The following is a 576,716-nucleotide window of genomic DNA, read 5'->3' as shown; positions in this document are numbered from 1 at the left end:
GCCAGATACTTTCCCTCCGAATGTGGCTGGTGGATGAGAAGCTCAGCCCAGATGTGGCAGGACCTCTCCACACACAGATTCCTGTGCAGTCCCAGCACCCAGGTCAGGTAGGGCTGGGAGAGAGCAGCTCAGGAGGGCCTGCAGGGAACAACTGGAGAAAAACCGCAATGAGGGGGCTTCCTGACACCGCACACCCAGCTGGTATGCCCATGGGTTTGGAGTGCACCAGGAAGAGGCTGGTAGAAAAGTGAACCTCTCTCAGGCATGGCGGTGTCCATTGTGAGACAGTGCTATATCTGGCCTAGCACCAGGAAGAACCCCGTGCAAGAAGAGCTACCCACCAGGAGGCATAGGGGCTTGAAGGTGGGTGAGTGAGGGGTGCACCAGGCACCGGATCAACCCATGCCCAAGAAAGCGATCACTCAGTGTGGAGGCATCATTGCCTTTCCTGGCTTCCCAGGGTGAGCTGTTTAAGTTATATTATTTGTTTAGTTGTGATTTTAGAGATAGAAGGCAGCAGCAGGACCCCCATAGTCTCAGTTCTCACCAGGTATCTCACACAGAAGGAAAGGCTCTGTCATCACTCCAGGATGTCACCAGAGCTGATTACAACACCCAAATGAAAAGGGTGGGGTGTAGGGGAGGAGAAGTCCCACAGAAGTCACGCTAATGCAATCATAGTTTCATAACTGGTAGGGTGGGAAGGGACCTGAGCAGATCATCAAATCCAACCCCTTGCCATGGCAGGAAAGAGTACTGGGGTCAAATGACCCTGGTGAGGTGTTCATCCAGCCTCCTCTTAAAGACTTCTAGAGTAGGAGCCAGCTTCTCTTGGAAGTTGGTTCCAGATCCTAGCCGCCCTGACAGTGAAATAGCACCTCCTGATATCCAGCCTAAATCTACCCTCTGCCAGCTTGTGACCGTTATTTCTTGTCACTCCTGGGAGTGCTCGGGGGAACAGGGACTCCCCCAATGCCTGCTGGTCCCCCCTGACTAGTTTGTAAATGGCCACTAGATCCCCCCTTCTCTTGTGGAGGCTGAACAGGTTCAAGTCCCTCAACCTCTCTTCGTAGGGCCTGCCCTGCTGACTCCTGATCGTGTGGGTGGCCCTGCTCTGGACCCTGTCCATGTTGTCCCTCCTGAAGTGCGGCGCCCAGAACTGGATGCAGTACTCCAGCTGCGGCCTGACCAGTGCTGCATAGAGGGGGAGGATCACCTCCTTGGATCTGTTTGAGATGCATCTCTGGATGCATGACAAGGTACAGTTGGCCTTCCTGACTGCTTCCCCACACTGTTGGCCCATATTCATTTTGGCATCAATAATGACTCCAAGATCCTTTTCTGCCTCTGCACTGACGAGAAGGGAGTTCCCCAGCCTGTAGGTATAGTGCTGGTTCTTCCTCCACAAGTGCATCAGCTTGTACTTGTCAGTGTTGAAACCCATCCTGTTCTCATCCGCCCACCCCTGTAACCTGTCTAGATCTGATTGCAGCCTATTCCTCCCTTCTAGTATGCCCACTTCTCCCCACATCTTAGTGTCATCTGTGAATTTGAAGAGGGTGCTTTTTTACACTCCCGTCCAAGTCACTGATGAAGATGTTGAAAAGCGTGGGCCCGAGGACGAAGCCCTGCAGAACCCCACTGCCCACATCCCTCCAGGTCGAAAATGACCCATCCACCACCACTCTGTGGGTGTGGCCCTCCAGCCAACTAGTGACCCATTTGACTGTGTAGGTGTTGATGCTACAGTCCCCTAGTTTTTTAATGAGAATGGGGTGAGAGACAGTGTCGAAGGCCTTCCTAAAGTCCAAAAAGACCACATCCACTGCTACCCCTGCATCTAAGGATTTTGTGACCTGGTCATAGAAGGCCACCAGGTTGGTCTGACAGGACCTGCCTCTAATGAACCCATGTTGGTTGCCCCTAAGTGTAATCTCCCCTGCTGGCCCCTCGTAGACATGCGCCAGGATAATTCTCTCAAAAAGCTTACCCAGGACTGAGGTAAGACTGACTGGCTTATAGTTTCCTGGGTCCTCCTTCCTCCCTTTTTTGAAAATGGGAACCACATTGGCCCTTTTCCAGTCCTCTGGCACCATGCCAGAGCACCATGAGTGCTCTTAAGCTGTGCCAGGGGTCCCACAATGACCTCTGCCAATTCCCTCAGCACTCTGGGGTGGAGATTGTCAGGACCTGCTCATTTAAATACGTTCAGTCCCTCCGGAAGTTTCCTGACTAGGTCCTCAATGACCCTAGGCCTGGGTGCGCCTCCCCTGGGGCCTATGAAGGTCCCAGTGTGGGGGGGTGACTCGGTCCCTGCTCAGAAAAATGGAGGCAAAGAAATTGTTAGATAGGTTAGCTTTGCTGTCTGGTGTAACCACCAGATTTCCTAGTGTGTCCTGCAGAGGCCCCATGTTACCCGGTACCTTCTTATTACCCCTTATGGGTCACACCTGGACCCTCAGGAAACCACTTTTCAGCACCTCCAGGCAAGTGAAGGCACACCTTGTGTAAACAGCAAGTCATGGTGGGCAAATAGGCCCAGGTGCGATGTGGCCCAAGGGGATGGGACAGGCCTGCAGCCTGTTGGCAACTGTGTCACATGTTAGCCACGTGTTATTTATAGTGGTAAATAAGCCAGAAACTGTGGACTGAATGATGGGAAGAAAACAAACTGTTGAATAGCTGCTCATTAACTGTGCACTGTCCATCCTGTGTCCTGAATGAGGCAGGGGGCCTGTGCAGAATAATGGGTGACCAGGTCATCAGAGATGACTTCATGATGCATATAAAAAAGGAAGCTAATTTCAAGTTGCACATGCAAACTTAATTCTGGCACTTTCCCACTTCTGAGTTTTTGCTATCGCAACTGTAATGTTTAATGTGGCTTTTTACGTCATACCGATGAAGTGTCATTAATTCAGACTTTGGTGGTATGTGGTCTGACTAGTTCTTGTGCTTTCATAGTGAGTCATATTTAAATCCCACCTCCTGGCAGCATTGATTATGAGAGACAGTCAGCTTTCATCTAATAAAGGAAGTTTCTAGCCTTCAGGAACATGGAGGGAAGTTAAGAAATGTGAAATTCTGAAGTTCAGAAACTGAGGTCAAATAAAAAGATACCTAAGTATTTTTATTTATTTAAATCTTGTGATTTATAAGCCAACCTAATGCTATTAGGAGACTCATGATTTTTTGAACGCTTGGGATTGTCAATGTTGAGTTTGGAAATCCATTTTAACACATTATGAACCAGTTTCCTGTCAGATTTAACACTTCATTTGAGATACTGTGGTCGCATCTACACAAGATACTGATTGCACAGTTGTTACAGTGCAGTCCTATAGTACTTGTAAACACAAGTACTAAATGACTGCACAGTAACCAGCATTACTGCGGAGTAGTCTCCCCACATGGCTTTTGGTGATGCCCACTGCACAGTAGCTCATTTCTATTGTGCAGTAGTGTCGCATCATGGTTCTGGCCACATGACACTACTGTGCAGTAGTAATGAGTTACTGTGCAGTAGTAGCGAGTTACTGCGCAGTCAGTTTCTCGTGCAGATGTAACCAGTGGGTGCATCTACACATGCAAATAATCTGGGAGCAGTTTACTGTAGAGCAAATTACTTTTGAGTAAACACTCCAAGGCACACATCTACACATACAGGGATGTGAGAGCAGTTTTGCTGCTCATGGCACCAAATCTGCTCCCACCCCCACTGGCCCTGCACCAGCCCCCTGCAGCAGGCTTCCCCTGGGTGCTAGCCCAGCGGCTGGCAGGGAGCATGGGGCCAGGAGACTTGTCTCTTGGCAGGGGTTGGGATGTTGCTTCCTGTCCCTAGGAGCTGCCTGCTGCTGGGGCAGGCTCTGCCACCAGAGTCCCAGTGGGTACAATGTCCCGACAGCAGGGAGCTCTCAGCCCCTGCTCAGCAATTGTGATTGTGGAGCCTGGGGTGGGAGAAACTTATCTCCCAGCCCAAGGTCTGTACTTATGGGGCCTGCGCTCACAGATCCTTCTCTCCCAGCACCAGCTCTGTAGTCGTAGGGCCCAGGCTGGGAGATCCTTCTTTCCCAGGGCCAGTTCCACAGTCACTGGGCCAGTGCTGAGACATCCTTGTCTCCTAGCCCAAGGTCCACAATCACAGGGCCTGGGCTAGGAGATCCCAGCACTGGCCCCATGACTGTGGAGCAGATGCTGGGAGAGAAGGATCTCCTAGCCTGGGCCCTGCAACTGTGGATCTTGGGCTGGGAGATAAGGATCTCCCAGTACCAACCCCATGACTGCAGAGCGGGCACTGGGAGAAAAGGATCTCTGAGTGCTAGCCCTGTGACCATGGAGCTGAGGCTGGGAGATAAGGATCTCCCAGCCCTGGCCCTGTGATTGTGATCATAGAACAGGGACTGTGAGCTCCCTGCTGCTAGGGAAGGTGGACATTGTCCTTACCTGGGCTCTGGTGGTGGAGCTTGCCCCAGCAGCAGGCAACTCCCGGGGACAGGAAGCAATCTCTTGCTTCCTGCTGCCCAGGTGATTGGGAGCAAATGTGTTCCCCATCAGGTGTGTACATATGCTCTACTGCACAGTAAGTAATCAAGGGTTCATTTACTACTTGCATTTGCAGGTAGCAAATTTACTCATGATTAGGGCTAATTACTGTGCAGTAAACACCTGCATGTGTAGATGGTGATGCTTACTGTGCAGTAATTAGCTCTAATCTCGAGTAAAGTGTCTTTTGTAGATGCACTCTGTAAGTACCTCATGTTAAGGTTTCTGTAAGTACCTCAGGTTAAGGTTTTGTTGCTTTTTTTTGGGTAGAAAACACAAAAAATCCCTGTAATATCTACTTTCTCTTTGACATTTCTCATGGCTGAGAATTCATCTGAAGTGTATTTTGATTTCAGGAAGCTTAGCATCAGTTGGGTGAGGTGTGTGGAGAACTGTAAAATAGTAATAATCTTACTGACCTCCTTTCTCAAGCCATTTGAGACTTAGCTCTTATAGGGCACATCTACATGTTTATTAATGCGCTTTTGCTAATGCTTATTAAATTTAGTGCCTCCAGGCACTTTTACACATGCTCTGGGGATGGCACTTTAATTAGAGTGGCTTTGAGAGCTGCTTTATTTAAATCCCCGCTGCATTTCCTGTATCAGCATCCTCATGCTTATAAATGGTGGCTAGCGGACTTGAACTAAAGCTCGTTTGATGAGCTCTGGTTCAAGCGCACCCACCACCATTTTGAACTGCAGGGACGCTGATGCCTGAGACACAGGGGGCTGCTGGAGTGCAGCAGGGGCGATGCGTAGGGGGGTACATGGGGGTGCTGGTGCACCCTGTTGGGCCATGCTCCCTGTTTAGCCAGCAGGCAGAGGCGCAGGCAGGAGCACCAGTGCCCCCCCTGTGAGTGCCGGCCGGGGAGCAGGGCCTCCAGCAAAAGTGGAAGTGGCCATGAGACTTTCAGAAGTGGCGCAGCCACTTTCATGGTGAGTGAGGCTGGCCATGGGGACCCCCCTGACTCAAGAAGCACCATGTGCCCACCCTGACTCAAGAGGCACCAGACACGTATGGAGTGCGGCAATCGTCACGCTCCAGCAGTCTCAATTAATTGAGTCTACTCCAATGCACTGGAATTCCAGCATATTGGAGCAGCCTCCACACTTATGTATAGGTACCCTCCACTGTAAGATACTAGAAAAAGGCACATTAGCTTATTTTAATGCATTTTAGCAAAAGTGCATGGGGTTTTTTTCTGACAGTAATGCACATTAAAATATGCTAATCCGCATTAAAACACATGTGTAGACGTGCCCGTAGAATGCTTTTCATTGGTAGATCTCATACTGCTTCCCAAGGGTCATCAGCATCTCTATTCCAATTTTACAGATAGAGAAACTGAAATATGCAAATTAAGAACCTTATCCAAGTCAACAAGTCAGTGGTAGAGCTGGGAATAAAGTCCAGGTCTTCTTAGTCCCGTCCAGAGCTCTAGTGTCTACTGAGACTCACTGCCCCTTTCCCCTAAATACTAATAGCTGTTCCTTCCTTTCTTTTTAAATGGTGGGATCTACACAGTTCCTATTTGTTCTAAATTAGTCCTTAATGAGTGCATAGGACTAGTTTTAAAAAGGTTGAATTAGACATTATGATTTATTACTGGACAAATTTTGAACCTTTGAAAAATTCATGAAGGCTTTTCTGGACCAATACTTTTAACAGCAGGGAAATGAGTATAATGTCTGGCAGAGTTCCCAACACATCTTAGTTTGGTTTCCAAACTCCTTTTCTCTAGAACTTGTTAGAGAAGAATTGAGTTGCAGAGAATTAGAATTGGTTGCAGCCAAACCACAGGCAGGGCTATTGGATTCAATCCGTGTCTTCCAAATGTACTTACTAGCAAGCTTGTCCTGGAGCTCAAGGGTTTGTGAGGTTGAATCGGAAATAAACTTTTACTACTTAAAACATACCACAGTAAAGTGCATAAATGTATATCAATGTGGTCTGAACAGAAGAAATCCCAACCACTCCCTAACAGAACACTGTCCAGTTCACAAAAAGCATTATTAGACTGTACACTTTTGCTGAGAATTGCAGTACTGAGTGAGCTTGAAGACTTTACTACCATTGAGCTTGGATGAGTTGTATTGGGGCAGTTTGCAGCTGTTTGTTGAAGTTTTTGAAATAAGATTAGCTGCTCAGCTGTTTGTTGCAAGTTTTGCTTCAAAAGGTGCCACTTCTCTATTCAGTTGGAGCACAGGGCAGTTCCCTGAACCTGAACAGAGAAGTAGTGCCCTGTAAAAGCTGCAGTATTCAGCTGGAGCATCAGAGGAGCTCCACATTTACTGTGACTACTCTCTGGCTAGGTTGCAATGCCTTCTCCTTTGCAGGAGGGTAAACACCCTAATTCTGAGAAGAAATCAGAGTTCTCCTGTAATAACCTTCCAGGTCCAGGTTAATGCGTGTATATGAGATCCTGGGGTTGCCTGTAAATGAGTACGTGCCTTCAGTCACTACTAGTCAGAGTGCCAGCTTTTGCTGGATCACATGATCACAAGAAAAAAATTGAAATACCTTTTTGATACAGTACCTTTTTGATAAATACCTTTATGAAGCCTGATAAAACCTAACCTGTAAAATTACAGTATGGAATTTTTATTGCTGGTAATTTTTAGCTCAAGAAGTTCATGCAAAAGGTACGCCCTATTGCAAATGGGAATGAAGCCAGGAAAGTTAAGTGGCCTGTGTTGTACAGGAGGTCAGACTAGATGATCACAGTGGTCTGTGAATCTTTAGTGCAAAGTGCTCTGTACTCAAGTAGATGTTTCCTTTCAGTCAGTTTACCCTACAACTTTTGAAAGGATGGTGATTTCTCCAAGTCAATGAATGTTAAAAAAATTGCAATCTAGAGTTACAGTGTCAGCAAGAGAAGTTGTAATTCATGGTGCTGATGATGTCACAGCACTATTATATTTTAAATCTGACCCCATAAAGAATATTGCAGCATTTTACAATAATGGCCCAAAGTATAGTAATTCTAAACTCTAGTGCTCGAAGCAGAGAAATCTAGCTTTTTTACCCATGAATGGCATAAGTACATTTTCAAGTTAGAATAACAAAATGAACAACATAAATTTTACAGCAGTGCTTCAAAGGACAGTCGCTTGAAGAATGGAGCAATTTAGCTCAAACTATAATCCAATGCAGAAATCCTGATCCTGCAGATTTTACCCTGGCAAATACTAGTATCTGGCAAACTTTTGAACCATGTCCTATCTGTTTATGCAATGCATGAAAAGTCTGCAAGTCTATGTATTGCCCCCTAGTGGCAAAAAAAGATTTAAGTAAATACTACGACCCTGCTTCTGCTTCTGCAATAAACTTTAACCAAGCTCTAAGAAAATCAGATATGTATAAATTATATATATAGAATGGATCTCCTGGCTGACAGATTTGCTTTGAGATTAGAATTTTCAAATGGTAAATATTAAATATTAATTTCCCAAGAGTTAAGGTTCTCTGTCTTTGAGTTATTGGTGTTCTTTACAATTCAGTCCAGCTGAACTTGTACCAAGGAACTTCAGATTGCATCAGACCTGGCTGTTTCAAACTCTGGTCTGCTAGAGGCTGGCTTATCTTCTCAAGCAGTGGGGCCTATAACCAAACGTCATCTTAATTTAAGTTCTGGTTTCTTGTTACCCCAGAAGGATCTTACTTTCCATACAAATATCTAAATCCTGTTAAGATCTTGATAACTCATGACAAGAAGTTCCATTTAGATTAGACATCACAAAGAACTTTTTTATAGTGAAGGTTGCCAGAATCTGGAACGGGCTTCCAAGGGAGGTGGTGCTCTCCCCTACCCTGGGGGTCTTCAAGAGGAGGCTACACAGGCACCTGGCTGGGGTCATCTAACCCCAGTGCTCTTTCCTGCCCAGGGCATGGGGTTGGACTTGATGATCTGCTGAGGTCCCATCCATCCCAGACATCTATGAAGCTAAATGTAGATTGTGAGAAAAAGTCTTTCCTTCTGTTGGGTTCCCATCTGGTGCATTTTGGTTTCACCTACCAGCCCTTTGTTGTCATGTTAGGACATGATCTATTATTTTGCACTGGTTTGTGCATCTCTGTCAAGTCTCTTCCTAATCTCCTCTCTTTAAGCAACAGTGCTAAGGTTTCTTTCTGTCTTTCCATATGGATGGTTTTTCATTTCTTCAGCTATTCCTTTACCACAGCCACCCTCCAGAGTGGAGAATGTGAGAAAGAACAAGGGGGTACTGTGCAACTAACATTTGGGGACAAAAATGGGACTCTGGGAAAGTTTCAGGGGCAGAACTCACCTCAGTAGAAAAATCTGATAGAAAGTCTGTTCTCTGGGGGAAGAGGGGATGAATACAGTGGCTTGAATTATTTACTTTTCAAAGAAAATCACTAACAAAATCAATTACACAGTATAAGCAATATTCAGTAACTCAGTTACCTAGGATCTAACATACATGATTAAAGATTATTATTTTGACTCAGACAAAACAAGTCCTGCTACTACATTTAAGCATCTTGGGGCAGATCCTCACCTGGTGAAAACTCTCATAAGTCCATTGACTGCTGAAGTCCATTAACTGTAATGAGTTCTTTGGAGTCAATGGAAACATGACAGGTTATCCCAGCAGGGGGTAATCCCCCTTCTATCCCTGCTGCTCCAGCTTACTAACCTTGAGGAACAATATTTTGGTGCACAGAGCAGAGAAGCACTGAGAAACTTTGATAACATTTGTCTGGATTATGCTTGGTGTTAACCAATGCAATTTAAACTGTTATCTCCATAACGCCTTAATTAATTCCCATGCTTTTAGGGAAATGAAACAATACAGTGATATGCCACTAGTAATCACATTATGCAATACTGATGTCACCAGTTAATGTTTCAAGAAATAATGTCACACTTAGGATGCTGAATGCTTTCTCCCTTAAATGAATTTGTCAGTATACAATAAAATGATAATATTATCCTACTCAGGAGTTACTAAATTAACGTTCAGACAATGGCCAGAGTGGAATAAAAGAAAGAAGCAGGAAGTCTTTCTTCTTTTGTTTTCATTGTGCATCATAGCAGATAGTATATATCCGAGTAAGCATTATAACTTTGCAATTCCATCTCAGGATTCTGGTGACTTCAGCTCAGAGATTGTACCAGAAAGTGTCTTTGACAAAATAAAAGGTTTAGGTAATGTATATGCTCTCTGCACCCCTAAAGTCTGAGTGGAGTAAGTCACTAACCAAAGAGTAGACTGGGCTAGAAAATGAAAATTCCCTCCCACTAATTCTTTTCTTTTGGATATGTTATGGGGGGGAAAACCATCCTGAACTGAGCCAAAAAAAAAATCAACATTTATCAAAGCAGGAAAGGTTCTCCATTTGGGGAAAAAGGAATGGAGATTTCCAGCTAGGTCCTGGCTGCCTGACTCCTCAGCAGCCAACTCCTGGAGACTTGAGCAACATCGGACAGAGCAGGAAATGACCTACCTGGGAGTCATGGAGCCAGAGGGAGGAGGGCAGAAACCCAGCCTGCTTAGTTTCTATCAACACTTTGGAAAGAATCAATATAGTCCCAGCAAACATTCTGAATTGATGTTTTCTGGCAGGAAGCTGTTCTGATGGAAAGTTCATAGTCAGCTCTACAAGGGGGTGATGTCCGGCCAGGTGATTCTGAAGGACTTTCTGGTTGTGTTATTTTAGTCATGGCAAGTCACATAGTCGTTGATACCACCTTTTATCTCAGAGGTTCTGCATGAAGCCTTCAGACCAGGGACAGAGTCTCCACCAAGCCCTAGAAAGGTCTGCTTGTGTCTCACAGGTGGAGTTTACCCAAAGTCAGGAACAGCCTACTGAACAGGTGATCATAAAGCTATGTTGCACTACACCCCTGCAGTGCTTCTCTGCTACAGGCAGCTTTTAATTATTAAACATAGTAGAACTCATTTTAAATCAACTCTGCACCCTCCATTGTATGCTGCTGAAATACTGGTACGAAGTGGAGTGAAGCGCTGTCTTTCCCGTGGGGTATCATTTCACCCTCACTATCTACTTGCGTGACTAGGCTGCAGGGTGGAGCATGTTTCCCATTGCCTCTAATGATCATATAGAGAGATTTTTCCAGGGTTTTTTCCTTATTCTCCCCAACCTGTGGTTTCTCTCTTGGCTGCTTCTACTTCTGCTCTGCTGAGTTTGAGCGTCTTATTTTCTCACCTGCAATCCTTCACTGCTCTGCCTGTCCCTACAACCTGTTCTTGTCTCTTGCCACATCAGCCCCATTGCTCCTCTCTGCCAAGAACTCTGGTCACTCCTTTGTGCTCCTTTTTCCCTGCAGACACTCCTGCCCCTTCCACAGTGCTGCTTCTTATGCCAAGAACATCATTGCTGAACCAGTTCCTAAGGCCAGTACCCCATTTGCCTCCTTCTAATCCCCCATGTCCTATGTTGCTGTGATACTGACAGATAAGCAAACATCCCACCATGGGTGGCTAGGCAGCTGAGAGACACTTGGGGTGTACTGATCCATCAAAAGTGTGCTGTACATGATGCAAGCATTTCTGTTTCATTGGATCCCATCCGTATGTGCATTATATGTCATCTTAGTTGGTAAGCTCTTTGGGGCAGGGACTGGGTCTATATCAATACGACCTTGATCCTGCTCAGCAGCTAGAGGGGTCTATAATAATATAAATAAATAACAACACACATCTGAACAACTATAACAACTCACACTGCACTAGAATTCTAGCATTTCAAAGCTGACAGCAGATCAGCCTTGGATCAGCTCTTTTAACAGGAGTCATTGCTGACAGACCCTTTGAAATAGATGTGGCGCGGCCCGAAGCAACTCTTTAAAGAAGAAAGAAACAGGATCCTTAAAGAGAGTTTTCAGTTCAGAGTCAAGCTGAGAATTCAAATTAATCTCTCTTTCCTGGGAAGCAATGCTTCTTGTAGCATGTGTGCTAGTGCTACTTGAATCTTTGCTTTGCTGCTACCCACCCTGCCACCTCATATTGCTTATAGCCAGGCAAATATATAATGCAGTATTTTCCCAGAACTAGGAAACATTGAGGTCTTAGGAATCCCTGGGGTGAGCAGTTGCTCTTAGTTTGTGCTATGATTACCTCTTTGCCAGGGTGATGGACGTTCTGCAGCGTGTTCCCAGGCAGGTAAACCTGTGAGAAAGGCTTTGGGGATCCTAGTTCGCCGTGAAACCATTGGGACTTCACTTTCTTGTTGCTAAATGCTGTGACTTATCAGCACAAGGAAGTAAAATCAAGTGTAGTTTCCCTTGGAGTCACTGAGCTTTGTACCTGTAACTCAAATTACACTGGGTATTACATGGATATTTCTACAGGGTGAAGTCAGTCAGTCTCACCTGGTGTATCACAAATGCACAAGGGGATGAATTGCTTTTTATGAAAGGTGCTTACTACCCTGGTTAAATCCTTGAGCTCACATGTGAAGGTGAAACAGGAAAGGAGCAAAATACTAATATATGCAAAGTGCAGCATGACATCAAGGAGGTGCTGTAAAGATAAGCAGTGTAATGAGTTGCCTTGGCCCTTCTAGCTGGGCACAAGGAAGTTGGGGGGGGAAAAGAAAATGAAATGGAAAATGATCTTGCATGTGATGACATCTATGGAAACTGGGGGCTCTGGCTGCTTCTAAGCAGTGCGGGCCAACATTTTTGGCAGGCACAGCACAAATTAGCTCTGTACCCTTCCTGGGTGCCACTCCAATCCCTTTCTCCGTCTAATCTGCTGCTCTACTTTCCGCTTTCTACCCTGTGCCTGATCTGCTGCTCTGCTTTCTGTTCCCTGCCCTATCTGCTACTGTGCTGTCTGTCCCCTCCCCAGTCTGCCACATGCCACACAGAGGCTACCTGTGCCACTTGTGGCACCCATACTTTAGGCTGGCCACCCCTGCTTTAAATCATCCTTGACTTCAAGTTAGCACAGTCTTGCCTTATTCATTTATACTCTCTGGAAGCGACGCTAAGATTATAAATGCAGATAGAATCAAAGCACAAATTAATCTTTCTTCTGTCAGAAAACATAAGCAAGAGGCAACACAAGTTTAACAAGCCTGGTATGCAAACAATAACTTATCTCACTGGGTGAGAACATGCCTGATAATAGCAGGGTTACACCTAGAGCCTTTCAAAGCTACTTATACCAAGGAAAATGCAATATATGGAAAAAATTTTTGCTTTCCCAGTAAAGCAGGGCAGCTATGAGCAAGCTCAGGCTATAGCAAGGCCTTGTTAGTGTGCAAGTAGCTCAATGAACTTTGCCATCATCCTTGTTGGGCAACCGCATGTTGTCTCCAGTGTATGAAACCATTTCATTCTTCAAGGGCAGAGGAGACCTATCAGAAATTTGGTGTCACACAGTGAAGTGCTAACAGAGCTCTCTGGATAAAATGAGACTTTACCAGGTACAACAGGGAGTGATAGTTCACTGGGACCAACCCGTTTCAGGTGGAAACTTTGGTAGAAGAGAAGCAGCAGCAATGTGATAAACTGAATAGCCCACAGCTCTTACCTGGGAGCTCTGAAGGTACAAGTGATGTGGCTGAGCTGCTAACATAATATCACAGTCTTTTTAAAATCCTCTACCATACTAGAGGGCAGCAATTGTCATTTCTTTTCAAAAAGGTGTTTGAAGTAGGGCTAAGAATTGGACTATTCATGCACTGCTGTGCTCTGCATGCCTTCCTCAGTCCCTGCCAGTGCAAAAGTCTGTCCATCACGTCCTCCCATCTGTTCTCAGACCATGGAGCAGGACAGCCAGTTGATTTTCTGTTGTCCCCTCCCTCAACATAGTGTACCCTCTGTTTCCTGTCATTGGCCAGATATAACCCAAGTCTTTTCCAGGGGTTGTTAATCAGCTACCTCCATGCTGCTCATTGCTTGGCTCTGTGAGTATTAGAGTGCAACGACAAATACTTACCTTGTTGGCCTCAGGTACCCTATAGAGTTCCCAAGAGGCCACCAGTGTGCAGGCAGAGCTGCAATGCCCCTCTCCTATTTCCTCAGCAGTGACAAGGCAGCAAACAGGCAAAGGTGCTGCTGACTGTGCAGGGCAGGGGAATCCAGAAGTCATTTCCAGAGCACAAAACAGTGACTTGGTTTACCTTGCAAGCTTATGAATGATGTGGTATATCTTCTTGTGCCTGGAAATTGTGCTAGCCTCACATACATGCAGGTATATCTCTTGGAGAGCATCACTCAGCACCTGCAGCCAAGTGTGCTTTTCACTGATGCAAAGTGCTGCGCTGAAGGGGAAGTTGGGGAGGAAGAAGCTGTAAGGTGGCGTCTCCTACTTTAGCCACCCCCAGCTGTGGGAGCAGGTAGAAGATCACATCACAAAGCAGGGGTGTTACAGGCTTGGATATTCGCTCTCCTCAGAGTCTGGCACCCTTAGGGGCCGGACAGCCTGTCTGTGTTCCCCGACCTCCTCCCCCTCCCCTCTCACTTGCCATAGCTTGCTGTTAAATATGTGAAGGGAAAGCTAATGAAGCTGGCATGGCATACGCGTCCTTGGTGACTTTTACCTCTGTTTCTCACTCCATAGGGGTCCTTCCTTTATAAGAGAGCTTTAATCAACTTGGGGGCTACAGTCGTGACCTTCAGCTGCCCCTAGTCACATGTGTGTCTTGCAGATGGCTCTCAGTGGTCCCTGTGGCAGACCTCTATATCCAAATCAGTGCTTGGCTCTCAGGCCCCAAAACTCCTATCCAGGTTTCAGCCTACCTGGCCCTGCAGGTACAATCCAGTCCTCTGGTTTTAAGTTTTGTGAAGACAAACACAAGCAAACCACTTCCCAACTAAAAGTCACCTGACTTTGGCTCCTTGCCTCACTGCATGTTTTGCTTCCCTTAGCTTTCTCCTTGCAAGCCTAGGGGACCACTTAGGCATCAGCCAGTAGTATATCTACAGCCCTCTCCTTCAGGAGATCCTCTCCCTGCTACCTCCAGTGTCAGATCACCCTCCTAGCTCCCAGGCTCAGGTTTATATACCCTGGAGCTCCACCCCTTCCTGTCAGCTGGCTCTCCAGCCACACATGGGGGTTTTTGCTTTGCTTGATAATCAGCTGCCCACCCCCTTCTGTCTGCTGCAGCTTAGCTCAGCTGCTTCTGCTTGGTCTAACAAGATTTGGCTGCTTTTGTTCTGCACATTCCCGCAGTCCTTAACAGGCTCCAGGCTCAGGGTCTGTGTTTTTGTTGGGGCTGGCTGTTGTAGCCGTCGGGTCCCTCGGGTTGAAGTTCCCTGTTGCAGGGGTATATAAGGAGATGGGTGTCATGATGTTTATGTGAGAATGACTATGTGATTACCATATTTTCTTGCATTCAACACATTTCTCCAAATCAGCTGCTGGAAATTGAGGTGTGCATTATAAGTGGGGAAATGTGGTAATAGGAGGCTCTATATCATAAGCCTCTGTCGAGGAAATTATACACAATGAGCAGGCTGAGCTCCCTAGCTGCTGCAGCTCAGTTACTTATTGCTACTCACCAGTATTTTCAAGGTGAGATCTTATTATTTTCATTTTGCCTTTCAGACACAAAGGGCATTTTTACATGTGTTGCAGGGATGGGGAGGTGCTTTAATTAGATCAGCTGTGAGAACCACTCTAATTAAAGTGCTGCAGAGTCTTGTGTATCAGCATTCCTGCACTTCAAAATGGTGGTGGGGGTGCTTTAAAGCTCATTTGACAAATCACCACTGCCATTTCGAAGCACGGGGACACTGCATACACAAGATGCAGAGGCTGGCTGGAGCATGCTAATTAGCACACTCCGGCAGACTCGATTCATCAAGTCTGCTCTGATGCTCTGTAATTACATTGCATTGGAGCAGTCTTATAGCTCTACAGACACCCAAAGTGTGTAGCTTCTTGTGGGGTGTGTTATATGTGAGATAATACGGTATATGTAAAGCCTGTGTGCATGCCCAGTGTGAATGGGATGTTTTTGGCATTTGGGGACAGATTGAGTGGAATGTTTGTCTGGTCTGTAAAAGCTAGCTTGACAAACCCTGTTGTTCAAATACCAAGAGCCAGATTCCCCAGAATCATGAGAGTGACCTAAGCACCACTAGATTTTAATATAACGCATTTTGGCTTCTTTTTATGTGGATCCTGGTTTCTGTGCTTGTAGAGTCTATTTGCCACTTTCAAGTTTTTCTCCCACCATGAGGGCAGAAAGCTAGAATTTTAAAATATGAAATGGGATCGGCTTCCATCTTTAAACATGTCCATTTGAGAGTTATGTGGATTTTTCATTTACATTTGAAATAGCAAATAACCAGGTCATATCTTGAGGGTGTTGCCAAAGTGACTGACCTCTAGTACAGCTTGAAATCTGAAAATCCAGTAGTTAGATAATCTGATATAGGATCAGCTCAACTGTTTTTTAAATTTTCCTTTCATTTTGAGATGCCCAGGCACCCCAGATTACGAGCTGTTTTGGAAGATTTGGTACAGGTAGAATGTGGACAAATCTTGTGATACTTTACCTCTTCTTTATTTCTTGAAACATCAGTTGCTGATTCAAGTTATTTCCTGAAAAATTTAGCCTTTTCTTTTTCAAAGTATCATTCTAACCTGTTTCTGAAGAGCTTGAAATTATAAATACAAAATAATCACATAAATCAAATATCACAAGTCATAGTTTCATAGTCAAGTAATAAGGAGTCACAAACTGCAGCAGCATTTAAATCTCATGATTTCTGAGTCAATCTCATGATGCTTGAGGTCATGAGTTTAGGGTTGCTGGGGTTGGCTATACTTGTAGTATTAACAACCAGTGTACAAGTAGTGATACTTGGTGCTTAGGATTTCATCAGGTTGAGAACCAAGAGACATGCTTGAGTCAGGAATAGTTCAGGAGTTGAGAGCCATAGTCAGGGTCAAACCAAGCGTTACACAGAATGACTGGCTGCCAGAAGGACTTTTCCCCAGCTGATGGGCCTATTGTAGACCTACAGTTAAGTAGATTTTGGGTCTGCCAAATAATGAAGGCCTTCCCCATTGCAGGAGATGGGTCACTGCTTTGGGCTACAATGTTTGCATCCCTGAGTTAGGACAGGAGGGGGATTCTAGGCCCTCTTCCAAAGCTAAACGCCCTCCTTGATATTTACCTCTAGCTGGAGTGGTGATTCATCAGTACATGTGATACTCTTTTAAAAATGAGAAAGCTAGAAATTAAGGAAACCAAACCAGCAATCCAACTCAGAATAAAAGGTTTTCTAAAGAACAAAAAACCCTGTGGAGAAGTGCTGGAGTATTTGAACTTGTTCATAGCATGGGCCCCTCTGAATAGCAGGATCATCTGCTCTCCCATTCACAATTGCAAGGACCTTTCAGTGCCTTCTGTTTGTGACTGCGTAACACCCCAGTGGTAACTCTGGCAGTCAGATACATGGCAAACAAACATGAAGGATGTATTTAATATATTTGTAAGCAAGTACCAGATTGAGGGGTGATGGGGGAAGGGGAGATATGCTCTTTCAAGCTCCATCCACAAAAAGCTCCATCCATGTGAGATACCAAAATAAAATGTGGCTTGTAGTATAGAGAAGTACCTCCAGAGGTCATCTAGTCCAACACACTGACTGAGGCAGGATCTGCCCTATTCAAACCATCATATCCAAATACATACTCTAACTTCTTTGTAAATCTACAGTCAACCCTAACAACACAACACAACACAACACACCGCCTGAACCTGTCACAGGTAAAGCCAAGGCACCATGGCAGCCAGTGTCCTTCTTCTGTAAAAGGTTGTTAATATATATTCAAGAGACCCCAGGTACAGGACCATGGTCCCACTACAGAGGAAGGCAAAACCCTTCAATCCAACCATGGGGTAAAATATCCTTCTGACACCAAATATAGTGATTGGTCTGATCCTGAGCAGAGGAGCAAGACCCTCTAGCTGGGAACTTCTGGCTTTAATTCCCAGCAAAAGCAATGGCACCACCCAGTCACAATCCCCAGCTTTGGCTGCAGCCAGCACCCAGTGCCTCTGAGGAAGGATTAAAAACACCCTGACACATATTGCAGGAAGGGGCTGGGGAAGGGGGATGATCAGCAAAGCCCAGAAGCATGGGATATAACTACAGTGGAACATAGGCATAGCTCTGCCTAGATCACCTCCAACCAGTGGCTGTCCAACCTCTTCTTGAACACCCCCAGTGATGGAGAGCCCACAGCTCCCCTAGGCATTTATTCCACTGCCTCCCTGTTCTAACAGTGAAGAAATGTTCCCAGTATCCAATGTAAACCTACTTCGCATCGTAGAATGTATAGATGTTCAAAATGCAACTCTTTGGGCTTCCTAGGCTTGTCTCTTGCCAGGAGGACGGTAGGGAGGACTAGGTGGCAATATGTCTCAAATGCCAGTCATATGGTATCAAGGTAAGGGTGCCTTCAGAGTCAGTTGTACAGGTCTAAGACCTGCTGTCACAGGGTCACCGATCTTTTTAGAGGAATTGGGCCCAGTCTGACCTTTTGCATGAGCCACTGCCTCCCAGTTAATGCTGTGAGGCCAATCACCTGATGATATTTGAAGAACTCCATAGAAGGCAATGGTTGTATGGTGTTTTTTGCAGGAGTGGGGGCAGGTTTATATGCAGGCTGAGAACTTTTAGTGCAATGGCAAGTAGTGTTGTAACTTGTTTTAAAAGCTACTATCATATGGTAACTTTCCAAGTGTCCCAATTTATGCATGGCTGTCAGACAATGGCTTGTAGAAATAGATCCCAGCAGAAAACCCTGGGCCAAGCAAAGAGCATGATGGATGCACTGAGCCTCGATTAAACAGTTTTATTTTGAAGAAATAAAGCAGAGTCCCCACTGGCTTTCTCCCTCTCTTGCCTTGCATATACAAGGGATGAAATAGTTATCAATGCTGACATCTGAACTACGCTCCTTGGTCATCTGAATTCAAACCACCACTGAGATGAATTGAGCAAGTTACACTTGCTAGAGTTCTCTGGAGCCTTATCTGCCAATGGGTTCAGTTCCTGCCCATTTTTGAGGTTTCCTGTGCAACCTTATAACATAGAAAATGTATTTCTAAATCAGATTGTGTGCGACAGGACAGCAGCTTTGCAGGATTGCTGCAGTGTTATATGGGAATACCCCAGCTGTTTCTACACCCTATTATTGGGCTTTTAGTGTAATCTAACACCTGAAACTATGGAAGGGAACCAGCTCTCTGCAAGCTACTAGGAGACTGCAGTTTGGAAACCAACTAAGGTGCTCCCAGAAACAAGTGTGGCAGGAGAGGCAGCTTGAAAAGCAGCTTGTAGGTGGTGAGGGGGGCTAATGAGAGCCTCACCTGCCTTAGGAGAACTTGTAGCTTAGATGGGATAGAAGCCCAGGCCCTGAGCTGAGCAGGCAGTAAGACAAGTGGGATGGTCGCAGCTCCAGAATGCCAGTGTGGAGACTACAGCCAGCAGCAATCTGGAGGTTTGGGAGGGGACTAAGGGGCTAATGGAGGTCCCTAGAGGTCCAGCAGGGAATGTGGGAGCCCAGAAAATGAGGGACCCAGAAGGGCATACAAGAGCCCAGAGAGTGCGGGACCAGGGAGTCCAAGAGTCAGAGAGTGGCTGAGCGTGAGACTAGGAGGTCCAGGAGCCAGTGTCTGAGAGTGGGACCAGAGAGTCCTTGAGCCCAGAGGGGGGCTGAGTGTGCGGAGTGAACAGCACCTGTGCACTGAGTGATGACACCTGTGAGGCATGGGGTGTGGTGTAGGTAGGATGGAGCCACACAATTAGCCCTCAAGGCAATGACTGCAGACATCTGGCAGTCACGTGGATGATCTAGATTGGGAAGCCCTGGGGCAGCCTGCTTTATATAAAAGCAACTCAAAGTATGGCAGGAGAGTGAAAGGGTGACTGCCCAAAGAAAGCAGAGAGGGTAGGGACTGAAGGGACTCCAGGGATTCACAGTCACCTCTGGCGGGCACCTTGCTACAAGAAGCCATGGAATTAGCCAGCGTTTGATCAAACATGTGAAGAACAAAGACACTTTAGTTATGACACATGGATAAAACAGTGAAGTGGCCCTCCCCGCAATTATATTGACTCTCATATAAGCTACATCCTTTTGGAAACTTGATTGTATGCAATGTACAAACTCTCTCTTTTTGAACATGATTACTAGGACACAAGGTAGGATTCCAAAATATGTAATGGCATAACTGAAAGAATGTAAAAGAACGTCCATTTCATACCTGGTGAATAAACTATTTGTACAAAGGCAAGCGCTATTATAGGTTGTTTTAAAAACCAGTATCACATAATAACTCTAAGTAGTAAATGCCAGCCTACCACCTGAGTTAGTGCTGAAGGCCCATCTACACATGGAGTTAGTTAAAGAGAGAGATTTTTAATACCACAGAATCATATCCAGAGAGCCCAGCTGTCACAGAGGAGAATTCTCAGGGGTGTTTCCAGGACTACAGTATCTGCAAGAAGAACACCTCAAAGAAATATTTCATCTGCCCCAGTGAGTAATGAGAAGTGAGGTTGATAATATGGAAAAGCTGGGAGTTCTTGAAAAATTAATCGAGTCTACTGTCACCAAACCAGATAATTCAGTGGTTATAGTTGGTAAAACTAATAAAGGACAGATCTGTATCCACCAGTGTGATTTAAATGAAGCCATAAAACATGAATATTATTCACAGAAAGTGGTTGGCTAAGGCCCACGTCACAACTGACTTGTGCACCAGATACCAAGGCTTAGTACACCTAGCTTCCAGGCACCTGAGCTCCATACAGAATCCAAACCCTGAGTTGGGTTCCTCGCCTAATGCAGCGTGAATGTTTAACACTATAAAATGGGGTCCACAAACTGCCACGTAGTGTGTGGAGTCTCCTAAACTCAGCATGGTGAGCAGGAAGCTCCAGAAAATGCAGAGAATAGGTGTGTGCCTTAAATCCCACCCCTCCCTTAGGCACTTCTCTCTAATTAAGATTAATAGCTTGGAGCTCTCTATTGAAAAGACAGTTCATAGGCACCTTACATATGAATTTTCTTTTAATAATCAAGGTCACAAGGTGTTCCCCCCCAGTCAGCATGGGGGGAAAAAATGCCCCTTATATTTGCATACCAAAAATCATCCCATTAAATACATTGTCTGTCATTAAACTGCTGCTAGGTGTACCATGCATGCAATGATGGAAACCCAACTGTGAAGCTGACTTAGTACAGCCTATTCTGAACATGCTTATAAGGCACCTGGCCCCGACGGGGCAAACACACTGATGGGAACCTAACACAAGGCTAAGTTATTACACTCAATCTAAAGAAGACATGATACCCATTGAGATTTGCCCCCACTCAGTACTGACTCTTTTTCAAGTGAACCACTACACCAAATATGTTTTGTCTTTCTTGTCACTCCCATAGCTGAGCAATACCTTTGTTTTGTTCCTGTTTCCAGTGATTCCTGTTTCTTCACAAGCTGTAAACACCTGCCAGACATCACCAAACTCCTAGGTGGATGAGAGGCTGTCTCACCTCCTCTCTTGGTCCGTCACATATAATCAATGTGACCCCACTGTCTAGGAGGTGGAGCTGGACCAGGCAGCCCAATGCATCATCAGCGTATAAATTTGTGGAGGGTTCTGGGACTCGTGACAAGAACACCCGTGAGTAGGAGGCTAATTAGTAACTGGATCTTTTGGGGGTGGTACCAGGTATACACACATACTGAGTAGTGCTGGGCTCTGGGGTCACCATGGCTTGAAGCACTGTTGACTCTGCTGGGGCCCACCCTAATGAGCTAGATAATAAAATGTGAGCCTTTTGGTTTTGGCTTATGTCACAGGATGGGACCAGAGCATGCTCCATCCACTCCATGCATTGACCTGGTATTGCAGTGCTTCCAGGACCGGTGCAAAAAAACAGAAAAAAAAAAGGGGTCCTTGAAGTTGGCTGTGATCTTCCAAGGCCCCTTGACCATGCCAATTAGGCCTGATGGGCACCCTTGGTTCTCATCTGCCATGTTTTTGATGGAAATATAAAATAGAGAGGCTGCCTTTATGTCCTCTTGGATATGGTTTGTTGGACTTTCTGAACCCCGTGGGTTCCCAGACCCCTTGTGGAGCCTGTTTGGCTATGGGTGTTTTGGGGGGCACCCTAGCCTTATGGGCTATGTGCATGGCTCCAACCACCCCTTTACCATGCTCCAAACCTTGCAGATAGTACTGGCATTGTATTGCCTAGGCCTCATTATAATTTGGCCCCTTGTCCACACTGGGCTTTCTGCAGGCCCTGTCGCTGCGCCTTTCAGTGCTGGGCTCTCTGCAGCCCTTGTCACTGTACCCTCTTTGGCGCCAGGGTCTGTGCCCCCAAATGCTGTGCCTTCTCTGGCAGCAGGGTCCCCACACTGCAGTGGGCCCCCAATGAGACCTCCTCCTTCCCCAAATAGCTTCACAGAAAATACCGGTGTTATGGAACAACAAACAAAACACAGGCCCCTGGGCTATAACATAATACAAAAGACAAGGGTGTGCTCTGCCCCTTTAAAAGCATTGAACTACATCCCCCTTTTGAATGATTCAAAGGATTCGGAACTGACCTGGCTAATTTGACCTGAGACATGACAAATTTTCCTTAAATTTTCAAAGACTCATAGAATCAGTGAATCAGAAGGGACCTAGACAGATCATCGAGTCTGACCCCCTGCCATGTGCAGGAAAGAGCACTGGGGGTGGCAGGGGTCATAAGACCCCAGCCAGGTGCCTACCTAGTCTTCTCTTGAAGATTTCCAGGGAAGGTGAGAGCACCACCTCTCTGGGAAGCCCATTCCAGGCTCTGGCCACCCTTACCGTGAAGTAGTTCTTCTTAATATCTAACCTAAACCTATCCTCCCTCAGCTTGTGGCCATTGTTCCTAGTGACTCCAAGGGGGGTCCTGGTGAACAGACTTTCCCCGAGTCCCTGCTGCTGGCCCCTGATAAGGTTGCAGGCAGTCACAAGATCCCCGCCTCAGTCTCCTCTTGCGGAGACTGAAGAGATTCAGGTCCCTCAGCCTCTCCTCATAGGGCTGGCCATGGAGGTCCTCAGCCATACGAGTGGCCTTCCTCTGGACCCTCTCCAGGTTCTCCACGCCTTCTTGAAGTGCGGCGCCCAGAACTGGACACAGTACTCCAGCTGCGGCCTGACCAGTGCCGCATAGAGGGGGAGCAAGACCTCTCTGGGCCTGTTAGTGATGCCCCTGTTGATGCATGACAGGGTGCGGTTGGCTCTGCCTATTGCTTCATCACATTGGTGACTCATATTCATCCTGGAGTCGATCCTGACTCCAAGATCCCTCTCTGCCTCTGTGCTGCTGAGAGGATCAGCCCCTAACCTATAACCATAACGCTGGTTCCCCCTCCCCAGGTGCAGCACCCTGCACTTGTCCCTGTTGAACCGCATCCTGTTCAGATCCGCCCACTTCTCCAACCTATCCAGGTCTGCCTGGATGCGGTCCCTGCCTGCTGGTGTATTCACTTTACCCCACAGCTTGGTGTCATCAGTGAACTTGAACAGGGGGCACTCCACACCCTCGTCCAGGTCGCTAATGAAGATTTTGAACAGCACCAGCCCAAGGACTGAGCCCTGGGGGACTCTGCTGCCTACACCCTCCCAGGTCGACATCAACCCGTCCACCACCATCCTCTGGGTGTGCCCCTGGAGCCAGTTTGCCACCCATGTGACCATGCATTCGTCAATGCCGCAGTCCCTCAGGTTGCCCACCAGAATTGGGTGGGACATTGTGTCGAAGGCCTTCTGGAAGTCCAAGAAGATGACATTGACTTCCTCCTTCACATCTAAGCTCTTTGTTACTTGGTCATAGAAAGAGACCAGGTTACGGCCTCCCCCAGCTGCCTGGAGAATTCCAGATCTGGCTCTTCCTCCTGATGTGGTGGCCTGGAGTAAACTCCTACCACCAGATCCCTTTCCCCCCGCCCTCCTTGAAGTTTGACCTTAACCCCTTCCTTAAAAATTTAAAATAATGCCCCCCAACCTCCTCCAAACGGTTTGTACTGTATATAAGCATGCTCAAAAGTGTGTCTCTAGAGTACTTTTGCTGAGACTTTCAGCAATTTGCAGTAAATTAGAGTGCCTCAATTCTGGATGAGCTAACTCTGTAAGTACCCACAGTAATTTGTATGTAACCAAATTCCTGTGGAGGTGTTCATTTTAAAGTCAGTGTGTTTTTGTTCCTTGTGTTTCTAATTAGCATGGCTTTCCTGTGAAAAGTGGAGGTTGGTAGGGGGACAGGGGGGAACAGGTAACTGTTGCAGTTCTGAGTCAGACCCCAGCAGTCTCCTCTCCTTTCTCTGCTTGCTCTCTGCAGCTTTTTTCCCCCTTTCCCTGCCTTATTGTCACTCACTTTCATGTGTTGTGCTTGGGGCGGAACAGAGCCCGGGCAGGGTCTGACTGTAAAGTGGAGAAGGGGGAAGAGGCAGAGACTGCAGGAGTGAGAAGACTGCAAGGGAAAGAAGTAGTGGGACAGAGGACAATGGAGCCCCCTGTCTCCCCCCGGCAACCATTTCCCTTGCAACAGGAGGGGTATGAATTGTTCCCAGTGTAGCAACGGGAGGGATATGAATTGTTCCCAGTGTAGCAACGGGAGGGGTATGAATTTAAGACAGTCCTCCAATAATTACATTCTATACCTGGAAAATTATAACAAAATTACAAATTTTCAATATATAGTATCTAATTATTGAGGGGGTTATCATATATTCAGCTTTACTTTATATTCAAGTAAATGCAGTATAGTGAAAGTAGGAGGCAATGCCCCTCTTTAATTCAGAAACTCAGTGGTTAGAGCATAAATGAAGGATGTGGGAGTAGCAGGTTCAGTTCCTTTGTATACCGGAGGAGATTCAAACCAGCAGGTCCCACCTCTTTGAAATGTGCCCTACCCACTCTACTGTGGGTTGGGGAGGGCAGGGAAGTATGCACACTCCCAGTTTTGATCCTGTTCCTTTTGCATGGGATTCTTAATGATTGGTAGGGCCAAAAGAAGAGAAACCAACTCTCTAGTGCCTAGCAGTTAGGGCACATACCTGGGAGGGAAGAATCCTGTTTTTCAGTCTGTTCTCTAAACAGCTCATAAGTTTTACACATACACAGGTGTCAGAAAATAGACTGGAACACAGGGCTTTCCCCTTGCAAATTTTGGTTTACTTTGGCACTCTCCCTCTTTCTCTCTGGCTGAGTAATCTTAAAGTGTTCCCTACATAGTGGAACAGTTTCTGTAGGAAGGACTGAAAGTGCTCTCTCTCTCTCCCGCTTCCTCCATCCTGCCTCCACAGAATAGCCTATAGCATGCTCCTGGGAGATAGGAATGTGGATCTTAATCCCTGCTCGCTGAGAAAGAAATTGAACTAGGTCTCCCACATTTTGGGGGAATGTTTCAACTCTGAGTTATTAGCTCAAGGAGGAGAATTGCCTACCCTTGTCATCTGTGGCCAGATTTTGTCCAGAATCTTATGGGGTAGCTGTGTCCATTGTATGCCCACCAACTTGAGTCCCTCAGGTAAGGTAGCTTAAGGAGGGATGTCTAGTTTGTGGATCCTGATGTAGTCCCCTGGTCCCCATAACACAACCTATGGGCAAGACTTCAAGCTCTTCAGTTTTGAAAAAAATGAGGTCCTCTTAGGCATGTCTAGAAGAAGGGCTTTAGGCATGCAGAAGAGTTTAATGTAAAAAGCTGAGGTATCCACAAAGTTCAGGAACCTCTTGGTTTAGACAGAATCTGATCATAGAATCATAGAAGTTGGGTCAGAAGGGACCTTGTATATCTTCAAGTCCGACCTCCTGCCTGAACAGGAGAAAAACTGGGCTCAAATGACTCCAGGCAGGTAGACATCAAGCCTCTTCTTAAAGACCCCCTGGATAGGAGCCAGCACCACTTCCCTAGGAAGTTGGTTCCAGATCCTAGATGCCCTGACAGTGAAGTAGTTCTTATGGATGTCTAAGATAAACCTACTCTCCAACAACTTGTGGCCGTTATTCCTTGTTATGCCAGGGGGCATGAAGGGAAACAAGATCTCTCCCAAACCCTTCTGGTCCCCCCTAGTGAGTTTATAGATGGTCACCAGGTCCCCCCTGAGCCTTCTCTTGTGAAGGCTGAATAGGTTTAGGTCCCGCAGTCTCTCATTGTAGGGTCTGCCCTGTTGTCCCCAGATCATGCGGGTGGCCCTCCTCTGGACCCTCTCAATGTTGTCCACATCCCTCCTGAAGTGGGGTGCGCAGAACTGAACACAGTATTCCAGCTGTGGCCTGACCAGTGTCACGTAGAGGGGGAGGATCACCTCCTTGGCCCTACTTGAGATGCATCTGTGGATGCACAACAAGGTCCGGTTAGCCCTGCCAACCGTGACCTCACATTGTCGGCCCATGTTCATCTTGGAGTCAGTAATGACTCCAAGATCTCTTTCTGCCTCCGTGGTCTCAAGAAGGGAGTTTCCCATCCTATAAGTGTGCTGCTGTTTACTACTGCCCAAGTGCAGCACCCTGCACTTGTCAGTATTGAAACCCATCCTGTTTTTGTTAGCCCACCCCTGTAACCTATTCAGGTCTTGCTGCAGTTTTTCCCTCCCTACTAGTGTGCTCACCTCACCCCAAATTTTGGTATCATCAGCAAATGTAAACAGGTTGCTTTTCACCCCGTCGTTCAGATCTCTGATAAAGAAATTGAACAGTGCGGGCCCAAGGACCGAGCCCTGGGACTCTGCTGCCCGCTTCTCCCCAGATCAAATATGACCTGTCCACCACCACCCTCTGAGTACGACCCTTGAGCCAATCTACAATCCATCTGACTGTGTAGGCATCAATGCTATAGTCACCTAGGATGGTGTGGGCAACGGTGTCAAAGGCCTTGCTGAAGTCCAGAAAGACTACGTCCACCACAACACCTGCATCTGATGCTTTTGTGACCTGGTCATAAAAGGCAATCAGATTGGTCTGACATGACCTGCCCCTAATGAAACTGTGCTGGTTGCCCTTGAGCATTATCCCCGAAGCCAGCCCATTGCAGATGTGCTCTTTGATCTTCTCAAAGAGTTTCCCTAGGATTGAGGTAAGACTGACGGGCCTATAGTTGCCTGGGTCCTCCCTCCTCCCTTTTTTAAAGATGGGGACCACATTGGCTATCTCCCAATCATCTGGCACCTGGCCCGAGCACCACGAGTGCTCTTAAAGCCATGCCAAGGGCTCTGCAATAACCCCAGCTAGCTCCCTCAACACCCTGGGGTGGAGAACATCTGGACCCACTGATTTGAACACATCCAGCTCCTCCAGAAGCTCTCTAACCCGGTCCTCCTCAGCCTGAGGCCTGGAGGCGTCCCTGCATAAGAAAACGGAGGTAAAGAATTGATTAAAGAGGTCTGCTTTGTCCTCTGGCGCAGCCACCAGATTGCCCAGAGGATCTTGCAGGGGCCCCACATTTCCCAGTTGTCACAGGGTCATGCAGGTGCCCTGTTCCTAGGAAGGAATAAGGGCAGCTGCCCATCACAAGGGCAGCTCAGGTGATGGTTGCTGGGGCAACCGTTCTGGTCAGGTGACCAGAAGGGGGCAGTGCCGGGCCTTTATAAACAGCCCAGGCCAGAGCCTAGTTAGCAATTCCCGTCTGGCAGCCTGAGGTGCAGGAGCTCTGCAGCAGGGCGGGGCAGGGCAGAGCAGAGACGAGCGGTGCGGCACGGCACGGCGCGGGGCGGCCTTAGCACACAAGGAGCTGCACCATGGTAAGGGTGGAGAGAACCCTGACTGGAAGGCCATTGCTAGAGAGCCAAGTGAGCTTGGATCCCATGTTATAGCCAGGAGGCTTGTTGTTGTGTTACAGCCATTTGGCTTATGGTTCTGTTTCATTACTGTTAGCCCAGAGGACCGGGTGAGGCTATAAGGGGACAGAGGAGGCCTCATTTAGGAGCGCCCCAGTAGAGTGGGGGTGCTCCCAGCGCCGGAGCGTGGTGCTACATTGTGGGGTGTACTACCCGAGCCCTGGGGAGGGGCACAATGCTGATGAGGGCACCGTAGTTGGGGTATAAGACCCCAGCCCTGAGAAAGGCAAAGAGGATTTTGGGGCCAGGCACGGCTGAGGCCACCTGAGCCCCACTGGCAAGGAGCACCAGTGAGAAGCCCGCAGGGGCTCGTGTTAGGCTCCAAGGGGAGAGGCACACGAAGAGAAGCCCAGGGTGAGTGCTACTAGAGAGATGAGCCCGGAGAGGGCAAGTCCGTGATTACAGAGAGCCAGGAGCAGGCGCGTACTTGAGGGAAGCCCCACAAGAGGGCGGGTACAGAGAGAAGCCCCAGGAGGGGGCGTATACTATTGATAGAAACCCCAGGAGGGGTGCGGACTGAGAAGGATCCCAGAGGGGCTCCACAGTGGTGGGGACCCCGAAGGGTCAAAGGGGCCAGGTAAGGCTCAGGCTGCCTGAGCCCAACTGGGAATTGATAGAAACCCCAGTAGGGGTGTGGACTGGAAAGGGTCCCAGAGGGGCTCCACAGTGGTGGGGACTCCGAAGGGTCAAAGGGGCCAGGTAAGGCTCAGGATGCCTGAGCCCAACTGGGAAGAATACTGTCAGTAAGCCCAAGTGGGGTAATGGATAGAGGGGCGCCGGGTGCGTGACGAGCCCAGGGGCGCCAGAGAAGGGGTGCCGGGTGCGTGACGAGCCCAGGGGCGCCAGAGAAGGGGCGCCGGGTGCGTGACGAGCCCAGGGGCGCTGGGCAGGGAGCAGAAAAGAAAAGGACCTGATAATGTCTGGAAGAGCTGCGAGGCTTGGCGCGTGCTAAAGGGGAGGTAGGAGGCACGCATAGCCCATAAGGCTGGGGTGCACCAGGTCACACCATACGGAACGGGGGACAGTGTAAGCATAGCACGGTGTCCAGGGCGACAAGAGGCAGCCTCCCTTCTAGAACCATATACCAACAAGACGTGGCAGGCGAGAAAAGAGGGTGCTGGATCACCTACTTGACATGGTAGGGGGCGCTAGAGGGATCACGGCCACCCCTAGGCCCCACTCCGTGATACCAGTGCTTTCTTCATCCTCCCTATATATTTGAAAAAGGACTTTTTATTATCTTTGATCTTGGATGCTAGTCCTAGCTCTATGTCTGCCTTAGCTTTCCTGACAGCCCCCCTACAGGCCCGAGCTTAGGAGGTATACTCCTCTTTGGAGCTAGCTCCCACCCTTCCATCTGTTGTACACCGCCTTTTTGGCAATCAGGCATTCCCGGATGCCCGTGGTGAGCCAGGGGGGCTTTTGGGCACTCCTGCCCCCCTTGCTTCTTGTTGAGATGGTCACCCCTTGGGCCTTGAGTATCGTCTCCTTTAGAAACGACCACTCATCTTGGGCACTGAGATTCCCTGCTCTTGGGAACCTCAGCACCTCTCCCACTAATCTCCTCAACTCATTGAAGTTGGCCCTCTTGAAGTCTAGGGCTACCGCCTTGCTGCAGGCCCTTGACACCCTGCGCTGGATGGTAAATTCCAGCAAGCGATGATTGCTATCGCCCAGGTGATTGAGGACCTAGAGGCCCCTTACCAGGTTGTCGCCTGTGGCCAGGACCAGGTCCAACAGGGCATTTCCTCTGGTGGGACTGTGCACCTCCTGAATTAAGTGGAGGTCCTGTATCTCAGCCAGGAACCTCCTGGAACGGTCTGACCTGGCTGACTGTTCCTCCCAGCAGATGTCCGGGTAATTTAAATCACCCACGACAACTACATCCCTTGCCTTAAGCGCCTCTGCAAGCTGGCCTGAAAATTCCCGGTCCAGCTCCTCCCCTTGGTTGGGGGGTCTGTGGTAGACCCCTACTGTGAGATCCCTCTCCCCATGGCCCCCTTGTATCTTGACCCAGAGTTCTTCAGCATGCCCCTCTGACCCCATTTTGCTGGCAGAGGATGTGTATTGCTCCTTGACATAAAGCGCCACACCCCCGCCTTTCCTTCCTTCTCTATCCCACCTGTAAAGCCTATAGCCCCTAATGCTAACTGCCCAGTCGTGGGATGAATCCCACCACGTTTCCGTAAGCCCTATTATGTCTGGGTCTGAACTGGCTATTCTGAGGGTGAGTTCCTCCTGTTTATTCCCCATACTACGAGCATTGCTATATAGTCATTTAAGGCCTTGCCTAGCTGCGTTTGCCACTCCCCGATTTGGGAGAATATCTAGATCCCTGTTTCTTACCTGGGCACTCCTTGCATTTGTCACCCATCTTGCTCGGGTGGTGTCTCCTCGTGTTCCTGTGGCCCCCTCCCTGGGAGAGGCTAGTTTTAAAGCTAGCCGTACGAGATCAGCCAACCTGGAAGAGAAGACACGCTTGCCTTTAGGAAAGAGGTGAAGCCCATCCCTCCCCAGCAAGTCCCCCACCCTGAAAGCATAAGTCATTATCTAGGAACTCAAGGCCTGCCTGGCGGCACCAAATGCATAAGCACCAGTTGACTTCACCGATGCAGGCCTCATGTCGCTATCCCTGTCTACTCACTGGAAGAAGAGAGGAGAATACCACCTGCGCCCTTCTCCTTAAGCTTGTCCCCCAGAACCTTGAAATCCTTCATAATGTGGTCAGGGCTGCCCCTGGCTGCATCACTCGTTCCCACGAGGATGACAACCATGGGGATGATCAGGAGATTTGAGAATTGCAGTTTTGCATTCAGCTGCCTAAATGCCACCTTAGGGGTCTTTTAGTGGGTCTTGGCTTAAATTTGAAGTGGTAAAGATATTCTGAGTAATGTATTTTTGAAAGCAAAGTTAGATGAGTTGTACTCATAACTGTAAGTCAAGGAGTAATTTTACATACGGTGTTGAAGTTATAGTAGATGAGGTTTTATTTTGGGTGTGTAATAAGCAAGGTCAGTTTTGCAGAAAGCGAGAGAAAGGCACCTAACAGTAAATTTAAATGAGTTAAAACTGGTTTAAGTTAAGTAATCTATATTGGATGCAAATATAAAACAACGATGGCTTCATTATTAACTTAGAATAAATAGAAGTATAGCGGAAATCCTCACTTTATAATGTAACGGGTATCTACACAGATGGATAGAGATGTTAAACTATTTGGCAAAAACCCATTTTAAAGTGATCTGTGATCAATAAACATTCAAGACAATTGGAAAATGAACTTATCATTTATGTGAAGAGACACCCAGGGAGGCATCTGAAGAAAGCTTTTAGCCCTTATTTTGGTGAAGACTTTTACTTTGAGATTTCAAGAATATTCCAATGCTTATCCTTCTATATTTATGATAAAAGCATTTTACAAAAAGATCTCTGTATAGGTAAGCATTAGTATAATCTATAAGCATTACTACAAATGAATTTGACTGTTGTAATTAAATAAAATACTTGTGTCAAAGGATAAGTATCTCTTATATAGACTACTCTTAATTTGTTACCTTGTTTCAAATAGTTAAACTGTAGTACTGTTACCTCAACATCTGCAAAATAAATAAATGTAAATATATAAAAAAAAAGAAAGTACCAAAGATAATGCTGGTCTCCAGTGCCCCATCCACCAGATATGACATACAGTAATACGATTTGTAGTGATATTTTCAGTGATGCATAGTTTGGCGAACAGGTTCTACAGTTTCAAACTTAAGTATATTAATATATGCAGGAGTCAATAGATTCTCAGCTGATGTAAATTGTCATAGCTGCAAATCTTAAATAAAGTTTTATTACTTAATATCAACTGCAGATCTGCCCCATGGATGAAGATTTTCAAATTTGGCTAGGGGATTTTGCCATGCAACATTCCCTGATGTGGCTAAAAAGTTACCGTAGACAATTTTAGCTCAAGATCTTTTAATTTTAGCCTACACACATGGTTTATTAAATGAGAGGCAGGCAGTTACAATTGCAATAGGACTCCTATAGGGAGCATAAATACTACTTTTAGTTAGAGCAGCCCCATAGCTACTTTTACTTGTGCCTATAGCAAATTTGAGCTTTAGATTATGAGAAAAAGAAAGGTAGCTCAAAGCCAGCTTTGGCTGCTGTAAATATAAGTCAGTAGGTGAAATTACTGTCTGAGTTCTCAGAAAGGGAGGACTCTGTTATTGTTTAAAAACACAGCATTTCCTAAGAAATTTTCCATATGCTCCTGTGTGTGATGGTCTGCACTTAAATCAGCCAACCAGTAGAAGCCTGTTTGGTAGAGTTTCCTAATGAATGGCTAGTGATTTAGCTCACTCTTATCAGTGTCTCAGCAAATCGTGTTCATGGGCCCAACTCTACTGAAATCAATAGCCAGCGCCCTTCAATGGGCTATACATCAGGCATCAAATGTACATATCTCATTTACTAATGCATGTGACAGTATATACCCTCTGCTTTTTGCAGGGCAAGTTGTTCTGTTTTTCTTCTCTCTGGTTAGGTCAGGAAAACATGTGAAACATAAATAGCAAGGTCAATTTCGTCACTAATTAATTATTTTAAAATACTGTCCTGCACAAGAGTAAGACAAATTACTATTGAGCTTCCAACTCCTAACTTGCTTATTTTTTAAAAGGAAACATTACAGCCCTCCTTAATCCTCTTGCTGCTCCTCATCTCAACTAAATGTACTTAGTTGAAATGCTAGGTATCGATACCAATGTGATGACAATCAAGGCTAACCTGGATGTGTACCCCTAAAATAAAGTGAGCTGAAGCCAAACATTTTGCAGGTTCAAAAGAAGTGAATGGCAAACTGCAAAGCCCATGGCTGGCTTCATGCTTCATTATGTATTAAACATGGTACATATGAGCTGTTACCTGTGTTCCCTCCTCCAAGTGCTTATGAATGCTCTTGAAGGTGCAGTGGGGAATGAAAGGAGCTGACAACTCCCATCGGTAGAATTAGACTGCACTCATGCAGGAAACCTGGCCTAGTGTGTTCCAGGGACATGGCTAGCAACTGCTGAGCTCTGGTAACTCCAGCTAGCATAGCTGTCCCTAAAGGGTTGTTGCAAGCCCATGCAACTCTGAGCAGCCCTGAGGTTTTGGCTGTCACCTATGTAAGCACGTGTCAAACTGAAGTCAATATTTAGTTCCTAAAATTAGGTGCTTGCCTAAATACTTTCCTGAGTCATAATTTTGGGGTTGTTACTTTGGGTAGCTTACTCTTGTTTGTCTGGGTAGAAGATATTTTGAGGTATGTTGGCAGTTTAAGCCATATAGGACTAGGTCTACACATGCAAATGATCTGGGAGCAGTTTACTCTCAAATAAGCTACTCGAGAGTAAACTCTCCCAGGCATGAGTCTATGTATGGACGTGGGAGCAGATTTGCTGCTCCTAGCAGCAGTCTGCTTCCACTCCCTGCAGCCCTGCAATGGTCCCCTGCCTATTGGAAAGCCCCTGCCAGGAGAAGCTCTAGGCTCCCTCTAGGTGCTAGCCCAGGAGCAGTAGACAGCTATTTCCTGGCAGGGATTGGGACATTGATCCCTGCCCCTGGGAACTGCCTGCTGCCAGGGTGGGCTTTGCCACCAGACCCTGTGCGGGGACAATGTTCCCCTTCCCTGGCAGCAGGGGGCTTCTAGCTTCTGCTCCATGATTGTGGGGCTCGGGCTGGGAGATCCATATCTCTGAGCCCAAGCCCCATGGTACCAGGCCAGGAGATCCCCCTCTCCCAGCACTAGCTCCTTGACTGCAATCTGGTGCTTGGAGATAATGATCTCCGTGCCCTGGCCCTGCAAATGTGGAGTGAGGCTGGGAGCTTCCTGCTACCGGATCAGGGGGACATTATTCCTGCCTGGGCTTCGGTGGCAGAGCCTGCCTCGGCAGCAGGCAGTTCCTGGGGCCAGGGAGCAATCTCCTGCCCCCTGCTGACTGGCAGTATATTTGCTCCCTGTCAGGCATCTACATGCGTGCTACTATGTAGTAAATAATCTTGAGTAAATTTGCCACTTGCATTTGTGGGTAGTAAACTTACTTGTGATTAGAGCCAATTACTATGCAGTAAGCACCTGCACATGAAGACATGGATGCACACTGTGTAGGAATTAGCTCTACTGCACAGTAAAGCATCTTGCCCAATATCAACTTTTTCTCAGTTTAATAACATTTGCAGTAGGTGCAGAGTCTGTCAGGGGCTGTTTTGCCCAAGCTCCTTTCAGACGCATGTAAGGTATTTTAAATGGTGTCTGGGTGAACAGTGCAAACAATTTCTATTTGTGTACATTTATATTTGTAAATTCATTAGCATTGCCTATAGCCATTCCCTATTGCATTTTCGAGTACAGGAGCAACTGACTTCTGTGAGCATGGGTGTTCATGAAATGCAAAGGTCAGTGTTCTGTGCACAAGACATTGGGGGAAGGTGAATTTTTCATTTGCTTGCAGAAGTATTTGTGGGCTCACCCAGTCAAGAAACAGAAGCAGTGCCATGTGACTTATTTGCCAGCATGGCTCATGTAGATCCATCCTTGGAACATCAGCGAACTCTCAGCCATCCCAGGAGTGCTCTCAGCACTTCACAGGACTGATCTCAGGGAGACAACCATATAGTTAGAGGTGAAATTTGTTTTAGTCTATGGAGTTAAAAAATATTTTTGTTTATGAATGAATATGAGAAAATGTATCCTCTGACAATTATTTCATAAGCACAAAAAGACTCTACATTCATCCAATCAATGATTTATAATTAATTATCCCCTCAGCTCTATTTAATGGCTAAGACCCTTTTTAAAACTAGACAGCTTAAACGTGCACAGTAACGAAATACTCCAACTAACACATTCTCCAACACTCAGAGCATGCCAAGACTGGCATTTGGGGCATTGTTCATTAGCATATGAGGAGCAATGCAGCATGCCTAGCTCTAGTTGAAAGTTTTCCATCAACAACTGTTTTTTCAATAACAGATTTTTTTTTCATGCAGTCAGACTATTTCCATGGGAAATCCGGGTACTTCATCAACTATTGCTTTCAAAATGGCAAGCTGTGTTTTATGTAGCATGGGAGCCCTAGGCTTTCAGTCTTTTCTGTGGAGTGGGCTCTCTACTTACTGTTTTCTAATGTCTTCTTGGTCACTGTTCTGCCTGATTATACTATTTCCTTTTTTCAAGTGATTTCAAAAGAGTGACTCCTCATTTACACTGGTTGTGAGCGAGAAGAGGATCAGGGCCAGTATTTGTTCATTTCTGTTTGTTGCACTTCTTTAATATGAAGCCCATCATCTGAAATGAAAAATACAAGCTTTGCTTTTTGTGCATGAGGAATACGTTTCCCCATGTGGCATCAATTAAAATGTAACGTGAACTGTTCAAAGTTATGTTGTCAGCACCTCCAAGGGCTTATTTAACTTAGTGTGCTGTATCCACATCCAGCCAAAGGCTTGGTACCGCCTTCCTGTCTCCTCTGTGCCACCAGCCATACTAGCTCTATGCTAGCTCTTTCCTAGAGGCCTTTGTGCCTTTTCCCATGACGCCCCTACACATGTATGAGTGGGGTTTTTTAAAAGTGTATAAAGGAGTTAGCCACTCAACTTCAGTTGGCTTTCAGTGGGAGCTAGGTATCTAATTCCATTTGGTGTTTTACAATATCCCTCTAGAATACCCTTTCATTTCCTTTCTGCCATCATCCCCTCTTTGCTCTATTCTTTCCTTCAGATTAATTTCTGTGATGCCCTGAAGAGATGCCATTAATTGTTATATTTTAAGTCCCAGAGCTACTGATTGAGCCAATAAAATATACCCACACCTCCATCCACTGAGTTTAAAGAGCCTCTTATGCACAAGTGTTAGCAGAACCCAGGCCTGAGGCTGTAATCTCTTTGGCGCAGGGTTCTGCTTCTTCTTGGTGCAGTAATAATAAAAGAGAATAGTAACAATAACATTGCTACACTACAAAATGAAGCAGGAATTATTTTCAAGATCCAAGGCAGTCTTACTTTTTATATCATGTGGTTTATAGACAGTAAACAACCCATGTCATGCTTTGAAAGTCCACAGCCCAGGGTACATGTTTTCCTTCATCTGTCTCTCCCTGCCAAATGCTGAAGTCAGACAACTGGCTCAAATTCATCCCAGCTACAGTTGCTTACACTGGGATTAGCACATAAACTGGTTCAATCATTCTGTAGAGGGTTAGCATGGCCTTCTCTTTTACCACTCTGGCTGCAGCTGCTGCTGTGAGCGATGCCTTTTTAATATAGCTTTTCCTTTGCAGGAAGAGTCTGCTCTCATAAACAAGGTTCTCTCGGTTTTACTGAGGTCTTTTCACCCCAGTGCAAAATAGAACAATCTTTTCCCATCCCTTGGCCAGCCTCAGTCTTAATCGTACCTCATTCAGGACCTTGGAACTAAGCAATCATTGAAATGAGATTACACGAACGTATTTAAACGTGACTTGCGTCTCCTCATGAGACTCAAGACTAATATCCAAAGATTAAGAAGAGATGTAAAGAAAGCAAAATGTCTCCTGGAAAATAAGAGCAAGTGAGCTTCTAAAACAAAAAAGATGGCATGGCTAAAAACGTTCCAGTTAGTCCATTTGCTCAAAATGGTAGCCCTTCTTTCAAGGACTTTGTGAAGAAGGTTTAATGAAGGTGAATTAAAATGTAGAAGTATCAAACATCTTTGCATTTGATGAAAGGAGAGTGGCAGATCAGGCAGGGGCAAGGCACTGTGGTGGCACTTGGGGAAGGTGTGGCATGCCTGCTAAAAACATTGACCCCCCATGGTGTGGCAGTGGTGCTCAGTCTTTTAGTTCCATGGGCTGGATGAGTGGTATAAGGTTGGTCTGTGGGCTGGATATAGCCAGTAGGTCCAATCTGGCTGGTGCTTGAGGTTCGCCTAGCATGCCCCAAGCCCCAGCCCGGCATGCCAGATCAGACTCCAGCCCTGGCCTTGTGCGTTGGATCAGGCTCTGTAACAGATTGCACCCACAGCCCTGACCTCATGCTCAGGGCCATGTCATATGGCCCTCATAGCTTGGAAATGTGGCAGTAAAGGAATGGCCTGCCAAATTTCTGGACCCATGAGGATCCCTGTGGGCCAGATGACATGGCTGCGTGGGCTGGAGGTTGAGCACTTCTGGTCTAGGCAAAACACTGCACCTGTGTAACCTACAGAGGAAGCTACGCAGCTTGGTTTGGGCCTGTTTCTCTATTGCCCTGTCATGCCTGATTGTCTGGTAGGGTGTCTCTGGATGGACAGAGAACTACTAAAGAATAGACTGAGACTACTACATTATTTTCACTTGTGTCTAAACAACATTGAACTTAAGTCTCAAAACTAAAAGGCTAGTGCATTAACCTGTTGTGGCACCTATCCACTGCCTTTTCCCAAGATAGCTATTTATATACATTTTATTATTAAATGTGTCTTCATTGATTTTCTTTATGAAGACAAATTTCAAATAAAATACTCAAAGCAGAAAGCGTGCAAGTGATGATACTAGACAGCAAATCCAATTCAGAGACTCTGGACCAGATCTGTAGGTACTGTAAATTGGTGTAACTGTATTGTTTCAGTGGAGCAACAGAGATTTACACTCACTAGAGTTTTGAATAATTCATCATAATATAGATAATTCATCGTAATAAAGATACCCCAAAGACTGGACCATTTCCAGCAATCTTCTCTCTCTTCAGGACAGCTCTCAGTATATTTACATTAATAACATGATGGACTGTAAATTCAGGATTTTCAAGAAGCCGCTTAATTTAATTTAAACTATGCCAACTGCCTTCCTGTTTTTTCTGCCAGGCTAGGTTGATTCCCCCTGCAAGAGCAAAAGCTACCTTTATTTTCTAGCTCTGAGAAGAACACGTAATTCGTGTTGCCTCTCTCTGACACTAGCCTCTGGTGTACTACCTGAAGCCTCAGGCACCTGGATGCACACTTTTTAACTAAAGTCTGTCAGATCATTTTAGACAACATGACATTTTGGTGAAATGTGCTGCTTTGCTGAAACCTGACTGTTTCACAGAGATGCTTTCGTTTGCACCAAAACTTTGTTGATAAGGTCTTAAACGCATCTCCTGCTTCCTAGGCCAGTGCCCAAACCACCCCACTATGTATTTCTCTTTCTGTTGGTCCATTTTTCACGAAGTTTGAAACCGCTAAAAACAGAATCTTCTCACTATCCCCTCGAGAAACTCAGTGCTCATGGTGAGATATGGGGAGACAACATGACATAATTGTCATAATTTCATAGATTTGCATAATTTTCTGGTGTATTGTGATGACCTTTGATTCTTGTCCGAGCAGCAGGCTGCCCGCTGCAATTTCAGGGATATCTTGAGAAATAAATTAGGTTTTACTGCTACAAAAGTAAACCTTTCTTTAAGTCTCTGCATTTCTCAGAATGTTTAGTAGGGTTCCTTGGTTGCAGTCAGGTTACAATGCTTTTGTCTTCTTATAATGTTACTACTGACATTATGATCCCCCCCCACTCCAGCCAAAAGCCCCATTTGTAATTCAATAGGACTTAAGCACATGCTTGCATGTTTTGCTGATTTAGGGCTTAAATCATTAGCTTAGAGTTAATTACACAAGTAGAATTTCCTTGGGAATGGGAAAGCTAACAAGTGCTGAAATAAATTGCAGTAACTTTTGGTCTTAAATCAATACTAGTCTCAAAGTATTAGCCTACTTCTGTCACAACACTCAACCACACGAACACTCCAGTGCTCTCTTTCCATTCAGCCATCTGTCGCCCTCAGTGCATACATCCAAGACTTAAGGGTCCACTGCAGAGTGCACCCATAATACGGACCTTCCAATGCTACTTTTAATAAGTTAATGACATCTATAATCTTAAAAATTACAATCTTAGCATCTTCACACACAACAGAGAAAAGAACGATGTAAAGTTGATTACATGCTCTGCAAACGTTGATTAAATGCTTAACATTTCACATAATCAGAAATGCAAAAAAGTTTCTACTATATACTTATAGGGACTTTCCAAAAATCAGATCATTAGTGCATGCATGCTGTTAAGCAAACTCCAGTGCAATTATTGAAATTGGCATATACCAGTCATTTAACTGGTATATTCACAATATATTATATAAAAAATAATAGCTCAGAATTAAGGTTATCTGTTTCATTATGGTTTTCAGTTCCTTAAGTTTTTAATAAGTAGAGCATTCTATCTATCTATTGATCTATCTATCGATATATGATGTTTTGGTTGCAGAATTGTTGGTATGACACATATACACTTGCATACATCTAAAACTGATGACCCTCCTCTCTCCCTCTCCCCATCCTTTCATATAATCTCTTTATGTGAGTTGTTTCCTGCTACCTCGTCACCTCCTGAATCAGCTCCCCTTTTTTGTTCCTTCACCTATGACAAGTATCTGCCACTTACCACTACTTGAGCTGATTGTAAGGAGATGCACGGGTAAAGCCCAGGTCACTAGGGGCCAGATCCAATCAAGGACACGAACGCCAAAAATTTAGACACACCATGCCCATGTATTACGTGCTTGGCACCCAGAGTGGAATCCATTCTGCCTAAGCTCCTTGTATGGGCATGTGAATAGTTTGGTGCCTCAGAACAGGATCCAAACTGTCACCATGTTGAGCAGGTGTCCACCTCAAGGTAGCATGTTCAGCTGCAGCAGCCTAGAGTTATCCAACAGGGAAGTATTGAGCACAGCAGAGAGTCTGGAATTCATGTTCATCTGCTCAGGATTCAGCGCCCTTTCTGAAGGCTGCTGCTTATACTATTTCTTTCAAATATCTGAGCAGGGCAGATTCTTTTCTGTCAAAAGAAGGCTGTATGAAGAGGCCTTCTCATATATAGCATGGTCTAGTAGTGGCTAGACCAGACACCTGGAACACCTAGGCTTAATCTTCTCCTCACTGGGCATGTCTACAAGTACACATTTAATGTGCATTAGCCCAATTTAAGGCACATTAAGGGTGCGTGTCTAGATGTGCGTACCCTTAATGTGCCTTGAAAACGGTGATTTAAGGCTATGTGAGCCTAAATTTGATACCTGCATGAAGTAAGTGTGGCAGAGCACCGTTGATGCCTCTCTGGGATTGGAGGAGGGGGCTGAGGAGCCTCCATTTTAGATCCAGGTCCTCTGGGCTGAGCCAGATGTTTGCTGTTGGCAGCTGGAGGAATACCATCCAGCTGAGCTGCTGCTCAGAACATCTTGGAGGTAAAGGCAGGAGCTATGGGGATGGCAGGAGGCTCCTGGTCCTGGATAAAATCTAAAACTGCACTGTGCTGAGAAAGGATGGCTTGGTGGGACTGCCCATGGTGGGGTGGTTTACAAACTGGTTAGGGGGGACCAGCAGGCATTGGGGGAGTCCCTGTTCCCCCGAGCACTAACAGGAGTGACAAGAAATAATGGTCACAAGCTGGCAGAGTGTAAATTTAGGCTGGATATCGGGAGGTGCTACTTCACTGTCAGGGCGGCTAGGATCAGGAACCAACTTCCAAGAGAAGTGGCACTGGCTCCTACCCTGAGTGTCTTTAGGAGGAGGCTGGATGAACACCTCACCAGGGACATTTGACCCCAGTACTCTTTCCTGCCATGGCAGGAGGTCGGACTTGGTGATCTGCTCAGGTCTCTTCTGACCCTAGAAACTATGGAACTATGCCAAGCCATTTGCCTCCCCAGCGAAAGATGAGGAGAGCCTCATAACCCCAGCTCCCACTACCTGGTGGGTAATTTAGAGAGCAGATATGGGAGGAGGTGGGGAATGCAGGCACATCTCCAGTCACCTGAGCCTCATAGGCCAAGTGCCTGTAGCCTTCAGAGAAGAGGGCTCAGGACAAGCCAAACGAGGAGCCCTGGTATAAGACCCTGGTGGCTCAGGTGAGGAGGAAGAGAAAGAAACCCCAAAGAGGGGACAGAGAGCAACCCGGAGAGGGGCCAGTGGCTGAGTTCAGCCCAGTGTGGGGCAGAAGGCTGGTGGCCATGAAGAGTAGGGTTGCGTGTGTACCAGCTACGGTGTGTGAGCAAAGAAGCCTGAAGTGCCATGTAGAGTAGGGCTCAAGGGGGACCCAAAGGGCTGTGCGGAGCAGAGCGGGATGTGGCAGGCCTAGTGAGGGGATGTATGAAAGAGGCCCTATGAAAGGGGGTGATATGTATGAGGCCTGAGAAGGGCAGAATGTTAGAGGCCCAGCAAGGGGCAGAATTTGGCTTGGCCTTAGGCTGGAGCAGATATCAACTCAGGATGCCATCTGCAAGGCATGGGACATGGTGTAGGGACAGTACGGTGTTGTGTATATCACCCTCAGCATCAGGGCATTAAAATGGGCAGCCTCCCATATTTTACATCAGTCTATTAAACATCAAGTTATGGCAGACGAGACTGGGAGGACTGCCCCACATACAGGAGGGTGGGCTGATGTTGGACCCAGCCCTGGGCTGGCCTCCTGTCACAGCAAGTATCAAATTTAGGTGCGAATAGCTAAGTTGCATTAGCACACGTGTAGATGCAGTAATGCACATTAAAGCTATGTGCATCAGTGGATGCACACTACATTAATGCGCATTAGCACATCTGTTTGGCAAAGTGGGGCTCCCTGCTTAGCCACAGTGCTAGGTTCCCCACTTGCCTTTGGGCATGCCACCTGCCTGACTCACCTGCCACTTCTTGTTCTTAATTAATTAAAATGTTCATTAAGGCAGGAGGCTGCCTATTTGTGTCCCGATGCCAGGGGCTAGGACCAGGAGCCTCCTAGCCATCCCTTCAGCTCCTCCCTTACCTCCACGCTGATACATGAAGCCTTGCAGCCAGGCAATGTTGCTGCCTGCTTTGTCATCATTGAACTGCCCTGTTTATATAGGCAGCCCTGAATCTAAAATGGTTGCTGCAATCAGGCACCTGTTGGCTGCTTGGTGTAGGTCTTAAAGTGGCAGGCAACACCAGTGCCCTGTCACAATCTGCATGTGCACTAATGCAACTTAGCTATTCACACCTAAATTTAATGAGCCTTAATGTACATTAGCATGTCCACCTGTAGACATGCACCTAAATCACCTTAAGCAAAGGTGCATTAAGTTGAGGTGCGCATAAATACACGTGTAGACACGCCCACTCTTAGGGGATAAAACCCCACATCTCCCCATCCCAGAAGATTGTCCTAACCACCACACTAACAACAGGAACAGTGAAACAATCATTGATAAGTGAGGACTGAAACACAGACCTCATGCCATGACTATGGAGTCATGCCCACTCTTCTAATCTTTTTTTTTTTTCTGAATACAGTGCTGATGGGGCCAAGCTGCTAGTTAGGCTTGAAATTGCTATGCATGGAACTGGAACAGCTCATGTTGGTTCTTTGTGCATAGCAGGGTTGGTTTGAAGGCTCATGCAGATGCGGAATTAGTTGTCAGGTCTTGTGCAGGGTAGGGGGAAGTGAAGATAGCAATATAAGATAGTGTTGGCTGGACTGCTTAATATGGTAGGTTCTTAGATGCCCCAGTTATAAGTGGCATGCATCAACCTACATCGAACAGAAGGACCGCATCTACACAAGATGCTGACTATGCAGTAGCTCGTTACTATTGCACAGTAGCATTGTGTGGCACGAAGTGTGATGCAATGCTACCGTATAGTAGTAATGAGCTACTGTACAGTGGTAATGAGTTACTGTGCAGTCCGCATCACCAAAAAGACATGCAGGGATGCTACTGTGCAGTAATCCCAGTTACTGCACAGTCATTTAGTACTTGCATGCAAGTACTAAATGACTGCGCAGTAACAACTGTATAGTCAGCATCTCATGTAGACGTGGTCAAGGTGTTCATGTCCTCAGAGGGAAGGGTAATCTGTTTCAAATGCTGATGAAAGATTATTGAGGGAAGTTTTTTGAGTATATACTTTTGTATGATTCCCCCTCTCACTTTATAACCAAATCTAAAGCCTGTTGAAATTTTGAATTCTAATTCTAATTTTGAATTTGAATTGCAGAATTCAGTTGAAAGGAGGGGATCATTTCTTTAATTCATATCCTCCTCTTTTTCTTTAATTTTTTACTAGAATGAGAGCTCAGGCACTCTGCTGCTGATTTCATTTTCTCATTAGGCTGGTGACTTGTTCAGATGAACAGTCTGCCACTTATTAAAAACAGGGCAAAGCCCTGTTCTTTACAGTACTAACAGCATCTCTGAACATGCCCCGAAAATCGGGTAATTTGCACACCCTGATCACAATCAAAATATGTTAAAAATATTAGCTGAATCTGAGACAAATCTAGAGGTGTTTGAGTCTGTATAGCTACTCCTCTCACCCTGTTCTCCTATGGGTTAAATATCAAATTCAACTCCAAGCCAAGCAACCCTCCTGCAATTTTCCTTTCATTCAATTATAAGATTTTGGGGGGAAAGGGCTATGACTACCTTTGCATCTCTACAGCTCCATGGAGTCCCTGTACTGGGCATTTCAGTAATATAAAAACTGATACCTTTACTATAATACATTACTTACATAAGGAAAGATGGATTATGAAACCAAGGTTGGTCCTAGAGCCATTTTTTGACTTACAGGCTATTGCAAAAATAAGAGAAAATCAGATATTTTAAAGAGTAATTCCAGGTCAAATTTAATGTTTCATTTTCAATCTGAGTATTTTATGAGCTTTAATATATATTAAAGGGATATTAAGGAAATCTCTCAATGAAATGTTTACAATTGAAAAGGTCAGAACATTTACTTTTAAATATGTCTGGACAAAATGTTTTGACTTCTCCTTTTTTATGGTTTTGACACTGTGCCCGCCTGACTTTGTGGAGCCTCTCCTGTGTGGCACATAGTTTCATAGTTAGTAGGGTTGGTAAGGACATGAGCAGATCATCAAGTCTGACCCCCTGCCATGAGCAGGAAAGCATGCTGGGGTCAAATGACCCCGGCTAGGTGATTATCTAGCCTCCTTTTGAAGACCCCCAGGGTAGGAGCAAGCACCACTTCCCTTGGAAGTTGGTTCCAGCTCCTAGCCATCCTGACAGTGAAGTAGCACTTCCTGGTATCTAGCCTGAATCTATTCTCTGTCAACTTATGGCTGTTATTCCTTGTTACTCCCAGTAGTGCTCGGTGGAAAAGGGACTCTCCCAACGTCTGCTGGTCCCCCTTTGCCAGTTTGTAGACAGACACCAGATCCCCTCTCAGCCTTCTTTTGTGGAGGTTGAACAGGTTCAGGTCCTGTAGCCTCTGCTCATAGGGCCTGCCCTGCTGCCCCCTGATCATGTGAGTGGCCCTCCTCTGGACCCTCTCCATGCTGTCCACTACCCTCCTGAAGTGCGGCGCCCAGAACTGGATGCAGTACTCCAGCTGTGGACTGACCAGTGTTGCATGAAGGGGGAGGATCACCTCCTTGGACCTGCTCGTAATGCATCTGTGGATGCATGACAAGGTGCGGTTAGTCTTCTTGACCACGTCCCCACATTGGCGGCCCGTGTTCATCTTGGAATCAATAATGACTCCAAGGTCCTTTTCTGCCTCTGTGCTGACAAGAAGGGAGTTCCCCAGACTGTAGGTATTCTGCTGGCTTTTCCTTCCCAGGTGCAGTACCTTGCACTTGTCAGTATTGAAACCCATTCTGTTCTCATCCGCCCACCCCTGTAACCTGTCTAGATCTAGTTGCAGTCTCCCTCTCTCCTCCAGCATGCCCACTGTTCCTCACATCTTAATGTCATCTGCGAATTTGAACAAGGTGCTTTTCATCCTCTCATCCGGGGCACTGATGAAAATGTTGAACAGTGCAGGCCTGAGGACTGAGCCCTGGGGGACTCCTCTGCCCACATCCCTCCAGGTCAAAAAAGACCCATCTACCACCACTCTTTGGGTGTGGCCCTCCAGCCAATTTGTGACCCATCTGACTGTGTAGGCATCGACATCACAGTTGCCTAATTTTTTAATGAAAATGGGGTAAGAGACAGTGTTGAAGGCCTTCCTAAAGTCCAGAAAGATTATGTCCACCGTGACACCTGTGTCCAAGGATTTTGTGAGCTGGTCATAGAAGACCACCAGGTTGGTCTGACAGGACCTGCCTCGAATGAACCCATGTTGGTTGCTCCTAAGCCTGATCTCCCCTGCTGGTCCCTCATAGATGTGCTCCTGGATAATTTTCTCAAAGAGCTTCCCCAGGACCGAGGTAAGACTAATGGGCCTGTAATTTCCTGGGTCCTCCTTCCTCCCTTTTTTGAAAATGGGGACCACATTGGCTTTTTCCAGTCCTCCGGCACCTCGACAAAGCACCATATGAGTGCTTGCAAAGCTGAGCCAGGGGTCCTGCTATGACCTCTGTGAATTCCCTCAGCACTCTGGGGTGGAGATCATCAGAACCTGCTGATTTGAACACAGCACTGCAGTGCGTGCTGGGGTCCATCACAAGAACGGCTCCTGCTGTTGTGACACAGGGTCACCTTCTCCACAGGGGATACCCTGGTACTCGCCTGCCATACCTTGGGTGTTACATTTAGTAGAAGGGTTCCCTTCAGCCGTGGGGAACCCACTGGGCGTTGTCACTAGCGGGCGTTCCTGGGGCTCCACCTCCCCTACACCCCAGCCATGCACCAGTCTACTGGGACCAATAAACGATGGACGATTTGGCTTGGCCTTGATGTGGTGTTCTACTCTCTCCCTGCCACTCGGGACCCCTAGTGTTGACAACAGTCTTTACTCCTGCCACTCAGGTTTGCTTGGAGCAGTGCAATGGCTTTAAGCATGGGCCTAGCTTCTCTATGTTGGGGGTCTCCTGAGTGGCCCTGGCCCATGCAGCCCTCGGTGTCTGCCCCATGGTCCCTCTTGGGCCCTGGGGCTTCAAAGTGAAAAAAAAAAGGAAAAAAGAAACCAAAATTCCAGGGAGGGGCCTCAGCCGACTCCCCACTCATGTGTCCCGTGTTTGTTGAGTTTTCCATCTCTCAGCACCATCCTCCTGGCCAACTCCCTTGTCACCCAGGGTGGTGTGGTCCTTTAACTTAGGCCTTGGGTCCTCCTGTGGAGTCCTGCTCTGGTTCCTCCTTGAGGGTGTCTGGGGTCTCTGGTCGGCCTGGGTGGGGGGCAATCCTGCAGCTGCCTCCCTGCTATGTGCCCCCTGCTGCTTTCCTGCTGCCACCTTTTATTCCTGCCAGCCGGCACTCTAGGGTAATGTCATCGGGGCACACCGGCTCCAGCCACAGAGAAAAGTGGCTGATGAAGCACACGGGTGCTCCACCCCATTGTGGTTTGTCTGGCTTGGCTGTGACTGAAGGGGATCAATTTTCCCTGTCTTCAGGACTTTTCTTTTTGTCACCATGGCGGGTTGTCTCTAACGCGATCCACACCGAGGAAGGGGTCTCCTTCCCCTTTCTTACTGTCCCCTTGGGACAGACACAAGCGGTTTGGTCAACTGAGCTGACTTTGCAATTTTGTGTTGCTGAACCTCCTTGCTTCACTAGAATTATTGTTCAGATGAAAACTTTTACCAAGCTCTTGTTGGGTTTCCTTTGGTCTCTTTGGGTCTCTGTTCCATACTGCACCACACTGGTTCTTAACTGATTGAGGAATATATTTCTAATTCCTAGTTACCTTCATCCCATTTTCTAGGCAAGGGACACACTTCTATTTCTGGAATGATTTATACTCCACAGTGGGACTGGCCATTGTCTAACAAAACCCACCAGCCTTCTCTGTTCTAGATAGATAGATAGATAGATAGATATTTTTGGAGGTAACTTTCTTCCTGAACAATAGTGTAATGAATGAGGGCCAGTTAAGTTGGGAAAGTGCAAAAATAGTAGCAGCTTTACTGTTGGCTCAGCCATTGTTGCTATTGCCACTAGCAGTGCAGGCACTGACTCTGTCCCACGAGCCACTGCCATTCAGAGTGATCAAGCATCCACTTATGCATCTGCTTCTGGATACAAAAAAAAATTATAGTATTTTGTAGCATTATCATAAACCTTGAATTGCATAATTACAGCATTTTTATGATGGCTGTGCTGATTGCATTTGGGTGAGCTCCACTATGAGTTCAGGTTGCAATCTCTACCAGTGAAAGTCTGAAAGGACAGATTTGACAACATTTACCTGGGATGGGATAAGCAGAGATGATTGTGCCCTGAGTAGGAGATTGGACTAGATGGCCTCCTGAGGTCCCTCCCAGCCCTATTTTCTGTGCTACCATGAGTTCAGTGGTCTCAGCTCAGGGGTGAATATAGACAGGATGTGAACCTCATGTGAAACAGAAATTGTTTCCTCTATGAGTTCTTGGGATTTGGGGTGTTTTTTGGAGAATGCCCTCTGGTTTATTGTTTATTGTAAGCCACTCTGAGCCTTTTGGATTGAGAGGCATATCAAATAAATTAAATCATAAATTTTGTTTTTTGTACAGCACCTAGTACCACATAGCCCTTATTTGTTTGGTGTCTCCAGGTGCTACAGAAATACAAGTAACAAGTAGATATACTGCGAGGGAGTGGGATAAAAAGAAAGCATTCAGGCATAACGAAGAAAGGGAGAGGCCAGTACAAACAGAGAGGGGAGAGGAAAATAACAAAATGCAAAAGTCGAAAACTACTTAGAAGACAGTGGGAACTGAGCAGAACTGTAGTTAGGTTAAAGTTGCAGCGTGTTAAAGAGACAGTGATGGATTGGAGCAGTTACTGTGATCAGTGACAGCTCCATTGCTGGTTAATCAAAGCACCCTGCCGTCAGCACCAGGCGGTGTTCAAGGCTTGTAGCTGTTAGGGTTGCAATTGTAAGCAGGTGCATTTCACACCCTATCAACCCTTTTCAATTACACAGTTTTTCTTCAAACCATTTGCCTACAACTGGGGGAGCTGGGGGCTGAGCAATGTGAAAGTCTTCCACAGTTAACAGTTCCCTCTGGGGATGGAGCAGGTAGGAGGTCCCTCCCTCCTTGTTGGGAAAGGCTTATGAGGGGCAGGATTTTTCTAGTGATGCCAAATATTCATGGCACAGACACAGAACAGGAAGCACTATGTTAGCTGCCCTCTTACATGATGGCCAATGCATAGTACTATTGACCTGCACAGCTCCTGTCACTTTGATCCCTTGACCTTCTCTGAGCAGTGCAAGATAAGCCAACATACAATCAGGGTTTCAGCTGAGATCCCCTGACTCCAACCTTGCATGTAAAAAACAGGAGAACTTCAGATGTGAACAAACCAGGCCACAGGGTCTGCCAGGAAAACAATTTATCCCAGTCATAAGAGGGGAGGGGGGTAATAGTCTTTAAATAGTATTTTTTTTTTTATCCTTCAGTGAGAAAAAGCTGGAGAGAGCCAGGGTTGTGATGTCACATGAACAGAAGGCTTCAGTATGAAGAATACCTTTTAAAGAGAGAAAATTGCACAGGGCCTCATTAGTGCTATTAAATTGCAGTCTCCAGTACAGAGGATTTTTAAGTCGTTGCCTGTGGACTGTACTCTTGGTTTTCTCCTTTGAAGCTTCTTTCTTGAAGCTAGTGTCGTTCCCACACGACTCTCTCTCTGACCCGTTCTCTCCATTTGCAGCTTCACACAATGATCCACCGTTAAGAGACTCTCTGTAGTGGCAGCACAGAAAGCAAAGGGAAGGAAGTTGCATCTGTGTAGCACGGATAAGGGGCAGGGAGTCAGGAAAGCAGTGGCCAATGGTGTTAAAAAAACAAACAGCACTGAAAGGCCCTGTTTTAATTGAGGCAGGAATTGCCAGTTTACATCAGGTCTATGGTCCTGCACCAGTCTGGATGGTACCAGATGCTCAATCTGACCACATGCAGTTTCTTTAAAAGGGAAGTCCTGTGACCAGAGAATGTGGTGCTCCCTGGTATCACCTCTTCATTAACAGGGGGTGCATCTATATGAGATGCTTACTTTGCATTCACCTAATAACACTTCACCGTAGTGTGGCATTTAAAAACTGCTAATAGCCTACTGCACAGTGTTATTAAGTTAATGCACAATAAGCATCACAAAATAACTGTGCGCCTGCACTACTTCATAGTAACTCTAGTTACTGCACATTTAGTTAGTACTTTATTAAGCAAGTACTAAACTAAATGCACAGTATCTAAGGGGCATTAATGAACATGTAGAGTGTAGACGCACCCAGGGAGAAGAACAGCCCAGGCTGCTTGACAAATCCAGAGGCTCAGAGGCCCCATAAGGAAGAAACTCTCTGCTGTCATTTGTTGGTGAGCAACAAACAAGGACCACAGAAGTCCAGTCAGATAGGTGACAGTTTGGGGCATTTTGATTTAATTTGAATTTTTTTAGTTTAGAATATTGCTTCCAGACTCTCCACCTGATGGCTGATGATGCCATGGCAGAAATAAAGAGCCGCCATGAAGTGCAGCTAGGGGTCACCTGAACGACGGTACTCTCTGGCTCAGAGAGGCACTGCACCAGGGTGACCACTCCCTTGGAGCTGCACAACCATTTTGAACCCCTCATATCAGCAGAGTCAGCTGAGTCGCTGGCTCCAACGTGAGGATGGAGGAGCACCAACAACTGTGCCTAGAAGAAGACTCAGAGTAATTGTGGTGGGCAACTTCCTCCTGGAGGGGACTAAGGGAGAGATCTGTCACCCTGACCCCTTAGCCCATGAGGTCTTCTGCCTCCATGGGGCTTGTGTTCGGGATGTGACTGAGAGGATTCCCAAACTCATCTGGCCCTCCAACTACTGTCCCAAGCTACTCATCCACATGGCCATGAATGGTACGGCACAGAATAATTCTGGCCAGGTCATGCATGACTACAGGGCTGTGGGGGATGGACTCAGAGGTCTGGGGGCACAGATAGTTTTTATCTTGATCCTTCTGGTCACAGGTCACAAGCCCCAGAGGGAAAGGTGCATCGGTGAGGTGAACTGATGACTCCAGCGATAGTGCCATTGTGAGGGGTTCAACTTCTTTGACCATGGTCCACAGTTCAATAAGGGAGGTAGCAGATTGTTGGGAAGGAATGGCCTCCACATCACCCATAAGGGAAGAAGCTCTTCTTAGCCAGAATGGCTGACCTACTGGACAGGGGTTTGAACTAAGATTGCCAGGGGACAGGGAGTCAATTAACAGTTCTAGCCCAGGTCATGTCAACCACAGTAGAAATAACATAGGTACCCCAAGGGAACCCACTCCTATGACAGTCCAAGGAAAGGTCATGTCCTATCACATAAGGAAGCCTAGAGGTTCCCATGGCAGACTCAACTGCCTGTACACAAACACTAGGAGCTTCAGAAACAAGCAAGAGGGACTTGACCTTCTCTTGTGTGATAAACGTTATGATCTTCTAGGGATAACAGAGACCTGGTGGGACTCCACCTGCAACTGGTCTGTAGGTATAGAAGGCTATATCTTGTACAGGAGGGACCATGTTGGAAAGAGGTTTGGGGGCGTAGCTCTCTCTGTCAAGGAGCAGTACACTTCTCTTCAAACTGAATTCACTAACTATGAGACCCTCTGGTTTAAAATACAGGGAAAGCATGGGGGAAAAGATATACTCATAGGACTCTATTATAGACCTCCCCACCAAGAAGAGCTGGACTTGTGAATTCAATAGGCAAGTGGCTGAGGTTGCACGCTCCCAATGCATGATTGTCATGGGGGCCTTCAACCTCCCTGACATCTTGTGGGAAGAGCACACGGCCAAAGATGACCAGTTGTGTAGCTTTCTTGCTTGCATTGATGACCTCTGCCTAATGCAAGAGGTCTACAGGCCAGCTAGGGGAGAGGCACTGCTGGGTCTGGTTCTGGGCAAAGGGGATGATCTGGTGAGTGATCTGAGGATGAAGGGGAAGCTTGGTGACAGTGACCATGAACTGATCACTTTCTCTGTCCAATGCAGGGTGGGCAGAGAAGTGCAGTCAGTGGGCAGGGAAGCCCTCTTGGCTAAACAGGGAAGTGTTGGACCTCCTGAAACTTAAAAGAGAAGCCTATGCCACATGGAAAATGGGAAGCATCACCAAGGAGGACTACTCAGCACTAGCCCGCACATGTAGACAGCGGTCCAAAAAAAGCAAAGACAGAAACTGAACTCAGGCTAGCCATGGGAATCAAGGACAACAAAAAGTCCTTCTTCAGATATGTGGGAAGTCAGAGAAAAAACAAAAGCAACATGGGGCAGCTGACATCTGACGCCCAAGTAAAGGCCAGACTCCTAAATGATTACTTTGCATCAGTCTTTCACCCACCTATGGGGGTCACACTGTCAGACTGGACGCAAATCGCCCAGGGAGTCGGAGATGGGCCCACAATCGATGTAGATTAGGTGAGGGAACACCTCAAAAAACCAGGAAAGCCAAGGCTGCAACTGAACTCCAAGTAGCTTTGAGCATCAAGGACAATAAAAAGTCCTTTTTCAGATATGTGGGGAGCCGGAGAAAAAGCAAGGGAAACATTGGACCCCTGCTGAACCAGATGGGACAGCTGACAACTGACACCCAGGAAAAAGCAAACATATTAAATGGGTATTTTGTGTCAGTCTTTCATCAGTCCCATGGGACGCCCATGCCAACCACGGGACAGGGAGGTCTGGGTGAGGGAGATCCCCTGCCTTCCATTAATGCTGACCTCATGAAGGAACACCTCGTGAGGCTGGTTACCTTCAAGTCAGCTGATCCTGACAATCTACACCCCAGGGTACTCAAGGAGCTGGCTAGTATCATAGCCCAGCCTCTGGCAGGGATCTTTGAAAACTCCTGGCACTCTGGTGTAGTGCCCGAAGACTGGAAGAAGACCAATGTGGTGCCAATCTTCAAGAAAGGGAGGAAAGTGGATCCGGCTAACTATAGGCCTATCAGCCTGACTTCTATCCCGGAGAAGATCTTAGAAAAGTTTATTAAAGAAGCCATCCTTAATGGACTGGCTGATGCCAACATCCTGAGGGACAGCCAGCATGGGTTTGTTGTGGGTAGGTCTTGCTTGACCAATCGCATTTCCTTCCACGATCAGGTGACCTATCACCTGGACAAGGGAGAAAAGATTGATGTCATATATCTTGACTTCAAAAAAGCCTTTGATCTGGTATCCCATGATCACCTCTTGGCAAAACTGGCCAATTGTGGCCTTGGGTCCACCACGATCTGCTGGCTGGAGAACTGGCTCTGTGGTCGGACCCAGAGGGTGGTAACTGGTGGAAGTCAATCATCATGGTGCCCTGTGACCACTGGGGTCCCCCAAGGCTCTGTCCTTGGACCCATATTGTTTAAATTTTCATTAACGATGTGGACATTGGAGTCAGGAGTGGACTGGCCAAGTTCACCGATGACACCAAACTTTGGGGCAAAGCATCCACACCAGAAGACAGGAGGCGATCCAGGCTGACCTGGACAGGCTCAGAAAATGGGTGGACAAAAACCCAATGGTGTTTAACGCTGAAAAATACAAGGTTCTCCACCTTCGGAGGAAAAACCTGCAGCATCCTTATAGGCTCAGCAGTGCTACACTGGCTAGCACTATGGAAGAAAGAGACTTGGGGGTCATCACTGACCACAAGATAAACATGACCCTGCAATGCAATGCTGCGGCTACTAATGCGACCAAAACGTTGGCTTGCATCCACAGATGCTTCTCAAGCAAATCCTGGGACGTCATTCTCCCCTTGTACTCAGCCTTGGTGAGGCCGCAGCTGGAGTACTGCATCCAGTTTTGGGCTCCACAATTCAATATTAATGTGGAGAAGCTTGAGAGAGTCCAGAGAAGAGCCACACACATGATCAGAGGTCAGGAAAACATACCTTATGACGACAGGCTGAGAGCCATGGGGCTCTTTAGCCTTGAAAAGTGCAGGCTCAGGGGTGATCTGATGGCCACCTGTAAGTTTTTCAGGGGTGACCACCAGTATCTGGGGGAACATTTGTTCACCAGAGCACCCCAAGGGATGACGAGGTCGAACAGTCATAAACTCCTGCAAGACCATTTCAGGCTGGACATAAGGAAGAATTTCTTTACTGTCCGAGCCCCCAAGGTCTGGAATAGCCTGCCATCAGAGGTGGTTCAAGTACCTACACTGAACACCTTCAAGAGCAAATTGGATGCTTATCTTGCTGGGATCCTATGACCCCAGCTGACTTCCTGCCCTTTGGGCGGGGGGCTAGATTTGATGATCTTCCGAGGTCCCTTCCAGCCCTAATGTTTATGAAATCTATGAGATCTGTGAAGAGGCTAGATATCCATAAGTCTGTGGGCCCAGACGGGATGCACCCAAGAGTCTTGAAGGAGCTGGCAGACATCAGAGTGCACCCTATGGTGAAGATATTTGAAAATTCATGGCATTCGGGTGAGCTTCCAGAAGACTGGAAAAGAGCCAATGTGGTCCCAATCTTCAAGAAAGGAAGGAAGGAGGATTCATGGAATTACAGGCCAATCAGTCTGATGTCAATCAGTTGGAAAGATCTTGGAGAAAATCGTCAAGGGATGCAGAAGCAACAGGCTAATGGAAGGCAACCTTATGAATGCCAGCCAACATGGCTTTGTTACTGGTAGGTCTTGCCTGACCAACCTCATCTTCTATGGCCAGGTGATACATTGCCTGGGGAAGGGAGACTAGGTTGATGTCATATATTTGGATTTCAGGAAAGCCTTTGACTTAGTTTTTCATGATGTCCTCATAGTTAAGTTGGGGAGCTGCAGCCTCGACCATCACGCAGTCCAATGACTGGGGAACTGGCTCCAAAGAGCTGATGGGAGCAAATCAACATGGTGCAAGGTGATCAGTGGCATCCCTCAGGGCTCAGTACTTGGGCCAGTACTCTTCCACATCATTAATTATCTGGATTTGGGCATCAGATGGGGGCTGGCAAAGTTCGCAGATGACATTAAATTATGGGGCAAAGCGGTCTCACTGGAAGACAGGCTGAGTACAGGCCAACCTGTACACACTCACAAGGTGGGCAGACCAAAACATGATGGCTTTCAATGTAGAGAAGTGCAGGCTGCTGCACCTTGGGGGGAAGAACCAGCAACATACTTATAGGCTTGGCAGTGCTATGCTCATTAGCACCTCCTTAGCACCTTGACCAAAAGAGACTTGGGGGTCCTGATTGACCACAAGATGAATTTGAACCACAAATGTGATGCCATAGCTGGCAAAGCAAAGCAAATGTTGGCATGCATCCAGCACTGTATCTTGAGCATCGTAGTCCATATAGTATGCCATTATAGGCCTGGGTCCTGCATTTTTTATCTCAGTCAGTGGTTACATAAGGAGCTCCACTGACTTCCAGGACTTTAAAACCTAGCCCTTCTTATCTAATATTATGATCTGGTTGAAAGACAACCAAAGTAAAGAGCATAGGCAAAGCATGTCATACACATACTAGTGAGTAATCTTACTGCTGGATTCTGCAAATGCAAGCAGCAGAGATGCCCTGCTAAAAGGAAATGAGTCACTCTTGAGATGTGGATACAGCATAAACAATGGCTTGAGTTCTAATATTGCAATAATTGCAAGTGCTTACTTGTTCTGTGTTGTGAACTGTTCCAATGGCATCAGTGAAATTACTGGTAGGATCAAAGCATGTGTCTGGTAACAACTGTTAGCATGATACTGCCTCATAGTGGGCACATGTACGTGTGTGGTTTAATGCTCAGTAGCCTATTTTACTGTGCATTAAAGCATCATGTGAAAAACCATGCAAATACACTAATGTGTGGTATAATAGGCTACTGCCTATTAAGCATCACTAAAAGTGTGCACTTTCACTACTGTACATTAGGGCAGCCTAATGCAGTGGCGATGTGTAGGGGGTATATGGGGATGCATCTGCATCCCCTGAGAGTACCAGTGCACTCCCTGACCGGCTGCACTTGCCACTTAGGCGATGGGCAGGTGGGAGTGCCAGTGGCCCCCTGCAAGCACCAGCTGAGGTGCGGAGTGCCGGAGCCTAGCTACTACATAACAGCTTAACAAGCATCAGTTAGCACCTACAAAACCAGGCTAAGGAGAGGAAAGAATCAATACAGACAATCAACTGGCCCAAGACAGACACAGTCTCGGCACAAGTTTTACCTGTCAGCAGCTAGGAGGTGAAGGACCCCAGAACCCCCCTGCACTGATCTCCTCGACAGCTGGCAGGCTTCATGGCCACAGCAGGGGCTACCATCCCTGCAGCTGTCACCCCGCTGCGCCTTAACACACGCAATGTCACCCATGGCACGAGTTTTGCTTGTCCGCAGCTTGAGGTGCAGTTTCCCCCAAACCCCTGCATCTATCTCTTTGAAACTTGGCAGGCTTTGTGGCTTCAGTAAGAGCTACCAGCCCTACAGTTTTGACCCCTCCCCCGTGTTGTAACACACAGCTGTGACATGAGTTTGGCTTTCAATCATTTGGGGTACAGCTCCCCCACAACCTCTGCACTGATCAACTTGAAACTCAGCAGGTTTCATGTTCTCAGCAGAGGCTACCATTTCTGTAAGTTTTGTCCAAATTAGAGAAAAAACAACATAGTTATTTCATTGATTCCCTATTAAACCCTATGGCCGGATCTCCAAGGCAGCTTTAGAGCTGCTTTGGCTAGATTGAGGTGGAAACCTGGTCCAGAGCTCTGGATTGGATCACGGCCATCCAAAGCAGCTGGATCCAAAGCCGGATCGGATCGCTGCCAACTCGCACAAGCCTAGGAGATTGTGCTTTAATGTGTCTACACATTCATTTATGCGCTTTAACTACTTGGCCCTAAGTTTGATACCCATTAAATTTAGGCATGATTAGCCCCAAATCGCCATTTTAAAAGCACATTAAGGGCATGCATATGTAGATGTGTGCCCTAACGCGCCTTAAATTTAGGCTAATGCTCCTTCAAGTGTCTCATGCAGATGTGCCCACTGAGGAGGAGAGGGCTAGGGAGCAAGGGCCTGGCCCCAGGATTCTGTAAGAACTGCTGGGAGTTAAGGGGTCCTGAGAAAAGCGGGTCCTGGACCCAGGTGCAGGAAGCACAATCAGAGCCTGAAAGACAGAGGCTGCAAGACCCCAGGCCATGACTGACAGCCCTGAGGGGGAAGTGGCTGATCAGGTGACCCAAGGGAGGTGTGGCAGTGGGCTTTATAAGGCCTGATTTCAACCTGCCATGGGAAAGGAGCTGTTGAGCTCAGGGGTGGGAGGCAACTCAACAACACCATGCACTAAAGTTAAATCATTTATGTTATATGTTTATTCTTTATTCCCATGTAAGACTGGAGGATAAGGAGCAGCTCTGAGGGGAGATCTGGAGGCTTCAGGGAGCACCTGGGGAGGTGCCGCCACTGTGTCTTGGGGGTAGAGACAGGTGCAGGACTGCAAACTGGGGATTAGGGCCTGCAGCCCAGAGGATATGAAGAAAGGGCCTACATCTCAAAAGGACTGTGTGAGAAGGCCTGAGACCCAAAGGTCTGTGTAGGAGGGCCCAGAGCCCCAGAGGCTGAAGAGAAAAAGAGGGCCTGAAGGCCAAAGGACTGTGTAGAAGGCCAAAAAGGGAGCGAGGGCCTGTAGCCCTAAGAACTGTATAGGCAGGCCTAGACCCCAGGAGAGCAAGGGGTGTGAGAGGGCCTGAAGCCTGAGGGGCTGTGTGAAAGGACCCAATACGCAGGAGGACAAAGAGTGAGGGCCTGAAACCCCAAAGGGCTGGGACCTGATACCTGGAGAGCACTGGGGGTCATAGAAAAATAGCACAAAGTCTGAATGAGAGGGCCTGGACCCCACCTAAGGGAGGACAGAAGACCAGGGAAGACTGATGATAAGGGAGGAGCAGGTATCCAAGGCCTAACTCTGATTTCTGAAGGCACCTTCTAAAATGCAAAGAAAATGGAACACCAGAGATGTGGCAGGTGAGGAACTGAAGCCAATTTCAGCAAACTGGAGTGGAGTACAGGACTAGTGTGGGTGGTAGGGGACACACAGGCACCCTGGCAAGAGCTAGGTAGTAAGATGGAGAAATGCTGCATCCTCTTTGCTTGAGTCTTAGCCAGTATTGCTCCTTGAATTTATAGGGACCCTGGGACAGCTTCCTGCCATAGTGTGGAAATGGGACCCCCGGTCTTTCTTGGTAGAAGAAGGCTAGTGTAGAATTGCTGGATCTATTGTTGGTTAAGATTGTCATTATCCCCTTGCACAGGTGGGGACTGTATTCCATGTGGTGTGAAAAAACTATTGTAAAGCTTGTGCCCCATTTTCCACTCCTCTTTCCCTCCTTCTGTTAAGGCTGTAGTGGAGAATGTGGGCTGAGATGGAAGACCTTTTCTTTCCACTTGTATTGTCATCTTTAATATATGAGATAGTTGCCCAGAGAACTGGGAAGGCACCTCCAAATGTATTTGAAAAATTGAGGCTAAAGAGCTTCTCCAGAACAAAGACTTCTGCTTTCCTGCACAAGATGAAGGAGTGTGAAAACATCCAACAAGCAGCAGTCTCTCTGTTGTGTCTCTCCAGATGAGTTTGACAAGAACACAGAATATACAAGATATATAGTTGTGTAATATAACATTACTCTGTTAGTGGCACTCTACTTCTTACTTAAAAATTATTACACAAGGATTCTTGTGTTAAATGGGAAGCAGTCTATAGTAAGCTGTTTTTGAGCTGTAAAAGCATTTGATGTTTTCTTCCCTTTTTCATTTTTGCCTCTCTCCCCCTTCCTTGAATCTTGTCAGAAACAAAGGTATTGAAATACTGGAAGAAAGATTTCTGTGACAAATCCAATCCAAAAAGAAATGCAAGACATTTCTGAGAAAATCTTCTCTTGCCGCATTTCCTAACAGAGCTCATTGGCCTAAGCATGGCTTCTGGAGTTTGGGATGATAAGATGTAATTGCCTGTTGCTTCACTTGGATGCTGCTAATGTCCTGGCAAAGTCATATGGTTTTCTGTTTGTTTGTGTTTGTATTTTGGAATGTGGAGGGCTGACAATCAACTTTCTCCAATTAAGGATGTCATTAGATGAAAAAGTTGGAGCCCTGTGTACATCAAAACCAACCTCCTCCCCCCCAAAAAAGCAAATCAAAACCAAAACAAAACAAAACAAAGCACCCTAAGGCATTCACATGGTTAGAGTTGATTAGACAAATCTCATTGGCTATTTGAACCTGGAACAGAATAAACAAATTTGGCAAAAATGTCTTAATGGATCCTTTAATTTTATTTTATTCTATTTTATTTTATATGACAACATACACATTGATTACTTTTTTTTTCAATCTCCCCTTCTCTTCCCAATAATATTGCAAACCACAACTTCATGGACAGATAAGTTTTTATCTCGGCTACTGTAAGAGGCAGCTTCCCCAAAGAGGATGGCAAACTGCTTAAGAAATTAGCATTTTCTTGAAAATTCTGCATGATTCACTGGTAATGAAGGCAGTAGGCCAGGAAATATGATTGATTACAACCCCAGACCAGAGCTCAGCCCACCTGCCCCTGGGCTCCACTCCCTTGCCAGGTTCACTTCCAGGCAGAGGAAGACTCAGCTGGATCAATTTTCTCCATTTGTGCAAATATTTGGTTTTCTCTGGACACCGTATAACAAAGTTGTGACACTCAGGGAGATGGTAAGAGGCTAAGCTCTTTCTCTCTGGTTGTGGTACTATTACAAGTATCACAGTTCAATGAAAGTGTTATATTCTGTCACACAGCAAAGGACAAGATCCAGAGTGGCTCTTTGTGCAAGTATATTCTTTCCTGCACCCAAACCCAGAATAGAGAACAGTGTCTTAGGGACTCCAGTGAATGCTTCCTTCTTCTTGGCTCAGTTGTTGACAATGGTGCAGTCTGACCTGGGATCTTCAGGTGGTGACCTCTGAAATACAGGGTGTCTCAAAAAATGTATACACATGTCAGTCATCAGGAATGCAGAGGCATGCTGATGGCCAGTGCTGATTCTTCTTTCCTTAGACAACTGTCTCTAGTGGGTTATGGAATAGAGAAAGATCCCACACAATTTACTGATTCGTTTGATGTGCCTGGCTGGGGGAGTATTTGGTTGATTGCACGATTTCACAATGATTGCACACTTACTTCATACAACACAATTTTATTTTAAAATTCCTTGCTACGCATATAACACTGCTTAGCTTTAAGAAATCCTTCCCGAACAATGCTATAAGAATTAGTATTACAAAAACAACTACAATTACAAGCAAAGGTTAAATTGGAATCACTACTATTATTTCTCATAGTATAGTTTCATAGTTTCTAGGGTCGGAAGGGACCTGAGCAGATCATCTAATCCGACCCCCTGCCATGGCAGGAAAGAGTACTGGGGTCAAATGACCCCAGCAAGATGTTCATCTAACCTCCTCTTAAACACCCCCAGGGCAGAAGCCTGCACCACTTCTCTTGGAAGCTGGTTCCAGATCCTAGCTGCCCTGACCATGAAGTAGCGCCTCCTGATATCTAACCTAAACCTACCCTCTGCCAGCTTGTGACTGTTATTCCTGGTCACTCCTGGCGGTGCTCAGGGGAACAGGGACTCCCCCAGTGCCTGATCATCCCCCCTCGACTAGTTTGTAACAGGCCAGTAGATCCCCCCTCAGCCTTCTCTTGTGGAGGCTGAACAGGTTCAGGTCCCGTAGCCTCTCCTTGTAGGGCCTGCCCTGCTGCCCCCTGATCGTGCGAGTGGCCCTCAATCCTAGAATTCCAAGAAACCAAATCCCCAGATATACTTTCATTCTTTAGTTATGGTTTTAGGGTTGGTCTCAGTAGTGATAGGAACAAGTCCCCTTCCTTCAGTCCCACTTGGGCGCTCCTAGGCTTCAGCGTGAACGGGAGTTCTTGTCCACGGAGAGGGTGGTTCAGGTGATCAGTCTGATTCGGCCTACACTTGCGATTCTTCCTTCGGTGTTCTGCAAGTGAGGGTACCTCCATATTGGGACTGTAGGTTACTGTTTTTATTGGGCGAGTTGCCGTCTTGGGCCCCTCCTATCCAAACCTGTCACTACTCCCAAATTTGGGCTCAGATCTTTTAACAGATTTCTGCTGGGTGATCAGTTTGTATTCTTGGTTTTTGGAGATTTTCCACAACACCGCTGTGACCTCTCTTGCCAACCCCCTTTCACAAGTCCCTAGGTTTCGATCTCTCGGAACATTTGCCCAAGGGTTGCTTTTAAGTTAACTTTGTTAAAGGCCTCTAGAGATAAAATTCAAAAACCACAACAGTCAGTATGTTCGCTGCAAGGCCTCTAAAGATAAAATTCAGAATCAAGATATTCAACACGTAGGCAAAAACAAGCAATGGCCTAGATAACAAGATGAACCTTGCCTTTTTTCTAAACTGGCTAATGGGTATTTATTACAAAAATTCAAACTATTACATTCAATATCACAACAAGAAGAAGCATAACTCCCACTACTGTTGGTGTTCAACATGTCCATCACTGATATTCAGGCACTGCTAATAGTGGTGAACAGCAGTGATGCATATGTGCATATATTCTTTTCAAACACCCTGCATAATAGCCAGGCATTATCAAACAACCATGATATAAACCATAGTAGGGAACCCATTGTGCTAGGACTTGTGAACAGAGAGTATATTGAACAACCATAGAACCATAGAGAAGTAAGGCTAGAAGGGGACTCCATAGGTCATATAGTCCAACCCCCTGCCTGATAAACCTGAGCCTAAAAAAGTGTAGGAAGGGATTTACAAAAGCACTAGGGAGTTAGGTGTGCAGGCCCCATTAACTATTGGTGGGCAGTGTGCTCCTAAATCTCTTAGGTGTGTTTGCCCTGTGTTATGCAGATCAGATTAGATGTTCATAATGGGCCTATCTGTTTTTAAAATCTATTAAACCTTTCCCTGAGACAAAGAGGGGTGTGGAGTTGGGGTTAGGACAGGCTGTTCACAGCCTGCTTGTGTGCATAGTTGCCAGTCAACCCACAACTTGTGCCTTGGCCCTGGCTCTTAACATCTGACAGTTTTCTGTAGGCATCATAGCACTGATTGGTGTTACGGAGGGACCTGGAGAAGGAAAAAATGGAGATTTTTCCAGATTCTGGCTGAAAGTTTTACCTTGCGCAATGGGCAGCAAGTAAGTTGGTGTAAATGTCTCTCCATCAATTTTTGAAGAGATGGGAATGGGACTTTTCCTGCAGGGCTGCTTCAGGCAAGGCAGATTTACGATCAGGCCCACGCACTGATTGACAAGGTTTGTTTTTCACCTCCCACATGCCAGGCTATCTTAAGCCATCCCTACTTTGTCCCAAAGCTGTTTAGTGACAGGTACTCAGAGGCTTGGTCTTGCCTTCCCTTGCCTTGGGGGTTTGGTTAGGGCTGGTGATGGATTGGACTTACAGTTACTCAATTTCCTACTCACTGTCCCTCTTGCAGAAGGCGGCCGTTCAGTGCTTTCAGTTTTGGATTTAGCTTCCAATCTGGAAACTTTTTTAGTTTCTTCTCCATACAAGATAGACTTCCTGGTTTCTCTTCCCTACAACACAGCTGTGCCTTTCACTTACTGGAAATTTTTGTATTTACCAGGAAGATCAAGATTTATGCAGCCCAGTGTCACATCCCTCAGAATAAATTTGCAGTGGACTTTTTTTTCCTTTTTACATTACTAACTATGCTGAACCTACCGTAAATTTAGCAGTGATTTAGCTCTATAGGGTACAGCCCCATGTCCCTCAGATACTAAACAAGAATATGGCACTGTAGGTTGTAGATATATTCATATTACCAGAAATGGATGTTTTAGTTTGGGATAAATTAGAATGAGTCCCTTAGGTTTTGAACGGTCAAAGTAGGCTTTGAAATTAATCACTTATTAAGAGTTTGCATTTGCCTTTTTGCTAGATGGGAGCACATCTGTCTGCAGATGAAGATACTGGTACTGTGCAATAGAGGAGAATCCATGGGCCTGGCTCTTTTCAGTATTTGGGAATGCTTGTTGTATGAGAGAAGACATCTGTAGAACCAGATGGGTTAGAAATTGTATTTCTTTATTTTTAATATATGAATACTGAAAACAGCAAATTGTTGACCTCTACAGGTTGATCATCCAAACATGCTCCATCTCATCTGGTTACAGAACAATGTTCACATAACCTGGTCCTCTTTGGACTGTCCTTCCTCCTAAATGAGGATTAAAATGCTGATGTAAATGAAACGGGATTTATAAAAACCCAGGGATTTATAAAAACCCTGGTGGTACAGGCTGGTCTCCTTAGTTCTGCTTAGGCAAGTGATTTAGGAATAGAAAAGACCAGATCCAGACAAAATACAAGTCCAAAAAGCCTAGCAGTTTTCATTTACAATGAAAACATTATCTTCTCATAAATTTCTGTGAACTATGTGATAGGTACTTAGTTCAGGATTCAGGCTCCAAGGCAAAGATTTAATGAGTCTCAGAATTTAAGGCTTGCAGGGTTTCTCTATCCTATTAAATATCTATGTCAAGCCACAGGAGAAGTGTATAAGGCTCAGAGTCCTCTGTCACCAGCAGTGCTCAGAGGACATTCCTGTATGCTCTTCAGTATAGATCAGTTGCCAACAGCACCATTCCCTTGCTGCCTCAAGACTAAAAGACATCCACTCCTGGATGAAAAGATGCTGGTTGAAGCTATAGGCATACAGGGCAGACTTGCTGCCAGTGGGAAAATGGAGTAGTTCTGAGAAACTAGTAAGCACTTTGATGTAGAGCCCCATTAAAGTTTCTTACTCTTGCTCCCTTTCTGATGCTGTAGAAATGCTGTGAAGACCTCAGAGTCATTTAACTGCACAACGTACCTTCCTCTCCCTATTGCTCCCCAGTTGACTTCACTTCCTCTGCTACAGAGGTGAATCTGCCTCTCTGATCCAGTGCACCTCATCTGGAAATGAAGCTACAGACCCAGAAAGGGGTACATGAGGCATGTCTATATGAGACGGTTCCTGTGCAGTTGACAAATTAGCTGTACAGTAAATGTCTCGCATCTACACATGTGCCCCTTTTAGGCTGAAGTAAATTAATTTATTCCACACCAGGATAGTACTTGTAAATACAAGTACAACCCTGCTGAAGCATTTTTTACTCCACAGTGTAAAGAACTGTAGGATACTTACGTGGGGTGGCCCCCTGCCCACGAGCATGGGTCCAGCAGGAATAACACAGCCACGCTACAGCGGGAGCTCCTGGTCCACCCAAGCTCTACTTTACCACCTCACTAGGTGAGGCAGATTGGGGGGAATCAGAGGCTGAGTCAATATCTGGGACTGAGCAGGGACCTGAGAGAGAGGTGAGTGAACTTGCAAGACAATGGGCATGTAGGGCAATTGCCATACCCAGCTCGAGACTGAAGTCCCCGGGAATGGGGCAAGAGACCAATCTGGTCTTGTGAGCTCAGAGAAGCCCTCATAAAAAAAGCAGAAAGAGAGAGAGGAAAAGGACGCGCTCGCTCTCTGCATTTTTTTTTTCTGTGCTGATTAACTGCCGCGGGCAGCCATTTAAATGTGGTGGCAATTAGGAGTGGAAGCAGGAAAACTGCCCCCTTTTGCTCCCAACCCTGGCAGCCTTGTTCCAAGGGGAGCGGAGTCTGGGAGAAGAACTTCCCTGAGCCTGTTTTGGAAGCGGGGAGCTCAACGTGGAGAAGGGGGGGAAGGGGAACATTTTCCCTGACTAATCTGTGGTCCTGACCAATTGTTGCAGGCGATCAATTGAGCCAGAGTGGTGGCAATTAGAAGATGTTGCCCCACCTGGCTGGGCCACGAGTGTGCTTCAGTGTAGGGACTACCTGTCAGCTAGTCCTGCACGCTAGTACTCTAGTGCCTCAGCCAGCCCCTCCACAGCATGTTGATCTTGGGAGAGCCCCCCAGGCTGGCATGCTGACCCTCCAAGCGCCCTACCAGCCAGGACTGCTCCAACTGAGCTCAACAGGCTGTGGTCCCAGGAGTACATGAAGATGTGTGCCTGGGAACAGTAAACTCCAGAGCGATTAGCTCTAGAGTTTATTCAACCATATTGATATGCACATGTAGACACACCCATGGAGAGGCAACATGAAACATCTTTCCAGCTGAACTCCTTAAGGATTATTGACTAAGGCTGGGCAAAGTGGTAATGTTTTCATGGGAAATTTAGAGGAAAAATGGTATAAAATCACATGGAAAAACTAACTTTTTCATATGAAAACTAACTTTTTCATATGAAAAGATGAAAACTAACATTCCTGGTAATGTTGAGATTTAAAAGCTGGAAAACTTCATTCTATTTTGGTTTTGAAAACTGGAGCCAGAAAAATTTGTGTTTGAAGTTTCTCCTTTTTTCTACTAAAATTTCCTACCATATATAGGTAGGGTTGGAGTGTTGTTGTAGGCTTCATCGTTCAGGAAATGTCTGAGAGGCAAGGTTTTTTATTATCTTTTATTGTACCAGCTGCTTAATTTGGAGAGCTGGAGAAGGGCACTTGGTGCCAAAAACCTTGCCCAATAACTGTTCTAACTCTACAGTTGGTCTAACAAAAGATATCACAAAAAAATCCCTGCCTCTCTACCCTATATAGATATGAATATATTTTCCAGTGATCTGGTCCCCTATTGAATGATGGATTAATTTAATATTCAGAGGCTTAATTTTCTTCTGATATAAAGTAGTACAACTCAATTGAAGTTGAAGGAGTTTCTGCCAATTTATATTAGGAGAGAATCTAACCCCTGCAAGAACAACAATAAAGAAATAGTATGGAAAAGAGAATGCAGGTGTCCACTAAAAGAATATAATTCTGTAAGATATCTAGATAGTCTGGACATATACATTATATAAATGCCCACAGGGAGAGAGCATCTGTTCAGAATTTGTGAGGATCATTCTTGCTTTCTCAAGTCTCAGTTCATATCATGAGGAATCAACTTGATCTCCTTCTTTGACAAAGTAACAAGTTGGATGGATGACGGGAACACAGTGGACAGAGCTGTCCCCTTGGGGAGGGTGAATTCAGGCAACCTCCTTGGGCCCCACAATTTGGGGGGCCCCTCGGACAGTGCTGGTACAGGCACATGATGAGGGTGCCACCACTCAGCACGGCCATTGTGCACTGCCAGCTTTGCACTACGGCCGCTCATCACCTCCCCCTTTCCCCCCTGCTCCACACTCTGGTCACTTGCCACTCTCCCCTCCCCTGCACAGGCCCCTGTCACAGGCTAGTTGGGCAGTGTGAGTGTATTAATTCAGTTGCAGGCTGACTGGGTGCTGCAACTGTATCAGCCACTGGGCTGTTTGGTTTGGGATCGAGGAGGCAGAGTTGGGAGTAAAGCAATGGTGAATTTATTATAGCTTACACATACACAACAGTTAACAGAAAGATAAATGTGTTAAGCAGATAATGCAGTATTGAAGAGCTAATAGTAAATAATAACAAATAATAACAACAGATAGATAGATCAATCTGTCGCAGGCCAGCTGGGCACTGCGAGGGTATCAGCCACTGGGCTGTTCAAAATAACAGATAGACAGACATGGGTTGGCAACTTATCGATAGTCCCTCAATGCCTAGGTACGTGTCAAGTGATTCCAGCGAAGCCAGGCATCCCCGATTGATGCTGTTGGAGGGATTATTGGGGAAGGTCCCTTGATCAGGATCTGATCCTCACTCACACTGGGAGTCCGGGGTCCAGGCGTGGAACATCAATAGCTGTTCTGTTCCCTCCTTCCTGCTGGTCACCTGATGCACGTGCTTTTTATACCCAGTCTTATGCTAATCTGTTTGCTTTAGAGCCACTCACAATCTTGCTCTATAGCTGTTACCCTATGGGATTGAAAGTTGTTAAAAATTAACATAAAAGGTTACTACCCAGACCCGGGTTTATCCAATAAGCAAATTACAATGCAGCACCTTTAGGTTTGAAATTGACATCACTCTGCCTAAGCCTGACCCCTTTTAGGTTTCTCTGAATATGTTTTCTTGGAACATGCTTTCCTGGAATGTGTTGGGTGTGCTAGGCAGTTCGATCCAGTTTTATTGTCAAGGCTGAACCCTGAGCAAAAAACTGTTAGGTCAGCTAATCTTGCAGCTATTGCTTTGCCTATGGGGCCCAGTCAGTTCCATGAACAGTTAATTTATCATTTTGGTTAAACTTATGACAGACAAGTTACATTTGCGGGTTACAAACTTACAAGCTTTATATTAGCTAATATTACCTGTTTAGACAAAATACCAAATGCCTCCAAGAAGCACATATTTACCACTTATTAATCCCTCTGGTTCTGGCCATCACAGGCCCTGCACAAGATGATATGCCCCGGGCCCCAGACATGCCTAGGGTTGGCTCTGGCAGTGGACATAGTTCACTTGTACTTTAGGAAGACTTTTGATGGAGATTCACATGACCTTCTCATAAGCCAAACTGGAGAAAAGTGGACTAAATAAAATTGCTACATGTTGGGAAGATAACTGTTTGAGGAACCACAGGCAAAGGGTAATTTTATTAGTTATTCTGTCCTCTTATTGTAAACCACCCTAAGCCTTTGTTGGGAAGGGTGGCATATACATGGAATAAATAAATCACTAAATTATAAAAGGATCAATGTCGGAATGGCAGGAGGTTTGGAGCTGGGTTCCACAGTATCTCTCTTGGGTCCTGTGCTGTTTAATATATTTATTCATTCTTTGGATGCTGGAATAGAGCTTCCTGAGTGAAACTGGAAAAGACTGCATACCCATTGGAATAGGATTCAGAAGGATCTTGATGAGTTGGAAGGCTGGGCTAGAGGCAACATGGTGAAGCTCACTGTGGACAAATGCACAGTGCTGCACCTTGGGAAGAATTATTGGAAGCACAGAGACAGAATGGGAGTTAACTGGCTGGGTGGAAGTGTTGCTAAGAAGGACCTTGCCGTTATGGAGGATCACACTCTACATAAATCAGCAAGCTGATGCAGTTGTTAAAAAGACAAATTCAATTTGGGCACATAAACAGGTGTAATCTGTGTAAAACATGAGAATTGACAGTACCACTTTATTTGGTGCTGGTTAGAGCTCATCAAGAGCACAGGGATCCAACTACTTTTGGCCAACATGTCACAGATTAACCCCACACCCTGGCCAAGTGCCATTCTGATATGGTTCCCCTGCCTGATCTGCTGCTCTGCTTTCAGCTTCCTTCCCTATGCTCCCTGCCTGATTTGCTGCTTTGCTTTCTGCTTCCTGCTCTATCTGCCACTGTACTGTCTGCCCCCTTCCTGATTTGTGGGGTGCCACATAGAGGCTGTCCATGCCGCCTTAGGCACTCATGCCAGTGGCTGGCCAGTCCTCATCTAGAAAATTTTGTGTAGTTCTGGACTCCATATTTTAAGATATGGAAAAGTTAGAGAGTGTGTAGAGGCAGGTATAAAAAAGGACTGGAAGGCAAGATGTACAAGGAATCGCTGCGTGAACTAAGTATGTTTAGCTTGTGTAGATGGCAATTAAAGGTGGACTTGAAAGGTTGCCATAAAAAAGGGGGGGTACAACTTTTATCCATTACTGAAGAGAGCAGGACACAAAAATAGCTTAAAATGTAGCAAAGGAGATTTAGACTAGATCTCAGGAAAAATTTCCTTATTGTTAGAACAGTGATGCAGTGGAATAGACTGCCTAGGGAAGTTGTGGACTCTCCTGGAGGTTTTTAAGAACAGCTTAGATAAACGGGGTGATTTAGGAGTAGCCTTCATGCATTTGTGCAGGGGGTTGGACCAGATGACCCCTGAGGTCCCTCCCAACACTGTTCCTCTCCTCTCCTCTACTCTACCATCTCAAATCCTGGCTTTAATCCATCTTAAGTTCATACAAAGTTAAAACATCTCAGTGACCATTTCTGAAAGCTATGCCAAGAGTATGATGTGTATAAAATAAAGATCATGGGTTGATAACTAAAAGTGATTGAAAAATTACATTTTTATGCAAGAAAATTATGAGATACTTCCATTTTTTTTTTCAGACTCCCCTGAAAATGCTTCAGTAGTTGATTAAAAGAGAAACATGTTTGGCTTTAAAAAATGCTTTTGGCAGAAGGAAGGAAGCAAAAATCCAAATATTTTTACCAAAAAAATGTGTTGTTTTCAGTGTCACTTTCATTGACAACCTGGAATCTTTTTTTCTTTATCAAAGTGGCAATTTTCTATGAGGTGTTTTTTTTTTTTTTTGCTAAACCCCATTTTTTATTAACTACCCCCTGAATTAAAAGGAGACAGAATAAAATCATGCAGTCCTTATGTTGATTGTTGTGGAGGAATTTCATCAACTTCTGGTTGCTGCTTCACTGGCAGTTTTCCCAGATCTCATCTCCCATGAGGATGGAGGCAGAATTATCTTCAAACTTTGCAGCTGTTAGCTGTTAACTGATGAAAGAAAGACTCATTTCTCCCCTTCTCTTTTCACTCCATCTGAACCTCTGCCTCCCCTCACTGTTTGAACTGCAAAACTTTACAGACTCTCCTCTTCAAGGTTCTGGAAGTCTTCTCCCAGTCAGATCTGACCGGGGGTAAGGACGTTGCTACAATCCAGCCCCTAGCTTTCAGCTCATTATCCTTTTAAATTCCACTATAGTGTGGTGTTTCAGAGTTGCCAGTGCCATGTTCCTGGACTAGTAAGTATATGGCAGGACAGCGGTGATTAGGGGTGGGATCATGGAACAGTGGCTGCAACAGCTTATTCCTCTCAATGCATCGTAGTTTCTGCTAAAAAAAAGTGACCTCCCACTCCTATTCTGCCATCCCATCTCATGTCCATCTGTCAATGAAATGCTCCAGGGGAGGCTTTTCTTACAATACATTTCCCAAGAAGTAGAAATGGGAGCTTTATTCTAGCATATAGCTGCAATATTTGGCTTCCTTTTGAAGCTCACTTCATTTCAAACTTTGATGGATGGTGTTGTCCCACTTCCAGACTAAATGCACATTGCAAACCTTCATCAGCTTTTACCAGCACTTATGCAGGATTGCCTTAGAAACACCTGACCTTTTATACTCCTTTTGACTGCGCAGTGTGGAAAGAGCAAAAAGTGCTTTATTTCTGCCAAGACAGCAGTAGCCATCTACCTGAAAAGGCATTGCGGGATATTCCCTTCCTCCATCCACCTTGCAAAATTTCTGAAGGGTGGCCAAAGGGGGAAAGGCAAATGAGTGCTGCCTTGCTGTGGGAGAAATGTGGGGCAGCCAATCTGGCAGCAAAAGGAAGTCAACATCTCCACCTGCAGTGTTTTGCCTGGAGAACAGATATGGAGCGCTAGCAACAGAGGAGGAAGAGCGCATTTCATTGGTGAAAGAGGACAGGCCAGACATCCCCAAGGTGGGGAGGATAGAGACCACTGCCACAAAGAGGAAGCAACAATGGGTGATGGTTGGAGATTCCCTTCTGTGGGGGATGGAGGGATCCATCTGCCTGCCTGACCTGTTGTTCGAGGAGGACTGCTGTTTGCCTGGATCCCAGTTCTGAAATGTCATGGAGGGATTAGTGAGACTCATCCAGGCCTCTAACTACTACCCCATACTGCTCATCTGTGTGGGCACCAGTGATACTGCTGCACAGATTAAGAGTAACTACAGGGCTCTGGTGCATGGGTGAAGGGGGACAAGGGCTCAGGTGGTATCCTTCCAGTTAAGGGGAAGGGGCTCTGGCAGGAATAGGTGCATCCTGCAGTGTTTGGCTTCACAGATGGGGTAGCCAGCAGGGATTTGGCTTCTTTGATCATGGGATATTCTAAGATGAAATATTGCTGGGAAGAGATGGGAACCATCTGACAAAAAAAGGGGAAGAGCATTTTTGCAGACAGGCTTGCTAACCGAGTGAGGAGGGCTTTAAATTAGGTTTGCTGGGGGATGGAGACCAAAGCTCTGAGGTAAGTAAGGAAGTGGGTGACCTGGAGGAAGAGGAGTGGGCAATGAGAGGTGCTGTCATACTTCCTGAGAAATCAGAGCAATTGACTAGTTACCTCAGGTGCCTGTACACAAATGCATGGAGCCTGGGAAACAAGCAGGAAGAACTGGAGGTCCTTGCACAGTCATGGCACTATGATGTGATTGGAATAACAAAGACGTGGTGGGAGCTCACATGACTGGAGCATTGTCATGGATGGGTACAAACTGTTCAGGAAGGACTCTTTCCTGCCATGGCAGGGGGTTGGACTCGATGATCTGCTCAGGTCCCTTCCGACCCTACGAACTATGAAACTATGTCAGGCACGGGAGAAGAAGAGGAGGAGTTGTGCTGTATATAAAAGAGCTGCATGATTGCTCAGAGCTCTAGTATGGAGCTGGTGATAGGCCTGGTGAGAGTCTCTGTGTTAGGGTCAGAGGGGAGAGCAACAAGGGTGATGTTGCAGTGGGGGGTCTGCTATGGACCACCAGATCAGGGGGAAGTGGTGGATGAGGTTTTCTTCAGACAACTAGTGGAAGTTTCCTGATCACAGGCCCTGGTTGTCATGGGGGACTTCAATCCTCCTGACATCTGCTGGGAGAGCAATACAGTAGTGCGCAGGTGATCCAGGAAGTTTTTGAAGAGCATTGGAGACAACTTCTTGGTGCAAGTGTTGGAGCAGCGAGCTAGGGGCCATGCTCTTCTTGACCTGCTGCTCACAAGAGGGAAAAATTGGTGGGGCACGTAGAGGTGGAAAGCAATTTGGGCAGCAGCAACTGCAAGATGATTGATTTCAAGATCCTGAAGAAAAGAAGGATGGAGAGCCACAGAGTAAGGACCCTGGACTTCAGAAAAGCAGACTCTGCCTCCTTCAGGGAACTGATGGGCCAGTCTAAGGGGGAAAGGAGTCCAGCAGAACTGGTTGTATTTTAAAGAAACCTTACTGAGAGTGCAGGAGCAAACCATCCTGGTATGCAGGAAGAATAGCAAATATGGCAGGCAACCAGCTTGGCTTAGCTGCCAACTCTTTGGTGAACTAAAACACAAAAATGAAGCTTACAAGTGGAAGCTTGGACAGATGACTAGGGAGGACTATAAGAGCATTCCTCGGGCCTGCAGGGATGAATTCAGGAAGGCCAAAGTGCAACTGAAGTTGCAGCTAGCAAGGGATGTGAAAGGTAACAAGCAAGGTTTCTACATGTATGTCAATAACAAGAGGAAGACCAGGGAAAGTGTGGGCCCCTTACTGAATGGGGGAGGCAACCCTGTGACAGAGGATGCAGAAAAGGCTGAAGTACTCAATGACTTTTTCACCTGAGTCTTCACAGGCAAGGTCAGCTCCCAGATTACTACACTGGCAGCACAGTTTGGGGAGGAGATAAGCAGCCAACAGTGCTGAAACAACAGTTTAGGGATTATTTAGAAAAGCTGGACATACATAAGTTCATGGGGCCAGATGCAATGTATCTGAGGGTGCTGAGGGAGTTGGCTGATGTGATTGCAGAGCTGCTGGCCATTATCTCTGAAAACTCATGGCAGTCAGGGAAGGTCCCAGGTGACTGGAAAACAGCAAATATAGTGCCTATCTTTAAGAAAGGGAAGGAGGATCCAGGGGAATACAGACCGGTTAGCCTCATGTCAGTCCCCAGAAAAATCATGAAGCAGGTCCTCAAGGAATCCATTTCTAAGCACTTGGAGGAGAAGGAGGTGATTAAGAACAGTCTGCATGGATTCACCAAGGGCAAGTCATGCCTGACCAACCTGATTGCCTTCTATTAGGTAACTAGCTCTGTGGATACGGAGAAAGCAGAGGACATGATATATCTTGTCTTTAGCAAGGATTTTGATATGGTCTCCCACAGCATTCTTGCAAACAAGCTGAGGGAGTATGGGTTGGATGAATGCACTGTAAGGAGGATAGAAAGTTGTTTGGATTGTCAGGCTCAGTGGGTAGTGATCAATAGGGCTGTGTGAAACAGCACTGTTTCATTTCGACATCCATTTTGCCATTTTGAAGGGACAGTGTTTAGTTTCATTACGTTTTGAAGCACTGTTCCATTTCATTTCATTGAAACTGTTTCGCTGTTTCAACGCATTTCGACATTTCACCCATAGGCTATAATGGGGAATCATAAAAATGCCTAGAACTTTGTCATTTCCTGCCTGATTCAGATGCAAATTTCAGGGATGGTAGCCCCTTCTGAGGACATGAAACCTGCCACGTGTCAAGGAGATACGTGCAGAAGTTTCTGGGAAACTGCACCTCAAACAGGTCAGAGCAAGAGTCCTGACACTTGCTGGCAGCACAGATCCAGGGGCACAGATCCTGTTCTGGCGCACAGATCCAGGGGCTTGCACTCCCAGGAGGAGTCCAGCACAGCCCCACAGCCATCCAGGTGGTGCGGACCCCTGGATCTATGTGTTAGATGACAGGAAGCTGCCTCTGCCACCTGGGGCCAGCAGCAGCATCAATCTTCCCCACCCCGAGGTCCCTTCCAGCCCTCATTTTCTATGATTCTATTTGCTGTGTTCCCCTTTTCATGAGAATGAGCCTTCCCGTAAAAAAAACACTTAACTAATACATGACTCCATCTTCATGAGAGAAACATCATTGCTAATAATTACTGTTAAGTCTGGTGTCCTCCAGCTAGTAGTGAAAGAAGCTTAACTGCTAGTGTAGACAGAGTGGGACTAAAATATTCTCAATGCCATTACAGAAATCATGCAGGGAGAGGTGTTATGGTATCCGATAGAGACGAGACTTCACGTCCTGCTCTAGATTTGTTGACCCAACTGTAAATGGGTACCTGGTCATTTGGGTTGGGAAGTCAAAGATGGGTAAATGTGACACTGACCATATTGTTCCCTTGTGTGCTGTTAGTTATAGAAAAATGTGTGCCTTAACCCCATTAGTCTCAATGGGTTGTTAGGCTTGGGTAGTCCCTTAACTTGACTACAGAAATGATGTGCTGAAAGAAGGCTTAGCCCAAGAGCTAAGGACTGTCATTTTCTATGCATCTGCACCATATCTGGCCTGGTCGAGGCCTCCAGATATTACAGAAATGTACTTGTGATATAATAGTAACTGTAATTATTTGCATTGGAGGTTAGATTATCTTCCATATCACTCAAGGGATGACAGGTGGGAATGAACCACAATGGAGCAATTCAACATTCATCCTCCTTTATTATTGCATTAAAGCATCACAGATTTATTGCTTTCAAAGTTAGAAAGGACCACAACAATAGTCTGGTTTCTCCTTCCATCTCATGTGGGCCAGAATGTTCCACCCAGTGACTCAGATCAACATGATGTGGTGAGACTGGGTTTATAGTGCTTCAGCCACATGAACTCGAGGGCTGTGTGAAATTTCACCGTCTGTTTCATTTTGACACTGTTTTGATGTGTTTTGAGCTTGAAACAGCGAAATCAAAACAAAATGAACGGCTTTGAAACAGCCTTGAAATGAAACTAGGGCAGTTGAAATGTTTTGAAAGTTTTGAAACATTTCAAGTTTTGAAGCTGAAGCTGGGCTTGCCTGCAGGGAAATAAAAGTAAGCAGAAGGAGAGGGAAGAAGGGGGAAGGACACAGTGAGGGTACGCCATAATACACGTGCTAGAGAGGAAGCTCCTGCAAGAGAGGAAAGAAAGGCTCTGTCACAGTGTGGCTGCCTGAGATGCTGCGGGTGCTACTGTTCTGCTGCTCACTGCATTATTACTTTACCTATTGTCATTTAAAGTGGTGGACTGGGCTGAGGCTGTAGGAGAGGAGGAAGCCTCACTGGAGCACACTACCGTGTCATGTAGAGGCCCCAGTGCCAGTGAGGGTGCGCCTTAACCCACACACAGTGTCACCCATGTCACAAGTTTTTCTTGTCAGCAGCTTGAGGTGCAGTTTCCCAGAAACCCCTGCACCTATCATGCCTTCAGAAGGGGCTATCTTCCCTACTTATTCTATCTAAATCTGCCAAAAAATGACAAAGTTATAGGCAGTTTTGTGCTTCCCAAATATAGCCCATGGGTGAAATGTTGAAACAGTGTCGAAACAGTGAAACAGTTTTGACAAAATGAAATGGAACAGTGCTTTTGAAAATAAATGAAACTCAAAACAAAACACTGTCCTGTTGAAATGGTGAAACAGAAGTTGAAACAAAATGGTGCTGTTTTGCACAGCCCTGATGAACTCCTCATATGCTGCCCATGTCTTCTGTTGAAAGGGCTGGCTGCAGCTCTGGCTACACAAACAATGCCAACATGGCAGCTGAATTGACTGGTACTAGGAGAATGCCATGTTACCTATATACATTTGGGTATTAAGATAACACGGCTTCTTTAGTTGGAATGGATACAAGCTCTTCTTGCCTTAGTTCAGTGACTAGTTATTGTGCGTAGTGAGGGATCACACAATGAGGTTCCATGCTCTGCGTAGTACAGTAGGTGAGACTGGATGACCACTAGTCCCTTCTTGACCTAAAATGCATGAATCCATTCAACTCTCATGCAATAATATATCGTGACAGGAAAGTGCAATGCCATTTCTTAAGTATTGCTCCAGCCTGTGCCTGTTGTGTTTGTGTGTGCATTTGGAAGTGTGGCTTTATTGTTTTAGAGTATACTGTAATATGCAGGACAGATCTTGCTATCCTTGTGCAGGCCAGACTCCCATTGTTCTGCCTTTGTAAAGCCTGTGGGTTGGGCCTTGTGTTTATGCGCAGATTCTGACAGCGTATGTTACGTGTAAGCGTAGGAGACATGCTTTTGTCCTTGAATGCAACTGTGCCCATGTGGTCTCGAACATCTGGTCACACGCTGCGCGGACCCGGATGTTCGGGGGTGTTCATCTGTCTGTCCCCGCTGTCCCGCCGAGTGGATGTCTCTCTCCCATATAGTCTTTCCTCAATCTCACCTCCCACGACTTTGAATCTTGTTCCAGTGGTGGGTGTCTGACTATCGGAGGCTCTCGACTATGGGATGGCTGTATGGTGATCTTCTGTGAGGCTCCACCTCCCCTCTACCTTGCCCTTACACCCCACTCTGCCTTGATGGGTTCACGATGTCCTTCGGCCGGTTTCCCTGACTGTTGGGGTTCTGCATATGCTCGCTGGGATGGTTTTATTGGCCTGCCGGGCCTAACCCTACCTCCACCCACAGCACCTAACCACTACCTTGCCTCCCAGGGGATAGTAACCCCTTTTTAGGCCCAGGTAATACTTGGACTCTAGACACCTTGCACTGCACCCCCACCAAAACTGGGAAACAAAAGAAAAGTTATCAACAACAAAGAAATATGAAGATATACAAAGGGGGAAGGGCCCTTTGCCCTCTTGCCATCTATACTCACAGCCTGCCCACCAACACCAGGCCCTAGATCCCCAAGGTCCCTAGTTGGCCATAAACTGGGTCTGGGCTAGACTGCGGGCTACTGTACCCTCCTCTTCACTCTTCGCCCAGCCTGTGGGTTCGCTGGACCCACGGTGGCCCTTCTCTGTACACCTCCCCCACATCCCTCATTGGGGCAGCTCTATGCCCCTGGGGCCCATCTTCTGCAGCCCCTCGCGCTGCTTATGCCCTTCGTCCCCCACCTGGGGTGCCTCCTCAAGCCCTCCAGAGCCCACAGTGGTCCCACCTGGTCTGACGTCTTGGTGGCTGCTGCTCCCTCTGGCTCCTCAGTAGTAGCCCCTAGCGTCACACTCCTTCCACTCTTCCCGGTCCTCAGAGCTGGGTCCTCAGTCTGAGTGAGGTGCTACAGCTTCCTTGCTCCCTGTGGTGCCGCTGGCAGCGCTATTCCCACGGCAGTCTTTGCTGCGTTCACCCATGCTGGGAAAGGCTGCTTCCCACCCTTTTTTCCCTTGTAGGGGCTCCAGGAGAAGCCTCCCTGCTGAGGTCCCTGCGGGTCTCCTCCTTGCTTCCTTGCCAGTGGCTCCTTTTATATCCGCTGACCCGCTCCTGCTGCCGACGTTACCTGCTGGCCGCAGCTGTATAAAGACATGGCTAATGAGCTGCTCGGGTCCCGCCTCCATTTTCGGCTTCGCTGCAGATCCTGCTGCAGGTAAGAAGTTTTTTGTTTCTTTTCTTTTACTTTTGTTTTCCTTGGCGGGTTCCTGGCCCTGGGGTTCCTCCCTGGCTCCTCGGGGTCCTCCCCTCTGTCTGTCCCCATGACAGCAACCATCCATATAATTATCCCATGAGCAATAGGAAGGAGAAAACATCATATTAGTCTTATGATAGCCTGCATGGGACCATTGATAAAGGTGATGATTGGAAATTAATTGCAATGTAGTAGGAAAGACAGAAACTTTCTTTTGATTTGAGGGAAGGAATTGTTTCAAAATTGGCAAATGATAGTTAGCTTTCCTGTTCACTAATAGGCAACCTACATAGAAGAATCTCTGAAAGGATCACTAAGTAGTAGAACTGTGCGAAATTTCACTGGTTGTTTTGATTCGACACTTTCGACTAATTTTGAGATCAAAACAGTGAGATCGAATCGAAATGAAGGGCTTCGAAACAGCTTCGAAACAAAATGAGGCTAGTTGAAATGTTTCAAAAGTTTTGAAACATTTCGAGTTTCAAAGCCACCAGTGAGACACAGGAGAACCAGGGCTGCTCTCGCAGCACCAGCCAGGAGTGCAGTCCTGGCTCGCCCCATCTCCCACTGCTGGAAGCCAATAACAGATCAGGGGAAGTGAACTGAGCCTGGGCTCAGTTCCCCACCCCAGTGCTGCAATCTGGCGGGGGGGTGGAGAGTCAGCCCAGATGGGCTTACTCCCCACCACACTGTGATTGGGTGTGGGGCGGAGAGTCAGCCCAGATGGGCTCACTCCCACCCCCCACTGTGATCAAGTGCAGGGCGGAGTGTCAATCCATCTGGGCTTGCTTTCCACCCCTGTGCTGCAATCGGGTGTGGGGGCAGAGAGTCAGCCCAGCTGGGCTTACTGCCACCCCACCATGCTGTGATTGGGTGCGGGGCACAGAGTCAGCCTAGATGGGCTCACTCCCTGCTCCATGCTGCGATCAGGAGGCCAGTTGGGCCGACTCTCCGACCCGGCACCCGATTGCAGTGCAGGGGGTGGAGTGAGCCCAGTTGGGCTGACTCTGCCCCGCACCCAATTGCAGCGTGGAGGGGGGGAAGTGAGCCCAGTTGGGCTGACACTCTACCTCACACCCGATTGCAGCATGGAGGGGGCGAGTGAGTCAACTCAGCTAGGCTGAGTCCCCACCCCCTGTGCGATCTAGCACTGGGGGTGGGAAGTCAGCTTAGCTGGGCTGACTTCCCACCCCCAGCAAAACATCGAAACAGCATCAAAACAGCTTTTCAATTTCAATGAAACGAAACAGAACAGCTGTTTTGAATTTAAATGAAATTCAAAACAGAATGCTGTTTCTTCGAACCAGCGAAACTGAAGGCAAAATGGAACGGTGTCATTTCGCACAGCCCTACTAAGTAGGAAGCAGATGGATCTCTGCATATGCTGCACAGTAGACTCCCTTCCCTACTTTCTTCCTTGGATTTGCATCTTAAGAAATTATCTCTCCTTTGAAAGGATTCTTCTCAAACTAGAAGCAAAACACAACTGAACCAAACTGAATGGTTCATGTGATAAGCAAACTTCTTGTTTGATTTTTTTTTCCCAGGCTCCCAAAGATAAATTGCATTTTGCTCCTAGATATGAAATTTCCTTGGAGGAAAACATATTTTGCTGTGGCCTCTGCACCGAGAACATGAGAAAAGGTTTTATTTTAAATCTTCATTGATAGTGTTCCTCTGTCTATCTCTTACTTTCCTCATTTTGGATACTCTGACTTCACAGAGCCAACAGAGTCCCTGCAACTGAATGCGCCTGTCACTTGTTATTTCTAGCCCTGCCATAAAATTTAATCTTAAGATTTTTTTTTTCTTTATGCTAAGGAAATGAAAGTTGAAGCCCGATTAGAAAAAAAGCCATCTGTCTTCAAACAAAGTGATTTTTTTACACCTGCCTTTGTTAATCCTTTATCTTCAAAGGGAACAAAGAGATCTTTTTACCTTAAGGGAGAAAGAAAGGCAGAGTGTGCAGTGAATGACACACCTGCACAATGCTGGGATTGTCATGTGACCAACATCCATTTGGAGCTTTTAATCATTCTTAAAAAAGTGAACAAAAATAAAAGAAACCAAAACAAAAAAACCCTCAGACACTAATAACCAGTTGAAGGGGAAAACTACCAAACTGAACTGGTTGCAGGTTCTGAAATTATGCTGAATGTCTTTCCCTTTAACTGCAGGACTGCTTGGTCCTTATCTTTTTTCTGAGCAGATAGGTCTGTCTACACTCTATTGGTAGAGCAACAGACAGGGACTTCAAAGAATAGTATATGGGTAGGTATATGAAGTATGCAAAACTTTAGGTCCATTACCTAAATACTGTGGTGACTGGTGTTGAACCAGAGTACATCTACACTCATCTTTTGTGCAATCACGTATAGTAATGGATATGTTCTCAAGCACTGAGAGAAGCTCAAGGCTCTTGGCACTGGACTGTTTTCTATTTCTGTACTTAATAAACAGAATATTACACAGAAGGACCTGCCATTTATCTTCTTTTAATATGAAAGGAGTTAAATTCCTGAGTCCTTGTTCTAACTGAGTTTCCCTCTTCCCAGGGAATTAAAAGACTCTTCCACATTTTAGTTCCCTCTCCTCCCAGCCTAGTTACCAAATTAGCCATCATCTTGCCTGGTTTTCCTTCACATCTTGTTGTAATTTAGTCTTTCACATCTTTCACATGACAAAGGAATCATCCTCTCTACAGTTGCTGTGAAAAAAATACCTGCATTCTCTCAAAACCACTCAGGAAGAAAGTAATACATATATATTTAGCTCTAACCTGTTATTCTGAGTTCATAAGTCACTTTGAGGCTTTCTCTCGGGTTTGTTGTGAGCCATTCAGACAGCAGCTTGTAAAATGTCAGAGCTATGTCAGAACTGCATTGCATTCTACGCTAGTCCGAATTAATAGTATTACATTATCCTGGTTCAGCTCTTATATTGTCTTGCAGGAAGTTATTGTGTACTCAGCATGAGACAGCTCAGAGCACATGGCATGGAGAGGGAAATGTAGATAGGGGGTTGTTATCTAGTAAGGTGCTGGGTTAGCTCAGAATCTTAATGCAGTCCTCTGGGATGAACCTAGTTTACCCAGTATCTCCTCTGCAGCATGCTGGGGAATTTTCCAGTTCTGGGTGTTTGTAGAAGGCTTTCCTCACTGTTTGGGGGAAGGATTCCCACCCTTCCTTTCTCATATCCTCCCCTCTCTTAGGGTCCAAATGTCGCCCTGGATTATATAAATGCACACTTTTGCTTTGTAACTGAACGGCATATGAGCAAGCTCTTGGGAACAGCACACCTTGCCCTAGCGATGCTGCTGACGCAAGTCTGATGCTGTGGATGGCTTTTGTGACCTGAGCTGTTCTGCTCCGCACAGAAATCTTACTGCTTTCTCCTAGGCCTAGCCCCAGCTTAGAAAACCAAACAATAATATCATTCTTGCTTTATAGTGTGTGCTTATTACAACTAGGTGAAACTGCATTGCTGTCCGCTACTCCTAGGACAATTGAGGGCGGATATAGTGAAAGACTCTATTGATCTTTCATGTCTGCTCTGAATTGCTCTTGTGTCACTGAGCAAAAGCAGACTGGCCATATACCCTAATGGAACCTCTGTTCCCCTCCCTGAACTATATATGGCAAACCTACCTTAGGTAGAGACGTCCCTTGATAGTCCTCAATGCATTATACTTCCAACATCCCTCTGAATTATGGCAGTGCTATTCTTTCCATTTTACAGATGGGGAACTGAGGCCTTGTGAAGGGCTTAACTCTTTCCCCATAATTGCCCAGAAAGTCTGTGGTGGAGCAGAGAATTGAACCCAAGGTCCACGTTAGAGTTGGTCACACCAATTTTTTTTTTAACAGTCAGCAAAAGATACCATAATTGAAAATGAAAGGTACAGGAGGTGATCTAGGTGACAGCTACTGTGGAATGTCCACTGACCCTCTGGTAACTTCTCTTATAAGCACCATTCACATTAACTCTGAGGGGAAAAAAAATGCTAGTAAGAGAGTTAGTACAGCCTAATCTTAACTTGTGGTCAGATTGCAAGGGTGCCTTGTTTCTATCTGTTCTCACTGGCCCAGTTCAGTGGTTTTGTCCTGTTTATACTATTGTAAGCCACTATCCACTGACTTGGACTTGGACTTGACTTGGGAGTCCTACCATGCCCCCCAAAATGACAAGGTTGGGCTTAGCAGCCTTGGGGTACGGAGTCAGCATGAGGTGAGGATCACTATCAGGAGGTGGTATTAGGCTGAGGAAAAGGGAAGCCCTTGGTCTGTTTTTGTGTGGCCTGCCTAGTCACTGGGACTAGGTTTGCCCCCTCATGGACTATAGTTGTGTCCAGTTCAGGGTCTTGGAGGTCTCAGGCGAGAACCCTGAATAGAGGGGGCCCATGTACTCCCCATGCCAGTAAGGGATGTCCACATCCTAGGCCTCCTGGACTCTGGCCCAGGCCACACAGGTAGGTTATGGACCCTGCCCAGCTCACAACTGCAGAGTGCATATCTGTAATCTGTATACATGAGGACACGCACCCCTATCCCATTACAAAGGTGTGACTCTTGATTGGGGCCAGGTCACCAAGCTAATTGTGGCAGTGACCAGTCACCTTTCCCACCCCATAGTGGTGTATTGGGATAGTGGCCCACTTACTGATATGTGTGACAGAAGGGAAATAGTGAGTGACTGGAGCAGCATAGGGAACAACTATGGAAGATATTGCCTTTTGTCTCTGAGGTCATGGACCCCCAAGTTATGCCATGCCAGAAGCAATGATGCATTAGGAAGGCAGTGTTGGTGGCAGAGAACAGACTGGGTAAGAGGCAAAAGAAAGAGGTTGGAGTCCAGCATGAGCTGGATGGACCCATGGAGGATTCACCAGAACCAAGGTCCATGGGCAGTTCTCTTGTTGAAGTGGAGCCCCCAGCAGAAGGGCCTGATTTCATACAACAGCAAAGAGAAGACCCAGTCTCTGCACACTGTGGCCATCTGGCACAGGTGAGTAACAAGACAATAGATCCTCCCTGAGTTCGCAGGATTCCCCCTTTGAATTTCAAGGGGGGCGTCCTGATGTGGCTCGCATGGGACTGAATGACCAGAACCTGGAGAGCTGAGCTGCTGGTGCCAAGATTGCATTATAACCAGGTCTCACAGCTGGCACATGACATCCTATGGGCAGGCCATCTGGAAGTTGAGACAACCCAGGAAAGAGTCCTCAACAGATTCTTCTGTCTCGGGGCTTACCAGGATATTAAAGACATTTGTGCAAAGGTTTCATGCCCAGAGTGCCAGCTGGTCACCTCATGCCCACAGCATTGGGTGCCATTGGTTCCATTGCTGTTGGTGGGTACCCCATTTGAGCTGGTTGGGATAGGTATCTTCAGGCCAGCGGCCAGTAGAACCCAGTGCCAGTGGATGGTCCTTGTGGATTATGCTTCTTAGTACCCAGCAGTGGTAATGACTCATATGCCGTGGCCCAAACAGTGGCCATGGAACTATTAAAGATTTTCTCAAAGGTGGGGCTCCCAAAGACATATGAACTGATCAAGGCACTGTGTTCATGTTCCAGCTCCTGCAATGTGTGGGTGCTTCTGCAATTTCATGTGGTTAGACTCGTCAATGGATGGTCTGGTGGGGAGATTCTGTCAGACTCTGAGAGGGATCTAAGGAAATTTGTGACCAGGAGCCCCAGAAGTGGGAAATGCCTCTGCCCTATTTGCTTTTCTCAATCTGGGAGGTTCCCCAATCATCTATGGGGTTACCTCCCTTTGAACTTCTCTGTGGGAGGCAGCCTCAAGGGATGTTAGAGTTACTGAACAAGACCAGACCTGGAAAGTGCAGAGGCCTACTGAAGAGTTTCTGGATGTGTTTACAACCAACCCAGGGAACCACCTTAATTAATACTCAATTATCTTAACACCCGGTTGTCTGGTTCTCCCAGATACTAGAGTGACTTGGAAACAGTAAAAGGGAAGTTCAAAATAGGCTGGTTATGGGTGTGATTGAAAAATCATCAAGTGAATGATGCAACCTGATTGTATTACTGCCTGAACCAGTCAAAATGGTCTGGTTTTGAACTGACATCTGCAAACTAACTTCTGTATATAAAATGTAATGCATATCCGATGCCTTGGGTTGACAAACTGATACAACAGCTGGGAAGGCCAAGTACTTATCCGCACTCAATCTGATGACGGAGTATTAGTAAATGCTGCTTACTCCAGAATTTTGCAAGCTAACCGCATTTACAGCACAGTGGAGGCCCTATCAATTTAAGACCCAACCCTTCATTCTCCACAGTGCCCTGGCCACCTTCCAGTGGCTGATGGACAGGATTCTGTGGCCCCATCGTGAGTATGCAACAGCCTACCTTGATGACATGCTGATGTTCACCAGCACTTGGAAGAAACATCTGTACTGGGTTAGGATCGTATTGCAGGCCCTCCAGGCTGCAGGTTTGATGGCGAATCCATCAGAGTGCCAGTTCAGAGGTCAGGAAACTAAGTATTTGGGGTATGCCCTTGGAAAGGAGGAAATTAGACCCCCCATTGATAAGATAAAAGCATTGGTGGAGTCTCCCATGCCCAAAACCAAGAAGGCAGCTAAAGTTTTTTTCTGGGGCTAGGCACTTCAGCCTTCGGCGAATCAAAGCACCTTTTGTGTATCACCCCAGTATTACGCATTCCAGACTTTAGCCAGAGGTTCACCCTAAAAATGGATGCCTTAGTGAGGCCGAGGAGCTGTGCTTTGGCAGAACTTTAAAGATGGAGAACACCTGATCTTGTATCTAAGCTAGAAACTTTCCTAAAGAACAAAAATGTTTGGTGATTGAAAAGAAGTGTCTGGTAATAAAATGCACAGTCAAGGGCCTATGCTACTGCTTTCTAAGAGTCCCCTTTACTTTAGTCACAGACCAGTCCTCCTGATATGGCTACATGAGATGAAGGAAGTCAATCCCCAGCTCATGCATCAGTATCTGGTGTTGCAGCTCTATTCATTTAACACTCACCGTTAACCCAGAGCAGCTCACACTAATGCAGATTTCTTCTTGTGGGGAGGGGGCGGGGGTGGTAATGAATGTGGAAGAGTGAGTCTCTGTGAGAGGAGAGATATGTAGCAAAGCAGTCTGTCCCATAAATGAGGCAGTCAGTCTGGGGGTAGAAGCTTAGCTGTGACTGATTAGCAGGCAGTTTAAAGCCCAAGCAGGGAGCTTGAGCTGGGGGAAGAAGCAGACTGGCGGCAGGTACCAGACTGAAGCTCACAGGACCTTACCTCTAGAAAGGTGCCACAGGTAAAGGGCCCTCTCTTACTACCTGGAGAACAGCTGAGGGTTTGCTTTACTCATTTGTTTGGACCAAGGATTTTTGTTTTTTGTGTTATGCAGACTGGATGAGGGTCTCCCAAGGGAGCAAAGCCAGACAACAAGGCTGCAGGCACCCAAGCCTTCTTGTGGACTGTTGTTTAGACTGCCTCAAGGACTCCTAAGGGGGTGGCAAAGCCCACCAGCATGTTAACAGCATCAACCCACTTACACATATGAGCCCTGGGAAAAGCTCAGAACAGACCTGTTCACTTGTAATGGCGGGAACTACACAGTCCCAGTAGATTAGTACCCTGGTTTCAGAGAGGCACTATCTGAAGGACACTTGGGTGAGAACTGTGTTTAGGAAGCTGAGGGTTACTTTAGGCTTACTTGAAACATTATGTCACAGTACGTGGCAGCAGAATTCAAATGATTCGGCATCACATGTGAATGTGAGCACAAGACCTCTTCCCCTACATGAGGCAACAGGCAAGCAGAGTTGCCAGTGAAGACAGCCAGGAGATGGATGGCAAAGCAGAGAGGAGGGAATCTACCTGGACAGGCTAGACCATGTCATTATAACCCCTCAAGGATGAGGCATAAACCCAGTCAAGGGACTGATGGGCCACAAAACACAGACTCTGCTTTCCATGAGGTGCTTTCTGTCACAGCCCAGCAGAGGAAAAACACAAATCAAATCACAAATATGAAACTGGTGACACCTGACTGGATGGCAGCTCTGTGGACAAGGACTTGGGAGTCTTGGTAGACCACAGACTCAGTATGAGTTGCAGCTGCACAAAAGGGGAATGTGGTTTTGGGAAGCATCAATACAAGAAACATTAGGTGCCAGAACATGGGAGGTGAGAGTGTCTTTCTGCTCGGCACTGGTTAGATCTCATCTGGACACTGTGTGCAGTTCTGGGCTCCACATTTTTTAAATGATGTGGAGAAGTGAGAGAGGTCCAGAGCTAGGTGACAAAGATGATCAAGGCTTGGAAGGCAAAGCATCTTAGGAAAGGCTGAAGGAGCTGCGTATGTTCAGCTTATAGAAAAGGTGCTTAAGAGGCCACATGATAGCAGTCTTCAAATACTTCGAACAGGTGCCCAGGGAAGTTGTGGACTGGAGGTGTTCAGGAAGAGGTTGGAAAGCCACTGGTTGGGGATGATCCAGGTGTAACCTATGTTCTACTATGGGGATTTTCCATGCTTCTGGGCTTTGTTAGTTGTCTTCACCCCTTCTCTGTTACATGTGTCAGGGTGAGACCAAAGCTGTAGGTTCATAGCTAGAGGTTCCTCTGCCCAGGGTCAGACAGATCACTATATTTGGGATCAGGAAGGAATTGTACCCCATCGTTGGGTTGGTATGGACTGTGGGGGGAGGGGTTACCTTCCTCTGTAGTGGGGCTCATGGTCTTCTACCCAGGATCTCTTGCGCATATATTGGCAACATTTCATAGAAGCAGGACATTGGCTACTGTGGTTCCCCAGCTTTACTTGTGGCAGGTTAGGGTATTATGTCTGTGTTGCATCAGGGTTGACAATAGTCTCATGGAGAGTTTAGATTATGGTTTGGATGGATTGGTTTGGGTAGGGCTGATTCTGCCTCAGGCAGGGGGTTGGACTACATGACCTCTGGAGGTCTCTTCCAACCCCACTTCTCTATGACTTGCAAGGGAAGTGGTGCTGGCTCCTACCTTGGGACTCTTTAAGAGGAGGCTTGACAGTTACCTAGCTGGGGTCATATGAACCCAGTATTCTTTCCTGCCCAGGGGAAGGGATCCGACTTGATGATCTACTTAGGTCCCTTCTGACCCTACATCTATGAATCTATGAATAATGGACTAGAGAAAGAAGAGGGTAAGAAGACACAGAGCTCAGGTCAATCCTCGGGCTAGGACTTAGAGCAAGCTGTCACCTTGAAGGCAACTTACACCTTGAAGGCCACCATTGAGGCAACTTAATGGTGGCCTTACCAGGAGTAAGCTTTCACACAGATCCCTGTGTGCACAGCCTCAGCAAATGGCTGCTTAGACATGACACTTTATATCAGGGAAGATGCAAAAACCCACATGAAGCATGGAGATACAAGCTCAGTTTGCTGGAAGGTCACTGCAGGTACAGCATCTCTGCAAATAGTTCACTTGATAAAGGGCTAATTAACTTCTGGAAGCACGGAGATCAGTCTTGGTGACATGGGGGATGACACTGAGCATTGTTGCAAGTGAACTGTTTTTCATCAGTATTGAATAATGTGAGAATAGGTTACTCTTCCCTCTATCGTTTAAATGCAAGTGAGGACACAAACTAGACCAGTAGTCCTTGGCCTTTTCCACACTGTGACTCCATGTTGCAGCAGATAAATAGTTTCAAGACATTAGCCCAATCTAGCCACAAAGAAAGAGAAGGTGACCCCAACTGTTTGGACCCATTTGTTGCCTCCTCAGGATGGGAATTTATTAGGGCTGTGTGGAATGGCACTGTTCCGTTTCGACTTGCGGTTTGACATTTCGATGGAACAGCGCTTTGTTTCGAATGTCATTTTGATTTGAAACTGCTGTTCCATTTTGTTTCATCGAAACAGTTTGACTGTTTCAACGTTTCAACCATAGGCTATAATGGGAAAGCTTGAAACAGCCTATCACTTTGTCATTTCTAGCCTGATTTGGATGAAACTTGCAGGAATGGTATCCCCTTCTGAGGGCACAAAGCCCGCCAAGTTTCAAAGAGATAGGTGTCGGGGTTTCAGGGAAACTGCACCTCAGTGTCTTGAAAGCAAAAAACTCATGTCACATGTACATGTTAAGCCACAGTGGGGTCAAAACTGAAGGCCTGCTAGCTCCTGCTGTGGCCACAAAGCCTGCCAGCTGTCAAGGAAATAAGTACAGGGGGAGTCTGGGTTCTGGGGCCCTGCACCTCTGACTGCTGACAGGCAACACTCGTGATATGGGTGGGTGACACTGTGAGTGTGTTAAGGTGTGCCCTCACTCAACTGACACTAAGGCAGGAAGCAGGGCAGTTCAAACAATGCTGCCTTCTTTGCAGTTTTTCCATCCCTCCCCCAGAGCACTGGGATTGGAAGGGACCTCAGGGAAGGGTGACAGTCCCTGGCCAGCTACACAGTCAATAGTGAGAGTAGTCCTTCCCCCCACTTCCCCCTCCCACTCCTTACTTTAGTTTCTGTTTCCCTGAAGGCAAGCCCAGCTTGAGCTTCGAAACTCAAAAAAGTTTAGAAAATTTAGAAATGCTTCAACTTGCCTCGTTGCATTACAAGGCTGTTTCGAAGTTCTCTGTTTTGTTTCGATTTTGCTGTTTTGATCTCTAAACCAGGGGTAGGCAACGTTTTTTGGTTGGAGTGCCGAAAAACACCGCAATGCCTACCTTGGAAAGTGCCGGAGTGCCGGCATGGCAGAAAAACAAAAGGAGGGCAAGGGGTACATGGCAGGATGCCCTGCTTGTGCCCCTTGCCCCCCACCCAAAGCCCCTGCCCCCCAGCCCTACTGCCCCGTGTCCCCCACCCAAAGCCCCTGCCCCCCAGCCCTACTGCCCCTTGCCTCCCACCCAAAGCCCCTACCCCAGAGCCTGGGCTCTGTGGCTGCCACCAGCTACTCCAGCTCTGGGTAGGTGTTGGAGCCCGGGCTGCTCCCAGCAGGGCTTGCAGCATCCCGGCTGCCTGCTGGGAGCAGCCTGGGATCCTGGCTGGCAGCAGCTGCCCAGGGCCAGGGCGGCTGTAGCCGGGAGGCTCCAAACAGCTGTGCCGTGGCGTGCCAAGCAAAATGGCCTTGCGTGCCACGCCCGGCACGCGTGTCAGGGGTTGTCGACCACCTACTCTAAATGAATCGAAACAACGTCAAAATGAAACTGCTGGCAAATTTTTGCACAGCCCTAGAATCTATGGATTAGATGCGATTCAACTAATTCTCCCACTGTTATTCCATCATGTGCCAAGGGGTGGGGGAAATCTCCCAGAATCTGTGGAGTCTGTGAATTGAGGTGGAAAGTGGAAGAGAGCTACTAAGGGGTCATAGCAACTAAAGGTTTATTGCAGCACTAAGGTGAGCCCAGAGCAAACCTGCATGTGTTTTTAATACAATTCAGCACTTTCTTTTTGGATGCCTTGAACTGTTTGTGTTCTTTTACAACCAGTTCAATTCCCTGGCGTAGACAAGAAAGCAAAGTGGCAGGTGGAGGCAGAGGAGTGTTCGCCAGTGTTGCAGACAGTGACATCTTTTGTCTTGTGAGTAATTTCAAAGGATTTTGCAGAGAAAATTCATGCTGCAGTGTGTGATAACACTTAACATTTTCTTTCATCGGGTTTTCGTATCTTAATCCTTGAGAAATGGCTTGGCATTGCTTAAAGAATCATCAGAGAACAAAGGCAAAGCTGTTAATTAAGATGGTGCTGATTCTGGCAAGAAATGGCTGCTGGCTCACTGTTGCATTGTAAGGGAACTGAAGAGACTGTATCAACAAAATGGGATGGTACTGCTGAAAATAACTCCTGGAGGAAGTTTTCCTTGTTTCTAGTGCAGTTCTGTGCTCTGCTAAATGTCTTTTCCAGCATGGTTTCCTGTGTAACCCACATACATCATGGATGTGTCCTCCAGCCCCAACTGAAAGGGAGTGGTGGCAGGTAGAGTGCTGCGAGAGGGATGCCGATACTAGCAAGCGGATCTCTCTCTTCTCTGTAGAGATGGGCTCAGGCACATATGACTTAACTATATACAGTTTATTGACTTACACAGTACATAATGATTAATAAAGGATACATACAATATTACTTAGGACTAAATGAGAAAGGTAAACAAAACAGCCAAACAATATACCATGCCCATGGGGGAAGATCCCTCCTCTAGGGGTTATTTCCCAACCACAATACCCATCCACAAAGGCCCCGGGACAGAGACAGGTAAGTCCCCTGTAGTTCAGGCCCCTGGATAGTACCAGGTGGATGGAATGGCCCTTGCCTTGTGGGGGGGATCCCGGAAGTTGGGTGCCTCAGCAAAGGTGGAGTTACCACTCGTATATACAACTTGCTATCAATTACAAAATACAAAGCGCAATACAACATACCCTACAAAATATAAGACACGGCCTTCGGGGTGATGTATCAAATTATCCCCTATAGGGTCAATTTCCCAGCAGGAGAGCCAGGGTCCCTTTCCCAAATCCTTAAGTGCCCCATGACCTGCCCAAAACAATAAGAGGGACTCTTCTCCCTTCTAGTCAGCTGTGCAGGAGTAGCTTCCACTTTCAACCCTCCTGTGGGACCCTGCCCCTGAGGCATCCCTCTTAGGGACCCAGAGCCCCAGCAACTTACAGTCCCTTCCACAGGTCATCTGGCCAGTCCCAAAGAGAGGCTCCCTGGGCCTTCCTTCCTTGTCACCTCTGGATGTGCCTCCCCGGCCTGGTGCCCTGAGCACCCAGGCCCTGCAGCGTCTCTCGCTCTGGCCTCCTGGCCTTCTATCGGGCTCTCCCATTGCCCTGTGCCCTGCTCTGGCCACCAAGGGGTCACTCCTCCACCGAGCTGCGATGTTGCGGGCTCCAGCCGTCCGGCGCAGCTTCCCTGAGCAGCCCTCAGTTGCTCTCTGGCCTCTCTCCATGCACCAGTCCATGCACCGTGATGCCTGGCAGCCTGCCGGGGCTGCAGGTTTGAGCCGCCACTAGCCGTTCGCAGAGCCTGAGCTCCATGCGCCGGTCCACGCACCATGATGCCCGGCAGCCTGCTGGGGTTGCAGGCTTGAGCCACTTTGCTGCGGCTCTCAAAGCCCCAGCTCCATGCGCCATGGAGTGACTCCCAGGGCCGCTCCTCCAGCAGCGTCTTCTGGAACCTGGGGCCTATTGCCCGCTGATGTTGCTTTTCCCAGCTCCTCTCCTTTTGATTCCCTCGCCGAGTCTGCTCTCAGCATGCCCAGCACGCTCTTTTTTTAGTGGACCATGCTGCAGTCCACAATCTGGTTGCGGCTCTCCTCTCCCCATCCCTTCAGGAAATGGGCAGTGATCGCTTTCCCAAGCTTGGTGCTGAGGGGTGGATTAGCTCCACCAATCAGAATTGAGGATTCTTGAGCTCCTGGATGCATTGGAGCTCCATCAGGTATGTCTGCCACACCTGTCTCCCAGCTTGTGACACTGCCTAAAGCCAAAAGGTTTTTTTTTAATGGAAAATTATCTTGAAAGTGACCAGGAGAAACTCTGCCATTGGAGAAACTTGATGGGGCTGTTGCAGTATGTTTGCAAGTTCTTTCTCCTGGTGGGTGAGAAGTCTTGGAGGGTCTTTGAAGGGACTGTGAGTTGTTAGCTTTGTGATATAGCTTCTTTGGTGGGGTAGCGGTGGCAAATGAAAGTGCAGTTTGTTGTTCTCGGCCTTAATCTCTGTAAGTGGTGTCATTTTGGTGCTAGAGGTGAAAACAGGATGCTCTGTCTCTGGACTGAGAGTTTTGAATAAGGAGCTTATCTGCATGCAGTGTGATCACCTCTGTTCAAAGACTAGTTTTTATTGAGCAAAACAGTTTGCATTAAGAACTATCCATATTGCATGTCTCTGATTTCTCCTCCAATAGGAAGCAGTTTTGCTAAGCCCTGATGTGTTCATTCTATGGCAGAGGGGTGATGATATAACCTGGGCATTGAGAGAGGGAATTAAGTCAATTTAGGCCTTGTTTGCATAAAAGGTTATGCCACATTAACTGAGAGAGTGTAAGCAGCCACATTTCAATTTGTTTTTTGTTAAATGGAGGCAAATCCTGGTGTGTTCATTCTTACATAATTTACAAATGGTCTACGTTTATTTCTTTAAGGACTTCATAACTGAATAGAGCTAAATTGATATAAGCCAGATGTAAACTAATTTAAAGATGTCCACACATAGCTTTGGACTGGTTTAATTAAATGTTTTAAAAATACAGTGTAAACTAGTGGTTGGTTTCGTATGTAGATTGGTCCTAAGTATGACAAGTAATTGGAGGAGCTTCTCTTTTAAATTGACCAGCTGAGTGTTGCTCCAGAAAAGTGGTTATATGGGTATATCAGGAAAACTCCCTGTCCCTGAGACTGAAGATTTCGTATGAACATTACTAGATTCACATTTGTTTAGGCTCAACACTACAACATAATTAAATGTTTCTGAGCCTTGTCGCCACCCACTCCAGCATCCTTGCAAGCTGATTTGAAAATTATAGGGTTTAGGAACAGATAATAGGTTAATATTTGCAAAGCATTTTGTTATATAGTTGGATGGAGGCTCCCTGGGCTTGGTTGAGAGGAGCCCACGTCCTTACCCATATACCTGGGAAACCCTTTTTCCCATCATCAGCACCAGTCCCCTTTAGGAAACATAGGAAGTGACCTCAAAACCCAGCGGTATTTTTATCTAAGCAGTGCAAGCCCTCAGCCTGTGTCAAGGAGACAGCACCCAGCGGTAAGTTAGACCACACGTGCATTTCCTTGTAGTAATACAGGATTCCCAAGGCCCAGCACCTGCATACATTGACTTTCTTACCTGGAGTCAGTAGCCCCAGCCTGGCCTCTCTATCCCCTTTGCTCAGTCAGTGATACCCACACACACTAAAATCCTTTTAGGGCAGAGCTCTGATTCCATTTACCTGGAATATCATCTTTATTACTGCTGGGTTGGATTGGACTTTCTGGTTCATTCCAGCAGATTTCTAGATTAAATCTTTTGGTTGGGGTTTCTGGCTCAGGTTGCTATCTCTGTCTCTCTCTCTTTGCAAACAAACTAAACTTCACACATAGTGGTAGTGTCTTTTTTTATCCCTGCTTCACGGGCAGAGGACTAGCCTCACATCACCCAGGTCATCTGCAGGCAATCTCTCCTCTTGGTTTTGGAGTGACAACTGTTCTCAGTGAAATTCAGGTCCCCAGCAGATACTCAGTTTTGACTGGGAGTGATGCTCTTCCTCTTAGATGAAAGCCCGTAGGTCACATCCCACAATAGGTGGGCAGTCCAGCTGGAACTTAAAGAGTTTGGGTCCTCCTGTTTCCAATCAAACACAGATTTTGGGGAAAGGCCTGTGCCACATCATACTGCCTGTACAAATATATATGTATATATGTATAACATGCATGTTGTCATGATAGTTATTCACGGAAAACAAAGAATTTTCCATTTTTTTAACAAAGATTTTGATGATTTTTCAATTTTTGTTCCTCGGAAAAGTTCCCTGAATCAAACAGGTCATAATTACAGCCATATAATAGCAAAAAGTAATATTAAACCATTTTCTTTTTACACTAAACAAGAAACTTTATTAAAATAAAAAACGCAATATTATTCCTGATGCCAGTCTGTCTGCCAGCTTTGCTTTTCCAAGCCTTCATGCCTTGCTTCCTTCTGCAGATTTGAGGAGACTGTACTCACAGCCTCAATATTAGCATTAATAACACGTGCATATATTTTTAATAAAGAGTATTAGGTTTTAGAAATTTCAGACGATACTATAGATGTTGGAAAAATGTCCAGTGGAAGTTTTTGACAAAACTCTTTAGGTTTTTTTGGTCAAAATTAATTTTTTTGAAGAAAACATTGTTGAAAAATATTAAATTGATGTGCTCACAACTTACATATTTCCATATTTACCCTTTTATCAGTACACTTCATATTTTCAAATCATTGGCATTTCTGAGGATAATCATAGATGTTCTAAATTTGAACTGTGTTGCAATGTTAAGATTTGGTAAGATAAGAAACATATTATCTCTGGGGCAGATTGGATAGTGGGGCAACCACCTCTGGCGCAAATACTGACACTCGCTTCACAATTTTCTTTCTGTGAACATTTGAGTGTGTAAACTGGATTGTTGAAATATTCCTGGAAGGCGAAGTAGAAGGTATCAACACATACAAAGCAAATTCCCATAAAAATCAGACTGAGAATCCTCTGCAAATTATTTGTATTATTTGTTTAGCTGTTTTGGAGTTGTTTGAAATATGGGGAATACATTTTTGCAAAGAATATATAAACAATGTCTCAAGATGTCTTGTGCACATTTTTAAATGTTTAGATTGTTTTGACATACAAAACAAAACCTGACAACTTTTCAGTGCTTTTTTATTTTGGGGGGGGGGTTGTTTTTCCATTATCATTATTTTAATACTACAACAGTACAGCTACCTAGAAGCCAAAATCAAAATCCTGGATGGGGAACCTATTGTGTGTGGCACCATACAAAAACAGAACAAAAGAACCCTAATGATTCCTGCTCCAAGAAATGGCTTTTTCTCTGCCCCTGCTCCTCTTTCCCATCAATATTTCCTCCTCTTATCAAAAAGAGCAAAAATCCACCCAAGCTTTGCTGCCCACTAAGCCAACATAGCTAAGGCACACCAGTTTCTGCAGTCATAGTCACATAAGGGAGTGATGTAACTAATGTCAAATCCAGCTGCCTTTGTCTTGCTAGTCTGAGTGACCAAGTAGCTATTTACAGCTAGATGAACTGGGGGAGCTTTCATCATACATACACAGCAGGGCTCAAGAATCAAAGCCAGGCACTGTACCTATGCTGCTGTGGCATGTCTTCTTTATAGTGGGGATTACAAGAGCTAAGTGAATCAGGAAAGAGTTAATAAGCTGCAGGGAGTCTAATCAGGCCTGACCCAGGAGAGCTGTGCAAACTGGCCCTCAGGTGGGGTGTGACTGACTGGGAGGGAGATTGGCTCTAGGTGAGCCTGGCAGGAAGGGCTTGTTACTGGTGTGGCTGCTACAGCTTGTCTGAGCTCAGATAGGACGGGAATGTTTGAATGGTTTGGTGCTCTGCAGATCCTGGGAAGGCAGAGGTATTGTGTGTGCTGACTAAGCTCAGAAGAGGTGGAAAATATGATTTTTTTGGTGTTTGTTTCAGACTACAGGTATCCTGTTAGTTGTGTGGCTGTTATGTGACCTGTCTAGTGAGTTAAGCCATTTCAACCTAGAAAGGGTCAGAGCCTGGGGAGCCTGGCTGAAAAACTTAGTGGGAAATGGTGGTAGTGGGAAAACGCTGTCTTCTAGCAAGGGGGAGTCCATTACTCCTAATTCTTCCCCCTCTCTACTGTACTTTGTCACTGAAAAAGTGGGAAAACCCCAAAATCAAAAAATCCTTTTGGAGTTTGTTTTTAAATTGCACAATTTTGAAGATATGCAAAAAAAATGGTGACTAGTTTTAAAATGTATCTGTTGGTTAAGATATTCTCCCTCCGCCTCTTGCAGGTGGAATGAAGTCAAAAGATCCCACCCAACCCAGGAGAAGCTGTGTGAGAGCACATGGACAGGTCAGCCCTCCAGGCTGTAAGGTAACCTCTGCTCACATATGGAGCATAATCATACTGGGAGTCTTGCTGTCACTCTTGCTCTGTCTTTCTGGGGTTGACTGGTGTAGAAGCTTTTAGCAGTCACAACTGGAGCAGGGTCCTTGTATGCCTTCAGATCCTAGAGAATTGTACCTGGCAGGCTGAGTGAGGGGGCTTTGCCAGGGTCAAGGGGATAACCAAGCTCACAGCAAAGCTACCATGGCCTACACCTGAGCTTTTTATCCTGTTTCTCCCTCTTTACATATGGATTGAGATAAGAACTCCATGCCCTGTGTCTTGTTTCTCCATAGCCTCGGATTTCTCTCTCGTACTGTAATTATATCCCCACTGCATGTGAGTTCCTATAGATATTGTAGCTTAAAGTATTATATAGGAGGAAGAGAATGTGGCTGAACTTCATTATGAGGCAGTTCTTCCAGTAACCTCAAATGATAAATTGCTTTCTTTTTGCACAGACCCTGATTTGCATAGCTACCTGATTACTTCGGGGCTTACAGCCATTTTCAGGCTTGTTGATTTCCACCCCCCTTTTCTAAATGCCATAAGCATGGTTAATACTAAAGGATAAGAGCATTATCAAACGCCACATCTGACCACATCTTTAAAAAAAAAAAATCCTATCAGCAGTAAAGGAGAAAAAAAAAGCCAAGAAATGTTGTGAGGAAAACTTTCCTGGCTTTACAAACCACGAGTAGTCATTCTGAGAGGTCAATGGTCCTGTTAGGGGTAGGAGTAGTCATGCTGCAGAGGTGAATCTATGAAAGGTAGTAGAAAGATGTGTACAGCTGTATCTGCATGGCTTTGCTGATTTATCTCGTGCCTGACTTTTTAATAACCACTGTACAGTAGGGAGCTTTAAGAGTCTGTAATAGAGACTCCTCATGGCTGTATTTAGTCAGGCTGGTGTGACAGAGATTGAAATATGGTGAGTCCGAGGGTCAGAGTTTCTCCATCTCCTGGGTGAAGCCTAACAAACTAAAGAATCAACAGTGAGCAAAAACATGTGTAAAGTCTTTACATCTGTTGGGCCAAATGATGTGAGAATAAAATGGAGACCTGCATTGCAGAGGTGACACCATCTATCTACCCCAAACTGCAGAACAGGTAATGGGTTTGTGGCTGTCTTGCTAAAAGAGCAAGGGATTAATTTGCTCTGCAACTCTGACTGACAGCCTTCTTACCACTATATTCATTAGTTTGCCTGAAACACCTCTTACTGCTTTGCTCGTGAACTCCCACACATTCTGCAAGAGCATCTCCATCCTCATCCATAACTAGGAATGACTGAACTTTTTAAAAGGTTGGAAAACATTTAAAAGTTGGTTTCTTATCAAAGCTGTCTGTAACACTTGCCCTCTCCCTCCCTCCCTGCACTGCACAGCTTTCCAGAACCTGCTGCAATAGCTGTTCCTATGCTCCTGCATTGGAGAGCAGAAACAGCCTGCTTCCTTCAGGGCAGAGGATGGGAGAGAAATAATTTACACCTTCCTCATCTAGGCTTAAGAAGCTACGCCGGGCTTGGTTGACGGCATCATTTGTAATAACCAGAGGACACGGAAGACGGAAGTGCCGCATGCAATTTCTGCTTGCATTGCCCCAAATCTTGTGCGAATCTGTGAAACAGGGAAGATTGCTCCTTTACAAATTGCTTGCTATCCAGCTTGTATTTTTTAACTGACCTATTGTACAACACATCAAGGAGTAATGATACTTCATTGTAAATCTCAGTATGTTTGCCAAAGGATTCTAGAGCAGTTAATAATAGATAATATCTCACAATTCAGGATTGGCTCAATACGGCAATTCTTATTCATGCGTTCAGGCATGCCATGTCAAGCCCTTACGCACAGACAAATGTGCTAACAGAAGAGTCAATACTAAGAGCAAAGATATTAAGGAACACCAAGCAGATTCAAGGGATCCATATTTGCCATTGTTAATATATCCCACAATACACCAGAGTTTAGAAATACAGGCGCAAGGACGAAAGTGTAGGGTCAACGCTACCCAATTTATTGAAGTAAAAATAATTAGCAGGGTGTAGTTTTTAAAAGGGACAGATGCCAGGGGATTAGAAAGAAGGAATAGTGTCTCTGGATGACAGCTTTATTGTCCATCTCAAGGCCAATGCATTGCAAATGTCAGTGCTATGGGGAAAATAGAATACCTCTAAAGAAAAGCAAGGGAGAATCCAGGATGCTACTGAGTGCTGCTGCTGGGCTGATAAAAGTAAAGGACAACTGAAGACCATGAAAAACATGAAGGGCAGCAAATACAGGCTCTAAGACGTAGCTCCCTGTCACTTTATACAGACCAGTGCAGTAGATATTTAAGAGCAAGAAATGCCTGTGATATCAGAAAGGGGGTTGCTATCTCATCAAGGGGTTTGGTTTGTTCACCCTGATCTGTGCCCTAGAGTTTTGTGTGCATGCAAGAGAGAGAGAGACTAGCTGCCAGTATTAGCTTGTGCTGCTTGTTTTGAGTAGAAGTTACTGCATAGTTTGCACTTGATTAAATAAAAAGTGAGATTGGTTATTGACCCCTGGCATGTGAGAGAGGTGTCACTTTAACATCTTGCCCTGAGGCAGGGATGCAAGGATCAGATTTTCTTATTGCTGCCTTCATGTCTCACTTTTTGTAACAGAAGGATGTGCCCCCTCTCCTTAAGCTTTGGATTTCTTTGTATTTAGGCTGCCCTGGGGGTGTATGCAGGAAGCAAAGGGCATCTGTTTATTATGTAGCCATTTGTCTTGGAAGTTTTCAAGAGCAGATTGGACAGGTGCTTGGCTGGGATGATCCTGCCTTGATTTTGTGGAGTCCCTTCCAGCCCTATTTTCCTATGATTCTATTCCTATGGGGGACTTAAGGGATCCCCCTTCATGGACCGGCCCTCTTGTGCCAGGTGCAGTATAAACACGGATCACCACCAAGGCAATGCCAGCTCTGCAGCATTTGTCTCCTCTCTGTCCTGAGGCTTTGGTGGGTTTGTCTGTACCATGGCAATAGTGGGTCCTGGAGAAGATGAGGCTGAGTACAGTCTGCCCGAGTGCATTGCCATGCTCCACAGCTAAAGTGTACCTGCTCCAGGCATACTCTGGTACACTTTCAATCCCTCTTCTCTAAGGCCTGCTGGAGACACTGTCTGGGGACAAGCTTGGAGCAGCTTCACTGCAAGACTTAGAGGTGTGGAGCACAACAGCAAATTCAGGTGGGCAGGGAAAACTTAGCCCTGTCCTTGCTAAGCTGATGGCTTCTGGGTGACATAGCTGTCCTAAGAACCATCCCTAGGATCTGCAAGGCAGGCAGCACGTGTACTGGTCTCTGGCTGCTGATCTGCCCAAAGTGTCTGTGCAGGGAGGAAAGTGAAGGAGTCCAGTCAGGCTCCTTGTCCTACCCCTCAGCTTTGCAGAGAGCGCTTTCGCAAAGAGCAGGGTAAGGGCAGCCTGCTACTGAGCTGGGGCTCCTTGCTGGACAGCATTAGAAATTTATGTTCAAAATACCATTTTGGTTTATATCATTAGTAACTGATACTAAGAAGCAGAGGTGTCAGTGCCCTGGTGGCTGCATCAGTAGCTGCACTGCCTCTGATGTAGTGGTGGTCAAGCTAGCGGTGCAACTAGTGTGATTCTTTTTTTCTCCTCCCATCCCCTAGGGTTGGGGCTGGTGGCCTGATCATCCCCCCCCACCAGTTCGTTTTGCTACTGCTAGAAAGCCCCTCTTCACCCCCCCACTTTTTTTTTTTTAAAAGAAATTTTTCATGTTCCAAGCCAAATCAAGTCCAAATCCATGAGTCAATCCAGAACCATAAGTGGTCCTACAACTGGCAGACATCCTCCTCCCCCACCAGGGGCTTCAGATATTTCCAAAGTTTTTTGGCAGGCATCCTACATGCAGGCCCAAGCCTGGAGGTTGGGGGTTCAGATGCCCCCAAGTTTTGCCTGCCCTCAGCCGTATGGCCATAGGAGCAAGCTAGGGAAGAGTCTTTCATTTCCATAAAGTGGGCTTTAAGGCCCAACGCCTCGGTGGGTACTAAACCACGCCAAAAGAACAGTTATCCCTGGGAATGCTTAAGGAGAACTGCCTTCATGGACACAGCTACGTGGTGTTTCCCCAGCCAGGTAGGTATCACACATCAGAACCAAGGAAGTGATTCTTTTGCTATGCTCAGCATTGGCATGGACCCAGCTGGAGTACTGTGTCCAGTTCTGGGCACTGCGCTTTTACAAGGACATGGTAAAGCTTGAGAGAGTCCAGAGAAGAGCCATCTGTATAATGAGAGATTAGCATGGCAAGCCATATGAGGAAAAGTTGAGGGACCTGGGACTCTTCAACCTGAAAAACAGAAGGCTGAGAGGGGACTTGGTAGCAGCTTACCGTTACATGAGGGGAGTACATCAAGGGCTTGGTGAGCAACTGTTCACCAGGGCACCCTTGGGTAAAACCAGGAGTAATGGCCACAAACTCTTGGAAGACCATTTTAGGCTCAACATTAAGGAAAAACTTCTTTGCAATCAGGGTGCCCAGACTGTGAAATAGGCTCCCTCCAGAGGTGGTGCAATCACCTACCCTGGAAATCTTCAAGAGGAGACTAGACAGGCACCTTGCTGGGGTCACCTGACCCAGTTCTCTTTCCTGCCTGGTGCAGGGGGCTGGACACGATGATCTTCCAAGGTTCCTTCCAGCCCCTAACAATCTATTAATCTAGGAACCAACGTCATTATAGGATTTTTTTTTTTCTTCCATGTGTGCCTCAGTTCCGTTTTGCAGGCTATGAATTCTGCTTTCATTCCATCCTATTTATGTTCTTATGATTATTTATCACTGGGAGATCGTGAGACGAGCTCTGCAGCCCAGAGCAGGTGGCTATTGGAGAAGTCCATGGTCAGCTACAGGAGAATGATGCAGAGCTCCACAACCATCTTGTTTATGAAAGAAGTTAAAGCAGCTGGGATAAGTTTCTGGAAGGTATACAGAAAGGGGACTTCTGGCTCTCCAGTTAGAAGATGTGTTGTGTGAAGCTAGGCTTCCTGTCCCCAGCTGCAGAGCAGAATGGACAGTATTTATTTCCCCCCCCCCCCCCCATGCTTCTGGACTTTGGATGCCATATGGGCCTGGGAAGGAGTTTCCTATCCTCCCTCATTGCTACAGGTGTTGCATTTTATTTTTTTCCTTCTTCCTCAGAACTGTTGGGTGTGGACTGGAGCTGAGGATGGGGTTTTTGATTGGGGTGTGCCAGTGCTCTTGCTGGGACTTTAAGCAGGAGCCTCCAGGCTTGAGAGCCTTTTGGCTGCTTGAATGGTCTTGACCCTCTGGCTCAGGGCCAGCTTGATTGCTACTTTTGGGATCAGGAAGGCATTTTACCCCATGGTCAGATTGCTATGGACTGTGAGGGTTTTTTACTTCCTCTGTAGCAGGGGTATTGCCCTCTTGGATTTCTCAAGTGCATTTTTACAACCTGTCCAGTGTCAGGACACTGGCAGCTCTGGTTCCTTGCTTTATTTGTGTCAGATTAGGGTGCTTTGGTGTCTTTGGATAATATGCCTTCTAGTTATGCTATAGGCTTGATTGTGTCATTTTAAGATTTTGTTAGAAAAGGACTTTTATGAAATGGTTTAGATAGGGATGATTTTGCCTGTAGCAGGGGGTTGGATTAGATGTCCTTTCCAGCCCTGCTTTTATGATTTTATGAAAAGAGCATTTTGATAGACCTCTTATGAAATGGTTTTGGATGGTCAGTTCTTGAAGAAACTTACAGCATGGCATTTTCTGACTCTTCATCCTGATTTGGGAGGGAAAATAATTGTGGGTTTGTTTTTGTTTGATTTGATTTTATTTTATTTTTGGCAGAATTAAAAAACAGTTTCCTGGTTCTCAATGGGACAAGTTGTCTTTTAGAAAAGATACGAGGGGGCTTTGAGGCATTCTATCTACAACTCTCAAGTGTCTGTCCAGACTGATTTTTGCAGTGCTGTTAAGAACATGGCCAAGAAGCATAACTCTGCTTGCCCACTCCCGCTCATACTTAGCAACGCTGGGGGACCTCTCATGTCCTTCTCAAACTCCTTGTCTTTGGCGTCCTTGAAGGTAGTGGTGGGGCAGATGGAGTGGCTTCATCACCTCATTTTCTGGTCTGGCATGCACTGCACAGTAATGTGAAAGTTGGGCCTGCTTTTCAGCAATTTAGAGAGACCCTAAATAGTCATGCCAGCTCAGCCAGCTGCCATTAGGATTGTTAAGAAAAACTGCAGTGGCTCCTAGAGACTCCAGTCATGTGTTTTGGTCCTTACTGTGCTAGGTGTTGCATGTACCTGGAATAGAGGCTATTCACGCCTCAAAGAGCCCATGGAACCGATGCACGAAAGTTAGGATCATCTTTTGTATTTCTCAGCAGCCGTCAGCACTGGGAAGACCTGGGCATTCCCAGCATCTCTGCATTGAGAAACAGATCTTGCACGTAAAGCTGGGAGAGACATTTGAATGGTTAATGCTCTCAGTGCGATAATCCTCAGCGTTGGCTCACTCCCACTCTCTGAAGTCACATAAAGGCAGGAGCGTTGAAACATGTAATTTAGTGATTTTTTAAAATTATTATTATTATTTTTCTTGGTGGCCTGGAGGAGGGTTTTATCACTTTCATGTTGGCGGAAGAGAACACAGCTCCTCTTCTGCAGCAGCAGTTGCAACATAAAAATAATAAAAACCTGAAACCGGTGTGTCCCCCCACTGGGATTGATAAGGCAGTATCTCCACTGTTCTTGTGCCAGTTCCTGATGAGCCTTACAGGGCTTCTCGAGGACAATCCTACTGAGAAGGTGCAAAATCAATCTCCAGAGACAGCAAGCTGGCTGGTGCAGCTAAGCTGCTCACGCTGTGTGTGAAAGAAGCTTCTATTTCAAATGCAAATCTTTGATCCTATATTGGCAAGCCACCTTGATGCTGATTTGTGTGTCTTGCTCTTTGTTTGGGAGGAAAATGGGTGATGCCCCTGTGCACGTGAGACAACATCCTTTGATGTTGGACGGATGTCACTTATGGTGGAGTCAGATGCACTGGTTTGGAAATTGCTCCAGCAGCTTTAGAGGGTACAGATGACGGATTGCCATTTGATTGCAGCAATAGGATGCAGTAATTGCATGTTGTGGGGGTTATATTTCTACGTGTGTTGTAGGGAAAAGGCCTGCTACCTAGGCAAAGCAAGATTTCTTTTGATTCATCAGTGTTAGTGAAAACTGACCCTCCTGGTGAGGGCTGAGAGATTTGTGTGCTAACAGGAGCCCATCACAGCAAGTTCTGGACTATGCTGCCAGTGATGCACACAACTGAGATGATGCCAACAGGGCTAATGATCAAAAGGAAAAGAACAACAACAAATGCACAACAGAGTGATGTGATGCATACTTGGTAAGTACATTCACTGAATGTCTCATGCCTGGTTCTTGCTTTGGAAATTTGAAGATTTGGGTTTATTTATGAAGGGAACATATGCAATTTTTATGAGGGGTAATGGATAGAACCCTTCTAGCCACACCTGCCTTCTGACCAGGAAGTAGGCACAACACAAGGCATAAAGCTCCAGGGCTAGGCTGCCTCTTTGAAATGAAGGGAACCCCTTACATTTGTCTCTGGATAACTTTCTCCCTGCCTATTGTGCCACTAGCCTGTGATGAGGCTGCTCACAATGTGGTTGGTGTTTTGGGTCATCTTGGCCTTCGTCAGTTAGAAGTCAGGTCCGGGGTCCCCACCTTATTTTAATGTACAGGCAGATACAGTGATGCTTGTGTCACTGAGGACCTTAGCTGAGACTGAGAGTTCACAGGCCATTGCAAATCCATTCTCAGCTGTAGACCCCACTAGTAGATGCTGTCATAGGGTTGTCAGAGGCAGAGCTGGATGGGAGCTCCATCCAGAGCTGTGTTCCCCAAACCATCTAGCTCCCTGCAGTCCATCTTAAACACAAGGACAGGACTCCTCTTTGAGTGTCAAACAGGTTAAATGGAAAAATAAGTAACTCCTCCATGGTGCCCAGGCACTGAGAAGTATGAAGCCCTGTGTACCAGAGACACACCCCCTTACATACTCATAACATGGCTTCTCTGTCAGAGGCTGGGAGAGAACTGAAAAGATGGTAGCTTGTAGGAGACTATGGGGTAGAGAAAGGAGTCCCTTCTGTTTCTGGACAGCTGTGTGAGACTAGAATACCTCCTATCCTGTTATGTGAGGGCCCTTGTGTTTCCTTGGGAGAGCTCAAGACAGACAACCCAACTGGAAGAATATTGCTCTGCTTAGGGATCTAGCCTGTGCCTTGTGCAACCTGGGTCTGGCTCCCTGCTCTGTGATAAGCTTCCTGGTGGACCTCGGGCCAGCTGCTGTGACTCAGTCTACCTACACAGAGCAGGGACAGCAGCTCATTCTGGTCTTGCAGGATAAATAGGTTAAGAAGTATGCAGTGCTCAGAGGCTGCAGTAACGGGGGTCGCATTAACACTTAAAACCAGTCTCTGGAAGCTATAGGAAGCAGCCGTTTTCTGCACCCTTTACTGTATTTATTTATTCTGACTGCATAAAAAAATGCATCTTGATTCCAGGTGCTATATATTGTTCTATAAAGCAAATGCAAACCCTGTGACAGAAATAGCACTGCACCATGCAGCTATTGCCCATCCCTTCCCTTCTTTTCCTAGGAGCTGTGGGAGTTCATAAGAATAATAAAGGTGCATGCTTTGGCTATTTGCCACTGAACAGTTTCTGGTGTACCACTGAACTGTATAGTGGTATCAGTCACCATGTTTATCCAGCCCTGGTTGTAGACTAACCGCATCTTCTGTGGAATTTAATTCTGCCCTGTGGAGTGACAGTGAATCATTCAGCTGGGCCTGTACCAAATGTTTCTCCCAATGGGGCTTAGCCCTAACTTGAGAAACTTGAGGGCAGAGTGGAATCAAGCCTCCCATTCCCATTTTCCTCAGCAATGCTGGAGCTTGTTTCTTCATGGTGCTGACAGGGCACATACAACAGCATTACCCCAAGATCTCCTTTCAAGTTCATCTCAGGTGCCAAGAGGAAACTTGAAAGGTGTGATATTTGCTGGGTAACCAGAGGGCACCTTGTGCCCTCATAAGGGGTCTGGCAGCAGGTACATGCTCCTTGGATCGTGCATCAACTATACATGTAAGGTCCCGGCACTCATCACAGAAGGGAGAGGACAAGTCTAACAGGGACATAATGAAGTAGAAACACGACTAGTTCTGAGCATAGGAGGCCATTTCTTTGCATCAGACACTTTTTAAAATGGATTGAACAGATAGCCAGAGCTGTAACAGTTTGAAGTGTTGCAGCTATTTCTATATGCTGCTGTGCAATTAAAGCACAGGGCACATATTTGGTCCAACCGGTGTGAAACGAGAGGAGAAAAATAGAGAGCTCTTCTGCTTGCAAGCACTAGTTCAAACCAAAACATAAAGCAGTTATTCTCAACTGGAGTACTGCAGCACCCCAGGGTTCATAGATTCTAGGGTTGGAAGGGACCTCAGTCGGCCATCTAGTCTGAAACCTTGCCTCTGGCAGGCAAGAAAAGGGTCACTAAGCCTGGGGTCATGTGATCCCTGCTAGGTGCCTGTCCAGTCTCCTTTTGAAGACCCTCAAGGGTGGGGTGAACACAACCTCCCTTGGAAGCCCATTCCAGATCCTGGCAACCCTGACAGTGAAGAACTTTTTTCTAATGTCCAGTCTAAACCTACTCTCTAGTAGCTTATGGCCATTGTTTCTTGTTGTTCCAGGGGTGCCCTGGTAAACAGATCGTCATCTAGTTCATGTTGCTCTCCCCTTATGAATTTGTATACCTCCACAAGTTTTCCCCTCAGCCTTCTCTTGGAGATACTGATGAGGTTAAGGTCCCTTATCCTTTCCTCACAGGGCCTTCCCTGCAGGCCTCCAATCAGATGAGTGGCTCTTCCTTGGACCTCTCTAGGTTCTCTGCATCCCGCTTGAACTGCGGCATCCAGAATTGGACATGGTACTCCAGCTGTGGCCTGACTAGTGCCATGTAGAGAGGGACGATCACTTCCCTGGACCTGTTTGTGGAGCACGTATGGATGCATGACAAGGTGCGGTTGGGTCTGCTGACTACTTCGTCACATTGGCAACTCATGTTCATCCTGGAGTCAGCAGTGACTCCGAGATCTTTCTGCCTCAGTGGTGCTGAGAAGGTTGCCTCCATCCTGTAGGTATGATGGCAGTTCTTTCTCCCTAGATGCAGCACCTTGCACTTGTCCCTATTGAATTGCATCTTGTTGCTCTCTGCCCACTTCCCCAGCCTGTTGGTCAGCCTGGATCTAGTTCCTCCTTTCCAGGGTGTTAGCTTCACCCCATATTTTTGTGTCATCTGTGAATTTGGACAGAGTGCTTCCCACCCCTTCATTCAGATCACTGATGAAGATGTTGAACAGCACTGGCCCCAGAACTCAGCCCTGAGGGGGTTGCTGGCCCCAACCTCCTCTATCCCACCCGGGGTAAGCTGTGCACCAGAGAGGACACATGGCATGGGCTTTCCCTGGGGGACAAGTAGCAGCAGCACAAGGTGTGCCACTGCTTCTTGTCCCTGGGCAATGAGATGCCTGTGCTTGTCTGGATGCAGCCCTTGAGTTTAAAAAGGTTGAGAACCACTGGTGCAGAAGGTGCTTATAATCACTGATGGATGAAGGAAATCGGGGGGGGAGGGGGGATGTCCAGGAGCCTGTTTGAAATAGCAGCCCCACTTATGGACATACTTAGCTTTTATGGGACTCGTGTGTGTGCAGGGGTGAGGGGCACAACAGCACTGTAAATGTTATAAGGAACAGGACCATCAGATTTGAACAAAGCCAGGCAATATTATTCCATACGTTACAAATAACTTTTCTGTTTTAGAAAGAAAACAAGATACAAATAATACCCTACCTTTTCTCCATCCTTTCGTCTCCCCCAAAATGAGACCTGCCTCATTATAGCTTTCTTATTATCCAGGTTGAAATAACAGAGATGAGAAGAAAAGTAGCTCCTCCAGTGGCAGCATCATACGGGTCTGATTCATAGATGGTAGTGACCTGCTGGGTGGCTTTGTTGCTTTATGTATACTCAGAAGACAATAAAAAGCAACAGCACTCATTATAAAACCATGTTGCTGGTCACATGTGAATGAAAGAAGGGCAGGATTCTTGAGGCGAGGGAGGGTAAACGTGCTTTGCTATTTCATCCGGTAGGGAGACCCAGCATGTGGCCCAGATACCATTTAAGTCCTGCATTAACCCTGTTTTGAAGACTCAAATGAGTTTTAGATGATGCGTGGTCACTGACTGACTGACTCTGCATGGGGCTGATGTCCTTCCATGACATCAAAAACCCTGGCTTAGTGACATCACCTTTCAGGATGACAAGGCAAAAAACCCAACTGTTAATCTAATACACTGGAGAAAATGGAGAAGAAAATGTTAACGCTAAAGAAAATGTTAACTTAAAGAGCAAATGAGGCAAAATGAATGGTAAATCTAAACTTAAGCAACAAAGAAATTCAGTGTAGCAAGGGCTGATTTCCTTTGTCATTTAGGTATCCTAACCCACAGTCGCTTGGCAATCAGTGCATGGCTCAGCTAAATTAAAAGTTAAATTGTTCCAGGAGGAATAAAAAATCATTCTCACAGGTTATTAATGGCATGAACAAATATCCAAACCCAAGGATTTCTGTGTTAGCACACTCAGTGCAAAAATCTTTGGCCCTGTGCTCAATGCCAGGGGACAAGTATGAGACAGGATTTTTAGACTGGCTTCCAAGGTGTTGGCGAGTGTAAAGGGCCAGGCCTAACAGTGGAGACTGGTGGAGGGGACACGAATTTGCAAACCAATGATTTCAGCCTGGCTTTCAAAGCCATTTTGGGCACAGTAGAAATGATTTTGGGCTGCTCCTATTGTTTCTCTCTCCCACAGCATCTTACCCCTCCAAACGCAGGTTAATTATGGGCAGTAATTCCTGACTGGGAGAGGCCCAGGACAAGCCAGGTAGGTGGGAGCCATGCAGGGGATAATCTTTCTTTTGAAATCGAGGAGTATTGCCAGCAAGATGGAGGGAAGTGATTCTTTCCCTGTATTCGGCACTAGTGAGGCCGCATCTAGAGTTGTGTGTTCAGTTTTGGGCTCCCCCCCTCCCCAACTACAGGAAGGATGGGAACAAATTGGAGAGTACGAACCATTTTCGTTGCTTTCTGCTGGAGACTGGCATTTCCCTAGTGCTTGACTTCTCTTAATAACCACTGTACAGTAGGGAGCTTTGAGTCAGTAACAGACTCCTCATGCCAGCGTTTTGTACATGACTGTTGTGAAATCACTCCTCAGTCTTCTCTTCTCCAGACTAAATAAGCCCCGTCCCCTCAGCAGTACTAACCCCAGCTATGGCTGCAACAGTCCCAGGAATGGCTGGTACCAGCTGCTTGGAGTCACTGGGCTGCATGGTGCTCTGCCTGTCCCCACTCGCCTCTGCTCCTGGGCTGCGCCCTGCCCTGGTGCAGGCAGCTGGTGTTGGCTGGGGCTGGGGTGAGTGGGACCTTGGCCCTTTCTCCTCCCCCCACAGACTGACTTGCTTGCTTGGGCAGGGGGAGTGGGGTGTCTATGCTGATCCCGTAAGAGGGAATTTACCTCGCATATAGCGAATTATGGGTCTAAATATGCTCATTACATAAGGGCGAATTTGTATATAAAGAACCCGCATACATCGAGGGAAACCTGTACGTGACTTGTGAAGAGAGGCTGAGGGAAATGGGCTTGTTCAGTCTGGAGAAGAGAAGACTGAGGGGGGAACTGAACAGCAGCCTGAGGTGGGGTCCGGACAGCACGAGCACTGCGTGCCCCTGGTGGCGGTGAGCGGGCCGCTCCCGCAGACGCTGCCGGCACTGTCGGCGATGGGGGGGGGGGGGGGGGTGCTGACCCTGGGTTAGCGACCACCTCCAGGCGGCGGCCAGGGGCAGCCGGGGCTGCCCGCAGACCGCCGGCGTGTTGGCGGTGCACCCCCTGCAAAAAGGCACCGCCCGCGCGCAAGGGTGCAGGTGCACCTTTGTGCCGCCCCTGCCACAGAGGATGGAGCTGGCCTGTTTTGGGGGCAGACGACAGAACAAGGAGCAAGGGGCTCCTTGGGAAGGTGGAGGGGGAAACTCCGTGCGGGCGAGGGTGGGAAGGCAGCGGGCGGGTGATGCGGCGGCGGCGGCGGCGGCGGCGGCGGCCTGCGCCGGTGCCACGAGGCTCCGTGCCGGGGCCCGTCCGTGCAGCTGCAGCGCCGCGCCGTCGGCGCCAGGGGGCGCGCGCCGCCCGCCTTGGCGGCTGCGCCGCGCCCCCGCCCCGCCCCGCCCGGCCTGCCCCGCCCCTGCCGCCTGCCAAAGTTTGGCTGGAAGTAGCAAGGAGGCGCTGCTGCTCGCCGCTGATTGGCCCGCGGATTTTTGTGGGCTTGATTCCTTGATTGGACAGGAGGGGCTGGGGGTGGGCAAGAGCCGGGGGGGGGGGCTCTGCCTCCCCCCTCCCGCAGCTTCGGTGCCTGCCGCACACTTTACTACTGCTTGCAATGTGACACGAGCACCCCTCCTCGCCCGCACACACACACGCACACGCACACCCGCATGCACGCACGCACACCCCCCCGCACACCCGCACGCACTGGCAGTGCGGAGTGGATTACTGCAGGATCCGGGGAGCCCCCCACGCCCCCCTGCCCAAAGCCTCGCGGCTCCCGGACCTGCCATGGCTCTGGATTGTGTCGTGCTCCTCTGCTTGGCCTCTGCCATCGCGGCGGTAGAAGGTAACCGGAGGCGACCCCCAAACTTTCTGCAAGTGCATGCCCCCCCGGCCGGCCCCGGGAGGATGCTGCGCTGCATTGCGGTGCCACCGTCCCTAGCCGCGCGCGGGCAGCTCGGGGGAGCGGGCTCGCACGCCGCCTTGCCTTGGGACTCGCCGCTGCAGTGACCCCCCACCCTTGCACCCGGCTCGCCCCCTCCAGCGCAGAGCGCGGTGTCCGCACCTTGGCACCCGCTGGGAGCCCCAGCCCAGGAGCCGGGGTCTTGCTTTGCACTTTGGGGCAGGGAGGGGGGCACGCCTGGCACACAGGCTGTCCTGGGAGCCGGGGAGCAATGCCATCCCTGGCGGATTCCCCGCAGCCTCCCAGGTGTCCTTTTTTTTAATTTGTCGTGGCTGCTTATTTGAAACACCGGATCCAGACAAAGACCCTTTGTGTGGCCGGCGCTCTGTGTTGGGGAGCCTGAGACAGGACCCACGTGTGTGGGCATTGGATTGAGCCTTAGCTGTCCCCATCTCCACTGTCTTCAGCCTTCAACTCCCTGCAGGGGGGTGCCAGAGAGGATGGAGCTGGACTGTGCTCGGTGGTGGCAGATGACAGAACAAGGAGCCGCGGTTTCAAGTTGCAGCAAGGGAGGTTGAAGTTAGGTATTAAGAAGAATTTTTTCACTAGGAGGTAGTAGGGCACTGGAACAGGTTACCCGGATCGGTGGTGGAATCCCCGTCCTTGGAGGTTTTTAAGACCGGGCTTGACAAAGCCCTGGCTGGGATGATCTAGCTGGGGCTGGTCCTGCTCTGAGCAGGGGTTGGACTAGATGTGACCTGAGGTTCCTTCCAGCCCCCTTTTTCTGTTATTCTGTGGACCTAGCATCTAATCCCTGCGCAGTTGCTCCATTGTGTAGCCCCCATAACCTTCTATGCCATAGCCACATATGTACCTGTATGGCACCATATACTGTAGCTTTGCCATTCACAGTATGGGCTATATCACACAGAGCTTAGTCCCTGTATCTTCTGCTTTGCTCCTCCTCCCCACTGTCTCAAGGAAGAAAAAAAACAGCCTCCGCTTTTTCCAATGAATGAAACGGGGTTTAAATCAAATCCTGGCTCTCTGTTTCCTACTTTTGAGAGGGGCCTGAGTTTATTTTGCAAAGCAGGGAGGCTCAGGGGAATTCAGTGCAAGGAAAGAAACTTTTTCCACTTGCACCCAAAGAGATTGTTCACTTCACCGGGCAAAAATGACATGGGAGAAAGGAGCTTCCTCTGTAACTTTCTGGGCACAGTCCCTTTTTTTAGAACCATATGCAGCCTCATGGGTTTGTTCATTTGCAAAAGAACCGGGAATTGGAAATGGGACAGTTGCCTCGGTGTTCTTGTCTATTCTGATTTTAAAATAGGCACATTTTGAGCTGCCAGGAAAATTTGCAGTTGTGTTTGGTTGGGTGATAAATGAGAAATCAAATTCTTTGCTTCTTGAATACGAAACCAAATCCAAACCTGTTTATCTGCCTTGTGTATGCAACAGGGTAAAGAAACTTTTAAAAAATGTAAATGTAACCCATTCTCCCCCCCACACACACACTTTGCTTAAAAAATGCTGTCACTCTTGCTTATAGTAATGTTTTATTTAGGTGATGTCATAATAGTCAAAATCCCTCTTCTTTTTGGTGAGGACTGCAGGAATCTTCCTTTCAGTCTCTGCTTTATCCAGACAGTGGCTCAGGGATGAGACAAGATTAGTGCAGAGATGCTTTTATTTCTTTTCTTTTCTTTTTTTTCCAAAGGTGATTTTTTTTTTCCTTTCTGTTGTTGTTGTTCCACTGTTCCCACAGCTGGTGGTCTTTGCAGGGGTTCTTTATTAAAATTTGCTAGATGCTGGTGAGGCATATGTTGTCTTCCGAAAGCAGAGGGGGAGCTGGCTGGGAAGTGCTCAGATCTTCTGGCTGGAAACCAGGCAGTTGCTGAAATATGCTGTCTTAAAATAAATAAATAAGGCAAACCCTCTGTTAGTCTCCCAGACATTAACAAAACTGATCCCGAGATGGGCAGAATTTGGGGGCCATCCTCTTCAATGCTGCTATCAGGGGAAAGCAAAGCAGGTTGATTGGGGATTTTTATGGCCCCCAAACTGTTTGTCGGCGGGCTTGCCCTGTCTATAGTGCTCCTTTGCATTCTGCATGTGCTTTGGTGAGAAAAGGTGTGTCCAGAACATGGCACTTCTTGCTGTGAAATGTGCCTTATTTATTATACCAGGAGGACATTATTTTTGGCTTCAACCCTAGGGGGAAAACACATTTTCTTGCTCGTGAAAATGGTTCTGTTAAAATAGCTCTGGAGTGCTTGTTTAGGAAAGTAAGATAGAAAAGGGAGAGGAAATGGGTGAAAGAGAAGCATTCTGCATTTGATTCAATAGTGCAGTGAAATATTTCCCCTCCCAGCTTGTGACTTTATCTTGCTTGCAAGTTCCTCTTATTTCCTCTTTGTGTAAAATATCCCCTAACAAGGGATAGTTTGTGCTTTTCTAATGCACATACCTGCAGGGTTAGTTTCTAAAATTGTGTTTTGAATCGCAGCAAAATGAGGTAATGAATGCCACTAGGAAACCTCAGGGAAGTCAGCAGTTGCACAGCATTTCCCAGGAAAGCTGACTGCCAAGAGTTAAAAAAAATACATCTTATTCAGCAGAATATTAAAGCAACCCGCTCTCCAGGCAGTGCAATCAGTCACTTACTCTCATATTCCTCGGTATGATTCTTTCCCCTTTGCATTCTGCATATGAGCATCTAACCACAGGTAAAACTGACCCAGGCCTTGTGGCTTGGTTATTTGATTTGTTATGAGTATGTAATGATCAGAAAAGTGAATCAATAAGACCTCAAAACATGAGCTTCTCAGTGAAGTGTTTGTGCCTGTGGCCTACGGTGGTTATTTGCCGCACCCCCCCCCCCGCCTCTCTGACTGCCCTTTGCTTTTACTCTGGAAGTTCTCAGGAGTGTAGCAGATAACCCCTGGGCAAACAGCTCTGCTTACCAACCTAATTCCTCAGTAACCACAGAGAAAGCAATCCAAAGCGAGGGCAAAGCAGAAATGATAATTGCTGGGCCATGTGCTGTGGAATGACTGCACAGGTACTTGAGAAGTGGCTGTGAAAGGATTGTGGTATTGCTTTGACTGTTACTGTTAAAAATACAAAAAAGCTGAGAGTGAGTGAGTGGGGATGCTCTTGCCATATATTGCACTGGCAGGACTCTGATTTCTGCAGAAGAGTGTCTGCTGTTGCATGTCATGGAGAAAATATTGTCATGAAGGATACGCAAGTGAGGCATGCTGTTGTGCGTTTCTGGTAACCTACTCTCTTGCAGTTTCCCTTGTCTTCCAAATCCAGATTCATTTGATCTGGGAGATCTTTTTCAATTGGAATGAATTAGTTTTCATTCCTGCAGCCTTTCCTTAGTGTTGTTTGCATTTACTAAGGTGACAAGGTGGAGCTGGCCAACTATCTGCCACCTTTCTTCAGGTTTGGGAGAGTTGGATTTGAAAAGGAAGACTGGAGGGATAGACCCAACTCCCATGGAAACTGGCTGCTTAATTTTTACGGGTTCTGTGTCTCGGTTAGTAGAGGGCTGTGTCCAGAGCCCGTTCTTTCAGTGTTGCTGATGGGTGCCTTGGCACTTGGTGTAGTCCCCTTGGGCAACAACTGTGATTCGGCTTGGTTGGTTAGGTTAATGCTAGCTTTTGCATTTCCAGTTCAGGTCGCACCATGTGTGACATTGTGTTGCATTACACAACTGCATGGCATGATTTTTATTACACCTTCCTGGGAACAGATGCACCTCTTGTGCTCGACTATAGAATCATCCTTTACCGTATGTACTTCATAGGCTTCATAATGATCCACTGGGAAGTTTTCCACACTGTGCTTTATAGGGGAGAGAATATGTTTGTACCATGATTTGCTGGCTACTGATTGCCGTTACACTCTGCAAAACCTGTGACCGTAAGCCACAGGTTGGAGGCACGTGTCTTCCCCATTTATTCACATCTTGCAACATGGTATTGCATTAAGCTGAGATTCATCTTTACAGGATCTGTTGACTCTGTATTTTAAATGGCAAGGAGCTGCTATTTTCACTAACCTATGGTATGATTTGTCTTCAGACTTCTCTGTCATGGGAAAACAGAGTCCAAATATACCAGTGTAAGCTGCAATGACAAGTACGTGTGCGCTACAGAATTTGAAAAGAAGGTTGATAAGGACGTGTACACCTAATGTGTACTGACAAATGAATTTAAGGTGGAAGAAACATGAGTCAGTGTACCGACAGTACCCATGTTTTCTGCTAAAATAGATTAAAGCAATCAAACTCATTGGGATCATTTCGACGCAGCCGGCTAATACAGAATAGAGCTCATTGCTTTCCAGTGCAGTGTCTAACCATAAGCAAGACACTGGGGTCCCTGAGAGGGGGAGGTGTGTTTTGAAAGCCCCAATCCTATCCCTCCATCATCAACTCAGGCTTGATGAATGCAGTATACACAGGGTCTTGCCCATGATGCATGTGGTTAAGGCTCTTATGGTGCAAAGTAGCCACTTTCTTTGCTTCCTTCCTTTAAGATCAGGCAGATAAGGCTGTCCGGAGCGAACTCCTTTGAGCAGTCATGCGGGAGGAATAGAGGCAGGGGTGGTAACAGCACGCTTGTTTTTTCTGCAGATCTTCTGAAAGGTTTGAGGGCATTCATTGGCAGGTCCTCCTTACTAGCTGGCTGCTATGAGAGATGAGGGAAGCTTGGAGCTACCTTCTGGATGATGCACGAGATGTGAACTTGCTGCCTGTGTCAGGGAGGTGGCACAGGGCAATGACTCGCATCCAGCAGAGAGCCTAGGAGGAAATCTCATAGTTGAAATCGGGGGTATTTCCTTACCTTCATTATGTGAAGGGAGGATTTGACTGTAGGGCTGAGTCAGCGCTCAGAAGCTGGTGTGTGGTTGCCATCTCCAGCACTTGTTGGGGCATTAGGATGGGATGATCTGGAATCTACAGGCTCAGAACCAGTATAGGGTTTGTGCACAATGCCTGCAAACTGGTTTATGGATGCTCATTTTAGGTGCATGTGGCTGATGCCCAAGTGAGGGGGCTGCAGCGGGCACCCAGATTCAAGGTAGTAACAGCTTTGTAGTTCCCTCATCACTGGTTATTTTGTTGAGAACATTTATTTTAACATCTTTGGCCTTTCTTCAGCCTCCCACTCAAATAAAAATGTCCTTCTCCATTTAAAATACATCAATTACTCTGAGCCGTGACCCTTCCTGTAGTTGGTCGGTACCAGCTGAGGCAAGCCATCCCACTGAAGTCAAGGTTTAATTAGCGCTGACCAAAATGAGTGCGACTTGCCCAACATAGGCCTCTGCCAGGAATTCTGCTCTGCGGGTGTGTGTAAATCAGTGACACCGCTAGTGCTGGATAAAGTCAGTCTGTAAAATGGTTTGAATACTTCCCCTGCCTGAAGATACCTGTGGTATTGTCTGCGCAGACATTTGTCTGTGGATGCTTTTATGGTCTTGGTTCCGTAGTTAGATTTGGGTTGTTTGTTGCTTGAACCAGGGATTCACCCTCTGCTGTATAGGAAGCATACATCACTTCCTCCTTACAATTATAGCACTTAGACCTACATCCCCAGTGGTATATGAACATCTGACTTCTGGCTTGAGCTCATCTGGGCCTTGGTCTCTGGATACAGAATGCATCTGTGTGTATGTGATATATATGCATGTATATCTGCATGCACCCAAATAAATGCATCTTTCTGCTTATAGATGAACACACAAAGCACTCCACAGATTACTCAAATGCATATGAAATTGCACAGTACAGCAGTCCCTCATTTGTTGCTAACTTGCATGTAAAATGTGCAGTATGCATGTGTGAAGAGCTAGTTTGAAAGATCATTTTTAAGGCTGCCAAAGGAAGAACTGAACGGGTAGGCAGTGCCCAGATTAAGGCTTCCTGTGCAGCTCCCTTGGTGTGAGTGCCTTACAGTATGGTCTTCACTGACATGTCATACTAGTTTTTTCACAGGACCCCTGTCTCATGCGGTGCACAGGATGGCTTTGTTCTAGGGATGAATTGGGGCTGGGCAGGACTCCTGCTTTTTCACCTCCATTCCCTTTCTCAAAATCTCTGGAGGTGGCAGGGGGAGCTGATGGGGGAGCCTTTTTTGACATCTGGGCCATTTGTCTCTAGCCAGAAGAAATAAAGCTGAAGCATAGCAAGGGGGGGGGGGGGAGCTGTCAGACTCTCTTGTCTGCCACTGATTAAGCTTGCACATGGTTTTTTTTTTTTTTTTTAGAGCGAGCAGAAGCCACTTGGATTAGGGCAGAGCTGCCTGTGTGTTGATGAACACACATTCATGAGTGGGGACTTTTCCCGTCAGAGGAGGAGAGTGATTATGATCAGCAGCGTGTGTTTACATCTGACCCTGTGTTGCAGGATAGTGAGTCCTTCTGTCACCAAAGGGCTTCATATAATCTTGCCCTAAGCCAACTGTGGGAGCACATGTTCTGTTGGCAGATTCATGCCGGAAGATTGCGAGTCCTGCTGTGTGCATGTACAGGGGGACTGATTCCCTTTAGATGCCAGAGGCTGTGCTGCCAGGCTGCTAGTCCCCCTCCTGCTGTTCTGGGCAAGGAGAGAGTGAGCAGTGCCAGGGAGCATGCTCCATTTCCTTCCCCCTGTTCCTTTTTAAAGTATCAACACTTGCATCTCAAAGGGAGTAGCAAAGTGCACTAGCAAAAAGGCTGGCCCAGATAATTCTCTGCTCTGGAGCAGTGCAGTTGCACAGAGCCGGACTCTGGCTGGGCTCAAGCTTGCAGCCCCATCCAGGAAGAGGCCAGAATCAGAATGGTAAATCCTGGCCTCAGAGGACTGTTTCTACAAGAAAACTCATAGGGGGAGATGAGAAATGAAGCAGAAAGGGAAACAGATTGACCCAGGGAAGGGGGAAGGTGCAGCCAGTCTGCAAGCACATCTTGCCTAGGACCTCTGTCAAGGCGCAGGCACTCTTCCCTTCCAGGTTTCACCATGAAGCAAACTCCCATTGATGGTCACCTGTTGTAGTTATGGGGGTGAAAACCTACCATGCTCAGAGAGACAGTGTGAGGCTTGGACACCACTGACAGCCTCCACGTCGGGCTTTGGGATGTGAAGTTCTAGCTTCCCACATGCAGCTCATATTGACTGCCCTGTCACAGCGGTGTGCTGCCTTGCTTAGGGCTGGGATGGCACATGCAGCACAGTCTAGTGGATGGTGGTAGGGCAATAAGTAGGCCAAGCTGATCCGGAGACCTCATTAGTTCTCCTGCATGGCTGTGGGCAACTCCCTTCCTTGTTTGGGTTACTGGGGGGGTGGTCCCTCTTGTTTCCTTCAACACTCGCAGTGGGGCCAACCTCTTTGGCGGGCATGACACAAATTAGCCCCACACCTTCCCCAGGTGCTGCTCTGATCCCCTTCCCAATTTGCTGCTTTGCTTTCTGCTCCCTGCTTCCTCCTGGTTTGTTGCATGCCACACAGACTGCCCATGCTGGGTGTCAGCCCATGCTGCAGGTTGGCCACCCCTGGATTATGAGCATCTCCAGGCAGGGGGTGCCTCCTGCTATGTGTGCACAACACAATGGTTCCGATCTCTGCTGGTGCCTCTAGGCACTGCTGTTATACTCCAAACAGATGATGTTTAGCAGTGCAGCAGCTCTGTGATACAAGCTGGTATTACAAGAAGTGGGGACTCTTGGACTATAGAAAGCTGCTTAATCTGCAGCGTTCCTTTCTGTTCAGTACCTGTCTGGTTCTTTTTTTGAAAACAGCATCAAAATTGCTCCTCCTTTGAATATGGGCAAGTCACAATTCACCAAGCTCCGTGTGAAGAAGTTTTACCTACGTTCTCTTTTCACTTGCTGTTTCCTTTGTCTGGGTTCCAGAGTCGTGGGGCTTTTAAATTAGTTGAAAGCACTTCTTTATGTCTCCCCACACTGTGCTGTCCCTGTTAGGATCTTGACAACTTTAATCATATCCCTTCTTAACTGAACCTGTCGAAGAAGAACGTTATTATTTCTACTCTACTGAGGAAATTACTTCGATAGTAAAGTAATATCCTGGGAGAGATTTTAGATTTAAAGGGAAATTTTGGATGGAGAATTTCTGAGGTATAGCACAGCAATTGATTTGCTTCTGATTTGATGTTTAAAAAGAGTGTCTCTTGGTGTAGCCATAGAAAGAAAACACTTCTTTATGGAGCTTATTTAAATCTTAGAACTTCTCTGAGCACAAAGCTTCCAATAACCTGCTTAAAGATGCAGAACACAAGCTCCTTTAAACATCTGGGAGGCCTCGACCCTCCCATACACACCCATAGCCCAAGGTAAACCCCGCTCCACAGTCTTTGTATCTGTTTTACTGGATAGGTCCATAAATTTTCTGGTCCAGTGACACATAGGGCTTCAGTTGAAATCAGAACCCTGTTGTGCTGTAGGGATGGGTGGAGAGAGGCAGCAATACAGATAGGCCAGGTGGACAAAAAGAATATCTTTGTCCCCATTTTACAGGTAAGGAAGTTAGATGCAAAGAGATCAAGTGACATGACCAGGGTTCCACTGGAGAGTGGTGGGAGGATGGGCATGCAGCTCAGCTTTCCAAGGCAGAGATAAGATTTTCAAGCCACCTGGATTGAAACAGCAGCCCAAATGTCCCTGACTTGAGAGACGGGCACCTCACCTCTGCACTAGGCTGCTTCCACCGCCAGGAGTTGTGGCAGCAGACGGCCATGCACCCAGAACAGTGCCTGGGTTTGGGTATGCCCTTCAAGTACCCCATGGGAAGGTGCAGCAGCTGCCCTACCTGGTCCTTCTATCACCTGCCAGGTAGTGGCAGAAGCCTTCTTGCAGTCGGGGAGCTGATGTCGCTCTGGGACAGACTTCTCTGAAAACCCCAGTTTAAATGCACAGCACCTTTGCAGGACAACTTTTGAAGCACCTACAGAAGAGAAGGGTAAATGTTTCCCTGGGCCTGGGTTTGCCTTGCCCACTGTTGGTGCATACCTGCGTGTGTACTTCCATTTGAACATGGAAGGTCTGGAGCATACCTGCGTGCGTACTTATATCTGAATATGGAAGGTCATGTAAATATCACATTGCCTTTTGAGTCGCATGCAGAAAGAATATTGCTTTCCATATTTCCTTATCAAATACAAGGGCTTACATCTATAAATTTTATAATAACAATATGTACACAGTGCTTACTGTAACTTGCAGCCTGAACTGCTTCTGCTTTGCTTTAGCCTCTTGTATACCTGAAGCTCTTTTTATTATTGCTGGTATAAGAAAATAATGTTCACGGCAAACAAGTCTGTTTACCTTCCATAACAATTGGTAGCTACTCGTCTGACATGCCAAAGGCCAGCCATGCTAGAGGGGGATGAAAGGCTCATTTGCACTTTTTGTGCAGTTACTTGTATATACGTGTGTATATATATTTATTGGTTTAAACGCTCAGTCATTTAAACATTAATTTAAACATTCAGCATACTACTGGGTGGTTGTAGTGATAGCTGTTGCAGAGTGTGAAGGTGAAAGACAGACATAACAGGATGAGCAAGAATGTGTGGCTTCTCCCACACTGCAGTCGCTCTCAGAAAATGCTGTTTTCCTCTCTTGTGTTAGCTGAACCAAATGTAATCATGCTTAGCATATATAGGGGGCTGTAATATGCCAGTGTGATAAATTTTAACTCAGCATTTGTGGGAGTTCCCAAGAAGTTCCCTGAAGAGCTCAGATGAGACGCAGAGGAGCGTACGAACTGTCAGACCAGAGATCTGTCTAGCAGAGTAGCCCGTCTCCAACAAGTAGCCAGTGCTTTAGAGGAAGAATAGTCTGTGTAGAGCGATCCATCCCCGTCATAACCGACAGCAGTTGTAGGTGGAGGGATATCCTGAGTCCGAGGTTATATTCCTGACCAACTGTTGTGTTTACTGCCCCCTAATAGACCTGCCCTCCATAAATTTATCTAACATGCCCAGGATCAGGTCTGCCCATGTCTAGGCAGCTATTCTGTATATGGAATCTGCCAACAGAATTTCTTCATCTATCCCTTCTTTCTTCCCCTTTCTCACAGCTTCCCTTTTAACATTCAGGTTTTCTTTCTTTTGTTTCTCATTTTACTTGCCGTATAACTCTGTGCCCTGCCCTGTTGTACATGTGACCACTGGCTGTGTCATGGACTGTAGTAAAATATTATTCAAAGGTCAATCACTCTTCCAAGTCTGTCTGTTTTAGGAGACTTGTTTTAGCAGCTCACATTTATGAAGAGATTATGCCCTTCTGTCTCTTGGAGGTTGAGATGTTCTAGCTGTGCTCTGCAAATGGGGAAAGGAGGCCCAGCTTTTCAGTGGCTTGCCAAGGTCACTTGTGAGGTCTATGGCAAATTGGACCCAGTTCTTCTGGTTCTCAAATTAGTTTCTGACTTGTATCCATGTGCTTCTTCACTTAACATTTACCCTGCAGTGACTGGTCCTCCTATCTTCAGGAATGGTCTTTGGGAGATGGGGGATAGCTTTGTGGGTTTATTCGCATGAGAGGGTTTGTGGAGGATGCTCAGTCTTTGGAAATGGACAGCCATTAACGGTTGAAAAAAAGGCTTTAGGTCTTCTGTAGAAACCATCAATTCCTCTCACTCCAAAGAAGTATTGGAGTTCAGGAGGGGTGGAAGCAGAAAACTGTGGGATGACTGTTCCCCCAGCAGGGATGCATCGGGGTCAGTCACTTGCTTCCTTCTCTGGCTGGCTCCTTTCCTCAGCCTGGCTGGCCATATTTTTCTACACGCGGAGGTGACTCGAGTTGATGTTAGCTTTCTAGAACTATTGGGGCGAATATGTGATTAGCTACACGTGTCTGGCATTAGTAAGGTGCATGCTGTTGACTTCCTATACATCCTGCCCTGGGCACTTACAGTTAGATTCACCCCCATGCTGAGGGGCAGCCCAAGGCCTAGACACCTAAATCTCATGCAAGAGGCTGCACAGGTCTTGTCACAGAGGCAAAGCTTCATCTAAACAGAGTCGAGGGTTCCTCCTGAGTCCTGCTCCTTACATTGCAAACAGTTGTCACTGTACAGCAATGTGAGCCTTGTGTGCAGGCTCAGCACAGCCCAGCCTCCTTTCTCTTTGCTTTTCCCCTAAAGCCTTGTAGGTAAGTGGTTAGGAAACTAGTCTAGGATCTGTGCTGTATTTCTGCTGCTGAGCTGTGTGACCTTGGGCAAGCCATTCCTCTTTTGGTCTCCTTTCCCAGCCCTTGTCTGTTTAGATTGCCGGTAGGTCCAGCACAGCCTGTTACTATGTGCATGTACAGTGCCTAACATGATGGAGTAGGCTCCATAGCTTGCCAGACTCAAGCCAATTTTCATGTAGTGATGCACTTTGTCAAGGGGAACTTCTCTCCTGCTGTGTTCCAGTCTGCAGCCCCTTCTCACCACTTCTGCATCTAGAGCTTGACAAGGTTTTTCGACTGAGAGAGTCCTGTTTTCCCCTGTCTCCTGATGCTCCCTAACAGCTGAGCCATTTTTGCACAGTGTCTCCTCTCAGAATTCACATTTGGGTAGGGAGCAAATCAAGGGCATCTTGAGTCTTATGGGTGAGAGTTTCATAAAGTGGCTGAAAACAGGGCTTAGAAAAGGGCTGTCCAGCTTCTAAGTGCCTGGGGGGCCGAATGCCCTGTGGGCTGCACCAGGGCAAACCATGCCACATGCCACGCAGCTCTACACTGCACCACATGCCTGTACGGCTCAAGGCTCACCCTCAGTTTCCCCAGATGTGTGGTCCCACCCCCTGGAGGAGGAGGGAGGGGAAGCCTGGAGACTCTAGCTGCTGTTGCAGCTGTGATATAATGCACAGTATGCACATACAAGACGCACATATGAGCTGTTCACTGTGGCTGAGCAGAAGCCTGGGGGCTACAACTTAACCCCCTGTGGGCTGCATGCAGCTTGTGGGCTGCCAGTTGGATGGCACAAATGCTTGTGCCCTCTTGACTGTAGTGGGTGCTGCTGTGCCTTCTTTGGTAATCGCTGTTGATTTTTCTTTCCCTGTATCTCCCCAGCACTTCTCACATAGTGGCATGGGTGAAAGATCAAAGGCTCAGTAGGGTCAGTTCCTGCCGCATGCTGAACCCCTCCTAGAAGGGGCTGAGCACCTTCTATTCCTGTGCATTTTGCGGGGGGGAGTTAGGTGTGCATCATATCACAGTTGGCATTTAGCTCCTCTCAGGACTGGTCCGTGGGCCTGCAGCGGAGGACTTGAAAAAGTATTAGAGTATCTGAGGAACATTGATTTTACAGGTTTGAAATCTCTGGCATCTTTAGTCAATGCAGATTCATAATGTAGCTCTTCAAGTACTTTACAAGGGAGGTTGGTGTCACAATTCCCATCTTAGAGGTATGGAAAGCAAAGTACAGGGCAGTGACCTGACTTCTCCAGGGTCACCCAGCTGGCCAGTGACAGTGCTAAGAGCAGAACCTACATCTCCTGGACCAGGATTTGCAGAAGGGCTGAGACAGCTTGCAGGAGGGCTGTATGCAGCCTTTCTTGGCACATCTCCATTCTGAGCAATGGGTCCTCTCTGTCACTTCAGTTCTCTCGCACAACTCTCTCCTTCCTGCAGATCCCTCTTTTCTAGTACACATGTGTGTGACCTTCACCTAGTGGCAGGCTCCTAGAGGTGCCCCCTTTTATTGGCTGCCCACCAGGGTAGGAAGAGAGGAACAGAGCTGTTCACTGCTGCAAGGGCTTTGAAGTTGATCCAAGGGGAGCTTGTATTGCAGATTCTAGGCAATGCATCCAGAACCGGAGGAAACAACACAGCTGGCATCTTGAACAATTCCCCATCTAAAAACACAGTCAAACTGCTATTGTATGTTGAGCCCATGCTATTTATATTGTTTCCATTTCCAGTCTCACATCCTTGAGGGCTGGAGAAGGGAGGGGTGGGAGGAAGGGCAGAGTGTTGAGCTGGACATGTAATGAGGGAGAAGTGATGGAGCGTAGTGTTTGAATGCAGTCCCTGAAAATGTTCCATATTTGGTTGGAGCGACAGGGAGAGGGATGGGATGAGGAAGAAGTGGAGAAATGGAGTCAGGACCACTTCACCTGTGCTGCTGTAGAACAGCTGGCACAAAGACGTATTCATATGTAAGAGGACTGGCCTATATGCTGTGGCATTGAAGAGGAACAATGCAAACAAGGGTCTTCCTAGGCTACAGATGACCCTGGTGACTCATACTGTACATTGTTATTAAATGCTGAAAAGACTGAAAGGAGGATTTTTGTTCCCATGCTACATAAACAAGACTCAAGGCGCGGCAGAGATGGCCTTGATACAGCTGTTCCTGAAAGAGTGCTGAATTCATATGCAGATCCTCATCTCTGTAAATTGCTCAGCGAGGGACCGACTCTGCTGGCTAAAGCCAGGTCTAGCGCAGATGGATATTATTCCAACTTCCCCTCCCCCCGGCACTCCCTGATGAGCATATTGTTGATCTGCGGCATGAGTGCTCTCCAAATTCGTTTCACTCGTGACCTCAGCTGCATCGGGGTTCATGTGTTTTCTATGGCCAAGGTCTTAATTGAAATGAAAAGCTTTAATTAAAGGGAAAAATAAATTTCCCCAACTTCTACACAGCCTGCTCAAAGTTGAGTACCTCTCATTGCCTTCGCGTGTGGGCTTATTACAGATGGGAACAAATGCTAGTTCTAGCTCTGAGCTTGGACAAGGAGTAGTAAAAATGAAGAGCGATAGTTCCTGGCTATCATGTCTCATATTTATTTGATGTGGTTGATGTGCTTTCCACGTGCAAATAAAGACAGTTCCTTCTCTGAGGAGCTAGCTTCGATGGGCACAGGGAAGGCAAGATGCCCTGAAGGAGCTGCTAACTTATAGTATTATTAGCTTTCTGTTTGCATTCATGTCCCTCCGTCTGTCTCTGTCAGGGACGGATCTGGGAGGGGTGAAGTTTCACCCCTCTTTAATTCCTGCTTCACCCAAAATTTAAGTCAGCTACCTAGCAGTGGCAGCAACATGTCTATTCAGGCAGCAGTGAGGGGAGTAATTGACTTCTTGGTCTTGGCTATAGACTGATTTCTGCGGCCAAATCTGGCAAAAATTGTTACTTCTATCTGCACCCATAGTAATCTACTTGATTCCTTCTAAGCTCTTCATTGCTTACTGACCCTTGCACCTTTTTTAACGCTCTTGATATTTCACTACTCAGGGTGTCCTTTCTTTTGCAATTCTGGTGTTAGCTGCTCCTGATAACGTAGTTTCTATTTCACTGTTTCAGCCTGGTGAGGCAGGCAGCTTTGGGAGGGGTTTTGAGCTGGGTACAAAAATGGGTGTTTCTGACACTCTTGGGGGCAAGTGGGGTTGCTCAGATATGGAAAGGGCTTCCTCAATCTGTGGTGGGGTGACTGAAATTTAAGGGAAGGGGCTCAGAGCTGTGGGGAGGTTTTGAGCTGGGTAGGGAGTATGGGGCTCTGAGCCTTTGGCATTTTTGAGCTATGATGGGGAGGGGCTGCTGGGGTGAGGCTGTGATGAACAGGGTGTGAAGATAGGAGGTTTTTTTTGACTAAGGGGGTTAGGCTGGGGTATTCAAAGGGGTGTAGGTAGTTTTGTACTGGACCAGCGGGAAGAAAAGATCAGCTGGACCTGGTTCACCATTGTCAGCAAGTTATTGAGAGCTGTGCCAGCCAGGGTTGGTAGCATTTGGCACTCAGTTTGCAGTGGTGCCACTGACTGGGCAAAGCTGAATTGGGCTGAGAAGCGGACTGTGGGAGGGATGTGCGCAGCATTTATTAGCGTACCTCCATTCTGACTAACAGAGCCTCTCTGTCGCTTCAATTCTCCTATGCAGCTCTCTTTACATCCTTTTGCTTTAGTAAATATGTGCTTGACCTCAAACTAGTGGCAGGTCCCCTAGGGTTGCCCCTTCTGGCAGTCCACCGGGTTAGGAAGAGAGAGAAAGCTGTTCGCTGCTCCAGGGACTTTGGAGTTGATCCAAGAGGAACTTGTATTTTAGATTTTAGGCTATAAATCCAGAACCAGAGGGTGTACGTCCTGTACAGGAGCAAGTGATTGCTCTCCAGAACAGTCCCTAGGACTTCAGGGAAACAGTTTGTGTGAGGAAGATCCCAGGGATGTGAACAGGGGTTGCTACAGATTCAAACAGTGGAGGTGTGTGGGTTGTGTGTGCGTGGTGCTCTGATAGCAGCACTGGCATCTGGCTCTTAATGAAACAGAGGCCAGAGCAGAGCAAAGGGCTTTTGCTGATTATTATTTTTTTCTCTAACCCAGTCTTTGATATTTGATAACAGACTACCCTGCATGGATTTCTCTCCTGCGCTGGATGTGGTTTGTGCCTTTGAAGAGTGCATTAGGAGCTGATCAGTTATTCACCTGAATTTCAGTTGTGTGGCAGTTGCAAGAGGAGTGGGCATGCTCCTTGAGCAACAGATAAAGGAACTACCAGGAGTTATCCAGGGTGCTAGCCTAGCTTCAAGACGCTAACCTACGTTGGGGTTATGGGAGGTGTTGGTAGAGCGGCTGCTTGTCATCAGTGTGGGCTGTCATCTGTTGCTGGCTAGATCAAGGAGGGAGCTCAAGACAACCAGTTTGCCAGCCTCCTGAAAAGGCTTGCAGTGTTGGGCTGCTCCTTTACAGCCCCTTGCTCCTTAGGTATCTCTTATGCAGTGGCCAGTCATAAGTGGACTTGTGAGTTGTATGAGTTTATTGATCTGCGTGTCTTTATCCTGATTCAAAGTAAAATTCACATGCTTTCCTAATACCCAGAAGGATATAGAAATGTTCCACCCCCTACACAATACACAGTAACTGATCATTTGAGCACATAACGGGTCTGAGTAAATAGCAGAAAAACATTTTCTTCGAATATTCATTAGAATTTGAAAGCACATTTCAATTTGACCTTGTTTGCTTTCTGCAAACATTTGAGCCATCAAGTTTTACATGCATGAGTACTTGCAAAAGGCAAATGTTAAGCCTGGCTGTTTGCTGGAAGCCATTTGGAATTGTATATTCTCAGCGGTAGCTTTAGAAATCTGGAAGTCACATTGTGTTGGGCATTTACAGAAATCCCCCAATCAGGATTCAGAACCAGTACGATGGAACCGCTGCAAATAAGGGACACAACGTGGATGTCGGTGTCCAGATATCACGCATTCACAAGTGACTGTTTATGAGCTATTCATGAAGTGGGAACGCAAGATAGACTTCACAAATGCTTTTGAATAACAACTGAATTCAAGAACAGCACGATCTACTCATGAACATTAAAATGTCTGGCCTCCCCAAGCCTTGGATGCTGCTGCTGAGCTGGGTGTGGGGGGATGGATGGAGTTGTACAGGCTTCTAATTGGAATACTTTTAGTCTGTAGGTAACTATGGTTTTCTGGATTAAATAAGAAGGAGGATGAGAATTTCATTGCTGGGATGCCTGTCTCATGGGCTCAAAACTCATGACAGAGGGTGATATCTTTATTACACCCACTAGATATTTGCAAAAAACCCCACCTTTATTTGCAAGCTTTCGGGCACAAGCACCCTTTGTCAGGCATAGGAGATTACAAAAACTGTAAGAGTTCTCCTAGGCAGAAATAAAAATGAATTTTATGCGTGATGAAGGGTGCCTGTGCCTAAAAGCTTGCAAATAAATAATTTTTTTTGCAGATATCATTTGCAAGCTTTTGATGGGATCTCGGTGAGCAGGACATTTGCCAATGCTTCATCTGGGAGAAAGAGCCAACTGCTACATGAGAGAAGGGTACGTGTGCTGCCTGAGGAGCCCAGACCAGGGGTTTCTTCCTATGCAGCGCAGTGCAGTTGAAGTTGCTTTGCACTATGGTTACTTGAGGCTGCACTGAAGTTTTTCATGTGGCCAAGCCATTGTCCTGGGATTCCTATGCTGACTGGCTCTTTTCCCGGAAAGCAAATCGGATGACTGAGGAAAACCAGAAACATGCTGTGCTCCTGACTGCCATTGGCTTGAAGACTTTTGACCTGGTTCAGTCACTGTTGTACCTGGTCAAGTTGCATGACAAGTCATCTGGTGAAATCCTTGTACTACTAAGAAATCACTTTGCATGGAGTCCATCTGAAACACTGAAACAGTTATCAGCCAGTGCAATCAGCTTCCAGGCAAGGGGATTGCAGCATATGTAGCCAAGGTGCATCATTTGTTTGAGAACTGTCATTTTAGTAACAAGTTGGAATTTCTGCTTTGGGTGGAGGTGTGTGTGGGGCTTGAGATGAAACCCTGCTTCATAGACTCCTCCTGAAACAATCCAGGGAGCTCTAATGCCCAAATATAAGTAGGAACTGCAAGCATTCTTGTAACTGGTGAATCTCTACCATTTCTGCTTAAAAGAAAAGGCTGGAGTGGGTGAGCCTTTATGTTGTCTGTTGGCCGAGGAAGCAGTGTGGAAATGGAGTGGATGTCAAAAAAGCCTCTATGATGTGAAGTAGTTGTTACATCCTGGAGGGCTAGTTCACTACTACTTACTTGGGATGCTTCCCCATATGGAGTTTGGTGTTAGGGACTGGGGCATGGGTCGTCTTGCCTAATGGTTAGGCACCTGAAGCATGGGTGCCGTGTAGGTTGGGTTTCCAAGGAGCTGAGATCTGAATGGGTCTGGTGTCAGAACTGGAATTGGGAGTTGTATCCAAAATCAAGGCAGTCCGGGAGCCAGAGCCAAAGACAGGGTTTGCTAAGGGTTAGACCAGGATCAGAAGCCAGAACCAGAGGTCAAACCAGAATCAAGGGCAAACACTGGAATCAGGATACACCAAGGCTCCTAGCAGATCAGAAGTCTGAGCCAGAGGTAGGAGTCAAATCAGACAGAGTCAGCAAGGAAGTGCATGGAGGGTCAGGAGCAAGAATTTCCACCTTTGCCTGGACATGTTATTCACCGAGAAGAGCCCAACCAGCACGCTAAATCATTTCACTGCATATGCTCCATTGGTCCTTACTCCTTAGTGCACATGATTCAAATCAACAGTGCCTTGGAAGGTCAATAGCCAATGCAGATTTCCTGTATGACTACCAAGGGTCCAGTGTTAGCCTGAGTGCTAACTGCATATGGAAGGGGTGTCCTATGACAAAGTTAGAAGAGAAATTCAAGCCATTTGTTACATGTTAACATGAACTTTCTGCTTATAAGGGATGCCTCCTATGGGGTAACAGCATGGTTATCCCTAGCAAAGGTTAAACATGAGTCCTTGATGCTTTCCGTGTTGGACATCCAGGAATTATTTGCATGAAAGCACTTGCCAGAAGTTATATTTGGTGGCCAAAATTGGCTGCTGATTTTAAGCAAACTCTAAAGAAGTGCAAACTATGCCAAGCTACTCACCATGCTCTGGCTAAGACATATCCATCTGTGGGAGGTGACTAAGGCACCGTGGTTATGTCTCCATATAGATTTTGGTGGCCCCTTCCAAGGTCAGATATTCTTCCTTGTTGTCGATTCTTTCTCTAAATAGATGGAAGATGTTCCAGTTGCATCAGTGACACCATGCACCATAATCCAAATTTTATGAAAAATGTTTGTGATGCACGGTTTTCCAGTTACCATAGTGTCTGACAGCGGTTGAGAATTCACTTCTGAAAAGTTCAGGTACTTCATGGAAAGAAATCTTATCCATCACATCACATTGACACCATTCCATCCGTCATCCAATGGCCAAGCTGAGTGAATGGTCCAAGCCACTAACAATACACTGAAGTGGATCGTTGATGGTGCTTGGAAAGCACAACAGTATGTGAACCCATGCATAGCCACAGGTTGAAGATATGCGGCACTACTGATGAACATGCTGGCTGGAGACTTGTTTGGATCAGCTCCACCCAGACCTGGTAGCCAAGTATCAAACAAAGCAAGAAATCCAGTTCTCCTCAAAAGAGACTGTTTTACATGTGTGGACCTTTAAACAAGACACTACTGTGTATATCTTAAACGATGAAAATGAGCAACTCTGGTTGAAGCTAAAGGACTGGTGTCATACCAGCCAGGACTCCAAATGGCAGGACATTTTGCAGGCACGTCAACCTGATGTGAGGTTGGATTCCCAATGATGTGCCATCTACAGATCCAGAAGGCAGTAAACCACTAATAGGACCAGTTCTTATGGTCTATCAGCTGTTCTTCCAGGCCCATCACGTCTTCCAGGTGCCGAAGTGACTCAAGAAGAGCAGAGACAGGCTGCTCTGACCCCCAGATTGAGTTGTTTGAGGGAAGTCACCATTTGCCCCAAGTACTTGAAGGACTATGTTAAGTAGGGGGGAGGTGTGTTTATGCCCTGAGTGGAGGGGTGTGTGTGTGTGTGTGCACTCACTACTGGCAGTTGGTGGGGTTTTTCCATGTTGTGTTTGTCTCCTGGTGCTGCCTGTGTTTATCCTTGAAAAGCCTTCAGTTAAGCCTTTTGTATGTACAGTAAAGATGGTTTCCCTGTTGTTCCCTGTCTGGTTTCACTGGCACAAAGAAACCCCTGCAATACACGAAAGGCACCACTCTATTCAAGTCCCTGAAAATCCATAAATGAGTCCACTTTTACAACACACCCTCATATTGGCCTCTGTAAGTCACAGAGAAGCAGCTAGGAAGAGGAGGACTCATGCAACTTTTGAACATAAGAACGTAAGAATTGCCGTTTACTGAGTCAGACTTCAGGTCTATCTTGCCCCCAGAATCCTGTTTCGCAGAGGGGCAGAGTGCATGGGGTATGACCAGGGTGGGTTTTAAGTCTAGAAAGGTCTAATGGAGTCATTGTGCCTTTAATTTCCAAGCTCAGTAGCTTACAGATGCCCCTTTCCTCCAAGAATTTGCCCAATCCCTTTTTGAATCTCATTGAACTGTCAGCTTCCACCACATCTGGTGGCCATGAGTTAGACACTTTAATAACCCACTGTGTGAAAAAAGACTGCCTTTTGTTAGTTTTAATCTTCCTCCCTACCAGTTTCATTTTGTGACCCCTAGCTCTTGAATTGTGAGAGAGTGTAAATAATAAATCTCTATTGACTTTTTCTTCATCACTTAGTATTTTGTAAAACCTTACCATGTCCCCCTCAAGTGCCTCTCTTCTCAACTGAATAGGCCTGACCCCTTTAGTCTCTCCCCACATGGAAACCCCTCTATACCACTGACCATCCTTGTTGCATTTCTTTGGACCTTCTCTAGTTCTTCTGTATCCTTTTTGAGGTGTGGGAACCAGAACTGGGCACAGTATTCAAGGTGTGGGTGGATTTGATACTTTCCTCTCTGTTTTTTGGTTTAACAATTATTCAGGGCAGAGGCCTAGCAAGCCTGGGGTGCAAACCCTGCAGAAAAATTGCGTGGGGAGGACATGAGTGGGTGCCAAGATTGCCAGAGGGGAGGGTTGCAGGGAACTCCAAAACGGTCCCTGGCTAGGCTGTGCAGGGTGTCCATGCAACAACTGCTGTTGTTGCTGTAAGAGCAACACTGTGCGGCTGCTCCTGCTGCCAGGATGCAAACTCTGTGGGTATGGGGGTAGTTCTGGCGCTCCTCCTAAATTGGTGCCTGGGGCTGTTGCTCTTCTCGCTCACTCCTAGTTATGCTACTGTTTTGGGGTTTGAACAGGGTGACATACAATTGTAGTTAGGAGCCCGAGTTCACTTCGGTGCCTAATAGAAATAGGATCTGGCTTTTGGAGTACAGTCTAGAACAGGGGTGTGCAAAATACGGCCTGATTCAGCCTGCCAACTGAGTGGATCTGGCCCATGGCTGCCTCCGTGGGGCTGAGCCCTGCTTGCTCCCACCCATACCTGCTGACAGCACCGCCCTGGCCTTGGCCCTGGCCCTGGCTAGTGTACAGAGCTTGCCAGTAGGGTAGCTCCTGCTGCTGCTGCAGCCACCCAGGTACTGCCCAGCTCCCCCTGCCTCCAGTGGTTCCTCTTCCTCCCACCCCTGCTGTGCCGCTTTGGGCAGCAGGTACCATGGGGAGGCCATGGGGATGCGTGCCAGGCACCGTACGCCCAACCAGGTGGTGCGGCTTCTGCAGCTAGGCGGCTCCTTCCCCGGTATGCGGGGCTCCAGCTCCAGGCTGCCTTCACCCACTTGGCTGCCTGCAGTTGGCTGCTCATCGCTCAGGGCAGGTGCGAGCGAGACCATGGCATGGGCTCCTCCAGAGGTTGGCCCCATGAAGAGCACTGCAGGGGCAACCATGGGCCAGATGGGTGGGTGGACCGCACCTGCACCACACTGCCCAGGCGAGGTCTGCTGCATGCACCCCCTGCTCTCTGCTCCCATCCCACACTTCTTCCAGACTACTTCTATATACACTACTCAAAAAAACGTAAAGCAGGCCAAAAATAATTTTTTGAAATAAAATTAAAGTAAGTTACAGTAGAGGTTGGATTTTTAGTATACAATTTGTTTTGTTATCTATAATTTGTTAAAATGCTATCGTCTGAAAGATTTTATATGTGCAACCCTTGACAGCTCACTAAAACTTGTTAAGTGGCCCTCCAGCTGAAATAATTGGCCACGCCTGGTCTAGAAGACCAGTCTTTCTTCAGACAGGTCACAAACAGATAGGGGTGTGAATTCAGCACAGTGAATTCAGTAACTCCCAGCTGCATTTGATTTGCCTTACCATTGGTTGTCAAAAAATGCACATAAAAAGAACTGGTAAAAATGGACAAGTCCTAGCAAGAACTAAAGGGTCTCTTTTTTTTTTTAACTTTTAAATTAAGAAAGTTTACTGGATACAGATTAACTTTCTATGCTCACTATTTATTATTGTTTCATTTCCCTGGAAGTGGGAACTGCAAGTGCTTTGATAAATGGGTTGAAAGGTTCTGTAGTTTTTCCAGAGGTCTGTAACTATGTCTGTATCCTTTGCTGAACAGCTAATTTGTAATTTCCTATGTAATGCTGCTTAGTGAATTATAATGATACACTAGGGTTTGTTTTCCCTCCCCGTTCTTCAAGAGGGGAAGAGTGCTACTATCAGGAAATTGTGCAAAGTCTGGAAACTGCCCATTAGTCCTGTTTTTAAATTGTCAATCTAATAACAAAACTCCAGAAAGTGTGTGGACCATATGGCCCAATTTCTCACTTTGGGGTTGGAATGTTTCCACCTCCCTGGAATATGTTTCTTCAGGATGGGTGGATAACAGCAGCCATATTTCTCTTGTTTTAAAAGCCATCATAAACCAGGTGGCAGAATTGTAGTTCATTGCTGTGACCTATAATCCTGCGCATATGTTTCTGCCCTACAGCTAACCACTGCAATCAGAACCTGATAACAAATCCTTTCAAAGTCAGTGCCCACTGGATATTTCTCCATCCAGGTTATATCCCTGAGGCAGGAGGCAGAGTGTGCAGGAAAACTTGAAACTGGCTTCACAACCAGAGAGTTATGTTTCTGTGTCTTGAAACAAAAATTGTCTGTAGCAGAGTGAATGAGGGGGCTAATTTAGCAAATGGGTTTGGTGGGAGGTAATGACTGTGCAACCCTGGCAATGAGGGGAGGGCTTACTCTGCTGAGTGAAAGGTATTTGGCAGGCCACACTCGCACTGACGTGTGCCATAATCGGTGTTGTTTGGCTGCTTCTGTACTGTCAGAAGTGTTGCAGAGACCAGTTCTCCCCCCCCCCCCCCCCCCCCCGCAGCACCTCCCTGCTTTGAACGTCTGTTCTGCTGAATCCATTCCTGGGCATCTTGAGGCTAAAGCCTCATGCATCATAATGACAACATACCCCTCAACAGGGGTTTTTGTATCTTACAATGCAACATAAAGAAGACAGGTTCTCTTAGACTATTAATGAAAACACCAGTGATGAACCAGATTGTTATCCTTCCTGTGAATAATTGAAAATTCATTCCATTGAATATTTAATTACAATAATATTTGGTCAGCACATTCCCCGGCATTCTTTCATGCAGTCTACTTTGGAGAATCACTGCAAGGAAATGACCTGCTAAAAGAAAATATTTTGTCGTATGCGACCATTGATTTTTTTACTAATCAGTTATTCAGCTGAAATTGGTTAATTAGCTCAGCTCCATTAAGACTCATTGGCATTTAAACTCAGCATTGCTAAATAATTACAGCTTTGTCTGCTAAACCCATAACCCTGGATGACCTTATTATTATTAAAGTGTGCGTGTTCTATTCTGTTTATAATCACTTCCTTCAGAAAACCCTTTATTGAAAAATTGCAGAGACGCAGTTTCAGAGTTGATAACATAATGAAAGGACTTTGTGTTGCGCAGAGGCATCTTTGCTTTCTTAGTTGGTTTTTCGTCACTTGGTGGCTTTTACTTAAACTGGGGAAATAAAAGGAATTGGCAGGGAATTTTAGGGACTAGCCATTTAAGGAGGAAAAGCAATATGAGGCAGCCTAGCATTGTACTTCTCAAAATTTCCCACTTGTCCTAATCATTTCCCTTCCTTGTCTTTTTCCTTTGAAGACAGGTGGAGAGCTGTTTTTAAAAAAAGCCTTCTGGGAAGGGAGAGGATTAGGAATAGTTTCAGATAATGATTATAATTTGCTTGTTTTCCTTCACAATTCTATCCCTTAATAAGCAGGTGGCTTCCTTTCAAGGTTTTTGCAATGGAAACATGTTTCTCTCTCTTTTTTTAATTTTTTTAAAAAAATTGGAAATAGCTATTCCAAATGAATTAGGATGAGCGCAAACCTCAGATGTGTGTTTGTTAGTATGGTGAGGAAGGTGTTTAATACCTGGGATGCATCCAGTTGGTATTACTGGTACTTTGAAGCTGATTAATCTCTAATATATTATGCGGTAGCTAAATTTGGGCACTGGGAATTAGTAACAAGCTCAGGAACTTTTCACTTCAAGGTCATTTGATGTTCTCATCTAGCTATCCAGACTTTTTCTGAATCCTGTTATGCCCTTGGATTCGATGATATCCGTGCTACTTCTGTGGCAGAATTGTGCATTATGAAAATGGTGTACTTTTTGTATGCCCCTTTGTTCCTTTATTAAGAAAAAGGGTAAATAGGAGTTTCCAGCTGAATCATTTGCAGCTGCAGTAGAGCACTGAACTAGGATTTGGCAAGTCACTTCACTGTCCCGTGCCCCATTTGCCCCATCTATAATATGGAGGCTATAATACTGACCTCCTTTTTGAAAGCTCATTGAGCTCTATTGATGGGAAGCGCTACATAAGAGGGAGGTATCATTATCTGTAATGTATTATCACCTCCCCTCTTCTTCATCACCTCTGCCCTAAGTATTCCTAAATGTATAAATCTTTCTTTATATTGAAGGCCTTCCATGCCTCCAGTCATTTTCAGTGTCCTTCCCTTCTGTTAGCTGCATCTTTTTCCAGGCGTCATAACCAGTACTGAGAACTGTATTTCAGGTGAGGTCATACCACTGAATGTATAGAATTGCTTTATAATATTTTTCAGCATTATTTTCCATCCCATTCTTTCTACAGCCTACTTCATACTTTATTTCCTTTTTTTGACTCTGACTGAAGAGGGTTTATTCAGCTGTCCACAATGAGGCCCAGGTGTGTGTTTTGTCTGGGTGGTTATAGTTAATTCAGTATCCAGTAGGGTGTGGGCGTCATTCAGTGTACATCACCTTGCCTTTGTTAACAATGAATGCAGCCTGCTGTTATGCTGCCCATTTCCCTAGCTTTTTTTTTGGTCTGTCTGAAGTTCCTTTCAGTCCTCTCCAGTCTTGATACATGTTGTACTCTCTGCAGGTTTGGCTACTTGCTCTTCACTATCTTTCCCTTGTTGCCAGATATATTTAATAATATGGGGTAATGGAACCTAGGGATGCTCCACTGCCAAACTGCATGTTGGAAACTGCCACTAGCAGGAAGGGAGCTCCAGGGTAATTTCCATAGATGTGGGATTCGCTCAGACAGCTCTTCTTGAAAACCTCGATAGAGAATCCACAAGTTCCCCAGACAGCTTCTTCCGTTGTCCTACTGTTCTTGCAATTAGGATTCCCTACCCGCTGTCGAGATCTGGTCTTAATCTTCTTCATTGTAGGCTAAGCTCATTGCCTTGTGTTCTGCCCCTTGTGGGAGAGACTAACTTTTCTTCCTTCTTTATGTCAGCCTTTCAGGTATTTGAAAACTGCTAGTATGATGGCCCCCCTTAATCTCCAGACTAAATATACCAAGTCCCTTCAAATCTTTCCTCATATGGCTTGTGTTCCAGTCCCTTTGACATCTTAATCACTAATCTCTGGATCCTTTCTCGTTCCTCTACAGTCGTCTTATTGCCCAAATGCCTTGCCCAAAACTGGATGGTATTTTAGCTGAGGTCTAACCAGTACTGATTTAGAAGTTAGTCACCTACCATCTGGTGTGCACAGTTCTCCTGATAACACAGCTCCCAAGCTTCATATTTGTGTGACAGCATCACGTTGCTGACCCATTGAGACTTGAGTCCCCACGAACCCTTGATCTTTTTTGGCAATGTTACTATCAAGCCAGTTACCCCCATTCTGCATTTGTGTATTTTTCTCTCCTATATGTAGCACCTTACACGTTTGTTGAATTGCATGTTGTTGTTTATAACCAACTTATTAAGATCCCTTTTGAATTTTCATCCTGTCCTCCACAAAGTATTTGCCGCCCCTCTCAGCTTTCTACCACCTGCACGTTTAATCAACACATCCTCTATTTCCATACCCATGTCACTAATAAAAATGTTAAACACTGCTGGACCCCAGTCAGATCCCTGGGAAACTGCACCTGAGATATTCTGTCTGACATTGATCCACAAACAATTACTTTCTGCTTGCAGTTATTCAGTTAATTATGTATTCACCTAGCAGTAGTTCTATGTAGTCCACCTTTCCCCGGCTTGCTTATGACAACATCATGTGGAACTAAGCAAAAGTCTTTTTAAAACCAGATATATTATGTTCATCTTATTCCCCGTGTTCACCAAACCTGTTATGCAGTCAAGGAAGAATACAGATTTCATCACCTCTGCCCTAAGTGTTCCTAAATGTATAAATCTTTCTTTATATTGAAGGCCTTCCATGCCTCTAGTCATGCCTGGGAAGTTTCCCCAACTTCCCAGGCATTGAAGTCAGGCTGGGGAGCTTATGGTGCCCTTGGGCAGAGCTATCCAGCACACTTGGGTTGGCAGGCTGGATATGGACCACCCACCACTGATGGCCAGGTGAGTGGTAGCAACATTAACCTCTGTTTACCGACTATACTGCCACTGCCTGTCCCACTGCTGAAAGGTGTTCACAAGATGGACCTCAGCCCAGAAATTGGGCAGTGGGGTGAATAGCAGCACCCCAAGGTGTGATAACCCCCTCTGTGGGGGTTATCACTGCTTACTCAATCGCAGAATTTCCAGCCCCACTGACCAAGATTTAACCACTTGCAAGCTGCTTTTTGGATAGCTGTACCCCAGGTCTTCCTTTGTACAGATGGGTCTTACATTCACCATTTTTCCAAGCCTTCTTGGAGTTTCCCTTGTGAGCTATGATTTTGGAAGTAATATTGCCAATAGCTCTGAAGCTCCTTCAGCACACAGGATTGAAGTCTATCAAGCCTTGACTCAAATTCCTTCAAATTACAGTAGTCCTGAGTTCTTCTGACATGTTTCTACTTATGATGTGCATACCTTTCCCTTCTTGGTTTTGTATTGCTTTTGCCAGTCCTAGGCACAATGTGTTGGGCTTTTCATGCTTTGTGAATGAGTTTGTTTTGTGAAGCTTGAAGCGAAACAGGAATTGAGTAGCTCTGTGTTCCCTGTGTCTCCCAAAGTATAGGTTTCCCTCGCTTTATGCAGGTTCTGTATGTGCAATTTGCTCTTATGTGATGACCCTTTTTATACCAAAAATTTGTTATATGCAAGGTAAATTTGCTCTTATGTGATCAGTGTGGTGGAAGCCCACGATCATCTGCTTTGTGCAGTGTATTGTGGGAGTTACGCGCACCAAAATATAGTCTGCTGTGTGGCTCTGTGCTCCTCGCTCATCGTCTGTGACGTGTTTTCTGTATTTGCAGCTGAACATTCACCATCACCCTGTGCTTGTGTGTATAGGTACTTCTCGCTTAACATCATCCTGGTTAACATTGTTTCGTTATGTCGCTGATCTACTAGAGAACATACTCGTTTAAAGTCACACACTGTTCAGTTATAATGTTATTTGGCCATCACCTGCTAGTAGGTAACTACTGTGATGTAACTGGATTTGCTTAACATTGTTTTGCTTAAAGTCGTGTTTTTCAAGAATTTAACTACGCTGTTAAGCGAGGAGTAGCTGTACTGTCTGCTGTTGGTGACTACCAAAATTGTCCTGTAAAAGTGGTAGAAATGGGTCTGGGGGTCAGCACAGTCAAGGTCTTGGAACGTATCCTTACTTGTTACATTGGAAAGTGGGTTCTCTTTATGCGAATCAAGTTATGTGCTGTTTTCCAGGAATGCATGTACCACATAAAGTGAGGGAAACCTGTAACATGTCTCCACTGAGCAGCAGACCCTCAGCTCCCCATGTCTGCCTATTTTGTCTGCCAAATATGAGTTGAACATCTTGTTTCCTTTAACGTCTTGGTATTTGTAACTCATTTTTTTTAGATTTGCTCTCCTGATTGTATCCCTGAACATTCATTTCTGTGCTGTTACTCTTTCTGTGCTGGCTCTTAGCCAGTTTCTAATGGATAAGAGTACTTCACTTCTTATACCATCCCTCTTAGCAACCTCTTGGTAGGCACTTTGTCAGAGGCTTTATAGAAGTCCAAATAAATTAGGTCCCCAGGGTCCCTGTTTGCACTCTTGTTTGTTGACACACTCAAGAGAATTCAGGCAGATTTTGATGGTCAGCTGTTCTCCCATCTGTGTGTGCTGGGTTCTCTCTTCATGCCCTGCGCCAGCCACGGATGGCAGGGATGCTGACCTGTTCTCAAAGGCTTGCCTGCTGCTACCTTTTGGTACAGTATCTTCCATTCTGATCAGGGTGCTTCTCCTTACCTTGGAATTGGATACCATTGGTCCTTGTGCTCTTCTGAACCAGCCCTTTAGAAGATGGCACTTCATGTCCACTTGATTATTGGACAGAAGATGCTGGGTTAATTTAGAGCTGGGTGAATATAGGTTTCCCTTGATTTATGTGGTACATGAGTTCCTGGAGAACGGCACATAAATTGAATTAGCATAAAGCGATCACTGTACATGAACAATGTAACAAATAGGGATAGGTTTCCATGGAGGGAGGGAGGGAGGAAGGCTGAGACTAGGGAAGGGGCAGGGAGAGGGGTGGTGCTCCTTGGGCTGCACAAGGTAACAAAGCAGAGGGAACAAAGTGGCACAGAGCAGAGCAGCGTGGGGTGCGACATGCACCCAGGCCCCAGGAGCGGCTGGTACCAGTTGCCTGCAGCTGCCACGCTGCACTGTGCTTCACTTGTCCACACTCACCTGTGCTCCTGGGCTGTGCCATGCTGTGGTGCTGGCAGCTGGCGCTGGCTGCTTCTGGGGCTGATGTAGCTGGGGCTGGGGTAAGTGCTGCACTGCTCGGGGCTCTGCCTATCTGCACTTACCTCAGCCTGTGCTGGAGCGGCCCTGGGAGCAGCTGATACCAGCTGCCCCAGGAGCAGAGGTGAGTGGGGACAGGCGGAGCACAGTGTGGCCCAGAGGCTGCAGGCAGCTGACATGGGCTGCTCCCGGGGCTGCTGCAGCCAGGGCTGGGGTGAATGGGGCCACGGCCCTTTTCCCTCCCCCCACAGACTTACCTGCTTGGGCAGAGGGCGCGTCTATGCTGATTGCATAAGAGCACATTTACCTTGCATATAACGAATTATGGGTCTAAATATACTCATTGCATAAGAGTGAATTCACATATAAAGAACCCGCATAAATCAAGGGAAACCTGTAATGGATTTTTCAGTTCAATGGCTAAAATAAACAGTGGGGGAAAAACAACAATTACACAAAAAGTCAGGTCAAACTGAAACAAAAAAAATCAGCATTTTTGTCAAAATGAGAACCCCCCTCCATGTTTTATTTTACATTGTCCTGAAATATTTCATTTGGCCCCAAAATGAAATGGTATGTTTCCTTTTGGAATAATTTAACACTTATTTTAAACATTTACGTCAGCTTTTACACAAAAATAGACCATTTTTGGAGGTTCTTGGAGGGTTTTAAGCCCACACTAGACAGCCTTGGCTGGGATGATCTTGTTGGGGCTGGTCCTGCTTTGAGTAGGGGGTTGGACTAGATGACCTTCCAGCTCTCATTGTCTCTCTGATTCATTTTAAAATACAAAGATGAAAAGTGTTCCTGAGATAACGTTGGACCCAAACACAACATTTCTAAAGAGAAGTATTTCATTTAAAAATGTTTTCCTTCTTTTTTTTTGGCCAAAACTGTTTGCTGAATTCAAACCTAATTTGTGGATAACTCCGTCTTTTGGCAAAGTTTATGACTGTCTTAAATTCTGCTTAGAACCACTGTAGCTTTGAGCAATATGCTGTACTGAATCCATCCTTGCCAACGGGTCCCTTGTCATTAATGATTGACAGGAGGCAGCATTTCCTGTTTGTTCCAATTCAGGCTGGTGTGAACCTGGCACCTGAGCAGCAGGGGCAGTAAAGAAATTAGTGATGAGCTGGTGTCTCTTAAGCTGCTGCTTTATATTATGGTGTAAGTCATAAGGAAGGATAAAACAGGAAAGGCATAGGGTAGCTATTGTAGGTAGGAAGGTTGCCTAATGTGTAGGGCCCTGAACTGATATTCTCGAGTAGGGGTATCAAACATATGGCCTACAGGGCTTCTAGTGGGGCTGGAAATTCTGGGTTGGGGCCTGTCCCCAAAATCCAGCATACAGAGAGGCCTGTTGGGGGTGCATGTCTGGCAGAGGGTAAGTGATGGCTGCATTAACTCTGGCATCTCGCTGACATGACGCCACTCACTGCACCCCCACATACAAGGGATGGGAGGGGCTAGATGAGTTTCATGCCCCTGCCAGGGTGGATCCAGAGGGGGTGCAGTGGCATGGCTGCACCCCTTTTTCAGGTTGGATCCTGCCTCAGAGCCTCTGGAGACTTTTTAAAGACTCCAAAGCATGCAAGAATCCCCCTCCCTCCCCTTCGTGATCAGGCACATCCCCTGCCCTACCCTTCTTCTTCCTCTGCCCTGTGCTGCTGCTCGCTTTCCTCTGTCCCCCAGGTCTGGGGTGGGATAAAGCTGCAAGATAGCTCTTGGGGTAAGCTTAGCTGGGACCAGTAAAAGCAGTAGGGGTGGTAGGTAGAGGGGTCCCCTTTCCTGCCCCTGCTCTCTAGGGGACCAGGCAGGGTAGGGGAACCCATTTCCCCTACCCATCTTGCTGCTTCAGCTGTTACTGTTTGTGGTCCACATGCACCCCTTCTGGTGCAGGTAGGAGTGGCTTTGAAGCTTCATAGTGAGGAAAGCAGTATCAGAAGGAGCAGAGGGGTGAGGAAGGGGAGGGGATGTGTCCCCAGTTGGGGTGGGGGGGCAGGTCAGAGGCTGGGAGTGGGGTGACAGTGGTGGTGGCTGCTCCTGTGCTCCCCCGTCCCCTTTTGCCGAATCCTAGATCTACCCCGGTCCCTCCTCTAGAAGCCTGAATGCTGGAATGTTTGTGGGCCTCAGTTCTCCTGTAAAATGGGAACATAATTCCCTTCTCCACAGTGGCATTTAGGAACCTAAATGCATTGATGCATACCATGTGCTCACATTTTGACCTGTGGAGAGGCTAGATAAACAGGCAGGTGGAGAGATATGACTAGTCACATTTTCTGTAGCACCGAATCCAGCCCTAGATTCAGGAGATGCATACAAAGGGAAAGGGAGGAGAGCTGCAGTGATTGAGAGTAGATTTTTTTTTTTTTTTTTAACTACAGTCAGATTCAGGGGACAGTCCCTTTGATTACTAGAGGCCTCTGCTTGGTTAAACCACTCTCTCAAAATGCTTAGCCGCAGGGTCCAAAACGACTCATTATCGTCCTCACTAGGGTCCTGTTGATATAAGGATAATTGCTTTTGCTCAAAAGACATTAAATCACTGTGGAAGAGTTGAGCTGGTGTAAATTACTCACATCTTCTTCCCCCTGAAAATGAAGGACTCAGTGGAAAAGTTGTAAAGAGGATATTTGTAATTGAGTTCTGACAGCGGCAAAGAACAGGGGACTTCTTCCAGGTGCAGTGGGTGTTCATTCTGCATGCAGTGTGTCTGATTCCTGTGGATCAGTGATTATGGAAGAGGGGCAAATGCTTAGGGGCAAAGAACAAGGTACTGTCCAATGTGTCCCTAAGAACTGTTTGACAGTCGCTTTTTATAGCAAGCTCAGCTGGTTCTCATAGCAGAATGACATGTTGACACAGCAATGTTTCTGAGGAACCTGGGAGTGATGAAGGGAAAAACTCTTTATGAAAAGTGCTGACGGGCTCCCACTGCATTCTGTTGATGTTCATGGGAGATGCTGGGCCTCTTATTCAAGTGCCTAGATACAGATTCAGGAGTCTGTTTTCAGACCCTGTTTCTAAATGTTTTGGGATTAGAAGATCCAGATTTCAGAAGAGCATAATGGAAAAGAGTTCTCAAAAGGCATTTGGGTCCATAGCTGAGCAATGTGATTTTTTTTTCAAAACACCGAAGCAGGTTATGTGTTTGGCTTTGTTTGAAACCATTGATAGTGACTTGGAGTCCGGTATCTGACTTGCTTAGGCATTGGTAAAAATCTACCACGCCTTCATTCTGCATCTTTGGAAGCCCAATACTGTTAAAGATTGAGTCGCTAAGAATATAAGTTTCAAAGAAAGCCAATGGGACTTAGACAAATGCCAGTTTTCTTGAAATGGCTCCTAAATCACTTATGTGCTTTTGAAAACTTTACCTTAGAAGCCTGTTTCTTGAGGTCTGTCTAGAAATCACAGGCAGGAAGATTAGATGAATTGACAAGAAGCAAGGATTTTAATTATATGTAAATGTTCTGAGTAATAAAACAGGGGAGAAGATGATTGAAAATAAGGCATATTAGCAGAATTGTTATAAAATGGAACATTTTTAGAGTTTTCTATAAGGCATCAGCTAGTCTTTAAATTAAAACAAAACATATTTTAAGTGAATAAAATGTTGCCATTTTAAATAAGAACAATAGCTTAAATAAGTACGTTGGTGTACCTTCTTGCATACTACATACCCCAACTTAAATGTGCAAAATGAAGAAGGAAAGATTTTTCCAGATTTATAGATGCACAAAGCAGGAACCAAGCCTTGCTCACTCTCCCTTTTCTGCTTAGGCAAAAACTAGTTTTAATGCTTTCATAACTGAATTGTCAACAGCTCTTGGTTGCTCAGCCAAAAGCTGAAACTGTAGTTGCTGGACTCTGTGGGAGGATATAGGATTTTGAAAAGACCTAAAAAACATCTGCAGGACTCTGAAATAGGAGATGAGAGACCAAGAGTAGTTAACAGACAGCAAAATTGGGGAATAAAGGATAACTTGATTAGCTGAGTGTCAAGCCCATAAAAAAGGAAAGAGGGTCGTTAATATCTGCAGAGTGAAGAACAATTGGCAGGAATCAGGTAGATTCTAAGGAGTTGTGAAGTTGATTAACTCCGTTGGTGCTTCCTGAATAGAAATGCCACTGCTGCTTCTGGGGAGTTGGTGTTAAACTTTGAGTGGACTAAGAATCAAATTGGGATGTTACTATACCACTGCACCCACACCTGAATTTGCCCCTGCCAGACTCTGTCCCTCCCTCCATACAGCTGCTGGAAGGAAGAGAATGAAAAGAAGCATCAGTTATCTCACAGCATCTGCATTCTTCTATTCTCGGCATAAAATCAAGCTACTCTTTTAAGACATGTACCTCAATTTCAGAAGGTTAATTTGTGTGAAAAAGGAGACTGTGGTAGCACCTAAATGTAATGTGTTTGTAGTTGAGAGTTTTTAAGTTGTTAAAGATTTTTTTTGCTCACCCTGGTGTTGTAAATATGACATTGAGTCGTACTCTTTGTGGGTATGCAGTACATTTGTCCTAACCTCATGAAGTCTGCCAATAGGTATCATTGCATCATGACCATTTGACACAAGGTTTTTGTGGTAGCTCCCCTATGGATGGATGCTGTTGGCGGTATCAGTATATCTTTTGTCCTTTACTGAGTGCCACTGCTGTTGCAAGTTACTAAGCTAGCATTATAATAAATGATAGTAAGGCACATTTGGAAGCTACAGTGAAATCAGACAACCTTAAAATCCATTTATCAAAGGTACTCTGATTCCCATTTCAAGGGCCGGTGAAACAAAAATGAATATTCTTCAAAGGAGCCTAGTCTTAAGTAGAGTTTGGTAATGCTCATATGAAACATAAATGAGTGCATAACTGCGTAGTGGCTCATCTGCAGGAGACTGTATAAAGTGGAGACAAGTGAGGTGCAGAGTATGTGTGTTCATTGAACGGTTTCCATTACAACGTTATTTTAATTATCCATTTTGCCCTTCAAAGTAAGAGAAAACATTTTGCCACATGTGAGAGAAACTTCATATTTCTGGCTAAAAGCCATCAACAAGTGATGTATGCAAGCTGAGCCAATTCGCTGTTGCAATGTATATGTGACTTTCACGCTTAGATAAGAATGCAATGTTATCATGTGCCTTTCACTGTTAGATAAGGATACTAGGGTGCTTCAAAGTCATTTGGAGCTCTAGGACTTGGAGCAGAGAGGCTGTTAAATGCACTGAAATCTCTCATGGATCAACACGGCTACTTCCTTTATCCCTGAAACATGGAAGATACCATAATTAACTGTTTGAAAATGAAAACGTCATAATTTTACAAGAAGGAAGCAAAATTCAGTGCCTTGAAACCTGGAAGCTAACACCCCATTTATGCTCCAGCCTTTTGTTTCGAGCCAAATTTGCATACCTGCAGAGCAACCTCAACACAAGAGAAATTCCTTGCCCAGGAGAGCCTTCCATCACCAATCTGCCTGTGAAATATGAAACATCGTAACAAGAAAGAAGCATCATTTAACACCCTGCTTGCCATCAGATACCTTTGTGGTAAATAGACTGCTCTGACTTTTATCTGACCTGAATTTGAGTAAAATGAAAAATGAAATTTTCTAGCCAGGAGATCTTACACCAACCACCCTCCAGCTCTCCTATGAAATATGAATTTTCATTTCTATGTGGGAGAAATTTTATAATCTTTGCATTCTCCCATGTCTGAGGAAGGGCACATGTGCTGGAAAGCCTGAAAATTAATGACAGTTTTTTTGCAACTGTTTAGTTGGGCTAATAAAAGATATCACCTCTAGCACACTGGCTGCTTGTATTCGTAGACCAACACGGCTACAGCCCTATCCCTGAAATCGCTCATTGTCATCTTGCCACGTCAATACGATTTTGTGTTGTGGGATGTCCAGCATGTTGTTCAGCATCTCTGGATGAAAGGAGGTATAGGGGCCTATGAGTCTTCTGGACTTTCCCCTCTGGGGAGGTGCACATGCTGGACGATAGCACCACTGCAAAAGGGCATCATCCAGATGGTGAAAGGTACTATCTTAGATGGTACCTAGCAATCATGGTTGTGGATAACAAAGTATTACCTGAGCTGTGTAGGTGGAGTAAGTAATTGCTGTTTGACAAGTGACAATGCTGAGATGGGTAAAAGCCGATCACTCTTTTTATTTTTCCTTTGCCCAAAATAAATTTAGGAGTTTGTCTCTTCCTGGCCAGCCTTGTAGGATGCAAGACAAACTGGCAAGAACTGGGACCATCTGTGACAGTTGAGATGGATGGTGACTGGACTAGCAAGCCCTGTTACACAAACATTAGGAAAACACCACCCAATGTGTCTGTGTTGGCAGGCTGTGCTCAGGAAAGGCCTGGGCCTGGAGTTTTGAGGAGTGTCGCCTGCCAGAACTAGCTGTGAAGGTGCACTGGCAGCACCAGGGGAAAAAAGCTTGCACAGCACCTGTTCTATTAAAACCTGATTCCAGACAGAGCTTTAGGACCTCTATTTCATAAATATGAAGTTTGCACAAAACATTGTTTTATAGACAAACTCCTCATATATGAGGCAGGTCTTCATTTACACAGATATCTTGGTGCAGTTCTGACAGTGTAGAGGGGCCTTATTTTAAACAAGAATCTGATTTGTATGTGTTTGCTTAACCAAAAATGTAAAAAAAAAATCTTATTCAAGAGTGGGAGATAATGTATTATTGGCATCTTCTTATTAGTCATCCATACATCTCCATACTAGTGGTTTGTCATGCAAGGAGTTTGGCCTCTCACAGTGGCACTAAAGATGTCATTGGGAGCAGACACTAATAAACATAATAAATAGTGAAGCAGTAATTCCAGGTGTAATCAAATTCAGGTGAGTTGATTTCATGCCAGATCTTCTTAGGGAAGTAGAGCCGCAAGTGCACACAATTCTTTTAACTGCTTTTGAGTTAAAAGTGCACTGGATGATCTTTGCTGTTGGTTGTGAAATGCCTGGCTGCATCTCTCAGCAAAACTGAACCACACGTTAATTCCAAAGCAATTAATGGAACTGATCCCTTTCTCCAGTGCTGGGTTGCCCTGCACTGTTACCTCCCTTTTGAACCTTGTTCTGATGACAATTACAAAAAAAAATCCTTCAAGAAGAAAGGTTGTAGGTGTTGTTTTGCAGAACCTGGAAGGTCACAAACTGTTTGATATCTCCAAGAATCAGCTTTTTGTTATTTCTCTCTGCTTTATTCAGGTCATTAATTCAGCAGTTGGCAAAGCGATCTGTTTGTAGGGTCTACTGTGCTGAAATGGCTGGTCTAAAATCTGCCAGAGTCACAAAAACACGCTTCTTAACTTTAGTAGGTTTTGGATATGGCCTAAAATGGGGGACTACTTTTGATAGTGATCCTATTCAAGGGGCGTTCATGTTTGGTATTTCTAGGGCTTGCCTTCATTTGGAGGAATGGTGTGACCTTAACTTGGGTAAGCTAACTCAAGGGAAGCAGTCTGTGGTCAGTGCTTGACAAGAGCAGGTCATTGGGAATGTAGTCCTGAGTGTAGGAATGATTTTCTGGGGTGTGCAAAGTTAGCCATCCAGACATCTCTGGTGCTGTAGCCTGCTTGGTGTTGGAATGAGAGTGGAAGCAATTTACCTTGCTGCAGACCTGTTCGTGCTTACAGGTAGAAACCTGTTTTCTTCTTGGTTGCCACAACTTTATCTGAGAGTATCCTGAACAGCATCTAGATCTGGTCCTGACTCCCTTGGATGAATGTGGGAAAGTCATTTTTCTCTCTCCTTGCCTTGCCTCCATTTCTATAAATAGGAGTAGTAATCATTCCTTTCTCCCATGTGTTGTCTGTCTTTACCCCACCATTGCAGGGTGTTTTGTATTTGTGTGAGGATTCTTTTTGGAAATACTCATAATCCCTACCTGGTTTTTGTGCTGTACTTTCCATCTCAATGTACTCAACAAGGGAGGTAAAAGTCACAATCCCCATTTTACAGATGTGGAAAGTAAGTCACAGAGGCTGGGAACAGATGTTGCCCCTGGGCATGTTGTGCCTGTTTGTCCCAGAGCAGAAATCTCTTGGGATTGGAGTTGTATACATATCACCCCTCTAATCAATGTTTAGTGAGCAGCTGAATGCACTGCCACTAATTCAGTGATTCAATTCTGGGATAACTGTTCAGATGCACTGTGCAATGTGCTGGGATAAACTGTTATTGCTCCTTATCCTGTGGACCTATTTAGGATTTGGTCTCCGGCCTGAGGCTTGTTCTCTTAGCGCTGCCCTTTTAGCATAGGTGTAGGCACTGGAGCAGTAGTCACAGAGGGAGAAAGGGGGGTTTGCTGTGGAACCCTTCTCTCCTCTTCTTTTGCAAGGCTGCATACTGTCAGACATGCCTTGTTGTGCTATGAAGGCTTTCCTTTTAGTGACGTAAAAGGGGGGCACTGGATGCATCCTCCAGGTTGCTAAATCATAGAGCAGTGAATCTTGGCAACCTCAGTATAGAGCCCGTGTGCTGGGAAGAAAGGGCACTGCAATAGGTGGAAAGCTAGACCTGCTTGGACCCAGTTGTGCGATCTGTGGACAGACGAGGCCTCGGTCTCCAGGGCTGTCAATCCAGCACAAAATCTGCTGCAAAGCTGATGGCTCTGCCCCACCTTGTCAGCTTTTGCTCCCTTTCGCGTTAACAGTTTGTTGTCAACACGCTTTCCTCAGATGCAGGGCAGTATGTTGAGACCTTTCCCAGTCCCAGCAGGAACCCGCTGCCTCGGGCCTGGTGCTTGTCACTTAGTGACATGTTTGACACACCGGCTAGCTCTGATTTAGAGCTTGATCTTCTACGCAGAGTGGCTGTTCCTGAGCTTTTCATGCAGGGCCATCATGTTAGCTGCAAAAGAAGAATAACCGAGCAAATTCACAGTAAGGCCCAGTGAGTACATAGTTAATGAACAAAATGTCTGCTCTGGGCATATGAGCAAGGCGAGTAGCCAGTGAAGCTCTTTTATGTACAGAATTGAAATTTGCTTAAAATAAATGCATTTCTAGTGCATGGAAAGATAATAGGGGAAAACAGCTTAGCATCTAACTCACGTGTAAGCCTGATCCAGATCCATAAAGTAGGTATTCCTTCGGCTATCACCTTGGAGAGACTTGATATGGGAAAGTTTCTCAGAGCTCACGCAACACATACCCCATAGCTGGCTTTTCCACAATTTGCCATTGTAGTGGACAGGGATTAAATAACCGTGGAAGCAGAAAAGTCAGGGCTCTGCTTTGCAAATGAGTGTCCCAACCACTAGACTACAGTGTCATGTTTATTGTGCTCGCTTAATAAATCTTGAATGCTTTTCCCCACAGTGGCATAGCTTTGATAGAAGGGAGCTTCCCAAAGCAAATGTACGCAGTAACTTATGCTCACATAGTAGGGCACTTGCTTGAGGAGATTCATTCCTAAATCTCCCAAGAAAGCGAGGGAATTAAAACCAGGTCTCTCCTTTTGTAGGTGAGAGCTATTACTACTAGGCTGTTCCATAAAGGTGGGGACACACCTTAAGAGCAACCATCTCTTAAAAGAAAAGAGTGAGTGCTGGTCCGCTCTTTGAAAGAAAGAAAGAAAGAAAGGTCAGATGTCTACCATTAGGAGAGGGTTTCAGGCTTTAGGTTGTGAGAGAAGATTTCAGACACCCGTTTGTCCTCAGCTTATCTTTGGTAGCTGGCTCGGGTGGTTTTGTGAGCATTTTCAGAAGTTGTTTGCTCAGCGTGCTGGCTGTCTTGGATCCTGTGCTTCACTCTTTTTATGCACCGGATAGGGCATGCACCATTTAGGCGTCTAGGTCCTTTAGTGATCTGACCCTGTAGTTCTTTTTAACTCACCGTTATGAATGGGGGTAGGTTGTACCTTGGACAGCGTCACTACAGGGGGGAGTCCAGGGACCCCTTCATGCCTCTCTGTTAGCTAGTCCAACCTGGAGACCAGCTGCCCAGAGGGAATCGGTGCTGCACACCTGCTTGTGACCTTCCCAGAGCAGGCGGGTGTAAAATGGGAAGAAACTAGACCAGCAGTAAATTGCTTCCCCTCCCCCTCACCTTTTAACTGAAGCAGAAAATGAACCAGAGAGTTGAAAGGGAGAGGGGGACATAATCTTCTGCTGTGCCAATTGCTTTCCCTCCAAAGGAAACGGGATGCAGAGAAGAAACTCATTTCCCACCCTGGGCACAGGGCATGCGGCAAGGGTTTCTATCTTGCCTTACGTGCTTATTGGGATGTGGAGATCCTGAGATAAATGGGTTTTTTTGAAAAAAGAATTTATTTTTTTTTAACAACTGGGAACTTGAAAGCCTAACAAGCAAGAGTAGCTTTTTTTAAACTTCCTTGTTCTCCGAGGCAGCGGTTCTCAATCTTTTCCACGCTGTGGAGATCAGGTCTGGGTCTGCACAAAGGCCCAGCTCTGGGTGCACAGGGCACCCCAAGGTCACAGCCTGTGCAGTTCATGCAGTTTGTGCCTTCACGGTCACGCAGCAGCTCAGCGGGGATTTTTGGAATTACAGTTTTGGCCTTTGGTGCCCACATGCTACCAGACTTGCACTTTCGGCACCTAACACCCTTCTAGGATTTAGGCCTGCCATACTGTGCATAACAGTTTATTTCTCTTACTGTGCAACTCCTTTGCAGTCAATATCATTATTGCATTCTGACTCACAAGATGCCTTCCACCCACTGCCTTTACATTGTTCAGGAATTAATTATACACATAGTGCTTAACTTCAATTTCAGGGAAAACTATACACGGTAGAGGGGGCTTTTAGTGAATTATATCATCAAGAAACTACAGTTAGGCGTGGTCATAATTTTTTAATGTATGTTGTTCTACTTTTTTCTGGTGAAAAATAGTTTTAAAAAATTACAAGGGTGTTTTAAAAAAAATATAATAGCTAAAAGTCAGTCAGTTCCCCTCTGCTTTCAGGTTCGCTAATTCCTGAGTTTCATACTTTAGTTGTCTTCCAAAACTGCTGGCGAATCACAGACTGCAGGTAACATCACAACTGTCTAAAGTCTAGCATAATCCATCAGGCCCTATTTTTACTCGAAATGTTTGAGATGTAGCTGTTGCTTCTGAATGTTCCTTTGGGCTAAAGGCACGGCAGATAATTGAAGGGTATTTCCATTTGCAAGTAGTTTGCTTTAAGATTTGCAGCAATCTTATTTTTTTTTAAGTCTTCAGATGTTCAGTTTGAAAAACATGGGATTTGAAAGTGTTTTAAAAACCCTTAATAGTTCACCTTGAAAGCTTCCTTAAATCTTGAGTGAATCAAAATGAAGACATTTATAACACAACATACACCCAGGCTGGGAGAGGAATTTTATTAAGTTAGGAAAGTCAGAAAAATAATAATAATAAAACATGTTTTATGAAGTTGGTGAGAAACTTATAAACTAGGTGAAGTTTTACAGCATATGAAATTGATACAAGTTGTAAATTTGAATTCCCAGACTAGTCCTCAGGTCTTGTTCTTTATTACATGAGGTAACATTTTCCACTTTTAATAGTTCACTTCAGCAGAGGGAATGGGGAGTTTTATCTTTCTGAACAACCTGCTCTAAGTGTGCTATAATCAAACATTCACCTGTCCTTAAGGCTCCATCGATTACGTTTATTGAGTAACCCAGTATTGGTGGATCACTGGCTTGTACTTATTATCTGCTTTGCCTGTGTGTGTGGTCCAAAGTGACACAGTGCGGCGTCAAACCTTGTAGAAAGTCTGACTCCAGTTGATTCCTTCTGTTGGTCTCTCCTATTTTCTCCTGCTCGCTCAAAGTTTTCATTAGAGGACTTGTAGCCCCAGAGACCAAATACTTATGTCTAATTCATCTAAAATCCACTTTGATCAGGGACCATTTATTTTGATTTCTCTTTGTATGTTGCCTCAAACAGGTCTTGGTCCATGAAAAGGGGTCTAGATGCTGCCACAATGCAACAGCGATCATCGTGGTCATCTGTTATAACGGTACGATTCCAAATCTTTGGATCATTAGGAACCAGTGGAAAACTTTAAACTGGAATATGTAGTAGCAGTGCATGGAAACCTGTCCAGAGTGCTGTCACAACCCACCAGAATATTGTCCCATAAGTACCATGTGCTAAATGACTGTGTGCAGGGAGCAAGACAGTGTAGGTCAGCTATCGAAATGAATGGTGCTTCTTGATTCTTTTCCCTAAGCTTCAAACAGAGCAAAAGTTGTAGCTGCCTTGATTTGATTTTATCCTGGCTAGAATCGGTGCAACTGTGCAGATACTGGGAGGTGTTTTCATAGCTGCAGAGCAAGCTGATAGGCAAATGTTTAATGTGCAGTGAAGAATAGTTTTAATTTGTTTGCTTAAAGTGCAGTCTTCTGCAAAGTGACTTTAGCAGATGTCATTGCGAGGGTTCACGTATCTTGAAATTCAGTGGTTTGCCTGTTTAGACTTGCTTAGTTTACAAGCCACTAGAAAGCGACTTTGGCATGGCAAGGGTTCACATAGCTTGAAATGCAGTGGGCTGTATGTCAAAATTGCATCGCTTACAAGGTTTTAGCAAGTGGCCTTATCAGATGGCATTGGGAGATTTCACCCCTCTTGAAATTTAATGGTTTCTATGTCAAATGTTCTTAGCTAACAAGCTGGTAGATTAGGTTTTTTCCCCCTGATGACCAGTCCTGTTAGCACTGCCTTCCATCTGAGGGCCAGACTGTGGTTTTCCTAATGATGGACAAACAGCTTGAACCAAACTGGGGCAGTGAGCTCAGGCTTTAGCAATTGAGGATGTGGCGGAAAAGGCAGCCAAGGGGTACCCTAATGCCACCTTCAAGGCTTCTGAAGTCTCGGATAGGAGCCAAAGTAGCTTTCCAACAGTCATGGGGCTGCTCTGAAGTTGTCAGTTCAATTGACTCCTGAGGGTCTGTCTTGTTGCTTGGAGGTTGACAGAAAATGCTGTGCTCTAGGCCTGCCCTGACGATACCCACTATGCCAAAATCTGGCGTAGATCCAGCTATGCCAGGCCAGGGTTTTCCCGATAGCTCAATGAACAGTGACTTCTTTCTTTCGTATGACACAAATGGTGCCTGTATCTTCATCTACGTGCATTTTGGCGTTTTTGTCGATTCGGGAGCTCTCAGCCCTCAGAGACGCTACCGAGGGATCGCTATGTGGAAGTGGCTCTCGTCGATCCCTGAACTGTGACTGCCTCCGTTGGACTATACTCAGTGACGGCCCAAGTCTGGCCCTAAATATATCTCATCTAAAGGTTATCACCGGCTCTTTGTTGCTTGGAGTGAGTTAAGTCCTCTTGCATTGACTTGGTCCAGTCAGGTTTTTTAGTAAATGTGCAGAATGCATTTTTATGAAACCTGATGCTCATGACAAATACAAATCTTTACTTAAGAAAAATAATTAAAAAGCCTCCCTGGTAAATATACACGTAGACACATGCATATATCCAGCATTCCTCCTCAGCAAATATTTATTTACCTAGCTAAGGTAGTTGAACTAATCACCAGCTTATTCCTTTTAGAAATGGTAAAGTAATTAAGGATTTTTAAGATGCCTTCCACCCTTGGGCCTATTGGGGCTAATATGTATGGGTATGTAAATATTTGGTTTCCTATGTGTTTTTTTCAAAGAAAAAATAGCAGTGTTAGAAAATTGAAGCCAGGCAGCAGCTGTGAGCAGGTATTTTCCACAATGCCCTAAATGTGGGTCAATGAAAAAGTGGCCCATAAAGGAGAATAAAATTGGACTTGTGAGTTTACGCTGCATCAGGGGAGGCTCAAAAAGCATTTTCCCAAATAGGGCTTTTTCTTTTATTTTGTTTTAAAATTTGAAATTGAAGTCCTTTATAGGTGGTGACTAGAAGACTAGTCTGAAATGGTGACTTCACAGGCAGTAAAATCGCTTTGAGAAGGAAAGCAGATTTATAGTCGGATCCCTTGTGCTTCTTTTAACACTGGTTTAACTTTGTCAGCCAGTGGATATTTTGGTAAAGGGATAAGAAAAGAAGACTTCTGTTTTATGAAGAATGTCAAGATTTTGGTATTTTTTTTCATTCATCATTGGAACAAAAACGAGACCTTTCAAAATTATATCGTGAAAGAGCATGAGAGAGAGACCTTCCAAAGAGCCAATAGCCTGGTAGGGTGGGCACTCAACCTGGGTTGTGGAAGGCGCAGATTCACTGCCTGCTCCTAACTGGGCAGGCACTCAGCTCCTAACTCCCAGCTGAGTGCTCTGCCCCTCATGTATTGGCTCTCCTGGCCCAGTGATTCTTACGTTGATCAGAAATGTCATGCTGGATCTGAGGAATCTTCCCACAAAAAAACCTATAGAGATGGACATTTTTCTGCTTGACATGTCTCTTGACAAAATGGTGTTTTCCAATTGAGGAGGCGGGGGAAGAAAAAAAAAAAGGTTTTTTGTTAAATTTTTTGACCTGGCTGTGATTCTGGGTACAGTCAAGTTCAGCACACCTTAGCTCATGACAGAAAGGGGGAGTTGTGTAGCTGTGCCTCCCTCCCAGGCTTGTGGATTCTGGAGACAGCGAGGGACCAGTTGATGCCTATCATAAGTTACAGACACCCCAGTGGCTACTCCAAATTACTGCTGCCTATGCTCTGGCCAGATGTCCTTCCTCCAACACAGTCTCAGTGGGCTTGTCTACACATGCAGTTAATGCACCTGAATTTTCTGCATGGAAAATTCAGCAGCATTAAACTGCAGGCTCGCACACATCTGGACATGCGCCTGTTGGGAGAAAATTTGCTCCCAGTGGGAGCAGTTCAGTTTAGGACTGCTCCTGCCCTGCTCTGCCCCCCCTGCAGCAGCCAGGGGGAGCCCCAGGCTCCCCTGGGATGCTAGCCCCAGGCTGGCAGGAGGCAAATGGGCTAGTCCTGATCTCTCTGGGTGGGGGACAGCTGTCCTGCCAACCACGTGGAGATTTGGGATGCATCCTGATCTTCACGGGGCTGGGAAGCAGCTGCTCAGCAGTGGGGACAGCTCTCTTAGCCAAGTGGAGATGTATCCCAATCTCCATGTGGCTGGGTGGCAATATCCTGCTGAGCCAGGCCAGCTCTCCCTGCCCCTTGTGGCCCCCTAGGCTGACCAGGAACAATTTATTCCCAGTCAGCATCTACACGTGCTCTAATGTGCCTATTTTCTAGTACTTGTATATATAGGTACTAGAAAATGGCACATTAGACTAATGTACTGTGCAGTAATTGCTGTGCATGTGTATACTGTGACACTTCACTGCATCTTAGATTAGTCTAATGTGCAGTAAAGCATTTTGTGTAGATGCACCCAGTCTCTTTGACCAGGGCCTCTTTACATCAGGGCTGTGATTGTGCCCTGGCCAGTGTAGGGCTCTTCTTCTGGCTCTGAGGTAACTGGGGATGATGTGCGAGGGCTGTGATACAACCCTGTGTTGGAGCTGATATCCATTCCCTTTTCCTCCTATGAGAACTGATGTTTGAGGCTGAGTAGAACTTGTCAACCAAGTCTTCTGTTTGCTAAAAAATGCAGGTTTGGCAACTCCAAATCATTTTGCAAAGTCATGTCTCTTTTGCCAAACTGCACTGGAAAAAAAAAAAAGCCAAATGATGCATTTCACCATTTTCAAAATGGGCCAGTCTGTTTTTTCAGTTCAAACCAATGCATCACTTCAAAATCTCCTCCATTTTTTATTACTGAAAAAACAAAGCCCCCTTAGGCTCAAATGAAAACCAAAACGTTTTGTTTGACCTGGAATGATTTCTTTTTAATTGCCATCAAACCAAAGCGTCCATTATTTGGACAGCTCTCCTAGCAATATGTGTCCCCTGAGGCATCTAACCAATCTTCCAGCAAAAGCGGGGAAGATCATACTTGATGTTCCTGATAGCTCTAGAAAAGAAAATAAATGTCAGGTCCTATTTATGCAGCATAAAGGAATAGAGAAGGATGCCAACCCTGTTTTTTGTCTCTCGCTTATAACAAAGGTTTGTGACTCTCAGAGGTGAAAAGCTCTCTAACCCCAGTTTTGTGCCTTGTGTCATACTGCAGTCTGCAAGAATGCGCAGGGGTGGGAATCGGAGCCTGTATTTGGTCAAGGTACAGGTACTTTCCTGCCTCAGTTTTCCCATCTGTAATGTGGGGATAATAATAGTTATCTGCCCAACTAAAATGGGCGTTGAGGATTAATTAGACAATATTGGCAGTGTACTGTATAGATACTTTGCATTGCTGTTGCACTGAATTAGCTGGAGCCTCAGTATAGTCTGTTTCATTGAAACCTGAGAGTGGGCTCTGGTACATGAGTGATGGGAAGAAGAAGATGCGAAGAAGTTTATTTTATTTTATTTTAGTTACAATCCACAAGAAGAAGCCAGGCATATATGAAGCTTTATGATTCCCTCAGTGCAGTATCATTCATCTCTCCAAGAGGCACGAGGAGGGAACAGAGCTAGGCATTTGCCTGGGGAGCTGGCTAGCTGTGGAAAGGAACCAGCCCGTCACCTCTTTAAGGGGTGCTTACACGAGTGTCCTATCCCTGTGCATCTGGGAGCTGCAAGAGGGATTGTGCTGGTATATCACAGCTTCACACTGCCCTTAGCATGGTTAGGTGCCTTCAAGGCACAATTGGGCCATCAATATTTAAAATGCTTTACGGTCTGGTCGTTTCTCTTTCTGTCAGTGGTAATTTATTACGTATATTAACCCTGGTCTGTTGTTCTAATGTCTAGGTGTTTCTTTTAAAATTCCATTTGTATCATTCAGCTGTAACGGGCAACTTTGCTCTTTTGTTTCTTTGCTGCAGTCCGGGAAGTCTCCTGCATTTATTTAAGAGGCAAAAGGAGGAGGAAGGAGACTGGGGAGTTCACGGAATTAGATCTTCTTTTTTTCTTTTTTTTTTTTCTTTTTTTTAAAGCAGTTGAAATTCAAACCCATCTGGGTATTTATACAGCAAAATCTTCTGGATGAAGAATAGGCCAAGATAGTCACGTGACTGGGGCCAACATGAAACAAAAGAATCCATTTATTATCCAGGCAGGAAATTTGTTCTTCTAGATGTTGTAGCTGCAGACATAATGATTTCATTTCCTTCCAGATTAATAGCTTGTGCTCCTTGTTTGCGTGCCTGTATTATTTCTAAGCATTTTCTACTATATATATGTGTGTGTCTGTGTTTGCTTGAATGTGTGTGCACATGCAGGTGTGGCTACTTATACAGCTAAACATTTCTGCGTTGGGTGCTAGGAAGAGGGTGAATAACTCGGATATGAAGGATTTGCAGTCTAAGTGAAAGACAATGGGGAGGACATTGCATTTTCCAGTGGAGTGACATAAAGGAGACTGGCTTTGTGAATTTCTGATGTGTCCCAAAGGGGCACCCGGGAGCAAGCAAAACTGGTAGAGCTGTTGACTGCAGGCTTTGCTGTCAAAGAGACAGGATGAGGGCCAGAGGTTCGCAGTACTAGTACAGAGGTATCTTTGTTGATCTTGCATCCTGCAACCTCTGCGGATCCCTTGAACCCTTTAAAGATATGCTGGGGTTGGTGTTAGTATCCTTTTTGATTTTGGAGAGTGAGGGCAACATCATAGAGCCCCATCTCGTGGAGGACATAATCTTGCCCAATGCTATGGCTTCAGTTTCATACTAGCTACAGCAGAACACCTTGACCGCTATAGAAGCCTGTAGACTGTCCTAGCTTGTGGGTTCATTATCAACTCAGATCAGAATACCCCATACTGAATCACCTGCAGCATAATTAAATAAATCTTTGTTTTTAAAATTCACTGGGACTCTCATAACTTTCATCTGTATCAGAAAATATATGTATCATAACACACGATTTCTATATGATGAATACTTGAAAGATTGATGTGTTCCCTGTCCTCAAATCTGCCCTCTTTGCAAAAGGATTGCAATTCTAGTAGAACATAATTTTTTTTTTTAGGATGAAATCCTGACTCTGTTAAAGGCAAGTGGAAAAAACTTCCATTGAAATCAAATGGGGCCAAGATTTCATTCGCAATTATCAAGTGCTACTTATTCCAGTTGTTTTGTAATTGCATTGAAAGTATACTTGGTTTCTTTCCCTGTAAAAACTGAATTAATCTTAAAATACTTCAAATGATTACAAAAAGCATTATCTACTTATAGACCCCATATTAGCATGACATTTTTGAATCCTCACAATTTTTCATGGTTCCTTGGTAGTTTACAGATGTGAACAGCAGGCCTTGGCCCCATGGATAGGTGTGATACAGCAAAATGAGGAACTGGGAAGACCAAATGAAAGGGAAAAGGTAGCATTCCATGTTAGGGTATAGCTGCCATAAGCCAGTCCAAATCAATCACAGGGAAGGATCTATATCACTAGCTCTCAGGTTTGTTAGACTCAAGGCAATGTCAGCTCTTAGCTTTCACCCATTTTTATGGGAAAAATAATAGAGGAATTCTTTTGTTTCAGAGAACTCAGAAAGATCACAGCAGGTCCAGATGCTTTTGACATCATGGATTCCTCTTTGAAATCTCTGGATCGTGTGTGTTTGCATACCTAACAGTGCTAATACTATGCGGCACCCCTTAAAGGATCTCTCAGCATCCCATGGTGCTGTGACACCCTGATTGAGAATCATTCGTCTATATATACAGCTGTCAGGATAGATTACAGAGCTGTAGACTATTTTCTCCAGGTTCTGCCCCTCCCCTACCCCCCAGCAATGGAAGTATCATGGCAATGCCCCAGCAAGAGATGGAGCCTGGTACTGATCCTGTGTTACCAGTGTTGGCGATATGACCCGACTGCCATGTGGAAATACCGCATGCTGGAACTCTGCAAGACCTGGAGCGTGTGGAGCTTCCTATGTCTTGATTCACAGAGCTGATGTCTATACATCTGGTTTTCCTCGCACCAGCCTTGCCCTTCCTATAGTATAGTCAACAACATGTCACTTCATGCTGATGCCCTCCCGTTTCTGCTCTCTGGAAATGGCTTGGTAGTTGATGGTGACCCCGTGGTGCTTCATTTGAATAGCTCCTTACACTGCCTTACCTTTGTTTTTGAAGAACAAAATAGAAGGGCTGCTGCTTCTCATGACAGAATAAATGGATCCATACACGGCCCTGGCGATGCCAGTAACAGTGCTCTGCACAGGTTCAGGGAGGCATCTGTCACCATTCACCGTGCTTCTTGCTAGCACCATTGCTCAGTATGGCATGGTGACGGTGGGCCTGATTTTCCACTGCCTTGCCTCTTGTCCTCGTGTACATCTCTGGGCAAAATAGGCATGAACCCACTACCACATCATAAAGGCCATGCACGATGCACCTACTTTAAGAAACTTGGACAACAAGGGACCTCCTGTACCAAGTCCAGTCCCCTGCTCTTGTAGGAAACCATGTCCTATCATCCCTTTCCTAAACTGTTCAAGCTCCATCTTAGAGCTAGTTAGGTTTTTTTTTAACTCCCATTACTCCAGTTAGAAGTCTCTTTGCTGCTTGGGTTGTTAGAAGCCTTTCCCTAATTCCTAGCCTCAGTCTGTCCGTGATCAGTTTATAGTAGTTTGTTCTTGTGCCAGTTCCCATTTCTCCCTAGTGCTTACCCCTGGCATAGTAACGGAGAGCAATTCTATCTCCTCTCAGCCTTCGTTTTGCTAGGCTACACCAGCCAAGCTCTTCTAGCCTTCCCTCGTATGGCGGGCTTCCCGTTCCTCTGGTCTTTCTAGCAATGTTTTTGTGCACGTCTTCTTGTTTGAATTCACTTTTTTTGAACTAGGGTGATCAGAACTGTATGTCGAACGCTGGATGAGGTCTCCTCAGGACCTTGGTAGAATTGTATGATTATCTTCCTGTCTGGTGGAAATATTTTGCCTGATACATTCTGGGATCATGTTTTCCATTTTCCCGGTCTCATCACAGTAGTGATTCACAGTCAGCCCCTGATTAACCAGAGGCACGCAGCCTTTTCTCCCCCTTTGGTCTTTCCAGCTTGGTACAGGTGTAAATGACTGCAATCCAAGGGATGATCAGGTATATACTTTTTGGATTTGCAGAGGTCAAAAAGCTGGGAGATGCTGGGCTGGGTGTATGGGAAACAACACCCACTGCACTTCCTAGCGCCATTCTTTAACTGTTAACAATTTGTCACTCACAGGCACATTTGAACGAGAAATGCTAACATTAAAAATAAACAACAGCAATAAAATAGCAGATGCGTAAGTGCATATGGCAGGAACTAGCAAATGAATTGGATTGGAAGGGAGTTCCAGTGGGTGAGACCAGAAGAGGTGCCATATACTCTTACAATGCCTCGTTATTTGTGAGGAACACTCCCTCCAACCCATCAGACTGATTTAAATTTGGTAGCTATATTTACAGGGCGTAGGCAGAAATAACACTAGCTGTCTGTTGCTGATGCTGGACCTGCTGGAACTGCATCAGACAAGAAAGGAAACCCCAGGATCTGATACCTTTGCTCCTGCTTCTGCGTCTTTCACCCAAATGTTCCCTGGGCCGTTGGGAAGTGCAGCAGGATGACAGAAAAGGGTTCAGGCACACTTTCCAAAGGTAACATAGGGAGCTGCTTAAAAAAGATTATTTGTTTTGATAATTTTGCAAATGATCAAAAGCCAAAATATTTCAGCTGAAAATGGAAACGTTTCTTTTTAAAATAGTGTTATCATGGTATGTTGTGGGAGCTGTAGGACAGGAGCTTTTATGCTCCCATTCTACTCCATTGATTGAGCTTTCTGGCTAGGCAGCATCTCCTATGATGCCCCAGGTTTTTCCTGCTTTGGAAGAAAAGGGTGTATATCATAGCAGCCCCTAATTGTAATGTGTCATGGGAGATTTTTTTTGACCAGTCTTCAGTGGCAGGGCAACAAACACCACCCTTGTCCCTCTGAGGAGGTCAGCCTCCATCTTACCCAGTAGACCGCAGGGCCTCTCATTTCATTTGGTTCAAATCTTTCAAGTTAGGCCATCTGTAAAATGGAGATAATTATGCCTTATACTTGATAAGAAGAACACACTTGTTTACTATGTGGGTAGTACAAGATTTGCAGTGTCCTTAATTGTTCCCTTCTCTGCTTTTAACTGCTTGGGTTTTGAAAGAGATTTTGATGGGCAAGTACATTGCTGTCACTTAGCAACCCTTTGCTGGGTTTTCAAACAAAGTTTTTCTTTTAATTTTTGGAACAGCATTGTAGCACAGTTCTGCTGTGACGCACACTGGGGGAAAACTAAAGTAACTTCAGGGACTTCCACTATAATCAGTCCAACTGAGAGTTGAAGTTTGCTTGTACTATTGGAGAAAATTTACTGATCTATCCTCCTGCCAGTGCACAATGGGTCTCCCTTATGTGTTTATGACTGTTTTGTCCAGCCTGCTTTTAAACATGTCAGGCACGAGAACTTCAGCCGTATTTATTAGGGGAGCATACCACATAGTAACAGATTTTGCTGTTGGGAAGCTTTCCCTGATATCCAGCATGCATTTTCCATGCCACTGCTCCTAGTAATACCCCCCTTTTATTATATTAAATAATTCCTCTTCCCCTTGGTATTTTCATTGCAGATACTTCAGATACTTAAGCATTACGATCATGTTCCTGCACCCCATAGTCATCTATATGTATTTCATCCTCTACCCGCTGTCACCTCCACCGTAACATTCCTATTGTTCACCTCTGAACCCCTGATACTATCTTTCAGGTAATGTGGTGCTCAGGACATGCGTAACCCATGGGCAGTTGCACCAGTGCTGTTACTGCCCTGCCTTTGACAGATGCTGCACAAAATTACAACTAACCTTCCTCTCCACTTTGATACTGCCCTGTGTCCTCAGTTGCTCCTGGGCCTCGTGCACTACCCAGGTGACAAGTCAGAGGCTGTGACAGTCTGGTCATTCAGATATGATGAGCAATAGTGTGACCTAGAGCACAATGTACAGTGAAAGTTACTCATTTCAACAAGGAAATGGCAAACAGGCCCACCCTGTGATGACGTCCCATCGGCAGGGATAATAGTTATGATAATCAGCAGCTATCAGCGCAGTCATCACCTTGATAACTAGTCCCTCTTGCTGCCAAGTGATGGGTCAGCGATGGCTCACCTATTTTCTCCTGTAAAGCCCTCACATCGTATGTTGATTGGCACAACTGCCCAGATTGCTCTTAATTTCCCTCACCTGCCTGATCCAGTGTGTAATGCAGGTCTTCACCTCTCCTGAGAAATACGAATTTTCATTTCTACCTAAGAGAGCTTTTACAATCTCTGCTCTCTCCTATGCCTGATGAAGGGTGTGTGCCCAAAAGCTTGCAAATAAATAATTTGTTTGCAGATATCTAGTTGGTCTAATAAAAGATATCACCGCTTCCATGAGTTTTGATTCCTTTTGCCTCTAGACCGATACGGCTACGTCCTGGATATCTAATGCATGTCTTAGAAGACTTCCTGCCCTGTGTTTCCCAGCACCTGCTTGGGACCCCCCCCCCTTGCAGACTAATCTGCATGTCTGGCCCAGGTGTTTTATTCCTTCTGTGGGAATTAGGGTTAGGGGGAAAGTGGGAATGAGGGATAGGCACAAACCAGGATTACAGATCCTTCCCCCAGCTTCTATGTGGAAGCAAGCTTGTTTCTGAACAGAGCATTTTTTTTCAAGTTTTCTGGTGAGGCGTTGGCTGCTCATTAAGGCAGCATTACGCATGCAGCCGAAAAGGAAACTGTCCTAGCAAATAAAAGACTGGCTTTGGCTCGGCTCCCAGCTCGCAGATGGTTCTCCTCATGCCTGCTCCTTTGGAGTCTTTTCCCAGCTCACACTCTCGCAGGCGTCTGGGCTGGAGGCAGGAGTGTGCTTTGCAGGAAGGGTGCCAAGCATCATATCCTGCCAGCCTTATCTTACCAACTCCCCAAAGTTGATGGATCGGAAGGGCTGATAGGAAGCCAAGGGCTGTGTGCGCCATGTGGAGAGAGAAAGGAGACTCCCATGTGGCTTCTTACACAAAGCATAGCATAAGCAGCGTGGGTTTTCATCATCCCAAGGCTCCTGATTTTAGGTTGCACATCTCATTCTCTGCTCTCGTGGAATGTAAATGCTGGTGCTTCTGATCCAGGTTTTGCTGCAGTGCTAAATATGCCTTATGTATCCCCCATCATCTTTGCAGTGTATTTTGGGGCTCTGCCTCCCCATTGAGAGAGTGGTCCTTTACCTCAGCCTGCACTGGGCTTTTCCAGGCCGTTTTCTGGGAAACCATCACTTTTAGGCTGCTCCCATCAAAGGTAGTAGTGACGCCTGTCATACTTGACTGTTGTTTGCCTGAGCCCTGATGAAAGTATCCTGGAGCCAGAGGGTGGACAGGAACCAGCACCGTTTTGTGGTTCCTGAATGTGGGCACAGTAGGGAAAGTGTGTGGGGGTGGGGAGCAGTGTACCCGATGCTTCAGGCACAGTTCAGATTACATGCCAAAAGCTTGTAAAAAGGGTAACTAAACTCCACATCAAAGTGACATATTTTCACAAAAGCAACTGGCTGCACAGTGGCAAGCAAGACTCTTGTAGCCTCCCTTTTTCTTATGCTTGTGGAGCAGCTCTCAGTGAGGGCTTCTTCCCTGCAGAAGAAAAATCTTTCTCCCCTCCTCACTCAGGAAAGCTGCTGTTGTTCTGCAAAATCCAGGGATTTGAGGATTATTTGACGAAGGATGTGGAGGACATTTACCCAGTTGGACTGTATCAACATTGCATAGAAGAAAGCTTCGTACAGAGAGACAAGTCTGGATGGGCTAAGGAGGGTTGTGGGTTTGATCTGGATTATTAGCTAGCAGGTTCAGCGATAACACAGTGATAGTAGCAAGAAGAAACTCATCTAGGATTCTCCTTAAGTGTTTATTTGTGCTGGATCCACCGTGCATTCTTCTTCTTTTGACATGCCTAAATGTCTCTGTTCCATGTGCTAATAACCAGCTAGGCTACCCAGTTTCTTCTACATGTGATATGGTACTAGGCTACTGCGTAGCATGGCACTACTGGTAAGAAATTAGCTTATATGTCATGTTGTTTGCAAGAAGAAGCTTGCTGTCATTACCTTAATGTCATATTCACGATGCATTTAGGTTAACCCCTGAGGTGTAGTTTGGGTTGTCACTGGCTTATTTTTTGTGGGATTGTTTTCTCCTCCCATTTTTAGAACAAAGGGTTGCAGGACTTTCAGACCTATAATAGTTTATGGATCAGCACATTGCTTTCCTATGCTGACAGTGCCTTGATGTGATGATGGTTGGTAACTCATCATAATGCCATGATTCGATGGTGTAAGAGCAAAGCGTGAATTCATTATGATTCATTGTCCTGGAAGTGAAAGGCTAAAAATCCATGTGCAATATCTTGTTTCTTCCAGTGCCTGTTACTTACTATGTTTGTTCTCTCAAACGGATGGAACAGATTAATAAAGACTTTAGAAAAATCTAATAGGTATTAAAATAGAAACCCACCACTACCAAAAATGATAGATAAACTGTTTGGTGAAGTCAGTATAATGGGAAACACTTATAGTGATGAAGAAAGACTCATCAGGCAGTCCAAATACAGGGCTGTCCAACTTCTCAGTGGGTGGGGACCACATGCCACAGGGGCCACACAACATGCGGTTCCCCCGTCATGCACCCCCCCCCACCCCGCAGCTGCATTGTTTCTGCTGCTGTGTGGGCTTCTCCTGCCACTGTGGTCTGACTTGTGCTCCCACCACTGCCATGTGGGTCCTTCACCCCCCCATCATGCCACACTCTCCTCCTGCACTCTATCTCTCTACTTCTGCTATGCAAGCCACCTACGTCCCTCTGGGACCTGCTGCTGGAAGCACTATAAAAGAAGTAAATATTGTGGCTTTGATTTTCCGAAGTGCCCACCATTAACTTAATTCTGCTCTCACAAGTCAGTGCTAAGATGCCTGTGCAATTCAGTGGAGGTAGAGTGAGGCTAATCTCAGAGTGCTTTCAAAAACCTCACCCTACATGTGCTGTGTGGGTAGAGCTCATCTATCCCCATGGCTGTCAGTCCAGATCATTTCTCCCATGAGAAACACACCTAAAAGAGTTACACTTGAAGGAAAAAAAGCTTTGAGATGCAAACCACCCTCGGGCAAAAAGTCAAAAGCTCCCCCAGACTTCCCATTGTACAGTGTGTGCCTTGTTCTTGCAGCAAAAACAGTTGTAGAAAAATACATTGTGGTCTTGATTTTTGGTTGCGTGGAACTTCCATAAGCTCCAGCTGTGGTCAAACAATGCTCCACAGCTCTATGAGACCGATTGCTTTTTGGATGCGATAAGGCAGCAATCCATGGGCCAGAATTAGAAATGAGCGGGTATAAGGATACATGTTTAATTGCAAGGCAGGTTAGGGGAGGCTGCTTTCTACACAGTACAACACCATTGCTAGTTAATCATGGGGCACTGCAGGTGTGAAATTAGCCACCAGAGGGAGCTTGTATTGTCCAGTCCATGAATGCAAGGAAAACGGAAGGAATTAAACACCGAAATTAATGAAAGTTCTGATACTAAGGCAAAGGAGTTCAGGCCATATATATATTAAGGTCTACGTTCCCCTTTTATTTTTAAAAAAATCATTCCTGTGATTGTGTTTTTATGGACCACGAGTTTGGATCCATAGACTCTTTGCACTGACTTGAGTGGACTTGGAAGTGGGCCCTTAGTGAAAGAAGAACTTTCTTTTGAGAGAAGGTATTTATGAAGAGGACATCATTCCACCCTCAAGGCTGTGGGATGGACAGGCTGCTCCAGTTCCTGCCTCCTGTGTAAACAGCAATAGCGGTGCTTTGTTGCCAGCCTTGCTTCCATCCTTGCTGTGACTCTTGGGAGGAAAATCTGCCAACTAGTGTAGAGATGATGTAGGCGTAGCTATTCCTATGTACTACTATGGGTGTTTTACATACTGGCATGTTCCCCCCCCCCCCCCCCCCCCCCCCCCCGCTTCTGCTACACATCAGGGTGTTTTTAAGTCTTGCCTGAGGCATTGTGGTGCATACAGCCAAGACTGGGGACTTTGGGGTGTGCCAATGCTCCTGCTGGGACTAAAGCCAGAGGTTTCTGGCTCGGTCTTGCCCCTCCACTCAAGGTCAAACCGATCACCATTTCCTAAGGCTCTGCACTGTGAGTATGCATGTTTCACCATTGACGAATTAGTAAGTTAAAGTTAAACTGCACCTTATTGGCCAGTGAGATCCTAAAGGTACTTCTAGCACTGCGGGAGGCCACAAAGCAAACTGGGATTTAAGGCCCATTTCCAAATGGAGACTTACTGCTCCAATGAAGCGTGGAAATGCTGTCACAGTCTCTTGTAGCTATAACATATTGAGGCGAGTTTTAATACACCTTTATCGGCCCTTCAGAGTTGCTCCAGTATACTGTGTAAATAGGCATTTAGAAATCTTGGCAAATGCATTTTACTATTTACTCAGTAGACCAACTGTCATACAAATACATACCTAAATACTGCTCAAGAGTTGCTAGTAAAACTCCTTGAGCTGAGGTGTAGCATAGTTACAGATCACAGCTGCTGGTGGTCTTGAACTTGTGGTTTTTAATTTTTCCCTCCTTTCTCATTTCTTTTCATCACTCTGAGGTTATTGAAAAAGGGGAATTTAAAATCACATGACTTCATTGTAAATGGCCTGAATTGACACAGGAGATTCCCAGACCATACTTATAAACCCCTGATAGTATTCTTCTACAGCTTCAGGAAATAGCTGGGATATCTGCAGCATACCCCACTCAAAGGAGAAGGGAGCAATGCCATCTGCTGATAACATCTTGTCTTCTTCCCTTGTATGACCAAGTCCAGGGGCTGTCATTGAGAACTGCCTAGGTTATCTGTTGTTTTTCCAAATGGAGTAAGGGGAGAGAGACTACCTCAAAGGTAGCAGGACTCCAACTATAGGATGCTTTATAAGGTGATTGCCTTGGATAACACTTGGAACCAAACTGGAAGGTGGCACAGTCCCCGGTGCCTAGATGTGAATTGCTTGGCTATCCCAGCACTGCCCTGGAGCGAGTGGGCAGCTGTGTTGTGCTCTAGCCGCAGCTTGACTGCTCCCCAAGGGCAGACGTGAGTGAAGTGCATTTTAATTAGTGCCGTACAGAAATGACAAGAGTCCTGCAAACCAGAGCCAAGGCTCACACCCAGAAAGAAAGCATACCATTTCTAAGTGAAAACGGGCCAGTGAACAGGAGTCTTGTGCCTTAGTATTAAATGGCCTCTTCCCTATCACCTTCCAGTTCAGCTGAACCTTTAAAATTTGCAGGCTGGTGTTTTTCTAGGGGTGGAGGGATTTCGCTGTGTCTTTCCCTAAATCCTGCCTGCTCCAAAATGGTGCCATTCCTGCTGTTTCCTACCCAGGGAAGATGGGCTGTGATTAGCTTCTTTAGAAAACTGAGGAGCAGGGTTGGTTTAAGCAAATAATATCTCACAGAGGATTTCTTTTCTCCTTTTCTTTCAACTTCAAGCTGTTTTTAATTCAGTGCAGAGATTAAATCAGACCTGAGCCCTGGAACCAGGTAACATGAGTCTGACATGTTAATTTCCTGTTGTGCCTACAAAGCTTTCTCAACGTGCCACGGTGTGTTCCCCTCCCTCCTTGGCAGTTTAACTAAGATAATAAAAAGCGGAAAACTGTGTTAAATTCCACTTGGGTTTTACAAGCCATTCGGAAGAAATTGGAGAGCCAAAAAAGGTTTGTTTTGCAAGGCATTCTGGGAAGTCATTTCCTGCTCAGAGCTTGGATGTCAGGATGGCTGCTGCTTCATTTGAACCATCATTAAAAAACAAAGAAATGTAGATTTGGTTTTCCTCCCTTTGAAAGCATAGGTTTTCTAGCCAAAAAAATGGGTCTTGTGAAAATTACATATGCTCCCCGGCTGTCTCTCTTGCTTTCTCTCTCAACACTTTATAGACCAGTTGATGTGGACATGTGTGCGTAATCACTTTGGCCACTTCAGTCCAAATTTGGGGCTGAGACGTTACTCCAGTAAGGAAGGACAAGGTTCACAGAAGTACCTATCCAGGGCTGCTTTGAAATAGCATTTTCCCTGCTTTTGAGGGTGGAGTGGATGTCTTTCCAGAGCCCGGTCCCACGGCGCTATCCAGTGTGTTCTGTACGAGCACCGCTGAGGCATTGCATCGCACAAGTGATTCTCCCTCCTACCCGCCCCTTCTGCCTCTTCCTCTGGCTGTGCATAGTTTTCTTTGTGTGCAGCCTCATTCATCTTTCTTGCACACACACAAGCATGCTGCTCTAATCCCCGGGTCTGCAGGTTCTTATTTGTGCTCAGCAATCACAGCATGGCAGGAGAGGGAGCCCCAGGGGCTCAGGTTTCATTACTCAGGCGTCAGAGAGAATTCTTTCACTCCGAGTGGCTGCAGCCTGTTCTTTTCCCAAGCACCCCCCTTTGTCTGTCTCAGATTTTGTGCACGCATGTCTCTTCTTTTCATCCCTCCTGGTGTTGTAAGCTCCCGGCCCAGACCCTCGTCTGTGCTGCACTCCTAGCCTCTCCTCGGTTCTCTCTAGACCAGGGGTAGGTACACCGCGGCACAGGTGCCTGAGTGTGGCACTCGCAGGCATTTTGCTTGGCATGCACACATTGGGCCAAATGGCAGGGGAGGGGACAGGGCTGCATTGTCACAATGAGGATCAGGCCCCTCGTGGTTCCCCTGCCATCCGGCTCTGGCAAAGAAACATCTTACACGTTGAGGTTGCAGGTGTTCTTGGCAACTGCCCAAAAATGTTGCCAGTCCCTGCCCTAGGCTCTACCCTGTACCCTCTGGTTTCCCCTCACCTCTCTTATTATTATACTTTATAGATGTTTTCCCCTTCTGCACAAGTGTATTAATTTCTCTCTTGCTTTTGCCAGTGGGGGAAGGGCCATCCTTTTGTAAGACCAGCTCCTTTTGCTTCTGCTTTCCCTTCCTGCTATGAGATGGAGAGAAGGCAACCCAAGGCAAGATGCATGGTCCGCTCTGCGGCTAGGGTTACCGGTGCTCAGTAAAGTGGCCATGAGGAGTGGATAGCTGTGTGTCCCGTCCCCGTCCCCCCTCTCCCCTGCTTCTCAGAAGGAAAACATCCTCTCTCTGCTGTACCTGTGCCTGCCAGACCCGGCCAGGATGAGAATACCTGGTTGGCTCCTTCAATACTGTAGACAGTGCTGTGCCTCACTGTTGCTGCTTCATGAGGACAGATTGATTTCTCTTTGCCTCTCATGCTCTTTGAGCTCTCAAGCTCGCTCCATATGGTGCAGAAATTGGAAATGATGTTTGGAGCACTCGCCAGCTCGGGGGGAATGATAAAGTGAAAGCTGTGCTGATAACACGAGGGGGATGGTGGGGGGGAGCTTGCACTAAGCATCTTGCTGCAACCATGTGGCTTTTGCAGTTTCTCTTATTTAGTTTTAGTGTTTATCCCCCCTCCTTTTTTTGTCTGCATGGTTTTCACTGCGCTCATTCCTTCCCATTTGCAGTGTTTCCCAAGGTTGCTGCTTTCTTTCTGCATGTCTCTTCTTTCTGTATGTTGTATGTGCAAGAGTGGAAGAGTTTAAGTATGTATTCTCAGGACAGTTTTCAAGAGTGCAAAGCCCCTATTTAGGTATCAAAGCAAGGGGCAGATTTGGAAAAGAGCTGGGTACGTTGGGTGTATGCTTGGCTCTGAGTCTTCCTGAAAAGCTGGTTGCAGTTTGATTCCAACTTGAGAACTGAGCCATCCTGAAAGTACGGCCTCAGCACTGGGTAGTGGACAATTCAATCTGAGGCTGTGTTGAAATTGTAACCCCCTGCGACTCAGCACTCCCTGGGGGGTGATGTGTGCGTGTTTTTTCCCTTCATCTTTAATTTGAGTGTGAGGGGGGGATCTAATATTTGGTTCTACCGACTAAACTGGCTTTAGCACTCAGAGGCCTGTGATCACTGAAGTGGAGAAAACCCAGGGATGTGGCGAAAGGAAAGACAAGCTGGTTTAATGTTGGCATAGAAAGTCTACCCAGCACTCATGGGGGGGGGGGGGGCGGAGGGCAGGGAGAGTGTGCATCTTGGCTGTCAGGAGGATAATTGGGTGCAAAGACATCAAATATGCGCATCCCCAATGAATCAAGCTGTTATTTTTGTGAGTATTAGGCAGTTAGCAAACTTCCTGAAGTAACTGCAGCTCACATTTTGGATGAGGAGCATGTCTGATGCTCTGTCTACATTTGACTTTGCTGAGATGTTTTTCTCCATACCTCACTAGTAGTAGACATGGTGGCTAGGGCTAAGGCAGGCCAGTGGTCTGCAGTTTCACTTCCCTGTTGTCTAACTTTGCTCAGATCTAGGAAACAAAGTGGCTAGAGTGCAGTCAGCTGTCATTGTTTTGTCCCTGCTGTCATTTATCTATCCCTGTCTTACTGGGCAGCTCTCATTCATTACAGAGAAGTTGACTCCTACCTTCAGTAGGCTAATGATGCCAACCTCCATTGCCCGCATCATTAGTTCAGAGGTGCTTGTTCTCATGCTGCTCCCTTTTGCTTGGGACGAGCTCCTTGCACCTGCCTGTGAAACTACCTCCTCGGGTACAGACATGCGTAAAAGTTGGGAGCCATCCTGAAATGCTGCTGATTGGGAGCCATCTCTCAGTTGTTGCAGGTCCAAGGTGTGCATGTGTGCAGTGCCTTACTATTCCAGGTAACATTCACTTTTTTCTGCTTTCCCTTCTGTCCTAAACATGAGTTCAGTAAATGCTGGTTGATTATGGGCAGTGTGCTTGGGGTGCCTGGGAAGCAGGCAGTGCTTGGATTTGCTCTTTTGGGGTCCCAGGGGCATGGTGGGAGGCTGTGGTCGCCTAAGGAGTGAGGATACAGTTGGCTGTTAGGAAGATCGCTTTTACTGAACAAGCAGTGCAAAGGGGCTCGTTGATGAAAAGTGATAAAAGGAAAAGAAAACACTAGGGGCAGTAGAGTTTTGGCTGTGTACCAGAGTGGCCAGTTGCAGTGGGGGCATGAGGAGTGATGCAGTGTGGGAAGCCTGGAGGATGGAACAGCCCCGTGTTACAGGACACTTGGTGCTCGCACATAACACTGAACTGGTGCAACATGAACTGGTTCAAAAGAGGACCTGGTTTTCCAGGTACACTCTTGAACCTTTCCAGGGGGCTTCAGACCGGTTTAACAAGCTTGTATGTCTGTCTGGATCAGGCTTAGACCACATTTAAACCAGTTTAAGCATCAAATGTGTCTGTGAGCATTGTCCCCTCTTTAGCTCATGCCTTAAAACCCTCCTTTGCTTCAATGCCTCTGCAAATTGACTAGGCTTATGTTGCTGGTGTGCTGTGACTACTGACCACATATTGTCTCATTGTTTCCTTGGGTTTCTCCGTCTGTCTGTGGCCATCTGTTGTCTCTTGTTTTATCCTAGGATGATAAGCCCTTTGGGGCAGGTGCTGTCTTTTTGTTCTGTTAGTAGCACATTTTAGCAAAATGGAACCCTGTTCCATGGCTAGGGTGCCAAGATGCTAAGGAAATTCAAATAAGTAATAACAACAGAAATGTACTTTGGCAATGTGTACCCTTGGAATGGTTTGCTGCTTTGGCTGTACCAGAGTACTGCACCAGCTAAGGGTTCCTAGTTTGGACTCTGCTTATATCAGCAAAACTTTGCTTTGGCTGTGCCAGCTACAACCTACTTTTGCTGGTCCAAATGTGTCTAGGCTTTTGCCAGGACAGTTACACCGGTCACAGGTCCTGACCCAGATTATTATAGTTGGCCTGTTGAGAGGTAGACCTGGCCTTTGCATACATGCCTGTTATTGCTCTCTTTCTGATAGCGATGCAACAGCTTGTGATTCCTTAAGCTAACTTAGTAGAGGTAGGGTTTATGGCACACCATTAGTTACTGCCATTCTTTTGAAGATTTTTTCCATTTTGTAACATAACTGTGACATGCTGAAGAGTCTTCTCCCCCGCAGAGTCCAGAGCAAGGCCTTCTGGATCTGTAGAAAGAGCCCTTTAATTGCTCTGCCACCAGGCCCTAGCACTGACCCTAATGAAGTCCTCCTGTTGGATTGAGAACCTGAAGCAGAGTTATACCAAAATGTAGCAGCAGCTTGAGGCTCCAGCTGGGACCTAGGGTGGTATTTGGCTGTGCAAACGTGCAAGGAGAGATGGTCCCTGTTCCAATAGAGAAGGCAGGCGGAGCCTCAAGAGTAAGGGAATATTATTATCTCCATTTTACAGATGGGAAGGTGAGAGGTGAGGTGATTTGCTCAAAATACCAATGAAGGGTTTTCAGGGGTATAGGTTGTAGCTGTGTTGGTCTAAGGACATAGGCAGACAAGGTTCTTTGGATAAATCTGATATCTTTTATTAGACCAACTAAAATAGTTGGAAACATTCTTCTTTGTAAGCTTTTGGATACAAACACCCTTCATCAGGCTGAGGCAACCTCTGCAGTTGGACTGGAGGGTTTTGACATGGCGAGAAATCAAACCCAGGCATCCCGTGTCCCAGGCTAGCACCAGGGGGTGTATGTGAGACAGGAGAGGGCCTATCCCTGGCTGGGAAGCAAAGGGAGAAGCAACAGCAGGGAAGAGAATAAAGGGGAATTTGAAAGGCAAATAGATACAGAACCTATGGTCCAGGTGAGGGGCACAGGAAAGTCAGGATTTGCTTTTTAAAGAAAAATTGCTGTTGCCTGACCTGGTAAAACACTGGAAACAGAATGATTGTGGATTCAGCCACTATCATTTCTGTGGAAGAAAGAGACTAAAAGGAGGTAGGTACAGAGGAAAGGAGAGCTGCACTTCCCCATAATCCTAGGGGAGCAGTTGGTGAGATGAGATCAAAGAGCTGTGATTCATGAGTCTATGTACCACAGACTGTTTAAAACCCAGGAGGGGGCAATGCTTTCAGAGACACTGCTGACAACTACCATCCTTCCTGAGTGCCTGTCAGAGGCTCTGAAGCTGGGAGTGAAGATAAGGCTGTCTTCATTATTTAGGGCTTGATTCTGCTTCTGTCTTTTACCTCATTGGGAACTGGATTGGGTCCTCATAGGCTCTGATGTGCTATCGACTGAACAGATTAGCAGTACCCTTACTTGGAGCAGTGTGCGAGCCAGCTCTTCATGGGATGCAGCTCCTAGCCCCAGTGAAGTGGTACATGCCTCTGTTAGAGTTGGCGGAGCTGAGCGGATTGGCACCAGCTCAGAGTCGGGCACCAAGTTTCTTAGCGAGAGCAAATAAAAACAAAAGGTGCAATTGCAGCCACAGCATCACTTAACCTGAACGTGCTGCTGAGCTCTGCTCTGCCCAAAGGATTGCTTCTCTGGCAGGGTTTATTTAAGGATAAAATCACTAAAAGCAGCTGGGGAGTAACAAGTACCTTATCCTAAATAGCAACCAGGGAAGCAAACCAACTACATCTTTGTCACCCCATAATTGGGACTTTGTTTCTGTTTTTCCAATCTGCGGATCTCCGTTCATCACTGAGCAATAGGAATGGGTTTAAGCTGACCTGTGGGACCCTTTGCGCTAATAACTTCAGGGAAAACCACGAAGGACCTGTGGTTGCGTCATTAAACTTTTTCTTCTCTTAGAAAAATACATGCATATGCACAGTCGGACTGACTAATTTAAGAGCTAGAGGAGCAAATGTTTTTAAGTCTTTGAGTTGTGTTGTTGTTGTGAGAGTTACCATTTGTGGCTCCTTTCCTGGGCTGGAATTCAAGATTGGACTCTAGGGCAGTGGAGGAATTTGGGAGGAATAGATTTAATGGTGGAGGGGTCTTTTAGCAACCTTCTGTTCTACCTTGTTAAAAAATGCCAAATCCAGCAGTGGTGTTAACCTGGTCTTGGTATGGCCTGGGACTGCAAACAAGGGATGCAATTCTCCTTTCTCTCTGGCATGTACTCAGAGTAACCCTTTTAGTGGCAGAAGGGTTGTGGACAGTGGGCATCAAAGCTTTGCCAGGACCTCCTCCAGCCCCACTGGACCTATGAGACAAGTCAGCTCTTTTGGGAAGTCTGTAAGCACCTAGGTGGATCTGTCACAGGAGCTGGGCCTAGGTACTGAATTCTCTCCTGTGAGGGATAAAATAAGCCTCAGGCATAGGAGCAGTTGGAACCAAATCCAAGACCCATTTCTTTGATTTTTAGCTTTCCTTCAAGAGCTCTTCACACATGCAGCAGTCAGCTACTCTCATAACACTAGCATTTTACTCGTTCAAGGTTTGACTTTCACGTGTGAGGAAGAGTTTCTGGTCGTGGGAGAAAGAGAAGTAAAAAAAGAAATTTTTACTTGCTTGCAAGGTAAGGTGCTGCTGGAGATCATCACATAAGTACAGTACATAGATGGACAATGAGAAGAGAAGCTGCTATTGCTACATACTGGGCACGTCTACATGTTCATTAATGCGCCTAAGATCCTGACCATTTAGTTGAGTACTTCCTTAATAAAGCAATAACTAAATGCACAGTACCTATAGTTATTGCGCAGTAGTGCTGGCACATGATTATTTAGTGATACTTGCTGCGTATTAGCCTAATAGTAGGCTACTAGCACAGTTTTTGCTGTGACAAGCTACTGTGCACTGTTGTTAGGCCAATGCGCAGTAAGCATTTTGTATAGCTGCACCCACTGATAATTACTGGCAGTGTGAATACTGTAGTCAGCAGGAAGCATTGCTGTATAACCATGGTGTATTAGTGTAGTACTGCACTGATATAAATAGGGGGCTGTAGAGCAAGTAAACAGGGAAGAGCTAGATCAGGACACAGCTCTAGCAAACACTTGAAAGACAATAGGACCAGCTGTTAGCATCCAGGACCTATTTTTGCCAAAGAACAAAGAAAATCTAAAAAGTTAAAAAGGCTTCAGAAGCGAAGATGAAAGTTCGCTGTCTAAAAGCTGTCTAACAAGACAGGCTGGTTGACAGAAGGGAAAGAGAGACATGGTAGGAACGAGTTTGGAGAGGCTGGGACGTCCAGATTTTGAGAAACCTCAGAGAAAACCTTGACGTGTGCAGTCTGAGCTGTTATTTTAAAGATAGGCTTTCTGTGCAATGCTTTTTTCCAAAATAAATGATGCTTTTATTTAAGGAGACTGTTTGATCTCTGCTTCCACTGTCACTGCCTCAAAGAAAACAATATTGCAGGATTTGAGCCTACATTTGATACGCTGAAATAATCACATTTAGTAAGAAAGCCTAGCTGTGAGTGCGTGAAACCCTGAACCAGGTGATGGCCCAAGGCGTGCAACCAAAAGGAGGGTGTTCTCCAGGAGAACAGGTTGGGACAGAGGTATACTTCACCTGGGAACAGTGACAGATTGCTTTCCCATGGAACTGCTATCAAGGGAAAATGCCAAGGTCTTAATTGATTTTGTAAGTGAATTTTTAACCTCAAAGTTAAACAGCTTTCCTGGTTTATTTGAAGTATCAGCCTCTTATCAGCATCATGGTCTAGGTTGGACCCTTTTGATATCTTTTAAATAAGATACGGCAACTAAGAGCCAGGCTAGTCGTCATGTATCTTTTGTAGTCAAGTTTGTTTGTTGCCTCAACATTTTGACAGCTCTTGTTGGCATTTCAGATGTAGGGCTGTACAGAGATGCATGTTTTATAGAAAGCTTGAAGCTTTCCTGAAGAAGATGGTCCAAAGAAATGAGTCACTTCAAATCTCTAAGGAAATTATGACATGTAGGGAAACTCAGGATAAATGTTTTGATTTCATAGTACTTCTCAGAGACAGTGCCATCCTGGAATAAGCCAAAATAGATCCTCTGGAAAAAACAGAGAGCCACATTGAAAGGGAACACACGCCTCCCTTGTTTGTTCAGCATTATTACGCTCCACCTGCTCCAGTATTCTTTCTCCGGAAGTGCCTGCATTTTCCAGACCAAGGTGTGAAGCATCTGTAAAGCAGGAGTGCCCTGACAGATGGCACATAGAGTTGAAAAAGCATTTGAGGAAATCCTTTCATGACTGGTGTGTCAACATCTTATGCCCTGGAGCATGAAAACATTGTTCTTTGTAACTGTATTATAATATGTAATTGCAGGTGCTGTTGTTGTGCAGTTGATTCAATAGCTAACTAAAGATTGCTTCACTGGAACTTTTCAAAGGGGCCTTGGGGAGTTGGGAGCTGAGTGCCCATTGGCTTTCAGTTGGATACGGGCATGTAATAACCCCAATTTCCCTACATCTGGAAGCTCACGTTCTTGAATGTCCTTCTTTGCCTTTCTTTTTATAACATTTCCACCATCGCTTTTTTTCTTCTTCTTGAAAAAGAGGTGAACACAAATGGATATTTATGGCCAGGAAGCACTACTGATCTGCTAAAAGGCATTGCTGTATTTCTCCAGGTCTGTTCCTGCTGTAGGAGGAAGGGAGCTACTTATATTCTTGCCACCTTTCCCAGCATTCTCTGTTATGGCGGCTTCTACTGCTCAAACATCAGCTCAGCCTCCAAGCGCCAGAATATCCTGGGCCTGACTTGGACCTGGGGCTTATCTTTAAAGGGCTAGAGGACCTCCGCAACAGAACTGCAGGTTCACGGTGGATAGATTTCAGGGCTGAAGGGAGGGATTTGTCCTTGAATGAACTCTGATTACTCTATTCAAATCTATAGGAATGCACCCTGTGCATCCAAAGCCAGAATACAGGCTTTGGGTAGCAGAAAATATGAAGCTGTTGAACTTGAAATCAAACCTCTGTGATTCATGTCCGAGGTTTTGGAAAACATTCAATCAATTCTGCCCAGAAAGAGGATTGAGCATCTAAAGGCTTTATTTTCTGAACAGTGCATTCCTGATAATGATCCTGTTTTGCCCACGACTACCCACTGCAGTTAATCAGACTGCAGCGAAGCCGGGCAACTTATGCTGATAATTTATCATTTGATACTGGAGGAAAGAACCAATTTGATCTGTACTGTCTGAGAGTCCATTGAAGGCATTTGACTGAGGAGCCTATGCAGCCTGTATGCAGCCAGTGTAAATAGTCCGAGTAGTCCGAGGTATTTTCTTATCTGTCTCCAATGCAGAATTGGTCGCAAGCTTATTGGCACATGCTCGTTTGTGAATAATGATAATGGACTTTCGTCAGCTGTTGGTGTCTTGGCCATTAGGAGGCATATCCAAGCCACTGCCTCTTGGCATTCTGCGATGGCTCATAGCTGATCTGGTGGCTAGGAAGGGCAAAGGAACAAGGAAGCGTTGGGGCAGGAGATGGGAGCAGTGATGGAAAGGCTCCCTTCAATTTGAGGATGGCCAAAGACTTTGAAGTTGGGTTTATTTATAACTTAGTACTATATTGGAGGCAAAAAAATCCTTTGTCTCTATAAACGTATCAGATAACAACCATGCAGAGCATGCATGTGTAGGGAGGTCGTAGAGAGATTTTTTCTGCCATGGAGTTGTTTTCTCAGCTGGGTTCCGTGAACAGTTTCCTCACCTCCTATTTCTACCAATTTCTTGAGACAATCGTGTTCAAGAACTAGGCCCTCTTGGGAGTCATACTTAACAACATTTTCTCTTTAAGATTCAGAGACTCAGGGAAGTTTGGGACTCAAGTTTGCTTGTGAGAACTTTGTCCATCTTGGGAAGCGGAAGCCAGCAGCCCAGTTGCTATTTTATTAGCCAGGCTCCTTCTCAAAGCTTAGAGTTGACTGCTGCACAAAAATACATTGATCCTTCCATAAGATGCCACCGCTTGAAACTGGATCTCCTCCAATGATTACCAGCTATCCAGTTTTGAGAAAGTAGAGAGTGAGCATTAAACTCGGTCAGTGATATTATTCTGGAAGAGCTGCTCTGAATGATACTGTTTCCTTTTTAGATTGGTTTGGATACTGGGATTGTTATTGCGGGGCACTGGAATGCTGACATTCATGGTGTGGGAGAGCGTGAGCAGGTGTCTTGGGAAAAACTGATATTGCTTTTGGGTTTTTGGGGGGTTTTCTTTGTTATTTTTGCTTTGTTGTAATAATTTGTTCTCTCTCTCTCCCCCCACCCTCAAATATTATTAGTGTGTATGTGTAGAGAGACTGTATATATATTTATAGATTTCCTTTTGGTAAAGTGCTAAGAGAGCTCCATGGAATATATTACCCCAAGCCTAAATTAGTAGAAATAGATTTTTTTGATTATCAGAACGAGAAAGCATTGACCAGATGTTCAGAGTTTTACCACTGATTCTCAGCAAGGGTTTCACAGCACCCTTTGGTGCCTCAACATCCTTTCAAAGGTGCCACATAGTGTTATTACTGTTAGGCGTGCAAACATGATTCTCAAGATAAACCCAGAGATTTCAAATAGGAATCCACAGTGTCAAAACCATTCTGGCCTGTGGTGGACTTTCTGAGTTTTGCAACACAAAAATAACTATTATTTTTCTGTAGTTGAAAAAGGAGTGAAAACTAAGAGCTGACATTTTCAGAGGGGTGCCTTGAGTCTAAAAAAAGTTGAGAACCACTGGCTTATGTATTTCAAAGCTTCAGTAACTTTAAGTAGCTGCCTTTGCTAGAACACCCCTGTCCTCCTCAAGGTATGTTACAATACAAAGCTCCAATATGAATTAAATATATGTCCATACATATTTCTGGGGCACTTCTACTGAAAAATAATCATGGGAAGCAAAAATTAGCTCTTCCTAAGAGCAAAAATACTGGCTAACAAGTTAGGAAGCAGTGGGAATCTCTGTACTTTATATAGTTCTTACTGGAACTCAGTAGAAGGAAGATGGAAAACAGTTCCCACAAATACTTCGTAATTTGGAAAAATTAGTTATTTGAACAAATACCTTTTGTGTGTCTCCTTCCCCCTTTATTTGATCAGAATTCTTCTTTGTCTTCCTTTTTCCCATGACGCGTGCTTTTTTTTTTTATTTTAATTTTTTATCTTTTCCTCCCTTTCTCTTATCTCTCTGGCTTGCTTCCCCTCTGTGCTTCTCCCTTTCTCTCTCTCTCTTCCCCTCTGTAATTTGTTTGCAGGCAGGTTGTCTCTTTGATTTACTGTGTCTCCTCTCAATAAGATTATGATGAATGGATTGCAATGCTCAGCCCGAGCTAGTCCAACAGCACATACGCACGTTGGGTCAGGCCCCTGTAGACAGCAGAAGCAGAGCAGGGATGCGCAGATGACCCTTCTCTTTCTGTGTCCCATACAATTCACAATGTCCTGAGCTTTTTCAGTTCCTGCTTTCTTCAGTAGGCTTAAGGATGTTCAGTGTCTCGCAGGATTAGGCCAATAAAGCTGAGCACCTCTGGGGGTACATGCCCAACTGTGCAGTGCCTGCACTTACAAAAAACACACATTTATTCATAGCTACTGTTAAGTCCACAGGCACTATATTAGGGTCTGATCCTGAGAGGGGAATACAGATTGAACCAAATCACCCCTAAATCACTTTTTTAAAAAAGGCAGACAGCAACAGTAAATGGTATATTAACTCTAGAGACATTAATGGACCGCAACCATGAGTCTAATCACTGTCATTGTTTGGGGGCAGGGACACCAATGTCATATTTTAATCTCTTTATCCACGTTGCTGCTGTAGTTTTGGCTGTCAGATCTGAACAGAGCAATGGATTCTTTTCCTGTGCTGATTCAGATGTGTTTAAAAGGTTCTGGGGACAACTATTCTCAGGAAACTTTGTCCTAAGATAGTAGGAGTTGTGACTGTACCATTCTTGGAGATGGTCATGATGAGAATGACTTTACGACATTCGATTTACGACAAATGCACTTAGTGTTTACAAATCAACACTGTCTCAACTTTCTGATCTCTGTTTTAACTTTACAATGCTCAATCCAATGTCATGCCAGTGAACAAGTTCAGTGTACCGCTCATCTCCCAGCGCCAATCCACTGTGCCGCCCACCTCCCTAATTCAAGACACTCAGTTGCTGCTCTGATGCCATTTTTACATGGTGAATCTATGTGTTTCCAAACTTTTTCTTAAAATTTAGTATTTCTTTGCCCATAATAATGGAAGAAAAGCATAAATCTGGTGCAAGTGATGTTTCTAAGAAATGTAGAGCAATTACTAAGGAAACAAAAATGGAAATAATTAAGAGGTCTGAAAAAGGTGAGATGCCAACTGAAATCAGTAGAGCTTTGGATATCCCCTGAGCAAGTATCATGGGGATATCCAAAGACAAGGTAAGAATTCAGGAGCATGCTAAGTGCTAGGCTCCTATGTAGTCAACTGTGGCAACTAAGCAGCGTGTTGGACTTATTGCTCAGGTTGAGAAACTGTTGATCATTTGGCTAGAGGATTAAAATCAATGCTGTGCTCCTGTGAGTTTAGGCATAATTCAAGAAAAGGCTAGGAGACTTTATGGTGATCTAAAGAAACAATGGGGGTAGGGGTGGGGCTGGGAGAGTTCTAATGCTAAGTCTTTTTAATGAAAGGAGGGGGTGGTTTATGAATTTTAAAGCCAGGACCAATTTGTATAACATCAGGGTCTCAGGTAAAGCTGCCTGTGCTGATGAGGAGGTAGCTTCTGCTCTTCCTGAGACATTGGCTGAAATCATTGAAGAAGGTGGGTATTGTGCTTGGCAAGTTTTTAAAGTTGACAGAACTGGGTTCTTTTGGGGAAAAATGCCGTTGAGAACCTACATTGCCAAAGAGGAGAAATCCATGTTAGGGTACAAAGCTGCTAAAGATAGGCTCACTCTTTTGCTCAGTGCCATAGCTGCAGGTGACTTTACATGTAAACCTTTACTTGTGTACCGTTCAGAAGACCCCAGAGCTTTCAAGGGAAATTCCAAGGCATGGGTCAGTAAAAACATTTTTGAGGATTGGTTTAATCATCATTTTGTGCCAAGTGTCAGGGATTATTGCAGCAAAAACAATCTTGCTTTTAAAGCATTGTTAATCCTCGACAATGCTCCTGGTCATCCAGCCGTTCTTGATGACGTGGATCCTGACATCAAAGTGGTGTTTGTGCCCCATAATACCACCTCATTGTTGCAACCCATGGACCAGGGGCTAATTGCATCCTTCAGGGCCTACTATCTTAGGCACACATTTGTCCAGACCATCAGGGCAATTGAGAAGGAAGGTAGTCATCGCTGAAGGAATTCTGGATGGGCTTTAGCATTTACCATGCAGTTAAGAACATTGGTGAGGCATGGACTAAAGCCAAACAATCACATGTGAATGGTGTTTGGAGAAAATTGTGTCTTGAGTTTGTATCTGACTTTCAAAGCTTTACAAACACTGTTGAAGAGGTGGCCAAAATGTTGTTGAAATGGGCAAAGAACTCAACTTAGACATTGCAGCAGAAGATGTTGATGAGTTGCTGGCATCACAGTCTGAAGAATTAACTAATGAGGACCACATTGAATTGGAACAGCAAAAAGTGGCAGAGGAAGAAGAAGATGCACCCACTGTTGAAGAGACTCCTCCTCAAAGTCTTGACAGCAAAGTGTTGCCTGAGGCATTTCAATATTTGGAAGTTGCCGTGCCCCTGTTTGAGGAACGCGACCCCAACATTGAATGCAGTGCATCAGTGAATAGGGGCATATCCAACATGTACAGCTGCTACAGAGAAATTTACAAACAAAAGAGGGGAACATCTGTCCAAACTTCCTTGGATACTTTCTTTAAGAAAGCAGACAAGACTCCGGAAAAACCTGCAGCCAAGACTCCTGAGAAGACTCCAGCCAAGAGCCCTTCAAAGAGTCCAGCAAAGTCACCTCAAAGAAGTCCTTCCAAATCAATATGATTGCTATTTACAATATAAATACATTATTGTAGCTATATTACTCATCTGTAATTGATTGAGTACAAACTTCTGGGTTATTCTTGGTGAAAATAGGGTATTGGAACTTCGTTTAAGAACCAATCCCCCATTTATAACATTGTTCCTATGCGAAAATCAGTTCCAAGTTATGATGTTTCGACTTAAGATGCAGTTTTCAGGAACCAATTGTGTTGCAAGTCTGAAGACTGCCTGTAATCCAAAATGGGCATATCTCTGCTTCTTTTTAATTTTTTTAAATAAAAAAAAATAATAAGAAAACCCATCAAAAACGGTATGGTGATCAAAATTAGGTCAAAAATAGCACAAATTACTCATCCACTGTAAACCACCTTAAAGCTCCTTTCCCTGCACAACTTAACAGCCTCATCTGGACTCCCAGCTTTCTAGCAGCCCCTTTCTCATGGTCCAGGAACAGGGCAAGGAGGGTTCAACCTACAACTTTGTCTGTGCTGTGAGAGCACAGTGAGCACTGAGCTCATTGCCTGGTCAGCACAGGCTCTTGCAGAGCTCCATATGAGCAGTTCGCTCTGAGCTTACCAGCTCTCCTTCTGTGTGGCTCTAGAGCCCAAGGGGTGAATGCTGCTACTGTTTATCCTTACCTTTTTTCCTCCTTCCAGCTGAATTCAGCAGCAGAGGAAAGGAGGGGACCAGCAGTGGCAGTGCTCACCAGAGGGGTTGTATCTCCTTTTGGCTGTGCTGCAATCATAAGCTCTTAGCATAAGCTCTAGTTGGAACGTCTGCTTTCACAGGGCTCTAGAGCCATCGTCTCCAAAGTGGGGTGCATGCACCCCAGGGGGTGCACAAGATGATCCACTGGGGTGCGGGAAGAAAATATTATAACTTCTATTTATATTTATTTTGTATCTATATATATTGTACATAATATATTGGTACAGTAGTACATGTATATAAATTACAAATAAATAAATATACATATATTTTGATCGTGCACCCCTATCAGTAAAAAAATTTTTGAGCACGCACCCCCAATATATGTATATTTATTTATTTATAATTTATATACATGTACTACTGTACCAATATATTATGTACAATATATATAGATACAAAATAAATATAAATAGAAGTTATAATATTTTCTTCCCGCACCCCAGTGGATCATCTTGTGCACCCCCTGGGGTGCATGCACCCCACTTTGGAGACGATGGCTCTAGAGCCCTGTGAAAGCAGACGTTCCAACTAGAGCTTATGCTAAGAGCTTATGATTGCAGCACAGCCAAAAGGAGATACAACCCCTCTGTATATTTTCTGTATCCTGACCTTAACTAATACACAATATAACGATTTTTTTTTGTATTTGTGCATATGTGCCTGTGCCTCTGTCTGTAAGTTTAGAAATCTAAATAGATACTTTATGCGGTGTCTGCAACAAGTACTATAGAGCTTAATGTCACATACATAAAGAAAAATAAGATTTGCTCCTTGATAGATGTATAGAATTTCTTCCAGCATATAGCCAGATATTCACAAAGTTGTTGTTGCTGGGTGAAGGTACCTAATATGTTATTTCACTGCATTTTTCTATGTTTCATTGTGACGTGTGTCTCTGGTATAGCGTGCCTTGTTGAAATGCGTGTCAATACTGGATTCCAAGAAAATGCTGGGACTTCCTCTGTGTCTGGGGCTTTTTTTATTTTTGCCCAAAGTGGCACAGTTAATGCTCAGCTGACCTTCAACCAAGATTGAGATTTTGTCCACCTAGATCTATTTGTATGGAAAAGAGACTATGCGTAGCACTGCCCAGACCAGTATTGCCCTCCAAAAACCAATGTGTCCTTTCTTTTCCCCTCCTTTAGAAGGCCCATTATAAATGCAAAAGTCTAAAGGGCTTTTTATTTAAAAAAAGATAGGCAGCAAAATGCTTAGTATTGAATTGTTTTGTTGTTTAAAGGCTCCTCCATGGTTCAAACTCGTTTTGTTATTCTGTGGATAATCCTTGATCATAATGAATCCACGGGAGATTGATGGGGATTGCTCGTTATGCACTTGCAGAGCAGTTCCACTGTAATTCTACAGCAGCAAGAATGCACCATTAAAGGCAAAGAGCCATGGGAATGATGGGCCATAATTAGTTGTTGCTGTAATATTTTTGATTGAAAGCATATAGATACTGTAAGCGGCTCTTTCGGGAGCTGGTGCTCTTAGGAAACTGTTAGGAAGAGGAATGCTTATCAAATAGAGAAAGGGTGATTCCACTCTTACCTCGCCTACCTCTCCAGCACCATAATTAAAATGTCTGGCGGCTGTGGGAGAGCTTTGAGAGATGTGTTGGTGCTCAAAATGCACACTTCGGTACCAGGCGCCAGCTCATCCGGCGCATGAGAAGCACAGTGCAGAGCTCAGTGGAGGCTGCCCTCCTTTCTAATTAGGAATGAAAACTGTGTACCGAGGTTCTCCTGAATAATAGGCTCTCTGCAGGCCCGATCTGCGCTGGCTGTCTCTTTCCCTGTAGTGTCACTGCACAAGATTCTCTGCTTTTCTCATTCATTGTTTCGAGGCCTAGCCCATAAAAGGAAATCTAGAGGAGGTGAATCTCAACTGGATCATGGTCTTTCATCTCTGAATTTTGCGCTGTAGCAATCATTACTTTCTGACCAAAATTACAATGGCAACATTGAGTTACATAATTAAACACCAGTGACTGGAGTCTGATCCCCCTCACTCGCATAGAACAGCAAATATCTCATTGAAATCTATGGGAGTCTTTCCATCTACTTCAGTAAGCTTTGCATTGAAGCCTATTGTCGGCAAATACAAAATATTATGAGCAGGAGAGTAAAAGGGAGTAGCAATAAAAGTCCTGATGTGATCTCAGTCATGCGGTTTGCTATCATAAAAGTCATATTGTAGTTGAACTGGTAGAACCACCTATAGTTAAGGTTGCCTTATGCTGCTCATTTGTCTGTTTCTTAACCTGGGTCTGCAGTGTTTCACTCTGGACGCCTGCCTCAGGCTTTTTTTCCTGTTTCAAACCTTTGTTGAAAGTGGTGGCTAAAATGGTTTGGGCATTTCTAAGAGTGAAGTTAGGAGAAAATACCTTATTTTGCCTATTTTGCTGATGATTATTTCCAAACTTGGAACCCCCTGCTTGGGGTAGGGACATGATATTTATGAAGGGAGTTATGAGCATACTTTTTGCAGACTCCCTGAAAATCCACCCAAGCTGGGATATAGCCGAAAGCCTTCAGAACCGTGATGGCCAACATTTTTGGCAGCTGTGCCACAAGTTAAGCGCTGCTGCTCTTCCCCCTGCAGGCTTTGTTGCATGCTAAGCACAGTGGCTGTCCACGATGCTTGCGGCGTGCGTGCTGCAGTTTGGCCATTTTTGTTTTAGACATTGCAGTTGGTGGATGATACGCGTTAAAGTATATCGACTCTGGTGATGGAGATTTCTTCTGGACAGAACGTGCTGTCCAGACTGAGCACACCTCCTCCCCAGTGGCTGTGCGTGTCTCTTTGCAAGGTTGCACAGGATGAGGATGACTTTTCCTGATGCAGCTTCTTTTGGTTGCAGGAGGCACTAAGCTTTCCACACAGGTTCATGGATATTATGGCTTCCTTCTTACTCACTCACCCTTATGCAAAAAGTTGAGATGCTCAGGGAGTGACTCAAACCATGTGCTTCCTGCACCTCCACGCTCCCCACACTGGTATGCTTCCATCTTCAGACAGAGGGAACTAGCTCCAATAAACAGAAGACACTTTCCTCTCCCTTCCCTTTTAACCTTCTCAGTAAGGGATAGCAAACAGTGAAGTAAAGATGCTGTGTGGCGTAGGTGCTTACTGGCTATTGACTGGACCAAGACCAGGAATTCAGAGCTGTCGGGTTTCTCCTTCTCCCACTCTTCTCTCCAAAGTTCTGCTCTCCGTGCAGGTCTCGAGTCTGATGTACCACCTCATGCTGGGGAGCTTGGCAAGCCTCTCTCATTGTTTCCAGTAGCTGGCTTTCTTTCTAAACCTTTTTGCCATCTGTTACAATCACTTCTTCTGTTTTCTCATTTTAACTTAATTTCTGCTTTTCCCTTTTGATCTTCCCAGTCTTGCCTACACTTTATGCCTATGACCATCTACAAGAAAGCTTTCCCTTTTCACTTAGGACAATGTCCATGATTGCTCTCTCTCAGTGATGAGCTTCTGTGTTTCCTGTTTGAAGATAAACCAACTGAGCCAAGGATTCCCTTGAAGAATGCACTGGTCATAGATGTTTCTTCCCAGTCTCTCATAGCAGAAGATCCTATTTATCTTACTTTTTGCTTTCCAGATTTTGTAATGTAACCTGTTCTTGACTTCTTGGTGTCTGCTGTCTGCCAGATCTAAATAATGCACTGGCTCCACTGAACTCCTTTTGTCCCATTATGATCTCTCCTTTCTGTTTGCTAGATGCTTTTGTTGTGGGCAACTGTCAAGCATGTTCTTCTGCACAAGGGAAGCCTGAAATATGGAGTTTGGTATATAGTTTGGATAGCAGATCTCAATGAAAAAGTATGTCTTCGTTTCCCTGAGGTTCAAATACGGTTCTTCGAGGAACTACCTCCTAGTGGGAAGAATGATGACATAAGATGATGTAAGATCCCAGGTCTCATTCCACCTCTAAGACTCTAATTGGCAGTTATGAAGCTTTGAGTCATTTAAGTCACTAAATATGATCCTATTCCATCCTACACAACAGCCAAAATTCCCCCAAAGCATCGAGATTGCTTATGTTACTTCCATCTTAATCTAATGAGATCCATAAGAAACTGGACTTAGCCTATTGCATAGGTTGGGAAGCAACCAAGTATAGCCACTTAGGCATTTAACTTTGTTTGCATAATGAAGGGTGATTGCAGAGAGGATGGAGATTGGTTTTTCTTTGTGGCCGTAGGAGACAGGACTAGTAGCAATGGCCTCAAGGGGAAATTTAGGAGGAGATTAGGAGGAACTTTCTGACTATGTAAGTGGTCAAGCATTGGAACAAGCTAGCTAGAGAAAATTGTGGAATCTCCATTCTTAGGATTTTTCAAGGGCAAGTTGGTCATACCCTTGACTGGGATGGTGTAGTCAGGGATGATCCTGCCTTGAGCAGGGGGCTGGACTAGATGAGCTTGTGAGGTCCATCTCTACTTTCCTATAGTCCTATCTTGTAACCCTTTCTGGTAAGGGGTTAAAGATCCCAGATCTTTATAGTTGGATAGAAGCCACACAGTGATTGCCTGGCACTAAGATGCGATGCTGGTGCCCTTTTTTTGCCCAGTAGGCTTATGGATAAGGCAGTTGCTCAGGGGGTGGGTAAATTGGGGTCATTCATTTAAAAAAAATAAAACCACCAGTAGCACTGGGCCAGAACCCAGGCCTTCCCCCTTCTAGGGCAATGACCGTCTCCCTGGGCTGCCTTTTTACACTCCCTATGCCTTACTGTTTTTCTGCCCCATGACTCTTGTATTCCTTTTTATCTACTGCAACAGGGAAGAGGAGATTATCCTCAGCCTTGCCTAGTCTGTGGCCTGATCTTTGGGGCATTTTCCAGGGAAGCAGGAGGCATGGATTCAAATCCTCACAGGGTGAGGTGGGCCTAGAAGCCGGGGTGCCCCATTTTACAGCAAGTGTCTTGAACACTGCGCTGTTGGGCAACAGATAGCTATCACTACTGGTTCCCCTCAACCCCTTACTTGACATTGAATTTAATATTGCTGCCTGTCAAATGCAAGGAGAGACATCTGCATCTCTTCTGCATGAGCTGGGTTCAAATGCTGCATCTCCCCTCTTAGTAAGTTTGAAGGATCTTGATCCCGACATGAGAGCTGCTCCTAACTCTGCACAGAGAGAGAATGGGAAAGACGCTTGTGCCTCCCTGGGCAGGACAGGATCACTTTCTGGAGGTCCAGAAGACTGCTTGCTTCCCACTGCCAGAATTGAAGAGGTATGGGCCTCTGCAAGTGAGAATGAGGTTAGCCTGGAGGGGCTTTTAGGCTGCTTATGGAGTGAATGAGACTGGAGTACCTTGGAGATGTAGCAGGATCACCCTCCTGAGGCATGATTTTGGAATGAATTGAAGCTAAGCCCTAGATGCCTAAAGTGGGAAAGTATCCGAGCTTCTGCTTTGCCCTGCTGCCTTAATATATGCTTTATTTTATATTGCCTTTCACCCTGTGATTAGTTGCTCTTCTTGCAACAGGTGCATTCTTCTGCCCCTTCGTATAAATTAAACCTCTGTACATGACCTCACAAAAGCCTCCAATTTTGTCAGCTGAATGAGAAGTGCTGAGGAGGATCCTTTTGAATTACAGAGGCCTACTGAAATATGTCACCATACTTTGCCTGCTCCATGATGGTACACATGTGTTGGTTCTTAGTAATAGATGCATCGCAAATCCCTTTGGTGTTAAGAGAGGAGTTATAATCATAGAAAATGAGGGTTGGAAGGGACCTCAGGAGGTCACATCTAATCCAAACCCCCTGGTCAAAGCAGGATCAGCCCCAACTGGATCACCCCAGTCAAGGGTTTGTCTAGCTGGGCCTTAAAAATCTCCAAGCATGAAGAGCCTGCAACCTTTCTGGATAACCTGTTCCAGTGCTTTACTATCCTCCTACTGAGAAAATTCTTCCTAATATTTAATATAAACTTCCCTTGCTGCAATTTGAGACTGTTGCTCCTTGTTCTGTCATCTGCCACCACTGAGAACAGTCCAGCTCCATCTTCTTTCAAACTACTCTTCAGGGAGTTGAAGACTGCTATTAAATCCCCTTTGTCTCCTCTTCTCTAGACTAAATAAATCCAGTTTCCTCATCTTCTCCTTAGAAGTCATGTCCCCCAGCCCCTAAACCATTTTTGCCCTCCACTGGACTCTCTCCAGTTTGTCCACATCCTTTCTTCAAAACTGGACACCATACTCCAGATGTGACCTCACCAGTACTGAACAGAGGGGAATAATCACTTCCCTTGACCTGCTGGCAGCACATCTACCAATGCAGCCCAATACGCCATTAGCTCTCTTGGCAACAAGGGCACACTGTTGGCTCATATTAAGCTTATTGTCCCCTGTAAACCACAGGTCCCTTTCTGCAGAGCTGCTGCCCAGCCAGTCTGCCCCCAGCCTGTACTCGTGCATAGGATTGTTTCTTCTTAAGTGCAGGACTTTGCACTTGTCCCTGTTTAATTTCATGACATTTCTTTTGGCCCAGTCCTCCAATTTATCTAGGTCACTCTGAATCCTAGCCTTACCCTCCAGCATATCCACTGCTCCCCCCAGCTTGGTTTCATCTGCAGAGTTATTTAGGGTGCACTTCATCCCATCTTCCAGGTTGTTGATGAAGATGGTGAACAAAAGTGACCCCTGGGGCACTCCTCTTGATCCTGGCTGCCAACTAGATCTTGAGCCATTGATTAATACCCTCTGAGCCTGATGCTCCAGCCAGTTTTCTATTCATCTTACAGTCCATTCATCCAGCCTGTACTTCCTTAGCTTGCCTGCAAGAACATTGTGGGAGACCGCATCAAACGCCTTGCTAATGTCAAGGTACGACACAGAGCAAGTCACCTCATCATAGAAGGCAGTCAGGTTTGTCAGGCGTGACTTGCCCTTGGTGAATCCATGCTGGCTGTTCTCAATCATCTCCTTCTCCGAGTGCTTCAAGATGGATTCCTTGAGGACCTGCTCCATGATTTTTCCAGGGACTGAGGTGAGGCTTACTGGACTAGTTCCCTGGATCCTCCTTTTTCCCCTTTCTTAAATATGGGCACTGTTTGCCCTTCTCTAATCATCTGGGACCTCTCTTGATAGCTATGAGTTTTCAGAGATGACGGCCAGTGGCTCTGCAGTCACATCAGCCAACTCCCTCAGCACCTTTGGTCTGGTGATCTATAGCAGACCCTCACCACAACATCACCCTTGTTGCTCTCCCTTCTGGCCCTAACCCAGAGACTTTCAACAGGCCAGTCTCCAGTTTTGTACTGGAGCTCTGACCAATCATACAGCTCTTTTACAAGCCGGGCTCCAACACTTTTCTTGATATTCCTTACTATAATGCTATATCAGACCACCAAAAAGCTTCCAGTCAGAGTGGAGATAAAATACCAAATGGATGGTAAGCTATTTAACTTAACCTGACTCAGAGCCATCCCAACCTCAGTCATCAAGCTCCAGTATCCTGATGATGCTGTAGTGTGTGCTTACTTAGAAGCAGACTTTGAGGTAATCATCAACATCTTTACCGAGGCATACGAGAAAATAGGACTGACGCCTAACATTCAGAAAACTGAGGTTCTCCTTCAAGAAGCTCTTAATGAGTAATGCCCAGCTCTACTAATTCAGATTCATGATGAGATTCTGGAGAAATTTCCTATACCTTGGAGGCCATCTCTTGCAGAAGGCTGACATATTGACAAAGAAATCCAACATCACCTCAGAAGTGCAAGGGTAGCCTTCAGACACCTAAGGAAACTGGTGTTCAAAAACTGTGATATCAGATCTGAAACCAAACTCATGGTTTATCAAGCAGTCATGATCCCCACTTATTTTATGGAGCTGAGACATGGGCCACATACAGGAGATACCTCAAGTTGCTGAAGAAGTACCATCAACACTGTCTGCAGAAGATCCTTTGAATCCAGCAGGAAGACAGAAGCACCAATATTAGCATCCTCTTGCAAGCAAACATCATGAGCGTGAAGGTGATGATCATTTGACAGCAACTTTGCTGGGCCCAAGTCATCTGGGTGTCTGACTCCAGATTCCAGAAGCAAGTTTTATTCTTCCAGTTCAGTCAAGGTGTATGCTCAGGAGGATGGCAGAGAAAGTGCTCTAAGAACATCCACAAGGCCAGCTTGAAAAAATGCAACATCAACATCAACTTGTAAGAAACTATTGACCAGAACTGCTCCAAATGGAGTAAGAGTCTTGCAGGGATTTCAGTTCTTTGAAACCTTACGCAGACAACTGGAGATGGAGAAGTGGGAGTGGCAGAAACAGCATGTCACACATCAAATCGAGAACTTGGAGCCACCCACCCTACATGGAAACACATGCCCAAGTTGCAACAAAGTCTGTCAATCCTGGATCAGCCTCATTGGCCATCTTGGGACCCACAGATAGAGCAATCAAAGAAGACAATCATCCTCGCTTGTGAGGAACTACCAATGATTAAATTATACTAGCTTACCTTCAATTACTCTGACACTGCTCATCCTACCCCATCCATCACCTCTGCATCCCATCTAACTCTGCAGAACCTTTTTCAGGGAAAGTCAGGAGAAGAAATGCAAGCAGGGCAAGGTTACTTGCTGCTCTTGGGAGCAAGCAAGCCCTCCCCAACATCCCTCCTCTCCAACCAATTTGTGTCTGGAACGTGAGAATAACATCACAGATGGATATTCTGTTCCACAAAGAGTATGTTCGTGCATTCTAATTGCTGGCATCTTTACTTGTTACTGGTGTAATTGTGAGTAGACGTTTGTTTTTGTATTGATAATTAGGCAGTGGAACAGATGGTGAAGGCTTAGTTTAAAGTAATGTGTCCATTAAAGAAAATCTACTGTATACGGCTGAAGATTCTTCACTCTAACAGAACTTAAGTTTCTCTAACAGAGTTCCTCTTTCCCTAACAAGGGCTCCAGCCACTCCTGCGTGGTCAGTAGGCCTGTGCAAAGCGGCTAGTATTCGTTTTGGTTTCGGATTCAGATTCAGGTCTGGCTGATTCAGGGGAGAGCGATTTGATTAGGTGATTTGAATCACTGTCCCAAATCAATTCAGACGAATCTCATTTGGAGATTTGGCTGCTGCTGAATATAGGCTGAATCTCCAAATAAGCCCTATCACCCACCTGCTCTCCCAGCCCCACCATGGCTGCCCCACCTGGCCTCAGCTCCTGGCGCTTAAAAAAACAAACAAAAAAACCCCCCAAAAACCCCAAAACAAAACAAAAAAAAGGCCCAACTCACTGGCTCCTGCCAGGTGTGCAATCCTTGCTGCCCCCCACTGCTCCACACTGCGTGGGGGGGCTCTGCCATGAATTGCTAGAAGACCTGAGTCTGCTGCAGGACCTGGTGAGTAGGGCCTTTTTTTTTTTTTTTTTTAAGAGCTGGGAGCTGGGCCAGGTAGGGCAGCCATAGGGAGAGCTAGGAGAGCAGGCAGAGGTCAGGGGGCTGGGGGAGCAGGCAGGGGATGGGGCCTGGCAGGGGTCCCCCCATGGTTCCCTCCTCCAGCCCCCCTTTCCCGCTCCCTACTTACCAGCATGGAGTCTGGGTCCATCTCCCTGCGACAGCGAGTAGGGGCAGCCCGAATCTCTGAAGCTCTCCGCATCATTTTCGAATTGATTTGGAGGGCTTTGAATTGATTCATACCTTTTAATTGGTCTCCTGATTTGATTCGGATTTGGAGATTCAGCCGCCGACTCTCCTCTGAATCAAATCAGCACCCAAAGCTTCGCACAGCCCTAACTAATGGTCAGTTTTATCTGATGAAAACTCAGGTCACTAAACACGGGCTTGCTTACTTTCAAGTGAATATGCTGAGAGACCCGTTATAACAGGATATTCAGGATGGTGGGAGCACATTGTGCAGCTGCTGCTTCTTGTGTCCCTGTCATAAACTATGTATTTTTCCAGAATCATGCACAAGTGATGGCTCTTTTCATTGCTGCAGTGAGGTCTGCCTTTGTGCAGGTCTCACCAAGGAGTTGGCAAACAAGCATGCACTCCGTACTCTGCACTTTAGTGTTTGGGAATACAGATGCAAGGTGAATCCTTTAAAAAGGGGTTCAGTCCTAGTAGGCAGCATTACCGAATTAGCTCTGGGCTGCACAGGAAGGGGGCAGGTAGGGAGAGCAGGGATAGGCAGATGGGAATGGAAATACAATAATGGACCCAGATCTGCTGGCCTTGGGATCCCACTGATGCTGAACCTTTGCTGAGGTCTGAGAAGGGTCTTCACCTTTCCTTCCTTTTCCCTTCCACCCTCTCCCCTCTGCTTGTTTCTTCTGATGAGAGATCTCTTCAGCATGCACTTGGGGTGAGTCCTGTTAGTGTTCTTTATAAGATGTCCATTTTCATAATGTCTAAGACATTTTTCTGGGGTAGACAGCTTGGGGGATGTGGATGGAAGATGGACTTTGGGAGGGCTGTCTTCATTTCTGGTTCTGGCATGAGTTTCCTGTTGCAGAAGTGATGACAGTGGGATCTTTGTCATGAGGTCTCAGCAAACCAGCTCCCTTTTAGATTTCTGTTGTGAGAAGAAGTCAGAGGTGCAAAGAGGAAGTCTTGGAACAAGGAGAGAGCATAGCTGTGAGGGAAGTCCTTTGTCCCCTCCAGAAAGTTTGAGTAATTCAAATAAGCTTTGAAATGAGCACTTTTGCCTTCCTGATTTTCTTCTAACTTGCAAGTCTAGAGTTTTTGAGCCATGCTGTTGGAGACTAAGGAGAGAAGGGGTTATAGCTGCATCAGTGAAAACCTTGGGGAACATTTACTCTGGGTGAAGCCACTGTAGATGGCTGGAAATGTATGATGAAGTAAAATTAGTGTTCCTATAAATGTATGAAATCCAGCTGGAATAGCAGCTCAGGGTGTGTCAAGCGTACTAGGAAACGTATCTTACCTGTACTGGAAAATAACATTATACAGAACATCCAATTAAAGAGATTTATTGAACACTGCAGGGACTTAGAGATATTATTTAAGGGATAAATTTTGCCGCAGGGGTCGTCCCATTGATTTAGAGCTGCAACAGCATGCATGATGTCGATTTCATATAACATGGCTTATAATATTGTACCAGTTCTAGGAGGTGTAGAATGAGTACGCAATAAATAGCTCAACTTTAAGCTGCTACACATGTCTGGGGTTTGGCAATTGTTTCCATTCTTAACAATGACATAATGTGTTAGTTGCATAGGCTTTATACATATTATTTCTGAGCATCAGCCACATTTTAATCACTTTCAGCATATCATAATAAACATTCAAAGTGCACTATGTACCCCAATACTTGGTCTAAGAACCTTGTGGAATTCAGTAAGATGGATATTTAAAAGGCCGTATATGTATCAAGAGCGTAAGCTTGTTGGGGGAAAGTCGCATGTTGTATGGAAGCGTAGTACCTAGCACGATGAGCTTCATTTCTGATTAGGGTTTGTGTATGTTTGCTGCCAGTGCAAAATAATGAGTAATAGAAATGTGTGATTTCTAGGGTTGCAGAATATATCATTCAGACTGTTTCTTTACCTTGAGCACACGTCGTTATAATACACCACCTGATGTTTCAGGTTAGGCTTTAATGCTGCAGTTAAAGACCTTTTGCCTTTCCATTTCAGTGCCTCAGCCTTCTGTGCAATGTGGTGGAAAGGGATATTTAGGATACACTAGGACAGGATATGCTAATGACTGTCCAATAAAGAAAACACAAGTAACAGCTGGAAGGGAGTTCAGAAGAACCTTGCAGTGTAGAAATTTTCCAAGATTTCCTTAAAAATTAAATACAGAGCCAACCTAGTTGGTATTAACTAGTTCTGCATAATTAAGCCGGATAGATAACTTGGTGTGTACATACTTTGTTTTCTGCTGGTTGACTTTCATTCTTTTTCTGCTCCTCCTTTTTTGAGGGTGGGAAGCGCAATAAAGAAGCTACATTATAGATTCCCTGCAGTTTAGCAGATGAAGATCGAAAGATGAGATATGCAGGGCACAAGCCTTTATTATCTTAGCATGTTAATTTGCTCTTTGGCTTGATACTTTTAGGTATCCCCTATGGTGTTAGTTCTGTCAAAACTTCAGCTTTTGTTGTTGTCTGTATGAAAGTATGGCACCCTCTTGGTTTCCATCTGATACAGATTAGTCAAGTAAAATGTCTTGTCTGCAGCTTTTGGACCACTTAGCCTTGTTTTAAGCAGTCTTATTTCCATGCGACTCTCAGACAGGACTGGGAAGACACCTGTCTGCTATGTTTGCTCCACCTTTTCTGTGAAGTACATGTGGAGCCACATCCTGGAAGTTTGGAGGAAAAGAGAGTGCATTTCTTGCGGTTACTCTCTTGTGCGCACGCTAGGAATAGAAGATAGCTAGTCACTCTCAAGGGACCTGGGAGATTGATTCAGTCCCTTCTTGCTTTGGGAGCTATTAAAGAACTTCCCTGTAGGGGTCCTGACACTGTGACTTTGGTGATCTTAATGGGATTACATGCTGACCTGCAGTTGCAGTTGTCAACTTTTCAGACTGTTGTTAGACATGTGAAAAGGAAAAAAAATAGGGAAGAGCTATAAAAAGGAGCAAGCGGATGGCCTGAAAAGGAGAGGAGAGGTGAGAATCAAAGATTAGGTGACAGTAAACCAAGGGAGATGCTGCTTTCGGACAGGGAGAAAGGGAGAGGTGTGAAAAGAGGAATGAGGGAACAACAAGCGAGATTGTGAAAACAACATGGAAGGGATGGGGAGACGGCTTTGAGGCTTCCTGTCTGATTAATGATGCTCAGGCTGTGATCCATTGTAATTCCCTCATTAGCAAGCCAAGAAAAGTAATTTTACACTGGCCCCTGACCGCCCTCCCCCTTCCCTTCTGTCCCCCACTCTTCTCCAAGTGATTGATTGCCTTGGTGCTGTGTGTGTGTTGTCCGATGTGCCACCGAGGTGGGGCTTAGTGAGTAAGAAATTTTCAAATGCCCCCTTAGAGAGAGCTGCCTCCTGGGCAGCCTGGTACATGGCTGTTTTATGCCTTCTGAAGCATGTGGTTATTCACAACCTGCTATTTTGCATCTAGATGGTAATCACAGGTTCAGGTTCTGAGTATCTGTACGTGTAGCTGTCTGAATACTAGAAAGGCCTACACAACCTCACAGAAATACAGGTACAAGTATTACAGCAGCAGATTGCTCCCAGCTGATGGTTTTATTTACACGTGGCCCTGGCAGGACTGTAGTCCCTTATGACTTTTTCTTTCCAAAAAGACTCTTTTGATGTGGCTGGTGAAATAGTGGAGAGAGAGGGTTGGGTTTCAGGAGAGAGCTTGCTCTGTGTGATCCCAGGGGGTCAGCAATGCAAGCTGGGGCGAGTCTGCTTCCTTATGAACTTTCTGGCCTCAGCATCCTTAGCAAAGATCTCTTTCTTACAGCTCTGCCTGCCTGCTGCATCACTGATTTGCTAGAGATAGGATCCTGGCTGGGAGGAACCCCTCAGGCCTTGAGCATGGGGTTGGTGGAGTCCTTTTTACCAAGGTGAAAGCCTATGATCCCTGCAAGATATGCATTTACATAAGAGGGAGGCGGAGAAAACTTTGCTGTCTCTCTCCTGCCCCCAGCTGTGCCCCATTCCTGACCAGTATTTCTTAAGAAGAGAGTCTCTTGCAAAATCACTTGGCAGTTCCAGCTCAGTGTTCCACAGATGCAGCTTTTTCTCCTGAGATGAGAGCCGTGTAATTTGGCACATGTGTGACCCTTGACTAGGCAACATCCTCCCCTGCCTGGGAGAGGCCTGCTTGGGGTCAGCCTCTAATCCACTGTCTGCAGAAGCTTTTCATCCGCCATAAATGAATAGGTCCGAGGAGACCGAAGAGACTAACGGAAAGAACCCTGCAGTAATAGAACCAAACACTCATTTGTCATGTTGGAGCAGAGCAGTGTGACAGGCTGCTGCTGCTAACACTAATCCCCCCGTGTATTACAGTCATGCACCGCGGCACAGATAAGAAAGTCGAGCTCCAACGAGGAGGATGCGAACCTCCCCCTTGTCACTGCAGAGTCTGATGGGCAAAAGCAAAACATATTTGTTAACAACGATGATTTTTTTTTTTTAACTGCACGAGTCAACAGTTTTGAACAATGTCAAACGCTGCCAAGTTCTAACAGCCGGGGCATTGCAGAAGTCGGTGCAGAGGAAGCACCTTACTGGCCGAAGTTTATCAAAAGTACATTCCAGTGTCAGAGCACCGCCAAAAAAAGCACTCCGGGGAAGCCAGTTATAAGTGTGTTGAACTGCTGCACAGGAAGGGAGATGATGGAGTGAAAATCTTTTCTAAATAAACACTGGTTAAAAGTGCCTTTCCTGTAATTGAACACAGCCAGACTATATATTAAAAGAAGGAAAGAGAGGAATTATGGGTAAATGAGAACAATCTTTGCTGACATAGGTTAGTAGAATTATTCATTTCCTTATTTACGACGGAGGGTAGGGAGGCTGGTCTAGTGGGTAGGAACTCAAGAGATCTGGGTTCATCCCCACTTGGACACAGCTCTCCAGTGTGACTTCCTTGGACAAGGAACTTTAATCTGCCTTGGGCTTCTATTCCCCATCTCTGAATTAAGGCTGACACTTTAACTCATAAGGCTGTTGTGTAGATAAAATCCATTAATAATCATGAGGCATTCAAGTACCACAATAGGCACTCAAGGTAGGGGGATGCTTAGCATGGAAGGCTGGGTCCCATTTCCAAGGCTCAGCACTTGCTTCTGCATGTTCATTTATGCATTGGCACGCCCACCTGTTTATTTGAACGACTCCAGTAAGGATTAATGGCTGTTTAATGAGGTGTATGGCAGTCCTTGCAGATGCATGCTTGTGAGGGAGGAAATCATATTTGTAATTTGTGCAAACACAGGGCCCTTCGCGAAACGCCCTTTTTGTAGAGGAGCTTAAGGCTGACCTGTGTTGATACCAAAGTGTGCTAAAGGATGCAGGCCGGTAGAATTGTGTAAGTAGCTGGCTTAAGCAATACACATGAAGAGCTTGGAAACCCAGGCTCTGGGGCTACCAAGTACTCAAGTAATATTGTCAGGCATGTGGCTGAATGGGAATTCAGTAAGCGGGACTGAAGCACACTTCTCCAAAAGTACGTTTTTTGACCCGCATTAAGTTATAGATAAAACATGTTGGATAAGGTCCCAGCAGTTTATAAACTAAGAAAGAAGCTTGAAAATAGCCAACTTTGTTGACTTTCTTGTCACAGAATAAGGGAAAAATAGGGCTGGAAGAGGCCCTGGAAGGTCATCTAGTCCAGTTGTTCTCCCCCCTTCTTCGCTACTCCAGTTCAAGGTGGGTCCATCCCTATATAAACCACTTGGAAACTTCTAATGAAGGAGATTCTACAACTTCTTCCTTCCTTTCTCTTTTTACACTTTTTTCCACTGGCCAGATTAACTGCTACTATTCTTTCAGTCAAGTCAAGTCAGTCCTAAGGCTGCAGCAACCGTTGGGGCACCTTTGATGCTGTAACAACCCACCCCCACTTCAATGAGGTTAGTTGAGTTACCTTGCAACATTAGTAATAGTTTGGGCAGAGTGACCTGGTGGTACCCATCTCCTCCTGGTATACATGGCAGTTGGCTTGCAAGGAAGCTTATCCACCCTTTGAGAAAGTCTTGTTTTTAGTCCAGCTGGGTGCCCACATGCCCTCTTTACCCAGGCTAGCCCAGGTGGGGGTGCAGGTTTAGTCGCCAACAGTGCAACCATGGTTTACTAGTTTATGTGGTACCAGATGACAGACCAAGAGAGGCATGGCCTGACAAGGACTATTTTTTATTCGTTAAAAATTATCTCCCTGCCCCCCCACCCCGATCCGCCACCTTTTTTTTTAATTCGGTTTGAGCTCCTGTTAACTCTTACAAACCAGATTCTGATACCACCCTATCTGTGGCTCTTTCCATTAGCATGGCTTTCGGCAGCATTACACCTGCTGCTTTGGCTTCCCACCCACTGCCCCCGCCAGGTCTGCGGTGGTGATTTTCCATCTCTCCTCGCTCTTGGATTTGGTTGTCTCTCCTCTGTCCCTCAGCATACATCCTCAGAGTTGTGTGTATCCTATTTCTCAGCCCTGCCACTTCTCACTGTTTCAGCACGAGTCACGCAGTTGTAAGTGTTTTTTGGAAAGCTGCTAGTAGCTGTAGTGACTGTGTTGGCCATTGATAGTTTGCCGGGGAAGTCCAAAGGGAACAAAGTACTTTGACTTGATGGCATCTACAGCTTGACTTACTGAAGTAAATTTTGGATCTCTGCTGCGGTAAGAGGCAAAGCCATACGCAATGTTGTGTTCCCATATTCACAGGGAGAGGCCCGGTATTCCAGGCCTCAAGTTGGGCCGATCAAAGCTTAGGTCTCTGCTCTCCTGCAAACTCCCTATGTGGCCCTGGTCAAGTCAGTCTGCTGCTCTGGTCCTCACCCAGGGGAAGAAAGGAAAAATACATTAAGAGTTTGTAAGGTACCTAGGTATTGTGGTGATGGGGCCATATAACTACCTTACAAAGATGCAGTGATTGCAAGGAGAGTTTTGATACAAACTAGAAGTTGAGATACGCCACTGATCTCTGAACCTTTTTTCTGTGCTTAATTTGGGTGGGATTCCTTATCTTTCGTATGCTACTCACTTCACTTTCACCTCTGCAGGACCCAGGCCTAATCAGCAGCACTTACGAAGAGGGAATGTGAAACATTAGTCAAGGGAGGCTGGGTGGAGGTTGCTGGTCAGATTGCTGTAACCTCACATCCCTGAGCAGCTAGCAAAAGGGTGGGTGGAAAGATTAATATTTCCCGCTTGTGATGGCTGGAATGTTCACGGAGAGATTAGACACAACAGCATTTGGATTATTCATTTAATTGTACTCATTTTATTTCCCACCCATTCATCTTTTTGGCTCCTCCTGTTTATCTTTCCAGCCTTCATTTCCTCATATTGATATGACCGTGGAGTACAAATTTCTTGGGGAGAAAGTGCTGACTTTTTAGGCATATTAGATAGTATCTGGACTATAAAGGAAAAATCTGACTGAGCAAAAGGGGTGGTTGGGAAGAGTCAGATAGGATAGACATGAGTGACAAATTTCTTTTCACATTTGGTAAAGACACTGGAACCAAGCAAATTAATCTGTGCGTCTGCCTTACTGCAAACAAATAAATAAAACCTGAAGGATTTTTCCCATCTGTCTGTATATATTGTCATTATCACTATTATTTTCAATCTTGTAAAAGGAGGACAGGGAAAATATTAGCTGCATTACAGCTTTTTACTATTTCCCCCAAAAATCCTCCGTAAGAAAACAAACAAACCATTCCAAAACAAAAAATCTCGCTCTGATGCTATTATTTATTATTCATTTATCTGTCTGATTTTTGCCGTGTTGGATAATAAATGTATGCAACAGCTCAGTACAACGAACAGATGCCAATGCATAAAACAGGATATCCAATGTTGTTGATCAAAGCGACCAGCTGTCAGTGACTAATGCAAAGACCATAGAATTGGCTGCTCTCAGTCTCCTTGTTCACTGGGAAAAGAAACTGGATCAGTGTCTATGGATCCACAAACAACTTGCCATAGGGTGAAACAGGATGTTAGCTACTCTGTGATAACTGCTTTGGGTGCACACTCTTCAGTCTTGATAAATGTGTGGCAGCTTACCATGCTTTGAACTCTTACCGCAGAGTAAGAGAGTTCACGCAGGCAGCTTCAGTGCACTAGCTGACATGCTACAGGCATACCCCTTCATATACCTTCTGCAAATGTATTCATGTGCCTACACGCTGGGACTTTGCATCAAGTCTCTTTTCCTTAATTGTAATAATGTAGCTGGGATTTTGTGCATTTTAGTCGGGGCCTTCTAGAAGTACACCTTATCACACTAACAATCTTTTATAGGTAAAATTAGCTTCTATTTTTTTAGGCTGTCAACCCAAATTCAGAGATAGTGTTTAAGGGTTTTCAAGCTTTTTTTTTTTATTATTATTTGTGGACCCCTTTGGAAATTTCAAATGGAGGTGGGGACTCCATAATCGGCTTTTATGGACCTGTTAGACAGTCTGCAGACGGCTGAGGATCCATGGACCAGAGGTTGAAAACCATGGCTCTAAGTCAAGGGGTAAGGTGGGGTGCTGGGTTTTGCTAACAGTAGGTCTGGTCCTGAGTCTTTACTCTGGACTGCATCTGATTGATTTCCTGGGGAGGATTGCCTGAGAAACAGGAGGGTCTCTCCACAGATGTACTCTGTGAAGAATGTGGACTTCAGCAGCTGTTCAGTGTATTGGGGGATCCATTGTATTATTTCTAAAGAGCTCCAAGAGTCTGATCTCGCACCCACTGAAGTCAGTAAGAGGTTTGTTATTGATATTAATATGTACAGAATCAGACTCCCAATGCACTTCCAGTATGCTTGTAATTTTGTTCTAAATATCTAGAGTGCTAGTAATTCATTTATTTCGATTCCCTTATGTGTCCTCAGAAACCTTGATGGATACCCGGACGGCTACAGCTGAGCTAGGCTGGACTGCGAATCCTTCTTCAGGGGTAAGTGGATGTCACAACATTCTTGTCTTTTTTTTGCACATTTATCACATGTTGCAGGTTTTATGCTCATTTTCCTGAAATGCTGATATGACTCTCAAGCCTTTTTTTTTCTTGGCAAGAGTTGCCTTTGGCCCACAGCAAAAATACTCGTGGAACTGCGTCACCAAAAAGGGTTTTCTCCATTTTTACACAAAACTAGGGAAAATCCCCAAATTATGCATATTTTTTTCTGAATGTAAAAGAAATTGCATTCCCTTGTCCAAGCATCTGATAACCTGTGAATCCTAAGGTGAATTCCCCGAGTTATGCACCTCAGTGTGATGTGGCCAGGATTATCCTGATGGCCCCGATACCATTTTCGGGGAATGACTCCCTGATGGAAAGTTGTTGCATCTGCTGTGCCTCTCCTGCTGTAAACCCACTACAGATTCTTTGCCATCTTGCACACACACGCACGCAGTGGGGGCAGGTAGGACATTCCTGGCATGTTTTCAGTCAGCTGCAAAGCAGTGATCTTCACCCACTTCTGAGAATTGGCTCTGTGGAACATGCTTTTGCTCTGCACGGCTGTTTTGCCTACTCACTCTCAGATGGCACCAGCCCCCACTGGTCCCACATTCTGATGACACACAGCATGTGGCCAGGAAGAGGTTATCTTTCAAGAAACAGCCGCACAGTGGAAGAGGATTTTATTTTATTTGTATGTATGTATTATTTTTCTGTAGAACCTAATGCTGAGAGTTGTAGCATTGCAATGCACTTGACAAAGCAGTGAGTCAGGTTCTGCTGGTGCACTAACTATGTAGGAACCACACAGCAGTGAGCGTGTGGCTCACGTATAGTTTATGAACATCAGAATCTGTTTTACTGTGGGAGGGAAGGTTGACTCATAAACTGGGAAAAATGCAGGACGGGGGCTGGAGAAATGGGGAGAAGATGAGAAAAAAATTCATTGTGGGGGATGAGGGAGTAGAGAGGCAAAATGGAGTGCACGAGGACAGTGGGCTGGAAATTGTGCCCCTGTAGTCTCCTACCCTTTGCCAGGAGCCAAGAAGTTGGAGCGAGATTCCCAGCAAGAAAGCGTAACAGAAGGCTGCTGTAGATAAAAGAAACTGGCAGCACTGGGTCAAAAACCAAAGCATAATGGCTCCAGAAATCCTCAACTCTCATCATCTGCAGAGGAGGGAGATTTCTCAAGAGATGAAGTAAAAAAGGAGCATCTACAAGTGGCTGCCTGATGGTTCAAAAATAGAAAAAAAATCTTATAGTTTCTTCTTCTAGTTCCTGGGCAGTGTTGTGAGATGCTTCAGATTTGAGGGACGCAAGGTCTTCCAAGACTCAGGCCTTAGTAGCAAAGAGAAAAAGCTTTATATGAGAGGTTGCCTTCTCTCTCTTTATCTTTGCCTTCCAACAGAAATGATCTCAAATCTGAGTCTACATATCCAGCAAAACCTAGGAGGGCTATAATAGCTATAAAACCAAAGTAGTCTTCACAATGATATCGAGGATAGAAGCTGCCACGATTTCTTTTCTGTAGCAGATTGCACAGAAGATATTTCTTCCTGGAAAAAAACCATTACAGACAAGTTTGTTGATGCAGACCAAAGAAAAATCTATGAAGCCTCCAATGCTTCTGTTGCTGATATGAAAGCGTCACTTCGGTATTGGCTCATCATTGTTTCTGGCAATTGGGTATTAGAGGCTCTGACATTATTTCGAGCTATAGATTTTCAGCATCTTTGGCCCAAAGGGTGGTTCAGAGTGGGGGCACCCAAATGTTGACTAGCATGCTGTACCTTTTAATGTTACAAAAAAAGAGACAATACAGATTTCTCTTATTTCCTACAAAAAATATTGTTACCAGACTTCATTCTTACGAGAGAAAACATATTTCACCCTTTGCCATCCTTCTTCAGTGGTTACTTGTGGGTCATGTATAATTTAGCCCCTAGTCTGGATCTGCCTGAGCCTGTGGGATCTTTCAGCTGCCTGAATGTCTAACAGGGGTGTAGGTTGTAGCTGTGTTGGTCTAAGGACATTGGCAGATGAGGATCTTTGGGTGAATCTAATATCTTTTATTAGATCAACTTAAATAGATTCTTTTACTATGAGATCAGGTTGATGGTAGCCATGAACATCTGCTTTTGAATCATATCATACCTGAGATTATGGTGCAGTGGAGTTCTTCCTGAACAGTTTCTTACAGAGATGCCCACATGAAAAAGATTCAGCCTGTGATGAGACTTGCTGTTTGTCCTTCGGTTTTGATACCTAAAGCCATATTCCTTTCTCATGGACCTAATCTTGAAGAGAGGTCTCTGTCTGGTGGGCTTCGTCATCTTTGAGAAGGAAAGGCATTCCATGTATAGATAAGTCCCTGAACTCCCTTTCTCCTTTCCTCTTTCCAGGTAAACCATTCAGTGGAGTCCCTGTTCTCCATCCTCAATTTCTCTCTCTCTCTCTCTCTCTCTCTCTCTCTCTCTCTCTTCCACTCTCTACCAAAAGGCTTGTAATTAGGAAACATTAGCAGGCACAAAACAGCTTTCATACCTGGAACATCATCCATAATTGCACTCAGCAGTGCTCTTCCCTGGCTATTAATGTCACTTTTATGAAGTAATGAGGAACAAAACACCCTGAGGCACTTAAAACATCTTTTTTATACAATACGAGTCTTTGAGGAATGGAAGCATAAAATAACCTGACTCACATTCCCCTGACGGAGAAAGTGATAGACAAAGACAGGGACAGACGGGGGAAAAAGATCCGTTAGAAAGGCAGGCATGAGCTTAATAGATGGGCAGAACAGATTGATGGATAGAGGGTAAGGTAGAGAGAGATGCTACAGAAAAGGTGATACTCGGGTGGGCCAAGGAATGGCTTGAGAGATGGATGGCTTCATTAGAACAGTGAACATATAACGACAGAGAGATGCTGTAGTGAAAAATCTAATATCTTTTACGGAGTTATGTTGTATCTTGGTAGAAGTTTTCTTCACTGTGAACCTTCTCTGTGTTGCATTGTAGTGTGGGGTGCTTGCAGCGCTAGGCGGATGCTGCAGTCACATCTTGGTATTGTTCCAGTTTCTTGAGGTTTCCTCATCTCCACAGAAGTCCTCACTAGCTTTTCGAAACCTGTTTACCTGTGACCTTAGTGCCCAGTTTTTATTTGGCCTTCCCTGGGGTCAGAGTTAATTTTTTCGCTGAGGGCATTCCCAGGTGGAATCCAGAAGCCTCCTCATTTTGGCCAGACTTTCAGAAGTGCTCAACCATATATCACTTACAAGAACACTAAAACCCTTTGGACTGAGGTTTTTGACAAGATTCCCACCGAGCACCAAAATAACCCAAAAGCTCTGCATATTTGGTGTATGCTGGCTGGTGGACTGTTGAAAATCTAGGATGAACTAGGAGCTGAGCTCTTGTCCCAGATGGGCTGTATTTGCAGATTACAAACACAGCAAAAGGAATCACAAAATAAAAGCTGGTGGCAAATATACACACCCAGCTGTGAAAGCTCCCAGGAGATGGGCATAAAGCTTGAAGCATAAAGAAATGTTATTTACTACAACATGGCAAACAAAGGCATCTCTCCCAGCCTAGAGGCAGCCTGTTCCATAGGAAGAGTTTCACAAGGTGTCGTGGATCATAAAGCTGTGAGAGGCTTTTAAGATTAACCTGTTTGGCTTCCAACTAATTGAGATCAAAGAACCTTACCCAGTCACATCACCTAGAAGCCCAAAAGTTTTGTTAGAGCAGTAGTTTATCTTTTAGAAAGATACCAAGTCATGATGTAAAAACTGATATGTGGTGGTGGATCTGTTACCTTCCTAGAGTAGTTGTTTTGGTGGCTAATTACCTTCACTGTTTAAAAAAAACAAAAAACAAAAAGATGCCTTGTATCTAGTTGGAATTTGTACAGTTTCAGCATCAACTGTAGATCTTGTATTTTTTTTAAATTAACAAGCTGCATCTACTAACAGAAATCGCCTCCCAGTGTGTGTACTTGTAGACTGCCATCAAGTTACTACTTAACCTTTTCTTCAGTGAACTAAAAAAGAGTCAGCATCTTTATTTTCTCACTTTGAGTTAATTTTTTCAGACCTTTCATGGTTTCTCTAGCACCTCACTGAAGCCTTTTTAAATTTTATAACCTCTTTTTCAATGTGTTGACCCCAAGACTAGATACAATCTTCAAGTAATAGCTCACTACTGTCATATGTAGGGGTAATATTTATACATGGATATAACTGGGTGGTTTGTCCCCTTAAGAGGAGGGGAGCCAGCTGTGTTGAGTAACTTCAGCTGTGGAGGAGCTGCTGCTAAGGGAGTGACCCCCTGGGAACTTAAAAACCCAGCAAGGAAGGCAGAAAGAGGACTCTTAGGGAACAATGTAGAGAGAAGGAGCCAGCTGGGAATAGAACAGCCTGCTACAACAAGGGGCCGGAGCCAAGGGATTCCTTTCTGAGTGCCCACAACAGGGCGTTAAGGTTTTTTTGGTTTTTTTTTTTATTATTTGCCTATTTGTTTGCAACGTAAAGACTCTGTTTGAGTGGGGAGGAGTGGTTTAGTTGCTCCTTCGGGAGTAAACCCACCTGCCAAAGCCAGCACACTAAGCAAGCGTCTTACAAGGGACTGTAGTGGTAAAATGGCAAAACCAGTTTCAGTGCAGATTACACTAAGCAGGGTCTCTTCCTGCTCCCAAACATACTTAACCAGTTAAATAATATTCTTTTTAAGTACCCACCTAATGACAGCATGATCCTAATCTTTTGTTCAACAGCTCTTAATATACATGCCTGTGGCACGTTCGTGTTATTTCCTGGTCAGGGCAGTCCTGATTCCTACAGAACAATAGTAACACGTATTCACATAAGAGGTGTCCAGGATATTCTGTAAGCTCTGTTGACTTATAACATCATAACTCATGCAAATAACTTCAGCTCTTTCTCACAGTCTGGCCCTGAAGACCTATGGATGATATCCTGTCTTCACTGAAATCAATGGGGACTTTGCCATTGACATCCACAGAGTCAGGATTTCACTTTATAGGATGGTGGAACTAGTGGTGAAATGGTTTTGCTTTCACTGGAAAAGTATAATGAAAATGAATGGGGTTTTTTGTTTTGTTTTTTGCTGATGAGCTAAAAATGGCAGCCTATTTTTGTTGTTGTTATTTCTTTTGATGACTGAAATTGAAACTTTTTAAGGGTTTATTTAATTTTATTATTTTCCTGGGAACTTAAATTTATTGTCCATAACTCCTGAAAACAGGGAAAAATATTCCCTCATGGATAAATTCGTGATTATTACTAATTGCCTCAAAGTGATAAATTAACTAGATTTTATTGTACATATTCAAATACGGCTTCAGTACTGCTGAGCTTCTGGCTTTAGGAATAACTTGTAGCAGAGAGTTCCAGGGGCTCAGTGAGTACTGGCAAAATAGTATTTCCTGTCATTGCTTTTAAATTTGCCAAATTGTTGCCTTCTCCTGGTGGTGAGAGAAAGGGAGGAACAGAAGTATACCTATTCCACTATCTGATGGTTGCTTTAGAGACGAACATCTCTTTCTTGCCTAAGTCCCCACTGGCAAGAAGTTATTTTTGACAGGAATCGGGGTTTGTTATTGCAGTCCCTGAGACAGAAATGGAGCTATGTAGATGGAGATATACCTGTTTACCAGACAAGAGACAGAAAGGCCTGATGGGTCAATATGATGTATAGATGCAAATATAAGGAGAGGCACATAGATACAACACAGATATGAGCTACGGGACAAGAAAGAAGAAAAAATGACAAAGGGGGTAGTTGACAGAGTAGATAAGGAGACAGCTGGATATATGAACTGGTAGATAATAGACTGATAAGAGACAGGTAGAGAAGAGAGATAAACCAGAAACAGAGACAGACAAAGGATGGGTGGGAAGAGTAGAGCACAATTGCTGCCTTACTTTTATCTCATATGCTTCACTGAGGTTGCCTGAGTCTAATCAAGAGCAGTATACATATCACAGTCATGGTGGCATATTGGATCATCCTCTTCAGATTTCCCATTGGCCTGGTCAAGTCTTATCTCCTCACCATCTGCTTCCTCCCCCCTGTCCTTCTCCATGCCCCCTCACCAAGCTGCTGCCTTTACAGTGTGCTATTGGGAACCAGCAATACAACCTTGGCATTTCCATTTCTAGTTGCTGGTGTTAAGTTCTGAACTGCCACCTCTCTACCCTTCCCTCAAACCTCTTTCCCTTTCCCCTTCCCCTTCTCCTTCATGCTCCTGACCACTCTGCTGCTTCAGAAAAGCTCCCCTGTCATTTTTCCTCCCCCCAGTTGGAGGGTTGTTTTGCCACCTTCCAGGGTTGACCGTTGGAGGAACCATCTCATTGCACCACTGGCATTTTCTTGCCTTGGTGCTGGCTTTCGATAGCTCTAGTCCACCACTCCACTAATTTCCAGAACTGCCTCGGACTTGATTAGATGTACCTCTTCATTCTGAGTAGACTGTTAAAATTACCTGTTTGCAGGTTAGATTAGGAGCAAGAAGCAGAATTGCAGTAGGATAAAACAGCTATGCATGCACTGCACAGCTTCTTTACACGGTAACATAACTGCAACTATACCCTGAAGTATAGGAAAGACTGTGATCATTTAGAATGATACAAATGAAAGTGATTCCCATGAGGCTATTAACAATTACCATCTGAGTCTCACAAGTAACACACACCAGGGTCTGGGAAAAGATTAGGTCTCTTAAATGCAACAAAACAAACCACAACAGAGTCATCTTAACTATCTGCTGGAGGCAGAACTTCAAAGTAGTTGATTTTGGGATCAGATCCTCAGTGGATGTAAATCAAAGTCCATTGGGGTCTATAGTTTGACACCACCCTAGGGTTTAAGCAGTGTATGACTAGAGGGAGCATTTTGGGAATTAGACAGGCTAGTCCAGACATATTGCCTGTATCATTCAGATATACTCTACTCACTCTGTCCTATCAGGCCAAGCCTCTCTTGGTCTGCTAACTGGTACCACATAAACCAGTACAGCCTGTTTCATGGTTGAGTGGTTAGCAACTAAACTGGAACTCCCACCTGAGCTAGTCTGTGTGAGAAGGGCATGTGGACACCCAGCAGGACCGAAAACAAGACCTGTCAAAGGGCAGACAAGCTTTCTATGAGTCAACGGCCATCCATATCTGGAGAGGAGGTGGGTGCCACCAGGTCACTGCCCAAAGAATCACCAATGATGCAAAGAACCTCAACTGACCAGAGGGTTGTTACAGCATCTAAGGTGCCCCAGTGGTTGCAGTGGCCTCGGGACTGACTTGACTTGACACTATGACAGATTATTTGCTTTGTTGTCCATGGCAGTTTGGGACAAGTGACAGACCTGTATGTGGCGTTCAATGGCTATGTTATTTCTGATGGCAGGAGCTGATTCCATGTTCCTGCTCATGAGCTCTCCAAAGCCCTGCTGCAACCAAGTGGCTTGGTAACTATGCCTAAGCAGCTAGAATATAAGGGCCATATTGCCATAATCAGGCTGTGCTCCCTTTCATTGTGTGTTAGCAGAGCTAACAGCTTCTGTATCAGCAAGGATGGAGGCATTTGCCTCCCTGAGGGGTAAGCAGTTTCTCTGGACAAGCTCAAGAATAAATGCCCGGGCACGTGTCAGCACCAAGGTGCAGTGGAGAGCACCTCCAGTGTACAGAGGCACCCACCAGCAGCTCCCCAGCCTTGTACCTACATGCTCCTTGTGGGGCAAGAATGACAGCCTGCATTCATCTGACAGCTTCAGATAATCACGAGTGAGGCACCAGGATAATGACAGCTGAATAGCACAGCTACTGTTGCTATGGTTACCTGCCAAACTTTACCCCCGGGCTTTCTCTGCTGTGTGGTGGTGGTGATGATGGTGGTAGCGAGGTGGCTCCCGGGGTGGGAAGGGGAGAATCCAGGGGGGGCAGAGCCAAGAGGTGCAACAGTCCATTATACTCTCTTTAAATCTCCCAGCTGGAAGTGTTTTAAATCTCAGCAGACACGCAGAGGAACATTGTTTTAATCCCCAGCTCCCCGTGAATTATTTAAAGGGATCTTGTTGAAACAATGAATTTGCCACTGTTAGCATGTCAACAATGGCAGCTGCTGTTACTGTGGCTCAGGGATTCCCCTCTGGCAGGGGTGGTGCTACTCCATGCCTGGTGGCAGGCTGAGTGGGGGCGGTGTGGTTGGCTCCGCGAGTATCCAGGCTTGGAGACACGGTATATCTCAATTTTAGTGTCTCTGTTGCAGGGCCCAGCTCTCACCTCCTTCCCTGACACACAGCCCAGCGTGGCGGCATGAACAGGGAATTGCATTCAGCAGCATGGGAGGAACACGCGCCTTGTACACCTGGCTGCTTAGCAGGGACCCTGTTTGTTCGAGTTCGCCCACCCACCTGCAGCCTCACCTCCCACCCACTGTTCTCCCCTCCTCGCACACATTGCTCGCTCGGGCCATGTCTATCCCACCTCCATGTTGCACCCTGATGCAGAGGGTGCCCTGCCCACTCACTCCCACGCTGCACATGCCAGCTCTTAACAATGACGGAAGGGGCACTGAGCATGTGCCCAGGTCTGAGGCTGTCTCAAGGATGCCTAATGGCACATGGTCACTATTAATCCTGGCCTCCTTTCTGGGAGTTTCATAGTTGCTAGGGGCAGGAAGGGACCTTACAGGTCATCGGGTCCAGCCCCCTTGCACTTGGGCAGGAAAGACCACTGGGGTCAGATGAGTCAGTGCATGTGGAGTGAACGTGGGCAGAACATGCTGTCCAGTGGCCGATCACGGTGGAGGATGATGTGTGTGATTTGTATTTTAGAAGGTTTGGGGTTTTCAGAGACAGATATGTGTATCTCAGTTGCTGATGTACAATGCTCCTTGTTCCAGTCACCTCTAGCAGGTGCTTATGGATTCCTACTCCTACTCCTCTACTGCTGCTGGGTGGTCTTTGCTTGACAATCTGGCCTTCTGTCTTCACTGCCAGAGCCACTTTTGCAGTCAAGGTCTTTCATAAAGAGACAAGCCCAAATCTGAATTCTGAGGCTCCATTCAAGACTCTCGCCTCAGTGAAATGGGGGCACCATGGGAAGGCAGTAGAATTGGTGTTAGAGACAGAGCTCATTTCCCCAGTGTACATCATGAATAAAAGAATATCAGCCTGGGCAGTGATGTTGGCGTGTGTGAGAGCAACTACAGATTGAAAGAAGAGGCCATTTCCTTTAGAGTTTGGCAAAACACCAACCCCAGAGCTGATAGTTCACAACCAGGCAACTACTAAAAGCTAGGTAGCCCATTATCTGAAATTAATTGGATTCTGGCTCACAATGCAAAGCCCAAAATGATGTAGTAAACAATTCTGATTCAGTAATCCAGAATGAACTCGGCTACCTTTCTCATGTAAATTAAGTGCTCTGTTATGAAAGGATACTAGGTCCAGTCAAAATAACATATTGTTCAAGGCAGAGAAGTAATATCTTCGTACTGTTTTCATGGCATGCCCAGGAATAGGATAACAAGTGAGAGGACACATTATTGGATGGAATTGTTTGCCACCATCTACCGCTTACTCAGTTAGCATCCATTAGTAAGAATGCAGCTATACCACCTTGAGCTGGGATCTTTGCAAGGTTAAGCAAAGTTAGACCTGGGATAAAATTTACTGAAACACTTAGTTGTTGATGAAACAAGATCCTGTAAGAATTAACTAGTACTCCAGTCCCTACACCAATACTGTAGCTTACTAGTGCAAATACTAAAGAAAAATATTGATTTGACAGGGGAGCAGAAGTGAAGAAAAATGTGTAATACTGTGATGCTACAGGGATGCTATATACTGTACTATAAACTCTTCCTTTCCCCATTAATATTGTTATATCAGTGCACATATAGGGTACTCCAGCATTTTGTAATACACCCTTGTATATGTGTATGTGCACCCCCCACTCCATTTGTATAGCACATAAACACTGCCACGTCCACGGTAGCATGTAAACACTGCCATATGAGTAATGCTGTTACAAATGAGAAGACTATAAACATGGATTAGTGAAGATGAATGGATTATGAGGTTATCAATCTGTCTGTAGGACTAATGTCATCATAGACTATTCACCGTTTGCTGCTGCCCCTTAATCGAAATCGTAGTCGGGATTATCTTGATGCCCTTTTATGAATCTGATTGCAAATCTGCACTCTGTCTTTCAGTTTTGGTGGTGCCTTGCTTTATTTATTTATTGCTCATGAAAGTGAGACTGACAGCACTACATATAGCAATGGAGCCAGATGGTGACCGCAGCTTAATAGAGAAGTATGCTCATGCACCACTCTCCCTTCCAGTCACAAATGAATGGCCCATCTCTCCTACTATTTAAACATAAGCATCTGTGGAGATGCTGCAACAATTGCCTGCATGGATTAGGCATATTGCTATATTTTCATACAATTTAGCACCTGGAAACAAGGAAGAAAGTAGCTCCGGGCAACTATCCAGCTCTCTGCAGATCACCAGCAAGTGGTCCTCCTCAGTTTGAGAACCTGTGGCTTCAAGCTGTTGATAGTGTGAACAGAATTTTTGTTTCTTGACATAGATCTGCCATCCATGGTTATGGTAACTCATTGCCTTTGACAATGTAAAAAAGTTCAAAGCTTTGATGTGAGGCAGCCTGATATCCTCTTCAAGTGCTAGCAGTATTAATGAGGCAAGGAAATGAATAGGATGCAGTGTAGCCTGAGTTAGGACCGAGGAGGTCTGCAATTCTTTCTATCTCTGCCATAACCAGTGGGGGCGACCATGGGTAAGTCACACTTTGCCTCTACCTGCCTCAGTTTCCCCAACAGTAACATGGGGATGATACTGTTGATCTCCTTTGAGCTTGGAGGTCTGTGCTGCCCTTCATTATTAAGTTGAAAAGAATTCCTTTTTCCACACGTGTGTGTGCACGCGTGTGTGTGCGCACATGCACATATATAGCAGGAATTTTTTTTTTTTGCTTTTAGAGTCAGGGTTTTGTTTTCTGTTTGCTTCCATAAATCATGAACCTAAAATATGGTTTTCTCTTGTGTTTCCAGAGGTGAAAGCCAAATGCGCTAATCCTCTGAGCCACTGACTGTCCCTCCCTCCATCCCCACTCTGAATTAGGAGTGATTAAAAGGCGAGTAGGTTAAACTTCCACTATTGTGCCTGTTCCATTGCATCCTTCTCATTGTCTGTTTCTGTGAATTTCACACAGTGGGAAGAGGTCAGCGGCTACGACGAGAACCTGAACACCATCCGCACTTACCAGGTGTGCAATGTCTTCGAGCCAAACCAGAACAACTGGCTCCTCACGACATTCATAAACCGACGGGGTGCCCACCGCATTTACACCGAAATGCGCTTCACCGTGCGGGACTGCAGCAGCCTCCCCAATGTTCCTGGGTCTTGCAAAGAAACCTTTAACCTGTACTACTATGAGACAGACTCTGTCATTGCCACCAAGAAGTCAGCCTTCTGGACGGAGGCACCCTACCTCAAAGTGGACACCATTGCGGCTGACGAGAGCTTCTCCCAGGTGGATTTCGGTGGCAGGTTGATGAAGGTGAACACAGAAGTGAGAAGCTTTGGACCTCTCACCCGCAATGGCTTTTACCTCGCCTTCCAGGACTATGGGGCTTGTATGTCATTGTTGTCAGTCAGGGTCTTCTTCAAGAAATGTCCTAGCGTGGTGCAGAACTTTGCCATCTTCCCAGAGACAATGACTGGGGCAGAGAGCACCTCGCTTGTGATTGCACGTGGCACATGTATCCCCAATGCTGAGGAGGTGGATGTGCCCATTAAATTGTACTGCAATGGTGATGGGGAATGGATGGTTCCCATTGGGCGCTGTACTTGCAAAGCTGGATACGAGCCTGAGAACAATGTGGCCTGCAAAGGTAAGTCAGTGCTTGGTTTGGACATTGTTTTATGGTCTCTAGCTTTGCTAACAAAGGGGGGCATCCTAGAATTGCTTCAGACTGAGCAGTGCCACTGCCATTCAGGGAATGGCATTTATCTGGCTGCCACAGAAAGGGAAATGGAATCTCTTTCAGGGATTACTGAGAGATGTAAAAATTGGACAATAGATACCTTTGCTTACCTTTAGTTGTGCCTATGTCAGGCATCAGGGACTGCAGATTGTGAAGAGCTGTGCACAGGATCCTCCCTCCTGCTTCATCCTACAGAAAACAGCCTACACATATGTGGCCTGTTTCCTTTTCAACAATCTGGGTGTGAGGCACATAAATAACTCCAACGCTTTTCAGAAAAGCAAGTGCCTGCTCCATCCATATGCAGGCAGGGAGCACCCTGTCACACCACCTGGAGCAGAACTGGAGGAAGAAATGGTAGTCCTAATGGAAAGCATACAGTAGGCACCAGTCTTCATTGTGTGTTGCAGAGTGAGCAGTAGGAAATGCATGGACTTTCAGCTAATTTGACTGATTTAATACAGTGTCCATGCCCTGGTGTCAGAAAGTCTTTCCGTGTGTGTGTGTGTGTGTGTGTGTGTGTGTGTGTGTAATATTATAGTGGTTGTCTACACACACGCACACCTTACCAGGAACATGGCAGTAGAAAAAGGAGTGTAAAGACAACCACAACATGTGACCCATGTATTTTCCCCCTTCCTCAGCGAAGTAGGGTCCAATTTATTTCACCTGTGTCTCACCTAAAAAGTTAAATATAAATGCTCTTGAACTCCTTTTGCATACTTTAGACTCCCAGTGAATGTTAAGCGGCCTTTCCCTTCCTCTAGGGGTGTGGAAAGTATGTATTAATGTTAAATTGTAGTCAGCAGAGGTCTGCTTCAAATGGTGGAAGGCTGCCCTCTGTACTCATTGTTCCATAGCCACAGAAGGGTCTTTTTTTCCAAAATGGACATAAACCTGAGAGCAAGGCATTTAGTGAGGGAAACCTCAGCTTCTGGTATAACGTCAACGAATATAGATTGTGTTTTTAGTTTCCCCCCCCCCCTTTAAAATCTGCTTTAACTCATTATTTTTAGTCTGTTTATAAGAACTTTGTAGACACTCAAAACAAGAGCTCCCAGGATTAATTGCTCTCCACCTGGCAAACTGATTTCCTCCCTGGAGGCTACCGGGACATGAACCAAAGCCCTGAGAGTCCATGGAAAGAATCATGTCAGCTTCAATGCAGCTCCAATTTACGCAGCTCCCTTTTGGTTTGACTCCCTTGTTTGTCCAGCAACATCAGGGATATCAGTACAGCCACAAGGATGGACATTTTCATCAAAATCCCGTTGCAGATCCAGGGGGATTGGCGCGTTTTATTTATCAAGACTTAGCAGCCAGCATTTGCTTTTTTTAAACTTCTTCAATGCAGTGACAGTGGTGGATTCAGGGATAAGACACCATTTAGAGGAAGACAACGGAGACAGGTTGTACTTGGGGCTTAAACTTCTTGACATTGTCCTTTAAACGGCTGCATTGTGGTGTTTTAAAACACAGCGCGCACGTGGCCTGTGATTGTTTATTATTGCCCAGGCCACGGCCGGGCAGAAGGAAATCAAGCAGCAGATCATTCCCGCAAAGGAGCCTGTGCAACAGCTGCCATACAAATACAAACCTCTCAGAAGCAATGTTTGTGATTTCTTGGCTTCAAAGGGCTGTGGAGGCCTGCGTTAGCCGGCTGAGCCCCTTTCATCTTTCTCATTATTTCCCGAGCGAAGCTGCAGGAACCAGAACAAGCCTTGATTGGTTCTGATTTAAATGAAACTCTGGGAACAGCACTCTGATTCTTTCCGTTAATTGGAACTTTTCTCTCTTTTTGGGTTCTACCATCCATGCTGTCAGTTTGATACCGCCTGCTGGAAGCCTCCGAGGGGTTAGATTTATAAATATGGAAATCACGCTTCCTTCTTTTCATCTCCTTTTTCTGAGTTTTTTATTAATATTTTCCAAAGTTTACTCTGGTTTTTTTCCCCCCCTCTGTAGCTTTGCTCACCATCTCTTCCCCCAAATTACACGGTACTTTAAAGCGGCTCATTTAATATTGCTGACGGCCAAGGGACAGAATTTTCAAGTACTGGGCATTGGGGAATGTGTTGGTATCACTGCAGAAAAGCTTTGAAATCCAAATGTTTAAATTAAAATCTATTTGCTTAATGCTCTAGTCAGTCCCAGCTGCCTCGAAGCTGAAGTCAAGCTCCTTGTGCTTAGGCAAAGAGTATGCAGCTAGCACACCTTGACATTTTCATGCTCTCCAGTCCCTGCCTAGGGATGGTGTTGCCTGAGCTACATGGGACTGTGGTTGCCTTTAATGAAGATGCTTAGGGCTGTATTAGGTAGAGGTTGTCAACTCTCATGATTTCATCAGCAGAAATGTAATTCTAGCCCTTGCTGGAAGCAGTCATGCTAAAAACTCCTGCACTTGCGTGATTTTTGGACTTGCCAAGGGGAAAAAAAATACCTTCTTTGGCTGGTTGCAAAACCCTCTCTAACTAGCTGCATTCCTCCTTTCCCTGCCTCTTGCAGACATGCAATACGAGCTGTAGAGATGTCTCCCAGGACTGAGGAGTTCTTGGATTTGAAAGTGGGAGAGGGAACAGCTGATGCCATTTTCATGAGAGGAGATGTGGCAGAAGAAAAAGGCAGAGTCAGTAGCCCTTCTTCCTTTCCCCTTTCCTCCCAGGAACAATATTTTAAGGGGGTAGATGTGTGGCTGGGAGGCAAGGTTGAGCGGGTGGGCGAATGCATAAAAAACTGCTAGATTGTATATAGAAAAGCTGACAGTGCAGATGGATGGACATGCTGGGGGAGGTGCGCAACAAGCAAAGGGGTAGGCCCCCAAAGTAGTAAAAGTTATCTAATGATTTGGGGGGCCAAGCTCATTACTTTGAGGAGCCTTACCCATGATTTTTGAACTCTTGGGGCTGGCAGTACTGACTGTGCAATCATGTGTTTTATTTGCAGTGTTGATCAAACCCTGCAGCCTGTATAACATTTTCAACAAAGGTTCTGGGCAAGCAACAGGGACAAAGCTGGGACTCAAGCTGTGAAGAAATGTGTTTGCCCATGTCTGTAGGTGTAGCTCTTTTCTTTAATAAACACCTCCGATTTAAACTGGGCTGTGATTCGATATATCATAACCAGGCTCACAAACTATAACCAGGCTTGATTCTCTCGGCTAGTTTTTCACCCAGGCGGAACTGCAGTTTTTCACTATGAAAAACTACCTTCCTGTCTAGCAAAGGGGGAGGCAATCATCTGATACACTCCAAGACCATTATTTTGCTAAAAATCTAGAAACAAATATGATCCTTCATGTTTGTATGCAGCTTCATGATTTCCAGGTTACAAGAGGTTTGGGGAGGGTGTGCAAAAGGTAGTCTTTGTGAAGGGGAAGGATGAGGAGTTAAGCGTTTCCAAAGGAGATGGATTCCAGCTCATGCTGTGTGATTGCATTCATAGGTCTATGGCCCTACATCTCGCCATGTAGTATCTCTCTGACACTTAAAACACTCATCTCAGATAAAAGAAATTTCTCTGAGTAAAGGAAAATATTGAGCCCATAGTATAAGACCTTTCATTGCCCTCAGAAGCATAGGTATACAAAGCCTGTTGCATATACTGTGCATGCCACAGTTTTTATCCAGGACAATTTTCCTCCCCATCATTGATAGACTATTTTGCTTTGCTCAATGAGAACAATTAAGCTAGGCTTTCTAGAGAAGGTCACTTGTGAAATTTAGGCCTGCATAGAAAATAGAGGTATAACAAGTTTCAGCACCAGGACTGTGTTGGCCCAGGTAGTTGCAGCAGCAGCCTCCATTCTTGTGCCTCCACAAAAACAGTGACTGGGCTGGTGCCTTGGTCATCCTTCTCTAGTTATGCTACTGATTAGAAAATGCCATTTCAACATAAAAAGAAACGTTTGTTGTTGCTGGTGCTGTTTTGTAATACCTGGCAAGTTTCTATCTTTTAAAAGAACCTGCAACTTTGGGCAAAAACTTGAATAAAACACTGAAACGAATAATTTTATTTTTCCACAGGTATGCAAAAAAGAATTTAAAAAATAGTTCATTCCCTCCTTTTTTCATTAACTTCTAGAGACATGGGGAATGCATCATGTCTTTGCATCCTGTAACAAAGAAGGCTGCATTTGTAAAGTGCACGGTGGGGTCTCTGCAAACTTGTTTTATGCTTTGCTTGTCTGCTTTTTGGACAAAATGTCTCTTTTCTTTTGGAATACACTGAATTGACATGGCTAAAACCTGTCTGTATTCATGTCCAGGCTGGAATTTCTGGTTAAAGATAAAGGGAGAGGGGATAAAGGGTGAGGGAGGAGCAAAGTATTGGAGTGTTTTACCTGGAAGGGAAGGGTGTTTTCACCTGAAAGCTTTCAAAGAAGAATTTTTTCCAACTATTTTAGTTGGTCTAATAAATGATATCGGTTTACCCAAAGAATCTTGTCCACCAGCAACGTGGAAGATCTAGGTGTAAGCTGCTGCTCTGTGTCTTTGCTAAGGGAGAACGGGGCCTTAAATGTGGATCTCCTCTGTCCCAGCTGAGAACAGCTCAGCTGAGCCCTCCTCCTTGGGCTCTAGGATCAAGCTGCTTCTGCTCCCAACCTCTTTGGCCCCATAGATATTTCATGCCTTTCAATACTGTGCCCCAGCTTCCCAGGAGGGGTGGTGAGTGATCCCACCCCAGCCTGGCCTGATGGTCATCGCCCTCTCCTGGTTTGTGGGAAGTGCATAACTGTTTTGGGGTGTCTGTCTGCTCTTCCACAAAGTGTTTTGAAGGGTCCAGAGTTCATCCTGATGTGGAATGAAAACAAACTCTGACACCTCAAAACTTTTCACAAAACAAAATTTGTTTTCCAGCCAGCCCTGCTAGTGGCCCGTTGGCTCGTTCTAAGTGAGAGTTTAGGAACATTAAGAACCACTTGGCTGCAGAATATTGTTTCCCCTCTATCTTTACAGCTTGTTTCCTTCACGCATTTGACAGGGGTCATAATTTTGCAGAGCTGTTTTCCAGGGCCCTGTTATGGTGCTACCAGAGTACCTTACAATCTCTTGTGTAATTACTCTCATAGCACCCCTGCACAGATGGGGTGCAGAGACAAGGGCCAGAGGGACTTTGGTATGGTGAACCTTGGCATCACTTCACCTTGCTTTCAGGGGCTGAGATTGGGAGCTGAATTCACAAGGCCAGGTTTTATGGTGTGAATGGGGAGAGCTAGGCCTATAGGAATAGGATTGGCAAGCGCCAGCATGCTGAGCCAGGGATTGCCAAGGCAGCTGGTAGCCAATGCTGAAGAGAAAGTTGCCCTTCAGATCCTGCCTCTCTCCTGCATGTAGTCCTGGGTTAGGCTTCTGTGTGCAACTGAGATTTATGGTCTGAAATCGGCTCTGGGTGTAGGTGCGTAAGTCATTCATTTCCTTATTGGCAACCAGTATTCTCTTCTCTAGGAAGGCCCAACTGTTGATGCCACCCTGCTTTTACCGAGTAGTCTAGGAAGTACAGTAACCCAGGAAGAGGGAGGCGTAGGTTGTGCTTCTTGCTCAGTTTTAGGTGTTAGATTTGGGAGCTGAATTCACAACCAAAGTTATGTAATGTGAAAAGAGATATCTTAGATCTGCTAGAAAAGTGCTGTTATCACCAAGTTGTAGGCCAGATTGGTATAAGGGTATTCTCCACCCTTCCTGTTGAAGTTGAATCACTCCATAGAAGGATTCACAGGGCCTGAGAGATGAAAATCAAGGAGAAGCGTGATTGTATCAATGCAGGCAGGGTTTTGTGGATTGCTCACTTGGATAGGTGCCCAGTTTCCACCAATGTTACACTTCCGGCACTTTAATCCTATTTTGAATCTGGTCTTCAGTGATTCACCAAGGTTACACAGGAAGCTGGTGCCCAAGGCATAGGATTGTATCCACACCAACCGAGGCTCAGGGAAGCACTGTAATGACTGGACTACCCTTTCTCTAGGTGTATCCTTTTATTGGCTTGTCCTTTTGTGCAGTAGTGTGATGACAGGTCTCTTAAACAGTATGCAGGGTGGAGTGCATAATAACCCACTTTTTCCTGATCCTGGAAGATGGGATTAACAAGTCGCTGCATCAGCAATACTGAACAGGGACACCTGTCTGCACAGGGAAGGTGAGAAAGGAGAGCCCCGGATGTTTGAAGAAATGAACTGTGTGCGTGAATAGTGCCTGCGCCTCCTTTTGCTTGCCCTGACAGGGAAAGCTGAGTGGGCACAAAGACTGAAAAGGAGAGTTTAAGGAGTAGGGGGGGAAGCCAGACCCTCAGGTGAAGTATATAGTCAATGGAGCAATGCTGATTTTCATCAGTTGGAGATCTGGTGTATTTGCCTTTCATTAAGGTGCTTTTCATGAGCCAGCCCTTGCATGGTTTTGCAGATGTATTTGTTCAATAGCTGATTTTCAGACTGAGCAATAATTGGTCCAATTTCTTGAAATATCCCCAGAGGCTAGACTCTTGCAATTTGCCTTGCATTAGGTATACACATTGTACGTTCCTGTTTCAGACTAGTGGTAGGTTACTTGCCCTTCGGAGCAAATCTCAACTCTTGGGAGTCATGGTTCCTTCCTTGGTCCGCTCCTGGGGCAGTTTGTATTTCAATATTACCTACATACACCTGTCTAGACCAGTATCCAAATTACTTTTCTCCCTGCCTCAACTCAGTTGTGCTGGATGGAGCATAAAGGAGGAGGAGGGTGGTGGGGGCTGGGATGGAGAGTCACCTGTGTGGAAAGAGGAGTGACAGTCCCATACAGTACTTTCCCCAAGGCAGCTTGGGATATGGTTGTGAATGCAGTGCCTGGTGAGTGTCACTCTCTTGAACAGTGTCCTAAGGGCAGATGTAAGTGAGCAACTTGAAGGTTTTGACCCTTGAGAACAGTGTCTGCCATTTCATGTCTATGCATCCCAGCCTATTCTTTGGCTTCTTGACCTTCACCCCAGGGACATATTTATAGATTTTGTTTCTCTCAGCCAAGTAAAAGTCCTCCACTGCAGCTCTTCCACTCTGAAGCATTCAACATAATGTGACACAGTCCTTCTCTCCCACCCAAAAATCATGAGACCGACTTAAAAGCCACAGCTTGTAAAATAATATCCTGTGAGCCTTTTAATTGCTGTCTGTTTTTTTAGTCTTTAGGGGGTCATGCTTTCAAGCGTTTTTTTCTTCCTGTTTGTAGCCACAAGGACTACAAATGTATTCTGGTCGACACAGAGAGCTGAGCTCTCATTACTAAACCCCCACCCCCAAGGCGGGACCCTCAAGAAAAGTACCAAATATGGCAGGACTTAATAATCAATCTTGAGAGTTGGCAGTGCTGTGATTCTGGTCATGCTTTCACCCTGGTTTTTGCCCAGTGTAGCTCTGCTGACTTCAGTGGAGTTGCTCCCAATTCACACCAGTGTAACTGAGAGCAGCGTCGGGCCCCTCCAACCTCTGCATGTCGGGAAACTGTCTGCACATATGGCATATTCTCCTACTTGCAAACTCCCAGGAGGTACACGAATCCTGACATCTGTTCAAAGCTTCCGTCAACCTGAGCAGCTGAGATGAGCCACTTAATAAGCCTGGGGGAATTGTCACTAAAAATTTCTGGTATTTTAAGGCTGAGAAAATGGGCTTAATTCCACTGCTGTGGAAAAATAGGCTTGTATTGTTTAGCTCCTTCTCCCCCTATTTCCCCCCACCCTAGAACAAAAGCTGCAGATATCATGGGGCTATTAGACCAGAGCGGTTTCATGCTGACAGCCAAGCTCAGGGGGCACTTAGGGAGCCATTAATACCAGCTTTTATCAGCACTTAGCCGCTCACTCAGAGTCCCTAAGTGAAAGGCACAGACAGAGCGCAGTCTTCATCGGGGTATTTCAAGTCCCTGGGAGATTAGCATTGTGTTTTAGGGTCGGAGTGATTTGGGTCATTACCAGTGTGACACGAGGATGAGAATAGGAGCAGGTTCCATGTTTGTCTTTTCCTGGCTATTTCACCTTCAGTATTTCGAGCCACCCAGCTCATTCTGCTTTTGCTCAGTTCTGCAGCATGGAGGTTTACAAAGCAGGCCACTGGATGGGATTTCTTTTTGAAATGGGAAACAGGCTCCAGTTCTCTGAATGCTAAGCAGTGGTCTTGTCCCATGGATAATGATGCACCAGGATGTCCAAGCCATGATGCAGGCCCTTGTTCGCTGTGACAAGGTGACTCTAAAATCTGTGCGAGTGCTTTTGGTTTATGTACCATGCACCATGACATAGCCACACAGGCTTCATAGCCTTCTAGTCAATTAAAAAAAAACTGGAGGCTTTTATTACATACGGAATGAATAACTCAATCAGCATGGTATCCCTTGTGGTGCTCTGTTTTATATTAAATGCATTAATCTCACTGTCATGTCAGCATCCACCTGATTTTGTGCGGTCAAGGTGGAAGTGGATAGGGAGGTCAGGAAGGAAATTGCATGTGTGGTAGGCGGATAGAAAGAATTGAGGGTATTAGCTCATGGGCAATCATGAGATGTAGTTTGGGATGCTGGGGTAGCACATTAATTGGGTGTTTGCTCACACAAGTGAAAGAGTTAATCATGTTAGCACTGAAGTTGTCATAACTAGTTTTCAGAGCCAGTTCCTCATTGGAATAGATATTCTTTTGAAGGATGGAATTGAGGGCAAATTTGCAGATGACACCAGAACGGGTGGAGTTGCAGATGCTTTGGATTATAGGTTTTGGATTCGGAATGATCTTGATAAACTGGAAAATGGTCCAAAATTAAATGAATGATATTCAATAAAACAAATGCAAAGTCCAAGTACTTGGGACAGACCAGTCACATACCCATATGCAAATTGGGGAATGCTTGGCTAGGGTGTAGCACTGCAGAAAAGGACCTGGAGGTTGTAGTATGTATCCTGTAAACTGAATATAGATCAACAGTGTGCTCTTGTTGCAAAACAAGCGAATAGCCTATGGGTTTTTAGTAAGATGAGAGTTGCTTGCAAGTGAAGGGAAGTGTGATCCACTCTTTTCAGCACTGGTGAGACCAAAACTGAAGCGTGATGTCTGGTTTTGGGCACTGCACTTTAAGACAGATGTGTGCAGATTAGAAAGAGTCCAGTGGAGAGATACAAAAATTATTAGTGGTCTAGAAGCAATGACTTACAAGAAAAGGTTGGACAGAAGACAGAGAAGAAAAGACTGAGGGTAATTTGAGGGCAGCATTAAATGCCTAAAGGGTGGTTGTAAAAAGTGTGGGGCTAGACTATTCTCTGTGGCCGCAGGAGGCAGGACAAGATGTAACAGTCTTAAATTGCAGCAAGGGAAATTTATGTTGAGCATTAGGAAAAATATAGATAAGCAGTCAAACAGATTACCTGGTGAGGTTGTGGAATCTGCATCCTTAGTTTTTAAGATCAGGTTAGACAGATATTTGACTGGGATAGTTTAGACAGGGACGGGGCGGATCCAGAGTGGGGTGCAGGGGTGTGGCTGCAGCCCCCTTTTTGAGTGGCACCGCACCACAGGAACCTCCTGGGACTTCTTTGAAGCACTTAAGGGCGTGTGTAGACAAAACAGGGGCCCTAATTGAAGTGGTGGGTTTTTAAAAACACCGCTTCAATCTTAGGGCCCTTTAAACCCCCGCGTCGTGCGCACACCTGAACTTACCTGCCTCTCCGGTGGCGGTAAAGAGAGGGCAAGCTGCTGGCGGGCGGAGCGGTCCCTGGGCTGAGGGGGTGGGGGCGCTTCCCTCTGCAGCAGCAGTGGTGCCCTCCAGGTGGCACCTGCCTGCAAGCACCTGGCTTGGGCGGTCCCGGGGGACACCGCAGCCCCAGAAGGAAGCACTGGGCCCCTGTGCAACTCAGGCAGGCAGGCTCCAGGGGAAAATAAATACATAAAAAGATCAGGCTCATTGCTTTTCTTGGGTGGAACCTTCCTTCCAGGGCTGCTGCCAGGCTGCCTGCACAGGCATCCTGAAGAGCCCCTGAGCTGCATGGAGCTTTGCTAAATTAAGTTTGCCGCACCCCAAGTCATTTAAAGTGCATTACGTCACCAAATTTGCTACAGCAGCTGGAATTACTGCGCAATATAGTGCCAACGTGTGCAAACACCAACACCACTAATGCACTGCAAAAACATTTAACCCACTTTAAAGTGTTGTGCACATATGCCCCTTGTTTTGTCTACACATAGCCTAAAGCAGGAAAAAGTCCTCCCTCCCTTCTCCTGCCCCCTCCTCATCTCTTCCCTGCCTGCCTGCCTTTTCCTGCTGTCCTGCTGGGGTAGAGAAGCACCAGGGCCCATCCTGCTCCTCTGCACAGGGGCTGGGATGGGGACGGTGGCGGCATGCCTGCTCTGGGACTGCGCAAAGTGTGGAGAATTACTCTCTAGCCCCACTGTTGCTGCTGTCCCCACTGGCTCTGAGCAATGGAGAAAGCAGCGGTGGAAGGAAGGGGGATTTTCACTTATTTTGGAGACTGAAACCTGCCTCTCCCCCACTCCCGAGACTCCCACAGAGCAGGAGGTGCAGCCATCCCTGCAGCATTAGTTGCTGCTCCTGCTCCCCACTTTGGGGAATCCTGGATCTTCCCTTGGGCAAGGATGATCTTGCCCTGAGCAGAGAGTTGGGATAGACAACTACTGAGGTCTCTTCCAGCCCTATTTGTCTGTGACTCCATTATCTGAAGATTTGTGCTGAATTGCGCAGTCAGTACTGCATGTGTTTATGCTCAGTTCACATTTGGAAGATTTTCTTTTGCAGCCGTAGATGCAAAACATAAAATAATTTCGGCCTCAGACTCCAGGGACTGGTTCTGCGGTAGGAGGCGAATGGCTTGTGGAATATCATAGAGTACACCGGGTCATTGTACAATTGCCTCGCAGTAAAGGCTGTAGGGCCTCCAACAAGTAGTCTGCGTCACAAGTGAGTAGCTGAGATTACCATCTAGCACAGACTGTGGCTACAGGACCAGATCCTTTCTTACCACTTTGACCTTTGTGACAAGTTTGTCCTCAGATAAAGCATTCTTCAAGAGGAGGGCACAGGAGCAGGAGGTATATGAAGGACAGAGGATCTTTGCCCTGAGTTTTTATTTTGCATTTACAAAGCCAGACTGAGAGGAACAGATTCTAGTTTTTTTCCTGGTAGTGAAATCCTGTCATCATGCAGTTAAGAATTTCTGAATGATGTGCTGTAGCTGGAGTCGCACAGAATAACAAATAGACTGAGCTGCATAGCACAGCTGGAAATTTAAACCAGTGAGGCCCACAATTAAAAAAACCCCCATGGGATTAAGCACAACGGTTTGAACCCAACCTGCCTCAGCAGGCGATGCCAGGGTTCTCCTGCTGCGGAGGATGTAAGAAAGCATCCCTGGGCTATTTCTAAAGCACATATGCTCCCAAAGGCCTTGTCTTTCACAAGCCAGAACAGGAGGGTCATTTTCAGCCAGGTTTCTCTCTCCCAGAGGAGCTCTGGAGCGCTAATGTGTACTGCCGAGGGCTGAACGCTTTCAGCGTTCTTCCACAAATGCACTTTTTTATTATTCCTTTAGCTTCCATGTTGAGGTGAATGATGAGGGAGGCTCAAGGTCACAAGCAATTTGTGTGAATGACCCCCCCCCCGCCTTGAGTGTTTTGGTTTATACTCCTCCCGCTCTTGTGCTTCCAAGGGCACCGACAGAAGTGACAACTTTTGCGTAATCTGGCCACAGAAATTGGTCTGTAGCCGTGACCAAACAGAAGTGCACAGCTGCAGACTACTTCAAAAGTGGCTGATTGGGTAAAAATCATGGTTTTCAGGGTTCAGACAACGACATTTCAAAACAGCATCATCTGTAACTTGTGTCTGCCACTCGGTGGGGCAGTGTTGGCAGAGCTCAGCGGCTGTAGGAATAACGCTGTTACCTTACTGTACTGAAGTTCCTTGTTCTGCATTAGAAGAAAGTGGCTTTCTGTGATTTGTCCCCCACCCAGCCATGTCACATAACACGAAAGGAACCTTTTGTTCCTCTCTCTCTTCCTGTAGTTTTGCACACACCCGATAACTCATAGCACATCCCCATTTTCCTGCATGGGTGGTGACTGAGTCACTAGCCAGGAAGTTTCGCATCAGACTGTACTGCCAGCTGCATTCACCAGAGTGTCCACCTGGATCCTTGGAGGCCCCAGATCACAGGGCAGACCGTTCTTGGTAAGGTGACAGGACTACCTGTAATTATTTCCCTCAACAGCTCTGGCACTGAGCTGAGTATCCAGTACAGCTCTGCGAGAGCTACACCTACAACACTGAATTCGGCCACTGCATTCACTGGCACGCCAGTGGGGGGCCTGTGCACAGTGTCCTTCTGTGGACAGTCAACAGCAAGCACCAACCCAATTCCCATAGACTTCAGGCTTGAAGGGGCCCCATTGACTTCAGTGCTGGGTCAGCCCCAAAAGGTGTAGCCTGGCATTGAGTCTCTAGTGTGGCACAGCAAACATTGCTAAAGCCATTTGAGCCTCTCTGGAACATGTAGAAAAACTTTTAGCCTGATACAGTGATTCTGCTGTAGACAGCTCCCAGATCTCCCTTCAAGGACCCCGATCATCCGCCCGCTTTCTGAAGCTAGTTTTCACAGTTCTTGGCTTTCTCATCTTCAGTTCTCTTTCCCTACCTGGTTAGATTCCTCTTGGGATTAAAACATTTCTTGTCTCACAAGTCCCCATCACTGTTTTCTGAAGTTGGAGGCAGAATTATTGTTTTCCATTCTATGTGGACAGGCACAGTCACAGACTTTGCAATCACGGACCTCTGTGAATGAGAAGAGCTTCCTTTCAATAAATAAATGTAGAAGTGGATCTTGTAAAGACTTTTCCTTCTTCCTCCATCATTGTGGTCTGCTAAGGCTGGATCTGCACGTGTCTCCGGAGCATGTGCCTCAGCATCACGCCGCTGGCTACAGTGACATAAGAAACCTCTGTGAAGCAGTCGGGTTGCATTAAAAAGTCTTTCTCTCCATTTTGCTAGGGACAGGAATCTCGTGTGCATGCGGCTTTCCTGCAACTCAGCTAGAAAGGGCCTGATGAACAGAATTTTGATTTGAAATGTTCCTCCTCTTTTGCCGAGCTGAAAATTGGAAGAGTGCCACAGGAGCCGTGTCAGCGGGATGTCCCCGGAGGATTGTGCTCAACTCAGGCTCCCGTTCTTCTTGGTGGATGCCTCCTGCGCAGGCAGCCGGGTGCTGGGGATCACAAGCATGCCACATGGCCCATGACTGCTTTCCCTTGTCATTCCCCCGATGACATCCCATTCCTTTCTCCACTTTCCTAGTTCTCTTTATCTTTTCTTATTTTGGACTCCACATGGGGTCTGTTCAAAGCTAGTAACAGGCAAGAAGGCAACCCTGAAGCACCCCTTGTGCTTGCTACTTCTAGCAATTTAAAAACGGGGTTTGGAGGCATTGCATGAATATTAATTACTGTAGCGGGGGGCCACATTGTCTTAGAAATAACCTCTCCCCCCTCATTTTAAAATCCTGCTTGTAGCATGTGTTTTGCTGGTCCTTTCTTCCCCTTCTGCCTTTTTTGGCTGGTTTTTTTTTTCTCTCTCTTTGCTTTCCATGTCTCTCTCTCCTTTCTTTCTTTTTGCCATTTGTCTTTCTCTCCTGCCTGTCTCCATTTCACTGCCTAGGCCAGATTCATGAAAGGGATAATGGGGGAGGTGCTCTCTGCTGGTTGAATTTTAATGAATGGAAGGGCCCCATTCCTATTCATTGCATATCTCTCCCTTTCTAAGGAATGGCCCTGGTGATAATTACTGAGTTCCCCTATTTATAGATCCCAGAAATGGGGACATGACTGTACAGTGTGAGATTCATAAGGTGATCATTTGCTGTTTTTTTTTTGTTTTTGTTTTTTTTTTTAATTTAAATTGGCATGGACATTTTGTCATTATTGTTGGACTAATTTGCTAATGTCAAAGGAGGGAAGTGTCAAGATTTCCCAATCAAAATATTGTTCATTCTGAGAATTTTCTCATGTCTCCTTGCTTTTCACTGATGTCTCTCCTCACTTCTCCCTTGCAGTGGGGGCAAAGCAACCCGCAAGAGGCCAGCACTTCTGTACAAGGAAAACAAGTGGTGTGACGTGATGGGTGCTGGTAGGCTGCCTCACAGTGCTTTCCAGCATGGCCAGAGGAGCACAATGTCTCTGCACAGATTATTGCATGCTTCTCCGAACACCCCTTGCCTAGTGTGAGGATCTGGATCTTGCTGACTGAAGGAGACAGAAGTAGACTTAAGTAATGTCTCCAGAGTGTGTAGGAGCCTGTCTTCCAGAATCTGTGGGCTAGGGTGAGGATGAGGCCAAAGGACACAGTGTTGTAGGAAAGAAGAGGCAACAGTGTTATGGTGGCACTGGGTGGCATGGAGCTATTGGTGTGAAGGAGAGATGAGATGAGAACAGCCATGTGTCGGTGCCTTCATAAGAGGAAAGCAAGTACATACTGATCAGATGCGTTTCCAGGTTCATAATGAGCGTGCTGGTGTTTCTGCTTCATATGTGCTGCTGCTGGAGACGAGAGCATAGGGGCTGGAAGCTGCTTGCTGCACTCCCACCTGTACTGGCTCCACATGCTTTGCTGCTCTCTGTGCCCTTGCAGTCAGCTGGCCTGTGCTCTGGTTATTTCCATTCGAATCCAAGATGATGAACATCTCAGTGTCCCGTTATGAGCTGCCCAAGGCCCCATGCAGCTGTCAAATACTGTACATATACGTATTTTCTGTCCAGCCTGCAGCCACGGTGGCAGACCTCGGTGCCCGATGGGCTTGCTACAGGCAGAGAGCGCGAAGGAACCACGAACCAAGTGTGTGTGGGCAGAGGCAGGCCCCCTGTTTCTCATACTGGTGGGCCAGTTATTTCAACGCAGCTGGGAAACCTCCTCTCTTCTCCCAGTTCCTTGGCTGACCCGTTGACCCTTCTCCTCCCCACCAGTTCCTTTCCGTGGCTCTTTTCATCTTCCCTGCTCTCTGCACGCTGAATGGTGGGTGAGCCCACTAGGGTCCCTCTGCCATCCCTCCGCACTGTGATCTTTAGACAGACATTGTATGTTATTTGCCAACAGGGTGGCTCCAGCCCACAGAGGAGCTTAAGACAACGCCATCTGCCTCTGTCTTTCACACAGATCCCGGCTTTCCCTTTTTCTCTTTCTGTCTTTTTTGTGAACATCCATACAGAAAAAGCAATTGCTAATTAGAGCGAGAGAAAGAGGGAGAGAAAGAAAGAGAAAAAGGGGAGCAGGGAGGAATTTAGCTTCCATGCAAATCAATCAGCTTTTAGAGGCAGAGAGGAGAATGACTGGGGGGAGGCCTTTCTTCCAAAGAAGTGGGAGTGGGTTATTTTGACAAAACAAGTGACAAAGGTCCTTCCAGAGTGAAAGGAGGGGGTTTATTCCTTTAAAAAAACCCCACAAAACTTTCCACCATAAAAAGGAGGTAAAAAATAAAGAGGTAAAAAGAAAGTGTTTGTGAGACTCCCACTGCCTGTCTCCCTTTCTATTTGTCCTCTCTCCTCAATGCCTCTATACTGGAATTGTCTCTATTATGGGAACTGGGAAGTGTATCATTTTCGCGGATGCCCCGGTTTGGTTTTGTTTCGTTGCTGTTGTGTCATCCTGTCTGGCTGCGAGATTTGCAAAAGGATGAGCCCCCAGGGACTCCCAAGTGTGAGAGCCGCGGCAGTAGGCGTAGACCTCCAGAGGAGAAAGTGGCTGAGAGCTTGTCTAACAGAGTTCCTCAGGTGGGCTTTGAAATGAATGCGGCAGGCTGTGTGAACGCATTGATTTCTATTTTGAACCAGATGCGCTCCGGTTTTCCTTTGGAATCCAAATCCCATGGACCCTGGTTTCAACTCAGATCAGTGTTTCCACATAGTCCTTTGCATCAGTTTAATTAAGAAGGTTAGAAAGTGGATTTAAATTAAGATGAATGCAGCCTATGAGTAGACAAAACACTATTTGGATGTCTCTGTTGCTTCTCTTGGTTTTTTTCTTCTCTAGTTCATCTTCTCTTTTGAAATGTCCCCTGAGACTACAGAAGAGAGCCCAGTATTGATGAGTCATCCCGTTCTCAAGGCATGCCTGGGTCTATGTAGTCTTGTGGAGCTGCTGTCAATTAGAGGAGCCGTTTGCCTATTGAAGACGGATACAGAAAACCTTGTCTAGAGCTCCAACACTTTCCTTGATTTCATAGACATTAGGGGCTGGAACGGACCTTGTGAGATCATTGAGTCCAGCCCCACCCCGCCCTGCCATAGGTAGGAAGTCAGCTGGGATCAAGTGATCCCAGCAAGAAAAATATCCAGATGTTTTTTGCAGCATCCTGGAGGAGAGCATCTGCTCTGCCCTGGAGAGACGGGGCATATGGGCTGCGAACAGATGTTGCCCTTGTCGCAACATGAAATGCAAGCATACAGATGTCCTTCCTGCTTCTTGCACCACAATTGCCCCCAAATGTTTGCGTAATGATGCCTATTAACAGTTTGTCCTGCTTTATCACGGTGGGAGTCTGTACCATTCTGGCACAATAATATTGGCACTACCAAACAGCACTTGCTATGCAGAGCACTCTCTTGCTTATAATTAAAAATCAGAAAGGAGTTGGGGAACTTGAGTAATCCCTGCCCAAACTCTGGGGGAAAATAGGCCCTGGAGAACACTGTCTTGCAAATGGTAGTGGTTTGGCCTCAGTGGATGGTGAAGAGGGGAAGTGGTAGGGAAGAAGACCCTGGGAGCCAAAGGCCAGAGTCAGCTGCAGCCTCTAGGCTGCTTGGACCACTGTTGGGGCTGGGATGAGGGCTGTGGTCGTGATGTGTGCTCAGGACCAAGTGGCTCGGTGGGAATGGATGAAGGGAATCCCTGCAGCTTGGGGCTGCTTGTGCTCTCTAGCTACCCCAGGCTTTGGGACTGGAAAAGCGGAGAGTGTGGTGGATTAAAGGGAAGCCAGTGAGAGGATAGGTAGGAATGGGGCAGCCCTGGCCCAGACCCCACTCTGCATATCCCACCCTCTTCCCTGCTTTCAGCTTACTATCAGAGAGTGGTGGTGCACCTGCTCTTTCAACCTGCTTTGAAAGATAACACGTGGACACTCCAGTTCCCACTGCCAGACATGGTCTGGTACAACCAGTCTTGCAATTACTGTGACATAGTCCTTGGAGTGGGATCAGCTGTGCCAGGGTGTATCCCACAGCTGATCTGCTTCATTGGGAGACACAGATATCACTCGCTGTTCTGCAGGGTAGGGCCCCTGCCACTCCCAGGGCTTTGGGGACCCAATCCTGTGGGACAGCTGCAAGTAGGGGGAGGTTCCTCCATTTGCAGAGTCGTGCTATGAGTCGGGGCATGGCAGCTTGATATGAGTCCTGTCGGGTGATTCTTGGGGTGCCTCTGCAAGTGGGGAAAGTAGCCAGGCATGCCCTGAACTTTAGGGGCCTCATCCAGTATTCCCTGGGAATATCCCTGCAGCATGGTAGCACCTGCCTGGGGGTGGCTGGCGAGCCCAGGCAGCTCCAGCCTGCCCCCACACTCCTACCATAAATCAAACAGATGTCCACCACAAAAAAAAGCAGCACCATTTTTTTTTTACCGCCTATTTTCACAGCCACAATTTTGGGCATTTGTGGTGTGACATCTGTTTACTTGGCTCTTGTGCTGCCATAAAAATGTCCAGGGTGGCACTCAGGTGACATCTGTTTCTAACCATAGAGAAACAGAGAGCAAGAGAAAGGAAAGAAAATCAAGGAGGGGAGCTGGTGGGAAAAAGACAGCACTGGGAAACACTTACGGAGGCCATGCTTGAAGGTGAAGCCGTGTCCACAAGGCTGGTCTCTGCGGCATTGCTGTTCGACAGAAGAGGAAGAGCTGGCAACAGCACGTGCACTTGTACAGCTTGCTTTTCTCTGGGTAGGCTACTGGGACAAAGCACGATTCTGCTGATGGAGCTGCCCCCACTCTAGGAGCGCTTTGCCAGTGTAACATGTTCTTCCTCTCCTGGTAAAGTGCTAGTTTTATGGACATGGTCTGAGTGGGGTGGAATTCCCTGAGAGGACCCACGAAGAGCTAAGGAGATAATAGAAAGGTGGAAAGATCTGAGAAACATAGGGGCCTAGAGGAGAGAAGGAATCAACCCATTCTTGCTCCCAGTCTGCTTTATGAACAGCATTTTGTGGGCAGTTTGCCCCTAAATGGCTGACTGCAGACCTGTCTGGACTATTGGAGTGACAGAGAAAGCAATTGCTGTGGTGGAAAAAGCACCAAGGTATCATTATTCTTCAGGGCTGCTTGCTTGCTAGGGAGCGGTTAGTTCTCTATAGGTGCTACTGTGCTCCTGGGTTTTCAGGGGTCTGTTGCTTTCCAGCATCACACACCCCAGTAGCATTGAAAGCCAGGGCGCTACAGTCTGGGATAGGCATTCCCTTACTGTTATGTCATTTCCTATTTTCATAAAATACCAAATGTTTAGGGATCTCTTCTCCAGGCAGGCTTGGGTGAGGGGATTTACGTCCATTGTACCCAGAAATTCTGTACACTTCCCTTTTGTCAGAGGGGCTTAAACCCCTTCCTATTACAAAATGTTTGTAATCCAGTTGAAGGCTGAACAGTAGTTGTTCTATGGACAATTAAATTGCAGTCACTCTTTGGTGCAGGCTATGGGCAGGTTAGCCTGGCAGAGTCCCATAAGAAAAACCTAAAACATGCAGTTTACTGATATAATCTGGTTGGGCTAGCCTTGACCCAAGCTGCCTGCTCCAGCTGAGCAGGGAGGCATGCTCTAGCACCCTCTGGCTTCTGGCATGAGCCACTGCAGGCATGTGACTGCATTTTCAGAATCAAAAGTGAATGTCTGTTCACTTGCTTATTGGCTCAGTCTATGCAGTTTATACTAACCTGTGAAGATTGAATCAATTCAGCCTCAGGCTTTTTGACTGTCTATACTTAGCTCTAAAGGTCTTGTCCACATGAGAAAGCTGCAACCAACTGAACACAAGGTGTGAATATAAACCAATTTAATTGAGCTGGTGCAGGCCCCTCTGGGGACGCATTTAATTCAGCCCAAAAGAAGTTTTTAAATTCCTAGTGGCTTAAAATTGATTGTAAACTGAACAGCAAAAGCCACTCTTAAACTGGAATAAAAGTATCCGCACACAAGGTTGTGTATTTATATAACTAAACTAATTTAAGAGAGAGTTTATATTACCCAAGTGCAACCTTTCCATGTAGACTAGGCCTAAAGGTACATAATTTTTAACCTATGTAGTTTACTGCTACAAACTGGATACTCTTAATTCAATATAAACTTGGTTTATAGCTTCAGTTACCTACTGAAGTTATTTGATCAAAACAAAAACTATCCTACCAGGAGTTTGCACTGGTTTAACTAGATACATTTTAAAGGCTAATCTCAGATGAGCTGACACAGCTGTTGTTTGAAGACAAACTTGAAGACGTGAACCAAAAATGAACCCAATTTGGCTATTCTCTCCATGGCTTAAAAAAATTGACTTTTTCTGCTGTTTTCTCTCATTTCAAAACAATAAATTCTTCCTGTCATCTTTTCTATCATGTGTCACTGCTAAGTGCTTTTCCTGCCTGAGTTGCATGATTAATACAAAACTAAAAGCTTAATTCCTGTTTGTCACTGACTCCTTATATTTGTGGTTCTATATTTAAACCTGCAAACTGTCCAAGTGCACCTCACATATTTGAGTCCCGGAACACTATAATTCAAAGACCTGACCTCCAGCTACTTTTAAACCCTATTTGCAGCCTTCTTTGAGGCTGTAACATTTGTTTGTAATCTTTGCCCATTTCTACCACTGGGTGGAACAGGCAGCCCAGTTTTAGTGATCACCTTGCTTCAGTGAGATTTAAGAAGTAGATGGCTTTGAATCGCTATACCTTAAAAAAAAAAAAAAAAAAAAAAAAAAGTAATTTTTCTTAAATTATACCTTAATGAAGACCTCCATTAACACTCATAATAATTTCACAAGGAAAATGTCCAGGAAAACCGTGTTATATTTTTTTTCTAATGAGTATGATGGGTTTTAATGGAGGTCTTAATTAGACATTATTAGCCTAAATGTTACTCCAGTGGATTCAGGCCTTTTCCTTCCTGTTCAGACGTCTGGAGTACACCTTGAAAGATTTAGAGCTGCAGGAAAGCTGGTGCTCTGCCACAAGAGAAAGAGGGGAGCTTTGTTTCCAGTATCCCCTCTCTATGCTTTTTTTCTCTGTACCTCTAGACATGGGGTACTAGGCATAACAAATCTGAGCTGCATTGGGTTGCTTGGTGTAGACATTTTTATATGTGAATGCAGCAGCAGATAGAGGAGGAAAATGTCTCGAGGGACGAGTAGAAAGGGGTCTCTGGTAGCAGTCTAGGTGAGTCCTATTTATCTGCTCCCCCTTCCAAGGTCTACTGGGATTACATGTTTTTTTTCCCCCTCTTGGTTGCCCAGTGGGTCAGCTTCAGCAGGAGGGGTGGAGCATGCTCTTGGCTCTGGCTGATTATCAGGTATTTTCCTGGGAATTGGGAAATTAAAGGTTTAAACCTCTGTCTAAGAAAGGCCTAAAACTGGCCTCCTGATTCCTGGAAAGCACCCTTACCACAAAACTGCTGGGTTGAAAGGCAGGGCAGAGTCCCTCTCCATCCAGTAGTTGCTGTGCCTGGTTTTTGTCTGACTTGTTTCATGGACTTGCTCAGAATTTTGGATTTCCTAGGCAAGACAGAGCTGTACAGAAGTGGTGGTAACAGATCCCTTTTGAACATGCTAATTTTCTATGATTCTATAGGTTTTTAGACCTGGCTAGACAAAGCCTTGGCTGGGGTGGTCTAGCTGGGGATGGTCCTACTTTGAGCAGGGGGTTGGACTAGACATGACCTCCTGAGGTCCCTTCCAACCCTCATTGTCTATGTTTCTATGCTCAAAGGAGCAAGTCTGGTCACACTGCTGGAAATGGGATCATAACAGGTAATAAATGTCACTACACCTTTACATGTACAGAGCTGAGTAGTATTCAGGCACCTAAAGATGAAATAGGATTTGAGCCAAAGAGAACAAGTGTCTAACCTGACTCTTAAAAAAAAACCAGGCAGCTTGAGAGACACAGGGTGGGGGGAGTTGGAAGGACTCACAAAGACAAGAAGTTTGGACAGGGGAATAGCAAGTCCTGCTTACTTGGGACCAACTGAAGGGCAAATACGGAGTCTGCACAGGAGAGAGAGTCTTCCTTCATAATGAGAAGGGGAATCCATGTGCAGGAGGGGGATACTGGCACTTCAGAGGGGTCAACCTGTGCAACTAATGGTGAGCTGGAAGATGTGTGCGGACGTTTCTTATTTTGTCTAGATCAGTGTACTTCTTCTGCTAGCTAAATTAAAGAGTGACTGGGTTTTGGGACCATTGTTGTCCTCATGTGTCCCTGAAGAAATGAGCTGTGAAGCCAGGGTGCTTAAACTTCTGGTTTGTCTTGGTCATCAGTGCAGGTTCTCGTGCCCAAGTGCCCAGAAGCTCCCCTTGGATGCCCAGGAAGCACACCAGAGAGGCTAATGAAAGCCTACTCCAGGCATGGGAAGCTCTAGGGCACGTGGATCTATACAGGTGAGATCCAAACCTAACAGTGCTGAGTATCCTTCTAGGACGAGTTTTAGCAAAGCTTTGATATACCATGTTATCATCATGGGTCTGTCAGGAGATGGCCTGGAAGCCATGGAAAGCGACTGGCTTTTCCTTGTGTGTTCTTATCCTGCTGGAATACTGTGGTTTGTTTGTATTTTTAAACTTTTTTTTCCCTTTCTTAATAAGAATTTTTGAGTGTTATATTGATTCAGACCTTAAAAAAAGCCCACATTGATTTTTTCAGGGGACTTTTCATGAGCTTATTTAAAAATGGAGGAATAAAACTGTTTAAAAACTGTTGACTTTGTTCTATCGAGTTAATAGTCAATATTGGAAATTTTCTGCTGGAGTTTAAGTGCTTGGGGAATTCTGATGCCTTTCCTAATGCCTGAGGTATCAGGGGTCAGATCAGGGGGAAGATCGCCTAGTGACTTGGACTGGCATGAGTTAGTAGTTCAGTATAATGTGATTATAAGAAGAGCTTAAGCAAGATGCAGTCAGCCTTTGTAGGTTGCTGATAGCAAAGAGGAGGTCACACCACAGGCCTACTGGACCCAGTAACTGTAACACAACACGCTCATGTGGCACAGTAGAAATAATAAGGACAATACAGTATTTACTCACATGTGACTTGCACCTTTCCCCCCCAAGTCAGCCCTCTAAAATTGGGGTGCATGTCTTAAGCAAGGGAGGTGATTTTTCTTTGTTGGAAGAGAAATAGAGAGAGTATTAGAATGGCTGCTGCTTGCCTCTGGCCCCAGTAAGCAGAAGAGGCAGGATCCTGTGTTAACCCTCTCAGAGCTGTAGCTAGTGACTGAGCACTGTGGTTTGTGCCTGTAGGAACAGTTGAGCATAAGGCTAATGGTGTGGAAGCAACACTTTTATTATTTGCAGGAACTTATATAAAGTCCTAGTTACGCTCTCTGTTTCCAGAAGGACCTATTCGATATCACACAGTCAGCCAGGACTCTGGAAAAATCTTTTTTTCTGCATTCTGCCTTTCAAAAACAGTACTTCGGCTAATTTGGGGGCATGTGGTATGCAAGCAAATATGGTTATAATATACCTCTCAGTTTATTTCCTGTAGGTGACCGTGGCAGTTAAAATCCCAGTCCTGTGCCCGATTGCTGATTGTCCTTAAGTATTTTCAGTCCTTTTCTCTCTCTTAACTAGCTAGAATTGCTTTTCTGATGGACTTAAAAGGCTATGGAGATTTTGTCAACGGCCTTCCCCTTCACCTCCCCCCCCCGCAAAAAAAAAAAACCCACCCCAAAACCCATGATCAAACAGGCATTCACTTCAGTGAAAACCAGGAGATCCTAATGACTCATGCTGAATGATCAAAGGATTGTTTTGTAGTTTTATTTAATATTTCAATAGCATGTGTTTCTAACACTCTTGTGAATGCACTGCATCTCCAGTATGCTTGCATTATGTATCAGTCATAATGCAGAGGACTAAAATATATTCCCTTGCAAAAAGCCAAGTGCCAAATCAACAGCATATTATTAAATAGTTACTAACAATATATGACAATTCCAGTCATTTGAGGGAGGGGCCCTTCTTTTAATATACATACGTATATGACATTATGTAGATGCTGAGCATGATTTTTCATTGCCATCCGGCTGTCTGACACCTCTCTGTGGGCCAGAACTTCCCAAACTCTGGTTTAACTGGAAGGAAGCCCGTGAAGAAAGATGCTGGGGTGCCGTAGATGTCCCATACCGGGTACTTTACCTCATTTCGGTTTTCCATTCAGCCAAAGAGATGCGATGGAAAAAAGGGGCCATGACTGAGGAGTTTGTGGTGGATTGATTACAAACAGTAGAAAGCAGAGAAGCTTTCCAAAGCATGGGACTACACAATTGGTTTAAAGCCACATTGGTCCCACTCTTTCAAGTCTTACGCCAAACACTCTCAAGCACATCTAGAGTCAGGGCATTTCCATTAGGAGTAGCTGCTAGAGTCCAAATATAACTCCCTCCAGACGTTTTCTATAACTTAGTCCAAATGCACTGACTTCTTTTTCTAGAGGTATGTAAGCTATAGCATTAATGGGATATGCGTTAGGGCTTCACTGGTGCTCTCTGCTACAGTTGACAGATAAATGATGAGCTGAGGCTGAGGGGTTTTTTTTCCTCCTTGCTGTGGTTACAGACCATACTTGGAACAAGACCTCACATTGCATTTGTATTGCTGTGATTATACCAAATCTAACAGAAACAATTGAACCTTTAAACTTTCTAAAGCAGGTTCCTGGATTCTCTCCTTCATTCAAATGTGTCCAAGCTGAAGGTCATGGCTGTATCTGCTGTACTCATTTTAAGCATTCATAAAGGTTCATTTTGGCATTCTAAAGCTTTTTGGAGTGTGATATATATGTAATTTTACCAGCAAACTGAAAACAATCAGGTTTTATATTTGACAGATGCATTTCCCCATCCTAATGAGAACATCACCGCTGGCTTTGTGCGTGATGGTATACTATAAAATGAATGCAAGTAAAGTCTCTTTCTTTCTTTTATTCTTTCTTGATGTGACCCATCTGCCATGGACAGATTATTGGTTCCCTGCTGTCTGACTGGCTAAGGGGGGGTTTTAAAGCTCCTCCTCCCATTTGTTTAAATTGTATCAATAGTCACCTTGTCCTTGAGACATTGTACATCAGGGAATAAAGATCAGCAGTACAACCCTTTGGCTAGTGAAGAGGCCAGGTCCTTCAGTGATGAAGTCATTGGGATTGCCTGTTCTTCCAGGAGGAGGGGTGCAGGAGGCTGGAGGTGAGAGATGGGTGCAGGAGGCTGGAGGTGAGAGAGTTCAAACTGGGGTTCTCTTTTCTATGGGGATTCATGTAAAATCCCATATATTCTCCCATCAACATCTTGCCATCCTCCATAGCTCAGGAATAGCCATCCTGGGTAAATGAGGAGAAAAATAAAGGTGCTAAAGATTTTTGATCTTCAAACTATGCAGACCTTCCCTGGAGATGTTGGGTGGGACGGCAGTGGAGTGCCTTAGGGTTCCTATATATTTTGAGTCAGACTAGGTGTTCATAATTTCCCTTCTGGACTTGAAATCACTGTTATGGCATCAACTCAGATTAGAGTCAGGTCTTGTGGAGTTGGTTGGAGTGGTGATGCATAAAAAGCTACCCTTCTGTGGTCTTTGTGCAGGCCAAGGAAGAGCTGGTCACAACAGCTATGCTTGGATTTCTCATACCATCCTTCCCCATATGGCAGGTTGTCCAAAGGGAATTGGGAAGGACATAGGGCCATAGCTTATAGGGGTGAATGATTTCCTCTACCTTCATGGCTGGTCCTGAGCTTGCCCTGCCATCCCACAAGCCCTGGGAGATCCCGAGTAGGTTTGTGCCCCTCCAGGCTTGTGGCTATGGCCTGCCAAGTGGTTGTACAGTCTAACCCTGATGTCTCCATTGAACGAGTTGGCTGCTGTGGTGGTAAGGGCAGCGTGTTCAGCCTCCGTAGTTCAACAACCAAGAGTAAAGTCTCAGACAATTTCAAGAGTGGCTTAAAAGTCTTGAGTTTGTTTAAATATGTAAACATTCGTTAACTTGAATGTTCCTTTTTCCCTTGCTTTTTTGGGTTCTGAGTCTCTAGGGTTCAGGTCACATTCCCAACTTTTTCCCTCCCACCAAGGCGGTTTGAAGCTTGAAAAGAGCCTGAGACTGAGAGGTTTATGTAATCACTTCACCACAGGTGACTGGTAGGGGGGTCATGGGGGGCCATGTGCCCCCCTGAGATTGGCCCCTGACTCAGTGCCACTCAGGATGGGTATTTTTTTTTTGCTGTGTGGGCTGGTGGCATGTTTGGGGGGTGGGGGGCACTAAGCCATGGCGCAGAAGTATAGGAGTGGATATGGGGCTTTGGGCCCACTCACAAATTGTGCCCCCCTAGACTCAGGATGCACCAGTCACCCCTGCACGTCACCCCAGGGACGGGGACTTTAAGAAAGCACCAAGATTCATTATAAAATGGCAAGGTTTGGCAACTTTTACGAGGGACCCTTAAAGTATAGAGAGGAAGTCCAGATCCCTTATTTTGACTTTGTTCTCATTACTTTCCATGGGAGTTTTACTTGAATGAGGACTTCAGGATTTGGCCCTGAAGGATCCATGAGTCACCGTCCTTCTCTTTCATTGTCCCCAGGGAGCCAGCCAGTTAATAATCAGCCTTTCAACAGGGGTTCCCATGGCTCCGGTGTTGGGGGTGGCATCTGGCGCACCTTGGCCTGCCTATACTGAAGGTAACCAAATGTGCAATTTAATCCCTTCCTGCCCCTTCTGAATGAGGAACATTATTATCTGGTGCTTACTATTTCTGAAGGAGACCAGAACGGTGCACAAACATGATTAAATACAATAACAAACACTGTTTGCAAAAAAAATACCTTTTGTCTGCTACAGGACAAAAGCACTTCAATGGAGTGGGAGAGGAAGGTAAGAAATATAGGGCTAGTAGTAATCATAGTAACAGCCATCTGTGGGGGGAGGAATATATTTAAGGTGGCTTTGAGACATGGGGTAGATTGGCATGAGGCAGATGAGGAGGAGGAATGACTTTCCCCCTTATAACCCCTGCAGCAGACTCTGATTTTGTAACATAATGTACAACCGTTGGATCCCTCGAACAATGGGCATTGTGCAGTCACAGAAAGAAAGCAGAAAGGGACCTGTCAAGACAAGGTACAGACACAATCAGCTGGAGAAGGAAAGAAAATATTAAATTAGGGCCAATTGCTGAAGTTTTTACTTGTACTTTTCACGGGTGTAATTTCTACTGACGGAAAAAAGCTGCATCCATTACCCTGTTTGTACTGCACCCTGATGATGAAAAATCGAGCAATACTGTGGGATTTCGCTCACATGTCTTAAAAGTGGTCATTTTTCACGCACTGTGTTTTGTTTCTCAGAGGATGAGTAGAGAACATGAACAGAGTGATTAAATCAAAGCATCTCTTGTGCACTTAAATAGTAGTTTCAGGAAGGACTCAGAAGCCATGGGAAAATCCATCAGACTTTAGCTAGGAGAATGGCTTTGCTTCCAAGGTATAATTTAGGTCTTGTCCGTCACAAAACAAAAACAGGCAAAATGTTCAGATGGCGGTACCTAATATAAGTCATCTAAATTCATATATAGGCAACTAAATAAGGGTCCTGGTTTTCCAAAGCGCTGAGCAACTACAGTTCCCATGGGAGTCTGTCCAAATAGGTAACAAACAGACAAAAGATAATTAATGAAATGCAATAAAACTCATATGACTAAATCTTAACATTCTGGACAGGATTTTTGTTCACATTGTGTAGAAGCGTAATATTTATCAGTCATTAGAAAGAAGGACAGGGCCATATGGGAATGAGGCTGTGGTCCAGTGGGACAGCATTTTGAGCTAGGAGTCATGAGATTGACCTTCTGTTCTCATCTGGGACCCTGGAAAAGCCATTTTCCTTCTCAGAGTCTCTGTTTTCCTCCCCATGTTTTTTCTATTTCTACTGTGAGCTCTTTGATTCTGGGACACCACGAAGTCTCTTACTAGTTCTGTTTCCAGAGCCCAGCAGAAGAAGGCTCTGCTCGTAGCGCCATTGCCTCATTAGACAGTATACTTTCAAAAAGGGAACCAAGAACTGAGTTTCCAACTGAAATCTTTCAGCCTTTGGGGCCTATTTTGTGAAGAGTGTTGAGTTGGTTATTTTAATTTATAATTGATTATGGGGTGAGACTGGTACTCTGCATTGCTATTAGTCACATCATTTGCTATCATTTTTTAGTTATTGCATCTCTGCAGCCAGGCACAATGTGACAGACACATTAAGAATAATCAGTCAATAAATGTCACCTGAACTGAGTTTTATTGTTGGTTAATGTGTATTGCGGTGTGGCACTTGCAGTATGACAACGTGTGAGGAATGGCAACGTAGCAGAACAGGATATAGCCCAGAAATGGTGTCAGTTAATGTGCCTGGGTCCAACCTTGCAAGACGCCAGAGCAGATCATGTCTCTGTTCACGCACTGGTGGCAGGTTGCAGCAAGTTACTTCCATTCCTGATGCAGTTGTAGAACGATGTGTCAGAATGGGATGTTGATGTGACTCGATACCTGATCATGTGTCATGTTGCAGCTTGATAGAACGAATTGCAGCAGGATGTGTCAAATGCAGCCACACTGGCCACGCCACACCAGGGCACGATCCCTTACAGCACAATCCAGCATGCTCCCTAAGTGTTTGGCAGCTTGAGGTGTTCAGATGCATCTTGTAAGTTTTAGTACTAATAACCTAAGTTTTAATTCAATGTAGGAGAATGTACCTATCATCAGATTTGGTACCAAAACACAACTGTGAGAGAAGTTGGTATATAATTAGATTACTTTGTTAGGTTCAGAGCTCTTTGTGAGCACCAGAGGATAGGAACATTGCTTTTTTTACACAGTTGGCCTGACCTAACAGGGGGTCGTTCTGCATACCACAGTGCAACTCAAGGCAGTGGAACATGGCTCTGAAAAACTACTGGGTTTAGCATAGCAGGGAATTGTAGTGTGAAACCAAAGAAGATGCTGTGACCTGAAGTCTGGATCCTAGCCGTTGTAGGGGTTTGGGTGTCCCCTAATAAATAGGTGGTCATTTTTGAGCTGTAATGCAAAAACCTGGGACTCAGAGAAACACCAAGAAGTTATGTGTGTGTCCAAATCTGTGCCAGACCTTTGTGAGGCCTCCATCACTGGCTATCCCCCACTTCTTCCCAGAGCAGTTGTACCCAGCCTGCTGGCATTGTTTTGGTGTTCTTGTAGGGGCCTAGCGCATAAGACACTACCCATCCTCTTGTCCTGCCTCAGGAGCTGCAGTGGCTATTGGTGGGTTTCTTCCCTGCCTGATGTCTTCAAAAAACTCTTTCTTTCCCTCTTTTTTTTTTTCTCATGAGACTTTTCCTTCTCAGAGAGGGACCCAAATTCATCCTTGTCGAACCTTGGGACTGCCAGAGTGCAGATAGATCCTTAGGGCTGCTCTAAACTTGAATCTTGACTACTTTGGCACCTATGGGTGTTGGGATATCTGGGGACACCCTCCCAGTACTTAAGAATACCCTTACCATGTCACCAGCATGTCCACCTGCCCCTACTACCCTTCTTGAGGTCTAGTGTGCCCTTCTATGGAGAGGAAGTTGAGAGTCTTCCATGCTAGCTCTGGACCTGCAGGAGAGAGACTGTCTATAAGGCTGTTTTCGAGAGGTCTTGATTAGATGTGGCTGACAAAGCAGTTTTCTTTCCCACAGAAAAATGCTGATTTGCTGAAACCAAATATTTTTGTTGGACTGCCACTTTCAACAAGACTTCTTTCCAGGTAAGGTTTCTCAGGCCCAGGGTGCAACTTTGAGAGAGGGACCCTACATGTCATGGCACATGACATATATGGTCAAAGAGTGTTGGGACCACTTGGGTTTTCAGGGGGTCAGTCTCCCTCTGTTGTAGGAGCAGTTCTATTTTGTATAAATAATTAAATGTTTATACATGTAGGATCTAAAACCTGTAGCAGTGCCAGGCCCCCACGCTGGGGGGCCAGGGGGGCTGTGACAGCTCCTGGCATCCAAGTGATTCCTGCCCCATGCCAGCTTCGTGGGGTACCTTCCCATTTTACTTGGTCTGCCACACTTTGATGGAACTTCTGTAGTGTTTATGGAGGCTGCCCCAGGGTAAGCCCCACTTCTCTTGTGTCCCAGTCTTGCTCCTTGGGCACTAAGTTCTGGCCCTATCTGTGCCTCAGGGCACCTGTTATGTTATGGACTGTATTCGTGGTCTCCGTCCTCCCCTATAGCCACACCCAGGCCTTGCAGGCATTACTTTGAGCTCATTTGCTTTACCTTTTGGCCCCATTCATCCAGCAATCCAGGGCCCCTGGCTCTGGCCATGCTCTCACTTCCCCCTGGGACCCTGGCCCTAATTTAGCTTCCACCCCTCTTGAGCTTCAGCCCCTTTCACCAGACTTTAGCCTTCTTAGCCTAATCTGGCTTCAGCCCCACTACCGTGGTCTTAACTCTCCCAGCCTTGTCTTGCTCCTCTAGCCCTCTCAGCTCCTGGTCCCAGCAAGGCTGCAGTTGCTGTGCCCCAGCCCTCTGGGTCCCTGCCTCAGATGGTTGCTTGTCTCAGCATGCCCCACCAGGGCTCCATCTTCTCCTACAGCCTCAATCGGGTCCCTCAGTAACTAGCTTAATCTCAACATAAATACCAGCACACTGCTGCATAAATAAAATTCACCTCACTCTGGGTTTTTGCATCCCAGGGGAGGCGCAGCCAGGCCCAGGGTCAGAGTGGACCTAAGTCAGGGACCTCCTGGTGGGACTCGATGCGTCCAAATCAGCAGGTCCTGGCAATCTCCACCCCAGAGTGCTGAGAGAATTGGCTGAGGTCATTGCGGGACCCCGGCACGGCTTTATGAGCACTTGTGGTGCTCTGTCGAGGTGCTAGAGGACTAGAAGAGGGCCAACGTGGTCCCCACTTTCAAAAAAGGGAGGAGGGAGGGACCAGGAAACTATAGGCCTGTTAGTCTTACCTCGGTCCTGGAGAAGCTCTTCGAGAAAATTATCCAGGAGCACATCTGCGAGGCACAAGCAGGGGAGTGTACGCTTAGGGGCAACCAACATGGGTTCATCAGAGGCAGGTCCTGTCAGACCAACCTAGTGGCCTTCTATGATCAGGTCACTAAATCCTTGAATGCAGGTGTCGCAGTGGACGTAGTCTTTCTGGACTTTAGAAAAGCCTTTGACACTGTCTGTCACCCTATTCTCATTAAAAAATTAGGCAACTGTGGTGTTGATCCTTACACGGTCAGATGGGTCACCAATTGGCTGGAGAGCCGCACCCAGAGAGTGGCGGTGGATGGGTCATTTTCAACCTGGAGGGATGTGGGCAGTGGGGTCCCCCAGGGCTCAGTCCTCGGCCCTGCACTGTTCAACATCTTCATCAGCGACTTTGACGAGGGGGTAAAAAGTTCAAATTCGCAGATGACACCTAAGTTGTGGGGGGATGTGGGCATGCTAGAGGGGAGGGACAAGCTGCAATCAGATCTGGACAGGTTACAGATGTGGGCAGATGAGAATAGGATGGGTTTCAACACTGACAAATGCAAGGTGATGCAGCTAGGGAGAAAGAACCAGCACCATACTTACAGGCTGGGGAACTGTACCCATAGTACTCTTTCCTGCCCATAGCAGGGGCTGGACTTGATGATCTGCTCAGGTCCCTTCCAACCCTACCTACTATGAAACTATCCTCACAAGCCGTAAGTCCCAGGAGCTTACAACCCTTACATCTGTGCTTCATGCCCCTTGGCTGCTTACTGCAGTGCAGCTAGCTCCCCTTAAATTAAAAGAAGCCTCTGGATCCCTGGTACAGGAGTGCCCTGAACACCAGGCAGTTTAGGACAGAGTGTCTTTCTCTTTTTTTTTCCTAAAAAAAATCTGGCAATTCTTCATTTTGTCCTGATGGAGAATGGGAAGCTGATTTTCAGCACAGGGACGCTGGTTGCTGGCCAGCTCTAGTCTTTGTATGTGCTGCTTGCAATCTCTGTACTCTGGTGTATGGCAGGGTAAAATAGTAGCACCCCACCCTGAATAGCTCCTGTGGTCCTCTACTTAAGCATGCCAACGTAGAGCCAACGTTCACAGACTTATTTAAACTTTGTCAGTTTGACTTGCATTGCAAGAGTAATTATGATCTCTTGAAAAGCAGTCCGTCTGCAGTGCTTTCACCTGTTTCCTTTAAGGTAAGGACTTGAAGGATGCATCTCGTTCAGAAATTGCTTTGAAAACATTTTCTTTGTTTTATTCTATTATTCTTTGTGTTCCAAATGAAAAGGACAGCCAAAACCATCACAGCCAAGTGCAGTAACCCAATATGTAAAAACACAAAAGGGAACTAATTAAGGATTGGAAAAAAAAAAAAGCCAGCAGAGAAGGCAGCAAATCTTATCTGATCCTGTTGTTCTTGCCAGTGTTCAGGAGCACTTACCTAGGCAAGTAAAACCATGGGGCGCATCTACATGTGCATGAACATACTTTAGTTAATCCACATTAAATCTAGTTCCCCCATTATGAGGTACTAGAAAAATGTGCGTTAGCTTGTCTTAATATACATTAACTAAAACGCATGCTTTTTAAAGTGACACTTAATGCCCATTAGCCTCTTTAAATGAGCATTAAGTAAAAAGCACGGTTTTTAAGTGACATTTTAAATGTGCATTAAAATAGGCTAGTACACATTAAAGTGCATGTGTAGAAGGGCCCATGGTGTTCAGTAGGAGTCTCTGTGTTTGAATAGGAACTGTTACATGTGAGGAGGGATGGTGGAACGCAGCCTGAAGTTTATGATGAGCATTTTGCTTCTATATTGCATTTGCTTACATATTACTAATCATTTATTATTATTTAAGGTAACTTATTCTTGGCGAACCCATGGTGCATATCATGTTTCACAGATAAGAGAAGTTTCCAGACCTGCCTACCTACAATCACAGGTGTAACTAAAAAGTTCTCTGCTTTGGGCAAAATCCTGCTGTGCCCAGGATAACGGGGATGGATGGCTGATGGAAAGCAGGAGCAGAGGGGAAGACTGGTCAGCCTTACCTGTCTCAGGGACTCAAAGACATTAGTGTTGCTTCTGCATTGCTGTCCATTGGCACCTGGAGCCCTCACTTGGCTCTTCCAGGGCACAGGGCTGCTACTGTCCAGCTTTGCCTGCCATGCAGCAGGTCTTCTACTGCCATGGCAAAGACTCCATGAGGGGCTTCAATGCTGGTGCCCTACTTGACCACCCCTTGTTACCCTGCTGCATACAATCTCAGTCTGCCCTCAGTCCTTTATGATTTTATCTTAGGTGTAGCAAGCGTTAAAAAAAAGAGAAGGCTTTTTTTTCCTTTTTTTTTTTTTTTTTTACCCTACTAATTGGACACATGGGCACAGACTTAAGTTCTGAGCTATAAACAAGCCAAGCAGGGCTAAAATGCCAGCGATTGGTTGAATACAACTGGATGTTTTTAGTCTGTGTGTCTTCAGATCTGTTAATGTAGAACACTTTACTTCTGGGGCTTATTCTAATTGATAGAAGAAGCATTTAATAGATCTCTGTTGCCATTTGTGAAAACTCCCCCCCACCCCGCCATATGAAATTTCATGTGCAGACAGAAAGGAGCATTTCTGTTTTAGAGAAAAATTATATTCAGTTTGCACTTACCAGTCCAAACTACCTCTCCCTGCTTTGTTTTTAAAACTGCTTGAATTTGCCACTTGCTGCTCCACTCTGAAACAGCGTCTTTCCTTTGATATTTGTCATTTCAACAGACACTTATGGAACCATTTTTTTTAAGCCATCAAAATGCACATATGAATGTACCTTCCTGCATGCTTAAAATGTGCATTTCTTGAAAATGTGCAGCAGGTTGCTATTGTTACTTGTGTTTGCACTTCTGCCTGGAATATGCTTCAAGCTGCTCTTCATTCAGCCTAACAATGCCTTTGGAAACAATAACAAGCTGATGGAATTTATATTGACACTGAGTCACATTAAGTTACCTTAACCTGTTGTCTTCTTCCAAATCCCCCTTGAACTGCTCCTGGAGAGGAAGCCTAGTTTGTCTGCCTGCCTCAGCTTCTTTCTCCTTTAAGCCTTTGCCTGGTTGCTCTCTTCTGCAGTAGGGGTGAAACCACTTACTGCATTCCCTCATTTCTTTGACAAAATGTCTGATAACACTACTGGCAATTGCTCAGCCTGTGGAAGATTTAGCTGGGTAGGCAGGAGAGAGTTTGGATTTGGGGGACTCTAGGAACACAAGCAAGTCCTTTGCTATCTGAATAACTAGCAAGGCCAGAGCTCCCTGTCATGGTGGTGGAGCTCACCATCATGGGGCCAGAGCTCAGCATCGTGGAATGGAAGCTTTTTTAAAACACCAAAAATTAGTGGTCCCCACAGCTGCAAGAGGATGGGTCTCTCTCCCAGCAGCTATGGGAGCAGCAGCACTTACTCACCGGGGCCTCTGCTTCAGCTTTGGCCAGGCCTGCAGAGTGCTGGTAGCAGAGCAGAGGCAGTGGGGATGTGGCAGGGAAGTTTGCTAGCCTGTGGTGAGAGGCTGCCTTAAATCTTCCCATCCCTGGCTTCATGCTTCTGTGACTGGGAGGGTTAGAGGAGGGGAACCTTTTGGAGAGGAAGAGGAGGAGAGAAAAAGAAGACCTATGCATGGGAGAAGCCCCTTGTGAGATGCCCCACAGGCTAAAGATTAAAGGTGACTCTGAATCCACTGAGCAAGTTCATCCAGGGCCAGGTGGATGCACAAACAATCCAGCTCCCAAAATCAGCCTGCCAGATTATGTAACATTTCTTGCAGAGGCGAGCAACCCAGATGTTCCTGTGTGGAGCACAGGAGCAGAGTGACTGTCTCCATTGAGGAGAAGGGGCATGATCTTTATTGCTGCTGAGTGACAGACACACAAACAGAAATCTGCTGTGGAGAAGTATCAGGATGGCTGGGAGAGGAAACAGCCAAATTAAAAAAAAAAATAGGGAAGGGGGGTGGGCACTGAGTTAATAATAAAAATGTAGGCAGCAACCAACAATTCCCCAATTATTTAGCTGCCATAACCAATAGTATCTAGCCAGCAATGTTAATAAGTACTCAAAATAACCACCTCCAAACTTAGAGACGGAAAGCCGTCTGCCAAGGAAATACAATAAAAATGTAATAAAGTATAGCAGCAGCAGCATAAATAAATTCAGTTACATTCACTTACCTAAGGACTAATGAGCACAGTCAAAATTACCCTCTTGGGGGATTACGTCAGTGGGAGCTGGTGGATGCTGAGCCCCTTTGAAAACAAGGCCACTTAGGTAATGAAGTAGAGAGTTATGGGCTTAACTTTTGGCCCCAAAGTTTGAAAGGGTAGGCCAGAACGCTTTATAGGAGATCACTAGTGCTAGTCACTTTTAATGTGATGGTACCTCTTCATGCTTCTCTGGGCTACTCTTAACAGACAGGACTTATCTGGATCTTTGATACCTGTTCCCTAAATGACCTATTCCAGTTGGGTTTGGGGAATCAGCTGGGAACAGCTGTCTAGTTAGCCTGGGAGAACTTGTCCCAGGCAAAGATGAATGGCTTCAGCAGGTGTGCAGGCAAAGCCAAATCCCTGGAATATGTTGGGGAGCAAAAACTAGCAGAGAGGAGCTGATGGAGGCTTTAGTTTTGGTTACGTGGATGCTCAGGCCGTTTTGGGGCTGCTGCCCTGTGCTGTTGCTTCCAGTCCCCCCACTGCTGCTTTTGAACTCTCACTGAGTTAGAATGGATTTTGCCTGAGAAAAGTAACTTACCAAAAATGATAAAGTGAAGAGAGATGAATTAGACACCCCATTGTCATCCTGGTAGGTGAAATGCTTAGAAAACTCAGTCCTAGAAATCCTTCAGAATAAACCCAATGGTTTATTCTCAATGGTTTTTGCTCACATGGATTTCATTAGCACTGCACAGCTAAATCAAGGATATGGTTTTCATTTTTTTTGGCATCTGAAATTTGTTCACATCCTGTTTTCATGGTGGTTTTGGTGGTGTTTCAGCCACTGTACCTGGGCAGCAGATATGGTGTTACAGGAAAGCACTAAAAGGACCAGAGATTTATGAAAAGGGAGAGGACTGTTTTTTCTTCTTGGTCTCCCCAAGGGCATAACATTAGACTTCACACTCCTCTGTATTTTGCTCTGCTGTGCCCTTTTCTGGTTTATTTATCAGACTGTCTTCCTGACCTCCTTCATTATGGAGAGATCCAATAAGAACCAGCTTGACCCTTCTGCCCAGAGATCATGCTTTGCCTGAACCAAATTATTTTATAAATCTGAAAATGAGTGGACACTGGTTTGGTTTTTTTTTTTTTGTATTTCATATTGTTTTTCATTTCCTATTTCTATCTGGTAGTGGAGCCAAAGTGCCATAAGAAAACATTTCACAAGGTATTTGCTTTCCGGCCTTACTGGACACAGAAAATAATGAAAGTCACGTAAAGACAGTGTGCATTATATCTGCAGTCCAGTTTGGCAGACCCAAGAAGTCTGGGTACTTTTAAGAGCTCCATCTGAACTTTTGCGTATTTTTCTGAATTGAGATGTCAAACTGTTTTCAAGTGCACATGTCTCTATTCAGGAGATGATTGAATAGGCCAGCTAGGGAGATAGCTTGAATTATTATGTGAATTTTGGCATTTTGCTACCTTTCCTAAGTCCGGCAGCCACTGTACAGATTTTGGAGAAGCAACCTGGTCGCATCTCTGCCGCACTGGTTAGTAGCCCAAAGCTACCAGGTCAACAACTGCTTTGCCTTTGGATGACATTCAATTCAAAATTCTCAAAAGCTACTTAAACTGAGGGACCATCTCCCAATGACCAACTTCTTCAGTCTCCTGAGGGAGTATCTCTAAATTATAACTAATACTACACTATTCCTAATACTACACCTTTGATGTCATCAACCAGCTATTCTTAGGTCAGAAGCATCTAGTCCCACTTATTTGTTTTCTCTTCAAAGGAAGTTTCAAAATGACAAAAAATGTCAAAGGAAAAAATAATCCCTGCCTGCTTTATGTACCTTTTATGTGATCTTAATTATAAGAAGTTAGTAAGGTGGAGACTCAGCCAACATCTTAATGGGAAAAGGTCCCTGTGAGTGAGCAGTTTTGGCAATGAGAGATCTTTCATCTGGCAAGGACTCCTGGTGCAATAGCTTAATTCACTTTCAGGGTGATGCAATTGCAGGTTTTTGAAGGACCAGTGCAGAGGACAACATGGAAGAGGCGTTAGATTGTTCAAATTTAAAAGGAAAGAATCGTTTCCTAAAATAAAGCAAGCACTGGGTTTTTTCTTTCTTGTGTCTTTCTGTCTTTAACTTTGCTAGAGTTCTGGCTATTTTATTTTGTCATTGCCTCCTTCCAGCTCTTCCAAACTTTCTCTCTGCTTCTCTCACTTCCTGTGAAGCTAGCAGAGAAGCAGAAGCAGCTTCAGAGCAGGCTGGATTTTGGAACATGGTAAAAGTTGGGAGGGTGACACTTGGGTGCAAATACAGAAATACTAGAAAGGAGGAAACTGTTTTTAGCAAAAAAGATACTTCATGCATATCCTTTCTCTCATCTGTTCATGCTATGTGCATGATGACACTTGGGGGAGATAGGGGCCCCACTGAAGACGGTGGCAGAAGTTCTTTTGTTTTTTGGGGTTGTTTTTTTTTACAAGCATTGCCATTGCTGCCAGATCAAAGGCAGAAAGATGGCAGGAGTTGGGGTATTAGCCTTGCAGGGGAGAGCTGGGTTTAGTTGGCTGCTGTGCCCAGCATTCCTGTGTGACCTTACGTCAGTCATGTGCCTTAGTTGATCATTCATAAATGAGAATAATGGTGTTTCCCTGCCTCTGCTGTCATGTGGTGCTGCGATACAATGATTGGGGCCAGGTGAGTACCACTGGCAGGTAAATACTGCAATCAAACGTATTGAAGCCTGGCAGAAGGCAGGCCAGGATGGCACCTTAGTGCATGTCTAGATGAGTGTGGATGTTTGGTACCCTGGGGACATGTAGCGGTGATGCATCTTGCACCACCACTGCTTGTTTGTAGGGAGCACCTGTGCTATGCACACTTTGGCGTGTGGCAATTTTCCCAGGTGGGGTAGGGGAGGCTGGAGCCAGCACTGGGCTGTCCCAGCAGCCTTACTTGGGGTCCTGGGGGCCTTCTGGGGCTGCAGCAGCAACAGTTCTGCTGCGCAGAGCCTGGCCAGCAGCTGCAGTGCGACTCCAGGCAGCCTGGCTCCCCTTTTGCGCAGCACATGCTGCCTATGAGTGTGCTGCTCCGCTTTTTTTTCCCACAGGTTTTTTTGCCCCCTGGATATCCAAGGGTCAAAAAAATCTTCTGGGGGGGGAAAAAAAAAAGCAGAGCAGTGCATGCATGGGCAGTGCTCCCTTAGAGCTCAGAGAACAACTAAAAGTGCAGTATGTGGCGCTGCAGACACATTTACAGCACCACATACTGAACATCCATGCTCGGCTGGACGTGGCCTTAGAGACTACCTGCTTTAGAGGCAGGAGCAAAGTACCCCTTTGCTCATGATCAGGTTGCACAGGCTTGCTCGAGTCCGCATCACATGTGGTAGGTGACTGGTTATCTAACTCACATTACTATTGCTCTCCCTCCCTGCCAGGATGACTGGAGCTTTCTTTAAAAAAAAAAAGAAAAAGAAAAAAAAAAAGGTTAGTTGAGCGATCTCATAGCAGCCAGCAAATATCCTTCCTAATATCTGACTTTATGGCAAGGTGGGCAGGTGGAGGCACAAGCTCTCTCGAATTGACAGGCAATTCGGAAGTGGAGAAAATGATGAGCCTTGCCTAGCTCTAAGCTTTGCCCGCTCAGGACTCTGACTGGTCCTTGGCTGTCACTGACAGGCAGGTGTCAGGCACATGGGAAGATGCTGAGCTGTGCTGGGAATTTTGTGTGTCTCAGCATTTTTGTAGCAGGTTTTATTCTCCTGTAAATCCTAGAGTCTGGATTAAAACTTTTAACATTTCTGATCTTACCACTGGGACTCTCTTGATGCAGATTGGACCAGAAGGACTATAGATATGAGGCAGTGCAGGAAGAGCACATCAGCTAGGGACAGGGAAGGAGCCTGGTGCCATCTGGAATTCGTGACAGCAGGAGCTTTCCAGGTGTAGCAGGCACAGAATGCCCTGCACCTGTTTGCAATGTGTTCATTCATTTGCTGTATTAGTGTAATAAATCAGCGAGGGATAAATGGATAACATGCACCAAATTGAATTGCACCACCTACAGCATAGGATTTTGCATTAAGGAAATATTGATGCAGTAAGCAGCGAAGGAATCGAAGTAAGGAGATACCTAACCGACTTCCCTGGAGGCAAATTCCTTGCTGCTTCCTAACACAAGCACTCTGATGTACAGCAGTTATCGAGCAGAAAGACATTCCCTGCCCCAAATCTGTATAGACAGGAGTGATGAAGTGGGGGAGGAGAGACAGAGCAGTGACATGACTGACTTGTCTAGGACTGAGATTTACAAGTCTTACAATCTTGTCCCTGCTAGAGCTGACTGAAATGGGGAATTTTCTCTTGGTGAGAAATTCCTATATTTCAGATATGTTTTTGATCTGAAATTTTAAAATTTTTCAAGGAGAGGAAGGTCTCCAAGATTTCTTCTAGGAAGAATGTCAATGTTTCTGTTGTATATCTTTTTTTTTTTTTTAAATGAAGTGCAACAGTTGGCTTGCCCATTGCACAGGGTTCCCAGAGCTGTACCTTGGGAACTGGATGAAACTCAGCACATCCCCCAGGGCTGGAGGCAGCCCAGAGAGTCTCTTAGATTGAGCTTAGATTGAGGAGAGTCCACTACACTATTGAGTTGGGAGTCTAGAAGCCATTAGACACCCCTCTTGAACTGCAGGTCTCAGGGTCTCTAGGGCCTCAGAGCAGGTAGCATAGATGCCCTAAAAGCACTGGGGTTTTCAGGGCTTCTGGATTCCCTGTTGTAAAATCTGGAACCTTGACCCTAAATGTTCCTGTTAGACCTGGAGCTCCCAGGCTTTTGGCTCTGCAGCAGGGAACCTGGAGGTCCTTCAGGCCTCTCTGACACAGTTCACATGGCTGATGTGCCTTGGACCCTAAAAGTACTGGGGTCCCCAGCCTTAGGGCGTTATTAATGGAGGGACTCCTCCAGAGCCACGGACTTTGAAAACCTGTGCTCTGGAGCAGCATGCTGGACAAGCTGGCAGCAAATCCAGCAGGTTTCCATTGATAAATGGATTGCTAGAGCTACAAACAGGAAGCTTCCTAAGACCCAGTCCAGTGCCTTATGTAATGGATCACCTGTAGAAGAAGTAGTCTGCATAACTGATCCTGGTACAGCAGTTTTAGTGATCTGGGGAGGTCACCCCCCTGGACGTGTGCACAGTCGTCATTCTCTTTCTTTTAGATCTGTCAGCACGATGCTCCCAACAAGCAGGGTCTTGGCAAGATGGTGGATGGATTGCTGTGCACTGTCCTGATGGGCATTGTTCCCTGTTGCTCCACACCTGTCTGTCGCAGCCACCCCTTGTTAATTGTTGTCTCTTTGGGACAGGAACTGTCGTATTTGTTCTGGATTTGGGCAGTATCCAATCCATGGGTGTCCTGATCAGCGACTGGGGTTCCCTGGAAATCTGCTAATACAAATGGGGAAGAAGAATGGGAATTCAGGAAGGAAGTCCTTCAGTTCTATGAATAATGCATCTTCTATGCTCCACTCACCCCTTTCTCCTGTGTTTTGTCATTAGGCAGCATATCAGGCCTTGCTTACTCGAGGGGAAACTTGAAAACATTTCTTATTGTTGCTGTCTTCTGGAGAGCTCTGCAGGTGTTAGCAAAGTTGCAGAGCATTGGTATCAACTGACTACTATTTAACAGGTATAGGTTGTAGCCATGTTGGTCTGAGGACTTAGGCAGAGAAGCTTCTTTGGGTCCGATATCTAAAATAGGCTGTCTAATAAAAGATATCAGATTTACCCAGAGACCTTTGTCTCTCTACTAACATTTAATGTACATTGTTGGTTAGCTCTGTTTTTTGAGAGCTAACCATAGCGTTCCCCATGTCGCCAACCCTGGTGGAGCTAAAAAGAGGTGTTTATTGTGAGTCCAGTCAGTGTCTGAGTTTAAGGAGATGGGGTTCATTTACTTTTCCAGTATTCTTCTCAATGTTGCATAATAGCAAGTGTGAGTTACTGAGTGATGATTGTGAAAATCAATCTGTCCTGGTAAGAACAAAGGGAGGAAAGGAAAATTTCTCTTGGGCATGGTACAACGTCCATCTGAATATCAAATCAAATTATTTTTTAAAGAGAAAAAGAGAGAGAGAGAGAGAGTGGTAAGGTACTACAACCCAAAGGAGAAAGTATAAAAAGACAGACAAAAGTTTCACAAATTTCTTCTCTGTCTTTCCAGGCTTTCCTGGCTCCTAACAGTTCTTGAGATTAGGACTGATAATAGCCTCTCCACAGGCATAGGTCAAATCAATGGAACTGGATGCCAGGCAAATTCTGTTTAACTGCTTAGGGTGGAACAAAAGGTGTTGTTAAAGAAAGGGACAAATCGCACTATATAAAAATGATGTTCATATATAAAAATAATAGAGAATAAATTCAAGCCAGTTGCATGAAATGTGGCTTAATTTTATCTGGAGTTTTTGCAGAAAATGTAACCCCCCCCAAGAGTGGAAAGAATGTTTTGTTCATGTTATCTGAGCTAAGATGTACAACCTTATACTGTGCACACATTCAGGATAGCGTGTTTTTTTGTTTCAAAGTTCTAAATACTGACCTGAAAAATAAAGGTGTCCGTAACCATGTTATCAGGAGTGTCCTCTGCAATTGTGTTTGCAAAACCCACATTTTTATACCACGGTAGGCTTCTGTATGCATCTGTCAGGCTGTGAGATGAGCAACTTCCAGAAATGTTATGTATAGTTAACCCAGGAGTAGGTGAACCAATTTATTTCAAACTTGTTGCACTTTATAGATCTCAGTGAGATCTAAGGAGCAAGTTGTGTTTGAAGGAAATTGGTCCAGTAGATGTGACAGTTTTGATGTCGCTGCTGGATTCTCTGTTGGACATCTGCACTCTATCTACATTTTTAAAACACCTTGGGCGCACATATAGAGTTGACTTTGTTGCTGAATTTCTCTGCTGACTGCAAAACAGCTTTGAACATCCAAGATGGTGTGAAATGTGTTAGTTGAGTCTGTACCCATGGGAGTGGTACAGGCATGGCAGACTTGCAGAAAGTTTCAGGAAGTGCAAAATGCTGTACAATTGGCCCTGGAGGATGGGGTACCTCCCAGGAGCAAATAGCACAAGTTTGGAACCCCAGTGCTCTTGGCTTTTATTACTGCATGCTACATTTCATACTTGTGTGCACTTATATGGTACTTTCAGTTAACATACAGTGAGGGCTCTCAGACTTTCACTGAAGTAAGTACTTCCTATTAGCCCCATTTGACAGACCTGAGCTGCATGGACAGTCCTGCTGCTGGCTTTCTGGATTATGTTGGACAAATCTCTTGACTTCTGAGTGCCTCTGTTTCTTATTTCGAAAGTGATGCTTCCTCTGTAATGGGATTTGAGATGTGCTAATGGATAGTGCTATGAGAAGCATGATCCAGCAGTGTCACTATGGGCAGGAGACGTTTCCAACAACCCCATACATGGTGGATAATGAAGAGGTACCTGGTAGCTCTTGGGGCTTAGTTATACGTTTTTCTTGGAACAAAATGAGACACAGATGCCTTAGCTACCTTAGGAGATGCCTTATTTGCTTTTCGGCACCAGTGCATCTACATTAATGATACTGATAGCACGAGCCTAGTGTAGGCCTTTGCTGGGGTTTTTATCATCTGGGCCATCTAATCCTGAGCAACAGCTGTGGCTAACATGATGGTATGTCCATGCCACACTGCATTCATGACAACAGAAATAGCTCTGTCTATGTAAATGAATGATAAAGCAATTATAGTCATTTGGCCTCTCTGATCCACATGATTAGCTTAATGTTCTCTTTAAAAAAAATTGCTTCAAGGAACAATGATTATGGTTTGTTCTATAATAAATATTCACAGGGGAGCTCTCTCAATTATTTTTTAATTAATTGCATACAGTTGGCTTTTGGGGTGGGTGAAAAATGTACCCTAAATGATCACTTACTCTGGTGAATAAATCCTAGGCATCATATTAGTACTAATGGACCTAGCTGCTGCATTTCAGTCCTCAGTCATCCTCAAGCACAAATCTCTGGGCCTGTCTCCAGGAGATGCATTGATTTTTCAGCCCTGCTCAAACCCTCTATATGGAGTTACCCCTAGTGATACAAGGGCTTAGCCAAAGTTCAGTGCTTCCATTAGGTGTCAGGTACCTTTTGAGTGCATGTACAGTTGTTGCCATGATTGAATTGGGTGTGTACAGCACTTCCCACAGTGGAGCCCTGATGTCTTTGTGTGCTTTCCCACGGGTGTGTACACACGTGTACTCTAGGCATCCAGGCCTGTGCAAGTGTCCTGAGCGTGTGCACTTTAAGCGAGAGGGCATCTGCATGTGGTCATTGTTTGGCAGTGTCCTGGCTGCCACGTGTAGGCTGTGCAGGAGGGTCTGTGCGCTCACATTGGTGCGTGTACTCTGAGCCCAAGTATGGCTCTTCATTGTGCAGACATAACACAACCTTTCCAGCAGCATCACCCCAGACTGAATTGTTCTTCACAGTCTCAGCACTAACTAGGCAGTTCTTCAAGCATAATTAATAAGCACTTGATGTTTTCTAGATGGAAGGGATACTTGGATGGAGTGAGCTTGCAGGGGGAAAAAATGTAATTAATTCTTATTAGAAAGGGAAAATGCTGTTGTTTACCATAGTGCAAGCAAGGGATTGTCAGGCTGTGCTTTTGTTTCCCTTTGCCAGATACTTCAGAAATTAAAACAAAAGCCCTTCCTGGGACTCGGGCATTACTGTACTGTGCTGGGCAGCCCCTGGGAAGCTAAATAAGATGATTTTAAAGTTCTGGTTCTTTGCCCTATTGTACTCCCCTGGAACTACAAAATTGCACAGGGTTAGCGCTCTCCTCCCATATTGCTGGGAGAAAAGAGGGGGGTGGCTCTCACCACCTGACACCTACTTGTGATTTCTGAGGTTGAGAAGGAGCTTGAATGTTAGAGTAACAATTGACTGCCTACTTACAGTGTTTGTAGATCCCAGGCGGGTTCCTACTCATTGCAAAGTGAAAACCAAACATGGGACTGTCAAGATTTTTTACATGCTGAAGATGTTCACCCAGTTACCTCCATGTAGAGCTTGATACCTTGTGCTCGGCAAAGCAGCTCTTCGAGGAAGTCTTGATTTGAAGACAGCAAAAGGCGGAAAATTCTCTTCCCTTGGGAATTGGTCGCCAAAGTTAATCGCCTGTGCTGTTAAAAATGCATCTCTCATTTCCATTTTGAATATGTCTGGCGTTAACTTCCAGCTATTGGGTCCCATTATCCAGTTGGATAATTGGTTTAAAGATGGATTATCTATCCATTAGATTAAAGAGCCCTTTAGTACATTGGGCTCTTTTTTTTTTTTTTGTCGGATTTGGTTAATTTTTTTGTTTCGTTTCTTTTGTTTTTCTCCCTAGAGGCACTTCCACACTGTTATCAGGTCACCTCTCAATCTTTTCTCTGATAAACTAATCAGCATGTTCTCTATGAGTCCCTCTCTGCAAGTTGTTTTCTTCAGCTCCTTAATCACTTTTGTGGGTTTTTTTCTGTACTCTTTCCAATTTTTCAACCTCCTTTTAGTACACACACACCAGAATAGTCTGATATTGCTGTATTTGTGTCTCCAGTATTACATGCAGTGGTAAAAGCCCCTCTCTCCTCTTAATCCCTATGGCAGTGTTTATACATCCAAGGATTTCATTAACCCTTATTGCTACAGTGTTTCACAGTGGGTTCATGTTCAGCTGTTTGTCTACTGTGACCTCTAAATCCTTTTCAGTCACTGCTCTCCCCGCTTCGTAGGTGGGGCCTGCACGCTTTGTTCTGAGCTGTGTGACTTTGCCTTTGACTATTAAAACATAATTTCTTTGAATGGGCCTAACTTGCTTAACTGATCAAGGTTGCATTGTCCTGCTACGATTTGTTTTCCCCTCAGATGCTCTGAACAATGATTGTATTAGGGCTACCAGATCATTAATACAAATAATGGATAGTATTGGTTCTAGAACCAACCCCCCGCAGAATCGCACTAGATGTATCCTCATTCACTGATAATTACCTGTTAACAATGATTTGCTGGTATCTGTCAATTAGCCAGCTCTTAAGTCATTTAATGGGTGCGTTATTGATATTGTGTAGGGCTAATTTTTTTAAGCAGAATGTTGTATAGCACTAAGTAATCAGCCTGCAAAAATCTAAATATGCTTCATCTATACCTTTTACCACATTTCCAATAAAGCAATGTTGGCTGGAATTGATCACGTTCCCCAACCTACTTTCTGTATTGATAGGTTCCCACACCAGCTTTTCCAGGATTTGTCCTGAGACTGACATTCAGCTCTCTGGCCTAGTTACCCAGGCCATCCTAGTTAACCTTTTTGAATACACTAGCCCAGCATGAATGCTTTTTCCAGACTTCTGAAATCCCCTAGGTTTTCCAAAATGTAGTGTATTTACTCAAAAAGCACACACACCTTTCCCCAAAAAATCAGCCCTCCGACAAGACGCCAGGGCGAGTGTTAAGTGGGGATGTTACACTGCTGAATAGCTGTTGCTACCTGCTGGGCTGGCAAGCAACAGGGGTAGTCTGATTGTAACCTACTCACAACTCCTGCCAATTTGTAGCTTTTGCCAGAGGTAGCCACAGAGACAGTTAAGGGTGAGGAAGCTGCTGTATGCCGTCATCTCTCTGCCATGACTGTAGAAGCATCTTTTTTCCATCTTCTGCTTTCCCAAAACAAGGTGCATATCTTATTTGGGGCCATGTGGTATGCAAGTAAACACGGTGTTAAACATTACCATCAGTGAACCAGAGATATCCTCAGCCAATTCTTTTCAGGACTTGTGGATACAAGTTACTTGGGCCCAAAGAGTTTAAAATTGCCTACTCCTTTTAGATGTTTCACATTTTTCTTAGTTACTATTGGGCTGAAAAACAGTTTGTTGTCCTGGTGGCATACGGGTACATCATCCTGCTTCTTTCTAAACCCAGAAAAGAAGTCTTTACTGAACACATTTGCCTTTTCTGTATTGCTGTGGATGATTTTACCTTTCCATCCAAATATGGGCCTAGGTTTACTGTGGTCTTAGAGATGCTGTCATAGCCCAAGTTAGGTTTTGCTGATGTTTCATCGAATGACCCATAAAGGCAGTGTCCCATGTTCCTTTGTCCAGAGCAGTGGGGTGGTGTGTGTGACAGTCCTAGGCTGTGTTGCTCTTTGACTATCCGGAGGAATAGTGTTACCTGCTTCGGCACCTTGGAGTTCCCCCACCCGTTGCAAGCAGTAAAAATAAACTCCTAAAGAACAGTGTTCCCTGGTTGGCTTTTCACATCTGTGAGCCTTAAATCTGGGGAAGTTGCTTCTCAAGGGAGTGGAATGACATGACCCTGACTCTCTTAGTGTGGAGCTTGCCCTTAAATTAACCACTTTGATCTTGCCATGTAGAGTGATGTCAAAGCAGTCCTGTGTTGTTTGTGAGCCAATTGTTTCACAAAGCCCTTCTTTCATGCAGTCTTGTGGACAAAGGCCTTGCCAGATTGTGTTTTAAACTTACAAACTACCCTCCCTCCTCTTTTTATCATTTTATTAATGCCAGCAGAGTGCAAGAAAGTACATTCCTGCTCTGAGATGTGACTGTGCAGAGGCCATTGAAGCTGGCTCATGTCTATCATGTCAGTGATTTCCAGATCATTTTTACTTGGTTTACAAGCAAAAAGACATTTCCTTTTAACTGCCAGCCTAGCGCACTCAGCCTGGGGCCTGAAAATAAAAGTGCCCTTTCTGGTTTTTGCGGCATCATCAGTAATAAAGCGTGCATGGGTCAAATGCCATCCTAATGTACACCGCTGCCACTGTACTGCTTTATGAGACCTCCTCAGGCAGAGCTCCGTGGCCACCTTTCCTTCTGTAGATTGCATGTATAATATGGGAGGAAGAGCTGGAGGACTGAGGTTGCACAAGAAACCCTGTAAATGAAAGCTAGTTAGTGATTCAGCAGGTGATGCATGAGCCCAACTGGACTTCAGCTCCCTTTCCCAGAGCCGTGCTGGTTCTGGCAGGGCTGACAGCAGGAAGAAGTAATAAACCTCACTGTTTTTGACTGTAGTCAGCAGATGTGACATTGAATGCACAGAGGGAGCAGAGTTGCTGAGTAAGACCATGCCAGCCTCACATAGTTATTTTCAAGCTAGAACTGCATTTTACATACAAAACACTTTTTAACTGTAAGGTTGCCTGGACTGCAAGAGCTTCCTGTATTGATCTCAGAGAAACACTCACATTTCTTCCTAAGGCACAAATGTGGTTGGCACTACTGTAGTTTTGGAGGATGTCATAATCTTTATTCCCATCTCACCAGCAGGTGATAGGTCTTGTCCCCACTACATATGGGGATGGGGAGCCCAGAGTCAAAAATCTGGGGGACAGTTCCCTTCCCATTGACACTGCAGAAGAGAGTTCAAGACTCATAGGGCCAGAGGGAGAGCACCGGCAGAAGCATGACTCTGCCCTTGTGATCAGGTCAAACACTTAAGAGCAGGGACTAGTAGGTCTTGATGGCAGGTTCCTGGCAGTCTTAATTTAAAACACACAGATATCCTCAGGAACTGGGATCATGAGGATTGTGCAGCTAGGACCTGCCTGGCTATAGAGATGCTGCTTCTTTGGGCAGGTTACATTGTAATCATCTTTTATGTATGTTATGCTATCCCCCATAAAATATGATAAGGTTACATAGGCAGATAAGGTTCTTTGGGTAAATCTGATATCTCTTATTAGACACTGGGGTCTTTTGAGGAGATTGGAATGGGAGTGTCTATAGCCCAGATTGTCAAACCAAGGGTCTTGATGTCAGGTGCCTTCCTCATGTAGATGCCTCAGTTGCTGGCCTGCTTTTGGGAGTGTCTGAGCAATTTCAGCTCTCATTGTTTTTAGTGGTAGCAACAGCCCCTCTGGAAATGTGGTCAGTTATTCAAGGGCCCGAGTGGAAACATGGCTGCCTGTCTCTTTGCCTCCCAGGTGAATGCTTGGTCTGTGTTCCTAATGCTCAGAGACAACTGCTCCCTGTTTTGCTGCTCAGACCTCCAGCCAGGGAGGAGTGGAGCCTGGGGCTGCCTGTGCTGCTAGTCCCCACTGCCTTTGGTTGTTGCCTTTCCTCTGGCATCTCCCAGCAGCTCAACAACACAGAGACCACCACTCTCAAAAGGCTGGCAGCTTCTGCTCACTGATGCCTGTCTGCCTGCAGTGGATGACTGCGAGGACCCTGCCTCCCCTTCTGGTCCAGGCTGGATGATTTGAGATGCTTATATAGGGCAGTGAGGAAACTCAGGGGCAAAGGGACAAGGTCATAACAGGGAAGCTGTGGGGGAGAATGGGGTAACCTAGGGGTGGCTAGGTATGCCACTGAAGAAAGGGAGATAGGAAGAGGGAGAGTGAAGGCTCTGTGTGGGGGAGGAGGGGGAGCAAAGAATAAGATTTGACAGAAGATTTGACAGAACTGCTTGAGCTCCCCATTTCACGAAAACAGCTGTGCACACGCGCAGATTGGTTTTGGCTACATCCAGTACAAACAGGCTTGAGCCAGATATTTGTATGTCGCTCATACACAGCTCCACATGCAAAATTGCAGTTTAACCAAGTCGGTTTAACTTTCAGATGTGTGCAGCCTGGGGTATAAATGTATGGCACAAGGGTGGGGTAGTATGTGCCCATTGGGTCAGGAAGGGTGGGATGGGGTGCAGGGATTATGGACTTGGGGACACGTGTGAGACAGAGTTGGTGAGGGCATCAAGATTACAGGGAAGCTGGAGATCAGGAGATACAGACAAGGGTGTGTAGGGGAAGCTCCAAATCACCCACATATCCCAAGAGGCAACAAAGAGCGGCGCCAAGGAATCGCTCCACCAGAGAGGCATCCTTTTAACTAAAAGGTGGGATTTGACACAGGCTTTGCTAAACTGCTGTTAAGACATGAGCAGACACCAGTTTAGGTCTAACACAGGCTAGTTCTGATTTAGTCAAAGCCCATCTGGAGGAGGCCTGCAATAAGCCCCACGTAAACCAGTATAGAAGGGTCTAAGCAGGTCTAACCACTGACTTAACAAAGAGCTTTAATTAAATGACACAAATACATATACATCCAGTTCCATAGAGAGAGGGAGAGCCTCAACCTTCATCTTTTCCATGGCAGTGAGACCAGATCAATTCCAGACTTCCACTGCCCCTCTGTGTTCTTGCTAATTAATAATGGGTAGAAGAACGGCAGCCGTGTTTGGGGTACTTCAGGTTGGGTGGAGAACAGCTGGTCTGCAGGAACGTGAGACACAATGACATACACATCTTGCCAGTCAGGGAAGTGCTACTGACAGCCTCCCAGCCATGCACTCCCAGGTGCAGCAGTGGTGCTAGCTACAGAAGCTTTCACATTCTGCATCTGTTCTGCATTTTACCATGATGGCATGGGGCTTTTCAAACCAATATATTATGCATCAGCACATATTGCACAGACAGCAACCAATGGGGACTAAAATAAATAGGAAAAAAAAATCAAAGGAAACAGCCTGAGACACAGTTGAAACAAACAGGGATGGATCCATCATTCAATCATGACACAGCTCATTGTATAAAGAATAACACCAATCATATGAATAATGTGTTAGGATACAAAACAGCATACAAAGGGTGTGCATCTCTAAGAGGTGAGCAAGAAGGACTGCTATGGACAGGCAGGATTGGCTGATCATAATCTGGAGTGGAAAGATTGATATGCAGCACATGTAATTATCCTGCCATGGTAAAACTCCACTAATTTGCACACCAGTAATCCCCAAACCTGACAATTATCAAAAATATCTGGCGGTCTCACCCCACTTTGCAGAAAATATTTAATAGGAGAATGCTGTGGTGGAATCTCTTACTACTGAGACTTTATTACCTGAGTGCATTCATCGGTGAGCGAAGCATCATAAATCATATTTACTGTGGTTGTGAGAAAATTAACAAGGGCATCTTGTGACACAGCATCCCCTTTTTTTTTTTTAATATATTGTGCCTAGTCCTTTGCAAAATGTGGTTATTCTCCATGGGTTTCCAGTCATGAAAGATTCTGGTTTGATGGGCCAGGTTAGACTACTGCTGTTCAGACAGGAAAACAGGATCCATGATAAGCCTCACTTTTCACAAGCTGGTTGATTTCTGAAGCAGCTGATTAATCTGAGAAATCTCCCCAGATCTGACCAGCTTGGATCAAATGCCCAGAGGATTGTACAGTATGTGGCCCCAAGTTGTCACCAAAGGATGTTATACGTCATGCAATTAGAAGTGATGGGAAATAGGTCTAAAATGGGGGTTGAGAAATCTAGTGCTTTGCCTAGGAGCCTAAGAGACTGGCCAGGGCGAATCCATCAATGTCGATGAGAGTTGTGAGTGGTGGGCAGGCTGATAGCACTCAACACTTCATTAATTCCATCACTGAGGAGCCTGTAGGCTTAGCACCTTGGCAAAGACTTCAGGCAGGACCTTACTTACAAGAGAGAGAGTTCACCAGTGGTGCACAGGTATTCTAGAGCAAGAAACCATTCTGTCACACACCCCTGATTTTCAGGGGCTGCATACAATCTGGTTCATCTACTTCCCTCATTGCAAGGGCCAGGCAAGGGGACACAGGCTTGCATTTACCGTGATCCTTTGGCCCCCGTATTTTATGTAGCTGTGACTGGAAGGACTGCAGCCTTTATTCCAGCACACGGATTGGGATAGCAGCAGGTTGATTTGGATGTGTTGATTGGGATGTGTATAAACTCCATATCCTGCCCCTAAATCAGAGGGCTACTACCTTCCTACTACCCCTCACTTTACTCATGTGGGCCCTGAGTACTGGAGCTTTAGGTGGGTGGAGTGAATTTCACCCTTAATTAATAGCTCACTTGTATTATTTTTCGGCTTTACAAGACTGCCTTTGCTTAATGTACAGAAGAGCCAATCTCTGACAGACAGATATAGATAGAGTCAGCAGATTGAAAGATAAAAGCAGTAGATAGGTACGCCTAGAGCTAGTGATCCATTGTCACAAAGTGCATGTATTCAGTACACAGCTGCATAGGCAAAGTTAGTCTCAGCACTCAAGTGTAGAGATATAGATGGACTGATTGATGGAAATAGGCAATGTAGATTGATTTGGAAGCTGTGCAATAGACCAGTGGGCAGAGACCGATTTATGGATTTAGGGATAGCTTCTAAGTAGGTAGATGAATCACTACAGTCAGAAAGAAATCAAGTTGCTTTAAGCTCATTCACCTTATGCTCTCTGCCAGAGCCGAGCGAGACAGAAGAGAAACAAAGCTCATGCATCCTTGATCCAAAGTACTCTCCTACTATGAGACTTTGGGGAGGAAACTCAGGCCCTGGCTGTCTTCATGTGTTTCTGCCAACCAGCTTTTAATTAAAAATAGCTTTTGTGCAGATGCCACTTACCTCAGCTGGAGTGCCATAGAGACCACCTTCTCATCTCTGCTCCTCTCCAAAATGCCTGCTTCATGTTTACAAACTACAGGAAAAGCTTTATGATTATGGAGAGAGGCACCCTAATTAGCCCTTTTCAGTTCCACTGAACTCCCCAAGGATGGCAAGAGATTAGAGCACAGCATTTATGCTCTACATTTTGGGCCAACAACACCATGATTTTAACCTGCCTGCTGATCATACCAGTGCACATTATTTCTTGTAATAACCTAGACATGCAATCTGGAGTCCCACCAGTCAGTGGCTACTGATGACATTTGCCCCAACGTCCTTACCAAGGATGACACAACTGGTGCATAAAGTTTGCTACCAGGTAACTGTTGAGAGCTGCCCTGACCCAGAGACCTGTTTGCTAACCTCTTGGGCCACATACCAATCCTATCTGCTTTCTCAGGCATCATGGAGAAAGTTGAAAGAGTAAGTGATGGAGATTTTGCTTTGTATTTTTTTTTCAGGGAAGGAACTGTTGCTGTATAATAGGTGTACTATAAGTATTGATGGCATATGGTTCGGTTCTGGTAAAGAGCCCAGAATAGCAGAGGAGGTGCAGTACGATAAGTCTAAATTGGTAGTTTTCAACTCGTGATCTATGTACCCATGGGGGTCCGCAGACTTTGCCTAAGGGGTCTGCAAAAGATGACTATGATCAATCAAAAGTTTGTGAATATACTTACAATTCAAAGAAGTCCACACCTCCAGCTGACATTGCCAAAGGGGTCCACACCTCCATGTGAAAATTTTTAGGGGTCCACGGATGAAAAAAGGTTGAAAAGCAGTGGTTTAAATGAATAAATAATCAAATGGACAAAATTCTCCAGGTTCATCTGCAACATGACAGTGACAAGTCTTGGCACCAGGGGACCTGGGAACATCTCACCCACACAAACACCCAGGTCTTGTCTTGACTCAGGAGTCTGGGCTCATCCCTAGCAGATGCTCTCATGCATGCTGGAGACAGGGCTTGAGAGTGAGCACCAGGGAATACCTTGGAGCAGATCCACTGGTAAATATCTGGGCCTGGATCATGTTAGTGGATTTGGGCAGACAGGGTATGCTCAGGCTGGGACATGCCGTGGCTGCATGATATACAAGTACTAAGTGCCGCATTGCACTTGCCTTCCCATGTGTTTGTACAGCTCCACGTGTAACAGGGCCCAGTCTTCATTCAGGCTCTGGGCTCCCCTACCAGAGGAGTTAACTAATCAATAACAGCATCTAGCAGCTATTTAAAACCTCTTCATATCCCAAACACAAACCTGAAGATGTTAAGGGAGAAGAGGGCTTTATCACCTACAAGCTATAACTGCATTCTTAATAAAAACATTGCTAATTCTGTACACAGCATATGTTGGATTTTATATCTTGTATATTGGATTCCATCAAGCTTTTTGAGGCTTGGACTTCAAAGCCAGAATACGTGGCAGACATGCTACAAGAATCTTGGCGTCTTCTTCCACATGGGCGGTGTCCGTTCTAGTTTGCATGCTTTCCAGAACAGTGGATGTGTGGCAGCGTTTTGAAGAATAAGACTGGGGTAGCTCAGGATATATTAATAGATACAATCTGTTTAGCTTGCTCTTGGGTTTTATACTGTTTATTTTCATGTGTGCCAGCACGAGTGCTTTGTGGCTGACAACTATTATCTACCTGCCACATCTAATGGCCTGAATGAAGAACCAGCTTTGTATTCATGACAGCTGAATCCCATCTGCTTTCTCTCTTCTAGTCCTGTTCATAATTCCATGGCTTCAGAAATTGTTACTGGTCTTAGGGTTTCAGTAATATGTGGGTCTAGAAAGGCTTGGATTTCACCCCCAGGGAGAAAGCCCCTTGGACCTATCTTCACAGCAGAGTTAACCCAAGTTGTCTACACTCAAGTTACCCTTTTCAAGTTGGCTTAGAGTAGCTGTGTCTCAAGGAAACCACTTCTGCAGCTACACCGGTGTGAGGTCTGGGGATAACTTCTAGGTATTCAGTACTGTGGGAAGCTAATACAGTCTATAAATGCTTTTCCAGTGAATTCTGGGAGATCTTGTCTGTCCTTTCTAGGTACATGCAGGGAAATGTGAGGAGTCACTGAATGACTAGCAGAACTTAGGGAAGAACCTAGCCTGTGTCTATACAAGAGAACAATCATTTTAACAGGTGGGGAGTTGTGCTGACTCAGGTTTTATCCTATAGCCCCACTGGGACCAGCCAGTTCAAGTTAAAAGCACCACTACAACTCTAGTCAGAGGGTTTTGTGTATGGATGGGAATTTTGATAGGGGCCACACTTTAGTTATAAGCTGAGTTGACTTTGCAGTGTAGACAAACTGCTAGTGGCTATAGAGGAGCCCAGCAGAGCACAATAAACACCCATGCTGCACATGGGTATACATATGCGATACCCTTGGATAAAGTGGTGAAAGGGAAGCTTTCCTTGAATTGACCACAGCTAACAGTATTCAAGGGTCAGAGACTTGGAAACACCACGCACGCAGCTGTATAAAGGCCCATGCCTTGTTTCCTGCCACCTTCCATGCTTTGATTTGCCCACAATACATGAAGGAGGGAGTTTTTATCAGAGAGCTCCAGAGAGACATGTAGGAAAAGTGAGAGTTGAACAGGGAAAGATGAAGGGTGGGGAGTGATGTGCAAATTACAGCAGGTAACCTTTTCAGGTGTCAGCTGTATGACGTAAGGAAATAAACTAGTAACTTTGCGGGAACGGGCAGAAGGGCAGCTCTGCTGGCTGGTTCCCTGGATTTTCTGTTCTTCTGACCCTCTGGTGAAAGCCATTCCAGTGACCTCTTTCAAATAACCTACAAGCTCAGCACAGTGCCATACGTACCATGCATGTTAACTGGACTCTGGTAATGATAAAGACCCTTCAGAGAGTCTGCAGCAAATGGAATCACTGGTGTGCTCTATTAGCCACTTCACTGCTTTGCACTAAATGGAGCATCACAGCATTGATAGTGTTTCTCCGGTTACAATGGACAAACACATTTCCTGAAAGCAGGTACCAGGGATGTCCAGCGCTATGAAAAGGATTAAATAAATATCTTAACTATACTACGAGGAACAATGAAATCCTTCGTAAATGAGGGTCATAAAAACAAAGAGAGTGGGGGAGAGAGAGAGAGAGAGAGAGAGAGAGAAACAGAAGGATGAAAAGCAATGCAGTCAAGAGAACAAGAGAGACTGGAATGGAAAATAATGTCTTGATAGAATAAAGGAAGGCTAGAAATGTCAGTGCAGCTCTCAGTTCTTGCTCAACTTCTACTGAAGTCAATGGGAATCTAATGGGAGTCAGAATAGACCTTAGTGAGCTGTAGCGAAGTGAGAACTAGAGAAAGAAATGGGAATGTTTTTATTACTTTCTATTTTTTCCATGGCTGCTCAGCTATTACAATAAAAGAATCAGGGATTGGAGTATGAAGCTGTCCAGCCAACACAGCTGCAATCACCCTACCTCTATGGTACACTCAGTGGCTGTCATCCATGTTTCTGGGTCAAGAAGGTGCTCATCAGGTGGTCACCCATTACAGTTTCTAACATGTTTAAGAGACATAGGATCCTGAGTCCCATTGACTTCCATTGAGACTAAGGGTGGCTAAACTGTTTCTGTGGTAATCCCTTGCTCCTGCTGAGAAAAAAAAAAAGCCATGCCCATGCACTCCTGCCCCATTTGTACTACTTGCTGAGAAAGTATCACTGTTAGAACAGGCTTGGCCAGCACTGCTGCCAAGTGCATGCCCAGGGCTGAGATCCTGACTGCATCCCTGGGCACCTCCTATAAGCAGCCACAGGTCCCTGGGGTTTGATCTTAGTGTTTGTGTGTCCTTACTGTTCATTTCTGATTTGGTGTCAAGCTGCCACATAGCCCATCATTTTCTGTCCTCTTTTCCTCCTTTCCCAGGGTTAGATAGAGTTTTTCCTCACTGCTTCCCACCCCGCCAAAGAAGAGCCTTTGATAACTTTAGAGGAAGCATCTTTGTTATACTGTACCCTGTTGCAGTTTGGGAGATTGAAATAAAAAGACCGTCTCTTAGTTCCTTTCTGTCACACCGGTTGCAGAGTCCTTCTTCCCTGTTCCTGGTGGGCTGTCCAACCAATTCTTGCATAAATTTCTCCTTGGTGTGGACTCCTCCTGTATAAATCAGGCACGAGAAGGCACACAGCAGGACTAGGAGATTTTGAGTAGCTGATGTTGTATTCAGAGGTCAGCCATATCCATCCCTTCTTATACTTCATTTCAGTTGCACATCAAACAAGTTCCACTTTCACCACCTTGTTCATTGCTTCTTGCAGCTTAAAGATTGTGCTACTGTGAATTGTGTTTCTGGTAGATATAATTTCTTTAAGGAAGTTCAGCTGGAGGGATATGAGATTCAGATGCAAAGTCTGTTTTTCCAGAACATGTCAGCTAGTTTTCCTTTGTTTTGGTTTTCTTTGGTTGACTTATTTCTCCTGAGGAGGAGGCACAAAACCCAAACTCTTGCTTGCCATTGTCACGGAGCGGGGCCCGCAAGCAGCCGTGAACTCGCTAGCGCCCCCTGCTGTGTCAGTTAAGGTGATCCAGCACCCTCAACTCGCCTGCCACGTCTTTGATGTTATAGGTTCAAATGGGAGGCTGCCTCTTATCACCCTAGACACCGCTCTCTTCTCTGGCCCATTCTGAGTTTGGTGCCCCAGTGCACCCCTGCCTTGTGGGCAATGCGTGCCTCCTACCTCCCCTTCAGCACGCTCCAAGCCTCCCAGTTGTCCCTGGATGTTATTCTGTCCTTGCCCTCTGGCGCCTCACTCTGGTGCCCCTTGGGCTCATCACGCCCTGGTGCCCCTCTCTGGCACCCCCAGGCCTGTCACACCTGGCGCGCCTGGGGCTTCTCCCACCCCAGCGCCCCTGGGCTAGCCACGCTCAGGGCCTCACCCCACTCCCAGGGCCTCTCGCCTCCTCTGGGGCCTGTGTCGCACTTCCTGTGCTTCTCACCCCCCTCTGGGGCCTGTGCGCCCTTTCACGATAACGCCCCCTCTGGGGTCTCACTCGTGAGCTTCCCACGCTGCACGCCCTCTCGGGCTGGGGCCTCCACCCCTACACGCCGAGCGCCTCTACAGCGTTCGCTCGCCGTGCCCGCTGTGGCACTAGAGTCCCCAGCACTGCGGAGCCCTCCGGGACCCTCTCCGGGTACTACACCCAGTTGGGGCTCAGGTGGCCACAGCCATGCCTGGCCCCCTGGACCACCATCTCGGTGGCTTGCCCCAGTAGGGCTTCCCCTCCACCCCCCGTCTCGCCCCACAGGGCGGGTGTCAACTCTCCCAACACTGGCGCAAACAGCTATACGGCTATAACACAAACACAAGAAACCTCCTGGCTTATAACCCAACACTCACTCGGCTCCTTAGTCATGGTCTCTTATAGGGTTCACCTGCCCGCATCATTTTAGCTGGTCAGGCTGCAACTATCAACTCAAGACTGCTCAGCTACCCCACAGTGCTCCTGCTCCTGCTCCTGCTCCTGCTCCTGCTCCTGCTCCTGCTCCTGCTCCTGCTCCTGCTCCTGCTCCTGCTCCTGCTCCTGCTCCTGCTCCTGCTCTGGCAGCAGCCAGAAGGGAACTGTGAGCTAGGCTCCGGCCTGGGCTGTTTATACAGGCCCGGCCCTGCCCCCTTCTGGCCACCTGACCTGCCTGGTTGCCCCAGCAACCGGCACCTGGGCTGCCCTGTTGATTGGCAGCTCTCTCTATTTCCTTTTAGGCATGGGGCACCCAAGTGCTCCTGTGACAGCCATTAACAGTATTTTGCTATATATAAAAAGCTACATTAGTGCTTTACTAAGAGATCCAGAATGCCACATTTCACAAAAAGGACAGTGCAGAGTTTTGGTGACCTCTTTTGGTGCAATGATTTAATGAGTCAGCGATATCATTAACAGACAGCAAGTCCCTTTAATTTTTTTTTAATTCAGTGCTCACCCTGTGCATGTGCATGCAGGTTTATTCTGGTTCATGACTGGGACCCCTACATGCTACTTTAATATTGTCTTTTCTTGCATGTCCCATGCCCACTATATAAAAAGCACCTTGTTATGAAGAGGTAGGATGAAAAAAAAAATTCCTTGCAGAAACCCAGTAGCAGCAGCCAGGATGCTGAGCCTGCTGCTAGCTTTGTGTGCCCGATGGGACCTACAGACTGACCCAATGTGTTGTGTCCAGGGCCATGTGCTGGGTCCAGCTCTGCGTGCTGAGTCAGACCCCGTGTGCCATGTCCTCCCCCATGGTGGGTCTAACCTGGCATGCAGGGTCTGACCCCGGCTGCAGACTGACCTGGCTGCTGGCTCAATCTGACTCATAGTGCTACATCATCTGGCTGAGGGGCTACCTGTGGGTCGGGAAATTTGGCAGTGGGGAGCAGTGGCAGTGTTAAAAAAATTAAGAAACAAATCATTTCCCATGTTTTACCAGCTAGCTTTGATGAGACATACAGGTTAGGTGTAAGAAAATCAGTGATGATAATACCTATTTTCACCTTCAGGACCTTGAAGGTTTCCATTCAAAGGAGGAGATGATGGAGTCTGTTATGTTCTGATGTATTCCTCTTCACTTACAGACAATATGTAATGTCTGGCTTCCTTGAAGGCAGGAGGAATCATGTAGACAGGAGATAGAGATAAGAATAGCTCTGAACCTCTTTCTAGCTAGCACTCAGCCCAACTCACTTTATCTCAGGACCACACTACCAGTACTCATGTAAGTAATTTCAGTATTTCCTACCTGCACTTTCTCTCTGTTCCTCTGGTCTTTTCTGCTTCTCTGGCAGACATACGAACCTTCACCAGCCAGCAGCCATTGAAAACCCTCTGCCTCCATGTGCGGTGCACATACCTCTGTTCTGGTAGGTGACATGCACCTGCATTTGGGGTGGGACAGTTATCTCAATGAGCTGCTGGTATCCAGGACAGCTCTCATAACTATCTTCAGTGAAGGTCATGGCTACACCTGCACCATTACAGCAATAAGAGATAACAAGCAGGCTCAAGGAACAGTGAGGTTGGTGTTTGGAGGGAGAAGGCCCTCCATGCTTGGAGAAATATGTCAGAACTCTACTGAGGGTGGCAACAAAGACCTTCAGTTCATTAATGAGCAGTAATTACTGCACATTTAGTTTTGTACTTGCTCAATGAAGTTTTGTACTTGCTCAAGTACAAGTTAAGTACTTAACTTGTTAAGTACAAGTTAAGTAACTTAACTTAAGTACTTGTTAAGTACAAGTTAAGTACAGGTTTTGTACTTGCTTAATGAAGTACTAACTAAATGCACAGTAAGTATAGTTACTGTGCAGTAGTGCTGGCAAACTTGTTTTTGTGATGCTTACTGTACAGTAGCCTAATACTACTGCACAGTAGTGTATTAGCATGGTTTTTGCCTGGCGCACTACTGCACAGTGTTACTAGTCTACTGTGCATTAAGCGTCTCGTGTAGATGCGGCTGCAGTCTATGATCCTGGAGGCTGCATCCTGACAGCTGTGTTTATGATGTCATTCCCATTCAAGTGCCTTTCTAATGCCTGTGACTCACCCTCAGCCAATCGCCTGGCTGTTGTCAGTCCTCTCTTTTCCCTTAAATTGTTTTTAATCGCAGGCACACAATTGATTTATCGCCTTCCACTCCATCTCCCCTCAGCTCCAGTTTTTTACTAATAAACAGAAAAGATTTAAATGGTCTACTGTGCTGCCATGCCAAAGTATTTTCTTTATTGTGCAGTCATGACAGCGGAAAGCATGAGGATTATTGGATTAAGCCCTGCCGCGTATTTACTTGCCTTTTCACAGACACATCAATCTTCTCCATGCTCTATATCTTGTCACACAGGAAAGCAGTACCTGAAGGGGAGCCAGGATGCATGAAGTCCTGGTGTTTAATTTGCTTCTGCTACTCAAATAATTTCAAAATTGACTTCCTGGACTCTGCTGAGTAAGGAAAGTCTCCGCAGCTGGAGGTCATCTCAGCAGCGGAAAGGGTGGGATGAGCATGGAACTAGAGAGCTGTCCAGGGAGTGGAGTCAGAAATCCAGAGGGTCAGGCAGAGTACAAGGTGGCCTGGTCAGGCATCCGGGTGATCCGGCCAGATCTGGGTCAGACAGAGCACGAGGTCAGGAGGCTGGATGGGTCACATATCCAGAGAAGCCTTCAGAAGCAACAGAAGGTAAGGGTGCAGCAGCCTAGGCACTATGTTGTACCTTGTTGCCTGGACACTTCCTGTTCTGGGTCAAGTGTTTATATGGCAAGGGGTGAGAGGTCAGTTGACCTTGGATGGACACTCTGGTGGTAGGGAGTTGGTGTCTGCCTAGGCCCACATGGGGGGATTCTACCTACCTGCCTGCACCAGTCCTCAGCTGGGTGGGTGGCAGGCTGAGGCTCTGGGTTCAAGGTCATAGCCTTAGGTTATCCTGTACTCAATGATCCCTTCTAGAGGGTGCTGGTCCAGGTTTTCTAAAGTGATCCTTGTGGAAATTTTGTACCAGATGGGGGGCATGGGCCTTCTTCTACAGGTTTGTTTGTGCCTCTCATCTGTATCTGTACCCCTCCCAGTCTACTAGGTATGTAATTTTCCTTGCTACATCTTGAGTTCAGGTTTTCTTTGACCAAGTACTCTTCCTGGCTGTGGACCTTTACAGGTGATGGAGGAGGTTGGGATCTGAGAGGGAGTGTGTTTTCTGTGTAGGGCTTGAATAAGGAAGTGCGAAAGATTGGGTGGATTGTCAGTGTTGAGGCAACCTGTAAGTTGAAAGTGCCTGGATTCATTTAATGGGTGATACAGAAAGTTGTGATGTACCTGTGATCCAGTTTCTGTGAGGGCTGGTGGGTGTAGAAGCCATACTTTCTACCCGACTGAGTAAGCAGGCCCTGCCGATGATGTTGTTCTGCGTGTCATTTGTATGCTGTTTTTGCCTTCCAGCTGGGATGTTGTACCCAGTCCATAGCTGCAGGGTTATTGGAGGTGATGGGTAGAGTGCGGTGTAGCTGGGGATGGAACCCATAATTGGCAAAGAAGGGCCGTTGCCCAGTCGAGGCATACGTGGAATTGTTAAAGGCAACTTGTCGAGTGTTAGCAGGATGCCTGAAAATTGTCTTGCTGGAAATTGAGGTATCAGCAGAGGCACTGCTCTAGGACATGTTTTTTTCTTTCCATTTGACCATTTGTTTGTGGGTGGTACGTGGATGAGAGCTGGGCATGGACTCCCAGAAAATGTGGGGCCTCACACCAGCATCAGGGAATGTATTGGGGCCCATGGTTGGAGGCTATGTGGTCTGGGATATCATGAAGGTGAACCACATGGTTCAACCATAATTGGGCTGTGTCTCTAGCTGGGGGCAGATCTGTGTATGGCATGAAGTGGGCCCTTTTGGTGAACTGGTCTGTCACTGTCAGTACCGTGGAATATCCATCGGCTTTACACATCTCTATTATAAAGTCTAGGGAGATGGTACACCCAGGTCTCAGGCCAATGGGAAGAGGCTGAAGGAGCCCACAGGGTTTCTGTGCAGGTCTTTTAATATGGGCAAAAGATCACAGGAGCAGACAAAGCCTTGGCCTGCCTCATGCAGGTGAGGCTGCCAGAAATATCAGGCAAGCAGTTGATAGGTCTTTTCTGTTCCCTAGGTGTCCTGCTAACACCGAATCCTGGCTTACACAGAGTACGGTCAGCCTGGGCAGACCTAGAGGCGTGGAATTCCTACCCCGAGTGAATATGATCCCCTCCTGTACTTGGTAGGGCTGTCAAGAGAGAGAAGCCTGCTCATTAGGGGGAATTTCTTCTTGGGTGGTAGCTTGAAGGAGGGTCAGCGGGTCTGTGGGTCGCATGGCACTGATGACCTTATGGTGACTGGCCTTCTAGCAGTGTTGCTGACAGTAGCCTTAGTTCAAGTGGACTTCCCAGGCTTCCTGCCTGACTAATGGGCCATGGCACATGAACCAGGGAAACACCAGAATCAAGGGTTAGTGCAGGGAGTGAATGGCATCAAAGTGTATGGTTTCCCTGCATCCAAGGAAATTAATTTCCAGGGTGGTGGTCTCCCACTTCCTTGAAGCCAGGGGTGAGCCATCTATGGTCTCTGGTTTCAGGTTTCTTTCACCACCTTAGCAGGATTTTTAGACCTCATGCCATGGCCTGTGACAGTGGTTTTGAACCTTTTTTTATTTGTGGACCCTGAAAAATTTGAATGGAGGTGAGCCTTTGAATTGTAAGTGGGGGTATTCATATTTTTGATTGATTATAGTTATCTTTTGTGGATCCATTAGACATAGTCTGCAGACTCCCAGGGGTCTCCGGCCTCAAATTGAAAATTGTGAAATTACCCACAGCTCCAGAGTCCAGCAGGGTGGCCAGCATGGGGAATGAGCAGTTCTGCTCTAGGATGAGGAGAGGGGCAGATAGTAGTACTTGGGACTTAGCTTGCCACAGATTTCATGGACTGTAGGTGCCTTGGGGACTTTGAACAACCCTGAGCTGATCCCCTTCACCAGGCCCAGGATCACTTGCTTACCCTGACCCCCTCTCATGGCACTTGCTTACCTTTGACCCCCTCTCATGGCACACTCGTATCCTGGGGCCCCAGCCTTGCTCCTGCTGCTGGCGGTGTTCCCATTCTGGTATGCCCCATAGCAGAGGCCCCAGCCCACTGTCATGGGGTTGGGAGCAGCCATAGGGTGAGGCCCCAGAGGTCAATCTGGATGGCCAGGTCCACAAATGCAGCCAGTTTGAAGGGTAGTTCTACCCAAGTCAGTTCATCCTTGATCTCCCCATGCAGATCCCAGGTGAAGTAGTAGAATTAGGCTACCCCTTTCCAGTGCATGTCTGCTGTATAGCAGCAGAAGAGGGAAGCATATGCCATAGAAAAATCTTCCCCCTGTTACAGGGACCACAGCACAAAATACACCATCTGGGCTGGGTGAGGGTCTCCAAAGGTGACCATGAAGTCCTTAGGGAGTGCTTCCCAATCTTGGAGGACCAGACTATTGCACTCCACCAAAGATGCAGCCCATTTCAAAGCTTCTCCTGTTAGGAGACTAACCACTGGACTCACCCTTGCTAAGTCCCGGGTGTAGAGCTCAGTTTGGGCTACAAACAGTATGCACCATTGGATGAGGAACCCGCAGAAATGCAGCCAGTCACCACTCTCTGGTTAAGTGCTGAGCAAGCATGGTTCCTGGTGGGGAGGCTGATGCGTGGAAATCTTGCTGTGGAGCTGGCAGACCTGAAAGCATAGGGAATGATTCTCTGCCAACAACTGCCAGACCATATCTTCTAGTGCTTGGCAAGCAAAGGCCATCTGCACCAGCTGGTTTGGCCTGAGTAGGTTGGGGGGCCCTGGTATGGAGTTTGCATCCATGCTGAGCCCCACGTAGCTGCATGTGGTGATCCAGGTGGCTTGTCATGTTGGACTGTGGGTAGGCAGGTCTGGGGATCACTTCAGGGTCAGGAGAAGCCATGAGATCTGCTCTGGGAACCAAGTCAGAGATCCAGAGGGTCAGGCAGAGTTTCATAGTTGAGATCAGGAGGCTGGCCAGGTCAGGTGTCCAGTAGGTCAGGCCAGATCTGGGTCAGGTACCCATAGGCTCGGGCAGATTGAGAGGTCAGGAAGCTGTCCAGGCCAAGTGTCCAGGATGTCAGGACAGATCTGGGTCCGGTATCCATAGGGTCAAGTAGACCATGAGGTCAGGAGGCTGGCTGGGTTAGGTATCCAGAGAAGCTGTCAGAGTCAGTAGCAGCACAAGCCAAGGGTGCAGCAGCCTAAGCACTAAGTTGCACCTTGTTGCCCGGACACTTCCCATTTTGGGTCATGGGTTTATATGGGAAGGGGTAAGAGGTCAGTTGACTTTGTATGGACACTCTGGTGGCAGGTGTGTGCCTAGGCCCAGCTGGAGGGTTCTGGCCACCCGTGTCTGCCCCACTGCAGTGTTGGGGAGGTGGCAGACTGGGTTGAGCCCCTGCACTGGGCAGGTCAGCACTTCAAGACCATGACCTGACACGTAAGTGGAAGAGGAATTTTGAGCCCTACATGCATGCACGTATGTGTTTATATGTATATGGTTGTGCCTGTGAGTGTTTGTGTGTTCCTCCTGCTTGTACTCATGCACAGGAAGGGTAACCAGTGGAAGCCTTGAGGGGGAAAAGTGAAAAGAAAATAATACTCAGAGCATAAACAAGTATTAATTAATTAATTAATTAATCCCCATGATGCAGGGAAAAACAGGGAAGTGCTGAAGCCCTGGGGGGTGGAGATGGGGCCTGAGGTAGCAGGGTTGGTTTGATGATCAGGCTGGAGCTCATTGAGTCCCACAGGGTTCTTGCTTAAGATAGTGCTGCCTGAGACATGAGTGTGAAGGCCCAATGACCTGAAAGTGCAAAAATCCAAGCAGAGGGGGAAGACAAGACTTTAATGCATAGCTGGGTTTACGGTCAAGCAAACAGGGCAGCTGCCCGTGGTCCCAGGACACAGCAAACCCAACTGGGATGAGTCAGTGGAAGTCATCCATTGTGCAGGTGAAAGCAGGGAGGGACCCCAGCCATATTCTCTGCCTGGGGTCCCCAGGAATGCTCTGTTGGCTCTGCTTAAATGCAAAAACTGGAGCATGCAGAAGATCCTTTTGATTTAGGGGCAAGGGGAGGGGGTGTGGAGAAGGCTGCAGGAATAATGTATTCTGCCTCTCTCTGCTCATTTTCTTCCCTCTGTGCTCTTCATTTACCTTCGGCAGAGTTCATAAAGTGAGATTAGGTGACCCTCATCCTTCATCAAAGGGCTAATACCTCATCGTGCTGCTGGTGCTGCCGGCTGTGGATGGGAATGCTGATCACCTTCATCATGCCAGTCCTTTGCAGTGGCAATGAACTGTCACTAGACTCCCAGTCAATATTTACCTAGGAGTCAGCACGAAGGAGTGAAAGGAAAGTCATATCATGGTTTCTCTGAGTGATGTTTCTCTGCTCACTGGCTTCTCTCTCCGCCTTTCCATCTCATCCATCCCTCTCCCATCTGGGCCTTTCTCCCCCTTCCCTTGAATGTTTTCTCACACATTGCACTGTTTTCCTCATGCTTTATTTCTCCTTTTTCTAACCCTTTTCCCTCTTTCCCTCACAGGTAGGGCCAGATCCCTGTCAGGGTCATGGGTGTATCTCATATCCTGTTTCCTTGCACTTTGTCCATCTCAGCTATGTGACCAAGTGCTGCCTCCCCTGGTATCACTCTTTGGCTGCCAGACCCTGAAAGTGGTGCATCATGGATCCTAGCAACCTGTGGTGGCTGGGATGGGGGCTGTGTGAGCTGAACCTGGGAGCACTTGAGGCAGGAGGGATGCATTTCACTCCCCAAATAGTTCCTACCTAAGCTGCATGAGGACCTTTAAGGACCTGTGTCCCGGGACCCAGCCATGGAGTCCCAGGCAGCCATAGCTGGGGCTGGACAAGGCGGGACATGCTCCCGATTTTGGCCTGTGTCCTGGGGCCTTGTCTGCTGCCTGGGGTTGGGACCAAAGAGCCAAATGGACCAGACTGGGGCCATGGAGGCCAGGATTCTCCTCGGAGCCCAGTCACTGACTCCAAGTGCAACTCTGGGCAAGTCATTTTCTCTGCACTGTGCCTCAGTCCTTTGTCTGCACAGTAAGGGTCAGATCTCCCACATAGGAGGCTTGGAGGATAAAATCCCTGAATGAGAGTGAGGTGCTCAGATGCAACAGTGAGGAAGTCAGGTAGAAAAACCCCACTTCCTCCCAAGCAAGCTCTGGAGTAGACTCTGAAAGTCATTTCCTTCTGTTGAGACCACCCAAGAGGTCTTTCATGGAGAGGGAATCCCCAGCCCAGAGATTTTATTAGCTGTACCCACACTGCTTCCTGTCCTGAGAGGGCTGCAAAGTGCAAAGCAGTGTGTGTGTGCCCCATTGATTTTTGTGGCCTTATGATAACGTGGCAGGAAAAGGTGCTGCAAAAGCACAGGCTGGAATAAGCAGTATAGAGCTGGCTTCCCATGTGCAACCAGTGCTGGGTTTCTGTCCTGGGTCATTGCTCCCTGGGGAGTTGGTCTATGGCAATAAAGCACACATGCTCTTTGCTGTTCAAGTTGGTGCTGCTGTGTGTGAGAGCCCAGTGCCCGTGATAGATCTGTCTCCAATTGAGTTGGATCTGTGTTATGGCAATGATCTCTGTTCCACTTGCTATGTTTCAGACAGCACTGATTGTATATAACCATGTTGTACGCTGCACTTCAAACACTATGTACTGTGCTGAAAGCCCCATTCCAGAGCTGATAGGCATATGCAATCAGTTTGCATATGTGAAGCCCTATTAAACTAGCCTCAGAGCGTTTGCTCCACATGTGTGTGTGCCTCTGAGTGAGTTTCTCATAACTTCTCAAACTGCTGATTGACCATGGTTATTATAGGACAGCTCCTGTAGTGGGCTGAAGGACAATGCTTCCATTACCCACTCTGGTACGCATGTTCTGATATTCTCATGACTACCTTACCTTACCTTACCTTACCTTACCTTACCTTACCTTACCTTACCTTACCTCTGTGCACCACATCATGTAAGCTGATTGCAGAAGTACCAGACAGTAAGTTATGCTCAGAGACTACGAGAGCTGCAGAAGACTGATCCAAAAACCATGCTGGGGGAAAAAAAAGAAATCCAGGTCCTTTTGTAGCAATGGGATCAATGTTGCTTGTTCCTTATACGTTCATCTGTCCTCTACGTTAACAAATCCAGTGGTAGCTCCTCATATTGAAAATGCACAAGGATTTGATAACAATACACTGCAATGCAATTCATCCCTGTTTTAGAGAAAGTGTGCGTGTCTACACATGGACACTAATATGACTTAAATTGCTTTAAGTTGCATTAGCTGCCATTTTTAAAGCACATTAAGGGTGCATCTACATCCTTGCAGTGGTGCTCCTTGCAGTGCTGGTCCCATCTGGATGAATTATGGTATGAAGAAGTTTCTTGCTTGGCATGTCTTATTCACCAACAAATCCATCCTGTGGTGTTGGAGAGTAAACATTTAAAATCAAGGCATAATGGCTGAGAAGCAAGTGCTGTGGAAGCACAGTGAGGAAACTACAACCTCACATCACAGAAACTATTCAGGCCAGAAAGTCAATAGCACCTTCCACAGAGCCTGGTAACTCAGAAATGAGAGGTGCCTATAGCTGTTCTTTATGCTCCTCTGGCTCTTTGGATGCTGACAGACAAGCAGGTCCCTGCTATAACTTGTGGCACTTCGCATAAAGCGCCATGAGTTAGAGCAACACACTGGGTCCAGCAAATGTTTGTTTGTTGGATGGGGGCTGGGGTTTCCCAGCCTGAGCTGGAGGAGGAAGGGGCTGAGAGTGTTCCAATCCACTGCCCCCCTCCAGCTTAGGTCGGGCAAACCCTGATCACACTGACATACTGACCCTATGTGCTGTGCTATCCACATGCTCACAGCCCATCCCGCATTTCTTGGCAGGCAGCTGTCTACGCGCAGTTGCATACAGATATGGATTGAATTTGGCAGCGGCCTTTCTTTTGGATAGCTTAATGATTTCTTTGGAATCTGATGTACAATTGACTCCATTCCCTGCTGGTGTGCAGAACAGAGGACAATTCATTTTGCTTTTTCTTAACACTCACCCCAGAACACATATTCTTTATTGCATTTTTGTCAAAATATTTTTCCTTGCTTCTTTCTCTCTCTCTTTCTTTGTGTCCTGCAAACACTCTTTCTCACACTGTATATACATATTGTTGCCAATCCTAGGTGTTCTAAATCAGTGTGGGCAGGTGGGGAGGGGGGTTGAGCAGTAGAGGGAAGTGTCAGAAAAAATAATGAGATTGCCTTAAAAATCATGAGGTTTTGTAATTTTTAAAATATGTATTCTGGATTTTGAACCTCTGGGTTAGGTAGGCCAGGTTCAAGTTTTCACATTTTCAAGCTTTAGTCATGCAGTCAAACAGCCTAGACATTTTAATTCATGAAAAAAAATGAAATCTGATATTTTAGAATAATCCTGTGACTCCAGAAGCTGGAACTTTAAACATATACTGAATATTGAGAGACTCATAAAAACATCTTGTGTTGGTAATACTGCATATATATCATGGGCGGTCTGGGGTTGTGTGCCTCCTAATAGTATGTTGGTTCAATGCATTTCTGTGAAAACGAATTTTGTTGTTTTTGTAAAATGAAAGGTCAGTCATTCTCCTCCTCTGCTGCACCACCAAAGGACCAGTGTAGCCAGTCTCAGTGACATATGCATCATGCTTGGGGATATTTTTATTGTGCTGTCAAGCTGTAAACCTTAAACATATTTTAAAAAAATGAATACGCATATAAGACAGTTAAACATCTTTGAATTATTGTGGAGAACTTCATCCTCCTTTCTTTGTTGACTCAGATTAATAAACCTGGGCAGTATTAGAATGGCTAGCAAAACCAGATGCCAATCACTGCTGTTACTAGGCAACAGTCGTTTACTTTGCCTTGAGACAGCCCGCAGAAATGCACTGAATTATCTAGTATTTAATCAATGAAACTGGATGCTATAAAAAGAGTTGCAGGCCTCCTCCTTCCCCAAAATACTTTACTCTATTTATGTAGCTATTCTCTCTAGGGAGAGTGTGGAAATCCCTGTACAAAGACGAGATAGCTCAGAACTCCAGTCTCATGGTTCTCCGGTATGCTACCAGATGAAAATTACTTGATAACAAAAACTACTTTGGTGCCTCCCTTTTCTGTCACTTCTCCTGGGCCTTGTCTGTAGTAGAAAAAAAGTGGATGCATAGTTCTCTACCAGTGCTGGTCAACTGCTGGTAAAAAAAATAGAAATTGTAGCAGCTGTCCTAGAAGTTATGCGCTGAAGCATGGGGTGCTCAACCTCTGGCCCGTGGGCCAAATGGAGTCCATGAAATCATCGCATCTGGTCTGCAGGGCTCCCAACAGAGCCGGAAATTTGGCAGTGGGGGAGCAGCAGCCATTAATACTCCTCCTCCATGAATTCTTCAATCCCTATTCTTTGTGCAGCTGGTCAGAGCTAACCTATATCCCTTTCCCTTGTGGGACTGGGCTACAGCCCCATACTTCTGGATCAGGGCCAAGCCAAGCCCCCTTCCCTCCCCATGGGGCCAAGTTGAGGCTTGGTTATGCCCCTTCTGTCTTCCCCCTTCTCCTCCCCTGCTGGATGACATCCCCTTTCCCCTCCAAGGGGGCTGCGGGAAGTTCCACCCCCGCTATGGCCAAATGATGCCCATGCCAGATCAGGAGCTTTGGATTGATGTGGCCCATGGCAAAAAGGTTGGGCACCACTGCTCTGAAACAGTGGTTCTGAACCGTTATAGGCTCAAGGCCCCCCTTCAAAATGTCAGCTCTTTTTTTTCACTTCATTTTAGGCCATATAAAAATAATAGAAGAATTCTGTTGCAAGGAACTCAGGAAGACCACACCAGGGCAAAATACTTCTAATGCTGTAGACTCCTTTTTGAAATCTTTGGGTTTATTTTGTGAATCTCGTGCTCCCTGAAAGGATCTCAAGGCACACCAGGGTGCTCCAAGTCATGAATGCAGTACCGTCTTCATGTGTTTCTACTGTCATGTGGTTAACTCAGGGCTGAATTCCAGGCCAAGCATAGATATAACCTCTATATGAGGAGGAAAATGGACAGTGGCTTCAGTCATTTTGGAACAGAGCATGGATTTTGCTTCTTATGGCTGCTCCTTTGATTCAGTTGTTATTCCCAAGGCCTTGTTGTGGAAACTGCAGAGCTTGTGAGAGGTGGGGATGCACATGGCTTTGCCCAGTTACTGGTCCACAGGCACAGGGTGATGAGGCAGCAGGGGGAACCAGATCACCTCTTCTCTGAGAAAAAAGGAAGTAAAGGAAAAGTGGTGCGTATCGTTTCACTAAAGTGACCTTGAGAAATTAGTTTTGAACGACTGTATTTGAGAGCAAAATTAGTTTTCCGGTTTCTACTGAACTGGCAAACCCAGCAGCATAATCTGCCCAATCTCTCCATCTGATGGGCAGCTGGCCTTGGGGGCAAGTAATTTTTCTTTCTCCCATAGCAAACATTTCTGGAACGGAGCTTTGTGGTTGCAGGCCTCCCACCCTCCCAGCATAAACAGAGAATGAGTTTACATTCATTCATGTCTGACATATGGGTGGCATCCATATAACATGCAAAACTCAGCTTCATGTAAGTTATGGGGGACATGAATTGTTAAGACACCCTAAGAATTTGTTGTCCCAGCACTCTGGGCTGGACTGAGTGAAAAGTTTGCTCTGTTTATGGAGCCTTCTCATAAGTCCTTTTGTTTGCTGGAGTTTGCTATGAGATTCCAGTGAAACAGCCTGCTATGGCCTTTCATTCTGTCATTTTTTTCTTTTTTGTTTGTTTTTAAGGCTTATCACAAAAGCTATTCTCTTCATGGCCATTCCTTTGCAATCATTTTACCCTGTGTCGTCACCAATGTTAGGTATTGCATTCTGTGCCCATTTTCATTTTTTTTAAGATGGGGTACATCAGGTCTAGTCAGTGCCTTGAAACCTGAACAGTATTTCATCCTTCAGCCACCTCTGAAATAATGAACTAAATCAAGAGGAATGCATGAAACACAGTGTCACGGGTACCTAAGTTTGCAAGAAAGTTTCCACTGGTAACCAGGTGTCCCCAAGTGAGTGCCCTCCTCTCACCAATAGAAGGGGAAAGCCAGCAGAGCACCTATGCTGAGGGTGGAAACTACAGTCTACTTGCAGTTCCCTCCCACCTATCGTGTCTCAATAGAGAAGAAACAGAAAACAAGGTCTTAACCAGGTACAAATTTAATATATATGAGCTAAGTGAGTATTTACAGGTTACAAATAGCTATAACTATAACTATATACATACCCATATACAAGCAAGTAAGCATAATGATCCCAACTGATATGAACAGGTAGGTACACAATGCATATCAAATAATCAATAAACACTCCAAAATATGAAGCGCAAGAGTTCTCTAGGGGTCCCCCTCCTTTAGAGGGTCCCTTCTTCTTGCTACACACTGAAACCTCTATATGCATAAAGATGTTTCCAGATAAGGTTCTTTGGGTAAATCTGATATCTCTTATTAGACTAACTCAAATTAATCAAAGATATCAGGTTTACCCAAAGAACCTTGTCGGCCTATGTTCTTAGTTGTAGCTAGCCAACATGGCTACAACCAACACCCCTATAAATGTTTCCAAAACTTTCACTTTCCAAAACTTACATTTTATTTCCCATGGCTGCCTTCTGCACAAAAAAGATTAGCTGTACTTGTAGAACGTGAATAATGGCCAAATTTTATTTCACCTGTGGTACCTGTGATCCTATTCCACTCTATTCAAGCCTTGAAAATCCCTTAATGCATCTACTTTTGTAAGACACCATCATCTTACCCTTCAGATTGCTTCACAGAAGAATGGTGAGTAGGAGGAGGATATACCCACCCACCTTTTGCATTAAATGTTTTTTAGGGATTCCTGCAAGGCTGAATAGAGTGGCAGTTAGGTGCCTAAATCTACTTGGCTACCTAATAGGTAAACAGGATCTAGCCCTAAGTGATTCATTTTTTAAGTGACTTTTGAGAGCTTTGAAAAATAGCCTCAGTAAAAAATTCTAAGTGACCCGTGAAAAAAATAAATAAGGCTTCAGCAGAAATGACTGAAGATGACTGAAATTTGAAGCTGGGTTTTCACTGCGTAATTTTGCCCTTGTTTGTTTTGAAGGCTCTGGAATTCATACTGTTAGAAACCTTTGGCACTGCCTACTGAGCACGGTCAACAGGGAAGCCCCATGCAGAGCACAGGTGTGCAGTACAACCCAGCTTGAGCTGTGGGTATCATTTCTGTGCCGTGGGTTTGTATCTGCTGTTCGCTGTGGGTGCAGGTGTAGGCCTCATGTTGAAGATCCTGCTGAAGCTGCTCCATCTGGCAGCCAGGAGGGAAGGAGTCATGGATTTCCCCCTCTTGCGTCTGATATGGTTTATGGATTTTCACCAGTGACTGTTCAATGCAAAATGCACAAGCAGCATTTGGAGCAGTGGACAGAACCCATGGCACCATTCTTTCCAGGATGCCAAGAAATCTCTGTCTTACTTTCCTTCTGGTCCCACATATCTTTCCCAGTGAACCATGTTTACTAGGAGGCTTGGACAGTGTCCTCAGTCCTGCCTAATTTATAGCCTGGTGGTTATAGCATTTTACTGGGAAGTAAAAGGTGTTCTTCAACCCTGATTAACTTGTGATGGGCCTTGAAGCTGAATTTCCTGTTTTTTGTCCAAATGCCTTAATCACTAGGTTATTGGCTTAAAACAGGGGTGGGCAAAATCTGGATTGCCAGGCCTTTCTATCTGGCCCATGGGGTCCCTAAAAAAATTTAGAAAATTAATATTTATCTGCCCTTGGTTCCTGTCCAAAATGACAGGAGCCAGGGGCACTAGGACCCAAGGGAAGCCCTGGTGGGCTTCTGTAACCACAGGGCCTGCCCGGCCCCCCCCCCCCCCCAACTGGAAGCCCCAACAGGGGCTTCTGACCATGCGGCTGCCCCCTGCTGGAAACTCAGGTAAGGGGGGGGTGGGGGGAAAGACAGGGGAGGACCCCGGGGAAAAGCTGAGCATGGGGAAAAGTGGCCCCTCCCCTGCCCCATGGCCAATGCTCCCTGCTGCAGCCACTTGCAGCCTGCACAGGGCTGTCCTGAGCAGGCACAGGCAGCCCCATGCCGGCTGAGAGCAGCTGCAGTGTGGGGTGCTGGCTACAGGGTGGGCGAGGGGCCACTACCTACTCCTGCACTCAGCACTAGTTTGTAACCCACCCCTGCTGCCAGCCTGGGCTCTGCACTGGCTCCAGGCTTGCCCATTGGGGATGCACACAGCAGCAGCAGCTGTGGCCCCCCCCACTTGCCACACCGGGCAGCATTTGCCACTGCCACCTCTGTGCTGATCAGCGTGCAAGCTCCAGGTGGGCAGCAGCAACAAACACTGCCCAGCGTGGCAAGCGGTGGGGGCCACAGCTGCTGCCACCATGGCGCAGTCCCCATGGGTGAGCGTGGAGCTGGAATGGGGCCCCTCATCATGTTGCAGGCGCCCAACATTGCAATCGTTCACAGCACACATGGGGCTGCCTGTGCCTGCTTGGGACAGCCCTGCGCAGGCTGCGAGTGGCTGCGACAGGGAGTGCCAGCCATGGGGTGGAGGAAGGGTCATTTTGTCCTGTGCTCAGCACCAGCTCCTTCCCTGCTGGTGAGCAGGGGGTTGGGGTAAGCGGCCTTCTGCCCAGAACTGGGTAAGCAGCCCTCTGCCCAAAATAATTGCCTGCCCCTGGATTAAAAGATGGGTGAATACTCCTCCTCTATCTTGCTGCCTTACACTTGCTGGTCACATCTTTTCTCCAAACACAGTTTTGGAGACTTACACAAAATCAATGTATTTTTCCATGTGGATTCAGAGTAAAGTAGCCACCTAACCATCCTGGGTTGCACTTACATGTCTAGGAGGCAAAACAGAATTTGTATGGAACTTAAACATCTGTGTGCAAACTAAACATGTAGCCTGCAAAGTAGGGTTTGGGTGTATGTGGGCAATGCGTTTTTAATCATCTGAATGCCAAAATCCATCCTAGGTGAAGAAGTTGTCAGTCGACAAGGGACTGAATTTTCAGCAGGTCCAAAAGGACTTAAGACACCCACATTTCATTGTGTTTAATTGGCTGTGGTCACCTAGCTCCCTTCAGCTCCTTTTGAAAATCCCACACAAAAGCTGCCCAAATCAATTCATTTCACATACATTAAAATTAGGCAAAAAGAAGGAAGGAAGGAGATACTGAATTTTACCATTTTTAGAGGAATAAATCATTGTGGACCAGGCTGAGAAGCCATCAGCTTTAATTCATTCATTGTGGACCAGGCTGAGAAGCCATCAACTTGTATCCCAGGGCAGATCTGAACCTATTTCTCTGGAGGTGAAAGGGTAGTTTAATCAACTCACTATGTCACCAAAATCAGGGCCTGTTTTCTTCGTACATTTTGGATAAATGCAAACTATAGCCTGCAGGATATAATCCCAGATGCTCAAAAGCTCATGTTTATCTTATGAGTTTTTGTGTTCCTTGTGCTGAAATATGGAAACAAAATTCAATGAGACCAGCACTGTTTGCAATTATCTAGGAATACCGCTCAGTTCCAAATTTTCCAATGGAAACAGCTCCTGGTAATCAACATAAGCTAAAATAGTATGAATCATGTATTACACAGATGTCATGTTAAGTTCTGTGTTTTGTATAGCAAGTCTTATGTGACATAAACTAGAGCATCTTAGACTGCATCTCTAAGTGGGTTTATATGGGAAGAAGTATCTGACTGGCTGCTTCAGGTACCAGGTGGCAGGCATCCAGTTGAACTGCTGATGCCAGGTCTCTCCGCCTGACTGACTAACCAAAATGTAAGATAAAACAGTGGGTCTGATTCTCTACCACCCTGTGCCATGAGCTGTCATTTGCACCAGTGTTAAGTGGGAGCAAAGCAAGGGACTTTCTGTTAGATCAGAGGTAGCATGGTATGTTGATTTAGCACTCTTGTACCGATGACTATGTACAGTTCTGACCAGTGGAGAAGCAAGTCCTTTGTATAAAGGCAATGGCATTTTTGGGGACATTAATTTATGGCTTTCTTCCACATGTGTGATGTCTGCTGTCTTTGCCAACTTACTAACAACCAAACTGAGGACTTGCAGACTCTAAGTGCAGAAGCCTCTGCAGCTTAAACGAAAGAGTCAAGGTCGTTAGGTAACGCTGTTTCAAACTGACATTGCCTGTACGTCATGCACAGAAAGGAACGATTGCACCCGTTCACCAGTGGGTTACGAATGCATGTAATGGAACATGACTTTTGGACAATTAAGGGTCATCATGAGAAGTTGGCTGAGGGTATATCTACATTGCTGGCCGCTATGTAGAGTAGGCATAGCTGAGTTAGCTTAAGTCAGCCCAGGTACCAGAATCATTCTAGCCATGGTAGTATGTAGGCTAATTTACACTGCTGAAAAACTAGACAGCTTCTGCACATAACATAGGACCATAAGAATTGCCATTTATTGGGTTGGACCATAGGTCCATTTGCCGATATCCTGGTATCCTGTGTCACAGTGGAAGGTCAAAGGGAGAGTGGACAGGGCACGATCAGGGTTTTTTTCCCCCACCGGTCCTCTCTTACTTGCAGCCTCCAGCATTTAAGGTCTAGGAGGTTCTGATTCACAGGCTGTGCCCCTGATTCTTATACTCAATAGTTAGCGATGCCTAATAGCTACCTTTTCCTCCAGGAAATTGTCCTTTTGAATCTGGCTATCCACCACATCTGGTGGCTATAAGTTCCACACTTGAATTACACTCTATGTGGAAAAGAAATTCCTTTTGTTAGTTTTAAACATCTACCTACCAGTTCCATTTTATGATCCCTCTTATATACAACTTAGCTTGTTTAGGCAACCAAAGATGCCCAAGGAACAGCAGGAATTATTAAGATGAGACACAGCATGTGGGAGAGATTCAGAAATGTCTCTTAAAATTGCCCGACAGCTCACCGTACACTTTGACTCTCGGTAGATGCATGTGTGAGTTTCAGGACGTGGGACAAAGCACTTTGTTCCTAAAAGAGAGGTTGCTACCAGCAGAATCCTTACGCTCTAAGCCTAGGCTCAGGTGTTAATTAATGAGATTGCTTTATTATGATGGAAACCGAGCATTTGGAAAATCAAATGAACTCTAATGATTTAAAACAAATTAACTCCCCATGTATTGATGGAGATTTGATACCTCCTACAGGTTTGTTGCAGCTTTTTGTTACCAAGGAACTCAGTATAAAAGAAGAAACCTGTCCTTCACTAGTATGTGCTCTTTTGAACTCCTTTCTCAATCACAAGCTTCAAGATCTTTAATTGTAGAGTCTGGTTCAGCTTCAGGGAAAGTTGACTGGCCAGCTACTGCTGTTGGTACTTGTGGGCTATGATCAAATTTAGCTTCAGTTATTGTTCACAAAGTGCTTGGCACTTTACAAACAAATTAAGGCACATTCCTACCTCCAAAAGCCTGTAGTTTAATGAAAATGCTGTGCGCCAGATCCAGAGGTCTTAAATTGGTCCCCACTTAAACAAACTTCCACTCAACTCTGTGCCTAGAGGGACCTAGGAGCAAGGGACATCAGGTAATGTTTATCTCCAGCACTCCACATCGCTGCTAGGTTTGGTGGGGAGGAATCGCCGTAGCTACTTCTAGTTATAAAGTGCTTGCTTTTCCAAGCTGCTTACAGTTTGCTGCATCATATAGCGAGGGCCCATGGACCGAAGCTAATTAATAAGTGCTTTATTACCCTTTTCCTGTCCTGGATGTAAGGCAGGGAAGTGTTCCTATGGCACTGCCAACTTCGGGAGAACAAAAGTCAGGGCTGGATCACAGCAAATCAGGACATTTTGACCCCAAGCTCATGAGATTAAAAAAGAAAAAAGGTTTTAAAATCTGTCTTGACTTCATAGTTTTCTTTTTCCTTCCTGCTAGAGTGTGTGTGTGTGTATAAAAATGTCAGGGTTGAAAAGTCAGCCCTTAAAGCATGCCTGTCTCCAGCTGCTTAGAAGGAGATGCCAGCTGCCATTGGCTGCCAGGTGCCCAGAACACTTCCCCATTGCCTTCCCTCCCTTGTCTTCTGCTGTCCTGGATGCAGCAGCCGCTTGGTCCAGGGCAGAAGAGAAATGCCAGGGCAACATGAGGCAAAGATGTGGTGCTGCTGATTGCCCTCTGCCTCCTGTCCCTGTCCAGCTTCTACTGAGAAAGGGTCAATCTGCATGCAGAGGCATGGCTCAATAGCAAGGGCAGGGCTGTGGTCTTGGTCCTACAGGCTCTCATCATGAGATGGGCCCACCTGCCCAGCCTGAAACATTGCATCTTTGTGAGTGTTCTCCTTGTAGACACCCAGATCTTGCAACGCAAGATTCATTCACAAGATTGATTTGCAAGAGTTGGTAGCATTGTCACTGTGTGGAGTAGTTGTCAGTGCTAGAGACATTGGGCTCTGGAGACCAAGGCTGGAGTAGATGGTGCAAGCTGTACCTTGCAGTGGGTGGTCATTGCCAGGGCATGTAAGGCCACATCCTGCTCCACCAGTTAGGCACTTAATTGGCCTTAGACTTCTAAGGCTGCTTCAAATCTACCCAGTTTGAGCCCTTTAAAATCCATCGCTGCATCTACTTTTATGACACATCATTGCCTTAGCTTTAAAACAAAGTCACAAAACACCAGAGAGGAGGAAGAGGACTCGCCGTCTCTGGCCTTAAGAGTTTTTCAGGGACTGGAGTATGGTGAGATAGGGTCACACTTAGGCTGGTTGCTGTTTACAAGTTCCTGTTTAATGCCCCTTGTCGTTAGTGAACGCTGGGAAGAACAATCCCACATATCCATGAAGAACTATGGGAACCTAGTGCCATTTAAATCCAGCATGCTTTTAGGCCTCTCCACCCCATTAACTGACTGAAGAGAGGGATTTTGGGGGGCAAAACCTGGACAAAGCAGACTTTGCTGTGCATTTCAAAAGTGCGAGGAATTAAAGAGACTCTGGGAACGTCTATATGAGATGCTTAGTGCACAGTAGCCTATTAAAACTGCGTGGCAAAAACGATACTAAATGCTATTAGGCTACTGGGCTGGAAGCGTCACTAAAAACCCGTCCGCCAGCGCTATTGAGCAGTAGTGCGAGTTACTGTACTTTGATTTATCCAAGTACTAAACTTAGCGCACAGTAACTATGCTGCAATAGTGAATGTGTAGATATGCCCTCTGAGTCTTCAGAAGTTTTCCCTTTTTATGTGGAGCCTTTGGCCCAGCTACACCAGCTAAACAGGAGCACTGAAAAATAAAAAAGGAGACTTGTCCCCTTTTCCTACAAGCTCAGGTCTTGTTGAGGCTAATGAGGCATGGAGCCGTACAGGAGCAGTAAAGATTTCAGTTCTCCCTAGAAAATTGGTGCTGGTCATAGCCCTGATTAGGCATCTTGTGGACTGGACACTGGTATGATCACTGGATTTTGGTTCCTATAAAACTAGCATTAGGAAAATCTCTGATTTCTGTCAGTAATAGGAGTCCACCAATCCTCTTCGCCTTTTTCCTCTGGCAGGAAGCAGAGAGGGAATCTGGATGCCTCTTATATGGTTTTTGCTCAGGTAGAAGCTGCTGTTGAGCACTGGCTTGGCAACTTGGGTTGCCAAGGGCAGGTCTTGATAGTTCATCAGGGAAGTGGTTTGCTTAGGGGTAACTGAAGTTATCAGCATCCTGCTCACCAAAAAGGAAACTCCCCATTTCCTGGAGTTTCCACATCTTGCCCCTTATTATTCAGCGCACCTCTGGGCATCATTGGTCTAACCAGTGCCACTTTGATATGATCACTGCAGTTTTTTTGTACCGCACCTGCCTTACTAATCAAGCCAGGCATCCAAACCGCAGGTGACAAATATTCCATCACTCCCTGTCAGGAAGAAAAGGATCCCTCGAAACATTGCAATGCTTTCAAATTAATTTCCGGAGGCCTCACTTTGGGCTAGTAGGAACAGCCTGGGACTGACAAATGTCTCTGACGGCCGTCTGTTATCATTACTGACTGCCTACTGACTGCGGTGCTGTGGTGCCAGCACTGAGGGAGTCAGGAGAGGGGGAGGAAGCAGTTGGCTTGAAATAAAAGGGAATCAAATCATTAAAAAGTATAAGGGGGTTTTTTTTGGTTGTTTTTTTTTTTTTAAGAAGAAAAAAAAAGAAGAAAAGGAAGGTAATTGTGAGGAAGCGCCTTCCTAGAGTTCCAATTAAATCTGAACCAATCAGCGCCCACTCTCATTTCTACTGTTCTCTCGGAAAAATAATGAGAGAGATGAAAGAGGCCCAGGCGAACGCCGCCCTCTGCTGCCCTTTGAAGATGGGGAAATCACAAACATTGCCTGGGAGAGTCTGTATTTATGTGACAGCTGTTGCAGGCTCTTTCACTTACAGAGAGCTTTGCTAAGAGCTTTGAGTGATATACTTTGCTTCAGGGACTCCTCAGCTTCAGCACAAAAAAGGCAGCTTCACAGATTGGCTCTGAATATACATACATGCAGGGGTAGCAGTGGACGTAGTCTTCCTGGACTTTTGGAAGGCCTTCGACACTGTCTCTCACCTCGTTCTCATTAAGAAACTGGGGGACTGTGGTGTCGACACCTATACAGTCAAATGGGTCACCAACTGGCTGGAGGGCCGCACCCAGAGAGTGGTGGTGGATGGGTCATTTTTGACCTGGAGGGACGTGGGCAGTGGGGTCCCCCAGGGCTCGGTCCTCAGGCCCGCACTGTTCAACATCTTCATCAGCGACTTGGACGAGGGGATAAAAAGCACCCTGTTCAAATCTGCTGATGACACTAAGATGTGGGGGGATGTGGGCACGCTAGAAGGGAGGAATAGGCTGCAATCGGACCTGGACAGGTTACAGGGGTGGGTGGATGAGAATAGGATGGGTTTCAACACAGGAGTGCAAAGTGATGCACCTGGGGAGGAACAACCGGCACCATACCTACAGGCTGGGGAACTCCCTTCTCGGCAGTGCAGAGACAGAAAAGGATCTTGGAGTCATCATTGATGCCAAGGTGAACATGGGCTGGCAGCATGGGGATGCAGTGAGGAAGGCCAACCGCACCTTGTCATGCATCCACAGATGCATCTCAAGCAGGTCCAAGGAGGTGATCCTCCCCCTCTGTGCGGCACTGGTCAGGCCGCAGTTGGAGTACTGCGTCCAGTTCTGGGTGCCGCACTTCAAGAGGGATGTGGACAACATGGAGAGGGTCCAGAGGAGGGCCACCTGCATGATCAGGGGCAGTAGGGCAGGCCCTACGAGGAGAGGCTCAGGGACCTGAACCTGTTCAGCCTCCACAAGAGAAGGCTGAGGGGGGATCTAGTGGCCATTTACAAACTAGTCAGGGGGGACCAGCAGGCACTGGGGGAGTCCCTGTTCCCCTGAGCACTGCCAGGAATGACCAGGAATAACGGTCACAAGCTGGCAGAGGGTAGATTCAGACTAGACATCAGGAGGCGCTACTTCACGGTCAGGGCGGCTAGGATCTGGAACCAACTTCCAAGGGAAGTGGTGCTGGCTCCTACCTTGGGGGTGTTTAAGAGGAGGCTAGATGTACACCTTGCTGGGGTCATATGATCCCAGTACTCTTTCCTGCTATGGCAGGGGGTTGGACTCGATGATCTTCTCAGGTTCCTTCCGACCCAACAAACTATGAAACTACTATGAAACTATATATCTATATCTATAGATATATAGATATAGGTAGATATAGATATAGATATATACCTGTCTATATAGAGAGATTTGGATAGATAGATATATTTATAGATATCAGCAGATAGACAGATAGATGGATATAGGACATATATATAGGTGTGATATGTGTGTGTGTATGTGTGTGTGTATGTATGTATATATACACATGAGTGTGTATGCATATACACACACACACACATACACACATCACACATATATAGTCTTATATCTGTCTGTCTGTCTGTCTGACAATATCTATAAATATATATATATATAAATCTATATATATTGTTAGCTATACCTATATCTATATCTTTAGATCTATGATTTATTTATTAAATGTGACATAATAGTCATCATTCTTGCCATTACATTTAATAGGTAGGTATGGTATGGGGGGTGTGGGGGAACCCTTTGAGAGAATATAGAAGGATTTGCATTGGAGGGCGTAGCAACAAGTAGGTAGTCATAATGCACAAATACAAAGTCACCCCACAAAGTGGTCGTTCATGGGACTGAAATCACAGGCCTGCAGCCTGGGCCTCGCCATGCAGACATCCCAGCTGTTCTAAACCGGGAAGCTCAAAAGGTTTATGCTGCTGGCTCTACCACCTGGAGCACAGCCAGGATAAATAGGCAGCATCCCACTGGCCTCTGTAACATCCATGCCTTTCAGGTTTGGTTCCAATGAGGATTTTTAATAATTCAAAGGATAAGAAATGCTATTTAAGGCAATTAGCTGCAGCACATTTACATGAACCAATGATTATAGACTAGTGCCAAGAGAGCCCAGAGACAGCTTAGGGCCCAAGAGTTGTGGTGTGGAGTTGTGACGTGCCAGCCTGTTTCATCTGTTGCAGGTACCTTGGTGAATACATCCTAATTTGTTACAGAGTGTGGGCTGGAGAGTTGTTTGGTCCAATTTCATGATGTGCCCAGGTGCACAGATGTAACCACCTCCACTGGCGGGTAGCTGATTATCCCTCCCACTCATACTGCACTCTCATGTCTCTGCTGGCTGGGGCACAAAGAGTAAAGCCAGACCTACATCCCTTTGGGTACTGTGCACACCCAGGGCTGCAGGGAGGAAACAGCCTCTGCTTTCCCTCAAACACAGGCCCTGCAATTTTGCCTGATCCTTGCAGTTGGTATTTTCAAAAGAGCCTAAGGGAGTTAGGCACCCAACTCCCTTTGAGAATGAATGAGGTTTGAGCACCTCGAGTCCTCTTTGCAAATCCCAGTGGAAAGTGTAGCATCCTCTGAATGTCGGTTTTATACAGAATGCAATTCTGTGTGGGTGTTTATTTTCCTTATATTGTCTTTCATCCATAAGGATCAAAGAAACCTTCTTAGCCTCATTATAGTCTACACACAGAGGCAACAGTAAAACACGAGTGAAAACTGAGTTGTAACTGAAATGTACTGTAATTAGGACTGGTCATAACTATTCCAGGAAAATCTTTTTTTAGTAGAAAATTATTTTTTTTGCCTAAATGAATTTTTTTGCAGCATATGTTGTCTTTTTCTCCAAAGTGTTCAGTTTCTTTTTGTTGGAAAACATAAAACTGAATATTTTTCGGCTTTCATTCAACATTTTTCCTATTTTGTCCAAGAAAAAAAAATGTTTTAGCAATTGGTAACCTTTTTTTCTTCATTGTTAATGAAAAGTTAATTTTTTTAATGAGAAAAAGCAGGTGTTGGTCAGCTGTAAGTGTAATGTCTTAGTTTCAGCTTTTTATATAACGATTTTTGTACGGGTAGGCTGAGGCAGAGGAACAGCAGGTCAAGAAGCTGATGTCAGGTCAGTTCTGCTATATTATTGAAGTTGTTTGATACCTTGATAAATAGCTTCTTGAGCTTTGCAGTTCATTAGCGTTTTGAAGACAATGGAAGTGGACACAACAAAGTAGCCAGACACAGGTTGTAGCGGTTTCAGTTTTATACAGATCTTGGCAGGCATCACTTTCCTCCTGATAGCAAATTCAAGCTTTATTAAACAGACTGTCTGGGAGGGAGCTCAGGAAGAAGGCTTTTACTCTAATCACAGCTATGGTTTTGCTGCGAGACGGATGGTTTTACCATAGCTGTCTAGCTTTCCTACACTATTTTATTCCAGAAGGGCCATCACTCATGTCCCCAGCACTGTGATTTACCTGCCCCCACTGCTGCAGTAAGTGACTTGGAGAGCATTACCTCAGCTCTACGGCTATTGATCCGCAGCAGAGCATTTGTCAGCCACTGGAGGTAGGCAAGAAGGGTGGAGCTGGGAGGGCAGCGGGTAATGATTTCTCTCCTTCAGGGGCGCCAGCAATGAAAAGCCTTCACAGGACGTTCCGCTGTATAACAATAGCAGCCTAATTGTTCCTGAATGTGCAGACAGGACTAGCGAGTGTGCAGAGTGACTCATTTCATTTAATCAGAGAGTGAGGGGAAACCTAAGAGACTGCCTGCAGGGTAGGGATGTGAATTGGCAGCCTAACCCCTGAGGAAGAGACAAAGGGGAGTAGGAGATTGTGGAGGGGTGGGGTGGAGGAGAGGAGCAAGGACAGACAACGTACAAGGGAGGAAGGAGAGAATGGGCATGTCTACACATGCACAGTAATTTAAGTTATTGCGCAGTAATTGAAAATTACTGTGCAGTGCAGGCATGTGTATACACGTGCATGCGCATAGTGTGCAGTAACTATAGAAACTTACACCGACTTGGGTGTAAATTTGCTACCTGCATCACACAGGTAGCAAATTTACACCCAATTAATTACTGCACAGTAAGGCACGTGTAGACGCCTTAATGAAGAGTAACACTGAGTGTGTTGACTGACTAGAGACTAACTTTAGTCCCAAGTTAGTTCACACACAGCGTTACTGTGCTGTAACGCCTGCATGTGTAGATGCCAGCCTAAAAACCACTAACTGCGTAGTAACTGACTGCCCAGTTATTTACTGTGCAGTAAATACACATGTAGATGCGCCTAGTGAATGTAAGCAGGAGATGGTGGTGGACAGAAAAGATAGGTAGTAACTGAAAGAAGGTAGATCAATAGAAGGATCTGGTTTTCATCTTCTTCACACCTTTGTGAATTGGGAGTCATTTGAGAGAGGTCCATGGAGTTTGCCTGGAAATCAGAGTCAAAACCATGAAGTATAATTTAAGGAGCAGCTGTTAAAGAGATAAAAATATACAAAACCCCTGGATCTCCTGGGTCGGAGCTCTTGTGAATACACAAGGCAGAGCCTGTCTGTTTGAGGAGCCAATCCAAAATCCACTGAAGCCCATGGGAAGACTCCTGTTGACTCTGCCAGGCATGGATTGGGCACTAGGGGAATGGGAGCAGTGTGAGTGAAGGCCAGTTGCTGGAGGCAGTGGTGTTGAGTATGTATTAGAGGGCACTCTTCCTTCTGAGCCAGAAGGGGCTTCGTGCTCCAGCAAGATGAGCTGTGAAGCTGGAGGTGCCATTTTGCAGAGGGGATGTATAACCCAGGTCCTGACCAACCTCGATGAGCACTGTCCTCCTGCTTCCTCCATTACTATGTGCAAAACAGATCGGTGTGTTTGTGCTCTCTCCGCTGCGTTTGGTCGGCTCCAGAAGTGGAGCTCCGGTGGGAGGATGAAGTCATGTCTGTGGGGTGCATGTTAGGAGGAATGTGCCTGGAGTCTGCACAGGGCCATCAGGTGTCCTGTTTTTCCCCTCCTGTCTGGTTCACTGCGTGTTCAGTAATAGCTGTTACAAATGAGGCAATGCCTCATTAGCATGGCAGAAGGGCAGACCAGTGGAAATATTCCCCAGGCCCCTGGGCAGGGCTGAGAAGTTGAGCCAGTTACGATCTGTTCCCCAGCTGCTGGCTGGAGAAAGCAGAGTGAAGATGATGCTCACACTGTGCCCACTGATTTCAGTGGAGCTGCCCCAGTTTACCCAGTAACTTAAGCATGGGTATGCCATGCCAGTTGAATGACTGGCTCAGTAGCAGTCCTAAAACCCCCTGGTTTTCTCTTTCTACAAACTATTTCTCCTTCCCCACACTTTCCCTAAGGCCTGGATTACCTCCTTTCACTGTTTTTTGCTGTTAGAGTCATCCCATGAAGCACCGTCAACCGTACCATGTGCCCGTTCGTGATGGAACTGACCAATCCCACAGTGGCAACGGGTGAAAATAACAGATAGTCACAAGAAATCAATACCCTTAGCCAGTGACACTTGGGGACAGGATCTGATTGCCCACAGTGGATGATCCGTTGCCCACAGTGGATGATCTTTTACTCCTTGGCGCACCCTATTCCTTTGAGTAAGAGGTCCCATTCATTGCAGTGAGGCTGTTCTGTGGGGTAGCAGGGCATGCATGTCCTGCTCACTCCCTGTGCTGAAACATGCTTTACTGCTCCAGATTAGCTACCTCCCCAGCTGGAAATAGTGTGCCCTCTTCGGTGTGGAGATGTGGATGGGCTGATTAGCTCAACTGAGAGCAAAATTGTGCCTTCCTTGCAAGCTCGGAAGATGGGGCAATGCAGAGTAGAAGGTCTGCTGTTAGGTCATCCCAGCCTCTGTCTTTTTAGTTCCCTTACACCAACTCTGTACCTGCAACAGATTGCTTCTGCCTCTGGGTCAACTTGGGCCACTGGCTGCAAGCTGGGGGCAAGGAGATGGCATGAAGGTGCTGCCCACTTTGTGCCGCCACTCACTCACACATGGGGAAGCTGCTGCATCTCTGCACTGCCATAGGTAGCCAGCTCAAAAACATTAACTGGCATTTTGCATGCACCCACCCAGGGGGTGGTACAGTCTAACACTGCACAGTTACCAACGGAAAAAAAAAAAAGTTGTTACAAATGTGTTTGTGAGCAGTTTGTGAGGTAAATTAATTGTTATGAGTAGTTCACAGAAGCTTAGAAAAACAGGGCTGGAGGGAATCTCAGGAGGTCATTTGGTCCAGCTGCCTCCTCCAAGCAGGATCAACACTGCCTAAACCATCCCAGCCAAAACTTAGTCCACTTTTCTCTTAAAAACCTGCAAGGATGGGGATTCCACAGCCTCTCCAGGCAATCTGTTCCAGCACTTAACCACCTCAGAGCTGGAAAGGTCTTCCTAATATCCAACCTAAATCTCCCTTTTTGAAATTTAAAACTCATTTTTTCTCGTCTTCCCCTGTGACCACAGAGAATCGACTGTTACCATCCTCTTTGTAACCACCTTAGTTCACCCGCCTCGGGAAGAATGCATGGCTCATAGGAATGCAGGCCTGGAAGGGAGTTTGCATATGTCTGAGAGGCTAGTCTCCTGCAGGCATGGGCAACCATAGCATACGATCCCTTTCACAGTCTGATCAAGTCATTTTACAGCTAATTAGTCCCTTGCCACACACATGCTATTCTTGTTGAAGACTGTTGCAGAATCTCACTTTTTTGATGTTCAGAAACCTTTTAAATTGCAGCCTAAATTGGTTTCGGTGCTGGCTTTGCCCTTATGTTAAATAGTTCTTTTTCCTCGTTGTTTAGCCCTGTGATGTGCTTATATACTACAGGTTTATCCCTTTCTCCACCTTCAGGCCAGACAAATCAAGCTGCTAAAGGCTGCTCTCCATTTACCCAATCATTGTCCTTCACCACACTCATTTTTTTGTATGTCTCTCACCCTTCTATTCCAATATATCTCTTTTTACCTACTATGCAAACATGGATCTGCTGTGCAATACTGTGTTTGCCCCTTGCATTGCCATGTGGGTATCCAGGAAAAATTAGGTTTCTCTGTGCAAAAAGTGCATGTTTCTAAGCTACAAAAGTGGAAGCAGAAGGAAGATATAGAAAGATGAAAAGAGGAAAAGGATGAAGGATGAAGAAGACAGGCATGGCTGGGATAGAAATAAGGCACAAGCCAAGCATTAACACACTCATTTCATCTTGCTGTTATTTGTGAGTCCACAGAGGAGACAAGCTCAGTGTGTAGGGGTAACTAAAACAGTAATAATATTAAAAAGGTGATATCTCTATAAAGCTCATCAGATCTGAAAGAGGGTAATGTGTTTTGTGGGACACTGTTAAATGCAGTTATACCTCCTGCAGCATTGAGAGAGACAAAGCAAATGTGGTTAGTACTGGTACTGTGGGGACATTAGAGCCATAGAAATTATGAAATGCCAGAGACTTTATTTATTTCAAATAAAAAAAATTACAGCGGGGGGCATGGGCTAGAGCAAGGAGAAGAGAGTGGGGAATTACCAGCTGGGGTTGTGTAATTTTTTGCAATAAGTTTCTATTTTAAAATTTGATAAGTAAGATGCCACCTCCATATCTCTTGAGAACTTTCAAACAAGTTAATATAGAGAAGGAAGATGTGTCTTTTTTGGTAAAACTTTCCAGAGAGAATAATTAAAAAGTGAAGCTCTAAAAGTTGCTGAGAAGATTCAGTTGGAGGAATCAAAAGTTTGCCTCTCTCGCAGATATAATCTTCACGCATGGCTGCCCCAACATGACAGCTCCTCTGGTGATGTCCTTCTTAAGGAGGAATGTGACTTTGGGAGGCTCTTGTGAGTCAGAAGACAACTTTAGATTGTTTTGTGTTCCTCTGGGATGTAACATAAGGGATTCATTCCCTGAGCACCTCCTCAGCTGATGGACGTTGCGGAGGCATTGCAGTTTCTACCAGCTGAGGATCTGCTCCAGATTTTAAGAACTACTCTGTGCCACAGCAAAAACGGCAATGAGCAAATAATTATTAGCAGTAATATCGTAGCACTAAAGCGTGCAATTACAGTATATGGAACTCTTCCCCAGAGAACTAAGGGCAAGGAGGTTATAGGCCAGCTCCACTGGTGGATGCAGATACAACTAAATAGGAACGCGACTAAGGTGCAGAATTCAAGATTTTTCCCTATGTCATTTTGCTATAGGCTATACAAAGGCCTACACATGTCTTTTAACACCTGCTGTCCTCCAATTTTTTATTGAGCTTGTAAAATCCATTTTTATTCTCCCTGAAAAAATATTTCAAATGCCGTTTATTACCTACTCGGTTTCAAATTAGGAAGCGCTTCCAGCCAATCTGCAGTCAGAGTTACAAGTGGCTCTCATTATTCAGCCCTAGTTTACTCCCTCTGTCAGCCTGGTTGAGAACACTTGGCATGAATATGACCAGATTTACCTTGAAGGCAGCAAAGAACGTTTGTACCAAACTGCCAAAGACATGTCCCTTTGTTTTTTTGAGTCACAAGCCCTTAAAATTAGCTTGGTTTGAAACAGTCTTTTGGTTACTGCTGCCTTGTCATTCTGTAGATGAGACAGTGTTTATTAGCATCCTCTTCCACACATAATCTCCTTGAACATTGCCCCTGATGAAAGCTGCTTTTTAAGCAAATGGGTTGATTGGGAGCAAAGTCATTAGTGACTTTTATCATTGAGCTCATCAGACCCTTTTTTCCCCCTTTTGTTTCAATAAGATGTTTTGGTTCAACTATGTTTTCCCTGTTGCAGATGGGAGTTTTCAGTGGGGGCAGGCTGGGGAGTTGTATGTAAGCACAATAAGTATGTTTAAATGTCTGGTGATTGTGCTTGTGGAGTAGGAATAGGTCTGCTAGCTTCAGGTTTGGAGGGGTGTGGTTGAGCATGGCAAAGTGGGAGTTCCTTCATACTTAAGGGTGACTTTTTACCCTTTCAAAAAGAGAGAGAGATCTTCATGCTTCCTAATGCATGTGGTTAAGTCTCCCTGACAACAGATATGAGTTCCAAAAATTCTGAATAAATTGTCACTACTTTTTGAGATTAAAAGACTTAAAAGTGGATCTTTTTTGAAATGTTGTCAAAATGTCTGATGCTTCTTTGTGTCTCTCTAGCTCCTAAACAAAATTTGAAAAAAAAAAAGAAAAGATTTTGACATTAATTCATGCAAGAGGCAATTTCCAAGAGCAGAAACGTTAGGATGTTTAAGAAAGTGCCATTAGTTGAAACCTAGATATAATTCCATGCCATGGAAGCTGATGGAGCGGGGAAAAAATACCGTAGGCTGAGTATCCATCATCAACCCCGGACCACTTTTCAGAGTGAGACGATATGGTAGGATTTGATAAAATGACCCTTCCACCTGCTCCCCTGTGAAAGGCTTGTTCAGCCTATGGGAAACAAGCTCTGGTTGGCAGTTCCAGGCCAAGCTTTTCCATGAATGACTTAGTATACCATTTTCATGCAGATCCTGATCCTGATCTAATAACAAGTCATACCACATAGTGTGTGAGGGGCCAAGGAGGCTAAGCCACCTGAGGGGATGAGGTTTTCAAAAGTGCCAAGTGACTTAGGAGCATATGTTTCATTGACCTTTTGTGGGACTTGTGCTCCAAAATCACTTAGGTTTGCTTGCAAATCCCATACCGCATAGCTTTCCAAAAGCGACAGAGGGCTTTAGTGACAGAACCATGTTTTCTGTGGTGAGCAAATCCTGTCCTGGCAAGAAAACCCCAACTGTTCTCATACAAACTATTCTAAATCCCTAGTTGGTGTGACCAGTTGTAATATCACAATGCAAGCACTCCACAATGCTCAACAGATAAAAAAAAAAGAATATGTAAAGAAGAATCACTATTAGCCACCTGTTTAATCAGACAGAGTGCTTTAGGTTGTTCGAACCCACTTGTGACCTACTGTACTTACAGAGACTATCCTACAGTGAAAGTCATCCTACTGCACCTCCACTGCTACTGGGGCACAAGCTTGGTAGATCTAAGAAATCTTAGATAGGTCCAGATGCACTGTAATCACACTTCTGAAATGTAAACTTACCCTAAGTGACTTGCATTCTGTCCATAAGTCGGGTATTTAACATACTTTGCTTTGTAGCTTGTTTTCATGTCAGTGGTCCCTGTTGTCACCTATTGTCACCTATTGTTGTCTTTGATTCTTAGCAAGTTTGCAGTATGAGGATTGGAATCATACTTTCTTCATAGTTCTATGCAGTGCCCAGCACACCAGATGCCTGAATCTTACTACCAAATGCCAGATTGAAAGGCACATGTAGTGAGCTTGTATATTCTGGCCAGTGCTGATGGAGCTTGGTGGAGCTCCAAAGAATCTGTTTTCAGTAACTTTGAATTTTACAATCTTTGCTGTGGTGCATGGAAAGTAGCACTCTGTTGGCATCTAGCCGTGTACTTCCAGCTGATGCAATTTCTGTTTTCATATAGGCAAGAAGAAATAGAATACTGTGTACCCACAAACAGATGACTTGGTTAATTGTAAAGCCTTCAGATTAGTCTAGCTTGCCAAAAAGGGCCCAGGCACCTCTGGGTCATGGTAGAAAATAGGCGTCTAAAAGCCACAATCAGAATGATGTAGACAAACTGAAGAGAGTAATAAGAATGATAGGAAGTTAAGAACTCATGACCCATCAAGAAAGGTTGAAGGAATTGTTTGTTTCTTCCAGAAAAGAGAAAACTAATAGGGGAAGATAAGTCTTCCTACATTGCTGTAACGGGGACAGCAGTCAATCTGTCAGAGTGCGTAAGACAAGAATTAATCTTCTTAATTTTCAGCAGAGGTGTTTTAGATTAGGTATTAGAAAAACCTTCCAACTAGACGGGGGGTACAAGTTAGCCATGGAAGCTGTGGAATCTCCTTCATCAGAGGCTTTTAGAAGTAAGTTAGGCAAACATCTATCAGAGGTGGTTTAAGGGCACTTGAACCTGCCTTAGCACACAGAGTTGGACTAGATAATTCCTTCAAGTCCCTTCCAGCCCTGCATTTCCAGGATCATATGCTGTTTCCCTGAGATGTGCATTCTTTAGCCAAGGAATGATCATAATTTACCTATACTATGGATCTAGGTCCTAAGGTACAGCCAAGTATAGGGTTGTTGGTTGTAGCCGTGTTGGTCCAAGGACATAGGCTGGCAAGGTTCTTTGGGCAGATGTGATATCTTTGATTAGACCAACTAAATTGCTGGAAAAACATTCTTTGCAAGCTTTCAGGCACAAATACCCTTCTTCAGGCAATGGGACTGAAGAAGGGTGTTTGTACCCAGAAACTTGCAAAGAACTTTTTTCCAACTATTTATTTGGTCTAATCAAAGATATCACATCTACCCAAAGAACCTTGCCAGCCAAGTATAGGGCATTTATTTTCATTTCACTATGGGAAAGAACACAAGCTGTTTTTTTTTTTTAATGGGAAAAACAAAACAAAAAATCAAAAGTCAAAATAAACCCTACCTGCATACCCCCAGAAAGCTGCAAAAGAATTTAGGTTGCTAAGTGACAACTGTGGTTACCTGCCTCATCATTTACACAGCCCACAGTACTTAAAAGCAAGGAAATGACTAGTTAAGCACATCATTAATCTTACCCTGCCCACATAATAAACAATCAATTAATTCTTATCAAGTATGGAGACATGCATATTGCATCAGTGCACAGCAGACCTTCTTTGCTGCTTAGGAATCATTTCATACAATAGCTGGGTAGATAAAACCTACACAGAGCTTTGTCCCGCTGCTGTCTTGAGGTGTTACTGAAATACATGTCTTGCATTTTCCACACAGCTAACATTTCTCACAGTGGGCTCTAAGTTCTGCCCTACCCTACAACGCTCATGGCCAAATACCTTGATTGACTAAAACTGTGAAAATATATTCTCTTCCCAACATAGCTATGCCAGGAAAACCCCACATGTGGACACACTAGGTGCATCCCTACAAATGGGAACACGAGTCTCTCCAGGGACAAGTAGCAGCGGCACAATGTGCGCTGCTGTTACTTGTCCCTGCGCGTGACATGTTGCCCTGGGTGTGGTAGGGGAGGCCTGGGGGCATCTCGGAGCTGCAGCCACAGTGATCCTGCAGCAGGGATCCTGTCTGGCAGCCAGAGATGGCATGCTGCCACATGCACCTCCCCACCTTTTTTTAGGTGTGCGGTTTTTTGGCCCCAGGAGATCCCCTGTGCTGCAAAGAAAAAAAACACCCTGTCCAGCAAAGAAGCAGCACAGGGAACTCCTGCATGTGCAGCGTGCAGTGCCACAGATGCATCTGCCGCAGCTCATACTGCACATCCACGCTTGTCTGGATGCGCCCACCTAGGCTAACAGCACAGGGATTTTGTCAGTGTAGCTTGGATCGTACCAGCAGTGGTGATGCTAAGGAGGCATAAAACCCACTTTCGTCAGCACTCAGCAGATGCCATGTTTCTGCTGCAGAGCATGGGGTCAGGTGGAGGGGAGGGGGATCTAGTTGGTGCCATTACTGCACCTGTAATAACAGATACTAACTAAATGTTCAGTAACCAGTGCTACTGCGCAGTAGTGCTAGGACACGGGTTTTAAGTGATGCTAATGCACAGTAGACTAATTCTACCGTGCATTAGTGCAATAGCACTAACACTAGCAGTTTTGCTGTGACTCACTAATGCGCAGTAGAATATCGTCTACTATGCATTTCGAGTCTCGTGTAGATGAGCCCACTGTTATAGTGGTAGAGACCCCATACTGTAGTCAGACAATGAAGGGAGGGAAATCTTGTACTCATAATTACTGTTCTTTGATTACTCTCTCCTGTTAATGCATTATTGTGGGGTATTGTAGATAAGGAATATATAGGGAAGGCCTCATCTCCAGTGTAAGGGAGTCAATTGTCTTTGAGCAATCTGCAACACAGCTGCTAATCCAACTTCCCTTGGTAAGAATAGTTACTTAAGTGGAAGTTGAATCTAAGTGCCCTATGAGCACACAGCAACAATTCATAGCAATTTAGGGTGGAACCAAAGGATCTCAGGCTCAGTTGAAAATGCAGGGCAATTTAGGTAAACATGATGTAATTATAGTAGAGAAATGCTAATTTGTAATAACAACAACTAAGAGACACATTGTAGATTACAGATATTTGTAAATGAGCAAGTTAAGTAATAAGAGAAACCCAAGGATAGTGTACCACAAAGCATATTTTGTTCATTTATTGTGGCAAGTGTCATTTAGTTTTGTTGTAATTAAAAATAAATAAAGCCCTTTAATTGAGCCACTAAGACATCCATATGCTAAAAAATGGCACCTGATCTTATTAATGTGACCTTATTGTCTTCCTTTGTTCTCCTGCATTCCCTTGTTGTGTTCCATCTAAAATTAGCTTGTAAATTCTTTAATATCGGAACCTTGTCTTTCTACTTTTTTTCTAAAGTGCCTCACACCTTTTTTGGATGCTTTAAAAATAAGTCCTAACAGCACTTTAGCTTTATGTGCTAATACTTCACAGCATACTTGCAAATTAACTGTTGTATAGTTTGTGTTGCTAATGAATGTTAACAATTGCTCAGTGCAGTACTCTGCTAATAAACCTTTGCTGAGAATTGGGGTCACACTTCATGTTTGGAGAGGAGAGGCTCACAGTTGAGTCTGTGGATTAACCAAGTTTTATTGGGCTGTCTCCGAGTTGGAATTTTCCCAGGACATTGTGGGAAGTGCAAGTGCCAGTGTCATTTAAGCTGTATCCTGTGAAATCTTTAATGGCCATAATTAATGACAGCCTTATTTTTGTGTCTCAGATGAGTCGAGGGTGAATTTAGAGGGGGTGCAGTAGTCTGGCATCCCCCTTTTGGATTGCACTGCACCATGGGAGCCTTTGAGGACTTTTTGAAGTCCCTAAAGCATATGGAAATCCTCTCTCCCTTCCCCTTCCTACTCAAAGGCATGCCCCCTCCTTGCTCTTTCCCCCTTCCCCGTTGTCCCTGGGGGTGTGGAAATACCATAGCTATTTCTGCCTGCAGCATGGGAGCTTGGCTCAGCTAGGGACAAGGACAACAGCAGCAGGGATGGACAGGGATTCCTCTTCCCCATGCCTGCTCTGGGCACAGTGGGGAGGGATCTGCTCTCCCACCATGCTTTTGTCACTGCCCTCTTCCCAGCTGAGTCCAGCTCCAATGCAGCCCGGTGGTCTCTGGAGCTTCCTTGCCCCGGAGCAGTGGAGAAAGCTGCAGTGTCAGGCAGGAGAGGGAAAGGGGCAGAAACAGGGAGGGAGGGTGGATTGCTTAGGGACTTCAGAAAGTCTGCCCACGCTGGTGGGGGTGGAGAAGACTGGGAGCAGGGGGGTGCAGCCATGAACATAACATTTAAAACATTGATGCAAACTCCTTGTGGGTGGCAGAGGAGTTGTCCCATTCTTTGCCTCTCCAGATCTTTCTGGTATCGTATTCCACAGAGAGTACGAAGGTGGAACAAGGACTCGTCTGTCCAGCAAAGAAGCTGATCAGCTGGACTATCCTCATGAGCTGTTACATTGTTTTATTACGTGGTCTTAGCCAATCACAACCGCTGCACTGGCTTCTGTGCTCTGCTTTAATCCTGCTTCCCGAATGTCAGCCAAAAAGAAAAAAAATAAAAATTACCAAGGAACATTCCGGAGTCAGAAAGGAGGGAATAAAGGTTTTGGCTGCTATTAGATTTTTTATTGCCAAGAAAAGCCACTCTGTATTGAACTAATGGCAGTTTTATGCAAAGTAGGTGCTTTCAATAATCCTTTTGCAGGTTCCTTCACTGTATTACCATAAAATAGCTAGTGTTAGCAACGTCTGGCAAGTTGTGATTATCTAATCAGACTAGATCACAGTCTCATTTCATTTATATTGGCTTTGCAGAGACTTTTACTTTACAGGTGGCAGTCTGAGCTCAGCCCTGAATGAAACTGTTCACCCACCCCGGAGTAGTTCCCACTGGCTGGCCGTAAAGGACTGTACTCAGAGTGGTCAAGGCATGTTGCTCCCAGGTGGCAGCTTGGGGAAAGAGCCACTGGCTGCAAGTGAATGAGTTACTGATGGCCAGGGGCAGATCTGGGATTTGGCAAAGGAAGGTGCAGGAGCAGCAACCCCTGTAGCAGGCGTGGCTGCAGCCCCCTTACTCCCAGTCCCTCTCCCCGACACCTTCCTCCCCACTGGTGCAGGCAGACAGTGCAAAGGGATTGGAGGGGTGTTCTGGGGACTTTGAAAACCCTCAAAGCAGATAAGAATCCCTGTCCTTTCCCTCTGTGGTCAGAGTTGCATCCCATCCCCACCTTTCCTCTCTACCACTGCCCCGGGGGCTGGGAAACTTCAGAGCTGGCTCTGTCCACTCTACCTGGGCTGTGCAGGGGCTGGTGACAGGACAGTGGCAGTAGCAATGGGTGGGGAGGTGTGTTCCCCCATCCTGCCTGGACCCCCAGAAGCAGAAGCAGAGAGCAGGAAACCTTGTCTCATTGCTGCTGCCACTGCCACTGTCTCTGTCCTTAGCTGAGCCCAGCCCCCCGCACAGCCTGGCTGGAGTGGGCAGGAGAGGCTCTGAAGCATCCTTCACCTGTGAGACAGTGGGGAAAGCAACAGCAGCTGGAGGGGAAATGGAGGAGTGATTCTCACCTGCTTTCAGGATATTTGGAGCAGAATGAGAGAGCTGTCGCTTCACACGGGGTTATACCATCTCCTGATGAGGGCGTAGGGGCAGGCTGAAGTATCTTTCCCCTCTGCTGCACTGCAGGAAACATGGGGGTTAGGACAAAACCCTTTATTTTTCATTCTTAGCCTGCTACTGATTCAGGGGACTAGTCAATGTTGTTTTTTTTTAATTCAGTTGCAGGGGTCAAACCCTGGATCTCTGGATCCTAAAGCCTGTGATCTTGACCCAAAAGTCAAGATTCACAAACTTCTCTACATGAAGTAACCACTGCAAGGGGTTGGCAGAAAACAACCTCATACTAGCACGGGTTACATGGGCTTATTGTGATAGATCGTTTCTGGTGCTGGCTTCATTTTTGGAGCTTTGTGCCATGAAGCAAAGATCGTTCATTTGGCTTATTCCATTCTTATAGAGAAAGGCTGGTTGCATGCCTCTGGCAGGGGAAAAGAATCCCTTAAATAATAAAACCATAAAATAATGTTTTGATTTATTCTTCTTTATCTTCTTTTAATATCTGGAAATACTGTGTGAGCAAGAGGCCTTCATGGGATTTGAATGACAGGTTAAAGGGCTCCAATAAAGATTAGATGGTCCACTATCTCCCAAGGAAATTGCATGAAAGTGGTTACTCCTGCTCACTGCTATTAATTTCCTCCTTTTGGCTGCTAAGAGATGCCTCATATCCTGATGTGGCAGACAGGGGATAAGAGGCACTTTCCATTATCTCAATCACTGCCCTGTTTATGAGACACTTAGAATGTTTCTTTACAAAGCAGGACTGCGAGAGGCGATGGATTTGGTGTGGGTGACCTTCTGCATGCTTGGGCTGGTGGAGGGACACAGCGTTAGATGCTCTGAGCATCTTGGCTTCAGGGTACAGGTAGCAATGTGGAGCCAGATGTTGTTGCCATCTGTCTGGTCCGGACAGGCAGAAACCTGTAGCTTTCCTGAAGAGAACAATGTAGCCCTAACTTTCTCATTTTCTCGGAAAAGACGGTGCCATTTCCTCCTGCCAAAATGCTTTTTTCCTCTGTTTTCCACCCTTTGAAACTCAAAGCTGTCCTGTTCTCAATAGTTTGGCCTAATTGCTGGCTCAGATATCATAAAGGCCTTGATGCAGGGCTCACTGAAGTCAATGGGAAGTTGCTTTGTGACCTCAACAGGCTTTGGATCAAGTCATGAGGGAAAAAGCCAGGTTAGGCCCTTAGTTGGCTCCAGGTCAGGCTTCTTTAGGATCCAAATCATATTTCACCTCCAAGACACTTGCTTGATCACCTTGCATGTGATCCTGTTGCATCTGCTTGAGTTCCTGAGCAAACATGCACACAAATGGCAAGTTGGCCATCTGCCTTTCTGTTATTTTATTCAGCTTCATCTTAAGACTCATGCGAAGGTGCGTTACAAAGGTTGACATAACAGTTCCCTGGGGACATCAGCGGTGTGGAATGGAATTGCACTTCGGTGCCTAAGTGTCATCATGCCTTAGCAGCGAAAAAGGATTTGGGGCTATGTTTCTGGCTCTGGAGAGTGAGCCAAAGAAATAGAGTGAGGCTCTTAGGCATCATATACAGTCTGCAGGGAGAGATAAGCACATTCACAGAGCGATTTCGTGATGCCTAAAGTCTGTTAATGAGGACATTGAACAGAGGAGTTTTCCTCAATTCCCACTCCTTAGCTGCCTCCATCTGATCAGGTTGCAGGAAGCAGAGTCCTTTCCTAAGTGGAGGCACTTCATCATAGGCCCACTCTTTTAAGACAGTGATGCTCACATCTGATGTAAAAGTCTAGTGGTTAGGGCAGGTGCCCAGGATGAGGGAATCCTGGATGTTAGGTTCTCCTCAGCCTGAGGGAATTCAAGTCTATACCCCACACTTCCCAGAAGATGCCCTGGCCACCAAGTTACAGAATACGTGGAGACAGAGCGCCACCTCTGCTGCTGAACTGAGAGCTGCTACACTGAGGGAAAGCACTGCTGTAAGAGCAGGGTTCATAGGGTCAGAAGGAGAATGAGCAAATTGGAATCTACCGTTGTAGTCCGGTGGTTAGGGTACTGCACTTGGAGGAGTGGGAGTCCTGTGCTGAACTGTAGATGATGTCTAAGAGCCTCACTCCATTTCTTGACTCACCCTCCAGGGCCAGAAATTTCATCCCAAATCCTGTTTCACTCCTAGTCATGAGACCACTGCCCTGGGATGGGAGAGTCCTGGATGCTAGTTCCTGCTCTCTGGACCATTTCTGCATTTTGCATGAGGAAGTAATTGGATATAAATTATGGCAGCTGCCATATATATTTCTCAGAGCAGGTTTCCTCTTCCTAGGGGAGTGGCCTTAGTGCTAGGCTAGAGACCAAGGCTACCTCTTGATTTCCCTTCCTCTGGCCTATGACTCTTGCATGCTTAGTTGCACAGAAGGGGTGGACAGTGCCTCAACCAAGGCTTGTCTACAGCCTGGAAAGTAGGATGTTCAGGTTTATAGCCTCTCAGGGGGAGGAGAATCTAGAAGCCAGGTCTCTTTCTTCTGTAGCAAGTGCCCTAACCACATATCACAGAGACATGTAGCACATCTCCACAGGGAGAGAGAGAGATGTGCAGCCCATCTCTCTCTCCTCCATTGTTGAGTGAACATGACCATGGCAGCTGCCATATATATTAAACTCATGACCCAGTTGCTCCCATGTTCTCTCTCCAACCCCCTCTCTCACTCTTTTTTTTTTCAGTGACCATCCACTGTCCCCTTTATTTCTCCTCTCTATATTCTGGCTAACCATTATGCATGTATATAGGAGTGCCTCACAGAGACCCTTCCTATAGTACCAGTATTCATTCCTCTTCGTACCCACCTTTAGTCTTTGAACAGGGCAGAAGCTAGCATGTTGATCAGGTGGACTTCCCTCTTAGATTTTAACTTTCCCATATCAAGCAAAGAGGAGAATGTGCCACTGATTATCGCGTGATCCTCACTCTGCCTAAAAGCATCAGGCTAATAGAAGGGGCTTCAAGAACTCCTCTGCTGATACTGCATGATACATATAGGAAACCTGGATATACCGTAGGAATGCCCTAGACAATGGAAAGTACTTGTGTTATATATTGCAAACAGATGTCCTGCTGGGGGGAAGCTGGATCAAGGCAGAAGGGCTGATGCATTCAATATGTATGCCAAAATACAGTCTTTCCCTTCTCCATCCTGAAGGTTTGTAGAAGTCATTGGAGAGTTTTTATTAAATGTCAGGTATGTCAGGGCTGAATGAGCACCCATTCATCAACCTGTAAGGGGACTCACAGGGCCTGATACAGGAAATCAAGGACAAAAAAAACAGAGAGAACAACAGTGATAGGAGTCCATTATGAATCCTCAGTCTTTTCTACCAACTTCCCATAAAGGATTCTCCATGTCCAACAACCTGTGAAGGAACATAACTCCTTTGAAAGGGTCCCCTGGTAGAGGGGCCCGGGCTCTGAGTTACTTTATATCTTAATGTTAAAGATTTACAAACAAACTAGAATTTAAGGCACTGATTTAAAATATGACATGGCAAGAAAAGATAATTACAGTAACATTGTTTTAAATGTACATCCACCTTTGAAGTATCTTTCTCCTTCAGGTCAGTCAGCTGCTCAGGGATTTTGGCTGCAAAGTTACATTGCCCTTCACGTAACCAAGATCACTTAAAGGAGGTGGGGCGGGGGGGAAGTTCTTAGAACTCAAGGAAATACAAGAGATTTGTGCTTTTGCTTTTAACACTAAATGGCAGCAATGTTTTTAGGCCACCTTGAGTGAAGGTCAGTAGATGAGTACAAAGTCCAGTCTCTGCACAGCAGAACCTGGTCTTTCTCTAAACAGGAGGCACAACTCAGCTGATCAAGAGCAGTAAAACTTTTGATCCCTGAATCTTGCATTCAGCAGAGGATGTGTGTGCCGCTGTAGTTTAAAGTGTCTGAAGACTATTCTCTGAGTGACACAGTAGGTTTCTTCTGAATGTTAATTTGGACTCGTTCATGCAGGAAGGGAGGTAATTCGGTTATTGCATGGAGCCATCTATCTCAGGTCCTTACTTGAGTAAATGGTCATCACTGTTGAAGTCAATGGGGAAGGAGACTCTACACCAGCTGAGGATCTGGCCTCCAGAGTTCATTTGCTCAGGCCCCTCTTTGTCATTACATTTACACTTAATATGTAATCACAGACCAGAGGGAGACTGCTGATTAATGAAACCTCACCCTGCCAGGGTCTGAAGGCTTATTATAATGATAACTAGAGGGTGCTTCCTGTTTATGAATTAATTACTGTATCCTGCCTGAATAAACTCCACGGCCGAAGGCCAAGGAGTTCATTAACCCAGGATATGGTTTGTAGCGAGAATAACAGGAAGGCCCCTTAAGTTATTATTATGATGATGTGATGATGATGACATTTTAAATTAAATATTGAAAATTTAAATGAAAAAGGAAAAACCGTAGAAACCTAAATGAATTATGTCAACTGCTGAAAGCTACATTTAAAACAATAACATGGAAGACTATTTTTGTCTATTTTCATTTCTTTCATCCTTTCCTTCTGAGGTTCTGCTTCCCCACATCCTCTTCTGTCTTTCCACTTCCACCCTGTCTCCCTGCCTACTGCTTGCAGCAGGGGATTGGGCGCCTCAGCCACCCATCTTGGTTGCTGTCTTTCAGCTGGAATATTTTAATATTTTGAGTACAGGCAGGCCCCAGTCAAATCAGAGGGATTATAGTAGTCAGAGTTAAGATACTTGCATATTCAAAACACAGTTTTTGAAATATACCCTCATAGTGATTATGTAAAACCTCTTCACTCTGACTGGCTAATTACTGCATAGTTATTGGGAAAATACCACAGGGTAATTATGCAAATTAGATGCCTAGGGCCAGCCTGTAGGGAATTGTACAACTGAGAAAAGACTATAATCTTACCCATCCGTAACCGGACTGTGTCCATTTGCATTTGGTCAATACAATTTTATGTCAGCCTTATATTTGTTAATGTTTTTTGTGTGGGTAATATACTTAGCTGCTCAATGCATATCCTAGGCTTCCCATGGAAGCATAAAAATACTATGCAAAGATTGCAAGTGTGACTGATATCAATTAAACCATCCCAACCTGCCCAGCTCATTAGGATTAATAACCCTCCCTGCTTCAGCCTACTCACAGGCTCTCAACCCACTTTAAATTACACTCCATTAACATCCTCCTGCTTTTATTATGGAAGTTGCTTCCTAATGAAACTAACTTGGCATTAATGAAAATGTTGATAGTACTGGTAACTTTTGCCTAGAAAATAAGTTGATATGTCTAAGGTGCCAGTTGACAGAGAGGGTTTTTTGACAAGAATACTCATGTAACAGGCACTGGACTGAAACACCAGCTTTTATCACAGGCCACAAAAGAAACAACAGCTGGTAATGATTTTCAGTCATTGCCAGGCAGGGTCAGATACAAACCTGAATTTAATTGAGGAGGGTTACTGTCCATATGCCATTATGTGAGCTGTGCGGTCTCTTGAAGGACACTCGTATAAGGGAAGCGGAGTGAAATCATTCCCCTTCCTGTTTGTGTTTTTTCTGAGGGAGGATTCAGTGTATGCTGCCAGCTGACGTTTCAGTGTCCTGAGCTGGAAGAAAATAATCTCGGGAAATTCCCCAAATGAAATAAAAACCAGAGGAAAGGAAATCATTTTTTTTTTTAATCACTGAAAGGTTTTGGCAACAGTGGACCTGTTGCAACTACCATTAATGACAGTATCAGCATCCATACTCATAGCAAAGGGAAAATACGGTGACAATTTAAGAGCCATGATATTTGCCAAGTAATGGAACTAAAGCGCTTGGCAGACTCACATTGCAGACCCTGAAATAAAAAGAGTCCCATCAGATTTTATTTAAACCCACATACCGGAGTACAGGTGTATACCAATATGGGGCAATTAAAAAAACCTCTAAGCAGAAGAAAATAAAAACCATAGTGTGCCCAGAAATGTGGATTATACAGTTGGCTGCAAATTGAAAGGAAAGCACAAGGCTTATTGTTCCATTTCTCAACGGGCTGAAAATGGGTGATAGAGCACTTGAGTTTGACGTGCTCGTTTTTGAATATGCCTACTAGGTTTTTACTTCCCTGACCTCCTACGTGCTACATGGCTTGAGGTAGGGCTGAAATGAAGCAGAGAAGATACAGATTGAATTAGGAACAAAGTTCTCTGTGTGTGTCAGTACCTGGGTCAGTAGAAGTGAGAAGGAGGTGGAGGGAGAGTGTGGGCTAATTAGCAATCAGTCTATGTGCATGTGAGCTATGGAGGGTCATTTTCTGAAAACTGCTTGAGGATCAGGTTTCAATGGTCCAGACTTATTGCAGAGATGTAACAAGCAGTGTTTGTGCCCTGGAGAAGCCCCGAGGAAGGGGGGGGCAGGATGGGGAGCACACACGGGTTCCAACAGCAGGGACATCGGTATCTTACCCATGCCAGGAACTGCAGGACAGTCCTCGGTTGCGCTGCTGCTGCTTCTGCCGCTGGTGCATGCTCTGCCTACCCCGGCTCTTGCTTTTAAAGCCATACCGGTGAGGTGCCTGTGCACCAGATGCTGCCACTGCAAGAGCAATGCCATGTTGCTCCTCTTGCTGCCTGGGTGTAGACTTTGCAGATTCTGGTGCCTTTCCTAAGTTGGTGCCTGAGGCTGATGCCCCTTTCACCCACTCGTAGTTACACTACTGATTTTACATGGGCTGTTAGAGCTAGGAAGAAAGATCCAAAGTAAGGATGAAGCCAATACGCCAGACCACCCACCAGGGCATCAAAAAGCTCTCTGCAGCCATAGGGATTGCAGTGCTTTTCCTCAAGGACTGAGTGTTACTGCATTTTACTTGAATACAAGACATGCTTTTCCCCAGTCAGCATGAGGGGAAAAGCCCCATATCTTATAATTGTATACAAGGAAACTTCATTAAATTCATCGTCTGTCATTAAGCTGCTGCTAAAAGCAGCATGTGCTCAGTAAATGGAAACCTACCATGACGTTGAATAAATGCAGCCATGCCAGATTTAGGCTTAAAAGCTACTTAAGCTACAGTTTAGGGCCTCACAGTATGAGGGATGCTTCACATCTTGAGCATCCTTGTTTTACTAAAACTTCATATTGTAAAAACATCTACGTATCCAAAAACCTGCAACTACAAATATCAAACCCTTAAACAACATACATCAACTTCCCACAAAAAAACCCTTACAGGACTCCTTTTCCTCCTACAGAAACCCATGAAAAACTATTACCTTAGTAGCCACTTAAGACTCTCCTCCCCTCCCTTCAGTCCTCTCTGTTAGTTCAATGAAATAAGTGTGTCCAGTCCTTTTCCCTCTGCTTCTCCTTTGCCTCATCTTCTCTGGTCTCTTCCTTGTCCTGATCAATGTAGTATTTCAGTTCATGCAAACCTGGCTTCAGGCACTCTCTTTCAGTGAAAGCCAACCTCTTAAAAACCCAGGGGTTTCTTACTTTCCATAAACTAGTTTTAACACATGCTGAGAAAGTCCTTAGTAATATTTCCTCCTGTCCCTTTGGTATGAGTCCCTGCAGTACCATCTCCCGCACTAACAACAGATTTGTTTTGGTGACACTAAGAAAGTGGCAGACCATTTCCCACACCCCCTTTGCAGATGTATGCTCCCAAAACACGTCCTACTGTTTCTCCTTCCCCGCATCTCTCCCTTGGGCACCTTGATGAGCTCATAAAGCTCCATCTGTGTTGCACCTCTCTCACGGGCAAGATACTTCTTACAACCATTTACACTAGGCCAGCATGTTCCCCGTTTAGTTGTTTACCCACCACCGCTCCCCACATCTTCACTGGTCCTTCTGTGAAGTTTCCTACTGGCACCATCCTGTCTCTCTCCCTTACCAATTTCATCAGTTTCTGATGATCCTTCAGGACCTTCAGCCCTACCTTCCCTATCGTATACCTCTGCATGAAACCTTCCATCCTGCTGTAATGAATTGGCAGTTGCCATGCACACAGACTCTTTAAAGAGGTTTGATATACCGCCCCCACCCCATTTCCTCAAAATTGCAGCTGTGTGAAATTGTGGGATATGTACTGCTTTCCTCTCTCCCTCCATGACTGCCTTGCATACCATGCTTACATATTTCACATAGACAAACAATCCCAAATCCAGCAGCTTCCGTCCTCCCATCTCTCTTGCTTTGTAGAGTTCAACTCTAGCCAGCCTTTCTCTTTTGGCAAAAGAACACACTATATTTCCTCTGATCTTTTGCTATCTGCCGCCACATCAGTAGGAATAAAAAAGGACCTGTGGGTTGCAGTGGAAGATGGATATGAATCAGCAATGTGCCCTTGTTGCCAAAAAGGCTAATGGCATACTGGGCTGCATTGGTGGAAACGTTACCAGTAGGTCAAGGGGAGTGATTATTTCACTCTGTTCTGCACTGATAAGACCACATCTGGAGTATAGTGTGCAGTTTTCAGTCCCCCACTATAGAAAGGATGTGGACAAGTTGGAGAGAGTCCAGCAGAGAATAATGAAAATGGTTTGGGGTCTGGGGCACATGACTTGTGAGGAGAGGCTCAGGGAATTGGGCTTATTTAGTTTGGAGAAGAGACGGGTGAGAGGGGATTTAATAGCAACCATTAACTATCTGAAGGGGGTTTCCCAAGAGCATGGAGCTGGACTGTTCTCACTGATGGCAGATGACAGAACAAGGAGTGATGGTCTAAAGTTGCAGCAAGGGAGGTTTAAGTTGGATATTAGGAAAAACTTCCTCACTAGGAGGATGGTGAAGCACTGGACTGCGTTACCCAGAGAGTTGGTGGAATCTTCATCCTTGGAGGTTTTAAGGCCTGGCTCAACACAGCCTTGGCTGGGATGATCTAGTTGGGGCTGGTCCTGCTTTGAGCAGGGGTTGGACTAGATGTGACCTCCCGAGGTCCCTTCAAGCCCTCATTTCCCGCAAAGGGTGGTGTCCTTCTGGACCATAACCAAAGTATTTGCCATAGCCTTGGTGTCGCCTTTTCCCATGCTGTATTATCTTTCCCCTCAGTGTCCATTGGGATCCCTAGTGCTCTGATTTCTCTCTCTGTTATTTGAAGGCCCAACTTCTCCAAGTCCCTCCAGGTGTCCACTTCTGTTATGGTGCTTTTCAATCTATTTAGTTTAGCCCACATCACTTCTTCATACTCTGATGTATGCTCTAGGGCCCTTTCCATTAAATGTCTATCTCAGACTACTACATTTATATCATCCCTGTCTATTATGTGTTTTACCTCCTCCCCTCCTGGTTTTGTTACTCTGCTTATGACCTTGTCTTTTCTTATTCTTTGTGCTAATGATTTCATGCCACACACATATAGTAGTGGTGACAGGGGACACTCTTTCACCCCTGTATGGATTTTAAAAACCCTGCTTTGATGCCTAATTTGGATTTGACTCTCTGCTTCTCTATACAATAACCTTATCCAACATACACATTCCTCTGGAAACTCCATTTTCCCTAACACCTCAAATATGTAACCATGACCCACTCTGTCATATCCTTTGCTAAATCTAGGTTTGCTATAACTGTGTTTGCTTTCCTGTCTCGGATTTGGGACAGTGCATCTTTGATCACTTCGAAGATCCTTCTACCTGGTACTGTGCATAGTTGGTCTTCATATAGTATCTTCTGGAGGTTTTTCCTCATCCTCAAAGCCAGCATCTTGGCCATTAACTTCTAACCCATATTAAGGAGTGTTATCGGTCTCCAGTTTTTTAGAAGTTCCTTCTCCCATTTCTTAAAGAGTAAGATCACAGTGTTTCTTGTAAAATCTTTCCCTCTCCTGTTTCTGCTATTTCCTTGAAAACTTCCACTATTTCTATCCCTACCCATGCCCAAAACTTCTCATCCAATTCCATAGGTAGTCCATCTGTTCCTGGTGATGTCCCTCTTTTAAAAGTTTTTAAGCACTCCTCCACATCCTTCATTTTCTCCCACCCAGGGTTCTTCTGCTAAAAATATTTTCTCTCTTGTCCTCCTTTTAAACCAGCTTTCTATCTGTTGTCTTATTTCTTCTAGTTCTTCTTGTAGCTGTCTTCCTTTTGTGGTTTCCTTTAGCAGCTCCTGCATCTTTCTTTGCAGCTCTCTCAGCTCTTTTGTTCTTTTCCTCACAATTGTTTGACCTTTCTTCCTGAAACTTTCTTTTGTTTTCTTCTTCACTGTCATCCACCATTGTACAGTACTGTTAAAATATTTCTTCACTGTTCTCTACCCCTCATAACTGTCTCGTGTGTGCTTGACATTGCTCCTTGTCTTGTAGCAATTGGACACTTAACTTCCACACTCCCTTTCCTTTTACCAAGACTCAGTTCAGCCTTCAGCATCTGGTGATCACCAAATGCCACAATTACAGTTTCTTTCTTCCTAATCTCTGTTTCTTCTGATACAAACACGAAGTCAGTTCTTGATTGTGTGTGTCCACTGGAGTCAGTTCTAGTGAAAACCTTCTCCCCTGCCTATGCATCTCTTAGTGATTCTTCTTTTATTATATTTGCTAACAAATCTGGATGAATGCTCTAAAGTTCCACCTCCTCTTTCCCCTGTTCTGTCACTTGCTTCTATTATACAGTTGAAGCTCCCCACTATTAGCCAGAGTCTCTCTTCAACCACATAAACGGTTAGCTTTCGAAGAAGAATCTCCTCCCCTCCTGCCCTGGTGGTGCCTACACATTGAAAACTTCTAATTCTGCTCCCCTGACTGATAGTATCATTCGCTGTAGTCTGCCACTGATGTTGTCTTCTGCCTGTTTTGCTTTCACCTCTGGATCCTTGAATAGTATTGCCACTTCAGCCACAAATTGGCTTGATGGTTGTACCCATTGAGTGGTAGTGGACGGATCGTTTTTGACCTGGAGGGATGTGGGCAGTGGAGTTCCCCAGGGCACAGTCCTTGGGCCTGTGCAATTCAGCGTCTTTATCAGCAACTTGGAGGTGGGTGTGAAAAGCACACTGTCCAAATTTGCTAATGACACAAAGATGTGGGGAGAAGTGGGCACACTGGAGGGGAGGGACGGCATCCAGCTAGATCTAGGCAGGTTATAGAGGTGGGCAGATGAGAATAGGATGGAATTCAACACAGACAGGTGCAAGGTGCTGCATCTAGGGAGAAGGAAAAAGCAATATACCTATAGGCTGGGGAATACCCTTCTTGTCAACACGGCGGCTGAAAGGGATCTTGGAGTTATTGTTGACTCCAGGATGGACATGAGCTGCCAATGCGAGGAAGCGGTCAGTAAGGCTAACCACACCTTGTTGTGCATCCACAGATGCATCACAAGCAGGTCCAGGGAGGTGATCCTCCCCCTCTGTGCAGCACTGGTCAGGCTGCAGTTGGAGTACTGTGTCCAGTTCTGGGCGCTGCACTTCAGGAGGGATATGGCTAACTTTGAGAGGGTCCAGAGGAGGGCCACTCACATGGTCAGGGGGCAGCAGGGCAGGCCCTGTGAAGATAGACTAAAGGGCCTGAATCTATTTAGCCTCCACAAGAGAAGACTGAGAGGGGATCTGGTGGCCATCTATAAACTCAACAGGGGAACCAGCAGAAAATAGGTGAGACTCTGTTCCCCCAGGCACCACCTGGGATAACAATGAATAACGGCCACAAATTGATTGAGAGCAGGTTCAGGCTTGATATCAGGAGGCATTACTATATGGTTAGGGCTGCCTGGCTCTGAAATGGGCTCCCAAGGGAGGTGGTGCTCTCCCCTACCTTGGGGGTCTTCAAGAGGAGGTTGGATAGATATCTGGCTGGGGTATTATGATCCCAGCACTTGTTCCTGCCCAGGGCAGGGGGTTGGACTTGGTGATCTGTTCAGGTCCCTTCTGACCCTAGAAACTATGAAACTTTGTTTTCATTTGTCCCTTACCACCAGAACGGTCCTCATCTCTACCTTTTCTCAAAGTGCTTATAACCCTTTTCCCTCAGTATCCCACATTCTTGTAGGCAGATTATGTCTTTCCTTAATAGTTTTAACATTACTTTGCTCTGTTTCCATCTTTTCCTTGTTAGCACACTCCTGGTATTAATAGATGCAATGATCAGTGCTGTTGTGCTTGCTATAAAAAGGGTGTGCTTGTCCTTTTAAGGTTCTCTGGCACTGCTGCTCTCCATGTTGACTTCTCCTCAGTCCTCACTTCCATGCCTGTTTCTTCTGCAAGCTGCCTGACTGCCTTTGCATTTAGGAAGGCTTTCATTCTCCGACTTCCATGTTGTTTCCTGCCTCCAGTTCACCATTCGGGCTGGAGCCTGGGGAATTAATGGCGGGAAGCTGATCTGGCTCTGGCTCATTCTCCTCATCTCCAGTTTTCTTTTTCCTGATTTTCTTCCCTTGTGTTTTCTTCCTTTCCCCTCATTGACCCCAGGCTTTTTTTTTTGTTCCACCTCTATGTCTTCTGCTTGTTTGATTTCTTTTTTCTCCCTCTCCCCCACCTCCATGTCTAGGCTTTCTCCTGCACCCCTTCTCCTGTTCTTCTCAAGCGACCTCAGTTACAGATATTACATTCCCTTCTTTCTCCTTTCTCCATCCTGCAGGGGTTCATCTATCATTTCTACTTTATTCTCACCCTTCTCTTTTCCCCCACTGTCCCAGTCTGATTCACACTGTTCCTCAGCAGGTCTGACTTGCTTGCATAGGCTTTCAGACAACTGCAGAATAAGTGTCCCTTCTCCCCACAACTAGTGCATTTTAGGGATTCCTGGCACTCTGCAGCTCTATACCCCTTCCCTTCACATCTGAAATGCACTTGTATGTAGACAGGTGCCCCCCCCTCACATTTGCTACGTTGCTTTGGTTACCCATGGTATATTATAAAACCCCAATGGGGCCTCAGATGGATTATCGATGGAAGGTGCTGCACCCCACCTGTGCTCCACTTGTTTGCTGTCAACACAATTCATGCCCTCCATAACCCCATCCAAATACCATATGTGTCCTGAACTTTCTCTACACACATTACTTCTTGCACATGCAATTCCATCCACCTTTCTATGTCTTCTGCCTGTAATAAATCTATATACATTCTTATTATAATCCCTCATTCCCTTGACATTTTCCCCTGCTGTAAACTACGTACCTCTTAAATCCTCCTTTCCACATTCCTCTGCATGTTTCTTCCAAAAATTTTCATTCCCTTCACTGTTCTAGTCAGTGAACTCCCAAGCCTTTCTGTTTTGGAAAACAGTCAGGGTGGTGAGATGCTCCATCTGCACTTCCAATATCTCAGTCAGTATCTTTTCTATGAACTCCTATCTGCTCATCATCGATCCCATCTGCATCCCATCACTGGTTGTTATTATAATAGAGGCGAGTGGGAGACAGAGCAGAAACAGCAGGAGAAGGTATGTGAGACAAGAGGCAGAAAGTGGCAGGAGCACGAGAGAATGCCGGCATGGTGGGACACAGAAGATGCACCAAGAGATGCAGAGAGGATCAAAAGCTGTGAATGCAACCATCGTTTCATAGTTTCTAGGGTTCGAAGGGACTTGAGCAGATCATCGAGTCCGGCCCCCTGCCATGGCAGGAAAGAGTATGGGGGTCAAATGATCCCAGCAAGGTGTATATCTAGCCTCCTCTTAAAGATCCCCAGGGTGGTGCCAAAAATACTTGACCTTAGCCAAAAGGTTGAGATGCTGATAGGACCTACCACAAAAATAAGTTAGTGCAACCACCTGAATAAGATATATGGTCAGAGCTGTCCCCTGGGTAGGGCAAATCAGGGTGACTACCCTGGGCCCTGCGCTTTGTGGGGTCCTGCAGAGCCAGGTGGAACAGCTGCACAACCTGCCACAGCGCCCACCTGGAGCTGGCAACTTAGCCCTGTGCCATCCAGCTGCTTGCCACCTCCCCTGCTGCACACTTTCAGCTTTAAGTCTGCTGAAGAGCAGCTCATCCAGAGCATATGGGATCTGCATGGCCCCAGGTACCATATCTCATCGCTATAGCACTTTTATATGCTAGCTTTTTGCAGGGAGTGCCATGGCTCTGTACAGTGTTAAAGAGACCCCATACTCCCCTAGGACCAGCTGTGTATATGGTAGTGAGCACAGCCCCCTCAGCGCTGACTTTTTTTCAAGTCACAGTGAGCCACCATATTGAATCTGCTTTGACTTCCACTTCACTCTCACAGCTGAGCTTCACTTTTCTTTTCCAGTTCTAATGATTCTTGTTTCTTCGCCAGCCTTAAATGCCTGGCAGACATCACCAAACAGGGCCCCAAACAGTTCATCCAGAATGCCTCTGTTGCCCCCTCAGTCAGCCTGTTGCATATGATTTGTGTGGCCCTGCTCTCCATGAGGTGGAACAGGACCAGGTTGCCCTGTGTCTCATTTGCGCATACATTTTTGGAAGATCTCATGACTGGTGACAAAAACACACAGTTCCCATCATAAGTGGTGGGCTAATAAGCACGTGGATCTTTTTGGTAGGGGTGGGGAGGAGGGAGAGATGTCTGGAGTACATGCACATAGTGATCAATGCTAAATTCTGGGGTCACCATGGCTTGAAATGCTGCTGACTCTGCTGGGGCCCAGCCCAGTGAACCACATGGTAAATCATAAGCCTTTTGTATTTGAACTAATGTGATGCATGGTTTACAGCAGCGTGACCACGTAGGCGAGCTCCCCAGGGTAGTTGTCTCTGATGTGTCCTCCATGGGAGGTCTATATTGAGCAGATTCTTTTTGGTATTGGGTGGTGGAACTGGAGCGTGCTCCATCCACTCCATGCATTGACCTGGTAGTGCTTCCAGGACCGGTGCAAAAAAAAAACAGAAAAAAAAAACAAAAAAAAAAAACTGTATTTAAGTTAGTATCTCTTGTTGGTAAAGATCAAGTGTAGTATAAGATCAAGTGTGGGGGCATCCAAACCCCAAGACCTCTAGGCTTGGGTCTGCACATAGGATGCCTGCTAATGGATTTAGGAGCATCTGAAGTCCCAAGGTGATAGGTCTGGGATGGAAGATGTTTGGTGATATAGCGCCATACATGGTGTTTAGAATGATTGAGTTCTGCCTGCTCAATCAGTCTGGTTTTTGGAACAATTGAGTTCTGCTCAGTTGATATAACTTGGAACTGATTTGACTAATTTGTCCTGGAACACAGAATATATTATTAAAAAAATAATTGTTTGTGCTGGATTTAAGTAAGTACAAAAGTGCTGCTTAAAAGCATGTTTATGGAGTACCTGTGCTAAAGCTTGCAGCAGTTTCAAAAAAGTTAAAATATACCAGTTCTGGTTCAACTATGTCTGTGGGTACTGGAAGTAATGTGCCTATATTTTAAGTTGTGTTTGTTTTAAGGTCACTGTTTTCAAATATGCTCCTCACTTCTATGAGCAGAGCCTGATAGTAAAGGGACGGGGGGCGGGAGGGTAAGGGGTTATATATAACCATGTAACTGATTCAGATGGGTTGTACCTGCCCCCACCAGATTAATTTTCCTTGCTGCAGCAGTGGGAGGGGGACAATTTCAAGGTAAACCTCCAATATTTAGATTCTATACCTGAAAAATTACAACAAATTTTCCACATATAAAATCTAATTATTAGAAGGTTGTCTTATATTCAGGGTCATCTTAGATTTGGGTAAATATTTTAATTCTCCCAAATAAGGCAGTTGACCATGAATTCCAGCCATAAGCCACATCCTTTCTCTGGACACAAGCTGTTCAGCAGGTCTCACTGCCCAGATCCTTAGGTTGAGAAGTAAAATTAGTCTTTATTTCCTTCTGCCAGAACTTCCACCCTCTTCCCTAGGGTAGAAGAAGTCAGACACTTTAGGTGAGGATAAAGGAGAGCTCTGTACTCCTTTTTCACATTGGGGTTACTCTGTGAATCCAAGCTGTCCTTTATATCTCATCAGTCCTAGCTCTGATTTACAGTCTTCAACTGTATGATCTTACCAGGACTTGTTCCGTGTATAAGAGGAAGGTAGGCAGAGTCTGGCACAGGGCACACCTGAACTTCAGCCAGCATAAAAAAGAACAAGATGAGGAAAGGAACCATTTGGTAATTTTGACATCATCCCAAAACAGGGATCAGGTCTAGAAATAAAAGGGAAATCAGGTATTTGGTAAGAAGACAGTTCCAGTCTTTCTCTGATGCCTCCCAAAATAATTCATGACCCAAACAAAAAAGCTGTTATATTTACCACCCAAATTCTCTTCTTTAAGCTTTCAGATCTCAGAATTGCATGCTGTTCAACTTTGTTTATATAGCGATACCAGGTTCTGTGTCTTTTGTCATTGGAATTATGGAAAGCCTTCCCTCCTTCCTGCCCTTTCTTATGGTCTCATGAAATAAAAAGTTACAGTGAGGAAAGCAGGGGCGTGAAATTAAATTCAATGAAATGCAAGGTAGCTTAGCCCACTTTCATTGAAGACCAAGCCACCCTGCATGTATTGCTGAGTAAGAGCAAGCACATGGGCAGCTTAGGTGAGTAACACTGTTTGCTCATACCATACTTTTCCTCACGATAACCCTTGGTTTAATGTTCCTATAAGTAACACCTTCTGATGCACCTTTAAAAAATGAAGGATTAAATATTCAGCCATTCCCTGTTTTCTTCTTTCTGTTCCAGCTTGTCCAGCAGGGATGTTCAAGGCCAACCAGGGGGCAGGGATTTGTGCCCAGTGTCCCACCAACAGTCGCTCTACAGCAGAGGCCTCTCCCATCTGCACCTGCCGCAATGGCTACTACCGCGCTGAGTCCGACCCGCCGGAGGCAGCGTGCACCAGTAAGTAATAGTGTCACAATATGCATAGGCCCAGGTCCTCATCTGCTTCTAACTCTAACAGCTATGGGTTGCACCTCAGGAGTGCGACTCAGTGCCAGGCGAGAAATGTACAGCTCTCCTGTTCTCTCAATGCATAGCCTAGCTTGCCCTCAGAGATCAATCCTAAAATAATCTGCTTAGACATATCACCTCCTGTTCTGAGAAAATGAGTAGCTTTCTCCCATCCTAATCCACACAGGGAAGTACATCATTTTCCTTTGTTCTTTCAATCAGAGATCCTTATGTGCCTAGATCAGATCAGTATTCAGGTCACTCTTCATAGAAGACGAGTTCCTATCTACTTTTGCCCTGATAGCCTAGAGGCTAGGCCACTTGCCAGAGGAGCGGGAGTCCGATATTTTAGGCTTTCTTCAATGGGAGTGGGTTTGTACCATATCTTCCATGTCCCAAGATAGTGTCCTAATGACTATTGGACACACAAGCTAGAAACAGCACTGGGAGCACAGACTGGGAACATGGGCCAGAACCCATGTCTTCTGACCGCCAGGGCCAGTGCCCTCCTTCCTGAGGCACAGAGTCATACTCTCTTGCCTGCTCTCGTAGCTCCATGGCTTTACCTCTTGGCTATGCAAGGGACAACTTCAACAGGAGGGGCAGAGGGTGCTTTTAGTTCTGCCTAGCCCATGGCCAGCTGGTTAGGGCACTGTGATAGGGAGTAGAAGATGTGCATTCAGACCCTCCCCTGTCTGAAGAGGGTTTATACTCTGGGCATGTGCCTTAACTGCTAGGCTGTTGTGCTAAGAGTTGAGTGATTCCTCCACCCCTTTGTCAAGAAGTGCAAGTTGCAGTCTTTCTGCGACTAAAGATTGGGGAATTTACATAGAATATGGATGTTTCCTAGGGTGGATTAGGATTGCCACAGAAGGTAAGTGAAAGTAGGCACCTCAGTAGAGCACTTCTGTGCAAGCTTAAAAGGCTAGAATGGAGACACATAAGGAACCTAGAGCTCCTTGTTGTTGTTAGCTGTTGCACAGAGTGCAGTAGAATTGCATTTTGTGATTTAAATGCCTAAAAGCTTTGTAAGTGTTTCACAAAAGTGGATTGGTGTGCTAAGGAAATACAGAGTTCTATGATATCCTCAGCTGATGGCTGGGGGAGGGAAAACATTCATTATGAAGCTCAGGGCTGGGTGTTTAGAAGGCTGAACCTAGGGGACTTAGCACTGAAATTGGAGTCCAGCTCCCTTCTAAATAGGCACATATATCATAGCATCTCTTATCAGTGAGCCATGTCATTTTACCTCAGCTGGTGATCTGTTCCACAACTAGGCTGTGAAGGATGGGCCAAGGGGTTTTAAACTGTGTGTGTGACACAACCTCTTATGAGCCCATAGAGATGGGAGGGGTACACATTAGAGGTTGCCACATAACAAGCATTCGGGGTCCTAAGCTGCCATATGATATGACACCATTGTGCTGTGTTTTAATGGAAATGTTCCTCGTGTCGTAACACCACTAGTAATCTTGTTATCAAAGTCTGGCATGAGCAGATGATGCTGCATCATCTTCTGCATCTATGCTAGCAACTGATTCTTGTGTGATACCAGCTGGGTGTGCACCAAATTATGAATAATGGGACAGATCCCAGCTCATGTCGACAAGACTTGTTTGAATTGATACTTTTTAGCGGCAGCATCTGCGATGGGAAGCAGGTACTCCTCAAGATAAATTAGAATGTGAGGTTATCTACCATTGCTGTCTTGTTCAGGTTATCTACCATTGCTGTCTTGTTCATAGACATGTTGACAAAATATTCTTTTGTAGGGCACAGAGTATGTTAAGTGTTGGTATTCTACGTGGCTTTATGTGAAATAAATCAGCTGTCTGCTGTAATCAGGCTGGCATGGCAACAGATAACTTAAGTCTCTTTCTCCATTAAAAACAGAAAGCAGGGAAAAAATACTCAAAAAGCAACACCAGAATAATCAGTAAAGAAAGAACCCATTCCTAACCAGCAGCGCTCTTCTGTTAATTTGAAAATATTTGCCTACCGGTCAAAATGTTTACAAGAAGATGCCATCTAGGCCTTTGGAGTAGCTCATCAAGTACTGGGAAAATAAATCTGAGTGTGGTAGCAGACAGGGGTGAGAAAAGGCACCCCCCTCCACTTTATTGAAAAAACATGTAATTAGGTAATCCACAGGTCAGTGTGTGTCACATCCTCACTTTTGTGCCTGTTCCCCAATGGTTGTATATTTGTTGCAGCTCTAGCATAGTGGGCTGGGCTGTTTGGCTACAACTGTTTTTTGCTCTGTAAGTCCTCATTTCTATATCTGGTAGGACAGACACAATGGTGGCTGTGCCTGGAAGACTTAAAAGACTTTATTGCTGGCACATGTGGATGGAGCAGAGTTGCAGGCATTTTACTTATTTCTGGTACAATAAAATAATTGAGAAGTTAAAAGTGGATTTTTTTGTCCTTGCATCCACCCCTCCACCCTCTTCTCCAACGACTTTTACTTGTTTAACAAGTGCAGCATGGGCGTTAGACTGTATTTCTCATCTGAAGCTCTGTAATGAGAACACAATTTTGATTGGGCTGTGATCGTGCTATGCTGGGTTTACTGTACTAAAAATACGTTTCCTAAGAGGGGGTGCACATTTCCAGCAAGTTCACACTGGGAATCAGCATGTATTGAAGAAAGTGACTGAGCACACCTGGTTCTCCCAGTGCTTCTCTATATACCCAGCATGTGTGGGCATAAGCATACAGAGTCTTACCGTAATGCTTCTATCTGCTGATATGCAGGAGAGGCTCAGGAATGTCTAAAAATATGCATATGAAATAAAGGATTAATTTAAATATTCTGCCAGATCACTTCAGCAGTAAGTGGCAGAGGGAGAACGGAGGCAGGTAGAACAATTGTAAATAAATCTATTTTTTATTGCTTCTTGTTACATAGCTGATTTACAGTATGCTACACCAGAGGAGTACTGTATAAAAAAGTCCATTTGTTGATTTTTATTTCTCCTCATTAAGGCTTAATTTTAAAATGTTCTAATTTGAGGTGCCAGCTGTTCAATTTCAAAGTTGTTACGTGTCATAGGAGTAAATAATATCATGTATCTGTAGATGCTTCTGTTCACTGGTGCAATAAAAATGTGTCTGCGTCTTTCCAAAGGATTTGCTCCTAGGTAATTCTCTGCAGCTGCGCGAAGCTTTCCTGCACTTTGTCTTTATTAGTTGTTCTTTTAACCCCAGTTAATCAGAGAAAGGGGCACTGTCGAGATTAAAATTGTGAGCCAGATCTTCAGCTGCCGTAGATCAGTGCAGCTCCCTTGACATCAGTGAAGGCTGTCTGTGTGACTTCAATATAGCTATGCCACTTGATGCCAGCTGAGAGCATCCAGGCCATTTCCTTGATTTATATAATAATGACACTTTACATGATTGAAACAAGAAGAATATCTAAATTCTAATCTCCTCTTCACTTTCCTGTTTAATAACTTTTTAGATTTCCACTTCGCTCAGGCAGTGAAGCTAGACAAGTCTCTATACCCCACCCGTCTGAATCCACAGGGCACGGGGCTGCTCCATCATAGGCTGGAGGTGATGTTATTTGAGGCAGGCTGGCTGGGTGCTCTTAAGCCAACCTCACCTCTTGTAATGAGTTAACACCAGCATTTTTCAACCCACTGAGCTTTCCTGTTAGGGTCCCCCAGGGTCTTCAAGCCAGGCCTGTTCCCCACATACAGTCAATTCCACAGGGAGATGGGTGTGAAACAGGGTGTGCCTCATTGCAGAAAAGCAGAGGAAGGAGTGTGAACCTAATTGCCTCTCCCTCCCCAGAATTAGTCAGCACCCCCTTCTCTATAAAACAGTAGCTCCTTGATCACATGGGTGGGCAGCTTCCCAAGTATTATCTGAGATGCAGCAGCCAGGAACCTGAACTGCAGAGAGCAGGAAGAACCCTCCTCTGAACTCAAGGGCTAGATCTTAGTCCCTCTACTAGGCACCGGACTGGACTTAGGAGTTACCACTGTTGTCCTCTGATGCTCCAAGGGGAGCTACCAAACCTTTGGGGAGGACTGAATAGCTAATAGCTTAGTTCTCCCCCTCTTAGGGACCAAATACCCCAGCTTATGAGCTTGCGTCCATATATCTAAAACAAGGGGGAGGGAAGATGACTTGTGGCCGACAACCCAAATTTAGTGGGCTTTTTTTTTTTATAAAGGAAAGCCTTACATTAAGTAAGGTAGGGGTTAAGGAAGTAGGTGAAAACAGATAATTACCTTTTAAAACGCTGCCTGTGAAATACAGCTCTGAGAAGCATGTGTGCAGATATACCCTGTTACATCTCTGACCACATGAACCCTTTCTATTGTCTGCTGGAAATGAATTGTTTCAAGCATCATCTTTATTTCTCTCTTGCATTCTCACTTTCTTCCTCTCTTAGCATTTTTATTCATTTAATTTATCATTTGATGTTTACTGCCAAGGGTAGGAAAAGGCTGGCAGCATTAGCTACCCCTTCAATATTATGCATTGTGCAAGATTGCCCCACCAAATCAAGATCTGAGGAAAGTGAGAAAAGCAGTTTTCTAGAAAATCCTCCAGCTAAAATATCCTCCCTGTTAACTTGCCGTGGTTCCCAGCACTCAACAAATTGGTTGTCAGGTTCTCCTCTATAAATCATTTTTAGGAGGATTTTAAGAACTCAAATGTGAGAATTTGTTTTGGGTATGGGCATGAAACTGGGGGGGCGGGGAAGGAGGGGTGTTCATACCCATAGCTCCTTAGCAGGGACCACAATTAAAATTCTTCAAAAGCAAAACTCAATAAGCTCTATTTAAGTTGGGGCCTGACATCAGTAGGAGCTTTGTCATTGACCTTAGTGGGAGCAGGGACATTAATATTAAAGGCAAATATTTATTTTATGATAGTTCCTGAAGGCCCGTCAGAATTTGGGGCTATACAAACAGAGAAAAGGCAATCCCTGATTGAGGAATTTATAGTCTAAGGAACACTTCCAGCCTGCACTGGTACAAAGTCAGAGGTTCACTCACAAGCACACTCTTGCAGAGGTATCTGAGAAAACAAGTATTTATTTCAGTTCTTTAAAAGCCAGTATGAATCACAGTAGAAATAATGCATGGGTCAGAGTAATTGATTGTGTCCTTTTGGGTTGTGTCTACATGCTCATTAATACACCTTAAATACCGTGCATTTAGTTTAGTACTTCCTTAACGAGGTACTAACTGAATGTGCAGTACCTAGAGTTACTGCGCAGTAGCGCTGGCGCACTGTTATTTAGTGATGCTTACTGCGCATTAGCCCAATATCACTGCACAGTAGGCTATTAGCATGGTTCTTCTGTGACACACTACCACACAGAGTTATTAGACTAATGTGCAGTAGACGCATCCTCAACGTCTCAAAAAAGAACAGGCCAAATTCTCAGCTGGTGCTGCTATAGTGAGGTGAGCTATTCTGTGTTACACTGGTGGGGTGTGTGGCCTTGCCACAGTAGCCAAAAGAGTCAGGGCAGGGTGATGGGGACAGCTGGGTGTGGTGGGGCGTGGGAATAAAACAGCAGCTGCTACAGTTGCAGGATTGCGCTGACAGCAGTGGCAACCACAGGTCACCACTGTGTCTGTGTGTAGTAGCTGCCCCAGGTGCCCAGCCACATCGTTACACCCCTGCACGGGAGGTGTTATGAGGCAGGGGCAGTACTGTGTACTTCCACCGGCTCTGCCACACTCATTCTGTTCGTACAGAAAGGACTTAATCCTGCTGGAATCGATGAAAAGCTCTGGGTGGGGCATGGTCTCAGGAGCTCTGGGGTCCACCCACACATAGGACCTGATCCACGTGCTTGCTTGGCCCATAGGGCTTCTCACATGCTTGCAGATAAGGATGAGCTGAGTGCTCCACTGGGCTGACACCACCACTTTCATAAGATAGAGTCTAAAATGGTATTGTCCCTTTCATATATGGGCAAAGCTATTTCATTAAGATTCCCAATAAAGATACTGGCTTTTCTGGAGTAACTAACTATTTATCACAAATTCTACCAGATTCTTATCACGATTATTCAGTTAGCTACTGCATCCAGTTTAATTTCTACAGAGAAAGCCCCCTCCTCGCCCCTACACCCGCTTCCCTGTGAAAGCATCTGGATTGAATCGCGTTCGGTAACTATAGCTATACGGTAATGCAGTTTAAGTGCTGTATCTCTTCAGCGCGACCCCTCTGCTTCAGCGCCTCAAGACTTCGTGAAAGTCTTTTCCATGGAGTACACAGGAAAGGCGCACGGCAGACAATTCCTGACAAACACATTTACTGTGCTGAAGGAAAAAAAATTAAATGAAATGGATTTTTTTTTTAAGGACAGCATTTTTCAAGCCATTTTAACAAAACACTTCCATCTACAGTAACCGTGGCAACAGATCAGCAAGGCTCCCAAAGTGCCAATCTCAGTGTAATTAAAGGGGGAAAAAAAAGGGGAGTCAGGGAAATGGGAAATTTAAAGTGGGGACAACAGTTGAAACCTCAAGGGTTTGAGCAATCTAGGTAGTGTGTGGGGATAGTTTCAGCTGAATTGCTTTGGGTGTGCTCTCTTTTGAGCCAAGTTACTGGAAGGCCCAATCTTCATTAATACGCCTTATTTTCCACTCAGCAGGCCAGCATGTTCCAGAGGAGAGTTGTCCAAAAGAAATGAAATAGCTCTGATACTTTTTTTTTATTGTACTTGCAGAACTTGTTTTCTTGTCTAGTTTTTCTATTTGAGGAAGGGATATGACCCCTTTTACTGCAGTGTGCAAGCTTTTGATGGCCATTAATGTATTTATCATCCCAACACCCCAGTGTGATAAGGGAGGACAGCTGCCTTCATTCTACCAACAGGGCACTTAGACTTGGAGGACCTGATTTCTAAAGGTGTTTAGCTGCCTAAAAGTGTAGTTTGGCACAGTGGGACATTGGTAAAGGGCTGAAACAAGGATCCGGGAGATTGAAGTCCTAGTCACTCCCTGTGTAAATTGTCCCTTTGAAGACAAGTCTGCTTTTTATCAGGCAAGGTTATACCACCAAAAAGAGTATTAGGTTTTCCTAAACCTGATAACTGGCCTGACACAAATAATGGAGATGCTTCCTTTCTGACTTTCCTCAGAAAGTATGTGTGCAGCCTTATTAAAGGGACCCTGCCCTGGTTTCTGAAGTGCAGCTAAAGATTGTCGAATTATTCCTCCTGATTTCCAGATCATAGGTGGAGCCACTGGGGGATGCAGGTATTCAAGACTGAATAAATAGAGGATGGTTTGGTTGGGAAGTCAGTCTCATAGTCCTGCACTTCACAAAGGTGAGCAGTGCAGGAGCCCGAGTTGGCCCGCAAGGGGGTGGAGGTTAGGGGGACTAGGTGGATTGACTAACCCCTCACAAATGTTCCTGCAGTGCCATGCAATGTTGTGGTTGGAGCCTGTGGCTCCACATGTGCTATGTCCCAAATGAGAAGCAGCAATACTCCCTTTGTGCCATGCTGTGGGTGGGCTAATGAACTCTGCCTCTCAGCAGAGGTAATTAGCCTGGGCTCAGTGCCAGGCAAATGCAGCTGTACTGCTTCTGGTATGGGAAGCAGCATGTGCACAGCTGTCTTGGGCACCTCTTCATGCCACTGCCATGCCAGCATAGCCACACCACCCTACCTTTCATCCTGATTGTATCTCTTCCGGTTCCAGGCTTGCTCTTCCAGTTCCTGAGGTCAGAGTCCCTGCACAGTTAAACTGAGCTGTGAGACCCAAAAAGTTTATATCCTCATAGCAGCATCAATTTGCTTGTAAACTGCCCAAGAGTAGTCAGCCCATGTCCTATGTTGGCAAGCTGCTTCACTCATGTAATTCTTTGGGTCTTTACATAGTTTTCTGAGCCTTGTCTGCTGCAGCTTGTAGCAATTCCTTCTCACTCTGTCCTTAATGACAAATAAGAATAATTGGTTTGTCTCCTATTAATAATGTCCCTCAACATGTATGTAGATAGTGAGCGGTCTCCCTTCATGCATCTTCCTTCAAGCTGGAAAGTGCTCTGGTCTCTTAACCTTTCCTCGTAGGTCAAATCTTTTATCATTTTATTGCTTTCCTCTGAACTCTTTCTACTGTGTCTCTGTCTCTTTTTTAAGTGCAGTGTTCAAACCTGAGTGCAGTAGTCCAGTTGGAGCTGAGTAGAGCAGAATAATTAATTACCTTCCTTGTTTAATGTAACCCACTACACTGTTTGCTTTCTCCACCGCGGCGTCACATTGTTGACTTATTCCATTTATCATCGACACTAACCCTCAGATCTTTCTCCATGGCACGACTGCCTGGTCAGCAGTCCCAATTACATATTTGTGCATTTGATTACACTTTCCTGCATGGATCTCGTCATATTTGTTCTTACTGAATCTCACATTATTGATTCCAACCCTGTTTTGCCAATATATGAAATCGGTGTTGTATTTAATTCCCATCTTCTGAAGCATTTATGATCGCTCTTGGCTTGGTATTATCTGCAGATTTGATCAATGCACTCTCTATTCCAACATACAAGTTGCTAATAAAATACTGAATAGCACTGGACCCAGAAGAGACCCTTGTTGGACTCCATTAAATATCCATGCTCTCAACTTGACATATTGAACCACTAATAACTACTTTTCATTTCTGACATTTTTGCCCATTGTGTTTCCATTTTATGGCAGTTTCATCTGAATGACATTTCTTTCTGTGATAATCTAAGGTACTTACATGGCTGCCAGTCAAGTACTTCAGGTGGCTCAGTGTCTCCTGATCATCAGGTGTACTTCCAACACCCCTTTGAGGAAGGACAGTGCTATTGTCCTCCTCTTATGGAGTGAGTATGGAAGCACAGAGAGAGGGGTGAGGGTATCTCTAATTAGCCACCCTAGCGCTCCAGGGAAGGCCAGGTTTTGAGCATGCCCTCCCCGCCTGCTCTGACTCACATGCACCAACCCTGAAAGTGAAGCCGTGTCAGGACCAGGCTCTACCACCCCTCTCAAGATCTCTGTCCCCAGCGTGCTTGAGTGTAGTGATAGGGGAGTGGCTCCTCACCCCCTATAGTGGCTTCATTGGCTTATTTGCAGATTTGGCACATGTGAGTGAAAGCGGGTAGGTAGGATGTACTCAAGAGCAATGCTCTCCAGGAGTGATGGGCTGCAATGTAAACATACCCTCTGTGACCCCCCCAAGCAGGACTTTGGAGCCAGGTTGGCTGTACCATTGACCTGTCCTTTGTCTGACATCACAAGCAGGTACCATATTGTTCTGATTACATGTTGGCCCTGCATATAACTGAGCCCATCTTTTCTAGTTTAGCTGTAGCAAAAACATTTTGCCCTGACTATAAATAGATAACTACAGGAAAAGACCTTAAATGACTACTGCCCTTACAAATTTGACAGGAGAATCAAATAAACAAGGAAAGGACCCAATGCGTGTAAGGCACCAATAATACTAAAATAAAAACTGCTCTTAAAAGAAACCTGATTTAGTAGTGTTGTTGCACATGCCAAAATACAAAGTACAGAAGCCAAGATTGTCAGGGGCCCAATTATAAGTTAACCCTGCATATAAGTTGAGTCCAATTTTTATGGTTCTTTTGGAGGGTAAACATGGTAGATTTATAATCAGAGCAATGCAGTAATTTACATTTTTCTATGTCTTTGGCATTTTCTTTTCTAATGGAAGGTTATACTTGCAGGGCAGGGCTGACTTCTACTTGGAGGAACAGGGCTGAAGATTTTGCACTGCTATAAGAATACAGACTGAATCCTCCCTCTCATTCCATGGGAATTGCACAGGCAGTTTGGGGGCCATTAATTTGGTAATGAGTGAAAGCATGGGTCTAGATTATATGCAGCGACTGAATTTCCCCTGTTCCTGAAGATGGCAGCTGGATCCATGGGAACTGAACAATGCTGGGAACTGGATTCCCTTAGCCACCTTAGGATATTGGTGCTGTGAGGGCACTATCCCTGTCTATCTTCGCTGTCTCTAACCAATAGAAGAGGAATGTGAGTCCCCTTTGTTGGTCCTTTCATTTTACAGGCTTGGTTCCCCCCTTATAGGCTTATTCCTCATCCCATTGAAATCAACGAAAAGACTCCAACTCAATTCAGTGGACTTTGGATCCCCTTAAATCTTAACAGTTTCCACAATCCAGGTTGCTAAGTGCACAGTAAAGATCAATCAAGTGGCATTTCCTGAGATGAACCTTACAAATTGATCTGCTTTTCAACAGGTGTCCCATCCGGTCCCCGCAATGTTATCTCCATTGTCAATGAAACGTCTATCATCCTAGAGTGGCACCCACCCCGGGAAACAGGCAGCCGTGATGACGTGACCTACAACATTGTCTGTAAGAAGTGTCGGGCTGACCGCCGCAGCTGCTCCCGCTGTGATGACAATGTAGAGTTTGTACCCAGGCAGCTGGGTTTGACAGAGACTCGGGTTTTCATCAGCAACCTTTGGGCCCATACGCCGTATACCTTCGAGATCCAGGCCGTCAATGGTGTTTCCAACAAGAGCCCCTTTCCTCCACAGCACGTCTCAGTGAACATCACCACAAACCAAGCCGGTGAGTCCTGCAAGGGTACAGTCCAGATACCTCTTGCAGGGTGTGGAATTTTTAATGAGGAAAAGGGAAACCCAGCCCTTTTTTTCCCCTAAATTCATATCCTAGGAGCCACAAAAATGCACATATTAAGCACGGCACGGCAAGAGACTGTAAATGGAATAGAAGTGAATACATGTAAGATGGATGCATCCACCTCTTTATGCACACACTCAGACTTGCAAATAAATATATGCATGTGCACACAGTTCATCTGCAAGACATATATAAGAATTCTTTAAGTATCAGTGCAGGCCAAGGTATATGTAAAGCAGTATCTGCAACTCATGATCAGCACAATGTGGCCAGAATCTAGCCTCTTCTTCAAAAAATAAACAAAAAACTTCTAGCCTGTTAGGTGTGAAGAAATCCTTTCCCGGCTGACCTGAATATAACTGATGCAGTTATGTGTACTTAAGTATGCAGAGAGCCTGAAACAATGGCACCAAGAGAGGTGAACTCTCCCTGGCATCTAAGGTCAAGTGATAGCTTGACCTAACATTAATGACTTTCTTGCTGCTTGTTTTAACAAATGGAATCAGGAATGAGCAAAAGGGAACTGAAAATTCAAAGTTGCTGCTGGGTGGGAAGTACAGACGGAAGAAAGGAGAGACAGAAAAAGGCACAAGGGAGGAGGGAGAGAAATAAAGGAAAGGGAATGGTGGAAGGAAGAAAAGGAAGGGAAAGAAATAGCACTGGTCCTAAAAAGGAATTGAGCAATGCTTATCAGGTAGTAACACACCAAGTAGTTAATAAACCATGTGGATGGCTAAAAGCTCAGTTTCTGTGTAAAGGCTGAGCTCCCCCAGTCTCTCTGCAAACCTTCTGTTAACATTAACAGAAGCTCCACTGCGCCTCAAGGGGATTATGGAGCCCCTGTGTCATGGGCCAGGGTCAAACTTGTTGTGTAGAAGAAGGTATAAATGCAATGAACTTTGGAGTGAAAGATCTCAGCTTCAAAGTCAATGTTAGCCATGTAGCAAGAGGCTCCCAGGGCTTTATTATGTTTATTTGTGTTAGACAGTGTCGTTTCAAACTCAGAGCACTAGCCTTACCCTGCACTCCTGTATCCTTCCAGCACCCTGTGAAAGGAGCAGGTGCCACCTACCGGGAGGTTTCTACCATGAGGAAGGAGATGCAGTGCATCTGTGGGTCAGGGTCTAATGGGGCTCTGCTGTTATAGGAACCCACTTTGTTTATCACAAGGGATACTACCTGGCAGGGGAAGCAGTGTGACCACGTAGGCGAGCTCCCCAGGGTAATTGTCTCTGATATGTCCTCCACAGGAGATCTATATTGAGCAGATTCTTTTTGGTATTGGGTGGTGGAACCGGAGCGTGCTCCATCCACTCCATGCATTGACCTGGTATTGCAGTGCTTCCAGGACCGGTGCAAAAAAAGCAGAAAAAAAAAAAAATGTTATAGGAATGCACCATGGCACTATGCATCCCACAGTTGCACCGACCACATGCTTGGGCAGCATTGCCCACGTGTGGGACAGTTCTGACATCCTGCTGGCCACCTGGCAGAGAGGAGCGAAGGTTGTGCTGAACCAGCACAACGCCTCTGATAGATTTCCCACAGCAGGGGGAAGGGGGTACTGAGGCCATTACGCTGAATCTAGCCACTAACACTGAACAGCCAGCTTTGCAATGAGATCACTTCTGTGAGTGCACAGTTCAGGCTGGCAAGGCTGGAGCAACACTAGCCATTTCACTAATGCTGAGCAAAAGTCAGATCAGCTTTGCAGAGAGGAGTGACCATATGCTGAAATCAGAAGGGAAACAGCATACAGACAGACCCCTTCTCTTCCTGGCTCTGTTGATTTCTCATTTTCCTTGTTCTCTTTCTAGCACCCTCCGCTTTCTCTGCGTTCTCCTCCTATTCTTTTTCTCTTCTCCAGCATCATGTTCTTCTTTTCTTTTCTGACCTTGCTTTTCTTTTCTCTCTCTTTCTCTTCCTCTCTTCCCCTTTCATCTGCTTCTTCTTGATTGTTTTCTTCCCACCTCCCCCTCATTACTACCAGGCATTATTATTTTAGCAAATGATTCTTGGTTGCAATCCACCTGAATGGTGAAGAGTAGCAGAGATATAGAGTTGGGGTGTCCAGATGGTTGGTCTGTGCAGTGTGCACTTGTCCTATATGTGGGGCTGAAAAGAAGGGGGAGGAGGAGATATGGCTGGGGGGGCAGCTACCAGTTGGTGACCCTGGCCTAAAGTGTAATGAAGGAAACAGTAGACAAAGATGATGGAAATCTGTACGGTTTGGGAACAGAAAGGGGATGGTAATTTCTCCTTTGTACTGCACATGTAACACAGGCAGCCTTTGTTAACTGTACTCCCCTGGGAGAGTGCAAGACAGAAACCTGGAGTAAATATTTTAGTATCCTGGCTCCTGGGAATAAAAATTCTGTCAGGCTGTCATGTTATGTTTGTGCCTGGCTGTCATTTCTATCTTTCTAACCATGTGCAATCAAACCTGCCACTTGTATCTAGGCCTTTCTGCTATTCCCCCTGCCCAGCCCTCCATCCATTATGCTGTTCACCCACCTGCCCATCTGCTTTATCCATCCATCTGTAGCTCTTGCCATGCCGAAACCCTGGCTACCAGCAAGTCCATGTTCACCCTGTTGTAAGCAAGCAGGACACCACAGAAGCTCACAAAGCACCTAGACCAACAACACCGGTCTGTCCATCCAGCCCCCCACACCGGGTAGTTTCCCTTGGTTTCTTTGTTGTCTTTTCACCTATTCTTTCATTGAGTTCTTTTGTCTCTGCCTGTCAGTCAGTATTATTCATCCATCTCTTCCTCCCTCCCTCCCCATCTATTTTCTGTTGCAAAACCTGAATATTAACATGGAAATATTTCCATTGTATTGGGATGGGCTCTATAATAACCTAATTGAAATGCATTAGGTTTCAGTGCATTAAGGGTGGTATCACTGTTTAAGGAACCACAAACATAAATAAATATTTGACTGCTACACGTGAGGTTTTAACATTCAGGAACTGTTTAAGCAGGCTGTAGATGGGGTGTCGGATATTGAAGGGGAATAAAAGGAGGTTAATGGGGGTGTACAGTCAGAACAGATTGTGCAGATTCTGTAGTGAATCAGTCAGCATTGGTTAATGTTTTAGTTTAGCTGGTCCTCTCTTTGTTACTGACCTGAGAGCATGGTATACTTCTAAGCTGTACATGTTACCGCTAAGGCAGAAAATAGCAAGCACCATGTTATTATAGTCCGTTATGTCTGCACAAACTGTCTGTCAGTGAAAAAGCCTATTTAGAAGCTGTGTGTCATTCTATTAAAATCCTTCATGAGAGATAGGGAAAAATGGACTCTAAATATTGGTAAATGACAGAAGAAACATTGTGCGCTGGATTTGTCTAGTATTTGTTGTCAATTCCCTTCAGTATAATGAGGCCAATTAAGTCTTTTTAATGGAAACAAACTTGAATCCCTTTCCTTAGTCCGTAAGAACATCCAGACATCCAGATCTGTACACTTATCTTAACCATCTGTCTGCCCATTCACCCGTAAATATATCTCACTATCAATCTCTCTCTTCATTCTTCTCTAACAGCTATCTACCCATCTGCCCTTCTATCCATCCATCTTCCATCCAAATACTCACCCACACATTGCCTTTCTAGCTATTCCAATACTTATTCATTCGCAGCCTCACTCTGAAGCCTTGTGAAATGATCCAAGGGTGCAAGGCTTCTCCTGGAGGTGGTGCTTTTGTGGTATCACACACCTGTTTATTGCCCATTGTCCTGGTTCCTTTCCTTTGTGATTCTTCTAGTCGACAAATAGATATCCACAGATATCACCAAGTTATAGTACTATCTGCTATAGAGAAACAGATGGAGGAAAACAGATTGACCCAATAGACAGAGAGAGAGAGAGAGAGAGAGAGAGATAGAGAGAGAGAGAAGGCATGGAAATTTAAGAGTGAGAGAAGAAAAGAGGATAAGGGAATGGGACATAAAGAATAGGAAAGGAAAAAGAGAAAGAATGAGGAAGATGGTGCCTTTCCTAAGCATATAAAGCTTTCTGGGCTCAAATCTGTCTTGACACACACTTTTTTGGCCAACCTTGTTGAGATCAATATGCCTGCCGGGTGTAAGAGGGGGCAAACTGTAGGTCTGTTTTATTTTAGTGTGCTATGGCAGTTACTTGGCAAGGAGTATAGTTCAGATTTTTTGCTTAGCTTCTCTATTTCCTGGGCTAAGTTCCACTTCTCTGAAAATTTATTGACTCCCGAGCACCAGCTTAAATATGGGTTCACGGACATAAGTAAGGTAACATTTTCAGAAGCATCTCTGTAACCTAGGAGGCTGAGCCTCACTGTTTTCCAATGGGGCAATATCATTCAGACCCTTTTGAAAATCGCCCCCTTATTCCCTTATACCCTAACAGGTATACTGGGAGGTAGACAGGTAAATTCTGGGAGCTGGGAACAAGTTCTCACTGCTGTGGAGACTGGTGTCACTCTTTCCAGGATTCCCTCTGCCATGGACATTGCTGTGGGGAAGGACTTGCTATTCCCCACATTGAGATTTGTGTGTTAGTCCTGTAGATGCTTCCCAGACAGATCCCATCTGAGTTGCACATAGTTGTTGCATCTACACATGCAATTCATTCAAAGCAATAAACTCTGGCACATATCACTTGAACGTGCACCAGGGATCTCAGTATGTTGAGCTGGGTTGGAGCAGCTCCAGCTGGCAGGGGGCCTAGGGGTCAACCTGCCAGCCTGGGGCTGCTCTGACCCAGCTCAGCATGCTTCAGTGGGGCTTGCTGGGGTACAAGTGTGCTTCAATGCCAGGCTAGCCTACAGGTAGCCCCTGTGCTGAAGCATCCTTGTGCCCCATCAGTGTCTACACATATGCTGGTGTGCAGTAAATAACTCTGCAGTAGGATAGTACTTGTATTTACAAGTACTGTCCTACAGTGAAGTTTATTAGTTTACTAGCATATGTAGATGCAGAGACTTTACTACAGAGCTAATTAGGCAGCTCTGCAGTAAACGTCTTGTGCAGACGCACCTACAGACACCCAGTTCAGCGTTAGCTCTGGCCCTCAACCAGGATTTTCCAGAGGCAGAAAGGGCAACACCAGCCTGCTGCAATTATAGAAAATTGACTGAAGGGGCATGCTCTCCTGACAGGTACTTCCTGCCAAGGGAAGGCAACTCCTTCACAGTCCTTGCTGGTACACTCTTGCTTCCTACTTTCCAATAAAGTGATCCATGTCATGCCTGCAGGCAAGTGGGTTACCATTGTTAAGGTCTGTGCTGACATGCTGGGATAGTGCCAGGTGTCTTGGTACTTCCCCTTTGCTCCTTGGATCTAACTCCGGATCCTGCCAGTCTCTGGGAGTGATAGCTCCCAAAAGCAGATTTTCTTCTGGGCTAGAAATCAGGCATGTGGCCTACAGTCTGTACTTCAGGATATTATTCTGTGTTGAGGTTTAGTGTATGCTAAATGTTGCTTTTGTCTTCGCTATGGTAGCAATGTTCAGGCAGACTTCTGCGGGCAGAAGCACCTCTCCCTGCAGACAGAGGTTTTCTTCTGCCAGGGTCACACCAGCTCTCCCTTGGAAAGTACCAGCTCTGCCAACAGAAGTCCTCTTCTTTCCCCAGGAAAACAATGGGGCTGGAATCACTACATTGATGAGGGGGTGTGAGCTTTTCAGGCTCCTCCCTTGAGAACATCCTAGCATAATCCAGGTCTGTGTACAGATGGCCCCTATTTTCCCATTGATGCTTAGTCCAGGCAGTGCCTGAACTAAGCCCTAGGTTTTGTCTGCCCAGAAAGAAGACTGCTCTTTCTCCTTAATGCTTCCTGCTCTCCAGACTGGATGTGCTCAGGGTGGGCTTTTCTAAAGGGACTAATACTGATGTAATTCATCTGCCGTTGAAATCAAGAGAGTTTTGCCATTTACCACAGGGGGTTCAATATTGAGTGCTTTTGCGAGCCTTAAGTGCTCAGCCTATCAAGAGAGTAAAGGCCTGTCACTTGTAATACCTCTTCTCTGTCTTCCTTCAAGGTTCATATATCTTTATGGGATGCTCTGTTCCAAAAGGGACTTTGTTTGGTGTAGTGCAATGGCTTAATCATTTCCTTTGTCCTGCCTATGAAATAACCTTTAACAGCCTACGGCCCTACTGGTCTAGCCTCCAGTTCCTTGCAGGTGCCAAATGTAGTGATCTCACTCTGCCCCTAAAAGATATTTCTCAACCGTGGAAATCCATTGAAGAGATGGGTACACCCGGAAACCACTGGAGCAGAGAGAAACTGTGGAGCATGTGGAAGACTGAGTGCAGGGGAGCTGGTTTTGTATCTGCCTTGTCCCTACCCAGTGCCTCTCCTCCTGTTCCCTTCTGTAAACCAGCTGCCTGTCATGGCTTTGTGAAAGTTTTTCCTTCTTTGATGTGGTCCAGTTCTACTGCTTGGCTGCATTGATGCTGGTCAGTGGGGATACATCCAAACAGGCAAAGACAGAGGGGCATATGAGCTGCTGTCCATCCACCTGCACACCAATCTGATGCTGATCATTTCCCCAGCATTATCCATGTTAAAAAGCCAGGAGCACCAGGGGGTAGCAAAATGCAGCAATTAACAAAACAGCAATCAAGCTAAGTGTTTAATTTCAGAAAATTAACATCTTCATGGAGCGGATGTGGAAAGATAAAAAATGAAGGATTAAATGTGCTGGGTAAACAAAGGCCGTGCTGGACCATAAACATCTCCCGCTGGAAGGGAAAAGCACTGACAGGCTCAGAGAGCTGGGATTCTGCAGTTCGGTGAATTCCCTGAGAGGCATGAGCTGCGCAGCCTGAGAGCAGGAAGAAGAGCATAAAAATAAGGGGCTGAACTCAATCATCCATGGAGAAAGAATATCTATTTTCCATCTGTGGTGGATGTGTCTCATCGTGGGTGTTACAGTCTGCATATAGGAGATGCAAATCATTTTCAATACGGTTTGCTTTTATGGTGCCTTAAAAACCCTGCCGTTAGACGCAAGATGAAACCAGGGTTTCCAGCGTGCATGTGTAAGCTGTGCATGTAAACTTGGATGCACAAAGGACTCAGTGGTTTCCCGGACTGTGTGGATGCTCAGGACAGAAAGTGAGAGCACAAGGCCCTGGTCCGTTCTGCCGTGCTGGAGAGGGGCACATATGCATTTCTTTGTCTCCCCTGAGTGCAGGATATGCCACCACTGACCTTGACCTCTGTCCAAGGGCCAGGAGGAACTGTACCTTCTGCTACCATAGCACTGTCATTTCCTGATTTTGAAGCAGTTAAATGTGCAGCATTAACATTCTCTTAGTGTCTTCTTTTTGTGCATAGATATATATGGGCATTTAAGGCCAGATTTGATTTTTCTGGCCCTTGTGGACTTATCTGTATCATGTCAGTGGTGGGTGGGCTGACTACATCTGCTTGTCTGGATCTGGCCATTGGGGCTGTCTGAGACTTATCCCCAGCAGTTGCTGTCAGGTTTTCCACAATCTGAGCCAGGACCCACCGCTGATGTAGTACAGTTAATCCCTTCAGTAGTACACAGGGGCCAGAAACCCAAGGTAGAAGGAAGCTTCCCATGAGCATAAAGCTGGTGTTACACACTTGTAGACTCCTCCTTGTGCCCAGATATAGGTGGCGTGCTTGAAAGTGAGGGGCATGGGCAGAATACTGCTGTGTTCCACATGCTCTCAGTAGACAGAGAGTCCCTGGTCACTGTTTCCAGTTGGCACAATTTAGATGAGCCCCAGCTTGCTCTTATCTTTACCATAACTGGAACAGAGGCAGACAAGTTAGGGAAGTGTATGTAGTATTATGGTGCTCCCTATCACCTTGTTTTGAATGGTTCTCAATGGTCTGGGCCTGTACAGTGGGTAGTCTTACACATGTATTTTGCAGAAAGTGTTTTAAGAAGGTCTAACATTTATAGCCAGTAAAACTTGTTCCAGGTAGTAAGACACAACTCATAGAAGGAGAAGAAACAAGACAGAGAAGCCTTATTGCAGACTGGCAGTTCTTGATCTTAGACTCGAGGCACCCCTTGTCAGTCTCAAAGCACCCCTTGGAAAATGCTGGCTCTTAGATTTCACTTGTCACTTGACTACAGAAGAAATAATAGAGCAATGTCTCTGTTGTACAGAACTAAGAATGACCTCAACAGGTCAGAATGTGTCTGACACTATGGATTCCTATTTGAAATCTCTGGGTTTATCTTGTGAATCACATGTAGGTGTTTGCACACCTAACAGTGCTAATATTGTGTGGTACCCTCATAAGGATCTTGTGAGACCCCAGATTGAGAATCACTGTTGTAGACACGTCTAAGAAACAGTTATACAGTTGCAGAGCTCACTTGCTGGGTGCTCAGTAGAGCTGTACAGATATGGGTAATATAGTACCCAAAACATGTACTTCTTTTAACAAGAGCCCTTCTGGAAGGAGAGGCAGGGAGTTGTAAATTTGCCATTACATTAAAAGTGTGGTTTGGGAAGGGCTGATGGGTTAATGAACTGTTGTTAATGGTAGGAGCCAGATGATGCTTACCATGTAGTACCATCTGTGGAATAGCCCCATGTTCAGGGACGTGGAAGAAGTGGCAACACCCACTGTTTTCCCTTGTGATTAAAGAAGAGGCCCATTAGGTTGATTCTGCAGATGGCAGAATCCAGGTCAGAGGTATAACAGAAGGTTAGCAAGTAGGGTATATTTAATAAGAGCTTGGAAACCCTGTCTTTCTCCATAAGGGAAAATAGACTGCATTGAGCTTCTTTGAAAGGCATTCATAGAATCATAGAAAATGAGGCTTAGAAGGGACCTCAGGAGGTCACATCTAGTCCACCCGCCTGCTTAAAGCACAACCAGTCCCAACTAGATCATCCTAGCCAAAGCTTGTCGAGCCTGGTCTTAAAAACCTCTAAGGATGGAGCCTCTACAACCTCTCTGAGTAACCTGTTCTAGTGCTTTACTAACCTCCTCATAAGAGTTTTTCCTAATATCTAACCCAAACTTCCCTTACTGCAACTTGAGCCCATTGCTCCTTGTTCTGTCATCTGTCACCACTGAGAACAGTCCAACTCCATCTTCTTTGTAACCCCCCTTCAAGGTAGTTGAAGGCTGCTATTAAATCCCTTCTTGGTCTTCTCTTCTCCAGAGTAAATAATCCCAGTTCCATCAGCCTGTCTTCATAAATGAAATTGGGCCTAAAAATACAAGGTGTATATTATTAATAGGGTAATTAACCACTGGAAAATCTTCCCATGGTCTGTGGTGGATTCTGCAACACTGGAAAAGGTTAAATCAGGATTGAATGTTTATTGCAAAGACATGCCCTAGTTCCACTGGGGATTCATTCAGGACAGTGGGATGGCCTGTGTTGTACAGGAGGTCAGGCTAGGAGGTCATCGTGTCTCGTCTGGTTTTGTAAGCTTGAGCTCTATGAATTCAGTGGCTCGGCAACCACAGAAAATCCATCAGAATTTGTCGATGTTATGTAGCACATTTCCCCAAATGGCTGCACCCAAGGTGAGTAAAGGGCAGAATGGGCAGAATGCCTTTCTTAATAGACAGAGGATCCAAGCCCAAGTGAGCTCGCAGACGACTAAAAGTTATAAGCACCTGACAGCTGTTGGTTGACTTACCTTGTGCACAGCTGATTGGCTGGTGAGAAGATCACTGCAGATTTGCCATCATAAAAGTGATTCTCAAGTCCTTTTTCTCTTTGGAAATGAGGAAGCTGGCATCCCAGCTCCCTGCAGACAAGATGCGGGAGAGTGGAGGGGGGAGCTCTGCACTTGGGCTCTAAGGATTCAGTGTCTCCAGAGCCCTCACCACATGCTTCAATGGGCTTCAGCAAGCTAGACTTTGATGTCTCTGGAGGACCAGACAGAAAATTAACTTGTTTAATGAAACGTAAGTCATATTGCCTGAGCTATGTGCAGATTCTCCATCAGGGAAACTGGGGCTGTCAGAGAATATACAAGGGAGACAAATTCAGAGGCGAGCACCAAGGGCCTAAGAAAGTTGAGGGAGTTCCCACGTAGGCATAATGTGCACTTTCTTCCAGTTTCTCCACGTGAACTGGTATGGGCTGGGATAAAACCCACTGAAGCTGGTAGGTATAAAAACCACCCTGCCATTCAGCTTAAGTGAGGGAGAAGTTAAATGATCCTTTGTTAAACAGTAGCTGAAACAATAGAGACTACTGTTTAAAACACTGCTCCCATGGAGGGGCAGTCCAGAAGCTACACCATAGAGGCTATGAGTTTCTTAGGCATGAATATAGCAACTACAGTGCTAGACCTTGCTTGATAGGGCTGTGGCTGTATCCCTGTGTTTGAGAGAAGAAGATACCAGAGAGCAAGAAAGCCATGGACAGAGTTCGAACAAGCAGTGAGAAAGGGGCCCTGAGAATGAGAGTGCTTTCCAGCTTAGTGCTGGCTGGAAAAGGAGCTTGGAGCCATGAATAAAACATGCCTGCTCCTTTGATTGCTGTTGTGTTAAGGCAAACAAGATTTGGACATTCTTTGTACATAAAGAGGCCTACATCAAAGAAACACCTGGCTCCCTCACCTCATTTCTCCTCCTAGCTGAAACAGTTTACAAGACCCTGAATTTTTGGCTGACCACTTAGGTCAGAAAGGGGGTGACAAGTTACCGCAACTTAAGCTGCTGCTGGATTGCTGTACATAATTAGGGACAGACTGCAACTTCCATTCAATTACCCGCACGCATAGATCTGTTGAAGTCAATGGAATTATCTGCGTGATTAAATGCTCACCCATGTGAATAAAGGATATAACATAGCCACAGCACAGCCCCGAGGTTCCCCTGGATTCACGGGGCCAGTCAGAGGTGATGTATAAGATACCCCTTCCCACTTCTCTGCTTTTCTCACTATTCTTTGAGAGCTGCTTTTGGTTTGCCCCCTCTACCAGTGTCTCCCCAGGCCTCATCTGCTGTTATCTATCAGTTGGCAGACTGCAAGAGGCTAAAGAGGAGATATAGTAAAGAGCCCCTGTTTTAGTGGAGTCCTTCTTCCACCTTCTACCAGTTTTTTGGGGAACAAGGAAAGCCAGCTTTGACTTCCACAGACTTCTGTGGAGTGGATACCGGGAGCCCCGAGAAGCCTACCTGAGCACCAGGAAATCTAAGCTAGCCAAAGGGAGTCAGTTCTGAACATGGGCTGCAATACAGAGCAGTGAGGAAGACATCCTGCTGTGACAGCTACAGGATCAAGGAGCACAGAGAGAGGCACATGCTATTGCAGAGATAAGCTTTTTATTTAGAATTATCTAGGTCTGAGACAGGGCGTGTGAGTCAGCATCAGGTCTGGCCATGGTGAGGCTTACATTTCTTTCTGCATCTTCCAAGACATCTCCCCCTGTTTTTTCTGCAGGAAAAAAAAAACACCCTGCAAATCGTTTTCACTTCATTCAGTTGGAAACCAACATTAGCACTATATTTGCTCCACAGGCAACTGATAGGAGGGGCACGGGGCAGGGCGCACGTGACCCCCCTGAGATTGACCTCTGACTTGGCACTGCTCAGGACAGGGTAGTATTTTTGCCATGTGGGCTAGCAGAACGTTTGGGGGGGGGGGCGGGGACACTAAGCCGCAGCACAGAAGTATACAAGTGGATATGGACCTTTTGGTCCAGCTACGGGCCCTCCCACAAATCGTGCCCCCCAGACTCAGGAGGCACCAGTCACCCCCAATTTGCTCAGCAAGAGCAACCTTTGGCCCTACAATTCCAGAATCAGCTTGATGCCCTGACCCTCCCATAGGAGAGTGCAGCTTGTTCTGCCTGAACGTGATCTGCTGCTTTTTATAATTTGTCATTAGTCTCAGCCGCCCAACTTTTTCTCTTTTGCCACCTTCAGCTAAGGTGAAGGGAGAGGTGCTGAGCCAGGGGAAGGGAGCTGGACTGTTTGTGAATTTTATTCTGGCCCCACAATCCAGAGATCAAGTTCAGTTTCAGGGGCTGCTTCATTGACTTGTAACACTGCAGGAAAAATAATGCTCTTTCAGGATCTTTGTAATTCCTTTCATTTTTTTTAGAAATGCATAATTTACTCTTGAGGTGTTTCTCAGCAAGACCCTGTCTGCACTTCTTTATCTCCCCTCCTTCTGTCTCCTCCACGTTCAGCTTGCTGTTTGTTGTCTTCAAATCGTCTTGTGGCCCCTTTAAATGTTTGCTGATAGTGCAGCCAGTTGCAATATTCTCTGTAATATCTCACTTTTCTCCCACCGTTTCCTCCCTTTTCCCTGTCCTGTTCTGCTCCTTCCCAGGAAAATTCCCTGACATTTTATTTTCATTCTCTTCAGAGCATGCTATTTTCCTTCCCCTTTGGGTTGATTTTCACTTCTCTTGCACTTCCTGTTCTTTCCTTTCTTCACAGCTCCCTCCACTGTGCCCATCATGCACCAGGTAAGTGCCACCATGAGGAGCATCACGCTGTCATGGCCTCAGCCGGAGCAGCCCAACGGCATCATCCTGGACTATGAGATCCGTTACTATGAGAAGGTGAGCCGGATCTGCACCCCCGAGATTAGCAGCACTGTGGGCTCAAGACCAGCCACCGTAAGCTTGAATGACAGCATGGGAAAGAAGGGGACAGGGCGGGAACATGCAGGGCTCTGACCCACCTCTGCTTTTTTTTCTTGTTCAGCATGGGCAGGATCCAGGGGCATTGAAGTCAGTGGAAAGGCTTTCAATGTGTATGCTAACGTGCAGCCCTGGGGAGTACATTGGGTGTTGGGTGGGGAATAGTGAAATAGGTAGGATGGGACATAAATGATTTTTGATGAAATTTAGGTGAATGATGGATTTAGGAGATGAATGAATGCCAGGTCCCCCCGCATGCTTGAACATGGTCATGAACACTAATACAAACAGGCTACAGGCATTTAAGACAAAAATGCATGTTCTTGGCCTCGGCTTACCCTAGGTTGAGCAGTCCCATGCTGCAACAGGACCCCAGACTCCAGTCTACACAAAACTATAGAGAGCTGCATAGAGCGGCAGTTGTAATAAATTGCTGCTTAAGGATTTGCATGACCTGTGCTTTTATGCACGCTTGATACAGTCTAGCATCTGTTGCAGGTTTGTTCTGCTTAGGTTTCCTCCAACACAAAGTCCTTGTCCCTGGGTTGTGTCCTGCCAAGCCCTTGCTGTCCCAGCCTGTCCTGTACTGTTGTGCTGGAGGGTGCTGCACATCTCAAGCACTCTGGACCCACAGGCCACTATCAGACCTCAACATTTCCCAGACAACTGTGCATCCTTATCCTGACAGACAGCCTGAACCTAATTTCTCCCCAGGTGACAGGCTAGCACTCACAGCACCAGCAAATGCCTTAGCAATTGGTGGTGTGGCAGTGTTTCATGCCCTCTACTGTTATCAGGGTCCTGTTGTGCAAGGCACTGCGCTTCCACGTGGTCAGAGGCAATGACTTTGCAACCTCCATGGAAAGGGCAGATGGGATGGGAGACTACAAGGTGACTGCTCACTTGGGGGCTTGTTTTCCTTAATCACTTCTGCAGAAAGGCTCTTCTGATCTCAGAGCCGGAGGCAGTCATGGCACTTTGCCCACGGGCTGTCACTTCAGGAACATGCCATTGTCCCTTGGAAAGAAATATAGTATGGCTGAGTTTTACAAAGGTGCCCAGCCTCTGCTGATTTTAATTGATTTTTTCATTTGGTTGTGATTCATTAATGATATAAAATAGCCCCGCAAGCAGTGTCGCCTATTCACAGCGAATCTCTCAGGCGTGTTCTAGGTAATATTTTCACAGATCTTCATTGTAATGACCTTTTTTACCCACGCAGTAGCAGCCACAGCAGCACTTAGGCACTCGGTAAATGCTTTGAACCCAGCAAAGTGCTTGCCACGAATGTCTGATTGGACAGGTTATCGCCTTTCCTTATAAGCCTGGTTTCCTGAGTTGTGTATTAGTGTAAATGGCTCCAGAGCAAGGAATTCTACCTCAGGGCTGGACCATTAGACCTCAGACACATTTTTTCACCCCGACATTGAATGTTCTTTTATTGCATTTCCTCCTATTGTTCTTATTCCCCAGTGGAGCCGGCCTCCACAGTTCCACCTCCACCTGGCTGTTTGCACCATGCAAACCATACTGATGTATAGTGGTCAAAAATCCCTTCCAGGGTTGTTTGTCCCATCTATGTGACAGATAGATAAAGCTGAGAAGTGCATGCCCCATGCAAAAAACTGCCAGTCTCTGTAGTGGACTCAACCAGAGATCCCCATTCCTCCTTTGCTCTGGGTGATCTCCCCAGCTTTCCTTTTTGCCCCTTCGAACTGCATATCTTTTGAGGAGATTCCTCTGGACATCTTGCCACTCAACACCCCCTTGGATAGCTCAGCTTCCAGAGCTGGATGCTGCAGGCCACTATCTTTCCCTCTCCCTTCCAGTAGCAAGGTAAGGGAGGCAGGAACTCAGCTCATTGACGCCACTAGATGGAAATGCTCTTTGGCTTGGGGCAGTGCATTAAAGCCCAGTGGAGAAGCAGCCTGAGGTTCCACCTGCTAGAAGCAAACAGTGACACAGTGGAGTCATGGCAATGTGGAGGAGGGGCAGACAGAGGCTTGCAGGGGTGGAAGGGAGCTCAGCAAGGCTGCATTGGACACTTGCAGTGACATTGCACTTAGAGACAAAGGGTGGGGGGCTAGCTCCATGAAGAGCTTCTCCATAGAAAAAATAAGGGTTGGATGAAGCCTGAGGTCAAGTCTGATCAAACCATATCCCCCATTCCCAAGTTGCATCATCCTGTAAGGGTCAGGTGTCCTTTCCACTGTGGTTGCTGTTTTCAATTCTCTTGAATTTGTCAACAGCATTAGAGATGGAGAAGCATGTGCATTCCTTGTGGCATCTCAACATTACCCCTACTTAGCAGCTGAGAACACTGGGACCCCACCCCCAGCCACCCTGGGTATCCATCCCCCAGTCCCAGTGCCTGTGGATAAAAATCAGGAAAGCCAACAGAGAGGGCATTTAGTACCAGCGTTGAGATGCAATGAGCAGTAAAGGGCAGAGTGTAAGCAGAGGTGGGTGTCATCTCATCATATAGATCTGCCACCACTAGCTGAGACAGCTTGTGCATGCGCTGTCCTTCCTGAAGCAGCTCTGACCCTTTGGCCATGTCACTTAGGCCTGCAATGAGTTTTGCCACAGCACTGTTTATATTGACTAATTGCCTGCTGCGTTTAGGATGGTGCAATCCAATGCATGTTCCTTCAGGGCTCTCCCTTGCTTCTGAGAGATCAGGGACAGAGCTCTCTAGCTCCAGGAATCTCATTCCTTCATTACATCAGTCTTACGGTGTGGAAATGCCTCCCTGACTGCTGTCCTGTGCAGCCCCTGGGTCACCACTGTTGCATTCATAGGCTACCTGCTTGGGAAGCTCACTATGGAGACTTGCTATTTTGCCTCCCTCATCCCCTTTGATTGACACCATCATGTTGGTTTTTTTTTTAAATCTTCCCCAAAGGACAACAATGAGTACAACTCATCCATGGCCCGGAGTCAAACCAATACGGCCAGGATCGATGGGCTGAGGCCTGGGATGGTGTACGTGGTCCAGGTGCGAGCCCGGACTGTGGCTGGCTATGGGAAATACAGTGGGAAAATGTGCTTCCAGACGCTGACGGATGGTAAGTGAGTAGCAATAGCACCTCAGGAGCAAGACAGAGAGATAGGGGGAAAAAGAAAAAGAAAAAAAAAAAAAGAGAGAATGCGCAATTGCATTTAGAGCTAAAGCTCTGAGCTGTAATTGGATTAAATGAACTTGTCTCTCCAAACCACATCTCCCAGCGGGGCAGCGAGGCAAGAGCCAGGTGATTTACAGGGATGTTTGATTAATCGCCAGCTGGAGGAGTAATCTGTTTTAAATCTCTTATCTCTGTTTTCTCCCCCACCATTTAGCTGCATTTTTGCCTCTCCCACAACCCTGCCTGGCTTTGCTCCTTGGCCTGTCAGTGAGGGAGGAGGGGGTGGGTCCAAAAAAGGGGCATTAACCCCTTCCTGGCCCCACATCTCCCAGTTCCAGGACCGACACTAAGAGCCAGTTCTGGGGGAATGGGGAAGTTTGTCAAGCTAAAGTGCTGATGCTGCGGTCTGGGCATGCACAGAGAAGTTCTGTGATGGTTTGCCTGCCACTGGGTTACATATCCATAGAAATGGGAGGGCCGGCAGCAAGAAGTCTGATGGCAGTGTGCAGAGAAGGAAGAAATCAGGCCTGAAAGCATTGGTGGGGTTGGGTTGGGGGAGGAGATTGGGACAAGGGGTAGAAAAGGAGGGAGAAGCTGGGAAGAGAGGCTGAAGGAGGGGAGGGTTGAGACTTAGGTGGAGACAGAGGCAGCCGGGTCTGTAACCACTACTGAACCCAGCAATACAGGTTGAGTTCTCGGGCAGGAATATCCTGGAACAGCCTTCCAGTAGGGCACAAAGCCTCACAGGCTTTAAGGTGGAGGGTGTTTTTTTATGAAAAGGATTTTCTGATGTGGGTGCCTGAGATAGCTGGGGACAAGTGTCAGTGACCCAGGAGGAACCTGTGTTCCTAGCTATTAGGTCAGCTTGTCTTGTGTGTCTCCTGGCCATTGCAGCATTGCTGTCTCCACCCTCCTCTGTGTGTGCAGACTGGCGTTAACCACTCCCTCAGTGGAGCTTCCAGTATTTCCTTTGAAGGTCTTTGTTTCACTGTCTAAGTCTCATCCATCCCACTTCTTCTGCTGGTCTCCCTTTGTCTGGTTCACTTTGCTTTTGGCACTGACACCCTCCGATCCATAGAGATAATGCTGACTCCCCCACCCCCTGCTCCTTAGCTCTCATTTCACCAAGCTTTCCGCATTCGGCTCTTTGAATCTCATATAAATCAATCCTTCCAGCCCTTTAATCAGTTTTATTGCACTTCTCTGAATAACATCAATAAAAGATGCAGAGACCAGAATAGAAAAGAGAGTTTTAAAAGGAGCTAGCCTTTCCATATCTGCTCCCTCCTACTCTGTATAATGATCTGTTAGTTATAGATTTGGTAGGCCATGATTAGAAATGAACAAACTGCTTCAGATCAACAAAAGAAGTGACAAGAAACTTTCCTCAGGCCCTGGAGCCTTTTTAAATCTATTCCAAAGCTCTTCAGGGCATATGGGTCTGAAATCCACTATTGAATGCAGCTGTTTGACTTCCTAGCTCTAATGCAGTACATTGTACAGAAAGGCCTAATTCACAAAGTTCCCTCCTTAGTCTCCTTACTCCCCAAAGTTTCCCAATGGCTATGGATGTTCAGGTCTATTCTTTTTGTTCCAGCCCATCACAGTTTTTCAGCATCAATTCCCACCCCCCGCCCCCACTCCAAATTATAATATACTTAATTGTGAAGAGAACAGCCTTTGGAAATTACTTCTCTTTGTCAAATGGGGCTCTCCCTGTTCCTAAGCAGAAGGGGTTGGAATTGATGAAGAAAGCCTCCTCTTGTGCTATTTCTGTCCTGCCCAGAAATGGTAGGTGCCAGAAATCACACCAGACAGCCTCTCCTGCACTTTTCCCAGCCCAGTCAGACCTCTGAGCAAGTAATACAGTTAGGTCTCGGTCCTGCAAAATACTGAGGACCCTTCTTCCAATCCAGTAAAGTATTTCAGCATGGGTTGCCCCACTGAAATCAATGGAGCTACACTGATTTTCATCAGCTCAAGATCTGACTTGCAGTGTCTGTTATCACTCCGATCTATAGACTTGCAGGGCTACACACCATGGCTGCTACTTACCTATATTGTTCCTGTGAAACCATGCAATCAGTAGTCTGACATGTATATATGTGAAGCTTTCACCTATAAACACTTATAGTTAGTTGTTTTTCTCTCCTTTGGCTCTGTCTGGGATTTTCAAAGGAGCCTAAAGGACTGAGTACCTCACTGAAATCTATTGGCAACTGGGTATGTAGATTTTCCAGTCACTTTTGAATATCCCCACCCATTGCTTTTAATGTATATTGTGGAAGTGGGTAGAGAATCCTGTTCGGGTCCTATTGTCTCAGGTGTTGTAAAGAAATGTATTGAAAGAGACAGGTTTAGCTCCAAAAAACAGAAGCCACTGTAAAAACTAGCCCTGCCATTGTTGTTTGGGAAAGACAAAGCCAACAAATTATGTGTGACCCTTGTGTCAAAACTGTTAATTCTTTATTTGGATTGCTATAGCAAGTCAAAGCTTCGAACAGCTTTGGTGCCACATTAAAGTAGATACAAATGCCTGGTAGGAAACTGTCGTAGCATCATAGACAATGAGGGTGGAAGGGACCTCAGGAGGTCACATCTAGTCCAGCCCCTGCTCAGAGCAGGAGCAGCCCCAACTAGATCATCCCAGCCAAGGCTTTGTCCAGCTGGGTCTAAAAACCTCCAAGGATGGAGAATCCATCACCTCTCTGGGTACCTGTCCCTGCCACGAAGAGGGTTTATGAGAGGCAAAGTGAAATCCGCTCACACGTGAATGAGTTGACCGCTCTGAGTCAGACAGTGGGGCTGTGGGAGAACTGGGAATTAAACCCAAATCTCAGGCAAGTGTGTCAGCTACAGAACTGCCCCCCCTTCTCCAACAGGCTTTTCATTCTTCCTGCTCTAACTGAAGTTGCCAGCCTTCTGCTACCTCCTTTGGTGTATACTTGTGTCGGGCAAACATCTAACAGAATATGGAAAAAGCAGAATACACAGAATGACTGAAAGGAAAGAAACGAGAGAAAAAAGAATGGTTTGAATATTCAGGATTAGAGAAGCCAGGAGAAGATTGTGCCTCAGCTAAGCGATTAATTGAAATGTAATCAGAATGGATATTTTAGATTATTAAATAATAATTGATTGTTAGATGTGAATTTCTCCCGATTGAAGTAGCAGACAAGAGATAATTCTGCTTACTAGTAATTAGCTGCAGAAAAGAAAACTAAAGATAAAAGGGTGCTAACCACTTCCTTTTCAATGGATTTAATTTTAACCCCTTGGAGATTGCTGTTGTCAAGACCAGCTGGGGAGTCTCTCTTGGAAAAAGAGACTACTGATAGTTGGGTAGCATCCAGAGGCCCCCCACAAGATTGGGGCTGTATTTTGTTCTGGGCCCTGCATGTGTATAAAGACACAGTCCTTGCTGCAGTGAGCAGACAAAGGAGAGGGGAAGCAGAGGCCCGGGGATTGGAAGTGGCTTGCTGAGGGTACCAGAAACTTAGAACCCAAGTGTCCTGAGCCGTTATGCAGTTCTCCATTGGCAGCAGAGTCCAGACCAGGACCCAGGAGTCCAGATCCAAGGCTCCATTCACTATACCAGTTAGTCTTACACTTAGGCCCATTTGCATCTTAAGTGTAAAGAAGTTTTACATGAAGTGTAAATGCAGGGGAAAGAGGCCTTAATGTAAATGAGAATCAGATGCTCACACTGAGCTCCTTCACAAGGCTCTGGATTGTGACATGTTCTTTCCATATCCCCACTCCTGGTTTTAATTCTTCCCCTCCTGCAAAGTCAGTGAGTGCATTTTGATCCCAGATATTTTTTTTCCCTGCGGAAGGGTTCATTCAAATGCTCTGAGCCCCTCAGCGGACAGTACATTTTTAGGAGCATACTTGAGTGTGGCCAGGGAAATTAGCTTCTTCATTGCAGCTGAATATATCATCTACTTCTGTGTTCCAGGGATTTCAATAGCTGTTTCCGGGAGAACTCTTCTTTTAAGCTCTTGAGTCCGCTTGATAGATACTTGGTAGATTACTCTCTATAAGGACATTTTCTGCTCGTTCCTAGCATGCTGATGTCATCAGGATGATCTGGAGGAAGGACTGGGAACAGGCATCTAAACTCTCTGAGCTTCTTGATTTCGGATCATAGTTGTTGGGTAAAAGAAGGATGATGGTGACATGCCAAAAGAGCTTAAAAGGAGTTAGCCCCGCAACCTAATTGCAGCTAGACACTCCTTCTTGCCATACTGCCTCACTGCCAGACTTCTTCCAGCTCCTCTGAAGCCCATTGTCAACTCCCTCTTGGCAGCAAGTGCAGAGGAAGGGACAACAGTTGTCCTCATCCCATCTCCCCTTCTCCAGGGACCTCAGGATCGAGTATCAGGAAGCCTGGCATCATGAGACGCCAGAGGGCTGTCCTGTATCCTGGCAGTGTATAGTGTGGCAGAGCAGCTATCACAGCAGCTCACAGAACTCACCTGCAAGGAAGGAGCAGCCTTCCGCTTTTGGCAAGATTAAAAAATATGCAGTTTCTCTATTCCTATGGAACTTGTTTCACCTCCTTTTAAACCCAAAGCACATGTGATTCAGGCCTGGCAATCCATGTAGGAACTAGGTAAGCCCAATGCTGTATCCTCCTCACCTATGGTTTTCAAACACAGGCATTGTTCCTAGCTTACAAGTGTTTCTCTTCAAATTGCATCAATCTTTCACTTTTAACTAAAGATTTCCCTGTACAGTTAGGAGTCTTGAACCATTTTTTTGTCTCGATGAGAAGAAAGGAAGGGTAGCAGGCTGACTTCCTCCGTAGCTAGTCCTGTTGAAGCCAGCTTGTACACTAAGGGACTTCTGAGGAAGAGAGTGACAGAATAGTCCCCAAGAAATCCACTCTTAGTTCATCAGGGCTGATATAGGCAGAGGGGAACTTATACAGCCTTTTCCCCTTACAGATGACTACAAGTCCGAGCTGAGAGAGCAATTGCCTCTCATTGCGGGGTCTGCAGCAGCTGGTGTGGTCTTCATTGTCTCCCTGGTGGCTATTTCAATTGTCTGCAGCAGGTAGGCATGATTTTTACACTCTGGGTTTTGTTTCTTTTTGAGGGGGGTGAGGTGGGAGAGGATTCTCACTGCGGTAGTGTTTCCATGGAGGGGCCATTGGCTCTTGGGCCCCCTCTGACCAACCAACAGAAGCAGTGTGGTGAGGCTGTTCAGAGAACAAATTATTCACTGCTCTGCTTGGTCTAATGTGAAGTCCCATGCGGACATGATAGGAGCTATGTCAAGATTCAGAGATGATAGGGAATGCAATGAAAGAATCCCTTACAAGGCACATTGTTGGGGAGAAATGAGGAATCCTTGTGATACTAAAGGGTAAGAACACGTGAGGCTGCAGCCTTCCATTAAGCACTGTCTACAGCTGAGTGAGCTGTAGACACCTAGCAAACTGCAGCTTACAAATGACCATGAAGCTTGCACTCAAGTTTCCCAAGGCAGAACTGCTGCAGTCAGAGATGAGACCATGCATTTCTCAGCAAGTGATAAATATTTCAGTGAGTTTTTATGAAAACACAATGAGAAGTGAGACATGAAACAAGAAGGGGAAGCATGTTGCATTCAAGTGAACACAAACCACAGAGACAGTGTCAGATTTATAGGAGTCTAATCAGTGAATTCACTTGAACAATGGGATTTCAACATGGACAGAGTGCTATTGCTTCCTGTCTCTTTCTTCCTCCTTAGAAGAGCAGAAAGCCAAAATGTGGGTGCCGATTCCAAGGCTCCAATCTATTCTGTGTCCTATCATCCTTGTCCTTAGGGACACTGACCATTTTGTGTCTCCTACTTTCAGATAGATATGGATAGATAGCAACGGGGGGAGGGGGATGTGTCCATGCATGTGTGTATCTCTATATATGCAGATGTATGATCACAACACCGAGGTGTGTGCACATGTTGGCATGGATATGTAATAATCATTTTTCCACAAAACTGCAGGTAAACCCATTGACTCAGACTCTTTGTGGATGCTCTGACTGGTCTAGATTATAATGCACCACTTATTCATTACTCAAGCAAGGCTTTTTCCTTCCCCCCCACTCTTTCCCCAGGAAGCGTGCTTACAGCAAAGAGGCAGTGTACAGTGATAAATTGCAGCACTACAGCACTGGCCGAGGTGAGTGGAGAGAAAAATGCACAGTCGGGAGGGGTGAAGGAAGGAAGTTGTAACATATTCATGGGTGTGTATATTCTACGTGCCAATAATATTTATAGAGGGCTGGAAATATCTGTGTGGCTTTACAAAAAACACAGAGAAAGATAAGCTTTCTGCTGTACTCTCAAGTGAAGAGGATGCTTAGGACAACAGCAAAAAAATCCATACTTATAAGCTCAGAACAGAGCAGCAGTTTTGTGGGCTTCAAGGAGGAGGAAGGTGTTTGCTGCATAGCAAGAGGAAGACAATTGCAAAGGTAAAGTGTGGTGTTAGGAGGAAATGAGGAGAGAAAACAAGGGGATTTCCAGAGGGAGATGATGTGGGACAGAAGCATTACAAGCACTAGAAGCAGAGAGAAAGGAGTTAGAGCTTTAGGGTTTGAGGGAGCTAATGAAGGAACGTGAGGAGTATGTTTATGACCAGCACAATAGGAGAGGAAGCTGGAATAAGTAGGAAAGTCTGTGCTAGATGAGAATAAACTACAAATAGGATCATGGGAACACTGTAAGGATCTGCCTGGACCATTGCTCTCCATCCCTTGGGCTCACAGGCAACCATTTCTCTGAAAGGGTCCAGGGCTAGGGACGGGCAGTCAAAAAGCCTGAACCTGAATTGATTCAGTCTTTTCAGATTAGTCTAACATGGCTAAGCTAAATCACTTTGTAACTGGACAGACATCAAAGACATGCAGGCACATGCCTGCAGTGACTCAGGCTCAAAGCTGGGAGGCACTAGAGCAGCCCTCTCTTCCTTTCCACAGTGCTGAGCTGAGGGAGTGGGGTTTGGCCAGGCCCTGGCAGGACAGTCTGATTAGGGAGGGGTTCCCCCTCTTCTGAGCAGCCCAGCAAGGAACTGGCAACAGTTTTTATCACCCATAACTTAGTGTTTATCTCATCATTAAGAAAACAGAGGGACATTGTCAGCCACCTGTTGATTCTCCCTTTGTCCCCTCTGCCACAGCACGGACCTGGACTGTAACCAGCACGTGGTCTGCTAACTAATGCCGAGAGGTGTCTGTAACGCAGAGGGGACGGGGAGGGAGGGTGGGGGGAGCAGGGATGCCTGCAGTCTGTGCCGAGCTCCAGCCAGGGAGCAGAGGGGAGAGGCCGGCTGTGCTGCGGAGCAGAGAGCCCCACTCAGCCCAGAAAGCATGCTGGGATGCTGAGGGTGTCTGATTTAACTTAAATCAGCTTGGGGTCTGGGACAGACTTTGCATAAACCGGTTTGACCCAAATCAGTGAAGTCTGATACTACATTCAAACAAGTTTATTTCAAACCAGTTTCAGCCATTTTCAAACTGGTTTATGTGCATTGAACATCTGTTCTGTTACAGGATTAAACCAGTTTCCGATCACTTAAACTGGCTTATGTGTAATGTCTGTCCCTAGCCCAGAAGAACATCCACTGTGGCTCTCCTTACATGCTACAGATACAAAGCACTTCTGGGGTGGGTGGGAGGACCCTCTCCTATTTGCCTCAGGTAAAGAGAAAAGCAGATAGGGGCACCAAAAGTGCCCTGCCAGTGCAGGGACAGGAAATAACTTAGTCTAAACTATGCCAGATGATGGTAGGAAGAGGTTCATGCCCCTGTTTATGGAGGAAGCAAAAAATCCCATCACCCCTACCAGCCTGACTGGAGGAGAAATGTTTTCTTGACCCTAAATCTGGTGATTGCATTGAGCCCGAGTAGAACAGTAAGGCTTGTTAGCCAGGCCCCATGCAGGTACCCAAGAAATTTCCAGGATAATCCAGACAAGCCCTGAATAGATCAAGGCACAAATCAGTATTTCCAGCAGATGGGCTAGAAAGGAAGGCACAGTTCTCAGAGATGGGGTAGAGAGAGAAATGGTCATCCAGAGATGCTCAAAGTATACAGGAGCGAGGGGAAAACAGCCAAGAAGAAACCCTGAGCTTAGAAGCACTGGAGCAAATCATGACCTTTTCTAATGGGGACTGACTCTTGGTTGCATCTTTACATGAAAATGTAAATAGTTTGCAGGACTTATTCTGGGCACTGACTAGTAAATATTTGCTGGAACTTAAAAAAACCATTTGGATCCTCTATAATCTTTCACGCTGCCTTTCCACTGCCTGCTCTTCTGGCTGTCAGCTTTACAACCCTCTCCCTTAATCTTAGGCTCAGTAACAGACTGGATCTTATACTTTGCATTGGTCAAAGAGGGAATATGTGGTGACGGATTGCAAAGGCTTACTGGCTTTAGGTTACTGATTTGATTGGAAAACAACTGTAAGAACCTACATATGAAGTCAAGCTTTATCAAAGGAGGGTTGGCTTTTTAGAACTGATATCCCTTTGAAATCTATAGATCCACAAACCAGAATAAAATCCAGGCATTAGGACATCCAGGAGATATAGTGCTAACTCAAACTCTGCAAGCTCTGAACTTGATAAAATAGCAAACAGGTCTTTGTTATCTGTATTGGGAAAGATAATCAGCTAGTAAAGCAACAACCTCAACCAGTAATTGCTACTCACACCTACACCAGACATTTTCTGTTTTCTCTGCTCAGAGAACCAGCTGCAAACAGTTACACTCTACTGTTCCCAGGTGTTTCAAGGAATAGCTCTAGCACAAACGCTCACTTCTCTTTAGGGCTCTTCAGATTACAAGCAGCAGCAAAACCTCTGTTGAGCAGGGCAGAACAGGAAAGCAGCAGAGTAGGAAATGAGATACAAAATTGGGATCAACTCAAATCCAATTTACACTCCAAAGAAAAACCTCCTGGAGGCATGCACTCTCCCTAAAAAGGACCCACAGTGTAGAACAAATGGGATGAATAATAATGTTAATGAATAGAGTGTGTCATTTGAGATATGGTGTGTAGGCATGTAATTAGACTGGAGGGATGCAGAGGTACAGGGGCAGAGTTAAGGTTGCCTATTCAACCTTTACCTACTTCTGCATTTCCTGACTTCGAGTGATCTTCGCTGCAGCCTTGATGTTCTGTTCAAGTCTTTTGCTGGACCATTTCCTAAGGTTTTTATTGTATTTAAACACAAAACAGTAAAAAAAAATACATAGTTGCTATCAGAGTGTGATTAAGGCTAAAGAGTCATAGTTTCATAGTTGGTAGAGTCGGAAGGGACCTAAGCAGATCATCAAGTCTGACCCCTGCCATGGGCAGGAAAGAGTACTGGGGTCAAATGACCCCAGCTAGGTGGCTGTCTAGCCTCCTTTTGAAGACCCCCAGGGTAGGGGCAAGCACCACTTCCCTTGGAAGTTGGTTCCAGCTCCTACCCGCCCTGACAGGGAAGTAGCGCCTCCTGATATCTAGTCTGAATCTACTCTGTCACTAGGTTGTGAGCACATATCCTGTCTTCAAACCTACCTCCAGCTGATGCCCTGCTGAGGACTGTCTGTGAGCAAAAGGTCCATGATCATACAGCTCTCCAGCTCACTTACTCTGCATGGGAAAGGTTCAGTTACATCCACGGTGACTGATGGCATATTGCCATGTGTCCAGAAATTTCCAGCCCTGTAAACCTTCAAGCTATCTTGGATTCTTAATCACACTGGGCGCATTTACATGTGCAATTAATATGAAACATATTGCACTGGAGTTTATTGCTCCCAGGCATGCAATTTGAACATGTGCCTGGGACTGTAGCATGTTGAGCCAAGTCGGAGCTGGCAGGGGGTCCCCGGGGGCTTGCCAACCTGGGGCTGCTCCTGCCTGGCACAATGTGCTGTGAGGGGCTGGCTTGGGCACAATGGTGCTTCAGTGCAGGGGTAGCCAGCCAGCAGCCCCCACACTGAAGCATCCTCATGCTGCAGCTAGCTGGGTCAGTATCTCCAGTTCTGAGAGTACTGGTCCAGTAATGTTACAACAGTGGGGTTTGATTTTTTTTCATAACCCTGTACTGCATAAGAGCATTTAGACCTGTTAAAAGTAGGCATAATATGCTGCCATTTTTATAGCATCATCTAAAATGCAAGTGGCTTCTTGAGAGCAACAGGACTTTCCAGAGGAAATAGCCTCACACTCCTTCTTCCCTACATCAGTCAAACCTCCTGTCTTAGTCCTGCCTAAATATTGTCATGTAACATATGCCCACATTATGCACCAGAGCAACACAGAGTCAGAAGAAGAAAATGCTGGGGTGTTAGAAAGACAGAGGAGAGGGGAGTGGTTTTACCTAAAAGATACAGCTTTTTAGGCAGGCAGGCTCAAATCGTGAACAGTATTAGGGCTTTTTGGTCCTTACTTGTCTGAGGAGGGCAACAGAGCATAGCAATACTTGTGGAAGAAATAGTGACAAAGGCAAGCTGTAGGTCTGTGCTGTCTATGGAAGAGTTTGACTGTCGTAGCTGAGGAATTCTCATGCTGTTAATTTGGAGTTCATGTGCATAAATCCCTGCAGTTATATTAAACTGTATCCTGTATCCTGAAGTTAGCTGGCCGTGTTGTGGCTTTTATTATAAGCATGAATTATGTTTAGTACACCGGTGCCGAGGGGCCTACCCCATTGCAGTGCACATTGTACAAACACAGAAGACCAGACAGTCTGGTAAATCCCATGATTTTTTGAGGTAGGAAACAGTGGGTCTAGACACACAGGAAGACAAGGGAAGGGGTTGAGGAAGACAGAGCTGGTGAGAAGAGGGAGGGGAGAAAGGCATCGGGACTGGTGTGGCATGAAGTTGAGTGAAGGGGATGTGAAAGAAGAGGGGGTGGGGGGTGGAGCAAAACGTCAGTCAGTGCAGAGCAGGGAAATATTGTGGAAATATTGATAGATTTATATTGACCTGCTCAGCGCTGCACCGAAACCCTTGAATATGATCCTCCTATCCCCGTGAACAGCAAATCTTTAAGCAAATGTTTTATTGCTTTCCAAATATCCCTGGACTTCGCTTAAACACAATGGGTCTCTCTTCCTTCTGCCACTTCCTCTTTCTGTGCTTGTCTTTGCTGCTGCGTTTCTGTATTGGGGGAAAAAAAAGGTTTATTTAAATGCCCGCCAGCTAAAATGTGTCCACCAAGTCATTAGTGTTTTCTGCAGCTTGTCCTTGGGCCTCAGCTTGCTCCCCATGCTGCCACTTCCAAAAACAGTGCTTTGTCTCAATGACTGACAGGAAAATTTTCCTTGGGAAGAATTATTTGTTATAAGACAGAGGCAAACGACCGGACCAGTGCCAGCTGCATGAAAGCAGTTCTGGCGGACCAGAGAGAAGATGGTTTGAGTAAAGTCAGGCAATTTTTTAAATTTTTATTTATTTTTTTTTTTGGGGGTGGGTGGGGAGGGTTTCTGGCAAGAAGCACATATTTTTGCAAGACTCCAAATGACCCTACCCAGACTGGGCTTTTAAAAGGGTGCTAAAAGGCACCACACTGCACCAGTGCTCCTGAAAAATACCAAAGGGTTTCCTTGGGAACTTTTCTGTAGCCCGAAGTGCAGTTTCTGTTCTCAGAACTATACTTGCAAAGTGATCTTGTCTGTCATTTTCCCTGCCCATTTTTAAATATTACTAGCCTCTGCAATTGAGAGGCTGATACTTGACGCAACAAAATGACTTTTTAAAAAATTCTATGCAAGGTGAGTATTTCTGCTTGGAAGCATTTGATATTGACAGTGGGACACGGGCTCTTGGATTTCAAGGAAGACTCAGCCAAGGTTAGAGAGGCTCCTGTTGCTAATGCTATTATTGCACACACTAAAGGAAAACAGGTGGGAAATTTGTGGAGAGCAGCTAATGCAGTAACAAGTGCATCAACTGGAACAAATAATCCATTCATTTAACTAAACAGCAATTAGAATCTCCCCTCACATGGCCCAGCTGTTCATGCCAGCACTGCCTTGGCCGGATAGGCGGTGGGGAGTTGCAGGGCCAGGATCTGATATAGTACTTTGGGGAAGGGAAAGCCTGACAGATATATACAATAGTGAAATGTCTCATACATGAGACAGTCCTTTGTGGATTAAAGGGAAAGAGGGACTTTTTTCATTTAAGATGTGATCTGTTTATGTAATGATGCTCTTGTATTTGCATACATATAAGGGTATGTCTACAGGGCATAATGAAGTGCTGTGTAAAGTGACCTGAGCTAGCACTGATGAGGCTCGTTAACCCAGATGGATTGTAGTGCTAACGTGGTTATAAGTGCTCCCAGTACTTGGCCTAAGATAGACATTCCCCAGCATACCTTATTTGCCTTTATCACACCAGGTGTGACAGCGTTTGCAGTTTGCTTTTTGCTACAGACATTAGAGTGGGTGTGGCATTCCCAGATGTGGGGCTTGGGAGTGCCAACCATTTCTTCTTCATTGCCATTGTGTTCAAATGTTTCACTGAGGTTAGTGAGTGTGCCACGCAAACACTGTAGTGCTGTTAGTTAGCTTTACTATCATTGTGTGGATGGGGAGCTGAATGTGACATTGCAGCTCTTCCCTTTGTGTCAGTGCTTTTTGAAATACTAGTAATGAAATCTCCAATTCCTGGAGGATCAGCAGGCTGGACTTTATACCAGGTTCCTGCCAATGTTTGGGCCAGTCCAGACTACAGAGACTTCATCAGTACAATACTACCAGCTTAGCAGAGGTTGCCTAGCAAAGATGCAGCTTCTGCTGTCAAAAGCAGTTGTTTTCTATATGTATTATATTTACACACATAAAATGAGGTCCCCCCCAAATCAACATGGGGAAAAAAGCCCTTATCTTACATTCACATACAAAGAAACCTCACTAAGTACATTATCTATAATTAAACTTCTGCCAAAAGCAGCAGGTTCTCTGGAATGGAAACCATCTGTGAAGTTGATTAAATGCAGCTAACACTGGGCATAACTATAAAAAGATGCCCCATATTGGGCAAGCATGATGATAGGAACCTTTATTAATTTTTTTTGGCATCCTATGTATAAGGCCCAGGCCCAGAAACCTTAGAGTTCAGATGCCCCCTCATCATGCTTGCTCTTATCCAAAAGGCTGAGGAGCAGCTAGTGGGAAAGCATGAAAGAAGTCTCCCATTGCCACAAAGTAGATGAGAGCCTCTCACAAGGATGAGTTATTAGAGGCCTTCTGAATAAAATATGTGGTAGGGCCCATTAAACACAGTCCCCCTCAGTGCCAACTCTGTTTCAAGTCATGGTGAGCCACCGCATTGAGTATGTTTTGGCAACTTCTTCACTCCCACATCTGAGCTGCACCTTTCCCATTTCCAATTAGACTTGTTTTTTAAATACCCGTAAATGTCTAGCAAACATCACTGGATGGGGCCCCAAACAGTTTACCTAGAATCCCTATGTTTCCAACCTCTTTCAGCCTGTTACATATGATTAGTGTGTCTCTGCCTTTCATGAGGTGGAGCTGGACCAGGTTGCCCTGTGTTTCATCTGTATATAATTATTTGAAGGATTCTGGGACTCATGACAAGAACAACCGGTTCCAGTCATGAGTCACAAGGTAATTAGCACATGGCTCTTTTATGGGAGGTATGTGGAGTACACACACACACATACTGAGCAGTGCTGAGCTGTGTGGTCACTATGGCTTGAAACACTGTTGTCTCTTCTGGAGACCAGCCTGATGAGCTGTATGATAAATCATGAGCCTTTTGGTTTTGGGCGAATGTCAAGCATAGGTTGTACTATATACAAGTAATTTTGCATGATTTGTAATGGTTAAAGGAGATGGTAATGGTGTGAGGGAGCGGGGCCTGGGGCGGCCGTGAACTCCCTAGTGCCCCCTACCGTCACGTTAGGGTAAACGTAGCACCCTCAGAATCTTGCCCGCCACGACTTTGATGACTAATATATATATAGTATGGAGGCTGCCTGTTTCCCTAGTGGACGGTACTGGTGTTCCTGTCCCTACTCCAGAATGGGGTATCTATATGCGTCCCGCCTTAAGGGCTATGCGTGCCTCCAAACCTCCCCTTTAGCACGCCCCAAGCCTCGCAGCTGTTCTGGGGGACGTTTGTATAGTCCCTTGCCCCTCGGGTGCCCTCGTTCCCTCTCTCGGGCCCCCGGGCTCCTTGCCCAGCTGGCGCCCCCTGGGTCGGGCTCCTATCTCCAGCCTGTTCCCTGCGCCCTGGGCCTGTCTCACTAGCATCCAGCTAATCGCTGGCGCCCCCTGGGTCCGGCTCGCTAGCCCCACCTAATACCGGCGCCCCCGGGCCGGGTTCTCGCCGGCGTCTAGCTAATCGCCGGCGCCCCCTTGGGCCGGGTCACTCCCGCCGCCCTCTCTACTGGTGCCCCCTTGGGCCAGCGCTATCGCCGCCCTAGTCTCGGCGCCATTGGGCCAGCGCTATCGCCGCCCTAGTCTCGGCGCCATTGGGCCAGCGCTATCACTGGTTATTCTGCCCCGCTCTGGGTCCTCGCCCCCTTTGGGGCCTGTACCGCGCTCTCTGCGCTTCGCCCCCTCTGGGGCCTCGCCCCCTCTGGGGCCGACACGCCGCGCGCCTCGCGCACCGTCCCTGCCCCGCTCTGGGGCCTTGCCCTTTCTAGGGCCGACGCCGCGCGCCTCGCGCACCGTCCCTGCCCCGCTCTGGGGCCTTGCCCTTTCTAGGGCCGACGCCGCGCGCCTCGCGCACCGTCCCTGCCCCGCTCTGGGGCCTTGCCCTTTCTAGGGCCGACGCCGCGCGCCTCGCGCACCGTCCCTGCCCCGCTCTGGGGCCTTGCCCTCTCTAGGGCCGACGCCGCGCGCCTCGCGCTCCGTCCCTGCCCCGCTCTGGGGCCTTGCCCTCTCTAGGGCCGACGCCGCGCGCCTCGCGCTCCGTCCCTGCCCCGCTCTGGGGCCTTGCCCTCTCTAGGGCCGACGCCGCGCGCCTCGCGCTCCGTCCCTGCCCCGCTCTGGGGCCTTGCCCTCTCTAGGGCCGACGCCGCGCGCCTCGCGCTAGGGGCACAGGCGCTCGCCACTGTGCTTGTCCCCATGACCCTTCTCTGGGTCCCTTTGCCTGACTGGGCGTACACCGCCCTTATGGGCTGGGGTCTGCAACCCTGCACACCGTGCCTCCCTGGCGCAATACGGTGCCTCTTCGGCACCGACAGTAGTGCCCTGCTGGCACTGTGCCCCTACTGGGCACCGGGAACCCCCAAACTGCTGGGGAGTCCCCTTGAGGCCTCCTCGCTCCCCTACAGCCTCACCTGGTCCTCCGGTGCAAACTATAACTTAAACTCACGCCATCTGGCTGCAACAGAAACACAGAGGCTCCATATGCCTAACCATAACTCCCAAGCCCCGCCAGGGCTCTCAGTCCTACCTCCCTTCAGGGCGATCTTGTTCCCTGCATCATCACAGCCGGTTAGTGTGGTAAGGCTGCGACCACTAACTCAGGCCACTCAGCTCAGCCGCAGAGCTCCTGCTCCTGCAGCAGCCAGAAGGGAACTGTGAGTCAGGCTCCGGCCTAAGCTGTTTATAAAGGCCTGGCCCTGCCCCCTTCTGGCCACGTGACCTGCCTGGTCGCCCTGGTAACCAGCACCTGAGCTGCCCAGGTGATTGGCAGCTCTGCCAATCACCCTCACAGTCATGGGGCACCTACGTGACTCCGTGACAAATGGGTATGCAGCTGTGGGGTTGCAGTCATTGTAATAGGGATGATGATGGTATAACTGTAAATGTGTGTTATAGACTCTCATGTGAACCAGATCAGCCATGAGACAGAAATGTAAAGGTACAGGCATATATATGTATTTATTTATACATATAGAAATATGTATTTTTTATATATATGTATATATATAGAGAGAGAGATACACACATATGCAAGTAGGTGACAAAGTGCTATTTAAAATTTGGTTTGCAGAGTACCTAAGCTAAAACTTGCAGCAGTTTCAAAAGAGGTAAACTGCATAAATTCAGGATGAATTAAGTCTATAGGTACCTGTAGTAATTGCCATATACACAAGTTACTACAGGTATCTTTTTTTCTAGGTGAGTGTTTTCAAATTTGCTTTTCACTTCCATGAGCTCAGGGAAAGTAAGGTGTGACAGAAAAGAAGGGACTTCAGGGGAAAAAGGTTGGGTGGGGGGGGCAGAGGGCAAGCGGGGTGCTACCTGACCCCCTAGATTTATTTTCCCTGCTATAGAAGTCGGAGGGGGCTAAATATAAGACAGACCTCCAATAATTAGATTCTATAGCTGAAAAATTATAACAAATTGAATTGTGGTAGTTAAATAACTTCACCTAGGTGCCCAAATTTTGGCAGGGTCCATATGCATTTCTGCATGTGTTTATACATGAACCTGCATGCACAGTGGACGCACAAACAAATACATGCATGATGGATTATGTAAGGCTTTGTGTGCTTGGTATTTGCATACACAGGGAATTTAGTGTTTAATTCCTATTACTGGCAGTCACTTTATTGCCATTGTAGAGTGTGCATCCCTGTAAATAGGGTACAGACGGCAAGTTCCTCTGCTATGATATAAATATTTGTGTAATCCAAGAAATATTTTCATAAATTGCTATTATAAGTATCAGTGCAAAGAGTCTGTAAGGTTGTCACTAGCAATTTCATATCTGTCATCACACTGCCTATCACTAATACAGAGGTCTCTTAGTAGTGGCTGGTGCATAAATTTACCAAACAGTTTTATCAATAAACACTAGGTTTAGACGTGTTCAACATTTTCAGAAAAAATCACCTTTTGGGCTGCAATTTCCTGTGCTTAGTCTATGCCATTACTTCAGAAAGCACTTCAAGAGAACCTGAATATGAAAAATGTTATAGTTCAGAACTCAATAGATTGAGTAGGCCAAATCCTGCTCTGGTGCATTGTCTAGTAAATGCCTTTAATGCCTAGGCTTGTATTCAGGTACACTATAAAAAGTCCATGGTTACAAAAATAAGTATTTGAGTTCATTCTGAAAAATGAAATAATGTGCCGTGCTTTAGTAATTGAGAACCTGAAGCAGGTTATACTGCTGCCCAGGTGTCAGGGCAATTGGGATAGGAACAAAGAAAGTTTTCATAGGGGGAATTTCAAGAAGAGTGCATAGCTGAGTTAACTTATTGATGTCAGTGATAAGGTTCCCAGCTCTGAGCCCCTTTGAAAATCCCAGCCCTAGTGATAGTCAACCGTGGACATTAAGGATGAGATTTTCAACACTGCCTAGAGGATTTGGATGCCCTGATCCTGTTCATCCTAATGGGAAACAGTCAGGAAAATTCTGTAAGTGGCTGTGGAAATCTATGCCCTTGCATCTCCTGGTAGACAGCACATTCAGCCAGAAATAAATAGGTTTGTCTTCCCTTTGCCTTTCATTAATCCCTTGGTTTCTTTCTTCCCCTCCTACCTCATCTCCTCTTTGCTGACCCTACAGACTAGATCACCCAGGGTCTTGGTCTAGCCAGGCCAGCTTAATGCAGGGAGTTTTTGTAGCGGAAACACTTTTCTTTAAAGCCAGCAACAAATGTAGTGATGGGATAATTTCCTCACCTGCCCCATCTACTACACCACCCATCATGCTCTGCAATTTGGCTGACAGTCCTAAAGACCTGCTGACATCTTACAGAGAGACAATATACTGTGCAAACCTGTTTGAGTAGCATCTTTCATAGTCGCTGTCTCTCAGGATCCTTCACACAGCTAAATAATACATCAGCAGAGCTAAACGTTAGCAGATGGAGAAAGAAACGGATGCTCTGATCTTCACGCGTTCTTCCATGCTCTCCATTCTACTCCAAACACCCACCCTCTCCATGGCCTCCCATAAAGCATTCTGCTTTTCTCCAGCCTGTCAGAGATAATTTTCCTAAAACTGAAGTTCAGATGTAAATATTAACTAACAGCCCACCCCCTTGCAACTAACCTGCCAGAAACATACAAGACTAGTTAATTCAAGTGGTCTGCTCTCTGAAGGGAGAGTAACCAAACTTCCTGTAGAGCTGCATTTCCTCAGCCTTACATTCAGTTATTCTTTTCCACCAGCTTTCCTACCACCCCAGCCTGTGTTTCTTATCTAATTTAGGATTGATCCTGCCCCTCAATTAAGGTCAGAGGCAGAACCCTTATGTCCTTTAATGAGTGCAGGATCAGACCTTTATAACATGAGCTCAGTGCTTCATGGACGTGTCCTTTCAGCTCCCTGCACATCCCTTGTGCCATGCAAGGGGTGAGATGGTTGTTCTAATGGACAGTAATGGATGCATATGGGGAAGGAATGAATCTGAATGTTTAGGGCCTTTTCAGATACTGGGAGCTGTGGAGGAGCAAGCTGTCATGCCAGCAGCAGGGAGGCATGGTGAAAGGTTGTGGAGGAAGTCAGTGCCTAAAGAGAAGAACAGGAAGAGACGGGAGTCATTTGAAAGGCTAGAGCAAGTCGTGTTTCAAAAGCCAGGTAGCTGCTTTGAACTGGACGATGTAAGGAAGGGAAAGCGCGAAGGGATGGAGTCTGCTTGAGGCAGTCTCCTATTTTCCTTCTGTGGGAAGGTGGGCCTCACGCACATGTTGAGGTTTCCAGAGCAGTGGTTGAGAGGGAAAATTGGAAGGAAGATCAAGGAAAGGGGCTTGCAACAGTTAAAGTGTGAGAAAGTGAAGGAATAAATGACAATTTTAGGAGAGGCAGGGCAGTGGCAGCAGTGCAAAAAGGGCCTAGCTTTTCCCCGGAGCAGTGTTTGATACCGGCATGGGATGTGCCTCTGAATGCATGGACAGAGTCTCCTCTACACTTGCATGCTTTCCTTCCTGCCTAACAACCTGGCAGCATTGGATCCACAGGCTGCTCCTCCTGCTCCTGATGCGCTTGAGGGGGAAAGAAGAGAAATAACTCTGCATCTCTTCTGTGGGGGGAAGCACACTGGAAGCACCCCTTCCAGCAAGCAGAGGAAGGGCAACTCAGTGTGGAGGGGAGAGGAAGGACATACCCTCTGAATACTGCTATTAGGAGAAATACCTGGTTTGATGATCTAGTTCGCTTCGGGCGCATATCACCCAGTGACAGTAAGTGAAGATAAATATGTCCCCAGCCTAACACATGGTATCCTCTATGCAGAATTTTCCCAAGAGTCCCCCAGGACACTGAAAGCCCAGGCTGCATCAGCAGAGGGCAGAGATATGGGGCACCAGGCTGCTGCATCCCAACTTAGCCTTTCTTTTTTATTCATTCAGGTTTTGGATCAGTCAGTCTTGGTTACGATCCTGTAAATCCCTTTGTAATCCTGGCTGGAGCATCAGCTGCTCCTGTAAAAAAATTTATGGGGTAGTTAAAGTGTATGAGCCTGAGCCATAAAGGGATTTATGAACTGGGAGAGGCACAGATGGCTTCATTGCAGCCTCCATCACTGGGCTTGGAAACTTTGGTCTCTGGCCCAAACCATCTCTTGGGTGGGAAGGCAGGATTAATCTCTCCTCCCTGCTGAATTCCAGACCCAGGAATCATCACAAGATCATTCTTTCAATAGCTGTCCTGCACTGTCATTCCACATTTAACTGGCAGTGTCTCACCAGTTCTTTAGATCAGTTACTTCGATGTCATGGCCAAGTCAAAATTGTTTTTTGGCAACTCATGGAGGCAGCGGTCTGATTTAAATTCCCAACCTAGAGTATGTGCAGCCATGAAGAGGATGCAGCAGTTTGTGGAGTGTTCTGCTTGTCAGCTTTCCATGACTTACTTAGTGCAATGGGATCCTTATTCTTAAGGGAGTGCTTAATAATATGTCTAATCACACTTCCTAATTAAAGCAAATAACAGTTAAAATGGGTCCCAGAAGAGCAGTTTAGCCACTAAACATAGACATGATGATGAGGGAGAAAACATGAAACTAATGAGAGATGTGGGTGGAGGAAGGTCTCTCCCTTCCTGTAGAGTCTGGAAATAATCATCTGGAGACCCTTGCTTTCACAGATCTTCTGCCCATTTAACAGATTTTGAGGTGTAGACTTGCCACAAAGACTTTGCAGACTGGAAAACCATAAGTCTCTACTTGTATATACTCAATGGAAGTGGGAGGACACACAATGGAGACAGTTAGCTGATACCCCCGCTGGCTGGGTCAGTTCCACCAGTTCCTTCAAGTGAAGGATTGAGGATAGGTAGGTACTGGGGGTTGAAGTAGCAAGAGCAGGAGTGGCAGGAAAGGAGAGAACAGATGTTCCTCCCCTCTCCCAAAGGATCTGTCCTTAAAACAAAAAATAATTTAAAAAAAATTCATGGTGGGCCAGATCCTATTCCACGGCAGGCACCTAAGCACCATCCTTTTCCAGCCTGGTTGAGTGCCTGAAAAACTACCAGTGTATCTATTTTTGTAGCACAACTTCATCTTAACGTTAAAATTGAGTCACGCAAAGTAGGAAAAAGAGGGGACCCATCCACCTTTTCCATGAATGGTTTTTCAGGGACTTGAGAAGGGTGGAATAGGATCTCACTTAGGCATCTACTAGGTGGAATAGGATGTGGCCCCACGTGTCATCCTTTCCCTTAAGAAGAAAGTCTTGGGAAGGTAGACGGAGGCAAACTGATGGCTAAGGTTGAATGTAATGGATGGCTAGGCTTAACTTCCACTGCAGGAGCTTGAGGGGACCTAGGAGCCTCATGTATGTGCATCTGTGTATGCAGTCTCCAGGCAAGGTGCATTGTTTCCCAAGCAGTCACCAGATTGTCCCTTCTGCCAGCCCCTGCTGACAGTGGGATGATAATTAAGTCCTGAAACACCTTCCCTTTTGGAGAATGGTAGCACAGATTGTTTCATCACCTGCCTCAAAAGGCTACGGCGTCCCTTACCTATTGCAAGGCTGCATCCTTTCTGAGTGTGCCCCTCATGACATCCCCCTGGAAGCTGTGGGGAAGGGACCTCCTCCCCCACGTCCTGTAGCAGTGCCAGCTATTCACACTGCAGAGTGTACTGGGGTTGAACAGGGATGGGTTGAATGAAATTGGCTGTCATGATACTGAACATCACACAGGCAGTGAGGGTCAGGTGAGATAAATTTTGTTTAGTCATGTCACTTAACCCAGTTAAGCCAGTCACAGTAAATCCTTAATGTCCCATTCCCCTCCCAGCCTTTCATTGTGGCTGGACTCCCCTGCAACTGAGGGAGAAGGAGGTAGAAGGAAAGCAGTAGGCTGAGGTTAGCTGAAATGAAAGGGGAAGCCTTTTCTTACTATTGCATACCTCATTATTTTCAGTGAGATAATAGTAAGCAGCACCCATTTAGTCCAGTGGTAACTAGCTGACATGACCAGCCCCATCACATACAAAGCTCTTTATCAGTGGAATGCATCCATTCCTGCTCTTAACAGGGACTTAGAGAAGGGTAGGCAAGAGTGGGTCAGAAATGTGTTAAAATTTCAGAGACTGAAACAGAACAAAATGGATTGAAGCCAGGAAAGAGATGGTCAGGGAAAGGAGGAGATGGGTATGGAGGGATTTAAAAGAGGTGGGAACAGAGAAAGAAAATTAAAGGGGGGGGAAGAAAAAAAGAGTATATGTCCCAACTTTGGGGTCAGTGAATGCATCTATCTGTGCGCTTTACTGCAGAGTTGACTGATGAGCTCCACGGTAAAGCATCACCATCTACACGTGAGCCAGTATTAGGGCACTGTATATTAATGAACTCTGCCATAAGATAGTAGTGCCAGAAACACTACTGTCATATAGTGGAATCATTTACTGTGCAGAAACACACGGAAACATTGACCCGGACCGCAGGAATTTGAGTTGAAGTGGAGCAGCCCCGAGGCTGGTAGCAGGCTCAGGGGCTCAGTTACACGGCTCTGTAGTTTCGGCATTCTTGTGTCCCAGGCAGCCCCTCCACTGCCTGACGCTGCCACTCGGGGCCCGGGGCTGAGCCACTGAGCCTGCTTCCAGTTCCCAACTCAAACTGCTGTGGTCTCGGGTACCCATGAAGACACTGCACCCAGGAACAGCTGACTCTGGCGTGAACTGCACCAGACTTTATAGAGCTGCATTAATAGCTCATGTAGATGCACCCAATGAGTTTATACATCTCCATATCCTAATACAGTGGTTTTCAATCTGGGTTTGCGGACCCTTGGGGGTCCTTAGACTGTGTCTAAGGCATCCATGAAAGAAGACTATGATTAATCAAAAGTATATGAATAGCCACACTTACAATTCAAAAGGGTGTGCACCTCCATTCAAAATTTTTTAGGGGTCTGTAAATGAAAAAAGATTGAAAACCACTGTCCTTAAAAGATTATATTAGCTGGAGGCCCAATGTGGGAGCAGGGCCACAAGGGACTAAACACTGTAGTGACAAGTGATAGGAGACAGTCTCTACCGCAGATAACTTAGTCTAATTAGACAGACATAGGCAGGAGGAGAAGAGGTAGTCAGCCACAGAGCCTCTTTGACTTCCAGCCACTGGAAATATTTCTGTGGCAGGTCCCCTACCCCTCCATGAGCTCTAAGGGAAAGGAGAATTTGAATTGAGCTACCAGGAAATGTTGTTATTTGATGCTGTCACTCTGAGGAATAATGCAGGACTGACATGTTACTAAATGTATATAATTAGAGGAGAGCATCTGCAAATAGGGCCTGCCACCTGGGGAGCAGCGGTGCTGCCCACTTCTCTTGTCCAGACGTACAGGAGTTCATTCTGAAAAACACCTTTTGATTGCTTTATTCCAACAGTGCTTAGCTGACTCATTTTTTTTCCATTGGTTAATGGGTACCAAAGGAGAGGAAATGCCATGTGAGAAGCCATCATTAATGTCATTTCCATCCCTGGGCCATAAGAATGTTGTTTCTCTTTTTAACATGTATAGTAACAGGAGCACAGCCTGACCTGATTCCCAGAGGCAGATTCCACATCTCTCTCTAGCGCCTTACAAAATCTACCATTGTCTGGCTGCATCTTGGCACCCGTGATGTGAGAGACCTTGGAATGATTTTTTAGTAGGCAAAAATAATGCCTGACTATTTGCTATGGCAGCCCTGTAGACCATATTTTATCAGACCATTCAGGTTTTTGATTATAATTGCTACACTCTATCAATTTAGTAGCAGCCACAAAACTATCAAAGTCCTTTTTGGGTAAATAAATATTTCTTAAATTATGCATGCAGCATCATAAACTTGCCACTTTCCTTACCATAAAACCAGCTAATTGTAGTTTTGGTTTGTAACTGCACCCCTGTGAGCTGAATGTTCAATATAAACAGGAGACAGCATGGAGAAAACCTCTTGCTATGTGTTTACTTAAGAAGCTGCAGCTCTAAGTTGTCTGGCATAGACCAAAAACCTCTGGGAGTGAATGACACCTCCAACAGAGCACTGAAGAAAGACATTCAGGGCTGCTGTCTCTCTTGATTTTAACATGCTGTTTCTCCAGCATAAAGTCTCAGCTCCTGGAGCCCTGTTACTTCGTGCGAATCTCAGCTTTCCTTAAAAATTAAGTAGAGTTCCTAGCCCATGCTATTGAACTGTGATGTTGAGGATGCATTCAAAGAAGCATGAAGATAGAGCAAGTTGAAGACCTCACGCTGAACTTGCACCAAAGGCCACCCCGCACAGCAGACTCAGTTGTAAATGGGATGGTTATTCAGGCTGACAGTCAAATGGAGATGGATGAGATGGGGAGTCACATCACTCCCTTGTGTGCCATTGGCTACATAAAATGGCATGGTCTTACCATGCTAGTGCAGTGGGCCACCTAGACTTGACTGGACCTTTGTCCTTATTTTTTGGACCAACAGATTTGGAAACTAGAAGAGAAATAGAAAGAACCCCAGTTATTTCATGATTTTAGTTCATGGCTTTAATTCATGCCTTTGTCATGAATTTTGAACTGTCAGGGCTAGGGATGGTGTCATTTCTGTCTTGAAATATTGAAGACTGTTCTGTCCATCAGTCTGTTGGTTTGACTGTATGGATGTATGTTGCTGGGAAACTTCTGTTCTTACATATCTATTATTAATCTTGTTTATTGCAACAGTGTCTAGGGACTAACCCAGAACGGGTCCACTGGTGCTGAGCACTGCACAAAAGCCAGAGTAGTAGTACAGGGACCTTGCCTCAAAGGATTACAGTCAAAATAGATAAATACAGGGTGAGGGAAAATCTGGAGTATGCAAGGACAGTAAGCAGTAATGTAATATCTCCCACATGTGCATCCATTTGCCTGTCTATGGATCTATGTTGTATTTTACATTTCTTTATTGTTCTTTCTCATTTTCTTCTATCTTTTCTTTCTTTTTAGCATTTTGTTACTCAGAAAGGTTAAAATAAAACTTACTTCTTCCTCACCTTTTCTCTCCTTTTCTTCAGTTATTCTTTCCCCCATTGCTGTTTTTCTCCTTTTGTTTTTCCCTTTTTATCTAGCACTTTCAATATTAATCCACAGTTGCCTGAGATAACCTTAACAATAGCCTCTAGCCCCAGAAAGGTGTCAAACTGATAAATATTGGTATCTACCTGCAATTCTACCTTGATTTTGCTTCTAATGCATTTGGTATGACTTCAATAAATAATGGCACAATCCAAGTTCTCATGTGCACTGTTTGGACTGGTCTCAATCTGTCAACTTATAAGTAATATATTCTACATTTCCAGGAGAGGAGTAAGAGAAAAGCTAATGGAGGAGAAATGGAAGACAGAGCAGTAAAAGAAAATAGTGTAATGGAGGAAGAGTTGAGTGGGGTCTGGAAAGGGTGGAGAAGATACAGAGAGAGAAGCAGAGGAGCTAAGAGGAATATGTTTTTAATGGACATGTAATGAGGAAAGTGTCAGAAAGATGTAGGATGCTTCTAAAACCCTTCCCCCCAGCTTTTTAGTACTCTCTTTGTTCTCCCTCTGTGACTGCCCCTCCCATATCTCGTATAACAAGGCTCTCCAGGAATGAAGATCTACATTGATCCCTTCACTTATGAAGACCCAAATGAGGCTGTCCGCGAGTTTGCCAAGGAGATTGACGTGTCCTTTGTGAAGATCGAAGAAGTCATTGGAGCAGGTGTGTCTCATTTTGTCCTAGATAAGCTTCTATAACTTTCTCCGCAGCTACTGCTTCCTCCTCTTCCCATCTCTTCATGGGCTTCAACCTTTCTCTTGGTATCAATCTGTTCACTCATTTGTTAAAATAAGAACAGTCATACGTTTGCCTAAAAAGATGAAGTTTGGTTAACTTACTCACTGATTGATCTTCATGCATTTTTAAGTTTCCTGGTTTAGCTTCCAGGAAATAACAAGACAAAGACAGACATCTCTTTTTAGTCTTATTTCAGACGTATAGGTATGTGGGTAAGTAGGTAGGTAGATAGAAGCTATTCATATCATTTATAGCATTCCTGGTGTTATTTTTAAACAACTGTATTATGCTAATGGAAAGGAATAGCCAGTGTGAGAAATTCAAAGGAAAAATGAATTGTTATGCCTTCGAAGTTAGACACAGCAGTGCATTGGCTGCTTGATAGTTTTCTGTCAATTCAAAGCAGTCATAAAGCTAACTCAAACATGAACCATCCATTTTGACACCATATTTAAAAACCACCATATGGAAAATAATAGTTAGAAGCAGCCAGATATTTTCACATTTCAGGGTTTTCATTTTCTGTTCCTAAATCAAAAATTTTCAAGAAAAAGAGACTCAGTTTTTGTTCCCTTCTCCCCACTTACAAGATCTAATTTTTTGTGGGGGGAAAAAAAGGTTTTGATGAAAGACTTTCTTAACAACCCTAATGGTTTTTACTCACTCACACATATGAGAGAGTCATATTGGATGGGTGGATGGATGGATGAATGGATAACTGAACCCTAGCTGTTTTGAATGCAAACTTTCACTGGTAGATCTCTGGCCCCAAAGACAGACAGCATTGTCTCAGTGTGTTACATGCCAACCAGAAAGTTAAACTTGATTCTAAATTGAAGTGAAACCGACAGGCTTATTTTCACTGTCCAAGATGAAGAAAATGCAATATGAAAGTGAATGGCATCAAATTATGTCAGGGCTAACGGTAGTTTTATGAAGAGTTTAGATTATGGATTGTGTGGGATGGTTTAGATCGGGATGATCCTGCTTCAGGCAGGGGGTTGGACTAGGTGTCCCCTGGAGATCCCTTCCAGCCCTGCTTCTCTATGATTCTATGAATTATAGCAGTTTAGATTTAGGAAAATATCTAAGTATTCATAATCTCTTAGCCCCTGAACCTGCACCAGCAATAGGGTCCAACTGGAATCTGATGCCTGATCCTACAGTTGTGCTTCCTGCCATGCATATGTGGCGTGACAGGAGGTGCAATTGTTGGGATCATGGTTCAGATCCCATTGCGCCTTTAACTGAACATCTGCCAGGGGCCTGTGGCACTTCCCCTTTCAAAGGGGAGGAAACCAGCAGATTTGTGAGAGAAGACCACTATTGAACTGAACAGGTTTTTCAGCCAATCAGGTTGGAAGGAGTGATGGGAAAATCTGTGGTACTGTTACTCTGTGGTTGTGACACATGTTCTTGCAATTGCAGGGGAGTTTGGTGAAGTGTATAAAGGACGTCTGAAACTACCCAGCAAGAGGGAAATCTATGTAGCTATAAAGACGTTAAAGGCTGGCTACTCTGAGAAGCAGCGTAGGGATTTCCTGAGTGAAGCCAGCATCATGGGACAGTTTGACCACCCGAATATCATTCGGCTGGAAGGAGTGGTGACCAAAAGCCGGCCAGTCATGATCATCACAGAGTTTATGGAGAATGGAGCTCTGGACTCCTTTCTGAGGGTAAGTAAAGATTATAATCTCTCTGGCTTTGTTTTTAACACCATAGTGAAGGGATTCGTGCTAGCTGGAATTGAAGCACAGTGTCATGTAGAAGATCCAGTGAGTCCTCCTCTGCTACTTGGATTAATGGAGGACATGGTTTTCCAGATAGAAGGCGGACCCTAATGAGTGAACCAAGAATCAGTATTGACAGAGGGTGAGATTTTCAAACAAGCCCAAGAGAGGGAGGAGCTCAAGTCTTGTCGCCTTTCAATGAGGCTTACCGTCCTAAATTCCTTTCTGACTTGGGAAAATCTCCCCCAGAGCCCTCAGCCAGGAGGAGCAGATAGCTGTAAATACAACTACAAAAGGAATGGAGGGGAGAAATTCACACGAAGGACAGGTGAATGAAAAGATAAACTATAGATCCTTTCCAGCCCTTTTTTCTATGATTCTGTGATAACAACAGCACTAAAACCTGGGGAGTGGGCTAGCTGCACCCTGCGGCAATCAGCCTGGCAAGGCAGAAAGCTCTACTGGCGTCCAGCACCTTCATGATCCATGAATGGAGTAGGGGCCTGCCAAGGGTTGGGGAAGCTAAAGCAAAGGTGAGGACTTCTGAATTGCCAGCACGTTGGGCTGACATAGGGGCAGCTCACTGAAGTGATCTAAAAGCAGGGGATAAGTAAACACAGTCTGAGAGAAAGATATATCTATTTGTTTTCTTGCTATTTTTATAAGTGGTTGTGAGCCTGGAGCAATTTCAGCACCAGCTGGCAGGGTCCATAGCAAGTCAGTGACAAGGTGTCAGCCCTGTGGCTCCTTGTGGACAATGCCAGTCTCATTATAGTCTCTAGCATCTTTTAGAAAAAGCAGCAGCCACAGAAGTGCCAGACAAATGCACACATAAATAATCCTCATGGGGCAAGGAAAGCAACCAGCCTTCTTCATACCGGCATCCTACACCATGTATCTAGGGTTGTGGAAGCAGCTCAAAGGCATGCTTAGCCAAAGCTACAAAAAGCCTGGGAGACTGGGGGAAGAAGGCATAAAAGATAGAGATGGAGGGAGAATAAATGAGGAATGGGTAATGAATAGGCATGAGCGTGAAGGGGAGGAAGAGTCCTACTTGGAATAAGATTTTCAAAGGGAACCAAAGAATCAATTAACGGGAATTTAGCATCCAAATCCTGTAAATCCCACTCTATTTCTTAAGCTCAGAAGCAGGTAACTTATAAGTCTAATTTCAGCCTTGATGTAAAAATAGCATCGCTAATTGGTGCATCAGCTGCGTGGAAAGACAGCAAAGTAGGTCATCATTTCCACTCTGTGCAGAGACCAAAGCCAAGTAATGAAACAGGACTGTTCCTCACCCTTATGCAGGTGTGTTAAAGGAGTTGGGGAGGCAGAGACAGGTAAGGAAATCTGTGGACCTCTCTCTAGGCATGAGGAGCAATTTCACTCTCAATGTCTTGCTGAGAAGATAAATTGTTCCTTGCCATTGCTGACATCCTCACACCCGAATAGGGTAGAGTTGGAGATACAGATTCATTCCCACATCTGCATCAGCCTATGAGCAGAGAAGTGTTTATCCTGTCCTTTCTGCCCAATCTACATGGTGCTCAAAACTGGCTTGTGTCATGAAGGCACAATCCACTCACCACCAAGGTAGCCATATTGTCATGTGGTAAAATTGGTAATATTTTCTCCTGGGAACCTTTTAGCTTTGTACTATTGATGGGGAGTCAGTGTGGCACTTCCTTTAGCACCAACCTAACCTAGACGGGGCATAAGGAAATTGTCCTGTTTTGTCTCATTCATAGGACAGGTCACCAAAATATATGGTCAGCTGTTTTTATTTGGAGGGGGAAAAGAATTGAAAGAAGAGAGGAAAATAAGATAATTTGGAGCTCAGGAGGGATTTTCAATCTCGGGAAAGTAAAACCCAGAAACGGAGCCAGGCTGTGAAAAATATCTTCTCCCTAAGTTAGTTAAAAAACCAACTTGTTGGCTTATTTCCTACTAGATTCACCAAAAAATTGGATTCACAGGATGAATGAATAAGAGCCCTGTTGGTACCTTGAGGCCTCAGCCAAATTCAGGCTCTCTTGTACTAGGCCCGATAGCTATCTAACTAGGAAGGGCCTTGCCATAGAGAGGCTGTGGTCTCCATTAGCAGTGTGGAGGAATATAACAGTGTGGAGGAATAGTGACTTGCTCATGACTACGTAGCACGTCAGTGGCAAAACCAGAATTGGAACTTGGGTCTGCTAGTGCAAGTCCCAGGCACCAGACCACACTCTGCTTGTAAAGAGAGCTGTTTATTGGGCCTGTCCATAAAGGGATCGTGCTAATTATGGTTCTTGCTCTTTGTAACTGCAGCAAAATGATGGGCAGTTCACAGTAATCCAGCTAGTGGGGATGCTCAGAGGGATCGCCGCTGGCATGAAGTACCTTGCAGAGATGAATTACGTGCACCGGGACCTTGCTGCCAGGAACATCCTGGTCAATAGTAACCTGGTGTGCAAAGTGTCTGACTTTGGCCTCTCACGCTACCTGCAAGATGACACCTCTGACCCAACGTACACTAGCTCCTTGGTATGTACCTTCCCCCCTCCTTGTATGCTCCTCATAGATAAATCCCAGACTCTCTGGCTGAGGGTGGAGTTGCTGTGAGGCCTCCCACTCCCATCTCTTTCGTATCACCAGCAACTGGAATTATACTCCCCTAGTGCCTTTCAACATAAACCATCTTCAAGCCATTTGTAACTTGTGTCCTGCTCAGAGCTATGGAAATATTTCTCATGAAAACAAAAAGCTGGAAACATTCCCCTTCTTGAGCTAATATTTACTTCTGTGAAAAAAATAATTCTTTCCTGGAGCATTTTCCACTTCTGGAAACAGTTCATTAAGGCTGGGCCCTACAGGAAACACTGTCAACAAGCACAAGACCCACAGAAATAGTAGAAATGAATGTGTGGATATAGGGGCAAATGGGTGGGAGAGAGAGTCAAAAGGATCTCATTTCTGCTTCTTGTGCCAGGCTCCTTTAAATCCTGGCCTGAGGGCTGCTGTGGAGTTTGTCCCTCTTGTTGCACTCAGGCTTGCTACAGAGCAGTGTCTGAGCTAAGTGTGATGGAGTGAAATGATTGGAGAGGTTAATATTCATTGGCAGTCACCTCTGTGCGCCAGATTTGCAAACATTTGTAGGTGCCTCAAGGTGCAGATCGGTGTCTAGTGGCATTTACAAGAGCATCTAAGTGAAGAAGTCGCCTGTCTGCATCTTTGACTATGCAAATGTCTCTGTGAATCTGGCCCTTTCTCACCACTTTCCCTTCCCATGTTATTGAACTGTCCTATGTTTGACTGAGAAACACACTTTGGAAGGAGAAGAACTGTTTTCTTTGGCTTTGTGTGCCTCCCTTCTCTTTTCTCAGTCCTTTTTTCCCCACCGTTCTCTTTTTCCTCTTCTTTTTTTCTCCTTCCCATTAATTTTCCCTTGCTGTCTTTTCTATGTTACGTCTTTCAAATTCCTCTTTGCTCATGGCTAGTTTTCAGATGACGTTTTCTCTCTCTTCCATTAAATGAGCATGGGGGAAGTAGCCATGCAGTGGAGATCTGGGAGGGGGGACTTCAGGGGAAACAAAAGGAGGTCTGATTGCACATAGAAGGTATTACAACTGAAGCTACAATAATGCTCCAATCCTGATCTATCTTTCTCTGTAGGAAATTTGTTCCAGGCATTAATTAAAGAGACAAGTCTAATCCAAGCACCGCTATTCCCCAGTCACTGTTCTCTAGTTTAATTAACTCATTCATAGATAATCCCAGGGCTTCTTCACTCCGCCATTGTCTCCTGCCTCATCTATTTGTAGATTAAAGCTTTTCTCTTGCTACTGGCAGCCTCGGAAACAACAGAACCCCAAATCACTCCAGACTTTCTTCTGTGGTAATTCTGTCGTCCCAAAGTGAGTGTCTAGCTATCGTTTGACTCTGTCAAAATGGTGGCAGAGGTAATGAAACAATGATTGCCATAGTTAGAAAGAATAAAGTAAATGAGTTGCACCTTACCCTCAGATTCCATTTACGTTTAGAGAGTTGTCACAGGAGCACTTGGGTGCCCGGTTCCTATGAAGGAATAAGGGCTGCTGAAGCTCCCCGAGACAGCACAGGTGTTGGTTGCCGGAGCAGCCAGGCTCGTCACATGACTAGAAGGGGGCAGGGCCGGGCCTTTATAAACAGCCCAGGCCAAAGCCTAGCAGCAGTTCCCTTCTGGCAGCCTGAGGCGCAGGAGAGCCAAGCAGAGCAGAGACGAGTGGTGCAGCCTGACCACCCAAGGGGCTGCATCATGGTAAGGGTGGAGATAACCCTGACTGGGAGGCCTCTGCAAGAGAGCCAGGTGGGCCTAGATCCTATGTTATAGCCAGGAGGCTTATTGTTGCGTTACAGCCGATTGGCTTATGGTTCTGTTTAGTTATTGTTATACCGGAGGACTGGGTGAGGCTGTAGGGGTGGAGGAGGCCTTATCAGGAGCTCCCCAGGGAGGTGGGGTGCTCCCAGCGCCAGAGAGGGGTGCTGTATTGTGGGGTGTCTAGACCCCAGCCCCAGATGGGGCAAACAGATTGAGGAGCCCAGGGAGGGCACGTTTAGTGAGACGAAGCCTGGCGTGGGCATAGGTAGAAGCCCTAGTGGGGCAGGAGCCAGAGAAAGGGGTCAAGGGGGCCAGGTAAGGCTAGGGCTGTCTGAGCCCCAGTTGGGAAGAGTCCCAGAGGGGCTCCACAGTGGTGGGGACCCCAGGGCCCTTTAGGGCATCATAATAGGGGTGCACAGTGTTGGTGAGGGCACTGTAGTTCGGGGTATAATACCCCAGCCCTGAGAAGGGGCAAAGAGGATCTTGGGGGCCAAGCACGGCTAAGGCCACCTGAGCCCCACTTGCAAGAAGCACCAGCGAGAAGCCTGAGGGGCTTGTGTTAGGCCCAAAGGGGGGCACACAGGAAGAGAAGCCCAGGGTAGGTTGCTACTATAGAGACAAGCCCAGAGAGGGCGAGTCCGTGATTAGAGAGAGCCCGGAGAGGGCGAGCATGAGGAGGAACAGGCCCCAGTGGGGGGGTACCATATGTGCATGGAGAGGCCCCAGGAGGGGCGAGTATATTGAGCGGGCCCCAGGAGGGGGGCGGATATAATTAGTAGGTCCGAGAGGGCTAGTGGATAGAGGGGCGCCGGTTGCGTGACAAGCCCAGGGGCGCCGGTGAAGGGCGGATGTAGGAATCTGACCAGATAACGTCCAGTACAGCTGCGAGGCTTGGGGCGTGCTAAAGGGGAGGTAGGAGGCATGCATAGCCCATAAGGCTGGGGTGCACCAGGTCACACCATACGGAACGGGGGACAGTGTAAGCATAGCACGGTGTCTAGGGCGACAAGAGGCAGCCTCCCTTCTAGAACCATATACCAACAAGACGTGGCAGGTAAGAAAAGAGGGTGCTGGATCGCCTACTTGACACGGCAGGGGGTGCTAGAGAGATCACGGCCACTCCTGCGCCCCACCCCGTGACAATAGTAAAAAGCAAATAAGTGATTTTTAGATTGTTAGATTGTCATAGATGTGTGCAGCTGCAGCATGAACAATAGATAATTAGAAGTTCATCGATTGATGTTATAGATGGTTATAAGACTTGGCTACAAGCAAGCTGTTGACCTGATGGACTCTACAATCAATAACAGTTGATTGATCATTTATTAAAACACCTAATAGTTATTCCTTAACCTGTTATAAACCACTTAAAACATAATAATGTAAAGTGTGACCAGTAAAGTCTTTAGAGAGTAAAAATGAAGAGAGTTTTTACTGGCAGCACTGAAAAAGGATTGAGGATGTTGGAGCTATAACAAAACAGGTCGTGCCCTATTGATCAATACGTGCAATATAAGATGTAAAATTCGGAGGCTTTTTCTTTTATTATTAAAGAAGTAAAAAGACTCAGTGTTTGCTTGAGCAGTGCCCTGACGTTTTGGCCCAAACTGGATCAAATCTAAAATCAGTGATAAAATGTGTGTGTAGGCTCAAAAAGTGGCAATGGGACATTACACCAAAACCTCTGATAATCAGTTTCTTCTCGGTTTTCCTTCTGTACCTTGCTTTCTGATTCTTAGATACAACAAACTGCAGCCAGACGCTGGAAGGGAGCTGACCAATAGGGACAGGACTGTGTGACTAGTGAGCTGCCCTGGTTTGCTAGTGTCCAGGTGGAATGCGGAGGGATGTTTCTGACCTTAAAGACTCAGATGGTTTGGGACCTAGGTCTTTGAGAGACAACTTCTCTCTTCTTGTGCCCCATGGCTGTGACCAGTGGTGATACTAAAGCTGGAGCTCCCTTGGCTCAATCAATAGGGAGTTGCTGAAAAGGTTGATACTCTCCACTTTCTACCCCTATTCACTTCTCTTCTTGGACCATTAGAGCCTGGATTTACTAATATCCTGGTCATGCCTCATAGACCACCTCTCTTTCCTATGTTTGTGTAAGGAGTGAGGACGCTGGGCAGTGGGAGTATAATTTGTTGAATAGAAGGATTGTTGATACTCTGAGCGGGAGGGTGAGTTTGATGCTAGGAGTCTGAATGATAGCATGTAATGTAATTTGTGGCAGGAAGCCCTGTAAGGCAAGCACCTTGTGGGCTGTGTCAAACTGAAGTAAATAGAAGCAGCATTACAGAAAGCAGAACCTCATCTGGGTAAACTGATGCTCCTTACCACGTAGCTCACTGCAGTCAGTGCTGATCAACATACATGGGGAACTGGCTAGGGCCTGGTCCTTGTCCTGCTCCTCTGGGCTGACATGGGAGTGCTGTCTGGAAGAACATGTAGATTGTGGCCTATTAAGCAAAGAATGCCATTTTTGCTAAAGTGCTCAACGCTCGCTTCTGGGGAAAGGCATGAAGTGGCCTTTCCCACCTTTAGAGATAAAAGGGATTATCTCATCTGTGTTTATATTTAATTTAAGCCATAATAGGCCTTCCCAGCAGCTGGGAAATGATGCTCTGCCTACAATTACATCACTCTGCCTCCCACAGCAGGTTTTTAGCTCTGGGGAAAAGGCAGGAAAAACAACCTGGCAGTTAATTTCTCTATTTGTAGTTATTCAAATAGAATTTTTGCTATCCATCTTTACAGAGCAGCTGACACTTCATGGAAGGCTAAAGAAAACAATTGTGCTGAACAGTTTCTGAAACAATTCTGCCTAGAGTAAATATCATACATTTTCTATATTCCCCTTCCTTTTCCATTATTTTTTAGCTATTACCTCAGTCATTTACATGAAAACAGGATCATTGTTTCCTGACAGTTCATGTGCTCCTGCTTCCCCATTGAAGTCAGATTCCCCTGAATGTGACACCATCACTCTTGCCAGGAAAATGAATTATGAGGTCACAAACAAAATTATGAGGCAGGTCTTCCATGTAGCCTTGACTGTTTGCAACAGGTAATGTTCTGGCCCTGGGTCTACTGGGGAGAATGTGGATGGAATTAGAAGTTCTTTTCTATAACTTGATATGAAACAAAGCCCTGACCTTTCCTCCCCACAGAGAGGAAGCTTTCATATTGAGTGCATCTACACATGCACACTTACTAAGCAGTAAACACAATTACTGAGTAGTACAGGCACACATTTATATGTGCATGCCCATACTGCACAGCAAATATGGTGACCTATGCCAACTTGAGCATAATTTTGATATCTGCATCATGCAAGTATCAAATTTACACCTGATTAGTTACTGTTCAGTAATGCACATGTAGATGCCTTACTGTGTAGTAACACTGTGTGTGTGTGTGTGTGGACTGACTTGGGATTAATTTTAGTTCCAAGTCAATCCACACACAACTTTAATGACTGCACATGTCAACACTGGCCTATTCCCACTTACTGCACAGTAAATTACTTTGCAGTAAATTTAAACTGGCATAAATGCATGTGTAGACACATTCACTGGGTGTATTAAGAAATTACCCATGATTTGTAACACAGCTTTATCATTTCAAATCATTAGCAGGAAAAGGAGAGGAGAACCTTTCTGGGGGTGGTTTGATGTATCCATATGTTTTATTGCAGCAGTGGAGATGATGTTCTGAGGATATATCTTCAATTTAGGGCTTGAAAATAGTGCACCTATCACATTTAATGAAAGTTATTCAAACATACACTGAAGAGGAAGAAGACCCTTTGTACTTCTTCCAAAAAGATTTCAAGCCTATATGAGAGATTCCGTATATATAGGGAAATATATTTCCAGTAAATTAGAGTTCCAATAATAATGCTAGTGTTACATGATACATAAGAAGGTGTGATAAGAAGATAAGAAGTTTCTAAAAAAGAATGCCCTTTGAGCTGAAATTTACTTTGCTTCTCAGTCCAAATTTGGGTTAGAAATGTTGTTATATTACACTGGACAGTGTCTGAATACCCTGAACAAGGAGGATGGCAAGTCTGAGTTTTCACTGGCTTGCATTTTTTGCTGTCACACTTATTGCATCTTTGCAGAGTGGGTGTATTGTGTTACCATTTTGATCGTATAATGTTTTATACTCATTTTGCCATGGTGTAAATGATCAGGCAAGGTCGAAGGCAGTGGTGAATCAGGTCCAGAATTTCTCTGGTTACCTTCCTATTTCCATTATTGCTCAGTGTCACTTGTATGAAATCAGGATTGTTGCTGCTTTGAGAACTCTTCAGTTCTGTTTTAATGTCCCAGCTGAAACTGTAGGTTGAAATCCTCTGCCAGCACATTAGTTCACGGTAGCAAGGAATTCGGCTCCTAATATCCTGATTGGGACACTGGAGTGCATTGCTATGGAAATGATTGTGATGTCACCAGAACGTCCCTATATTCAATCAAGCCAACTGTATGAGAGCTGATTCCTGCAGACTGTTCCAGCAGCAGGGACTGCTCCATCCCCTTTTGTTGCCGTGTCTGGAATTGTTGGCTCTGAGGGGCATATTTCAAATCATGGACTGAACTGCAGGAATCATGCTTGCATAAATCTTCAATTAAATGAAGTTTTAATTTAAAGCTGATTGATGAAAGTACCTGCATATCCTCATCGGAGGCAAGTGCTATTAATGGCAAGCTGTCATTCCAGTGCCAAGGGCAGCCCCATCACCCCTCGCCCTTTCCCTGCCATCTTCCTCAGGGGAAGGGACCTGCAGACAGGGAAATGTTCGTGCTTAGCCATGCAAAGCAGCTCAGGGTGTGGAAGCGTCACTCAGGGTAGAACTCTGAAGGCTGAGGTTTCTACTTTACATGCAAGGAGGATCAGCGAGGCAGCTGTTGATGCCAGCCTTTGACGTCTGATTTCAGGCTCTGGGAACTGAGAGCACCTCCAGATTCTCTGTAGGAAATGCGGAACCCTTTTAAACACACACGCCTACGTTCATTAGCATTCATGGGAAAGTATGACATTAATATTATGAGTGCAGGTTTGCAGAATGAGGTTTAACCCTTTTGCTCCAGGAACCAGTTTGTGCTACAAGAAATCACTGGCAGTGCAAAGGCTGGGACGGCCTGCTCTCCCAGCAGTTAGGTACATTTGTCACTTACGTTAGCACTAATATAAATTTCCCCAAGCTGAAGCGCATATGGACTCATGCCCTTCATGCCTTTGTCTTCATCAGAGTGGGCGAGAGAATAAACAAAGGAGGTGCCTCGTTCTGCCTTATTGCTTGCAAATGAAGGACAGCCCTGATACTGATCTGTCATGTGGGAACAAATCTGGGTCATTCCAGTGAGTTCATTGCCATTGCTCTAGATCAGAGGTGGGCACCTGGAGGCCAAATCCAGCTTGCCAGGCTGTTCTATCCATCCCCTGGGACCCCTAAAAAATTTAGAAAGTTGATATTTATTTGCTTCTGGCTGCCTGTCAAAGAGGATATGAGACGGGGGCAGTAGGACCCAGGGGAAGCCAGCAGCAGGACCCAGTAGCAAGCCCCTCCCCCCCCCAGCCCTGCCTCCCCAACCAGAAGTTCCTGCTTAGCAGAGGCTTCTGGCCTGGGACTGTGGGGCTGTTCCTGTGTCCCTGTACTGGAGAAGGAAATGTGACCCTTGACAGCTTGTCAAAACTTGGTAAGTGGCCCTCTGCCCGAAATAATTGCCCACCCCTGCTCTAGATCCATGATGGTATAATAGTGTCTAGTTTTAGGACAGATGATACTGTGAAACAAGTGCTGGAGATGAGGGCTGGCAGCTACTTCTCTTGAGGTTGTGATGGTCTTGAATCCCATGAGGTAGGTAGGGTCAGGCTGACTCAAGACTCTCATGGAAGACCTCTCAGAAATAGAAATGGGAGGATAATTCATGAGATATCCGCTTTACTCTGAGAATTTCATTCTGATCTCACTTATACCATCATAATTCACTGGTCTTCATTGAAAAGAGATGTATTTTCCCATATTGGTATGAAATCAAGTAGAAGGCAGGGTAGATTTTCATCTTATACAAATATCAAAGTAGATATGTGTATATATAGCAAAAGCTTTTGTGAGCTGAAGTTCACAGCATCTGATAAAGTGAGCTTCAGCTGATGAAAGGTTGTGCTGCAAATGTATATCTACTTTGGTTTGTCTATAAGGTGAGACTCTACCTGCCTATTAATTGTGATAGACGGTAGAAAGTCCTGAATCATTTTGAAATTAATGCCTGCTAAAGGACATGGGGCTGCTGAAGCTGACAAGGTTCTGAAAAATGTTAGAGTGCTCATGTAAGATAAGGGGTGATAACCTAACTTGCTAGCCCAACTCCAGATCAAGTACTTGCATTCTGTCCGTAACGCCTTTTGCTATCATTGGATTCTTCGTTTCCTGTCTTTCCAACATATAGGCTTCATTACTAAATGCAGTGCGACAGGTGAGTGCATTACAGTAGTGAATAAAGCAAGGCTTATGTATAATTGATGTCTTGGTCAGTTATTTGAACTGTGCAGCACACAGGGATCTTTTGGGATGAAAATACTACTATATAAATTCTAGCTGATATTTTTATGGGACTAGACCTTCCTGGCTATAAAATTATAATAGAACATCTGAGAAGGAATCCATACAGCTAAAGGAAAAGAATAAGATGGAGACAAATTAAAGGAATTCTTTTCAGACGGATGTGGCCTTCTAAGTCCTCTTCACCTGCATTCCCATTTAACAAATAATTGTATTGACACTTTCTAATTTTCAATCCTTAGAGAAGACAACAGCATGGTAAATATTGAATCTGGCTGCCATCTGTATGTGTACTTGTTGTCAATTATTTTCTACAATGTGCTCCATAAATATTGACCAATTCCTTCCCTCCCCACTCCCTCCCTCTGCTTTCAGACACACATACACATTCCTTGTAATCAGTAGCAGCAGTCATCTTAGTGAGGGGCTATTTTCAGGACCTGGTTGGGGCTCTTGGCTCTATATTTGACTCTGGGTGTTATATTGTCTTTCAGGCAAACTTTTCCCAGCCTGCTCTGCAGGTCCTTATTTGGGCATCACCCTGGGGCACCTTCATCCCTTTGACAGCCACTGAAGGGGCATGGGAGTGGAACGATGTTGCCGTATACTAGAGACACAGGTAGAACTGGGAGGTGGTATCAGCTGCTATGGCTCAGGTGGAGTAAATCCCTGTTATACCGGGCAAAGCAGATGAAGCATGGGAACAAGATATTTAGCTTTGATTCCATTGGCTTCACCTCACACGGACACTTAGTGTATCACTAAACTGCAGTCTGTGTCATGCTGGTGAATGTAAGGTTGGCAGCTAATGAAAGAGGAAGGTGAAGGAGTGGTGCTTTTAGCATCTGACTTTATGTTTAGGTGGTGTTCCACCCCCGAGCTGCACCTGGTAGACGGTGTCCAGGGCTGCAGTGTGGCAGGGTGACAGTTCAAATCTAGTTAGAAGCTGAAGTTGCTGCATGATAGGCAACCTGCTTGTCATGAGATTTGCAGAGCGAGCACATAACAGTAGTGCTTCAGAGCTTCAGCTTAGGAGTGCTGACTGGGACCTGTTCAGTTCTACAGTTTGGAAGCTAGTTGTCTCAGAGAAGGCCCTTCTCTGTAGGCCATGCTACCGTGAGCACTGAGCCTCTTAAACTGGGGAACTCCCTTGCTGGAAATGAGAGGGAGCTTGTGAGATGGTGGAAGTAACTCTTACTCTAGAATGCTTTACCTGCCTACGTACACCAAATGGATGGATGTGTTAGCTGTAAGGACATGCTATGGAGCTGCCTATTGTCTTGGGTTTTGACTTCACAGGTGGGAGTGAAGATTTAATGGTGGTGAAAAGGGGGCTCTTACTTGCATTCCTTTATTATACTTGTGTTGGGTGTGGATAAGGCTTCTTACTACAACTCCAGAGGTGTGAGTTTGAGCACCGCTTTGAACTCATGTTGCCTCCATCTGTAAACAGGTACCTGGTCATTCAGGCTGGAGAGTCAAAGGTGTCCAGATAGAGCTCATAGCAATCCTGGTCTGATGGACTTGCAATGGCCTTTGGTCATGGATGTAAACTTAAAAAAAAAAAAATAGTTAATAGAGCCAGTCATGCTGCTTTAAGTTTGAATATAAAGCAGAAGTAAAAAACTATTATTATAATGCACAAAGAGGTGTGGACAGTTGCTTTATAGATGGAGAGAGGAGTAGCAGCAGATCCGGATAATTCCTGATTACTTGTGGCCCAAGGGATGTTAGACGTTCCAGTGCTTAACCTACTTTTCCTTGTTCCCAAGGGTGGGAAGATCCCAGTAAGGTGGACAGCCCCAGAGGCCATTGCCTACCGCAAGTTCACCTCTGCCAGCGACGTCTGGAGTTACGGCATCGTCATGTGGGAAGTGATGTCATTTGGAGAGAGGCCGTACTGGGACATGTCCAACCAAGATGTGAGTGTTCTTAGCTCCAGGCTCAAGGAAAAGTAACTGTCCTTGTGTGTTTCCGTATCTGGGCCCTAGGGAAAGGGTTGCTACTTCATGCCATTGCCAGCCTCTCCCAGCAGGAATCACCTTCAAGAACGACACAGCCCACTCAGCTCCAGCTGGGATGGAACCAGTGCACATCTAGCCTATGTGTAGCCAGCTTGGATCAGTCCATAGCCAAGACCTTTCCATTTGTAGCACCAGAAGGGGTGGGAGAGGAAGTTTTTTCTCTTCACTATTCAGCAGCTAGAAGAGAGTTGGGGGGTGGGGAGATCAGGAGTTTGATTTTTTTTTTTTTTTTCATCCTTATTTTCTTCTCAGAGCCCATAAACTCCATACCCCATGGGGGGGGGGTTTGGCATGGAGGGCAGGGGAATAGAACATGTTTCTGGCTATGAGTTAAAGCTATGTGAAGGTGAAACAGTATGCAGCCCCTGAACCTGAGTGTATGAGGTGTTCACCTAGGCTGTGAACAGACATCGCAATTATCCCAGAAGAAAGCCTTTTATCCTGGGATCATCCAGGTGTACACATCCACTGTCCTGCTTCAAGCCCCTCTGAAGTATGTCAGATAAAATGTACTAACATTGTTTCTCCAGGACTTTGTGTTGTATATGTGTACGGTTGTTGCGGTCCATTCCAGGGATAAGCCTGTTAGGCTGTGTGCTCTCACCCATCACCTGCTAGCAAGGGTGCAGAAATACTTTGGAAGGGCAATGTGTGGAAATGGTGGTGTCACTGTTTTGACCTGACTGAAGCCTCAGGGCAGCCAGTCTCAGGTCAGATGAGACATCTGTTCACTGCTCGAGATATCCCCATTGCTAACCCTGGCAGTTTTGAAAAGAAGCTTTACACGTGGCTGAAATGCCTCTCCAGACGGCAGTGCAGAGACTAGTACAGAGACTCTAGCTGTCAGGTGTGAGCTCCCAGCTACTCCAGACTCAGCCTCCGCTATTTGGAACCTCTGTAGCACTAGCTGGTTTTCAAGATGAAAAAGACCTTCCAAATGAAAGGCTCGAAGAAGAGAAATTGGGAAGAAAAGCCAGCAGGCTAGTAATTGGACTTCAGGAACCTGGAAGGCCTTTGAAAACATTCAGAGGTTTTGTGAGCCAGGGAGAAAGAATTCGTAGTTCAACTACTGTACTTCGATGCTATCGGCAGAGATAATGAGAGTGGCAGCTCTCCACAGAGAGGAGATACAATGCTCTTGAAGCATCTGAGCTCAGATTAACCTCTCAGTGCCCTGGTTCCATTAGAGTGAGGAACACCTCCTCTGCTCCCTTTGCTAGCAGTCACGTGGGCTGGCTTTAACTTTCCTGGGCCCATATCATTAGCGTACATAGTATGTTCACTTCTCACACTGATTCTGCTTCTGCCAGAGGAGAAGATGGCAGAGACAATTCCTTCCCTATATTCTCTTGTGTTTAGGGTATTCATGCCGGCACAGGCAGCTGTAGCAGGTATGCCAGGGCACTGTGGGGAGCCACCTTTCTCTGAAGACCTTGCTCCTTGAACACACTTCTCTTTGCTGTGGCATGGGACCAGATCATTGCTAATGTAAAGCAGCTGGAGCTCTACTGAAATCAGTAGCAATGCAACCACTGGCACCACCAGGAAATTTGGCCCAGCAGATTTTGGAACTCTTGCCATTAGTGTTATAACAAATGAGATGGGGGATGGTTTGGGTCTTTGTCCTGTCAAGAGCCCTCTGAACTCTCTCCCTTTAGGTGTCGCTTGTGTTTTTTCTCATTCTTCCTGCAGGTAATCAATGCAATTGAGCAAGATTACCGGCTACCACCTCCTATGGACTGCCCAGCTGCATTGCACCAACTTATGCTAGACTGCTGGCAAAAAGACCGCAACACCCGACCCCGCTTCACCGAAATAGTCAACACCCTTGATAAAATGATCCGCAACCCGGCAAGCCTCAAAACTGTGGCTACCATCACCGCTGTGTGAGTCTCAAAGCACTGAGGCACTGTACAGGCAATGGGAAATCCTATGGAGAATTCATTTTTGGAGTTTGGGAATTCATCAACTTAGCATCACTGGTTGTTAATTGGAAATAAATTATCCATTGAGCACTGCTTTTCATTTTCTGTTCACCAATCACTCACAAATCCATCAAGATTTCTGCACACATTTGCTATACGTCACTACCAGCCAAATAAATTGATAAGCAGTTTTTGGCCTGTGTGGGGGCTCCTTGATAAAGCCATGCAGCATGGTTTCTGCTCTCCACGTGGATCAATGGAACCCTTTAAACATTAGAATAACGAGAGACAGTGAAGACGCCAGTGACTGATGCAAGTAAGGACATTGTGCAGGTAACAGCCATTTGTCAGACAGTAAGGTATACAAAGACACGCAAACACTGCTGAACAGTGGGCATGTCTATGTGCACATTTATGCCAGCTTAAATTTACTGTGCAATAAGTTACTGTGCAGTAAGCAGGAATAGGCCGATATCTACACATGCAGGCATTAAAACACATTAACACTGTGTGTGGACAGACTTGGGTCTAAAATTAGTCCCAAGTCAGTCCACACACACAGTGCTACTGCGCAGTAAGGCATCTACACATGCATTACTGCTCAGTAACTAACCGGGTGTAAATTTGATACCTGCATGATGCAGATATCAAATTTACCCTCAAGTTGGCACAAATCACCATATTGACTGCGTAGTACAGGTATGCACATGTACATGTGTGCCCATACTACGTGATAATTTTGGTTACTGCACAATAAATGCAGAGGTTTAGATGCGCCCAGCGACTATTAAAGGGTGGATGTGTTTTATATTAATATTAAAAACATGGTAAAGGCAAATAGCTGTTCATAAATTTGCTAGGTGCAGGATAAACTGAAGCTGCAGTACTCGGGTATAGTAACGATAAGATACTGTAGGATGGTATAATGAGCCAGCAGTCCCAAGGTACATTTCTGCCCCCTTCATGAAAGGCTTTTATTCCCATTGACTCATTGAAACAGATGTTTAGACAGGTGTGTTGCAAAGCTTCCAAAATCCTACCTTTATCATAGATTAACATCCAGGGGCCACTTTTAGCAGCTTCTAAAGACAGAAGCCTTTGTTTAATGTTACAAAATATCTCGGAGGACCTGTCAAGATTGCTCTGATAGCACTATACTGTTAAAGGATTTGTAGTCCTCCACCCATGGACCAGGCACTGTAGAAGCTAGTGGCCACTCTAGCCAATGCATTCTCGTCCATGCTGGTCAGATCCCATTTCCATGTCTCTCTGTCTTCTTGGGGTCTTGGGTGAAGAAGGGGGATAGGCAAAAACTTTGCGTGTCAGATCTTTGGCAGTGGTCTAAAATAGAGGGATTTTTGTTATGATTGTGAACCTATGCTGGGCCCTGGTATAAGTACATTTTTAATAGATATAAAACAAGTGCAGTTACTAGTCACAGGCTGGCTGTATTTTTAATACTGCTTATATGGTAGGTTTTATTGTTTACCTTGATTAGTATACTGTGCTATTTTAAAGGGTGGCAGGCCAGTGTTTCCCCACTTCTATTTACTAGATGGCTGGTTTCAGCCTTGTTTTTGGTTTATAGCATCCATTAACCTTGTGTTTCCAGTCAGTGCTGATGCTGCCTGACCTTGGCTCCTTTCATGTGTGTTCCAGGCCTTCTCAGCCACTGCTAGACCGCTCCATCCCAGATTTCACTGCCTTTACCTCAGTAGAAGATTGGTTAAGCGCCATTAAAATGAGCCAGTACAGAGACAACTTCCTGACTGCTGGCTTCACCTCCCTCCAGCTCGTTGCCCAGATGACATCAGAGTAAGTAGAGCACACTGTTCTTTCACCTAGATGTTGATTCTATCCCTACCGAAGACAGACTAATTGACTGCCATGGGAGTAAGAATCTAGCAGTCCCTTGCGGTTTTCATTGTTTCTTGGTTGAGGTGGGATCAGAAACAATATAAGAAGAGCCTTTCTTTGGGGAGCGGCTATTTCGAGCCAAATCAGAGAATGGAGAACTGCAAGAAAGTTGAAGCGAAACAAACGCAGCTGAACCAACTTCTTTTGAACTTCAAGATAGGTTTGGTTTGAGTTCAGAGCAAACATTCATGTCACTCTTTTTGTCCATTATGATTTATCCATGTCCATCTTCAGTGACACTTATATCTTCGTTGTTTATCAGACGGCAAATTCAGGTTCATTGTTTTAGATTAGAATGGAAACCGTTTATATTGCTATTCCACTAGTGACATGAAAGAACAAAATAACACATCTAGGACAAGTATTCCTGACACTTATCAAGGAGTACACAATAGAAGACATCTAAAGTGAACTGAACTGTCTGTTGGCTTTTTTTTTTTTCAGAGATCTCCTGAGAATAGGGGTGACTTTGGCTGGACACCAGAAGAAGATACTGAACAGTGTCCAATCTATGAGAGTACAGATGAGTCAGTCTCCAACCTCGATGGCATGACATCTCTCATTTGATGGGGATGGGAAAGGGAGGGGAAGCAATGAAGGGCCAGAGGTGGGGTGGGGAGGAACTAACTGACGAAGCAGTGAAACATTTGGAGAGATTGAATTATTGTCTGAGAACTGTAACAGCTGCAGACAAAGAATACACGGGACTCATTTCTAACCGGCAACTTCCGTTTCTCACCAACAGAAGCACACTTACCAATGTCATGGGAAACAGCATATACATAGATATAAATATGTACAAATCATATATTTAAAAGACAATGAAGACAAACCAATGTGTGTTGGGGGAAAAAAAATAACGGACTCCAATCCCACCACCAGTGAGCAGTAGTTGAAATTGATAAGAAAGGAGGAGCCATTGGGAAGGAGGAGGTGCAAGTACTGAGTTTCCAACCCAGAGAGATCATTTGCTGCAATGATATTCCTTTTCATTTCTTCTTTTGCTCTCCTTCCCAATCCTCTATCACACACCTTCTTCCTTTTCTGCTCATGATTGGTGTGGAAGTGTCTTTAGAAGTCTCCACAGCTACCTAATCTAATACCAAGGTGTTGCTCTGTCAACTACCAAAGGACTTCTGACCACTGCATGGGAGATCCAAATCAATCCAGTTAATGTCTTCATATTGAAGAAGAGATGTACCTTCAATAGAAAACCTTGTTTTTCTTTTGCTTGCATTTTTTTGCAAAAAGGAAAAAAAAAACATAATGAAAAAAGCAAAAAAGTGTTCCCGTGTGTGCACGCTCAGGTGCGTGCATGTGTGTGCGTGTGCACTGTCAACTTTCTCTGGATTTGCTGCTTGTCCATCACAGAAATAGAAACAGATCGACCCAAGTGGAATGGACGGTAAATTCTTGACCTCCAAGGGAACTGGGGTTGTGGGGGAGGGAAAAGTGATTGGCTTTGCTTTCTGTCTGGATCAACTGCACCTGCCATGCACAATGAGAAATAACCAGGGGAAAAAAAGCAAGTCAGACTCAATGTTTTGCAAGTTTGGAGGAGGAAGCAAAGGAACAGTCATCTTGGATGCTTGCATGGGTTTTAGATGGGGATTATTATCAGATGCACAGTCTTTGTTACTGGAGTGTTGACTGCAGAGGCAACTAAAACTGAAGGAGAGAGACTGGAAAATAGACTGGTTAGTCTTCCAGCAGATCTGCAGAAGATGGCTATGGAGAACTGTTTTTCCATCTTGTGGACCTAAGGATTTCGGTATCAAATTGCTGACTTATGTACCATGGCTTCAGAGGTAGGTCAGTATATTCCTTGGGCTTCTCTGTCCATCTTCCTTCCCTCCTGTATCCCCCTGCTCTCTTCTTAGATGCATCTTCTAGTGAACATTTTCTTATGTTTAGTGTGATTTTTTTTGTGCAGCTATTTGTCTCTTTGCTAATTTGATCTAGTTAAAATTACTAGAAGCATATCAGTGTTTGCATGGAATATTACCGAGAGTGGGCAATCTGGCATCTCTTCCTACAGTATGCAATATGCATACAGTTTATAAAACTAATGAGTTCTTATTAAGGCTTTTACTTAAAATTATCGTGTGAGTAATAATGATCCATCATCACCATCTTAGTGGCATCACAGCTGCAAATAAGCTGCACTCAGGTGGCATAGGGAATAGGCCTGACTGCTTTCCTACCAGAGCTAAGCTGAGTCGCAGCCTGTGGTTCATGACCAAAGATTCCTTTTCTTAAGGAGTTTAGGTAGTTCAGTAGCTCATGGCCATAGCTTGGTGGCATCCATGCAACTCTAAGACTCTCCCACATATGGTTCAGACGTACACGGAGAGCAGAAAACACTTGGAAGCTGTCTGTCAGCTGAAGTGTGAGATTTAAGGTGAAAGAAACATCTCTCTCTGATGGACCAGTTCTCATGTTGTCCAAGAAAAGCTCGTTTTGTTTGCTGGCCTGCACTGCCTCCTTTGTGGTCTTGAAGTGGCATCTCTTATATACAAAAACTAGAACTCTTGGCTCCAAAATGATACCTTTTATTAGACCAACTGGAAAATGGCAAGAAAATTGTCCTTTTCTGCAAGCTTTCGGGATCAAAGTCCCTTCGTCAGGCTCTGGGAAAAGTACCAAGGGTATACCAAGTACACCCCTGACCTCTTTATATTGCAGTTTCAGACAGGAACAGGACATCTGGTGGGGTCACCACAACTCCAAACTCTTGCAAGTGTTCTAGGAAGTATGAGGCTCCCTGCTCCCAACCCCTGAGCTGTCAAACAAATATTTTCCTGCTCCTACCTTTGCATTGTGGGCCCCACAGACACTTCAGAAGCTTTTGCAATATCACATGGGCACAAATGCTTCTGGGATATTCTTCTCTCAGACTTGAATGCGCAGGTCGTGAGAATTAATCTGTATTTATTGTAACGTGGATATAGGCTGGGATTGTGGGTGGCTTCCTGTACCCCAAAACTCCTCGGCATGGCTCAGGAAGACACTGGGTTCTTCAGAGTACCAAGGTGCAGGAGGATCTGACACCTAACATTTCCTAGAAAGCTGGCAATCAGCAAAAGCCTGGTGCCCAGACTGGAAAGGTAAAGGCTAAGAAGCTGTAAGCTTCCCAGCAGCTTGCAGTGGGAGAGGAGACCCTTAGGCCTGGATATTCTCTGTATCACCAGTTCCTTGATTTTGTTGAGAGAGTTTCTCACAGCCCCGGCGAAAAATAGGAACTAACAAGATGCAAAAATGGTCTTGTTTTCAGTTGTTAAGCTCCCCCCAGAGAAACAGGCAAAGAAAAACTCCCCTTGTTTGACAACAGAAGGGACTGTTCTAAGTCCTGTCTGATAGCCAATCGTTAATACCTTTTGGAATACTCTTCGCAAAAATCTGTATTCAAGTATGTTGTCACACCAAATACAACATGCATATAAAACGGGCATTATGCATACTAATACACTGTGTCACTACATTTATATTCACAATCGGTAAGGGATCCTTTGTGTTTTTATGATTTTTCTTTTATTAGGAGAAAGCCAAAGGTATAAAAAAGCATGACAGTGACACAGACTAAATACAAAAGCTCCACCTTTACGACGGCCGTGCTGCTGATTATACAGAATGAGCATGCATCTCATTGGGAAGTGTCACTCTAGCCTTGCTTTGTGTAATCTCGCTGGTTAATATGCAGGGCATTGACAGAACTATAGCTACTGTACTCCCTAATATGAAATTAAGGGGCCCAATTCTGACCATTCAGGTCAATGGGATCTATAATCATGTGCCTCAGAATGAACATAGCCCTTCTGCTTGAACTGTTCTCTGAAGCTGCACTGTGCTGTTTATCTCCACCTGATTTTTATTTCCCATGACAAATAACGTTTGTTTCCCCTCATGAGCTCTCTCATTGCCTGTCATTGCACAAGAACCTGTATTTACGGGTCCTGATCACTTACTGAGCACTGCCATTGTGTGTAATGCTATATATAATAACATATAGGAAAGCAGGGGTCATTTTCTGAAAAGGCTCCTAAATTCACCAAAATAAATGGCTTGATTTTTAGAGTGCTGTGTTTGAAGCTGCTCCTATTGGGAGCAGGCATTCCTGTAGGTAATGACTGCTTAGTCAAGTAGCTTTTTAAAAGTCCATTAACCATTGCCTCATTTGGGGGGCTTTATTCTCTTTTTTTCCCTGTGGGATGACCCATGTTCTCCCTTAGTCATTTCTAACTTGGGAGGAACCCTGAACATTGTTCCTGGTTCCTACAGTAGGTGAGAAAGTGAAATTAAAGATGTTAAGCCTAGGCAGTAAACTGGTCACCAGGGCTAAGACCGTCAAAAAGCCTGATGCTAAATTGATTCAGTCCTTACAAGTTAGTTTAAGCTGCAGAGGTTAAACTGAGAAACAACTGGGCAGACATTTACATGAGTCAGGAAATACAGCCACATGCCTGCAGTGGCTTAGGCCAGAAGCCAGGGGGTGCTAAAGCAGGCTCCCTGGCCTGTAGCTAGCACGGGCTGTGTGCTCACTTCCTTTTCCTGCTGCCCCTGAGATCTCTGGGATTTGCAGTCCAGAAGCATAACAGTAGGACCCTGCACAGTTGCTTATCACTTCTTCTTCCTGCTTCCAGGTACCTTTTGGGATTTGTAGTCCACAGTTGTACCCATCAGTAAATTTGAGCAGGGGAAGGGGTGTTTAACCCCCCTTCCCTTGGCCCAGACCGTAGCCAGGTTTTGCTTGGGGGAGGTGGAAGCCCCCCACCACCCACAGACTGGGCTGAATCCCCAGTTGGGCTTGTACCACCCTCACTGCTCCAGCTAGGGAGCAAAGGGGTGGGGCCAGGCCTGCTCTCTGGAGCAGACAGTTTAGCCCAGGCCTACAAAGCATGCTGGGATCATGGGAAACTGAGATTTAACTTGAACCAGGAAGGGATCTGGGACAAAAGTTTTATAAACTAGTCTGACCCAAATCAGTTAAATCTGATATAGGCAGGAAAAGTTATTTGGGTAGATGTGATAACTCTTATTAAATCAACTGAGTAGTTGGGAAAAAGTTCTTAGTAGGCTTTTGAGCGCACTCACCCTTCTTCAGGCATAGTAGGGAGTCTCTGCTGTTCTGAGACTCCAAGAAATGAGAAAAGCTAAAAGTGGGGCAAGGTGTCAGTGAGAAGGTAAATAGGTGGAAATTAGGAAAACAAAATGTTGTCTGATACTATGTTCAGCTAGGTTTATCTTAAACCAACTTCAAAATGGCTGAAAGTGGTTTATGTGCACAGATCTTCTGTTCTGTTACAGGTTTAAACCAGCTTCTGATTACTTAAACCGGTTTATGTATAACTTCTGTCCCTAGCCCAGGTGTTTCATTTCTGCCTTTAGTGCAGAGAATGGGATATTTTGGCTGAGAAAAATGCTATATGTGTTAAGATTTGTATAAAAACAGATCACAGCAGCACCTATCTCCATTACGGCATGCCCTTTTCTAGAGCTTATGATTCATAGCATTGAGAGAGCCACATTAGACTGCTTAAAGCCTCTGCAGCTTCCTCTAAAATCCTATTTAGAAGTTAATTATACTGTACTAAAAATTAGCCCTAGCCAGGTTTACTCTTTCCTCTCCTGAGAAGAAAGATCAGCTTTGCTGCCTTTCCAGAAAATTAATTAATCTAAGATCAGTAAGGCTGAGGCAGGGAACACTATCCAGAATGGAGGGCCCTCAGAGGGAACGTCTTGTGGGCAGTACTTGACTTTTCAAGACTTTTCAGTTTTGAGGGTATTCCAGCTTCAGTACTCCCAGAGACTACAGCTCTGGTGTGTTAATGTGATGAATGCAGTGGTCTCTCATGGAACCAGCTTCCAGACAAACCAAGAACATAACCTCCTGTGCTTCCTGAGGCTTGCCTGTTGCATGCTCCCAGCATAACCTCCACATATTCAAAATGCTGCCACATTCTGGAAAACCATCTTTTAAATGGCTTCAAGTTGCTGCCTATGCAGAGGGCATTGTAGTCTGTGAATCAAGAGCTGACAGGGGTATAGATAAGGCCACATTTGAATTGTGAATATGATTCACAGGCAATGGCTGCAAACCACCAAGTGGTGGGTCTGAGTGCTTCCCCCAACGTACTGACATAATTTTTTTCTGGACTGTGCCAGCAGATCCCCATCTGTATGCTAACACCCTTGATCTGCACCCAAAGGATCAGCTGCCTTGGGGTTACATATCAGGGTATCACCTGACTATTGCCATCTCTAGCCCATGTCTTCTCACTTACTCTCATTTCCACAGTTGTGAGAACAGAGCAGAACTCTGTGTAGCTGGTAGGAGACACTGGGTCATACTGGGGAGATGAATAATTATTCACGATCGTTTTGTAGTTCCTTCCATATTAAACAGTGCTAAGCTTCTACAGATTAATTCCATTAATTCACTTTGGCTAAAGATCTCAATAACCCCTTGTATGGAGCTGTATGAACAGCAGCTGAGAGATCTAATGAAATTAGCCTGGGCATGTTATGTTCACCCACAATTGGGAGCAGATTGTCAGCCAACAAGAGCAGTGTGGTTTCTTCTTACTGAGGTCTAATCCTAGACTGACTGGTGTCAAGGAGATTTCCATAACCCTGCAAATATGTGCTGCTGGCTTCTTGATGATCTTCCCCTTGAATGCTGAAAATTCGGTACTGAGCTGGAGCTGACACATTTATAACTTGAACAGGGGTTTCTACAGGAACATTTATTCTCAGACATGGAAACCATTCTCTGCTTTCTCATAACTTCTTTCCCAGACAGGGGCAATGTGCATACAACGTGCAGGTTATAGCCTGAGGCACCTCCAATGCTAACAGAACTTGAGCAACCCTGTTTAATACTCAAACAGGCAGGATTTGTGCTTATGCCTTTGAGACATTCTCCTAAACTCACAGATGCTGCAAGCTCCATCTGAATACTAGCGTTTTCATCGCAATGTAGCCAGCCAACGCCTCCCAAATGTAAAAACTTCGACTAAATTTCCAAGTGGTGGCAGCTGGGACTAATTAAGCTATCCACCACCTTAAACAGTTTTGCTGTTTTTGTGACTTTGCAGATGCGATGCTGGGATTGAAGAAGCTTTGCTGTGTCTTACAAGTTGCTCCACAATAAGTATTTTATCATTCTTTATGTGAAAACTCTCCAGATTTGGATTGCAGTTTCTACTGTTTTCCGTAGGCATCTCTCCTCTTGGTTAATGTCACAAGTCATTTCTGAGCCTTGCTGACTAGTGAGGGCAAATTTGACTGTGAAGCACTGGACAAAAGGTCATCCTAACATCCAATGACCGAGTGATCCATGTTCCACCTTTTAGAACCTACCTGGTTATCAGCCCTTCACTTGAATGGGGCAGAACTACCAGGGCGGTGGTCTTCTCAGATCTGCATTATACAACAGTGTTTTCCCTGGGAAGTGACTCCAAATTTACCTCGGAATACTTAAAAAGAAGCATTTCCAGAGGATACTTAAAGTGCTTACTGGAAAATGAATAGAGCTGATTGAAAGTCTTCATTCAAAACCTTTTTTACAATAAAAGGCTTTCAACCAAGAAGGAAATTTTAACCAATTTATTTCCATTTTAAAAGGAATTTTCTCATCTTATTGTAGGCTTTTCCCCCTCCTTTTAATCTTGAAAAAATAGAACAATGTAGTGGGGACTTCTTTTTAAATGAGCACCCCTCCAAACAAATAAAAACAACTGGGGCAAAAAATTAGTTTTTGTACTTCAGCTCCAAAGTGGTCATCAGCGGCCTACTTTGCAAACCTCATAGAACATGGTGGTATATACCATTTCCCTTCAGTGACCATCCACCTCTCTCTATCTCTCTCTCTCTCTCACTCGCGCAAACACACACATAAAGACCTCCAAGAGAAAGCCTTTGGGTTCAAATTCCAGCATGCCAAGATGCTTCCACCCTTCTCTGTATCTCTGCTGAGAGCACTACGATCTGAGCTGCCCTCAGTGTTGGTTCCTAGGGTTAAACCCTCCACTGCTGCGGCCTGCATCACTAGCAGTGGCGTCCCCCAGAAGGCTAATTTTAATGATCCAAGACGCATCTGTTGAGCCAAGGCCTTGTGCAAGGTTTACGTTAGCCTAATATGGAGGAAAGGGGTGCTCTGATGGAGCAACAGTGAAATGGAGAGTTTGCTGTAGGGTTTAAGCTGAAAGCTGTGGGTTTTGTTACTGTTTGTTGTTAAATAGCTAAACTACCGAGGTGTTAGTGGGCGTATCTACACAAGATGCAGTAGTCCAATAACACTGTGCAGTAGCAAATCACAGCACAGACAGCGCTAATACATTACTGTGTAGTATTATGAGGCTACTGCGCAGTAACTTCACTAAAAAGGTATTTACCGGCACTGCTGTGCAGTAACTCTAGTTACTGTGCGTTTACTTAGTACTTAATTTAGCAAGTACTAAGTTAAATGCACAGAAACTACTGCACATTAATGAACATGTAGAGGCGCCCAGTGTGAGGCTGCATTTCTGGCTACATAAGCAAAACAACAACTAGGCATATCTTGTCCTTCTACATCAATAAGAAATAATCTCCCCAGGTGAAGTGAGACCTGGCCTCCTCCTGTCTCTTGTCTATCTCCTTTTTGAACAGCAGGCCCCATGTGATTTGTTATGTAGAGATAAAAGGTTAAAGGTGACTTGAGGATCTGAGCAGCCATGTCTCTGGGGGATCCTTGCAAAGATAATGAATGTAGGAGAGACCTGTCTTTACCAGACATGGAAAGAGCATTATCGTGTGACTAAATCTATTTCTGGAAGCATCACCTTCAGAAGACATGACCTCAAAGGTGATCTTACACTCCAGGCTGGGCAGTGCATTGACGGTCCTGGATGCATTGACTTTGGCAGACTCTGTTTTCAATAATAGCACCACTTAGGACCAGCTGGGTGCAACTTCTCTTGGGCAGAAGAAACAATGGGATATTTTTGCATGTACTGACTCCAGGATGAGCTCACAATGGCACCTGAAGAGGAGAAAGGCTGTGAGTACCAGAACTGAATGAGACTTGGCATTTGTACTGTGTAGGAAACTACAAGGTCTTGAAAAAGTTTTCATTCTGATTTGGCCCAACAGTAGAAATGGTGCAACCTTCTGATGAAAGGGAATTCTGAAAACATTTTTGTGTAGGAAAATATCAACGTGTTTTGGCTTGATTTCTCTGGAAAAACATGAAGCAGCCTCCTGTCCTGATGTGCTGAGATTCCTTACACTGCTTGGGGGTTATCTGAACCCGTCTTTTTCATATAGTACACAGGGCAGGTAGGCAGACTCAGCACTCAGAAGGAGCAGCTAAGATCTAACTAATATAGTTTTTGTGAACAGTAAGGAGGGGGATCCACTGGTTTTTGAGGTCTTTCCAAGAAACTGAGGTACTTGCAGTGAAGGAGTAATCTATCCATCTGCTACCCATCGGAAGCCTTGCCCTGGGGTGTGGATGAATTTTCTTTCCAGGTTTTCTGCTGTAGCCACCTGTACCCACAGTCTCCGAGACATTGCCAGTAGATGTGATATGTGTGAGACTCCAACAGCCCCCCAGACCTGCTGGTCGGGGCCCCCAGCTGCCCGGGCTAGAGGACCAGGGCCGGGGCCCATGTCGCCCTGCCCTCCCCAGGAGCACCTGAGCCCCAGCTGCTGCCTGCTGGAGGCAGTGGCTGCTGAAGCCAGAGCAAAGTGCAGAGCCCAGCTTCAGCCCTCCCTTCTCCGCCCACCCCTGCAGGCAGCATAGCTGGAGCGGAGCTCATGGGGCGGGTGGAGGGAGGCTGCAGGTTCAGGTCTCTCTGCCTTGCTGCTCTCCACCTGGGGCCTCTGCGGCTCAGCAGGGGGACCTGCTGTGGGCAGACTCAATGCCACTGCTAGGAGCCCCACGCAGGCTATGCTGCCACAGTGAGATGCCCTGTGCCTGTCCCCTGCTCTTTTTGTGCTGCCAGGTGGGCAGGGGATGCCTCACATGCCGGCATGGCTGGCCCGGGGCTCCTGGCACCGGCACCAAGCCTCCTCACCCCAGGGAGAGAGGCCTTGTGGGGGGAGAGCAGCAGGGCAGGGAGCCCTGAGCCCACAATGGGCAGCCATCCGGTGCACAAGCCTCCCTCCCTGGGAGTGCACAACCCCATTTTTCAATCATCATGACCCCAAATGGGGTCACAACCCCAAAACTGGAACCGCTATCTTACACATTATATTCCTCCTTTCTCTTTGTGCCCTGTATTGTTTGCTAATTCTCAGAGTTCTTTGCTGCTAACCAGCGGATGCTGGTGTATGAGGCTAAGGTAGCTTTGTCTTCAGCTATATATCTGTCTTCTTAAATAGAGGGCTGTCCCTGTCCCATTCTGAAGGTGCCTTCTACCCACATAACACCCGTTCATAGACACAGAATAAGCTGGAATTAGATGTTTTTGTGAATAGCTTTAATGAATTATGACTGAATTCAGACCCTTCACACCTCCTGTGCTTCAAACTAGACTATGAGTTTAGTGAACAGCTAGTTGAGTCTGCATTCCTCTTTGTTTTGCTCAGACACAATACTTTTATGGTGGCCACTGTCATCCCAAGTAATTTCCTGCGGGACTCTGGCACCTTTAGTAGCATTTAGGAGCACCTCCTTTTTAGTCAGCTGGTTTAACAATTAGACTGCTTTTATTTTAAGTCTTAAGCCAGGAGCATTTGCTAAAACAGTGATTCTCAACCAGGGTGCCTTGAGATCTTTTCAAGGATGCCGCACAAATGTTAGCACTGTTAAACATCATTCACCGGAGAAACCCAGAGATTTCTATAATAGGAATCTATAGTGTTAAAAAGAGGCTGCCCTGCTGCGGTCTTTCTTAGTCCTTTGCAATAAAAGAATTGATCTATTATTTTTCTGTAGTCAAAAAATGAATGAAAACGAAGAGCTGGAGTGCCTCAAGTCTATCAAGGGGTGCCTTGAGCTTGTGGTTGAGAACCCCTGTGTTAGAAAGCTTTGCAAGATGGAAGCCATAGCACCTCCTCTTCCTGCCATCCTGGAGGGCATCAGTGTACAGCCAATTTCACCCACACTCCCAGTACTCTTCTGGTACCATCAGATTCGATATTCATCCCCTTGGGCTAAGGCTTGAAAACTTGGGGTATGCAAAACGGGCCCTGTTTGATTTGAATTTGAATTCAGCCCAAATTGGGGACAGTAATTTAATTCCTTGATTCAGATCACTGTTCCCAATTCAGTTCAGCTGAATCTGAACCTGAAGATTTGATGCCAATTCGGAGAATCAGTGGTTCATCCATAGACACAGCTTTGTATGTTTTTTCTACATACCTCAAGGTACCAGGTGTGGCTCATGAATGCTGTGATGCTAGGGCAGATGGAGGGTCCCACAGGAGTGTGTGTGTGGCGGGGGAGGGACTCTGTGTGCTCAGTGATTGGCTGTGGGGGACCCTGGGTGCTCCCCCACACCCAGGAGGCACCAGTCACTGAGCCGGGGCTCAAGGAGGGGGGCCCCCTGCATGCTCCCTGGTGGACCTGGAAGTGGACCAGAAGCACAGGGACTTGTGGGTCCCTGGGGACCCCCCGCACTTCTGTGCGACACTCCATGCATCCCAGCATCGCAGCATTCACGAGCTGCCTGGTACCTAGAGGTATGTAGAAAAATACATTTAAAGCTGTCTCTACGTCCAAATCGCTGAATCTTTCTGAGCCTCTCCAAATAGATTCAGAGGGTTCCAATTCGATTCCGATTAAAGGGTCCCTGGTTCAATTCCGATTCAGAGATTTGGCCACTGAATCGGGCCAAATCTCCACCAAATTGGATCAAGGACCAAAGCTTCACATAGCCCTATTAAAAAGTACAGATAGGCCTGGCAACTCTCATTCATTTTATAACAATTGTGTGTGGGAGAGACAGGGAAATAGGAGGATGGACTGGGTCAAAGGATAGGGAAGTTGCCTGGTCTTTGGGGCCAAGAACTGATTTTAGACAGTGCATCCTGAAAGAGGAAGCCCTGTTCCCCAATCAGTGTCACCCTGTGTAGTCCTAGCATCCATACAACACATCTCAGCCTACCTGTGACCTGCTAAGGCCCGCACCTGTTATATCCATAATTCTGACCCTTGCTGTCTCCCCATATCACTACTAAATATCTTTCCCACTCTGTTTTCCATGGCTGCATTTGTCCATTTCTTTGCTTTGCTCTTCTCTGCTGTTGAGTCTACCTTTCCAACGCTTGGTTTCTTTCTTATGTCTATGTATTGATCTATCTATTTGTCTATCTTGCCTCACTCTTTATTTTCTTTGACCGAATGTATCTTGTTCTCTCTCACTCTCAATCATGTCCTGTTACTCTATGAAATGCTTTTCAATTGTCAGTCTCATTTCTACATTTCTATGGCAACGGCAAAATCCCAACCTAGTCGTCCTCTTTTTTTTTTTTTTTTACATGTAGTGGATTTGCTAGGAGACTGCCAACAGCCTGTACTTCAAGTAATTTATCTCGTAAAACAAACAGCTGTGGGGAGAGACGGGGGAAGGAGTGAGGCTAAGGAGAGGGGGCGGGGGGAGAAGCTGGGATAGGAGGAAGGCATTCGGCAGCGAAAGGCTTCCTGGGGCCTGCAAGCGGATTGCTTTATGAAGGCGGGGAATGGGGAAATAAAACTTGTGGTGAGTGGCTTGGAAAGGTGCTGAAATGTCTCCCTTACAGCTGTGGCCAGATGGTGTGGTGGTTGTTAAATGGCTGTTTACAATTCCATGGAGCGGTATAAAGCCATAACTGCAGCACAAGGAGTAGTTGCCGGTAAGGGCTGGGATGGCTGCGACAGAGACGAGAGGGGTGGGCAGGGAATATAAAGCTGGTGTGCATATGAGAAATGCGCTAAACCATACTTATTGCGTAGGCTGTAGCATCAGGACCCTTCGGCATCTGGAGTGGAATATGTTCTTCTGTCATGGGGATCTTTAAATCAAGATGGCAGTTGCTTCTCTAAGATATGCTCAACCACAAGGCAGAGGCTTGATGCAGGTTTCAGACATGGTGATCATGGTGGCCTAACAATAGAAGCCTGCTAATAAAACCACCTCCTCATAAAACTCACCGGCAATTCACTTGTGGGCTTTCCTTAGCACCACCTTTGTAATTCATTTCTCTCTTCCTGTAACACCATCCAGGGAAAGCCAAGAAATGGGAGTGTTATAAAGAGGCTGTTTTTCGTTAGCAGTAATTAAAATGGGATATAGTGTAGCTGGAAGCCAAGGTAAAGTCAATCGTTCTCCTGTCTGAGACAATACCAGCTTTAGAACTAGGGAGAGTATACATATTAATAGCATTATTATGTGCCTTTTTATAAATAAAGAAATACATTTTATGCTGTTAATGACCTTCAAATTAACAGTTCCTTGAAAGCACTTATGTATATTTAATTTTAAACATTGCTGAAAGCCAGAGTAGGGATTGCAATGAAAACAGCAGGCAGCCAGTTTTTAAGTAAGAGCAAACTCAGATAATTTTTTATGAGCCTGTCAGCTTTTGGTGGGTTTAATGTACTCTTTTATTTCCCCCCCCGCCTGAGGAAAACAAGTATTTTTTGGTTTTTTTTCCTTTTCTGCTTTGAAGATTGTCTTAATGTGTCTGTGGACAACAACCTGGGCTTTGTGTTGTGCTGCCCGGCTTTTCATTTTTGCTTTGTCCTCATCTACAGGGTGCCGGTTACATTTGCCAATGAGCTCGGCAAGAATACAAAGGATCCCGTGACCTCATGATTGTGAAAAGTGTCATAGCTTGTGATTATTGATGTCACCTAATAAAAATGGTTGCTTTTTCTTGTTGCCGCACCGCTTTTCATTCACGGGTCTCGGAGCTTTCTACAAAGCAGGGTATACAGTATGTTCTCCAAGAGGAGAAGCTGAGCTACAAAGGGGTGAAATCAGCTACTTAAGGCCATGCCGCAGGTCAGTGGCAGAACCAAAAGCAGAAACTCCCAATTCTTACTCCAGTGCCCTGCCTAGTAGACCGCAGTTGCTTCTCTTTGGACAAAATGTGGCATGGGAATCTAGGGCTAGGGAGGACCTCACAAGGTTATCTAATCCAACCCCCTGCTTAAAGCAGGATCCTCCCTGACTAAACCATCCCAGCCAAGTGTCTGTCCAACCTATCTTAAATATTTCCAGGGATGCAGATTCCACAACTTCTCTAGGTAGCTTGTTCCAATGTTTGATCACACTGATAGCCAAAAAGTTCCTCCTAATCTCCAACCTAAATGTCCGCTACTGACCCTCAAGTTATATTGTGTCCACTGCTCTCCACATACCATTGTCACCTTATCATAGAAGGAAATCAGGTTGGTCATGCATGACTTGCTCTTGGTGAATTCATGCTGGCTGTTCCTGATCACCTTGTTTTCCTCTAGGTGCTTCACAATAGATTCCTTGAGGACTTGCTCCATGATCTATCCAGGCATCAAGGTCAGGCTGACTGGTCTTTAATACCCCAGATCCTCCTTCTTCCTTTTCTTAAAGGTGGGCACTATATTTGCCCTCTTCCAGTCATCCTGTGTTTACTGAACCCAGTGATCATTACATGATGTCAGAAATGGCAAATGAGATGAACCTTGAAATAATTTGGGTTCAAAAGTGAAAAAGAAATAAGAAAGTGAGAGCAAATGGAGCAGCATGTCCACGTGGAAGAACAAAAGCCTTTGTAAATGATCTTCCTGCAGTTACAGTCTTAGAAAAAGGACAGTTAGTCATGGAAGTTTTACAGCCTCCATCTGCCCTTCTGATTTCAGGCAATATAGCAGAGAATTGGAGGCCATTCAGGCAGATTGGTATCTGAAACACAGGGGCAGAAGAAAAAACAGACAAAGTCAAATAATCTGTCTTCTTGCATACTGCGATGGAGGAAGCCCTGGATTTTTACAGCTTTACCTTTGCAAAAGATCAACATATACAATTTTGTCCAAATTTGCCAAAAAAAGAAAAAGAATGAGACCCTTGAAAGGACACAGATCCTAGACCTTCAATGCTTGGAGGCTGCAGGTGAAAGCAGAACAGTGAAAAAACCTTGGTTATACCCAGTTTACTCTCCCTTCCAGCATCCACTCTCTGCCGCAGCATGACACAGGATACTGGACAAAATGCACCTATGGTCTGACCCAGTAAATGGCAAATCTTATGTTCTTATTTTTTAGCTGTAGATAAACAACAACAAAAAAGCATAGATCAGTACGCGACTGAACTAAAGAATCTGAGTACGAACTGCGCTTTGAAGAACTTGACAGAATCTCTGCTTAGAAAGAAGATTATTTGTGGACATGAATGACACGTGCCCCCAGAGGCTAGGGGTGCACAGCAACTGCCAGCAGGAGGTGGTGTCGGTGGCGGGGGTGCGGTGGTGGCGAGCGGGGAGCTCCCACAGGCAGCTGCGGCGGTGTTGGTGGCGGGCCGAGCAGGGAGCTGTTGTAGGGGTGGGGTGGGGAGTGCCAACCGGCGGTCAGTAACCACCTGTACATGGCAGTGGGCGGAGGGTGTGCGAGTGATGCTGCTGGCACTACCTGCAGGCAGTCATCGGCAGCACTTTTTGCTGGGGGGGGTGCACTACCAATCTCAGGGTGCACGCTACATGTTGCCATTGCTTGTGGCATTGCAGACACTGCATTACAAGAAAGGCTATTGCATGAGAGAGAATTGTCCCTAGAAAAGATTGTCCAAATGTGCAGGGCAGTTATTGCAGAAAATGTGGAAAGCAGCACGGCTCCAGATGTTGTGTTGCATTTGGCAAGCTGTTTTAACTGTAAGAAGAGGAACCATTTTGCCAGGTGCTGCAGATCCCAAACACAAAACCCTCAATTGCACATGGGTGACAACCTACCAGAAGAATTATTGTAGAATCAAGCTAAAATTGATGAGAAGAACTGGGTTCTGCCAGTGGAAGTGCAAGGAGCAGTGGTTTCATTTAAATTGGACCCTGGAGCTAAGGTTAATATTTTCCGAGTCCAAGAATATGAAAAATTAAAATTGAGACAAAAAGGAGCGAGTCCAGCAAACATCAAAATAACTGGTTACCAGTGAAAGAGAGATGCACTGCTAGCATCCAAAATAGAATTTACAAATTCCCATTCATAAAAATAGAATATACAAATTCCCATTCACCGTAGTACCTCAGAAGGCGACACTAATTTTGGGTCTGGAAACTTGCTGGAAACAATTTAGTTAGCATGTGCTTGCAGTACAAGACCACACAACATTCAGGCCTCCTGATGATCCTCTTGGTTGTCACCACCCAAATCTGGACAATCTAAAGCAGACACTAATTGTTCCAGAACACAAGAAGCAACTATATCCCTTTGGGAAGAAATGCACCTACAGACACAAATGCAAATGCTATTATGTAGAAAGAGAAAATCAGCCTCAGTGCTCTGTAGCTAATGAACTTTGTGCTATGTGCAGGAGCACAGCTGCCAAAAATGCAAGTCAGTTAGATCCCAGTAAAAGGACTCAAGTCTATCAAAACTTGGAGGAAAAGCATCTTGTCAAAAAAAAAATCAGAACCCAGATCTGATACTTTGTCGGTCTGAGAAGAAAGTGAAATCTCCTGAAAGACTCACAGGGCACATCTACACGTGATAATAATGTGCCTGAATAAATTTCAACACAGTTTGTGCCAGAGTCAGCTGCTCTCAGGCACAGCATTTTTACATGCGCCTGGGACTGCAACAGTTTGAGCTGAGGCAGTCCTGGGCACATGTGAAGATGTTGCACCGGGGAGCAGCTGCTTCGCAGCAGTGGACCGAGGTTGTCAGTCCTGGGCTCCTCATAGGGCAACCAGTGGCAGAGGGGCTAGCTGGGGCACAAGGGTGCTACAGTGTGGTGCTACCCAGCAGGCAGCCCCCACACTGTAGCATCCTTGTGGCCAGCCAGCCCCTGTCACACTCTACACATGCATTTTGAGTGTAGGTACTCCACCACAGGATAGTACTTGTGTTGGGCAGTACTATCTTACTAGTTGGGAGTTAATTAGTTTACTGTGCCCTAATACAGGTGCACACATAGATTGTGATGCTTTACTGCGGAGCTCATTAGTCATTCCGCAATAAAGCACACATATAAATGTGCCCATAGAAACTTGTTAAAAGAGCTACAGAAAAGGGGGAATAGGGAAGTGAGTGGCAAAAACTCACTCCAGAGTGAAATGCTAGTAATCTTTCCTCTGTATGTGGATATTAATTGATTTTTATGTCAATTGATTTTGTAATTATTTTTAAAAGGGAAAATGTTGTGATATAAGTTATAACTTAGAGCTACTCCCTCATTTAGAAGACTACAGAGGTTCGGAATTGAGAGATGGTCCCTTAGCTAGCTGGTGGATTAAAAAGTGACTGAGGGTTAAGGTTGCTTAGTGCTCCACAATGAACTTCATTGTTTTGTTCTTCTCGTTCATGTATGCCTGTGCTTCTGGAACCTGGTGATCACCACACTGCCCATTTGAAAGTGTCTAACTTCTCTGAGTAGTCCCTAACCTGTTCTTCTAGTACTCTAGGCTGTCTGTCTCCTTCCCTAGCTTTGCAGCCAATTGCGCTCATCATCTGGTAGTGGCCTCCCTGTGAAGACTAAAGTAAAAAAGGTATTTAATGTGTCAACCTTCTCTGCATTATCTGTAATTAAATTGCCTCCTCAAAGGTCCTACTGTTGCTTTGGTCTTCCTCTTACCTTTGACGTACTTGTAGGATCCTTTTTAATGCCTTTTACATCCCTTGTCAGTTGCATCTGAAATCATACCTTGGCCTTCCCAGTTTTTTTCCTGAATGCCCATGAACACTCATATACTCTTCCCTAGTACTATGACCAAGTTTCCACTTTTTATAGAGTTCACTTTTGAGTTTCAAGTCACTGAAGAGATTGCTGTCTAGTGAGGCTGGCCTATTGCACTTCCCAGTCTTCTGTCACACTCAGATAGCTTACCCTTGTGTCATTAAAGGGACTTCCTTGAAATTTAGCCCATTCTCCTGGACTCCTTTTCCCTTAGACTTGTCTTGCAGTGGATTGTGCCCAGTAGTATCCCGAGTTTGCTAAAGTCCACTTTTCTGTAGTGTCTTTATTCTGCTGCTGTCCATCCTTCTTTCCTTAGTATCTTGAACGGTATCATTTAGTGGTCACTGTTACCCAACTTACCTTCTACGATCATATTCTCAACCAATCCCCACCTGTCAGTGAGCAGCAAGTTGAGAAGAGCTTCCTTTCTACTTGGTCTGTCTACCATCTGTATTGAAGAGTTATCCCCAACACACTCCAATAATGTGTTGGACTGCTTGTGCACTGCTATGTTTACCTTTCAATGGATAGCCCAATAATTAAAGTCCCCTACGAGAACCAGGTCATGCAGTTTGGAAGCTTTGTCCTGTTGTTTAAAGAAGGCGTTGTCCACCTCTTCCTCATGTAAATGGCAAAGGCCTCATTTTCTGCGAACTTGTGAAAAGTCCTCTTCCTAATAAGTGGTGGGATTTTCCAAAGTATTCATTGTTGGCCTAGTGCTCCTCCATTTGATATCAATGATAAAACACCCTTTGGCTTCACTAGAAAAGAAATTAAGCCAAACAAATACTTTGGAAAATCCCGTCCAAAGGAGCTTATTACTTCTATACAAATGCATATAGTTTCTCTTAAGGGGTTATGGGTATTCTTTTGCATTAAAAAAAAATGGCTGGCCATGTCCTACTTTTACAGTGTATTAACAACAGACCTCCCAGGAGCTCTTTAAACAGTCTGTTTGTAACATGACAATTTGGAAGAAATACCCAGTGTTCCTTCTTGGAGAGTGATTGGGATGCTGCTGTAATATTTCATTTGGCAGAGGCAAAGAACCTGGAGTGGAATAAATAATTGAATATCATCTATAAAGAGGTTTTTTTTTAGTGAATTGCCATGATTGCTATTGCTGATTTTCAACTAGGATGTATATATTAGCATTTCTTTCAGTCTAACTAATGTCTCGTCCCTTCTGATCTATAGAAGCTGCCAATAAATTGAAACCACAATATGTTCACTTAGAAATCATTATTTTTAAACAATGAATTTAACTTTAAAAATGTAATTTGTTTTCAGCTTGAAGAATGGGTTTGCATACCCTATAACAGATTTTCAAACTCAGTGAAACAAATCCTCACTCTTAGGTCATTCCTTCCTGCTCCTTCCCTCTTTCTGTATTTGTATGGTATGTGATCAATCTATAGGTCTCCTGATATTCAGATTAGAGTTTCAGCTCTGATTTTTGCATTTCCGTCAGGGCTTCTACTTCTTCAATAAGCTTTTGACTGAGCAAAGTGACCAGAGAAGGTTGTTAACTGTACATTTCATAATGTGACATGATGTCTCTTTAGGTAGGTTCCTACCAAAGGTTTCCTGGACTTTGAAAAGAAGACTATAGTATTAGAAACTCTTATAATGATTTTGGGGTGCAGAAAAAATATCCCATACATAAATGCTTATTACAATCATGAACACGCAATAATGTCCATGACTTCTAATCCTAGCACAACACATTGGCTACTGGGGGACCTAGGACAAGTCCCTTTATCTATGTCTCCCACCCTCTTCTTTGTATGTCTTGTATATTTAGATCCTAAGACTTTTTAACAAATAAGTTGATGAACTGGATCAGACTCCAGGTTCTCTGACCCTGAAGTCCTGTCTGATAGTAATCAGTAATGCATTTTGTCCTGTCTCTGATAGTAATCAGTAATGCATTTGTACTTGATGGGGACTCAGAAGACCTGGGGTCAATTCCTGGTTGTGGCACCAGCCTGCTGGTGGCCTTGGAGAACTCACTTCCTTGCTGTGTGCCCCAGTTGCGGCTTCTGTGATATTGCAGTGTTAACACTGCGCTCTGTGGTCAAGTGCTTTGAGACTTCCTATGGCAAAATCACTATAGCAAGTCGGTCTGCACTACAGATTTTTGCCAGCATAACTAAATCAATGACAGGTGTGAAAAGCTGTGATAACAAAACCCCACAGCTAGATTTAGCTGTGTAGCAAAGGAGGGCTTCTTCCAAGTTGGCTTCTGTCATTTGTGGAGATGGTGTAGCTATGTATCATATGTGCACTTCAGTTGCTGTTCTTTGTATGCAACTGCTGTTCTTTGCTGCACTCTGCTAGGGCTGTGCGAAGCTTCGGTCACTGATTCAATTTGGCAGAGATTTGGCCTGATTCGGTGGCCAAATCTCTGAATCCAAATCGAATTAGGAGACCCTTTAATCTCTCTGAATCAAATTGGAACAATCTGAATAGATTCAGAGAGATTCGGAAAGATTTGGTGATTCAAACATAGACACAGCTTTAAACGTTTTTTCTATATACCTCTAGGTAGCAGGCAGCTCGTGAATGCTGCAATGCTGGGGTGGATGGAGTGTCCCACAGGAGCATGGGGGGCTCCCCAGTGCTCTCAGCAGCAGACCCAGAAGTGGACCAGAAGTGCTTCTGATCCACTTCTGCACCTACCAGGGAGCGCACAGGGCATCTCACCCTCACCCTTCCCGTGACCTCCCCAGCTCAGTGACTGGTGCCTCCTGGGGGGTATCTGAGGTCCCCTCATAGCCGATCGCCAAGCCGGGAGGGTGTGGGGAGCCTGTCCCCCCCACTCCTCCATGGACCCAGAAGTGGATCAGAAGTACTTCCATCCCACTTCCGGGTTCGCCACCAAGTATGTGCCCCCCCACCCCCCGCGCTCCTGTGGGACGCTCCATCTGCCCCAGCATTGCAGTGTTCATGAGCCACGCCTGGTACCTCGAGGTACGTAGAAAAACATTTAAAGCTGTCTCTATGGTGGAATCACTGATTCTCCAAATCAGCATCGAGTCTTCAGATTTGGATTCGGCCAAATCAAATCAGGGACAGCGATCCGAATCAACAAATCGAATCACTGTCCCCGATTCAGGCCGAATCCAAATCTGAATCAAATAGGTCCTATTTCACACACCCCTAATCTCCACTAGTGGGCTGTACACTGCATTGGCAAAGCTGTAGTGGCAGCTACTCCATAACATAGTGCTTCTCAACCTTTTTAGTTGAGATCAATGAATTCAGTGAGACCAGTGGTTCTCACCCTTTTCAGACTTTAGGCACCCCTCCCTGGCCTCGTGGCACCCTCCAGAAGTTTTGTGAAAGGAGTAGCACTCAGTTTCAAAAACCAATTGATATATTACAGTGCTTATCTCCTTCTGCAGGGTCTGGGCAGTAGGGGCTGAGGACTGTCCAGATGGGAACAAGCCTGTGTCTGGTTTACCATCTCAGATTATCTGCTTGTCTCTTCACATCTCACTTATCCCCTCACAATTTGTGGCACTATGATTCACAGTCACTGATGTAGATACTCTAAAGGGATAGGTATTAGTAGTGGTATTATCACATATTTCAGAGACAAATGAAAGAAGCAGTAATTGGCAATTGTGGAACAAGGCTGTGCCTTATTACTATTTTTAAAGAGCCTGGGCCAGTGAAACACTGATGTTCAGGCCCTAGGCACTACTGCAATACCATTACTATGAATAATTGAGTAAAAGGGAAGCCTCTAGCCCAAAATGGTGCTGAAGGAAGATATTCTTGCAGCAAATCTGACATGGAAGTGTGCCAGCTCACTTACTACAGGCAATCTGAAATACTTGGAATCTGATACAAATTTTAACTTTATGGCTTGTTTCACCTTGCTGTTTCTTTATGTGCCTGGGTCTGGTGTAATGTGAATTGTCAGATGCCTGCCTGTATATCATTGTGCACAATGAGTCATTTCTGTGGCTGTACTCTGACTGGATCAACATCCTATTCCAGTCATTTTCAGTGTAGAAATGATCATGGTCAATGTTATATTTTGGATGCAAGTTTTGTAATAAAAAAGAGAAACAAAATATATTGGAAATGCTGAAGGCATTTTAAGCACCCAAATGATGAATGGATATTAGGAAAGGATGGAAGCCTAAAAGTGGAAAGGAAGAGGATGATGAGATGATAGAGGAAGGGGTTGGAAGAGTGTTATCTCTGACTGGCATCTGTAAAAGAAGAGAACCAGGGCTTTGCAAACTGGTAGACTATAATGATCCATAAGGCTAGTCCCCTGCTAGGGCAGTTCAGCCTTTACTGGTTTGTCAGGGACAGTTTGGGCTTTCTGTCATTTTGCAAGGACATCTAATTCATGCTGTAATGTGATGATAATTAATCATCAATCTATAAAAGATGTTATTGATACTGAACCTAAGTTTTCTTGTTCTTAATTTCATCCTATACATCCTCATCATGGGAGTCTTGCTCTGGAGTCACTCAAAAGTACTAGGATCTTGTGGGGAGGGCTGTGGGGAGTGGCTGCATAGCGGGGTTAGGTCACTGCTCCCTCCCCTTCCTCTCCCACTGGCCTGGAGGCTCCAGCTGCTGTGGGGAGCCGCTCAGGGTACTAGGTAGGAGTAAGAGTGGCAGCATCAGTGGGTGATGCCTCTCCTTCCAGGTGCTCTTGTTCCCTGCCCACCCCCTATGTACCCTACAGTCTGGTAGCAGGTGCTGTAAGGTGTTGGGGGAGATTGTCCACTGATGCTGCTGTCCTCAGCCCTGTCTTGCACTCAGTAGATATGCTCCCTGCAGCTGAAGCGCTCAAATCAGAGAAGGGAGCACGGTGGAGGGGGAGGGAGCAGGGACTCGCCCCTGCCACTGCCACAGAGGCCAGCACCCTGTGAAGCTGCTCCCTGCAGCCCTAGGTAGAATGGGGCTGGAGCAGTCCTGGAGGCTCCCCGACCCTTGGATCAGCTGGGAATAGCAGCAGCAGGTGCATCCTCCCTTGTTCACATGCTCCCTGCTTGGTTCCCCCTGGTGCCCCACTCCAGCCTCCAGCTCCAGCCATACCTCAGATGCTGCAGGAGACCCAGACATGGGGAAATGGAGCTGCTGCCATATGACCTTCACTGTAGAAGGCAGGGGGAAGGGGGTGACTGTGCCATCCAGCCCCTCCTGGGTCCACTCCTACTTGTCTCTCCTAGCTGCTCCCTGCCTTCAGCTTGTCTTCAGAGTGTGCCTCATTTGACCACTTTTGAAGACTCAAAAATAGCTACTAGTGATAAGGATGAACATTTTTCTTCTCCTCTTCTTATTTCTCCCCTTTGCCACACTCTTGTGCTTCCAGCCTGGCCTTTCCAAATGTATCCCATGCTCTTTTTCAATATTCAAATGGCTCTGAGGTTTTATTCTTTGATGTGTAATACAGTTATGCTTTCTTGTTTTTTCTCATTGTTCTGAGCTGCACCCTGAACCTTTCTTCTAGGAAGGAGATGGCCTTTCACATTATGCAAAGGCAGCTCTCCAGTTTTTCATTCAGGAAAAGGAATGATCTCCTAGACCACCACAACGTCATCTCAACACTACCGGTTCACCATTGCAGTGAAGCTATGCCAGTTTGGCAAAGGAGTTGGCTACTTCAGCTGCATTTAAAAAAAGAGAGATTCCTGAGGAATTCCCTTGAAAATCCTATTCATGAAGCTCTGGCATTTATTCCCATCCTCACTTCCAGATCTTTTGTTACCAGCACTACTCTACCAGCCTACACACACAACTTTCAGACAGAGAACCCTCGAGACTTTCATTTCCCTAGAAACTCTCTGCATTTTCACTTGCTCCCCAGTCTGCATCCATTGTTTGCTGCTGCTTCTGTACTCTCACTGGAAACCCTCCTTGAGAAATAATGCTGCAAACGTCTCTATTCTTTGCTTGCTGAAGCAACTGAGAGGAGACAACTTGCCCGTCAGTACTTACTTACACAGTCATAACTTTCCTGGAGATGGTGTCACAAGACCACCATATCACAAAGGTCATAACCTGGCTGGATAGTCATGTTGTTCCTGTATCAGCCATTCAGTGTTATAAGGTAACGGATGAGAGAAAAAAGGACAGCAGAAATGAAGAAGCAAAGAGGGAGAGGAGACAGAGACAGGATGGTAGAGTATCAGTGATGCTTGGAAGTCTTTAAGTGGAGACTGGACAGACTCCTTGCTGGGATCATTTGATCTCAGCAGTTTTCCTGCCCAGAGCAGGGGGGTTGAACTCAGTGATCTTTCAAGGTCCCTTCCAGCCCTTAATATCTATGATTCTGTGATTCTATGCCCATTAAAACAGGGGACCCAGATTTTGTTACTTGGGACTAAGGGCAGGGGAGAAGAAGGAACTGTGGCAGGGAGCCAGGAGGCTCCTGACTCCACATGGGCCCACAGCTATAGAAGAGCAGGCTGGCCCTTGATTAACAGGGAAAATTGTGCAGAGTTGTGGAAGGCATGTGACCAAAAGGAGGCCTGGCTTCCAGGCATGTAAACCCAGGGCTTCAGCCAGAGCAGGCAATCTGAGCCTGCTTGCTGAAGGTGAGGAGCACCTGAGGGAGGTGGCTATGGGGGGAGCTCTGGGAGGCCATGGAGAAGTGCCTGGTAGGGCACTTGACATTAGGAAGACTAGTCAGAGGCAAGGACCATAGGGCTAAGTGCTGGAAAGGCAAGCAGCCTGGCTTAGGGTCAAGGACCAGGGGATCCAGAATAGAGGATGCAGGGGCCGAGGGCCAGAGACACAGAGAACTGACAGGGCTGAGACCAAGAGAGCTGGGCCCAAATTAGTGGGTCAGGGCTGGAGGTCTGCAGCCAGGGGAAAGGGAAGCTAAAGCCAAAAGAGCTCAGGCCTCTACAAGGGACAGAACGGTGTACAGAGTAGCTTCTGCGAGGCATGGGCATGGTTGTAGGGGTGGAAGGAGGCCACAAATTTAGCCCTTAGGGCAAGTGGGAGATAAGAGCGTGAAGGCTGAGAAACAGAGAGAGTGAGCACACCAAGCTGACCAGCCTCTGTGGGCAGCCTCCTCTCATCACACTTTACAACAAGATGTGGCAGGTGAGGAACGAGGGTGTGGACCCTCGGTGGTGAGGGTAAGAACCAAGCAGGGTGGAAGTGGCAACTAGGGGGCATCACAACAACCCCTGGCACCTGACCTCTTATACCCATCTTGTAATATTTTATGTCAGAATAAATACTGCGGTGCTTTATTCTGCATAATTCAGCTTTATAGATTGCCATTGGTGTAGGTAAATGTCTTGTTTAATATTAAAGCCAGCTTCAGAGGCCCACGGGGGAAGGAGCTGAATTTCTTTCCCAATCCAGGTCAATATAGTTCAGGTTAGGTATACTGATGGAGCAGGCTAGAGAAACCTATGCATGAATGGCTTAGAAAATGGAATTTCACTCTTATGCTAAGAATTCATAGTCCTTCCATGTGATGGTTAAAGTCAAGTAGCAAAGCAGCATGCAAAAGCCGTGGAGTGATGAGGAGTGTTGCTGACAGCTCTAGCATTGCCAAGCCTGGGGTTAAAAGTCAGTTGAGAGTCATTTCCATTTTCCCCTTAGAATTCAACAGGGACTGAGGAGAGGGTTGACTCTGCTCCTCTAAACTCAGATGGGGATGTCATGTCTTCCTCTGCCATGGGACTCAGCCAAGCACTCAAAGATGATCTAATTTTGCAACCTCAGGAGTATCACCATTGTCTGGTCTCCTTGCTTTGATGTTTGCCTGTTGCTGTACACAAGTTCTTAGTTTTCTCCTCTCTCCCTCTCCTGACCCTGTTGCCTCTTCTGTCTACCCTTTCATCCTTCCCTGTTTCTGATCCTTTCTCTTTATTAGCAAAACAAAAGCACCTAGAGTCTACTGATGAGACTGATGTTCCACTGAGTTAGGCACTGGATGAACGTAGAGCAAGAACAAATGACTTGCAGAGCTTACCCCCCAAGCAGATGGCTGGTAGGAAGTAGAACAGTGACAGTAAAGTAAGGGAAGTTGCCCAGGCTCACATGGGGTCAGAGCCAGGCTGAGAACCCAGATGTTTTCTCCAGAGGGACATTCAAGAAATATAACCGCAAATTACTGAAAGTGTGAATTCAAGGTGGATTCACTGAATAATAGTAGTCTCCCATGTCGGCGGTCCTAGTCATAATTTAAGTGGCCTGAAGTCAGTTTGATTTAATCACTTTGGAAGTGAATTAACCTGAGGGTGATGTTACATGTTACACTCAGACCACAATAAATCTGTGGAATGTTAAGTGATGTTAAAGTTATAACGTGTTGGGGGGAGTTGCGTGTTAAGGCTTAATACTGTTTGTTACCCTGTTATCCCTGTTCTGGGTGGGGAGGGAAGAACTAAGAGCAGTGTTTTCCTGAGATGCTGAAGGACTGCAAATTGCTCATTTTAGCTCTGTGGGATAGATTTAAGTTACCCTAACACATGCTAAATAGAGTTCATAGAATCATAGAAAATTAGGGTTGGAAGAGACCTCATGAGGTCCTCTAGTCCAACCCCTCCTCAAAGCAAGAGCATCCCCAACTAGATCATCCCAGCCAAAGCTTTGTCTAGCCAGGTCTTGAAAGCCTCCAAGAATGGAGATCCCACCTCTGGGTAACGTGTTTCAGTGCTTCACTACCCTCCTTGTGAGTTTAAGTTATATCTAACCTAAACTTCCCGTGCTGCAACTTGAGATGTTTGCTCCTTGTTCTGTCATCTGCCACCACTGAAAACAGTCCAACTCCATCCTCTTTTGAACCCTCCTTCAGGTAGTTGAAGGCTGTTGTTAAATCCCCCTAAGTTTTCTCTTCTCCATACTAAACAAGCCCAGTTCCCTCTGCCTGTCCTCAGAAGTCCTGTACCCTGCCCCAAAACCATTTTTGTCACCCTCCGCTGAACTCTCTCCAATTTGTCAATACCCTTTCTTAACCCTCATCTGAAGTGGTGTCATTTGAGACACCTAAAGGGCACTTAAACATGAATTAACACACTTTAACATGTGGAAACTTGTGTTTTAAGTGACCTTAGTATGGTCTACCAGTAATGTGTAACTTCACCCTCCATCGGTTTAAGGAGAAATTAACTTCAGTACTGGCTAAGGCCATGGCTACACTGACAGATTTGCCCCAAGCTGGTAAACCTTGACGCAATAGCCTGGGAGCAATAGTGTACAAATTAACAACTGTCCAAGGAATAAACTGCCTTGCCAGGGGGCATAATTTTCAGGGTTAGGGCAGATCTACCTCACATTAAGGGACTGTCCAGGACCGTTATTTCCCCTTGAGAAAGCTGGGTTTCTCTCAAGATATCATGCTCGTGTGTCCATGGGCATCCATGTACATGCAGTTTAACCAGCCCACTTTCAGAATAGGTTTGAATAAACTTTTCTGTGCGTCTCCATATGGATGAGCCCCTTTGTACTAGGACTGTACAAAGCTTCAGTAGCCAATTCGATTCATAGGAGATTTGGACTGATTTGGGGGCCAAATCTGGATACCCATTAAAAGGTGTGAATCGAATTGGAAGCCTCCGAATTGATTGGGAAGCCTCCGAATCAATTCAGAAATACAGGCAATCCCCACTCACCACCACAGGGAACTGGACTGATGCTCCATGCCAGTAGGTGGGGGATGGGCAGGGGTGGAGGAGAGGGGAGGGGACCATGGGGGGACCCCTGCCTGGCCCTATCCCCTGCTGGTTCCCCCAGGCCCCTTGAGTGCCCCCCCCACCTGGCTCCCTCCCCATCCACTCCCCCAGCCCCCCATCATGGCAGCCCCGCCCAGCCCCAGTGTCCCGGCACTTAAAAAAAAAAAAGTCCTGCACTCACTGGCTGCGGCAGTGGCGATTGGGGTCTCTAGGGGCTCGTGGCAGAGCTTCCCCGCACAGCACGGGGCAGTGGGGATTGCCTCCCCCACCTGGCACCTGCACCATGTGCTGTCCTGGAGCTGGGGTGGCTCCAGCAGTCACCTGGAGCCTGGCAGCTCTCAGTCCAAGCAGCCCCAGCTTTCAGACAGCATGCCGAGCTGCACTGAGCCCACACAATGCAACAGCTGTCACGTGGCTGCCAGGTAGAGTGGGGGCAATCCCCACTGTCCCACACTGCACAGGGGGGCTCTTCCACAAGCCCCCGAGGGCCCCGATCATTGCTGCTGCAGCTGGTGAGTGTGGGTCTTTTTTTGGTAAGTGCTGGGCACTGGGGCTGGGTGGGGCAGCCATGGGGAGGGGCTGGAAGAGCAGGTGGGGGTGGGGCACTGCTCTCTGCTGCCACTCCCCTGCCGCCAACACTGCCGCCACTGCCTGTTCAATTCAGAGGAGATTCGGCCCAATTGGGCAGCCAAATATCTGAATCCAAATCAGACGAATTGAATTGGGACAGTGATTTGAATCAGTGAATCAAATCACTGTCCCTCTGAATTGGCCAAATCTGAAGCCAAATTGAATACCTGCTGCTTCGCACAGGCCTCCTTAGTACTTCATGCTGTAGACCTCTCCCCACCATTTCCCACAGACCTCTCTCCATCCTCTCCTCCCTTCCCTTTAGTCTTCTTTCTGTCACATAGCAGATTGCAGATATTTACTTTCCTTGGGCACTTCAATCCTTGGAATAACTTCACTGAAATCAGTAAAGTTACACCAGGGGTGAATTTGTCCCTCTGCCTTGATGATTATCCTCAGGGGTCTCATTAGGCAATTGAACCCTTGTTTTGAAGGTGGGGAGATAGGGCATGAAAATGATGGTTAACATCAGTGCAATTATCAATGCTAATTAGTACTGAGTGGGACTGACAGCATGAAATACAGACCATGCCAAGTATTATGTTTAAGGAGCAAGATGCCTGGGGAGTTTTACATCTGAAATGCAGATTGCAGCTCTCTAGAGTGTACCATAGAGGTGTGGGATTGCAAAAGTCATTACTTTCCCCTATCCACAAATTTGTTAAAACATTTTCACAGGGTCCCTTGACTCCCTCACCTAGGTGTTTTGGAAAGAAGCCCCTTCCACATGCTTAGGATTTCAGAATCATTTACTCCTGATTCCCTGTGAAGTGCTGAGAGATCCCAGGTCCTGCTGTCAAAGCATTGATCATTAAACACACAGTACCTCCTACAGCTGTTTCTTGGTGGGGGGGGATCATACTTTATTGCATTGCAGGCAGAATACTTTGGTATTTGAGTTGGCTATTAGTATTTATCTGCTTATCAATGGTTTACAATTCATAAGTAGGGAAAACAAAGTGACAGTCAGGAAGTAAAGGGATCACCATCCCTATAGGATTGCCCCTCACCGCCACTTGGGGGTGCGGGGTCAGGATCGAAGGAATATCCCATCTCATGCCTCCTGCACAGGGGTAAGGTAGGACTCTTCCATACATGCTATCAAGTCAAGGTCAAAAGGGGCGCAGGATGGAGGCTACTACCTGGGTTCAGCCAGGCTCATAAAGGGAAGAGGGATAATTCAGCTCACATCCTGCCTTTGTATCTCTCATGCTGGTGGTGCCATAAAGCACAGAAGCAGGGGCACAATCATTTGTGTTCATGGAAACTTTCATCTTGGTATTGTTCTGCTTCAGGTATTGTGTACAGCATTATACTTGACCTCTCCACTGCCAGCTCTGCAGCCCACAATATTGGCCTCTCTCACAGGTTTGTTGTAAGGCCAAGCTCATTTGTGTATATTGAGAACCGTAAGAATCTCAGATGCAAGGACCCCTAATATTATTATTAGCCTGTTCAGAACATAAGTGATCCTAGACTGTGTTTACAAAGGATATATGGGATTTTTTTCCCCAAAGCAGGAGCTGCCTAGAATGGACTCCCCATGTTTGAAGCTCAGCTTTGCAAAAGTGTTAAACCAGATTTGTCTTTGTTTAGAGAGGAGTTATTTGGAAGCCTCTATACATTAGCAGGCTTTACTCACCTCCTGTTTTTCTGAGCAGTCTGGATTAGCCTGAGGAATAGATGTCCAGCAGGTATTCTGAAGAGCAGTCTGCTGCTAGCTTCTCTCAGCACCCCCAGGCTTGGCTCTGTTGTGGCCAAAATGGAGGAATTAGAAAGGACTGAACCTGCCTTGCACAACCTCACCAACTGCCTACACTTTGTGCTGTCTCCTCTCTCTCTTAATGCCTATGGAAATTAAGAAGCTTTCTGCTGCACACACCTGGCAGGAGAGCGGTGTTAAGAGGAAAAGCATGCTTTAACTCTTAACTACTGGATAGCCTCCCTTCAGGGAATCAAAGCCCCATTTGAGTTAATTGTGGCTGTCAAATTATCCTCCCCATTTAAGTGTGAAACTGCATTTCATTGACAATTTGGATTCCCCAGGGAGATGGCATTATGAGGGTTGATCCCCAGAGAGAGCTTGTGTGAACAATTAAAGATACAGTGATTGCTTTGCCCTCCCTCTACCCTCCACACAAACTAGGGAGCCATCTTTTCATGTCCTTCCATATCTCCTTCCAATTTCATGCTCTTATTTAACTCCATGCTACTGGCAGCTCATATTCCGCCTTTCACTATAACCGTTGAAGGAGGCATATTGGCTTTGTGCTGGTTATGAAGTCGATCAGATGCATTGTGTGCAAATATGTAGACTCGGTGTATTCATGTATTTTGTAATTCTGTAAAGCTGCCCACGAGCTTTAAAAGGCTACATAACCCAGTATGCTATCAAAATACTGAATAATGCATTATTTATTATGTAACTGATATTAATACTAATAATATTTTGCAGCCTTGATGGCTTTTCATCTCTTGAATGTAGCCTTTTTATTTCTGTTAATACACCAGTAGTGTTTATAGCCTGAGATCAAAGCCCCATTCTATTCTCCCACTCTCCTCAATTTCTGGTAGCTCAGTAAGGGACGTGACTAACATCTATTGTTTATGGTTCGTTTCTCTCTCATTGTGCTAGGCACTGCACAAACATGAAACAGAGGGGACCTTCTTTGCCTTTAAATACCTACATTGATAAACAAGGAGGTATTATTAGACTCTGTTTAGAGCTACGGAACAGAGTACGGGATTGATCCCTCTTCGTCTCGTGGACAATGAAAGTGCAGCTTGAGACTATATGGGAGTTACCCAACTATTGGGCACTTCCACATGTGTGAATTTACTGCACAGTAACCAAAATTACTGCTCAGTATGGGCACACATCTACATGTGCATGCCTGTACTGTGCAGTAAACGTGGCAGCTTATGCCGATTTGAGTGTAAATTTGATACCTGCATCATGCCGGTATCAAATTTATACCTGATTAGTTACTGCACAGTAACACATGTGTAGACATCTTACTGCACAGTAGCACTATGCGTATGGACTGACTTGGGAGAAACTTTAGTCGCAAGTCATTCCACACAGCATTAATGCGCTTTTTGCTTCCACATGTAGACACTGGCCTATTGCCACTGTTTGCATAGTAACTTACCACACAGTAAATGTAGGCTGGTGTAAATGCACATGTAGATGTGCCCACTGTGCAGGAGTGATTCCATTTCTCCCCCTGTTGCAAGTGCCCCTGTTATAGGAATATGATTGCCCAGAGGCCGCAGAATGGGGTAGGCCACCCGGACCATGGCCCAACCAACTTTTAGCACATTCATTTAGCTAGCTGTGCAGTTAAAAAAATAGCTGTACGGTTTTAACTGGAATGACAATTGTGCATTTGTGGGTTATATAAATTAATGTGTTAAAAGTTGGTTGGGCCATGGCCCGCGTCACCCACCGTGTTCCATGGCCTATGGGATTGCTCTCTAAAAGAAAATCTTCTTACACAGACTTCCCCCTTTTCTTATAATGGGAGCACTTACATGCCTGGAGGGGGAATCGAATTACTCCTAGGCTCTAGTTGGGTTAATCTCAAGCTGCACTTTGGTCATCTACTAGGTGAAATGGGATTCTGACCTAAGGCCTCTGGCAGACATTGCACTTAAAATGTGATTAACCAGTTAACCAGTTAATCACATCTTAAGTAGTAACCCCTGCCCGCGTTAATGTAATTAATGGTGTATTATAAAAAAATGTGCAAGAAAGAACTTTGAGGCTGGTTCCCATCACACCTTAAATTGCACTTGTGACCAGGCAGATTGGGGCTTTCAGCTTGGGGAGCATATGGGAGTCTTTGATTCCCATGTGCTTGTCAGGATGGGAGGGCAGATCAACTGACTGCCGCTCACAGTTTCTGGGTCACACCAGAGTCAAGGTGTCCAATGTGCTCCTGCTGCACGAAACAGCAGCTGATTTGTGCTCCCTGCCTCCAGGGTACAGCATAGCTCTCAAGTCCACCCTGCCCCAGAGGCTGGGAGTGGCAGCTGACTGAGGCTCTCACCCTCAGGTCCCAGGCTCGCTGGCTGGCACCAGCAATTTCATGTGTTGGGGATCTGATCCTCATGTAGCATGGCAGGAAGTGTGATTGTTGGGACTGCGCATCAGATCCCATGGTACCCTGAGCTAAACATCTGCCAGGGGCCTGAGTGACCTCCTAAAAAGCACTCATGGCAAACTGTCAAGTCTCAGACTATTCTACAGAGTTTTCCAGGCATAGTTATGTCTGTAAGGGTGGTGAGAAGATCATACCCTCTATCTGACAGTGCAGTGTTGGCAAAAACCCCTGTCTAGCGAGGTCTTCTGTTAGTACAGCTTCTGTCATTTGTGAAGGGTGCCTAGGGAGGCCTGCAGGAAAAAAAAAATCCCTTTTCTGATGCACTGCTGGCATAGCTATGGAAGAAGCAGCCCTGGAAGGTACACAGTTCACCAGAGTTTAGAGCCTTACTGGCAAGACCGTTCTCCCTCTTGTGAAAGACTAGTCTTCCTTTTACACTCACTGTTTGAATTCTGATGCAGCCAAATCTGCAGTTGGTTCAACTCTCTGTTGCTTCCTTGCATTCAACGTAATCAAAGTGATTTACACCGCAGGAGGAGGCGGGCCTGGGAGGTGTGTCCCATTTAGCAGCATTTCAGACATCGTCTGCTGCATCCTGCCTGTGATGCGCTTTGTAAAACATAACTAGGATGCATTTCCACTGCGGCGTCTTTTCGGTGATTCTGCCTTTCTATTTTCATTAACGTTAATGTGATTCATGAGACCTAATCCCTGAACACAGAGCTGGAAATGGAACCAAGTGTGCAAGAAATACACAGATCTCTGTATTTCCTTCCACTGAAGCCATCCTTTTAAGCAATTTCAATTTCTCTCTCCCCGCTCTCTCTTTCTCACCTCAACTGGCTAGCCTTTGTTCTGCTGAACTCCAGATTACTAAATAAAAGTTTCATTACTACCTAGGTTTGCTAAAATGATTTTTTATTCAATGCAATGATGAATTTTAATAGGAGTAAAATGTCAGGCACAGCTGGAATGTTTTAAAAAAGCATCAGTGTGTTAGGACAGTAGTACAGATGCCTTGGTATAATTATGTTGGCGATTCCCAGTTATCAGTAGCCAAGCAAGGGGACGCAGCGGTCAATTGCTTTGTTATTTAATGTGGCGGCTTTTGTGTTTCGAAGGTGCACTTGTATATTAAAAGCTTCTTGGCCCCCCTGAAGTGACTGAATAATGGGATTGTGCTGCTGTGCAGCACTTCTCAGTTTCAGTGTGAGTAGGAGGCGCTCCTAGGGCTGCTCTTTTTATGACGGAGTTCTCCACGCTTTCCCACCACCAGCAAAGGAAACATGCCATTTTCATGTTCAAAGAGGCAGTCTCTGGGAGAACAAAAAATCTCATTTAACTTCTCATTCCCCTTAGGGGAACACAGAGGATTTCTTGCAGGGAGGCTGTGGGGTTGTCTCCATCAGTACATGGTGTCCCAAATCTGTTCTAAATATGGCCAGAGATTGAGCTCAGGTTTAGTTCTGTGCCCACGCCCCGATTTCAATAAAGGTGAAACCAGAAAGCTGGTTTCGCCTCCTTCTCTTCTAGTCATGGGGGCTGTTCCAAGCATCGTGTCCAGGTGGGCACAGAAATCCTATCTGGGTCTTCTTCCTCTTCAGAGTTAACAGCTTGAGTCCTTTCCAGATACATACCAGTATTGAGCTTTGGTTCTTTTCCTTCATGAGGCTTTGTCCTTAGATCAGTTAAAATGGGCACCAAAATCTAGCCCAGGGCTATGCCAAACAGACACAGAAAGAGATTTCTCGGCTAAAACATCACATCCCCACTTTAATCAGGTCGCAGATCGCACCCCCATACCTGGGCTACTTGGCTTTTGAGCAGGACTGGGAAATCAGGCCAGCCCTGCCTGGTGGTTATGGTGGTTAGACTTTATCTCATTCAAATCAGTAGCCTTGAATAAGGAAAACTGTGTTTCATGGCTTGGACTTCCACAAATGTCAAAAGGAACTTGATGGTTGAGGATGAGATGTTGGTAGCTAAATACCTGTGGTCAGGATGGGCCCTGGCTGTACTGGAAATCTTCCTCTATGTACTAAATTTTCAGCATTCACACGTGGTCAGTGTCCAAGAGAAGAAATCTACATGAAGAATGGTCAAGCCACGTGAGAAATGAACTCAACATTTGCATGTAACCACATAGCTTGCCCTGTGCCCACTACAGCATTCTCTCCTTCCAAACCAACTTGCAGGTCCCTACATTCTTTTTGAATCGGGTGCCATGAGCTGTTTTTCTTTTTCCTAGATAAGTGATTCACCACACCCTCCAATTACACCTACCGGGGCAAGAGAGGGGAGAGAGAGAGTCCTGCACCTGCTGAGAGAGTTTCCAAAAGTGCATGTGTGGGATTATATCTTCTTTTGGCAACTGGCCAACTGGGAGGATAAGAGTTGGCTGCTGACAGCTTAGCCAAGCTGTTCTTCTAGCTGAGGTGGTGGAGGCTCACATAGCGGGTGATGGAAGTCGCAGTTCTGTCCCTGCTGGAACCAACAGTGGGGATTGCTTACATGGACAGAGGAGGACATGTCCATCTCATGAATGCTCAAGATGGTCTTTCTCTGCTGGCCTTGACAGCACTGTTTTCTTCTTGTTCGTACAACCTGTCGACAGCAAGGAGAGAAAGAACTTGAACTCCAGTGGCAGCATCAGCCTGTCCTGGCAGTGGAGTTGTGCCTTTGTTGGGTGCAGCAGTCTTCCTTGCTGGTTTGCAGCTGCGGTGACTGCTTACTGTTATGCATGATGGGTCCAGACCAGAGGCCTAGATCCAAACAGCTGTGAACTCCAGAGCTGCATAGAGCCTAAACCCACTTATCTGTTGTTCATGTGAAATGCACTTCTCACCTCTACCACACCTACAGCAGATCTGTCCTCTGAGAAAATCGTTGTTGGGTTGAGCAGACACTATGTGTGTCATTTAGGCCTGGAACTCCCAATAAGATGTAAAAAAAATGGGGAGGGGAGAAAGAGGTCATTCAGGTTCCTATAAAGACTCTGATTGAGCCATGCAGTGCAGATGAAAGGCAGCGGGAAAAGAGGCAGCATTTGGGCAGGGGTTATTACTACTGCAACATTAAGCAAACCCAGTTTTATTAAAGTTATGGTTCATGCTGGCATTAGAGCAATAGAAGTGTCAATTCTCCTCTTATTAACTCCACTGCCTGGGGCACAGATTTCAGCTAACACAGTCAAGAGTTGGAGCTAATCTCTAGCACAGATGTGAAAGCCAGGGGTAATTACCCCAGCCTAGAATAAAACCAGAGGAGAGGAGGAGGAGAATTCAAATCGTCATGTTGTGTCTACAGAGAGAAAGAGGCTTCTATTAGTGGCAAGAAATGTCCTGCGTCAAAATTTCCTTGCAATATAGCATAAAGGATTCTGCTAGTGGCACTATGTGGGTGGAGGATAAGGGGTGTGGTTTCCTTTTAACCCCTTTTGTTCTGCTTTAACTGGCTTGATCATCTAGACTGAGATTATGGACTTTGCTGTCCATTTAAAATGGGCTATATGGGAGTTATGGGGGCTGCTGCACCTATACATTTGTCTCGATGTCACAAGGAACCACACAGCTGGGCCAAGAAGCAAGACGGAGGCTGTGTGTGATCAGGTAGACACTTGGCTTCACCCCACTGTGAACCTGTACAAAGAGCAATGTGTGCCATGCCAGGAACATGACAGCTCTTGAAATCACGCTCTGGATGCCTGCTCAGTCCCCCTGGGCAGGGCAGTACCCCTTACTTAGGGCAGAGGGTTAAATCACAAGCCTTGTCTCCAGTTTCTAACAAAAACTTTTGTGAACTTTTATTTCGAAGGATTCTTTGCCAGAATATGTCTTCCCCTCCCCCTAACATTATTCTTCTGCAGTTCCCTTTAGAAACAAAGTGGGGGGGAGGGGAATAACAAGACAGTTGGTTTCCTTTTTCACAAAAAGCTAAAAAAAAATGTCGAAAAACACCATATTTGTAATGAGAAGCAAACATCACTATACAGCCAGTCTTGTTTATCACTCATCGTGTCTCTGTCTTGCTATAACATCCGATTCCTGAGAAGTCATTAAGGCTCCAGTCATCTTGGGGTATCAGTATACCCAACATCCCTTCCATACTATTCAGGCTGCTGTTACTTAGGACCGTCTTCCTCTCTGTCTACCACCTCTCTTTGTCTCTTCATTTTATTTTCTGTTCTGTCCCATCAAAGAGAAACTCCCTTAACTTTCAAAGCCCTTACCCTATCTGGCTATGCTGCTTTCTTACCACCTCCAACCTTCTTTCTGTCAACAAAGCCAGTCTCAATTTCCTTCTTTTCAGCTTTCTACAAGCACTGTAGCAGGGGATTTTTTTTTTGGTGGGTCACCATTATGCATGGGAAAAAGCTTCAAAAATTCCTTTTGGTTGTTTAAAGCTTCCTATCTACCAGATACATTTTATGAACCCTAGTTCTTGTATTGTAAGAGAGAATAAATCATTTCTATTGACTTTCTCTTCGCCATTTAGTATTTTGTAAACCCTTATCATGTCCCCCTTCAAGTGTCTCTTTTCTAAACTGAATCAGCCTACCCTATTAAAATTGTTTTTCAGATGTATAGGGAGTAAAAGGAAGGCCCAGGGTGGTATAGGACCACTACTGAATGGGCAAAAGCAATTGATGACAGACAGGGAGGGCAAGGCTGAACTCCTCAATGAGTTCTTTGCCTCAGTCTTCCTAGACGAGAGGCAAGACAAGTCTCACATCATAGAGAGGCAACAGCTGGGCACCAGACCACCAAGTGTTGACCCTGAAATAGTGTAGAGTCACTTGGAAGGACTGGATGTGTTTAAGTCGGCAGGCCCGGATGAGCTCCATCCGAGGGTACTGAAGGCACTGGCTGATGTCATTGCACAGCCACTGGCAAGAATATTTGAGCACTTGTGGCACACAGGACAGGTCCCAGAGGACTGGAAAAGGGCCAGTGCGGTCCCTATTTTTAAGATGAGGAGGAAGGAGGATCCAGGCAACTATAGGCCTCACCTCCATCCTTGACAAAGTCTTTGAAAAGATTATTAAGGCTCATATATGTGAGAGCCCAGCAGGGAAAAATTATGCTGAGGGGAAACCAGCATGGGTTCATAGCAGGTAGATCATGCCTGAATAATCTAGTCTCTTTTTATGACCAGGTTACAAAACACCTCGACACAGGAGTAGGGATTGATATTGTTTACTTAGACTTTAGGAAGGCCTTTGATATGGTATCCCACCCCATACTGGTGAACAAGTTAAGAGGCTGTGACTTGGATGATTACTCAGTCCGGTAGGTGGCAAATTGGCTAGAGGGTCGTACCCAGAGAGTGGTAGTGGATGCGTCGGTATCGACCTGGAAGGGAGTGGGTAGTGGGGTCCCACAGGACTTTGTCCTTGGACCGATACTCTTCAATGTCTTCATCAGTGACTTGGACGAGGGAGTGAAGTGTGCTCTGTCCAAGTCTGTGGATGATACGAAACTGTGGGGAGAAGTGGACACACCGGAGGGCAGGGAACTTCAGGCAGGCCTGGACAGGTTGGACAAACGGTCAGAAAACAATAGAATGCAATTTAACAAGGAGAAATACAAAGTGCTGCACCTAGGGAGGAAAAACGTTCAGCACACCTATTGCCTAGGAAATAACCTGCTTGGTAGCAGGGAAGCAGAAAGGGATCTTGGAGTCCTAGTGGACTCCAAGATGAACATGAGTCGTCAGTGTGACAAAGTCATCAGAAAAGCTAACTTCACTTTATCATGCATCAGCAGATGCATGACAAACAGAACCAAGGAGGTGATACTTCCCCTCTATCGGGCACTGGTCAGACCGCAGTTGGAGTACTGCGTCCAGTTTTGGGTGCCATACTTTAAGAGGGATGTGGATAACCTGGAGAGGGTCCAAAGAAGGGCTGCTTGTATGGTTAAGGGCTTGCAGGCCAAGCCCTACGAAGAGAGACTAGGGCACCTGGACCTCTTCAGCCTCCGCCAGAGAAGGTTGAGAAGCAAGCTTGTGGCTGCCTAGGCTGCCTATAAATTCATCATGGGGGCACAGAAGGGAATTGGTGAGGCTCTACTCACCAAGATGCCCCTGGGGGTCACAAGAAATAATGGCCAGAAGCTAGCAGAGAGCAGATTTAGACTGGACATTGGGAGAAACTTCTTCACAGTTAGAGTGGCCAAGGTCTGGAATGGGCTCCCAAGGGAGGTGGTGCTCTCCCCTACCCTGGGGGTCTTCAAGAGGAGGTTGGATGGGCATCTGGCTGGGGTCATCTGAACCCTTCACTCTTTCCTGTCTATGCAGGGGGTTGGACTCGATGATTTATTGAGGTTCCTTCTGACCCTAACATCTATGACTCTATAAGTCTCCTCATTTGGAAGCCCCTCCATACCATTATCTATCCTTGTTACCCTTCTCTGGATCTTCTCTAGTTTTTCTATCTCCTGTTTCTGATGTGGGGACCAGAGCTGGCCACAATATTCAAGGTGTGGACATATCTTTGTGAATCCTTGTGAAACAGGAGTATATGATGTGGTTGGCCACAATATCAGGAGCCTGGACTTAGTGAGGCAGGCGGGTTCCTGCTTGTCCTGTGATTCCTGGTACTACAGCTTCTGATGGACCTGTAGCTGTCATGAATTACTTAGAAATATCCCATTGCCATTCATGTCCTTTCTTCTTCCCCGCCTTTCTCATGCACCTCTGGTGCCTCATCTATGGGACTGTAAGACCTATAAGAAATGGACTATAGTTGCAACCGAGACCTGTCTCCATGGAGGCATATGATTTTTCAAATGTGAAAAAAAAATGCTGAAAACAAGCTTCTTATTCTGTCAGATGTTTGAAGGGAAGTATTCCTACAGCTCTTTGTCTCAGGCTTTTTCTTTGTTCCAGAACTCCCAAGAAGTTGAGAGGAATGGATCTTTTTAAAACAAAACCTCCATTTTCTTAAGAAACCATTTATCATTTTTAAAAAAAAGTATGGCTCCATTAATTCTATGCTCACCCAGCAGGTCCCTGATAATTTTAATATCTCCACGGGCTAAGATTACCAAGGGGCTTGGGTTTTACTATGTAGATAATATGAATTCATGATAATTAACAAAAGTCCTGTGTTTTCTGGTGGGTCAGTTCAACATTAAACTATGTCTGTGGTCATTGTCTTGGCAAGAAATTCCCAGCTGAGTGGTCAGGTTGAAGATGTAACAGGTTGGGAATTCATGCAGACTGGTGAGTTTTACCATGACCCTTGAACCTAAGGAGTCAGCACACGTTTTTACTGAATGTGGCATGCAGTTGTGATTGCTTTTAAACCCTGCAGCCCAGGAAGACTTCTGTACATGACTGCAAACCTACAGAAATTTCTTCTTCTAGTGCCGGCATGCTAGCCAGTGCCCAGAGGGCATGCCATCTCTTAGCTGCGCTTTGATGCTCTCTTCCATGTTGCCACGGCATTAGTGACGGGAAGGCCTGCTTTGCTTCTTTTCCTTAAAATAAACTCACCTCTTATCTTTTCCCTTTTAGGGGCATTACTTCAGTAATCCATCCCACAAGGAAATGGACACAGGACAGTCCTGACAGGAAGGCTCACCGCCACACAGCCCTCTTCCTTTTCCACTGGCAAGGCACCCCACCATCATGCTCCACAAGATGAACTTTGACCTCTCCACAGCAATGTCAGGCTCTCATGCCGAGGACTTGCTCTGCCCCAATGAGCAGAAGCTATGGGAGCCACCACCTCAGCAGCATGCACTGTGCCGGTTGGCAGATACCCTGTCCTGTACATAGCCAATGAGATGTCTGTAAAAGATTTCGCCCCCTTGTAATTTTTTTCCCCAATTTGTTGATTGTGTTGAAATTGTCGGAGTTTGTAACAGTACCTTTCAGAGAATATTGTACTAAAGAGAAAATTGCACTCAATAAAAATGACAAAATAAGCCTGATCATTTTCCCTCTCCCCGCTATTGACATTTGTTTTTTGCTGGAATATTATCATCATGATAGAGCCAGGTGAATACCAGAACAATAATGTACTATGGCTATTTATTTGAGGCCCAGTTCTCAGCTGTCATAGTTCTATAAGCCCATGACTTTAAGTGGAATTATGCCAAATTACACCGATTTTGTGTCTTGTATTTTTCAAAGAATCCACTTTGATCTTCTTCATTCCTATTTATGGCTGCTTCTTGCAAAACTCTGCAGATGTTCACAGAAAGTTAATTTCAAAGACTCATGCATGAGCATGCAGGGAAACGGCATCTTAAATTCTGTCTTGGGTGAAATTCACTTCTTTGCAGGGAGACAGCACAGGGGTCATGCACCAATGAAGCCCATCAACACGGGTCCCATGCACCACTGAAGTCTTACTGTAAAGGACTTAAGTAGGACGTCAAGAGTATGTAAGCTTTTCTGAGCAGGGGGGAGTTTCACCCTGTTGTGAGTACAGCATCAGCAATGCTTCCATCTGCTTCTCATCAGAAAATAGACACAGTACAATGTGACTGATGTGACTAATCACATGAATCCAAGCTTATGGGGAACTCCTTGCACTCAGTTCTTAGGGTTTTAAAGTACATGGGTTGAATACTAAATAGATCTGTGGAATCAGCAATCCAGCCATGGATAGTCCGCAAGTGGACACAGTGGTGACATTCATCCTTATGAATTACTTTGCTATGCTCTACTGTACCTCTCCACAAGTTAACCCTGGTTTTACTGCTCTCTATTTTTCTCATTGCACAAGGGTGGGATTTTTGGCAGGGCTCAGTGATGACTGAACTTTGCTGCTGTTGACATCAATGGGCATCTTACTATTCTCATTGACACCAGCGGGAAATCTGCCCTTAGTCTTTTTAACAGAAATAAGGGAGGAAGGTGGGTTTGGCGACAGAGCACCTTGCATTTGAACCTACCCAATTCTTTCAACCACCTTCAACCAGAGGGAGCTTCTTATGCCTTGATGCTCAATGACAGCCAAGTTCTCAAAGGTATTTAGATGCCTAAATTCTACAGAACTCTGGATTCCCTTTGAGGATCCACGGACTGATATATGTGGATGGCAGCCTCTTTCTTCTGCTATTAGTAGGTGATATTTTTAACCTGCTCTCTTGTTCTCCGTCTCCCTTTCACTGCCTAAAAGCAGGCAGAGCTGAGAAGGTCTGTAGTCCTCAATGAGGCGTCAGTGAAGTGTATCCATCCACTAAAAATGCTCTCAATAGGCTTGGGCACACAACATATTTCACTGTATATAGCCCTCAAACCAGTGTAATTAAGAAGTGGCTGGATTATGATAATGTTGAATCATGGAATCATACAAAATTAGGGTTGGAAGGGACCTCAGGAGGGCACATCTAGTCCAACCCCCTGCTCAAAGCAGGACCAGCCCCAGCTAGATCATCCCAGCCAGGGCTTTGTTCAGCCAGGTCTTAAAAACCTCTAAGGATGGAGAATCTGCCACCTCTCTGGGTAACCTGTTCTAGTACTTTACTAACCTCCTCATGAGAAAGTTTTTCCTAATATCCAACTTAAACCTCCCTTGCTACAACTTGAGCCCTTGCTCCTTGTTCTGTCATCTGCCACCAGTGAGAACAGTCTTCTTTGGAGCCACCCTTCAGGGAGTTGAAGGCTGCTATCAGATCCACCCTCAGTCTTCTCTTCTGCAGACTAAATAAACCCAGTTTCCTCACCCTCTCCTCATAAGTCATGTGTCCCAGCCTCATCATTTTTGTTGCTCTCTGCTGGACTCTCTACAACTTGTCCCTATCCTTTCTGTAGTGGGGGGCTCAAAACTAAACACAGTATTCCAGATGTGGACTCACCAAGTACAGAATAGAGGTGAATAATTACTTCCCTTGATCTGCTGGCAATGCTTCTACTAATACAGCTCAGTGTACCATTAGCCTTCTTGCAAACAAGGGCACACTGTCAGCTCATATTCTGCTTATTGTCCACTGTAACCCTTCGGGTCCTTTTCTGAAGAGCTGCTGCTTAGCTAGTTGGTCCCAAGCTTCTTAAGTGCAGGACTTTGCACTTGTCCTTGTTGAACTTCATGAGATTTCTTTTAGCCCAATCTTTCAATTTTTCTGGGCCCCTCTGAATCCTAGCCCTACCCTCCAGTGTATCTACTACACCCCCCACTCCGCAGCTTGGTGCCATCCGTAAACTTGCTGAGGGTGCACTCCATCCCGCCTTCCAGGTCATTGATGAAGACGTTGAACAAAACCAGCCCCAGGACTGACCCCGGGGGACTCTACTTGATACCAGCTGCCAACTACTGATTGACCCATTGATTACTACCTGTTGAGCCTGACAATCCAGCCAGCTTTCTATTTTCCTTACAGTCCATTAATGCATCCCATACTTCCTATCAAAAGCCTTGCTAAAGTCGAGGTACATCATATCCACTGCTTTCCCTGCATCCATAGAACCAGGCATCTCATCCTAGAAGGCAACCAGGTTGGTCAGGCATGACTTCCCCTTGGTGAACCCATGCTGACTGTTCCTAATCACCTTCTCCTCCAGGTGCGTAGAAATGGATTCCTTGAGGATCTCCATGATTTTTCCAGGGACTGAGGTGAGGCTGCCTGGTCTGCAGTTCCCTGGATCCTCCTTCTTCCCTTTCTTAAAGCTGGGCACTATATTTGCCCTTTCCCAATCATCCAGGACCTTCCCTGATCACAAGTTGTCGAAGATCATTATTTTTGACAACTTGTGATCAGGGGAGGTCCCAGATGTCTGGAAAAGGGCAAATATAGTGCCCAACTTTAAGAAAAGCCAGTGGCTTTGCAATCGCATTAACCAACTCCCTCAGCACTCTCAGATGCATTGCATCTAGCCCCATGGACTTGTACACGTCCAGCTTTTCTAAATAGTTCCTAACCTATTATTTCACCACTGAGGGCTATTCATCTCCTCCCCAAATTGCGCTGCCAGGTGCAATAGTCTGGGAGCTGAACTTGCTTGTGAAGACTGAGGTGAAAAAGGCATTGTGTATTCCAGCTTTTTCCTCACCACCTGTCACTAGGTCGCCTCCCCCATTCACTGAGGGACCCACATTGTCTCTGACCTTCCTCTTGCTGCTAGCATACTTGTAGAAACCCTTGTTGTTGTTGTTGTTGATGATGATGATGATGATTTAGAAGTACACCTGCCCTATCCAGAAAGGCTCAGAGTAGCTACACAATGTATAGCCCTACACATGTGTGACTCACTAGAGTTCTATGCAATGTTACCTTGAGAGGGATGGGGAAAGGACAAGAATAAAAATAAATCAGTGTAGTTACATCAATGCATGAGCTATGTGTCTGCGTTTCACCTGGGACAGCCATGTGCTCAGAGCAAGCAAGGTAATACATACAGACCTGCCACCTAGTCATGAGACACTAAAAGAGTGCCTACTGTGGCTTCTACCCAGGGAGAGCTGGCCATCTGTCTACTCTGAATTGTAGCATGATTGACATTGGCATACAAGAATGCTGGAAACTATTCCAGTATTAACACACCCCACATATCCAGGCACTGTGGCTGTAGCTTCACTGCTAAAAGCTGGGTTATTTACAGTAAAATCAGCACTGTGCTCTAGCTATCTCAGTGAACTTCATAGTAAAGAGATTTAACTCTCTCCCCACCAATGATCTTCCACTGGGGTGCCTCAGCATCCTGCAATACCTTGACATCCTTTTAGGTATTCCAGGGGTGCCATGCACCATTACATGTACAAGCATGTTCACAAGATAAATCCAGAGATTTCAAATAGCAATTCATAGCATTAAAAACATTCTGACCTGTGGTGGTCTTTCTAGTTCTTTGCAACCAAAAAATTGCTGTATTCTTTTTCCATAGTCAAAAGCAAGCGAGAGCTAAGAGCTGGCATTTTCCAAGGGGTGCCTTGAGTATAAAAAGGTTGAGAACCACTGCTGTACACTATGGAAAGTTTTAAATCAAGAGTGGATCCTTTTTCCAAAGAGAAATGCCATACTTCAAATGACAAAGTCCAAAGGGTGTTATACACAAAAGCAGAGAGAGGCTTTCTGAGGCCAGAGTTCTTTGACTCTATTAGCAAAAAATACAAGCAAAACAGATTTCAGATACCTTGGTGCTCATAGGAAAATCCTTAAAGCCCGCATCCACACACAAGTTTATTGTTTGCTATTTCTAGCACTTTATTGTTTTATGTAATGTATTGATTAAATTGCACTAAGTGCCAATCAAGATCTGGACTCCGTTATGCTTGGTGCTCTATGTAATAATTGAGAGTTCCTGTTCCCGAAACTTTATAGTGTAACTAAACCAGGAGACATTGATAAACTGGGAAAATTAAGTTGTCTCCCCACCCCACAGCATTTCTACAGAGAATCTGTGACCAACTGAACAAGATCTGCGGTTTAAGCCAACGTCAGATATAAGATCAGCCTGCTTCTGGGATCATGGTTACTACAAGTGTCTTTGCAGATCTTTGAAGTGATTTCATTAGTCTTTGTGCAAAGCTTTCCAGCAAAATACAAAGGGAGAAGACTAAGAGTGACTGGCTGAGAGCAGAATTAAGGCTGTTTGAATGTTCTTAACTGAATTTTCCACTTTGACTAAGTTGTATGACATTAGCTATACTTCTGAAATGTGTGGTTTTATTCTTGACACATATTCAAAGCCTTCACCTTGAATGTTCATGTTCTCTATTTCTGTCTTTTTTTAAGGGAAAAAAAATCTATACTCCACATTTGAAGAGTTCCTCCTCTCCCCCCTTTTAAGTAACTGATAGACATTTACAACCTAAGCTCCAGGTTCACAAAGTGGCTTGTCTGGGAATATCCTTTTAATAGGATTTGTAAGAAATGCCATTGACAGTTTGATGGCCTTAATGGGATTCTAAAAGAGGTTTGTTTAGATCTCCACATCTGTGTAGTATTGACAGAACATTAGTAAAATGTGACTCGATTAGCAGTGCACAACTGAGCCACTGATTTAAACTCCACCCAGCCCATCTGAGGTTTCTGGGGCCTTACGAGCCAGATCCTCAGCTCCAGTGAAGCTGGCTTGACAAGTTGTCATCACTTAACACCAGCTGGGGAAAGTGATCTATGATATTTCAATTCTTTTCTAGGCAATAACTCATACGTTTCTGGTCTTTCTCTGCTATAGGAAAGCATCAGCCGCTGTAGACACAGAACATCCAGAAAGTTTTCTTGATCCTCTGCACATCAATATACACAGCTGTCAAATCCAGATCTGAAGTCAGGCTCAATATGAGAAATCCTTGTGTCATGGCTATTGAGTTGTTTGAAGAAATAGGAACAATAAAGCAGTGGCTTCCACTACTTGACAGTAGGTCTGAAAAGTTACAATATGTCTCATTCTCCATAGTCAACAGCTTGACACCATGCTAACTCAACTGACTTCAATGGACTTATTCTAGATTTACATGGTGTGGGGGTGGAAGGAGGTAGAGGAATCAAGCTAGAAATCTTACAAATAAAACCTTATGGATAAAACCATGTATGGATCAGATCCTTTTCAGGTGTATATTGCAAGGCCCTGCTGATGTTGGATTTACTGCATCAGAGGATCTGACCCTTAGGCATATATTAAAAGACTTTGGGTCTGAATCTCTCCTGTGTTACAAGAAGTGAACACAGTGTAATGTCATTTATTCCAGTAGAGACTTTCCTCTGTAGGCACCTGCAAGGAGGAAAAAACTCAGTCCCCAGAGACTTCTGTAAGGTAAAGAAGATGGACAACACAGGGAATTTCCAGTGAGCCAGTAAGTGCAGTGAGATGGTCCTCCTGACCAGTGAAACTTGTCTGTTTTCCCCCATACTGCTGCTTACAAGCCCTGCAGGCCAGCTTGGCTGCCCAAGTGTCATCCACCTGCTTGCATCTTGGCACACCCTTGCTGAAGAACCCACCATCACAAAGACTTTGCAAAGAACAACATTTGAAATTAATGCTTTTTTGGCAGATACAAACCAGCTAGAGACTCCCAGGCTCCTGTGAACTCGGGGAAGACCCTGAGGATTCTGCAGGTGCCAAAGAGTGGCTTTGGCCATGCTGGGTCAAAACAGAGTTCAGAGGATTTAGTCTAACCAATAATCTTTCAGACCTAATGGTGACCCGTCTAAATGATTCCTTTGTATGTGGTCTCTTTGACCTCAGCTTCTGTTCCATCGGTAATATTTTACTGCATTACCACATTTCACTTTTTGTGTTTAAGATACTAAGTGGACTGTGTTTCTTGGCAAATGTATCTCTGGAAAAAAGCTACAGATTATTAACTCATAAAACACTTGCCCACTAAATCCTATGGTTTTGCTCTCCAAAAGCTCTCTGAACCAGTATTGTTCCCATTGCTCCAGACTGGGCCTGCCAGTTTCAAATTGCTCTTTTGCAAAACCAGGCCTTTGGCGCAGTTGTTCATTGAGGATTAATTTTTGTGCAGTGCAGACTCCAGCACTGCCAAGCAGTCCAGGTTTGCTTTCTGCTCTGCAAAGACCGATTGCAATCCTTTTTCATCTGTTCCCCTCTCCTACTGGAAGTTTGTGAGCATGCAGGTTTTGTGATGGGTTAAAAATCTATTTGAAGGCTAGACCAGGGCACTCTTTCACTTATAGCCTTTGGCCAGTCCATTTATAGCATCTGACAGTGTAGGTTGTTGTCTGTGAGAGCTCATTCCTTTCTGAACCAGTTAGTCTCTGAGGTGTCAGCCTGCCCTACCATGGAGAGACAGAGCCATCATTGAACAAAGTCACAGAGTGCTACAGCATAAGGTACAATGTCCAAGCACTGGCTGGCACCTTTTGTGCAAGCACAATGCACAGTGGTGGTGTTGCATTGTGACACTGCATTTTCCTAAACTACATCTTCACATGGCAGCACAGTGTTGGGATTTCATCAGAGCACAGGTCTATGATCTTCTTTCACTGACTTCCCTCAGTAGGCTTTTACTCCTCTGTTTCCTTTCCTGGATCTTGGTTTTCATGCCCCTTGCAGGTACTCGGAGGACTTCAGCAGTCCCTCTTCTGGCCCCACATAAGAAAAGCATTCAATGGCAGCTGTCTAGGTCTCTCAGCACTGACTTGTACTTTGGGCCCAGTCCAGCACTTGTATGACTCAATGGAAAAACACCCATGGGCAGGGGATGAGGCAATTCCTGGGGAATCTGCCAGGAGTCATCTCTTTTCTATCAAAGCATTTAAATGGTCCACATCACCAAGGCATCCAAACCCCTCCCAGCCATTACAGGACTGACCCTCAGCTGCACCAATGCGGCAGGCAGCCCCACCTTTGAAACAAAAGGGGACAAGAGAGGCAGAGAGACTTCCCATGATTTTTCACAGGGGCGCACAGGGATTCTCAGCTAATCTTGCGACTGGGGCGCTGGTTTTTGGAGCCCCGGCCAAATGCCTTAGCTACAGAGCTGCCTTTGCATTGAAGACTAAGACGCATCGTATTTTGAGTCCTCAGCGAGCCTCAGGTTGTATGTTATCACACTAATACATGAACCCAGTACATCCATTAACCAGCAGGTAGACCTTTTATCAAGCCTGGGGTAGGGGACCTATTTTACCCTATGTAATGAGGCCTTGTCATCTTTATCCTTCAAACACAAAACAGGAAGCTTGGATTCCTTTCAGAGAAACTGGTAATTGAGTAAGGCTCCATGTAGAGAGGGAATTTGGTGTCAATATATTTTATACATTGAGGATGGTTTGGGGAAATGTCCCTACTAAGCTACAGAAAAGTCATTTTTGTCAGTGTATGAACAGATGAACAAATTATACTGATTTTCCTGGTGGGGGAGAGACTTTGCATGCTTCAACTGCTCCATAGTAACTGTTTCATATGGCTCCTCCCATCTGCGGTAGGTGGCATGTAAACTGAGGTAATTTAGCTCTGTGTCGATGAAGAGTAAGATGCCTCAGATTAGCTTCCATTTACCAGCAGCTAGAAATGAACGCATGAAATAGTTACTGTAGACTGACTTTTATACCTTAATTAGATGCTTTTAACTAGGTATAATTTGTTCATCTGTCCTTACCCTGAGAGCATATGGCTCTTGTGTTCAAAGAAATGTCACTATAAAACAGCATAAAGTTATTGGTTGGATAAGCAGACACCAGCCTCTTCTTCATACAGCCTCCTAGCTTGGTCTGTCTCTGGTACCCTCAGACATTGGACATCTCCACTGAGAGGTAGGGGCGACACCCTGTATCATTCCCTGTCATGGCCAAGAACAAGAGTCTGAAAACCTCTTCGAGACTGGATATTTCTTGGTTAGAAGTTGGTCCTCACCCTTGCTGAACTGTGAACATGAGGCACACTTTGCATTTGTGAAACCAGAAGGCAGCTCAAAAAACCCCCAAAAACCGTGAACAGGAATGAAAAGCTAATGGGTGAAAGAGAGGACACATTTGCAGCCAAATCTTCCCTGCCTTCCACGCATGCTCACATCACCAGTTACAGGCCCAGTAGAGCTGTAGACTAGATTATAATTAGAACAAGATGGTCCAATTACAAAGATATGTGCCAGGCGGCATCAGTGGAAGCATCTGCTTGGATGGAGACTACTCTGTCGCCAATTAAGAGCGCTCTCATTCCTAGAGCGTAAGCCATATGGATTGCGATGATTCCTGGGAGTCTGTATGCACCAAGCAGATGTGAGGTAGGAGGCTGGAAGGGCAAGGTATGGACTGGCATTACATTTAGCCTTAAGATAGCTTTGCTGGAAACTCCAGGCCTTATGATGTATTCAGTTGTATTGGGAAGCCATTTGTCAGCTGCCAAAGGCATATGGATTATATATTACGTGCCTAGAATCTGGGCGAGACTGTGATCCAAACTACCCTGTGCTCTGAACGACAAGCTAACCCATTAACCATTCACTGAGGCTAGGCTGAGCGTCAACCATCTGGAGGTAAGGCTTTCTAGAGCTGGGCTCTGGGGTCTCACCAGGGTGTTTTGTATGGGGCTGGGTCATCTTTAATTAAACGGCTAGAGTACAGGTTCCCAATGTTTTGCCTGCAAAGATTTTTATGTAGCTTGTAAAGGGCTTTTTAGTGGTGGCCATACTTGATAGAAGCAGGTGATGGATACTAGTGTGTCGAATTCATTGGGAGACGATTAAGTACGTGAGCTGGCCCATCCTATTTTATTGGTAAGAAAAGCTAGTGGCATAAATCCCACTTAAACTAGAATTACATTGTGGCACTGGGCTTTCCCTGTTGTAACTCTGTATATGTAAGGTATAGTATATCACATGCATTGAACATAAAGATAAGGTAACTGCTGTGTTGTGCAGTAAGAGCCCTCCATGAACAAAACTTTGGGAGCTTCTGTGCTAGAAGAAGGGAGCGCCCTGCCTAAATGGGTTCTTAGCTGGTTCCTGTCACTGGGCACGTCAGCTCTAGAAGTGCTTTACGTCACCTCTGTCCATCAAATCAGAAAGGCGGGACTCTGGGAAGTGTTTGTGACACTGTCACCAAAGCAGTCTGTGCACGTCATTGGAACCTCCCCTCTACCCAAAGCGATCTGGCAGGATTTATATCCACTTCATTGCGTTTAGCTGGTTTTCAATTACCATCTTAATTAAGGTATGCCCAGGTGACCTGCTGCCATTCTGCTGCTCCCAAAGTCAACAACTGTGTTAGAGCATCAAAACCCAGGGGTCTTATTTCACTGCCGCAGGTGGTACACCATGATCCAATTACTTTCTCTCTCATCCTACTGCTGGAGGCTGGCAACACTGATATTTGCACATCCCTATGAATGAAATTCCCATAATATGTACCATGCAACCGCCTCTTGGCATTAAACAGTATAAGCAAAAAAATAACAGCAACAGCTTCGACTTATAAAGCGTCTTCTCATGACAGGATGTCTCCAGGCACTTTCCAGGAGACGTACAGTAACATAATATCACCAAACTAACAAGGGGCTGTGAAGGAGGGGGGATGAAGAAAGCTCTTGGTTTGATTTAGAGGAGGAAAGAACATGGCTTTCAGCAGCGTTTCAATTACCATCTTAATTATGCTATGCCCAGGTGGCCTGCTGCTGCTTTGCTCCCATGCACTCGCACGTGGCCAACCCCTATGAAGGAGGTGGTTACCTTTTTGGAGCGGTCCCAGCTGCAGTATCTCCCTGCCACTGATCCAGAGAACTGCAGTCCCAATATGGCCATTTCCCCTCTGATCTCTGTGGCAGCCAGGAGCAGCAGGAAGGGCAAGCATGGCCCAAAGGCCAGAGGAGTTGCTGGCTGGGAGAGGGAAGAGCCAACTCCCTTTTCATAATGGTGTAAGGGAGGGGTGATTAAGAAGAAGGGGTCAGCCTCCCAGGGAAGGCTTAGATTTGGCTTAAGGGCTTCTCCCCTTCTTCCCTCTTCCTCCATGCAACAGCAGGTCTGGGAAGGGGGAGAGAAGAGTCCCTGTTCTGGAGTCCTGGTTGGTGTAGAAAGCCCCCCCACAGATGCAGGAAAAGTAGCAGAAGAGGGGATGTGGGGCGGGGATCGTGTGCCTCCATAGATGGGGCTGATTAGAGGCTAGGACAGACATGAGCCCCAGATGCTAAGTTGAGGTAAGGATCTGGGGCGGTAAAGTGATTGATGGAGATGTGTAGTGGCCAAAATCATATGTCACTATAGCTTGGCTATTTGTCACATACAATGGAGAGGGGCAAAGAGACCAGCAAGGGACATTCAAAAACCAGAAGACTGCCCAAAAGCCTTTAGTTATTCTTTAAAATAAATGTGCAGCTTACATGACTGTGGTTGAGGCCTCGTGATTTTTGATGTTTAGGGGTGACAGTACTTCTGGCAGCATCCCATTCCTGCTACTTCTCTCTATTGGTAGAGACAGAGAGTCACAGAGAAGTCAGGCTGGAAGGGACCTCCAGAGGTCATGTCTAGTCGAACCCCCTGCCTGAGGCAAGATAAGCCCTATCCAAACCATCCTGTACAAATCCACTGTCTAACTTCTTAGTAAAACTACCATCAGCCCTGACACAACACAAGACATAACTCCCTAGCTTGACACAGGTACAGCAGGGAGACCACGGTAGCCAATGTCGTGTTTCTGTAAAAGACTGTCAGTATATGCTCAAGAGATCCTAGGTAGAGCATGCCACCACTCCAGAGGAAAGCAATCCCTCCCCCCTCCTCCCCTCCCACCCCCTCCAGTTCGTACCAGTCTGACCATGGGGTAAAATTCCAATTTCTCACTGTCTTCAACTATGGCAATCAGTCTGACCTTGAGCAGCGGGGTTTGGATGAACAAGTAGAATAATTGTAGTAGAATATTTTGTGATAGGTGCACCCAATTAAAAAGCCTACATCAAAAGAACATTAAATTTGCAAACTCCAGCACTCAGAAGTCAAGAAATGCCTGTTCAGCCTTCACTGTGCCTCTTGTGTTCCTGCATTATGATGTGATCATTAATTAAATGCTCACACAGTGTTTTTTCCACAGCACCCTCTGCCTCATTCAGTGCTCAGATGAGGCAGCACTCACAGCTTGGGCACCTCTTCAGTATTTCTTTTCATCTTGTCATTCAGCATGTAGCCCTATGCATTATTTACTGCATGCTGCCCAAATGTTGCACCAAATGTGGAATTATTAATTTATTTTTAGGCTTTTCCATGAAGTTCTAATCACAGTATCTTAGTTCTTCATAAACATTAACTCTACCACACCTCAATGAAAGAGAGGTATTATTATACCTTTTTTTTGCACATGGGGAACTCAAGCACAGAGAAATGAAGGTCAAAAGGTTCCAATTTATTTTGGATATTTGATTTAATATACCTAGGACCTGCTTTTTCAGAGTACTTAGCACTTTATATATTTAAAGCATGGCTTCAGGTGGTTACAGCTTTGAATGTTCCACATTTCTGGAAATCAGGCTCCAGATATTTCTAACTGAGTCTTCAGAAAAATAAAGCATGTGCAATGACTGCCTTTGCAAATATGTGTTCAGATGAGTGCCCTGCCTTACATGTTACAACCCACACTGAGTGGCTGCATCAAAAGCAAGAATGAAATCCACTTAGCCCAGTGCTGTCCCCTGCCCTAAACATGAAATGATGCCTTCTCCTCCTGCATCCATTTGTCTCATTTGCTGTCCAAAACTGGCTCTAGTAGACTTCATATAATCAGTGAAGGGGGGCTGGAAGAGCTCTCCATAGGTCCTATAGTCTAACTCCCTCCCTCAGGCAGGATCGCCTCTAGCCAAACCATCCCATATAAATGCATAATCTAAATGTTTAGTAAAACTGCCTAAACATAACCACTCAAACCTGCCACAGGCAAAGTAGGGGACCATGCCAGTGAACATCCTGCTTTGGGAAAGTGGTGTTAATATATGCTTAAGAGATCCCAGGAAGAGGCCCCTGTCCCCTGCTATAAAAGAAACACTTCTGGTGTAGCCCTGGAACAGGTTACCCAGAGAGTTTGTAGACTCTCCATCCTTGGAGGTGTTTAAGGCCCAACTTGACGAAGCCATGGCTGGGATGATCTAGCTGGGGCTGGTCCTGCTTTGAGCAGGGGTTGGACTAGATGCGACCTCCTGAGATCTCTTCCAATCCTCATTTTTTATGATCCTGTGATTCTAAGACAACGCCCCCCGCCCCTTCTGACCATGGGGTAACGTTCCTTCCTGACCCCAAATATGCCCTCCTGAGTGAAGGGGTAAGACCCTCTAGCCAGGAACCTCCTGATTTGAGTCTTAGCAGGAGCACTGGCACACCCCAATTGAGATCCTTAGCCTTGGCTGCAGCCAATACCCAGTGTCTCTGAGGAAAGCTTAAAAAAAGCCCCCCTGAAATGTAGCAGAAAGGGGTGGTGGTGGGAGGTGGGGAGGAGAGTGGAATTCCCTCCCAGCACCATGATGCACGGAAGTATGGGAAATACCTGTAGAACAACACAGGCATCACTACGCTTAGATCAATCCCAATCCAGTGGTTTTCCAGCTTCTTCTTGAATACCTCCAGTGATGCAGAGTCCACAGTTTTCTTAGGCACTTTATGGTGGCAAAATTTGCACCATCCACAAAGTTAGTACCAGTACACAAAGTACTGTCCTTGTCCTGCCACTTTAAGGGGCTGGAGCAGACTGTGGAGCAGCCAGTACGTGCAGTCTGGCCCAATTAAATGGTCACACAACTGAAAGGGGGCCATCAGATTGGAAGAAGGCTGGGCAGCCTCAGTATAAGCACAAGCCCTAGAAGCAGAGCCAGCGGTTACACCTACGGAGCCAGAAGAGCAACATCTCTCAGCCTGCAGCCCCCAGAACACCTGGAGGTCAGAATAAAAACTATGGGGATGGAGGAGGTTCCTGGTTCTGGGTAAGACCTGAAACTGTACCCTGCTGGGGAGGATGGTATGGTGGGGCAGTCTCCAGGAAATGCCACACCTGTGCCTCCCCAGTGAAAGGCAAGAATGGGATGCTGTAAGGCCTCAGCCCCTGCTACCTTGTGAGTATCCTATGGGGGGGAAAGGCTAGGGGAGCACACCCCAACAGAAAAGCACAGGACCCAGGCCCACTGAGTGGGGCTTGAGGCAGGGGCCAAGGTCCACCCAGTGGAACCTGAGGCCTAAGGGATGTAATGCCCAGGAGCCCAGTGAGGGGCAGAGTGAGATAACCCAATGGGCTGTGCAGAATAGGGCTGAAAAGATGACCTGAAGGACTGTACAGGGTAGGGTGGAGTAGTGGCCCCAGTGAAGGGGGTGGAGAGGCCAAGGCATGTCTAAGGACACCTCAAGCCAAGTTTGAGCTGGAGGCCAAGTGCAGCCCAGCTAAGGGGCCAAGGGAGTTGGAAGTGATTTTGGATGCCATCTGCAAGGCATGGGACACGGTGTTAGGTGAGGTTTGGAGTCGTGTATTTTGTCCTTAGTGTCAGGGCAACCAAATGGACAGGCTCCCATATATACACACCTATTTTTTGGAAACATCAAAGATGTGGCAGGAAAAACCAGGGCAGACTGTCCTAGACAGGTAGACATGCTCATGTTGTGACCTGCCTCAAGACGGTCCCCTGTCACACCATCTACATGCTTTTACTAGTGCCCTACTCAAGATAGGTTTATTATGATTTTTAATAAACTTGTCACTCAAATATGAATGGCATCTCGTATACCCCTGGCTTTATGGGCAACTCCCTCTAGGAAGTAACCTGCATGGGATATGGCAGAAAACCAGGTTGCTGCCAATAAGGTTTGGTGGAAAGCTGGAAGTCAGTCTGTATGCAGCCGGCTGTATTATTAGCTGCAGTTCCAGCACATCTGTAAATTATTCTATTAACTTATTTTGGGTCTGGATCATCATTCCTCTACTGGATTGTAACATACCATCCTTCATGGGAAGTTTTCTTGGTTCCTTGGCTCTGTGCTGGGCTACTGGGATGGTCAATCATTGCCAGATAGGGATCTCTTGCTGTCTGTTTTATATTTACTACCCAGTCATAGGAAAGTAGAGCTAAAGTCATCTAATCCAGCCCGTGCTCAAGGCAGGATCATACCTGAAGAGCCTTAGGTTCTTCTCTTGGTCATTCTCATGATCATCTTTCCTGTTGACTCTGCCTGTCCTTTGCATTGTATTTGGTGCTGAATGCTGTGGGATCATCTATCCCAGGCCTTCATTTTCCTGTTTACAGTTCTTTCCAGAATCCAGATGGCCTCCCATCCCAGGAACTGGAACAGTTATCTACGGAGACTGCCTGACTAGTAGACTCTTTTCCTGGCTCATCTTCAGCTCAGAAAAGTCAGCAAAAAGTTGCACAAAAGAGACAACCAAAGCTGTCAAAAGAAAAAAAAACCATTGCAAAGCTATGTAGGACTGGGGGAAAGAAGCACAGACTGTGAAAACCCTTACTTCTCAGGGGTTCTGAGGACACCATGGCAAATACACTGGCTGGACTGGTGGCTGCCTCTGCAACAGCTCTGTTAACAATCTTGGGGCTATGGCACTGGTTTTCTAAGCCTCAGCCAAATGCCTTAGCCACAGGGCTGTCTTTCCATTGAAGACTGAGACTCATCATATTCTGAGTCCTCAAAGAGCCTCAGGTTGTGTGTCATGGACTAATACATTAACCCAGTATATCCATTAATCAGATAGTAGATCTTCTATCAAGCCTGGGGCAGGGGCCTATTTTACCCTAAACATTGTCTTAGAAGACCAGGTTTAAGTTTAAAAATGTGCATTCTTCTCTTAGTATTACCCAGCACAAGGCACATCAAGTGCTCTAGCCCATAACAGACCAGGTAGGGATGATATCTTTGTGCCAGTAAACCCTATGCTTCCAAATTGGTATTCAGTAATGGGCAGCATTGCAGAATATCTCTAGAAGATCGGAGATGCTGTATAGGATGCTGCAAGGCACCGGAAGAGTCACAGTTGTTGGTTTCACTGTATCTCTGCTGGTTTCATTTTTAATAAGCATTTACTACAGGGAATAAGTACGCCGTATGCTTCTTGTGTAGTGGCAGCACAACATGAAAGACGGCAGTACTGTAGGCAAAAATGTCAAGGCCATGCTAGCATACTGTTGAATTGACCTTGCTTTTATTTGAGCAATAAATATCCATCCTCCAGGTCACAGGCCACAGTAAGTTCATATTACTCCTGGGCCAATGGCACTGGACCTTTCCTGGGGCAGGGGTTGGCAGATTCAGCTGAGGTAGGCTACCATTTGCTCCCACGGGTTTTTGGGATGATTCTGTTAGCTGACTGAATGTAGAAAGAGCTGGTATTATTTTCTGTTGTGGTGATCAGTGCATTCCTCTAGTATTGCTTGAACAACAGTCAGGCCTGTAATGTGGCTTCTCCTGTGAGACCTAGCAGGACAGGGAATATGCAGGGCAACATGGGCACTAGGCACATGCAAAGCGGCTAGTATTCACTTTGGATTAGGATCTGGCCAATTCGGGGGACAGTGATTTGATTTGGTGATTCGAATCACTGACCCAATTTGATTCGGCTGAATTTGAATCGGAGATTCGTCTGCTGCTGAATCAGCCGAATCTCTGAATCAGCCAGGCCAGGCCCATCCCCCGCCTGCTCTACCAGCCTGGCAATACCTTCCCCGCTTGCCCCAGCTCCTGGCACTTTGAAAAAAAAAGCCCCCCCTCACTGGGTGCTGCTGGGCAGGGGGCAATCCCTGCTGCCCCCCACTGACCCCCAATGAATGGGGGACTCTGCACGAGCCCCTCGACCCCTCTCACTCCCCAGCCCCCCCATGGGTGCCCCACCTAGGCCAGCTCTGGACCTTTAAGAACCTCCCTCAAAAAAACCCCACCCCCAGACTTACCGCTCCTGCCAGCAGGGGGAGATCCCTATTGCCCCGCACTGCCCTGCACCACGTGGGGGACTCTGCATGAGCCCCCAAAGCCCTGACGCCACTGCAGGAGCGGTGAATTCTGGGGCTTTTCTTGTTTGTTTTTTTCTTAAAGAGCCGGAGCTGGCCTGGGCGGGGCACCCATGGGGGGCTGGGGGCGTGGGGTGGGGGGGCTTGTAGCACAGCTCCCCATGCAGCATGGGGCAGAGGGGGTAGCAGGGATCACCCCACCCCTGCCTGGCAGCACCCAGTGATCACCGGGGCTTTTTTTTAAAGTACTGAGCTGGGGTGGGAAGGGACAGCCATGGGGGAGCTGGGGGAGCGGGTGGGGGTCACCCCCATGGTCCCCTTCCCGCTCCCCCAGCCCCCCTCTCCTGCCCCTTGTACTTACCAGCTGCAGCTTCCTGCCGCGGTCACCAGGGACTGCCTGGATCATCAAAGCTCTCTCAATCTTTTCCGAAGATTCGGAGAACTTTGAATCGATTTGGACCTTTAAATTGGTCCCCTGATTCAATTTGGAAATTTGGCCACTGAATCAGGCCGAATCTTCTCTGAATCAAATCGCCACCCGATGCTTTGCACAGCCCTGATAGGCACAACCTTTTGCCCATCCGCAGCTTCATTCCAGATGGCATCAGTGGCTCTGTGGTGTAGGAAGGCTCAAGCTTCAGAAGGGTACTCATCTACACAGGCCCTCGCAGAAAGCTGACTTGGTCAAAGTTACACTGATTTCCCACCTGCACCTGCTTTCATGCAGTTTGATATCAACTCCATAATGTACGGTGAATCTGGGCCAATGATGGCCCTGAATCTTGCCCATGTGTGTATTGCAGGGCGGTTTTAGAGATCCACTGCTCTACGCTGATTGACATGAACTGAGAATCTGGCTGATTGACTGGCCATGTAAATATAGCCCTGGGGGGGAGGGGGGAGGGGGAGGATGGCTCTGCCATAGATAACAGGATCTGAAATATATCACTTCTAGCTTGCTGAAGAAAATATCTCCTGAGCTGGGAGCAACTGCGGATTGTTACCATATGAAAGGCATTTATTGACCTATGTCAAATGAATTGGCGGTCTCTGCTCAGTTCCTGGAGGACACAGACCCTTGGCAAGATGAGTACTAATTAGCATTCAGGATGGCAGTTGTGGTTGATGAGCCAGGGTCTGAATGGGGAGCTGTCACTCTGGCACTGTTTGAGTAAACTCACTCAGCCACAAATATGTAAAGCCAGGATGGGACTCCAGCTCCAAGAGCATTGTGCCGGGTTCGCGAAGTGTCTGGGGGGGAACACATCTGCCAGTGGGAGGGTTCTTGCGATGGTGCGCCACGTCTCAGTGCTATGGCAACCCGCTGATTTAATGCCTGCTATCATGGAACCAGGAGTTTTACAAATCCCAGGCCCTGCATTGAATGGGATCCTCTTTGTGGCCATGAATGAGGAGACCACCTCTGAGCTTCCTCGTGACGTGACAATAAATCCAGCCCCACCTCTGCCCTGAAAGAACTTTACACAGTTCCCACTGGTGACAGGAGCTGAGATCAGGGCCATTAATACGCTCAGTTAAAAGGAGGAAGTGGTAATGGAGACAGCTTCTGCTTACATGCATTTGTCTTCAGCAGTTAGTCATCGAAATGGGGAATGGCCATGAACAAAGACAAAGCCGATTTGTTTTAGATTAGAAGCAGGACCTCATGTAAAGAGCATTATCGAATCCAGAATGATGGGTAGGGAGGGGAAAGGGAAACAGTTGGCTTGGGGTTGTTTCTTCCCCCCATCTGTTGCAGAGAGCTAGTGCCTTGGGCAGGGATGTCTTAGCAGTTATCATACCTGACCCTGCAATCAGCATGGCAGGAGCCTGCAGTGCCCTGTGTGCTATAGCTGCCCTGGGCACGTAGTTGCCCTGCTGTGCCGCTGCCGAGAACAGTTGTATGCATCTGACAAGAGAGACGGCTTCTGCCTGGAACCTTGCAGCTCCCCTTGGTGTGGTGGCTTAGAAGAGAAACCCAGCCATTCCCACCCTACACCAGAGGAGCAATCAAATCCAGGGACACCAAAGGGCACAAGGTTCCTGTGTTACCTCTCTCTGTGCTGTCTTGTGGGCTGCAGGTCATGGCCTCCTGAATTACTGTTACCCCTCTACCAGCGAATGGGTGCATCTTGGCATGGCTGGTTGGGTCTCTAGTCCTGGGCTGCTTGCTCTCTGGACCCAACTGACTTCAGCCTCTTCCATGTTATCTGCAGCCCCTGAGTCCCTCCTGACTCAGCCCTTTAGATATTGCTTCCCTTTCTGGAGAGATGGTGGCTCCTAGCTGAATTGTGCAATGGGGTTTAACACAGCATCTAGGAAAAAACCAGCAGGTTCATTACAGTCTCAAAGCTTATCCAGATTCCCATTTACTACCTCTGTATTCTCTTGAGATGTTTTAAAAGATTCTGATTTTCATAATATATCAAGTAAGCACTACCCAAAACTCAGGCATCTTTAAAATGTTCTATTTGGGCACCCAAGATAATTACTTGTTGTTAAAACTGTAGAATAGGGTTTCTAAAGTCAGGCAGCCAAATCCATAAGAAAGCACCTAAATAATTGGTGGCTTCATTTTAAGAAGTGCTGACACTTCTTAACCAACTCTGGCTGAAGACAGTATGGACAGCAGATGCTGTCCATCTCCAAGGGACTAATTATAGATTCAGGAACCAAACTTTGTGTACCCAAATTTGAACTTTTTCCTCTTCAACCTTGGTGGGAGAGGTGTCCCTGCCCAGTCTGTTCAAAGATGTCTTGGGGCTTTGTGACAATGTTGCTGCTTTCATGACAATAGAATCTAACGTGGCCCAAACTGTGCCACAAAATAGCTGGGATGGAGTTAGACAAGCTTTTGAATGCAAGACATACTTCTTCAGGTCCTGAAGAAGGAGGTTTTGCATTACAAGCTTGTCTAACCCTATTCCAGCTCTGTGGTTGGTCCCATGAAAGATATCACCCTAAGAAATCCTTGCCTCTTACATAAGCCCTGGACCATCATGGCTATAACATCACTCTAATACTGCTAAAAAATAGCTCATCTAGCAACTGGCTCTGGGAAAGATGACTGGAGGGTTTGAAGGCATGGGGAAAGAGTCTGGATTTCCTCTGAATTCCAAGAAAACTGAGCCCGAGCCTGGGTTGCAGTTTGCAAGAGCACGGTAGCTGCTTACCTGTACTGCCTGGCTTAGAAGCAGGAGTATAGCAATAACACAAGAAAGGCTGCTTTTGTGCTATTTTTGGCCCGGTTAGACTCAGAAAGTCCTGGAAAGCTTGTAATGACATTAAATGTAGAAAATGTGACTGGTGCTGTCATAGGGATTTGAGAAAATAGGGTATTTATGAAGGTTTCTTTGAACTGACTCTTTCGGATCAGAAGGCTCCATAGGGAGCCATCATCTCCGTGATGTAAGTGGCACAGTTGTCTTCATAGTTTAGCAATCAGGGGTGGGGCTTTCAAAACCACTCAGCCTTGGCCTGAATTTGCTTGCACTGAAGTCAATGGCAGCTCTGCCATAGACTTAAGTGACAGCAGGGCTGGGCTGGTGCTAAGTAATTTTCAAAGTCCCTCCCTGATTTGCTCCCTTTCTACATCCAGCTGCAGACACATCCGTCTTGCATTGAGAGAACATTATTCTTGTTGCAAAATCCAACACTTCAAAGTTAGGAAGTGCCAGACCAGCACAATCTGAATTCTGCACCCTTGCATGTTTGCATAGTGATACACTCTTCAATTGCATGATCCCATGCTATTTTTTCCACTGCATGGCCAGCCCCTAGCATTCCCCCTTCAAAATCCCTTGCACAAATCTACTCCCCTACTTCTGTCCTTTCAGATCCAGATGCTGTCCTCTTACTATTGGAATCAGGGAGCTTCCTCCCCTGTGATGCCTGGACCATTGGGCACTGAGGCCACAGGAGAGAGAGACTCCCTGCCCTCATTTATGCATGCCACGGCCCAGTGCAACAAATAGAGTGAAAGTTGAACTCGCCTCCTGGACTAGTTCATACCCTGCGCAGAGCAGAGCTTCAGGGAAATTAACATCTAACCTCCTTCAAGCCATGACTGGGTACATTCAAATGCCACATTTGTAACATTTTGGCAGCATTTAGGGGGATATTCACAATAACAGACCCACCTTTGACCCCCATGGCCACCTCTGGCCAAATTTCAAATACCCAGTCCTTAGCGTAGGGACGTGAAAGGATTTGCTGTAAAGGTAGGCAGAATGTTTTAGCAAGGGCAAAATACGAGTCTTTTTTCCAAGACTTGTTCACAGAAATGACTGAAACTTTACAAAAATAGAGCCGGAGGCAAGTAAACACCATGAAAGATTTTCAGTCGAAGTGGGTAAAGTTATCAGAGTGACTGAAATCAGGGTCTTATAACAGTAACTGCTGGGTAACATTAAAAGCAAGAAGTACTACCAGCTCCACTGATAACATGGCATATGAGTGTATATTAATGTGCATATACTATACCATCAATCAGGGCTCATGGTAGAGGTGATATCTTTTATTAGATCAACAAGATTTTTGCAAAAATTTCCTTTAATTGCAAGCTTTCAGGCACAAACACCCTTCATCAGGCATTGGAGAAAAGGTTGCAAAAGTTCATAGGATTTCACAGAGGAGTCAACAGATGGAAAACTCCTCTGGGCAAGCAGTTCTTAGCTGGTAAGATGTCTTGTGAGGCTCTGTGATGATGCAAATTACCCTGAATAAAAGCAGGAGCAGTATCAGGTTTTAGGTGGTCAAAGTTGCTTCCTCCTTGGGAAATGCCAATCTATTAGGAGTTTTCCATCTATTGACTCCTCTGTGAGATCCTATGAAATATGAACTTTCATTTCTACTGAGGAAAACGTTTAGAACCTTTTCTCCAATGCCTGATGAAGGGTGTTTGTGCCAAAAGCTTGTAATGAAGGAATTTCTTTTGCAAAAATCTTGTTGGTCTAATAAAAGATATCACCTCTACCACGAGTCCTGATTGCTTTTTCCTCTAGACCAATACGGCTACAACCTGGATACCTGACACATGGAAGATACTGAATTTTAGCCGATTGTTTTAAAATGAAATCTTCATAATTTCCCAAGGAGGAAGCAACTTTGACCACCTGAAATCTGAGAAGTTAAAAACAGTCCAAAGACAGGTGGCAAGAAGGAAAAAGGGATTGGAAAGCAAGCTGTCTGACATCAGGTTGAGAGACCTGGGTATGTTTTGCTTGGAGAAAAGGAGATTAAGCAGGGACATGGTTGTGATGGGCTGGCTGGCAGTGACCTGGCCCAGGGGTTTTGAAAGGGCAAAAGATGATTGGAGGATTTGGGATTCTCTTTCCTCACCAATCTGGTAATGATTTGGCCCAGAGGTTTTGAAGGGGTAAAAGATGATTGGAGGACTTGGGATTCCCTTTCTGCACCAGTCAGGCCCCAGAGACTCCCTCCCCTCCCCACCCCCCCGTGTCCCGTTCGGCCCCTTGGGTCACCTGGAGGGGGATAAAAGGGGCAGTGTGGGCTGACTCAAGGGAGAGACCAGCGAGGGACAACAAGGAAGGTGCTTCACAGAGCTGGCAAGAGCTGAGCCAGTGGGGTAGGAGCAGTGCCCCAGAAAAGCCTGAAAGAGCAGGACCTGCAGACAGCAGTGGGACCCTCAGCAGCGCAGCATGCGGCCAGCAGGAGAGGCTCCCCGCTGGGCTCCACGATCCCTTGGGAGAGGCTGCAGCCAGCAGGAGAGGCTCCCCAGCTCCAGCAAGGGTCCGAGCAGCGACCTGAGAGGCTCCCAGCTCTGCTTCCAGCTCCTCCAATCAGAGGCCAGGCAGCTCAATGTGAGGCTGGGGCTCTGGGAAGGTCAAGACTCCTAGCAGGCTGGAGTAGTGCCACCAGTGGTGGCTGTGTGGTGGTGTTCCTGCCTACCATGTGGGAGATGGTAAAAAAAAGCAAATCTTCTTGCAGTGGAAATGGGTCATTGTGTTTTCTCCCCCTCCAGGTAACAAGGCCCTATGTTTCCTTGTCATTTGACATTTTGCATTTTGTGCCCTTTGTATATTTCACCAACCTGTACTGTTTGTTCTGCTCTTTGAGTTTTATATTTTGTTAATCCTGTTTTGTCAGTGATTGTAAGTGTCTAACCTTTGTTGAATCCTGCCCCCTTGGGGCAGTCCACTATACCCTCTGGTTTATGCCTGTTATAGCCCCAGTATTAAAAGGTATATGGTTAAGTCCCCATTGGTGGTCTGGCTCTGCTCTATAGGGGAGGAGTCCCTGCACCTCCCACCGGGCTTGTGCACCTGCTTTGATCCCTTCAATTGAAGAGGGGGTACGACTTGGAGTACCGCCTGGGTTACATGGTGTAACAGAGAGCCTGGGCACTGGCATATGCTCAGCTGACCAGAGGGTGGGCAGGGCCTGGGTGTATATAAGCCTGGGATTTGAGCTGGAAATCCAGGTTGGCCTTGCGTGGTGCAGGGTTAGGAGCTCCTGCCCTGGAGAAACACCCAGGGGCACTGGTCAGACTGCTTTGCTGCTTGCAGGAAGACTTAGACCTGAGGAGCTCACAAGGAGCCAGACTGGGAGGTGTGCTGGCCCAGGAATGAAAGAAGGTTTTGCCGTCTTAATGGGGGCAGAGGGATGCTTCTATTGTTTTGTTTATGTTATAGCCCAGGGGCTTTATGTTACTGTTTCTACTGGTGGTTTGGGATGAGGCTCTAAGGGGAGGAGGAGGCCTTATTAGTGCCTAAAGGGGTACAGGCACAGAGAAGCCAGGGACCTGGTGCCAGGAAGAGCACTGCCACAGGGGGGCCAGGGGCCCAGCAGACAAGGGTCAGAGGACTGGTGATTGGATGGGACAAGCAAAGCTAGTGCCTCAAAGCCAGGTCTGGTTCAGTGGACCTAGGCTAGAAGGCCTAGCAAGATTAAAGGGGCAGAGGCCAAAGAAGCTGAAGCCCAGAAGAGGGACAACATACCTGTAACACCCATGAGGCATGGAGCATGATAAAGGGAAGGATTTGGAGCCATGCAATTAGCCCTTAAGGCTTTGGATGCCCAGCCAGGCACAGCTGACTGTAGCAGCCCAGCCAGGGGCCTGGGACCAGTGAGACTGAGGCCTAGCAAGGTCCATGGGCAGCTTCCCTATTTAAGTATATAGCATCAAGGTGTGGAGGGAAAGATAGGAGGGTGCCCGAGGGACAGACTGGGGCATGGTTACGGAGCCACCAGGGGCATCACGAACAGCCCATCCCCTTCCCCCCCCACTGGACCCCAATGTGTTACACATGATAACAATCTTTGAATGCTTGGAAAGCTGCCATAAAGAAGGAGCACAGCTGTTCTTCCTTGATGCAGAGGGCAAGACACAGAGCAGTGACTCTGAATTGCAGAGAGTAGATTTAGACCAGACCTCAGGAAACAAAATAAAACAAACCACTCCCTTACTGCTAGAATTGTAAGGCAGTGGAATAGACTGCTCTGGGAAGTCATGAAGCCTCCTCCGTTGGAGATGTTCAGGAGGAAACTGGGGTTGGACAGGGAGGATTTAGGAATAGATTTCCCTGTGTAAAACAGGGGGGCTTGGAACAGAGGGGCCTTGAAGTTCCTTCCAACCCTATACTTCTGCATATGCACACACACACACATGCACATACACACACTCACAATCTTTCACACGAGTTTCATGTGTCTATAAGTGTCCTAGTCCATGTTTACACCACAGTAGGAGCATCTACAGGTGTGCTTTAATGCAGATTAAAGTGTCACAAAAAAACTGCATGCTTTCACTAATGCCCATTAAAGTAGTCTAATGCACCTTTCTCTAGTACTTCACAATGGAGGTACTAAATTTAATGTGCATTATCAAAAGCACATTAATGACTATGTAGAGAGTGTATATTGGCTTAGCTGTTACTGAGCCTGCCCTGCCTTTGTGTACTTGCAGGAACACTAAATGCCCAGAAGAAAGCTGGTTAAGATGCTGCAAGGGTCTGCTTTCAAGCCCTTAGCTTCCCGCCTACTTCGAAGCAAGTGCTGAGGATAACGCTGAGGCGGGTTCCCTGGCATATTTCTGAGTTTGAAGTTGTGTGCATAGGCAACAAGGTGCACTCAGGCTCATCCTAGCTGAGATGTGCCTTCACTGTAGTGAAGGCAAGCCCTGAAAGCAGTAGACAGTTGCACTAGACTTGTGGATAAATGGTCAGATTCAAGCAACACTGGGTTGGCCCCTTGATGGGGCTAACCCAGGCATAAACACCTCTGGCACCTCATATTAATAACTCGTGTTACTTCACAGCAGGAAAAGGCCATTTGTGAGGGCAGCTGTGTTAGCTGACCTGCTAAGAGCCTCCTGACAAGCAGAAATACCACTTCCCAGCCCACACTCATCAGCAGGGCACATCTGCCTGCAGTGCTGTGGGGAGAGCAGTCATAGGTAGCAATATTACATTCACACTGCCTTATATTTAGAAATACCGTTTAGTTTTAGCTGCAGATAATAATAATAATAATAAATCCCTCTTCAAATAAAAGCAAAGATGATTCCAATGAAATGTTGTCCTTTCAACCACCCCCCTAGACTATCCAGTGTCTCCCCTTTCTGATGCATCTTCTCATAACCCGCAATTTGAAGCTGTCTGGAGTGGGAAATTTTTTCCATACTGGCACTTGGTGCAACAGTCCTGGTCTGTTATGAAAACCTTTTGAGATCACTGGGGATGTTGACAAGTGCACTTACACTGGCTTAAATTTGCTGTGCAGTAAGTTACTGCACAGTAGGCAGGAATAGGCTGGTGTCTACACAGGCAGGCACTAAAGTGCATTAACACTGTGTGTGGACTGACTTGGGACTAAAGTTAGTAAGTAACGCATCTACACGCACGTTACTGCGCAGTCACTAATCAGGTGTGAATTTAATACCTGCATGATGGCAGTATCAAATTTACGCTCAAGTTGGTGTAAGTTGCTATATTTATTACACAGTATGGGTGTGCATGTGTAGATGCACAGTAAACGCGCAGGTATAGATTCACCCCCTGGGCTGCAAATCAATAGTAATAATAGAGAGTAAGTTAGGGTGAAAGGAAGCCCCTTCCCACACCTGGACAAAAAACCTTGGGTAATTCATTCAGGGCACGAAACTTAATAGATGAAGCTCAGTATGTATTTGTACATACTCTGTCCTTTTTTTCTTGAAGACACTCAGTCTTCTATGGCCATTGCTGCCAGCTCGAACCATCCATGCTAGTAGAAACTCTTGGGATGTTGAGTGTTGAGCACTCCCCCAGATATACACACTTCTCCACCTCAAAACTGGTGACCAAATGGGCACTTTATCTTTGGAGAGGCAAATAAAAAAGGGCAGTGCTCATGATCTACACAAGCTGAAGCTGCTTCTACAGCTGCCTCATCTCCTAAAGAAGCAGCATACAGATGCTGCATCTGTGTTAGAACCGCCCTGATAGAGCTTTGTAGTTTTCCTACCCAAGCTGCTCACAAGTCGGCCCTCTCATTATGGAAGAGACACCCGCATGGATAGCCATGACAAGCAGCAATTATTGTACTGACAAAATAAAAGTTGTGAGCTGTTTTGCAAATATTTTTTGAAGACCCACTTCAGCAGCAGAAGTAGGCGTAATTACACATAAAAATGTATCTCTTTTATAGTCTCTTAATTATCTACTCAGGTGAACCATAATTTGAGGGGAAAAGCTTTAAAACTATTCTTGTTTAATAAAAAAAAAAAAGAAAGAATTGGTGGCATGCAATCCTAATGTGGTTATGTGAAGAGGAGAGAGATCTGGATCTCAGGGCTGGATTCAAGGCAGCTGTGCTCAGTGCATCACAATCCCTTGGGCTTTGATCCCATCTCTGCCACAGACATGACATCTGACCTTGGGCTTGTCCCTTCTTCTTGATGTGTCTTTGTCTTCCCTCCCAGTCTTTGCTGCATTTATTTAAATTATAAATGCTTTAGAACAAGGGCCAATTTCTTACAGCCACTTACACAGTGGGACCTTGATTTAGATGTGCACTGTATTGCCAATGTAATGTTGATGACAAATAGAAGCTCTCTTCCTAATATACATGAGGGCTGCTTGATTTACATATTTGAGGCAGCATTTTCTCAGTCTGTCTTTTGCTTTTGTCTTTGTCTGTACATCCACTGCCTCTCTACACAGGTGATTTGAATATTCCCTGAGTCTCCCACAGGCCTTCATCTTGCATAGTGATAATTGTGAATAAAATAGAAGGATGATAACTTTTAGCCTTGATCTTTTTAGACCATCTTGATCCTGAGGCACAAGCACCTGGCATTCAGAAATGGAGCAATCCAAACCCACCCATGTTGCTACAGGCAAGAGGAAAAGTCCATTGAGGGTAAAAGTCCAGTGGGGATTGTCTTGTCTCCTCCTGCAGATAAATGTGCCCAGTAGATAGAAAGGGCTTTGCATGACTGGACAGGGGAGGCAAATGATAGAGCACATTTCAACTCTGCACTGGAAGGAGCAGGGGTTCTCAGTCTATAGGGCCTGACTGAGCATGGACAGAAAGTTGCTGCCAGCTGTCACTTGGCAGAGAGGTGAGTTTGGTGGATTCAGAACAGGCTCCCAGAGACAGGTGGCCATGCTCACGTACTGCCTGCCTCTCCTTCCACCAAAGGATAAACACAGCCACCATTAGTATTCATAGCAGGGGCCAAGAAGTTGGCCTACCTGCAATGTACACAGGATGGCTGCCATCTGATAGTGGCTGAGCAGGTGGTGAACTGTGATCAGCACTGCCAATGTTAAAACATCCCATTATGGTTACCTCAGTTTCCCTGTCCATGCTTGCTTTTTTGTTTTGCTCAAAAGTTATATTGTATCCTTTAGGGTATGAGCTTCTTGGGGTAAGGACCTTCATTCACTGAGGCTGGGATTTTTAACTACCCTCAGTATTGGACTCAATTTACTTCTATGAAATCCCTGAGTGTTTTACCACTGATGTCAGTGGAAGAAAAAAGTAGATAACCTGAAGAATCTTTAAAATCTTGTTCTGTACCATTTTAACTCTCATACCATGTACACACTCCATTCCCCAAAAAGAAGCCCTCCAAATTTGAGGTTCATATCTTTAGTGGGGAACCTGATTTTTTTAATCCCTTGCTGAAGCAAAAGCATGAAGACACGGTATTGGAAAATAGCTGCCAACTTCTCTCTCAACATGCAAGCAGGAGGAGCAGAGTCCAGTGGTAGCCCTTGCACAGCCACTCTTGGCTTGCTGGCTGCCAGAAAAGCTGTCAGCTATTTTGACTTTCTAGGAAAAAAGCCAGTTGTATGCCATGACTCTGGAAAAATCTTTCCCCCCGTATATTCTGCCTTCTGAAACCAAGATGCGTGTGTCTGATAGGGAATATGCAAGAAAATATCATATATTTGTCCACAGGGGATTTTTTTTTTTAAATGATGGAGGCTGTGACAAAGGGACTGGGGTATAAACACTTATTCAGATGCTTAACTCCTATTGTAATCAGATAGGAGTTAAGCACCTAGATGCCTTTGTGCAGGTAGGCCTCAGTGACTTAGGAGTATGAACTTCAGTCCCTTTTAACGGGATGCACGTGCAATAATTATTCACTTAGCTCACTGCTTCCCAAGTGAGTGACCCCATGTGGGGTCTCAACGCCTAATGGATGGGATCATAAACCTCATGGAAAATCTACTATAAAAGCAGTGACAGCAACCAGAAAGAGGGTTGTAGACCTGGCAGTGGGGTGGCCAGTGGATTCACCAGCTAGTCAGTGGTGACAGTTGAAGTGTTTGGTGACTGCTGACGAAGGGCATGTCTTCCCATCACTGCACAGTGTTAGTGGGCATTGCTTTGAAAACATCCACTCATCCACTCATTCTCCCCCAAACACCTTGTAGTTACTGTTAGAGAGGTGCCAGGAATACCCATTGCTGCTCTCATGAGGATGCCCAAGACAAGAGAGGCTGCGTTGTCCATGTGGTGCATGGGCACAACATTTTTTGGCATCAGATGTGGGTCTGATGTGTGGGTCTGATGTGTAGGTCAGAGGTGTGTCTTCACAGTTTAGGCACTTTCAGTGTTCTGCTCCTTCATCGTGCACCATAAAGTTTTGGCTTGGTTGTGGGCTTCAAGTACACCCACCGCCCATTCTGTACCTATTCTGCAGCAGAATAGTGGAGTTCAGTGCTGTTGTTCCTGCCTCTTTCCCAAACCTCACATTCAAATTAGAACAAAAACTCACATTGCTCCTCCTGAACCACCTCCATCCAGGGTGACAACCAGCTGGTCCCTTCCTTGAGGTTGATTCCACTCCACCTTTTTGATCCAGTGCAGCTTCATTATGCAGCTGAGCTGAGTTACAAAATGTATTGACTCTGTCAAAACAATGGCAAGGTACTTCAGTCTGTTGTTGCTGGAAGCATATAATAAACTAGGTGGTTGACTGTCATTATAAGAACATTGGAAGGATAATGTATTTACCTCAATGGCACTGTCCAGACAGTAGAGAAATAGTGTGCTGTACGTATCTAGTATTGGACACAGCAGGTTGGATATTTAAATAATGAAATCATTACAGTCTTCAACCCTGTGTTTTTGGCTTTAGGCCATAAATCACCACATGGGCTGGGATTTGGGCACATTAATGCATACAGCACTCTTCATTAATAGATCTCACTGTATTTTACTAATAAGGTTAAAGTCCCATCAATCCCATCTTATAGCTGGGGAAGCTGAAGCACGGGGAATGGAAGTGACTTCCCCAGGATCACTCAAGGAATCAGTGGCAGCACTGGGAGTTAAACATAGGTAACCTAAGTCTGTGCTACCCATTAGTCCACATTGCCTGTTGAAAAAAATTGGGCAAGATGACAGACTCTGTGGTGACCTTTGTCTGGTTCTGATGGTGAAGGTCGTCTAAGTTACTGTAGTACACAGCTACTAGATCTGAGCCCTCTGACTAGGGTTTATAAAGTGCCTGTGGTCCAAAACAAGCAGCTCTTTTTCTCCTTCGGCTCTCTTGGAAGTTCCCCCTTTAGTGACTGCAAACTGGGACCTTCCTCTGGATCCAGAGTCTGAGTTTGCTGGGAGTGGGCTACAGAGATACTTCAAGGCTTATCTGTGGAGCATAGCCAGGTGGAACCCTGGGTTCCAGTCTCTACACCCTGGACTTGTTTCTTCATTTTACTTTTCACAGGGTGTGTCTACATATGCATTTACTTTGAATTAAATTTACTGCACAGTAATTTACTGCACAATAAGCAGGTTGAGGCTTGCATCTACATGTTCAAGCTCAGTAATGCTGTGTGAGGACTGTTAGTCCCAAGTCAGTCCACACGCAGGTGTTCTTGCACAGTAAAGTGTCTAGAGATGAGTTACCGTGCAGTAACTAATTGGGCATAGATGTGATAACTTCATGATGCAGGTATCAAATTCATGCCCAACTCAGTGTAAATCACCATATTTACTGTGCAGTACAGGAGTGCACATCTAGATGCCACCTGTACTGTACAGTAATTTTTGGTTATTGCTCAGTAAATGTGCACATGTAGGTGCACCCACAGTTACTGATAAAAAATGACTGTCACTGGAAATGACTGTCACAGTTACTGGGAACAAGAAGCAGTCTGGGAGCAGGTACTATGAGGCAGGACTTCCTCTACCCCTGCGATGTCCTAATCACCAAAGTCCCTCATGTAGGCTCTCTCCTCATCTGTGACCACATGAATCTTGGGCACGATGGCACAGCTTCAGTATGGTGGGTTGCTTCCAGTCAGGAGGTAGCAACATGGGGACTCTCCTAGAGTGAGGAAAGTGGGTTTAAGACCCCTGAGGCAGAAGCAGGCATCAATTTCAGGTTCCCCACTGCCAAAGGATTTGTTTTAACTCTTAAATTATTCTAATAAGTTGAGCATCATTTCTCCTTCTCCCATGTTTTAAGAGGGACGAGTAAGGCCCACTCTATCCTGTGGAAGAGTCCTTGTAGGAACCTAGCTTAAGGAGTGGGTTCTAGACTCTAGTTCTCTAGTAGATAGAGGTACATTATACTCAGCTCTGAATCAGGTGCTGAAACTCCAAAGAGGACATCCAGAAATCAGCTGTAAGGGGATGGCCAGAGCAGCTTCACTGGAGAATTTCAGTGCTGGGAGGGTGCCAATAGACCTGAGTAGGTGGGGCATACTTGGGAACACCCTGGCTCAACCATGCTGTTGCTGCTGCTGTGGTGTAGACATACTCTAACTCTGAACATGCACCTAATGTGGGGTTCTGAGAACTAGGTTTCTAAAAGCTGGGAACAGTAGCACCTAACTTTTAGGTACCTAAGTCTCTTATTGGATCTAACTCTAAGACTGGCCAAACATTGCACTTATATCCAAGGAGCTAAGATGAGTCTAGATTGCTCTTTTCCTCCTCTTCTTTCTTCCACTTCATAGAATCATAGAGAAGTGGGGCTGGAAGGGACCTCCAGAGATCATCTACTTCCACCCCCTGCCTGAAGCAGGAAAACCCTATCCCACACTATTTCATACAAATCTATTATATTTGCAAAACTACACAGTCAACCTTGACGCAACACAAGACATAATGCCCGAACCTCCTGCAGGTAAAGCAGGGGGAGCAGAGTGGCCACTATCCTGCTACTATAAAGATTGTTAATATATGCTCTAGAGATGCCAGGAAGGGGTCCAACCTCCTCACTACAGAGGAAGGCAAAAATCATAGTCTATACCATGGGGTAAAATCTGATCGTGGGGTAAAATTCCTTTCTGATCTCAGATATAGCAATTGGTCTGATCCTGAGAGGAGGGGCAAGGCCCACTAGCCAAGAACCTCTGGCTTTAAATCCCAGCAGGAGCACTGGCACATCCAGTCAAAATCCCCAGCCTTGATGCAGCCAACATTCAGTGCCTCTGAGGAAGGCTTAAAAACACCCTGACTCATGTAGCAGTGGGGTGGGGAGGAGGTGGTTCCCCACCATGTGGCAACAAGTAAAACCCAAAGCCAGAAGCATAGGAAATCCCCATAGGAGAACACAGGCATCACTACACCTAGATCATCCCTGATCCATGGCTGTCCAACCTCTTCTTGAACACATCCAGTGATGGAGAGTCCACAGCTCCCCTGGGTGTCTAGTCCACTGACTCCTTGCTTTAACAGTGAAGAAGTTTTCCTGATACCCAATCTAAACCTACTTTGCTGGAACTTCAAGCCTAGTCTGTGTCCTGATTACTACAGCAAGACAGAAAAGATGTTCTCCTTCTTCTTTATCACAGCCCTTCACAAGTATTTGAAGACTGCTATCATGTTACTTCCAAGTGCCTTTTCCACAAGCTGGACATACCTGGCTCCTTCAGCCTCTTCTCACATGACTTGCCTTTCAAGCCCTTGATCATTTGTGTCACCTGTCTCTAGACCCTCTTTAACTTCTCCATGTGTTATTTAAAATGTGCAGCTCAGAACTGCACACAATTCTCCAGATGAGACCTAACCAGTGCCGAGTACTGTGGCACTATCACTTCCCATGTGTTGTGCTTTATGCTTCTATTGATGCTTCCCAAAACTGCATTCATCTTTTGTGCAGCTGCATCACAGTGCAGAACACATAGCGAAGAACACATATTGGATATTCAGGTGGGAAATGTGCTGATAATATTAAACCATTGCCATCAATCATCCCTCAATGCACAGATTTCAGAGAGAAGAACATGTGGTAAACTTTATTATTATTATTGAAGTCACATGTCAAAGGCCCAGCTGAGATCAGGGTTATTCTGGGCTGGCCAAGGCATGAATAGATCATGAGAGTGAATGCCTACCTTGCAGAACCTCAAGGCATAATGAACAATGCAAATGTTAAACAGGGAAACTGAGACACAACAAAATGAGCAGGCCAAGGTCACGAAGAAGGTTAATGTCAGAACTGGGACAAGGCCCCAGCTCCACAGAGATTTCCACTGCACATGCTTTTGCAGCAGGCAAGTAGATCTCTCTTTGCCTATCTGCAATTCTCCTACAATAATGAATGTCAAGCATTTTGCAAACAGAGCAGTTAAATGTCAGAGCCTGTCCCTACAAGCTCTTGCTGAAATCTGAGCGATCGACCATGCTCTTTTGTTGTTTTGCTCCCATTTTCTTCAGTCAATAAAAAGTATTCATCATACCATCACATTTCGAAGCAAAGCCAGAAGCCAGTTTTCTTCAGGGGCCTAAGAAAATCTTTCCTGATGTCTTCATGCTCTTTCCTGGAAATCCTAAATCTCTTCAGGTCAAATGTTTAGTGAGTGAAAAGTGGGCTAACTTTAATAGTCATGGCAATTTACATTCACTTTGGACCGAATCCCAACATATTTTGTAGCTCTCCTGTCCCAATCTCCTGACTTTTAAATACAGCAAGTACAGGTTCATTCATCACTGTGATTTGATTTGCCATTGTTCTGACACCTCACCAGTGCTTCCCCAATTATCAACCCCTAATAATTAGCCACTGCTGGATGTCACCATTATTTGCTTTCTACAAGGAATGGTGAATTAGCTGGAGTTTGCTGTTTTCCCCTTCTGCTGTGCAGCATAGCATGGCATGTCCTAATGAGGAAAGAACACATGCTCCAGAAGGGCTGCAGGGTCCAATGTCAGTACTTTTTCTCAAGGCTTATGCCAAGGCTCATGCATATTTCTAAGGTGCCTTTTAACTTTCTCTTTGATAAGCTAAATAGTTTGAGCTCCCTTGGGTTTTGGACAGATGATCATATTCCCAGTGGAACTTGCATCTGTGTTGTACACTAATGAAAATTATATCAAGATTGGGAGTGGACAACCCTGCAGCTATCCAAGGGTGCTTACATCAGGCAGGCAACTTTTATTGCACTTCAGCATATGGTGGCAGGGCAGCACTTAATAGTCTGTTTGCCATTAGCAAATGGCCACCTCGAGATGGAACTGGACATGTGACACCTGACAAAACTTATATCAGTTCATTTTTTCAGGGACAATTCTACCTTGGACTCGACAAAATTGTCACAGTTTAGGGATTTGTGCCTTTTGTTTGCCACTTCACTGGTATAAATATGAGAAGTGACGATGTGATGTGTACCTATACAATTACCACCATCCGCTTTAGATTTATTCCTAAAAAAATTGGGGGTAAAATTACACTGCTGCAAGTTACACTGATATAGATGTCATGTGTCCACTTCTATTCTGGGATATCCATTTGCTCAAGGCAAACTGGCTATTATCAGTTTCCCTCCTCTATATAGTAACAAAGTCCTGTAATGGCACATGTTCTTTGAGTAGGTGTAATATCTTTTATTAGACCAACTGAGTAGTTGGAAAAAAGTTCTTAGCCAGCTTTCGGGCACTGTCACCTTTCTTCAGGCATAAGAAGTCTCTGCTGTTCGGAGACTCCAAAGAATAGCTCCTGTAATAGCACCTACTGAACTGGCAAGCCAGTCAGCTGTTTTAAACTGACGTATGAAATTGGTGTAGGTTACAGCAGCACTAATGTACCCAGGTCCTAAGTCTCTCATCACATGGGTTGCTTTCCAGATCGCAAATCTTCTTGTGATTCTTCTTGTAATGCATGCCAATTGCTATTTTTTTTTTACATCCTTTCTAACAGTACAGGCAAGAGAAACAATAATAGTAATCTAATATTTATCTAATTGGTACCATTTAAAAGAGGTAACAGAATTCTTCAGGCCTACTCTGTATTCCCTTTATGCATCTAGGTGTTGTGTCTGTAGTCTTCACTAAGCATTATAGAAAGAGCTTGCGTTCAGGTGGTTACCCACCGTACCACCAAAGTCTTTAACAGGACCAGCATGTTTTCAGTCCCTCATCTTCTAGATATGGCCCACAAGCAGGGATAAAACATGCATCTCATTTGACTGCATTACATTGCATCTTCTTAGCTTGCATCCAGTTTACTCTGACTTCCAGATTTCTCGGCATCACTGACCTGTCCTTGTTGTCACTGACATTCCCTCAAGGAGGAGGTAGTATGGTTGGCAAAAGAAGTCTGTTATCACAGATGTATTGAATGGAAAACCATGGACACTTTGTGTTGCAGAGACATTTTAAATAATCAAATGCATTGCAAACTTCTGACCTAAAGAGATTTCCCTATATGCGACTGCAATGAATTCCTGTCCCAAAAGAATGTTGGATAATCACATTTCCTAGAGAATTAGACTTCATTTTGAAGGTAGATAACGGATCTGATCTGAATTCAATCTGTTGGCTGTGGCAGGTAGGCTTTTTTTTATTGAAATATTTGTAAATATTTTACAAGACCTTCACACTGCAGTTGTTTTTCTATTGTGAATTGACAGCAATCAGGCTCACCCTCCATATACCTGAGGAGCTCGTGGCTGGGGTTTTTTTTGTTGTTGTTCTAATAATTGTTCTTCCCACAGTGACTGCTGCATGGTTTGTAAGCTTATTTCAAGCTCGACTGTGGGGATTAGCGATAACGCTGCCTATTGTACAGTGGTTCTTATTATTTAAAATTTGAAATAGAACAAAGGCAATTCAATTCCACTCCTACACTTTATGGATAAAATAGCATTTGCTAGCACTGGTCAGAAAATGCAAAGCAAGAACTGAAATTCTATCTTTATCCTTCAGTGAGGCCAATAAAGGATGGAGTAAAACAGGGATGGGAGGGTTTGCAACTCACAGGTTTATGGCAGTGAGCACTGGATAAACTTGGCTTGCTCTTGGTAGCATTAGAGGGGGCGGTATATAAATGAACAACAATAATGCAACCACCCTTCACAATGCGTTATGGATGGGCATCTCTTAAATACTAATGAAGGGGTGATAATGTTCTAAACTCACTAATGCCTTGCTCTAAGTTAGTCCCTGATTAGTGAGGAAAATAATTACAGCAATAACAGCAACAACCACAACAATAATAGCAGTAGTTTATTTCATCCAGAGATCTCCATGTGTCGTATGTGGAAGGAAAGCTGGTCTTGTGGTTAAAACACTGCACTCTGTGCTTTGTCTTGCTGTCCCACAAACTTTCTGTGTGACCTTGGGCAATTATTGAAGACTTGATTCACATTAAAGTTAATAGGAAAACTCCCGTTGGGTTCAGCGGACCTTGGACGAGAGCCTCAGGGCCTCTGTGCTTCAGTTCCTCCGTCTGTGGAATGGGGATGATAAAATCTCCCTTCGCTGAGAGATTTCAAAAGAAGGGATTTCAGAGCAGCAAAGGGTCCCAAAGTGAGATGTCAAGGCTACCATGAACAAAGGGTGCACCACCAGCCTGTCTCACCCACCCCACTGGGAGGAGGTGGGCCTAGACCCTCAACCACCAGGCTCCTGACTGCTGACATTCAAAAAAACCCATAGGGTAAAGCTCGTATGTTGGTCAGACATACTTTCCCTCTGTGACAGCCCTAGAACTGGTAAATATAGAATTGGGGAGGTTATTTTGTTTGCTTTGCATGCATTAGTCTGATCTGCTATCGCTGTGTATCAATCAAATCCCCTCCCCCGTTATTAAATGAAAAAGTTGTGGTCCATCTGAGGGTTTGGGTCTGCCTGGAACAAGGTATCTGGGTCATAAATCTAGTGCCAACACCATCCTGGTGGTAGGATATTCCAGGCAGGAACTGTCTCTTGCACGTTCTGCGTACAATACAGCTATTCAAATCAAGGGTGCTTCAATCAAGACATCTACAACGCACCAGTAAAGCTCCACAAATGCAACCTGCCCAACCTCTCAGCAGAGCTGGCTGACACATCTGCAGCATCACTTTAAGGTGGCTGGTTTTTCAGGGGGGAGGGAGGGTTTTTACATCAGGACAAATAACCCAATTATCAATTCTTCTGGGATCCTGGGAGAGGTCTCTGGAACTGAACTATCCTAGCCAAGTTGGGGTGTTTGGGAGCTCCACTGGACAGTACCCAGCACATTGGGGCACACCTTGATGATGTGGCTGCAAGATGAAGAATAAAAGGTAGCTGAATGAGATCCTCCACTCATTATAGAGACAGGAAGCAAGGTGGGGAGAGATCATAGTGGTAGAAGTGGAAACAAGTGCTGGTGCCCTGAAGTGCTCCCATGATCTTTTCTTTGGCCTGTGCTCTCCCCTTGAATAAATGCTGCCCCGCGATCTCAGGGGCAGCACTGCATCTCACTTCCTGTAGGCTTCCTTCTGACTTGAGATTCCAGGGGTGAAGGAAAGACATTGTTATTATTCCTTCCATGGTGTTTCTAAGTCCCTGGAGCTTTCTGCAGCAGCAGTCTGCCCTCGCCTCTCCCCTCCTGCCTGCACCTGTCTGGAGTACACCGTTATCTGAACACCTCCTCTTCGCTGATGTCTTACTCCGCCGGGGAGATGTCCAGCGTGCCCTGCTGCCCTCTACCGAGGCCGTAATGGGCCCATCTGCTTCATTAAAAGCATCCTTTGGTGCAATTTTAATCATTCCCCCCCTACCCCTAATGCTGAAAGGAACAGCGAAGGGCGGGGTGCCGGGGAGGGAGGGTGGAGAGTTACAATTCTGAATACACAAAAGCTGGAGCAACAGCAAGCACCAGTAACCCTAGCAACAGTGTCTCAGGATTTGAATGTAATTATACCTCGAACGTGATAAACACTGCGAAGGACTCCTTATGTGGAGATCATACTAAACAAGTCTTTGAAATTACCCTCATCAAATATTGATAGAGGGAGAGTTAAAGAAAGAAGGGGGGGGGGAGAAAAGAAAAGAAGAAAATTCTAGCTGGTGCCCACGGGCTGTGGGTTAATGGTAATCTGTTGAGGTATCAAAGCGGCACAACCCCAGTGGTTGCCCCGACTTGCAACAAAATTAAACGGAGGGAGAGGAAAAAAAAATCTCCAGAAAGGCTGCGGTATCGATCGCGTTTTTGTTTTATGTTCTGCATGCAGAAGAGCAATCCCAATAAACGTCATTTATCCCGCTTGAGCCAAGCTGATGAAAGTTTAATCGCTGCAGAAGGTGAAGGGGTGTTACCCGTGGGCCAGCGTGGGTGGGGAGAGAGTAGGACGGCAGAGCATCCTCATTCATTAATAAGCAGAGCTCTTAACAGAAGGATCTCCCCCCAGCCTGAGCAGGCAGTTTAGTGACCAGCTTTATTCAGGGCTTCTTCAAACACTCCCACCATCAGGGCATGTTTGATTTTGCTGCATCTACTTCTTGGCTGGGAGAAAGTTGCTAGGTTTTTGGGGGGTTTTTTTGCTCGTGTTCATTATTAATACTGGGGTTTCTCAAATTGCTCCGTCGAAGCTTGACGAAAAGGAGTCCTCCAGGGCTAGAAATCATAGCATGATGTACAGAGCAGAGGAGAATTGGACCCGGTGAGGCTACCTGAGAAGGTTTGGCCTTTCCAGATGGGCAGGAGAATGCAGCCTTCCCATGTGTCTGGCTCTGGAGTCCTCTGCAAAGGCCCCACGAGGTGAGGGGTGCTGGGGTGCAGGGAATGCCCATCTCCTGGATAAGGAAATTCACTTCCATATTTTTTTATTCCACTGAGCTTCTGTGTATTGTTCCAAAGAAGCACTACCATGCATGTCTTGAGCTCCTGTAGCCCCCCCATGGGTTGTGTATGTTGATTCAGTGCAGTCTGCAATGCCTTCCTCCTCTCTTGCCTGAGGGCGCAGTGGAAAACCTTTCCATGTTGGCCCTCTCATTCTCCAGTGGGGCTTCCCCTGACTGCCCACAGTCTGGGGGAAGAGTTCTCTTGCAATTTCCTGGTTGGTCTAATAAAAGGTATCATTTTGGAACCAAGAGTTCTAGTTTTTTGTATGCCAAATGAGGGTACCGACCTTTAAGAGACTTTGGCATGAACCAGCAGCAGTATCCAGTTCTTATGTTATACAGAAGCTAATGCTACGTGATGCTGATGACTTAGAGCAGACAATGAAAGAACTGGACTCCATCAGACTCCTTAGCCCTGTGAGATTTCTAAACAACACAAGAATAAAACAACTAAGAGAATAACCATGTGCAGGAGAACAGACCAGGTCAGTGCCCCATCAGGGAGAAAACTCTTGGGAACAGTGGAGATATAGAGATGATTTCCACAGCTCTTCACCCTGCCTATGCCAGGGATGGGCAGCAGCAGAAATGAAGGCAGCAAGAAAGATTTATATCCAGCTGTATATGATTCTGAAGCACATCATGGTTTTAATAGCTTGAATTATCTCAGGGAAAAAAAAGGCTAACTATGAAACTACGGGTATGCTTACACTGCAATCCAATGGTGTGATTACTATCCATGTAGGTAAACCTGAGTCATATTTAGACTAGCTGGCTCCAATTTGGATAGTAATATAGTTATAGCAACCTAGAACTTGGCAGAGTGAGCTGCCCCAATATTGTGCTCCTTGTAAAAATGAAATGTATGAGTGGGGCTTTTTTTAATTGAAGATGCAGAAGGGAGAGGTAAACGTAGGAGAGCTTGTAGCTTGTGTCAAGCTGAAGAACCAACTGCAGTTTTGTGAACCGAGTTCTTACATGAGCTCAGATAGCGATTAGGATTAGAGACAAAATTTAAAAAACCCCAAAACACAGTGAGGTTACTAGTAGATCTAGAACTAACCCTTGACAAAGCAAAGGAATTTTCCCAGTCCACAATGAAGGAATGAAGCCTACGGAGAGCAGACAGTGCTCTGACACTGGGAACGCAGTCAAAGTCAAAGGTCGACATAAGTCTCATGGCTCATCAGGCTGGTGTGATGAAGGATAACCAGTTTCTCTAGTCAACAGTCACAAGGGAGTGATGAACCTAGTATCGCCGCTGGCTGTCATTGACTTTCAGGGTTCCTAATTTACAGCTGGGTTGACTGGGTAGCCTGAGGGCACATGTCTGGAGTGAGGCTTCAATTCACCAGCTAAGTCCTGTGCTCTCCCTGAGTGCCACTCCAGTCCCCTGTCCAGTATGCTGTTCTGCTCTCTGCTCCCTACCCTATGCTGCCTGCCCAATCTGCTGCTCTGCTTTCTGCTCCCTACCCTGTGCTCTCCACCTTCTCCCTGATCTGCCACAGGCCACAGACAGAGGAAAGTCATGGAGGCAGTAGTATTGGCTTCTGCATCCCAGTTACCAATGACTACTGAGTGTCACTATACTCAACTAGAGGTGGCTTGGGCCTTAACCCTTGCATGTAAAATATTTCTAACCATCTATGAGGTGCCTAGCAGATGTAGGTGCCTAAATGCAATTGTATTCTGCCCTGTTGATCACCTGAAAAGCTGTGAGCATGTCCACATTCATAGTTTCATAGTTGGTAGGTTTGGGAGGGACCTGAGCAGATCATCAAGTCTGACCCCCTGCCATGGGCAGGAAAGGATTCTGGGGTCAAACGACCCCATCTAGGTGATTATCGAGCCTTCTTTTGAAGGCCCCCAGGGCAGGAGCGAGCACCACTTCCCTTGGAAGTTAGTTCCAGAACCTAGCCACCCTGACTGTAAAGTAGTGCCTCCTGATATCTAACCTGAATCTACTCTCAATCAACTTGTGGCCATTATTCCTAGTTACTCCTAGTAGTGCTCAGGGGAACAGGGACTCTCCCATTCCCAGCAGGTCCCCCCCCGGTAAGTTTATAGATGGCCACCAGATTCCCCCTCAGCCTTCTCTTGTGGAGGCTGAACAGGTTCAGGTCCTGTAGCCTCTCCCTGTAGGGCTTGCCCTGCTGCCCCCTGACTATGTGACTGGCCCTCCTTTGGACCTTCTCAATGCTGTCCACATCCCTCTTGAAGTGTGGCGCCCAGAACTGAATGCAGTACTCCAACTTCAGCCTGACCAGTGTCGCATAGAGGGAGAGGATCACATCCTTGGACCTTCTTGTGCTGCATCTGTGGATGCATGACAAGGTGTGGTTGGCCTTCCCAACTGTGTCTTCACACTGCCGGCTCACGTTCATCCTGGAATCAATAGTGACTCCAAGATCCTTTTCTGCCTCTGCACTGGCGAGACGGGAGTTCCCCAGCCTGTAGATATGGTGCTGATTCTTCCTCCCCAGGTGCAATACCTTGCACTTGTCAGTGTTGAATCCCATCCTATTCTCATACGCCCACCCCTGTAATCTGTCCAGATCTAGTTTGTAGCCTGTCCCTCCCTTCTATCATGCCCACCTCTCCCCATGTCTTAGTGTCATCCAGGAATTTGAACAAGGTGCTCTTCACCCCCTTGTCCAAGTTGCTGATGAAGATGTTGAACAGTGCAGGCCCGAGGACTGAGCCCTGGGGGACCCCACTGCCCACACATAACACACTGTTAGCTTAGACTTAAGACTAAGTCAGAAAAGGCAAGAAGGACAAGGAGGAACCCTTTCCCTTTTGTGTTAATGGTTTTTCAGGGACTCAGGCAGAAGTCCACAGATGGGTCTAGTAGATGGAACAGAAACTGATCCTTCAAGTCTTCATGGTAGACCACCATCAGCTGAAACTGGTCAAAAAGCACTCCTTGCCATTGCTAAAAGAGACACGGCAAATGTCCGATTGAGACTATATAGATATTTCTTTTAGCTACAAATGTATGATTTTCACATTGGATTAAAAGAAGAGATTTGGTAGTTGCAGTGGAGGAAACTCCAGACCTATACAGAGTACATGTCATATTGGCCACTGTGGTCCCCTGCTTTTCCCGTGGCAGGTTAGGGTGTCATGCTTTGTGTTGCATCAGGAGTGATCATGTAGTTTTGCTAAGAGGTCAGACAGTGGATTTATATAGAATGGTTTGGATAGGGCAGGGGGTTGGACTAGATGACCTCCAGAGGTCCCTTCCAGCCTGACTTCTCTATGATTCTATTAAAAAAAAAGTCAAGCCTTAAGTGAAATGTAGCTGCTGACTGTTAATTACTGTTGTGGATGGGACGTACGTGCAGCACCTCAGTGCTCCTCAGAGCCTGGATAGATGAAACATTTACATTGGAAGTATCTGCATTACACTGATGTGAAAAACATGCAAACAGATGAGGCTACAGCATAAGCAGAGCAGGAACTGGTCTATGTATGGTACAGAGACACATTACACAAAAGTTGATTGGTTAGAAGTTAGATGTAGACGGACGCAGACCTTTTTTATAGTGCTTGGCTGGGAGAGACTGTTGAGCACCACCTCCTCTGGCATAAGGAAAGGATCACAGAGGCAATTTTTTTCTTACATTAAACAAGGAACTTGACTATTAAGGAAAAGAGTGTTTTCCTTACAGCTACTCCCCTCTCCTGCCTGACTTCTTGTTCCAAATTGTGACAAAAAACTTAGCAGTTTTGGCTGTCCTTCCCCTGCATTTGAGGTGAGTGGGATGGAAAAATCCCATATCCTGCCTCCTCCTCTTTTAGGCCTTTGAGGAGAAGTACAGAAGGTATCTAATAGCCCTCAGTTACCTGGACCTAGGAGGTTAAAAGATCTTTGTGGCTTCCTTTCCCTTTGAAGAGTCCCAAGAACTTCCTTTCCCTTCAGCCCTCTCAAAGGAAGTATGAAGATTACATTGGGGGGTTAGTGCCACTATACCATGGGGGAGGTAATATAGAAATGTCCCCCTGAGGTTTTCCAAAATCCCGCACAAGTTGGAAACATGAATCCAAATTAAAATGATGCTTTGATCGTTGCTTTCTGGCTCTTTCTGAAGCAAGAAGAAAAGCAGCAAATTGGAATAAAAGGAATAAGCTGAATCTGTGCACTGAGAGAGGTGAATGATAACCACATATAAACCCAGATCTTCTAATGGTGCCTAAATTCATGCGTAGATGGCATCTGGAGCCTTTAAATGTTAATTCTTACTTGCGGGGATCCTGGCGCGTTCAGAAAGAATGAGATGCCACACAAAGGGCCCCTCTTGATGTTTGTTTTTCTGGCCTTTTTTAATGTTAAAATTTGTTCTAATTCATTTCTTTCAAAAAACCCCCAGCTTGCCTCCGAAAGCATCGGCACAAAGAGAGAGCCATTTCTGGAGTCAGTAGCAGGGCATACTCCACTTCCTTCTGCTCTGAGGTGGCAGAATAAAGAGCTCCTGCCGTAATCTTTTTCTAAGAGTTGCATTGTTAAAACCTTCCTTAGGGAAATCCAGAGAGCGTAATTGCTCTAGTCTGACTCTGCCCGCTGAGCTGCTTGAATTAAGTGGGTGTTTTGGAATCTTGAGCAAAGTCTTCTGGGAAGTGACCTTTGACCCCCGGCACTGCACTTCGCAACCTGCTGCTAATTAGGATGAAGAGAGTCCCCCTTTGTTTTCAAATACTAGTTTACCTCTGTCTTCACTTTCTGCTGGGAGCTGACCGGAATGACTTAGAGCATAATAAACGGGGCACAGCAGATGGTAACACACCAGCGTGCCAGAGCCGTAAAACAAAACTCTTAACATTGAAAAGTTGGGAGGCGGAGTGGCCATGCTTTGAACCGTTTGCTCAGTCTTCCCAGCAAAGTGTCTCATTATCCACCGACCTGTTAGCGCAGGAATTAATGTCTGTGACAAGCTTTTGTTTAAAAAATAATCCACCTCCATGGCCAGCCTGTGCCTTGCTGTTTCCATTCAGCAGCGGCTGGCCTGGGATGCCTTGGTTAGGGAACACTTCGGAGAGTAGATGAAGGACTTTATACAACATCTGCTGAAGGGACTCCCACTGACTTTAGGGGATTGGATCAAGTCCGTGGTGCTCGCTCACAGAGTGATTTGCTCAGTCTCACGGCCTGTTGCTTCCCTGCTCCCTTTCAGTGCTAAAGTATTCTTAGTCAGCCACTGCTGATTTGGGGGCTAGCATCAACTACAGGGAGAAAAGCAGCAAATTGAAATAAAAGGAATAGGCTGAACCTATGTGGATTTCCCATGGAAAGCACTCAGCAGCCACCATAAACACTTCAGAAGAGATGGAAATTTGCAAAGGCAAAACCTGTTAGATAGAAACTGTGGGCTTGCTTAATGGATTCATATTCATATATGTTAGGGTCGGAAGGGACCTCAATAGATCATCGAGTCTGACCCCCTCCATAGACAGGAAAGCATGCTGGGTTCAGATGGCCGCAGCCAGATCCCTATATAACCTCCTCTTGAAGACCCCCAGGGTAGGGGAGAGCACCACCTCCCTTGGGAGCCCATTCCAGACCTTGGCCACTCTAACTGTGAAGAAGTTTCTCCCAATGTCCAGTCTAAATCTGCTCTCTGCTAGCTTCTGGCCATTATTTCGTGTAACCCCCAGGGGCATCTTGGTGAGTAGAGCCTCACCAATTCCCTTCTGCACCCCCATGATGAATTTATAGGCAGCCACAAGGTCGCCTCTCAACCTTCTCTGGCGGAGGCTGAAGAGGTCCAGGTGCCCTAGTCTCTCCTCGTAGGGCTTGGCCTGCAAGCCCTTAACCATACAAGTAGCCCTTCTCCGGACCCTCTCCAGGTTATCCACATCCCTCTTAAAGTGTGGTGCCCAAAACTGGACGCAGTACTTCAACTGCGGTCTGACCAGTGCCCGACAGAGGGGAAGTATCACCTCCTTGGTTCTGTTTGTCATGCATCTGCTGATGCATGATAAAGTGCAGTTAGCTTTTCTGATGACTTTGTCACACTGACGACTCATGTTCATCTTGGAGTCCACTAGGACTCCAAGATCCCTTTCCGCTTGCCGAGCAGGTCATTTCCTAGGCAGTAGGTGTGCTGGACGTTTTTCCTCCCTAGGTGCAGCACTTTGTATTTCTCCTTGTTAAATTGCATTCTATTGTTTTCTGACCATTTGTCCAACCTGTCCAGGTCTGCCTGTAGTTGTTCCCTGCCCTTCGGTGTGTCCACTTCTCCCCACAGTTTTGTATCATCCACAAACTTGGACAGAGTACACTTCACTCCCTTGTCCAAGTCAGTGATGAAGACATTGAAGAGTTTCGGTCCAAGGACCAAGCCCTGCGGGATCCCACTACCCACTCCCTTCCAGGTCGATACCGACGCATCCACTACCACTCTCTGGGTACGACCCTCTAGCCAATTTGCCACCCACCAGACTGAGTAATCATCCAAGTCACAGCTTAACTTGTTCACCAGTATGGGGTGGGATACCATATCAAAGGCCTTCCTGAAGTCTAAGTAAACGATATCAACCCCTACTCCTGTGTCGAGGTGTTTTGTAACCTGGTCATAAAAAGAGACTAGATTATTCAGGCATGATTTACCTGCTACGAACCCGTGCTGGTTTCCCCTCAGCATAATTTTTCCTGCTGGGCTCTCACATATATGAGCCTTAATAATCTTTTCAAAGACCTTACCAAGGATGGAGGTGAGACTGACTGGCCTGTAGTTGCTTGGATCCTCCTTCCTCCCCTTCTTGAAAATAGGGACCACATTGACCCTTTTCCAATGCTCCGGGACCTGTCCTGTGTGCCATGAGTGCTCAAATATTTTTTCCAGTGGCAATGACATCAGCCAGTGCCTTCAGTACCCTCAGATGGAGCTCACCTGGGCCTGCAGACTTAAATGCATCCAGTCCTTCCAAGTGACTCTGCACTATTTCAGGGTCAATGCTTGGTGGTCTGGCGCCCAGCTGCTGCCTCTCTATGATCCCACTGTGAGACCTGTCTTCCCCTCGTTTAGGAAGACTGAGGCAAAGAACTCATTGAGGAGTTTAGCCTTGTCCTTCCTGTGTGTCACCAATTACTTTTGCCCATTCAGTAGTGGTCCTATTCCACCCTGGGCCTTCCTTTTACTCCCTACATAGCTGAAAAACAATTTTCTGTTATCCTTAACTTGGGATGCCATCCTCAGCTCCGTGGTAGCTTTGACCTTTCTAACTGCCTCCTTACAACTGAGAGCTGAGGAGGCATACTCCTCTTTAGTAATCTCTCCCTGTTTCCACTGCTTATATGCCTCCCTTTTTCCCCTTAGGCTGCTCTGGATTTCTCTGGTTAGCCAAGGAAGCCTCTTGGCCCCTTTTCCCCCATATTGAGATCATCTCCCTCTACATCCAGAGGATTACTTCCTTAAGGCACAGCCACCCTTCCTGGGCTCCCATCTCACCAAATCTCTTACTCTACAGTGCCTCATTGACTAAACGTCTGAGCTCGCTGAAGTCGGCCTTCCTACAGTCTAGCACTTCCACCCTACTAGTTACCTTTCCCACTCTACGCCTTATGGTGAATTCTATTATTTGGTGGTCACTGTCCCCCAGGTGACCACTGATCTGTAGGTCCCCTACCATGTCATCCCCTGTTGCTAGTACCAGGTCCAGTAAGGCATTCCCCCCTAGTGGGACCGTGTACCTCCTGCGTCAGATGGAGGTCCTGTACACAGGACAGGAACCTGCATGAATGGTGGGAATTTACTGTCTGCATCTCCCAGCAGATGTAGTTTAGGTCCCTCATGACTACTGCCTCCCAAGTCTTTATGGTTTCCTAGACCTGCCTCAGGAGTTCCAAATCTAGTTCTTCCCCTTGGTGTGGGGGTCTGTAACAGACCCCTACCACCAAATCCCTTTCTCCTTGACCTCAATGTATCCTAACCCATAATCCTTCTACTTTCTCCTCCTCCAATTCCATTTTGATAAGGATCGATGTATAATGCTCCTTGACATAGAATGCAACCCGTCCCCCTCTCCTCCCTACTCTACCCTTTCTGTACAGCTTATAGCCCTCAATGTGTACTGCTTAGTCATGGGTAGAGTCCCACCAGTTTCTGTTAACCCCACTAAGTTGTAAGTGTTTTTTGCAAGCAGGAGTGCTAGTTCATCCCGCTTGTTCCCCATGCTCCTAGCGTTAGTGTATAGGCACCTGAACCCTGTGACTGGTGCCTTTGTTGTCCCCCGGCTCTGATGCCCAATGGGCCCCTTCTTGTTTACCTGTGCTGTACTGCTGGCAGTGCCATGGATTGTCAATCCATGGCACTGCAAGTTCCTGATGTTCTCTGTCTTCTGCCCCCCATCCCACATCTGTGCTAGTTTAAAGCCTGACATAGGAGATCAGCTAACTTGTTGGAAAAAAGACTTTTACCTTTCGCTGAGAGGTGAAGTCCATCGTATGCTAGGAAGTCCCTTGCCAGGAAGTGTGGGTCATGGTCCAGGAAGTCAAATCCTGCATGATAGCACCAACTCCTGAGCTGCAGGTTTACCTCTCTGATGCAGGTGCTGTGATGCCTACTGCGACTTCTGAGCGGGAGGATGGACAAGAAAACCACCTGCACCCCCCTCTCCCTAACCTGGCCCCCAGAGCCCTGTGGTCACCTATGACATGATCAGGATTACTCCTGGTCGCATCATTGGTTTCCACATGGATGAGGACCATGGGATAGTAGTCCGAGGGCCAGATCAGGTCAGAAATCCTCATCATGACATCACGGATCTTAGCCCCTGGCAGGCAACACACCTTGCACATCGTGGGATCTGGGCGGCAGATGTTTCCCTCTGCTCCTCTCAGTAGGGAGCCTCCTGCTATGATGACACATCTTCTCTTCCTCCAGTAGCTTGTCTGTCCCTCAGCTTGCTCGGGGATGTATTGGGGCTCCTCCCATGCTGGCTCCTCCACCGCACTCTCCTCCAGTGCAGCCAGGGCTTCATATCTGTTCCCCAACTGCACCAGTGGATCCATTTCTGCAGCAAACGGCCTGGCTCTGGAGGTGACTGTTGTCCATTCTTCCATATCAGCTTTGGGGCTTTTTCAGTCCGCTCCTCTGCCTGGTGTCTGGCTCTGCAGAGAAAGGAAGTACCTGTCAATCTCCTCCTCAATTGCCCTGATCCCCCTCAACTTGCTCACCTCTGCCTGGAGTTCCGCCACCTGCCCCTCCAGTGCCTCAACCCTGGCACATGTGGGACAAGCAGGGGACCCCTGGCCTCCCCCCTGCACCCGGGCCTCTGAGGACCTGCCAGGCATCCCCTGCATCCAGGGGGCCCAGGTGCCACTGCCCTGCCCCAAGTCTCTGTCTGAGTGGGGGCCTCAGAGGCACCCCAGGCGATAGGCAGCATCGGGGCAGGGTCGCTAGCTGCACTCCGAGTCACCACTCCCATCAAGATCCCCACACGTGCTCTCCCCTGGAGGGTCACTGCCCCCCCCGCTCTCTGCCCTGTGCTACGCCTGTGCAAATGCTGGTGCGCCCTCACAGAGCATGCCTGTTTGCACGTCCTGTTAGTGTGTGGCTCGGGAGCTCGACTCCCAGCCAGCTCAGCTAAGAGGCTCAAAAAAATAAATATATGGACACTCAAGAAAATAAATGGCATTTGTCCACATGTTCCTGTTGCAGCACTGGGCACTTTTAAAAGCACCCAGCATATCTGTATAAATGGCAAAATGTACATTAGTGCTGAGAAAATGGTGGTGGCATGCTTTTGAACTAAAACACATTGAAGGAGTTTTAGTTCAAAAGCATGCCACTGCCATTTTCTCAGTGTTGACGTGCATTTCGTCATTTATACAAATGCATGCATCGCAGTGCCAGGTGTGTCCGCTCCAATGCACTAGATCTGGACTGAGCTGTACTAGGGAAGGATACATTCATGACATCATCCCACTCAAGGCCTGTGTGGCCAAAACTGCCAGCAAGACATGCAACTGGTGTTTAATCAAGTTAGCTCCGACCCGCTGGATCTCCGGTGCATTGGAGAAGACAAATGTATGTGTATAAATGGCCTAAGTAACCTGTTAGTGTGGATTAGCTAAACCACATTTGTTCACTTTCAAAATGAATTCAGAAAGAATTAAAGGCCACTTTAATTCTGAGGGAGCATATCCATACAGGGATCTCAACTCAACTCAATGTAGGCTGCTCAAATTCTGAATGAGAATGTGGACAGAGGTGTGAAGGGCTGTATTATAGTGTAACTAAGCCACTTGAAATTCACCCCTTTAGTTAATTCAGGTGAATTTTCTTTGAAACCTGCTGTGGGGACAAGCCCAGAGTAATTACACAGACAGGGCACACATGGCCCATACAAGCCCAGGGATGTGCATTGGTTTGGTTAGATTGGCTTGTAGTTCCACTGCCCAAGATCTCAGTACCTTTACAAATACCTGAGCCAAGATTCTTCTAAAGGGTCTCAGATTGAGAGCATCCACTTAAGAAAGGATAAGCATGCATAGTTCAGCTTTGCTTAGACCTGGTGAAAGCTGCAGTTTCTCAGCTTCTGTGTAAATCAGGGTCTCTTTTTCCTGTAACAGGTGTCACTACCAAAAAAACCCCAACCTCTTTGCAATAAAAGCAATATAACACTGGGAAGCCTTAAGAAACCAGTCATAAGTGTAACACCCACGCACACACACTTGGGGTTGTGTGCTGGTGTCATATTGCTGCGTATCTTTTTTGTGCTGTATATTGTACCTCCTCTAGGACTGAAAGAGAACTACCTACCACTCATCCTGTCCAGACCATTGTCCTAAGATTCCCTTCAAGGGACTTGTAGAAACAGTTTGGTGGCTGTGGCCACTTCACCAGGAGCACTGACTATTGAAGCCATTGGTCTGCATTAGCTGTGTTCAAATGATGCTGCTTCTGATTGGGACCAGGTGATGTCAGAAAAGTGATTTAAAGTTCAGGCCATCTGAGCTGGACTCTCTTCCTGTTCCTGGGGCTGCTGAAACTTGAAAGCTGAATTGGGGAGCCAGAAAACCTGCTCCTTATAGTGGGGTCGCCCCTGCCTCTTCACTGGAGAAGCAAACTCAAGCTAGGTGAAGGGAAAACCTCAGGTACAGGGAGAGAAAGTCTGTCTCAGGGCTTGAGACCCTTGTTCTCTTCCCTCTTCTTTCCCCCCCTTTTTTTTTCTGGGTGTTGAGTGGGATGATGCCATGGTGGGGTATCAATCTCTGCAGCAAACTAGCTGAGGTTGGAGCCTGGCTGTGAAGCTGGTGAGCTCTGGGCCAGGGCTGGGAGCCTGGTATGTTTTAGTTGCTGTTGCAGCTTCTTTCTGGTTCAGGATAGCTGTATTGCTGAACGCCAGCTGTGTGTCTTGCTGGCAGTTTTGGCCACATAGGCCTTGAGTGGGAGGATGTCATGAGCGTATCCTTCCCTAGTGCAGGCTGCCCAGGAACGGGGTCCTAGCAGTCACTGCCTGCCTGTGTTGGGGATTGTAGTGTCTCAGCATGGTAGTAGAGCTGAGATTGGATGTCCAGGCTGCAGCCATAAGCCTGGGCCCTTTTTGCTGTTTCACAGCACCTGTGTGGAGCTGAACCCCAGCTATATGTTTGGCTGGCAGATTTAGGCCAGGACAAAGCTCTGGCACTTGTTGTTTATCCAGGCCTCAGTAGTGTATAGGCCTGGCCAGCTTATTGCTGCCCAGTCCAGGCCCCACAACATAGGCCTCGGCTACTTTTGTCCCTTTTCCAATTTATGTCCCAAGCAAGCGGTGTGGCTGGGCACTAGTTGTAGTTCAGGCCCAAGTCAAGATAGGCCTGGCCCCTTTTTTGTTGTTTTATAGCTGATACATGCCAGCATAACAGTGTAGCTGAGACTAAGTCTGGGCTGCAGACAAATAGGCCTGGTGCTCTTGTTGAATGGTCAGGCTCTGGTGCAGGACAGGCCCGAGTCCCCCTCCTCGTTTTGCAGCTGTTGTGTCTCAGCATAGCTGTATCGCTGAGCCCTGCTGTATGTCTGCTGCATGTCTGGGCCTGGCATGTTTTGGGTCTGGCTCATGTTGTTACTAGGGTGGCCATCAGAGAGGACAGTCCGGTTGTCCTCTGTTCCCTATTGATATGAAACCCCGACGCCTTTATGTCCTCTATTTTTCTCTTGAAGAGAAAAATAGAGGACATAAAGGCGTCAGGTGCCATATCAATAGAAGACAGAGTACAGGCAACCCCTGCTTAGCACTCTTTATTGGCTCCAGAAAAGCGGAGCGTTAAGCAAAACCGCACTAAGCAAAACCCATTTCCCCATAGAAATGAATGTAAATAGAGATTAATTGTTTACTGCCTGCCCCACTGCCACCTCTCCCCACTCCCCCACCTGCCTGCTGGTGGCCTTTGCTCCTGCTGCCTCACTCTGGCCCCCACCAGTCCTGGCCTTGAGCACTGACACGGGTCCCACGCTCATGCCTGCCCCCCTTCACTGCTTCTCACTGTTGCCACCTTTCCCCACCCCCTCTGCCTGCCCGCCGTCCTCTCCGGCCCTACTCGCCAGCCTGGGCACCGGCCCCTGCTGCCAGGCACCGATGAGGGCCCTGTGCTTCTGCCGCCCCACTCTGGGCACAGGCCCCCGCCAGCCCCGGCCCCAGGCACCGGTGCTCCTGCCGCCCTGCTCTGGGTGCGGGCTTCCACTGGCCTCGGCACCGGCCCCACATGCCAGCGCAGGCCCCAGGCTCCTGCCCCCCATGCTGGGTGCGGGCCCCCCTGCCAGCCCTGGCCCTTTGGCCCTGCGCTCCTCCTGTCTTTTGCAGCCACTTGTCTCTACTCCTCCCCCCACACTCTGGCACCATGTGCCAGTCTGGGCCCGCACTTCTGCCATCCCGCCGTGGGCCCTCATGTCTACCTGCCCACTCACTGTCACAAAGTCACTCCCACCCGCTGCCACCGCCACCACTTCTCCCTGCCCGCTGGCCTGCCGAAACTCCGATTCCACTGAGCGCTACAGCGAGGCCGGCCAAGTGCTCTGTGGAATCGGGTATCAATTCGAAATGAGCGCTATAGTGAAATAGTGCTAACTGAAACTGCGTTAAGCGGGGGTTGCCTGTAGCAGAAAACCAGAATGTCATCTATGATGGCCACCCTCGTTGTTGCTTTTGTAGCTCTATGTCCCGCCCAGGCGGTGTGGTTGGTGTTGGTTGCTGTTCAGGCTCATTTGCTGCTTGGCTGGCTTCTTTGAGTTCTCTTTTAGTTCCCTGCCCCAGCAGAGCTGGTATTAGGACTAGAAATGTTGGGTGCAATATGCTGATGAAAGCTGTGGTTAACCCCTCAAAGCCACCACATGGAAATAGAGATCAGCATCACAGTTTTGCAGGGAGCACCGAGAGGCCCCTTGCAACACAGAAGGACCCACACTCTCTAGCAGCAGGGCTGTGCTAAGTTTTGGTCCCTGATTCAATTTGGCAGAGATTTGGCCTGTTTCAGTGGCTGAATATCTGAATCAAAACAGAGGACCTTTAATCTCCTGAATCAAATCGGAACCCTCCAAATCGATTCAGAAAGATTCGTCAATTCGGACATAGAGACAGGTTTAAATAATTTTTCTACGTACCTCTAGGTAGCAAAGGCTTGTGCGTGCTGGAATGCTGGGGTGCATGGAGTGTCCCACAGGAGCACAGGGGGCTCCCCAGCACGTTCGGCAGCAGACCCAGAAGTGGACCAGAAGCACTTCCAGTCCAATTCCGGGTCCACTGGGGAGAGCACAGCCCCCCGCATCCCCCCAGCTCCGCAACTGGTGCCTCCTGGGTCTGGGGGGGTACCCAGGGTCCCCCTGTGGCTGATTGCTGAGCCAGGGGGGCACAAGGGCACCCCCCACATGCTCTCTGGTGGACCTGAAAGTGGACCGGAAGTAATTCCGGTCCACTTCTGGGTTTGCCACCAAGCACATGGAGTCTCCCACAGGAATGCAGAGGGCCCTCCATCTGCCCCAGCATCGCAGTGTTCACAAGCCATGCTGGTACCTCAAGGTATGTAGAAAAAACATTTAAAGCTGTGTCTGTGTCTGAATCGCTGATTCTCCGAATCAGCATCAAATCTTCAGATTTGGATTTGGCCAAATTGAATCAGAGACAGTGATCCAAATCAACAAATCATCACTGTCCTTGATTCAGGCCAAATCCGAATCAAATAAGGCCCACTTTACACATCCCTATCTAGCAGCTAGCTCCCTTTGGTGCAGTGGACCCATGGAGAAACCCATAGGACACTCCAGTGTGGGCCCCCATCTCCAGCCCATTGCTGAAGGGCAGATATAGGGGTGCAGGCCCTCAGAACTACACATTGAGGAGCCCTGAGTCTCATACTGCCTGGGTATGGGTAAAGCCTCCCCAAGAGACTGCTACCTATAGACCTTGTTTTATAGTTTATAGTGTTTTGAAATTATAGTTAGTGTTTACTTTTGTTTTTTCTTTATTCTTTGTAATTCATTTGGATTTTTTGTTTACACTGCCAGCGAGGGAAGGTTTGTTGGTTTTATTGGACACCCTAGTGATTTGTGTAGTGTTCCCAGGTAGTCTGGGTGGGGGCTCAAGCCAAGGTGAAATATATTAGTACCCCAAAACTGAACCTGGCCCTTGCTGCTGCTGACAGGTGCTCAGCAGAAGGGTTACATATGTACCAGAGACTCGCATTCAACCACCCTATTTCCTTCAAGAACTGGATCCCATCCCTGAAATTCCTGAGGGTATGGGTAAGCCTTGTAGCTTATCATGAAGATCAGCATGTGGGATCAAAGGGAGAAGTTTGCTCCAGAAATGAGGGCAGCTCTTGGAGACTGTCCTGCCATCATCAGGGCCTGGCACGTTAAGCAGTTCCAATGTTCACAAGTGGGAAACTCTTATAGAGGGGGTTTTTCTCTGCTCCTAGGCCATCAGCAGGGCCGTGTGTTTGCTATGAAACCCTTGCCTGCTAAGTGAGTAGCAGTGAATCGCTTACCTTGTCTGTCTTAACCTCAAGCTGGCCAAGCTTTGTGGCAATAGCTGTCCCAAAATAAAATCAGAGCTAGGAAAGCTTCTGCTCTAACACAGACCTGATGAGAAGGTCTCAGCTGATAGCTTCATGTATCACGGTCTTGAGACTGAAAAACTGAGTACCAAACAGTAAGTGCACACTCCCACCCAAGGGGAAGAGAGGAAGGGCCTGATACAACACCTGCTGAAAGCCAATGGAAAGACTCCAGTTGATCTGAATGGGCACCAGAATGGCCCAAGGTGCCTTGAAGGAGGGACTTTGCTTGGAAGCATAAATGACTTTCATGTTTTTTCAGGTTACACTTCAGCCAGAGCTTTCAGGCTCTGTATATTCCCCTTCTCACCCCACTTTGGTGACTTCTTAGCGTTGGTGGGTGTTAGAGTAGAAACTAGAGATGGCAGAGTCTCAGCAAAAGCACAGGACACCTTCTTGGCTTCCTGGCTGCTCCTCTCCTCTTGTATCTGTGCTGGATGTGGATGCTGCATCTTCAGCATATTACAGAAGAGGGTACCCCATGCAGGTAGGACTGCGTGAACCCATGGAAGTCACTGGCACCTCGTCCTTTTAGATGATCAGTGGGGGTGGCAACAGTAGCCAGGGCTTTTTTCAGTGCTTCTGCTCCTTTAATAAGAATTAAGAGCAACTCAGACTAGGAGAATCAATACCTTGCTGGGGGAGAAGAGAGGGGAGTGCCTGGGAGAAGGGACGGGGATTTTGGCTGGCTTGACAACTTGGAGAAATCCGTCAGAAATGCTTGAATGAATTCACTGTCTGTTCAGGCCAGGAAACAAAACAACCCACGCCTGATGCGAAGCTTGCAATGAGTAGGCAGCACAGATTAAATATTCATCCCTTCACACAGCACATTATGCTGATGTGTACTCAGCTAGCAGCGTGCTGTATTACAGGGCTTCAGGTTTACCGAATGGGTGGTGTCAACTGACAGGCCAAGGGGCCCTAGAGCGATTTCACTCGTGCTTGATTCATGGCTTGTCAGAACACTAACCAAATATTCCATTTTCATCTTTACTCTCTGCTCCCCCTCGCTTACTTGCATCGGGAATGAGCGATCTGCCAGCAGAGATTGCCGCTACCTCTCTCCAAGGGCCTCCGGTCTCCCAGCCACAGGATTGTTTTGACCCTGTATAGGCAAGAGAAGCCATCTGTGAGGAAGGGGAATTGTGAATTATGACTTGGGTTAGTGAGTAGCAATATCTACTGCGTGTCTTAAAGAAACCATTGAAGCCAAAGGGCAGATTAATTAGCACAGTGAGTGCTTTATCTTTGTGGACCTGAGTCCATATCCATCCTCAGGGCCCAGACCTAACCTAATCCCTAGAGCAGTGGTTTTCAGCCTGTGATCTAATCCCCAGATTATGTCTAAGGGGTCCACAAAAAGATGACTATTATCATTCAAAGGTACATGAAATACCCGCAGTTACAATTCAAAGGGGTCTGCACCTCCATTCAGAATACTTTAGGGGTCTGCAAATGAAAAAAGGTTGAAAACCACTGCCTAGAGCACACTTATTCACTCCATAAAGGGCCTCTCCCTTTGCAGTATGATACTGAACAGACCAGCAGAAAGGATGTAAAGTTAGACCCAGGCAAATCATGGGTGTTTTAGCTCAGTGGCTGAACCTGAAAAGAAAGCAATAGGGTTGGGCGGAGGAAGAAGTACATAAAAAAAAAAAAACAAAAACAAAAAAAACCAAAACACCCTTTTCATTCACCCTGCAGTGTTTGTTTGATTCCAAATGAAATCTTTTATTGAGCTTGTGGACTATTTAAACTTTCTTCTTTTAATTTAGGCCAATAGTTAAACAAAAAGGCAATGAAATGGTTAAGGGCCTGGGGCACATGACTTCTGAGAGGCTGAGGGAACTGGGCTAATTTAGTTTAGAGAAGAGAAGACCGAGTGGGGATTTAATAGCAGCCTTCAACTACCTGAAGGGGGGTTACAAAGAAGATGGAGCTGGACTGTTCTCAGTGGTGGCAGAACAAGGAGCAATGGGCTCAAGTTGCAGCAAGGGAGGTTTAGGAAAAACTTGCTCATTAGGAGGGTGGTGAAGCAGTGGAACAGGTTACCCAGAGAGGTTGTGGACTCTCCATCCTTGGAGGTTTTCAAGACCCGGCTGGACAAAGCCTTGGCTGGGATGATCTAGTTGGGGCTGGTCCTGCCTTGAGCAGGGGGTTGGACTATATGTGACCTCCTGAGGTCCCTTCCAACCCTCATTTTCTATGATTCTATGAAAAATGCCATACTGAAACAAAAAAGTCAAGAGGTGTCCTTTAAAACCATTGAAACACTGTGGCATTTTGAAAAAGAAACATTTCATTTGTAAAACATCAAAGTAAAATATTCAGAAAATGTCTGTCTGTCTTTTTGATGGAAACATTTGCCAAATCCACAATGAATTTTGTCCCCTTCCTTCCTCCCCTGACATGAATTTCTTGGTTAATTTAGTATTAAATAGAAACATTCTGGCCAGCTGTGGCTAGAAGTGAGGTGCCCCGGCACTGAGGGACAGGGGCTATGCCTCTTTGGGATGCTGTCAGTCAGAGTGGATAGGGCACACCACTGGAAAGCTAAAGGAGTCTCTTACAAAGAAGCTGCTTGCACAATTGTTGCTCTATACACCGCATGGTAACTTGAGCAAGTGCTTCAGCTGTGGTCAGTCCACGTGTCCACATTAACAAAGAGGAGCTAGTTTAGTTTGCACCAGCCAATGAACTGGACCTTTAATAATACAGGCCTAGGCAGAAGAGGGTGGATTTCAGAGATGCACAGCTGGCATGTTGTTGTCAGACATGAGATCTGATTCTGTTACCATATTCCTCTTCATGGAGCAACATAGGGTGACATGCAGAGGCCTGCGCAGCAATGCAGAGGCCTGCCCAGCTGTTGGGGTAAGTTAGGGCAGCCCCAGGGCTGCTCTTAGAACAGGAGTGCAATGCAGTTTGACCAGGCCCCTAACACACAGCTGCTCTCTAGATTGGGGTCAGGGAGGAAGGCTGGTATACAACCCTTGCACCAGTTCAACAGGACACTGAACTGACCATCTCTGCTGCGGGTATTCATAGGGGGTGTTTTCATTTTGCACAAGGATCCTTCATGCTGCCAGGGTGGCAGAAAGAGGCCTGATGTCAATGTGACTCAAGCTTGAGGTATGTGTGTAGCACTTGCAGCGTCCTCTTGAACCACATTTCTAATCCTTAACAAACACCTACCCTCCTGTTCACAAGCAAAATGCTGTTTGCAAAGCTGGTTTGGGTCTTTGGTTATGAGATGTAAATAGCAGGTTTAAAAGCCGATCACCAAACGCTGCAGGAAATAAAAGCTGCCCTGAGTGGGCGGGGGGGGAGGGGGCAGGAGAGCTGCAGGAATGCTATGGGGATGTTGGGGATGAGATGACAGCACTGCCATCTCTTCTTGTGCCTGTTTTAATTGCATTAGGTGAGAGGAAAAACCCCAGGTTTCACTTGTAGGTCCCAACACGGAGAATCTGCAATGCTGATCAGGGCCAGTGCTGGAGGCACCAAGCCCACAGGAGGGAGGGAAGTAGGCTTCTCCAGGGGCATCATCTTTCTGAATTGTTTAATAAGCAAGTTGTAATTCAAAAATCCCATGACACTTCCATGCTGAGTTCATTTTTCAGCAGAAATGAAAGGATTCAGATTTTCTGTCTTTGGAAACACTGGGCTCTGGAGAAGAAGGCTTATATAGTTTTGTCTCATGGTTAAACCCGGTTTCTGTTAAACAATGGTAACCCATGCAAACAGAATAACTGATTTCCAAAGTTTCTGCTCTCCCTTTTGATGCAGCTATTCCTAGGGGGGGCTGTCTGGTCTCCAAGGTTGTGTCTCTGCTGCTACTGAGGCACTCCTGAGGATGACTTCACCCATCTGCATGCACCAAACCTGGAAATGAGGAGGTGAGGCTGCTCTGAGGATCTCCCATTGCCATTCTGGAGATCTGTTTCCCGGGTGCTTGAAAGGAGCAGTGGGGATGTCTCCTCAGGGTCATTCACCTCCTTGTTCCCAGGTTTGGAACATGCATCTTCAGAGGGTCTTGGGTATGTTCCCAGCTAGCCTCCTGCCTGCTGTTGCTGTTGGTGTTCAGGTTGCTTGGGGTCTGTGTAGTCTCAGAGGCTATTGCCTGCGATCAGCCTCGTGGAGCTTAGGTGTGATACAGAAAGAACGACCTGAATTTGTCTGGTAGCAAAAGCTCAGAGAGGCTCATTGTCTTGTCGGACAGTAGCTGGTGGGTCGGTATAGTGACCAACCCAGCTGGGTCTTTTCCAGCTCACTCCCTACTGAATTCAGGTATCTCCAGCTTACGCCCTGCTAAGTCCAGCTCACCTCTTGTTATCCCTACTTTAGCTAGCTAGTTCTACCTTTTTACTTCTCTGTTTGTTCAGCTACTATTTCTTTCTTTAAATCAGCATTTTTGCTCACTGCATCTTTTATCAGGACATCCAGTAGTCCATGAAGCCTGCTACTCCCAAGGTCCTTAGCAGTGCCTTAGCTTAGCTGTTACTTAGTCAGCCTAGGATAACCAAAACTCCTACAGTACATAACAGGAAAGAGTTGGCTTCTCAGTGGTCCTGTAAAGAGCACAGCAGAAGAAATATAGACACACCCTGCGAGGCATCTATGAAATCAGTACGGCTGCCTGGATAGAAAGCGGGGAAAATGAATGCCTAATGTTGGACTCAGGAGAATGAGAGGAGGGTTTCCAAGCTGGAGGAGGGCCAAGGGGTGGGTGAGAAGCAGTCCTGAAAAGTCTGCACTTGCTTTCTGCAACATCTCATTTCTATTTGTTATATGTTTTGCCTTGCTATAGGTTCTCCATCCTGGCCTGGTCTAGGAGACAGCTTTGCTAGGAAGGAAGATGGGGCTTATCAGTGAGGTGTCACTCCCATCAGGGATTCTCTTGTTTAGCACTTGAATACTGTGTCCCTCTCTAGATCCTTGGACACCACGGCAATAGGCACTATCTAGGCACCTATTTGAATAGAGAATCCTCATTCACTTCTCTTCTATGGCTACAAGACAATGTTGCATCACCATATAAAGTCCCATAAAAGGGACCATCTTTTTTGTTCAGCATTGTATAGTGCCTAACACTGGGGGCCTAGCCCATAACCAGGGCCCATAACTAGGAGGTACAATCCACCAAATAAAAAATAACGATGGTGTCAACAGCTTTGATGACAACTGAGCCCTGTTAAATTCTCCCTACTCTTTGGATTTGTGAATGTTCCTTATACTCTACATTTGTTAAGTTGCACCCAGAGAATAGGGAGAGATCCAGCGATCTTCCTTTTGCAGTAAGTATTCTTTAGTTTGCCTTGACTTCAGAGGACTTATCTCCTGATAACGAAAGCATCTGCCAGTACAGGAGTTGGGTCCATCTACCTACTGCTTCTTTCTCTTGTACCAATCTATTCCTCATGTCCCTAGATACAGCAGAAAGATATTGAGACTTGTATAGAAGCGCCGCGTTGGCAACTTTTAATATTACTGAAACATAATCAGCTTTTGCTTCTACAGCAATTAGCATATTATTACCCATAATGTTTTGCATGGCAATTTTGTTGTAAACATTTGTACTAATTCACCATAACCTAATTATTTTTATGACATGTAATTATGAAATATTTTTGAAGAAGGAATGGCTTCGTTTTCTATTTATACAATTTGTTTGTAGAAATGTCAGCGATTTTAACATCGGGAAATACCACTACCTCCTTGATTAGCTTTTATCCTTTATGAGTCCTGAAAACCCCTGCTTGAATCTTCCCAATCTGACTGCAGTAAGCATCAGCATCAGAACCTTTCATTTTGGTTGAAATTTTGTGAAAATATTTCTTCATTAATATGATTGAAGAATATGGATGATTTGATGGATTCTTTGGTCTTTGTCAATATGGAAATATAGCACAAGATGTGGCTGTAGAAAGGCTAAATATAATCAAAGATGTTGACCAGAAATAATACAACAATTTTTGTGACTGAAAGACTTGACAATTGAAATGAATCATAATTCAAGGCAATGCCCAGAAACAATTTCTTAATGTTTGATTTCACACACACAAAAAAGATTTGTAAGGGATTTAGCTTGTAGCACTTCTTAAAAATGATGTTGCTTTATGAGCAAGATTAAGCACTATCCACCAGGATAGAAAACGTCAGCTAAGAAAGTTTCTTTTAGTCCAAAACAAGAGGTATCCTTCTTCTCTTGCTAAAATATATAATGAATTAAGATCTGACAGTAAAGCCAAGCTTACAGTCTCTTAAAAAGAAGGAAAACTCTGTGCTGAGTTGTGATCCTCTTCATAGATTTCATAGACATCAGGGCTGGAAGGGACCTTGGAAGATCATCGAGTCCAGCTCCCGGCCCAAAGGGCAGGAAGTCAGCTGGGGTCATAGGATCCCAGCAAGATAAGTATTCAATTTACTCTTGAAGGTGTTCAATGTAGGTGCTTGAACCACCTCTGATGGCAGGCTGTTCCAGACCTTGGGGTTCGGACAGTAAAGCAATTCTTCCTTATGTCCAGCCTGAAATGGTCTTGCAGTAGTTTATGACCGTTCGACTTTGTTATCCCTTGGGGCGCTCTGGTGAACAAACGTTCCTCCAGATACTGGTGGTCACCCCGATAAACTTATAGGCAGCCATCAGATCACCCCAGAACCTGTGCTTTTCCATGGCTCTCAGCCTGTCATCGTAAGGTCTGTTTTCCTGACCTCCAATCATGCGCGTGGCTCTCCTCTGGACTCTCTCAAGCTTCTCCACATCCTTTTTGAATTGTAAAGCCCAAAACTGGATGCAGTACTCCAGCTGCGACCTCACCAAGGCCGAGTACAAGGGGAGAATGACTTCCTGGGGTTTGCTTGAGAAGCATCTATGGATGCAAGCCAGCATTTTGCTTGCTTTAGTAGCTGCAGCATCGCGTTGCAAGCTCATGTTCATCTTGTGGTCAATGATGACCCCCAAGTCTCTTTCTTCCGTAGTGCTAGCCAGCCTATAAGGATGCTGCAAGCTTTTCCTCCCAAGGTGGAGAACCTTGCATTTTTCGGTGTTAAACACCATCAGGTTCTCGTCCGCCCATTTGCTGAGCCTGTCCAGGTCAGCCTGGATCACCCGCCTGTCTTCTGGTGTGGATGCTTTGCCCCAAAGTTTGGTGTCATCAGCGAACTTGGCTAGTCCGCTCCTGACTCCAATGTCCACATCATTAATGAAGACGTTGAACAATATGGGTCCAAGGACAGAGCCTTGGGGGACCCCAGTGGTCACAGGGCGCTACGATGAGTGACTTCCATCAGTTACCACCCTCTGGGTCCGACCACGGAGCCAATTTCCTAGCCAGTGGATTGTGGTGGAACCAAGGCCACAATTGGCTAGTTTCACCAAGAGGTGATCATGGGATACCAGATCAAAAGCTTTTTTGAAGTCAAGATTTATGACATCAATCTCTTCTCCCTTGTCCAGGTGATAGGTCACCTGGTTGTAGAAGGAAATGAGATTGGTCAAGCAAGACCTACCCACAACAAACCCATGCTGGCTGTCCCTCAGGATGTTGGCATCAGCCAGGCCATTAAGGATGGCCTCTTTAATAAACTTTTCTAAGACCTTCCCTGGGATAGAAGTCGGGCTGATAGGCCTATAGTTAGCCGGATCCACTTTCCTTCCTTTCTTGAAGATCGGCACCACATTGGCTTTCTTCTAGTCTTCAGGCAGTACACCAGAGCATCAGGAGTTTTCAAAAATCCCTGCCAGAGGCTGAGCTATGATGCTTTCCAGCTCCTTGAGTACCCTGGGGTCTAAACTGTCAGGGCTGGCTGACTTGAAGGTATCTAGCCTCTCAAGGTGTTCTTTCATGAAGTCAGCATTGATGGAGGGCAGGGGATCTCCCTCACCCAGACCTCTGTGTCCCGTGGTGGGCATGGGCGACCCATGGGACTGATGAAAGACTGATGCAAAGTACCCATTTAATAGGTTGGCTTTTTCCTGGGCATCAGTTGTCCCTTCTGGTTCAGCAGGGGTCCCGTGTTGCCCTTGCTTTTCCTTCGGCTCCCCACATATCTGAAAAAGGACTTTTTGTTGTCCTTGATGCTCGAAGCTAGTTGGAGTTCAGCTGCAGCCTTGGCTTTCCTGGTTCACTCCCTGCAGGTCTGGACCAGTGCAGAGTATTTTTCCTTGGAGGTGGATCCAGTCCTCCATCCATTGTAGGCCTTTCTTTTTAGATGCAGGAGGTCCGCTAGTTGCCTGGAGAGCCAAGGGGGCTTCTGTGCCCTTTTGCTGCCTTTCCTCCAAGACGGGATAGACTTTGCTTGTGCATCCAGGATTGCTCCCTTGAGGAGCAACCACTCTTCCTGAACTCCCCTCTCCCTGGGGTTGTGGTTGCTTAGGGCCTCTCTGATGAGCCTCCTGAGCTTGTCAAAGTCGGCTTTCCTGAAGTCAAGGACTTTCCTAGCTATACGGTGGATGGTGAAGGTGATCAGCTCGTGGTTGCTGTCAACCAGCTTCCCATCGATCACTAGGTCACTGATTAGGTCACCCCCAGTAGCCAGTACCAGGTTGAGCAGCGCTTTACCTCTCATTGGCCCATAGACTTCTTGAGTCAGGTAGAGGTCATCCACACATGATAGGAAGCTTTGCGACTGCTCAGATTTTGCTGAGTGATCTTCCCATGAGATGTCTGGGTTATTGAAGTCACCCATGACAACCATGGTCCTGGAGCATGCAGCCTCTGCCAGTTCCTGGGCGAATTCCTGGTCAAGCTCTTAACTTTGGGTGGGAGGTCCCCCTCTTGATCAGGGGTGGGCAATTATTTTGAGCGAAGGGCTGCTTACCGAGTTTTGGCAAGCTGTTGAGGGCTGCATGTGTATCCCTGCTTCTTGACAGGTGCCCCGGGCCTTGGTTGTAATCTTGGGATGAAAGTCCCACCCCAAAACCTCTGAGTTTTTCTGCCAGAAGTCCCTCCCCTTGCCTCTGGAAGTACTCCTTTTGGGGAGTGGTAACCTTAGAATGGGACCCCCCCCCAATATACTAAAAATTAGACACCCATAATAATAAATTTTTATTCAATTAAAAATATATTTTTGTCCTGATTTGTGTGCGTTTGTGCTGTATATGTAGAAGTGATTGCATAACAGCTCAAAATGCAGTCTTACTCTTGTATAGTGTGTGGTGTGTGCAGGGGTGTCAGGGGATGTGGGTGGGTGGGTGTGAGGTTTGTGCGGAGCTGTGGGTGAGTGGGTATGGGGGATTTGTGGGGGGGAGGGTGTGGCTATGGGGTTTGCAGGAAGGGTTTTAGGGTAGGTGGGGTGTGCATGGGAGCCCTCCTCCAACCCTGCATGTGCCCCCCTGAGCCAGTCAACACCAGCCCCCTCCCTGCAACTGCCCAGAGCCCAAGTGCCCTGCAGCGCCTCCCTGCCATCACCAACATCATGCAGCCACACCATGCCCCATACCTGCTCTCCACCACCTGCTTGCATTCAGTGGTAGTGGTGGGAACCAGTGTGTGCAGCCACGACCCTGTGCACCCTGTGTTGGCTCCAGGCTCGCCCACTGGGGCTAAGCAGTGGCAGCAACAGGTGTCCGAAACTGCTGCTTGGTGTGGGGGAAAGTTTGTCCTGTGCAGCTGCTGCTCAGCCCAGCTGGGTGAGTGTGGGGTACACGGGATCAGGGCTGTGCATGCTGGTTTCTGTTTGTACCATGGGGCTGGGGTGTGGGGCCTAGGACTGAGCTGGTGTGCAGGAGCACAGCAACAGCCGGGTGGGAGTGCGGGGCATACACCAGTGTCCCGGGGCCAGCACCCTTCTCTCCCCACTGGTGCAGCCCAGCCCAGCTCCATAGACCCCTGCCAGCCCAAACCCCGTGCTCTTGGCACCCTGCTCTGGGCCCCACCAGTGCTGGCCCTGTGCTCCTGCATGCCCACGTACTTCCATTCCCCCCTGCCCCCCACCCCTGCTATTGCTTTCTCCTCTTTCCTGCCTGCCTGCTGGCCGCTCCTAGACCACATGACTCCTGGCTTCATGGCCACAATGCCAATACTCAGAAGAAGCTGGCCCTGCCCCGAGGACTGGGGCAATTGCATGTGGTCCTCCCCTATGTCCCTGCTCCCCACTTCTTATCTGGATTTCCCACTCTGGTGCAGAGAGGCATGAACAGCCTCATGATCCCAGACCAGAAGCCTCTGCTATGCAGGGGCTTCTGGCTAGCGGAGGCAGGGCTGAGCTGGCCTTGCTGTTGCAGGGTCCTGCTGTGGCTTCCCCTTAGTCTTATTGCCACTGGCTCCTGTCATCTTTGACAGGCAGCCGGGGCAGATAAATCTGAATTTTCTAAATTTTTTAGAGGCCCCATGGCTGGATAGAATGGCCTGGCTGCATGGATCCGGCCCGCGTGCTGTATTCCCCACCCCACCATCTTGATGATGATGTCAAGTTTTTTGTGGAGCAGTAGTTATCAACTGGGTGTACTAATGCAGCCAGATGCCTGGGGCAGCCACCACGTACAGGGGCAGCAACGACTTTCGGTTTCCACCATCTTCACCAGCACTATTATGAAGATGCGGTGGTATCTATTTCTTTTTCTGCCCTCCAAGGTCAGCACCTGGGGTATCTTCCCTGGTCACCCTGACCTAGTTTATGCCACTGGCTCTCAATACTCTATGCCCAGATATGAATATGATTTTCATATATCAGATAGGTTTATCTCATTTATGAGCAAACAATTTTTAAAAAGTGTCAAGACTTAGTATCGTCTTTAATATTTAATGCACCACCAGAACGCATCCTGGTCAGGGAATCTCAGTAACCAGTCAAGAATGCCTTTACAGCCAAAAGGCCTGGAATCATTTCTCCATTATAGTGACAATAAGACATCTCCTCTTGGATTTAAGCAGCTTTTATACCCAGGAATTTTAAGACAAATATACGTACAACCAGAGGAAATGTGCCCTCATTATCACATCAGTACAGGTCAGGAATTGAATGCTAAAGCACTGGAGAAACATGTTAAGCTATTTCCATATGTATAAAGTGCCAACCAAAGACAAGGTTTCAGTTGTGTATGGACTGCTGATAGCGATGAAGTCATTTGTGGCATTACAGCAATCATAAGACTGAAAAATTAAAAACTCTCCAATGTATTCGGCATGGGAAAGGATTCCCAAATGATTAACCTAAATGACATGCTAATGTTCATCAATCAAAAAAAAAACCTGGATATTTTCTGATGTTTCACAGGTGTGACCAAAAACAATGCGGTGGACCCCAAAAATATAGCTGCTGATATCATAGGCACTCTGTGAAATCTGATGTATCATCCACCTCTGGTCACAGATGAAAATCTTGAGAACAGTGAACAATGTCTGGTTTCTTTTTATGCCTGTGTCAATGATGTCACAATTGTGAATGCTGTCAGATTAGTACTATTTGCCCATAAAAGCCGAACACTTGAAAACATCCCACCCACCCAAGCTGTACTGGTATAGCTTATTTATTGACAGCCCCATGAGCTGACTGCTGGCTGCAAACAGGCTAAAAAATACAGTCATCAGCAAATCTAGACACATGTGAATAAAGAAATGTGGATGGAGATTGGCTGTTTGTAGCTGAAGCTGTTAGAATACTTGTCAAATATAGTTGAATAGAAAAGGCTGTATAAAGTCCATGTGTTTACAGTGTAACGCTCTGTGTCATTGTGTGGGCAAATACAACTAAATACTTACCAAATTTACTTACATACAAAGTATCTTTCACAGGACTCCAAGTCTGAGGCATAATGAAGGGCATTTATATGCTGTAATTGCATCTAAAATGCGCATATTGCTTTAAGAACTGGGTAAATATATGTATTTAATATTCTGGGATTCAAAGAAAGAAAACAGCACGAGCTGAGAGGTGAAACTGTAAGTATGTAAGAAGATAGTTTAGAGACGTAAGCAGTCAGAGTTTACAATGGCCATAAGATCCAGTAATAATTACTGATTTTGTGCATTGCTAATTTGGTTAAATATAGATATTGAAATAAAACTATTTTTAAATAATGGAGCCAGAACCTAGACTAGAAACTAAATTTCTGGAAAAAAAGTACTGTTGTGCTATAAAAGTGACATTGGGACCTGACAAAGAATGCCTTGCATTCAAAAGCTTGTCTCATTTTATCCCAGCTTCATAGCGGGTCCAATAAAATATATCACCCTCAGAAATCCTTGCCTCTGACATCAGACTGTGTGTCATTTCAATGTGGAGTTAGATTCACAGACATTAGGGCTGGAAGGGACCTTGGAAGACCATTGAGTCCAGCCCTCTGCCCTGGGGCAGGAAGCCAGCAGGGATGATAGGATCTCAGCAAGATGAGCATCCAAATGTCTCTTGAAGGCACTGAAAGTAGGTGCTTGAACCACCTCCAGCGACAGTCTATTCCAGACCTTGGGGGCTTGAACAGTAAAGCAGTTCTTCCTTATGTCCAGCCTGAAATGGTCACGGAGGAGTTTGTGACCATTTGACCTTGTCATTCCTTGCGGCGCTCTGGTGAACATATGATCCCCCAGGTCCTGGTGAGCACCCTGATAAACTTATAGGTGGCCACCAGATCACCCCTGAGCCTGTGCTTTTCCAGGCTGAAGAGTCCCATGGCTGTCAGTCTCTCATCATAAGGTCTGTGTTCCTGACCTTTGATCCTGTGCGTGGCTCTCCTCTGCACCCTCTCAAGCTTCTCCACATCCTTTTTGAATTGTGGAGCCCAAAACTGGATGCAGTACTCCAGCTGCGGCCTCACCAAGGCCAAGTACAAGGGGAGAATGACATCCTGGGATTTGCTTGAGAAGCATCTGTGGATGCAAGCCAGCGTCCTGCTCGCTTTACTAGCCGCAGCATCACATTGAAGGCTCATGTTCATCTTGTGGTCAATCATCTTGTGGTAAATCAAATCAGCGGGTCCAGATGCTTTCCACCCCAGGGTGCTGAGGAAGCTATCAGGGGTTATTGCAGGGCCTTTGGCATGGCTTTACGAGCGCTCATGGTGCTCTGGCCAGGTGCCAGATGATTGGAAGATAGCCAACATGGTCCCCATCTTTAAAAAAGGGAGGAGGGAGGACCCGGGCAACTATAGGCCCATCAGTCTTACCTCAATTGTAGGGAAACTCTTTGAGAAGATCATCATGGAGCACATCTGCGAGGGGCCGGCCTCGGAGATGATGCTCAAGGCCAACCAGCACGGTTTCGTTAGGGGCAGGTCATGTCAGACCAACCTGATTGCCTTTATGATCAGGTCACAAAGGCAATGCACGCAGGTGTCGCTGTGGTTGTCGTCTTTCTGGACTTCAGCAAGGCCTTTGACACTGTCTCCCACCCCATCCTCATTAAAAAAACTAGGCGACTGTGGCATTGATGCCTACACAGTCAGATGGACTGCAGATTGGCTGAAGCATGGTACTCAGAGGGTGGTGGTGGACGGGTCATATTCGACCTGGGGGGAAGTGGGCAGCGGAGTCCCCCAGGGCTCGGTCTTGGGGCCTGCGCTGTTCAATTTCTTTATCAGTGATTTGGACGACGGGGTGAAAAGCACCCTGTTTAAATTCACTGATGATACCAAAATCTGGGGTGAGGTGAGCATGCTAGTAGGGAGGGAAAGACTGCAGCAAGACCTGGATAGGTTACAGGGGTGGGCTAACGAAAATAGGATGCGTTTCAATACTGACAAGTGCAGGGTGCTGCATTTGGGCAGTAGTAACCAGCGGAACACTTACAAGATGGGGAAACTCCCTTCTTGAGAGCATGGAGGCAGAAAGGGATCTTGGAGTCATTATTGACTCCAAGATGAACATGGGCTGACAATGCGAGGTCATGGTTGGCAGGGCTAACCAGACCTTGTCGTGCATCCACAGATGCATCTCAAGTAGGGCCAAGGAGATGATCCTTCCCCTCTACGTGACACTGGTCAGGCCACAGCTGGAGTACTGTGTCTAGTTCTGTGCGCCCCACTTCAATAGGGTTGTGGACAACATTGAGAGGGTCCAGAGGAGGGCCACCCACATGATCCGGGGACAACAGGGCAGACCCTACAGTGAGAGACTGTGGGACCTGAACCTGTTTAGCCTTCACAAGAGAAAGCTGAGGGGGGACCTGGTGACCATCTATAAACTCACTAGGGGGGACCAGAAGGGTTTGGGGGAGACCTTGTTTCCCCTTGCACCCCCGGCATAACAAGGAATAACAGCCACAAGTTGTTGGAGAGTAGGTTTAGATTAGACATCTGTAAGAACTACTTCACAGTCAGGGCGGCTAGGAGCTGGAACCAACTTCCTAGGGAAGTGGCGCTGGCTCCTACCCTAGGGGTCTTTAAGAAGAGGCTTGATGCCTACCTGGCTGTAGTCATTTGAGCCCAGTTTTTCTCCTGCCCAGGCGGGGGGTCAGACTTGAAGATCTACAAGGTCCCTTCTGACCTGACTTCTATGATTCTATGACACCCAAGTCCCTTTCGTCCTTAGTGCTAGCCAGCATAGTACTGCTTAGCCTATAAGGATGCTGCAGGTTTTTCCTCTCAAGGTGGAGAACCTTGCATTTTTTGGTGTTAAATACCATCAGATTCTCATCTGCCCATTTCCTGAGCCTATCAAGGTCAGCCTGGATCGCCCTCCTGTCCTCAGGTGTGGACACTTTACCCCAGAGTTTGGTGTCATTGGTGAACTTGTCCAGTCCATTTCTGACACCAATGTCTACATAATTAATGAAGATGTTAAACAGTATAGGCCCTAGAACAGAGCCTTGAGGGACCCCACTGGCCACAGTGCACCATGATGATTGACTTCCATCAATCACCACCTTCTGGGTCCTACTGAGGAAGTGGCTGAGCCAATTCCCCAGCCAACAGATCGTGGTGAGGCCGAGGCTGCAGTTAACCAGTTTTGCCAAGAGGTGATCATGGGATACCAGATCAAAGGCTTTTTTGAAGTCAAGATATATGACATCAATCTCTTCTTCCTTGTCCAGGTGATAGGTCACCTGGTTGTAAAAGTAAATAAGACTGGTCAAGCAAGATCTACCCGCAACAAACACATGCTGGCTATCCCTCAGGATGTTGCTGTCAGCCAATCTGTTAAGAATGGACTCTTTGATAATCTTTTCCAAGACCTGCCCCGGGATAGAAGTCAAGCTGATGGGCCTGTAGTTTGCTGGATCTACTTTCCTCCCTTTCTGGAAGATAGGCACCACATTGGCCTTCTTGCAATCATCGGGCACTTCACCAGAGCACCAGGAGCTCTCCAAGATCTGTGCCAGGGGCTGGGCTATGACGCTTGCCAGCTCCTGGAGTACCCTGGGGTATAAACTGTCAGGGCTGGCTGACTTGAAGGTATCCAGCCTCTCAAGATGTTCCCTCACGAGGTCAGCATTAATGGAGGGCAGGGGATCTCCCCCACCCAGACCTCCCTGTCCTGTAGTGGGCATGGGCATCCCATGGGACTGATGAAAGACTGATGCAAAGTACCCATGTAATAGGTTGGCTTTTTCCTGGGCGTCAGTTGTCAGTTGCGCCATCTGGCTCAGCAGGGGTCCAATGTTGCCTTTGCTTTTCCTCTGGCTCCCCACATATCTGAAAAAGGACTTTTAATTGTCCTTGATGCTCGAAGCTAGTTGGAGTTCAGTTGCAGCCTTCACTTTCCTGGTTTGCTCCCTGCAGGTCTGGACCAGTGCAGAGTATTCCTCCTTGGAGGTGGATCCAGTCCTCTATCTTTGGAGGTCTTTCTTTTTAGATGCAGGAGGTCCGCTAGTTGCCTGGAGAGCCAAGGGGACTGCTGGGCCCTTTTGCTGCCTTTCCTCTGAGATGGGATAGACTTTACTTGCGCATCCAGGATTGCTCCCTTGAGGAGCAACCACTCGTCCTGAACTCCCCACCCCTTTGGGTTGTGGCCCTTTAGGGCCTCACTGACACCCCCCGCCTTAGCTTGTCAAAGTCAGCTTTCCTGAAGTCAAGGACTTCTGTATTGCCAACTGACTTGCCAGCTTTACGGCAGATGGTGAAGGTGATCAACTCTTGGTCACTTACAGCCAGCTTCCCTTTGATAGTTAGGTCACTGTTTAGGTTGTCCCCCATTGCCAGTACCAGGTTGAGCAGTGCTTTACCTCTCATTGGCCCATAGACTTCTTGTGTCAGATAGAGCTCGTCCATGTATGAGGGAAAGCTTTGTGACTACTCGGATTTGGCGGAGTGCTCTTCCCACAAGATGTCTGGGTAGTTGAAGTCTCCCATGACAACCATGCACCGGGAGCACGTGGCTTCAATCAATTCCCTGGTGAACTCCTGGTCAAGCTCTTGATCCTGGGTAGGAGGTCTGTAGTTGATTCCCACCATTGTGCCCCCTATGCCTCCATTTTCAAACAAGGAGCAAGAAGAAACAGCCTAAGTAGCCCCTTAACATTTTCTTCCCCTCTTCTGAGGCTGTGATGTCAGATCAGAGATCATTGGATGCAAAGAACACGCATAAAGAAAGAGAAATATCTTCTGAGTTTGAGATTGTGGATGAACTCACCAGCTTGCATAAACTGATATTGTGCACAGAAGCCGAAAGGTTATATCCCTAACAATGGTGATCAGTATAACTCCAGTGAAGAAAAATAACTCCTTTTACACCAGATTCCCAGCTGCACCATCATGAAAGGAATGCACTGATTTACACCCTGAGCAACCAGGTTTCTGCCTCAGTTTCTTTCCTGGCTGTCTCTTCCTTGCCACCACTTATTTGCACCCCCCCACAATATCTCAGCTGTCTGCCTCAGTTTCCAGCTCCAGTCTACTTTAAGTAAACCCAAGCCTCAGTTCCTCAGCCAGCTTCTCTGTAGTCCACCAGTTCTAATCCTGGCTCTGGCAGCTTTCACTCCCTACATTTTAACTCTCTCTCTCACCTGAACCTTCCCCCAAGTATCCCAGGTACCCCAAGCACACACACACACACTGTACCATCCAAGTTAGGAACTTACCTATGTGTATGTGTGTGAACTGGTGAATGTTTATGTATGTATGTGTGTGTGTACATACACATATATGTTATTGTGTACATGATATATGAATTAGTGATCTGTGTCTAACTTTTGGGGTGTATAGTGTATGTGCTTGAATTGGTGATAGATATACATGTGCCTAGGCTGGTTTGGATGTGTATGTGCCTGGGCTGGTTGTGTGTGTGTGTGTGTGTGTGTGTGTGTGTCTGCACCCAATTGATTTGTGTGTTTGTATATGTGCAATTGTGTCACACGCTCCTGTCTAACAGCGCAATATTGAGATCCTGAGAGTTGGCCTGACTCCACAGGGCAACACCACAGGGGATCCCCAGCATGCTTGGCAGCAGACCTAGAAGTGGACCAGAAGCATTTCCAGTCCACTTCTGGGTCTGCCAGAGGGCATGCTGGGGGAACCCCTGTACCTCCCCGGCTCGGTGATTGGTGCCTTCTGGGTCGGGGGGATGGGGGGAAGAGCACCCAGGGTCCCCCCATAGCCAATCACCTGGTGGGTGGGGCATAGGGGGTGGGCCCCAGCGCAGTCCCAGAAATGGACCAGAAGTACACATCCCCCCTACTGCCTATATCCTTAGAGCAACATGGCTACAACCAACACCTCTGAGTAGACCCCTCATTTAGATGACTCAGTGAGGTGTTCACAGAGGTGCTCTGCCACCACAATGATCAGCATGGTTTTAATCCCTGAAGAATGAAGAGGTAAGTAAGAAGGGCTGTCATTCAGGGTTTTGAAGATCCACACATCACACTAGAGCATGCCAGACCCAGCTGTGGTTCTAGCCACAATGATGTAGTGAAAGGACCTCAGCAGATATTTTGCAAATGTAGTCCAACGCCTTTGCTTTTAAATTAAGTTTCAGCTGTCTTGGGTAGGAGCACTTCCTGCAAAGAGCCTTTTCTGGTTGATTTCAAGCCTCAGAGCTCCTTTTGTGCTCTCCCACCAAGGGTTTGACAACATAAGTAAATCCCTTTCGTCCCTTTGCTTTCTGATTTGCAAATCCAAGAGCTGGTTATTTTTAAGCAGTGGTATTATTTTAAAACTTCCGCTATGCTTTATGTCCCCTTGAACCTCCTCCCCAGATGTCTGCATTGCATCTGAATTCTCTCTATTGCAAGCTTGATACAGGAACAAAGTCTCTCTTTCTCATAAAGCTTTTAGTAGCAGACTGCAAAGTATTAGCCCATTAATTACGGTGGCATTAGTGTCATTCAGGACCAAACTTCAGAAACACCAAAGACAGACTCTCCTCTTACGTCTTAAACTGTTAGGGAGGTCCTGTTTAATAAGAATGGCATCAATGCATAAGACACATACCTTAGCTTTTAGATCTCTGGGGGAATTTGCAGCATACCAGTGAGTGAAAAAACGAGAAATAAAACCAAATCAAGGAGCAATCTTCTCCCTTGTAAATTCAATGTATTTCATACGGAAGTAATAGAGAGTAAATACAGAACCCACATGAAATCCTATAGCCACAGTTTAAGCTCAAGAAAAACCTTTTTCCCCATAGGTAGAAACCTAGTGATGGTCACAGTTATTTCAGTCAGAACATTGTTCCATTCAGATAGATTTTGGACTGAGGTCTTTGCACTTAATCCCAAGACATAATGAAGTCACCAGCAAAAGACCCATTAATTACCATATTGTAGGATCAAGCTTTCACTGGGGAGCAGAACCTATTATTTTAGAAGAAGTTTAAAAAAATGCAGGAGCAGCAATGACAATAAAAAAAATCCCCCATAATGCAACTGGTGAGTTGTGCAATGCTATATGGCCAGAGAGGAAATTCCTTGCTAGTGCTCACAGGTGATCAACTTACACATTGAAGCATGAAGTTTGATTACCCCTGTAACATTTTATTAGCTTGCATAGCTGCAAATGTTATTAATGCTGGAGTGTGTCTCGATGGCTTCCTGTGGTAGTGGATTCCATAGACAACCGTGCTGTGTAAGTTTGTATTTTTATTTTATTTGTCTCCAATTTACTGCCTTTTCAGTTTCATCAAGTGCCCTTTGTTTTTGCAGTAAATTATGGGGTAGGGTAATATGATGCATCAGACTGGCTTTTGTGGCAACCTTTACTCCATTTTTAAGTTAACCCTCCTTTTACTCTTCTTTCTGGGCTAACTAGTCATGGTGGGGCTGTGTACACCCCTAAGGCCCTTGCCCAGAAGAGACCTTCTGTGCATACTTTAGTTGGTTCATGTCTGCACATCCACTTTGCTGACCCAGATACAGTGGTTCTTGGTCTGTTCTGGATCTTGACTTGAGAACACGACTTCTTAACTCAAGTTGCAGAAGCTCAGACTTCTAGACAGGGAGGTACCTGGTTCATTCCCCAGTGCTGGGCAAATGGTGGTCATCACATATGTATTAGCTGCTTCTGTATGGAAAGGGAGGCTGAAAACTCTTTCCAAGTAGCAGACTGGTAACTTTGGGTGTCCTGAAGTCCACCTTGGGGAGAAGTGAGCAGTCTCAGGGTCAGAGAAAATATGGTGTCATTGTCACCAGCTTATGGGAGGAAAGGCATGGAGTCCTGCTGGCTAAAAGCCAGTCTAGAAACAGAGGTACATCTGACCATGTAGATCAGCATGCAGGATCAGAGCTCATGTTATAACATGCATCCTGAGACCCATTTAGCTCAAGAACTACTAGCCTTTTCCTTGCTATCCTTTACTCCTACCATGAGAGAGAACCTCCATCCATACTGATCTAGGTGAAAAGCATCAGGACCATTCCAATATATAGCACTTCATTGCCTTCCCAGCTGAACTGAGCAGGGCAGGTGTCTGCTGCTCTGCTGCCTACACCACAGTGCATTCAAGGGTCCAGTGTGCAGAATCCCTGAGACCCTGGATGCTCAGAGGGCCTGTCCACAAGTCTCAAAAGCACTAAATACTAGAACAAAATGACAGATCTAGACCTTTCTTTCTTGCTTGCTTTCTAGATGATGGTGGTCAGGTGAAACCCCTCTTAGCTCCTCCAGCTCAGTCCCTTCTGTGCATTCCTCCCCGCTCCCTGTCCACCCTCTTTCTCTCCCCCACCCAACCTTGCCTCTCCCCAGCCTGTGCTTGGGGACCCCTTTTCTTCCCCTTTTCCCTGTTTTCTGAGCTTTTTCCTCCCCAGGCTCTGGCATCCTCACTTGCCTCCACCCCTCTGCCACTCCAACCTGTGCTCGCTCTTTGATTCTTCTTGCTTCTCTCCTCCAGAGCCCCTTACCTTAGTCTCTGCTATCTCCTCCTGCCTTAGGGCTTGACTTCAGCCCCTGAAGGGCTGTTTTGTCTCCCCTGGGTTTGATACTGGGGCTCTTTTAGTCCCCTCCCAGTCACCAGCTTCAGCCTGAGGATTTTTTTTTTCTTGCAGCAGCCCCTATGGGAGAGTTAACCTTCTCCTCCCCAGGATGGCTGCCAGCAGCCAAGGCACATGGCATGGGGATGTCTCTGTAGACCTTCCCCTCAGCCATGGCCTGCAGATGCACGCCCCTCTCCACGTCAGGGTGGAGGCCTACATCCGGTATGCTGCCCAAGTGAACTCAGTGCCTGTCATCTACCTGAGCTCCCCCAGCCTGGTGAGGGAGATGTGTGTGGCAGTGCAGGTGGTGGCCTCCAATATCGCTCTGCACCTGCCAGACTGGGACCTCACCAAAGCACTTGAGTGCTATGGCGTCCTCACTAGCTCCTGGCATAGGCTGACCATGGGGAGCAGGGACCCCAGGCCTAGGCATCTCCAGTCCTTTCAGAGGCAGGCGTTCATGCTCCTCAGATGGGCCTTTCAGACCCTGGCTGTCTCTGTGATCTTTGTGGTGGATGAGAGGTTGTACGTGGTCTACGTCTCCCAGGATGAGACAGTGTGCTAAAGCCCCACTGGGTGCAGTGACTGTGGCCTCCTCTCAGCTTCCCTCCACTAACCTGGTGGAGCTGCCCCCCACAGTACGAGGGGTCTCATCTGGTAGAGGGGCTGGGATGTCCTTCCAGTTCCCCCATCCCAATTCCATCTGGGGTGTCTAGCGCCTCAGGAGCTGGGGCCGCGTCTGGTGGAACAACCAAGATCCCTTTTCTGCCTCCCTCCACCCCCACCTCAGTTGAGGTGGTGGGCCTGGGGGTGGCAAGCCCCAAGCAGCCTGGCCTGTTCCCTTCAGTGGAGGCACCACCTTCCTGGTGGGCCAGGCCAACTTCCTGGTGAGCCAGGCCGAGATGGCTGCCCTGAAGAGCTGCTGAAACTGGCTCGCCAGGACTGGGACGGATGACACCCTGCAGCTTTTCTGCCTGCTCATGCAGGCCCACCTCTCACTTGAATTTAAGCATGTGGTCCTCTGATGGATGGTACCCACCTTTGAGTAGTGCTGGGCCGTCAAGAGGGCATTGTGCTGGGTTGAGGGAGGATGCCTGCTCCTACCACTCTGATGCCACCACCTGCTTGGAATGTGGGGACAGTTCTGGTGGGCCAAGACCTCAGGCTTTGCCCATGCGGGCTGGCCCCTGATGTCCTGAGGCCCTCTTGAACATCCCCGCTGTAAAACTCTGTGTGTGTGTGTGTGTGTGTGTGTGTGTGTGTGTGTGTGTGTGTGTGTATCATTTCTTTGTTCATTTTTGTCTAGAGTGTGAGGGCAGACCCTGTGGGCCATAGGTCTAGTTCTCATTGCTCATGCCTGTCTCACTGCCCACCCCGCCTCCCCGTTTGTTTACTTTGTTGCAATGTATACTTGTTAAAAAGAGCACGGACTAGACTGTACAAGCAGGCCTTGCAGGCCATGAGCCCAGGCTTTGTCCTTGAGGCCCAGAGCTTCAGGCCAATCTGTAGTGTCTTTACTTCCCCCCATTTGTTACCCTCCCCAGAATAAACATTTCTAAAAGTCAAAGTCTTTCTTTCTTTCTTGCTGGAAACAGGGACAGCAAAGGACATCCACACCTGCATTTTATAAAGAATTTTGCATTTGCTTGTATTTGCTAGAAGGGCCAGAGACTCTAAGGCTAAATACAGACAGTCAAAAAGCCCAAGGCTGAATTAATTCAGTCTTTGCAGGTTAGTCTAAGATGCAGAGATTAAATTGACTAACAAGTGAACAGACATTTACTTTTTGCAGCCACATGCTTGCAGTGACAAAGCCCAGGAGCCAGGGGACACTAGAGCATGGCTCTCAGGCAAATAGACAACAGGGGCTGTGCTTGCTTCTTCTTCCTGCTTCCCCCAAGGTTTCTGGGGTTTGCAGTCATGGCAGCAGGATTCTGCAGGGTTGCTCATCACTTCCTCTTCCTGGTTCCAGGTGCCGCTGGGATTTGTAGTCCACAGTTGCAGCCAGCAGTAAGTTTAGCAGAGCAGGGCAGCTCTGTACTGGGGGAAGTGGGGTTTAACCCCCCACTCTGGCCCCAGGCCCTAGGCAGGGTTTGCCTAAGGAGGAGGGGCAGTCCCTGCCTTCTGTCCCTCCCCACTTCTCTGCTGAAGCAGACAGTACAGCCCAGCCCAGCCCAGGACTGAACTTCTGTTCTGTCACAGGTTTAAACCAGTTTCTGATGTTACCAGATTCGCCCGCTACTTTGGGGTGTGCTCATTTATGAGGGCTAGGGTCTTGGTAATTCTGTTAATGTGCTGCTTGTGTTACTTGTATTTCTATATGGAGCTGTATCTCTCTTTTCTGCAAGCCCTCACCCCCAATGGAGCTATTTTGCAGGACTCAGTTCAGTGGGCTGGGTTCCTCCAGTCTCCAAATCAGTCATACACACACAGATTAATGTGACACGCCTGACCTGACCGGGTTTATCAGCATGGACAGGCTAACGCCCTCATATGCCAAGAATCAGTTCATCAGAGCAACAGTAACTACAGTCAGACACAAGCACACAGTTAAACAGAATACCTCTGAATCCAGCTGGGTGTCCGGCTGACACCCTCATGGGCCAGCATTCAGTTCATTAGGGCACGTCTGAGCCAAACTGGGTCAATCAGCCTGTAGAAGCTGATCCCCTTATGTGTTTCAAACTCAGCATGTCCCAATCTTTTAGCCTCTTGATAAGCAGACCCCACAGTACTTTTGGGCTTCACAGGGATTTGTAGCTTAGGTAAAAGAAGTGTTGCTGCAGAGCAAGTGGGCTAGGAGAAGTAAAGAAGGAAAAATATACCCAGTTACCACCAGTTTGACTATAAAAGTTATTTATTGCTAACTATATGCAATATATAATGATACTAGCAGTAATAGACATGCAAAGGAAAAACAAACACAAACAGTTACAGTATTACCCTGGTTTCACTAAGTATTTGGGGAAACTTAGCTCAAGCTTAACTAAAACAGTTCAGGTTCAGAAATCTATGCTTAGAGAGAGAAGAGAAAAGAGAGAGAGAGCTGGGATCTCACCAGTCCAAGGCACTCGGGTTGCAAAGCTGACAGGTTAAAGTTCTCAGCACGATCCTTGAAGGGAGACGATCTGCCTCCTTCAGCCTCTCCAGAAGAAAGCGGGTGGTGTCAGCACACACACTGCTGCTTCTTTTACAGATTTTTATACCTCAGTTCAGCTTCTTTCAAGCATTCTCAATAGTGTAAATCAAATTGTCTTTTCTATTGACAAAGGGTTATCTGGTTGGAACATTTCAGGAAACTGATTGATACTCAGGAAACACATACTTAGGAGCCAGCTTGACATTGCTATGGATAGCAGATATACTGATGGGACATCTCCTAGTGTCTTCAGAAACAATAGATAGCTTGCAGCATCAGGGTCTTGGATTTTTACTTGCTGTGAACAAGCCTCAGCTTAGCATGAGTTTTCCAGATCTTACTATAGTCTTTTAACAGACTTAAGGCAATTATTGGAGTGTTCATAACCTGTTGTGGAGAGGACTTCCACCTGTCGTCTCTGGAAAAGTATGACAACACTCGTGGGCAGGGCTCCAACAGGCTGAACCCTGTACCATTGTTCAGATGTTGTCCATACCCCTCTGACTCGGTCTGTTGCCTCAGCATTCCCTAACCCGGCAACTGAGTTTTAGCCAATTAAGTTTACATAGGCCTCCCATAGTGGGACCAGGGAATGTACGGCCCAAGATGCCTATTAAACTTACTTCTGCTTAGAGGTGGGGGTGGGGGAAGAAAAGTCCTTCGTAAATCCAGATTAGAACTGGTCTGATAAATGCTGAGCTGATTAGCATTTGGAGCACAGATTCCCCATCACGCAGTACTCCCCTGCTCCTCTGATCCCAGAATTCACTGCAGTCTCTGCTTCATGCTTTCTGTTCTCCATCTCTCATGTAAATGAATGGTCATCTGTTCCCACCTCTGATGCAAATGAGACCTAGGGCAGTTGTTTCACTTTTGTCACCCTTATCTGGAGGGTTTTAGGTGTGTCTCTCACTGCATCTTAATCAGTTTCTGTTTGGAGGGGGGGGAATTCTTTGTGAGTCTGACAGTCTGTGTCCTGTGTCAGGGTTCCCCAAGAACATGGAGCTGAGAGGTAACACTGATGATTTAAACTGGTTTATGTGTCACTTCTGTCCCTAGCCTAAGTGTCAAAGGAGGTAAAAAGATCAATTGATCTGAGTCTAATAGAGCTAGTGAGGTTAAAGCATGTGAATTTCTGTAGCTAATGGCACCAAAGGGAATGATGTGGTTGGCATTGCACCCAGCCACCTTTATTGCCCCCTACAAGTTTTCCGCCCCCCTCCCCTCCCATGACCAGGTACCCATTTACATCTGGGGCAGCTGTTGGCACAAGTGCAAAGTGAGCGTCAAAGCTTCTGGAGCCGCAGGAAGATTCCTTAACTGCTTTGCCACCACACCCACACCTTGAGTGCGGCATGACCCCATTTATAAAATCCATGGTTCCCACATATGGAGATTGAGGAGGGTGAAGACCTCTGGGAAGCAGGGGGTAACTCTTTGGCATGTCGTGGTGTAGCTTGGGGACAGCATTAATGGAAATCCACTGAGTGGCCTATTTTCTGTAAGGAACAGTTCAAGGCATACAGTCGTCAGTGACAGAACAACTGTTGTTCCAGAGTAGCAGACTTTTGAAACAACGGGGCCTACATTTCTAGACTGGCCTTTTTATTAATTAGCCAAAATCTGTTGCTCATTTTAAATTCCCACTCATTCATCTACCTAATGCAGAGCAGTTACTGCAAACACACAGACACCCCCCCAATCTGTCTATTTATCTATATATGAAGAGCTTTATCTATATGCATAGTTTTATCTGAATCTAAAGCTACCTATAGCTTTATCTCTATCTGTATATATAGGGTATAAATGCATCATCTAGCTATAGAATTTATCTATTTGCTAACATGCTAATATCTCCTCCTTTCCCTTCCCTGTATCTTTTGGGCTGGCTGTTCTTGTTAACGACTCATCCACCCTCTTCCCTGTCTAACAGTAACACAGACTTGGGGCTAGATTTATCTTCTTTCTCCCAGTGTTTCTACAGGGGGCAGTTATCAGGTAATGGCCCTAGTGTCAGACTACTACTGTGTACCCATATCGCAGTGCAGCTTTGGTGGCTGGGACTTTCTGGCTTGCTTTCTTTGCTCCAGTCTGCCCAATCCCTACCCACCTATCCTAGAGGGTGCAGGAGGTGGGGCGGGGGGTGTGTGGAAAGGGAGGAATCACAAGTTCCCTAGAGCAACATATATCCCATGCAGCCAAATCAAAAGCATCCTGGGGGGCCAACCAGAGAAATGGGACTTAGAGCTCCTAATGGCCCTAATCAGCATGCAGCATGGACAGGATGGTTCTGGGTGGACAATTTGCAGGAGGTCTGAACTGGGCCTCACAATGTTCACTATCAGTGGAAGCTGTTGTTTGTGAGGACTGGAGATCTGGAACAAAAAGAAAGGAGGATTCCATGACCACAAGGGACTGGAAACCTGAGTGGAAAGGAAAGGTCAAAGCAATGGGAAAGAGGGAGGGATGGGCATTGTATGTAATGGATGAGCTGATGAAGCAACTGCTACATCCATGAAGACAAGTTTGCCATCTGCACTCTCCAGAAGGTCTGCTTTAGCGCAGTATGTTCTCTGGGAGCTAACATGGCAATGCCCAGGACTAAAGACCACAGGGTGCCAGGAGGACTCTGAGCATTAGGAAAAAGATAATCTTTCCCATCCTGACATGAACAGCAGAAGGCCAGATGCACAGTTAAAATGTCTGCAAAGCATGTGGCCGAGGTGGAAGCCCTGAACAGAGTCTGATAATGGTTTAAATCGCATGAATGCTTTACAAATGTAGAGAGGGGATAATCTGTGTTTCAAAAATCACTGGCACTGAGACGCATCTAGTCTTCCTGTAGAGCTTCTAAGTGAGGATGAATCATCAGCAACCCCTAGCAAGGCATTTGAATGGCACTTGACTCCACAGCAAAGATTTTTAAGTTCCATTTTAAATTTCTTTTGCTTCAAATCTGATCACAGAATCTAATTCTGTGTCTGCTAGATTTAAGAGCTCCTTTATGTCAGAAATCTTCTCCTTGGGTAGGTATTTATAGACCACAACTGAGCCCTTCCCCTATCCTTGACATTGTTGTTGGAAAGCTAAACATGTTGGCTTTCTCAATTCTCACACTTTAAGGCAGGCTTTTCACATCCCAAATCATTCTTGCTTCAATGACCTGAGCTGCCTCAAATTTTTTTCTGAGGGAGAGCACCGAAATTGGCTGCGACATTCAAGAAATGGTCTCACCAGTTCCAAACACTGATACTATATTACTTCCCTAGATGTCTCTGTGGCAGTGCACCTTTGGGTGCCTACCACTTCAAGGGCCTAAGCAGGCTGCAGACAGGCCTGCAGGTGGGAGCAGACCCAATCAGGCAGTCGCATGACACCTGGGAGGCTGCTTGATTGGTGGAGGGCTGGGCAACCCTGGGTATAAGACAGGCCCTGAGAGCAGAGCAAGCAGTTACTGCAGGGATTCTGCTGAAGTAGCACTGCTGCTCCCAGAACATCTGGAGGTCAGGGGAGGAACTATGGGGAAGGAGGAGGTTCCTAGGGTCACAGGGTAGTCCAGATCCTTTAGGAGGGGGCTGAAGGCCTGGGACTGTGGAGATACCAGCTTATAGTAAGGGGCTGTGTATATATAGAGGCCCCAGAGAAAAGCCAGGGTGGCCTATTGAGAGAGGCTGGGTATACAGGGGCCTAGAGAAGACATAGGCCTGCCAGAGAAGAAGGGGCTTAGAGTTTGTGAGCCTTCATAGGGGCTAGGCAAACCCCTGATTCGAACTGTTGATGGCATGGATAACCCTGTGGAGGGACTCAGATGAGTCCAGTAAACTAAAGGGCTGCTTTATACAAGACTGCTGGGGCTCTAGGGAAGCCCAGTGTGAGAAGATTGATTTATGGCAGGGCCTGGGGGGGACCTCTATTGAGTGAAAGGGTTAGCTGTTTGTGGATTGACCCAGGGCTCTTGACTAGCCCAATCTGGGATCAGTGCCTGAGTGGCTGAAGAGTAAGTATGCCTACTGCAAAGGGCAGGCCAGGGCATGACTGACTGACTGGAGAGCAGGGCCAGGCTCAGGTGATGAAGGTCTCTCAAGGGAGAGACCACCAGCAGGAGAGTAAGGGGTTCAGTCAGTAACCAGTGTGAAATGACAGAGGCTGAAGCTCAGCCACCCGATGAGAGGAATCCTGTAAGGGCGTCCAAGAGAGTCGGGGCTGGAGTGGGAGTACTAATAAGGTGGAGGCAGGAACAGGGTGCCCAGAAGTCAGCAGCCCAGAAAGGGAGGAATAAGACCAGGGCAGGTAAGCCTGCAATGTGTCCTGGGGCATGACCTAAAACTACACCCTGCTGGGGGTGGATCGTGTGATGGGGTTGCCTTTGTGGGGCAGTTCACAGGAAACACTGCACCAGTATCTCCCTAGTGAAAGGCAAGTACAGGGCACTGGAAAGCCTCAGTGGGTGATGCTGTGGAAGGGAAAGGCTAGGGGAGCACACCCTGAGAGAAAAGCATCAGGCTTGGGTGACAGCATGGGGCCAGGAAGGCCCAAGGCCCAACACCTGAGGGAGTGAAGCTTGGGCAGCAACACGGGCCACGAGGGCCCAAGGCCTAGAGGGAGGCCTGAATATGAGTGAGGCCTAGTTGGGGGCCTGAATTAGAGGTCCAGGGATAAACAGACACCTGAGGCCTGAGTGGGCCATAGGCAGAGTTAGGGGTCCAGGCATGTTGACAAACACCTGAGGCCCAAGGGATGTAGGGCTCAGAAGTCCAGAGTTCATGTGGGAGTAGATGCCCCAGAAAGGGGGCATGTAGCCAAGGCAGGTCTGAGGACACTTGAGGCCAGGCCAAGGTATATCTGAGGATACCTGAGGCCACATTTGGGGCCAGTGGCTGAGTATGGCCCAGCAATGGGGCTAGGGGAGTTGTAAGTGATTTTTGGATGCCTTTTGTGTGGCATGGGACATGGTATAGGGATGGTTTGGAACTGTGTATTACACCTTTGGCATCAGGGCATAAAATGGGCAGCCTCCCACCTACAAGCATCTGTTTAAATCCAAGAAAGGTGTGGCAGGTGAGTCAGGTGGGTGGAGACTGCCCTAGACAGGAGGGTGGGCCAACGATGGGACCATCCCCCTGTCACAGTCCTCTGCTTGTACATGCAAGGATCAGATTAGCCAGAGCATCATACTGGGATGGAGGATCACATGTTTGTCTGCCATGACTCCATAAAATGATTTTTTCATCAGGGACACTACATCTTACAGAATCATCTTTCTCCAAAACACTGCATACAGTGTTTGTCTAACTTAATCATAAAACTTAAATCATAAAACTACAACTACTCAGTCACATAACTAAAAAGCATAGTGCCCTGAAACACCAAATAAATCCCCTGCTCAAATAACCCCATTTTTCCTCACTACCCTTACCTTGCATCTCTATGATGCATGGCACACTTCAAGGCAATTTGATTAAGTGTGTGGATTGCAGAGCATGTAAAAACTTTAACTCTTAATTAATATACTAATCCTTTTCAGTATCCCTTCTTATAGCATGTAGTTCCTCAACGTCCAGTTGTGGACTATATGTCTTCATTTGGCTACACTAGGTTGCATGCTGTTGAACTGCACTGCACTTAATATGTCCCCAGTGACTTTTACTCTACCCCTCTAAGCTCCATTCATTTGTGATCTGAATTTCACTGTAGCAATGACCTGTTCTTGTTGGTATTTATTACTCTGTCACATATTTTTGCTATAAAGAAAGCTTATCAACAATGACTTTATATCTCTTTCCAGATAACTGAAAAATATTGAATGGCATTGGGATGAGAACAGGAATCTTCCAGACTCTGTGAAAAATAGTCCTGCTTATGATGCCCTGTCAACAATTATATATTGGAGATCTATCAGTTAGCCAGGTTTTGGTTTCTTTAATATCAGCCAGATTGATTTTGCATAATGAACATCATATTGACATGCCACCATTTGTAAAAGTGTTAAAAGACTTCTTAAGCTACGTAAATTCTGGACAACATGGCTCCTCTGGCTGAAGTTAATGTTGTAGATGTACAAGCTATAATCTAAGAGGGAACTTTCTTATAAGAATATTGTGATTAAAAGAAAAAAATGTAAGAAACTAGGGCATTCACACTTAAGGTAAGATTTGAAAACCTCTATGTTCAAACTTTGGAAAGTATAGACGTAGAAAATTAATATGTTGAATTTATGCTAAAACTTTATGTCCGTCTGTGACGCATTTTCAATACAATACATCCATTAGCATCCCTTTTTCTTATGGTATATAAACTAGCTAACTCATAGAGGTCCAGTCAGCCAGTAGATAAGCCATACTTCCAGCCAAACATGGTCCTCCAATTCCTTTGCTTTATTTCAATATCTTACCTGTAACACCCATCCTATACAGGCTCCTACATTGCAGTCTTCCTACTCATACTAGTGCTGCCTCATTTTCTACATATCTGATTCCCTCCTTTTTTTAAAGAGCTACATTAGCTCTTACCTTTTACCATCATTGCCACAAACATACTCTGAGATATATTTGGTTATGCAGTCTATATGAAAGAAAAGCTGAACTGCACTATAGCATCACGTGGAAGGCAGCTGTACACTACTTACTGTTAATTATTTATTTACATTTTCATGCCCCCAAAAGCATGGTGGGAGTTTGAAATAAAGGCTCGGTACAACAGAAGTGAGTAGGCACTAGCTATTTCTGGAAAATGGTTCTCCAATGTGGAGATGCAAAGAAAAGACCTTGAAAACATTATTGTGTAATACAACAAAAGTAGAATATTCTTTCACAACTGTTTTAAATCAATCCTCAAATTGCATTATAAACACAGGAAAGCACTGAGTGGTATTCATATTATGCTAACAAAGCCTGATGTAAAATACCCTCTCCCAAGATATAAAAGAAGCCTACATGAAGATATTCTGCTTCTTTCCTTCCCCTTGGCTTTCCTTCTAGTCTTTAATAAGCATTTTGAAGCAGGGTAGAACACAGTTTCCACAACAGAAACGACTTCCTTGGCCTCTAGCTGAGGGTCAAAGTAATTAAAGAAAATTGCTGAACTACCAGTATTCAGCCTTTGTAAATCTCAGTGCAAGTGCCATGAAATTTCCTGAATGCAAATTTAGATTAGACTCTGATCCCATTAGCATTAGTGAAAGTCTGCAAGAAGAGAGTTTCTCTGGTGTAACCAACATCAAAATCGAGAGCAGCGCTTTCCAAGGAAAGGCCAATTCAGTTGTATAGGTGCCACTTTTTTTCCATCTCACATGTCTCCAAGGTACAGTGTCCCCAGGAAATAAAATCCCCCAAAACTCTGCCTGTGTTGGGATGGGAATTCATGAGATTACTACCCCCTAACAGCTCTGAACCACATCCAGAAAAAGATAGTGTGCAACTGCCAATGGAGTGTTCCTGCTTCCCCATGCCATGAAGTTGCAGCAATATTTCTGCATGCCTACCCTCCCATACCTTCAGCAGGCAGTCTTGCACATTCAAAGGCAGGAAGTATGGCTGAACAAGACACAAGTTTCTGAAGTTACTGCAAAAAAGGTATGAGATTCACCATGCAGCTTTGATAAACTGAAGCCGTAAGTAATCAAGAGTACATACCTATTACTGTTACTCAGAGAGCCATGGGTGGCACTTTCTTTCTCTGAAAAGGGTAGAACAGTTGTCCATAAAACTCCTGTCCCAGTGCCACATCAGGGTTGCAGAGTTGGAGGTGGGGGTGTTTAGTAGGTTTTTAAAATGCTGTTGCTCAGGGCTTTGAATGGAGAAAATAAGGGACTGGTGTTCTGGAAAGGTGTGTGCCCCTACTCTCCATTTAACTATAAAAGAAATCTTTGTTCCCCTCACCCAAACATCTCTGAACTGGCTGTAGCTAGTTTGTGTAGCCTTGCTGTTATGCCCTGCTGCAGTAGTAGACAGGGTTTTGCCTAGGAAATTTGAAATGTTATAGGAAGTGCCCCTATGGTACTACTGGGTGCATCTACGCTAGATGTTAAATGTGCAGTAAACTAATTCAATTCTACAGTGCATTAGCACATCATGGCAAAAACCATGCTAACGCTTAGTCTACTGTACATTAGTGTCACTAAAAAGGGGTGTGCTGGCTATTATTGCACAGTAGTGCTGGTTACTGTGCATTGAGCTCATACCTGTTATTACAGGTACTAAACTTAATGTGCAGTAGCTATGGTGCATTAATGCATATGTAGGTGTGCCCACTAACTCTCTTTTGGTCTGGATCTTTTGTCGGTGTAGATACATTTCAGCCATGAAGGTGGGAGGAAAGGAACCAGGACTGGAAGGCAGAGTAAGCTGAATGACGGCTTCCCAAATGAGAGCTATCTGAGGAGGAAGAGGAGGCTAATATGATGATTTCGAGATTTATGAGATAGGAGGCAGCTGGGGAGCCAATGGATTCTTGTCCCAGCTGAGACCCTCATGCACTGCACGATCCCAAGCGAAGGGATGAGCTCAGGTTCACACAGCCATGAGCAGCTCAACAAAGAAATCGAGCTGTTGGGGACAAGCATTTGGACCTGTCCCAAGGAGCATAGAGAGGTAGACACTTGCTCATCAAACCTGAGTATGTGACAGCATTAGCAAATTGCACTCTGTTTCCTCTTTGCAGGTCATCAGAATTGCCTCATTCAGCAGGAATTAACGGACGTGGATGATGATGAAGCAGTCAATGTGCCCAGGTCAGTCAACAGCAGGCCTGGAGGTGACTGGGGTTTGCTCCACCAGCTGTTTGACAGTCCTGCCTGCTGGTGCAGCTTTGTAAAATGAGAATTTCATAGAGCACATCCTTGTGCTCTGAGCTGTGAAGGCTCCTAATTTTCAGACTGCGCTCCTGGGTCCTGGGGGGGTGCTCCTGCTTATGAGGATCGCCAGCTGAAGTGCCCTACATTACCAAACTGAACTCAGCATGCTGAAGAATACATATTTCACAGGCAGTGACCTGTCCTTCTGGCTGTACTGCCAAGTTTTCATTGCTGCCTACCTAGCATCCCAGCTGCCTGCAGGAACAGAAAGCCGGAGTCATCTAAGGGAAACCAGGGAAAATTTTCCATTTGTTACTGTGATTATGCAGCCTTCTCACTTGATCTGTTGGTAGAATATTGGCAAACTGCGGCAGTAACATGAAGGCGCTATGCTGATAAAGGAGGAACCACAGACCCCACAGCATAATCTCATACTTTGAAGTGCAACATATAAGATGAAATCCTGCTCTCCTTTTTGTCTCTGAAAACTCTAGATTGGGGCAGAGGGATATATGGCCCATGGGCTGGATCTGGACTATGTTGTCTAGCATACCTGGCTCCCAGAGGGGGCTGGAAATTTGGGGGTGGGTCTCTTGGGATGACAGTTGGCAGCAAGGTGTGAACAGGGGCTGCACTAACCTCAACAGCTGCCACCACCCCTTGCCTTACTGCTGCATTCAGATCTGGTGTGTGAGGGACCCCGCAGGTTGGATCTGGTCTGTGAGGAGAGCTGTGTTTGACACCCCTGCTCTGGATCATGGTAGCAACCCCATTGCAGTTCAGTGAACTGCATGAATAAGAATTATCCAACTGCAGCTGGTAGTGAGTTGTAAAATCAGATCAGCAGTGCTGGGCTGGGAGTTTTGTGTGACTACGTGCTAGGTAATCATGCTTTCACTACGAAAGGTTCATCAGAATTGCTAGTGTATGCAGACTATCCTGTGGTCAAATGCTGCTGGCTTCTTCCTCATCCAAGCTACTGAACTTAACATTAATGATCTGGAAGATGCACTAGAAATTTAGGTTGTCCACGTTTTCCATTGTGGATCACTTGTGTGGATTGTCTTAGTGACTTCAGCCAGACAATTCAGATCCTACTGAGTATACTCCCTATACTTTACCACTTTGAGTGAGGGTTGTACTATTTAGCCCTAAATACATTTGTATCACTGCCTTTTTCAGACCTACCAGAGTGGAGCTTCCCTGGATTTGTTCTGTTCTAGTCTGTGACTCTGCCATCTCTAGTTTCTACTCTAGCACCCACCAGCACCAAGTAGTCACCAAAGTGGGGTGAGAAAGAGAATATACAGAGCCTGAAAGCTCTGGCTGAAGAGCTTTCTAGTCTGCAAAGAGGGAGCAGGTTCCCGATGGGAAGGGAACTGGTTAACAAGATAATCTGTTTGCATGCAATTGGCCCTGTGAAAGTGTTGGAGACGCCCGGTGTCAGAAAGGCACTTCATTGCAATTCAAGGCAATGCCATTCAGCCGTTAGCCAGGCATTGAGAAATGTGCCACTTGGCAGGATCAGAACCCATGGCAATGAAACCAGCATAACCACCAGCTGTCTGATAGAAGCTAGAGGGCAGATAAGCCCAAGGCCAGCAGGAAAAGAGCAGTTGGAAGAGCATTAAAGCAAGAAACCGAGGAGTGCAGAAAAAGCTAATGGAGAAGCAGTACTATCTATGCCAGGGTTATAGAGGGCAGTGGGAAGCAATCATTTTGGCAGGTGTCTCACAAGGTAAACCCTGCACTCTCCAATCTCCATCTCCTGCCTGATCTGTTGCTCTACTTTCCACTCTCTGCCCTGTGGTTCCTGCCTGATCTGTTGCTCTGCTTTCTGTTGCCTGCCCTATCTGCTGCTGTTCTCCCTGCTTGCTCCCCAATCTGCCACATGCTACACACAGGCACTATGATGGGGAACTGAGTATAGTAACAAGCCCGTTTTTCTGATTATTGGCATTTTGGACCCACTTCTATGGCTCTCCACCCTCTATTTCAAGGTTGGCCAACCCTTGGCATGTATGCCACAAGTGGCGTGGTCAGCCCCTGTGAGCTGCAGTCCTTTCTTTCACCAAAAGAATTGCCTGAATTAAAAGCATGAGCAAATTAAGCAGCTTCACAGTATACAGGTGCCTCAGCCCTCTTTGTCTGCCTCTTGCCCTGTATATTCATTATCAGTATAGCGAGATTAGCCATGTTAGTCTTAAGGCTGAAGACAAGGCAAGGTAGCACCTTAAAGACTAACATGTTCATGAAGACAGTCCAAGGCTCCCAGAAGCTTTTAGTTCATCTCACGCTTGCTCTGGAAGCTCCCGCTGTTCTAATGTCGGACTGCTTCTGAACGGGCATTGCCAATCATTCCACACACAATGGGGATGTTGGACTTGTCAACATGGGGGCACTTCGTGCAATTAATCCAGATTAATTTAAGTATGAATTTAAAGTAGATTGGTTTAAATGACATTAAACACCTGCCTGGGTGCTCTTGTTCTGATTTAGGGGCTTTAATTTGGTTTATTGTACTCTATTCTGCAAATGAAATGAGATAGTGTGATTAAAGATTGCCTTAATCCTGAATGAAGACAACCACATAGGAGTTTAATGTGGATTTATTAATCCACTTTACATTCATACCTAAAACTAATCTGGATTAACTTCGCTGAGTGTCCCAAAGGCAAAAAGGCATACAAGGTTATTTGGGTAAATCTGGTATCTTTTATTAGACCAAGACAAATAGTTAGAAAAATTCTTCTAACTGCAGATGCTTCCTTAGCCTGCTGAAGGGTATTTATACCCAAAAGCTTGCCAAGAAGAATTTTTCCAACTATTTGAGTTGGTCTAATAAAAGATACCAGATTTACCCAAAAAGCCTTGTCTGCCTATGTCCTTAGACTACGCGGCTACAACCTATACCTCCAAAGGCAAAAAAGCCTTTGCTTAGTTTTTGGGAGCTGCCATAAGGGGAGGCAAACTATTTCTCTTGTCCTAGACCAGCTTGTAGTCATGCTCCTAGGGGTGAAAGGTGAATGTATTAGCTCAGCCTTGGTTGCCAGTCAAACCAGGGCAATTCTGTTTTCCTCTTTTCCCCGCTTAAATGGGACATCCAACATTTGATTGTAAGAATATGTTTGTGTGCAGATTTAAGATTATAGCTGGAATAAAATTAGTAATGCTAATTGTGGTAATTAGACTTCTTTAGTCTCCATAAGAATTTTACAGCTCTTATCGCATACAGGACAGGAGAAAGATGATGCCAAGGGAGAGGGAATTAACTAGTGGAGCAATAAAAATCTGTTGCTTATTAGCAGGTGCCACTGGAATATCTAAGCAGAGCATCTTCCTCTTTTGCTAAGAATGTAAAAGAGGTCCAAATAGTGGACCCCCAGAATGGGCTCCTGTGGAAGTGGGCCACGGTCCAGTTAGCAGTAGTTCAGAGTAGATGCTATTCTACTGCAGAGCAGAATTGCACAAACCACTCTCTTCTCCTCCCCTACCCCCCATCCTGAAAGTGGATGGAGAGGCTCCTTTGTTGCCTCCATCCTGTCTCCTCTACTTGCTGCAGAGGAACCTGGATCCATGATCCTTCACAGACTTTGTCTTTGGGCAATTCAGTCTTTCTGTGCCTCAGTGTCTCTCTGTAAAAAGGGAATAATAGCACTTCCCAAGCTCACAGTAGGGTTGGGAAGATTGCACATTTAAAACTGCAAGGCACCCAAATGCTACTGTAATAGGGAGCATATAGCTGTCACAGGGTACATCTCCACATGCAGTTAATGCTATTTGGCTTTACTGCACAGTAGACTAATTTACTGTGCAGTAAGCTCCTGCCCCTGTAGACAGTAGCCGTGTCTACACTTGTGGTAAACTGCGCAGTTGTTACTGCACAATCATTTAGTACTTCCATAAGCAAGTACTAAATGGCTGGGCAGTAACTGCTATTACTGTGCAGTACCATCACTGCATGTTCTTCCCCCTGACACTACTGTGCAGTAGCGTCATGTCATGGTTAGTGCCTGGCAATGCTACTGCATGGTAGCAATGAGTTGTGGTGCAGTAGCTCGTTGCTAATGTGCCATAGCATCTTGTGTAGATGTGCCCAGTGATGCTTTACTGTGCAGTAGATTAGTCTACTGCACAGCAAAGTGTCTTGTGTATACATGGCCACAGATTCATAAATATGATTTGGAGGGAAGTACCTCCTGCCTGAGAAACTGATGTTAAACATGCTTTCTATCACTTCAGTGATATCTTTCCTAGATGTAAATGTAAGATGGGAGCGCCAGTATTAAAATACTGTACATGTACAAAGCTTCTATTTTCTAAAATACCCAGCAGCCAGTAGAATTTATTGCTGCTATAACCATGTCTGGATATGATGATACCTTCCAGTTACAGTGTCTTTCATCTAAAAAAATGTATCCCAATATGCTTTTCTATAGTTGTTTACAGCTTTGGAGTTTTAAATGTGATCTGACTGGCTGAGGCATGGTTTTGTGACTTAAGATCATCTGGAAGTATTAATCTCTCTAGCTTATCTGTACTATAGTTAATACTACTGCATTTGAACACTTAAAAAGGCCAGAGTGGAGACCACCTTCCAGACTTTTGACTGCGATGATTAGGATGAGGATGAATTTATTAGTATGCTATGGAAATGAGATGGGCACTATGTCCTGGGGGCGCAGTGGTGAAAAGAGGTCCCACAGCCCTGGGCCAGGCACTGAGAAGGTCCCAATTCATATGAACTGCCTTTGGTTGCTGGAAGTACAGTTTTTCTCCAGGATCTTCACTCTGGCAGAGGATTTCCCTGATGGAGGGAGAAATGTCTATTTATTTTGCAGCCCAATGAAAAGAAGGAGGAAAAGGGGGGAAAAAAAGACTTGAAAAGCTAAGAAGAATTAGCAATGCAGGCTGCTGTTAATAGCCATGTTAGGACGAGTTTATCTACAGAATCTGCAAGAACGAAACTTCTCTAAAGTGAGCACTTAATACAAAGAAAAACAAGAGGATTGATAATAGAAATTACCCTAATGAATAAACAAGCTCTTTAAAAATGGGCTCCTTGTGCAATGTGTTATTTTTAACTTAGTGGCAATTTGCATGCCAGTCAATTTGCATACATTAAACACAGCTCCCCTTCCGCCTCACCTCCCCCCCTCCCTTTCAGTATATCATCTCATTAAAGTGCTGCTGGGACCGAGAAGTCCATGGCTCTGGAGGGTATATTAATTTGCCCAACACATGCTGTGTAGGTTTTTATCACTTGCTGCACATTGGACCTGGTGTCTTTGAAGTCATTAGCGCCTCCGAGGGACTTCTGCTTGAGGTAGTTGAAATGTAAAAGAAAGGGAAAAAAGAGTAAAGCCCAGAGGACAAATATAAAGGGGAATAAAGGAGACCATTTAGTTTGTGTTTAATTCCAGGAGGAAGAAAATCAGCAGTGCCCAATCCTCTCTGTCTTGTCAGAGAGGCTGGGCTTTCTTTTTGCTACTCCAGACAAAATGTGCCTTCTCCCCAGAGAATTGGGGCGTGAGGCACAGGAGGAAGAAATGAGCCAACAAACTCTGCTGGCCTAGGCAACCTGGTGAGGGCCCGGGCTGCGGTACTCTTGGGACAGCAAGAGGGTGGGTGCGGCGGATAAGCATCAGGAGATACAGAGTGCTGCTGTTGCCTATTCAGCTATCTGTAGGGGACTGATGGTGAATACAAAAAGAGGGGCTCTCAGTATGAGATGTGGCCATTCCTTGGGGGAATATATATACATGAGCAGCAAACAGCTCCTCCCACCCTGGTTTGAATCTGGTACAGAAGTTTGTCCATAGCCTTAGAGAAACCAGCTGCCATACAGAGTAGGCTTGCAGGTTATCAGGTTAAGCCACTACTGTGTAGGGTCTGCTCTTAAGACTTGGGAGGAGGAAGTCCTGAGTATGGAGGAGTTTGGATCCAGAGGGATGCAATGTGGGGCAAAGGATCATGCTTCCCAAATGGGTCAGTATTGGCATGGACACAATTTGTTGTAACTAAAGGCCTGAAGGGAGTGCAAGCCTGGTTTTCTTGAATCAGAGCCATTTCACCCTGCCCTCTTTCCCAGGCTGATTTTTTTTTCAAAGGGGATATTGTGAAGTGTGGTCTTTGGAGGCCACCCTGCCATACAGGATCTCATAAGAGCTGCTGAGTGAGGTTTCCGGGCTTGCTTAATACAGACGATGGAACTTGTTTCCTCGGCAAGAGAACAATACCTTCCCTTCCATCCAAGACCCATGATATGTTTCAGATGTCTCTTTGGAAAAGGAAAAATAGCAAAGAGAACTAGATCTTTTCTTTCCGCTGTGGAGCAGCGACTGTTCTATCCCATCATGTATTAATTATCCCCGTGCAGAGGCAGAGGGGAGGGGACATTTGGAACAAGTGCCAATTTTGCATTCCAAGCTAAACAGTTGTGAATTTCTAACATCTTTTCTCAAAATAAAATGGGCAATTAATTCATAAGGCAAGCTAATTGTTAATTGTTATTTCCCTCCTTAGCTTCCTCTCTCTATTTATATTAAACATTGAGATATGTGAGGAGAGGAAGGCTACTAGCTGTTTGCCTAAATCATAACGTAGTTCTTGTCATCTTTTGTGCTGGCTTTTGTGCCTCTTTCCCATTCTGGTTTTCTTAAAGACTTTTATGGTCAAAAGCATTTCCTGAGTCTTTCCTTCATTCCTTAGAGAAAATTGTCCAGGGTAGAGACTCAGATGGTGTGAATAGATATTGCTCAACTGGCTTTGCCAGCTTAGTATCTGACAACCTTTCTGCCCCTACAAACACATAGCTGTGAGATAGTAGGGGAATGGGGATTTTCCCTCCAGGCCACCTTCTTGTGGAAGGAAGCCCATTCAGGAGAAAGGCATAGGATCAATATTGACAACTGAAAACTCTACCTGTGTAGCATCCAGAAGTGCTAATGCCCATGAGGCACCATGCCATTTCCTATTTCTGTCTCATTTTTTACTTCTACCCAGCCAAGCTGCAGATCAAGCAAGAAAAAATAAATCCTGCTGTCCCTGGACTCCATCTGCTCACAGAGTTGAAGAGATATAATGCAAGCAGCCTCTGCGAGCCAGTCCATTAAGGAGCCTTCTGTAAAGCAGGCTGAATCAGAGATGGAGCCAAGGATGAGAGGCCAGCCAGAAGGGACTGCAGCCCTGCTGAACAAAGCATGATTTCTCCAAAGCGCCATGTTGCAGCTGCACTTCTAAGGGAGAGGGTATTTGGGAGAACCATTGTGGAGAAGGCAGTTTCTGTATCCCTTACCCAGCTGAGGTCTAAGTGTGGGGTTTGGCTTGTGTTGATATCCTACAACAAAGGGCACCCAAGTTATAGTCATGCAGGCAGTGCTGCGGGACTGTTGGTGTCATTGATTCTTGCTGTGATTGCTCAGTTCTATAGCTCATCCCAGGAACTCCAGGCATCAAATATCCAGGGAGCCGGGAACCCTGATGAGAGCCAGGTTCCTTATGATTTTCAGGCTACCTGCTGCACAGTTGACATCGATTAGAGCCAGGGCCTGAGGGTGTGTCTGAGCAGGGATGAAGCTCGTTGAGGTCCCCACAGCTGTTGCTGCCCGATGCGTGTTAACCCTTGGAAATGAAATGGGGGTGCCCAAGTTGCTTTTCTTGAGCACGTTGGAAACCCAAAGCTTGAGTGGGTGTTAACTCAGAGAGAATTATAGAAGAAGAATCATAGAAGAATAGGGTTGGATGGACCCATGAGGTCATCTACTCCAACCCCCTGCTTAAAGCGGGATTAGCCCCAAAGCAGGACTCACCTGTGGTTGACACATGTGGAATGGGTACAGGTTGGTGGAGTTTATTTCCTCATCAGCCTGATTGTACCTTCTGCCACCGCAGTAGCTTCCTTTCACAGCAGGGAGCCTGGAAGTCTTGGCATCACTGGCTGTCCTGGACTCATGGAGCCTGAGATTTACCAGGAACCCTGGAAAAGGGGCAGTATACCTGGCAGGTGGCCACTGGAAACACCAGGCACTATAGCAGCCCATAAGGAAAGTAGGCAGTTCAGTGGGAGCCCAACCTTTGATTCACCAAAGGTTCTTTAACCCTGAGATGAAGAGCATGAAATATTTCCAGTTTAGTTAGCTGGCATTCTCGATGAGATGATTTGGAGCCTCAAATATTCTGAGAGTCAGCCGAAGACAATGCGAGTTGGTGATAATGAATTTGAAACACACGAGTAATTCATGTAGGAAATACTTGCCGTCTTTTCTAACTAGAGAGCAAAGAAAGCACCGTGGGATTTTCTGAACATAACTCAGATTTTGAATATTTGCTAAGAGCTCATAGAATAAAACATGTTGGAAGGTATTTATCAAATAAACTTGAAAAACAAATGTGTTTGAGGAAATTGGATTTGCCTAGCAGATATTGTATAAAGAGAAAAAGGATCTAAAATCTTGGGATACATGATTCACTGAGTGAGTCTACATGAGATGCTCTGTGCAGTAGAATTAATTACTGTGCTGTAAGTGTCACCATCTACATGTGTTGAACCTTAGGGCATCTATACACGTGGTCTGAGATGGACGATGTGGGTGGGGGTGCTTGAATTAGAGTGGCTCTAAGAGCCTCTCTAATTGAAGTGCCTGCAGTATGTGGCAGGGCCCCTTTGGTGTCTGCCACTTTAAGGGGTATGAGTAGGCTGTGGGGCAGCTAGCAGGTGTGGCTTAACCCAATTAGATGGCCACATTACTGAAAGGGGGCCACCGGATTGAAGGAGGTCTGGGCAGCCTCAATATAAGCCTAGGCCCTAGGAGCTAAACTGGCAGTTATACTTAGGGATCAAGACAAACAATATCTCAGCCTGCAGCTCCCAGACCACCTGGAGGTCAGCGTGGGGATGGAGGAGGTTCCTGGTCCTGGGGCATGATCTGAAATTATACCCTGCTGGGGCTGGATGGTGTGGTGGGGCTGCCTGTGGCAGGGCAGTCTCCAGAAAATGCCACATCTCTTCTTCCCCAGTGAAAGGCAAGGATGGGGTGCCAGAAAGCCTCAGCACCTGCTGCTTTGTGGGTACTCTGTGGAGGGGAAAGTCTAGGAGACCACACCCTAACAGAAAAGTGCAGGATCAAGGTTCACTGAGTGGGGTCTGAGGCAGGGTCCAGGACCATTGAATAGGGCCTGAGACAGGGCCAAGTTTTACCTAGTGGGACCTGAGGCCCAAGGGGCATAAGGCCCAGTGGCCTAGTGAAAGGCAGAGCAGTGGCCCCTGTAAGGGGTGGAGTAGTGGCCCAGAGAGGGGCTAGAGGCTCAGGTCATCCCGGTGTGGGACAGAAAGCCAGAGGCCATATAGAATAGGGTCCATGGGGGCCTGAAGGACTGCACATAGACTGGCCAGAGTAGAGGCCCCAGTGAGGGGGCAGAGTAGAGGCCGCAGTGAGGGGAATGTGGCCAAGGTATGTCTAAGGGCACCTGAGGCCAAACTTCAGCTAGAGGCTGAGTGCAGCCCAGCTAAGGGGCCAGAGGAGTAATAGTGGATCTGGATGCCATCTACAAAGCATGGGACACAGTGTAGAGGTGGTTCAGAGCTGTGTATTATGCACTTGGCATACGGCATTAAATGGGAAGCCTCCCACCTAGGAACAAGTATTTAATTCCAACAAAAGCATGGCAGAAGAGTCAGGTGAGCAGACTGCCTTAAATAGGTGGGTGGGATGAGAATGGGACCAGCCTCAGGACAGCCCCCTGTCACGCAGCCTCATGTATATTCAGCATCCTGTGGTTCAAAATGGTGGCAGGGGTGCTTTAACCAAAGCTCATTCAACAAGCTTTAGGTAAAGTGCTCCTGCCACCATTTTTAAATGTGGAGACACTGAATACACATGCTGTGGAGGCTACTGGAGTGTGCTAATTAGCACTCTCCAGCAGACTCATGCTAATCAGCATGCATCAGAGCAGAGCTCCATTACATGTATAAGTGCCCTTACTGTGTAGTAATTTCCTCTGTGGCAGGTAATTTGCTGCCTGCAAATTCAAGTAGCAAATTAATTGCTGAGTAATTACTGTGCAGTATAGCACATGTAGATGACCAACCAGGAGCAAATTTGCTCCTGGTCAGCTGGGCAGCAGGGGGCATGAGATTGCTCCCTGCCCCTGGGAACTGCCTGTTGTTGGGATGGGCTCTGCCACTGGACAAATGTCCCCCTGCCCTGGCAGCAGGGAGCCTCCAGCCCCTGCTCTGCTATTGTGATCATTGTCATGGAGTGGGGGTTGGAAACTCTCTGCACGGGGAGAGCTCCCCACCCAGGGTGGATCTGCCTGGGACTTTGCTGGGCTGTGCGGGGAAGTCTGCATGTGCTATCTGGAGGTGGTTGGGAGCTGTCCCAGTTAGGGGCAGGTCCCAGCCCCACAGATTTTTCCCAGCCCTGTGCCCCAGTCGGGCAATCAAAGCACGGGGTTTGGAAAGAGCTGCAGGGGATTACCCACCCAACTGAGGACTCTCTGGTAGCTGCCCCGCCAGGAGATCAGGGCAGGGGGCTGGGACCTGCCCCTCTCACATAACTCTTTCCAAGCCCCTCTGCCCCCAATCAGGGAGCCAGGGCTGGGAGCTACCTGCTTCTGGGGCAGGGAAGCCTGTCCCTACCCAGGTTCCACTGTTGGAGCCCACCCCAGCAGCAGGCAGCTTCTGGGGACAGGGAGCAATCTCTCAGCCTCCACCAGGAGACAGCTGTTTCCTGGCCCCATGCTCCCTGCCAGCCCCCATGGAGAGCCTAAATCTCCCCCTGGCTGCTGCAGGGGGCTGGTGCAAGGCCAGAAGGGTGAGGAGCAGACTGCTGCCATGAGCAGCAAATTTGCTCCCACATCCCCACACATATAGGTGCTTGCCCTGTTTGGGTTTACTTTAGAGTAATTCTCTCTAGAGTAAACCTACCCCACAGCATTTGCATGTGTAGATGTGCCCACTGTGAACTGTTTGTTCTGCTCTGTCCTATGAACAGTTATTATTTGATAGAGCCCTCTATACAGGAAACAGATCCCTATCTGATGGAGTCCACAGTCTGAATGATGGGCTTGACAGGTATCAATCATTCAGTGGCCTGGGGAGGGGAAGGATTTAGGTTATGGATTTATTTTATGCATGCATTCATATTAGTGATTCAAGGGTTTACTTCACTTTATTTTGCTACAGCAGAATTGTGACAGCTGACATCTTAGCCAGCACCCTGAGATCTGAACTTGGGAGCTTCAAAACGAATAGTATGAACTGCTACAATTGGAGCTAAAGAGCTGTGTGTAGGGCTCTAATAAGTTCATACACTCTGCGAATTGGGTGTGGAATGGGACCTGTAACACATACTGCCCAGGGGGTTATATATGCCTACTGGTTAGGGACAGAAGTTATAGATAAACCAGTTTCTGATTACTTAAACAGGTTTATGTGCACTGAACTTCTGTTTCATTACAGGTTTAAACCAATTTCAAAATGACTGAAACTGGTTTGAGATAAACCTGGTTGAATGTACTATCAGACTTAACTGATTTGGGTCAAACTGGTTTATGAAACTTCTTTCCCAAACTCCTTGCTGGCTAAAGTTAAATCAGAGCCCCTCAACATGCTTTCCAGCTCTAGGCTAGTCTGTGGTGTCTGCTCCAGCAAAGAAGGGTTGGGGTCAGGGGAGAGAGGAAGGTGGGCACTCCCCCCCCGCTCTCCCCAGGCAAACCCCGGGTGGGTTCTGGAAGGGGAGCTAAGCCTCCATTCTCCTGAGTACAGAGCTGCCCTGCCCTGCTGGCTTACTTAGTGCAGGCTGAGACTGTGGACTACAAATCCCTGGAAGCAGGAAGAGGAAGTGATGAGCAATCCTGCAGAGTCCTGCTGTTGTGATGCTGGACTGCAAATCCCAGAGACCTCAGGGGCAGCAGGAAGAGGAAGTGCTAGAGAGCCATGTTCTAGCGCTCCCTCCCCTCCCTTGGACTGAGGCACTGCAGGCATGTGATCGCATTTCCTGAATCCAAGGTAAATGTATGTCTAGTTTGTTCTCCATTTAATCTTTGCATTTTAAACTAACCTGCAAAGACTGAATTGATTCAGCCTTGGGCTTTTTGATTGTGTGTACTTAGCCACTCTGTTTTATAGACAGTGCTGTAGAAGTGCAATTTTAGGACTAGTCTGCAAGGTGAGTGTCAGAAGCCTGCAGTACAGATTTTAGAGTTTGAATCAATAGCAAATGGGGAGGGTTTTGAAAATATCTAGTACAAATGGAGGAAGCAAGAAAATCAGAGGGTTGCAACAAATGTGTTTCCACATAATTTAACTGGATCCTCTTGCTAATCTCAGTTTGCTTCTTATATATTTTATGGTAGTCAACTGTACATTCACCTCATACATGGCATGAAAAGTATTGGGAGACCTTGTGCCTGCTGCTTTACTGAGACATGTCAGTCATGACATGTAGCACACCCTTTAGTGGCTGTCTTAAGCTCCAACACTACTCTGCAAACATGCTCAGATCCCAGCACCTCACACAATTCAGTCCCAGGCTTCCATGGACTAGAAGGTGCTGATATAATCCACTGCCAACATAAAGTTAATTCAGGGCAAATAAAATACTAAGCAACTGACCTTCTGCTTAAATCCTGAACTGAACGTGAACATTTTGGAAGTTCAGTGTAAGGTTCAGAGAAAAAAAATAACAAAAAAAATGTGCTCACTCTTGCATTTCCTAGTTCAGCCTGGGTCCGGAAGCCAGAAAAGTGAAAGACTGCAAGCTCAGCTCTTCTTCAGGTATGTCTGACCCAGTGGAAACCTCCAAATGCTCTAAAGCTTTTGAAGAAACAAACAGCTGTCACAGTTTCCACTTCCAATGAGGTCCAGCTCAGCATTCAAACTTTGGGGAGCTTAAGCAAGCTGACCCCAAACCTGGACTTTCTCAGATTATGCTGTCTCTGCACACAACCATACACCTGCTGCATTTCACTTCTTGTTCCCTGTCAATGTTACTTATTCCTTTGCCTTGTCACACCTGCCTTGTGTCTTCTCTGGAGCAGAGATGGGATAAGCTGACTGCTTATCTCAAATGGAGGGCTGTTTTTACAATGGGGATAAATAGCAAACTAGATGAGGCTGCCAAATTTGTATAGCTGTTGTCTGCATTACAGTTTTAAGACCTCAGCACAAGAGATTCTCCTTAAATTATGTGACTGGGCAAGATCTGACCTAGGTTGTAGGTTCTCTACTCCTTCCCCTGGTCTGCTGCTACATGCCCCCTTGCTACCATCCACACATCCTTTGCTGTCTCCATACCTAAAGGAAGATTGTAAAAGTCCCTATGTTGGATTCTACTCCGTGACGTGGTGGCCTTATATTTTACCACCCGTGCAAAATGGCGCAGTCATTCAGTGCAATGAGATTCTCTTCTAGTGTAGAACTGGTAGACTGGTGGCTGTCCAATTACCACTGCTCTGCCTTTGCAGTAGGGTGGTACAATCAAGCAAGAGAGATGAGATGAAGATACCCTTTGCCTCCGTTGTAGTTGTAGGCAGACTGCATAGATTAAGCTATTCTTATTGGACCAGTGGCTGGATCAGGAGAGTTTCTGTGTTTCACATCACCTACCTTGACAATCTTGACCCATGGGTTTGGCCATTTCTCCTCTGCTCCCAGCTTTACAACATGAAGCCTGAAATTTCCAAAGCTATTAAAAGTTTTGGATGCATTTACTTACTGAGAATTGAGCTTTCAAATCCTTTGGGTGCCTACAACAGTTCCAGCCAAAAACTTTCCTGGCCAGTTGGGTGTTTTTGTCTTTTGAGTTTCTTTCTAACCTTTTCATGATCCCAGTCTCCCCAGCCTCCCTAGAGCTGCACCCTACCTTGCTTCCTTAGGAATGCACAGGGAAACTTCTCTTTGATTTCATTTGGGGGGCGGGGGGGGGGCACAGGCAGGTCTTTAATGTGAAATCTACGCTAATAGGGACAAGAATGGTTCCACCTGTTCATCTCCTTTGCAGTTTTGATGCAGAGCAGATGTGTGTGCGCGTAGGTGGGGTGTGGGAAAATGTCCATTGGCAGCCATTTTGAATTCCAAGACAGAAAGACTCTCCAAAGATAACACAGGCTGCAGCTCCTAAGAGGGGTATTCAGTTTTTGCTGCAGGGCAAATGCTGTACACCCTATAATATAGACGATGATGAATTATCGTCCTCATTCGACAACCCACTGAAACAAAAAGATCTGTTCCTTTAGAGAAATGTAATGGGTTTTCTTTCTGTGGATGGGCTGCCTAGCTAGAACACTTGCCTGGGAGACCACAGATGAAGCCAAATGTCATCTGTCTAACTTTAAGTGATGTGCAAGGATGTTTATTATTTTTTTGTTGACTTCGATTGGTGTCCTTGACAAAAAAATGCCAGTCGCAGCATATTCTGATGTGTATCTGCTGTGGAAAGCAAGGAGAAGATCCAGACATCAGATTCTTGTTAATTTTCTGAGCTTTTACCACCACTGGATACAGTAAAGGAACCAGACACTTGGCTAGCATAAACTGCCAATTCTCAGTGAAAAACTCACAATGTCCAGTGAAGTTGTGAGAGCTGCTTTGATTTAAGCCAGCTGAAGTGTCTAATATGGATCAGCTGCACACTTCTATACAGGGAAAATCTAATCCTTTTTCCTGTGAATGTGTCTGGTTATTGTCCTATGTTTTGTGCTGCCTTTTAGATTAGTTCAAAGCCAGGATACATGTAGGCTGCAGTCATAGGTATAATCATACCATGAGTGTGCATACCAGACCAGGATAATCTAATAGCTCAGGTACCAACAGCAGTGAAGGCATGAAACCCAGGCTTCAGGATGGAGCCATCACCTGACTGAAAACACAGGGAGTGGTAGTCTATTAGCAGATTTGGCCATGCAAATGACTTACATGGCTACATCAGCATTTTACATTGTATTTTCCCAGCTTGAGGATTTACAGATGTAGTCCCCCCAATATGGGGCTAAATGTAGCCATGTGAAATAGCTGCTTGTCCCCATAATCAGCTGTTTTGACTTGTGGTGATACTTTGACAGCTAGGGACATCCTATTAGATGTCAACAGCTCTAGAGTCCTCCATGGCTAGAAAATATAGTTATGCTTTGAGCAGAACTCAGCAGTTGCTCTGCATCTGCAGCCAATAGAAGGAGGAGGCAGGTGGTCCTGGCCACCTCCAAGGCCATGGCTCTTTATGGGGTCATCTGCAGCCCTCTCATGGGCATGCCGCATGCTTAATTGGCCTCCTAGTGCTCTTCCTTAATGATTCAATCCTGCCAACACTGCTGACCCCTGGCATGCTTAGCATGAGAGTGGCTGGATGTAGATAGGGCACCATATGTCTATTGGCAGCCTCTCAGTTAGAGCTCCCTGGCACAGCTTGCCTCTCCTCAAGGAGGGGCAAATTTGCCCTCCACTTCTGCTGGCTGGACTCTGTGAATCACACATGGTCTCCACACACACAGTTGACCTGCTGTCACAGTTCTTCCCACAGTCAATCATGCTTGGCGTGGAATGGGAGGTGGGGGCGGTCCAAAGAGCCCATTCCTGGTTAGCTCCTCCACATATGATGGGGCCCTGAATAGGGATGGTGTGGTGCTGCCTGGCTCTCCACTGGGCTGGCTCAGCTCCCTCCATGGTGGCATTGGCCTTGTCACCAGTGGACAGCCTGCAGGAAAACCCATTTAGGGGGAGCCTAAGAGGGGCAGGCTCTAGGCTCTAGGCCCACTGAGCTTCTGTTTGCTGAACTCGGACTTTGGTCATCCAAATGCAGGTGTCAGAAAAAGGACCAGGGGCAGGGGCCAGCCTGAATATCTGGGGATGGAGATGTCCATGCAGCAAGAGAGCGGCAATTTGCTTTAATTGTCTATGTAGCCAAACTAACTTGGAGGCCTACACAGGAGGTGTCTGTCTTTTTATGTACAGTATGTTCATTTGAGGAGGTCTGTGCAGGCTCCTTTCTGAAAACTCCTGGTGTCTGTGCTATGTAGGGGTAGGGATGGAAGCAGGAGTCTTCATGGGGCCCCCCTCGACTGGCCAGATTTATGGGGTCAGGACCCTTGGCTGCTTGCATCTAGACATCCAAGGCTTTGGGCACCTGTGGATATATCCACAGGCTGCTGTACTTACAGTGGGAGCATCTACACACTCAGAAGAAACTATAGAATGGTGCCAAGGTTTTGGTCATCCAGATTGCACTTTTGGCTGGGGGATTTCTAGGCATCCAAGCAAAATAACAGAATGCCACCCGGAGGTCAGATTACAGATGGCTCAGGCATACTTACATGAATTGCAAACACAGCACTTGCTGTGTAGACACAGCGCTATGACATGACTGTATCAGTATTTTATGTTTGTGTGTTCTTTGTGCAGCTGCCACCGAGCTTCACAGCAATGTGCAAAGCAGAAGAAAGTTGGGGCCACTGGTTCTTTGGGGTTTTTTTCCCCCCGATCAGGGTTTGTTGCCTTAATGTGTAAGGTGCTGCTTAAGAATGTTAAGAGCTAGAATGGATCTTTTCATTATATAAAGGAGCAGAACAGAGTTATACCTAGGTGAGACTCAGTTAGGTTTCAAATGGGTTACATGGACAATTAAAGCAAATTGCTATTCTCTTGCCACATGGACAAATCCATCACTGGATGTCCAAACTGCCCTCTGCCCCTGGTCCTTTTTCTGACACCGTTTCTTCCCTCGTTTCCCCTTGGACCAGGAAGTCATTTCTGAAGTCCAAACATGCCACCATTTCTACACTACAAACCATTTCTTCTCTTGAATGTGTTGGGTTCGTTGCATGGTGGGGGAGCAGAATGAAGCCTACACGCTCATCACTCTGACCACTCGCCTGTTGGTCTAGTAACAGCCCCATGACGCCTGCTTTTGAAGTCTGGAAAAATTGCTTCATGCCTCCTCACTCTCTTGTGTGGTGGTATTAGAACCTGGCCTTGACTACTTAAGACATTATGAATGTGGTTTTTGTATTTTATAGCTCTCCTGGCAATACATAGGTGAAGTGCAGCTACCAGATTTCTTGCATAACTTGGTCAGTGAATTCTATTCTACTTAGTTTCTTATGTTCAGGTCCTTGCCATCATACTGGCTGTTCATTCTGAGTTTCAGAAGAGGGATCTTCAGCATTTGTCCATTCAGATTACTGTGTGTAGCCCCAGTGGGCGATATTTCTAAAAGCAGGTGGACTGCCTATCTTAATAAAAAGTGTGTTGCATTTAAGATGATAGAAAAAGGCAGTAGAAGCAACTGATCCCTAAACTCCCTTAGGAAAATAGCGTGGTTCAATGCCATTGCTAAACAATTGTTGCATGAGTTAACAAGAACACTGATTTACCCACTTCTCATTTTACACTGAAGCATGCTAGAGAGAAGACCCATTTTCTCATGGACAAAACAGACTCCCTCGCCAGCCATAAAGAACCTGGAGCACAGTGCTTATGGAGAGCTGTTCTTAACGATAATTCTTCCTATTTGCAGTGTTACATCCTATCTATGTTTATTTAACTATGCAAAAGAAAACAGGATGGCAGTTTCTAAAGTCAGCTTCTCCAGTGTCTTGTTAATGAGGCAATGGCTATGACTCCATAGTTAAGCTCAAAACTCAAGTTTGGTTTTTTTTTTAATTTGCCTCTCACATCTCTGACCTTTGGCTGAAATGACGGATTAATTGGTGAACCAGGTTGCCTACAGAAAGGCTCTGTGAAAATCAGGAAAGTGTTGAGTGTTTCTTTGCTACCTGATCAAACTCTCCCCCTGTCCCCCCCGCCACCAATTTTAAATTTTAAATACCTCCCTGTTGTCTTACAACTTTTTAGTCTGAATGTGGGTGGCTTTTCAGAACTCCAGATGCCATTTCTGGCAACAAGAATGAGACCATTTTATTAGTGGGAAGGAACAGTTAAAAAGTGAGTATCTTTATTCTGTGTAACTTTGACCTTTTCTCCTATAATCATGGGGCTGGATTAGAGTAACAAGTGATCCATAACAGAGAAGGAGACAACTTATGAGCCATCACTGAGCCCTTTTTTCCCCTTGGTCATGGGTCCAATAAGTCTTTTGGGTGGCAAAGCTTGCTTACCGTTCTGTATCGTTTTAGCTGTGGCTGTGTGTCAAGAGGCACAGCCAGAGCCAACTCTGTGAGTTCATTCACTGCAGTGGGTGTAGCAACCTGGAGCAGCTTCTTTAGTCCTTGCCTTTTGTAACAACTCAGAAAGCAGCACTCAGGAGGACTCCTTCTCACCTGCAGTAAGATGATTCATCCTCACATGCTATGGTCAGATTGGTTCTCCTGTTCTGTGTTCCTGTTGGTCCAGGATGCACCCAAAAACTCCCCTGTTGAAGGGTGTGGCAGGGAAGTAGTGGTATTCTGCTCAGCACCGTCTACCTCTGAGCCCATGACTGCCTCTGGCCTCACCACTGATTTGATGCTTGGCCTTGACTCTCTGAGTCAGTAACTGCCACTCTTGATCAAACTCTTGCCTGGTATTCAGCCTTGACACGCTGGGCACTGGTGATTATGGAAAAACAAAACAGAGAATAAAGGGGGGAGCCTTATATACTTTCCCTATGTCCCTTTGAGACTCTTGCTAGTTTTTCATGGTTTATTTCCATGAGTGGTCCCATCAGCAAAGTTGTTGAGCCCGCATGCAAGCTGAGTCCATCTCTCACTCCAGTGGAATTTCCCATGTGCTTAGAAGCTGGGCACGTGCTAAGGTACCTTGTCTCTATGTTTGACAGAGTGAGTGGGTATTTCCAAGGTGATGGCAGATGGAAGCAAATCATTTAGGACTGGATTCTACTTGTCTTGCTCATGCCAGGAAATACTTAGACCCCCTGTTTGTCTAAGGCTGTTGACCAACAAACACATTATGGTGAACTAAATGAGGGTGGAGATTTACTGCTTCTCAGCTTCTCAAAGATGTGCTATATTTACCATATGGTAGGTTACACCTAGCTTGCAGTAACTTAACCTTGCTTCATTGAGAGGTAAACTACAGGGATTTTGCTTTCATTTATCTTGGGGTTAAAACCATGGACATCTACTGTTACCATTGCTGTACAGTAAGTCCTTGCCCACTTTTAACCGGTTGTAATTTGTTCATCTCCCCATAAATGCCTGTGACAGCCAATTGGGTAACTGTGGTGATATTTTTCATGGAAGAATAACAAAATTTGTTTTCAGTTTTGTTGCTGTTTATCTTAAATTTTGGATTATGTTTCTCAACAAGAACCTGCAAATTTAAAAGCAAAAGATTAAAAATATTAAACAGAAAATGGTAGAAACAGAACTACTTGCGTGAACACTTCTGCTCCATATTTTCCACTTAAAAAAGGTTGTTATAGAAAAGGCCTGAGTAGCCCAAGTGCTGGCTAATGGGAAGAATGGTTCCCGTTGCTTCTGCACAGTCTGCTTATCCAGTAGTGATCCCTGTGGTTTTTAGTGGACACCCCGACCCACCCATTTGTGACATTCTTTAAATTGATTTCTCTATAGGATCCGTTATTTGTCCTCCATATTTCTGGTTCTGCCTCGGTTGGCTGCTGGCCTCTGAACTTCCAGATGGACTATTGCTACCTTATCTTCTTTTTATATCCTTTCTGCTGCAATCATTTCTGTTCTCCCTTCGCATTCCCTCTGATGAAACCAGCAGATTCATTTCCATTCACAACTCTTAATCTTCTGCCCTGCATTAAAGCCTCAGAAGTGGTTACATGTTGCTGTTCTTAAAGCCACTGCTACAGAGAACACAATGAAAATGCAGCAAGTAAATATTACTTGTGGATACTCACTTACTGCCTATCCACCCAGGGTAAACACCTTTTAAAAAAGTGGATTTTCTCTGTCACTGTCCTTGGCTTCTAAGCTCTGAGCTGAAGCACCGACTTAAAGGGATTTATCTTGACATAGCAAAGGACATTTCCAGCCAATTAAGAATATGATAACAGAAGGAGGGGAGAGAAATATAGTGCTTCCTCTGTATAAGGTGCTTGTTGCCACTGTCAGTCTGTGCCATGCTGAAGGGATTAAAGTGCATATGGGAGGTCCCCGTCAGATTTACCATTAAGGGAGCTTAATCAAGCCACAGCTGCACTCCTGGGAACAGAGAAACAGTAACACATTACTGGTGAGGATGGAAGGATTACCTCACTAATTTGCTTCTTGACTTTTGCTTTCTTTCTCACATACACAGGCAAATACAACCTATTCTTCATTTCCGCCTCATGCTATGGATTAGATAAGTCTGAGATGATTCAAGAGGGCACAGGAAGTCAATACAGGGTGCATTTACACAAGATGCTAACTGCGCAGTAGCCTAATAACACTGCACGATAGTGTGCAGGAAAAAAGCCATGCTAATATGCTACTGCGCAGTAGTATTAGGCTACTGGGCAGATAGCATCACTAAACAGCCATGCACTGGTGCTACTGTATAGTAGCACACGTTACTGCTCATTTGTATAAGCAACTATTAAACCAATACTAAACTTAATGCACTGTAACTACAGCACATCAATGAATGTGTAGACACATCTACAATGTCCCAAACTGTTTGGGAACAGGGTGTAAGGATGGTCCATAGTGATTACAGTAATGGTCCTCACTTGAAATGAAGAATGACTTGCAAGACTGTGGTTTGCAGAAAAGGACCTAGGGATTATAGTGGACAACAGGTTGAGTATGAATCAAAGCCTAGTATCATACTAAGGTGTATTGACAAGAGTGCCACTTACAAGTCACAGGGGCTAGGGACAGAAGTTACACATAAACTGGATTAAGTGATCTGAAACTGGTTCAAACCTGTAATGGAACAGAATGTTAGTGCACATAAACCAGTTTCAAAAATGGCCGAAACTGGTTTAAAATAAACTGGTTGAATGTAGTATCAGACTTAGCTGATTTGGGTCAAACCAGTCTATGAAACTTCTGACCCAGACTCCCTCCTAGTTCAAGCTAAGTTACAGCCCCCCAGCATACTTTGCAGCCTTGGGCTGAGCTGTCTGCTCCAGAGGGCAGGGCTGGCTGACAAAGGGGTGGCGGCAGGGCAAACCTGGCTGGGGAATGCAGCCCAGTCTACAGAGGAGGGGGGGCAGTTAAATACTCCTTTCCCCCACTCAAACTTCCTGCTGGCTGCAACTCTGGACTACAAATCCCAGAGGCACCTAGAAACAGGAAGAGTAAATGATGAGCAGCCCTGTAGAATTCTGCTGCTGTAATTCTGGACAGCAAATCCCAGAGACCTGGGAAGAGGAAGAAGAGGTGAACACATCTGGTCCAGGGCAGGTCTAAGAATTGAACCTGAGTCTCTGTCTAGTCCCTTTTGGACAAAACAAGAATACTGTCTCCCATGTTTCATTAGTGGCAGTTTCAAACTGGATTACAAAATTACTGGATGCAATCAAGGAAGTTATATTTTTCTGCCTCCCTGCCTGCCATCTGACACCTCCAGTGAAGGAATTCTACCTGATCAACACATCGAAGAGCTACTCAACACAGCTGACAAAGACAATCATGGACCCAGAGGGACAGACTTCCATCTTCAGCTCCCTCTGTGCAAAAATGAAGTTTATTTCCTACCTATGGGGACTTTTTACCATCTTGTACCATCTACACTTGTCCCAGAGCCCGATGAAGGGACTGATACCGAAAGCCTGCAGAAAAGGACAATTTTCTTGCCATTTTCCAGTTGGTATAATATAAAGGTATCATTCTGGAACCAAGAGTTCTAGTTTTTTGTATGTCTTTTTGTCTCAGACCAACACGGCTACCAAGTGCACCCCTGGATGCAATCATGGAACTTTATTTTATTTTGTTTTGTTTCTAAAGATTCTTCCTGCTGGTCTTTCCTGGTACTGAGATGGTGTCTGCAGAACTAGGATTTCCAACATTGGCCAGTGGTGACAGCCTACATTTCCAGAGGACATGATGTTAATCAACTGACACCAGCTGTTCTCTGTGGTTGGCCATGTTTAGCGTGACTAATCTGATAACAGGGTTAAGAGTGGGAGTGGTGACTTGTCTTCTGTTTTCTCTCCTGTCCTTTGTTCAGTTCACACTGTAAGCTCTTAAGGGCAAGGATCACTTCAGACAGCACATGTTGTGTAAGGCACTGCACACACATGGCTGTGAAAATCTCTTGGTGCTACAGTAATACAAATGATAATCTTAATAGAAGGCCCAAGTGTGATAGGCAGAGATGGATACAAAGCACACAGAGCAGGTTAAAATGATTCAGCTTATTTGACAGAGGAAGCTGTGAAGGAGAGTGAAGGGTTACACAAGGCAGCGAGGAGAAACATAATCTTACCTTGTTTTCAGTTTTGTGTGTTTTAAAAGGCAGCCACAACTTGTAATATCAGCACTTGCTGAATTAATTTGCTGTGCAGCATCTGTAATGCTCACAGTTCCTTCAGTGAATTCTAGTTTTGAGGAAAATCAAGAAAGTAATTACCTGCCTCAGCCATTAATTACTCACGACTGGACATTTTCGAATGTGTAGTATGAAAAGCCTAAGGCAGCTATTAAGTATAGCTCTAATGCTATTGATCTATTTATGTTTATCATGAAATTTCTCTGCTTTTTTGACATTTGATTGAATGCAAAAGTACAGGTGCAAGGAACCAGAGAGTGAAATCCATCCACTCTCCTCTTCTGAGCTGTGTCTTGGCACTGCCTATCGCTTTGTCCCCAACCAGCTTAGTTAAAAAAGGAAATCTTCTTCTGACCTTAATAATTTCCAATAAAAGAACCACTTGACCCTTTTTGAAAAATTAGGAAGGTGAAATGAAATATACCTACATCCACATCCCTAGGTGGTAACTAGGATCCTGGACACTCCTCACATTAGTGATTATAATAATTTTCTTTGTGGCTGTGACAATTCTTGGAGGAAGTGGGAAGGGCAGACAAATGGCTTATTCTTTCCTAGGCTGAGTAGAGACCATTTGCTGGAGGTAATGACCTCCTACACTATACTGTTATAAGTAGATTGTGTGATAATTTAATCAATGTCATAGAATCATATCATAGAAAATTAGGGTAGGAAGGGACTTCAGGAGGTCACGTCTAGTGCAACTTCAATGTCTATGGTTCCATCACTGTAATGCCCTTTGCAAGGGCCAACTGACGCAAACTTCCACAGTCAACATTTACACACATGGACTGCTAGGTAGGGGTGTGTGAAGCTTTGGGTGGTGATTCAATTTGAAGGAGATTCGGCCTGATTCGGTGGCCAAATCTCGAAATCTGAATCGAATCAGGGGACTAAGAAGTCTATGGGGCAACGAGAGGCAAAGCGCTGCTCGACCTGGTACTGGCTACGGAGGACGACCTAATCAGTGACCTAGCGATTGATGGGAAGCTGGGTGACAGTGACCACGAGCTGATCACCTTCACCATCCGCCGTAAAGCTGGCAAGTCAGTCAGCAACACAGAAGTCCTTGACTTCAGAAAAGCCGACTTTGACAAGCTCAGGAGGCTTGTCGGTCAGGCCCTCAGGGACCATGACCCCAGGGAGATGGGAGTTCAAGAAGAGTGGTTGCTTCTCAAGGAAGTGATCCTCAATGTACAAGCTAAATCTATTCCAACATGGAGGAAAGGCAGCAACAAGGCACAGCAGCCCTCCTGGCTCTCTAGGGACCTAGCGGACCTCCTGCGGCTAAAAAGGAAAGCCTACAAAGGATGGAGGATGGGATTCACCTCCAAAGAGAATTATTCTGCACTGGTCTGGTCCTGCAGGGAGCAAACCAGGAAAGCCAAGGCTGCAACTGAACTCCAACTAGCTTCAAGCATCAAGGACAACAAAAAGTCCTTTTTCAGAAAGGTGGGGAGCCGGAGGAAAAGCAAGGGCAATGTTGGACCCCTGCTAAACCAGATGGGGAAACTGACAACTGACGCCCAGGAAAAAGCCAACCTATTAAATAGGTACTTTGCGTCGGTCTTTCATCAGTCCCATGGGATGCCCATGCCTGCTATGGGACAGGGAGATCCGGGTGATGGGGATCCCCTACCCTCCATAAATGCTGACCTCGTGAAGGAACATCTTGAGAAGCTGGATACCTTCAAGTCAGCCGGCCCTGACAATCTGCACCACAGGGTACTCAAGGAGCTGGCGAGCATCATAGCCCAGTCCCTGGCACGGATCTTTGAAAACTCCTGGCGCTCTAGTGTAGTGCCCGAAGACTGGAAGAAGGCCAATGTGGTGCCAATTTTCAAGAAATGGAGTAGAGTGGATCCAGCTAACTACAGGCCCATTAGCCTGACTTCTATCCTGGGGAAGATCTTAGAAAAGTTTATTAAGGAGGCCATCCTTGATGGACTGGCCCAGGCTAACATTCTAAGGGATAGCCAGCATGGGTTTGTTGCGGGTAGGTCTTGTTTGACCAATCTCATTTCCCTCTATGACCAGGTGACCTATCACCTGGACAAGGGAGAAGAGATTGATGTCATATATCTTGACTTCAAAAAAGCCTTTGATCTGGTATCCCATGATCACCTCGTGGCCAAACTGGCCCGTTGTGGCCTTGGCTCCACCACAATCCGCTGGCTGGGAAACTGGCTCCGTGGTCAGACCCAGAGGGTTGTAATTGATGGCAGTCACTCATCGTGGTGCCCTGTGACCAGTGGGGTCCCTCAAGGCTCTGTTCTGGGACCCATCCTGTTCAACATCTTCATTAATGATGTGGACATTGGAGTCAGGAGTGGACTGGCCAAGTTCGCCGATGACACCAAACTTTGGGGCAAAGCATCCACGCCAGAAGATAGGCGGGTGATCCAGGCTGACCTGGACAAGGTCAGCAAATGGGCAGATGAGAACCTGATGGTGTTTAACACCGAAAAATGCAAGGTTCTCCACCTTGGGAGGAAAAACCTGCAGCACCCTTATAGGCTCGGCAGTGCTACGTTGGTTAGCACTACAGAAGAAAGAGACTTGGGGGTCATCATTGACCACAAGATGAACATGAGCCTCCAATGCGATGCTGCGGCTAGTAAAGCGACCAAAACGCTGGCTTGCATCCATAGATGCTTCTCGAGCAAATCCCGGGACGTCATTCTCCCCTTGTACTTGGCCTTGGTGAGGCCGCAGCTGGAGTACTGCATCCAGTTTTGGGCTCCACAATTCAAAAAGGATGAGGAGAAGCTTGAGAGAGTCCAGAGGAGAGCCACGCGCATGATCAGAGGTCAGGAAAACAGACCTTACGATGACAGGCTGAGAGCCATGGGACTCTTTAGCCTGGAAAAGCGCAGGCTCAGGGGTGATCTGATGGCCACCTATAAGTTTATCAGGGGTGACCACCAGGATCTGGGGGAACGTTTGTTCACCAGAGCGCCCCAAGGGATGACGAGGTCGAACGGTCACAAACTCCTGCAAGACCGTTTCAGGCTGGACATAAGGAAGAATTTCTTTACTGTCCGAGCCCCCAAGGTCTGGAACAGTCTGCCAGCGGAGGTGGTTCAAGCACCTACATTGAACACCTTCAAGAGTAAATTGGATGCTTATCTTGCTGGGATCCTATGACCCCAGCTGACTTCCTGCCCTTTGGGCAGGGGGCTGGACTCGATGATCTCCCGAGGTCCCTTCCAGCCCTAATGTCTATGAAATCTATGAAACCAGTAAAAAGGTCCGAATCAATTTGAAGCTCTCTGAATCTTCAGAAAAGATTCTTTTCTGAAGATTCGGAGAGCTTTGATAATTCAGGCAGTCCCTGGTGGCTGCACAAGGGAGCTGGAGCCAGGCTAGGAGCTGGTAAGCAGGGGATGGGGAGGGCAGGATGGAGGGGGGGAGGGGACCATGGGAGGACCCCTGCCAGGCCCTATCCACTGCCCGCTCCCCCAGCCCTCCCATGGCTGCCCCACCTGCTCCCGCTCCGGCCCTTTAAGGAAAAAACAAAACAAGAAAAACCCCAGGACTCGCATCTCCTGCAGTGGCCTTGGGGCTTCAAGGGGCATGTGCAGAGCACCCTTTCCCCCCCACAGCACGGGGCAGTGAGGGACAGTGCGGATCATCCCCCCACCTGGCAGGACCAGCGAGCCCAGGGTTTTTTCTTGGGTTTTTTTTTTTTCCTTAAAGGGCTGGAGCCATGGGGAAGGGTGGGGCTGGGGGAGCAGGGAGGGGTTGGGGGCCTCATGCAGAGCCACCCACAGAGTGTGGAGCAGCAGGGGCAGCGAAGATTGCTCCCTTGCTTGGCAGCATCCAGTTAGTTGGGGCTTTTTTTCCCCAAGTGCCAGGAGCTGGGACAGGCGGGGCAGGCAAGGGGGTGTGGGGGGATTGTGGCAGAGCCCCCCATGCAGTGTGGGGCAATGGGGGCAGCAGGGATTGCCCCCTGCCCAGCAGCAGCCATTGCTGGGGCTGGGAGAGTGGGCAAGGGTGGGCCTGGGTGATTCAGAGATTCAGCAGCAGCCGAATCTTCGAATCAGATTCAACTGAATTGATTTAGGACAGTGATTTGAATCATAGAATCAAATCACTTTCCCCTGAATCAGCCAAATCCAAAACTAATCCTAGCCGCTTCGCACAGGCCCACTGCCAGGCTAATGGGAATGAAAGGGGACAGTGATGTGGCATATGCAGAATACCTCCATACCTTGGTGCATGCCTTCATCTCCAGTCCCCAGTTCTGCCTACAGTTCAAAGATAATTAGAGAGGTTGGAAGGACAATGTGTCATTTTTGGACACTCAGAAACACAGTGTAGGTAGCATGAACTGAGGCCTGTTTCAGGAAAAAAGGTTCTGCATGTTGACGGAGGATTGGATCATTTGAGTTATTATTTGATCATAAAGGTAGTGTTTATAGGATCCAGGCTTCTTTGTGTTAGGAGTGAAGATACCCACTGCTGGAGACAGTTCATGACCTGTGATCAAAATAAAGTATGGGAGCAGAAAAGAAGGCACAGGAAAGTGAAATGACTTACACAAGGGCACACAGTAGTTCAGTAGCAGAGCTGGGACTAGTAACCAGGTCTCCTAGCAGTTAATACAATGAGAAGGCAGGGCAGGGTGGCACCTTGTAGACTGACTCGTTCAGAAATGCGTAAGCTTTTGTAGGTAACAGTCTACTTCATCAAATGTTATAGGATCTGATGAATTAGGCTGTTTCCTATGAAAGCTCCTACATTTCTGAATGAGTTAGTCTGAGGTGCACCTGCCCTGCCTTCTGCCTAACTACCTCTCTTAACTAATTCATGCCTTACTGAACCACTTAGAAAATCCTTAACTTCGCATTCATACCTCTGTCAGTTCCTCTGTCTGGAACCAGATCTCTCAGCCTTCTGGGTTTTGGCCCTTGAGACGTTGCAATTTACTCAGAACTGTTTGTTAGATTAAATAACATCCTTCCACTAGTTCATGCGAGTGCAACCCAGTGTCCGCTGACATGGATTCTTTGCTGTAGGTAGATACTGCGTGCTGGAAAGCTGCCAAGAAACTTACAGGCACGAGGAAAGCAGTATAAATGGAAGCGGTACAAATGGCAGTAGCCAGTGGTCCTTGCTGTGCTATGGCTTGTATCTTTGCATAGGCCATGATAAGTTATGTCCCAGTTCCACATAACCCCAGATGCAGTAGGGCTGCATCTGACATGCATGCTTCAAGCAGTGACTTCTGTTCCAGGTTGTTGGAACGGAAAGGCAACCTTTTGATTGCAATAGTGGACTCAGGGTTGATGCTCAAGAAGGGGAAATCTTAACCATTTTCCTGTAAGAAGTTCATTTCCACCTTCCCTGGTAGCTGATCATTTAGATCAGCTAGATTTTTGTTCTGAATGCTTGTACCGGCAGGCCAAAAAATGGAACTGGATTTTATACTCTCCCATCAGTATCTGGTCTGATCCTTTTCTTTTTCCTTCAGCTTTTTAATGAGAAACCAGCAAAACAGCTGACTTTTCACAAAGATGCAGTGTTTATTCTATTAGGTAGGGCATTCAAAAGTGGTCAGAAGATAGAAATGCTTTGTGATGGGCCCAGGGCATGGAAATGTGTACCACAATCTGTCTTGGACCTTCTAGTTAGCTGTATAGCAAAGTATGGATATACTGACCAGGTCCCCAGCTTGTTGGCTGTCTTACTAGGCAATTGGAACGTTGTCTAGAATTTTCAAAAGCTTTCATTTTGATTCTTCCGAAATGGAGTTTTTTTCTGAAACATTCAGTTAAAAAAATACTGATTCTCCTGCCTTATGAAAGACAGAAAGCTAGACAGACCAACTAAGAGCACCATCAGCCTAAACAATTGATCTTCATGGTTAAACTGGCATGAGATGAAGGAGAAACTTAACTGCTTTCGTCATCATGTGCCACTGAGCATGATGAAATTTCATAAAATAATGAATATTCGAGAGGTAAGTACTAAGCAGGCAAGTTCAAGGACAACCAATGAAATTAAAAGGTAGCAAATTCATAACTTGGTAAGAAGAGACACTTTCTTCGTGTAATAAGACCCTGGAACAAATTGTTCTTAAATGTAATTAAGGCTGGGAATTTAGTAAGATTCATAGAGAGACTGGATATTTATATGGATATCAGAGCTATCATGTTATTTATCAACGTTTTGGAATGGAAATTGAAGTTAAATCTTCTCCTTGGGGAGGTAATACAATCTCTGACTGGTAAAAACCAGGATGAGAACTCATGGGGGGAGAATAGGGAAGCGTGGGATGAGAAAGGAGAGAAAAGCTGTAATAATCAAGAGGAGCTCCTGCTCCAGACAGGCCCAGAATCTGTCAGGGCCTGCGCCAACCAAAGCAAAGTACATGTGCAGCGCAGAGCTTGGAGCTGGCTCCAGTCCATGGTGCTCCTTTCTCCATTTCCATTAAGGCCATCACTAGGGTTACCATATGTCCGGGTTTTCCCAGACATGTCCTCTTGTTGGCTCCTCCAATCTCAGTCCGGGAGGTTTTTTTAAATATGATCAAATGTTCAGGATTTTGGTCAGGTCAGCTTTGAAGTTTTTCTTGGCATTTCCTGGCTTGCCCTAGCAAGCAGCTGCCTGGGGCTGGGTGGAGCAGAGAGGGTGATGGGAGGCAGGGTGCACATGCACGTGTTCAGGTAGGAGCAGCCCCGGCACTGGGATGCAGGTAAGTGAGGGTCGGAGGGCCAGGGCTTGGGGACTGTTCTGGGGTTGGAGGGGTGTGGGTGTGTGTATGACTGGGTACTGGAGCTGCTGGGGGGGAGGTGCCTGCCCCTCCAGCAGAGAAGGGGCTGGGCGAGCCCTTTGGGGGCAACAGAGAGCTGTGTGCATGGCCGGCAGCACCAGCACTGGTGCCCTCTTCCACAGAGGAGGGGCAGGGTGGCCAGGAGATGCTTCAGGGCTGGGAGGGGCAGGAGGCTGTGTGTTGGGAGTGAGGGAAACCAATTGGGCATGAGGGGCACTGGCAGGGCTGGTGGGGTAGAGGGCTGTGGGCTGGGAGTGAAGGGCGCTGGCAGGGGATGCGGGTTGGGAATAAGGGGCACTGGTAGGACTGGGGGGACTGTGGGTCGGGACTGAGGGGTACTGGGGGTGGGAAACTGCAGCTTGGGAGTGAAGGGCATCAGCAGGGCCCGTGAGGGGCAGCAGCAGGGCTGGGGGAGCTGGGGCTTGGCAGTGAGGGGCAATGGAATTGGCAGGGGCAGGGCATGGGAATAGTATTGCCCCCCACAATCATATGACCTATCCTGACCTCTCCCCCATGTGACAGGTGTTCCCTTTTTTGGAACTGGAAATATGGTAACCATACTCCCAGTGCTAGTGCCTCAGTTCCCACCAACCCCCAATGCCCCCAAAATCCTCACCAAAGCTTCCCACTCTCCTCCCTTTCCCCCACCCTCCCCAGATCCTACATTAGCCAGTCCTATAACCCGAATGCGCAGTTGTGGGGACCCACTGGAGCTAGGTCTCAAATAATCTGGAATGGACAGACAGAAACAGATGGACGGACCCTGGCCAGGGAGTAGAGGGGTCCTGGGAACACAGCAGTGCCTGGGTCACAGCCCCACCACACCTAGGAGCAACTGGGTCGCAGGCAGCCTTTGCCCTAGGAGTCCAGATGCTCTTGAATAAGGCTTGTCCTTCAGCACAGCTGAGCGCTGGCCTGAGAGCAAAGCCAGGCTGTGGCAGTTTCACTGGAGAGGAGAAGTGGCCTGAGCCCTTGGGAAGGCCACTCCCAGCAGCTGCAATGGGTCTGTTGCTCCTGGGGGATTGTGATGGAAATGAGCACTGGGCACCACGCCGGCCTCGCTCCCCACTTCCTGACACTGCTCTGCCTCCTTGCACATAGGGTCAATGGTTCAGAAATGGGAAGGAAGGGCAGAGTGGATGCTGTTTAGATGGAGTCGAAAGGCGCATTTCTTAGCAAAGCAGCATGATGCAATGGCCTGGTTTCCTCGTGTCAGCTGGGAAGAACCAGCCATGACCTCTGCACAGACCATGCTGCCAACCAGGCCTTGGGAGAGCATTGGCCAGGGGTTTGCAGGATGCAAGCAACAAACACTCATTAGGTAGCATTGCCTTACTGCAGGATGGCAGTGTCTCCATCTCTCTGCAGGTTTGAGCCCTGTTCTCTGTAAGTTTTCCCCTGTATGATGGGAACAAGGGGAGAACCTGAAGGCACCCTCCTAGCCTTGAGTTTGTGGCTTGATAGCAGCAGTCTCTTCTTAGGATGCTAGAGTTGCAGGTTTGAGTCCTGCTCATTTCAAGTCATGACTAGTGGCGGGGTGGGGAAGGAACAAGGGGAGACCCCAAAGACAATCTTTTGGACATTAGCTTGTGGCTTGGTGGCGGAGTTCTGTGCTAGGATGCAAGAGACCTAGTGTCAAGATCTATCTCTGGTCTCTTCTTGTTCTTTTTTTTCCCCAAGTTGTGACTTAAAATGAGCATGCTAAGAAATGAGCTCCATCTAAACAGCATCCACTCTGCCCTGCCTCCCCATTTCTGAACCTTCAACCCATGTGCAAGTAGGAGTCAGAGCAGAGCCAGGAAATAGAGAGCAAGGCCATCCATGGTCTCTAGCACTCATTTCCATCACAATCCCCCAGGAGCAGTGAACCCATCACAGCTGCTGGGAGTGGGTTTTCCTGGGGGCTCAGGCCACTCCCCCTCTCCTGTGACACTGCCACAGCCTGGCTTTGCTTCCAGGCCAGCGCTTGGCTGTGCTAAAGGACAAGCCTCATTCAGGGGCATCTGGAGTCCTGGGGCAAAGGCAGCTTGAGACCCAACTATTTCAGGTGTGGTGATGTGATCCAAGCACTGCTGTGCTTCCAGGACCCCTCTACCCTCTGACCAGGGCAAGACCTGTCTTTCCTCCCCTCTGGCTGTAACAAGTGACTCATCAGACACATGTTTGGAAACAGCACATTTTAATTTGCACTTCCCCAGTACCCTCCTGCCCAGGAGCCTCAACACATTCACAATCAATGGGGGAGCAATGCCAGGCCTCCTGCTGTCCATCCCCTCCTCTGGCCAGGGAGCAGCCCCTGGGTGCACAGACCCACACCCCTGTTACCAGATTTGCCCGTCACTTTGGGGTGCGCTCATTTAGTAGGGGTATGTTTCTGGGGGTCTCTGTAGTTCTGTCAATGTGCTGGTTGTATTACTTGCGTTTCTATAAGGAGCTGTATCTTTCTTTTCTGCAAGTCCTCACCCCCAATAGAGCTATCCTGCAGGACTCAGTTTCAGTGGGGCTGGGTTCCTCCAACCACTGAATCAGTCAAACACATGTATGTACATACACACACAGATCAACAGGATATGCCTGAGCCAGGCTGGGTTACTTAGCATTGACAGGCTAGCACCCTCATATGCCTTGAACTCAGTTCAGCAGGGCAACAGTAAAATTCAGGCAGACACAAGCACACAGGTTAACAGAGCACATCTGAGTCAAGCTGGACTATTCAGCATTGATAGGCTGACACCCCCATGTGCCTTGAACTCAGTTCATTCATTATTTCAGCAGGACAATAATAAATGCAGTTAGACACAACCATGCTAACAGAGTCAGTCTGAGCAGGCTGGGTCCGATCAGCACTTTCAGCTGATACCCTCATGCGCCTCAAAACTCAGCATGTCCCAATTGCTTGTCACAATGGTCCTAGTAGTAACACCTTTGATGAACAGACCCCACTGTGGGTTTGGGCATTACAGGGATCTTTGGCTTAGGTAAAAGAAGCATTGCTGCAGAGCAAATGAGGAAGGTCAAGGGGAAGAAAGAGTAGGTGAGGTTCAGAGAGAAAGTATAGCAACCAGATTGACCATAAAAATTATTTATTGCCAAGTATATGAACTTATGATGATACCAGTAGTAATAGCCATATGAGAGAGAGAGACACACACACACAAATAAACAGCTACAATATTACATAGTTTCAAGTAGAGTTTTGGGTAAGTCTAGCTTGAGTTTGATTAGCAAAATTCAGGTTTAGAAAGCTGTGCCTGGAGTCAGAGAATAAAAGTCAGGTTCCTGGAGGCTGAGAGAGAGAGAGAGTTGGGATCTCACCACTCAGCGAAGCACCACAGGGGAGTGTGTGCGCCTGTCTGCCTGCTGTACCGTATCGTCTCTGGGATGGTGATAAATTGTTACAGCTCAGCCTGAATTTTATTCCCTTCTCCGCACCCATGTCCCCAGATGCCCCACACTCACCTCTGGGGCTCTTGATGATAAACTGAAGGAGCAAATCCTTAGTTACACCTTCCAGCTCAAGCTTCAGCGAAGCTTGAACCAGTCGAGGTTCCCAGGCATTGTTGGAGCCGGCAGACAGGTAGAGCCCTCAGCACGATCAGTGGAGAGATTCCAGGCAGAAAAGGAGCAGAACTGGTGCAGCTTGGGATCCAAGCACCAGGACAGAAACTGGAGCTTGGGTAGCGGTTTTTGTAGAGAACTAACAATAGCTTAAGGGAGATCACTAGGTTTGTTTAGGGGTAGACAATGGTTCATATGCTGGGTAATAGGAACTGATCACTCCTGGCTGTAGGTGGCATTGCTCTGAGGGAGCTCGCAATACAGAGAGGCAGATTCAGTGTTTTGGATGCCAATAGAGGAGTCATTACTAGAATTGGTATGATAAATGCTGAGCTGGGTGTGTGTAGATGTGGGTTGATTAGTATTTGGAGCAGGGATCCCCCATCATGCAGTGCTCCCCCGCTTCTCTGGTCCCAGAATTCAGTGCGGTCCGTGCCTCGGGATCTCTGTCCTCCATCCTGAATGCTAACGAAGGCGCATGTCTGTCCCGTCTCCCATGTAAATGAGTTGTCATCTGGTTCCAACTTGGATGCAAATGAGACCAGGGGAGTTGCTTCACTCTTGTCACCCTTGTCTGGAGGGCTTTAGTGCGTCTCCCACTGCATCTTCCTTGTCTTTTGCAAGTCCTTCCTCTAATCAGCTCTTGCTCAGGCCGAGGTCGGGAGCGGGAGTTCGTGCGAGTCAGACGGGCTGCGTCCTATGCCAGGGCTCCCCAAGAACACGGAGCTGAGAGGTAACACCCTCGATTGTAGCTTCTGCCCTTACTCAGGTTCTCCACCCGGACCAGAGTCACGTTCCCCATGAACAGCAGAGCTGCAATGTCTCTGAAGTGCCAGGTGTACTTCTTGGGCACCCCGCAGGTTCAGCTGCACTTGGGCAGGCTGCAGGGTCCAGGGCAGGATCCCGTTCCCTCCTGAGGGAGCTGGCCGTGTGTAGCAACAGCCGAGCATAAGCTGCCAATTCCTGGCGGGTGGTGCGGCAAAGTGGGACCCCTCCCCCTCAGCATCTGGGAGCTGGCAGAGGTGATCTGAAAGACAGGGGCAGCATGTGCCTGGGGGGAGGAAGCTCCCACTCCAGCTCCCCCACCACTACCTGGTGCAGGCAACTCTCACTTTTGCCAGTCTGGGGTAGGATCATGATAGTAATCACCTTAGGGCTGCGATCTGCTGGGAACCTGCAGCTAATGCTGGCCCAGGTGCCCCCAGCAAGGCAATAGCTCTGGGTGATTGGGGGTGGGGGTGGGGGGGGCCATGACCCAGGAAGGAGACTTGGGCTCTTTCACCAGCCAGTCCCACCCTTGCCTTCGTCCACCATACTCCTGGAGCAGCTTCCTACTACCTCTTTGAAAACCCTCCATAATGCTTAGTAGCTAGGGAGGCATCAGCAGCTTTGAAGCTTGCCTGTGAACTGCAGCTGCAAAATTTTGTGCCAGAAAAGACAAACCCCCTAGGAGTTGGGTCAGTAGAGACAGGAAAGCTCTGGGCTTGGCCTGGCTCCCTTTAGGGTGCAACTGCCTGGACACTGGGTAACCTGCTGGCAGACGCAGCCCCTCACCTTTACATTCCCTTTCAAGGACTAGGCACCCCATGTAGGCATGTACAACCACCCTATAGGGTGGCTGGACTTTACAGCCCCATGGGCTTCAGAGTGCTGTCCCACGGGCTGCACTGTGTCACTGTGCACTCAAGGACACTAGTCGCTGCAAGGCAGGAGCTTCCTCGCTCACCTTACACGCTGCCACACTCCTTTGGAGCATCAAACTAGGGATTCAGTGCACCCAACTGCTGGGGTGGGAAAGTGTCCTCACTGTGAGTCTCCTTAGAGCCCTGCTATAAGAGGTGGGTTGCAGGGTGTAAGGGCACGGAGAGGATATAGCAATGCCCACAGACAGAGCTCACCTGCCTCATGCTGTAGGCAAAGAGGAATCCCATGTTGTAGCCCACTTCATGGAGCAGCAACAGCATCTGCTGGTGGTCCTCCTCCATCTCCCCGCAGAAGCCTGTAATGCAGTTGTTGCTGAGGCTCATCCCTGTCAGAGGCATGGGGTGAGATGGGGAGGAGCAGGGACCCTGCTATCCCGTGGGCAGGTGGGGGAACTGATTTCCCAGCCCAGCTCCCACTCACGGCTCTCTTCCAGTCTGCAGAGCACAAAGCACTTCAGCCACAAAACGAGTGCCAGACAGGCTGCAGCTGGCAGCCCCTTTCAGGGAAGATGGAGGGTTTCTACCCCTGTCCCTCTGACCAGCAAAAATGACACCATGATGCAGCCCAGAGCAGCAGGCCCACAAGTACAGGGGGAACCCAGCACCTACAGGGCCTGCTCAAAGCAGGGGCTCTGCCAGGCCAGGCTCCCCTCCTCTGGGTCTTCAGTGCCCTGGCAAGAAGACAAGATCCCATGGGTCGGGAGTGAGGGGCACTGGCAGGGCTGTGGGGGCATGGGCTGAGGGTTGGGAGTGAGGGGCACCAACAGGGCTGTGGGTTAGGAGTGAGGGGCAACTGAATGGACAGGGGCAGGGCACTGGCACATCACTGTCCCCACACCCATCTATCCCCCTGGACCTGCATCCTGTATGACAGGTCTCCTCTTTTTTGCAACTGGAAATATGGTAACTGTAGCCAACACCTAGAACAGAGGAGTATGGAAAAATGCTCTGTTGTTAAATATAATAACGACATACAGTGGGTTTCTTCCTTGGGAAATTTTGAATGACTCAGTGAAATTTCCTGCACTTTAGAAGCCATTTGAGAGGATACCCAATATGAGACAGGTCTTTACCATATGACAGCAGAATGGCCAGAAGTTGAAAGCAGTGAAAGTAAGTCCAGCTGGAATAAGGCACATTTTCGTTTTTAGTGGTGAAGTTAATTAAGCACTGGAACACACCACCAATGGATGTGGTAAACTTCCCATAACTTGGTGTCTTTTGAATGACATTAGGGGCCAGATTGCATTTCAGCTACTAGGTGCTTATGTGGACTTCTGAGATAAGGAGGGTGGAACAGGATCACATGTATAAGCCCCTGAAAAAACATAAGTGTGCCTACTTCTATAACACATCCACATCTTTATCTCAGCTCTCAGACTAAGGTACAAACAGCAGCAAGGATGAGGACCCATCCATGCACTTGTGTGCAAAGTGTGTTTCAGGGACTCAAGTGAGGTTGAAGAGGCTGCCTAGTCGGTAGAATAGGATCTGGTCCTAGACATTTTTCTGTTGGGCTTCCTACAGAAATAGCCAAGGAAAATCCTGTGCTTGTGTTAGCTATGTGGTCAGAACGCATGGCAACCATAGTGCCCTCTGGTCATAACAACCCATGGATCTATACATGCAGCAGTTCAATCCTCCCTGGTATTTGACTGCAGCCCTCTAGCAGCAAGTTGTGCGTTCTATTAAGAAATCAACAACTGAGCAAAAAAATCAACTGCCCAAACAGATTCACATTTCCCATTAGGCATGCGTGTCAAAACCTGGAAAAGCATGCCAAAGGGAAGCAGTACCAATGTAAGAACCAAATTAAAAACAACACATTCTCCTACACTTTGCTCTGCATAGGAAAGCTGAAGTCCCACACTCGTCTCCCAAATGCATCCAGGGGACTGATAATCATGCCTGGCAGAACTCCACTGCGTCCTGGTGGCCCCCCTGATATGATGTGAGGCCCCCCTGCTCCCAACCCTAGGCTGCAACTGGGTCCTCATTCTACTAATTGGTCCTGCCAAGAGCATGTGATCTCCTCACAGCATGAAAAGCACCACTGACACCTGGGAGCTGGAAGGTGTAACTAAGGATTTGCTCCTTCAGTTTATCATCAAGAGCCCCAGAGGTGAGTGTGGGGCATCTGGGGAGATGGGTGTGGAGAAGGGAATAAAATTCAGGCCGAGCTGTAACAATTTATCACCATCCGAGACGATACGGTACAGCAGGCAGACAGGCGCACACACTCCCCTGTCCTCCTGATTACGTTATTATATTACACCTGACATTCCTTTCTTCCACTAATATGTTATTTTTGGCTTGACAGCTTTATGAGGGAGAAAAGAGAAATCGAGAGAGAGAGAGAGAGAAAGAGAGAGAGGGAAGAAGAGGGAGATGCACACCCAGACAGACACAGACAGTATTCATTCCTTATCAGCAAAGAATGGCTCTGGGTCAGGCAAGAGATAGATCTGCTGATTGAAATGCCTCGCTGGTGCTGACAGCTCACTCCTTACCACCTAACTGGATATCCCTCTCCTTTGGGAAGGCAGAGTTAGCTCTGTAGTGTCCCCCAAGAAATTCATTGTGTCTTAAGCAGAAAAGCGGGAGCTCCACTCATGATCTGTCCAGCATCTTGCATTAGAGATAAAGGCTAGCTGAATCTGGGTAGCAGAGAGCTGGATGCATTCTCCAAGTCTGTCCTCAAGCCTTCAGCCAGCACTCTAGGAGTATGACCATCTTGATGATGGCAGTATACACATTAGGTGCTCTGAAGTGACTCTGCAGACAGTCCCACAATGCCCAACAGGGTGAGGGAACATTCAATGCAAGGCCTAGGCAGCAGCATCGAGTCCAGCCCTTCCCTGGCAACTCTTAGCTCCGCTGGGGCCTGATGAGACTGCACTTCCCTCCCAGGGTGAGGTGTCTCCTCCCTCTGCAGGGGGCCCTTAGCTGCTCCAGGCTCTTCTCTGCCTTCGGCCCACTCTTGGCCCTGTGCACCATCCCATGCACCGTTGTCCCACTCTTGGCCCCATGTACCATAGTCCCTGCCTTATGCAGGGTGCTGAGGACCTGTGCCACCTGGTGCAGCGCCCAGGGTCTCGGCCCTCTCCCGGACCCTCCATACACTGATCCATGCACTGCTTTCCCCGCCTCATACAGGGGATGGAGACCTGAGCTGTCATGTGCACTGATCTGTGCACCGTTACCACACTCCATTCATGGCGGGGCTGGGGATGCAGCTGCTGCCACTCCCCCTCTGGCAAGGTATCTTCTGGCGCTTCTGGGGCAACTGCTCTGCCCCTCTGGTCAGCTCGTCCAGCTCTTCTCAGCCCTCTTCACTGTCCCTCATTGAACCCTCTTCACTGTCCCTCATTGAAGCCGCCTGTGTGTCAGGCACACAGCCTCCAAAGAGCATAAAAAGACAGTGTCCCCAGGTTGGAAATGGACCAGTCAGAGAGAGACAGGGTTAGTCCCCCCTCTGGTCCATTTTTTCACTTTGCCCCTGGGTAGGGGTGGGACAAGCCTCTCCCCTTGCCTTTCCTGATTGGTGGGGAATGCCCCACCAATCACTCTGAATCCTTTTCAAGCTGGTGAGTCTGGCTGCTGCCAGCAAGCCTGCCACACAAACAAAAAAACCCAAACAAAAAATGCAAACAGACCCCAATCAGTTTGAAATCGAGTAGACATTTTTAATGTAATTTTGTTTGGATAAAGCAATGTATAAAATGAGAATTTAAAATAAAGATTTCCCTACCAAAATTGTTTTAGATGAAACCCAAGTTTTTCCATGGAAATATTTTTCAGCTGAAAAATGTTGATGAGCTCCAAGCCATTGTCTCTCCCATGTTCCACTAGAAATCTCTGAAGATACACGGGGGATGGTTACTTGCAACATCACAATGGCCCAATACTATGACAGAGAGGGCTAATTTTTCCCTGAAATATTGAGCCTTCAATGGGATTTCCAAAGGAACTGAGTTGAGTGTGCATAAATCCCACCGGTGATGGCTGCCTAGCTCCCATGGACTTCTTTGATGACCCTGGTTTCTATATCTGTGGCATTATAATGCTAAGAGATGGAGCAGAATGAGTCAGGCTGTTGGATTTACCTGTAAGGACTTGAGCACAAGCTTTACTTAAATCGTAGGAAACTAGGTTTGGAAAGGACCTTGTGGGATCATCTAGTCCAGCCTCCTGCTCAAGGCATCCCTGATTAGACCATCCTAGCCCAGTGTCTGTTCAACTGGCTCTTAAAAACTTACAAAGATGGAGAGTTCACAATTTCTTTAGGATTATCAATGCCTGCTGCAATGCATGACCACCCTCTTAGACAGAAAGCTCTCCCTAATTTCTAACCTAAATTTCCTCTGCTGAAGCTTGAAGCCATTGTTCCTAGTCCTGTCCCCTACAGCCACAGAAAAATAGTCCATCATCCTCTCTGTGACCGCTCTTCAGATATTTGAAGACTGTTATCAAATCCTCCCTCGGTCTTCTCTTCCCTGGCCTACCTCTAACCTGAGCTGTTTCTGCACATCTAAGTCCTGCTTTGCAATACCATGGTCTAACCTGTTTAACCAGGATGCTCTCCTGCCCTAACTCAATGTGTGAGTTCCTGTTGATTTGCTAAAGCAGCATTACTTGCCTTTGAGCTATTTCTTACTTGGACTGTTCTTGGGATCACTCCTCTAGGTTGATGGGATGGGGGCCTAACGTGTAGTGCATGTGGGAAAGTAAAACTCAGATGTCTCAGTGCATACACATGAACTGGATTCTGTAGCTCCTTGGAGTTTCAGATGTTTGCTTTCAACAACTTTCATTAGCACAGTCTCTAATGGCTCCTGTTGCTTTTGATTCCTTCTGTGTCACTAGATAAGTCACTCATTGGGTCTGTGGGGGGAAATAAGTAATCCTGCTCAGTTTCAGGGTTAATGATCAGAGAAGCAATTACACCACAGACATTTCTCATACAGTCTCTAACTGTAAAACAAATAAAACATCTAACGAGCCATCTCTCCAATCCTAAAATCATAACTTCCCCATGTCCTCAGTGCCTTGATTTTCATCTCTTTCCCCCGAGGCCTAGCCCTGTAATACACTCCTTTGCTAATATATTTACAATTACCGCTTCTTTTTTTTCCCCCTTCACTAGTTGCCTGCTGTACATTGTTCCTCTGGAAAAGCCCTCCCCACTTAGGCAAAATGTCTCATTTCCCCAGGCATCCGGGGAGAAATTCAGATCAAACAGAACAATTAATTCAACAAACAATACAATTAAGCCATGATCCCAGTGCAATTTCCAGCCTGAAACAAAATAAACAGCTCTAACAGCATGGATAAATAAGCTCACAGATGGAGGGATTTTGCGAGTGGCTAACTTTCCCTGCACAGACTTTCTGAAAACACAAGAAATGTGGACAGCATAAATCTCTGTCTGCATATCTCTTTGGATGTAACTAGGGAACCATATGTATGCTATAGCACAGTGGATTGGATTGAGACCTCGTACTGGGACTCTGGACCACCAGCTCTAAGGGAGAATTATGCAAGTAAACTACATACAAAGAATTGATGTTACAGTAGAATTGTCAGCCTCTCCCTGAAGTCTTGCCCTTGTCATCATCTTGACACAAAACACATGGCAATGAAGCTGTGAAGGAGGAGAGAGATCTACTTCATACTCAGCTGGACATGCTTTTTACTTTCAAAGTTTATAGAAATTCCGACTTTTGGCTGAGTATCAAACATAGCTGATATTTTGGTTGAAAATAAGCGTCTGCAAAATCTGCAGATAACATCAAATGAGCATAGAAAGTAGATGATGGAAAGTTGAAAGTGAATGGACATTTCCCAGCCAAAAATTGGTTAATAGGTCTTCAAGCATTTCCAAAGGACAGGTACTGACTGTTATGGGTTCCTTCCTGTGTGGAGGAAGAGAAACATTTAGGTTTGGCTGTCCAAAGTGGAAGCTCTGCTGAATGCCCTCTGACATCTTCTGCAGAGATATTGCTGCAAGAGACTCCTTTTGGGAGGTATTTTCAACAGCAACTGGCATTACCTAACTATCAGTCACTTGGCAACTCCTACAGTCAGCAACCAGTGGAAGAGCTACTGCCCTTGAAGTCTAATTGGCCCCGCATCCATGTGAGGGGACAAGCATCTTGAGGGCTGTCCTGCAGGACATAGTTCTGAGAGTTACTGTAGTTAGTAAATATATCAGTGAAGATGGCTAGTCTCAAGCTTGAAATAAATGGGCTTGGGGGAGTGGTATTTGTTCTCTGCCACCTCTCTTGCATGGCCCACTTCATGCTCAACGCCAGATAGACTATGGGTGGAGAAGGAGCAGCCATCTTGTTCCCAAATAATCTTAAAAGTATGTGAAATTCCCTAAGAATCATTTAAATGCGTCCACTTAATGTGTCAGGGTTGTTGGTGGTAGCTGTGTTGGTCTAAGGAAAGCTAATAGGCGGGCAAGGTTCTTTGGGTAGATGTGGGGGTTGGCGTAGATAACCTCTCGAGGTCCCTTTCAACTTTAACTTTGTGTGATTCTATGATATCTTTTATTAGACCAAGTAAATGCATTTAGTTATTTGGCTGGCCTAATAAAAGATATCACATCTATCCAAAGAACCTTGTCCACTTAATAATTGAGTCCAAAACCAGGAGCAATATGTGCGCATGACGGGAGCAGGCATCCTGCTAACTAACAGATCTCCAACAAGCCAGGAATTTCATACAAAGTCAGAGACGTTTGAAATGCCTGTGAATTTCCTGGGGCCTGTTATCTTTGGGGTGCTTCGGTATCCATTCTGGCAATGCCTCTGATGCTGTGGTTTTAACTATAACTCATAACTAGCTTTTGAATAGTGCAGGCCATGGGACATGACAGCATCCTCTTCTCAGAAGCTGACCCATTAGCACAAGTCCTAGTGGTACTGCAGGACATTGGGGTCAGTGCTTTTGTCTCTGAGCCTTGCTTGTTCTGGCTCATGACAAGAAATAAAAACAGCTGGGAGCTCAGCTTCCAGAGACTGACAGGTGTTTTACTCAGGAAGGGACCGTCTCAGCCACACTATAACACCCAATGATTCAGCCCAATGGTAGTTAAGAAACGATGGCACAGAGCAAGGGGCCTTGCTAACCACTTCCTAGTGTTTCATTTTCTTTTCTGTAGCAAGGAGCCGGCAAGGGAGTAGTCCAGTTCCAAATTTCCAATTGAATGAGGGGTTGTTTCCAATCAGGAGTTATGATGGAAGATATTCTGCTCTGATGGATCACTCCCTCTGGCCTAAGGGTTCTTCTTCCAGCCTCATGTTACTTTTCTTCACAGCGTTCAGAGGCACTGATCAGCAAATGCTGCTGCACTGGTTTAGGGGCAGGGCAGAGGTCAGCAGGGATATGTTGAAAAGGGACTCCATGAAGTGAAGTGATGAGTTTCTTTAATGTATTAATTATTTATGCCCACTAAATCCTAATCTGTAGATCTTCCCTGAGCAATTTATTTCAAGGAATCCACATCTGAAATTTGAGTGCTATCAGTTAGCTTCAATTAGACACATTTCCACCTTGTTTCCATTCTTTGCAGGGCACACATAACTCCTATCATCATGTGTCTGGTGTGAATATCTGACCTTGCAGATTCAGAATTGCTTTGCAGTGAATACTCTACACTGTGCCATTAGTTTACTAGTTCCTTATTTACTTCCTGGCCCAAATACCGATAGGATGCTGCCTTCATGCCCACGGTCTGAAAGAGGAATGGATTTGTTTGAAAAGAATTTGTTTTCAGAAGTGATCAAGCCATTTGAAGGCTGATGGTCATTTCCTGCAGTGTTTGCCCAATTGTTATTTACACTGACCAGAAAGATGACACAAAGCTTTAGCTGTATTTCTCCTCTTCCTGTTTCCCCTTCCTTGTATACTTTTATTCTTTTGTCTTTGTCATTTCTTCTCCATCATTTCTTTCCCTGATTCTTCTGCTTCCCTCTCAAGTTCTCTCTTTCAGTGCTTCACTCTTTTCCTTTCTTTGTTCTTCCAGTTTTTTTTGTTTCTCCCATATTCTCTTTTCCTCTCATTCTTCCTTTCTTCTTCCTCTATATTTAAAACCATACAGAAACAAATTATTTATGAAGGGCTGTAATTTATGATGCGTTCTTAATGTCTTGGAAGACACAGATAATTTATTTAATGAGTAAAGACATGATAATTCACAGAAGATGATTCCAGTCAGAAAATTAGTTTCATTAATTTGCTGTAAATTCTCTGCCTTGATTTAGTACAGCAGGAGTTCCTGAAGCCAATGCTAATCTTTGCCTAAGCATTCTTTGTCATCTCAGAATTGGTATGCAGGTGTTCTTTTTCTATTTGGTCTGTTGTATTTCCTCCTTATTATAAAAAAACCCAAACCATTCCATTGCATCAACACTTTCTGCTTCTGTTCCACCAATGGTTTCCTACAAGCTGTCATTTTCCATTGCCCCTGTATTGGGGAGTACGCTATTCATCTGGGAATCAGGTGGGGATTCTAGATCTTGTTATTGAAGTCAGTCAAGAAATATTAAACCTCAAGGTGATTCTAAGTTCTCCAAGCATTTGTGTTGCAAAAATGCATGCAGTTTCCAAAATTTTACAGAGTAATGTTAGATAAAAACAGATTTTTTCCCCTTGGGAATAAAAGGAGGTTCTTAAATAAATCTCAAGATGGGCAGTGTTGCAGCAGAATATTTCTTTTATCTGCAGCTGCCTAAATAACAAAGAAAACCTATGGAACTGATTCATGATATGCTATTGATTTGATCCAGTCTATGGAACAAGGCATTAACAGCATGCATTATTTATTCTAGATAGATATTAGTACTCCAGGAAAACCTTGCATCATTTAGCTCTGTCCCCTGTTTCAAGCAAGAGAGGATTATATCAGCTCTTTCCAGAAACTGTTGGGCCATTTCTTACTCACTGAAGTCAGTGGAACCTCAGCAAGGATGAATGCATCTACTGTATTTCACCTTTTCTAGAGGAGGTCTCTTGATTAGGCCATACATCACCTTATTAGGTATACTGTTCCATGGTCTTGTTGCCTTGGAAATGTTTTTTTTTTTCCCCCAGCGATCTCCAAGGTCCTCAGTGTCTATCTTACAATGTCAGGTGGTGTCTCTTCTTTGTTTAAACTCTAGTGTTGAAAGGTCACAATTTGTTATGCTCTTCAGTGCTGTTTCTTGTCACAGATTATGGCTATTAATAAACTCTGTACTATGGGAGCACATCCTCCTTTCCCTCTGGGATGCCCCCCATCCCCTTCTGTGGTGTACAACGTTCTCATTCTTCCTTGGGCTTAATCTGATGCCACTTGCCTACCTGATCCTGTGTGCGCCAGCACAGCAGATGGAAGGTTTTGGTAACTTCACTTTGTTGAGTTCCTCAGTCCTCAGAGCCCCAACTCAGTCCCAACCAGATGCCACTCCAGCAACTGATAATAATCACTTCAAGAGATGAAGAGGCTTGGACCATAAGAAATCTCATGAGGTTTAACAAGGACAAGTGCAGAGTTTTGCACTTAGGATGGAACAATCCCATGCAGGCTGGGGGCCGACTGGCTGGGCAGCAGCTCTGCCGAAGAGGACCTGGGGGTTACAGAGGACAATAAGATGAGCCAACAGTGTGTCTTTGTTGCCAAGAAGGCTAACTGCATATTGGGCTGCACTGGTAGGAGTGTTGCCAGCAAGGGAAGGGAAGTGATTTGTCCCCTCTATTCAGCACTGGTGAGGCCACATCTCGAGTCTTGTGTCCAGTTTTGGGGCCCCCACTGCAGAAAGGATGTGGGCAAATTGGAGATTGTCCAGCAGAGGGCAATGAAAGCGGTTCATGGGCTGTGGCACATGACTTCTGAGGAGAGGCTGAGGGAACAGGGCTTATTTAGTCTGCAGAAGAGAAGACTGGCAGGAGTAGGGCAGGGGGAGAGGATTTGATAGCAGCCTTCAACTACGTGAAGGCAGGTTCAAAAGAGGATGGAGCTGGACTGTTCTCAGTGATGGCAGAACAAGGAGCAGTGGTCTCAAGTTGCAGCAAGGGAGGTTTAGGTTGGATATTAGGAAAAATTCTCTCATGAGGAGGGTGGTAAAGCACTGGAATGGGTTACGTAGCGAGGCTGGGGAATCTCCATTCTTGGAGGTGTTTAAGACCTGGCTTGACAAAACTTTGGCTGGGATGATCTAGCTGGGGCTGGTTCTGCTTTGAGCAGGGAGCTGAACTAGATATGGCCTCCTGAGGTCCCTTCCAACCCTCATTTTCTATAATTTTATAAGATCTGTTGTCAGCAGTTATCATCAGCAAAGGAATTCTGTTCAGCTTATAGAGAGCTTTGTGGGTATCTCATGTATCACAAAATGGAGCTTAGGGTGCAATCCTACCGAATGCCTATGGATTTGGAATACATTTGCATCTGGCTGCGTTCTTCAAGGGTCCATTTGCTGATGAACATAACAGTTGGTTTACACTGACTCGAGTGCTTTATATGGACATGTGATTCAAATTCAGTATCTGGACTAGGTGTTAGAATCTGCGGTCTTCTTCTTGCGTGTAGGGGACTATACCATATATTTGGGATCTTTTAATAGCTGGGCTTAAGCTGAATGCAAATATAGATTAAACAGTTTTTAAATGATAAATAAACTGGAGATTCCCCTGTGCCCCCACTTGTGAAGTCCTGTCCACAGCACTCTTCTGAGTTATGGGTAGGCTGGTGAAGCTGAGAAGTCTTCTGCCAAACTAGTAATTTGGTCAGTGATTAAAGGTTTCAGGCATTTGAGCAAATGTCTGACACTGATGACCAGACATTGGGTCAAATGCCCAGAGCTGCTTATAGAGCAAACACTGTTAATGGGGTTTGCGTGATTAACTCTGTCCTTTGGAAATCCCAGTGTTCTAGTTGAAAGGGCTGGTTTAGTTTAATGCCTAATGTTAAATAAAAGAGAACACCAGCCACAAGTTAACTGCAGATGCCTTGTATTTGCTTGGTTTTCACACACAAGAGACCCAATTCTGAAAGTATAGGTCCAGGTTCTCATTTTTCCTCATGTTGAATAGCACCTTGCTCTGTACAGAGGGCCAATGGGTGACTGCAAGTCAGTGATGTCAGTAGGATTCGGCTGGTACTTAGTGGGAGATTTCTGAGCTGTGAAATCAGGTTTTGGCTCAAAGGCCCAAATCTGCCCAGATTGTGCCTACCTTCCATTAGTTTTAGTCAGAATATATGCCTAATCCCCATAGATGATCTGGATTTATCAATGAGTAACATCCTCATTGGCCTCCGCATCCTCAGTACCACCATTGCAGCTTCTTTCAAAGCACTTTCACCTGTGAGGGTGGGCCCCTGAGACCTGCACTTAATGAAACTTTGTCCATCAGACTCTCAAAGAGCAGCTTCTTTCCTAGGGTTTGTATGATTTAGACTCAGGAATTCCTGCAAGCACTCCACAAGTTTGCCGGGATTTAAATCATACGCCTTTATGAGCATTTCCTGCAAGTAGGAATCTTTTTCTGGGCTGAGTTAAACCCAAGCTTCCCTCATCTTCGGTGACTGCTGTAGCCACTAGGCTATTGTAAAGACCCCAGCTGGTCTTAAAAACAGAGTGACAGTGATAAACATCTACCTCCAGGACACAGGGTTCTGGGCTGTGGATCTGCAGTGGACAGAAGTTCTTCTTTGCAGCCAGCCTTGAGTTAGGGGCCTGTAGGAAAGGATTTTATCCCTGTGCCTGGGATATTTCTAGGCAGCTGCAAGCTGCATGTTATGGCTCTGGGCAGTTTCTTGCTACCCATCCTGGTTGTTGTCTCACTGACAGCTCTGGAGTCCGCTTTGAGGAACCAAGCCTGTAAAAGTCAGGTAAATCCACGCTCAGCCTTGCAGCACTTAAATTCTTCCTTGGCTCCAGCTCCGATTCATTCGGGTCTGGTGGTGGAGGTCGATGAAGGTTCAGGAGAGCGTGAGCTAGTTACACTTGGATTCTCTGCCCCTGAGCGTCTCAGGTCACTGTATCCCTCTTTACTGGCATCCGTTACAATTCAACCTGACTCCATTGTTCTTTATGAAGATCGAGTGCTTTGAGCTTGGCTGCTTAATGATTTTTTTTCCCCCTTTGTCATGAGCTAAGGGCTTCCCAGGTGCAGCCTCAAGTGGACGCTTGCAGGGTTGGTTAGGCCAACGCTTGAAGCCAGACAGCCTAAAGATGAATATCCCATGCAAAAATGCCATGCTTCCCATCCCAATGCACCATCCAGCAGGCTGCTGGAAACACCTGTGCAAACAAAGGCTTGCAGTACGGCTGTTGTGCTGTCCCTGCTCTCCCACTTCGGCTTTCTTTCCCCACATTGCAGCGTTACTGACTCTTGTGGTTTCCTCAGAACTTGTACATTAGCTGGTGTTTTTCTGAAAGCCCCCTTCCTGGAGCCAAGTGGCTGGAAGAAACTTCTGGTATTTAAGAAATGGAAGTTTCTGGCTGCAGCGGTAATGTGGAAATGTGACCCTTACAGGCAAATACAAAGTGTTATTTAGAAACCCCCCTTTCCTGAGTTTTAAGAGAATTTCATGAGTTGAGGGGGACTTTGGGACTGATGATAGTGCAGACTCCAGGCTACTTTTCTTCCTCGTGTCTTGTAACAGCCAGCTCTTACTAGCAGCACACAGTAAGACAGGCACTCAAGCCGTTGTCTCTCTGGCTTTGACCTGACTGAGGGAAACCCACTCCACTAGGCTTTAACTACACCAGGGTAGCATGTGCTGAAGGCAATGAGCTGTGTCTAATACATGTTAATGGACCGCATTGAAGTCCTAGTCTAGACCAGGCCTCTGTGTCCAGTCATTCCTATCCTAATGTTGCCAGCTTAGCAAAAAAGGAGGGAGGAATGCCATTCCTCTGATTTCCTTTCAACAACATTGTTGGCGCCATCCAGGTTCTTAGCAAAGATATTACTCCAGGCCATCAGCAGGGATAATAGGGGCATTGTGTAGATATGTGCAGGATGGACTCCACTTCATCCCCTTGCCTGAGCTGTTCCCTGTGTTGCTGGCTTTCTCTTCTCTATTGTCTTTGCTTCTACTTGCCCTTTCCTTTGTTTCCTGTCTCCTGTATATTCACCTGCTCCATTGCAGCTGTGTTTATGCCTCCCAGAAATATCTCCCCTCCTGCTACTCACATCTGGGTTCCTGGCAAAGTTGCTCAGAGCACTGTCCCAGAAGAACACCTCTTTCCTCATCTTCCTATATGATCCTCTTTAAAAGCCACACATGTGACACATTCTTTGCCCAGCCTTTGCCTCCTGATTGGGACCCCCTGCCCCATTACGCAAAATGACTGCCTGGGTGATGCTATCATATTGTGTTCTTGTGTTTTGTATGAGGTGTATCATTGCCCAGCACTGCCCACCAGCGGCAAAGTTCTGCCTGTGTGAAGCAGTGCGCTCTTTCTTTGGGTGACTGTTTCTTTTCCAAGTGGTGTTGCAGCTGCCACCAAAACGTCACTCAAATTGTTTTCTTCTCCCTGTAGCTGGAAGGAATTACATCCCTGGGCCCCTTCCACCATCTCACCTCTAGAGACAACAGTCCAGAACAGGTATACTGCATCACATCTGGTTTGAGGTGGAAAAAAGCTGTGTGGGAACATGAGGGATTTAGAGCTGAGTGGCCAGTCTCATGGACTCTTGGCTGAGATGTTCTTCCTGAAGATGAAGTAACATGCCGGTCCCCCAAAAGACATTATGATAGGGAGAGACAGGCTTCTGAGAGTGTGGCTAGCCGAGGTTACTGTCCTATGTCTGCACTTAAAGAGCATGCAAGCGAACGGTATTTAATGAAGCTCATAATAGAGGGAATCATCACATCAATTATGTCCTGCTGGAGAGAGCTGAGTTAGGTCCAGCTGCATTTGCAGCCAGAAGAAAGCCTAGAGGACTTATAAGGCTGCCTATAACAACTTAAGAGCTAGCCAGGTGGTAGGTAGACAGGGCAGAGCTCCAGGAGGGAGGAAGGGCCGCGGCTCAGCTGAGCTGGTTGAGCAGATGGGCATCTGGGGCTGGGCAGGAGCATGAGACTGGAAGAAACAGGAATCAGGGAGATACCTGCTCAAACTTGGAGCTAGACTAGGCAGTCTGGCCTGGGTGGTGCTAGGGAGAAGTGCTCCTGGCACAGAGCTCAGATGCAGGGGGAACTGTGAGTAGGCTCAGACCTGGGGAGTGGCCAGCAAAACAAACCAGAAGCCTGGGAAGAGCCTGGAGGGAGGAACCCAGCAATCAAGAAGGACTGGGGTGCAGAAGCACCTCTTTCTGACAAGCAAATGAGACAAGCAACACACCTTGGTCTCACGTAGCTTTTCTTCAAGTAACTCAGTGGGAACCAACCATTTTGGCAGGCATGTCACAAATTAGTCATGCACTCTCCCCAAGTACCATGACAATCCCTATCCTGTGCTCAATCTGCTGCTCTGCTTTCTGCTTCCAGCCCTATGATCCCAGCCTGCTCTGCTTTCTACTTCCTTCTCTTTACTCCCTGCCCTAACTGCTACTGTGTTAGCTATTAGGCCTGTGTGAATTGGCAGTGATCTGGTCTGGCTTTGGATCCAGCCACTTCGGATGGCAGCAATCCAATCCAGAGCTCTGGACTGGGTTTCTGCCTCAATCCAGCCAAAGCTTTGGAGCCGCCTCGGAGAACTGGTCATAGGGTATAATGGGGAATCAATGAAATATCTATAACTTTGTTGGTTTTTGTCCAATTTGGATGAAATTTTCAGAGGCAGTAGAATCTGTAGAGAGCATGAGGCCTGCCAAGATTCAAGAAGATCAGTGCACAGGTTTGGGGAGAACTGCACCCCAAATTCTTGAAAGCAAAACTCATGTCTAAGCGTTACAACATAGGGTGGTGAAAACTGCAGGGGTGGTAGCTCTTGCTGAGGCCACAAATCCTACCAAGTTTCAAGAAGATCAGTGCAGGGGTTTGGGGGGAACTTCACCTCAAGCTGTGGACAAGCAAAACTCGTGACATGAGTGACACTGTATGTGTTAAGGTGCAGCAGGGTGAAAGCTGCAGGGATGGTGGCCCCTGCTGTGGCCACAAAGCCTGCCAGCTGTTGAGATCGGTGCAGGGAGGTTCTGGGGCCCTGTGCCCATAGATGCTGACAAACAAAACTCGTGCCATGGGTGCTTGTGGGACTGACTCTGTCTGTCTTGGGGCAGTTGATTGTCTGTATTGATTCTTTCCTCTCCTTAGCCTGGTTTTGTAGGTGCTAATTGATGGCAATTAACTGGCTACATTAGCTAGGTCCTGTGTACTGAGTTGGTCCCTGAGTGAATCATGATTGATTGGTAACTGGTAACACAGTAGCTTAGCAGCCAGGCCTACAGTAGTGTCTCCCATGCCCCAAGACAGGCACAGTCAGTCCCACAAGCACCCATGTCATGAGTTTTGTCTGCCAGCAGCTAGGAGTGCAGGGCCCCAGAACCCCCCTGCACAGATCTCCTCCACAGCTGGCAGGCATCATGGCCTCAGCAGGGGCCACCACCCCTGCAGCTGTCACCCTGCCACCCTTAACACACACAGGGTCACCCATGGCACAAGTTTTGCTTGTCTGCAGCTTGAGGTGCAGTTCCCCACAAAACCCTGCACTGATCTACTTGAAACTTGGCAGACTTTGTGGCCTCAGCAAGAGCTACCAGCCCTGCAGTCTTGACCCCCCTGCGTTGTAACACATAGACATGACAGGAGCTTTGTTTCAAGAATTTGGGGTCCAGTTCCCCACAAGCCCCTGCATCGATATTCTTGAAACTTGGCTGGCTTCATGCCTCTGCAGAGTCTACCACCCCTGAAAATTTCATTCAAATCAGACAAAAACCAACAAAGGTATATATATTTTATTGTTTCCCCATTATACCCTATGGCCGGATCTCTGAAGCTGCTATGACATGCTTCAGAAGCTCCAAACGAGGCCAGTGTTTCAACCTGGACATGCTGCTTTGGACCCCAAGGCATCCAAAGCTTCTCCAGATCCGAAGCTCCGTCCAAAGCCTCGTCCAGCCCTACCTATCCCCTCCCTAAACTTCCACATGGGCTGTCTATGCCCCTTGTGGCCCCTGTACCACAGGTTGGCCACCTTTGCATTAACTGGTGTCTCTATTTCCTCACTCCTCACAGTACGTGTGTATCAGGGATACCATGGCAGAAATATAGCACTTAATTTTTGACTGTCCCCAGGCCCTGAGAGAAGAAATGGAGTGACATTTTGTACAAGAAGAATGTGGGGATATGCGGCATCATGTTGTAGAGCTATGGGCCGGACCTGACAGTCTCTAGTCCTGAACAAAGGAAGTCACTCATTTACTCTCATGGAGTTTTGTTCCCCCTGACATCTTGTACTCCTTCCAATTGCAGACTCCTGGTACCTACTCTGTGCTGGAAATCCCAAATACATTTCTATGTATTTTGGCATTTTTGCTCACATATCTGATGCCCTCTTTGTTCAGTAAGCGACAGGACCTAGCAAACTCCAGCAATTCATTACAGTTTCACTGCTCCAGACATAATGAGGTAAAATGAAAACAACTTCTCCCACCACAGCTATGTGAACTGGGAACTCATAAAGGCTAAAAAGCTTTTAATTACGAGCTTGTTCTGATTATGCCCAGCCTTTCTGTTTCCTCCCGAAGAGCAGGCCGGCGCTCAGAGGTCAAGATGAACTTCAATTACAGAACTTCTGGCACATACACTTAGGAAAACTGGAGTGTTTTCCCTTCCTAAAACCAGACACCTGCACTGTGTGATCTATTGCTCCCTAGAGACTCATTCTCCTGGCTATAATGTTGCTGAAAGCAGAACAAACACATTTATTTCTGGACAGGAATGAGACCATTCTTATTTTTTCCCCTCCTGCCCTGTAACACACTAGGAACCCCTCATTCCCACTGCAGCTGTGATATTGCAGGGTCTCACGAAGCAGGGGTTCCTGCTATAATTAGATCAAGCTTTCCATTCACATGTTTGGCTTCAGTCCTTGTTGAGCACAGTCCAAGCCTGACTATTTAGCTGCAGGGTTAAATTTTAAAGACTGTAATCTGCCCTTAATTCGTCTTTCCAAGGAGGAGGAAGAAGGCTCCAGAGATAGTGTGCTTGCTTGGGTTCAGGTCTCTGCTCTGCTACAGATCTCCTGGGACAAGTCACTTAGGGCTAAATCCTGCTTCTCATTGCACATGCAAGTGGCACATCTGCAGTTTTTGACACTTTCTGAGCATGCTCAGTGGGGCTGTGTTCCAGCTGGGTAGCTTCATGGCAAACCAGAATCACCCAGCTATGCACACAAGACTAGGCAAGTCCCAAAACTGTAGTGACATAAAAACAAACAAACTAGTAGCTGGCCTTCCCAGTGCTTAGTCTAAAGGTTAGGACACTTGCTTAGGGAACAGGAGCCCCTGTTCTAGGTCCTCTGCACTCTGAAGGGGTTTGAGTTTCCATTTTTTGCTTCCCAGGAAAGATCTCTAATCCTTAGGGCACAGGTTACACATTCCCTCACCAACCTTCCTCTCAACCCCCATCTCCACCCTTCCTCTCAAAGCTGGATCACAAGGCTCCCTTGTTGGGGGAGGAGGGCTATGTGGGACCAGGAAGAAGAGAACATTTGCAGGGAGGGCAGGACTCAGTGACATGGCTGCTACCAGGGGGCCCTGGATTCTAGCTTGAACTCCCTGCTTCTAGTGGGCTTGAAATGTTGCCACTGTCACTTATCTAAGGACCAGTAATGTGAGGTTCACTGGATCAGCTTTGAGAAGAGGGGTAGGGGGGGCTCTGGATAATGCCTAACCCACAACTTAGTGACTGGAGCACTTTGCTAAGAGGCAGAGGCAAGTTCACACCTCTTTCTGGGGGGAGGAGGCCCTGGGTTTCCTGCTCCTTGAGAAGGTACCATGGCCATTGGACTGAAAGATGAGCTTGTCCCTTCTCCTCCATTTTACTTTGGCAAGTCCATTCTGGGCAATTCTATTTCATCACAAGTCCTTAAGTGTGAAATGGGGATAATAACCCTGCCCACATCATTGGGTGTTGTATGATGCTTGCATATTAGGGTTATAGGGGCTTTTGGAGCACCGTAGATAGAAAAGTATTTTACCTTGCAAATGAGTCTGAGTTGTTAAAGACTGAAGGGTGGCTTTGTCCTAAGGCTGTGTACAGTCCATGAGTTGTGCTGCTCCCACTGTGCTTGCTTCTTCCTGCCTGGCAAAGTGTGGTAATTCGTTGGCACCTGGCAGTGCAGAGGAGACAGACTATTGTCCTGACTCTGGGTGGTGTTGACAGAGAAGTTTAGCTGAGGCACTTGTAGCACTATGTCACTGTGTTTTCACCTCCTCCTTTGTTGTGGGCACATTCCCTGACAGGCCAGCAGCATGTCCAGGGCAGGAGGAAGGGTAGCAAGATCTTACTATGCTCTGGAAGCTGTTATGAGGGATCAGATAATAGCTCAAAGCCCCAAAGCCCCTTGGGCCCCAGGCAAAATATTGTTAGGTAAAAAATACATTCCAGGAAGGAGCCCAAATTAGTATCTGTGGGTGTGCATACATGTGCACATTTAATGCCCATTAGCCTGATTTAAGGCACATTAAGGGGGTATGTGTCTATACATACATAAAGCAAGTATCAAGTTTAGGTGTGATTAAAGTGCATTAGTGCATGTGTAGATGCACATATGTAGATTAATGCAGTGGGCGTCAATGGATACACACTGCATTAATGCTCATTAGTGAGTCTGCATGTGCTCCAATATAGCTTAGCTATTTGCATCTAAAATTCAACATGTGTTATATGCACATTAGCATGCCATGCATAGATGTGTAACAAGAGGGCAGTCATGTTGTTGGCCTGCACACTTGTCTTAGGGCTAACTGTTTGCCGACCTTACCTGCCACACCTTTGATGACACCAGTGTAAAGTTGTTAAGAAGCTGGGAGCGCACCAATTTAATTGCCCTGATGCCAATGCCTATATATGGCTCTGAACTTATCCTTATACAGTGTCCCATGCCTCTCAGATGGCATCCGTGGGCCAACACCCGGCTCAAGTTTTCAAGGCTTAACACCCTAACATTTCTTGAGTTTGATGCAAAGAGCAGTCTTTTCGGCACCACCCCTGCCCCCTGCCCACCACCCCAAGTTGGCCATACTGATTCTGAAGCACTTTTGGCAGTACTAGAACAAAGATTGAGATCCTGAGTGTGGCAGAGCACTGATCTGGCCCTTCTTCATTACACTTTGTCATTGGGGACACCTCATTTTGATGGCAGAGAAGAGGAGGGGACGTTGCTCACACAGTACCCCACACTGGAGGTTGCCCACACCAGACACCACACCTGAGTCTCCCTCCAGTGTCCACACATGGGGACTCACACTCCTGTGCCTTCACACTGCAGCTTGCAGTCCCTATGCCCTCATGTCGAGACTCTCAATCCCTCTGCCCTCACACTGGCCTTACAATCACACCCACTTGGGGCTCTAGTCCCTCCCTTTGCTGTGGGCTCTCTGCCTGGCTTTGGACTGTCTTGGTCCTCTCATGGCCTACACTGGGCCTCAATCCTCTGCCTGACACTGGACTTCAATCCTCTGCCCCTGAAATTTCACACCCAGCTCCTTCTTGGGGCTCAGAATCCCACCTACCTGGCACCTCACACCCAGCCCCTCCATGAGCCTCAGGCCTTGCCGTGGACCTGGGCTCTGTCTCAGGTCCCTTCACATGACCTGTACCTAGCCTCAAGCTCCACACCATAAACCTGGGCCCTTGCTTTGTCTTTGTGGTGTGCTCCCCTAGCCTTTCCCCTCTACAGGGTAAGCTGCAAGGGGCTGAGGCTTTCTGGCACCCCATATTTGTCATTCACTGGGGAGGCACATGTTTCTGGAAACTGCCCTGCCACTGGCAACCCCACTACACCATGCAGCCCCAGCAGAGTGTAGTTTTAGGCCATGCCCCAGGACCAGGAGCCTCCACCATCCCTATAGTGCCTGTCCTGTACCTCCAAGTTGCGATATAAGCAGCAGCTCGAGCCCAGTGATGTACTCTCTCCAGCTGCTTGCAGAAAACTGCTGGCTCCATTGCTCAGAGACTGTTCTTATAACAAACACCTAAACCCTATTCCCAATCAGGCAGTTGTGCCTGGTTGGGAGTGCAGTCACCTGCAGGCTGCTCTGCTGCATGCCCACGCCCCTTTGCGTAATAGAGCACAACTTGTGCTTTGTTATAAGATGCACACCTAACTTGCCTTAATCTGCCTTAAGCAAAGGCACATTATGTTTAGATGTGCATAAATACATGTGTAGACATGCCTTGTAGGTAGGTCATTAGTACAGAGTTAATTTGGGGTTTTATCCTGGTGTTGCTCTTAATTTGGGTCCCATCTGCACACAAAGTCCTATCACCTGCGTTTTGTGGTGCTTTCAAGCTAAACAACCTGGTTTCTCTGTGGCTAAAACTTGAATGAGGTTTTACTTAGTCTGGTAATCCACTCTGGAGTGAGGACACAAGCTAAATCATTTGAGTGGTTCCAAGCCCCCCAGTGCCTTCCTACAATTCCTGCTATATGCAATGAGGGCAGACATATTTTCCCACAATTCGTTGGGAAGGAATTACAGGGTGCCCAGGGTTACAGTGCACATTCCCCAGAAGCTGTATGTCACACACAGATGCAGGAAGAGCCATTGAGGGTGTAGTAACTCAAGTGTGGCTTTGCAGTGAGGCTGCCTGCCCATCAGTTAGGTTAACATGCCTGCTCAGACCTGTGTGCTGTGCTAACTCGGGAGTGAAGGTCTACTCTAAAAACAGAAGGGAAAGTTTCTGAGGAAGTTGCTAATCTTCACCCTCCACCTGTTTGTGCAATTAGGCAAGATGGGTGGACGAGAATAGGCTTTTCTTACTGCTAAGGATATTTTTGTACAGCTAAGGTGTGTACTGGGTCCTGCATACCCAGAAACCTTCCCATCTAGGGGCTAGCCATGCAAATGCTTAGTGTTACTGAAGCCAACTGGCTAGTGAGCAACCTCCAGGTGGACAGACAACAGCACAGCAAGTAAGGACCAACAAAGGGTGACAGACAGGAAAATCAATGGCTGTAAAAGAGAGATGATACAGAATAACTTTCTATTGTATATATGTTGTGGCTCCTTTAAAAATAGTACTGTTAATGTGTCATAGGATATGAACTCAGATATCTCTATGGGCAGTACTTGGGAAATATATGTTAATTTTATACTAGTTTGAAGCAGAGGTAGCAGGAATTTTAAACTGTGCTGCATCTGTGTGTAAGCATCATTGCCCTGTTTTCCATTGTATGCTGGTACAGCTGTAACAGTTATGCCCAATTAATTAGAACTGCCTCCACTTGTTTTTCCTTTATAAATCACTTCCTCTTTAGCCAATCCACTGAGAAAACTGTGAAGAGAGTGAAACAAATCTGAAACAAAATATGAAACTCCCTTTATTCCATAATTCAAACCACAGCAGACTGCTGGACACCTAGGGAACAGGTTTTCTGAGCCAATGCCCTGCAAATTCACACACTTTCTTTATGAGCCTCTTCAGTATATAAAGTGTTTTTTAATGGCTGCTGCTGTTCCCTTTGAATGGCTGTGAAATTTGTGTCATCACCCATCAACATCCCCTCCTCTTTGCTGCCATCAGAATGGGTGTACCCAATGACAAAGTGTGATGAAGAAGGGCCAGCTCCGTGCTTCACCACACTCAGGATCTCAATCTTTGTTCTGGTACCACCAAAAGTGCTTCCGAATTGGTATGCCCAGCTTGGGGGGTGCTGAAGAGACTGCTTTTTGCATCAATCTCAAGAAATGACCTTCCCTCCCAGCTGCTCTATGAAGAATAATAATCATGCACTCTCCCTGCAGATTGTCTCTCTCACTCTTTTCCCTCAATTCACTCAGCAAGTGTTGGAGAGAGTCCTGCGGGGGAGAGAGATGTCATGGGTAAGGAGAGATCCCTGAAGCTGAGGCTGCAGGTCAGGCTGTGGAAAAGGAATGGAGACATTGGGAAACAAATTATAACAGGCAGGTGACCTTCCCTGACTAGTGAGAGAAGCAGTGTTACAGTAGTAGATTCAGTAGGGCTATTTTCTTTAAGTGACATGTTAGGAAGCTGTAGGGGATACTGGAGATGTGACATGCAGGTGAGCTCTAGCCGTGGGACAGCAGCACTCAGAAGGAATGCAAATGCCGTCTGCTGGCGATCTTGTGCCTCGTCCACAGGGGAAAAACGGCTGGCTGAAGTAGACAGGTGTGACCAACATCAGGCTGGAAAGGGGAAAGCAATGCTTCAAAGACCTTGTTCTCTCTGTAGCATGCTACTGAAGGCAACTGTCATCAAGGCTGGGAGACTCAGTTCTGTTCCTGGCTCTGCTACTAGCATCCTGGATGACCTTGGGGTCTACCTGTGTCTTTGCCTGCCTCAGTTCCCCTGGCTTTGTGAGACAGGGATAACAACACACCCCTGCACCAACCTCACTGGGATTTGCATGACTTTATTCTCACACTGTTTTTGAAGCGTTCAAATGAAAAGAAAAAAAATGACCATAGAACAAAACAACAGAATTGCATCAGAAGAGGAAATACAACAGATTTCTTATCTGACAAAAATCTTTGCTCTTCTAACGAAAGATTCCTCTTTTGCAGGCAAGCTAAAATGCATTTCAAAGTAGCAGGACTTTATAGATCTGCTTAATACAGACTGTTTTTGGGGCAGCAGGTTAATTTTTAAAGGGAGCTTCTATACAATAATGGAAAGGCCCTTGCAGAATCTTGGCTTCCATCAATGGGTCTGTGGGATGTGTTCTTGGGCAGAGAACAGAAATAAGCATATTCCCTGTGTTGGGATACTCACCAGTGTATCCTCACTGTCCTCAAAGGTGGCTAGATTACCCCATCTTCAGGGTTTGGAGTGCCCAGAGGAAGAGCAAATGGCCTTGTGGTGGCATGCTTGGACTTCACACAAGGGTGGCATACACATACATGCACCAGGTCACACTGGTCAGTCAAGATTAGAGACGACTGAGGGAACCTGCAGTGAGGACTACCATAGCAAATGAAACACAATGGGCATGTTGCACTCACTGCACAGTAAATTACTATGCAGTAAGTGGCTTTTACACTGGTGTCTACATGTGTAGGCATTACAGCGCAGTAACATTGTGTGTGCACTGACTTGGGACTAAAGATAGTTTGTATGGCATTCCCCTGACCAAAGCACCCTGGGAGGTCACCCACATCATACACTCCTAAGGCTGGCTCTGCACAGGACTTAGGGATATGGGATCTGAATCAGACCTTCCTAGACCCTAAATGCTGGAGGCTGCAAGTGAGAGAAGAACAGTGGGAAAAACCAGTTCACTCTCCCTATCTGAATCTGCTCTACCCCTGTGTGACACAGTATACTGGGTAAGATGGACCAATGGTCTGACCCAGTAAATGGCAGTTCTTATGTTGGTAATACTGAATGAGATTGACCTCAGGGCTAATGCAGCCAGACAACTCTCTGTGCCTATACTCCAACTGTAGTGAGTGCTAACATTAACAGAGGTTCAGTTTACCTTTGATATTGCCCACATATTGAATCAAAGGGCTGGAGCTACAGACTGTCATAATTGCATAGCTCTGTGTTTACAGAGTCAAATTATTTTGCACCAAAGCCCTGAGACCTGAGAAAGGCCACTTTTCCAATTGACTGCATGCCACAGTATATCTGTGGCTTCCGATAGGCAGAGCTGTTTGGGTCTTCCTTTATAGTATTAACTTTCCTAAATTTTAAGCTGCAGGAGACCATCATCCTAATCTGAGCTCTTGGCTATAGGTTATACAATTACCCTGATTCCAGTATCTTCCAGTTGAACTACAGCAGATCGTTCAGCAAGACATTTCAGTCTGGAGTGATGGTGAATTTCCCTTCTCCTTTGTTAGAAAATATCTGTTTCCCAAGCCAGAGCAGACCAAGGGACATGGATCTGGCTGCCACTACCTTTTACAGATGAACAGACTGCTCTACCACTTGAGCTAAATCCCTCTCTTCTCTCGAAGAGCTATTCCATATTTAGGATTGTATTGTTGTATTGGGCAATATTATTTTCCCTCTGCTCTTTAATTGGTGACCCGTATTGCCTTTCTTTTTTCCCCACCTATTTCTGGTTCTTGTTTTGCTGGGTTCCAAAGAGTCTTTGTTCACTGATCAACCTCCAACTAATTTGCGTTATTATTACAAGCAATAATAATAATACATATAACCACTTGCACTTTCTAAATCTCTCATGAAAAGGTGATTCTAGGCACTGCAGGTACTACAATCAGAATCTCTTTTTATCAGCAATTCAGAGAGCTTAAACAAAATAGCCCCTTGACATTGTTCCTAGGAAACCACTCACCAGGTAGTCTTAAATAATCATACAGATAATTTACCTGTACATTACTCATATGCACATTTTGGTCATTGCTTTCTATTTCAAAGGAAATCAGAAAGAGCAGCAACATTACTGCCCTTAGAGAAGTGCCCTGGGGGTTCACATAACACTGATTCTTAGTTTGATTTCTTTTGTACTATAAAGGGAAGTTAAAAAAAAAAAAGTGGAGAGACTGAAAAAGGTATGGAACTTTTTATCTTTCTATGTAAAACATGCAAGTGGATATTTCTTAATAAGCGTCCAGAGGCTGTTTAGAGTTCTAACTATAAACCTTGTTAGACTCCTTCTGTTTTTAAGAGGACACAACATAGGAATTAGGAAGGAAAAGTGGATTTTGGCTGTCATCCTCTTCATACTGTCACACTTGCTCCCCCTTCTTCCCCCTCCCACCCCGTTCCCAAGTTTTCATCTTCCAAAACTACAGATTTAATTAAAAAAAAAAGAGAGGAAGAAAATTCTCGGCCTTTCAGCCTGGCGGAACATGCAGACAAATAAATTAAAAAGTGGGAGAAGTGGAACTAACCCAATAATCCGTGAAAACCTAATTTCCCTCACAAGCATCGCTGACGCAAGTGTGTCCCCTCTCCCTTCCCATTCTCCAGTTCGGGGGCAGTGATTTAGAGAAATTGGTTAACAAGATCAGAAAATTTAATTACTGTTCTGCCTCCCCTTCCCAAGAAATTGGATGTCACACTCCTTGTAGCTGGTCTTTAAACGTGCCATAGCTGGTTTTCACGTGACTTGATCTCAACTTTCTTCTCTCAGTCCCTCCCCTCACAGATACACTTATTCAATGCTACCCAGGTTTCAACATGCAACTAGGATTCAGGCTGGACCCCGACCCATCTGAAGTCACAGTCAGAGCACCCACTGATTTTATTAAAGTCAGGATTTCATTTTTGGTGCTTTAGTGGTACCAGAGGGAGGGAAAGGAAGGCCAAGGAACTTCTGCGCCACATATATCATTGGACCTGTTTGCTCCTTCGTCCTTGGTGTGAACAGGTGAGAATCATAACTGTGTTGGGCAAGACAGGGTCCTGATTGCGCTAAGCACTGTAAACCCATATGGTAAGACACAAGGACATGTCTACACATCAAAATGATGGTTTGCTGGTAGCATGTGCTAACATACCTATGTTAGCTTCATCTAGCTATTGTGGTTTAAATTAGCACTGAAGATGTGGCAGCCTGAGTTTCAGCATGTGCTAACAGCGAGAGTACAGATTCTCCAGAGACCCTTGGTATGGATGTGGGCTCTGCTCTGGAGATCTTACAGACAAAATAAGACACACACAAAATGGGAGACATAAAATGATTTGCCCAAGGTCACACCAGAAGTAAACAACAGGGCCAAAGAGGTTTCCTGGGTCCAGGGTCAGTGCCTTGTCCAATAAACCATGATGGATGACTTCACTGAAAGACACTAGGCCCAGAAATGAGACAAGATAATAATCCCTCGGCACTTTTTTAGAAATCTTTAAACTGCAGTACAGCTCCTGTAGGGCTACCCTACCATGAAGGCCTTGACTAGTGTGGGGATTTGCTCCAGTACTGCCATTGCTGGTTGCTTAGTTATGTAGCTGTACCAATGCAACATTTTGGTACGATGAGCATGAAGCGCTATATCAGTTTGCACTTCTGCTGATGGTTTTTTTTCAAGGGAAGCTGCATGGCAGGGGGTCTATCGGGGAGTTTAGCTTGGTATGCCTACACCACAACCTAGAGGGTAAATCCCACAGCGGACAAGGGCTAACCTTTATGCTTTTGCATCCCCATGATCAAGGACAACTAGGCCCTAGCTGAGGCTTATCTGATGTGGAAGAATGTATGGTAATAGTGCTTACATAGTGTGGGGGACTTGGGAATAAAAGAGATGAAACTGATGCCGAAGAGGATGCTCTGTGTGTGTGTGGGGTGAATGGGGGTTGGAAATGTTGCTTCACCTTCTATATTTGTTCTCAGACCCTTAGTTAACAAAGGGAGAGGCTATTCTACAAAACACAAGCCTGTTCTGGCCAACATGGCGGACCCATTGACCTGAACTTTGCTCTCATGGCTTATGTTGTCACAAGAATCCCTTGCTAGAACAGCAGTCTCGCTAGACACAGCTGCTCTATTTATCCTTCCATTTGTATTCCCGTCATGTGCCATTTGCTGCTAACTGTAAGCCTCACTTAGAATGCAGTGCAAGCACCATATCAGATAAAGAATAATGATTTATTGAACATATTGGTAAACAGCATAGATAAGATATAAATACACTTTGAAAATGCAGCCACATTTATAAGAACATATTCTGAAGCAACTTCAATCAGCCTTTGGCATTCAGCCTCTTTTTTGCGGCAGCAAATATGAATATATATTTTGCATTAGCACAAATGGCCACACATCTCTGCGCGTACTTGCAAGCATGTACATACCCACCTTCACCAGAAGACACATAAACATATAGATGTGTGTAGGTGTATGTTTGCGGTTGCCTGTAGAAACAGATGTGCATGAATTTGTGCTTATGCCGAAGATTCATTTGTAATTGTTGTATTGAGATGGCATATATGGATTGACGCCAATTCAAAATGTACACACAAAATGGGAGACATAAAATGATTTGCCCAAGGTCACACAAGAAGTAAACAACAGGGCCAAAGAGGTCTCCTGGGTTCTAGTTCAGTGCCTTGTCCAATAAACCATGATGGAGTCCCTTTGCAAGAGACTCTAAGCAGGGAACCTTGCATATACTGAAACATGCCTATGGCTCTCTCTGCACACTCACATTTGCATTTGAACCCCTACACACATTGGTTTGCACATTGGCAATACATTCATGGGTGGATAGACATGGTGTAACTGCACATCGCTGCACATATAGATATGGTCAACTAAGCCATACACAAGGTAACTGGGCTATTGACAGCAGCAGTACTGCAGCAGCAAGGATCTCGGCGTAAGTTAGCTGCCCTCATAAGTACCCTAGTTTGCTGAGGCCTGTGCTGCCACAGCTGCACTGATCTTGGTACCCAAACTTGCCAGACCAAAGCTATTAAATGGGGATGCCATCATGCTCCTGATTGTAATGCAGACATGCCCTTAGACACATGCAGGCCAGATTCTCAGCTACTGTAAATTAATGTAGGGCTAGTACGATTTATGCCAGCTGAGGAGTCATTCCAGGTCTAGATGGACACACAGGCAGGCAATTAAGCTGAAACTGAGGCAGGATATGCTGCTTAATCAGCAACATGTGGCATGACACAACTTCACTGAATTCTGGCACTCAGCTCCCTTACTCTTGTTGGGAGGAAGATGAAGACTCTGGAGAGAGTCCAGTCAGTTCTAGCTCACCGAGTGGAAGACTGTTGTTACAGACCGCAGTGGCGTATGTGAAAAGAGCTTTCCTGTGAAACATCTAACCTGATTCCTGCTCAAAGTCTGCTTCTCTCTTGGCACATGCAGTCTCCAGTGCCTTGTGCCAGGTAGTTTAACAGCTGTCTTTGCACCATCTGCTG

General features: G+C 46.0%; 1 protein-coding gene, 1 long non-coding RNA gene and 1 pseudogene across 11 annotated transcripts; 2 read left to right on the top strand and 1 right to left on the bottom strand.

Annotated features, from left to right (window-relative positions):
- The first annotated feature begins 106,430 nt into the window (after positions 1 to 106,430).
- EPHB1 (EPH receptor B1) lies at positions 106,431 to 429,152 on the top strand. Of its 10 annotated transcripts, none has more exons than XM_090052905.1 (17): positions 106,433 to 106,723; positions 196,269 to 196,333; positions 207,603 to 208,284; positions 318,736 to 318,891; positions 329,185 to 329,520; positions 341,987 to 342,111; positions 345,098 to 345,260; positions 350,267 to 350,375; positions 351,425 to 351,489; positions 370,283 to 370,405; positions 371,909 to 372,156; positions 374,518 to 374,733; positions 384,890 to 385,039; positions 386,834 to 387,027; positions 388,726 to 388,881; positions 389,428 to 390,791; positions 428,734 to 428,871. In XM_090052905.1, the coding sequence occupies exons 1-16, from the start codon at positions 106,666 to 106,668 to the stop codon at positions 389,534 to 389,536; spliced, it is 2,955 nt and encodes a 984-aa protein (XP_089909031.1). In that variant the 5' UTR covers positions 106,433 to 106,665; the 3' UTR covers positions 389,537 to 390,791; positions 428,734 to 428,871. The 10 variants fall into 10 exon arrangements, with proteins under 10 accessions (XP_089909033.1, XP_089909030.1, XP_089909024.1 ...); XM_090052899.1 differs by having other exon boundaries at positions 341,987 to 342,168; XM_090052900.1 differs by having other exon boundaries at positions 341,987 to 342,168; positions 389,428 to 390,795; positions 428,734 to 428,870.
- Positions 330,818 to 330,956, top strand: LOC149862827 (U2 spliceosomal RNA; annotated as a pseudogene).
- Positions 429,153 to 482,656: 53,504 nt separating the features above from the next.
- Positions 482,657 to 519,291, bottom strand: LOC149862825 (uncharacterized). Its single transcript, XR_016443270.1, has 3 exons — positions 513,146 to 519,291; positions 483,108 to 483,197; positions 482,657 to 482,677 (listed from the first exon to the last, which is right to left on the bottom strand). It is a non-coding gene; the product is annotated as an uncharacterized LOC149862825 (long non-coding RNA).
- Positions 519,292 to 576,716: the final 57,425 nt, after the last annotated feature.

Source organism: Crocodylus siamensis, chromosome 6 (genome assembly GCF_052110815.1).
Source record: "Crocodylus siamensis isolate JL-2025a chromosome 6, ASM5211081v1, whole genome shotgun sequence".
NCBI classification, from domain to species: domain Eukaryota; kingdom Metazoa; phylum Chordata; order Crocodylia; family Crocodylidae; genus Crocodylus; species Crocodylus siamensis.
This window is presented reverse-complemented; position numbering and strand designations above follow the sequence as displayed.

What these genes read in the sequence shown, in the direction of transcription:
- EPHB1 (XM_090052898.1), top strand. Translation starts at nt 106,666, where the DNA reads ATGGCTCTGGATTGTGTCGTGCTCCTCTGCTTGGCCTCTGCCATCGCG. An exon ending in TGCCATCGCGGCGGTAGAAG is followed by an intron (nt 106,724 to 196,268) that starts GTAACCGGAGGC and finishes ATGTGTCCTCAG; the next exon opens with AAACCTTGATGGATACCCGG. An exon ending in GCCGGAGGCAGCGTGCACCA is followed by an intron (nt 318,892 to 329,184) that starts GTAAGTAATAGT and finishes GCTTTTCAACAG; the next exon opens with GTGTCCCATCCGGTCCCCGC.